The 529165-nt window shown below is 45.5% G+C and overlaps 1 protein-coding gene across 3 annotated transcripts; it reads left to right on the top strand.

The window, feature by feature from the left end:
• The first annotated feature begins 85234 nt into the window (after positions 1 to 85234).
• CDK15 (cyclin dependent kinase 15) lies at positions 85235 to 510456 on the top strand. 3 transcript variants are annotated; one of them, XM_073551522.1, is made up of 16 exons: positions 85236 to 85395; positions 147286 to 147317; positions 160105 to 160341; positions 175507 to 175656; positions 202132 to 202229; positions 221655 to 221734; positions 227387 to 227481; positions 229674 to 229736; positions 239480 to 239603; positions 241226 to 241346; positions 258061 to 258154; positions 269720 to 269783; positions 330901 to 330949; positions 379857 to 379996; positions 498782 to 498900; positions 509713 to 510456. In XM_073551522.1, the coding sequence occupies exons 3-15, from the start codon at positions 160234 to 160236 to the stop codon at positions 498889 to 498891; spliced, it is 1296 nt and encodes a 431-aa protein (XP_073407623.1). In that variant the 5' UTR covers positions 85236 to 85395; positions 147286 to 147317; positions 160105 to 160233; the 3' UTR covers positions 498892 to 498900; positions 509713 to 510456. The 3 variants fall into 3 exon arrangements, with proteins under 3 accessions (XP_073407622.1, XP_073407623.1, XP_073407621.1); XM_073551521.1 differs by lacking the exon at positions 160105 to 160341 and having other exon boundaries at positions 85235 to 85395; positions 202135 to 202229; XM_073551520.1 differs by lacking the exon at positions 160105 to 160341.
• Positions 510457 to 529165: the final 18709 nt, after the last annotated feature.

Raw genomic sequence — 529165 nt, 5'->3', positions numbered from 1 at the left:
TTATTAACTATTTTATGTGATATAACTTTCTGATTGTCAGCGTGGGTGGTCTAGAGCAGGGAGCTCCGGGAGTGGACCCTCTGGACTGTGGCACCGAGGGACCCCCGGCGAGCTGCCAGGTGAAACCGACCCCTATACAGGGACCGTTAGGAGCAGGACCAGGGGTTCGAGTACCACGGTAGCCGGTACCGAGAGGGGCGGCTCAGGATGGACCGGAGTAAGACTGAGACTTGAGTAAGAAGGCAGGAACACTGAAGGCAGGACTGGAGTAGGACGGCAGGAACACTGGAGACAGGACTGGAGTAGGACGGCAGGAACACTGAAGACAGGACTGGAGTAAGGACGGCAGGAACACTGTAGACAGGACGAGTAGGACGGCAGGAACACTGTAGACAGGACTGGAGTAGGACGGCGGGAACACTGAAGACAGGACTGGAGTAGGACCACAGGACACAGAACTGCGGAAGAGATCAAGGAACACGGGTAGCTGGGCTGAGAAGCTGCTGCGGGGAGCAGCCGAGAACAGAACTGCAGGAGCAGAGTGCACACGCTGAAGCGAGGCCAGAGTGCTAGGAAACAATGATCAGGCGCCTCCCTCATGGGGAAGCGGCCTGATATGGCCCCGTCTGGGCAGCCATTGGTCCAAAGGTGCTTCCGGGTCAGGGCCCAGCCGGAGCATAAGAAGCAGGAAGGAGGGGCGGCCGCAGCCTATGGCTCATGCGCATAGCATGCAGGGACGGCATCGGCCGCGAGCCCGTCTCAGGTGACCGCCGCGGCCGTCGGGTGGAGAGAGGCTGCGGCGTGGGAGCGGAGGCCGGGTGAGTATGGCGGAGCGGTGTAACAGTACCCCCCCAAGCCGCCCCCCCGGAGGTTAGCAAGAAACCTCTTGAGGATACGGGGAGCATTGATATTCTCCCGAGGCTCCTAGGATCTCTCCTCAGGACCAAAGCCCTTCCAATCAACAAGAAAGAAAGTCTTACCTCTAACCCTTTTCACAGCGAGAATGTCTTGCACTTCAAAAACGTTGTCGGCACCCACCGGCTGAGGACCAGGATCAAGCTAGGAATGGAACCGATTCAGCACCACAGGCTTCAGGAGAGAGACGTGAAAGGTGTTCGGGATCCGGAGCGAAGCAGGCAACCTCAATTTGTAAGCGACTTTGTTAATATGTCCCAGAATTTCAAACGGACCGATGTAGCGTGGGCCTAATTTGTAGGAGGGCAGTTTTAATCGGACGAATTTGGAGGAGAGCCAGACCTTGTCGCCAACACGATACGGAGGAGAATCCAACTTCTTTTTGTCTGTATAGTTCTTCATCTGATCAGCGGATCTCTTGAGTGATGTGTTGGTCTCAGCCCAAATCTTAGAAAATTCTGAGGACAAGGCATTGGCCGCGGGTACCTCGGAGGCAAGAGTTATCGAAAGAGGAACACCAGGATGTCTGCCAAAAACAATGAAAAATGGAGACTTGGCCGAAGACTCACCAGCATGGTTATTATAGGCGAACTCTGCCCAGGGGAGCAAGTTGACCCAATCGTTCTGGTGGGCATTGGAGAAGTGACGTAAGTACCCCGTAAGCGTCTGGTTGGTACGCTCTACCTGTCCGTTGGACTGTAGGATGGTAGGGAAACGTTCATGAGCTTATAAAGCAAATGCCAGAACTTGGAGGTAAACTGAACCCCTCGGTCAGACACAATGCGTCGAGGTAGTCCGTGAAGTCTGAAGATTTGACGAATGAAGATTTTGGCCAGCTCCGGCGCTGAGGGAAGACCGGGCAGAGGGAAGAAGTGAGCCATCTTGGAAAAACGATCCACCACCACCAGGATGACTGTGCAGCCCGCAGAGCTTGGTAGGTCGGTGATGAAATCCATGGCGATGTTTTCCCAAGGAACCGTAGGGACGGGCAACGGAAGCAACAAGCCGGTCGGAGGTCTCCGTGGCACTTTGTTTTTTGCACAGGATGGACAAGAAGCCACAAAGTCGAGTACATCTTGGCGAAGCGTGGGCCACCAGTAGTGACGTGTGATAAGGTCAAGGGTCTTCTTAGTTCCGGCATGGCCGGCCAGTTTGGAGGAGTGCCCCCATAGAAGAACCTTTCGCTTGAGATTCTCTGGTACAAGCGTCTTGCCAGGCGGGGGAGTAAGCCAGTTCACCGGAGCCACGGTGATGATCCTAGTGGGATCAATGATATGCGAAGGTTCCTCCATGGATTCGTGTGGCTGGAAGACCCTGGACAGGGCGTCGGCTTTGGAATTCTTGTTGCCAGGACGGAATCGGAGCTCGAAATCAAATCAGGCGAAAAATAGGGACCATCTGGCCTGGCGAGGGTTAAGTCTCTGGGCAGACTGGAGATAGGCCAGATTCTTATGGTCCGACAAGATGACAAACGGATGGACAGCTCCTTCCAGGAGGTGGCGCCATTCCTCTAAGGCCAACTTGATGGCCAAAAGTTCCCGGTCGCCGATTGAGTAGTTATACTCGGATGGAGAAAAGGCCTTCGAGAAGAAGCCACAAGGGTGCAGGCGACCGGAGGCAGTTCTCTGAGACAGTACCGCCCCGGCACCCGTCGAGGAAGCGTCCACCTCGAGTACAAAAGGTTGATCGCTCTCAGGGCGATGCAGGACCGGAGCCGTGGAGAAAGCCCGTTTTAGGGTTAGGAAGGCCTCCTCTGCCTCAGGAGACCAATCCTTGGAAGTAGACCCTTTACAGGTGAGCGCAGAAATGGGTCTTGTGATCGCGGAGAAGTGGGAGACAAATTGCCGGTAATAGTTGGCGAACCCGAGGAATCGTTGTATCGCCTTCAATCCGACGGGGCGAGGCAATTTGAGGATGGCAGACAACTTCTTGGGATCCATCCTTAGACCAGCGACGGAGATAATGTATCCCAGGAATGGCAGAGAGGTCTGTTCGAAGAGACATTTCTCGATCTTCGCATACAGGCGATTCTCCCGAAGATGATGAAGCACCAGGCGGACACTCTTTCTGTGGCACGAGAGGTCCGGCGAGAAGACGATGATGTCGTCTAAGTACACGACCACACAGGAGTACAAGAGATCCCGGAAAATCTCATTGACGAACTCTTGAAAGACTGCAGGAGCATTACAAAGACCGAAGGGCATGACCAGGTACTCGTAATGGCCATCTCGAGTGTTAACAGCGGTCTTCCACTCGTCACCCGCACGGATACGGACCAGATTGTAGGCTCCTCTGAAGTCCAGCTTGGAAAAGACCCGAGTCCCTCTGAGATGGTCAAAAAGCTCCGGAATGAGTGGAAGAGGGTACCTGTTCTTGATGGTAATCTCATTCAACCCCCTATAGTCAATGCACGGCCGTAGAGTTCCGTCCTTCTTTTTGACGAACAAGAACCCGGCTCCTGCGGGTGAAGAGGATTTCCGTATAAAGCCTTTGGCGAGGTTCTCTCGGACGTACTCGGACATGGCGGTGGTCTCTGCAGGAGACAGAGGGTAGATTCTGCCCCTTGGAGGGGTTGAACGGGGAACAAGTTCAATTGGGCAGTCAAACGGCCGGTGTGGAGGTAGGACCTCCGCTTCCTTCTTATCAAAAACATCGGCGTAGGAGCTGTAAGCTGGAGGAAGACCCGGGAGGTCTGGAGGTGACCGAGGAGTGGCCGCCAGGCGGACAGGAGTCAGACAGCGAGCTTGGCACGGGTGCCCCCAGCAGAGTATTTCCCCAGAAGACCAGTCGAGAACAAGCTGATGAATCCTTAACCATGGAAGACCGAGTAGAATGGCGTGAGAGAGCTTAGGCAAAACGTAAAAGGCTATCTTCTCTCGATGTAAGGCTCCGACTTGCAACTCCACCTCTTCAGTGACCAAGGTGATGGTCACCTGTAGCGGTTTGCCATCCACGGTGGCAATCCGAATTGGGTTAGAAAGAGTGACTACAGGAATTTGGTATTTGTCTACCTCTTCCGGCCGAATGAAGTTACCCGCTGAGCCCGAATCCATGTAGGCCACATCAGAACCACGCCTCCCTCCTGAAACCAAAAGCACAGAAATCGTTAGGGGTTGAGAGGAATCATCATCACCTAGGAAGGCCTCTCTTACCTGACCTAGGTGGAGTCGTTTCCCTGTCTCTTGGGACAGGAGCGGACATAGTGTGACGAATCACCGCAATAGAGGCACAGACCTTGTGCCCGTCTCTCTCTGATGCAACTCGGCCAACCTGAGACGATCTGCATGGACTCACCCGAAGAGAAGGAAGAAGACCCGACTGAACGGGTGCTGGCAGACCGGGTGAAAGGAGAATCTGACCTGGAGGACCGCCTGTTTCGCTGACTCCCGAGCGCACTCCAGGAAGCGCAGGTCAATGCTGGTAGCCAGTGAGATAAGGTCCTCTAAGGTGGACGGGGTATCTTGACCTGCGAGTTCATCCTTTATTCTACTAGAAAGACCGCGCCAGAATGCCCCCACCAAAGCCACGTTGTTCCAGCCGAGCTCGGAGGAGATAGTACACTATTCGCTTTCGCACTGTCAGACCGTGAGAGAGCCCTGGTGTAAGTTAAAGAGTGACTCAGTGAGAGAGGCTAACCGACCCGGCTCATCGAAAACCTTACGAAACGTATCCAGGAAAACCGGAAGACTCGAGACGACCGTGTCGTCACGTTCCCAGAGCGGGTTTACCCAAGACAGGGCCTCTCCCTCCAGATGGGACATGATGAAGGCCACTTTGGCCCGATCCGAGGGATATTGCTGCAGCAGCCATTCAAAGTGGAGACTACACTGATTTAAGAACCCCCTGCAGAGCTTGGGATCCCCAGTGAAACGAGGTGGCTTGGCGGGGCGTCAGGAGAGCAGTAGACGCGGGAGGAGAAGTCGGCACTGCAGTGGCAGCCTGGAGGGCCTACAAGCGACTATCAAAGGAAGCCATTTAGGACAAAATGTGGGCTTGAGTATCTTGCTGCTGACCCAGCTCCTGTTGGAGACTGACCAGCTGAGTGGCGTTTCCAGGATCGGCCACCTGTAAGGCCGACAAATGGATGTCCATCGACTTCATGACTGACATAATGCGCCCCTGATTCTCCCGTAGGAATAGCAACTCTTTCTGGGTAGCAGCTGTAGTACCGGTGGAGTCCATGGCCTGATCGTACTGTCAGCGTGGGTGGTCTAGAGCAGGAAGCTCCGGGAGTGGACCCTCTGGACCGTGGCACCGAGGGACCCCGGGCGAGCTGCCAGGTGAAACTGACCCCTTTACAGGGACCGTTAGGAGCAGGCCCAGGGGTTCGAGTACCACGGTAGCCGGTACCGAGAGGGGCGGCTCAGGATGGACCGGAGTAAGACTGAGACTTGAGTAAGAAGGCAGGAACACTGAAGGCAGGACTGGAGTAGGACGGCAGGAACACTGAAGACAGGACTGGAGTAGGATGGCAGGAACACTGGAGACAGAACTGGAGTAGGACGGCAGGAACACTGAAGACTGGACTGGAGTAGGACGGCAGGAACACTGAAGACAGGACTAGAGTAGGACGGCAGGAACACTGAAGACAGGACTAGAGTAGGACGGCAGGAACACTGAAGACAGGACTAGAGTAGGACGGCAGGAACACTGAAGACAGGACTGGAGTAGGACGGCGGGAACACTGGAGACAGGACTGGAGTAGGACGGCGGGAACACTGGAGACAGGACTGGAGTAGGACGGCGGGAGCACTGGAGGCAGGACTGGAGTAGGACGGCGGGAACACTGAAGACAGGACTGGAGTAGGACGGCAGAAACACAGGAGACAGAACTGCGGAAGAGATCAAGGAACACGGGTAGCAGGGCTGAGAAGCTGCTGCGGGGAGCAGCCGAGAACAGAACTGCAGGAGCAGAGTGCACACGATGAAGCGAGGCCAGAGTGCTAGGAAACACAACGATCAGGCGCCGCCCTCAGGGGGAAGCGGCCTGATATGGCCCCGTCTGGGCAGCCATTGGTCCAAAGGTGCTTCCGGGTCAGGGCCCAGCCAGAGCATAAAAAGCAGGAAGGAGGGGCGGCCGCAGCCTATGGCGCATGGGCATAGCATGCAGGGACGGCATCGGCCGCGAGCCCGTCCCAGGTGACCGCCGCGGCCGTCGGGTGGAGAGAGGCTGCGGCGTGGGAGCGGAGGCCGGGTGAGTATGGCGGAGCGGTGTGACACTGATTTAAGGGCATAAGAATTAAAAGTTTGAAAATTGCGACATTTTTTAAATTTTCACCAAATTTTTGATATTTTCACAAATAAATGCAAGTCATATCAAATAAATTTTACCACTGACATGAAGTACAATATGTCACAAAAAATAATTTCAGAATCAGTAGGATCCATTGAAGTGTTCCAGAGTTATAACCACATAAAGTGACTCTGGTCAGATTTAAAAAAAGTGGCCTGGTCATTAAGGGGCTAAACTTCTATAAGTAATACAAACAATAATACGATTTCTCAGCAGATTGTTTTCAAATCTTGAAAGGGAAGAAAAACACTCAAAAGACTGAATAATGGAGCAGAAAAGTGGCGCTACAATAGAAAAGAATAGGAGAATCAAGCGTTGATTTTTTCAGGCAGTTTTCAAAGCAGATTTATTCCAAAAGCCTCTTCTAAAAAACTATGTGTGTGCACGCACCTGTACCTCTGCACTGTGGGTAGCATGTACCTGTACCTCTGCACTATGGGTAGCACGCACATGTACCTCAGCACTGTGGGTAGCACGCACCTGTACCATTGCACTGTGGGTAGCATGTACAGATAGGTCCATATATATTTGAACAGAGACAACATTTTTCTAATTTTGGTTCTAGACATTACCACAATGAATTTTAAACAAAACAATTCAGATGCAGTTGAAGTTCAGACTTTCAGCTTTTTTCAGGCCTTTTATCTGCTTAATTGAGAATGACATAACGAAGGGATTGCCCACACCTGTCCATGAAATAGCCTTGGAGTTAACTGTCCAATTACTTTTGGTCCCTTTAAAAACAGGGTGGCACATGTTAAGGAGCTAAAACTCCTAAACCCTTCATCCAATTTTAATGTGGATACCCTCAAATGAAAGCTGAAAGTCTGAACTTCAACTGCATCTGAATTGTTTTGTTTAAAATTCATTGTGGTAATGTCTAGAACCAAAATTAGAAAAATGTTGTCTCTGTCCAAATACATATGGACCTAACTGTACCTGTACCTCTGCACTGTGGGTAGCACGCATCTGAGATAGGGAGAGGGTTAAATTAACCCTTCACGGTTGATCCAGTGATTTCCAAATTATTCCACAGAGTGTTGCTAGCAACTCAAATGACCACACGGAGACGGGGGTCTCTGTACGGGAGGATCAAGACAGATCACTATTCCCCTTTATTTTAGTCACTTCTTTTATAATATTTTGCTTAATTATGCAAAGTTCTCAATTACCAATAGCATCATTTCACTTTATAAGCCAATATTATTGCAAGAAAATTGGAAACTACATATATGTCCGTATCCAAATAGCATAGAGAGTAGTATAATGGCATATTCTTCAGAGTATTACACCCCCGGGTCCCTTATCTTGTACCTGATGAGGAACAGTCTGGTTTCATGGCAGCCTGAACTTTTTCATCCTAATTACAAAAATGTATCTTACAGCAACAAAAATGGAGAAACAAAACCTTCAGAGAATGGAGAAAATGAAACTTCAGCTCTGATTTTAGTTTTAACCCTTCACAATCCCCCTAGATAAATTTTTTTTATCACATATGCAGCATCAGTGGTGCTATCCCAAGCTAACAGCTTGAGGGGTACTGGTCTTCACATGACTGATGCCGTGTTACCAGTCATGGCTGTCGCGGCGCACCTGTCCCCCCTGTATACTGCAATTCACGAATAACAATTTTTGATGACGGTGGTGGAGATCTTTTGTAGGTAGCCATGTGCTTGGCTTCAACATCTTCATCAAATAGCCTTTTGAGATCGGTGCAGAGAAGAGCAGGGGCAACGACGCCTTTGGTATCATCATTAGCTGTCTTAGTGCAGAATTTCCTAATACATACAGAAATACACCAAAGAACAAGCTTTAGTATCACATATGCAACAAGGATACAGGCAGCAATATGCAACAAGCTTTGTAAGATCCCAGCTATCCAGCCCCCAATTCCCTTAAATCAATTGGCTGGATTGAGAAAGGAGAAGGTGTCTGACCACCAACTGTCCTTATTACGATCATTGTCTTTATCGTATTGATCTCTGAGTCTTTGAATATCTTCTAACTTTAACTTTTAACTTCTACCAATAATAATATGGAAAATGCGAAAAACCAAAACATTATGCCCCCTTATTTGCTATTGGCTTGTTGGGTGAACTTGATAGGGACCATCATACAAGGGTTCTAGTCCGTGATTTCTGACATGCCTCTTCACGACTACAAAATCACCAGGCTTCAGGTTATGACAGGTGTCGGTTTCTGCTGAATCTGGAAGAGAAGATGAAACTAGAGCATGGGTGTTAGCAAGATTTTTACTAAGCTGAATAACACATTGAACAGCACGGTCAGTTTCTTCTGATAACTGCTGAGGTTGGAAATTTACAACTGGGGGCCTAGCACCAAACAATATCTCATATGGGGACAGGCCATGTTTTGCAATAGGGGAAGTACGAATGTGGTATAGTACAGTGGGAAGGAGCTCTGGCCATGGAGCCGTAGTCTCCTGCATCATTTTTGTCAATTGTCCCCTCATTGTGCCGTTCAGCCTCTCAACTTCCCCACTGGATTGTGGGTGGTACGGAGTATGGATGGCTACAGTGGATCCAAGCATTGTCAGAACTTATTGGTATACATGAGAAGAAAAAGCCGGACCTTGATCACTTTCAACAACTTCTGGAACCCCTTATCTGCATATGACTTCCAACAACAGTTTCTTCACTTTGGTTTTTGCCGTCATGTTGGTAACAGGGAATGCTTCCGGCCAACTGGAGAACATGTCAACAACAACCAAACAGTATTCATACCTTCCAGACTTAGACAACGTGATATGGTCCACCTGGAGCCTTTGGAAAGGATAGTTGGGCTTAGCAAGATGCTTCGGGGGTACACGTTGAAGTTGACCGGGATTACAAGTCTGACAGATATTACAAGCATGGTTGAGCGCTGTCAAAACTGTGGAAATTCCCGGGGCCCAGTAGAATTTTTGCACCTGTGCGAGGGCCTGATTCTTTCCTCGATGTGTAGGTCCATGTGCCCATGTGGCAATATCAGGGTACATCCGCTTAGGGAGACACACGAGTTGGTCCTTTTTCCAGAGACCATTATCCATTCGTGCCCCATCAGTCTTCCATTGCTTCACCTCTTCCTTTGGAGACATTCTCTGCATCGTCATTAAGCGGTCTCGCGGGGTCCAACAGAAAACTTCAGTCTGTTGTAGATCATCAGGTTCTTGTAGGGTCAATGCTTCTTGTAACTGTTTACGCTGAGAGTGTGTGGTCACCATAGTTGGTATGGTTGGTTCAACGGGTAAGAGAGCGGCAGCTTTTGCTTGCATATCCGCAAATGCGTTGCCAACAGTCTGTGTCACTGATCCTAGGACCGTGCGCCTTAACTTTGATAATAGCCACCTGAATAGGTAATTTGATCGAGTCCATGAGGGTTTTAACAGCTTCAGCATTTTTCACTGGAGTTCCGGCAGTAGTAATAAACCGTCGATTGGCCCATAGAGCCCCAAAATCGTGAGTAATACCAAATGCATACCGTGAGTCCGTGTATATATTAGCCCGTCTGTTCTTGGCCAAATTACATGCAATAGACAGAGCCTGGAGTTCTGCTTCTTGTACTGACTGTGAGGGCGGGAGTGCAGATGCGTGCACTACAGTGTCCTCTGTGGTAACAGCATATCCCGTGTGGAATCTACCAAACTCGTCAGCATATCTTGAACCATCCGTGTACAACACCAGATCAAGATTTAGGAGTGAATTCTCACTGACATTTGGTGGAGTAGCTGTTTCTTCAGTCAGAAGTTGGGAACAATCATATTGGAGGTAATCCTCATCACTGCCATCTTTCCTTATAGTTCATTATACCGTCTTTCAAGGCATTGTAAAGGGGTTGCATTATGTGGGATGCATCCGGTATCCACTGACAAAAATAAGTGCATAGTCCAAGAAAACGCTGGAGTTCAGTTTCATCTTTTGGGAAAGGAAGGGAGCTGATAGATATTTTTCTTTCTTCTGAGAGGTGTCTGGCACCCTGAAGGAGACAGTGACCCAAGAATATCACTTGACCAAGGCAAAACTGAAGTCTCAAGGCCGAAACCCGACAGTTCAGTGCTGGCAGATGCTTGAGGAGGCTAACAGTGACAGCAATGGCTTCCTGCTCCGTCCATGCACAAAACAAAAGATCATCCACATACTGAAGCAGCGTAACCTGGGGGTGATCTAACTGCCAGGGCAAAAGACACTCGCTCATATTTTTTTTTTTTGCAAACTAGTTGGGACTGTTTTGGGCCCCTTGTGGCATCTGTGGGAAAGGCATGCAAAATACAGATTTCCTCACTGTCTTCATCTACATAGGGATTATATAACGTAAGAACCATCTAACCATCATCTTGGAATTGTATTCTGGAGCGGAACTGTGATAAAAAATCTGCCCCTAGTAAATTTACTGGACATGTGGGAGAGATTACAAACTGAGTAGTAACCTCGGGGAAGGGTCCCACAGGGATGGGGTTTGTAAAAGTATGTTAATTGGGAGTATTTAGATTATGATTAGAAGAGGGAACTTGAGGGTAGCATCTATCAGCGGGAGTGTGACAGTCTCTCTGAAAGTGACCGAGTCGGCAACAGCGCCAACATTGCAGACGAGAATTGGCACGGCGGATCTGGGGAGTAAGGTTCCTAGTCATAGGATTAGGACAGTAGGGAGCTGAAGTCTGAGGTGGGGCCAGAGTTTGCTGTGTGCTCGCAGCTGCGCTGGGGGCGATGGTGGGGGCTGCTGTTAGAGCAGGGGCTGTCACAACTGCCGCTGTTGATTTATTTTTCTGTTTCCTTGCTGCTGCAGAGCGGGTTAAATTCTTCTGAAAACTTTTTATTACTTTCAATGCATGATCCGGAGTGGAATTCTCGACATCAGGTCTAAGGCCGGGATCACACACAGCAAGATACGGCCGAGTCTCGCAGGTTAAAACCAAGCTCTGGCACCGGCACTCCGGAGCGGAGCGTGCGGCTGCATAGAAATAAATGGAGCTGCATGCTCTGCTCCCGTGTGCTGACAGCAGTGCCGGGTAGAGTTGAGCGAAACGGGTCGAAAAATTTCAAAAGTCGCCGACTTTTGGTAAAGTCGGGTTTCATGAAATGAAACCCGACCCTAAGGTGAGGTCGGCCACGAGCTCGGCGACTTTAGCGCCAAAGTCGCGTTTCAAAAGTTTGTTTTCCGCCCTTTTTCAGCCAATCAGGATCCACGGACACTGTGGGCAAAGTGATGACATAGGCAGGGGTCACCACCATCTTTGAGAAGGGCATGCAAGTGATTGGCTTGCTTTGGGGGGGCATCACAGGGGGTATAAAAGGGCGTGCACGCCGACCGCCATGTTACTCATGCTGATCTCAGAATAGGGAGAGCTGCTGCTGATTCTGTAGGGAGACTGTTAGACAGGGAAGAAGACACCAAAAACTGCTTCTGCTGCTAGCGATTTTGCCTGTACAACACACCAGTCACTGTGTGTGCAGTGCAAGTGGAGGCTATATTTTGCTGGATCAGTTGTACTGGTTGTTAGGCTGCCTTTTAAGGCTTCATGATAGCTGCATTGCTGTTTTCCCACTGCTCTGCAAACTGCTTTTTTAAAAGCAATCCAAATTTTTTTTTGTCCTGGTGAGGTACTGAGCGTGCATTTTTTCACACCATACAGCGGTGTACGCTCCTCACACAGTACCGTGTACCGGCTGTTATCACGGCCACAGCGAAGCTATCTGTGTGTCACTCTGTAAGAATAAGTCGAGGACATGTTCCGTTCTTACAGACCTACACCTTCTAGTTTTGTCTGCTTTTCAAACAGTTAAGTATATTTGCTGTTTGATCACATTCAAAACTATAGAGAGACAGCGTGTGTCAGTCCGTATACTTAAAAAACACGGAGCTTGACAATTTTACGGACACCGGACAGCGGTGTACGTGCACACTCCTCTCTCAGTACCGTGTAACGACTGTTATCACGGCCACAGCGAAGCTATCTGTGTGTCACTCTGTAAGAATAAGTCGAGGACATGTTCCGTTCTTGCAGACCTACACCTTCTAGTTTTGTCTGCTTTTCAAACAGTTAAGTATATTTGCTGTTTGATTACATTCAAAACTATAGAGAGACAGCGTGTGTCAGTCCGTATACTTAAAAAACACGGAGCTTGACAATTTTACGGACACCGGACAGCGGTGTACGTGCACGCTCCTCTCAGCACCGTGTAACGGCTGTTATCACGGCCACAGTGAAGCTATCTGTGTGTCACTCTGTAAGGATAAGTCGAGGACATGTTCCGTTCTTACAGACCTACACTCTAGGGAGATTCCTATTCTGCCCAATTCTATATACACCTTGTAGTTTGTCATACACTAGCCAATTTCTGCCTGTGACATAGCGGTGTGATATTAACTGGGCCTCACACAACAGTGTCCACAAGTGTGTTCAGAAATTCTACATCTCCCCTGTCCTATAGTGACATTTTTCACACCTGCGACATTGAGCCTGTGACATAGCGGTGTGATTTTAACTGGGTCTCACACAATCTGACAGTGTCCACAAGTGTGTTCAGAAATTTGACGTCTCCCCTGTCCTATTTACACCTTGTACCTTGTTTTACATTACTATATAGTTTGTGGGATTTTGTGTACATTTTTACCAAAAATGAGGAAGGCTGGTGGAAGAGGCCATGGAATTGGGCGGGGGTTGCCAGCTGGTAATGATGGTGTTGGTGGTGGATCTGATAGTAGTGGCAAAATAGGACCGAATGCAGGAGGTGTTGAGTCTGCGTCATCGTCTGGCTCCACAAGGCCTCGAAGGCTTAGTTTTCTAGGAGTTGGCAAACCGCTTTTAAAGCCAGAGCATCAGGAAAAAGTTTTGGCTTACATTGCTGACTCAGCCTCCAGCTCTATCGCCTCCTCTTCTGAAGTTGTAAAAAATAAAAGCACCGAGTCGTCATTGGAGGGTCATGTTCATGAACTACACCTTTCCTTGCGTCCTTCACCCCAACCAAGATTGAAGGATGACGCAGGCCATACAACTGATTACTCCATGGAGCTGTTTTCACATACCATGCCTGGGTTATCAAGTGAAATGGTGAATTACCCAGGCCAAGATGAATCTGACATGGAGTGCACTGATGCACAGCCACTGATAGATGATTCTGCTGGTACATTCAGTCAGAGCACTACATTGTCCTCGCAGTGTAATGAGCCAGATTCTGACCCTGATGAGACTCAGGTGCCCCTTCCCGCATACTATACCACCTTACACGGTGACACAGAGGAAGGTGCACATGACATTGAAGAGGAGGTGATGGATGACCCAGTTGTTGACCCAGATTGGCATCCATTGGGGGAAGATGGTGCTGCTTCCAATAGCTCAGATGAGGAGGAGGAGCATCTACAGCAGACATCGACATCGCAACAGCTGTTATCTGGCAGGCCCGGAGCACTCCAAAGACAGGTTCCAAAAATCAAAAGAGTTGCTGGACAGCTTGTCCAGGCGGTCAAAATAGCACAGCGTGCTAGGCCGCAAAATGTCTTCCAAAGTAGGAAGATTGCAGTGTGGCACTTTTTTGAACAAAATATTCATGATCAGGCCAAGGTTATCTGTAAGAAGTGCGCAAAGACCTTTAGCCGAGGGAAAAATCTGAAAAATTTGAATACCAGTTGCATGCTTAGACATTTAACCAGCATGCACTTGCAAGCGAGGACACAACACCAAACCTCAAGTACCACAAGTGCAACTGATCACAAGGAAGGTAGTCAGCAACGCTACATTGTTTCCCCCACTGTAAGCCCACCGGTTAGCACAGCAGCAAATGTTGAGGTGTCGTTGCAAGGCCAAAGCAGTCAGGGAATCCCACTGTTATATCAACGAAAGACTGAATCTAGGCACTCAGAAAGAACACCAACTCCATCACCATCATCAACCCTCTCTCAGTCCGCCCTGTCCACCGCTAGTTCCACCATATGCAGCTCTCAAGTCCAGCTCACCCTCCCAGACACTATGAGTAGGTCAAGAAAGTACTCAGTCTCTCATCCGCGTACACTGGGTTTGAATGCCCACATTGCCAAACTAATCTCGTTAGAGATGATGCCCTATCGGTTGGTCGAAAGCACAGCTTTCCGCGAACTCCTGGCCTATGCAGTACCACGCTATGACCTACCCAGTCGCCACTTCTCTCGCAAAGCCATCCCAGCCCTCCACCATCATGTGAAAGACCGCATTGTCCATGCACTCAAGCAGTCAGTGAGTGGAAATGTGCACCTCACAACAGATGCATGGTCCAGTCGGCATGGCCAGGGCCGTTACGTGTCCATCACTGCGCACTGGGTTAATGTGGTGGATGCAGGGTCCACAGGGGACAGCGGTGGTGGGACAGTGCTGCCTAGCCCACGGTATAGGAAACAGTTGGCTGTAGGCGTTCGACCCTCCTCCTCCTCCTCCAGAAGCGAAAGCTCGTCCACAGAGCGCAGTCGTACGAGCACTCCATCTGCAGCTGCCACTGTTGCACACGAGGTGTCCCCCTATCGAGCAGCTAGTGGAAAGCGTCAGCAGGCTGTGTTGCAGATGATGTGTTTGGGCTACAGACACACCGCGGAGGTGCTGGCCGAGTACTTTCAGCGACAAACTGAGTCATGGCTGGGCAGTATACATCTTGAGGCAGGCAAGGTAGTTAGTGATAATGGCCGTAATTTTGTGGCAGCCATAGCCCTTTCAAAACTCAGCCACATACCTTGCTTGGCTCACACCTTGAACCTGGTGGTGCAGTGCTTCCTCAACAATTATCCAGAGTTAACAGCCCTGCTCCAGAAGGTGCGAAGACTGTGCGCGCACATCCGCCGGTCGCCTGTACACTCCATTCGTATGCAGAAGCTGCAGTGATTGCTCCACCTTCCCAACCACCGCCTCATTATCGACATTGCAACAAGGTGGAACTCCACCCTGCACATGGTTGAGCGGCTGTGCAAACAGAGGCAGGCCATAATGCATTTGTGGGAGGATACACGGCCAGGCACTTTGAGAGCAGACATGGAGTTGACAGGTGTGCAGTGGTCGAAGCTGAAAGACCTCTGTAAAGTCCTTCAGTGTTTTGAGGAATGCTCATGGCTAGTAAGCGCAGACGACGCCATCCTAAGCATAAGCATCCCACTTATGCGTCTGCTCATGCAAACTTTGACGCACCTTAAGGTGCTCATGCAGCCAATTTTGACGAGGAGGAAGAGGAGGAGGGAATCCTTGATGACATTCAGCTATTGTCTGCTCAGGGACCTCTCCTGGACGAGGTGGAGGAAGAAGAGGAGGAGAAGGATGATGATGGGGATGATTACTTAGGGGAAGAGGATGCATCTCGTGGGGCAAGTGAAAATGTTGGCGTGGCAAGGTCTGGTACAGGGTTTGTGCGTGACTGGAGGGATGTGGATTTGCCAGAAAGTGCTCCTCCAACCAGCACTCGCAGTACATCATTGACATCGGGAACATTGGCCCACATGTCAGATTATGCCTTGCAGATCCTAAAAAGGGACCCCCGCATTGCCAAAATGTTGAACGATGATGACTACTGGTTGGCCAGCATCCTGGATCCACGCTATAAAGGAAAATTACAAAACATCATGCCACACGAGAACCTTGACCTAATATTGGCTAATAAACAAGCAACTCTGGTAAACCGGTTGGTTGAGGCATTCCCAGCACACAGCAGCGGTGATGGTTCTCACACGAGCCGTACGGGCTGGGGGCAGCTTGGCAGAGGTGTTCGTGGTGCACACAGCAGAAGTGGCGTTGGAGACAGGGGTTTCATGACAATGCTGTGGTCTGATTTTTCAAGTACCGCTCACACAACTGGTAATACTGCATCGATGGAAAGTGACAGGAGACAGCAGTTGTCAACTATGGTTACAAACTACTTTTCCTCCCATATCGATGTTCTCCCGCACAGGTCATTCCCCTTTGACTATTGGGCTGCTAAACTGGACACCTGGCCTGAATTGGCACAATATGCCTTACAGGAGCTCGCTTGCCCAGCTGCAAGTGTGCTATCGGAAAGAGTCTTCAGTGCAGCTGGATCAATCCTGACAGAAAAAAGGACCCGTCTGTCAACCCAAAATGTGGATGATCTAACCTTCATTAAAATGAACCATGCATGGGTTTCCGGGGATTTTGTCCCACCTTCCCCTGATGACACATAGGGTGACAGAAAAATGGCTTGCTTTGGTCCACCTCTTCCTGGGACTTGACCTATTTCGCCTTTTGCATCAGCTGAATGTCCAACATCAACATATGCCACTTTCTAAAACTCCCTAACTGTGCTGCCTCCCCCCCCCCATGGCCGGGGTCACCACTTAGCGCACGAAACCGTGCGAGTGCCGTTGCCCTGGACAGGTGGGTAGGCCGACTCTTGGGCGCGGGCACTGGCACAGGGTCCCTCATAGTGCAATCAAGTGTCTCTGACGGTGGTGGTTCACACCCGCCGTCAGACACACCGCCGTACTATGAGGGGCCCAGTGCCAGTACCGACGCCCACGAGTGGGCCTCCTTGCTTGGGCAGGGCCCCAGCATTTGCAGTCTTTACCTCTCCCTGCTCCTCCGCTGTGTAGTCTGGGCCGTCAAATCCATACTGGGCCTGACACCGTCTGAGCCTGATCTATAGACATATATTTTGAATGTGTACACTATGCTATCCATACATGTTATCCGGTGATACGGTACCCTTTCTCACCTTTGTGCAATCACGTGTAATCCATACTGGGCCTGACACCGTCTGAGCCTGCCTCCTGATCTATAGACATATATTTTGAATGTGTACACTATGCTATCCATACATGTTATCCGGGGATACGGTACCCTATCTCACCTTTGTGCAATCACGTGTAATCCATACTGGGCCTGACACCGTCTGAGCCTGCCTCCTGATCTATAGACATATATTTTGAATGTGTACACTATGCTATCCATACATGTTATCCGGGGATACGGTACCCTTTCTCACCTTTGTGCAATCACGTGTAATCCATACTGGGCCTGACACCGTTTGAGCCTGCCTCCTGATCTATAGACATATATTTTGAATGTGTACACTATGCTATCCATACATGTTATCTGGGGATACGGTACCCTTTCTCACCTTTGTGCAATCACGTGTAATCCATACTGGGCCTGACACCGTCTGAGCCTGCCTCCTGATCTATACACATATATTTTGAATGTGTACACTATGCTATCCATACATGTTATCCGGGGATACGGTACCCTTTCTCACCTTTGTGCAATCACGTGTAATCCATACTGGGCCTGACACCGTTTGAGCCTGCCTCCTGATCTATAGACATATATTTTGAATGTGTACACTATGCTATTCATACATGTTATCCGGGGATACGGTACCCTTTCTCACCTTTGTGCAATCACGTGTAATCCATACTGGGCCTGACACCGTCTGAGCCTGCCTCCTGATCTATAGACATATATTTTGAATGTGTACACTATGCTATCCATACATGTTATCCGGGGATACGGTACCCTTTCTCACCTTTGTGCAATCACGTGTAATCCATACTGGGCCTGAGAACGGCTGGCGAGCTATTAAGCAAGCTACAGCACCTGTGGTTTGCACACAATAGTTTTTCATTTTTTCAGGAATGACGTTTAGGCCTAATTCCGGAACTGCGGTTGACCTGCACTTACTGGGAAATCATCGTTCGCGGGTAATAATTGTAATCCCAGATCCCCATCACTAACGTTGTTCAGTGGGTTATCTGCACCTGCACGCGACAAACGCTGGCCTTTTCAGTGTAGCACACATGCAGCCACGGACATGTAAGGGCATGACACACCAGTTATTGGCCAATCTCACGTGCCAGAGCCTTGCGTGTCCCTCTAGTAAGCCGGACTCGGACCGCGGGTCATGACGGAGTCTCGTTCGTTAACGGAATTAAGCTTGCAATGTGTGCATCTTTTTTGTGGCTGGATGGTTGAGGTTGCCCGTGTTGAGTCAAATTATGTCGTAGGCACTACTCCTGGTGGTGCCCTTCTGGACATTCCTTTAAGGTTCAGCTTTGCAACCATACTGCCCACGTAAAACAAACACTTTGCCTTCATGAACGCTGTTTGGAGGGTCGTGACTCGTGGGAATAACGCCGCCCAATAAGTTAACCTGCTAGAGAGATCCTTCGTTGCTCCCAAGCATGACATCACACTCCCTAGGAGGAAGGTAATGCCACTGTGGCGACCGTACTCCTGGGGGCGACACAAGTGCACTGATGCCCAGCCACTGCTCGATGAATCTGCTGGTACATTGACCCAGACCACTACATTCCCCTCGCACGCTACATGGCCTGAATCTGACCCTGATGAAACTCAGGTTACCCTTCCCATATACAGTTCCATCTTACACGGTGACAAAGAAGAAGCTGCAGATGAAAGTGCAGGTTCGGCACACCCGCCGTCAGACACACCACCGTACTATCAGGGGCCCTGTGCCAGTGCCGTCGCCAACGAGTGGGCCCCCCCTGCTTGCTCAGGATCACAGTACTTGCAAGGTTGAAATACTGTGCAGTGAGATGGAAGATGGGGACGACGAGGAGTCCAGACTAGTACAGGGATTCCCTAGCGAGGAGACTTATTTCATTGTTTTCAATGTTGGGACAGCAATTTTTGGGGAGCACTATACTCTGGAGAATGATAGATGGGGCCCACCATACACTGGAACATTCCAAAGGTGGTCATCAGACACTGGAGCAGCATTTACAGGGCCCATTATACACTAGAGCATTAGAAATGGGGCCCATTATGTTTGGAGCATTATTTGGGCCCATAAGACAGTGGAGCTTCATCCATGGGGACCAACATATACTGTAGCATTATGTGGAGCTCATCATATACTGTTTCAAACATTATATGGGACCAATGATTCTGTATGGAGAAATAGATGGGCCTCGTCATGAGATGTAAAAAGTGAAGTATTTTTCATTGTACTATACCGCTATTTCTCTGCCGTATCGGAGCATGATGAGTTGTGGTATGTGTTAAAGGGGCGCTCTTTTGCCCAGGGCACATGAAAACCTGGAGCCAGCCCTATCCCCCCACAACTTTAGCCAAATAACCCCCATTTTTCAGTGCGTAACTAGTATTATGAAGTTAATTAAGGTTGACAAGCTTAAGTAAGAAGAATTGATGCTTTTGGCATTCAAATTGGCACTGTAGGTGTGTTTCCTGTCCTCCTCTCACTGCCAACTTTAATTCCCCATTGACTTACATTGGGTTTCGCGTTTCGGTCGGACCCCCGACTTTTCCCTATAGTCGGACGATTTTGCTCGACCCGAATTTTGGAAAAGTCGGGTTTCATGAAACGAAACTCGACCCTAAAAAAGCAAAAGTCGCTCAACTCTAGTGCCGGGTATTACCATGCGAGACTCGGCCGTGTTCCTCGCATGTGTGGTCCCGGCCTAACAGACATTATCACCTCTTGCAATTCGGGTTTAAGGCCGGACATCAAAGCTGCCACAAAAAGATGTGTATGGGCTTTATTATATAGTGAGAATCCCAGAGCTCTAAATACTACCATAAGACGCCCATAGAACTTCTCGGCAGTCTCGCCCTTGGCCTGTGTGACATCTGTGAGAGAGGTAGCTTGGTCCGCTAATCTATCTTGTGCCCAAACCTTTAAAGCATTGCAGAAATCAACACAACTCTCATAGGTTTCCCCATCCAGATCATATTATATATTATGCCACCCTCAATAATTGGAAAATACCCCTCCCCAACTTTTACTCGAAATATATGTAATAGATCTCTTCGGGGAGTGGCATAAATCTCTCGATTTGCTGCCATTTGCCTGTAGAAAGCCATGGGGGAAGTCTCTGGATTGGGTAATTGATTGCAAAGAGTGCCTATTTGGGATGGGGTGAAGGGAGTATACTCATAACCACTAGCAATATTAGGCATAGCGGGGACTGAGGCTGGAGGCGGATGATAATAGGTACCGTCAGCGTCTCCCGGTCTCCTGGTACAATTGTCATCTAGCAGGGAGACCTCTTCTTTCAAATCATTCTTAACTATTTGTCTGCCTGACACATCAGTCTCGATATCCATTTCTTCTTTAATCACTTCCTCAATTCTCACACCACAGTCACTTTCTTGAACCACAAAACATCCAGTCCTTGCCATAATAATAGACAATTTTTCCTTCTTCAACATAGCAGTAACAGAAACAATCAGAATTCACTTTCTCTGTTCTTCCTAACACCTTCGTCACACAATTCATATGCCAAGCCACAAAATTCTTCTTTTCTTTCCACGGATTCTCTCATTTAGAGCTAAATATCCTTTCTTCAGTTGTGCACAGTTCTGGCGGCCGTTTCGGTCTCTGTTCCACTGGGTCAATAATCACTCTCTGGGATACCCAAAATTCAAGGCGGTACTCAGTGAAAGGAGAAGGGCGTCTCAGACTATCCCTCCGGACACCTCTGGTTATATATATCTATTTATATATATACCTGAGTTACGTATCCTACCCAGTCTTCGATCACATTACCACGCCCGATACTAACAGTGATCAGGATTTCAGGATATTTTGACTATAAAGAGAGTCACAATCACTGGTCAATCCGGGGTGTCCGTCCCTTATGAGGTACGGTTCGAGCACTGAGCCCCCAACGGGACTGCACCTCTATATGATTCCACCCATGAATCACCCCACCATCAAGGACAAACCTCAGATCCTCTTTGAAGCAACAAGCACAGGAAAACCACACCAACGGTCAGTCTGAACAGTATAACTGCCAACTTACCGTGGTTGTCGTGAGGGATGATCAGTCCCAATTTTCCAGCACCTGTGTCCGCTCCGAGGGTCCTTTGTCTTGCTGTCTTGTCCTCCGGGGGCAGAGGCGTCCCTGTTCGGGGGCCCCACGTTGGATGCCAGCTGATAGGGAGAGGGTTAAATTAACCCTTCACGGTTGATCCAGTGATTTCCAAATTATTCCACAGAGGGTTGCTAGCAACTCAAATGACCACACGGAGACTGGGGTCTCTGTAAGGGAGGATCAAGACAGATCACTAGTCCCCTTTATTTTAGTCACTTCTTTTATAATATTTTGCTTAATTATGCAAAGTTCTCAATTACCAATAGAATCATAGAATCGTAGAGTTGGAAGGGACCTCCTGGGCCATCTGGTCCAACCCCCTGCTCAAAGCAGGATTCGCTAAATCATCCCAGTCAGATGTCTGTCCAGCCTCTGTTTAAAGACTTCCATTGAAGGAGAACTCACCACTTCTCGTGGCAGCTTGTTCCACTCATTGATCACTCTAACTGTCAAAAAGGTTTTTCTAATATCTAATCTGTGTCTCCTCCCATTCAGTTTCATCCCATTGCTTCTAGTCTTTCTTTGTGCAAATGAGAATAAAGATGATCCTTCTACAATGTGACAGCCCTTTAGATATATGTAGACAGCTATTAAGTCTCCTCTCAGTCTTCTCTTTTGCAAACTAAACATTCCCAAATCCTGCAACCTTTCCTCATAAGACAGGGTTTGCAGACCGGTCACCATTCTGGTCGCTCTTTTCTGAACTTGCTCCAGTTTGTTGATGTCTTTTTTAAAATGTGGTGCCCAAAACTGGACACAATATTCCAGATGAGGTCCAACCAAAGAGGAGTAGAGGGCAATAATGACTTCACGTGATCTAGACTGTATGCCTCTGTTAATACATCCTAGAATTGCATTTGCCTTTTTTGCTGCTGCATCACACTGTTGACTCATATTCAGTCTGTGATCTATTAGTATACCCAAGTCTTTTTCACATGTGCTGTTGCTTAGCCCTATTCCTCCCATTCTGTATATGCTTTTTTCATTTTTATTGCCCAGATGTAGTACTTTGCATTTTTCCCTGTTAAAAACCATTCTGTTAGTTGCTGCCCACTGCTCCAGTGTATTTATATCTTTTTGAATCCTCTCTCTCTTCTCTAGTATTAGCTATCCCTCATAGCTTAGTGTCATCAGCAAATTTAATCAGTTTACCCTCAATTCCTTCATCTAAATAATTGATAAAGATGTTGAACAATACAGGACCCAGGACAGAGCCCTGTGGTACTCCACTTGAGACATTCTTCCAACTGGATGTGCAGCCATTTACGACCACTCTTTGGGTCCGATCACTAAGCAAGTTATGGATCCACCTAACAGTTGCCTTGTCCATTCCATACTTAGTCATTTTTTCAATAAGGATTGTATGAGATACTTTGTCAAATGCTTTGCTGAAGTCAAGATATACTATATCTACAGCATTTCCTTGATCCACCCAATCAGTGATTCCGTCATAGAAGGAAATTAAGTTAGTCTGACATGACTTATTAGTTACAAACCCATGCTGACTCTGTTTAATCACTTCATTCTTATCCAGGTGCTGACATACATGTTGTTTAATAATTTGTTCAAAGATCTTTCCTGGTATAGAAGTCAGACTCACCAGCCTATAGTTGCCTGGGTCCACCTTCTTCCCCTTTTTGAAGATAGGAACAACATTTGCTCTTCTCCAGTCTTTTGGGACTTCTCCCAAAAGATTATGGAGAGGGGTTCAAAAATTTCTTCTGCTATCTCCTTCAGTACTCTGGTGTCAGAGACACCGCATTGCACTCGCTCCTAGAGCCAGTGCGCGTGTCCTGAGTACAGAAGCAGTGCTAAAAGATACCTGTGGAGTGTGCAGCAGAGGTGACCATGCGTGCTTCAGGATAATAGTGTCAGGATCCAGTCAGCGCTCGAAAGTAAAGATGCATAGGACCTGCAGACACTAAAACTGAATAATGTGCACGGGACCTATGGTCATGTGACTGCAAGGGGGCGGGGCTTAGCGTCCTGTATTCAGATAGGACAGGACACCATACAACAACTCAGAGTCAGGCAAAACAGAGATCACAGCAGTACGGGCAAACGAGGTACAGGAGAGACGAACAGACGGGTAGTCAGACAGAGCCAAGGGTCATACACAAGAGGGCGACGTGGTACCAAGGGGACGAGCAGAGAGAAGTCGGGTCACAAGCAGAGAGTCATACACGAGAGGTAGCGCAGTACAAGAGGGTCAGGCAGAACTCGAAACAGGGACAGAACCAGATCACAACCGAACAAACAAGCAAGATATCAGGCACAAGGCACACGTATACAAGAGGTCACTTAACTCAGCCGAGGGCAGGAGTATAACTGACACCGGACCCAGGTCTAGTGAGCACTAAATAGCCTCCTGCTGCCAGAGAGAGGCAGCACAATTAACCCATAGTCTAACCAGGACGGGTCAAAGCGAAATCCCGTTCTGGATCATGACAGTACCCTCCTCTCAATGGGGGGCCACCGGACCCCCAGGTCTCTCAGGGTACTTGGCGTGAAAGGCTCGGATCAACCGATCCGCATGAACTGATCGAGCAGGAACCCACGAGCGTTCCTCAGGACCATAGCCCTTCCAATGTATCAGATACTGAAGGGCGCGACGGACCAACCTGGAGTCGACAATTCGTTCCACCTCGTACTCAGCCTGCCCATCTACCAGAACCGGTGTCGGGGAAGATGATGATCCCTCCCCACTGGACCTCACAGGTTTCAAAAGGGCCTTATGGAAAACATTAGGGATCCTTAGAGATGGCGGAAGACTCAACCGAAAAGCCACCGGGTTAACTGCTTCGGTAATTACATAGGGACCTATAAACTTGGGTCCAAGCTTCGCAGAGGGGACCTTGAGCCTTATATTTTTGGTGGATAACCATACCTTATCTCCAACCTGAAACACTGGACCCACGGATCGTTTTTTGACCGCAAAAAATTTAAATTTGTCCTGGGCCTTCGTAATGTTATTCTGGACCTCCCGCCATACCTCCCCCAACCGCTGGATCGACTCGTCCGCCCCAGGACACCCAGAATTCAAGCGGGAAAATTCTCCAAAATGAGGATGAAACCCATAATTGCAAAAAAAGGAGATGTACCCGTAGACTGGTTAGTGCGGTTGTTAAAAGCAAACTCAGCCAATGGTAACACAGAACACCAATCATCCTGTCGGCTGAGGTCAAACAACGCAGAATTTGCTCCAGAGACTGATTGGTCCGCTCAGTCTGCCCATTAGTCTCTGGATGGTAGGCGGATGAAAAGGACAGACCAATACCCAACCTCCTACAAAAAGCTCTCCAAAATCTGGACACAAATTGCACTCCCCTATCAGACACCACATTCAGGGGTACCCCATGCAACCGCACCACATGCTCCACAAACAATCTGGACAATGTTTCCGCATTAGGTAGAGCTGCCAAAGGTACAAAATGTGCCTGCTTACTAAACCTGTCCACTACGACCCAGACCACGGTATTACCCTTGGAAGCGGGAAGGTTGGTGATGAAATCCATGGACAGATGAGTCCATGGTCTCTCAGGAATTGGCAGTGGTACCAATTCCCCGGCCGGCCGGTTCTGGGGAGTTTTCGCACGGGCACAAACCTCACACGCAGACACATACTCCCCAACATCAGAGGCTAAAGAAGACCACCAGAACATTCTAGCAATGGCCTTCCGGGTCGCTGAGATCCCTGGATGTCCACCCAGAACTGAGTCATGGAACTCCTGGAGGACCTTGAGACGAAACTGAGCTGGCACATAAAGTTTATCCACCGGCTTAGCTGGAGGTGCAAGAGCCTGGGCTTCTCGAATCTCTCGTTCCAACACATTAGAAACCTCTGCCACCACCACCCCAGGCTGAAGAATGGAGGATGGAGGTTCCGGGGGGGACACCGGATCTAGACTGCGTGACAACGCATCCGCTCTGATATTCTTGGATCCTGGTCGGAAAGTGATTGAGAAGTTAAATCGAGAAAAAAAAAGTGACCATCTAGCCTGTCTGGGAGTCAACCTTTTAGCAGACTCAATGTAAGCTAGGTTTTTGTGGTCCGTGATTACCGTTATAGGATGGACAGCCCCCTCCAAAAAATGCCTCCATTCTGCAAAAGCCAATTTTACGGCCAAAAGTTCCCGATTCCCCACATCATAGTTTCTCTCTGCCGGAGAGAACTTCTTTGAGAAAAAGGCGCAAGGTCTTAAATTGGTCAAAGTGGCGGGTCCCTGGGACAATACCGCCCCCACCCCCACCTCTGAGGCGTCTACCTCAACAATAAATGGTTCAGAGGGGTCCGGTTGGATAAGAACCGGGGCCGACATGAAACATTTTTTCAAAAACTGAAATGCCGCTACCGCTGCGGTAGACCAATTCTTGATATCGGCCCCCTTTTGAGTCATGTCTGTGAGGGGTTTAACCACCTGTGAGAACCCCCTTATAAATTTCCGATAATAATTAGCGAACCCAAGGAAACGTTGCAGACCCTTCAAATCACACGGTTGAACCCACTCGAGAATGGCCTGCACCTTATTAGGATCCATGCGATACCCTTCAGCAGACACGATGAACCCCAGAAAGGACAGTTCCTGAACAAAAAAATAAACATTTTTCAAGTTTAGCAAACAGACAGTTCTCCCTGAGCCTTTGGAGAACTGCCCGAACATGACCAATGTGAGTCTGTTTATCAGGCGAGTAGATTAAAATGTCATCCAAATACACCACCATAAAACGTCCAATCAAATCGGAGAACACATGATTTATGAAATTTTGGAAGACCGCTGGAGCGTTGGTCAGGCCGAAGGGCATGACCAAATTTTCAAACAACCCTTCAGTAGTGAGAAAGGCGGTCTTCCATTCATCTCCATCCCGGACTCGGATAAGGTTATACGCTCCCCGTAGGTCTAATTTCGAAAACCACTTAGCTCCGGACAGCTGATTGTATAAATCAGGAATAAGTGGAAGGGGATAAGTATTCCTCACAGTTATTTTATTTAACTCACGAAAATCGAGGCATGGGCGCAAACCACCGTCTTTTTTTTTTACAAAAAAGAACCCTGCCGCCACAGGAGAAACAGAAGGACGAATATGTCCCTTACGGAGGTTCTCAGAAATATATTCCTTCATCGCAGCCCGTTCCGGACCCGAGAGGTTATACAGGCGGGCTTTGGGCAATTTAGCACCTGGAACCAGGTCAATGGCACAATCAAATGGGCGGTGTAGTGGTAAAACCTCAGCCTCTTTTTCGGAGAAAACGTCAGTATAATCTATCAGGCACTCCGGAATGCCTTCTAGACCCACGGACGACACAGACACAGAAACAAGACATTTCTCAGAGCAATAGGGACCCCATTTAACAATGTCCCGAGATTCCCAATTAATCACAGGATTATGCAGCTGTAACCAGGGGAACCCCAACACCAGTCCCGCAGGCAGGTTGTTCATTACAAAACACGAAATACGTTCCTGGTGTAAGGAACTCACTTTAAGGAGAAACTCTTCAGTACAAAACACAATGTCATTCATAACCAGTGGTGTTTTGTCAATAGCAACAAGGTGAATCGGAGTCTCCAACCTAACTGTCCCTAACTTACACCTGGCCACCAAGTCAGAGTCAATAAAGTTCAATGATGAACCGCAATCCACGAAGGCAGTTGTGGATGTGGAGACACCCCCACAACAAAGTTCCACTTGAAATGACATTTTAGAAAATGCAGAAAAGGGTACCTGAGAGCCTGGGTGACCTCCACGATAATCACCCGGGCTCAGTCGCTTGCTGGTTAGTGGCCGGGAGGGGCAATCCTTTTTCCAATGTCCAGACTCGCCACTGTGAACACAGCATTTTCTCACGTGCCGTTGCCTCCTTTCTTCCTCCTTACGGTTGATGGTTCCCATCGCCGTGATTTTCAGTGAAGAACTGGCTCCCCTTCCTTGGGAGAATAATGTTGTCTCGGTTTGTATCACTCCCCTTGCCCGTAACCTGCGATCCATTCGGACGGCCTGTGTCATAGCTTCCTCCAGGGCATCAGGTGGGGGGTGGAGAGCCAAGGCGTCTTACAGATGCTCAGACAGGCCTCTGCGGAACAACCCCCGGAGAGCGGCGTCGTTCCAGCAGACCTCAGCAGCCCAGCGTCTGAACTCTGAGCAAAACCACTCGGCTGAGTGTTTCCCCTGGCAAACATTCATCAGCCTGTCCTCAGCCATACGCACCCGATCAGGCTCATCATAAATATGCCCCAGGGCCTCAAAAAATGCATCCACAGTCATACGCTCAGGGGCCGTGGTAGGAAGGGAGAAAGCCCAAGCTTGGGGGGCTCCCCTTAACAGAGACATAATGACCCCCACTCTCTGACTTGCATCCCCAGAAGAGTGTGGTCTTAAGGAAAAAAAAAGCTTACAGCCTTCCTTGAAAACTCTGAAGTCATTTTTATCTCCAGAAAAGGTATCTGGTAACTTCACTGGAGACTCAGGGGAAATTAATGTAACATCCCGAGCCCCCCATGAAAGAACCCCCTGCACAGTGTCAGCGATCAGCTGCTGAGACTGAGCCAGGACTCTTTGTTCTCCAAAGAGTTTCTGAGACATCTGCGTCAGATGCTTAACCTGCTCAGAAAGAGCGTGCACAGGATCCATCACACACACAGGTGAATGGGAGCAGAGAAAAAAAAATGGTATAGGTCAGTTATAATGTCAGAGACACCGCATTGCACTCGCTCCTAGAGCCAGTGCGCGTGTCCTGAGTACAGAAGCAGTGCTAAAAGATACCTGTGGAGTGTGCAGCAGAGGTGACCATGCGTGCTTCAGGATAATAGTGTCAGGATCCAGTCAGCGCTGGAAAGTAAAGATGCATAGGACCTGCAGACACTAAAACTGAATAATGTGCACGGGACCTATGGTCATATGACTGCAAGGGGGCGGGGCTTAGCGTCCTGTATTCAGATAGGACAGGACACCATACAACAACTCAGAGTCAGGCAAAACAGAGATCACAGCAGTACGGGCAAACGAGGTACAGGAGAGACGAACAGACGGGTAGTCAGACAGAGCCAAGGGTCATACACAAGAGGGCGACGTGGTACCAAGGGGACGAGCAGAGAGAAGTCTGGTCACAAGCAGAGAGTCATACACGAGAGGTAGCGCAGTACAAGAGGGTCAGGCAGAACTCGAAACAGGGACAGAACCAGATCACAACCGAACAAACAAGCAAGATATCAGGCACAAGGCACACGTATACAAGAGGTCACTTAACTCAGCCGAGGGCAGGAGTATAACTGACACCGGACCCAGGTCTAGTGAGCACTAAATAGCCTCCTGCTGCCAGAGAGAGGCAGCACAATTAACCCATAGTCTAACCAGGACGGGTCAAAGCGAAATCCCGTCCTGGATCATGACATCTGGGGTGTAATTCATCTGGACCTGGAGACTTGAATTCATTTAGGTTAGCTAAGTATTTTCTCACTATCTTTCTGTTTATAGATATCCTGGATTCTTCTATTCCCTTAATAGGACAGTGAAGAACAATTGATATTACATTTCCTTTCTGAGAGTAAACAGATGCAAAATAGGAATTTAAGGCTAAGTGCACACGTACCGTAACTCTCGCGGAAATTACCGCGAGAATTCCAGAATTCCAGTCCGCGGGAAAATCGCATTTTAAATTCCCGCGGAAAAACTAGCATTTTGCAAGCGTAATTAGCTTGCAAAATGCTGGCGTTTTCCAAGCGATCTGTAGCATCGCTTGGAGAACTGATTGACAATGTTGGTCACACTCGTCAAACATAGTGTTTGACAATTGTGACCAGGTTTTTACTATTGAGGCCGCCTATGCAGCATCAGCAGTAAAAGATAGAATGTAAAAAAAAATAAAAAATGGTGTTATTCTTACCTTCCGACGTCCCGCACATCCGTTCCCAGTAATCCTTTGCGAAAATGCCCGCGATGACGTCCGTTCTCGCGGGATCGCGATGTCTTGCGATAATTCGCTATGACGTCGCTCGAATGACCACGAGACTTCGCGATCCCGCGAGAACGGATGCCATCGCGGGCATTTTCGCAAAGGACTACTGGGAACGAGAGCATGAAGAGAAGCGGGAAGACTGCGCGGGACGTCGGAGGGTGAGAATAACAATATTTTTTATTTTTAAATTCTATTTTTTACAGGGATATGGTACCCAAAGCCCGGAGGACAGTCTCCTCTCCTCCGGACCGTGGGTACCATCCGCAATTGTTCTGCTTACTTTCCGCATGGTGTGCACAGCCACATGCGGGAAGTGTCAGAGACACCGCACTGAACTTGCTCACTGAGCCAGTGTGCGTGTCCTGAGTAAAGCGAACTGTGCTCAAAGATACCTGTGGAGCGGGCAGCAACCGAATAGATGCGTACTTCACACCCGCAGGACCTGAAGCACGTGACTGCTAGAGGCGTGGCCTAAACTCCACAGAGCTATGAGCCACAAGACAATTCCTAGCAGAGTAACTGCGAGACAAAGTTACCCAGGAGCATAGACAGGGAGAATAGTCAGGACGTAGCCAATGAGTCACACACAGAGATAGCTGCAAGGTACAAGAGGGGCGAGCAGAGAGTAGTCAGGTCACAGGCAATGAGTCATACACAGATAGCTGCAAGGTACAAGAGGGGCGAGCAGAGAGTAATCAGGTCACCGGCAATGGGTCATACACAGATAATAACGCAGTACAAAATCAACAGGCAAACTCACAACGGGAAACAGAATCGGGTCAGAACCATATAAACAAGCTATAGCAACAAACAGGCACACGGGGGTCAGCACACTAGGCCAAAGGCAAAAGTATAACTGGCAGGGATTGAAGCTACCCAGAGGTTTATGAAGCTCTCCCAGAACCAGAAAGAGGCCACAATCATTAACCCCAAGTGTGCAGGTCAAAACCTGCACAGAGCTCCAGACATTAACCCCCGGTGTGCAGCTCAAAAACCTGCATTGGGATCATGACAGTACCCCCCTCTCAACAGGGGGCCTCTGGACCCCCAGGCTTCCCCGGGTACTTGGCATGGAACGCCTGAACCAGGCGATCTGCATGTACCGAGCGAGCAGGGACCCATGAGCGCTCTTCTGGTCCATATCCCTTCCAGTGGACCAGGTACTGCAAAGAGCGGCGCACCCGCCGAGAGTCCACAATATGTCCGACCTCATACTCCAATTGACCCTCCACCAGCACTGGAGGAACAACAGTCTCAGAGTTCTCTTTGACAGATCCTGCTGGTTTCAACAGAGACTTATGGAACACATTAGATATTTTTAAGGAGGCGGGGAGACGCAACCTATATGCCACAGGGTTGACTATCTCCATAATCTCGTACGGACCAATGAACTTTGGTCCCAACTTAACTGATGGTACCTTTAAGTTGATGTTACGCGTGGAGAGCCAAACCTTCTCTCCCACCTGAAACATGTCTCCCGAGGCTCTCTTTTTGTCCGCAAAATATTTGTATCTCCCCTGGGCTCGAGAGATATTACGCCGGACTTCAGCCCAGAGGTTTTTTAACCGTTGAACGGACCCCTCTGCTCCTGGACAACCGGAATCCACCCGAGAAAACTCCCCAAAATGCGGATTAAAGCCATAGTTAATCAGGAATGGGGACATGTTGGTGGACTGACTCACCCGGTTGTTAAAAGCGAATTCAGCCAACGGTAACGCATCACACCAATCCTCCTGTCTGGCGGAGGTCAGACACCTGAGAATTTGTTCCAGGGATTGATTGGTGCGTTCTGTCTGACCATTACTCTCCGGGTGATATGCCGACGAGAAGGAGAGTGAGATGCCCAATTTCATACAGAACGCCCTCCAAAATTTGGCCACAAACTGCACACCTCTGTCAGACACAACATTCAGGGGTACCCCATGCAATCGGACCACATGCTGCACAAACAATCTTGACAACGTTTTTGCTGAAGGTAATGCTGCCAAGGGAATGAAATGGGCCTGTTTAGAAAACCTATCCACCACCCAGATCACGGTATTGCCCCTGGAAGGTGGAAGGCCGGTAATAAAATCCATGGAAAGATGAGTCCATGGCCTATCAGGAACCGGTAAAGGTATGAGTTCCCCAGCCGGTCGGATATGCGAGCTTTTGGAACGGGCACATATGTCACAAGCAGAAACAAATTCCTTGAAATCGGACCTTAATGAAGGCCACCAAAAACCCCTGGCTACTGCCTCTCTAGTGGCCGTGATACCTGGATGAGCACGCAGCCTAGAATCATGAAACTCCTGCAGAAGTCTAGGCCGCAATGAATCTGGAACAAACAGTTTATCGCTTGGCCTGGTTGCCGGAGCTAGGGCTTGAGCCCTTAGGATTTCTTGTTCCAACTCAGTTGAGACCCCCGCCACTACCACCCCTGGGGGAAGAATGGAGGACGGCGGCTCAGGGGGAGACACTGGATCAAAACTTCTGGACAGGGCATCCGCTTTAACATTTTTGGACCCCGGTCGAAAAGTAATTGAGAATTGAAATCGTGAAAAAAAAAAGTGACCAACGGGCCTGTCTAGGAGTAAGCCTCTTAGCAGATTCAAGGTATGCCAAATTTTTGTGATCCGTGACACCCGTGATAGGGTGAGCCGCCCCTTCCAAAAAGTGCCTCCATTCCTCAAACGCCAGCTTGACCGCAAGAAGTTCTCTATTGCCTACATCATAATTTTTCTCAGCTGAAGAGAACTTCTTGGAGAAGAAGGCACAGGGTTTGAGATTGGTAAGGGTGGCCGAACCCTGGGACAGCACAGCCCCCACCCCCACTTCAGAAGCATCCACCTCCACAATGAATGGTTTGGACGGGTCAGGTTGCACCAACACCGGGGCAGACATGAAACATTTCTTAATCGCTGAGAAGGATTCCTTAGCGAGTACAGACCAATTTTTTACATCAGCTCCCTTCTGGGTAAGATCCGTGAGTGGTTTCACCACTTGTGAGAAACCTTTAATGAATCTCCGGTAATAGTTCGCAAATCCTAAGAAGCGCTGGAGCCCCTTGAGATCTCGAGGCTGAACCCAGTCAGCGATCGCCAGCACCTTCTTAGGATCCATACGAAACCCCTCACAGGACACAATCAACCCCAAAACAGACAGCTCCTGTACAAAAAACGAACATTTTTCCAATTTGGCGAACAAGTGGTTCTCCCTGAGTCTCTGGAGAACTGTCTTTAGATGTTGCAAGTGAGATTGACTGTCCGGGGAATACACCAAAATATCATCCAAATAAATAATAACAAAACGGCCTATCAGATCAGAAAACACAACATTGATGAAATTTTGGAAAATAGCGGGTGCATTAGTTAACCCAAATGGCATTACCAGGTTCTCAAAGAGTCCTTCTGATGTGAGGAATGCCGTTTTCCACTCGTCCCCTTCCCGAACCCTTATCAGATTGTAGGCCCCCCCGCAGATCTAACTTGGAGAACCATTGGGCCCCAGCTAACTGGTTACATAAGTCTGGGATGAGGGGAAGCGGGTAAGAGTTCCTAACTGTTATCTTGTTCAGTTCCCGAAAGTCGAGGCACGGCCGCAAACCACCATCTTTTTTCTTCACAAAGAAGAACTCTGCTGCCACAGGTGACACAGAAGGCCTGATATGCCCTTTGCGGAGACTCTCAGCTATGTACTCCTTCATGGCTTGGCGCTCAGGCCCAGACAAATTGAATAATCGAGCCTTAGGTAACTTGGCTCCGGGTACTAAATCAATGGCACAATCATAGGGTCTATGTGGTGGCAGCGCCTCAGCCTCACTTTCGGTAAAAACGTCTTCGAAATCTTTCAGGTACTCCGGAATACCTTCCGGATCGACAGACGACACAGACACGGATTTAACAGCGTTAACAAGATGTCCCCGGGTTACCACATTTATTATTGCATCCCCATTGAGTGATTTCCCCTGTAACCCAATCAATGGTAGGATTATGGCGTTGAAGCCAAGGCATCCCCAGTACCAGTCCTGCAGGCAAGTTATCTAGCACCAGACAACTTAGTTTCTCCACATGAGTGGAACCCACTTTTAGAGAAAAAAGTTCAGACCTGCAACAGATAACATCTTGGGTAAGAGGAGATGAGTCAATTGCCACAAGTTTAACAGGATCATGAAGCCTGACTGTCCCTATCTTATTAAGTGTCATAACCTTGGTATCAATCAGGTTCACAGCCAAACCGCAGTCAATAAAAGCAGTAGTCTGAACAGGACCATAACCAAGTTCCAGTTCCACCTGCAGCACCATCTTTGCACATGAGGAAAATTGTACCTGAAGGTCTGGGTAGCCTCCTCGATTACTACCCAGATCTAGTCGTTTCCCGCCATCTTGGAGGATGACAGACAGGAGGGGCAGTCCTTCTTCCAATGTCCAGATTTCCCACAATAGAAGCACAACTGCTTTTCCCGGCCGCGTCTTCTTCCCTTTCCCTCACAGGTGACAGCGCTCACCTCCATAGCCATAGGAAGAGCCCGGGTCTCATCTCCACTGAAGAATAAGGGCGATTCCCATTGCATAATGCCTCTAGCCCGCAGCCTGCGATCCATGCGAATCACTTGGACCATGGCATCCTCCAGGGAGTCAGGCGGAGGATGGAGTGCCAAAGCATCCTTCAGACGTTCACACAGGCCTCTGTGGAACAGCCCCCAAAGGGCGGCATCACTCCAGGAAATCTCCGCTGCCCAACGTCTGAATTCAGTACAGAACCATTCGGCCGAGTGCTCCCCCTGACAGACACTCATTACTTTGTCCTCAGCCAACCGCACTCTATCAGGCTCATCATAAATAAGCCCTAAGGCTTCAAAGAATGCATCCACAGACATTCTCTCAGGGGCAGAAGAGGAAAGTGAGAATGCCCAGGCTTGTGGGGACCCCCTAAGCATGGACATCACCACCCCCACCCTCTGTTTCTCATCCCCAGAGTAGCGGGGTCTCAAAGAAAAAAAAAGCTTACAGCCTTCCTTAAATGCCCTGAAATCATCCTTGTTACCAGAAAATATATCTGGCAATTTAACCGGGGATTCAGGTGGGACTAAAATGACATCACAATTCCCCACCTGCTGGAAGCCTGCGGAAAGTACCCCCTGAACTGAGTCCTCAACCCGCCGTTGGGACTGGGCCAGAGCTTGGTGTTCCAAACTAAGCTTCTGCAGTGACTAAGTCAAGCTTTTCACCTGCTCAGATAAAGCCCACATTGAGTCCATGCTGCAGAAGTGAGGAGAGAAAAAAAAATTGTAGGCCAGTTATAATGTCAGAGACACCGCACTGAACTTGCTCACTGAGCCAGTGCGCGTTTCCTGAGTAAAGCAAACAGTGCTCAAAGCTACCTTTGGAGCAGGCAGCAACCGAGTAGATGTGTACTTCACACCCGCAGGACCTGAAGCACGTGACTGCTAGGGGCGTGGCCTAAACTCCACAGAGCTAGGAGCTGCAAGACAATTCCTAGCAGAGTAACTGAGAGACAAAGTTACCAAGGGGCATAGACAGTGAGAATAGTCAGGACGTAGCCAATGAGTCACACACAGAGATAGCTGCAAGGTACCAGAGGGGCGAGCAGAGAGTAGTCAGGTCACAGGCAATGAGTCATACACAGATAGTTGCAAGGTACAAGAGGGGCGAGCAGAGAGTAGTCAAGTCACAGGCAATGAGTCATACACAGATAATAACGCAGTGAAAAATCAACAGGCAAACTCACAACGGGAAACAGAATCGGGTCAGAACCATATAAACAAGCTATAGCAACAAACAGGCACACGGGGGTCAGTATAACTGGCAGGGATTGAAGCTACCCAGGGGTTTATGAAGCTCTCCCAGAACCAGAAAGAGGCCACAATCATTAACCCCAAGTGTGCAGGTCAAAACCTGCACAGAGCTCCAGACATTAACCCCCGGTGTGCAGCTCAAAAACCTGCACTGGGATCATGACAGGAACAGTCTGGTTTCATGACAGCTTGAACTTTTTCATCCTAATTACAAAAATGTATCTTACAGCAACAGAAATGGAGAAGCGAAACCTTCAGAGAATGGAGAAAATGAAACTTCAGCTCTGATTTTAGTTTTAACCCTTCACAATTGTACCTCTGCACTGTGGGTAGCACGCACCTGTACCTCCGCACTGCGGGTAGCACCCACCTGTACCTCCGCACAGTGGTTATCACGCATCGGTACCTCTGCACTGTGGTTAGCACGCACCTGTACATCAGGATTGTGATTAGCACGCATCTGTACTTACGCACTGTGGATAGCACGTGCCTGTACCTCCTCACTGTGGCTAGCACATACCTATACTTCCGCACTGTGGGTAGAATGCACCTGTACCTCCGCACTGTGAGTAGCACATACCTGTACTTCAGCATTGAGGTTAGCACGCACCTGTACATCCACATTTGTGGTTAGCACACATCAATAATTTTGCACTGTGGGAAGCACGCACCTGTACCTCCGCACTGTGGTTAGCACGCATCAGTACTTCCGCACCTTCAGAGAATGGAGAAAATGAAACTTCAGCTCTGATTTTAGTTTTAACCCTTCACAATTGTACCTCTGCACTGTGGGTAGCACGCACCTGTACCTCTGCACTGCGAGTAGCACACACCTGTACCTCCGCACTGTGGTTAGTACGCACTGGTACCTCAGCATTGTGGTTAGCACGCATCCTTCCACTCTGTGGGTAGCACGCACCTGTACCTCCGCACTGTGGGTAGCATATACCTGTACCTCCACAATGTGGTTAGCACACTTCTGCACTGTGAGTAGCACCCACCTGTGTCATGGTTAGGACATGGTTAATGTCCTGGTTTCTCAGGGTTAATTTTGCCAGCCTCTCTTAGGGGTATTTATACTCACTCCAGACTAGGATTCCCTGTAAGCTATACTGTTTTTCTGGCTGTGTGACTGACCCCCCTGGTGTGCTGGTAAACTGCATTGCTTGTTTGATTCCCGTGTATGACCCGGTCTGTCCCCTAACTTTGTTCTCTGTCTCACGTTTTGGTACTATTGTCTTCTCTGGTTCTGACCTCCTGGCTTGGCTATTGTTACTCCGTTACCGTTTGCCCCTTTTGTACCGTCTATTGACTGTTCTGGTTTTCTGATCTATTGCTACGTCCTGACTATCCGCTCTGGTTAACCCTTTCATACTGTCCTACTATCTCGTACTTTGACCCCGACTTGATCTGGTTTCCGTCCCTGTTTATGCCCCTTGGTAACTTGTCCCGTAGTTACCTTTCTGTGGAGCTTAGGCCACGCCCCCAGCAGTCATGTGCTTCAGGTCCTGATAGTCTGAAGCACACATCGTCACCGCTGCTGCCCCGCTCCACAGGTATCTTTGAGCACTGTTTTTGTACTCAGGACACACGCACTGGCTCAGTGAGCAAGTGCAGTACGGTGTTCCTGACAACCTGTACCTCCGCAATGTGGTTAGCACACATCGGTACTTCCGCACTGTGGGTAGCACATACCTTTACTTCTGAACTGTGGGTAGCACCTGTCAGGAACACCGCACTAGACTCGCTCACTGAGCCAGTGCGCGTGTCCTGAGTACAGAAACAGTGCTAAAAGATACCTGTGGAGCAGGGCAGCAGAGGTGACAATGCGTGCTTCAAACTATCGGTGTCAGGATCCTGTCAGCACCGGAAAGTAAAGATGCACAGGACCTGAGGACGCTGAAGTTAGCAAGCTGGCACAGGACCTATGGTCATGTGACAGCAAAGGGCGGGGCTTAGCGTCCTGCTTTCAGAGATGCCAGGACACCATACAACAACTCAGAGTCATGCAAAACGAAGGTCACACACAGTACGGGCAAACGAGGCACAGGAGGGACAAACAGACAGGTGGTCAGACAAAGCCAAAGGTCATACACAAGAGGGCGACGTGGTACCAAGGGGACGAGCAGAGAGAAGTCGGGTCACAAGCAGAGAGTCATACACGAGAGGTAGCGCAGTACAAGAGGGACAGGCAGAACTCATAACGGACAGAACCGGATCAAAACCAAACAAGCAAGCAAGATATCAGGCACAAGGCACACATATGCACAAGGTCAACTAACTCAGCTGAGGGCAGGAGTATAACTGACACCGGACCTAGGTCCAGTGAGCATTAAATAGCTGCCCTCTGCCAGAAAGAGGCGGAACAATTAACCCCCAGTCTGATCAGGACGGGCCAAAGCGAAACCCCGTCCTGGATCATGACAGTACCCTCCTCTCAATGGGGGGCACCGGACCCCCAGGTCTCTCAGGGTACTTGGCGTGAAAGGCCCGGACCAACCGATCCACATGGACCAATCGAGCAGGAACCCACGACTGTTCTTCAGGACCGTATCCTTTCCAATGTCCAGATATTGAAGGGCACGACGGACCAACCTGGAGTCAACAATTCGTTCCACCTCGTACTCAGACTGCCCGTCTACCAAAACCGGTGGTGGGGAAGCTGATGATCCCTCCCCACCGGACCTCACAGGTTTCAAAAGGGCCTTATGGAAAACATTTGGGATCCGCAGAGATGGCGGGAGACGCAACCGAAAAGCCACCGGGTTAACTGCTTCGGTAATTTCATAGGGACCTATAAACTTGGGTCCAAGCTTCGCAGAGGGGACCTTGAGCCTTATATTCTTGGTGGACAACCATACCTTATCCCCAATCTGAAACACCGCTCCCGCGGATCGTTTTTTGTCCACAAAAAATGTAAATTTGTCCTGGGCCTTCGTAATGTTACTCTGGACCTCCCGCCATACCTCCCCCAACTGCTGGATCGTCTCATCCGCCCCAGGACACCCAGAATTCAAACGGGAAAATTCTCCAAAATGAGGATGAAACCCATAAATGCAGAAAAAGGGAGCTGTACCCGTAGACTGGTTAATGTGGTTGTTAAATGCAAACTCGGCCAACGGTAACACAGAACACCAATCACCCTGTCAGGCTGAGGTCAAGCAATGCAGAATTTGCTCCAGAGACTGATTGGTCCGCTCGATCTGCCCATTAGTCTCAGGATGATAAGAGGATGAAAAGGACAGACCAATACCCAACCTCTTACAAAAAGCCCTCCAAAACCTGGAAACAAATTGCACTCCTCTATCAGACACCACATTCAAGAGTACGACATGCAACCGCACCACATGCTCAACGAACAAGCTGGACAATGTTTCCGCATTAGGTAGAGCTGCCAAAGGTACAAAATGTGCCTGCTTACTAAACCTGTCCACCACAACCCAAACAATGGCATTACCCTTGGAGGGGGGAAGGTTGGTGATGAAATCCATGGACAAATGAGTCCATGGTCTCTCAGGAATTGGCAGTGGTACCAATTCCCCGGCCGGCCGGTTATGGGGGGTTTTTGCACGGGCACAACCATCACAAGCAGACACATATTCCCCAACATCAGAGGCTAAAGCAGACCACCAGAATACTCTAGCAATGGCCTTCCGGGTAGCCGAGATCCCTGGACGTCCACCCAGAACTGAGTCATGGAACTCCCGGAGGACCTTGAGGCGAAACTGAGCTGGCACGAAAAGTTTATCCACCGGCTTAGTCGGAGGTGCAAGAGACTGAGCTTCCTGAATCTCCCGTTCCAACATATTAGAAATATCTGCCACCACCACCCCAGGCTGAAGAATGGAGGATGGAGGTTCCGGGGGGACACCGGATCTAGACTGCGTGTCAAGGCATCCGCTCTGACATTTTTAGATCCTGGCCGAAAAGTGATCGAGAAGCTGAATCGGGAAAAAAAAGTGACCCTCTAGCCTGTCTGGGAGTCAACCTTTTGGCTGACTCAATGTAAGTTTGGTTTTTGTGGTCCGTAATTACGGTTATAGGATGGACAGCCCCCTCCAAAAAATGCCTCCATTCTTCAAAGGCCAACTTTATGGCCAGAAGTTCTTGATTCCCCTCATCATACTTTCTCTCCGCAGGGGAGAACTTTTTCGAGAGAAAGGTGCAAGGTCTCAAATTGGTCAAAGTGGCGGGTCCCTGGGACAATACCGCCCCCACCCCCACCTCTGAGGCGTCTACCTCAACAATAAATGGTTCAGACGGGTCCGGTTGAATAAGAACCGGGGCAGACATGAAACTTTTTTTAAAGACTGAAACGCCGCTACCGCTGCGGTTGACCAATTCTTGATATCGGCCCCCTTTTGAGTCATGTCTGTGAGGGGTTTAACCACCTGATAGAACCCCCTTATAAATTTCCGGTAGTAATTGTCGAATCCTAGGAAACGCTGCAGAGCCTTCAAATCACAAGGTTGAACCCACTCGACAATGGCCTGCACCTTATTAGGATCCATGCGATACCCTTCAGCAGACACAATGAACCCCAGAAAAGACAGTTCCTGGACAGAAAATAAGCATTTTTCTAATTTAGCAAAGAGACAGTTCTCCCGGAGCCTTTGGAGAACTGCCCGAATATGACCAATGTGAGCCTGTTTATCAGGAGAGTAGATCAATATGTCATCCAAATATACCACCATAAAACGTCCAATGAAATCGGAGAACACATGATCAATGAAATTTTGGAAAACCGCTGGAGCATTGGTCAGGCCGAAAGGCATGACCAAATTTTCAAACAACCCTTCAGTAGTGAGAAAAGCGGTTTTCCACTCATCTCCGTTCCGGACTCAGATAAGGTTATACGCTCCCCGTAGATCTAACTTTGAAAACCACTTAGCTCCGGACAACTGGTTGTATAAATCAGGAATAAGTGGAAGGGGATACGTATTCATCACAGTTATCTTATTTAACTCACGAAAATCGAGGCATGGGCGTAAACCACCGTCTTTTTTCTTTACAAAAAAGAACTCCGCCGCCACGGGAGAAACAGAAGGACGAATGTGTCCCTTACGGAGACTCTCGGAAATATATTCTTTCATCGCGGCCCGTTCTGGACCCGAAAGGTTATGCAAGCGGGCTTTGGGCAATTTAGCACCTGGAACCAGGTCAATGGCACAATCAAATGGGCGTGGTGGTGGTAAAACTTCACCCTCTTTTTCGGAGAAAACGTCCGTATAGTCTTTCAGGCCCTCCGGAATAACTTCCAGACCCTCGGACGACACAGACACCGTAACAAGACATTTTTCAGAACAATAGGGACCCCATTTAACAATGTCCCGAGATTCCCAATTAATCACAGGATTATGCAATTGTAACCAGGGGAACCTGTTGTGAGTTCATTTTCCCCTTCACCATTGAGGTCTGATGAACTCCCTCTTCTGGTGAAGGAAGGTAGTGAGGCTGATTACCAAGCACCTGAACAGAATGATGATGACTGGGTGACTGGAATTGCTGACTGGATATAAGGCAGCCGACGCCCTTCTGCCTTGCGGGTGATTTCTCTGAGGGATTCTAGGAGACCAGTCTGATTCCTGCTTCTCAGAAGCTAAGTTTTCTGCTCTGCTTTTTGCATTTGTGTTTTGGTTTTGTTTTGCCTTGTTTTTCTGGATTTCTGCCATTCCCTGCTGGGGTGAGCTGAATTCCTTTTTGCTTTGTCTTCAGAAAATACCTGAGTACTGATATAGTCTTTTTGAAGCCTAGCGTCTTCAGGGCTTTTTTCCCTATCAGTCTGTTGGCTCTTGTTTTGATAGGGTTTTGGCGGATTGCAGACAGCAGCTTTTCTATCCTGTCCTATTTAGTTAGCTTGGGCCCCATCATTTGCTCAGCCTATCTTTCTATCTGTGTGAGTGTTTTTTCATCTTGCTTCATCGTCATTATATGTTGGGGGCTGCCTATTGCTTTGGGGTCTGCTCTGGGGCAGTTTAGATTTCCCTTTCTGTCTTTAGGCTATTTAGTTCTCCGGCTGTGATCGAGGGGTCTAGGGCAGTGGTCCCAACCTTTTTTGCTCCAGGGACCGGCTTGAAGCAAGACCATTCTTCCATGGCCCGGCAGGGCGGGGATGGAGGTGTGACAGGGGCGGGGCTTTGGTCATAAGGGGGTGGGGCTATGGACGCGGTTGTAGTTTAGCAGTGCATACTTATCATTTAATTATAACATTTTTAATGTGACTCAACTCACCATAGGTTTTGAATGAGTGGGAGCACCTGGCTTGTTTCTCTATTTCAGTGGGAGCACTGGGCTACTTCTACTGATGACCGTCACTGCTAAAGATGATTGGAACCTACAAGGAAATGGAGCATTGAGCACTTAAGAAAAATTGTACTGGAGTACTGTACATGCTGATTATTTTCTAATCATCAGAAAATGTATGTGTGGTTCCCCCCGTCCTGTCCAGCTCTGTGTGGCTCCCCCTGTTGTATGCATGGCTCCCCTGTCCCATCCTTGTATACATGGCTCTGCTTCCACTCTTCCATACTGTATACATGGCTCCCCTGTCCCATCCTGTATACATGGCTCCGCTCCCACTCTCCCTCCCTTGTATACATGGCTCCGCTCCCACTCTCCCTCCCTTGTATACATAGCTCCGCTCCCACTCTCCCGGCCTCCCTTATATATAAGGCTCCGTTCCCACTCTCCCTCCCTTATATATATATGGCTCCGCTCCCACTCTCCCTCCCTTGTATATATGGCTCCGCTACCACTCTCCCTTATATATAAGGCTCCGTTCCCACTCTCCCTCCCTTGTATATATGGCTCCGCTCCCACCCTCCCTCCCCTGTATATAAGGCTCCGCTCCCACTCTCCCGGCCTCCCTTATATATAAGGCTCCGCTCCCACTCTCCCTCCCCTGTATATATGGCTCCGCTCCCACTCTCCCTCCCTTGTATATATAAGGCTCCGCTCCCACTCTCCCTCCCTTGTATATATGGCTCTGTTCCCACTCTCCCTCCCCTGTATATAAGGCTCCGCTCCGACTCTCCCTCCCCTGTATATATGGCTCCGCTCCCACTCTCCCTCCCCTGTATATAAGGCTCCGTTCCCACTCTCCCTCCCCTGTATATATGGCTCCGCTCCCACTCTCCCGGCCTCCCTTATATATATGGCTCCGCTCCCACTCTCCCTCCATTGTATATATGGCTCTGTTCCCACTCTCCCTCCCTTGTATATATGGCTCCACTTGGCTCCCCCATCCTCCCCCATCATACTTACCCTCACATCGCTGACCTTCCTTCCCGTCGCTGAACTTCCCTCCCTGCATCTCGCGGCACTTCAGCTCCTGTGCGGAGCAGTCACGTGCTACCGCTCATTAAGGTCTATGAATATGGACACCACGCCTATGGGAGATGAGTGGCATCCATATTCATGACCTTAAATGAACGGTACATCTGACCGCTCAGCGCTGGATGAAGCCGCCGCGGGATGCAGGGTGAGTATCAGCTGCTGCACCGCCGCCGGCTCCCCTTCTGTTTGCGGACCGGCAAGGGCACTGCAACGGCCCAGTGCTGGGTCGCGGACCGGTGGTTGGGGACCCCTGGTCTAGGGCACCGTAGGAACCCCCCACGGCTACTGCTAGTTGTTGTTGATAGGTTCAGGGGTCTGCAATCCGATAGCTGCCAACTTCTCTGGTTTTCTGGACTTAGCTAGTATTTCTGTTTTTGCCTCCTACGGTGACTCATTCATAACAGGAACCCCAACACCAGTCCCGCAGGCAGGTTGTCCATCACAAAACATGAAATGTGTTCCTGGTGTAAGGAACTCACTTTAAGGAGAAATTCTTCAGTACGAAACATAACGTTATTCTTAACCAGTGGTGTTTTGTCAATGGCAACAATGTGAATAGGAGTCTCCAACCTAACCGTCCCTAACTTACACCTGGCCACCAAGTCAGAGTCAATAAAGTTCAATGATGATCCGCAATCCACAAAGGCAGAAGTGGATGTAGAGACACTCCCACAACAAAGTTCCACTTGCAACAACATTTTTGAAAAGGCAGAAAAGGGTACCTGAGAGCCATGGTGACCTCCACGACAATCACCCGGGCTCAGTCGCTTGTTGGTCAGTGGACAGGAGGGGCAATCCTTTTTCCAATGTCCAGCATCGCCACAGTGAAAACAACATTTTCCCACGCGCCGTTGTCTCCTTTCGTTCCCTTTGAGGTCGATGGTTCCCATCTCCATGGTTTCCAATGTAGGACAGGCTCCCCTTCTTTGGGAGAATAACGGTGTCTCAATTTGCATCACTCCCCTCGCCCATAGCCTGCGATCCATTCGGACGGCCTGTGTCATAGCCTCCTCCAAAGAATCAGGCGGAGGGTGGAGAGCCAAGGCCTCTTTCAGATGTTCAGACAGGCCTCTACGGAACAAACCCTGGAGGGCGGCATCATTCCAGCAGACCTCAGCAGCCCAGCGCCTGAACTCTGAGCAAAACCACTCGGCTGAGTGTTTCCCCTGGCACACACTCATCACCATGTCCTCAACCATATGCATCTGATCAGGCTCATCATAAATATGCCCCAGGGCCTCAAAAATGCATCAACATTCATACGCTCAGGGGCCGTGGTCAAAAGGGAGAAAGCCCAAGCTTGGAGGGCTCCCCTTAACAGAGACATAATGACCCCCACTCTCTGACCTTCATCCCCAGAAGAGTGTGGTCTCAATGAAAGAAAAAGCTTACAGCCCTCCTTGAAAGCTCTGAACTTCCTTTTATCTCCAGAAAAGGTATCCGGTAACTTAACCGGAGACTCAGGGGAAACTAATGTAACATCCCGAGCCCCCGATGAGAATACCCCCTGCACAGTGTCAGCGATCAGCTGCTGAGACTGAGCCAGGACTCATTGTTCTCCAAAGAGTTTCTGAGACATCTGAGACAGCTGCTTTGCCTGCTCAGAAAGAGCGTGCATAGGATCCATCACATACACAGAAGAAGGGGAGCAGAGAAAAAAAAATGGTAATGGTCAGTTATAATGTCAGGAACATCGCACTAGACTCGCTCACTGAGCCAGTGCGCGTGTCCTGAGTACAGAAACAGTGCTAAAAGATACCTGTGGAACAGGGCAGCAGAGGTGACAATGCGTGCTTCAAACTATCGGTGTCAGGATCCTGTCAGCACCGGAAAGTAAAGACGCACAGGACCTGAGGACGCTGAAGTTAGCAAGCTGGCACAGGACCTATGGTCATGTGACTGCAAGGGGCGGGGCTTAGTGTCCTGCTTTCAGAGATGACAGGACACCATACAACAATTCAGAGTCAGGCAACACGGAGGTCACACACAGTACGGGCAAACGAGGCACAGGAGGGACAAACAGACGGGTGGTCAGACAAAGCCAAAGGTCATACACAAGAGGGCGACGTGGTACCAAGGGGAGGAGCAGAGAGAAGTTGGATCACAAGCAGAGAATCATACACGAGAGGTAGCGCAGTACAAGAGGGACAGGCAGAACTCGTAGCAGGGACAGAACCGGAACAAAACCAAACAAGCAAGCAAGATATCAGGCACAAAGCACACGTACGCACAAGGTCAACTAACTCAGCCGAGGGCAGGAGCATAACTGACACCGGACCTAGGTCCAGTGAGCATTAAATAGCTGCCCTCTGCCAGATAGAGGCGGAACAATTAACTCCCAGTCTGATCAGGACAGGCCAAAGCGAAACCCCATCCTGGATCATGACAGCACCCACCTGTACCTCCGCACTGTGGTTAGCACCCACCTGTACCTCTGCACTGTGGTTAGCACGCACCTGTACCTCCGCACTGTGGTTAGCGCCCACCTATACCTCCGCACTGCAGTTAGCACCCACCTGTACCTCAGCACTGTGGTTAGCACCCACCTGTACCTCAGCATTGTGGGTAACACGCACCTGTATCTCAGCACTGTGGGTAGCACCCACCTGTACCTCAGCATTGTGGTTAGCACCCACCTGTACCTCCACACTGTGGTTAGCACGCTTTGGTGCTTCTGCACTGTGGGCAGCACATACCTGTACTTTCGCACTGTGGGTAGCACGTACCTGTACTTCCGCACTGTGGGTAGCACCCACCAGTACCTCCGCACTGTGGTTAGTACACACTAGTACCTCCGCACTGTGGTTAGCACGCACCTGTACCTCAGCATTGTGGTTAGCACATACCTGTACTTCCGCACTGTGGGTAGCACGCACCTGTACCTCTGCACGGTGGGTAGCACATACCTGTACTTCCACACTGTGGGTAACACCCACCTTTACCTCCACATTGTGGTTAGCACACATCGGTACTTCTGCACTGTGGATAGCACCCACCTGTACCACCGCACTGTGGGTAGCACCCACCTGTACCTCCGCACTGTGGTTAGCATGCATCGGTACTTCCGCACTGTGGGTAGCACATACCTGTACTTCCGCACTGTGGTAGCACACAACTGTAACTCCGCGCTGTGGTTAGCACGCATCGGTACTTCTGCACTGTGGGTAGCACGTACCTTTACTTCCGCACTGTGGGTAGCACATACCTGTATCTCTGCACTGTGGTTAGCACCCACCTGTACCTCCGCACTGTGGTTAGCACACACCTGTACCTCCGCACTGTGGTTAGCACGCACCGGTACCTCCGCACTGTGGTTAACACACACCTGTACCTCAGCATTGTGGGTAACACGCACCTGTATCTCAGCACTTTGGGTAGCACCCACCTGTACCTCAGCACTGTGGTTAGCACCCACCTGAACTTCAGCACTGTGGTTAGCACCCACCTGTACCTCTGCACTGTGGTTAGCATGCTTCAATACTTCTGCACTGTGGGTAGCACCCACCTGTACCGCACTGTGGGTAGCACCCACCTGTACCGCACTGTGGGTAGCACCCACCTGTACCTCTGCACTGTGGTTAGTGCCCACCTGTACCTCTGCACTGTGGTTAGCACACACCTGTACCTCCGCACTGTGGTTAGCACACACCGGTACCTCCGCATTGTGGTTAACACACACCTGTACCTCAGCATTGTAGGTAACACCCACCTGTACCTCCGTACTGTGTTTAGCAGGCTTTGGTACTTCCACACTGTAGTTAGCATGTACCTGTACCTCAGCACTGTGGGTAGCACACACCTGTAACTCCGCACTGTGGTTAACACACACCTGTACCTCAGCACTGTGGGTAGCACACACCTGTATTTCTGCATTGAGCCAAATATATCTCTGTTATGATATCTCTTATTTCTGCAGAAATGAGATGAAAGAAGTCATCATAGACCAAATGAAAACAGGAAAATTAGTCATTACAGTTAGAAAGAATGTCACCTGTGTGTCCCTGGATTTTCTATACTGTATTTACTTATACAGTCTGCATAGCTATATAGCCTACCGGTATATCGTCACTGCATGGTGGTAAAGCTGAAGTTAATACATTGCTTTTTATTCATTATCAGTATGGTGGTAATGGTAGTGTTCATGTTCTGGCTGTGTGTAAGTTTGAATAATTTTTCTGTTCATATATTTTTTTTTTTAAAGGAAAGAGACATTGAACGCTAACATCCAATGAAGTAGAGAGGGGACTCTCTGGGACATCCGGAGCCTGGTCACACACTTCCTGATAATAAAGACCTGGTAAGGACGGCCATGTCTGCAGTAGTAAGCTATTTGTCAGGGTCTAGACAGGATTGGGGGTCTTCTTTATCGTAGGATTTTCTGTTACCATTAAATCTTGGAAAAATTTGACTGCTTGGCTCAATTTATCCTTAATTCTGGACTGTCCCATAAGATGGCGAAAAAATGTACTAGGGAACCTGTAAAAGAATATACAACTGTGTGGCCCTTACAGCGTAATCGGGAGAGACTAGCTTCGGCATCTCCAGGGCCATGTCCTACTTCTCATCAGACACCTCTCTCTGCCATGCCTACTTAGTGTCCTACTGCATTGTAAAGCGCAAGAGAGCGGTAGTCATGACCGAGCTGCTGTCCGGTTACACTCTGGCCCTTTGCAGACAAAGGGTGTCCCAGTTCCAGTGTGCTGTGGGGTGCATCACACTCACTTATAGACTGCAGGCCTCCGCTGTCTCCAGGCCTCCATTTTTAGGAGCCGTCGCACACATTTCAGGGAACACCAAGTTCATTGTAACAAGCAAACGTTTACTAGTCAGTCCAAGTTCATCAAGTGGTATCACATGGGATAGGGCACAGCAGCTCGTTACTTTCTTAGTGGAACGCATCTTCAGTCCCCTCATTTGTACATTCAACAGAGAATGTCTGTGATAATCCAATCCCATGACTCTCCCAAGGAAACTATTTGCCGAGATGTCTATGCCGTGTAATACTTTCCCCAAGGGGCACTATGCTATGTTTTTCACTGGAAAAATCCGTTCTGTTTCCTAACATTTTTAGGGTCGGTTTGAAGGTGGAGTTCACAGCGTGCAGTATTATAAGTGTACTTTATGTGGAGTTTGTGTAGTAGTGATGTTGGCAGTGGTGGATGCTGTACAGATTATACTAAAACGTTCGTACTTACAGTAATAATTGCTGCTTCTTGTCAGGCTGTGAAAGTGTCATCTGCCTCTCAGTAAATTGCTCCTTTATTTTCCACTTCTAGGATAAAGCTCACATTGTTTGCAGTGTTAGGAATACTACATTGTTCTTGGAGTTCTGTTCCTGATTCATATTTTGGCCAGCAGCTCCCTGTTTATATTTAGGAAGGTTTACACGTTAGACTTTGCTTCTCCTACCCATCAAACGGTAAAATACAAACCACCTGGATGACATCCATGTGTTGTATTTTTTCAGAACATTGGCGAGTTTGATCGTCAACACTACAGATTAGCAAATGTATTCAAGTGGAATTGAATTCTACTCGAATTTTACAAAAATCCACATTCTAGAGAACATAGGCGTTTTGTAATTCGCTTAGCACAAATTCAGCGAAATGGCTGCTTCCACCACCTAGGTAATTGTAGAGGGCTGGTAAAAGGTTAAAAAATAAAAGAAAGACTACTTCACTGCTCACCTCTCCGAATCCCCGCTGCTCCCTGCCCTCTGTCCGGTTCTCAACAAAGGTGCGGAGTACTGGACAACAGGCAACCACCTGACCATCATCAAGGATGGCCATTAACCCCTTCATTCACTTACCTGTGGCCTGGCCATTAGTTATTTTTGTATCCACATCAAATAAACCCTTCCATTTTTTATACATGTCACCATTATCCTATTTTTATACCATCATATGTCCCATAGGCTTTCTGGGGTCTGAGCATTTTCTCCCACAGTTGCGCGGCTTTGTCCGTGCCTGCACTATATTCTGTCAATGTCATTGTCTTTTACCTTTATAATAATTTAATAAAGATTTATACTTTTTCATTGTTGGATCTGTGGTCGTTCATTTGTGGATTTTCCACCCCCTTTTTCTCTGTTCTATTGCGATAGATCCCTATTGATATTCCATGCAGCGGCATCACGGGGGCACCCTGATACATATACACCATGCCAGGGCTATGCCATATTATGTTGCTGTTGTTCATGAGCATTTCTTATGATTTCATTGACAAATAAGTGTAATGCAATGCTTCAAGCCCCCTTGCACATTAGGCTAATGTCGGTAATGACGAGCTCAATCAACACTCTGTTTTTTGGGGCACCGGTCAACTGATTGTCCAGGAAGATGTTACTTGGGAATATCTGATTTCGGACTGCCAATGGATTTGTTCTTCAGAGCTCAGCCGTCAGCAGATATGGCTGTCATGCAACGAAGGCAGTGCAAAACAATGTGAACGTAATCTGGGACAATATAATAAACAATATGTCATCAATGACCGTGATTAATGTCCCAGTACATTTGTAACATTGGACTGTAATTGACCAGTTGCCAAAATACATATAGAAAGAGGGGGAGGAGGACGAATCCAAAAACGGCAACTAGAGGTCATAGTGAAAAATATATTTATTTTGTGGTAATGCAAAGAACAAATGACTAAAAAACATGCAAGCACTAGTTAGTCATAAATAAAACATGATCAGGACCCAGGGTGCCATAGGCCTTTTATCTGCTTAATTGAGAATGACATAATGAAGGGATTTCCCACACCTGTCCATGAAATAGCCTTGGAGTCAATTGTCCAATTACTTTTGGTCCCTTTAAAAACAGGGTGGCACATGTTAAGGAGCTAAAACTCCTAAACCCTTCATCCAATTTTAATGTGGATACCCTCAAATGAAAGCTGAAAGTCTGAACTTCAACTGCATCTGAATTGTTTTGTTTAAAATTCATTGTGGCAATGTCTAGAACCAAAATTAGAAAAATGTTGTCTCTGTCCAAATATATATGGACCTAACTGTACACTCAATGAATATTGTAAACTACTGTAGCTTGATTTTAAAGGGGTTGTCCACTACTCAGGTAACCCCTTCCCAATTCCAATCTTTCTCCCTAGTAAAATAATGACACTTAAACTCACCTCCGCTGCGGGCACCGTTGTCTCACATGATCCCAGCTGCAAATCAGCGCTACCTTTACTCTCTCCTCCTTTGGATAAATTACATAGCACAGGAGGAAGTGAGAGCTGCTGCTCTCTCACTTTCTCTGGATACATGTGATACTTCCAAAGGCGGGGAGAGTGAATCCAGCATTGATTGGTCGCAGGTATCGTGTGAGATAACGATATCATGCTATCCCCAGGAGAGATAGGGCTGACAGGGCAAAAACGGCCCCGGCACTGGAGGCAAGTATAAGTTTTATTATTTTACAAGTGATAAACACAGGAATTGAGAATGTGCAAAATTGCTTGCACACAGCCTTCAGTGGTGCACAAGAGTTCCAGATGATGATGGACCTGGAGACACAGGTATGCTGACTAATGGACATTGTTTTCATGTGATGGGATGCCAGGGCCTGGAAGTCCCGATGACCTCGACCATGACTATGGCACTCCCTCACACTGACGTGTTATGAATAGGTCACCGAGGAGGATGGCAGGAATAGGCTAGGCCACCAGGAAACCAGAAAGGTTGGTAACTTAGCGGATTGGAGACCCCTAATCCAAACAACACAACTAGCAGTAGCCGTGGGGCATACCTACGATGCCCTAGACGCCTCGGCACAGCCAGAGAACTAACTAAGCTTAAAGCAAGAAAGGTGAAATCTAAACTGCCTCGGAGAAGAACCCCCAAAGAAATAGCCCCCAAACATATATTGTCGGTGAGACAAGATGAGGCACAAACACAGGCAGAAAATAGACTGAGCAAATGATGGGATCCTGCATTTTTCAGTTAAGTTGTTCATTTGCATCTGATCTGGTTTTGCCTCTTTCTGCTTTGCTGTGAGGGTTCAGCGTGCTCCCTGCTGGGGCAGTGCTGGACCCCGCTACATATGTTACAGCTTGTGTCAGTTTGTTCAGTCCCCTGTTATATTAGTCTGTTTTGCTCTGCTGCCAGTTCACACGAGAATGCTGATATAGTGGGGAAGAGGTTGTGAGACCTCAGTGTTTTTGTACATCAGACGTGTTCGATTTTTGAGGATTTTTGCGTGATTGCAGACAGTGTCTTTCCTTTCCTATCCTATCTAGAAAATTTTGAATGGGCAACACAGGGATAGTTAAATAAATGTGTTTCGTCAGTAGGCCAGTCTGAAGAAATGGTTTTTAGGGCACGCTTAACCCCTTAACGACCGCCGATTAACAGCGGTAGTTAAGGGTACTTAAACCACAGCGCCGTTAATTCACGGCGCTGTGGCGTAAGTAAATAGCGCCCCCCAGTGTCGGATTTTCTCCGGGGTCTTGGCTGCCGGGGGTAGCCGAGACCCCAGAAAACATGAATTGGGTCGGTTTTTACTGACCCCGCTTTTGCGATCGCCGTTATTAACCCTATAACGGCGACCGCAAAAAAAAGCAGCGATTTTGCATTTAACTTCTCTTTCCTCTGATGTGGTCGCACATCAGAGGAGAGAGAAATAAGGTCCCTGATCCCCCCACGGTACCTCTTGGTGGTCCAGCGCCGCCATCTTGGATCCGAAAGAAAATGGCGGGCGCATGCGCAGTGCGGCCGCTGCGAATCTGCAGGCTCCGGCTGGCAGATTCCATTCATTCATTTTGATCACTATGATAAACTATCATAGTGATCAAAATAAAAAAATAGTAAATATCCCCCCCCCCCGTTTATCACCCCCTTAGTTAGGCAAACATAATGAAATAAAGAAAATATTTTTTTCATTTTTCGATTAGGGTTAGGGCTAGGGTTAGGGTTAGAATTAGAGTTGGGTTAGAATTAGGGTTAGGGTTAGAATTAGGGTTAGGGTTGGAATTAGGGTTAGGGCTAGGGTTAGGGTTAGGGCTAGGGTTAGAATTAGGGTTAGAATTAGGGTTATGGCGAATTAGGATTGGGTTAGAATTATGATTAGGGATTGGGGTTGGGGTTAGGATTAGGGTTGGGAATAGGGTTAGTGGTATGTTGGGTTTAGGGTTGGAGCAAGAATTGAGGGGTTTCCACTATTTACCAACTTTGGGGGTCTAAAAATTGCGGACTAAAAATCACTTTTGTGTAAATAAAAAATTATTTTCATTTTCTCGGCTCTGCGTTATAAACTTCTGTGAAGCACTTGGGGGTTCAAAGTGTTCACCACACATCTAGATAAGCTCCTTGGGGGGTCTAGTTTCCAAAATGGGGTCACTTGTGGGGGTTTATACTGTTTAGGCACATCAGTGACTCTGCAAACGCAACATGATGCCCGCAGACCATTCCACCAAAGTCTGCATTCCAAAATGGCACTCCTTCCCTTCCAAGCTCTCCCATGCGCACAAACAGTGGTTCCCCCCCACATATGGGGTATCAGCATACTCAGGACAAATTGCACAACAACTTTTGTGGTCCAATTTCTCCTGTTACCCTTGAGAAAATAAAACATAGCGGGCTAAAAACTCATTTTTGAGGAAAAAAAGTGATTTTTTTATTTTCACTGCTCTGCGTTATAAACTTCTGTGAAGCACTTGGGGGTTCAAAGTGCTCACCACACATCTAGAGTAGATAAGTTCCTTAAGGGGTCTAATTTCCAAAATGTTGTCACTTGTGGGTTTTTTTCACTGTTTAGGCACATCAGGGGCTCTCCAAAAGCAACATGGCGTCCAATCTCAATTCCAGCCAATTCTGCATTGAAAAAGTCAAATGGTACCCCTTCCCTTCTGAGCTCTGCCGTGCGTCCAAACAGTGATTTACCCCCACATATGGGGTATCAGCATACTCAGAACAAATCGCACAAGAACTGTGGGGGCATGATTTCTCCTGTTACTCTTGTAAAAATAAAAATTTGGGGGCGAAAAGATCATTTTTGTGGAAAAAATGATTTTTTATTTTCAAGGCTCTACGTTATAAACTTTTGTGAAGCACTTGAAGGTTCAAGGTGCTCACCACACATCTAGATAAGTTCCTTAAGGGGTCTAATTTCCAAAATGGGGTCACTTGTTGTGGGTTTCCACTGTTTAGGAACATCAGGGGCTCTCCGAACGCAACATGGCATCCGATCTCAATTCCAGCCAATTCTGCGCTGAAAAAGTCAAACGGCGCTCCTTCCCTTGCGAGCTCTGCCGTGCGCTGAAAAAGTGGTTTACCCCCACATATGGGGTATCAGCGTATTCAGGAGAAATTGCACAACAAATTTTAGTTTCAACGGTTTTATTGAAAAGGAAACATCATAAAACATGAAATACATTCATATTAGAGTACAAGGATCCCTTCGCAGGGGGAAATATACAAGAAAAGACACAATATGTCATACGTTATCCTTGACTTCGTAATCTAAATTTTTAGAAATTTGTAGAAGAACAATTATAACACGACTAATCTAGTCTTAACGAGGTGGGGAGGGAGAGAGGGGAGTATGTAATGAGTGTCAATAGTATAGAGTAAATAGATGTGAGGTACTAGAGAGTTTGTTTTAGAAACTATAATTGTAAGAGACAACTACCATGTCAGCCCGCTATGCAGATAAAGATATCATCCTGGAAAGGTCATCATCCCCATAAGCCTGAATCCAAGGGTCCCAGATATTTCGAAAAGCGTCGAGTGAATCAGATCTGATGGCTTCTATTTTCTCGTATAACATTATCAAATTAACCCTTCCCTTCACCTGCGTTATTGATAGCGTACTAGTCTTCCATCTGCTAGCTATGTGGTTTCTCGTTGCCATAGCAATAAAGTCAATAAGACGGCAGGTCCCAGTATTGGCATTGATTGGTCTGTCTCCCAGCAGCAGTACTGACGGCGACAGAAGCAATTTCTTACCCAATATATTGTCAATTAGTTTTACCACATCTTTCCAGAGAGACTTTACTATCGGGCATGTCCACCATATGTGGAGGGTATCCCCACTATCCGTGCACCCTCTAAAACAACCGCCAGGGACTGAATGGTAGATATTGTGCAGGAAGCTAGGTACGTAGTGAATCCTATGGAACAGTTTAAGAGATGTTTCCGTGAGTGAAACTTGATTGCTACCCCTCATTATATTCTCGTAACACCTGTACCACCTTTGAGATGTGAGGGAGATTTGTAGGTCAACTTCCCATTGCTCCATAGATTTCAATTTAAAGCCATCTCTAGGTTGATTAAATGTAGAATAGAGATGGGATATAAGGCCCAGGGGGTCATATAAACATTTAAACATATAAACATTTTAACTCGTACGTGGTAGGTTTTAAGTTTGGTGAGCCTATGGTTTTGCAGAAAGTGGAAAATTTGTTCCAGTCTGAAAGCCTCAGACCTCGGGATTTGATATTTCGCGACAAACTCTTGTTTTGACATTAGTTTAAAGTGAGTCGATAAATTCTGCAGCCTAGTTAATTTATTCTGGTGTCACCACGAGTGGTTCCGAGACGTAATTCCTGGCGGAAACATGGGGTTATTAAACAAGTTTAAAAGTGGGGAGGGGTGAGATTGTAGTGCGAATTGGAATCTGTTTGCTCTCCAGAGACGCAGGGAGTGAGAAGTATACGGCGAATGAAAGGCTAGATCCTTCGGTAAGGGTCCTGTGGTACAGATTAGGCTCTCAAAGGAATAAGGTGCTATTTGTGAGTTTTCTATTTGCGGCCAGATGGGAATGTGTTGTTCTGCGTTGACTCCTGCCAGCTGGGCAATCTGGGCCGCCCTGTAATAAAGAGTAAAGTTTGGCAGAGAGACTCCTCCCTGTCTTTTATGTCTGAACAAAATTTGCTGAGAGATACGGGGCTTTTTATTATTCCAGATAAAACGTGTTATGTGCGAGTTTATGATTTTGAAAGTCACCAGAGGCACTGGAATGGGCAGAGATTGAAACAAATATAGGAATTGAGGCAAAGTGACTATTTTAATGGAATGGACGCTTCCTAAAAAAGAGAGAGACATGGAGGACCATTTTGATAAAGATTGCGTTAGTTTTTGGAGAAGAGGGGTGCTTACATAACGTGGATTTGGATAGTGTAAGGTTGATTCCTAGGTAGGTGATATAGCTCTTTGCATGGCGCAAATGTAAGTTCTCTAATATTGAGGTTTGTTCGGTAGGGGAGGTGTTAAGGAACATGATTTCTGATTTATCAATGTTAACCTTCAAACCAGAAATTTCCTCAAAGTGTTTAAGTGTATTTATAAGGTTAGGCAGGGACTCATGTGGGTTCGTCAGAGTTAAAAGAAGATCGTCGGCAAACAGACTGACCTTGTATTCATGTTTACCTATAGTTTGGCCTGTGATATCGGGGTGTAGGCGGATCTTTTGCGCCAATGGTTCCATTACCATGGTGATTAGAGCTAGAGACAAGGGGCAACCCTGCCTAGTTCCCCTATGAATAACTATTGGTTCTGGAGAAGTTGAGGGTAGTTTTAAATACACTACTGGGTTATTGTAGAGGAGTTTGAGTGAGTTGATTAATTGTTGCGATATCCCCAATTTGTGCATTGTATTAAACATACAGTATATGACCATGTGACGGTGTCAAAAGCTTTTTCTATATCTAAAGAAAGTATAGTTAAGGGGGTTTTACATTTGTTGGCGCTATGAATAAGATTTAGGTTTTTACGTATATTATCTGGGGCCTGCCTTGTTGGAATGAATCCAACCTGATCCCTGTGACTAAAGGGCCTGTCATACTAAGAGATATCGCTAGCAATATCGCTATAACTAGTGACGTTATAGCGATATTGCTAGCGATATCGCTATGTCTGATACTTACCTACGACCGGCTCCCCTGCTGGTTATCGCTGATCGCGCGAGAACGTTCAGGACTGTTTCTCGTCGTCAGCTTCCTGCGGCGCTTCCTGCTGTGATGACGAGCGACGCGTGGAGCCGGGCGGGAGGACGCAGGATCGCCTGGTGTGACAGGTAAGTAGCGATCCCCGTCCCCAGCGATGTCGCTAGTGAGATCTGCCTATGTGGCAGCTCACTAGCGACCACTTAGCGATGTACCAGCGATCCTGACCGCGTCATATCGCTGGTCGGGATCGCTGGTACATCGCTAAGTGTGACAGTACCTTAAGGCTAGGTAGGCATTTATTAATCCTGTTGGCTATTATGGAGGAAAAGATCTTGAGGTCCACATTCAAGAGGGATATTGGCCTATAGTTTTTCGTGAGTAACGGGTCTCTCCCTTGTTTTGGGATAACAGTGATATGTGCTGTGTAAAATTCCGGTGGCATTGTTTGGCCTGTTAGTATGTTATTGCAGTAGATTTTAATATGTTTAAGCAAGATGTTTTTTTAAATTTTTTTATAGTATAGTGCGGTCAATCCATCGAGCCCCGGAGCTTTCCCAACTTGTAGGTGGCTTATTGTGGATGTGATTTCCTCTTCGGAGATAGGAGAGTTTAATGTGGCAGCGTAAGTCGGGGTAAGGGAAGGTAGCATTAGATAAAAAGTCCTCCAGTTTGGGCAATGAGAAATTTGCAGTATCAGTGTATTATTTTTGGTAGTAATTTTGAAACGTTTTATAGATTTTATTAGGATTAAAGGTAGTTTGGGACTGTTCATCTTTTATAGAAAAAATAGTGTTTATTCGCTCTTTCTGTTTTAATTTTCGAGCAAGCATTCGGTCCATTTTATTAGAGAATTGATAAAATGTCGCTTGCGTCCACCTAATTGCTCTTTCTGTGCGGGTCGTTAGCAAAGTGTTTAGCTTTAGTTTTAAATCATAAATTTGCTTAGTTAAGTATAATGAGGGGTGTAACTGGTTGGCGGTTTCTAATTTATAGTGTTTGTTCTCGAGAATCAGTTGCTCCTGAAAACGATTTTTCTTTTTTTTGGGATGCTATCCTAATGAGTTCCCCAGTGATATATTTTTATGGGCCATCCACGCACTACCCATAGAGGTGTCAGGGGTAATATTAGAGAGGAAAAAAGCATTAAGCTCCTGTTCAACCAGTAGTCGAGTCTGAGGATCGGACAATAAGGATTCATTCAATCTCCATGTGTACAGACGTGCATTCGCTACGCCCAGTTTAAATACAGAGAGTACACTATCATAGTCAGACCATGAAGAGGGGACATGCCTGGAATACATCAGTGATGGTATATTTTCTGAGTTGGTGAGAACCCAGTCTATCCTGGAGTATGAATGAAAAGCCCTAGAAAAATATGTGTAACCTCTTGACTGTCTATGGGATTCTCTCCATGTATCAACCAAATGATGGGCTTGGAGGATGTTTTCAAGTATAACTTTATCCTTCCTTGACATGTCGGACCTCTTATTATTGGAGCTATCAAGGGTTGGGTTTAAGATCAAGTTAAAATCACCCCCCCATATGATAGTATCATAGGAGATGGACCTTAGGGATTTTGCAATAGATTTAATTGTTTTCATTTGTAATGTCGGAGGTGCATAGCAATTAACAAGACAGAGTCGCTTCTCCTGTACCGTGCCCCAAAGGATTATGTATCTACCCTCTGTGTCCACAGTCATACCTTCCTGCAAAAATGGGGAAGAATTATGGAGCAGTATTTTTTGCGACTCCTCTCGTTTTTTTTTATCATGAGAGGCAAGAAAAAATCTCAAGTAAAGCTTATGGAAAAATTTGGGGGATGAGTTATTGGAAAAATGAGTTTCCCGTAGGGATAGTACAGCAGGGGAATGTTTCAGGTAGTCAATAAAGGCGCTTTTTCTTTTTATCGGAGAATTGAACCCCCTTGTTAGAAAGTGTGAATTGTGTGAAAGTGTCTTAAGCATTTGGTTTCATTAAATAGGTCTAAATAAATCTCTAGCATAATAACATCCAGGGTGGATAGCTTCATGTCGGTTATCAATCAAGGAACATGTTTATAAGATATCAGCACTCTTTTAGTGGAAGGGAGGGAGGGGAGGTAGCAAAAAATATAATAACAAACGAAATGGTCACAACCAATGACTGGTATGCGGGCTAGAGTGTGCCGGCCCATTATTAGTAGGGCCAGAAGCAGCAACAGCCCAAAATGGAGTGGCATACTTACTCCAGGGGCACAACGCTCAACAACAAGAAAAGAGAAAACAATATTATATGTAAATTGTCATAAATCACATCAAATAGTAATACTTATCAGAACAATGTCCCAGCATTTCGATTGCTCTTTGAATCTGTTCCAGCACATTCGCCGGTAGCGGTCTCAAGAAGTAGACTGTTTGTTGTGCTGTGTTTTATTGGGTCTGGTACGGCAAACTTCTATCCATTCTCTGCGAGGCTTCTGTCTCTGTGGTAGGACCCCTGAGTCTGGGATCGGGATGCCTGCTTTTTCCAGTGTTTTTCTACCTTCTTCACAATTTCTTGGAGAATAGGAAGAATTATGTGAGAAGATTAGAGCATGTGGGAATCCCCACCTTATTTGATATTTGCTTTAATTAAGGCCATTGTTACATCTTTCATGGCCTTTCTCCTCATTAGAGTTGCTGGACAGATGTCAGGGAACAAGGAAACAGTGTCTGGAACGCCTGATAGTTTATTCAGTCTACGAGCAGCAGATAGAATCAGGTCTCTGGATTCCTCATGGTGGATATTGAGGACAACATCTCTTGGAGAGGCATCAGATGTGGGACTCCCAGGGCCCTGTGAATTCTGGTTATTTTTAAAGAACTCGGGTTTGCCTGTGGTAAAAGGGTGCGAAAGAGGTTCGAGGCAATTTCCATTAGGTTGGAGCTACTTTCCGAGAGTCCTTTAATTCTAATGTTACCTCGGCGTGGGCGATTCTCCAAATCTTCACACTTAAGCTCCGGAAATTCGAGTCTAGCATCTTGTTCTTGTAGTAGCTCACTATTATGCTCGGTGGCGTCAGCGTTGTCATCCATTCTTTTCTCCAAATCATTGGTTCTTTGGGCAATGTCTTGAATTTCTGAATGGTGGCCAGAAGATCCTCCATTGTCATTGGGATCATGTTTGTTGAGGTGGCTGAGTCAGTTAGCTGAGAACTTTGAGGGGACCCCTTGGGCTCAGTGAGGATGATTTTGACACCGACATAGTGTGGCTTTCTGGTTTTGTACGTTGAGACAATAGTTGTATGATTGATCGGGTGTTGATTTCATATGAGGCAGGTTTTTTGGGGCGCATTGCTCACAGACCTCCTGTGTTCTGAAAGTCAGCGCATGACAACTACCTATAAAAGTGAGCACATCTTTGTTGCACAACAAATTTTGTGGTTCATTTTCTCTTTTAACAATTGTGGAAATAAAAAAAATGGTTCTGAAGTAAATTTTTTGCAAAAAAAAGTTAAATGTTAATTTGTTTTCTTCCACATTGCTTTAGTTGATGTGAAGAACGTAAAGGGTTAATAAACTTCATGAATGTGGTTTTGAGCACCTTGAGGGGTCTAGTTTTTAGAATGGTGTCACTTTTGGGTATTTTCTGTCATGTACACCCCTCAAAATGACTTTAAATATGATATGGTCCCTAAAAAAATGGTTTTGTAAATTTTGTTGCAAAAATGAGAAATCGCTGGTCAACTTTTTACCCTTATAACTTCCTAACAAAAAAAAAATTTTGCTTCCAAAATTGTGCTGATGTAAAGTAGACATGTGGGAAATGTTATTTATTAAGAAATTTGTGTGACACATCTCTCTGATTTAAGGGCATAAAAATTTAAAGTTTTAAAATTGCAAAATTTTCAAAATTTTCGCCATATTTCTGTTTTTTTTATAAATAAACACTAGACATATCGAAGAAATTTTACCACTAACATGAAATACAATATGTCACGAAAAAACATTCTCAGAATCAGCGGGATCCATTAAAGCGTTCCAGAGTTATAACCTCATAAAGTGACAGTGGTCAGAATTGTAAAAATTGGCCTGGTCATTAAAGGGAATCTGTCACCCCTTTTTAGAGATATCATATAATGATATAATTCAATTGTGTGTCACATAAGGATTCTCTTAGTACTTTTGCTTCCCGCTGACCCCGCACCTTTCATGCATAAATACCTTTTTTATATCGGTTCAGATGTATGTAAACTGCCACGGTCCGGTCCACTGGGCGGGGCTTATTCAACTGCTCCCCCCTCCCTGTCTTGCTCTACACAAGAAGAAATGCATAGAGCAAGACAGGGAGAGGGGGAGCAGTTGAATAAGCCCCGCCCAGCGGACCGGACAGCCGCAGTTTACATACATCTGAACCGATGTAAAAAAGGTATTTATGCATGAAAGGTGCGGGGTCAGCGGGAAGCAAAAGTACTAAGAGAATCCTTATGTGACACACAATTGAATGATATCATTATATGATAACTTAAAAAAGGGGTGACAGATTCCCTTTAAGCTGCAAACTGGCTCTGTCACTAAGGGGTTAAAACTGTGAGTATTGGGGATTAATTGAATTATCCTGGGTAGTGCATTACAAAGAATTGGTATAATAGAATTGCGCGGCACTCCGTAAAACTGGGGTGCACGAATAGGATACCACTCCGAATATATAAAGAAAAATTCGGCACTCCCAAATGATGCAAAAATCATAAATTGTGGTTTTATTTGATTATCCACTGTAGACAAAATAGTTATTGACGTTTCGGCTGACACTTAAGCCCCATCGCTGCTGAGTCACAAGTTTTATGATGCAACAGCGATCTCACCAGCGAGATCGCTGTGTGTGACACTTATCAGCGACCGGCCCCCCTGCCGGGTATCGCTGATCGTCCTGGAATGAACAGGACATTTTTTTGATCGCTGGTCTCCCGCTGGCCAGCACGCATCGCTGCATGTGGCACAGCGCTTTGAAACCCGATGTGTACCTTATTTACCAGCGTACTGGTGCAGGGAGCTGGTAACCAAGGTACACATCAGGTTTCTAAGTGCCGCGCGCCACTTAGAAACCCGATGTGTACCTTGGTTACCAGCTCCCTGCACCAGCGCGCTGATAGCTAAGTTATACAGTGGGTAACTAAGCGACGTGCGTGCTTGTTACCCGCGTGTCGCTGGTGCTGATCGCTGGTGAAGCTGCCTGTTTAGCAGCTCATCAGCGATCATGTAGCGACACACCAGCGATCCTGACAAGGTCATATCGTTGTCGGGATCGCTGGTGCATCGCTACGTGTGACGGGGCCCTTAGGCCTTCATCAGAACTCTGGTAAATAAACATAAGAAGTACATATCAGAATAGTAAATGAAATATTAACAAAGATGCAATTCAATATCAGTGGAAAAAGAAAAAAATCACTATTAAAGGATATATTTCCATATATATATGATATATATCCATATATCCTTTAATAGTGATTTATAGGCACCATTGGGAGTGCCATATTTTTCTTTATATATTACAAAGAATTGGCGCAGCACATGAGAAGTCTTGGAGACGGGAGTGGGAGGTTCTGATTATTGAACATGTTAACCTTAGGTCATTAGCAGAACAGAGGGCACGGGTAGGGTGGTAGACTGAGGAGGGAGGAGATGTAGGATGATGCTGAACCGTGCAACGCTTTGTGGGTGAGAGTGATAAGTTTATATTAAATTCTGGAGTGGATGGGTAACCAGTGTAATGACTGGCACAAGGTAGAGGCATCAGTGTAATGATTGGTGAGGAAAATGATCCTGGCTGCAGTATTCAAGACAGATTGGTGGGGGGAAGTAGAGAGCTACAATAGTCCAGATGAGAATGAATAAGAGCAACAGTAAGAATTTTTTGAGAGTCGAAAGTAAGAAAAGGTTGAATTCTAGAAATGTTTTTGAGGTGCAGATAACAAGAGCGAGCCAGTGATCTGATGTGGGGGGGAATGAAAGTATGACCCCAAGATAGCGGGCATGTTGCTGGGGAGTAATGGTAGAACCACACACGGAAATGGCAATGTCGGGCATAGATAGGTTAGTAGAGGGAGGAAACACAAGGAGTTCAGTTTTTGACAGGTTCAGTTTCAGATAGGGGAAGGACATGATGTTGGAGATAGCAGTAAGCTGTTAGTTAATGTACGATATATGTTATACCCAGGTACGGAACTAGTTTATATTGGAAGATCATGAAAGTGACCCTCCACCCTGGCAAAGTGAATATACCTTTGTCATGCATAGTCAATCTACCTGGTGACTTCTGCCTTTAAGATGCTCACCACAGTGAGGGGCAGGAAAGTCTAAGATACAGCACAGAAAACATGGGAGGTGTGGGTCCGACTGTGTTGTCCATGCCACAGCCATCTTGGCTGTAGGAGAACTGCAGGCTATAACTCAGCTGAAGTGAAGCAGACAGTATAGAAACAAATCAGCAGTCATCACCATCTCCAAGCTCAGACTGGCCCACAGGAGAACAGGAAAATCCTCCAGTGGACCCCCATGCAGGAATAGGCTCTCCACTACACCTATGTGAGAAATAGTTGGAACAATACATTGGTTTCACTATGTTCAGACAGGGGCATGATCTCAACATTCATTTAACTACCACATTTATTATTATATAGGGAACTAGGTAAAATTGTGAATGAGAGTAGTGTGATATTTGTATATAGCATAACAGTGGGCCACCAAAGTCAATGTTATTGGTGGGCCCTTTGGCACCCCTGTCCGGCACTAATAATTTTCATGGCTGCTTTATAGGTTTCAGTTGTCACACCAATAGGAAAAAGATCAATGATCCATGTAAATTTGTTTGCCCATTAATCACCCTCTGAAAATAGGAATATGTTGCTGATAATAATGCACTTACATGAATGGTCCCACTAAGGCCTCTTTCACACATCAGGTTTTCACCGTCAGGCGAATTTTGTCTTTTGACAAAAACCGGATCCGGCGAAATGCAATGCCGGATCCGGTTTCCCCCCCATTGACTTGCATTTGCGCCGGATCGCGCCGGATGGCCATGCGTTTCGTCCGGTTTTCGCCGGATCCGGCAATGTGTCGCAATCCGGCGTCTGGAAAAAACGGCAACTGTAACGTTTTTTGTCTCCGGCGAAAAAGCCGGACCCGCCGGATCCGGCGCATCCGGCTTTTTCACACAATGAAAGTCTCTGAGCGCCGCAATGCGCCGGATCCGGCGAAACCGGATCCGGTTTTTTGGGTCTGAGCATGCTCAGTAGCTCTGCCCACAGCACACATATATAAAAGCATGACAGTGGGACCCTCAGCCACACCCAACATGCCACCCAAGACAGGAACCAGGCGCAGGAGAAGGCAGGAGACCACTGCAGCACCATCAGCACCACCACCACCCCAAATGGAGCAGCAAAGGGAACATGCTGAACAACGGGGGAGTACACCAGCAGATGAGAGACGGTAATTATCAAATCCCCCATTCCTCAAAACTAGGGCCATGGAATATCAAGATATTCATTGGCCCTTTGTTTCTCTTTATTCAACAGCCGCCCAAGAGATGCAGCAGCAGCAGCAGCACTGGCAGCAGCAGCAGCACCACCCACAGCCATGGAGTCTGGCCAGCAAGAGGACACCACATCTTCTTCTGGGAGCCCTCCCTCGCATCGTCAGCGTTTGATGGCAAGTTTTTATTTCCAAAATCCATCATCTCTGTAATATATGTCTATTCATTGCCTTTTATTTCAAAACAGGAATCACAAGCTGAAGAGGAGCTCCCAGAAGAAGAAGGAAGGGGTGGACAGACACCTGGAGTGGGCTCACAATTGGTAAGATTTTTTCATCAAACGCAGAAACACAACATCACACTACACACAACACATAGAAAACAATGTACCGCAGACATCACACAGCAAACAAATATGCCAACATCCAAACACATAAATTTTTTTATTTTCTTCTCTAGTCTTCCCAATCTGGTGCTCGGCCAAGAGGTCCTCGCAGTGCCTCCCAGGGTCGTCGGCGACAGCAACGCGGCGGTCACCAGCGTGTAAGTGTAATATTTAAGTTAAATTTTGGTACACTTTTTATTTCATGTCTTAAAGTGTGGTGACTAATTTTGCTATTTTTCTCTTTTACTTTAACAGCCTTCACAGCGTGCTCCCGACTCTGACGGTGAGGATGGAGGAATAGATGTGGACCACCTCATCGATCTTGTCAGAGAAAGGGAGCCGCTATGGAATATGGCTGACCGCCGCCATGCTGACCTGATAGTTACCCGACGGCTCTGGGAGGAAATCTGTTCGCTCCTTGTGGGCCGCTGGGAGGACCTCGATGCTCGGGCCCAGATTAAAGAGCGTAAGTATATACAGTACCGGTTGCTTGATGTAAACCAGTGTTTCCCGAACTCCAGTCCTCGTGGTCCCCACGGATCATGTGTTCAGGATTTCTATTTACTATGGAAATCCTGAAAACATGACCCCTGGGGACCATGAGGACTGGAGTTTGGGAAACACTGATGTTGTATACTAACCACTTTGTCCTTTCTCGTTTCAGGGGACAGAATTGTGAAGCGGTGGCAGTCTGTGAGGGATCGTTTCAAGAAGGAGTTCAATAAAGAGAATGCGGGCCCCGAGTGGATCTGGAGGACGCAGGAGCAAGTACAAGTACGCACGAGCCCTGTCGTTCCTCCAGGATACAATGGTCACCAGAAGGTAAATATTACACACCATATGTAAAAAAAAAATGTTTAGATGTAAAAAAAATTTTTCAGCCAGGGCCATGCCATGTCACTATTTTAATTGTTTTTTTTTCTCTTTATTCCACAGCACGGTGAGCAGCACTCGGGAGCCTGCACGATTGGACCCTTCTGAGGCGATCCCTGAGGAGACCGGCACCAAGGGACACTTCGACCGCCCCGGTACATCTGCACCTTCCCACACATTACAGCCATCTGCCCCATCCACCAGCGCAGGAGCATCGTGGCCGACAACATTACATGAAGCAGCTGGTGAGGAGATCGCTTTCCCTTTACCCCACCCTTCTGCCCCTGCCACCTCTAGTACACCTGCGGGTACTGGGCGGCAGCGGCAGAGGGGTCAGGAAAAGACTTATGCGCCAGAGTTCTTGCATCTGAATGCATCTTTCCAGAACTGTCTAAAAGTCTTGTCAGAGCAAATCTCCGCAGGCTTTCAGCAGATCAACTCCAGCATTCTGGAGGTGAAGACACTTCTGCAAACCATGCATTCAGAAGCAAGATCTTCGCCAAACCACACCTTTTTCAGGTCTGTTGTGGAGCGCATGGAAACGCTCTCTCCTAGCCAGCAGATGCATGTAATGCATTCGTGCCACGGTGCTCTCCAGCACGTTACCTCCCAACCTCCTCCTCCCACCCCAGTAGTTCCTCCACCTGCACCCCCTCCAGCCACTTTCCATCCTCCCCCTCCTATTACATACCAGCCACCTCCCCAGTACCAGCAACCTCCCCACTACCAGCAACCTCCCCAGTACCAGACATCTCCCCACTTCCAGCAACCTGCCCCGTACCAAACTCCTTCCCCGTACCAAACTCCTTCCCCATACAACTTTCCATCAACATCATCTGCTCCTACAGTCCCTGCCCAACCCTCCACTCCACCACCCACCACCTCTTTTGCCTCCCACATGGCCACCCATTCTCTAGCTTTTTCCACACCTTCACCTCTAACTGTTCCTTCCCCACCACGATCCCAGTCCTCTCTCCACACTCCCAGTGTCGAAGTGTCCCGCAGCCCCTCCAGCAGTATTTCCACCCCACACTACACAAATTTATAATGTGTGTATTTTAATAAAAATGACCAGTTTTATGGTTTCAAACCTTTATTAAAAAAGTTTTTTTAACTTTAAAAACAGTTTACTAAAAAAAAAATTTAAATAAAAGTTAAATTATTGTTTACACAGGTTGTCTGTCATTTCTTTCTGCGGCGAAATATGTTAAAAAAAAAAGGTTAAATACAGGGTATTTAAAAGGTAAAAAGGTATTCAAAACCAGGTATATAACTGTGGGTAAATTTTAGCTTTTTGCCACAGTTGTGTTCCTGGTTGTGTTTGAAGCAAAGTATTTCACCTAAAAAGTTGTGTTTATTGTTGGTGATTTCCTAACAATGTACACAACTTTTGTTAAAAGGTGAAATACTTTGCATAAAACACAACCAGGTACACACCTGTGGCCTAAAGGTAAAAATAGTAAGACCATGACAAGATAGCCAACTTTGGTTGGCAAAGGTATATACTGTTGGTACAGAAGGTACACAAGTTTGGTTAAGGGCACAAATCTTTCACACTCTGTCATCCTGCCAGTGTACTCTGCCTTGAGGTGACATAAATTATAGTGCAAAATTGTCCCTCATTACTGAAACCGTCACAGAACTTCTAGTGGTAATGTTCTGGTAATCTTGCAAGGTGGTTTCTTCAGAGGTGTCCTCAATGGAAATGGGTTCCTTGCAGATAACAAAATTGTGGAGTACCACGCAAGCTTTGATCACCTCGTCCACAGTTTCTGTCTTGAGGTTGATCGCAGTCAATAGGACCCGCCATTTGGCTGTCATAATACCAAAGGTACATTCAACCATTCTTCTTGCTCTTGTGAGGCGGTAATTACAAATGCGTTTTGTTCTTGACAATAATCTGCTACCGTACGGTTTCAAAAGGTGTTCTGACAGCTGGAAGGCTTCATCCCCTACACAGACAAATGGCATAGGTGGACCAGATGTTTGCGGCAGCGGTCTAGGGGATGGGAACTGGAAGGTGTTTCCATACAGTTTACGCCCCATGGCAGACAGTTTGAAAACTTGAGAGTCATTTGAGCGACCATAGACCCCAATATCAACAGCAATAAATTTGTATTCCGCGTCAGCGATGGCCATGAGGACAATTGAAAAATATTTCTTGTAATTGAAATATTCCGATCCCGATCCGGCTGGCTTTACAATGCGGATATGTTTCCCGTCCACAGCGCCCAAGCAGTTCGGAAACTGACATATCTGTTGAAACTTTTCAGAAATTTCAATCCACCTCTCTGTTGTGGGCTCTGGTAAAAACTCTTCAGCTAAGGAGTCCCACAGTGCACGGCATGTGTGCTTCACTATTCCAGATATGGTGGAAATCCCGAGTCTGTACTGGAAATGCAGTGACGAAAGGGATTCTCCAGTTGCAAGAAATCTGTGGGGAATTAAAAAACAATCAATTAGTTTAAAATAACAGCATTACATACCAAAACTCAGCTATAACACTTGGAGATACAAACTACCACCAACAAGATTCCAGTGAAAGTGTGCTCTGATGCGAGCATATCCAATAAATGTGGCTTACCTTTGTCACGCGGCGGCTGCAGCGCACTCCTCCCATTGCTTCTCCCTGACCGCAGCTTACCCGCTCGCCGGTGGCCTCCTCACCGCGGCGTTGGCTGCCTCGGGCTTCTCCGTGGTCCCTCCCGGCTCCTCTCCTCCGCCCGGCGATCGCGTCAGTGTGGTCTTCTGGACCGCGCCGGGTGCGCACTCCCGCCCCTCCTCCTCGGCGGGCGCGCGCACACACTATGCCCGGGGGCACGCGCGCCTCCTGTTCCTCCTGAGGACGCGCGCCTTCCTCTCTTGCACTGAGAGGTCATGACCCGGAAGGCCTCTGCTACTTCTCCTATATCAGGCCGCCTCTTCCTGCTGGCGGTGCCTGATTATCACTGCGCTTCGTTAGTGATTCTGGCCCGTTCTCCTATGTACGCCCCTGCGTCCTGTTCGCCTGTAGCTCACCTGCCTTTTCCACTGTCCTCTCTCCTAGGGTCGGGAGGTCCGTGGTCGTGTCCCGTCCAGTTCTGTTCCCGCACCAGTGTCCTTCTGATCGTGCCTGCTGTTCCTGTCTCGCCTGTGTCCCTGACCTGACCACCATCCGTCTTCCAGATCCAGAGGAGGTTCCCGCCAGCATCCCCGGCCTGTGGCCGGCCTCTCTATACATTCCCTGGGTACCAGCTGCCGTGGTAATAGTTACCCGCGGGCTTGCCCCAAACACTCCCTGTCTAGGGGGTGGTCCACCTGGTCAGCTCGCCCCCGGGAGGTTCGTTGCCACGGTCTAGCGGGTCCACCCCAGGAGTACCTTACAGAATAATCAGGCCATGGATCCCGCTGTTACCCCGACCCCGACCCAAAAGGAACTTTTGTTCCTTCGTGAGAATCAGGCGAGGATCATGTCGTTCCTCAAATCAATGGAGTCCCATCTTTCTTCTTTGCAAACCTCCGATCCTGGGATTGCCTCCCAGATCTCCGGCTTGCAGCAGGAACTTGCCCAGCAGCGCGACACCCAGGCCCACATTTTGAACTATATAGCCTCAGTAGATAACCGCTTACTAGCTCTTCAGACTGCGGCTGCTGCCCCTGTACCGGTGGCAGCTCCTCATCCCTCCCCCCGGTTGGCTAAACCCCCACGCTATAGTGGTGATCCCAAACTCTGTCGGGGGTTCATTAACCAGTGCCAGTTGCATTTCGAGTTGGCGCCCCTGCAGTATCCTACCGACCGGGCCAAGGTGGCCTTTATGGTATCCCATTTAGAGGGTGAGGCACTGGCTTGGGTAAATCCCTTGTGGGAGCGTGATGACCCGATAGTCTCCCAGCTTGCGACCTTCTTGGAGACCTTTCGTAAGGTCTTTGATGAGCCCGGCCGTCTGGTCTCCACCACCGAGTCCTTATTTTGCCTTCGCCAGGGTACTCTCTCTGTGGGACAGTACGCCATCCAGTTCTGTACGTTGTCCTCTGAGCTTGGATGGAACAACGAGGCCCTAGTGGGGGCTTTTTGGCGCGGCTTGTCGGCTCGAATTAAAGACGAGTTGGCAGGCAGGGATACACCTACGTCTTTGGAGGATCTCATCTCGCTGGCAACGCGAATTGATCTGCGTTTCCGGGAGTGCTCCCGAGAGGCCGCCAGGGAGAGAAGGCCCACTGGTTTTTCTCCTCCGACACGCAGTCTTCCCCGCTCGCGGCCCTCCACCTCGGCGTCAGCCCCTGAGCCCATGCAAGTGGACCGACTCAGACCCGCGGAGCTACGCCGCCAGGAGAGATTCACTCATGGTCTTTGTCTCTATTGTGGCAGCGCCTCCCATCTTCTACGTTCCTGCCCTGTGAGGCCGGGAAACGCCTCCGCCTAGGACAGGTAAGAGAGGCCTCCCTAGGTGTCATTGATACCTCTCTACCCTTGACCCTTCCTGTTTTGTTTATCCAGGGTTCCAAACGTTTTTCTGAGGTAGCCTATATTGACTCTGGGGCTGCTGGGAATTTTATCCAACTCGAGGCGGTGAAGAGATTGCGGATACCTGTCAGGTCCTTCGAGGTTCCCCGGCAGTTAGCCTCAGTCGACGGCGTTCCCTTGCGCGAGACTGTTACACTGGTCACTGAAGAGCTGGAGTTACAGATCGGGGTCCTGCACCGTGAGAGAATAGTCTTCTTCGTGCTGCCGTCTCTGTCCCACACCTTGCTCCTGGGTCTTCCGTGGTTGAGGATGCACGAACCTGTCCTGGATTGGCGGTCCGGAGATATTCTTCGCTGGGGCCGCTTCTGCCAGACTAGATGTCTCCGTCCAGTACAACCCCTCAAGAGCTCATCTCCTGTATCGGGCCCTGCGGATCTGCCCTCGGCCTACTGGGCCTTTGCGGACGTCTTTGATAAGAAGGAGGCAGAGATTCTTCCACCGCACCGGCAATATGATTGCCCGATCGAGCTTGTTCCCGGGTCGACCCCGCCCCGGGGGCGAATCTATCCGTTGAGTCCACTCGAGTCCCAGGCCATGACTGAGTACGTACAGGAGAATTTGGCCAGAGGCTTCATCCGGAAGTCATCTTCTCCCGCCGGAGCTGGCTTCTTTTTTGTCAAGAAGAAGGACGGGTCTCTCCGCACCTGTATTGACTATCGGGGCCTTAACGAGATTACTATCAAGAACAGATATCCTCTACTTCTCATCCCCGAGTTGTTCGACCAGCTACGAGGGGCGCGAATCTTTTCTAAATTGGATCTCCGTGGAGCCTACAATCTCATCCGTATTCGCTCCGGAGATGAATGGAAGACCACCTTCAACACCAGGGATGGACATTACGAGTATCTCGTCATGCCCTTCGGTTTGTGCAATGCTCCCGCAGTCTTTCAGGAATTTGTAAATGGCATTTTCCGAGACCTTCTGTACTCCTGTGTGGTCGTATATCTTGACGATATCCTCGTCTTCTCTCCCGATCTGTCCACCCACAGAAGAGATGTCCGCCGAGTACTGTTCCGATTGAGGAAGAATCGCCTGTACACCAAATTGGAGAAATGCGCCTTTGAACAGTCTTCCCTTCCATTTCTAGGCTATATCATCTCCGACTCTGGCTTGCGTATGGATCCGGAGAAGGTGTCTGCCGTGCTTAACTGGCCACGTTCCCATGGGGTGAAAGCCATTCAGCGATTTCTCAGCTTCGCAAATTACTACCGGCAGTTCATCCCTTATTTTTCCTCGTTGGCTGGCTCTATCTCCTCTTTGATCCGTAAAGGAGCCAACCCGCACGTCTGGACCCCTGAAGCAGAGGACGCCTTCCTGTCTCTGAAACAAGCATTTGCCATGGCGCCCGTACTCCATCGTCCTGAGGTCAACAAGCCTTTCGTCCTCGAAGTGGATGCGTCTGCAACTGGAGCTGGAGCGGTTTTATCTCAAAAGTCTCCCTCTGGTAGGGTTGTTACGTGCGGTTTCTTTTCCAAGTCCTTCTCCACTCCAGAGCGGAATTATTCCATCGGAGACCGAGAACTGCTTGCCATCAAGTTAGCTCTGGAGGAGTGGAGGTACTTATTGGAGGGCGCCGTACATCCCTTCACAATCTTCACAGACCATAAAAATCTGGCTTACATTCGGTCTGCACAGAGACTCAACCCACGACAGGCCAGGTGGTCTCTGTTCTTCGGTCGATTCGATTTTGATCTGCATTTTCGTCCAGGCAATAAAAACCTCAAAGCTGACGCTTTGTCCAGGTCCTCTCTTTCCGCAGATGTCGAAGAGGAACCCACGCATATCTTGGATCCATCCAGGCTCATCACGGTGGCACCGCTTTCTCTCCTTTCACCTCCACCTGGCAAGACTTTTGTGCCGGAAAGGGACCGAAGAAGAATCCTACACTGGGGACATGCTTCCAAGCTGGCTGGCCATGTCGGGCTTAAAAAGACACTTGTCCTGGTGTCCCGCTACTACTGGTGGCCGACTCTTCCCCGGGATGTCCGGGATTTCGTCGCTTCCTGCCTCTCCTGTGCCAAGATCAAGGTGCCTAGGCAGCTGCCTTCTGGCCTTCTACACCCGCTTCCAGTACCCTCGTCCCCTTGGCAACACATTGCCATGGACTTTATTACTGATCTACCCCAGTCTGCCAACTGTACTGTCGTCCTAGTGGTGGTAGATAGGTTCTCTAAGATGGCACATTTCATCCCTCTTCCCGGATTGCCATCGGCACCAGGCTTGGCGAAGACTTTCGTTCAGCATGTCTTTCGCCTTCATGGACTGCCCCAACATATTGTTTCTGACAGAGGAGTCCAATTCACATCTCGTTTCTGGAGAGCCCTATGCAGATCGATAGATGTCACTCTTGACTTCTCCTCATCTTACCATCCACAGTCCAACGGTCAGGCGGAACGGACGAATCAGAGTTTGGTGAACTACCTCCGGCACTTTTCTAATGTCCACCAGGACGACTGGTCTGAATTACTCCCGTGGGCTGAGTTTGCCTATAATAACCACGTCAGTGAGTCTTCTGGCAAATCCCCTTTCTTTGTCGTCTACGGGCAACATCCAGGTGTACCTCTACCGGTTCCTCCTGCCTCGGGTGTACTGGTGGCTGAACTTCTGACCGGTGAATTCTCCAGGATCTGGCAGGAGACCAAGGCCGCTCTCGAGTTGGTTCGTGACAGGGTAAAGAGACACGCAGACAAGAGGTGCCTGGATGCCCCGCCATATCACCCAGGTGATAAAGTTTGGCTGGCCTCCAAGTTTATTCGCCTCAAGATCCCTTCCCATAAACTGGGCCCCCGCTATATTGGACCTTTTGAGGTCTTGTCCCGCATTAACAATGTCTCCTACAAACTACGGCTTCCCGCCTCTCTCCGCATCCCTAATGCTTTTCATGTGTCTCTTCTAAAACCAGTCATCCTCAATCGTTTCCGTTCCACGGCTCCTCACTCGCCTCCGCCTGTCTCCGCAGACGATGAGTTTGAAGTTAAAGATATTTTGACCATGAGGAGGCAAAAGGGAAGAACTTTTTTTTTGGTTGACTGGAAGGGCTTTGGTCCTGAGGAGAGGTCCTGGGAGCCCCAGGAGAACATCCAGGCTCCTCGAATCTTGGCTAAATTTTTTTCCGGTCTGCGGAGGGGGGCGCGTAAGGGGGGGGTACTGTCACGCGGCGGCTGCCGCGCACTCCTTCCATTGCTTCTCCCCGACCGCAGCTTACCCGCTCGCCGGTGGCCTCCTCGCCGCGGCGTCGGCTGCCTCGGGCTTCTCCGCGGTCCCTCCCGGCTCCTCTCCTCCGCCCGGCGATCGCGTCCGTCCGGTCTTCTGGACCGCGCCGGGTGCGCACTCCCGCCCCTCCTCCTCGGCGGGCGCGCGCACACACTATGCCCGGGCGCACGCACGCCTCCTGTTCCTCCTGAGGACGCTCGCCTTCCTCTCCTGCACTGAGAGGTCACGACCCGGAAGGCCTCTGCTACTTCTCCTATATCAGGCCGCCTCTTCCTGCTGGCGGTGCCTGATTATCACTGCGCTTCGTTAGTGATTCTGGCCCGTTCTCCTATGTACGCCCCTGCGTCCTGTTCGCCTGTAGCTCACCTGCCTTTTCCACTGTCCTCTCTCCTAGGGTCGGGAGGTCCGTGGTCGTGTCCCGTCCAGTTCTGTTCCCGCACCAGTGTCCTTCTGATCGTGCCTGCTGTTCCCGTCTCGCCTGTGTCCCTGACCTGACCGCCATCCGTCTTCCGGATCGAGAGGAGGTTCCCGCCAGCATCCCCGGCCTGTGGCCGGCCTCTCTATACATTCCCTGGGTACCAGCTGCCGTGGTAATAGTTACCCGCGGGCTTGCCCCAAACACTCCCTGTATAGGGGGTGGTCCACCTGGTCATCTCGCCCCCGGGAGGTTCGTTGCCACGGTCTAGCGGGTCCACCCCAGGAGTACCTTACAACCTTAAAGTCACCATCAGACGCTCTGCGGGTGAAAGAGAGAAGCGGCAATAGGTGTCCGATTTTCTTATGAGGTGTGCAATGCGCTCCACCAAGTAATCAAAATTCTCCATTTTCATCCGTACATATCCAAAAAATTTCTCCGGGTTTCGTCTAAGGTCCATGCAGAGTGTAGAATAGACCCCACGCGTCATTCTCTTGGCTGTGATGGGGTGGATCCACAAACGCCGTCTACGATGCCTGATGCGCTGCTGTCTCGCTCTCCTTCTCCAGAACAATCACCCTCAAACGATTCGCCTCCGCTGTAAAATCCGCCAAATTCTTCAAAATATTTCCAATCACAACATCCATCTTCGCCAGTCACTTGCTCTTCTCTCCAACCTGCACTTTCTCCTCTACAACCTGTCAAAGAAGGGCTGTAGGAACACGGTATATATAGTTTTTCAGTAGCCAATCCCGTTCGGAAGGCCACAAGGGGCGTTTTTAAAAACCGGATCCGGCGTAATCCGTTGAAAAACAGATCGAAAACCGGATGAACCGGATGAGACGGATCCGGTTTTGGCTGTCATGCGCAAGACGGATCCGTCACATCCGGTTTTACAAAACATTTGCCGGATCCGGCGCTCCGGCACGACGCCGGAACGCGCCTGACGGCGAAAACCTGATGTGTGAAAGTAGCCTAAGAATTATTAAATTGCATTATTTGCACTGGTTTTATGCACAAAATATGATCGTGTAAGAATTATCTTGAACTCGGCTACTGCCAACATAATTTTGGCATAGGTGTGAATATTTGAGTGGCTTCATGTATGACCACTAGGAATTTTTTTTTCTTATATAAAAAAAATTAACAGGATTTTTTAAAATTAAATTATGACTAATATTTAATAATTGTTAAATATTGTTACTAAAATTAGTTATTGGGCCATAAATCATATTGCTAAACTCCAAGTAACACCACACCCTGTCACTGCTATGTAAACGATTAGCATGTTCCAGGATATGGATTTACCATCTGGAGTTACGCTTGTTTGCAGTTAGCCAAGTGAAAAAAACAAAGATAAAAAAGAGGGAGCTCTATGCAACCTTTTACATTTTGTGTTCAGATGCTATTTTGCCAGTTTTCACCCAATAAACATCCCAGTCACGGATCAAAACCCCGTTGAGTAACTTAACAAACAACATATCCAACAGTCCTAAGGAGGAGTCCATTTTGCAGAAATTAATATCAGCAGCTCCCAAGGATATAAAGGAGCATTTTTCTACAAACTTCATGCCTTGTTTGATCACACCTGCTGTAGATTTTAGTTTGTGGCTCATGAACAGCCCAATAATATTAAAGGGGTGGTCTGAAGTCGAAATTAATTTTCATCTCATCTACTTAATGCCATAGTCTGAACTATTTTCTAATATACTTGACTTAAAACCTCCCTATCCCTCCCTAGCTACACTAACTGCTTTTCCTTTTTTTCCTTTTCTTTTTGATGACACTTCATTTGAGAATCTCAATGCATGCTGGGATACTCAAAGCATCATCAAACAAAGCCCCTGCCCCCTTCCTGAAATGAAGCCCCATCAGTAGCGCTCGCTTCAAGAGCTGGGCCAGTCCCTTCAATGTCACTATGCGAAGTGCACATTGATATCACACGCTCTGTTACCGTCTCAGATCTGCAGTAACGAGTCGGCATCAGAGCGCATTGTCAGAGTGTGTTCTAAGACTAGCAGGTATGCAGAGACCAGCGCCCCCCCCCTCCGCAAGTGGCGTCACTGGTCACTGCATGTTTGGTATTTTGAGAACACGCTTTGTTGCCAGCTCGTTACTGCTGATCTGAGCTGGTAACAGAGAGTGCGCTGTCATTGTGCATATCGCACAGTTAACATAATACAGGGACTAGCCCCTAAAAAGAGCATGACTGGTGATGACTCTTTGTTTCAGGGAGGGGGATGAGGTTTGGCATTGATTACAGCCTCTGCCCCCTGATGACACTTTGTTTGAGTATCCCAGTATGCACTGGGACTCTCAAACGAAGCATCATCAAGAAGGAAATGGGAAAAAAAAATAGAAAAACAGTTGGATGGTGTAGTTAGGGAAGGAAAGGGATTTTTTTTTTACACCTGCTTATTGAAGTTTATGGAGAGTGAGAAGGAGGAAGTGTGAGAAGATGAGAAGAATAAGAGGCACTGTAAGAAGATGCACCGGACTGGAGGTACCTCTCTTGCGCTGGTTCCGGTTCTGTCGGGGCTGTCACCATTGTTGCCTGGGGGAAAGCTTTCCAAACTGGACCGACCTTTGCACTGGACGTGTCAAGAATGAAAAAGCTGCGATGCGGGAAAGGAAAAGGAGACTTGGCGGGAAGACAGCATGCGCAGCAGGGTAAGATTGGTGCTCTGTCCTCCGAGCAACGTGACAGCGCAGGCCCGCGCTATAGATCCCCTACTGTCAAGTACAGTGACTGTGAGCAGAGACCTGCTGTGTGCCCGTTGACTCCTGCATCCGAAAGTGCCAGACGCTCCAGGCCGGTTTTTGTGCGCGTGTCCTACCTTACCCTCAGTTTACTGCTAAGCTGAGTTATGCTCGGGCAGCGTCACAGACTACTCTTCTTTCCGTACGACAAATCCAGACCCAGGACCCCGCACAAGACAGCGAGGACTCGTTGCCACTGTTAGGAACCAGATCTTCAACTTCTTCAGGACGACCCCGGGATCATCACGCGCCGGTTGCGTGAAACTTAGGACACTGCAGTTAAGAAGCCATCGGACTGATAAGTTTAACCTCTCTTGATCAGTTGCTTTATCTATTGCCATTGTTATTTTATCCAGCCTTTATACCGTGCATTTTCCTCTTGCCATACGCCAGTTTTACCCATCACCTCCCTGCGTGGAATAATCCCTTTGTTAATAAACCTGTTAACTCTTGTTCTGCCTCCTGTCCGTCACTGCATCCTGCAACCTGCTCACATTAGGCGTCGTCGGCAGGATACAGTCCAATAGCACGGAGGCGACAGATCAAACAATTGAGGTAGGCCCTAGGTCCAGCATATCCCTGGGGGCGATGTTGAACAACCTCCCGAAGTTTACTGGGAACACTACCATGCTATGGAGCTGGACGTGTGACGGAGTCAGCTTTCGCTGAGTCGTTTTCTTTAGAGTGGCCCCTCTGGGTCGTCGCACCCACCCACCTAGGGCGAGCTGACCTTGTGAGGAACCACCCCCTATACAGGGAGTGTCAGGGGCAAGACCAAGGGGGTGAGCCACCATGACTGCTGGAACCAGACGGCCGGCTCAGGTAGACACTAAGTACGAGTGTCTGACGACAAAGGACGTGCAGGAAACAAGACAAGATGTGAATTCAAGGTATCTTCATTAAGGCAAACTCAGGGTTACATCAGGTGCATGACGTGATAACAGGGAAAACACAACAAGGTGCGTGCGAGGGCACGCCAAGGTCCATAGCATGGTACGTGCCAGATGGCACGCCTGGGTACAGGCAAGGGCTCAATGGCATCGGACTCCGGACAGCTGGCAATGATCGACATGATCAGGGCATCAAGCTGCGGACGTCAGCTCCAGATATCAGGTCGCAGTCGTCAGGCTTACGATCTCTGGCAGCGATCGGCAGGTTCCGGGCATCCGGCAGGCGAACCAGGGTTCAGGCAAGGAGGGACGACAGATCTCCAGACATGGTGCATGTTAGGGAACACGCCAAGGTCCAAGGCAAGGTTCTAGGCAGGGTGCGTGCTAGGGGCATACCAGGGTCCAGGGCAAGGTGCAAGGCAAGGTGCGTGTGTAGGGGACATGCCAGGTTCAAAGTACAAAACAGAGTGCGTGTGTAGGGGACACGCCAGGGTTCAAAGTTCAAAGTACAAGACATGGTGTGTGTGTAGGGACACGCCAGGGTTCAAGGTTCAAGGCAAGGTCCTGCGCGTGCCGAGGGACACGCCAGGGTCAGGGTTCAAGGCAAGGTCCTGCGCGTGCCGTGGGACACACCAGGGTCAGGGTTCAAGGCATAGTCCTGCGCGTGCAGAGGGGCACGCCAGGGTCAGGTTCAAGTCAGGGTGCGTGCTAAGAGACACACCAGGGTTCAGGCAAAGGCAAGGGCCTGCGCGTGCTAGGAGGCACACCAGGGATCAGCCTAAGGCCTGTGCGTGCAAGAGGGCACGACAGGGTACAAGCTAGGGCCTGAGCGTGCAAGAGGGCACGACAGGGTCTAGGCTAGGGCCTGTGCATGCTAGAGGGCACGACAGGGTACATGGCAAGACCTGCGCGTACTTTTAGAGAAGCACGGGGAGGTATGCCAAGGAGTAGGCTAGGGCCTGCGCGTGCTATTAGAGAAGCACGCAAAGCACAGTGCAGAGACAGCGTGGGTGCAAGGAAGCACAGAGAGCATGGCTGGGGCACTGGCTAGCTGGTCGGGCTGAGGCACAGACAGACGGGCAAGACTGAGGCGAACCCGGCTGAGGCATAGCAGGCAACACAGCTGTCACTGGCCGACGAGCACGGCTGAGGCACAAGCAGGTGGGCACAGCTAGGGCGGGCACGGCTGATGCACAAACAGGATGCTAGGGAAGGCCAGGCGCATGCAAAGGGCACATGATAAAACAAGGCAAGGCAAGAAACAAGACAAGGCTAGGCAAAGTACAGAACAAGGAGCAGAACATAGGCAGAAGCACAGAGCCGAGTCAGAGAGAGTATAGGGCTAGCAGCGGAGCGTAGGCCGAAGCCCAGAGCTGGGTCAAGGGAGAACCTTGAGACTAGCCAGGAAATGTGACAGAGTAAGGAAAACCAGGCAAAGACAGGGAACATGAGAAGTACTACAAGGCTCAGAATAGCAAAGACCAGACATGGCGAAGCAGGCAAGGCAGAGAACATAGGAAGTACTACAAGGCAAAGCATAGCAAGGACAAGACATGGTGAAAACTGGCAAAGGCAGAGAACATAGAAAGTACTACAAGGCAAAGCATAGCAAGGACAAAACATGGCACAAAAGACAACACAAGACATGGCACGAGACAAGAAGCAGAATACAAGCACAGAGCGTGTGCAGAGACGCAATACAGAGCAGAGTGCATGGGCACAGAATGCAGGGAGCGACCGAGCAGACCAAGCAGCCATGCAGGGAAGCAACACGATACTCAGGCCCCGACCATAGGAAGGGGCGGTCTGATATAGGGCCTTAGCACCAGTACTTCCGGGTCAGACCAGGAGAGGACTTCCGGTTCAGATCCTCCAGGATCATAGAGAGCATTGCTAGACAAGACTGGGCTGGACCATAGAGAAGGTCACATGATCAGGGCCTCCAAGACCATTGAGAGGATTGCTGGATCAGACTGTGCTGGAACATAGGAAAGGTCACATGATCAGGGGCTCCAGGAATACAGAGAGGATTGCTGCATCAGACAGTGCTGGAACCCAGGAAAGGTCACATAATCAGGGGCTCCAGGAACAAAGGGAGGACTGCTGCAGGCAGAGCAGAGACGGCTGGTCACACAGCAACAGCGTGCAGCCATAAGGCATAATGGGCATGATAGTTCAGAGCACGTGCACACTGCTCCAGTAGTCATGCGGCATACCAGACATGGCGGGCATGATAGTTCGGTGCACGTGCACACTGCTCCAGGAGTCATGCGGTATACTAGACATGGCGGGCATGATAGTTCGGTGCGCGTGCACACTGCTCCAGGGTTCATGCGGCGTAACAGACATGGCGGGCATGACAGGACAGAGCGGATCAGAGGGATGATGAGAATGCACCCCATGACCCCTGCATTACAAGCGGAGGTTTTTATGATGGCTTTAGATGGAGAGGAGAGGGACTCTGTTATGCTAAGACCCCCCTACAGATATTGGAGGAGACACACAGGTAACCCACAGGCGTAGGGGAGCTGCGCATGCAGTTATTTTGCCGTGTTCATAGGGAGGGGGAAACGGTGACCCAGTACATGAACGCGCTACAGGAGATCCATACTGCCATCACTAGAAAAGACAGCGTAGGCATAAGGGTCTACTGACATAGGGCTATGGGATCAGTTGGTGACAGGCTTGTGAGACGTGCTGCTGAAACAGGCCCTGTGAGAGCGCTTGCGAGTAAACCCATGCATGACCTTTTCTGAAGTAGGGAGCAAAGTGCATACACGCGAGCAGGAACAGGGGTGGTAGTCCCGGCCGGGAAGGTCAGGAGCGGAGAGGTATCTGTGACAATGGCACTGAGCCAAGATGGGTAGAAGAGTTGCGAAAAGAAATTCAGGATATACGGGAAGAGTTAGCGGATTTAAAAAAAAATCAACAGCATCATTACACCCAGAAATGGTCCAGAGCCTCGTCGTGAAACAAGGATGCCCCGACGAGAAGAATCCCTTACATGGTACAACTGTGGTGAAATTGGACATTTGGCTCGGGGGGGTGCACGACGAAGTAGGCCTCTCCAACGCCGTCCGTTAAACTAGGAGGCTCCGAGGCTGTGGGATGCTGCCTGGAGCCTAAACAGTCAAGAGGGATTATCAGAAGTCCTGCAAATTTAGTTTCCATGTGTCCTCTCGTCTGGGGCAAAATGGATGGTCGGGGGCTGTTCGCTGTCTAGTGGATACTGGCTCGCAGGTGACCACGATGCCTGAAACATACTTCCGACGACACTTCCCTGAGGCGATGTGGCCTGAATGGGGCCCAGTGATAAAGTTAATCACTTGCCCATGCCGGTCGCAGGGGTGGTATGGATGCAAATCACCATTTGTGGTAAAGACCTGGGTACAAAAGGAGTGGTGCTAACCGCCGGTGACGCGGATGATGGACATGCTGTCACTCTAGCGATGAACGTGTTGAAGGAATTCGGAAGTCTTCTCGTCAACGAGTCCCCAGATATGTTTCTGAAGCAGTGGAGCCCTCGCACCCCTCAAAGGCGAGTGTTTCAACAGCTAATCCGTGCGGCCCAAGCCCAAGAGACCTCTAATGACGGGAAGATGTTCGGGAGAGTGATCGTTCCATCCACAGCCAATCTGGTTCTGCCGCTGGGTCAAACCGTGCTGTCTCTGCCCGTCCGGGCTTGTACCCCTCTGGAAGGAGTTGCGATACAGTTAGAGCCAGCTATGGAGCAGCTACCTCCAGGGCTCCTGGTTGCGCAAACATTAGCTACTGTGCACGACAGGATGGTCTCAGTTCAATGTGTCAATCTGGGAGAAAGTAATATCACGCTCCCACCTAGGAGTGAAGTAGCACAAGTTCAGGGCATGCCAGAAGGATTGATACTACCACAGGCAGTACAATTAACAGTGAAATAGGGAGATCCTTGGACTGTGGCTGTGGACACGTCTTCGGTACCAGTGTCTCAACACCTGCGGAAAGGATGCCGTATACTGGAACAAATGCAGGCTGAACTGTCAGAACTTACAGCACAACATGTTAAGCAGGAAGAAGCGCTATTAGGGAGATATCGGGATGTTTCTGCATGCTATGAGGATGATATTGGGTGCAGTACGGCAATCACCCACGAGATTCCAACTGGTAATGTCGCACCTATAAGAGAACGATACCGGCAGATTCCACCGCAAATATACCAAGAGGTAAAAGGGATGCTGACACAGATGCTACAGAATGGTGTTATTCGAGAGAACCAAAGCCCGAGGGCTGCGCCCATCATGCTGATACGGAAGAAGGATGGTACTCTGCGATTTTGTGTGGACTATCGCAAACTGAATGCCTGCACCATGCAAGATTCATATCCGCTACCAAGGATTGAAGAATCTTTGTTGGCCCTAGGGAGTGCAAAATACTTCTCATCATTGGACCTAGCCAGTGGCTATTGGCATGTACCGATGTCCAAGCATGACCGAGCAAAGACAGCTTTTATACACCCGATAGGACTATACGAATTTAATTGGATGCTGTTTGGCCTGTCCAACGCCCCAGGAACTTTCCAGCGACTGATGGAAAGGTGTTTTGGCGACTTGAACTTTGAGGCAACTCTCATATACTGTATCTGGATGATATAATCGTGTACGCCCCCTCATTCGAGGAACATCTACCAGAGACTGGAACAGGTGCTGAGTCATCTGGAAAAACATGGTTGGAAAGTGAAACCTCAGAAATGTCATCTATTTCGCACCCAGATCGAGTACTTGGGACATGTTGTCTCTGCGGAGGTAGTGAGACCTTCCCAAGAGAAAATTGCTGCGGTACAGGATTTGGCCTACCCCGAAGACCGTGAAAGACGTCCGAACCTTCTTGGGGCTCACCGGGTATTATCGGCAATTCGTAAAAAACTTTATTCGCAAAGTCAACCCGCTGTTAGAACTTTTGAAAGGAGTACCGTCCGGCATGAAAAACAGAACTATTCCGTGGGGAGAACGCCAGGAGAAAGCATTCCAGACTCTGAAGGTGGCATTGACCGAGGCGCCAGTTAGTTTATGCTGACTTCTCTCAACCATTCATTCTCCACACTGATGGGAGCCTGCATGGACTCGGAGCTGTGTTGTCCCAAATCCAAGGAGGAAAAGAACGAGTAATCACCTATGCAAGTCGGTCTCTACATGACTCCGAAAGGAATCCAGACAACTACAGTTCAATCAAACTGGAGCTGTTGGCATTAGTGTGGGCCATGACAGAGAAGTTTGTGGAATACTTGTCTGGCTCGGAAGTCCTGGTATGCACTGACAATAACACTCTGGCACATCTGGAAAATGCGAGACTGGGAGCTCTGGAGCAGCGCTGGGTGGCTCAGATGGCCAAGTTTCAATATAATATCACCTACAAGAGGGAAGCTGAGAATACTCATGCGAACGCCTTATCCAGAGTAACACATGGGAAACCTGGACCTAATCGAGATGAAGAACTAGAGGCTGGAGAGGTCCCTGAATTCCGGGATTCAGCCAGGTTGTTGGCAGCGACGCAGGAGCAGGTACAAGCAACCACATGAGAATACATACTGGGGCAGTCCCGTGATGAGTGGGTCCGAATACAACAAGAAGATGGTGAACTCGCTCAATTGAGACAGTGAGTGGTGCTAAAACAACATCTTAGCCAGAGAGCGCGAAACACCCTATCTCCAGAGACTCTGAAGATCCTTCAACAGCGGGAAAGACTTTAACTGAAGAATGGGATTTTGTATCAGAAGATCCAACTTCAACGGGAGCTGGGTATCACCTGACAGGTGATGATCCCTGAAACACTGCTGTCTAAGGTGGCTAAAGAGGCACACGAAAGAGGTGCTCATTTTGGTCAGGAGAAGACTTTTCATTGGCTACAGAAACTGGTTTATCATCCCCGACTGAAGACCGTGGTGGTGGACACTTTTCAGCTCTGCAGGAGCTGTGAACTAGCGAAAACCCCGGAGTAAAGAGCTCCCACATAGACTATTGTGACCTCTGCTCCTCTGGAAGTACTGATGATAGACAGACCACCTCACGAAGTTTGCCGTTGAGACTCCGACACTTGATCAAACTGCCGAATCTGCTGCACATGCCATCTGTAAGAATTTCATTCAGGTATACGGTTGCCCGAAGAGAATTTACTTCGATCAAGGTGCTTCTTTTCTTGGGCACATGATGGAAGAATTACATAGCCTGTACCACATTGAAAAATCCCGAACAACGCCTTATCACCCTCAGTGGAATGGGGCCTGTGAACAGTTCAACCGTACTCTGATTCAGATGTTGATGACACTGGAGGAAGACCGAAAAGCCTGGTGGCCTGAATTTGTAGCTGAGTTAGTGTGGGTGTTCAACAACCGAATACATCACACCACTGGTTATATTCCATACACCCTGTTGTGAGGTCATCCAGGAAGAGAGATTACCGAGCTGGAGTTGGATCCACGGACGGGGGTGTCTACCTGGGTCCGAGAACATCGGCATCGTTTGCAGACACTACACCGTCTGGTGCAAACCAGATTCCTGGAACTGGAGCATCCAGAGACAACTCCTCTGCGAGGGACATCTCTCCAGGTAGAGGACCGTGTGTTGGTCTGAGATAAATGTCCTCGAGAAAAGCTGGAGTACCTGTGGGAGAAGACCCCGTATTGGGTAAGAGATTCAACCTGAAGGGGAAGAAAACACTTCCACTCGAATAGTCCACTGGAATATGCTACAGCCCTGTGTGTCAAGAGGTCCTGATCAAGTGGGAGAAGTGTAAACTGTTCCCAAAATACCCTCTTCAATCATAGCTGATTGTGAAGAGGAAGGTCATGAACCACCTACTGTAAACCCAAGAGAAGGGCATGTGCCTGAAATGCCTGCGGAGGCTGTTCCGTTGGAAACAAGCGAGTCTCCGTCCTCAACTGTACAACCTGACTCCACTACACAGCCTGATTCGGTTACTCCTTCTGACTTATGGCGCTCAGAATGGGCTACAGCCGGGATACCCCCCAAAAGATACAATCAAGACCAATTTGTTTGGCAAAAAATCTTTCAAGGAATAGGAGAATGTCAACGTATCCTACAAGAAATCTCGCCTGTGGAATGGCGAGCAAAAGGAGAGGGGGAGTGTAAGAAGATGCATCGGACGGGAGGTACCTCTCTTGCGCTGGTTCCAGAACTGTCGGGGCTGTCACCATTGTTGTCCAGGGGGAAAGCTTTCCAAACTGGACCGACCTTTGCACTGGAGAGTAGGGGGTGTGTCGAGAATAAAAAAGCCAGGGCGTGGGAAAGGAAGAGGAGACTTGGCGGGAAGACAACGCGCGCAGTAGGGGAAGTTTGGTGCTCTGTCTTCCAAATAACGTGACAGCGCAGGCCCGCGCTATAGATCCCCTACTGTCAAGTACAGTGACTGTGAGCATAGACCTGCTGTGTGCCCGCTGGCTCCTGCATCCAAAAGTGCCAGACGCTCCGGGCTGGTTTTTGCTGCGCGCGTGCCGTCTGAGACAGACTGGGTGACTTGCATAGAACTGTGTCCTACCTCACCCTCAGTTTACTGCTAAGCTGAGTTACACTTGGGCAGTGTCACAGACTACTCTTCACTCCACACGACAAATCCAGACCCTGGACCCTTCACAAGACAGCGAGGCCTCATCGCCACCGTTAGGAACCGGATCTTCCACTCCTTCTGGACGACCCCGGGATCATCACTCACAGGTTGTGAAGGCGCCAGCATTGAAACTTAGGACTCTGCAGTTAAGAAGCCATCGGACTGATAAGTTTAACCCCTCATGAACAGTTGCTTTATCTATTGCCATTGTTATTTTATCCTGCCCTTATACCGTGCCTTTTCCTCTTGCCATCCCCTGTTTTACCCATCACCTCCCTGCGTGGAGTATCCCCTTTGTTAATCAACCTGTTAACTGAAAATGTGTGCACACTGTAAAGCGCTGCGGAATATGTTAGCGCTATATAAAAATAAAGATTATTATTATTATTATTATTAACTCTTGTTCTGCCTCCTGTCCGTCACTGCATCCCGCAACCTGCCCACAGCACAATGAAAGAGAGAGAGACACGGAAAGAGTGCTGCTGTTTTCTACCAAGTGGTTATCTTACCCCAATGCTGGATTCACAATTCTACTGCTCAGTTCTGCTGTGTTTTATCCTTCATGCTGATAAGTCTCTGAACATGTGCTACATAGCAACAGAAGCAGGGATACCACATGTTGCTATATCAGCTAGTCTTCACCCACTAACTCAGAGTCAAATGAAAAACTAGAGATTGAGCCTGAAGAGGGGAAAACTGATGAAAAATGCAGTATACAAGCCACATACTGAACACAAAAATAGTGTTTTTCCTTATGTATATATTGTGAGACAGTGACAGGTATTATATGCGAGGGCCGCTATGTATCTCCCAGGATGTAGACGGAGTCCTATTAGACCCGCCAGAGTGCCTTGTGTCCACAGCAGGACGCCTGTGAGTCACAAGGCAAAATAAAAGTAAGTGTGGATCTGGTCAAGCTATTTGGCCAAGGCAATGATCAGGAAAACTCATTAAGGGCTTTTATTTTTGAAGTGAACTACAGGATGGTAGTGGGGCAGTTCACTCCCTCCAAGCTGGGTCTTACAAGTGGCACATTGCCTCAAATTCCAGTCAAAAACCCTGCAGTAAAGGGTTTGTGTGTGTCAGTGTTTGTTTGCAAGTGGCAGATCAGGTGGCTCTACAGCGTCCAGCCTGTGTGAGGCTGCGATCCAGAGGATACCATGTGCTGTTCATTGTGCGAGTTGTTTGGACATTAAACACGTTTGCTGTGAGCTTTCCTGTGGTCCCTACCTATTCGTCACATTGCACCAACCCTGCTGCACTACAATATACACAATAGTAAATTCAGAAGTTACTTGAAATTATAGGTGCACTTTAAAGGACATCTGTCAGGAGGTTTTTGCTTTAGCCTGAGGACAGTATAATGTAGCAGCTACACAGATTTCAGAGATTTGTCACTTATTAGGCTGTGTGCTGTTGTTCCATACGATGATGGTTTCTTCACTATAAGATTATCACTGCTTGGACCAAAGTGCACGTGAGCCCTGGTCTGACCATGCCCCCTGCTCTGATCAGAAGCTCACTGTCAGTAGACAATGTACACAGAAAGCTGTGGTGTGGGCGGGGGCAGCTTTTGAGCTCTGCTAAATGCTACATCCAAAACATCTGATTGTGTCACAGCTACTGCACTCAGTAAATTAAGTGATACAGCACTGGAATAAGGGTCTCTCTTTCTACATTATGCTGCTATCAAATGAGGTACCAATACCTGGTGACAGATCCCCTTTAAATTCAGATTTTGGTGGCCAAAGCTGTGCCTAATAGGTCTAATCTATGCAGAGTAGAAAGGAGTTTGCAGGGCCGTGTTTAATCAAGTCTTTATGCTGCGATAGTTCTGTCCTTTTACATTTCAGATATTATTATACTATATTCAGTATACACAGTGACGTGACTATTGTGCAAGTGCGGTATATGGACAATAACCCTTGATAAATGCAGTTAGTGAGGGAACATCTGGTACGCACCAGCTCATGTCCTATAGCTAATAGTTACTGTAGCGTATAAAAGATGTGGGCAAATAGACGATAAATAAATGATGATAACCTCAGAGTGGTATCTGCCATCATTGTAACGTTTATCTCTTTCCTCCCTTCCGTGCCCATATACTGCACTCTCCTTCCCAAGTCTATCTGGACCACCGCAGTGATGAACACAGCAGCCTGCCTCTCTTTCGATCTCTCTCTTTCTCTCCCCGTTTCCTCTCTTCTCTCTCACTCTGTGTCCATCATGCAGAACATAAGGCAAGCAGCCACAGAGGCCTTTTGTCGCCTGGGTAAGTGCCTCTTTCCTCAGCCTTACCATTGTACAAAGAGGATTTCAATAGGTTTTTACTCCATGCAGAAAACAATGACCCTGTCACATTTCCATTCTGTGTAGCCCTGCTTGTGGAATAAGGCAGGTGTGCAGACGGCACTACTACTAGGGTGAGGCACCGATATCCACCCTTCCTAGGGTTAATACTTTGCACAAGCCCATGTAGTGCATCCCATACAGATGTGCTGCAGGCCAGGGTTGGCAGATAAGGGCAAAACAACAGGGAGTGTAAATCTACTTCGGCATAATTGGGTGAGGATGTTGCAGACATTTGTGGTCTTTGCTATCTTGATCTTACTCATATGTTGATGCTTTCCTGGAAGCCTCCAGTGCGTTTCAGTTAAAGGTCATTAGTGATTATTACGAGATAAATATATGTGAGCATCACTGGAAGATCCAAGATAAATCAGCCACGCTGTAATCGGTCCCTGCATCGGCATACTGAAATGTGTGATGCTTTTGTGCAATAGAATTAAAGTCCTGAAAGGGCTGGATAAAAGCTGCCAAACTGAATTCTTGTCTCCAAGGTTCGTTGAGGTGACAGGCTTGTGTGTTCATCCATAATAACTGCCCGGCATCAGGGCCACACCGCGGGCAGGTATCTGTGTGACAAGCCCTGCTTGGGTGAAGAGCACACCTGTCCATTTCACTGATCCATGAATACTACCTGTTATATCGTGCTGACTGAGTTATAAAGGGGACCTATCACTGGAATGTTTCGTTTAGACTGAGTACCTCCTCCAGTTGGTGCTGCGCCACTGATATTGGTACAGTTTTTCTTTTTTTTCTGTGTCCCTCCAATCCAAAGTTATGCCCCTTAGTAATGGTGGAAATTTTTCCTTTTTGTCTGTGGGTGTTTGCTTTTTCTCCTCTGATACTGACCAATCAAATCATAGCTGCGCCTGCAGAGATATTCTGGGGTATACATCCAGTTATTACTATGGGGGCATAACATTGGAATGGAGGGGCATAGATGAAAATGAAAATCTGTTTCAGAATCGGTGCCAACTGAAGGAGGTACTCTGTTTAAAGGGGTTGTCCAGGACTTTAACACTGATTGCCTATCCTTAGGATAGGTCATCTATGTCTGATTGGTGGGGGTATGATTCCTGGCACCCTCGCCGATCAGCTGTCGACAGTGGCCAGAACTGTTTAGTTGCAGAGCCACACAGCACAGCTCCATCAGTTGTATAGTGATGATTGCCGGTTACTGCACATCCACCCGATTGAACTTTATAGGGTGTGGATGTGCAATACCCGGCCACAGCCACTATTCTCTCCATGGAGATGTGCTCTGCATCTCCATAACTGAGCAGTTACGGCCACCACTGACATTGGGAACAGCAGATTGGTGGGAGTGCTGAATGTCCCACCCCCCTCGATCAGACATTGATGACCTATCTTAAGGACATTACATCAATGTTAAGGTTCTGGCAACCCCTTTAAATAGAGAAAATGCAGTTGAAGGTCCTCTTTAAATGATTAAGTCTAGTAGCCCCACCACAGTCCCCCTGGTTCTTTATCCCAATACATAACATCATTTTAATTTACTACTCCAGATTACATGTTTGGATTCAATGACAGTCTTCATCCTAGAGATCAAAATATTTATACCAGAAATTATGGTGAACAAGTGTTGTATTTGTAAGAAAAAATGATAAATTAATGAGAAACATTATTAGAGCAATTTCCTAATGTAATCCTATTACTGGAAATTCATCTTTATATAATGCTGGAATTGTAACCACAGTAGTGCCAAAACAATAAAGTGCAGGGTTTAGGATTAGCATGGCTCGTAGCATGGATTTGTAGAAGGGATGCAAATCAAGAGCCATGAATCTAATGCACTATTATGATATTAGTTATTTATTTTACTTGTATAGCCCCATTATTTTCATCATCAACACTGTTATCATTGGGGCTTACAATCTAAATTCCCTATCAGTATGTCTTTGGAGGGTGGAAGGAAACCGGAGAACCCGGAGGAAACCCATGCAAACACGGGGAGAACACACAAACTCCTTGTAGATGTTGTCCTTGGGGGGATTGAACCCAGGACCCCAGCAGTGCGAGCCTAATTAGGATCATTGGTCTAAGATTTGCACCTGAAATACAAATGCAAATGCAAAAAAGGTGCCTATATTATTTGTATGAGAAACCGGCCCTAGTGCTATTTTAAAAACCTTCAGATCTGTCAGTGGGCAGCAGACTGCTAATATGGTGCCTTGTGTTATGTGAGTACAATGGAAGCAGCGCAGCTTATTCAACAGGTTTACAATAGGTTGTATCTGAAGGGCCAGTACATCTGGAGAATATAGGATTGTAAGGCTAAATTCACACAACCATGTAAAAAATAGTCCAATTTTCATACAGAAAAAAACATACGACTTTTCATCTGTATTGTCATCCGTATGGTATCCCTATGGCATCCATTTTTATACATCAGCAGTTATTAAAATTTACAAGACCAAATACAGTTTCCTATGCTGAAGAATTGCAATGTATCCGTAAAAATCAGATGCCATAGGGTTTATCCGTATAGGATCTGATTTTTTTTTTGTGCAACCATAAACTTGAATAGGTGAGTCTCATCCAAACTACGGAAGAGAATAGTGCATGATGAGGACATTCAGTCCAAACAAAAAAAAAACAGTCATCTGAACAGCCCAAATGAATAAAATTGGTCCAAGTGCTGTCAGATTATTTTCACAGACAACACTTGAGCTGACGAGTGGCGTGAATGTACACCCTACACCTAAGGTACTGCAAATTTTCTGCCCTGGTTTATGAAGGAAAATCTACACCGTACAACATTAGCAAATCATTATCTACATACTGTGGAAAAAAATCCTCCAGCAGAAAATAACCTGAAGTGCAGACTATAATCTCAATTTACACTAATGATTTTCATTGCAAATTTCTCAGTTAGGGCTCATTCACACTAGCATATAACACATGTATTATCGGTAGCACTCAGCCCAATGTTATACTATGGTGCAGTGCAGATCTGCGACTATTTCTCATGCCAATTCGGGATGAGAAAACATTTGCAGCATGCAGCGAGTCGCTCCGATAACTAATCGGATCACCAAACCCATACACACGTGGTGAAAATTATTGGTACCCCCCGTTTAATGACAGAGAAGCCCACAATGGTCTCAGAAATAACTTGAATCTGACAAAAGAAATAATAAATAAAAAATCTATGGAAATAAGATTAGAAAGAAAATTATAGACAAACATGTTAAAGGTAAAGGTTATGAGACTAACCCCAAGCAGCTTCCTGTGACTACAGTTGCACATATTCAGAAATTTAAGATCCATGGGACTGTAGCCTACCTCCCTGGACGTGGCCGCAGGAGGAAAATTGATGACAAATCAAAGAGATGGATAATACGAATGGTAACAAAAGAGCCCAGAAAAATTTCTAAACAGACAAAAGGTGTGTAGTAGAGTGTATCTTCTGAGAATCCGAGAACTTCACTGAGCAAGTTATCTTGAGTAAACAGTATTTACTTTATATGGATAAACATGAGATAAGAGATTTCAGTAGCACACAGCCAGTGCTTCTGGTATAATACACTCAAAAGCGAAAGTAAAAGTAACAACAACAATAGAGAGCTTCCCTCCCCACAATACAGCAAATATATAACTTCACACTATCGCCATCTGTTGTCAGGATAGTGTAAAGTCCTCCTTTACATAAACAATAAGTCCATTTTTGTTGCATATGCCAACACCCTTTCTCAACAGTAAGGACTTATTCAGTCAAATCCAACTTTTTTATTAGTCTCTGGTGTTTATCAGCATTCAACGCCTTCGAGAAAATGTCTGCTGTCATTTCTTTAGTAGGATAATCCTTCAAGAAATTATACTTCACATTTCCCAAGTCTTTGATTTCGAAATGTCGCTTCAGGATTTTTAGAATGTTTCTGTCATGATCCAGTGTTGGATCTGGCGGTATTAAATCCATTAAGTGAACTTTTTTTCCTTTGGTTCCAAAGTGTGTCGTGATTGCCCCCGGTGGCCATTAGAATTATCACGTGGTGTAGTTCATTCTAAGTTGCCCTGTGGTGGGGAATAGTATCGCACCTTAGGTTTAGGGTTGTTCACTTAATTATGGATCAGGTGTGACACCCTATATAGGTGTGCTCAGGGTGTTCACTCACTGCCTGTGATATTGTGAGATTGCTTTCACTTTGTGTGGGAGAGCCTGGAGGAAGGATGGAGCTGGTGAGGAGTCCTGCGCAGCTTAGCCAGGGGGGACGTGTTGCAGCTATGGTGTCTGGACGAAGGGCTCGCATGGCGTGGTGGGGTCGCAGTGATGGAGTCAGCGGGAAGTGTCTGCATGGCCTGGTGGAGTGGCTACTATGGAGAGTGGCACTCACCATGTGGGACTTGGCCGCTGAGCTGGACTCAAGCATGCTTGACTTCGTGGCAGAAGCTGAACACTTCCTTGGGACTCTGGTACTAAGCAGTTGCAACTGGTGTTGGACTCTGCTCCAAGGCTGCACTAAGGTGGAGGATCCTGTTATGGTGATGGATCCAGGTGGAGGAGAAGATGCACTCAGGTGGAGGGCTCTGTTGCTAGGAGCGCACGCAACAGAGCAAAGCTAAGTGGTGTTTCCCCTGTATTGTCTCTTTCCTCATGTGTGTTATTAGTGCAGTGGTGGGATTAGTCTCCGCACCGACCCATTCCCTAGTGAGGGTTTAGCGTCAGGGTGAGCAAGGGCGTTAAGGTACGCGTGCGGCGACAGGTGTGGAGCCTGTTTAGGGAATGTCAGGAGTGCAGGGACACTGGGGAGCTTAGGAGGTCTCCATTTCCCCATTCCCTATCGCAGGGCCCACCATTGTTATAGTTTCCCAGGTTCCCCCTTTATTATTTGATTATCGTATGTATAACATGTAATACCCAAATTCGCCAGGTGGAGGCGGCGTATCCACCTGCACGTTTTATTATTTAAATTCGCCCCACTGGAGGCGGTGTATCCAGGGTCATGTGTGTCACATGGGTTTGCCTTGCGGAAACATCTGCGTCCTGACACACGTGACCATGACATTATCACAGGCCCTACAGTTTTTTTTTCTGGTGAGCTTTGGCCATGTGGAGACCACTGAGTAATTGCTGCCGGGCCTCACTGAGGAGAGTGGGGAGCGGCATGGTGTGTTAGAGCCGCTGCAGCAGCAGTTATCACGGTCTGGGGCCTCTGCTCAGATAACCAGAGAAAAAAAAAAAAGGCGGCTGCGGTCTGGCAAAAGCCCCTAGAGTCGCTGCTGGGGAGCGGGACTTGCTCTCGCACTGGGAGGTACCCAGGCGGGTGGGAGGAATGGTGCCCCACGGAGCTGCCTGGTATTCCCCGAGGTGAAGGGGTACATCCCTGTGGTGAGCAGACTAGGTGTGTAGTCGCTGCTGGGGAGCGGGACTTGCTCTTACAGGGGACGCACCCAGGCAGGTGGGAGGAATGGTGCCCCACGGAGCTGCCTGGTATTCCCCGAGGTTAAGGGGTACGTCCCTGTAGTGAGCAGATTGGTGAATAGTCCGCGGGACTCATGCCAAATCTTCGATGCCGCCCCTCCTGGTCGTGTGGAGGCGACCAGCGAGTATATATATTTTCCTCCATATTCCTGCGGCTATGGTACTAAAACCCCCTAGAGTCGCTGCTGGGGAGCAGGACTGGTTCATGCAGGCGGGCGCACCCAGGCAGGTGGGAGGAATGGTGCCCCACGGAGCTGCCTGGTATTCCCCGAGGTGAAGGGGTACGCCCCTGTGGTGAACTAACTGGTGTGAGAGTCCGCGGGGTTTTACGCCAAATCTTCATACCATCGAAGAAGCCGCCCTCCTGGTCGTGTGGAGGCGACCAGTGAGAGTATATTTCCTCCATTTCCCGGTCTCCTTCTCCTCCTGGTGTGTGCAGCAGGTGTGCTGCGGGGGAGTAGGGACAAATCTCAACCCTCGCCATTAAACCAACCCTGGGAGGCGCAGACCTCATGGTGAAGAGGGTTGGAGGGTGGTGATCCCTTGGTGAATAGCGGGGGTGTGAGTGTGGTGACACAGGGGGACACCTCTGTGATCAGGTCCTGATTGAGTTCACCAATTTTTTGACAAACGAATGTGTGTAATAAACGTTCAGGTCCGGACCTGTGTGTGAACGAGCGTGTATGTGTGCCACCAAAAAACATCTTGTGGAAGTGTGTTGTGGAGCCTGATCAGCTCATAACAAACAAACATACACATACATAAACTCGTTCCCCAGGTCGTCGCTGTGGAGATGAGTGGTGCCTCCAAAATGAACTTTATTGCCAATACCAGCGGTGCGTTTGTCATAAACCTGAAGTGTCAGGTAATGGTGGGGTGAACTCAGGGTCTGGGCGTCCCCGCTGTGGGTGTTTCCCTAATGAGGGGTGGTCTTGAGGGTCCAGAGGCCCCTCATTAAGGAGGGGGTACTGTCATGATCCAGTGTTGGATCTGGCGGTATTAAATCCATTAAGTGAACTTTTTTCCTTTGGTTCCAAAGTGTGTCGTGATTGCCCCCGGTGGCCATTAGAATTATCACGTGGTGTCGTTCATTCTAAGTTGCCCTGTGGTGGGGAATGGTATCGCACCTTAGGTTTAGGGTTGTTCACTTAATTATGGATCAGGTGTGACACCCTATATAGGTGTGCTCAGGGTGTTCACTCACTGCCTGTGATATTGTGAGATTGCTTTCACTTTGTGTGGGAGAGCCTGGAGGAAGGATGGAGCTGGTGAGGAGTCCTGCGCAGCTTAGCCAGGGGGGACGTGTTGCAGCTATGGTGTCTGGACGAAGGGCTCACATGGCGTGGTGGGGTCGCAGTAATGGAGTCAGCGGGAAGTGTCTGCATGGTCTGGTGGAGTGGCTACTATGGAGAGTGGCACTCACCATGTGGGACTTGGCCGCTGAGCTGGACTCAAGCATGCTTGACTTCGTGGCAGAAGCTGAACACTTCCTTGGGACTCTGGTACTAAGCAGCTGCAACTGGTGTTGGACTCTGCTCCAAGGCTGCACTAAGGTGGAGGATCCTGTTATGGTGATGGATCCAGGTGGAGGAGAAGATGCACTCAGGTGGAGGGCTCTGTTGCTAGGAGCGCACGCAACAGAGCAAAGCTAAGTGGTGTTTCCCCTGTATTGTCTCTTTCCTCATGTGTGTTATTAGTGCAGTGGTGGGATTAGTCTCCGCACCGACCCATTCCCTAGTGAGGGTTTAGGGTCAGGGTGAGCAAGGGCGTTAAGGTACGCGTGCGGCGGCAGGTGTGGAGCCTGTTTAGGGAATGTCAGGAGTGCAGGGACACTGGCTCAGGGGAGCTTAGGAGGTCTCCATTTCCCCATTCCCTATCGCAGGGCCCACCATTGTTATAGTTTCCCAGGTTCCCCCTTTATTATTTGATTATCGTATGTATAACATGTAATACCCAAATTCGCCAGGTGGAGGCGGCGTATCCACCTGCACGTTTTATTATTTAAATTCGCCCCACTGGAGGCGGTGTATCCAGGGTCATGTGTGTCACATGGGTTTGCCTTGCGGAAACATCTGCGTCCTGACACACGTGACCATGACATTATCACAGGCCCTACAGTTTTTTTTTCTGGTGAGCTTTGGCCATGTGGAGACCGCTGAGTAATTGCTGCCGGGCCTCACTGAGGAGAGTGGGGAGCGGCATGGTGTGTTAGAGCCGCTGCAGCAGCAGTTATCATGGTCTGGGGCCTCTGCTCAGATAACCAGAGAAAAAAAAAAGGCGGCTGCAGTCTGGCAAAAGCCCCTAGAGTCGCTGCTGGGGAGCGGGACTTGCTCTCGCACTGGGATGTACCCAGGCGGGTGGGAGGAATGGTGCCCCACGGAGCTGCCTGGTATTCCCCGAGGTGAAGGGGTACATCCCTGTGGTGAGCAGACTAGGTGTGTAGTCGCTGCTGGGGAGCGGGACTTGCTCTTACAGGGGACGCACCCAGGCAGGTGGGAGGAATGGTGCCCCACGGAGCTGCCTGGTATTCCCCGAGGTGAAGGGGTACGTCCCTGTAGTGAGCAGATTGGTGAATAGTCCGCGGGGCTCATGCCAAATCTTCGATGCCGCCCCTCCTGGTCGTGTGGAGGCGACCAGCGAGTATATATATTTTCCTCCATATTCCTGCGGCTATGGTACTAAAACCCCCTAGAGTCGCTGCTGGGGAGCAGGACTGGTTCATGCAGGCGGGCGCACCCAGGCAGGTGGGAGGAATGGTGCCCCACGGAGCTGCCTGGTATTCCCCGAGGTGAAGGGGTACGCCCCTGTGGTGAACTAACTGGTGTGAGAGTCCGCGGGGTTTTACGCCAAATCTTCATACCATCGAAGAAGCCACCCTCCTGGTCGTGTGGAGGCGACCAGTGAGAGTATATTTCCTCCATTTCCCGGTCTCCTTCTCCTCCTGGTGTGTGCAGCATGTGTGCTGCGGGGGAGTAGGGACAAATCTCAACCCTCGCCATTAAACCAACCCTGGGAGGCGCAGACCTCATGGTGAAGAGGGTTGGAGGGTGGTGATCCCTTGGTGAATAGCGGGGGTGTGAGTGTGGTGACACAGGGGGACACCTCTGTGATCAGGTCCTGAATGAGTTCACCAATTTTTTGACAAACGTGTGTAATAAATGTTCTGGTCCGGACCTGTGTGTGAACGAGCGTGTATGTGTGCCACCAAAAAACATCTTGTGGAAGTGTGTTGTGGAGCCTGATCAGCTCATAACAAACAAACATACACATACATAAACTCGTTCCCCAGGTCGTCGCTGTGGAGATGAGTGGTGCCTCCAAAATGAACTTTATTGCCAATACCAGCGGTGCGTTTGTCATAAACCTGAAGTGTCAGGTAATGGTGGGGTGAACTCAGGGTCTGGGCGTCCCCGCTGTGGGTGTTTCCCTAATGAGGGGTGGTCTTGAGGGTCCAGAGGCCCCTCATTAAGGAGGGGGTACTGTCATGATCCAGTGTTGGATCTGGCGGTATTAAATCCATTAAGTGAACTTTTTTTCCTTTGGTTCCAAAGTGTGTCGTGATTGCCCCCGGTGGCCATTAGAATTATCACGTGGTGTCGTTCATTCTAAGTTGCCCTGTGGTGGGGAATGGTATCGCACCTTAGGTTTAGGGTTGTTCACTTAATTATGGATCAGGTGTGACACCCTATATAGGTGTGCTCAGGGTGTTCACTCACTGCCTGTGATATTGTGAGATTGCTTTCACTTTGTGTGGGAGAGCCTGGAGGAAGGATGGAGCTGGTGAGGAGTCCTGCGCAGCTTAGCCAGGGGGGACGTGTTGCAGCTATGGTGTCTGGACGAAGGGCTCGCATGGCGTGGTGGGGTCGCAGTGATGGAGTCAGCGGGAAGTGTCTGCATGGTCTGGTGGAGTGGCTACTATGGAGAGTGGCACTCACCATGTGGGACTTGGCCGCTGAGCTGGACTCAAGCATGCTTGACTTCGTGGCAGAAGCTGAACACTTCCTTGGGACTCTGGTACTAAGCAGCTGCAACTGGTGTTGGACTCTGCTCCAAGGCTGCACTAAGGTGGAGGATCCTGTTATGGTGATGGATCCAGGTGGAGGAGAAGATGCACTCAGGTGGAGGGCTCTGTTGCTAGGAGCGCACGCAACAGAGCAAAGCTAAGTGGTGTTTCCCCTGTATTGTCTCTTTCCTCATGTGTGTTATTAGTGCAGTGGTGGGATTAGTCTCCGCACCGACCCATTCCCTAGTGAGGGTTTAGGGTCAGGGTGAGCAAGGGCGTTAAGGTACGCGTGCGGCGGCAGGTGTGAAGCCTGTTTAGGGAATGTCAGGAGTGCAGGGACACTGGCTCAGGGGAGCTTAGGAGGTCTCCATTTCCCCATTCCCTATCGCAGGGCCCACCATTGTTATAGTTTCCCAGGTTCCCCTTTATTATTTGATTATCGTATGTATAACGTGTAATACCCAAATTCGCCAGGTGGAGGCGGCGTATCCACCTGCACGTTTTATTATTTAAATTCGCCCCACTGGAGGCGGTGTATCCAGGGTCACGTGTGTCACATGGGTTCGCCTTGCGGAAACATCTGCGTCCTGACACACGTGACCATGACAGTTTCCCTTTCTTGTTCAGAACCAATCAAAATGTCATCTACATATATGAGTACTTAAATCCATCTATTCATCAGCCTTTTTGTGTACAAGCATGGATCAGCTTTGCTTCTTTTAAATTTTTCATTTGTAAGCACTTCCGTGATTTTGTCATTCCACGGTCTAGGTGCTTGCTTTAAACCATATATGCTTTTCTGTAGTTGCAAACTTTGTTTGGGTTTCTTTCATTTTTGAATCCAGGAGGTTGTTCTATGTAAATGTCTTCTGTTAAATCTCCATTCAAAAATGCTGTCTTTACATCCAGATGTATCAGTTCCATCTGTTTCATTGCTGTAACTGTAAATAAAGTTCTTATTGTAGTATGTTTGACAACGGGATCAAATGTCTCATCATAGTCTTCTCCATATCTTTGAGAATACCCTTTAGCTACGAGTCTTTCAGGTGTGCCATCTGTTTGGTATTTTACTTTAAAAATCCATCTACATTCTATGGCTTTTCTTCCTTCTGGTAAATCTGTCAGTGTCCATGTATTTGAGTCATGCATGGATTTCATTTCTGTTTCTGTTGCTTCTATCCATTTATTAGCTTCTTCTTTAGGGAGTTTAGATATGTCTTCCCAAGATGTAGGTTCATAAATTTTACTTGTGCTTGTCTTGTATGAGAGACGTTTTGGTGGTTTTCCTTTTTTTTTCTCATTGAACGTCTTGGTTCTGTGTCAACTACTTTCTCATCAGATACCTCTTCAGCTATATCACTGCTGTTTTTCTATTTTTTTGTTTCAATTGAAATCATAGTGTCTTCATTTAGATCCTCAATGAATGTCACACTGTTACTCACTGTGATTCTGTCTGTTTTGGGATCTAGGATTCTGTATCCCTTGCAATTTTCACTATACCCGACAAATATTCCCTCCATTGATCTGTTTTGAAGTTTGGAACGTTTTTCTGTTGGAATGAATATAAAAACTTTACATCCAAAATCTTTTAAATGATTGACACTTGGTTTCATACCTTGCCACAAGTTCAATAGAATCACTGCACACTTAGGATATGCTTAAAGTGAGTATTTATTAATTGATTGATAGTGATGAAGCGACAGCTGACGTTTCGGCCTGATAGCGGCCTTTATCACATAGTCGCCTTTTAAAGTAGAGGGTCTGTAGTCACCGGGTAATTAGTGTCAGTGCCTGGGCAATATTTCAAAGATTGAAGGTTATCCAATATAGCTGGTGGTCCAGGTTCCAGAGGAACTGAAATTGTGGGAGTATGCCAAAGGATCATTGGTGGCGCAGTGGAGGATGCAGGCAACGCCGTGCCTGAGCAGTGAACAGTTCATATGGAGTTTTCTACAGTTTTCGGGAAAAAAGTCTGTTCTGTAGATATCTGTAACAACCCTGCAGGCATCACTGCATGGCCTCCCATCCCCCGCACACCAACTTACTTTCTGCTTCAAGCCATGCTGTGAATTCTGTCTGTTGCCAGCTCTGTGCCTCTGCTCTCCATGTTTCCAGACTGTGTGTATAGGGGGGCGGCGCCTGAACTCTCTGGTTCTTATGCAGTCAGGGTGCACCTGTGTAATATGTCCCTTACCAATCACCTAGAGCCCTTGACTATTTAGTTTCGCCACTCCCACTGAAGCATTGCCTGTGCAATGTCTAAACTCAGTTAGCTCCTTGCTGCTGAGCTAGCCAGGCCTTGTCCTATGTCTTGCCTTCTCTGAAGGCTCTTACTGCGTATTCCTGTGTCTTGGTACCTTGCCTAGTACTTCTCTGTCCGCCTGCCAGGAGGCAGAATATCCTGGCCCTTGAGTCTTGTTCCCAGTGCCTTGTCTGTTCTCTGTCCATCTGCCAGGAGGCAGAATATCCTGGTCCTTGTGTCTTTGTCCCTGTGTCTCTGTCTGAACTCAGTCTTACCTCTGTCTGTCAGTCTCCTTGTCCGTGGCTTCCTTTCCTGCTGTGTCTTTCCTTGTGTCCTCTCTGTCTGTGCATCTGCACCCTCGCAGCTCTGCCTGTTCGGCTCCTTAGCCGCTCTGCCTGTTCGGCTCCTTAGCCGCTCTGCCTGTTCGGCTCCTTAGCCGTTCTGCCTGTTCGGCTCCCTAGCCGCTTTGCCTGTTCGGCTCCTTAGCCGCTCTGCCTGTTCGGCTCCCTAGCAGCTCTGTCTGCACGGCTCCCTAGCAGCTCTGTCTGCACGGCTCCCTAGCAGCTCTGTCTGCACGGCTCCCTAGCCGCTCTGCCTGCACGGCTCCCTAGCCGCTCTGCCTGCACGGTTCCCTTGGAGCCCAGCCTACTCCGCACTCCTGCGGCTCTGCCTATTCCGCACTCCTGTAGCTCCGCCTACCTGCACCTCCTGTGTGAACAGGTCCAAACCTGTTCCTTCATATTCCACTCCTTCCTGCCTATATCCATACCTGCACCTCCTGTGTGAACAGGTCCAAACCTGTTCTCTCATATACCACTCCCGCTTGCCCTGTGTCTCAAGCCGTCACCTACCTGCCCCGTGTCTCCAAGCTGTGCCCGCTTGCCCAGTGTCTCCAAGCCGTGTCCGCTTGCCCAGTGTCTCCAAGCCGTGTCTCCAAGCCGTGCCTGCCTGCCAGTGTACCAAGCCGTGCCCACTTGCCCAGTGTCTCCAAGCCGTGTCTCCAAGCCGTGCCTCCAAGGCGTGCCTGCCTGCCAGTGTACCAAGCCGTGCCTGCTTGCCCAGTGTCTCAGCCTGCCTGTTAGTCACACCTGTCCAAGTGACTTGTCCCCGAGTGGGACCAGCAGCCACAGCCAGACACCACCCTGGAGTGGCACCCGACAGCTATCTGCCGCACAAGCCTGACCTCACCATCAGAGGCTCCAGTGAAGACCGAGGTAGCTGTCGTAGTCACGCCCCTTCCAGGGTAGTCTGGTTTGTGGCACAGTGGGGCCACAAACCCCCGGCTCGCGCCATTCAGCCAAGGCGCGAGCGTGACAATATGTAGCTGTCATTGCTGCCTCACCCCAATATTTCTCTGGTAGTTTGGAATCTGTCAGCATACATCTCATCATTTCTGCCAGAGTTCTGTTATTCCTTTCTGCTGCTCCATTTTGTTCAGGTGTGTACGGAACAGTTTTTTGGTGTTCTATACCATTTTGTCTAAAGTAGTTTTCTATTTTGTGACCTGTAAATTCACCTCCATTATCACTTCTGATGACAATTGGCTTCCTTTGAAATTTGTTACTCGACCTTGTTACGTAGTCTATAAGTTTATCAAAAACTTCACTTTTGTTCTTAATTAAGTATGTGACTGTGTACCTTGAGTAGTCATCTATAAAAGTCACCATGTATCTATTTCCTCCTGATGTAGTCACTTGCGTGGGTCCACATACGTCAGTATGCACCAAATCAAATGGTCTTTTGCTTTTCATCTCACTTTCTTTTGGAATAGATATTCTTGTGGCTTTAGATTTTATACAACACTAGCTGAAGAGCCCGGCGCTGCCTGAGCATAGTAACTATCTACGGTTAGTTATAATAAATTATAATGATTATATCTATATTAAAGCTGAGCCCACTCCGCATAGCCACATTCACTATAATATCCCACATCATCCCGTCAGCCAGAGCCACCGGACTACTACCCCTAATATTCCACATCATCCCATCAGCCAGAGCCACCGGACAACTACCCCTAATATCCCACCTCATCCCATTAGCCAGAGCTACCAGACTACTACCCCTAATATCCCACACCATCCCGTCAGCCAGAGCTACCGGACTACTACCCATAATATCCCACATCATCCCGTTAGCCAGAGCCACTGGACTACTACTCCTAATATCCCACATCATCCCATCAGCCAGAGACACTGGACAACTACCACTAATATCCAACATCCTCCCGTCAGCCAGAGCTACCGGACTACTACCCCTAATATTGCACATCATCCCATCAGCCAGAGCCTCTGGACTACTACTCCTAATATCCCACATCATCCCATCAGCCAGAGACACCGGACAACTACCATTAATATCCCACATCATCCCCTTAGCCTGGAGTCAGAACCAGAGAGCTGAGTGGATTTCCCCGGACTTCTATACCAATGATCCCTTTAATAGAAGCCTGGGGTGAGAATCAGAGCGCTGAGGGATTTGCCCTCACTTCCATACCGGAGATCCCTTTAAGAGAGGCCTGTGGTCAGTACCAAAGTGCAGAGTGGATTTTCCCTCACTTCTGTACCGAGGATCCCTTTAAGAGAGGACTTGGGTCAGAACCAGAGCGCTGAGCGGATTTACCCTAACTTCCATACCGGGGATCCCTTTAAGAGAGCCTGGGATCAGATCCAGAGCGCTGAGTGGATTTGCCCTGACTTGCATACCAATGATCCCTTTATTAGAACCCTGGGGTCAGAATCAGAGCTCTGAGGGATTTGCCGTAACTTCCATACAGGAGATCCCTTTAAGAGAGCCTGGGGTCATTACCATAGCATTTGAAGGCAATTGCCCTGACTTCCATACTGTGGATCCATTTATGAGAGGCGTGGGGTCAGAATTGAAGCGCTGGATGGATTGATGGATTTGCCCTCACTTCCATTCCGGAGATCCCTTTAAGGAGGGCCTGGGGTCAGTACCAAAGCGCAGAGTGGATTTACCCTAAATTCCATACCAATGATCCCTTTAAGAGACCCTGGGGTCAGAACCACAGATGTTATGAATGGGTCACCGAGGAGGAGAGCAGGTCCAGGCTAAGCCACAGAAAACCAGAGAGGTTGGTAACTAAGCGGATTGCAGACCCCTGATCCTATCCACACAACTAGCAGTAGCCGTGGAGCGTACCTACGATGATCCTAGACGCCTTGGTACAGCCGGAGAGCTAAGTAAGTCTAAGCAAGAAAGGGGAAATCTAAACTGCCTGTCATGATCCCAGTGCAGGTCTTTGAGCTGCACGTCAGGGGTTAATGTCTGGAGCTCAGTGCAGGTTTTGACCTGCACACCTGGGGTTAATGATTGTGGTCTCTTTCTGGTTCTGGGAGAGCTTCTTAAACCCCTGGGAAGCTCCAATCCCTGCCAGTTATACTTTTGCCTTTGGCTGAGTGTGCTGACCTCTGTGTGCCTGTGCCTGTTCGTTGTTATAGCTTGTTTATATGGTTCTGACCAGGTTCTGTTTCCCGTTGTGAGTTTACCTGTTGATTCTGTACTGTGCTATCCTCTCTGTGTATGACTCATTGCCTGTGATCTGACTACTCTCTGCTCGCCCCTCTTGTACCTTGCAGCTATCTCTGTGTATGACTCATTGGCTACGTCCTGACTATCCTCCCTGTCTATGCCCCTTGGTAACTTTGTCTTGCAGTTACCCTGCTAGGAGTTCTCTTGCAGCTCTTAGCTCTCTGGAGTTTAGGCCACGCCCCTAGCAATCACGTGCTTCAGGTCCTGCGGCTCTGAATAGCGCATCTACTCGTCTGCTGCCCGCTCCACAGGTATCTTTGAGCACAGTTCGCTTTACTCAGGACACGCGCACTGGCTCAGTGAGCAAGTTCAGTGCGGTGTTTCTGACACTGCCCCAGAGCAGACCCCAAAGGAATAGATATCCCCCCAAACATATATTATCAGTGAGACAAGTTGAAAACACAAACACAGGCAGGAAAATAGACTGAGCAAATGATGGGGCCCACACTGACTAGACAGGACAGGAAAGGAAAGACACTGTCTACAATCACGCAAAAAACCCTGCAAAAAGTCCAACACGTCTGATGCAAAAACACTGAAGTCACACAATATCGCCCCCCACTATATCAGTACTCTGGTATATTCTGAAAACAGAGCAAAAAGAGACCAATCTAACAGGGGATAAAGCAAACTGGCACAAGCAGTAACATATGGGCGGTGATTCAGCACAGCCCCAGCCGGAGCTGGCTGACCCACACCAAGAAGAGATAGACAAAACCAGATCAAATGCAAACAGAATAGCAAATAAACCACTTAGCTGAACATGCAGGGACAGAGCTGGAGAAATCAGACCTCAGGAGGAACAGGAAACAAATCACCAGCAGGGATAGAGGGAGTCGTGTTGTGAGTTCATTCTCTGGTTCACCAGTTGTGAGTTCTCCTTCCAGACTCCCTCTGGTGGTAACAGGAGGTAGTGAGGCTGATTTGATCGGTGGAGATCTGCCACCTGGGGATGAGGATAATTAGTTAATTTTGTTATCAGAAGTGTTGGACATTATTTTGTAGGGTTTTGGGCAGATTGCAGACAGTGTCTTTCCTTTCCTTTCCTCTCCTTTCTAGTTAGTCTGGGCCCCATCGTTTGCTCAGCCTATTTTCCTACCTGTGTTTGTGTTTTCATCTTGTTTCACCGTCAATAAATATGCGGGGGCTGTCTATTCCTTTGGGGTCTGCTCTGGGGCAGTTAGTTTTCCATTTTCTTGCTTTAGGCTTATTTAGTCCTCCAGCCATGATGAGGCATCTAGGTTCATCGTAGGCACGCTCCACGGCTGCTGCTAGTTGTGTGGTAGGATCAGGGATCTGCAATCTGCATAGTTACCAACCTCTCTGGTTTTTCTGGGCTTAGCATGTTTAGGTTTTTTCCTCCTCGGTGACCCATTCATAACAGAGTCGGCTGTCTTAAATCCCAATCTGAAACCCCAGATCTCCAAGTGTCATCATCATTATCAGGTGGCAAGCCTCTGTCAGTCAGATCAGCTCCATTACCTCCAGTAACCACCAGAGGGAGCCCAGAAAGAGAACTCGTAACCCCTCTGTCGATGTGACCAGCTCCACTACCTTCAGTAATAACCAGAGGGAGGCCAGAAAGCGAATTCACAACAGTAGCCCCCCCTTGAGGATGGGTCACCGAACCCTCATCCACGCCACCAGGCCGATCAGGATGAGCCCGGTGAAAAGCACAAACCAATCTTTCGGCATGAATGTCAGAAGCAGAGACCCAATAATTATCCTCCTGGCCATAACCCTTCCATTTGACCAAGTACTGGATTCTCCATCTAGCCAAACGAGAATCCAATATTTTCTCTACCTCATACTCCAAATTGCCTTTAACCAATACAGGGTCAGGAGGCGCCGACATAGGAACTACTGGCTCCACAAACCTCTTCAACAAAGATTCATGAAACACGTTATGGATCTTAAACGTAACTGGAAGAGCTAATCGGAAAAAAGCGGGATTAAGGATCTCCAAAATCTTATAAGGTCCAATGAATCTTGGCTTGAATTTTGGAGACGCAACCTTCATCGTAATATTTATTGAAGACAACAAAACCATATCACCCACTTTAAACCGGGGACCAATGGGTCCTATGCCGGTTGGAAGACCATTGGGCTTTTTCCTGAGAGTGGGACAACTTATCCACCACTTGATCCCAAATCTGCTGCATTCTCTCTACCACAGAGTCCACACTTGGGCAGGCCGAAGATTCCACTTGCCCTGAGGAAAATTGAGGATGAAACCCAAAGTTACAGAAAAAGGGCGACATCAAAGTGGCAGAACTAGCTCTATTGTTTAGCGCGAATTCAGCCAAGGGCAAAAATGAGACCCAGTCATCCTGATCAGCAGATATGAAACATCTCAAATAGGACTCCAAAGTCTGGTTTGTTCTCTTAGTCTGTCCATTGGTCTGAGGATGAAATGCAGAGGAGAAAGATAACTGAATTCCCAGTTTGGAACAAAAAGCTCTCCAAAATCTGGAAACAAACTGGACTCCTCTATCCGACACCATGTTCTCAGGAATCCCGTGCAACCGAACCACCTGTTGTAAAAACAAGGGCACCAACTCAGAAGAAGATGGCATCTTTGGGAGTGGCACAAAATGGACCATCTTAGAAAATTTATCACAAATCACCCAGATAACAGTCATTCTCTGAGAGACAGGAAGATCGGAAATAAAATCCATTGAGATATGGGTCCATGGCTTCCTGGGCACCGGCAGGGGCATCAACAACCCACTAGAACGAGAACAGGGCTTGGACCAAGAACAAGTCCCACAGGACTGCACAAAATTCCTGATATCACGAGATAAGGCAGGCCACCAAAAAGACCGACTCACCAAATCTCTGGTACTAAAAATACCTGGATGAGCAGCCAACGCGGAGCAATGAATTTCAGACATTACTCTTTTCCTCCACTGGTCAGGGACATACAATTTTCCCATAGGGCAACGTTCAGGTTTGTCTTCTTGAAATTCCTCCAGGGCACGTCTCAAATCAGGTGAAATAGCGGAAAGAACTACACCCTCATTTAGAATGGTAGTAGGCTCGGTCACATCAAGAGAATCCGCAAAGAAACTCCTAGAAAGGGCGTCCGCCTTAACATTCTTAGTGCCCGGAAGAAAAGAGACCACAAAATTAAAACGCGTGAAAAACAAGGCCCACCTAGCCTGTCTAGGATTCAAGCGTTTGGCTGATTCAAGATAAATCAAATTCTTGTGGTCGGTGAGGACCACAACTTGATGTCTAGCTCCCTCCAACCAATGTCTCCACTCTTCAAATGCCCATTTCATGGCCAACAATTCCAGATTCCCCACGTCATAGTTGCGTTCAGATGGGAAGAATTTTCGAGAAAAGAAGGCACAGGGATTCATCTTAGAAGTCACCAGATCTTTTTGGGACAAAATGGCTCCTGCACCAATCTCAGAAGCATCTACCTCCACCTGAAATAGGAGTGAGACATCAGGTTGCCGTAGAACCGGAGCAGAAGTGAATGTCCGCTTAAGCTCCTGAAATGCCGAGACTGCCTCTGGAGACCAATTCACCACATCAGCGCCCTTTTTGGTCAAATCAGCCAGTGGTTTACCAATACCAGAAAAATTACTTATAAATTTACGGTAGAAATTAGCAAAACCCAAAAACTTCTGGAGAGCCTTCAAAGAAGTGGGCTGAACCCAATCATAAATGGCCTGTATCTTGGCCGGGTCCATTTCAATAGCAGACGGGGACAAAATGAATCCCAAAATGAAATCCTCTGTACACCAAAAAGGCACTTCGATCCCTTAACATACAGAGAATTTTCCCTCAAAATCCGGAACACAGTCCGGACATGTTCCACATGAGAATCCCAATCACTGGAAAAGATCAAAATATCATCAAGATAAATGATCTAAAACTTATCCACAAAGTCCCGGAAAATATCGTTGATAAAAGAATCCCAAAATGAATCCCAAAAATGAAATCCTCTGTACACCAAAAAGGCACTTCGATCCCTTAACATACAGAGAATTTTCCCTCAAAATCCGGAACACAGTCCGGACATGTTCCACATGAGAATCCCAATCACTGGAAAAGATCAAAATATCATCAAGATAAATGATCTAAAACTTATCCACAAAGTCCCAGAAAATATCATTCATAAAAGATTGGAAGACAGAAGGGGCATTAGGGAGCCCAAAAGGCATCACCAGGTACTCAAAATGTCCCTCCGGAGTATTAAACGCCGTCTTCCATTCATCCCCATGCTTGATGCGAATAAGATTATATGCCCCCCTGAGGTCAAGCTTGGTAAGCCAACAATCACTTTTAACTCTGGAAAATAAATCAGAAATCAAGGGTAACGGGTACTGATATTTAGCAGTGATTTTGTTAAGGGAACGATAGTCAATACATGGCCTTAATGAACCATCTTTCTTGGCCACAAAAAACCCTCCAGCACCTAAAGGTGAAGAGGATGGTCTAATATGACCCTTCTCCAACAACTCCTTGATATAAGATCACATAGCATCATGTTCGGGTACCGATAAATTGAAAAGCCGACCCTTGGGAAATTTACACCCGGGCATTAACTCAATAGCACAGTCAAAACTCCTATGAGGAGGCAAAGACACAGACTTACTCTCACTAAATACATCAGAAAAATCAGCCAAATAGTCAGGAATATCGTGAGACTGGGGAGAGGTGGAGAAAACAGGAGTGTCACTAAGAACACATTGACAACCCCAACTCACCACAGACACAGATTTCCAATCCAAAACAGGATTATGAGTTTGCAACCAAGGAAAACGCAGAACAATAGTATCATGCAAATTGTGCAACACCAAAAATTTACAATTTTCTTGGTGGTCCGGGGCAACCTGCATTATCACCTGGGACCAAATCTGAGGTTTATTCTCCGCCAAAGGAGTAGCATCAATACCCCTCAAAGGGATAGGAGTCCGCAGGGGTATCATGGGAAAACCACAATGTTTAGCAAAGTCCAAATCCATCAGATTCAAAGCTGCTTCTGAATCTACAAAAGCATTAGCGGAAAATGTAGGCAAGGAGCAGATCAGGGTAATCACCAAAAGAAACTTAGGCTGTACACTGCCCATCGCAAATGTGTGAGCAAAACGCTTTTCTCATTTAGGGCAAACAGCAATAGTTTGAGAGGCATCTCCACAGAAAAATCTCCTGACGTTGCGCCCTAGACAAAACCCTATCACATTGCATGGGTTCAGACGTTCGAAAGGTGGCAACGCCTCTCGTGTAGTTTTATGTTCACATAAAAGCCGATCAATTTGAATTGCCAATGACACAGAATCGTCTAATGACATAGAATCATCCAGACCAGAGGGAACAGGAAATCCCACCATAACATCTTTTATGGTTTCTGCCAAACCCTTCCGAAAGATAGCTGCTAGGGCATCGTCATTCCATTTAGTAAGGACCGCCCACTTTCGGAATTTTTGACAATATAACTCTGCAGAATCCTGACCCTGGTTCAATGCCAATAAGGTTTTTTCAGCTTGATCAATAGCATTAGGTTCAGAGGCGTATCTAGGCTTTCTTGCACCTGGGGCAAGAATTCGGTTCGGCGCCCCCCCCCCCCAAGTACATATGCGACTTGCACACTTAGCCATGTACCCACGAGCTGCTCTCCCTAATGCTCTCAATGTTCAGTAAAAAACTGAAAGAAGCAGGAAGAGAAGCTCGTTGTCACAGGACCATAGCTATGAAAATCGCATATGAGTGAAGTGTCCATGTGATGAGTACTGGAACCTGCAGAGCTGAGTCCTGACATTGCAGCTTCTGAATTCTCACAACGGATGCACTGCACACTTTTAGGATTCTCCCTTGCCGATGTACATTCATGTCAGCACAAGTATGTGATTTGTATACTTCTGGCCACACTCCGACTAGACGTGCCCGGCCTCGCTCTGTTCATTTTCATTGAGTGAGGCCACACATGTCTAGTCAGCATGTGACCGCATGTATGTAAATTACCGGCACAAGAGAATCCTAACAGTGTTCAGTGAGCACTGTGAGAATTCAGAAGTCTGCAGTCACAAGGAATGACTGCAGACTCATCACAAACTTGGACAACCCCTTTAATGTTCCTAACATAAATAAAAACTTGAGAATTAGTCAGTGTCACAAATAGCATTTACAGCCAGGTACCTTATAGATGTCGTCATCTCTGAAGTCGTTCTCCTTTTCTTCTTCTTGTCCAGACCCCATGATGAGTTTTCTCATCACCAGCTGTCTCTGTAGACGTCCATCTTCTCCGGTCTTCTGCAGCAAATCTCCACACGATCCCCTTAAAGATAGAAGTGTCATTATAATGCCCCTAAATACAAATGTCTGCAATATACTGTCGCCTCACACTATTCCCTTCCCTCCTCATACTGTCTCCTCTAACATCCCTCCTGTTCGCCATACTGTCTCCTCATATATTTACCCCCTCACTCTCTATACTGTCTGCTCACACATACCCCCGACTCCCCATACTGTGTCTGCACACATCCCATCACCCTCACTCCCCATACTGTGTCCACTTACATTAACCCGTTCGCTCCCCATACTGTTTGCACCCATCATACTGTGTCTGCACCAATCCCCCATACTGTTTCCTCATACATACTCTTCATTTTGTGTCCTCAAATCTCCCCACACATTAAATCCCTCCATCCCCACTCCAAATCCCCCATTCCCAATCCCCCACACACATTAAGTACCCCCCATCCCCACTCCAAATCCCCCCACACACAATAAATCCCCCATCCCCACTCCAAATCCCCACACACACATTAAATCCCCCATCCCCACTCATTAACCCCCCACACATTAACCCCATCCCCATTCATTAACCCCCCCACATTAACCCTTATCCCCACTCATTAACGCCCCCACACATTAACCCCAATCCCCATTCATTAACCCCCCCACACATTAACCCCCATCCCCACTCATTCACGCCTCCACACATTAACCCCATCCCAATTCATTAACCCCCCACACATTAACCCTTATCCCCACTCATTAACCCCATCCCCACACATTAACCCCATCCCCATTCATTAACCCCCCCACATATTAAGCCCCATCCCCACTCATTAATGCCCCCACACATTAACCCTTATCCCCACTCATTAACCCCCATCCCCACTCATTAACGCCCCCACACATTAACCTCCATCCACATTCATTAACCCCCCACACATTAACCCTTATCCCCACTCATTAACACCCCCATTCATTAACCCCCACACATTAACCCTTATCCCCACTCATTAACCCCCATCCCCACTCATTAACACCCCCCACATTAACCCCCATCCCCATTCATTAACCCCCATCCCCACTCATTAATGCCCCCACACATTAACCCCCATCCCCACACATTAACCCCCATGCCCTCTACAAATCCCCCCACACATTAACCCCCATCCCCTCTACAAATCCCCCCATCTCCCATCTTCGGTGGTTCTTCAGCTCCACAGTGGAGCACACTTACCACCAGGGTTCTCTCTGGGTGCCGGGGAGTGACGTCAGCAGTGTGATCACATGACCTGATCACGCCGTCGCTCTGACCCAGCGGTCAGAGCTGCAATTTCACTGGCGTCTGTATAGACGCCAGTACAATTGCTCCCTGGGAGCCGGCATGCGCTCCTTCTCTGCGCCGGCTGTCAGCTTGACAGCTGACACAGAGAACCGCTGACTCCCAGGCCAGGGGGGCGGCAGAAAGCAGCTGCCAGGGAGGACACTGCGGACCGCTGCATTAGGCGGCCCGACTGCGCCCCCTTGCTGGCTGCGTCCAGGTCAAATGCCCCGGCTGCCCCCCCTAGATACGCCGCTGATTAGGTTCATCATACAACAACCCCAAGGCTTGAAAAAATGCGTCCACATTAGCCAGAATAGGATCTCCAGGTGTCAAAGAAAAGGTCCATTCCTGGGGATCGCCACGCAGCAGGGAAATGACAATTTTAACCTGCTGCCCAGAGCTCCCCGATGAGTTAGGTTTCAAAGCAAAAAATAGTTTACAATTATTCTAAAAATTCAAAAATTTAGACCGATCCCCAAAAAACACATCAGGAGTAGGGATTTTTGGTTCAACAGCAGATGATTGAGCGAGATAGGCAGAAATTCCACGCACTTAAGCAGCGAGCTTTTCAACACGATCAGACAATTGCTTAGTCTCCATTTAGAGAAAAAAAAATTCTCCTCCTGCAGCCCGAGGAAAAAATATATATAAAAAAAAACCTGAAACTTTTTTTTAAAAAAATTCTTTCCTTCTTTGGAGTACCCTAGAGTCTACAGTTAGGCTGGTGATTCTGTTATGAATGGGTCACCGAGGAGGAGAGCAGGTCCAGGCTAAGCCACAGAAGACCAGAGAGGTTGGTACCTAAGTGGATTGCAGACCCCTGATCCTATCCACACAACTAGCAGTAGCCGTGGAGCGTACCTATGATGATCCTAGATGCCTCGGCACAGCCGGAGAGCTAACTAAGCCTAAAGCAAGAAAGGGGAAATCTAAACTGCCCCGGAGCAGACCCCAAAGAAATAGAAAGCCCCCCAAACATATATTGTCGGTGAGACAAGATGAAAACACAAACACAGGCAGGAAAATAGACTGAGCAAATGATGGGGCCCACACTGACTAGACAGGACAGGAAAGGAAAGACACTGTCTTGCAATCATGCAAAAAACCCTGCAAAAAGTCCAACAGCAGAATAGCAGATAAACCACTTAACTGAACATGCAGAGACAGAGCTGGAGAAATCAGACCTCAGGAGGAACAGGAAGCAAATCACCGGCAGGGAGAGAGGGAGTCGGCTGTCTTAAATCCCAATCTGAAACCCCAGATCTCCAATCGTCATCATCATTATCAGGTGGCAAGCCTCTGTCAATCAGATCAGCTCCATTACCTCCAGTAACCACCAGAGGGAGCCCAGAAAGAGAACTCGCAACCCCTCTGTCGATCTGACCAGCTCCACTACCTTCAGTAATAACCAGAGGGAGGCCAGAAAGCGAATTCACAACACACAGAGCTATGTGGAACGGTCCTAACTTCCATACCAATGATCCCTTTAAGAGAGATGTGCCTATAGGATGGAGGATGTGTGATGGGTATATGGGCATGGGAGGGGGGATTCATTTCTGTCATGTGCTCTCTGTTCCTTTCTGGGGGGCAGACAATGGCTGGGAGCTTATGTTCCCAGGGATGCTAGATTTCTCCCACCATGTCAGTGTTTGCTGAGGTGTTGTCAACTGGGAAAACTGTTTGTCATAGCAACCAATCACAGCTCAGCTTCTTTTGAACAGCTCTGGTGAAATGAAAGATGCTTCGTGATTGGTTGGTGATACACACACACATTCATTTTTATATATAGAGATTCACATCTTACGGTAATTGAGCAATCTGATATCTTTAGATCTTTTGTCAATTATTTTCTTTGTAGTTCCCTTATACTGTCAGGGTGTCTGTGTCCTAGACGTCTATGTCACACGTGAATACAGTTCTTGTGATCATGTGTACATACCTTCACCTGTTCCTTTGGTGTTTCAAGATGATATAATTGTTCATCTGCCTTGACATTATCACCTTGTTTCCTGCTAGAATTGCACACTCATTGTCTTTGAATTTTACAGTGAGGCCATTGGCTGTTAAACGCTTCACAGATAACAATCTGCCTTCCAATTTTGGAACATACAACACATCCTGTACAAGTATCTTTGAATTTTGTTCGAACTGGTTTGAACAGTTTAGCATACCTTGCCCGATACCTTCTGCGGTTATTTTGCTCCCATCTGCAAGATAAATGGCTTCTTTCTTATCTACATCAAGATCAGTGAAAAAATTCTTGTCACTTGTCATATGACTCGTTGCTCCTGAATCAATAAACCAACCAAGTGATGATTTCTTGTCTGTTACTTTAAATATGCCATTCCGATTATTCTCACAAGAATCAGAAATTGTGTTTTTCACTTTCTGTGTATGCTCTTTATGTTGCAATTTTTGTTGTTCTGCTTTCCATATGGTACAGTCTTTCTTTAAATGACCTTTTTTCTTACATCTGAAACATTCTCTTGTCTCTTTATTATAGGGTTTTTTAAATTCTGTAGCTTTAAGAGCATTTCCATTGTCCTTTTCAATAGAAGAATCATTTGTTTGTTCTTTTCTTCTCTGATATTCATCTATTAGTCTTGTTTTCACAAAATCTAATGTGATGTCTTTCCCAGGTCTTGTCTCTGTCTAGGGCATTAAGGCTGCATACGAATCCGGTAAACTGCACAATAATATTGCGGCTACATGACTTTCATTAATGTCTTCACCAATAGACCTTAGCTGTGATATTACTTCCATCATTGAGAATATGTGCTTCTGCATGTCGTCATTTGCAGTCAATCTCATACTGTAAAGCTTTCTTAATAGAAATAACTTGTGATTTAAACTGGATCTTTCATGTAATTTTCTTAATGCGTCCCACATTCCTTTCGCTGTATCCTCATTTCTTATGTGTATTAATTGAGCATCATCCACTAATAAGCTAATGATGGTTCTCACTTCTGTATTCTTTCTATCCCATGTCTGATTATCTTCATCAGGTCTATCTGTAAAGATTACTTCCCATAAATCGTCCTTAGATAACAACATCTCTACTTTGAATTTTCATAACTGATAATTTTCACTGTTCAGCTTAGCTACTGTTAGTTTCAGCTCAGTGCTGCACACCATTTTTATATAATCTTACTTGTTTTATGAAGATATTCTTCTTTCTTCTTTAGAGTTCCTGTATATCCTGTGTGTGGTGATTCTCTGTAATGATCTCCAGTGTGCGGTCATACAGTTCCTGGAATCATAAATTCCTTTGTCCCTCTGTATCTGGCTTTTTTCAGCCTCTATTCACTGGGTTTTATCTTATCTGCTTCTCCGGTATCTGAGGTTATTGCTTGGGGTTCTCAGTGTGTCTGGGATTCTGTGTTCTGGTACTATCTCCTGGGCCCATAACCTGTAGCAGAGTGTATCTTCTGAGAATCCACCAAGAACTTCACTGATCAAGTTATCTTGAGTAAACAGCATTTAGTTTATATGGGTAAACATGAGATAAGAGAATTCAGTAGCACACAGTGAAAGTATAAGTAACAACAACAATAGAGAGTTTCCCTCTCCACTATACAGCAAACATATAACTTCACACTATTGCCCTCTGTTGTCAGGCTAGTGTAAATTCCTCCTTTACATAAACAATAAGTCCATTTCTATTGCATATGCCAACAAGGTGAACTTTAAGCTCAAGGAACATCAGTGTCAGATCGCACCATCCATCGTTGTATGAGCCAAAGTGGACTTAATGGGAGAAGACCAAGGAGGACACCATTGTTAAAAAGAAAGCATAAAAATCCAGACTGAAATTTACCAAACTACATATTGACAAGCCACAAAGCTTCTAGGAGAATGTCCTATGGACAGATGAGACAAAAATGGAACTTTTTGACAAGGCACATCAGCTCTATGTTCACAGACAGAAAAATGAAGCATATCAAGAAAAGAACACTTTCCCTGCTGTGAAGCATGGAGGAGGCTCTGATATGTTCTGGGGCTGCTTTGCTGCATCTGGCACAGGGTGTCTAGAATCTGTGCAGGGTACAATGAAATTTCAAGACTATCAAGGGTTTCTAGAGAGAAATGTGTTTTCCAGTGTCAGAAAGCTTGGTCGCAGGCGGAGGTCATGGGTTTTGCAACAGGAAAATTACCCAAAACACACAGCTAAAAACACCCAAGAATGACTAACAGGAAAATATTGGACTATTCTGAAGTGGCCGTCTATGAGCCCTGACCTAAATCCTACTGAGCATCTTTGGAAAGAGCTGAAACATGCCGTCTCGAAAAGGCAACCTTCAAACACGAGACAACTGGAGAAGTTTGCTCCTGAGGAGTGGGCCAAAATACCTGTCGAGAGGTGCTGAAGTCTCATTGACAGTTACAGAAATCGTTTGATTGCAATGATTGCCTCAAAAGGTTGTGCAACAAAATATTAAGTTAAGGGTAGCATCATTTCTTTCCAGGCCTATTTCATGAGTTTTATTTTTTTAAATTCTGTGTAAGCATGGTTGAAAAGCAATGTCTGACTTTCATTTGTTCATTTTCATAGATTTTTGATTTATTATTTTTGTCAGATTCATATTCTGCATTTGGAAAGTCCTCTGCGTATTCAACCATTTGCATGTCCTTTAAAGCTGCAACATGTTTGTGCTGGTCTTCTTCTGATTACGACAATAGATATTAACATATAGTCTGTCGTTAAACTAATGGCTAGATAAGATTATCTTTTCCCACACGCAGTTCTTCTTTTTGAAAGTTTGTGTTGGTTTAGAGTAACGATTTTTAACTGATGAATAGCACAAAAAACTCTACATGTGCAGACAATAAAACTCGCCAATAAATAATTAGAATAATTAGCCATCGGAAAAGCTGCCATCTCTTATTAGTAGTAGATGCATTTCTGTAGATGGGAATAATTGACAAAAAGCTTAAATATCATCTATGTCATGGAAGCTCTGTGATCAGACAGTATTTAGGGTATTTAGTTTCTCGGTTATTAGGGTATTGTCGATCATAATTCTTTCACTTTTACGGCCAGGAAAGTACTGACACCATTATCTGACAGATGTTCTGGAGAACAGGGGAGAGATCAGCTCTGTCCTTAAAGTCTTATTACTCTCTGGATTTCTGTGTTTGACACAGTTGGATTTGAAATTTAGACAAAAACCATGTTCAATGGATTTGTTTAAAATATTCATTTAATAAAAAAAAAAATCACAGTAGAGTAGTAGTCAGTGTCCACACCATGCCATTTTTTATAAACAAAGTACATTTTCTACTTATTTTACCCTTAGTTTATAATTAAAAAGATTATGAAACTGTAAAGCAGACAGATGGGTTCATCTGACAATTAACTTTTTTTTTGTTTTTTAAAAGCATTCCTAACATACATTTGTTGATGTGATTAACAGCAGACTATGCTTCCCAGGAAACATTTGCCACAATTCTAAAAGAAAAATATTCCCAAAAATAAAAAAAACAAAGAAAAAATGACAGTAGTGCCGCCTATTAAACTCTGTTCATACCATGTTCATGCCAGAAAAGTCTCCCAATGTTCATTATGTGCCAGACTAGGAGCCAGACTTAGACACATGTGTCATTTGTGACAGACACCTCTGTACGCTATTGACTTCGATTGTAAAAAAAATAAAATTAAGCCACAGCATTTTTTGTAGGATGCAATCCTTCCTATATAGTTGAAAAGAAAGGTAGGCTGACGCAGCCACATACAGTATATGCCGAAGCCACACTCCATAGGCTATAGATATGTTCAGTGTAGGCCAAGAGCAATTTCTGATATGACAAGAGAATGTTGTATGAAAATTCCTCATTGAATATTCAAACCAAATATGCACCAAGCCATGCAAACATATATGAAATCTATACTGTTTTCCACTAGAACACATAGTAAGGTCATGGAAGCTTTCTACTCTAGCACTTTTACATAAGTTGGCTACATTGCTAGAGTTTTAAAGTAAGCGGCTTTAAACATTTAGAACTGGGGAACTTCTGGAAAGATATTTTTATGTTGGGGGGTCCAGTAATGGCACAAGGTGCAGATGAGATACAGGGCACATAAAACGGCTACAGTACCTTTCTCTGATCAATGTTTCAAAAATTCCTTATGAATTCTTTCTACCACCTCGTAATGTCAGTCACAGACTTCATAATAATAATATAATAATAATTTTATTTCTATAGCGCCGACATATTCCGCAGCACTTTACATTTCAGAGGGGACTTGTACAGACGATAGACATTACAGCATAACAATAATCACATAGATCATAACAGATACTAAGAGGAATGAGGGTCCTGCTTGCAAGCTTACAATCTTTGAAAAAAACGTAGACATGAAAGGTGGGTGGTAACAGTTGCCTTCACTGTTCGAACCAGCCATAATGTTAAGTGTGTAACAGTACAGACACAGAGGGCTAATAGATGCATAAAGCATGTGGGAACATGATGCGGGGAACCTGGTTATGGTAAAACTTTTGACTGTGCCACACAGGGATAGTTAGGTTAATGTGTTGAGGCGGTAGCCCAGTCTGAATCATTGCGTTTTTAGGGCACACTCAAAATTGTAGGGATTGGGGAATAGTTGTATTGACCTGGGAAGTGCATTCCAAATAATTGGCGCAGCACGTGTATAGTCTTGGAGACCTGAGTGGGAGGTTCTGATTATTGAGGATGCTAACCTCAGGTCATCAGCAGAATGGAGGGCACAGGTAGGGTGGTAGACTGAGACGAGGGAGGAATTGTAGGGTGGTGCTGAGCCATGGAGTACTTTGTGGGTGAGGGTAATAAGTTTGTACTGGATTCTGGAGTGGATGGGTAACCAGTGTAAGGACTGGCACAAGTAGAGGCATCGGTGTAACAATTGGCGAGGAATATGATCCTGACTGCAGCATTTAAGACAGATTGGAGGGGGGAGGGTTTGGCAAAGCTGGAGTCACACATAGCGACTCACCAGCGATCCCGACAACGATATCAACGTGTCAGGATCGCTGGTGAGTCGCTATGTGATCGCTGGTGAGCTGTCACACAGAGAGCTTCACCAGTGATCAGCACAGCGTTGCCGAGCGTGCGTCGTCGCTGTGTTCGTTAGTTACCAGCGCGCTGATGCAGGGAGCTGGTAACTAACGTACACATCGGGTATCTAAGGGACGCACGTCCCTTGGATACCCGATGTGTACGTTAGTTACTAGCTCCCTGCATCAGCGCACTGGTAACTAACGTACACATCGGGTATCTGAGGGACGCAGGTCCCTTGGATACCCGATGTGTACGTTAGTTATCAGCAGATCGCTGGTCTCCCACCTGTCACACACAGCAATGCGTGCTGGCCAGCGGGAGACCAGCGCCAAAAGAAATGTCCACCTGTTTCCTACAGCGATCAGCAATACCGGCAGGGGGGCCGGTCGCTGATCGCTGTCACACACAGCGATCTCGCTGGTGAGATCGCTGTTGTGTCACAAAACTTGTGACTCAGCAGCGATCTCGCTAGCGAGATCGCTATGTGTGACGGGGCCCTAAAAGGGAGACCGATTAGAAGAGAGTTACAATAGTCCAGATGAGAATGAATAAGAGAAACAGTAAGAGTTTTTGTGGAGTCAAAAGTAAGAAAAGGTCGAATTCTGTAAATGTTTTTGAGGTGCAGATAACAAGAGCGAGCCAGTGAATGGATGTGGGGGGCGAATGAAAGCACGGAGTCAAGTATGACCCCAAGACAGCGGGCATGTTGCTGGGGAGTAATAGTGGAACCACACACAGAAATGGCAATGTTGGGAATAGGTACATTAGTAGAGGGAGGAAACACAAGGAGTTCAGTCTTTGACAGGTTCAGTTTCAGATATAATGAGCACATGATGTTAGATACAGCATTTAGACAATCGTTGGTGTTTTCTAAAAAGGCAGGTGTGATATCCAGAGAAGAAGTGTATAATTGGGTGTCATCAGCATAGAGATGGTACTGGAACCCAAATCTGCTGATTGTTTGACCAATAGGGGCAGTGTACAAAGAGAAGAGGAGGGGGCCTAGAACCGATCCTTGAGGAACCCCAACAGTAAGTGGAAGATGTGGGGAGGAGGATCCAGCAAAAGATACAGTAAAGGAGCGGTCAGAGAGATAGGCGGAAAACCAGGAGAGAACGGTGTCCTTGATGCCGATGGAGCGGAGCATAGTGAGGAGGAGCTGGTGATCGACAGTGTTGAATGCTGCAGAGAGATCCAAGAGGATTAGTATGGAGTAATGACCATTAGATTTAGCTGTTAGTAGATCATTAGAGATTTTAGTGAGGGCAGTTTCAGTAGAGTGTAAAGAGCGGAAACCGGATTGGAGAGGGTCGAGAACAGAGTTATCAGAGAGATAGCGGATAAGACAGGAGTGGACCAGGCGTTCCAAGAGTTTAAAGATGAAGGGAAGATTAGAGACAGGTCTATAGTTAGTGGCACAGTTTTGGTCGAGGGATGGTTTTTTAAGCAATGGATGTGTTAGGGACGGTGGAACGCACTAAATATAAATAATAGGAAGTGCGTTCACCGCCCGGGGTCCACCGTGCAGTAGGTGTAACAACCGCTGCTGAGTAATGGCAGACTCGCTATATGGCGGTATACTGCGCTCGAGTTAAACGTCACCCGAGGTGCGCAGAGCGGACTCTGTTAAACTCACAGAGGCGCTAAAGCATAAATGCCGAGCCTGTTAGCTTCGCAGGTCTCAGCTGGCGTGAACACACGGTATATGGTCACAGGACATGGCCCAAGACAGAGGTCGGTGTCCGTCTTGACCTACCGTGCGTGCGGCGTCGCTACTGCGGACGCCGGTAAGTGCTGCTAACTGCAGCGTGGCAGTAACTACTGCCGCTATACGACAGTGCCGTGAGGCTTCACACTATCGGACGCTAGTGTAGCGGTGCGGTATGCACTGTGGCGTATGGCTTGCCACTGACTGGCGCTGACTATAACTCTAATTCCCTATCCACATACGTAATATCAGAGGAAAGGGGTTTCATAATGAGTCAGTCACCAGAATCATACATCCATCACCATTCACACATAGCAAGTATAGCCTATATTAGCGCTTGGCCGAGCGGCCATGCGGGCCTTTTATAGCCATACACTTCCGGGACCTTCCAGACCTCTGAAATGGGCCAATCAGATCAGGACAAGGACCTGAGCACGTGACCCCCGATCGCCACTGGGAGATCGTCTCGTGGGCATGCCCAGTAGCGCGGCGAGAGGACTTAGCCTCTGGTGTGGTTTCCTGCAAAACAGGCTGCGCTACCATTGCTGGTCCAGAGGTGGCAGCAACATCCAGACCCAGAGAGCTGGTCTGAGCAGGTCGCCTGGATCGCCGAGATTGCTGTGCAGGTCCCTGTGCGGTCGGAAAGGAATGGGAGACGCTGGATGTATGGCTCTGGATTCCTGCTGTGCAGCTGCAGGAACCCGACGCCTAACAGGATGTATGATGGCATGCTTAAATGAGGAGGGAAAGATACCAGAAGAGAGAGGTTAAATATTTTTGTCAGGTGGGCGGTGACAGCAGGGGAAAGGGACTGGAGGAGTTGTGATGGAAGTGGGTCACTGGTGCAAGTGGTTGGGCGAGAAGATGCAAGGAGCCTGCTTACTTCTTCTGTGACGGGTTCAAAATCAGATAGTGAGCTAGATGCAGTGGGGGAGGGAGGACAGTGCATGGTATTAGGTGATTGGGAGATAATTTCCTGTCGGATCTGGTCAATTTTTTCTTTGAAGTAATTGGCCAGATCGTCAGCTCGAAGCTCCGTGTTTGGGGCCTGCACTCTTGGGTTAAGTAGGGAATGAAATTGTTGAAGAGACGTTTAGGGTTATCGGACAGTGAGGTGATGAGGGTGTTGAAATAGGTTTGTATGGAGAGGTGAAGGGCAGTGTTGTGTGTTCTGAGCATAAACTTATAATGTGAAGCGAAAAAAGAAGAAATATGCAGCACTCACCGATATAGCTGAAAAACTGTGCGTCTTTATTTCACATAAATTCCATCAATAGATATGTGGACATGCAGGACGTTAGAGGAATGCTAGGGGAGGGAGGTGCCGGACAACGGCCGTTTCACGATTACTCACTTCTACTGGACCCGTAGAAGCGAGTAATCGTGAAACGGCCGTTGTCCGGCACCTCCCTCCGCTAGCATTCCTCTAACGTCCTGCATGTCCACATATCTATTGATGGAATTTATCTATAATAATAAATGCCCTAAGCAGCTTCCGGTTGTAACAACTTCCGTCCAGTTGTAACCGGTGACGTCACCGCACACCTCTTTCCATGTTAACCCTCAACACACCACTCCTCCTCAACACACACACTCCTCTCACCTTTCACCATCTCCACTCACGTCCACTCACTCTTTCACTCCACATACGACCCTTTCTCTCACTCCGTCTCTCATACTCACGCCGTCATCGCCGCTGATCCACGATCCCCGACATCTTCTTCCGCCGGCGCCATCCTGGATCCAGACGTCCTCCACGCCGGCGACATGTTCTTGCGGCGACGCCATTTTGGATCGGCGAAATCCCGCGATAGTCAAGATGGCGTCGCCGCAAGAACATGTCGCCGGCGTGGAGGACGTCGGGATCCAAAATGGCGTCGGCGAAATCTCGCGAGATTTCGCCGACGCCATTTTGGATCCCGACTGCATCCACGCCGGCGACATGTTCCTGGGGCGACGCTATTTTGGATCAGCGAAATCCTGCGATACTCAAGATGGCGTCGCCGCAAGAACATGTCGCCGGCGAGGACGACGTCGGGATCCAAAATGGCGTCGGCGAAAACTCGCGAGATTTCGCCGACGCCATTTTGGATCCCGACGTCGTCCACGCCGGCGACATGTTCTTGCGGTGACGCCATCTTGATTATCGAGGGATTTCACGATACTCAAGATGGCGTCGCCGCAAGAACATGTCGCCGGCGTGGACAACGTCTGGATCCAGGATGGCGCCGGCGGAAGAAGATGTCGGGGATCGTGGAGCAGCGGCGATGACGGCGTGAGTATGAGAGACGGAGTGAGAGAAGGGGTCGTATGTGGAGTGAAAGAGTGAGTGGAGATGGTGAAAGGTGAGTGGAGTGTGTGTGATGAGGGTTAACATGGCAAGAGATGTGATGCTATCGCATCCTCCCGATGCGATAGCATCGGGCCATAATCTAGTGTGAAATAAAGACGCACAGTTTTTCAGCTATATCGGTGAGTGCTGCATATTTCTTCTTTTTTTGCTTCACTTTGAAATATTCATGTTTTTTCATGCAAGCACCTCCGTTTTTTGACTGAAATATGTACCGCAATACTTCAGATAAATAGCTCCGTCTGTTAATGTGGTGATTTGTGTGCCCTAGTATGCCGTTCATCTGTTTGCTCTTTGCTGGGATCATAAACTTATAATGAAAGAAATCTTTGTGTAGATTGGATTTTCTCCACAGACGTTCGGTGCACCTGGAGTACCGCTGCAGGAAACATGTTTACAGGGTGTTCCAGGGTTGTCGCAGTCTGTGTCGTATTGTTCTATGTATAGGAGGTGAAGTTTCATCTAGGGCTCTTTGAAGTGTTTCATTGTAATGCTTCATAAGCAAATGCTTGATAAGCAAAACTCTTGTTTATCAAAGTATAAAAATGCCTTCAATTTCATGTTTTATTTCGTTATATTCTATTATTGGGTGCATTTAAAAACACGGCCTGTCCCACATACTTACAGCTCCTGACAAAGCCCCTGTGTGCGGCGATACACATTGGACTCCACTCCTATCTCCTCTTTTCCAGAGATGGTTGTTTCAAATATACTTTAATTATTGTTATCCCTGTATTCAGGTTGAGGTCACTTCTGTTCACTCCTTGTAGGTTCACACTACAATCTCATATGGTATGTGAATTGTTCTCTACTTGTTGGTTTACAATGAACTTTTTTATTACATGTGGATTGTGTCACGGGTTTACCGCAACAGAGAGGAGACAGAAGACCGCAGCGTCTGAATTCTCCTACTCCTGCAATGATTAGAAGCACTTCACCTTCATATTAAATGGTGCAGGTTTCTTTTAGCAGTGCAGAGGTTAATCTGCTCAGTTGAGAGCTCTTGGAAGCTTTCCTGCATTAAGGCTCTCAGCTGTACACTGTTAGCCACTCTCATCTCCTATATAATCTGGGCCCTGGCAAGCACTCATTGCCATAGTAGCTTACACTGCATGGTTGGAGATTGTGGTTGGTGGTTGTTATTTGAGAAGGCATTTGGTGGATTTATCTGAGGCTGTTGCTAGTTTTTGGGGGTGTTCTAATCTCCTTCTTCTCCTACTTTGGTTTTGTCCCCATCTTCCACTCCTCGGTGTAAACCTCTGTTGTTTGTGTGAGTATATTTGTACGATTGGTATTTTCCTTTACCTGTTTGTGTCACCTTGTTATTTTGGTTGGTGTATAACAGTACACTACTACTCCCTTCTTCCCTGGGTGGAGGAGGGGTACAGACTGAGGGACGGATTCAGGAGCTAAGGCAAGGTACGTGGCCCCAGCGTCTTCACCATCAGAAGTAATCTGAGGAACAGGGCGAGCTAGGGCACACCTAGTGTCAAGGATATAGAAGGAGCCCCTGGTCCCAGGACACTTGACAAAAGAATCATGGCAGATTGTATGTAGATTACAGACTTATTTTTTTGCGTGCTACTGTATCTGGATCCAGCATTACTAATGGAAAGACATAGTTGACTTTGTTGTCTTACATATTGTACCTTGATACGTTTAGCTGTATAGGTAGGTTTGTGTTTTTACATACTGTACTTCTATCTGTTGTTCCGATCCTACTTTCTATTTAGTAATAAGGCTCTATATTTTTGGATGTACAGTTTCATTTCTGCATATACCTTTTTATTTGTGGTGTAAAAATCATTGTTAATGGCAGCACGTATGCTGCCGATTACATGATTCTATGTGAGAACAGAACAATTGTATTAACAATTTTTCTGCTACTGTTGTCCTGGGTAAACAACTGAGTAAAAGAGCACCGATCAACCTATATATAGTCAATCAGTACTTGTTAATGGTCAAAGATTGGCCTGTCCAAATGCACTGTTACTGGTCAGACCAGTTCCAGACCAACTTCTCACTGGTTGGCACATCCTTGACTCCGTCAGGAACAACAGGAGTTTTTTCCCCGATCTCTTTTTCTATACCTGCCCTTGAAAGATTGGTGGTGGTCTGATAACTGACACCACCTCCAATCAATTGTTTGAAGAGGCTACAACACTTACAAGAGCGAGTCTTTTTAACCCTTACTACAACTGCAGGCTGAATAGTAATTGCCTTCACTGTTTTATAATAATAGTCTTCTAGTCTCCTCTCTCTTGCCTAGTATTATAGTGAATATTCTTGTGTAATAAAAAAATCAAATGAGGTTGTGTTCATGGGACAATTCTTCAAATGAGTTGACAAGGCCTATGTAACAAACATTAATAAATATGAGGATTTCTTACATTGTGGAAAAAAATTATTCTTATCTATAACTGCACAAATTGAAATATGGAGTTGTTTTGACACCCTATATTAAGAGGAATGGAATTCCTCTCGAGCATCAGGCTTTCCAGTGTGCAATATATCTTGTAATGGGATTTCTTAGAATGTGTTATTCCACAAGATCCTTTAAGAACTGAGTTTGGATTCTGTCCTGTGCTGTACTTTCTATTGACATATAGCACTAAAAATTGCAATTATTCAGATTAAGGAACCAAACGTAAACCTTCATTCACACATCTGTTTCTACATATGTTGTCCATTTTTCCTCCACTTTGCATACTTGTTGTGGGTCGCCCCTCACACCCAGGGCAGCGGGGTACTCGGTACCGGGCCGGTGTCAGGGGGATGTGTCACAGCAGCGGTGACCCGGTCCGTGGCCCTGGGCGCCCAATATCAATGGCGGTGATGTTAATGATGTTAAGGTTTAATTGAATGGTTCGTGACGCCACCCGTGGTGTTTGGCAAGGAAGATGGTAAGCCAACGCTGCATGCAGATCCGCTGGGACTGATGGTGTGGTGCAGCAAAGATGGTATAGCTCCTCACAGGTGGAGCTGTAGTCCCAGGGCAGTGTAGGTGCAATGGATGAGGAGAGGCGCAGAATGGTATAGATGCTGGTACCCAGATGTAGCGGTGCTGAAGGTGTTAGCGACGAATGAATGGAGGACTGTTGTGAGTTCATTTTCCCCTTCACCATTGAGGTCTGATGAACTCCCTCTTCTGGTGAAGGAAGGTAGTGAGGCTGATTTCAAAGCACCTGAGCTGAATTATGATGACTGGGTGACTGGAATTGCTGACTGGATATAAGGCAGCCGACACCCTTCTGCCTTGTGGGTGATTTCTCTGAGGGATTCTAGGAGACCAGTCTGATTCCTGCTCCTCAAAAGCTAAGTTTTCTGCTGTGTTTTTTGCATTTGTGTTTTGGTTTTGTTTTGCCTTGTTTTTCCGGATTTCTGCCTTCCCCTGCTGGGTGAGCTGAATTCCTTTTTGCTCTGTCTTCAGAAAATTGTTTTTGAGAGGGTTTTGGCGGATTGCAGACAGCAGCTTTTCTATTCTGTCCTATTTAGTTAGCTTGGGCCCCATCATTTGCTCAGCCTATCTTTCTATCTGTGTGAGTGTTTTTTCATCTTGCTTCACCGTCATTATATGTTGGGGGCTGCCTATTGCTTTGGGGTCTGCTCTGGGGCAGTCTAGATTTCCCTTTCTGTCTTTAGGCTATGTAGTTCTCCGGCTGTGATCGAGGGGTCTAGGGCATCGTAGGAACCCCCCACGGCTACTGCTAGTTGTTGTTAGGTTCAGGGGTCTGCAATCCGATAGCTGCCAACTTCTCTGGTTTTCTGGACTTAGCTAGTATTTCTGTTTTTGCCTCCTACGGTGGCTCATTCATAACAGAATCACCCACCATACCGCAGATCCTAGGGTACTCAATAGCAGGAAAGAATTGTAAAAAAGTGTGTATATTTTTTCCTCTATATCTCTGAGGCCGTAGGGGGAATTTTTTTTCTCTCAATGGAGATAAAGCAATTGTCTGATCGTGTGGAGCAGCTTGCTGCGGAAGTACGGGGAATTTCCACCTACCTTGCTCATTCACATGCTGCTGAACCAAAGATCCCTACTCCTGATGTGTTTTTTGGAGATCGGTCTAAATTTTTGAATTTCAAAAATAATTGTAAATTATTTTTTGCCTTGAAGCCTAACTCATCAGGGAGCTCCGCGCAGCAGGTTAAAATTGTCATCTCTTTGCTGCGTGGTGATCCCCAGGATTGGGCGTTTTCTTTGAAACCAGATGATCCTATTCTGTCTAATGTGAACGCATTTTTTCAAGCCTTGGGGTTGTTGTATGACGAACCTAATGCTATTGATCAGGCTGAAAAGACCCTTTTGGCATTGAGCCAGGGTCGAGATTATTGTACTGTCAAAAATTCCGAAAGTGGGTGGTCCTTACTACCTGTAATGATAATGCCTTGGCAGCTCTCTTTCGGAAGGGTTTGTCAGAAGCCATAAAAGATACTATGGTGGGATTTCCTGTTCCCTCTGGTCTTGAAGATTCTATGTCATTAGCCATTCAGGTTGATCGGCGTTTACGTGAGTGCAGGACTGCACAAGAGGTGTTGCCACCTGTTGAACAAGTGTCTGAACCTATGCAATGTGATAGAGTTTTGTCCAGGGAGCAACGTCAGGAGTTCAGAAGGCGTAATAAGCTGTGTTTTTTTTGTGGAGATGCCTCGCATATTATTTCTGTCTGTCCTAAACGAGAGAAACGTTTTGCACACACGTTTTCTGTGGGTGGTGTTCCACCTAAGTTTCTTCTGGCAATTACTCTGATTTGCTCCCTGTCCACATTTTCCGTCAAGGCTTTTGTGGATTCGGGAGCAGCCCTGAACCTAATGGACTTGGATTTTGCTAAACATTGTGGATTTCCGATGACACCTCTGCGGACGCCTATCCCTTTGAGGGGGATTGATGCTATTCCTTTGGCGAAAAATAAACCTCAGTTTTGGACCCAGGTGGTAATGCGGGTCGCCCCAGACCATCAAGAAAATTGCAGATTTTTGGTGTTGCATAATTTGCATGATACCATTGTTCTGGGGTTTCCCTGGTTGCAAATTCATAATCCAGTTTTGGATCGGAAATTTGTGTCTGTGGTGAGTTGGGGTTGTCGGTGTGCCCTTAGTGAGGCTCCGTTTTTTTCCACCTCTCCTCAGTCGCATGATGTTCCTGACTATTTGGCGGACTTTTATGATGTATTTAGTGAGAATGAGTCTGCGTCTTTGACTCCTCATAGGAGTTATGACTGTGCAATTGAACTGAGCCCGGGGTGTAAATTTCCCAAGGGTCGGCTCTTCAATTTATCTGTACCCGAGCACGAGGCTATGCGATCCTATATTAAGGAGGCGTTGGAGAAGGGTCATATTAGACCATCCTCTTCACCCTTAGGTGCTGTTTTTTTTTTCGTGGCCAAAAAGGATGGTTCATTAAGGCCTTGTATTGATTATCGTGCCCTCAACAAAATTACTATTAAATATCAGTATCCGTTACCCCTGATTTCGGATCTATTCTCCAGAGTTAAAGGTGCTTGCTGGTTTACCAAGCTTAACCTCAGGGGGGCGTATAATCTTATCCGCATTAAGCATGGGGATGAATGGAAGACGGCGTTTAATACTCCGGAGGGACATTTTGAGAACCTGGTGATGCCTTTTGGGCTCACTAATGCCCCTTCTGTCTTCCAGTGCTTCATGAACGACATTTTCCGAGACTTTGTGGATACATTTTTGATTATCTATCTGGATGATATTTTGATCTCCAAGGATTGGGAATTCTCATGTGGAACATGTTCCGGATCTTGAGGGAGAATTCCCTGTATGTCAAAGGATCGAAATGCCTTTTTGGGGTACAGAGGATTTCATTTTTGGGATTCATTTTGTCTCCGTCAACTATTGAAATGGACCCGGCCAAGGTACAGGCCATTTATGATTGGGTTCAGCCCACTTCTTTGAAGGCCCTCCAGAAGTTTTTGGGTTTTGCTAATTTTTATCGGAAATTTATAGCAAAATTTTCTAGTATTGCCAAGCCATTGACTGATCTGACTAAGAAGGGTGCTGATGTGTTTAATTGGTCTCCGGAGGCTGTTTCTTCCTTTCAGGAGCTGAAGCGAAGATTCACTTCTTCCCCGGTTTTGCGGCAACCTGATGTCTCACTCCCGTTCCAGGTAGAGGTGGACGCTTCTGAGATTGGTGCAGGAGCTGTTTTGTCCCAAAAGGATCCTGTAACATCTAAAATGAATCCCTGTGCTTTCTTTTCCCGAAAGTTCCCTCCATCTGAACGTAACTATGATGTGGGGAATCGGGAACTGTTAGCCATGAAATGGGCATTTGAGGAGTGGAGACATTGGTTGGAGGGAGCTAAATATCAAGTCGTGGTCCTCACTGACCACAAGAATTTGATTTACCTGGAGTCGGCCAAACGCTTGAACCCTAGACAGGCTAGGTGGGCCTTGTTTTTTACACGTTTTGATTTTGTGGTCTCTTTTCTTCCTGGCACTAAGAATGTCAAGGCAGATGCCCTCTCTAGGAGCTTCTTTGCTGATTCTCCTGTGGTGACTAGAGTTGAGCGACTTTTGTTTTTTTAGGGTCGAGTTTCGTTTCGTGATATCCGACTTTTCCAAAAGTCGGGTCGAGCAAGATCGGCGGATTATAGGGAAAAGTCGGGGTCGTCCCGAAACACGAAACCCAATGTAAGTCAATGGGGAATAAAAGTCGGCAGTGAGAGGAGGACAGGAAACACACCTACAGTGCCCATTTGAATGCCAAAAGCATCAATTCTTCTTACTTAAGCTTGTCAACCTTAATTAACTTCATAATACAAGTTACGCACTGAAAAATGGGGGTTATTTGGCTAAAGTTGTGGGGGGGTAGGGCTGGCTCCAGGTTTTCATGTGCCCTGGGCGAAAGAGCGCCCCTTTAACACATACCACAACTCATCATGCTCCGATACGGCAGAGAAATAGCGGTATCGTACAATGAAAAATACTTCACTTTTTACATCTCATGACGAGGCCCATCTATTTCTCCATACAGAATCATTGGTTCCATATAATGTTTGAAACAGTATATGATGAGCTCCACATAATGCTACAGTATATGTTGGTCCCCATGGATGAAGCTCCACTGTCTTATGGGCCCAAATAATGCTCCAAACATAATGGGCCCCATTTCTAATGCTCTAGTGTATAATGGGCCCTGTAAATGCTGCTCCAGTGTCTGATGTCCACCTTTGGAATGTTCCAGTGTATGGTGGGCCCCATCTATCATTCTCCAGAGTATAGTGCTCACCAAAAATTGCTGTCCCAACATTGAAAACAATCAAATAAGTCTCCTCGCTAGGGAATCCCTGTACTAGTCTGGACTCCTCGTCGTCCCCATCTTCCATCTGACTGCACAGTATTTCAACCTTGCAAGTGCTGTGATCCTGAGCACCGTGTAAGATGGAACTGTATATGGGAAGGGTAACCTGAGTTTCATCGGGGTCAGATTCAGCCCGTGTAGCGTGCGAGGGGAATGTAGTGGTCTGGGTCAATGTACCAGCAGATTCATCGAGCAGTAGCTGGGCATCAGTGCACTTGTGTCGCCCCCAGGAGTACGGTCGCCACAGTGGCATTACCTTCCTCCTAGGGAGTGTGATGTCATGCTTGGGAGCAACGAAGGATCTCTCTAGCAGGTTAACTGATTGGGCGGCGTTATTCCCACGAGTCATGACCCTCCAAACAGCGTTCATGAAGGCAAAGTGTTTGTTTTACGTGGGCAGTATGGTTGCAAAGCTGAACCTTAAAGGAATGTCCAGAAGGGCACCACCAGGAGTGGAGCCTACGGTTAAATTCGACTCCACCTGGGAAACCTCAACCATGCCAGCTACAGAAAAGATGCACACATTGCAAGCTTAATTCCGTTAACGAACGAGACTCCGTCATGCCCCGCGGTCCGAGTCCGGCTTACTAGAGGGACACGTGAGGCTCTGGCACATGAGATTGGCCAATAACTGGTGTCATGCCCTTACATGTCCGTGGCTGCATGTGCGCTACACTGAAAAGGCCAGCATTTGTCGCTTACAGGTGCAGATAACCCGCTGAACAACGTTAGTGATGGGGATCACTGATTACAATTATTACCCGCGAACGATGATTTCCCAGTAAGTGCAGGTCAACCGCAGTTCCGGAATTAGGCCTAACCGTCATTACTGAAAAAATGAAAAACTTACGTGTGCAAACCACAGGTGCTGTAGCTTGCTTAACAGCTCGCCAGCCGTTCTCACGCCCAGTATGGATTACACATGATTGCACAAAGGTGAGAAAGGGTACCGTATCCCCAGATAACATGTATGGATAGCGTACACATTCAAAATATATGTCAATACATCAGGAGGCAGGCTCAGACGGTGTTAGGCCCAGTATGGCTTGCACGTGATTGCACAAAGGTGAGAAAGGGTACCGTATCCCCGGATAACATGTATGGATAGCGTACACATTCAAAATATATGTCAATACATCAGGAGGCAGGCTCAGACGGTGTTAGGCCCAGTATGGCTTGCACGTGATTGCACAAAGGTGAGAAAGGGTACTGTATCCCCGGATAACATGTATGGATAGCGTACACATTCAAAATATATGTCTATACATCAGGAGGCAGGCTCAGACGGTGTTAGGCCCAGTATGGCTTGCACGTGATTGCACAAAGGTGAGAAAGGGTACCGTATCCCCGGATAACATGTATGGATAGTGTACACATTCAAAATATATGTCTATACATCAGGAGGCAGGCTTAGACGGTGTTAGGCCCAGTATGGATTGCACGTGATTGCACAAAGGGGAGAAAGGGTACCGTATCCCCGGATGACATGTATGGATAGCGTACACATTCAAAATATATGTCTATACATCAGGAGGCAGACTCAGACGGTGTCAGGCACAGTATGGATTTGACGGCCCAGACTACACAGCGGAGGAGCAGGGAGAGGTAAAGATTGCAAATGCTGGGGCCCTGCCCAAGCAAGGGGGGCCCACTCGTGGGCGTCGGTACTGGCACTGGGCCCCTCATAGTACGGCGGTGTGTCTGACGGCGGGTGTGCACCACCACCGTCAGAGACACTTGATTGCACTATGAGGGACCTTGTGCCAGTGCCCGCGCCCAAGAGTCGGCCTACCCACCTGTCCAGGGCAACGGCACTCGCACGGTGTCGTGCGCTAGGTGGTGACCCCGGCCATGGGGGGGGAGGCAGCACAGTTAGGGAGTTTTAGAAAGTGGCATATGTTGATGTTGGACATTCAGCTGATGCAAAAGGCGAAATAGGTCAAGTCCCAGGAAGAGGTGGACCAAAGCAAGCCATTTTTCTGTCACCCTATGTGTCATCAGGGGAAGGTGGCACAAAATCCTTGGAAACCCATGCATGGTTCATTTTAATGAAGGTTAGATCATCCACATTTTGGGTTGACAGGCGGGTCCTTTTTTCTGTCAGGATTGATCCAGCTGCACTGAAGACTCTTTCCGATAGCACACTTGCAGCTGGGCAAGCGAGCTCCTGTAAGGCATATTGTGCCAATTCAGGCCAGGTGTCCAGTTTAGCAGCCCAATAGTCAAAGGGGAATGACCTGTGTGGGAGAACATCGATATGGGAGGAAAAGTAGTTTGTAACCATAGTTGACAACTGCTGTCTCCTGTCACTTTCCATCGATGCAGTATTACCAGTTGTGTGAGCGGTACTTGAAAAATCAGTCCACAACATTGTCATGAAACCCCTGTCTCCAACGCCACTTCTGCTGTGTGCACCACGAACACCTCTGCCAAGCTGCCCCCGGCCCGTACGGCTCGTGTGAGAACCATCACCGCTGCTGTGTGCTGGGAATGCCTCAAGCAACCGATTTACCAGAGTTGCTTGTTTATTAGCCAATATTAGGTCAAGGTTCTCCTGTGGCATGATGTTTTGTAATTTGCCTTTATAGCGTGGATCCAGGATGCTGGCCAACCAGTAGTCGTCATCGTTCATCATTTTGGCAATGCGGGGGTCCCTTTTTAGGGTCTGCAAGGCATAATCTGACATGTGGGCCAATGTTCCCGGTGTCAATGATGCACTGCGAGTGCTGGGTGGAGGAGCACTTTCTGGCAAATCCACATCCCTCCAGTCACGCACAAACCCTGTACCAGACCTTGCCACGCCAACATTTTCACTTGCCCCACGAGATGCATCCTCCTCCCCTAAGTAATCATCCCCATCATCATCCTCCTCCTCCTCCACCTCGTCCAGGAGAGGTCCCTGAGCAGACAATGGCTGAATGTCATCAAGGATTCCCTCCTCCTCTTCCTCCTCATCAACATTGGCTGCAGACGCCTGCTCCTTAAGGTGCGTCAAAGTTTGCATGAGCAGACGCATAAGTGGGATGCTCATGCTTAGGATGGCGTCGTCTGCGCTTACCAGCCGTGTGCATTCCTCAAAACACTGAAGGACTTTACAGAGGTCTTTCAGCTTCGACCACTGCACACCTGTCAACTCCATGTCTGCTCTCAAAGTGCCTGGCCGTGTATCCTCCCACAAATGCATTATGGCCTGCCTCTGCTCGCACAGCCGCTCCACCATGTGCAGGGTGGAGTTCCACCTTGTTGCAATGTCGATAATGAGGCGGTGGTTGGGAAGGTGGAGCAATCGCTGCAGCTTCTGCATACGAACGGAGTGTACAGGCGACCGGCGGATGTGCGCGCACAGTCTTCGCACCTTCTGGAGCAGGGCTGTTAACTCCGGATAATTTTTGAGGAAGCACTGCACCACCAGGTTCAAGGTGTGAGCCAAGCAAGGTATGTGGCTGAGTTTTGAAAGGGCTATGGCTGCCACAAAATTACGGCCGTTATCACTAACTACCTTGCCTGCCTCAAGATGTACACTGCCCAGCCATGACTCAGTTTGTCGCTTCAAGTACTCGGCCAGCATCTCGGCGGCGTGTCTGTCGCCCAAACACATCATCTGCAACACAGCCTGCTGACGCTTTCCACTAGCTGCTCGATAGGGGGACACCTCGTGTGCAACAGTGGCAGCTGCAGATGGAGTGCTCGTACGACTGCGCTCTGTGGACGAGCTTTCGTTTCTGGAGGAGGAGGAGGAGGGTCGAACGCTTACAGCCAACTGTTTCCTATACCGTGGGCTAGGCAGCACTGTCCCACCACCGCTGTCCCCTGTGGACCCTGCATCCACCACATTAACCCAGTGCGCAGTGATGGACACGTAACGGCCCTGGCCATGCCGACTGGACCATGCATCAGTTGTGAGGTGCACCTTTCCACTCACTGACTGCTTGAGTGCATGGACAATGCGGTCTTTTACATGATGGTGGAGGGCTGGGATGGCTTTGCGAGAGAAGAAGTGGCGACTGGGTAGGTCATAGCGTGGTACTGCATAGGCCATGAGTTCGCGGAAAGCTGTGCTTTCCACCAACCGATAGGGCATCATCTCAAACGAGATTAGTTTGGCAATGTGGGCGTTCAAACCCAGTGTACGCGGATGAGAGACTGAGTACTTTCTTGACCTACTCATAGTGTCTGGGAGGGTGAGCTGGACTTGAGAGCTGCATATGGTGGAAGTAGCGGTGGACAGGGCGGACTGAGAGAGGGTTGATGATGGTGATGGAGTTGGTGTTCTTTCTGATGGCCTAGATTCAGTCTTTCGTTGATATAACAGTGGGATTCCCTGACTGCTGTGGCCTTGCAACGACACCTCAACATTTGCTGCTGTGCTAACCGGTGGGCTTACAGTGGGGGAAACAATGTAGCATTGCTGACTACCTTCTTTGTGATCAGTTGCACATGTGGCACTTGAGGTTTGGTGTTGTGTCCACGCTTGCAAGTGCATGGTGTTTAAATGTCTAAGCATGCAACTGGTATTCAAATTTTTCAGATTTTTCCCTCATCAGGGTCAGAATCTGGCTCTGTACACTGCGAGGACAATGTAGTGCTCTGAGTGAATGTACCAGCAGAATCATCTATCAGCGGCTGTGCATCAGTGCACTCCATGTCAGATTCATCTTGGCCTGGGTAATTCACCATTTCACTTGATAATCCAGGCATGGTATGTGAAAACAGCTCCATGGAGTAATCAGTAGTATGGCCTGCGTCATCCTTCAATCTTGGTTGGGGTGAAGGACACAAGGAAAGGTGTGGTTCATGAACATGAGCCTCCAATGACGACTCAGTGCTTTTACTTTTTACAACTTCAGAAGAGGAGGCGATAGAGCTGGAGGCTGAGACAGAAATGTAAGACAAAACTTTTTCCTGATGCTCTGGCTTTAAAAGCGGTTTTCCAACTCCTAGAAAACTAAGCCTTCGAAGCCTTATGGAGCCAGACGATGACGCAGGCTCAACACCTCCTGCATTCTGTCCTATTTTGCTCTTGCCACTACCATCAGATCCACCACCAACACCATCATTACCAGCTGCCAACCCCCGCCCAATTCCATGGCCTCTTCCACCAGCCTTCCTCATTTTTTGTAGAAATGTAGACAAAATCCAACAAACTATATAGTAATGTAAAACAGAGGTACAAGGTGTCTATAGAACAGGGGAGATTTTGAATTTCTGCACACACTTGTGGACACTGGACACTTATGGATTGTGTGAGGCCCACTGAATATCAGAGCGCTATGTCACAGGCTCGATGGCACAGGTGTGAAAAAAGTGACTACAGGATAAGGGAGATTTTGAATTTCTGCACACACTAGTGGACACTGGACACTTTTGGATTGTGTGAGGCCCACTGAATATCAGAGCGCTATGTCACAGGCTCGATGGCACAGGTGTGAAAAAAGTGACTACAGGATAAGGGAGATTTTGAATTTCTGCACACACTAGTGGACACTGGACACTTTTGGATTGTGTGAGGCCCACTGAATATCAGAGCGCTATGTCACAGGCTCAATGGCACAGGTGTGAAAAAAGTGACTACAGGATCACAGAGATTTTGAATTTCTGCACACACTTGTGGACACTGGACACTTATGGATTGTGTGAGGCCCACTGAATATCAGAGCGCTATGTCACAGGCTCGATGGCACAGGTGTGACAAAAGTGACTACAGGATAAGGGAGATTTTGAATTTCTGCACACACTAGTGGACACTGGACACTTTTGGATTGTGTGAGGCCCACTGAATATCAGAGCGCTATGTCACAGGCTCGATGGCACAGGTGTGAAAAAAGTGACTACAGGATAAGGGAGATTTTGAATTTCTGCACACACTAGTGGACACTTGACACTTTTGGATTGTGTGAGGCCCACTGAATATCAGAGCGCTATGTCACAGGCTCGATGGCACAGGTGTGAAAAAAGTGACTACAGGATAAGGGAGATTTTGAATTTCTGCACACACTAGTGGACACTGGACACTTTTGGATTGTGTGAGGCCCACTGAATATCAGAGCGCTATGTCACAGGCTCGATGGCACAGGTGTGAAAAAAGTGACTACAGGGTCACAGAGATTTTGAATTTCTGCACACACTAGTGGACACTGGACACTTTTGGATTGTGTGAGGCCCACTGAATATCAGAGCGCTATGTCACAGGCTCGATGGCACAGGTGTGAAAAAAGTGACTACAGGATAAGGGAGATTTTGAATTTCTGCACACACTAGTGGACACTGGACACTTTTGGATTGTGTGAGGCCCACTGAATATCAGAGCGCTGTCACAGGCTCGATGGCACAGGTGTGAAAAAAGTGACTACACGATCACAGAGATTTTGAATTTCTGCACACACTAGTGGACACTGGACACTTTTGGATTGTGTCAGGCCCACTGAATATCACAGCGCTATGTCACAGGCTCGATGGCACAGGTGTGAAAAAAGTGACTACAGGATAAGGGAGATTTTGAATTTCTGCACACACTAGTGGACACTGGACACTTTTGGATTGTGTGAGGCCCACTGAATATCAGAGCGCTATGTCACAGGCAGAAATTGGCTAGTGTATCACAAACTACAAGGTGTATGTAGAATTGGGCAGAATAGGAATCTCCCTAGAGTGTAGGTCTGTAAGAACGGAACAAGTCCTCCACTTATCCTTCCACAGTGACACACAGATAGCTTCACTGTGGCCGTGATAACAGCCGTTACACGGTACTGAGAGGAGCGTGCACGTACACGACTGTCCGGTGTACGTAAAATTGTCAAGCTCCGTGTTTTTTAAGTATACGGACTGACACACGCTGTCTCTCTATAGTTTTGAATGTGATCAAACAGCAAATATATTTAACTGTTTGAAAGCTAGACAAAATTAGTAGGTGCAGGTCTGTAAGAACGGAACATGTCCTCGACTTATTCTCACAGAGTGACACACAGATAGCTTCACTGTGGCCGTGATAACAGCCGTTACACGGTACTGAGAGGAGCGTGCACGTACACGGCTGTCCGGTGTACGTAAAATTGTCAAGCTCCGTGTTTTTTAAGTATACGGACTGACACACGCTGTCTCTCTATAGTTTTGAATGTGATCAAACAGCAAATATATTTAACTGTTTGAAAGCTAGACAAAACTAGTAGGTACAGATAGCTTCACTGTGGCTGTGATAACAGCCATTACACGGTACTGTGTGAGGAGCGTACACTGCTGTATGGTGTGAAAAAATGCACGCTCAGTACCTCAGCAGGACAAAAAAAAAAATTGGGATTGCTTTTAAAAAAGCAGTTTGCAGAGCAGTGGGTAAACAGCAATGCAGCTGTCAGGAAGCCTTAGAAGGCAGCCTAACAACCAACACCGCTGATCCACCACAATATAGCCTCCCCTTGCACTGCACACACAGTGACTAGTGTGTTGTACAGGCAAAATCACTAGCAGCAGAAGCAGTTTTTTTTTCTTCTTCCCTGCCTAACGCTCTCCCTACAGAATCAGCAGCAGCAACCTCTCCCTATGCTAAGATCGGCAGAAGTAAGATGGCGGTCGGCGTGCACGCCTTTTTATAACCCCTGTGACGCCCACCAAAGCAAGCCAATCACTTGCATTCCCTTCTGAAAGATGGTGGTGACCCCTGCCTATGTCATCACGTTGCCCACAGTGTCCGTGGATCCTGATTGGCTGAAAAAGAGCGCAAAACAAACTTTTGAAACGCGACTTTGGCGCGTAAGTCGCCGACCTCGTGGCCGACCTCATCCTAGGGTCGGTTTTCGTTTCATGAAACCCGACTTTGCCAAAAGTCGGCGACTTTTGAAATTTTTTGACCCGTTTCGCTCAACTCTAGTGGTGACCAAGCCTGCTACCATCTTAGGCGAAGGGGTAGTTCTTTCTGCCATCTCGCCCGATTTGAGACGTGCTCTGGAAGAGTTCCAGGAGGACAAACCTGAGCGTTGTCCCAGTGGAAAGTTGTATGTTCCTGACCAGTGGAAGAAGAGAGTGATGTCTGAAGTTCATTGCTCTGCATTGGCTGGTCATCCAGGTATTTTTGGTACTAGAGATCTGGTGAGTCGGTCTTTTTGGTGGCCCGCCTTGTCTCATGATGTCAGGAATTTTGTGCAGTCCTGTGGACTTGCTCCCGGTCTAAACCTTGTTCTCGCTCTAGTGGGTTGTTGATGCCTTTGACGGTCCCCAGGAGGCCATGGACCCATATTTCAATGGATTTCATCTCTGATATGCCTGTCTCTCAGAGAATGACTGTTATTTGGGTGATTTGTGATAGGTTCTCTAAGATGGTTCATCTTGTACCACTCCTTAAGTTGCCATCTTCCTCTGAGTTGGTGCCCCTGTTTTTGCAACAGGTGGTTCGCTTGCACGGGATTCCTGAGAACATTGTATCTGACAGAGGAGTTCAGTTTGTGTCTAGATTTTGGAGGACTTTCTGTTCCAAGCTGGGAATTCAGTTGTCCTTCTCCTCTGCTTTTCACCCTCAGACCAATGGGCAGACGGAGAGAACAAACCAGACCTTGGAGTCGTATTTGAGATGTTTTATTTCCGCTGATCAGGATGATTGGGTTTCATTTTTGCCCTTGGCCGAAATTGCTTTAAATAATAGAGCTAGTTCTGCCACTTTGATGTCACCTTTTTTTTGTAACTTTGGGTTTCATCCTCGATTTTCTTCAGGGCAGGTGGAGCCTTCTGCCTGCCCAGGTGTTGACACTGTGGTGGAGAGAATGCACCAGATCTGGGACCAAGTGGTGGATAAGTTATCTCTCTCCCAGGAAAAGGCCCAGCGGTTTTCCAACCGACATAGGACCATTGGTCCCCAGTTTAAGGTTGGTGATATGGTTTGGTTATCATAAAAAAATATCGCTATGAAGGTGGCTTCTCCTAAGTTTAAGCCTAGATTTATTGGACCTTACAAGATTTTGGAGATTATTAATCCGGTCTCTTTTCGTTTGGCTCTTCCAGTCACATTTAAAATCCATAATGTGTTTCATAAGTCCTTGTTAAAGAGGTTTGTTGAACCAGTTGTTCCTGGGGTGGCACCTCCGGACCCTGTATTAGTTGAAGGTAACATGGAATATGAGGTAGAGAAGATACTGGATTCCCGTCTGGCTAGATGGAGACTCCAGTATTTGGTTAAGTGGAAGGGCTATGGTCAGGAGGATAATTCCTGGGTCTCTGCCTCTGATATTCATGCCAAAAGATTGGTGCGTGCCTTTCATCGGGCTCACCTTGATCGCCCTGGTGGCGTGGATGAGGGTTCTGTGACCCCTCCTCAAGGGGGAGGTACTGTTGTGAGTTCATTTTCCCCTTCACCATTGAGGTCTGATGAACTCCCTCTTCTGGTGAAGGAAGGTAGTGAGGCTGATTACAAAGCACCTGAGCTGAATTATGATGACTGGGTGACTGGAATTGCTGACTGGATATAAGGCAGCCGACACCCTTCTGCCTTGCGGGTGATTTCTCTGAGGGATTCTAGGAGACCAGTCTGATTCCTGCTCCTCAAAAGCTAAGTTTTCTGCTGTGTTTTTTGCATTTGTGTTTTGGTTTTGTTTTGCCTTGTTTTTCTGGATTTCTGCCTTCCCCTGCTGGGAGAGCTGAATTCCTTTTTGCTCTGTCTTCAGAAAATACCTGAGTACTGATATAGTCTTTTTGAAGCCTAGCGTCTTCAGGGCTTTTTTCCCTATCAGTCTGTTGGCTCTTGTTTTTGAGAGGGTTTTGGCGGATTGCAGACAGCAGCTTTTCTATTTTGTCCTATTTAGTTAGCTTGGGCCCCATCATTTGCTCAGCTTATCTTTCTATCTGTGTGAGTGTTTTTTCATCTTGCTTCACCGTCATTATATGTTGGGGGCTGCCTATTGCTTTGGGGTCTGCTCTGGGGCAGTTTAGATTTCCCTTTCTGTCTTTAGGCTATGTAGTTCTCTGGCTGTGATCAAGGGGTCTAGGGCACTGTAGGAACCCCCCCACGGCTACTGCTAGTTGTTGTTGTTAGGTTCAGGGGTCTGCAATCCGATAGCTGCCAACTTCTCTGGTTTTCTGGACTTAGCTAGTATTTCTGTTTTTGCCTCCTACGGTGACTCATTCATAACAGAGGACACCAGGGCTTGTAGTTTCAAAGCTTTACTCACAGTTCGTGGTACCCACTGGTGCCCGCCTCCGTGCCGTGTCCTCCGGGGTAGGGACTCAATCAACCTCCCGGGCAAGTCAGGGTTCTCCTCTCCAACACTCCGCCAACATGTGCCTTTTCTGAACGACTCCTCTATTGCGCTTTTTAATGTGAAGAGCTCCAGTACCGTAGTTCTCTGGAATTCCTCCTTTCAGATGTTCCTAGAACCTTACTTGTATGACAGACAGCTGTAGCCTCTATCGGCGACTCCTCTCAGAGTCCTGGCTCGCAAATCGGTTGCTGTTGTGTCCCAAGTCTTGGATGGGAGTAGTGCATTTACAGCCAACTACTCCACCGGTGTCTGTTGCAGAACCATAAGTGTCCATACAACCTCGGGGACCGGCCCCCGGCCTAGCGCTGAGAACCTATAGGCAGGGTTCCTCTTCCAACCCACAACTCCTCTGTTCTCCTACTCCTTCGTTCCGCACTGTTCCTTCTCCCTCTTAAGGAAGCTTAGGTTGCAGGTCTACGTCTTTCTCCTTCTCTTCTCTTTCCCGTGCCAGCTGGCTCAGATCACTGAGGCAGCTGCAGCACTCTTTCTAAACTGAACTCAAACTGAACTCAAAACTAACTTCAGAACTGAACTCCTCTTGCCTGACCTCCCGTCAGACTGACCTACAATTCTCCACTTTCCCCCTCTTTTATAATAACTCCACCCACCTCCCAGCACATCTCGTGTTACGAAGCAGGGTTCCGCGAAGGGTGCTCTGCTTCCCCCAGCCTGAAGCTGCTAGGCGGACCTACTGAACTATCCTGTGTGTGGGATGCAGGCGTTGGAGTGTGGAAAGGAGTTCCCAACCTACCTAGTTGGTGGGGCACTACACCTTAGGAGAAGGTGCAGTACCTCTGTGGCGACCGAGCTTCTGGGGCGCCACAGTTGCGTCCGTTTTTTCTCATCCATTTTTAAAAACTGAAGCAGATAGAATGAACTTTTATTTATCCATTGACTCTTAGTAAAAAATAGTTGAAACATGGGAAGAACACTAAAATAAAAATTATGGGCCAGAATTCTGGCCTAAAAGCTTTGAAAAGTTGCAAAATGTAGGTGTAAGTCAGAGATGCACCTAAATTTTGTGACTTCTGGTATCTTCACGCCAGTTTCTTCCAGCTCTTCCGAAATGGGCAGAACTGGAGTGGGACTGGGGTATGGTGACCACTAGAGTTGAGCGACTTTTGGTTTTTTAGGGTCGCGTTTAGTTTCGTGAAACCCGACTTTTCCAAAAGTCGGGTAGAGCAAGATCGTCCGATTATAGGGAAAAGTCGGGGTCGTCACGAAACCCGAAACCCAATGTAAGTCAATGGGGAATAAAAGTCGGCAGTGAGAGGAGGACAGGAAACACACCTACAGTGCCCATTTGAATGCCAAAAGCATCAATTCTTCTTACTTAAGCTTGTCAACCTTAATTAACTTCATAATACAAGTTACGCACTGAAAAATGGGGGTTATTTGGCTAAAGTTGTGGGGGGGGAGGGCTGGCTGCAGGTTTTCATGTGCCCTGGGCGAAAGAGCGCCCCTTTAACACATACCACAACTCATCATGCTCCGATACGGCAGAGAAATAGCGGTATAGTACAATGAAAAATACCTCACTTTTTACATCTCATGAAGAGGCCCATCTATTTCTCCATACAGAATCATTGGTCCCATATAATGTTTGAAACAGTATATGATGAGCTCCACATAATGCTACAGTATATGTTGGTCCCCATGGATGAAGCTCCACTGTCTTATGGGCCCAAATAATGCTCCAAACATAATGGGCCCCATTTCTAATGCTCTAGTGTATAATGGGCCCTGTAAATGCTGCTCCAGTGTCTGATGTCCACCTTTGGAATGTTCCAGTGTATGGTGGGCCCCATCTATCATTCTCCAGAGTATAGTGCTCCCCAAAAATTGCTGTCCCAACATTGAAAACAATCAAATAAGTCTCCTCGCTAGGGAATCCCTGTACTTGTCTGGACTCCTTGTCGTCCCCATCTTCCATCTCACTGCACAGTATTTCAACTTTGCAAGTGCTGTGATCCTGAGCAAGCAGGGGGGGCCCACTCGTTGGCGATGGCACTGGCACAGGGCCCCTGATAGTACGGTGGTGTGTCTGATGGCGGGTGGGCCGAACCTGCACTTTCATCTGCAGCTTCTTCTTTGTCACCGTGTAAGATGGAACTGTATATGGGAAGGGTAACCTGAGTTTCATCAGGGTCAGATTCAGGTCGTGTAGCGTGCGAGGGGAATGTAGTGGTCTGGGTCAATGTACCAGCAGATTCATCGAGCAGTGGCTGGGCATCAGTGCACTTGTGTCGCCCCCAGGAGTATGGTCGCCACAGTGGCATTACCTTCTTCCTAGGGAGTGTGATGTCATGCTTGGGAGCAACGAAGGATCTCTCTAGCAGGTTAACTGATTGGGCGGCGTTATTCCCACGAGTCATGACCCTCCAAACAGCGTTCATGAAGGCAAATTGTTTGTTTTACGTGGGCAGTATGGTTGCAAAGCTGAACCTTAAAGGAATGTCCAGAAGGGCACCACCAGGAGTGGAGCCTACGGTTAAATTCGACTCCACCTGGGAAACCTCAACCATGCCAGCTACAGAACAGATGCACACATTGCAAGCTTAATTCCGTTAATGAACGAGACTCCGTCATGCCCCGCGGTCCGAGTCCGGCTTACTAGAGGGACACGTGAGGCTCTGGCACATGAGATTGGCCAATAACTGGTGTGTCATGCCCTTACATGTCCGTGGCTGCATGTGCGCTACACTGAAAAGGCCAGCATTTGTCGCTTACAGGTGCAGATAACCCGCTGAACAACGTTAGTGATGGGGATCACTGATTACAATTATTACCCGCGAAGAATGATTTCCCAGTAAGTGCAGGTCAACCGCAGTTCCGGAATTAGGCCTAACCGTCATTCCTGAAAAAATGAAAGACTTACGTGTGCAAACCACAGGTGCTGTAGCTTGCTTAACAGCTCGCCAGCCGTTCTCACGCCCAGTATGGATTACACGTGATTGCACAAAGGTGAGAAAGGGTACCGTATCCCCAGATAACATGTATGGATAGCGTACACATTCAAAATATATGTCTCAGGAGGCAGGCTCAGATGGTGTCAGGCCCAGTATGGATTGCATGTGATTGCACAAAGGTTAGAAAGGGTACCGTTTCCCCAGATAACATGTATGGATAGCGTACACATTCAAAATATATGTCTCAGGAGGCAGGCTCTGACGGTGTCAGGCCCAGTATGGATTGCACGTGATTGCACAAAGGTTAGAAAGGGTACCGTATCCCCAGATAACATGTATGGATAGCGTACACATTCAAAATATATGTCTCAGGAGGCAGGCTCAGACGGTGTTAGGCCCAGTATGGATTGCACGTGATTGCACAAAGGTTAGAAAGGGTACCGTATCCCCAGATAACATGTATGGATAGCGTACACATTCAAAATATATGTCTCAGGAGGCAGGCTCAGACGGTGTTAGGCCCAGTATGGATTGCACGTGATTGCACAAAGGTTAGAAAGGGTACCGTATCCCCAGATAACATGTATGGATAGCGTACACATTCAAAATATATGTCTCAGGAGGCAGGCTCAGACGGTGTCAGGCCCAGTATGGATTGCACGTGATTGCACAAAGGTTAGAAAGGGTACCGTTTCCCCAGATAACATGTATGGATAGCGTACACATTCAAAATATATGTCTCAGGAGGCAGGCTCAGACGGTGCTAGGCCCAGTATGGACTGCACGTGATTGCACAAAGGTTAGAAAGGGTACCGTTTCCCCAGATAACATGTATGGATAGCGTACACATTCAAAATATATGTCTCAGGAGGCAGGCTCAGACGGTGCTAGGCCCAGTATGGACTGCACGTGATTGCACAAAGGTTAGAAAGGGTACCGTATCTCCAGATAACATGTATGGATAGCGTACACATTCAAAATATATGTCTATACATCAGGAGGCAGGCTCAGACGGTGTCAGGCACAGTATGGATTTGACGGCCCAGATTACACAGCAGAGGAGCAGGGAGAGGTAAAGATTGCAAATGCTGGGGCCCTGCCCAAGCAAGGGGGGCCCTCTCATGGGCGTCGGTACTGGCACTGGGCCCATCATAGTACAGCGGTGTGTCTGACGGCGGGTGTGCACCACCACCGTCAGAGACACTTGATTGCACTATGAGGGACCCTGTGCCAGTGCCCGCGCCCAAGAGTCAGCCTACCCACCTGTCCAGGGCAACGGCACTCGCACGGTGTCGTGCGCTAGGTGATGACCCCGGCCATGGAGGGGGAGGCAGCACAGTTAGGGAGTTTTAGAAAGTGGCATATGTTGATGTTGGACATTCAGCTGATGCAAAAGGCGAACTAGGTGAAGTCCCAGGAAGAGTTGGACCAAAGCAAGACATTTTTCTGTCACCCTATGTGTCATCAGGGGAAGGTGGGACAAAATCCTTGGAAACCCATGCGTGGTTCATTTTAATGAAGGTTAGATCATCCACATTTTGGGTTGACAGACGGGTCCTTTTTTCTGTCAGGATTGATCCAGCTGCACTGAAGACTCTTTCCGATAGCACACTTGCAGCTGGGCAAGCGAGCTCCTGTAAGGCATATTGGGCCAATTCAGGCCAGGTGTCCAGTTTAGCGGCCCAATAGTCAAAGGGGAATGACCTGTGTGGGAGAACATCGATATGGGAGGAAAAGTAGTTTGTAACCATAGTTGACAACTGCTGTCTCCTGTCACTTTCCATCGATGCAGTATTACCAGTTGTGTGAGCGGTATTTGAAAAATCAGTCCACAACATTGTCATGAAACCCCTGTCTCCAATGCCACTTCTGTTGTGTGCACCACGAACACCTCTGCCAAGCTGCCCCCGGCCCGTACGGCTCGTGTGAGAACCATCACCGCTGCTGTGTGCTGGGAATGCCTCAAGCAACCGATTTACCAGAGTTGCTTGTTTATTAGCCAATATTAGGTCAAGGTTCTCCTGTGGCATGATGTTTTGTAATTTGCCTTTATAGCGTGGATCCAGGATGCTGGCCAACCAGTAGTCGTCATCGTTCATCATTTTAGCAATGCGGGGGTCCCTTTTTAGGATCCGCAAGGCATAATCTGACATGTGGGCCAATGTTCCCGGTGTCAATGATGCACTGCGAGTGCTGGGTGGAGGAGCACTTTCTGGCAAATCCACATCCCTCCAGTCACGCACAAACCCTGTACCAGACCTTGCCACGCCAACATTTTCACTTGCCCCACGAGATGCATCCTCCTCCCCTAAGTAATCATCCCCATCATCATCCTCCTCCTCCTCTTCTTCCTCCACCTCGTCCAGGAGAGGTCCCTGAGCAGACAATGGCTGAATGTCATCAAGGATTCCCTCCTCCTCTTCCTCCTCATCAACATTGGCTGAAGACGCCTGCTCCTTAAGGTGCGTCAAAGTTTGCATGAGCAGACGCATAAGTGGGATGCTCATGCTTAGGATGGCGTCGTCTGCGCTTACCAGCCGTGTGCATTCCTCAAAACACTGAAGGACTTTACAGAGGTCTTTCAGCTTCGACCACTGCACACCTGTCAACTCCATGTCTGCTCTCAAAGTGCCTGGCCGTGTATCCTCCCACAAATGCATTATGGCCTGCCTCTGCTCGCACAGCTGATCCACCATGTGCAGGGTGGAGTTCCACCTTGTTGCAATGTCGATAATGAGGCGGTGGTTGGGAAGGTGGAGCAATCGCTGCAGCTTCTGCATACGAACGGAGTGTACAGGCGACCGGCGGATGTGCGCGCACAGTCTTCGCACCTTCTGGAGCAGGGCTGTTAACTCCGGATAATTTTTGAGGAAGCACTGCACCACCAGGTTCAATGTGTGAGCCAAGCAAGGTATGTGGCTGAGTTTTGAAAGGGCTATGGCTGCCACAAAATTACGGCCGTTATCACTAACTACCTTGCCTGCCTCAAGATGTACACTGCCCAGCCATGACTCAGTTTGTCGCTTCAAGTACTCGGCCAGCACCTCGGCGGTGTGTCTGTCGCCCAAACACATCATCTGCAACACAGCCTGCTGACGCTTTCCACTAGCTGCTCGATAGGGGGACACATCGTGTGCAACAGTGGCAGCTGCAGATGGAGTGCTCGTACGACTGCGCTCTGTGGACGAGCTTTCGCTTCTGGAGGAGGAGGAGGAGGAGGAGGAGGGTCGAACGCCTACAGCCAACTGTTTCCTATACCGTGGGCTAGGCAGCACTGTCCCACCACCGCTGTCCCCTGTGGACCCTGCATCCACCACATTAACCCAGTGCGCAGTGATGGACACGTAACGGCCCTGGCCATGCCGACTGGACCATGCATCAGTTGTGAGGTGCACCTTTCCGCTCACTGACTGCTTGAGTGCATGGACAATGCGGTCTTTCACATGATGGTGGAGGGCTGGGATGGCTTTGCGAGAGAAGAAGTGGCGACTGGGTAGGTCATAGCGTGGTACTGCATAGGCCATGAGTTCGCGGAAAGCTGTGCTTTCCACCAACCGAAAGGGCATCATCTCAAACGAGATTAGTTTGGCAATGTGGGCGTTCAAACCCAGTGTACGCGGATGAGAGACTGAGTACTTTCTTGACCTACTCATAGTGTCTGGGAGGGTGAGCTGGACTTGAGAGCTGCATATGGTGGAAGTAGCGGTGGACAGGGCGGACTGAGAGAGGGTTGATGATGGTGATGGAGTTGGTGTTCTTTCTGATGGCCTAGAATCAGTCTTTCGTTGATATAACAGTGGGATTCCCTGACTGCTGTGGCCTTGCAACGACACCTCAACATTTGCTGCTGTGCTAACCGGTGGGCTTACAGTGGGGGAAACAATGTAGCGTTGCTGACTACCTTCGTTGTGATCAGTTGCACATGTGGCACTTGAGGTTTGGTGTTGTGTCCACGCTTGCAAGTGCATGCTGGTTAAATGTCTAAGCATGCAACTGGTATTCAAATTTTTCAGATTTTTCCCTCGGCTAAAGGTCTTTGCGCACTTCTTACAGATAACCTTGGCCTGATCATGAGGATTTTGGTCAAAAAAGTGCCACACTGCACTCTTCCTACTTTGGCAGACATTTTGTGGCCTAGCACGCTGTGATCTTTTGACCCTCTGGACAAGCTGTCCAGCAACTCTTTTGATGTTTGGAACCTGTCTTTGGAGTGCTCCGGGCCTGCCAGATAACAGCTGTTGCGATGTCGATGTCTGCTGTGGATGCTCCTCATCTGAGCTATTGGAAGCAGCACCCTCTTCCCCCAATGGATGCCAATCTGGGTCAACAACTGGGTCATCCATCACCTCCTCTTCTATGTCATGTGCACCTTCCTCTGTGTCACCGTGTATGGTGGTATAGTGTGCGGGAAGGGGCACCTGAGTCTCATCAGGGTCAGAATCTGGCTCTGTACACTGCGAGGACAATGTAGTGCTCTGAGTGAATGTACCAGCAGAATCATCCATCAGCGGCTGTGCATCAGTGCACTCCATGTCAGATTCATCTTGGCCTGGGTAATTCACCATTTCACTTGATAATCCAGGCATGGTATGTGAAAACAGCTCCATGGAGTAATCAGTAGTATGGCCTGCGTCATCCTTCAATCTTGGTTGGGGTGAAGGACACAAGGAAAGGTGTGGTTCATGAACATGAGCCTCCAATGACGACTCAGTGCTTTTACTTTTTACAACTGAAGAAGAGGAGGCGATAGAGCTGGAGGCTGAGTCAGCAATGTAAGACAAAACTTTTTCCTGATGCTCTGGCTTTAAAAGCGGTTTGCCAACTCCTAGAAAACTAAGCGTTCGAGGCCTTATGTAGCCAGACGATGATGCAGGGTCAGCACCTCCTGCATTCGGTCCTATTTTTCTCTTGCCACTACCATCAGATCCACCACCAACACCATCATTACCAGCTGCCAACCCCCGCCCAATTCCACGGCCTCTTCCACCAGCCTTCCTCATTTTTGGTAGAAATGTAGACAAAATCCAACAAACTATATAGTAATGTAAAACAAGGTACAAGGTGTCTATAGGACAGGGGAGATTTTGAATTTCTGCAGACACTTGTGGACACTGGACACTTTTGGATTGTGTGAGGCCCACTGATATCTGAGCGCTATGTGACAGGCTCGATGGCACAGCTGTGACCAAAGTGACTAGAGGATAAGGGAGATTTTGAATCTCTGCACACACTTTTGGACACTGGACACTTTTGGATTGTGTGAGGCCCAATGAATATCTGAGCGCTATGCGACAGGCTCGATGGCACAGCTGTGACCAAAGTGACTAGAGGATAAGGGAGATTTTGAATCTCTGCACACACTTTTGGACACTGGACACTTTTGGATTGTGTGAGGCCCAATGAATATCTGAGCGCTATGTGACAGGCTCGATGGCACAGCTGTGACCAAAGTGACTAGAGGATAAGGGAGATTTTGAATCTCTGCACACACTTTTGGACACTGGACACTTTTGGATTGTGTGAGGCCCACTGATATCTGAGCGCTATGTCACTGGCTCGATGGCACAGCTGTGACAAAAGGGACTAGAGGATAAGGGAGATTGGATTGCTTTTAAAAAAGCAGTTTGCAGAGCAGTGGGTAAACAGAAATGCCAGCCTGTCAGGAAGCCTTAAAAGGCAGCCCAACAACCAACACTACTGATACACCACAATATAGCCTCCCCTTGCACTGCACACACAGTGACTGGTGTGTTGTGCAGGCCAAATTGCTAGCAGCAGAAGCAGTTTTTTTTTCTTCTCAGGACAAAAAAAAAAATTGGGATTGCTTTTAAAAAAGCAGTTTGCGGAGCAGTGGGTAAACAGCAATGCAGGAATGTCAGGAAGCCTTAGAAGGCAGCCCAACAACCAACACCACTGATACACCACTATATAGCCTCCCCTTGCACTGCACACACAGTGACTGGTGTGTTGTGCAGGCCAAATCGCTAGCAGCAGAAGCAGTTTTTTTGTCTTCTTTCCTGCCTAACGCTCTCCCTACAGAATCAGCAGCAACCTCTCCCTATACTGAGATCGGCAGAAGTAAGATGGCGGTCGGCGTGCACGCCCTTTTATACCCCCTGTGACGTCCACCAAAGCAAGCCAATCACTTGCATGCCCTTCTGAAAGATGGTGGTGACCCCTGCCTATGTCATCACGTTGCCCACAGTGTCTGTGGATCCTGATTGGCTGAAAAAGAGCGCAAAACAAACTTTTGAAACGCGACTTTGGCGCGTAAGTCGCCGACCTCGTGGCCGACCTCATCCTAGGGTCGGGTTTCGTTTCATGAAACCCGACTTTGCCAAAAGTCGGCGACTTTTGAAATTTTTCGACCCGTTTCGCTCAACTCTAGTGATCACTGCTTGTCAAATTCATGACAAGTGGTGGTATTTGCTACGCCACAAATCCTACATCAGCAGGGAGTGGAGCAGGATTTACGATGAGGCACACACCGTGGTGTACGCCACTCGTCTGACACTCCTGCTTGATGAAGAGGAGAATACCGCTTCATGAATTAGGAGCGTCTGACTCCCCATTAAGAACGGCGAGAACAATGCCGATGTTGATGAATTTGGCCCTATGTCTTCCATTTCATCTGCTTATAATGGATCCCTATAAAATTTGATGACCTAGTCTTATCTGCAAAAAGGATGAATGTAAGACTTGTTATGAAGCTCATCTATTGGACATCAGTTCTTAAAATGGATGTGTATATGGATCAATGAAACTCTATGGGTCTGTGTGCTATTCATTGTAAGAATCGGAGAGCACATGGATGTGTGAATGCAGCCTGAAGGTCCAAGCTCACTGTGCCCATGCCAAGGTACAATGTAGACTGGTCCTGCTTATGCTGACATGAAAATATATTTAATGTAAATGCAAAAAAATTAGATGGAGGAAAATAAGGATTCTAGTTCTTGTTTAGAGCCAGAAAACAATCCAAAAAGTAGTTGTTAGCATTGCTGCAGTGTTTGACTAATCCTGCAAGGCAATTAATCTTTTTGTTAAATGTTGTTTTCTGGCCAATTACAGTATATGGGATTACAACTTTAATGCACATTGTGGATATAAAGCTTTGCATAAATTGAACTGAAAAATCAGTAGAAATCTATTATAAGAGTCGTACTCCTTACAAGACAAATAAGCCTTCTGTCTCATCCTCGGATTCTGCTATTCTCAGTGCTATTGCCATGACAACCATAATAATAATACAGTTATATAAAAGGAAGATGGAATGCAAAGTACGTTGTGAACATGCTTCCACATCAGAAAGTATCACTCATTTAGCTTCTCTGGATAATACATGTTTCATTAAGGCAATTGTAATAGATACTGCTCTAGATAATACATTGGAGATGAGCATTTTCTAATTCAGAAATGTTATTCTTTTTATAGGTTTGAAACAAAAACACACAGGCTATGAAGAGGTAAGACTAAAACCATGTCAATCACAATGCGGAAGCAATATTTCGGATAGACCCCTGGGAATTGATAAGGCTTTGTTCTTTCTGGTGTCATGGCTTCCGTTGATATCAGTCGTGGCCCTGTACAAGATCTGTCGTAGGATCCAAACGGTAACTTATAAGGAACAGGTTGCCACGAGAGGTGGTAAGTTCTCCTTTAATGGAAGTCTTCAGAGGCTGGACAGACATCTGTCTGAGATGGTTTAGTGAATCCAGCATTGTGCAGGGGGTTGGACACAAAGACCCTGGAGGTCCCTTTACCACTTTACCATTCTATGACTTTATGATAAGGAAGGTCATCTAAGTTTTCTATGGTTTTACTGCAATTGACAAAAAACCTATAGTGGAATCTCAAAACAACAGTGTTCAAAAGGCAGCGTGAAAAAAGCCTTTGTATATCTCATTATTTTCTTTTTTTTGGATTGTTTGCTGAATTTTCTAGACTGCTAATGTTAATAAAGATATAACATTTATACAAAAAGACTAAAAAAAGTCAAATATAAAGCATAAATCAATTATTACATCATGTTGATGTAGCTACTGTATATATACACATTGTGATAAAACACTCCGGGATCGCCTTTGCTGGGATCAAAGGTCACGTGCATTCAGCATGAAACTCAGGCGCAGAGCTGGGATTCGGGTGTAACTGACCCTGGGTCAGGTTTATTAACGGTGAAAGCAATGCAAAAGGAAATAAAACATAAAACAAATCCTTGCCTGTCCGGCACTAACTAAACAATGGACAACCTAACTACCAACTGGCGGGCTTCTCCCGTCCAGCCAAACCACAGTTGCAGTGGGCACTGCTTCCACACACGTGTGTCTCTCACACAGACAGGCTCTCTGTGTTCCCAGGCTGAGACACTCACACAACCACCTGGCATCTATAATAATAAATGCCCTAAGCAGCTTCCGGTTGTAACAACTTCCGTCCAGTTGTAACCGGTGACGTCACCACACACACACACGCACATGTTAACCCTCAACACACCACACCGCCTCAACACACACTCCTCTCACCTTTCACCTCCACTCACGTCCACTCACTCTTTCACTCCACATACGTTCCTTTCTCTCACTCCGTTTCTCATACTCACACCGTCATCGTCACTGCCCCGACATCTTCCTCCGCCGCCGCGATCCTGGATCCAGACGTTCTCCAGGCCGCCGACATGTTCTTGCGGCGACGCCATCTTGGATTTCATGAAATCCCGCGATATTCAAGATGGCGTCGCCGCAAGAACATGTCGCTGGCGTGGACGACTCGGGATCCAAAAAGATGGCGTCGGCGAAATCTCGCGAGATTACGCCGACGCCATTTTGGATCCCGATGTCGTCCACGCCGGCGACATGTTCTTGCGGCGACGCCATTTTGTATCGGCGAAATCCCGCGATAGTCAAGATGGCGTCGCCGCAAGAACATGTCGCCGGCGAGGACGACGTCGGGATCCAAAATGGCGTCGGCGAAAACTCGCGAGATTTCGCCGACGCCATTTTGGATCCCGACGTCGTCCTCGCCGGCGACATGTTCTTCCGGCGACGCCATCTTGACTATCGCGGGATTTCACGATACTCAAGATGGCGTCGCCGCAAGAACATGTCGCCGGCGTGGACAACGTCTGGATCCAGGATGGCGCCGGCGGAAGAAGATGTCGGGGATCGTGGAGCAGCGGCGACGACGGCGTGAGTATGAGAGACGGAGTGAGAGAAGGGGTCGTATGTGGAGTGAAAGAGTGAGTGGAGATGGTGAAAGGTGTGAGGAGTGTGTGTGTTGAGGGTTAACATGGCAAGAGGTGTGATGCTATCGCATCCTCCCGATGCGATAGCATCGGGCCATAATCTAGTCCTTTTATATCCACCTCCCATTATTCATTAGCAAGCAGGTGCGATACTGACCAGACTAGGCCACATAGGAAAGGAATCTGGGCGAGATATACCTGCCCTCATCCACTATTCCCACATGATTCTCACATATCCCCCCCTTCTGCTCAGACCACTCCGGTCGAGCAATGACACCCGCCAAACAGTGCACTCGGGACAGGGCATCTGCATTTCCCATCTGTACCCCTGGGCGGTGCTCCACCGTAAAAGTGTAGGCCTGCAGGGCAAGGAACCACCGGGTCACCCGGCTATTCCGTTCCTTGTTCAAGTGCATCCACTTGAGAGGGGCATGGTCAGTGATCAGCCTGAACTTTCGGCCCACCAGGTAATATTTGAGGGCCTCTAGAGCCCACTTAATGGTGAGGCACTCTTTTTCTACGACTGCATACCTTTGCTCGTGTTTATTCAGCTTCCTGCTGAGATAGAGGACTGGGTGTTCCACTCCGTCCCTCACTTGTGAGAGTACGGCCCCGATACCGGTATCAGAGGCATCCGTTTGTACCACAAACTCACTGCGGAAGTCCGGAGTCACCAGTACGGGCTGAGAGCAAAGTGCCCGTTTTAGGCTATGGAAGGCTTCTTCAGCCGCTAAACTCCATTTAATCATGACGGAGTCTTTCCCTTTTGTAAGATCCGTCAGGGGGGTAGCGATGGCTGCAAAATTGGGTATGAACCGGCGATAATAACCGGCGATCCCCAGGAAGGCTTGCACCTGCTTCTTGTTGACAGGTTGTGGCCAGTCCTGAACCGCCTGAATCTTATCAACCTGGGGTTTAACAACACCCCTCCCAATTACATACCCCAAATACCGGGCTTCTTCTAGCCCGATGTGACATTTCTTGGGGTTCGCGGTTAGACCTGCCTCCTACAGGTCGTCAATCACAGCTTGTACTTTCTGGAGATGAGTCTCCCAGTCCAAGCTGTAAATGACAATGTTGTCCAAATAGTCCGAAGCGTACTGCCTATGTGGCCTCAGGACTCGATCCATCAGTCTCTGGAAGGTCGCCGGTGCTCCGTGCAGACCAAACGGCATATACACATACTGAAATAGACCTTCTGGGGTAGCAAATGCTGTCTTTTCTCTGGCAGCCTCCACCAGAGGGATCTGCCAATACCCCTTTGTTAGGTCTAGGGTCGTAATATACCGGGCTTTTCCTAACCGATCTATCAACTTGTCGACCCGGGGCATGGGGTAGGCATCAAATTTTGAGACCGCATTCAGTTTCCTGAATTCATTGCAGAACTGGATGGTGCCGTCCGGTTTAGGAATTAGCACAATCGGGCTGGACCAAGCACTGTGCGATTCCTCAATGACACCTAACTCTAACATTGCCTTCACTTCTCGGGAAACGGCTTCACGGCGCGCTTCCGGGATTCGGTAGGGCTTTACGTGAACTGTGACACCAGGTTCCGTTACGATGTCATGTTTTATTAGCGTAGTCTGCCCGGGTTTTTCTGAGAAAAACTTTTGGTTGTGAAGTAGAAACTGCCTGACCTCAGTCTTTTGCCGCTCCGAGAGAGTCTCTGCAACCCGTACCTCCGGTACGGTATGCGAGCAGACAGGACGGGCCAGCTCCGCTGACAAGGCAGACCGATCCTTCCAGGGCTTTATCAGATTTACATGATAAATCTGTTCAGGTTTCCGTTTACCTGCCTGGTATACTTTGTAGTTTACTTCACCAACTCTTTCCTTGATCTCAAAGGGGCCCTGCCACTTTGCCAGGAACTTACTGTCCACCGTGGGGACCAGGATCAACACCCTATCTCCGGGTGCAAACGTACGGATCTTGGCGCCCCTATCATAGATTCTTTTTTGGGCTCCTTGAGCCTGTATCATGTGTTCTTTGACGATAGGCATAACAGCCGCAATACGGTCCTGCATTTGTGTGACGTGATCTATCACTGTTTTAAACGGAGTGACCTGACCCTCCCAGGTTTCTTTTGCAACGTCTAACAGTCCGCGAGGACGTCGGGCGTACAATAACTCGAAAGGCGAGAATCCCGTGGAAGACTGGGGTACTTCCCTGATGGCAAAAAGCAAATACGGAAGTAAATAGTCCCAGTTCTTCCCATCCTTGTCTATCACCTTTCTCAGCATCTGCTTCAGAGTTTTATTGAACCGTTCGACCAACCCGTCTGTTTGAGGGTGATACACGGATGTGCGTAACGGTTCGATTTGTAACAATCGGAAGAGCTCCTTCATTACCCTGGACATAAAGGGGGTCCCCTGGTCGGTGAGTATCTGTTTTGGTATACCGACCCGACTAAACACATGCACCAGTTCCTTGGCAATCGTCTTGGTGGCCGTGTTACGCAAAGGGATGGCCTCCGGGTAACGAGTGGCATAATCCAAGATGACCAGGATATGTTGGTGTCCACGTGCAGACCGTGGAAGGGCCCCAACTAAATCCATCCCAATCCTCTCAAACGGGACTTCAATAATAGGTAGGGGTACCAAAGGGCTACAGAACCGGGGCTTAGGTGCAGAGGCTTGGCAGTTAGGACAAGACTCACAATATACATGGATATCGTGATGCATGCCTGGCCAAACAAAACAGTGTAATATCCTTTCGGTGGTTTTCTGGACTCCCAGGTGACCTCCCATCACATGTCCGTGGGCCAGGTCCAGCACCTGCCGCCGGTAGGGTTTTGGCACGACTAATAGTTGCACCGTATCTTCCCCCTTTTTCTCTATCTTTTAGAGTAAATCATTCTCCAGAACCATGTAAGGATATGCCAGCCTAGAGCCAGGTTCTACGGGTACCACATTTATCACTTTTACATTTGTCCTAGACTGAGAAAGGGTAGGATCCTTTATTTGCTCGCTTTGGAAGTCATCTTTCTGAACTTCTAAATCCGGCAAATGGGGAGGTGGACGGCTGTGAGCCTCCTCCTCTTCCCCGGTCTCCTCCGTATCATCCGCCATGACTGAAAACGGGAACTGCAGGTCATTTCCCGCAGACTCTTCCCCCGAGTCTTCCGGGGAGACCTCTTCCCGGGGTTCGGGACCCACACGCGCCCTGGGAGAAGAATCATGTACACTATTACCCAAAGGCATCAACTGATTCTCCCACAATTGCCAGAAGTGGGGAAAATCCCGGCCCAGGATAACATCATGCAATAACGCCGGGACGAGTCCCACTTTATGTTGCACAGACCCATAGGAAGTTGTAATGCATATGACCGTGGTGAGGTACGAACAGGTGTCTCCATGCACACATGTTACAGAAAATTTGTCTGATGGTTCAGTCGGGGCTGAAACCAGACTGGCCTTCACCAGAGTCACCACACTTCCCGAGTCTAACAATGCCACCACATTTTTGCCATCAACAGTTAAATCACACAAGTGTTTTTCCATATCCTTTTGACCGGCATTCACACTCACTACCCGTGCAACCATAGACATGCGGTTTTTAGAGTCTGTGACGTCGCACTGCATGGGTTCAGTAGTGACCGGACAGTTCGCAGCAATATGTCCCATCTTTTGGCAGCGAAACACCTAACGGGCCCCTTGCTTAGACCATAGTTCGTTACTCTCGGCCTCGCAGTGCGGGCAGTCCCGTTTTCCTCCCCCACTGTCTTAGGGATTTTTCCATCTCCCCTACTCCCTGGAACAGTCTTACCGGTTCCACGTGGAGATGATGAAGAACGAGGTGGGGTAGCGTCGTCTCGGAGTCCTTCCGCCACGGAGTAACGTTCAACCAGATCCACCAGTTGATCTGCCATCGTAGGATTTCCATGGCTTACCCACTTCCTCAGGGCTGGCGGTAGAGCTCTCAGGTACTTGTCCATGACGACTCTCTGGATTATCTCTGGCGCTGTCAGCACCTCGGGTTGTAGCCACTTCTTCGTCACGTGGATCAGGTCGAACATCTGTGACCGCGGTGGTTTATCCGGCTGATAAGTCCATTGATGCACTCTCTGTGCACGGACAGCGGTCGTCATTCCCAGCCGGGCCAAGATCTCGGCTTTCAGTTTGTCAAAGTCCTGCGCAGCTTCAGGCTCTAAGTCATAATAAGCCTTTTGGGCCTCACCGGAAAGAAACGGGGCAATCAGGCCGGCCCATCTTGCCTTCGGCCATTTTTCTCGCAACGCCGTCCGTTCAAACGTAGTCAGGTATGCCTCGACGTCATCTTCTGTCGTCATAGTTCTTCCAGGTTAACCTCAGGTAAGCTTGCCAAGTGCTGCGCCACCTGCTGGAGAAGCGAACGATTGGTAACTGTCATATCCACCAACTCCTTCAGCTGGGCCATCATCACCCGATTAGCTTCTTGCTGGACGGCGGTGGACTGTACCAGCGCTTTCACCACGTCCTCCATGCTCATGCTTGCAACGTGATGCCCGCGTTCTCCACCACAATGTGATAAAACACTCCGGGATCGCCTTTGCTGGGGTCAAAGGTCACATGCATTCAGCATGAAACTCAGGCGCAGAGCTGGGATTCGGGTGTAACTGACCCTGGGTCAGGTTTATTAACGGTGAAAGCAATGCAAAAGGAAATAAAACATAAAACAAATCCTTGCCTGTCCGGCACTAACTAAACAATGGACAACCTAACTACCAACTGGCGGGCTTCTCCCGTCCAGCCAAACCACAGTTGCAGTGGACACTGCTTCCACACACGTGTGTCTCTCACACAGACAGGCTCTCTGTGTTCCCAGGCTGAGACACTCACACAACCACCTGGCATCCTTTTATATCCACCTCCCATTATTCATTAGCAAGCAGGTGCGATACTGACCAGACTAGGCCACATAGGAAAGGAATCTGGGCGAGATATACCTGCCCTCATCCACTATTCCCACATGATTCTCACAACACATACTCATGTACTGTATAAACACATGCATTGCACATACATAAACACGTGTATAGACATACTGCACATAAGGTACATACCAGACTGTCTCCTCTTCAGTTCCTCTAGACTCATGCAGTTAAACCACCTTTGGTGACATTATGGTCACATGAATGTGATGTCACCAAAGATCTTTTAACTGCGAGAGTCTAAAGGAACTGAAGAAGAGACAGTCTGGTATCTACCATATGTGCATGCTAGGGCTTATTTTGGGGGTAAGTCTTATTTTCAGGGAAACTCGATAGTGATCATATGTTCACGTGCAACTATATTTTGCTTGCATTATTTAAGAAAGACATTGATTCCCTTATCATTTCCTAAGGCTGCATTGACATGTCTGGGGTTAAGAACGTGCTGCCTTTGACATCAGGACGTTCTATGTGAGCGGAGAGAGCGCGCTCTGCTCTACTGCCCCTGGATGCAGCCTGAAGTTTCAAGGACTGAGACACACAGCACAGGAATTGCGGAGCTCCTACCCGCACCTGTAATCTTCTGCCTGTATTCAGTCTGGGTCTCGGTGATTGTAATCCCAGCCCAAACACGTTTAAATTAAAATACATCCATCCCCCAGCACTGCACCGGTATATACATCAGCCTCGGCAGCACCCGTATATACATCAGCCCCAGCACCCATATATACATATCTATATACAGTAGTCTCAATGTGATATATATTCAGCAGTATGTAACATAATCTATGTATATAATTGCCTTAAATTGTCCGTCATCCACTTCCATCTGGATGTCCTCGAATCCCACAATCCATCGCGCCGCACCGGAAGTACGCCGACCGCTATATCAGAATACCCAAGTGATGGGTCTTCCAATATGGCACCCGCTGGTGGTACCAGGCCCTTGCGCAGTACCACCAGTGGGACACCGCCAGTACCCCCGCCACCGGGACACCCGCCGCCGGACCCCCACCGCCACCCCCACCGCATCGGGCACACCTCTAGTATAGTATAATACTGTCAATTATAATGTAGGGTTGTGTGTATATAGTGTAGAGCTGTTCATACAGTATGTTGCTGTGTATATAGTATACAGTTGTGGCCAAAAGTATTGACACCCCTGCAATTTTGTCAGATAATACTCAGTTTCTTCCTGAAAATGATTGCAAACACAAATTCTTTGTTATTATTATCTTCATTTAATTTGTCTTAAATGAAAAAAACACAAAAAGAATTGTACTAAAGCCAAATTGGATATAATTCCACACCAAACATAAAAAAGAGGGTGGACAAAAGTATTGGCACTGTTCGAAAAATCATGTGATGCTTCTCTAATTTGTGTAATTAACAGCACCTGTAACTTACCTGTGGCATCTAACAGGTGTTGGCAATAAGTAAATCACACTTGCAGCCAGTTGACATGGATTAAAGTTGACTCAACCTCTGTCCTGTGTCCTTGTGTGTACCACATTGAGCATGGAGAAAAGAAAGAAGACCAAAGAACTGTCTGAGGACTTGAGAAACCAAATTGTGAGGAAGTATGAGCAATCTCAAGGCTACAAGTCCATCTCCAAAGACCTGAATGTTCCTGTGTCTACCGTGCGCAGTGTCATCAAGAAGTTTAAAGCCCATGGCACTGTGGCTAACCTCCCTAGATGTGGACGGAAAATAAAAATTGACAAGAGATTTCAACACAAGATTGTGCGGATGTTGGATAAAGAACCTCGACTAACATCCAAACAAGTTTAAGCAGCCCTGCAGTCCGAGGGTACAACAGTGTCAACCCGTACTATCCGTCGGCATCTGAATGAAAAGGGACTGTATGGTAGGAGACCCAGGAAGACCCCACTTCTTACCCCGAGACATAAAAAAACCAGGCTGGTGTTTGCCAAAACTTACCTGAAAAAGCCTAAAACGTTTTGGAAGAATGTTCTCTGGTCAGATGAGATAAAAGTAGAGCTTTTTGGGCAAAGGCATCAACATAGAGTTTACAGGAGAAAAAAAGAGGCATTCAAAGAAAAAAACACGGTCCCTACAGTCAAACATGGCGGAGGTTCCCTGATGTTTTGGGGTTGCTTTGCTGCCTCTGGCACTGGACTGCTTGTCCGTGTGCATGGCATTATGAAGTCTGAAGACTACCAACAAATTTTGCAGCATAATGTAGGGCCCAGTGTGAGAAAGCTGGGTCTCCCTCAGAGGTCATGGGTCTTCCAGCAGGACAATGACCCAAAACACACTTCAAAAAGCACTAGAAAATGGTTTGAGAGAAAGCACTGGAGACTTCTAAGGTGGCCAGCAATGAGACCAGACCTGAATCCCATAGAACACCTGTGGAGAGATCTAAAAATGGCTGTTTGGAGAAGGCACCCTTCTAATATCAGGGACCTGGAGCAGTTTGCCAAAGAAGAATGGTCTAAAATTCCAGCAGAGCATTGTAAGAAACTCATTGATGGTTACCGGAAGCGGTTGGTCGCAGTTATTTTGGCTAAAGGTTGTGCAACCAAGTATTAGGCTGAGGGTGCGAATACTTTTGTCTGGCCCATTTTTGGAGTTTTGTGTGAAATGATCAATGTTTTGCTTTTTGCTTCGTTCTCTTTTGTCTTTTTTCATTTAAGACAAATTAAATGAAGTTAATAATACCAAAGAATTTGTGATTGCAATCATTTTCAGGAAGAAACTGAGTATTATCTGATAAAACTGCAGGGGTGTCAATACTTTTGGCCACAACTGTATAGTGTGGAATCCCCACTTTATACACTGGCCCATCTCTACACTATATAGTATATACACAGCTCCACTCTATATTCCTTACCACAGTATATAGTGTAGAGCTGTGTACTTTGTGTCTACGCCTCCTGTCCTGCATACATGGTGTAAATATAAGTATCTGCTCTAAGTGTGTGTATCTATGAAAATAAAAAGCGCTCCGATTAGTTGTGCAAAGTGGCGGACTCTTTATTAGCCCATGTGACAAAGTTTTGGATCTATAGCAGATCATTTCTCTGCTATGGAACTGAAATATTACCACATGGGCTAATAAGGAGTCCTCCACTTTTCTCTTGTTTAATCGGTGTGCTGATTATTTTCTTTTTATAATTTCCTTTGATTTAAGGGTGTGTGTCCTAAAAGCATTTCACCTACTGGTTGATATTTGGTGCTGCTCAATTATGACACATATATCAGGGCTTACATCACCACCTGGCGAAAGCGAGCAAGTGCCGTCGGGGACTTGGCATGCTATGGGGCTTGTAAGTAGTGGGGCTCCTGTGCCAGCGCCGACACAGTTGAAAACAATGATGAGTGTGGGAGCCAGCTGCTGATGCTCCCTCTCCCATCATTCCCCCTCTGCGTCTGAGCTCTGTGACGTCTTAGTGCAGAGGGCACAATGACAGCACTACAGCGCATCCTCTGTGCCAAGCAGAATACACTGAGGAGACCAGAGCAGTGGGGACAGGGAGAAGTATTATATGGGACCCATTATACTGTATGAAGTAATATATGGGGCCCATTATACTGTATAAAGTAATATATGGGGCCCATTATACTGTGTGAAGTAATATATGGGGCCCATAAAACTGTATGCAGTAATGTATGGGGCCCGTAATACTGTATGGAGCATTATGTGGGCTCATTGTACCATATGGAAGAATATGTGGGGCCCATTTTACTGTATGGAGCAATATATGGGGCCATTATACTGTATGGAGCATTATGTGTTGCCCATAATACTGTATGGAGGACTATGTGGTGCCCATAATACTGTATGGAGGACTATTTGATGCCTACAGTTATGGCCAAAAGTATTGACACCCCTGCAATTCTGTCAGATAATACTCAGTTTCTTCCTGAAAATGATTGCAAACACAAATTCTTTGGTATTATTATCTTCATTTAATTTGTCTTAAATGAAAAAAAAACACAAAAAGAATTGTCCTAAAGCCAAATTGGATATAATTCCACACCAAACATAAAAAAGAGGGTTCACAAAAGTATTGGCACTGTTCGAAAAATCATGTGATGCTTCTCTAACAGCACCTGTAACTTACCTGTGGCAGCTAACAGGTGTTGGCAATAACTAAATCACACTTGCAGCCAGTTGACATGGATTAAATTTGACTCAACCTCTGTCCTGTGTCCTTGTGTGTACCACATTGAGCATGGAGAAAAGAAAGAAGACCAAAGAACTGTCTGAGGACTTGAGAAACCAAATTGTGAGGAAGCATGAGCAATCTCAAGGCCACAAGTCCATCTCCAAAGACCTGAATGTTCCTGTGTCTACCGTGCGCAGTGTCATCAAGAAGTTTAAAGCTCATGGCACTGTGGCTAACCTCCCTAGATGTGGACGGAAAAGAAAAATTGACAAGAGATTTCAACGCAAGATTGTGCGGATGTTGGATAAAGAACCTTGACTAACATCCAAACAAGTTCAAGCTGCCCTGCAGTCCGAGGGTACAACAGTGTCAACCCTTACGATCCGTCGGTGTCTGAATGAAAAGGGTCTGCATGGTAGGAGACCCAGGAAGACCCCACTTCTTACCCCGAGACATAAAAAAGCCAGGCTGGAGTTTGCCAAAACTTACCTGAAAAAGCCTAAAACGTTTTGGAAGAATGTTCTCTGGTCAGATGAGACAAAAGTAGAGCTTTTTGGGCAAAGGCATCAACATAGAGTTTACAGGAGAAAAAAAGCGGCATTCAAAGAAAAGAACACGGTCCCTACAGTCAAACATGGCGGAGGTTCCCTGATGTTTTGGGGTTGCTTTGCTGCCTCTGGCACTGGACTGCTTAACCGTGTGCATGGCATTATGAAGTCAGAAGACTACCAACACATTTTGCAGCATAATGTAGGGCCCAGTGTGAGAAAGCTGGGTCTCCCTCAGAGGTCATGGGTCTTCCAGCAGGACAATGTCCCAAAACACACTTCAAAAAGCACTAGAAAATGGTTTGAGAGAAAGACCTGGAGACTTCTAAGGTTGCCAGCAATGAGTCCAGACCTGAATCCCATAGAACACCTGTGGAGAGATCTAAAAATGGCAGTTTGGAGAAGGCACCCTTCGAATATCAGGTACCTGGAGCAGTTTGCCAAAGAAGAATGGTCTAAAATTCCAGCAGAGCATTGTAAGAAACTCATTGATGGTTACCGGAAGCGGTTGGTCGCAGTTATTTTGGCTAAAGGTTGTGCAACCAAGTATTAGGCTGAGGGTGCGAATACTTTTGTCTGGCCCATTTTTGGAGTTTTGTGTGAAATGATCAATGTTTTGCTTTTTGCTTCATTCTCTTTTGTGTTTTTTCATTTAAGACAAATTAAATGAAGATAATAATACCAAAGAATTTGTGTTTACAATCATTTTCAGGAAGAAACTGAGTATTATCTGACAGAATTGCAGGGGTGTCAATACTTTTGGCCACAACTGTATAATACTGTATGTAGGACTATGTTGTGCCCATAATACTGTATGGAGGACTATGTGGGGCCCATAATACTGTATTGAAGACTATATGGTGCCTATAATACTGTATAGAGGACTATATGGTGCCCAAAATACTGTAAAGAGGACTATGTCGTACCAATAACAATGTATGGAGGACTAAGTGATGCACATAATACTGTATGGAGGATTATGTGGTGCCCATAATACTGTATGGAGGGTTATCCAAATTTGGAAGTTCTACCCTATCTTTTGGATAGGGTATGACTTTGTTTGTTGTGGATCTGACCGCTGGGACCCCCCTAGGAAATGTAGCTTTGAAGAGCACCATGTAAATGGAGCTGTGGTCAATACGCACTGTGACACCATTAATATGTGGCTCTTCAAATAACTCCTTTAATAGTGATGAGGGGACAACAAAGTATAGCAAAAATTCACTGATGAGTGCTATAGTATGTGGGCTGGTGGGGTTTGTGTGGCAGGGCTGCTTTTTTGTCCCAGTCCGGCCCTGCTCCTTTGTTATCAGATTTGTCACATTCATACTGAATCTCTAGAAACACGCAATCCATAAGTAAAGCAGATACATTGGCGTGACATTCTAACCAGAAAACTGTATGTTTTTGGAATCCTAGAGAATGTGGGAAGCAGCTTGAGTCATGGGTCTGTTTTCTGGAAGCTGGGGAGTCATGTGAGTCATGTGAATACAGTACTGGCAAGATAGAATATAAGGCACAATGAATGTACGAGAAGCATAGGAGCTAATGGGTGAAGTACTGTGTGTCAATGCGGTGTGCTGTGGATCTAGGAGAGATGTCCCTGAGTATCAACAGGACAATAGATCTGGATGTGAGGATTCTCCTAACTTGGAGGTATGTGAGATAACTGCATATAACCCGTTTTGTATTGTTCTGTGCTACATATCATGTATGTAATGATAATATCTAATTGGCCATGTGTTCTCATAATCTTATTAATATGGGACATTGTATGTAATTATACCTATAACCTTACTATCGCTGTACGTCATCAAGTGACGGTTTCTACCTGGCTCCACCAAGTCTATGTGCGTAGTCAGGCAGTGAGTTATACTGCATATGTTTAACTATTGACTGACCAGGGACTCAATTCAAGGTACTTGTACGGATGGCATAACTAGCGTTTGGACGCCTAAAGTTTGTGAGGTAAAAGGTGACTTTCTTCAAAATAAGAAACCTTCAACCACCAGCCATGAACTGCCTGTATAATCAGGATTTCTCAGTCCTTGTATTAAACCATCATAAGAAGAAACACAGGACATGACAGTGTATGTCCAACTGCTCCCATTCAAACAATCTCTATTAATTTCCTGCCCTGCCCCCTGTACCTCTTAACTTATAATACAGCCTAGGGAAAAATTCTACCTGCTGTGGTTCACAGCTGCACATGTGGTGCCAAACCAGGAGCTGTGAACCACAACTGGTGCGATCTTTCCCTTGCAGCCTATGTGTCAGCAGGCTTGGTATATTTTGCTTGTCAGTAAGTTGGATTCATTGCAGTATGCAGTCACCTTACATATACATATAGTTACTTAAGGGGGTTTTACACATAGCGATATCGCTAGCAATATCGCTAAAACGTCACTGATTTTGTGACGTTATAGCGATATTGCTAGCGATATCGCTGTGTGTGATACTTACCTCCGACCGGCTCCCCCACTGTCCATCGCTGATCGCGCGAGAATGTCCGGCTCCATTTCTCGTCGTCTGCTTCCTGCTGGGCTTCCTGCTGTGTGAGACGAGCGACGCATGGAGGTGGGCGGGAGGACGTCTGGATCGCTGTGTGTGAAAGGTGAGTATCGTGCGCTGCGTCGCTGCTGCATCGCTGTGAGATCTGCCTGTGTGAAAGCTCACTAGCGATCATTTAGCGATGCACCAGCGATCCTGACCTAGTCGGATCGCTGGTGCATCGCTAAATGTAAAAGGCAATTTAGACTCTGATGTAGATATATTCTCTTGATAGCAACAGACTTGTTATCTCTTTCACTAAACTCTACATGTATAGCTATATCTTTTTTGACTTTGCGCTTCTGCTCTTCATATGAGGTGTTACATCCTAATGCCATGCTTAAAGGGGTTCTCCATCTAACAAAGTAAATTGTAAAGTTGATTTTAATCAATAGACCCTGGAATAATAATAATAATATCTACAACTGGTTGTGTTTAGATTTTTTTTTTCTTGTGCTGAGATAATCTTATAAATGTGCCCCTGCTGTGTAATGGCTGTGTCTGACCGTGCAGGTACATGGTCTGATCATACCACAGCTCCTGGGCAGAGGAGAAGGCAAAAGAGAGGATACAGAGAAGACAGCAGGGTATCACAGCTGATTCTTTTTGTGAGGTAAAACATTTCTTTCCCTGCCTTTTTTTAAAAATGTTCTACCTCAAAGAAAGAATTATTTCTGATCCCATGCTATAATATCGTTATACGTTTTTTCTCTCCCCCCTATGCTCAGGAGCTGTGGTATGATCAGACCATGTTCCTGCATGATGAGACACAGCCATTACACAGCAGGGGCACATTTATAAGATTATCTCAGCACAGGAACATTTTATTTAACACATCCAACTGTGGAAATTATTATTATTCTAAGACCTATTGATTAAAATCAACTTTGTTAGTGGGAAAATAGATGTACCTGCTTCAGTATTATACCTATAGCTGTAATGTTATTGTTTTACACTGCTGCACTTTGATCTGGGTTGTATAATTCCATTAGGCTGGGTTCACATAGCATTTAGGAGGTGCGTTTAACGCATCCGTTACATAGCGGCATTAACGCTATGTAACGGATGCGTTAACGCACCCATACACTGCTATTGACAAGCGCATCGCTAATGCATGCCATAATCGGCATGCGTTAGCGATGTTTCGTCATTCTGTGACGACCCCCTCGGAAGCGGGCTGGAGCATCCGAGGGTCCGTCACTGCTAGCGATCGCGTTATGGGAGTAGCGTTAACGTAGTCTGTCAACACTATGCGTTGAACGAACTGCATTAACGCTAAGTGAACCTGGCCTTATATAGTTGTAACTATTTCTAGTTCTACATGTACATGCTGCTTTTTATCTATTTATATGTTATATAATTATTTTATGCCTTCTGTGTGAGCGCCTTTTGTGCCACCACATGTCCATTGGTGTTGTTAATAAAGCTATTTTTATTTTAGTCAGATACGTTTGGTACTTTTGACCTTATTTCAGTTTTTCTCCTCAATTGGTGTCGTAGTTATTCTCCGAGTGGTCATGAACATTGTCTGCAGGCATATATACTACTCAAAAAAATAAAGGGAACACTAAAATACCACATCCTAGATATCTCTTAATTAAATATTCCAGTTGCAAATTTTTATTCATTGCATAGTGGAATGTGTTCAGAACAATAAAACATAACAATTATCAATGTAAATCAAAATGAATATCCCATGGAGGTCTGGATTTGGAATGATACTCAAAATCAAAGTGGAAAATCAAATTACAGTCTGATCCAAATTCAGTGGAAATGCCTCATGACAAGGAAAAGATGCTCAGTATTGTGTGTGACCTCCACGTTCCTGTATGACCTCCCTACTGTACAACGCCTGGGCATGCTGCTGATGAGGCAGCGGATGGTCTCCTGAGGGATCTCCTCACAGACCTGGACTAAAGCATCCGCCAAGTTCTGGACAGTCTGTGGTGCAATGTGACGTTGGTGGATGGAGTGAAACATGATGTCCCAGATGTGCTCAATTGGATTCAGATCTGGGGAACGGGCGGCCAGTCCATAGCTTCAATGCCTTCATCTTGCAGGAACTGCTGACACACTCCAGCCACATGAGGTCTGGCATTGTCCTGCATTAGGAAGAACCCAGGGCGAACCGCACCAGCATATGGTCTCACAAGGGATCTGAGGATCTCATCTCAGTACCTAATGGCAGTCAGGCTACCTCTGGCAAGCACATGGAGGGCTCTGTGGCCCTCCAAACAAATGCCACCCCACACCATTACTGACCTACTGCCAAACCAGTCATGCTGAAGGATGTTGCAGGCAGCAGATCGCTCTCCACGGCATCTCCAGACTCTGTTATGTCTGTCACATGTGTTCAGTGTGAACCCACTTTCATCTGTGAAGAGCACAGGGCATCAGTGGCGAATTTGCCAATCCTGGTGTTCTGTGGCAAATGCCAAGCATCCTGCACGGTGTTGTTCTGTGAGCACAACCCCCATCTGTGGATGTCGGGCTCTTAGACCATCCTCATGGAGTCGGTTTCTAACCGTTTGTGCAGACTCATGCACATTTGTGGCCTGTTGGAGGTCTGTTGTGAGCTCATTTTTGGGTTTGCCTCTGGCTTCTGGTGAGGGTTATGGAGTTGGGTGTGCTGACAGAGGAGTAGTGAGTTCTCTGTCTGGACTCCCTCTGTTGTTGAAGGGAGGTAATGAAGCTGATCTAAATGACAGAGACCGGCCACCTAAGGAAGAGGACTGCGATTGGATATCAGTAGTTTCTGATTGGATTTAAGGCAGCCGACTCCCTAGTTTCTTGCTGGTGATTTCTCCTGACTGTGGCTTCTGGTTTCCAGTTTGGTTCCTGCCTTCTTAAAGCTAAGTTTTCTCTGCTATTGTTCATATGAGTTTTTGTCTGGTTTACTTAGTTTTTGTGTTCAGCCAGCCCTGGCTGGGACTGGGCTGAATCCCCATTTTGTCTCTGATCAGTTGATCTCTTTTTGTTAGGAATCTGGGTTCTATAATGCCTATGCGGGAATCCAGATTCACACATTTGTCTCCAGAGGCTAAGTCCTTTGTCCCAGCTTCTGAGCATGCTCACGGGACTAGCTCTCATTGGAGTTCAGGAGTCAGGTGCTCAGGTCCTGCTCCTGATTTGATTGGTTATGCTCAGGGCTCTGGAGATTTCCGGCAGGTCCCGTACGCTATAAAAAGTGCGCATGGCCGCTATGCCATGCGCTAGTATTTTCATACTGCTGCTGTATGTATGGTGATGGATGCTTGGACTGGTGACTGACTTATTATGAAACCCCTTTCCTCTGATATTACGATTGTGTGAGTGATTGGGCAGCCACCAGTAGCAGCGCTAGCGTCAGCGCACTCCAGCTATACTTTTCCAGCAGCTAGCGTCCTGCATCGCGCCAGCGAGTTTGCGGTGTCTCCTCTGTGGCTCCGTGCACACCGCGCTGCGGTTGCAGTCTGTCGGACGTTTGCAGTTGCGACGTTCTGCATCTTTTGTTACGGTAGGTCTAGACGGAGTAGTCCTGCGGTTTAAGGCTACTCCTGTGACCTTAAATACCGTATCTGTGTTGCTGTCAGTCTGTGACATAGAACAGACTCAGCGTTATTGTATACTCTGTGCGTGCAGCTCTGTGTGTGAACTGAGCTTGCCTCAGTGCATATTGGGTGCAGTTATACCCAGTGCACATTACCGCCGTAGTGCTCTGCCTCTGTTAGCAGCGGTCTTTCCATCTGCCGCACGGTGGACCCTGGGCGGCGAACACGCTTATTTATATTTTTTTTAAGCATGTTCTGCCGCCGTAACACTTTTGCTCTGTCTTCAGAATATACCTGAGTGCTGATATAGGGATTTGAAGTCAAGCGACTTCAGGGCCTTTTTCTATCAGACGTGTTGGACATTTTTTGGCAGGGTTTTTTGCGTGATTGCAGACAGCAGCTTTTCTTTCCTGTCCTTTCTAGTTAGTGAGGGCCCCATCGTTTGCTCAGCCTATCTTTCTATCTGTGTTTGTGTTTTCATCTTGTTTCACCGACAATACATGTTGGGGGCTGTCTATTGCTTTGGGGTCTGCTCTGGGGCAGTTTAGATTTTCCCTTTCTTTCTTTAGGCTTATTTAGGTCTCCGGCCGTGACGAGGTGTCTAGGACCACCGTAGGCACGCTCCACGGCTACTGCTAGTTGTTGTGGATAGGTTCAGGGGTCTGGAATCCACTAGTTACCAACCTCTCCGGTTTTCTGGGCTTAGCTTGCTTTTTGTTTTTTCCTCCTCGGTGACTTATTCATAACAGAGGTCATTTTGCAGGGCTCTGGCAATGCTCCTCCTCTTCCTCCTTGCACAAAGGCAGAGGTAGCGGTCCTGCTGCTGGGTTGTTGCCCTCCTACTGCCCCTTCCACATCTCCTGGTGTACTGGCCTGTCTCCTCGTAGCGCCTCTGGACACTACACTGACAGACACAGCAAACCTTCTTGCCACAGCTCGCATTGATGTGTCATCCTGCATGAGCTGCACTACCTGAGCTACTTGCGTGGGTTGTAGAGTCCGTTTCATGTTACCACGAGTGTGAAAGCACAACCAACATTCAAAAGTGACCAAAACATCAGCCAGAAAGCATAGGTACTGAGATGTGGCTTGTATTTCCCACCTGCAGAACCACTCCTTTATTGAGTGTGTCTTGATAATTGCCAATAATTTCCATCTGCTGTCTATTCTATTTGCACAAAAGCATGTGAAATTGATTGTCAACCGGTGTTGCTTCCTAAGTGGACAGTTTGATTTCACAAAAGTTTGATTCACTTGGAGTTATATTCTGTTGTTTAAGTGTTCCCTTTATTTTTTTGAACAGTGTATATCTATATATATATATATATATATACACATGCGCGCACACACACACACACACACACACACAGTGGGGAAAAGAGTATTTAGTCAATTGTGCAAGTTCTCCCACTTAAAAAGATGAGAGGCCTGTAATTGACATCATAGGTAGACTACAACTATGAGAGTCAAAATAAGAAAAAATTCCAGGTAATCACCTTGTCTGATTAGGCAAGATTTATTTTGCAAATTATGGTGGAAAATAAGTACAGGTGTGGCCAAAAGTATTGACACCCCTGCAGTTTTGTCAGATAATACTCAGTTTCTTCCTGAAAATGATTGCAAACACAAATTCTTTGGTATTATTATCTTCATTTAATTTGTCTTAAATGAAAAAAACACAAAAAGAATTGTCCTAAAGCCAAATTGGATATAATTCCACACCAAACATAAAAAAGAGGGTTCACAAAAGTATTGGCACTGTTCGAAAAATCATGTGATGCTTCTCTAATTTGTGTAATTAACAGCACCTGTAACTTACCTGTGGCACCTAACAGGTGTTGGCAATAACTAAATCACACTTGCAGCCAGTTGACATGGATTAAAGTTGACTCAACCTCTGTCCTGTGTCCTTGTGTGTACCACATTGAGCATGGAGAGAAAGAAGACCAAAGAACTGTCTGAGGACTTGAGAAACCAAATTGTGAGGAAGCATGAGCAATCTCAAGGCTACAAGTCCATCTCCAAAGACCTGAATGTTCCTGTGTCTACCGTGCGCAGTGTCATCAAGAAGTTTAAAGCCCATGGCACTGTAGCTAACCTCCCTAGATGTGGACGGAAAAGAAAAATTGACAAGAGATTTCATTGCAAGATTGTGCGGATGTTGGATAAAGAACCTCGACTAACATCCAAACAAGTTAAAGCGGCCCTGCAGTCCGAGGGTACAACAGTGTCAACCCGTACTATCCGTCGGCGTCTGAATGAAAAGGGATTGTATGGTAGGAGACCCAGGAAGACTCCACTTCTTACCCCGAGACATAAAAAAGCCAGGCTGGAGTTTGCCAAAACTTACCTGAAAAAGCCTAAAACGTTTTGGAAGAATGTTCTCTGGTCATATGAGACAAAAGTAGAGCTTTTTGGGCAAAGGCATCAACATAGAGTTTACAGGAGAAAAAAAGAGGCATTCAAAGAAAAGAACACGGTCCCTACAGTCAAACATGGCGGAGGTTCCCTGATGTTTTGGGGTTGCTTTGCTGCCTCTGGCACTGGACTGCTTGACCGTGTGCATGGCATTATGAAGTCTGAAGACTACCAACAAATTTTGCAGCATAATGTAGGGCCCAGTGTGAGAAATCTGGGTCTCCCTCAGAGGTCATGGGTCTTCCAGCAGGACAATGACCCAAAACACACTTCAAAAAGCACTAGAAAATGGTTTGAGAGAAAGCACTGGAGACTTCTAAGGTGGCCAGCAATGAGTCCAGACCTGAATCCCATAGAACACCTGTGGAGAGATCTAAAAATGGCAGTTTGGAGAAGGCACCCTTCAAATATCAGGGACCTGGAGCAGATTGCCAAGGAAGAATGGTCTAAAATTCCAGCAGAGCATTGTAAGAAACTCATTGATGGTTACCGGAAGCGGTTGGTCGCAGTTATTTTAGCTAAAGGTTGTGCAACCAAGTATTAGGCTGAGGGTGCGAATACTTTTGTCTGGCCCATTTTTGGAGTTTTGTGTGAAATGATCAATATTTTGCTTTTTGCTTCATTCTCGTTTGTTTTTTCATTTAAGACAAATTAAATGAACATAATACCAAAGAATTTGTGTTTGCAATCATTTTCAGGAAGAAACTGAGTATTATCTGACAGAATTGCAGGGGTGTCAATACTTATGGCCACAACTGTATTTGGTCATTAACAAAAGTTCATCTCAATATTTTGTTATATATCCTTTGTTGGCAATGACAGAGGTCAAACGTTTTCTGTAAGTCTTCACAAGGTTGGCACACACTGTTGGTGGTATGTTGGCCCATTCCTCCATGCAGATCTACCCTAAAGCAGTGATGTTTTGGGCCTGTCGCTGGGCAACACGGACTTTCAAATCCTTCCAAATGTTTTCTATGAGATTGAGATATGGAGACTGGCTAGGCCATTCCAGGACCTTCATGTGCTTCTTATGAAGTCACTCCTTCGTTGCCCTGGCAGTGTGCTTGGGATCATTATCATGCTGAAAGATCCATCCACGTTTCATCTTCAATGCCCTTGCTGACGGAGGGAGGTTTGCACTCAAAATCTCATGATCCATGGCACCATTCATTCTTTTAGAGAAACAGCACCAAAGCATGATGTTGCCACCTCCATACTTCACAATAGGTATGGTGTTCTTTGGTTTCAACTCAGCATTCAGTCTCCTCCATACACAATGAGTTTTGTTTCTACCAAACAGCTCTACTTTGGTTTGATCAGACCATATGACATTCTCCCAATACTCTTCTGGGTAATCCAAATGCTCTCTAGCAAACTTCAGACAGGCCCAGAGATGTACTGTCTTAAGCAGGAGGACACGTATGGCACTGCAGGATCTGAGTCCCTGGCGGCGTAGTGTGTTACTGATGGTAGCCTTTGTTACGGTGGTCCCAGCTCTATGCAGGTCATTCACTAGGTCCCCCCGTGTGTTTCTGGGATTCTTGTTCATCGTTCTTGTGATAATTTTGACCCCACGGGGTGAGTTCTTGCGTGGAGTCCCAGATCGTGGGAGATTATCAGTGGTCTTCAATGTCTTCTATTTTCTTATTATTTATCCGACAGTTGATTTCATCACACCAAGCTGCTTGCTTATTGCAGATTCAGTGTTCCCAGCCTGGTGCAGGGCTACAATTTTGTTTCTGGTGTCCTTCGACAGATCTTTGGTCTTCACCATAGTGTAGTTTGGAGTGTGACTGTTTGAGGTTGTGGACAGGTGTCTTTTTTAGTGATAACATGTTCAAACAAGTGCCATTGCTACAGGTAATGAGTGGAGGACAGAGGAGACTCTCCAAGAAGAAGTTACAGGTCTGTGAGAGCCAGAAATCTTGCATGTTTTTAGGTGACCAAATACTTATTTTCCACCATAATTTGCAAAAATATATCTTGCCAAATCAAACAAGGTGATTTTCTGGATTTGTGTTCTCATTTTGACTCTCATAGTTGTGGTCTACCTATGATGTCAGTTACAGGCTTCTCATCTTTTTAAGTGGGAGAACATGCACAATTGGTGGCTGACGAAATACTTTTTTTCCCCCCACTGTGTATAGAGATATATATATATATATATATATATACACTGTATATATTAATTTATTGTGATGCACCTATATGTCTAGTAACAAATGCTTATATGCTATATGCTAGACATTTATCTCCATGGTTTAACAGCGCATGTAAATTTAGCAGGCAGCCTCAATTTGAACATATGACTTGCCTGAGTTCTGGAACGGACGTCTGAATGTATCCTAAGTTTGATAGTAAAAACAGTGTTCACATTTTTATTATTAATAATAATAATAATAATGTTTATTTTTAAAGCACCATTGATTCCATTGTGCTGTATATGTGAAGAGGGTTTACACACATATATAAATTACAAATAACAGTGACAGACTGGACCAGAGGGGAGAGAACCCTGTCCTCACAGGTTCACAGTCTACAGGGTAATGGGGAAGGAGATAGGAGGTCTGGGGGTTGCAGTAGCTCCGGGTGGTAGTGAGTTGTCAGCGGGGTTATTGCAGGCTGTAGGCTTTTCTGGAGATGAGTTTTCAGGTTACATCTGAAGGTTTCTATCATGTAGGACAATCAGACGTGTTGAGGCACTCAATTCCAGAGGATGGGATGCTCAGGAAAAAACATAGATCAGTGAAAAACGGATTAAACTCATATGGAACACTGAATTTAATAGATATCTTCCATGTTCCATCCATTTTAGATGGATCCCCATGGACTTTCAGGGCCAAGCCTGAGCTGCAGAACAGATTAGAATAGGACCTAGGCCACGTTCATACATTGAGTATTTGGTCAGTATTTTACATCTAAGCCAAAACCAGGAGTGGGTGATAAATCCAGAAGTGGCGACGTGTTTCTATTATAGTTTTCCTCTGAATGTTCCACTCCTGGTTTTGGCTTACAAATACTGATGTAAAATGCTGACCAAATACTGAGTGTGTGAACGTGGCCTAACTCTGAGACCTTCCGAATAGAGACATGAATTTGTTTTTCAAACCGAAGTGTGTATGGATCAATGAAAGTCTATCTGTTAGTTTGCTGTCCAAGAGAAAACAGACAGTACTAGAACTTGTGACCAGGGCTGTGGAGTCGGAGTCGGTATAAAATGGTCCGACTCCGACTCCTAAAATATATAATAGATTGGGTACAGTAGTTCAATGCAGAATGTGCTGAATATTTTTTCATAGGAATTTGGGAAAGTTATGAAATGTCCTATAAATGGCTGTTCTATTTCTGATCTAAGGTTACATTCACACACAGCGTTTTTGCTGCGTTTTTTGAGGATACGTTTTTCAACTGCAAAAGCAGATCAGCTTTTTAAAAAACCGCATCACCTGAAAGGTTTTTGAGCTCATAGATAATGTTTTCAATAGCAAAAGCAGATTAGAAATCTGCTCTATCTATCCATTTATCCATATCTGTCTATCCATATCTTATCTGTACCAAAAAGAATGAAAGCCGGGAAGCACACAGACTAACACTCCTTTTTTTTAGCACCAGTCAGGTACACCTCATAGCTGCCCAAAAGGACACCCAGGACAGGCATTGCTCGTCTTCAGTAACACATCAACATCAATTGATAGTTGGAATAAATAGACTGCATTCACCACATCTTAAGGTGCAGGCTTTATTTTCAAGTGTAGGGGTGTGCAGTATAAGGTTCTACAGCAGCTGAGGTGTGCAGTATGAGATTCTGCGGAACAGTATGAGGTTCTGCCCCCCCCTAGTTTTGATCCTGGCTAAAACCATTTCTTATAGATATGGCGAACCCTCAGGTAACCCTAAATGAAGGTCAATGGACACAGGTGGCTGAATTGAAGGAATTGCTTAATCATCTATTTACCGTGACTAAAAAATTACAAGCTGAGGATTTAACTCCTGGCATTTTCATAAGGGAGTGGAAGAACTTGCTATTTTGCCTGTCCTAAAGAGGAGATTTAATCGCAGATGGCATTTCTGCTTTAATGAAACGGAGCGAGACACAGCTATTGGAAAATAAAATTTTTCTGGCAGCTGTTTATGTGGATCCAAGTCATCGTATATTGCTTAATGATCAACAGCTTACTAAAGGAAAAGAAGCTCTGACTGAGGTAGCAGTTAGGATGAGTGGGCTATAGGAGGACTGCCAGGCGCAAGAGGACTTGGGTCCTGACAGAGCTACTGCTGCCATATCTTCATCCTCATCAGATGAGGAGTTTGACTTTGACAAGTATTTGGATGATATGGAGCAGGCAAAGCATTGCTGTAAAGAAAACGATTTCACTCCGTCTCCTATAGCAAGCAGATTGACCATATTTCAGCAAAATGTTTCGCTTGCTCTCAAAGAAAAAGAAAAATTCAACCGTTCATCAAAACTGACTGTGCATGAGGCAATTCCTTTATACTTGGAAATTGTGAAAGATGTTCCCATGTGGTTACGGCTTTGCATCCAACCCAAGTTAGTGTAAAGAGGTTGTTCTCTGGCCTTAAATTTATTAGGTCAGATTTGAGGTCATCTATGAAGGAGGATCTGATGGAGGCAATTCTATTTCTTAGAACAAATTCATAGACTGCACAAATGTTATTTAGTATATTTTTGTTGAAAACTGTTTTTTGCCACTTACATAGTGTTATATATATATACACACTGTATATATATATATATGTATGTAATCGATATTACATAGTGTATTACATATTTACAATTTATTTCAGTTTTTTGTGTTCTAAAGTTGTGTTCCAATAAATATATATTATGTTCTATCTAAATATCTTGATTATTGTATCATAAAAATGATTAAATGTCTGATGTTCACATTGTACTACAATAAATTTTTCACTTAAATATAAGCAATATATGTTGGAGTCGTGGAGTCAGAGTCGGAGTCGCAGGTTTGGCTTACCGACTCCACAGCCCTGCTTGTGACACGGATGTGTGAATGTAGCTTTAATGTCAACTAAGGACGATTTCACTTGTTTCAATACAAAAATCTCATGCACACGCTTGTTTGAACTGCTGCCGTTTTTAAATCTTCAGCATGTCAATTCTTGCAGCATTTTTTCACCCGTAGAAAGCAATGAGAAAGTGAAAAATTGCTGCAAAAAACACAAGCGTTTCTCGTGGCGTTTTTTAAGTGCTTTTGGCGAATAAAAATAAGCTTTATTGAAAATGTACTGTAGGCAAAGCATGTAATCCTCTCCCAAACACTGCTAAAAAAGCAACAAAAATGCAGCAAAAACGCAAGAAAAACAGACATTTTTAATGCAGTTTTTTTTTTTATTGCCAAGCGAGCAGGTTTTGGCTGCGGAAAAAAAAACGCAGCAAAAACACTGCATGTAAACATGGCCTGCTAGAGCCCTGTAGTCAGGGATGTCCAGACGCTTGTGTATAGGGCTTGGAACAGGGTAAGGCAAGGGTAGGGTGCACGTAAGGCCGGAGAGACACATTAGAGTATCACATCGGATGTGAAAGCATTGGATGGAATATGCTGATGACACTCGGCTCCTGCTCTGCTGCGAGTGGGAGCTGACTCTCAGTTCTCTGTTCTCCGATCCTCTCGCATCAGATAATTGGTGCACAGCTGCGGATGGAGAAATTAATTTTCCAAGGGAATCGCACTGTACTCGGGTCATATTCAAGTGCAGTGCGATATTTCACACGCACCCTTAGACTTGTATGGGAGCGTGCGATCCAAATTTGGCATGCCATCGCAGCATTCTGTGTTTTTTTTTGTCTGTCCTATTGCAATCCGATCGGTGCAGGAAAAGGAAACGTCATTGAGAACACAAGCATAGGATGAAATTGGTGGAATGCAATTCAATTATTATTTGGATTGCATTTGCCCGATTTATTCGCAAGTGTGAGCCCTTAGTTGCGAATTTGCAACATAAACTGGAGGTACAGGCAGATTTAATGTCCATTGCATTTCTGTCACATTTTTGCCATAAATCAATGTAAAAAAAAACTATGATTTGCACTGATTCAAAATGTATTTAAGACCTTCACAGATAGGTTGCATGCCCACATTGCTAGTCCTCAAATTACTAAGTTTACACAAGTGTATAAAATATTCTGTATTCAGTGGCCCAACTAGAGTCTGATGGGCCCCGGTGCAAAATTTTGACCTGCCCTCTGCATGTTAATCAAATGTACGGGCCCTTGTAATGTGTCTAAATCTTATAGGTACATACATGTTACCATGCACCCGTTATGTAGTAATGTCCCCGCTCCTGAACTCCTTCCAGCAATATAAGTCTCCCATGCATGGCCCCTTCCATGTATATAAGTCTCCCATCCTGGGCCTCTTCAGGTATACAACCCCTGGCAAAAATTATGGAATCACCGGCCTTTGAGGATGTTCATTCAGTTGTTTAATTTTGTAGAAAAAAAGCAGATCACAGACATGGCACAAAGCTAAAGTCAATTCAAATGGCAACTTTCTGGCTTTAAGAAACACTAAAGGAAATCAAGAACAAAAAATATGGTAGTCAGTAATGGTTACTTTTTTAAACCAAGCATAGGAGAAAAATTATGAAATCACTCAATTCTGAGGGAAGAAAGTATGGAATCATGAAAAACAAACCAACAAAAAAAAACACTCCAACACATCACTAGTATTTTGTTGCACCACCTCTGGTGGTTCCGGACTCAGCATGCAGGTACCCGCGGTCTTGTTGTCCCCTTACATTTGGTCGCATCCTGGGCTCCTTCCTGGTATAAATGTTCCCATTCTGCTGCATAAACTAAATTCTACTCACTTTTCCCTGCCCCCACGTCATGCAGCGTCCTCCTCAGTAGCAGTCTCAGAGGCTACCAGCTGATTCCGGTGGGCCTACTATGGGCAACTTATGACGTCACTGCCATGCGCCGCCTGCCAACGTCAGCTGCTGGCCTCTAATTGGCAGAAGGCATGTATTGTGGTGCTGGGTGTCGGCGGGTCTCTGCGCAGCAATACTGTTATGATCTGGGTCTAGACTGGAGTCTTTATTACTGCATCCACTAGGGGAAACACAGACAGGTGGCAGAGTCAATGAATAGCCAGAGGTCAGTACACAAGAACAACAGTATGGTATCAAGGATGAACAGGTAGTGTAGTCATTGGATAGCCAGAAGTCAGTACACAAGAACAGCAGTTTGGTTTGGAGCAGCAGGTGAGAGCACCAAACTAAAGGCTGAAAGCTCAATACTCTCACAAGGAAGGAAGTGCAAGTTCAGGTTTAAATAAGATATTTAATCAGGAAATCACAGGGAGGAGCACAGGTACAGGTATCTGAGTGGTATCAAAGAGCTGAATAGTTCAAAGGGGGGGGGGGCTTCTGCCTGGTGCAAAGGAGTCGCTGGGTTTGAGATCCAATAAATACCATTCAGCTGAATGCAAATCCAGGTGAAATAGGTGCTGGCTTCTGTGGGCTCCCCTTCTGCACTGGTTGGGTCACGGTCACACCCTCTGCGAATGAGATCGTTATGCCCCTAACTCCATTTATGGTCTTTGGGACTGCTGAGTATAGTACCCAGCAATTTTCAGCAGTCCCATAGACTATGAATGAGGCGGAGGTCACACATGCGCACTTCTACTGCGTCTAATGCTAATGCAAGTCTATAGGGAAAATCTGCACATAAAAGTCGCTGTACCCACAAGAGAAATTGACATGTTGTGGATTTGAAACACGCACCGCAGTTCAGTTTACACTGAGTAGAAAAAAGCACAGTGGGCATGAGCATCTCTATATCCTATCAACTTTGCTGGTATTGTAATATGCTGCGTTTTTTGATCAGAGAAATATGTAGACTCAAAAAACATCTATGGAACTTAACCTAATCCTCAATGCTGTAGGGCAGTGTTCCCCAACTCCAGTCCTCAAGAGCCACCAATGGTTCATGTTTTCAGGATTTCCTTAGTATTGCCCATGGTGATGGAATTATTGCCCGTGCAGGTACTGCAATTATCACCTGGGCCACACTAAGGAAATCCTGAAAACATGAACCATTGGTGGCTCTTGAGGACTGGAGTTGGGGAACTCTGCTGCAGAGTATCATGGACATCCAATTACAGTGTTTATTATGCCATTCACCGGCAGAGAAGTAATACTTTTTAACACTACTGTTATTACAAGTACTAATATCCTACCAATAATAATAATTATAACATAATGCAATATTTGGCCTTTTTGCACATTTTGCCAATCTTACGGTTTCCATTTTTGGTACAAGGTAATGCCACTTTCTTTTTAGCTTACAGATTTCAGTGATGTTCCATGTGCCGTACGGTCTCTTCCACCACAGTGGTATCACACAGTCCAAGTGCGGAGAATACGATCACTCAGGGCTCGAAGCAACAGTGATCCGTTACAGGGGAAAAACTTGGGACAGGGGTTTCAATGGGTGAGTGTGACTACTTATAACATCTATTCACAGCATTCTTTCCTATTTGTGTCTTATTTATAGGTTAACTAACAAAAATAATATGTACGGTATAAATGTTGTTTTAGTTTAAGTTTGACACATCTCGACTATAAAAAAAAAATTGGGTTGAATTTACTCCGCTTTACGAGACTTTTCCGGTGAAAATTATTTAGAAAACTTTACAGTGCTGTGCAAATTAATTGGGACAAAGCATTTTTTTAAGTAAAATCATAAGTTGGTTACCAGTCAGTGATTCAAACCAGTTGTTATTAACTAGCTGAAGAGCCCGGCGCTGCCCGGGCATAGTAACTAACTGTAGTTAGTTATAGCAAATTATAATTATCCTCCATCCCATAGTCCCGTGCCCATATACCCATCATACATATCCTCCATCCCATAGTCCCATGCCCATATACCCATCACGCATCCTCCATCCCACAGTCCCATGCCCATATACCCATCACACATCCTCCATCCCATAGTCTTATGCCCATATACCCATCACACATATTCGCCATCCCATAGTCGAGTGCCCATATATCCATCACACATCCTCCATCCCATAGTCTTATGCCCATATACTCATCATACATATTCGCCATCCCATAGTCGAGTGCCCATATATCCATAACACATCCTCCATCCCATAGTCCCATGCCCATATACCCATCATACATATCCTCCATCCCATAGTCCCGTGCCCATATACCCATCATTAGTGTTGAGCATTCCGATACTGCAAATATCGGGTATCGGCCGATATTCGCTGTATCGGAATTCTGATACCGAGTACCGATATTTTTTCAATATCGGAATCGGAAGTTCCCATAATGCAATGAGCCACTCTTGTGGCTCTGATTGGCTGCCGAAATGACGTCATCATGATGCGCGGTCTGTGCGCATCATGATGCGCCATCAGTTCGGGCCTTCCGAGGGGTCTGTGCCGACTGCCCGGGGGTATGTACCAGCCTGCCGGGGGTCTGTGCCGACTGCCCGGGGGTCTGTGCCGACTGCCGGGGGTCTGTACCGGCCTGCCGGGGGGGCTGTGCGGACTGTCCGGGGGTCTGTGCGGACTGCCGGTGGTCTGTGCAGGCTGCGGGGGTTTGTGCAGGCATCGTCCGATGGGACTACAAGTCCCATCGGGCGATGCCTGCTACCATGACAGTGATTGACACATTAGCCAATGATGGGACAGTAGTAGTCCCATCATCCGGCTAATGTGTTGAATGTAAAAAAAATGCATACTACATGCTACATTCATACTACTTACAGTATATACTACATGCATGCAACATACATACATACTACATATATACCACATGCATGCAACATGCATACTACATATATACCATATATACTACATGCATGCAACATACATATATACTACATGCAACATACATACTACATATATACCACATATATACTACATGCATGCAACATACATAAATACTACATGCAACATGCATACTACATATATACTACATGAATGCAACATACATATACTGCATACATACTACATATATACTACATGCATACTACATATATACCACATGCCATGCATGCAATATACATATATATAACATATATACTACATGCATGCAACATGCATACTACACATATACCACATATATACTACATGCATGCAACATACATATGTACTACATATATATTACATGCAACATGCATACTACATATATACTACATGCATGCGACATACATACTACATATATACCACATGCATGCAACATGCATACTACATATATACCACATATATACTACATGCATGCAACATACAGTACATATATACTACATATATACTACATGCAACATGCATACTACATATATACTACATGCATGCAACATACATACATACAACATATATACTACATGCATGCAACATGCATACTACATATGTACAACATATATACTACATGCATGCAACATACATATATACTACATGCAACATACATACTACATACATACCACATGCATGCAACATGCATACTACATATATACTACATGCATGCAACATACATACTACATATATACCACATGCATGCAACATGCATACTACATATATACTACATATATACTACATGCATGCAACATACATATATACTACATGCATGCAACATACATACATACTACATATATACCACATGCATACTACATATATACTACATATATACCACATGCATGCAACATGCATACTACAAATATACCACATATATACTACATGCATGCAACATACATATATACTACATGCAACATGCATACTACATATATACTACATGCATGCAACATACATACATGCTACATGCTACATGCATACTACATATATAACACATGCATGCAACATGCATACTACATATATACAACATATATACTACATGCATGCAACATACATATATACAACATATATACTACATGCAACATACATACTACATACATACTATGTATATACCACATGCATGCAACATGCATACTACATATATACTATATGCATGCAACATACATATATACTACATGCATGCAACATACATACCACATGCATGCAACATACATACTACATATACTACATGCATACAACATATATACTACATGCATGCAACATGCATACTAAATATATACCACATATATACTACATGCATGCAACATACATACATACATACAACATATATACTACATGCATGCAACATACATATATACAACATATATGCTACATGCAACATACATACTACATACATAATACATATATACCACATGCATGCAACATACATATATACTACATGCATGCAACATACATACCACATGCATGCAACATGCAAACTACATATATACTACATACATGCAACATACATATATGCTACATACAATACATTCATACAATACATACATATAGACATACAGTACATATAACATAGAGTACATACTCACCATCACTTGTCACTTTGATCCCCGAAGCCATTGTCATCTGTGTAATAAATATTAAAATAACAAACCACCAATATACTTACCCCTGATCCGCAGAAGTCCACGAGTGTCCCACAATGATCTTGCATGGAGAACAGCAGCATCAACTGATGCTACCGTTCTCTTCGGGCTCCAGGAATTCAATGACAGGAGGTAGGTATCCTTCCGAACTGTATTCCTCCGCCACTGTAAAAAAAAAAGTCCCTAGTCTCACTTTGTGGCAAAAGCTGCGTGGGAAATTTCTCACACAGCAATGCCATAAAATGAGACTAGGGACTTTTACAGTGGTGGAGGAATACAGTTCAGAAGGATACCTACCTCCCGTCATTGGTTTCCTGGAGCCCGTAGAGAATGGTAGCATGAGCTGATGCTGATGTTCTCCACGCAAGATCGTTGAGGGACACTCGTGGACTTCTGCGGATCAGGGGTAAGTATATTGGTGGTTTGTTATTTTAATATTTATTACACAGATGACAATGGCTTCGGGGATCAAAGTGACAAGTGATGGTGAGTATGTACTCTATGTTATATGTACTGTATGTCTATATGTACTGTATGTATTGTATGAATGTATTGTATGTAGTATATACAATATGTACAATATATACAATATGTATGTTGCATGCATGTAGTATATATGTAGTATGCATGTTGCATGCATGTGGTATATATGTAGTATGTATGTTGCATGCATGTAGTATATATGTATGTTGCATGTATGTAGTATATATGTAGTATATATGTAGTATGCATGTTGCATGCATGTGGTAAATATGCAGTATGTATGCAGTATGTATGTTGCATGTAGTATATATGTAGTATATATGTATGTTGCATGCATGTAGTATATATGTTGTATATATGTATGTTGCATGCATGTAGTATATATGTTGTATATATGTAGGTTGCATGTATGTGGTATATATGTAGTATGTATGTTGCATGCATGTAGTATATATGTAGTATGCATGTTGCATGCATGTAGTATATATGTAGTATGTATGTTGCATGTGGTATATATGTAGTGTATATATATGTATGTTGCATGTAGTATATATGTTGTATATATGTATGTTGCATGCATGTGGTATATATGTAGTATGCATGTAGTATATATGTAGTATGTATGTTGCATGTAGTATATATGTTGTATATATATGTTGTATATGTGTAGTATGCATGTTGCATGCATGCAGTATATATGTTGCATGCATGTAGTATATATGTTGTATATATGTAGTATGTATGTTGCATGCACATAGTATATATGTAGTATGCATGTTGCATGTAGTATATATGTATGTTGCATGCATGTAGTATATGTGTAGTATGCATGTTGCATGCATGTGGTATATATGTAGTATGTATGGTGCATGCATGTAGTATATATGTTGTATATATGTATGTTGTATGCATGTGGTATATATGTAGTATATATATGTATGTTGCATGTAGTATATATGTTGTATATATGTATGTTGCATGCATGTGGTATATATGTAGTATGCATGTAGTATATATGTAGTATGTATGTTGCATGTAGTATATATGTTGTATATATATGTTGTATATGTGTAGTATGCATGTTGCATGCATGCAGTATATATGTTGCATGCATGTAGTATATATGTTGTATATATGTAGTATGTATGTTGCATGTAGTATATATGTATGTTACATGCATGTAGTATATGTGTAGTATGCATGTTGCATGCATGTGGTATATATCTAGTATGTATGTATGTTGCATGCATGTAGTATAAATGTAGTATGCATGTTCCATGTAGTATATATATGTCGTATATATGTATGTTGACTAAAATAGGGGGGATAAGCCCCAATGATACAACAATCAGGACAGACAAGGACAGGGTAAATAAAATGATACCAGTGCTCGAAATCTACATGGCACAACGTTCAGTCAGCCCATGGGCATTGCACATAACAGACATATGTCTAATGGTAAAAGATAGTCAAATATGGCATACTCAATTAAATGTGTATTGTACATAGTTGTACATGTCTAGAGCGCCAAAAAAAAACATCCAGAGGGGTCAATGTGCAAGTCCAATGGACACTGAACATAAATGAATCAATGACATGTGAAAGGATTCTTAAATAGTTAATAACATATGTATCAGCATATCAAAACTGCGCAATTGTGCCAGAGAGAACCCGGGAGACGACCCGCCCAGCGGTCCAAATGACCGAAGTGTGGAAACAAGTAAAGGCAGGCTGCTTACCGGGGAGCAGAGGAGGTGAAGGCCCATGCAATGACCCCCGACATACGTTTCGCGCCCGCCACAGGCGCTTTATCAAGGGACTCCCTTGATAAAGCGCCTGTGGCGGGCGCGAAACGTATGCTTGCACATTGACCCCTCTGGATGTTTTTTTTTTTTTTTTTTTGCGCTCTATACATGTACAACTATGTACAATACACATTTAATTGAGTATGCCATATTTGACTATCTTTTACCATTAGACATATGTCTGTTATGTGCAATGCCCATGGGCTGACTGAATGTTGTGCCATGTAGATTTCGAGCACTGGTATCATTTTATTTACCCTGTCCTTGTCTGTCCTGATTGTTGTATCATTGGGGCTTATCCCCCCTATTTTAGTCAACTTGTATACTTGTCAGCACTTGATGTGAGTACTAATAAAATTTATACTTTTGCATATATTTTGGATCCGTTACTCCGTTTTCTCCTTTTTAAGATTAGCATATGGAGTGGTAATCCATGCACAAGGCGTTTTTGGACCATGGTCACCGCCTTGTCTCGTTCTCTGATACTGGGCATTATCATATATGTAATGTAGTATATATGTAGATTGCATGTAGTATATATGTAGTATATATGTATGTTGCATGCATGTAGTATATATGTGGTATATATGTAGTATGCATGTTGCATGTAGTATATATGTAGTATATATGTATGTTGCATGCATGTAGTATATATGTAGCATGTATGTTGCAAGCATGTAGTATATATGTATGTTGCATGCATGTAGTATATATGTAGTATGTATGTAGCATGCATGTAGTATATATGTAGTATATATGTAGTATGTATGTTGCATGCATGTAGTATATATGTATGTTGCATGCATGTGGTATATATGTAGTATATATGTAGTATGCATGTTGCATGTAGTATATACAGTGGGGCAAAAAAGTATTTAGTCAGTCAGCAATAGTGCAAGTTCCACCACTTAAAAAGATGAGAGGCGTCTGTAATTTACATCATAGGTAGACCTCAACTATGGGAGACAAACTGAGAAAAAAAAATCCAGAAAATCACATTGTCTGTTTTTTTTTCATTTTATTTGCATATTATGGTGGAAAATAAGTATTTGGTCAGAAACAAAATTTCATCTCAATACTTTGTGATTAGTGTTGAGCATTCCGATACCGCAAGTATCGGGTATCGGCCGATACTTGCTGTATCGGAATTCCGATACCGACTTCCGATATTTTTTCAATATCGGAAGTCGGCATCGGAATCGGAAGTTCAAAGTTGATTGACAGCCTGACGTCATCATGATGCGCGGTGTGTGCGCATCATGATGCGCCGTCATTTCGGGCCTTCCGGGGGTCTCTGCCAGCCTGCCGGGGGGCTGTGCCGGCCTGCCGGGGGGCTGTGTGGACTGCCCGGGGTCTGTACCGGCCTGCCGGGGGGCTGTGCCGGCCTGCCGGTGGTCTGTACCGGCCTGCCGGGGGGCTGTGCCGGCCTGCCGGTGGTCTGTGCACCCTGTGGGGGTCTGTACCGGCCTGCCGGGGGGCAGTGCCGGCCTGCCGGGGGGCTGTGCTGATGTCCGGGGGTCTGTGCAAGCATCGTCCGATGGGACTACAAGTCCCATCTGGCGATGCCTGCTACCATGACAGTGATTGACACATTAGCCAATGATGGGACAGTAGTAGTCCCATCATCCGGCTAATGTGTTAAATGTTAAAAAAAAAAAAAAAAAAATACTACATACATACTACATGCATGCTACATACATACTACATGCTACATACATACTACATACATACTACATACATACCACATATATACTACATACATACTACATACATAACACATATATACTACATACATACTACATACATACTACATACATACTACATATATACTACATGCATGCTACATACATACTACATGCTACATACATACTACATGCATGCTACATACATACTACATGCTACATACATACTACATATATACTACATGCATGCTACATACATACTACATGCTACATACATACTACATATATACTACATACATACTACATACATACTACATGCATGCTACATACATACTACATGCTACATACATACTATATATATACTACATACATACTACATACATACTACATGCATGCTACATACATACTACATGCTACATACATACTACATATATACTACATGCATGCTACATACATACTACATGCTACATACATACTACATATATACTACATGCATGCTACATACATACTGCATGCTACATGCATGCTACATACATACTACATACATACTACATGCTACATACATACCACATATATACTACATACATACTACATACAATACATTCATACAATACATACATAGACATACAGTACATATAACATAGAGTAACATACTTACCAATACTTGTCACATTGTTCCCCGAAGCCATTGTCTTTTACGGAATAAATATTAACATAACAAACCACAAAAATACTCACCCACGATCCGAAGCAGTCCACGAGTGTGTCCCACGACGATCTTGGGTAGAGAACTGCAGCATCAGCTGTTGCTGCCGTTCTCTACGGGCTGCAGGAATCCAATGACGGAAGGTAGGTATCCTTCCGCACTGTATTCCTCCGCCACTTAAAAAAAAAAAAGTCCCTAGTCTCACTTTATGCCATTGCTGCGTGGGAATTTCCCACACAGCAATGGCATAAAGTGAGACTAGGGACTTTTTTTTTTTTAAGTGGCGGAGGAATACAGTGCGGAAGGATACCTACCTTCCGTCATTGGATTCCTGCAGCCCGTAGAGAACGGCAGCAACAGCTGATGCTGCAGTTCTCTACCCAAGATCGTCGTGGGACACACTCGTGGACTGCTTCGGATCGTGGGTGAGTATTTTTGTGGTTTGTTATGTTAATATTTATTCCGTAAAAGACAATGGCTTCGGGGAACAATGTGACAAGTATTGGTAAGTATGTTACTCTATGTTATATGTACTGTATGTCTATGTACGTATTGTATGAATGTATTGTATGTAGTATGTATGTAGTATATATGTGGTATGTATGTAGCATGTAGTATGTATGTAGTATGTATGTAGCATGCATGTAGCATGCAGTATGTATGTAGCATGCATGTAGTATATATGTAGTATGTATGTAGCATGTAGTATGTATGTAGCATGCATGTAGTATATATGTAGTATGTATGTAGCATGCATGTAGTATGTATGTAGTATGTATGTAGTATATATGTAGTATGTATGTAGCATGTAGTATATATGTAGTATGTATGTAGCATGTAGTATGTATGTAGCATGCATGTAGTATGTATGTAGTATGTATGTAGTATATATGTAGTATGTATGTAGCATGTAGTATGTATGTAGCATGCATGTAGTATATATGTAGTATGTATGTAGCATGTAGTATGTATGTAGTATGTATGTAGTATGTATGTGGTATGTATGTAGTATATATGTAGTATGTATGTAGCATGTAGTATGTATGTAGCATGCATGTAGTATATATGTAGTATGTATGTAGCATGTAGTATGTATGTAGTATGTATGTAGCATGCATGTAGTATATATGTAGTATGTATGTAGCATATATGTAGTATGTATGTAGCATGTAGTATATATGTAGTATGCATGTTGCATGCATGTAGTATATATGTAGTATGCATGTTGCATGCATGTAGTATGTATGTAGTATGTATGTTGCATGTAGTATATATGTAGCATGAATGTAGCATGTATGTAGTATGTAGTATGAATGTAGCATGTATGTAGTATGCATGTTGTATGTATGTAGCATGTAATTTTTTTTTTTTTTTTTTTACATTCAACACATTAGCCGGATGATGGGACTACTACTGTCCCATCATTGGCTAATGTGTCAATCACTGTCATGGTAGCAGGCATCGCCCGATGGGACTTGTAGTCCCATCGGACGATGCCTGCACAGACCCCCGAAGCCTGCACAGTCCCCCGGCAGGCCGGCACAGCCCCCCGGAGCCTGCACAGCCCCCCGGCAGGCCGGCACAGCCCCCCGGCAGGCCGGCACAGCCCACCGGAGCCTGCACAGCCCCCCTGGCAGGCCGGCACAGCCCCCCGGCAGGCCGGCACAGACCACCGGAGCCTGCACAGACCCCCTGGCAGGCCGGCACAGCCCCCCGAAAGGCCCGTACAGACCCCAGAGAGGCTGTACAAGGGAAAAACAGGATTTTTCTTATTCCGATACCGGAAGTCCCATAGACTTGAATGGGACTTCCGGTATCGGAATCGGCGATACCGATACTTTTTTTTAAGATCGGCCGATCCATTCCGATCCGATACTTTGAAGTATCGGACGGGATCGCTCAACTCTATTTGTGATATATCCTTTGTTGGCAATGACAGAGGTCAAATGTTTTCTGTAAGTCTTCACAAGGTTGCCACACACTGTTGTTGGTATGTTGGCCCATTCCTCCATGCAGATCTCCTCTAGAGCAGTGTTGTTTTTGGCTTTTCGCTTGGCAACACGGACTTTCAACTCCCTCCAAAGGTTTTCTATAGGGTTGAGATCTGGAGACTGGCTAGGCCACTCCAGGACCTTGAAATGCTTCTTACAAAGCCACTCCTTCGTTGCCCTGGCGGTGTGCTTTGGATCATTGTCATGTTGAAAGACCCAGCCACGTTTCATCATCAATGCCCTTGTTGATGGAATGACGTTTGCACTCAAAATCTCACGATACATGGCCCCATTCATTCTTTCATGTACCGGGATCAGTCGTCCTGGCCCCTTTGCAGAGAAACAGCCCCAAAGCATGATGTTTCCACCACCATGCTTTACAGTAGGTATGGTGTTTGATGGATGCAACTCAGTATTCTTTTTCCTCCAAACACAACAAGTTGTGTTTCTACCAAACAGTTCCAGTTTGGTTTCATCAGACCATAGGACATTCTCCCAAAACTCCTCTGGATCATCCAAATGCTCTCTAGCAAACTTCAGACGGGCCTGGACATGTACAGGCTTAAGCAGTGGGACACGTCTGGCACTGCAGGATCTGAGTCCATGGTGGCGTAGTGTGTTACTTATGGTAGGCCTTGTTACATTGGTCCCAGCTCTCTGCAGTTCATTCACTAGGTCCCCCCGTGTGGTTCTGGGATTTTTGCTCACCGTTCTTGTGATCATTCTGACCCCACGGGGTGGGATTTTGCGTGGAGTACCAGATCGAGGGAGATTATCAGTGGTCTTGTATGTCTTCCATTTTCTAATTATTGCTCCCACAGTTGATTTCTTCACTCCTAGCTGATTGGCTATTGTAGATTCAGTCTTCCCAGCCTGGTGCAGGGCTACAATTTTGTTTCTGGTGTCCTTTGACAGCTCTTTGGTCTTCACCATAGTGGAGTTTGGAGTCAGACTGTTTGAGGGTGTGCACAGGTGTCTTTTTATACTGATAACAAGTTTAAACAGGTGCCATTACTACAGGTAATGAGTGGAGGAAAGAGGAGACTCTTAAAGAAGAAGTTACAGGTCTGTGAGAGCCAGAAATCTTGATTGCTTGTTTCTGACCAAATACTTATTTTCCACCATAATATGCAAATAAAACGAAAAAAAACCCGACAATGTGATTTTCTGGATTTTCTTTTCTCAGTTTGTCTCCCATAGTTGAGGTCTACCTATGATGTAAATTACAGACGCCTCTCATCTTTTTAAGTGGTGGAACTTGCACTATTGCTGACTGACTAAATACTTTTTTGCCCCACTGTATGCAGTATGTATGTTGCATGCATGTAGTATATATGTTGTATATATGTATGTTGCATGCATGTAGTATATATGTAGTATGTATGTAGCATGCATGTAGTATATATGTAGTATAAATGTAGTATGTATGTTGCATGCATCTAGTATATATGTATGTTGCATGCATGTAGTATGTATGTAGTATGTATGTAGGTTGCATGCATGTGGTATATATGTGGTATATATGTAGTATGTATGTTGCATGCATGTAGTATATATGTAGTATGCATGTTGCATGCATGTAGTATATGTAGTATATATGTAGGTTGCATGCATGTGGTATATATTTAGTATATATGTTGTATATATGTATGTTGCATGCAAGTAGTATATATATGGTATATATGTATGTTGCGTGCATGTAGTATATATGTAGTATGTATGTAGCATGCATGTAGTATATATGTAGTATAAATGTAGTTTGTATGTTGCATGCATCTAGTATATATGTTGTATATATGTATGTTGCATGCATGTAGTATGTATGTATGTAGGTTGCATGCATGTGGTATATATGTTGCATGCATGTAGTATATATGTAGTATGCATGTTGCATGTAGTATATATGTAGTATGTATGTAGGTTGCATGCATGTGGTATATATGTGGTATATATGTAGTATGTATGTTGCATGCATGTAGTATATATGTAGTATGCATGTTGCATGCATGTAGTATTTATGTAGTATATATGTAGGTTGCATGCATGTGGTATATATTTAGTATATATGTTGTATATATGTATGTTGCATGCATGTAGTATATATGTGGTATATATGTATGTTGCATGCATGTAGTATATATGTAGTATGTATGTTGCAAGCATGTAGTATATATGTTGTATATATGTATGTTGCATGCATGTAGTACACTCACTGGCCACTTTATTAGGTACACCATGCTAGTAACGGGTTGGACCCCCTTTTGCCTTCAGAACTGCCTCAATTCTTCGTGGCAGAGATTCAACAAGGTGCTGGAAGCATTCCTCAGAGATTTTGGACCATATTGACATGATGGCATCACACAGTTGGCGCAGATTTGTCGGCTGCACATCCCTGATGCGAATCTCCCGTTCCACCACATCCCAAAGATGCTCTATTGGATTGAGATCTGGTGACTGAGGAGGCCATTTGAGTACAGTGAACTCATTGTCATGTTCAAGAAACCAATCTGAGATGATTCGAGCTTTATGACATGGCGCATTATCCTGCTGAAAGTAGCCATCAGATGCCTGTTCTTAGCTGAGAGGAGTGGTACCCAGTGTGGTCTTCTGCTGCTGTAGCCCATCTGCCTCAAAGTTCGACGCACTGTGCGTTCAGAGATGCTCTTCTGCCTACCTTGGTTGTAACGGGTGGCAATTTGAGTCACTGTTGCCTTTCTATCAGCTCGAACCAGTATGCCCATTCTCCTCTGACCTCTGGCATCAACAAGGCATTTCCGGCCACAGAACTGCCGCTCACTGGTTTTTTTTTCTTTTTCGGACCATTCTCTGTAAACCCTAGAGATGGTTGTGCGTGAAAATCCCAGTAGATCAGCAGTTTCTGAAATACTCAGACCAGCCCTTCTGGCACCAACAATCATGCCACGTTCAAAGGCACTCAAATCACCTTTCTTCCCCATACTGATGCTCGGTTTGAACTGCAGGAGATTGTCTTGACCATGTCTACATGCCTAAATGCACTGAGTTGCCGCCATGTGATTGGCTGATTAGAAATTAAGTCTTAACACACAGTTGGACAGGTGTACCTAATAAAGTGGCCAGTGAGTGTATATATGTAGTATGTATGTAGCATGCATGTAGTATATATGTAGTATATATGTAGTATGTATGTTGCATGCATGTATTATATATGTATGTTGCATGCATGTGGTATATATGTAGTATATATGTAGTATGCATGTTGCATGTAGTATATATGTAGTATATATGTATGTTGCATGCATGTAGTATATATGTAGTATGTATGTTGCAAGCATGTAGTATATATGTTGTATATATGTATGTTGCATGCATGTAGTATATATGTAGTATGTATGTAGCATGCATGTAGTATATATGTAGTATATATGTTGCATGCATGTAGTATATATGTTGTATATATGTATGTTGCATGCATGTGGTATATATGTAGTATATATGTAGTATGCATGTTGCATGTAGTATATATGTAGTATGTATGTTGCATGCATGTAGTATATATGTTGTATATATGTATGTTGCATGCATGTAGTATATATGTAGTATGTATGTAGCTTGCATGTAGTATATATGTAGTATAAATGTAGTATGTATGTTGCATGCATCTAGTATATATGTTGTATATATGTATGTTGCATGCATGTAGTATGTATGTAGTATGTATGTAGGTTGCATGCATGTGGTATATATGTGGTATATATGTAGTATGTATGTTGCATGCATGTAGTATATATGTAGTATGCATGTTGCATGTAGTATATATGTAGTATGTATGTAGGTTGCATGCATGTGGTATATATGTAGTATGTATGTTTCATGCATGTAGTATATATGTAGTATGCATGTTGCATGCATGTAGTATATATGTAGTATGTATGTAGGTTGCATGCATGTGGTATATATTTAGTATATATGTTGTATATATGTATGTTGCATGCATGTAGTATATATGTGGTATATATGTAGTATGCATGTTGCATGTAGTATATATGTAGTATATATGAATGTTGCATGCATGTAGTATATATGTAGTATGTATGTTGCAAGCATGTAGTATATATGTTGTATATATGTATGTTGCATGCATGTAGTATATATGTAGTATGTATGTAGCATGCATGTAGTATATATGTAGTATATATGTAGTATGTATGTTGCATGCATGTAGTATATATGTTGTATATATGTATGTTGCATGCATGTGGTATATATGTAGTATATATGTAGTATACATGTTGCATGTGTTATATATGTAGTATGTATGTTGCATCCATGTAGTATATATGTTGTATATATGTATGTTGCATGCATGTAGTATATATGTTGCATATATGTATGTTGCATGCATGTGGTATATATGTAGTATATATGTAGTATGCATGTTGCATGTAGTATATATGTAGTATGTATGTTGCATGCATGTAGTATATATGTTGTATATATGTATGTTGCATGCATGTAGTATATATGTAGTATGTATGTAGCATGCATGTAGTATATATGTAGTATAAATGTAGTATGTATGTTGCATGCATCTAGTATATATGTTGTATATATGTATGTTGCATGCATGTAGTATGTATGTAGTATGTATGTAGGTTGCATGCATGTGGTATATATGTGGTATATATGTAGTATGTATGTTGCATGCATGTAGTATATATGTAGTATGCATGTTGCATGCATGTAGTATATATGTAGTGTATATGTAGGTTGCATGCATGTGGTATATATTTAGTATATATGTTGTATATATGTTGCATGCATGTAGTATATATGTGGTATATATGTAGTATGTATGTTGCATGTAGTATATATGTAGTATACATGTATGTTGCATGCATGTAGTATATATGTAGTATGTATGTTGCAAGCATGTAGTATATATGTTGTATATATGTATGTTGCATGCATGTAGTATAATTGTAGTATGTATGTAGCATGCATGTAGTATATATGTAGTATATATGTAGTATGTGTGTTGCATGCATGTAGTATATATGTTGTATATATGTATGTTGCATGCATGTGGTATATATGTAGTATATATGTAGTATGCATGTTGCATGTAGTATATATGTAGTATGTATGTTGCAAGCATGGAGTATATATGATGTATATATGTATGTTGCATGCATGTAGTTTATATGTATTATGTATGTTGCATGTAGTATATATGTATGTTGCATGCATGTAGTATATATGTAGTATGCATGTAGTATATATGTAGTATGCATGTTGCATGTAGCATATATGTAGTATGTATGTAGTTTGCATGCATGTGGTATATATGTGGTATATATGTAGTATGTATGTTGCATGCATGTAGTATATATGTAGTATGCATGTTGCATGCATGTAGTATATATGTAGTATATATGTAGGTTGCATGCATGTGGTATATATTTAGTATATATGTTGTATATATGTAGGTTGCATGCATGTAGTATATATGTTGTATATATGTAGGTTGCATGCATGTGGTATATATGTTGTATATATGTATGTTGCTTGCATGTAGTATATATGTAGTATGCATGTTGCATGCATGTAGTATATATGTAGTATGTACAGTCATGGCCAAAAGTATTGACACCACTGCAATTCTGTCAGATAATACTCAGTTTCTTCCTGATTGCAAACACAAATTCTTTGGTATTATTATCTTCAATTAATTTGTCTTAAATGAAAAAACACAAAAAGAATTGTCCTAAAGCCAAATTGGATATAATTCCACACCAAACATAACAAAGAGGGTGGACAAAAGTATTGGCACTGTTCGAAAAATCATGTGATGCTTCTCTAATTTGTGTAATTAACAGCACCTATAACTTACCTGTGGCACCTAACAGGTGTTGGCAATAACTAAATCACACTTGCAGCCAGTTGACTTGGATTAAAGTTGACTCAACCTCTGTCCTGTGTCATTGTGTGTACCACATTGAGCATGGAGAAAAGAAAGAAGACCAAAGAACTGTCTGAGGACTTGAGAAACCAAATTGTGAGGAAACATGAGCAATCTCAAGGATACAAGTCCATCTCCAAAGACCTGAATGTTCCTATGTCTACCGTGCGCAGTGTCATCAAGAAGTTTAAAGCCCATGGCACTGTGGCTAACCTCCCTAGATGTGGACGGAAAAGAAAAATTGACAAGAAATTTCAACGCAAGACTGTGCGGATGTTGGATAAAGAACCTCCACTAACATCCAAACAAGTTCAAGCTGCCCTGCAGTCCGAGGGTGCAACGGTGTCAACCCGTACTATCCGTCGGCATCTGAATGAAAAGGGACTGTATGGTAGGAGACCCAGGAAGACTCCACTTCTTACCCCGAGACATTAAAAAGCCAGGCTGGAGTTTGCCAAAACTTACCTGAAAAAGCCTAAAACATTTTGGAAGAATGTTCTCTGGTCAGATGAGACAAAAGCAGAGCATTTAGGGCAAAAGCATCAACATAGAGTTTACAGGAGAAAAAAGAGGCATTCAAAGAAAAGTACACGGTCCCTACAGTCAAACATGGCGGAGGTTCCCTGATGTTTTGGGGTTGCTTTGCTGCCTCTGGCACTGGACTGCTTGACCGTGTGCATGGCATTATGAAGTCAGAAGACTACCAACAAATTTTGCAGCATAATTTAGGGCCCAGTGTGAGAAAGCTGGGTCTCCCTCAGAGGTCATGGGTCTTCCAGCAGGACAATAACCCAAAACACACTTCAAAAAGCACTAGAAAATGGTTTGAGAGAAAGCACTGGAGACTTCTAAGGTGGCCAGCAATGAGTCCAGACCTGAATCCCATAGAACACCTGTGGAGAAATCTAAAAATGGCAGTTTGGAGAAGGCACCCTTCAAATATCAGGGACCTGGAGTAGTTTGCCAAAGAAGAATGGTCTAAAATTCCAGCAGAGCATTGTAAGAAACTCATTGATGGTTACCGGAAGCGGTTGGTCGCAGTTATTTTGGCTAAAGGTTGTGCAACCAAGTATTAGGCTGAGGGTGCCAATACTTTTGTCCGGCCCATTTTTGGAGTTTTGTGTAAAATGATCAATGTTTTGCTTTTTGCTTCATTCTCTTTTGTGTTTTTTCATTTAAGACAAATTAAATGAAGATAATAATACCAAAGAATTTGTGTTTGCAATCATTTTCAGGAAGAAACGGAATATTATCTGACAGAATTGCAGGGGTGTCAATACTTTTGGCCATGACTGTATGTTGCATGTGGTATATATGTAGTATATATGTATGTTGCATGCATATAGTATATATGTTGTATATATGTATGTTGCATGCATGTGGTATATATGTAGTATGCATGTAGTATATATGTATTATGTATGTATGTTGCATGCATGTAGTATATATGTAGTATATATGTATGTTGCATGCATGTATTATATATGTAGTATGTATGTTGCATGTAGTATATATGTTGTATATATATGTTGTATATATGTAGTATGCATGTTGCATGCATGCAGTATATATGTTGCATGCATGTAGTATATATGTTGCATGCATGTAGTATATATGTAGTATGCATGTTGCATGTAGTATATATGTATGTTGCATGCATGTAGTATATATGTAGTATGCATGTTGCATGCATGTGGTATATATGTAGTATGTATGTTGCTTGCATGTAGTATATATGTAGTATTCATGTTCCATGTAGTATATATGTAGTATATATGTATGTTGTATGCATGTAGTATATATGTAGCTTGCATGTAGTATATATGTAGTATATATGTATGTTGCATGCATGTAGTATATATGCAGTATGTATGTTGCAAGCATGTAGTATATATGTTGTATATATGTATGTTGCATGCATGTAGTATATATGTAGTATGTATGTAGCATGCATGTAGTATATATGTAGTATATATGTAGTATGTATGTTGCATGCATGTAGTATATATGTTGTATATATGTATGTTGCATGCATGTGGTATATATATATGTAGTATGCATGTTGCATGTAGTATATATGTAGTATGTATGTTGCATGCATGTAGTATATATGTTGTATATATGTATGTTGCATGCATGTAGTATATATGTAGTATGTACAGTCATATGTTAAAGTTTGGGCACCCCTATTAATGTTAACCTTTTTTCTTTATAACAATTTTGGTTTTTGCAACAGCTATTTCAGTTTCATATATCTAATAACTGATGGACTCAGTTATATTTCTGGATTCAAATGAGGTTTATTGTACTAATAGAAAATGTGCAATATGCATTTTAACAAAATTTGACCGGTGCAAAAGTATGGACACCCTTATCATTTTCTTGATTTGAACACTCCTAACTACTTTTTACTGACTTCCTGAAGCACTAAATTGGTTTTGTAACCTCATTGAGCTTTGAACTTCATAGCCAGGTGTAACAAATAATGAGAAAAGGTATTTAAGGTGGCCACTTGCAAGTAGTTCTCCTATTTAATTCTCCTTTGAAGAGTGGCATCATGGGCTCCTCAAAACAACTCTAAAATGATCTGAAAACAAAGATTATTCAGCATAGCTTTTCAGGGGAAGGATACAAAAAGTTGTCTCAGAATTTTAACCTGTCAGTTTCCACTGTGAGGAACATAGTAAGGAAATGGAAGAACACAGGTACAGTTCTTGTTAAGCCCAGAAGTGGCAGACCAAGAAAAATATCAGAAAGGCAGAGAAGAAGAATGGTGAGAACAGTCAAGGACAATCCACAGACCACCTCCAAAGACCTGCAGCATCATCTTGCTGCAGATGGTGTCACTGTGCATCGGTCAACAATACAGCGCACTTTGCACAAGGAGAAGCTGTATGGGAGAGTGATGCGAAAGAAGCCGTTTCTGCAAGCACGCCACAAAGAGAGTCGCCTGAGGTATGCAAAAGCACATTTGGACAAGCCCGTTACATTTTGGAAGAAGGTCCTGTGGACTGATGAAACAAAGATTGAGTTGTTTGGTCATACAAAAAGGCGTTATGCATGTAGGCTAAAAAACACAGCATTCCAAGAAAAACACTTGCTACCCACAGTAAAATTTGGTGGAGGTCCCATCATGCTTTGGGGCTGTGTGGCCAATGCCGGCACCGGGAATCTTGTTAAAGTTGAGGGTCGCATGGATTCAACTCAGTATCAGCAGATTCTTGACAATAATGTGCAAGAATCAGTGACGAAGTTGAAGTTACGCAGGGGATGGATATTTCATCAAGACAATGATCCAAAACACCGCTCCAAATCTACTCAGGCATTCATGCAGAGGAACAATTACAATGTTCTGGAATGGCCATCCCAGTCCCCAGGCCTAAATATCATTGAACATCTGTGGGATGATTTGAAGCGGGCTGTCCATGCTCGGCGACCATCAAACTTAACTGAACTGGAATTGTTTTGTAAACAGGAATGGTCACAAATACCTTCATCCAGGATCCAGGAACTCATTAATAGCTACAGGAAGCGACTAGAGGCTGTTATTTTTGCAAAAGGAGGATCTACAAAATATTAATGTCACTTTTATGTTGAGGTGCCCATACTTTTGCACCGGTCAAATTTTGTTAAAATGCAGATTGCACATTTTCTGTTAGTACAATAAACCTCATTTGAATCCAGAAATATAACTGAGTCCATCAGTTATTAGATATATGAAACCGAAATAGCTGTTGCAAAAACCAAAATTGTTATAAAGAAAAAAGGTTAACATTAATAAGGGTGCCCAAACTTTTACATATGACTGTATGTAGAATGCATGTAGTATATATGTAGTATAAATGTAGTATGTATGTTGCATGCATCTAGTATATATGTTGTATATATGTATGTTGCATGCATGTAGTATGTATGTAGTATGTATGTTGCATGCATGTAGTATATATGTAGTATGTATGTTGCATGCATGTAGTATATATGTAGTATGTATGTTGCATGTAGTATATATGTATGTTGCATGCATGCAGTATATATGTAGTATGCATGTAGTATATATGTAGTATGCATGTTGCATGTAGTATACAGTTGTGGCCAAAAGTATTGACACCCCTGCAATTCTGTCAGATAATACTCAGTTTCTTCCTGAAAATGAGTGCAAACACAAATTCTTTGATATTATTATCTTCATTTAATTTGTCTTAAATGAAAAAACACAAAAGAGAATGAAGCAAAAAGCAAAACATTGATCATTTCACACAAAACTCCAAAAATGGGCCAGACAAAAGTATTGGCACCCTTAGCCTAATACTTGGTTGCACAACCTTTAGCCAAAATAACTGCGACCAACCGCTTCCGGTAACCATTAATGAGTTTCTTACAATGCTCTGCTGGAATTTTAGACCATTCTTCTTTGGCAAACTGCTCCAGGTCCCTGATATTTGAAGGGTGCCTTCTCCAAACTGCCATTTTTAGATCTCTCCACAGGTGTTCTATGGGATTCAGGTCTGGACTCATTGCTGGCCACCTTAGAAGTCTCCAGTGCTTTCTTGCAAACCATTTTCTAGTGCTTTTTGAAGTGTGTTTTGGGTCATTGTCCTGCTGGAAGACCCATGACCTCTGAGGGAGACTCATCTTTCTCACAATGGGCCCTACATTATGCTGCAAAATTTGTTGGTAGTCTTCTGACTTCATAATGCCATGCACACGGTCAAGCAGTCCAGTGCCAGAGGCAGCAAAGCAACCCAAAAACATCAGGGAACCTCCGCCATGTTTGACTGTAGGGACCGTGTTCTTTTCTTTGAATGCCTCTTTTTTCTCCTGTAAACTCTATGTTGATGCCTTTGCCCAAAAAGCTCTACTTTTGTCTCATCTGACGAGAGAACATTCTTCCAAAACGTTTTAGGCTTTTTCAGGTAAGTTTTGGCAAACTCCAGCCTGGCTTTTTTATGTCTTGGGGTAAGAAGTGGGGTCTTCCTGGGTCTCCTACCATACAGTCCCTTTTCATTCAGACGCCGACGGATAGTATGGGTTGACACTGCTGTACCCTCGGACTGCAGGGCAGCTTGAACTTGTTTGGATGTTAGTCGAGGTTCTTTATCCAACATCAGCACAATCTTGCGTTGAAATCTCGTCAATTTTTCTTTTCCGTCCACATCTAGGGAGGTTATCCACAGTGCCATGGGCTTTAAACTTCTTGATGACACTGCACACTGTAGACACAGGAACATTCAGGTCTTTGGAGATGGACTTGTAGCCTTGAGATTGGTCATGCTTCCTCACAATTTGGTTTCTCAAGTCCTCAGACAGTTCTTTGGTCTTCTTTCTTTTCTCCATGCTCAATGTGGTACACACAAGGACACAGGACAGAGGTTGAGTCAACTTTAATCCATGTCAACTGGCTGCAAGTGTGATTTAGTTATTGCCAACACCTGTAGGGTGCCACAGGTAAGTTTTAGGTGCTGTTAATTACACAAATTAGAGAAGCATCACATGATTTTTCGAACAGTGCCAATACTTTTGTCCACCCTCTCTTTTATGTTTGGTGTGGAATTATATCCAATTTGGCTTTAGGACAATTCCTATTGTGTTTTTTCATTTAGGACAAATTAAATGAAGATGATAATACCAAAGAATTTGTGTTTGCAATCATTTTCAGGAAGAAACTGAGCATTATCTGACAGAATTGCAGGGGTGTCAATACTTTTGGCCACAACTGTATATGTAGTATGTATGTTGCATGCATGTAGTATATATGTAGTATGCATGTAGTATATATGTAGTATGTATGTAGCATGCATGTAGTATGCATGTTGCATGCATGTAGTATATATGTAGTATGTATGTTGCATGCATGTAGTATATATGTAGTATGCATGTTGCATGTATGTAGTATGTATGTTGCATGCATGTAGTATATATGTAGTATGTATGTAGTATGTATTTTTTTTTTTGTACATTCAACACATTAGCCGGATGATGGGACTATTACTGTCCCATCATTGGCTAATGTGTCAATCACCGTCATGGTAGCAGGCATCGCCCGATGGGACTTGTAGTCCCATTGGACGATCCTGCACAGACCCCCGCAGCCTGCACAGACCCCCGGACAGTCGGTACAGCCCCCCGGCAGGCTGGCACAGACCCCCCGGGCAGTCGGCACAGACCCCCGGACAGTCAGTACAGACCCCCGCAGCCTGCACAGACCCCTGGACGGTCGGTACAGCCCCCCGGCAGGCCGGCACAGCCCCCCGGCAGGCCGGTACAGACCCCCGGCAGTCCGCACAGACCCCCGGGCAGTCCGCACAGACCCCCGGAAGGTCCGTACACACCCCCGAGAGGCTGTACAAGGACAGAAAAGGGTTTTTCTTATTCCGATACCGGAAGTCACATAGATACTTTTTTCGTATCGGGCCGATACCATCCGATCCGATATTTTAGGGTATCGGATGGTATCGCTCAACACTACCCATCATACATATCCGCCATCCCATAGTCCCGTGCCCATATACCCATCACACATCCTCCATCCCATAGTCAACCATTATGACATCAAAATGAGCGGCGGGGCTTGCAACCTATGATGAATCAGCGTCGCCATGGCAACCATTATGACATCATAATGAGGGGCGGGGCTTGATGCGCACACACTTTTCCCCCATTATGTAGATAGGGGCAAAATTGTTTGTTGAATTGGAATTCGCAGGGTTAAAATTTCGCCTCACAACATAGCTTAGGACACTCTTGGGGTCCAAACGTGTGACTGTGCCAAATTTTGTGGCTGTAGCTGCGACGGTGCGGATGCCTATCCCGGACATACACACATACATACATACACACACTTGAGCTTTATATATTAGATTTACGTGAAGATATAAACGACATGTCATATGGATGACAGATGGACCATCTTACGGATGAAAAACGCTCAGTGCCAGTGTAGGAGAGAGAGTCCCCGCTGTGTAACCGGACCGGAACTAAGGAGACTGTCACCAAGGTTCCTAGAGAGACTGTGTGGTACTAGCAGGTACGCCGGACGCAGTGACGAGGCACGAGACGGTTTAGTGCTTTTAGTAATAACGTTTATAGGTCTAGAGGTAACTGTCCTCAGTCGTAGCCTGACCAACCAAAGGGGTAACAAGAGTTGCCCTCGCAGGGGCTCAATACAAGCAAACACGAACGGAGTAGAACATGACTACGTCCGGCGAAAGCCGGTCACTATAGGGCCGCGGTATGGCCGATTACGGGTCCTTAACTATATAGTCAAACTAGCCGTCCTGACGTCCCTCGGCGTTCTGGACGGTGGTTCTTCGGCGTAGCAGCCGCTGGGCCCAGCTGCTGAAGAGTTGACGTAGTCTTCGAGCGTTCCGATGCTCCGGTGACACTGGGGCACCACAGGCCCCGGAGGAGTCCTTGGACGGATGGGCCACAGCCCCCGGACTGGGGCAAGCGGCAGCGAATTGGGGTGGCAATTGGCAAGCCACCTTTGCAGCTAACAGCTGCAACGGGGAATCCGCGGCGAGCAACGGCCCAGTCCTTGCCGCGGACCGGAGCGGGACAGGGGTGGCCGCTGACGGCACTGGACTTGAACGCGGCCACGGGTGAGAGCAGGCCGGCTGCGGGTGGCGGGAGACAGCAACGGCCGCGAGTGACCGCGGGTAGGCCGCAGCCGCGGGCTGGAGCGCGGCGGCAACGGCCGCGAGCGACTGCGGCCAGGCCGCAGCCATGGGCTAGGGTGAGGCGGCAGCGGCCGTGAGTTGAAGCAGGGCAGCGGCTCTCGGACAGTCGTCTGGGCGCCGTCCCTCTGATGTCCTAGGTGAACGTCTCTCCTGGCTCTGGTAAGTTGCTTTGGCTCTCAGTCACTCCCACGGTCTCCTGCTGCTTCTGTCCCGGTCTGCTGACTCACGGTGACTAGCGTTTCCCGCCCCTTTTATACGGGCTCCTCCCCCAGCCCATCTGTCCATCTCATCGGTCCGTCCCTGAACTTTGTCCCTCGGGAACAGTTTCCCCCGGAACCTAGGTGACGGTCCCCTTGGTTCCGGCCCGGACACCCGGTGGGGGCCCTTCTTCCCACAACTGTTTCTAGGGGGCATAATAAGAGGACAGACAAGAGACAGTTCTAGAAGGAGAGGGGGCGGAGCAGGTATAAAAGGGGCAGAGAACGCCAACAGGGGGCACTCGACAGAGCGGGAGAGAAGGAGCAGGAAGAGTAGGTGGCGCCAGAGAGTCAGAATCGCAGGGGGTGAGCGAGACCAGAGGGAGTACAGAGATACTCACCTTGGACAGAGAGGAGACAGCACCGAGCAGCTCTGCAGCGGGACACCTCATTCCAGCCCATGGTCGTGGCCTGTCTGCCGCCTCCCGCAGCCGCCACTGCTCGACCCCAACCCGCGGTTGCGGCCTGCCTGCTGCCACCCACGGACGCTGCTGCCTGGCCCCAGGCCACGGCTGAGGCCTACACGCCCTGGGCCCCGGCTGTCTCCAGTCCGCCTCCATTGGGAGGCGCAACGCAGAGGAACTCTTCAGGGGCCTGTTGTGCCCACACTCCACCTGGGCGTATGAACGCCCGAAGTCTCCGACTGAGCCTCGTCGGCTGGGCCCAGCGGAGGATAAGTGATACGTTATAGTTGATAACTCATAGTTCCCGGACCCGTAGTCGGCCATACCGTGGCCTCATAGTTACCGGCTCTGAACGGGTAGTCGTTATCGTGTTATCCTGTGTATTATTGTTCTGATCCCTGCGAGGACAACTGTTAGCTTGTCAGTTACTCGAGATAGCCCTTATCAATACAAATATATATATAAACGTTACATTCTAAGCTTACTCCAACTCCCGTCTCGTCACTGCATCCTGCGTACCTGCGATTACTACACCACCATGAGGATGAAAAAATGCCTGTTTCTTTCTGGCTGTAAAACGGACGATTTTTCATTTGCTTGTTTTAAATTAGCCTTACAGTAGACCAGTGTATGAGACACAAGTAAATACCTTCAAAATGTTTGTGTTGTAAAACAGAGAACTCGATAACCCTTGAGACATAAGTATTGTATGGGTAAAATCTCAGGACAGTGCATTGAGAAGCCATTACTGAATCTCAGCATATACTCCTCTATATATGGATATATAAGTATATACCTTTCAACATTGAAATTGCAACTCCTAAGAGGAACAGTTGTGGGGTTATGGAAATCACAGAAAGGATAGACATGTTAATGATATGCAAATGATGAAAAAATGGAAATGCATGTTTCAAAAGATCTCAATTTATTTAGTATTGAGTATGAGTACTAGCAAACCCCACACTTACACACTTTGGCTGAGGATATCAATGAGGTTATAAAATAGGTTATCAACTTCACTCTATAAAGATATGGTATAACAATGATAATTTATATTATTCAATTTTTAGTACCTACTGTCATGGTAATACAATAATTGCCAGTATCTTTCTTTTTTCGGTTCTATGTACTCTCTTGAGAGATGCCTTATACTCTATATGGAGGAATTCTTTTAGGTTATATTAATGGTTGTCTGAGGAATGTTCTTCCACACTGGTGGCACTTGGACAAAGCTTTAAGATCCACTGCTGGCAGCTCACAGTGCACTTGCCACCCAATAACGTTCCAGATGTGCTTGATGGGAGACAAGTCTGGAAACAATGCAGGTCATAGTAGCATGTTTAGGCCACGCAGGCTGCTCACAGTAGCACAAGCAATACGCCACCTGGCCTTGTTGTGCTGAAAAACTGTTTCTGGGACACCTTTGAAGAAATGCTGGTAACACTGGTTTCACCAACAAATGTAACACCGAGCTGTTACTGTATCTGGAATGAAAACTAGAAGGGTTTAGCTGCTGTGCTTTGCCACCCCGCAACATAATCCTGGGAGTAGGGTTAGTATGATATTCCCAACTTAAGGCCTCTTCATGATCATGCCCCTGTGGTGTCCAGACCAATCTCTGGCTATCATTGCTTCTAAGACAGAAGAGTTTTGTATCCGAAGAGGACAAACCTCCATTCCAGACTCTATTACTGCATTCCAAACTCCAATTGGGGGCCATGTAGGCAAAGTCATGAAAACATAAGGAGACCTTCACGAGGGAAAGTCACAAGGGGCCTAACCCCAGGATTATGGTGTGGAATGTCATATTGTAAGGTAACTAGACCTCTCTAGTCTTCATTACTCAGGTACACTAACAGCTCAGTATTACATTAATTTGATGGTGGAACCAGTGGTATGGCCATTTCTCTAAAGTACCTCAGGTGCTGTTTTACAACACGACAATGCCAGACCCCATGTTGCTCACGCTACTGTGAGCAGCCCACATGCCAAAGTATGCTACCATTGCCTGCATCGCCTCCAGACTTGTCTCAAATAGAGTACATCATCCATTATGTCATTAGTTGGCAACTGCAAAGGGAGCTGCCAGCAGCAGACCTTGATAATTTGTGTGCCCAAGTGCATTCAGCATGAACATTTCTCAGACAACTTCATTGACAGCAGCCAAGGTGTGCAATTTCTGAGATCTCTGCACATGGTGCTCATGCTCGATATTGAAATTGAGATGTTTTGAAAATTTTGTTTCAATTTTTTTCATCATCTGCATATGATTAACATTTCTATCCATCCTGTGATTTACATAATTTCACACATTTTTCTTCTTGGTGCTGCAATTTTAATGTTGAGGAGTGTATTATGAAAATAAAAAAAATAAATAAATAAGGCAGGCTTTTTTTTGCAGTGCATCTTCTGCATACTTAGAAAAATACTTTATGTGCACATGTTGCTGCTATCTTTGTATTGTTGTATTCTCTGTGATAGAACACTTTACATTATTTTCATGCTTCCATCACAGCAGAGGAAAGGCCTGCCATTTGGTAATGCTTCTTCCTACTTAAATCTTGAAAAACTGGGTGAAGGTTCCTATGCAACAGTATATAAAGGCATAAGCAGGTACGTGACCCTTCTCCTATTCTTCTGTTTGATTGCAAATTTCTGTATAACAATTGCTGTGCTGTTAGGGCATGCTGATAGCAGTAATTCTTCAGCAGCTGTAAAGCGATGGTTGGGTATCTCTGCTGTACAGCCTTCTTGTCGTTTAAAGAACCCATTCAGTTTTTCATTCTCATCTTATATGGCGGCATAACTGATAGCCAGAATACATCAGTTATATCTGTTCTAGTCAAATAGAGTATCCCCGTACCTGCTACATCATTCTGATCTTTTTTTTCATAGTAAAGGTTACTGACAGGCCCAGCTATTTCTATTTCAGCAAAAAAATATTGAAAGGAGAAATTTACGTCTGTACTTAGTTGCAAATTACAATATCAAGTCATTTAATATTGTTAACTCATTTATATTTTATCTTTACTCTAAAGTCAATAAGTATCATAACCATTCTAGACAAGTCAAGACTATATATACTTATTCATAATACTTTGAAGTTGACCTGATATATGTTCCTTTGAACATTGTATCTTGAATGATTAACAATATCCCTGTTTGTTTAATAACGTGTTTTAAAAATTAATAAAAAGACCATTGAAAAAAAAAAAGACATTAGGAAATGCGTAGAAGTGAGGCTTTAAAAAGGGTTTTCTGCCCCTTTTTTAAATTTTTAAACATGGCCTAGCTTGGTAAAAAACAAATAAATGCATGTCTACTGTTCATAAACAGAAATGGCTCTATACATTCTCTACTAGTCATACTGATATGTGACCATGATAGCGAAACATTGGCATCCGTGGTGCTCATTACTGCAACCAGTGATCGTCTGCAGAAGTGATATACAGTCCCCAGCGAACGAGTACGAATACATTTCAGCTGAATATGCGTCCTCTGGCACACATCCAGCTGAAATATCTGCTGGCGGGTCTCCCTACCACACAGACCTAGGCGCGGGCACACCCTTCTAGGCGGGTGTGACCGTGCCTAGGTCTGTGTGATAGAGAGACCCGCCAGCGCATATTTCAGCTGCCATCGTTATGCCCCTGGGTTGGGGCAGCTTCTTTAGCAGAGACTGCATAATTACTTTTTATGTTGGTTCTGTCAGGATTAGTTTTACATTACAGTAGTTTACAGTGGGGCTGGTTGCATTAGCACCGGTCCTAATTGTAAAGGATTTAACCCCTTGTGAAGGATTTCAGTTTGGGACATGACTGAACGGCGGATAGGTAAGGATATTGTTGATTTTTTATGTTTTTTTTTTGCAGATCATGGTTTAATTTTGGATTAGCAGAGTAATAAAAATTTGTTAAAGTGTGATTTTACTGTCTCGCGCACTGAATTGCCGGCTTTTCTAAAGGACACCGGGTGCGTATTTCTCGCAAGTCACATGTGTGGTCCGTGTGTAATGCGTTTTTTTTTGCGCACCCATAGTGTTGTGAGTTCATTTTTCCCTTCACCATTGAGGTCTGATGAACTCCCTCCTCTAGTGAAGGAAGGTAGTGAGGCTGATTACCAAACACATGGGCAGCTAGATGATAACTGGGTGGCTGGAATTGAGGACTGGATATAAGGCTGCCGACGCCCTTCTTCCTGGCTGGTGATTTTCCTGCTGGATTCTTGGAGACCAGTCTGATTCCTGCGTCTCAAAGCTAAGTTTTTCTGCTCTGCTTTGTACTCTTCAGTTTTGTTTTTGTTTTGCCTTGTTTTTTGGGAGTTCTGCCATCCCCGGCCGGGGGTGAGCTGAATTCCATTTTTGTCTCTGATCTGTTGATCTTTTGCTCTGTCTTCAGAATATACCTGGGTGCTGATATGGTCTTTTGAAGCCTAGCGACTTCAGGGCCTGTTTTTCCTATCAGTCGATTGGCTCATTTTGATAGGGTTTTTGCGGATGGCAGACAGCAGCTTTCCTATCCTGTCCTATGTAGTTAGCTTGGGCCCCATCATTTGCTCAACCTATCTTTCTATCTGTGTTGGTGTTTTCATCTTGCTTCACCGTCATTATATGTTGGGGGCTGCCTATTGCTTTGGGGTCTGCTCTGGGGCAGTTTAGTTTTTCCCCTTTCTGTCTTTAGGCTATGTAGTTCTCCGGCTGTGATAGAGGGGTCTAGGGCACCGTAGGAACCCCCCACGGCTACTGCTGGTTGTTGTGGATAGGTTCAGGGGTCTGCAGTCCGATAGCTGCCAACCTCTCTGGTTTTTCTGGACTTGGCTGGTATTTTGTTTTTTCCTCCTTCGGTGACTCATCATAACAGAATCACCAGCCCTACCGCAGATCCTAGGGTACTCAATAGCAGGAGAGAATTGTAAAAAAAAAAAAAAAAAAAAGTGTCAGAATTTTTTTTTTTGTGTGTGCATATTTTTTCCTCTATATCTCTGAGGCCGTAGGGGGAATTTTTCTCTCAATGGAGATGAAGCAATTGTCTGATCGTGTGGAGCAGCTCGCTGCTGAAGTGCGGGGAATTTCCACCTATTTTGCTCATTCACATGCTGCTGAACCAAAGATTCCTACTCCTGATGTGTTTTTTGGGGATCGGTCTAAATTCTTGAATTTCAAGAATAATTGTAAATTATTTTTTGCCTTGAAGCCTAACTCGTCGGGGAACTCCGCGAAGCAGGTTAAAATTGTCATCTCTTTGCTGCGCGGCGATCCCCAAGATTGGGCGTTTTCTTTGAAACCTGATGATCCTATTCTGAATAATGTGAACGCATTTTTTCAAGCCTTGGGGTTGTTGTATGATGAACCTAATGCTATTGATCAGGCTGAAAAGACCCTGTTGGCATTAAGCCAGGGTCGGCATTCGGCAGAGCTGTACTGTCAAAAATTTCGAAAGTGGGTGGTCCTTACTACCTGGAATGATGGTGCCTTGGCAGCCCTCTTTCGGAAGGGTTTGTCAGAAACTGTAAAAGATACTATGGTGGGATTTCCTGTTCCCTCTGGTCTTGACGATTCTATGTCATTAGCCATTCAGGTGGATCGGCGTTTACGTGAACGCAAAACTACACGAGAGATGTTGCCACCTGTTGAACAAATGTCTGAACCTATGCAATGTGATAGAGTTTTGTCTAGGGCGCAACGTCAGGAGTTCAGAAGGCTTAATAAGCTGTGTTTTTTTTGTGGAGATGCCTCGCATATTATTTCTGTCTGCCCTAAACGAGAGAAACGTTGTGCACACACGTTTTCTGTGGGTGGTGTTCAACCTAAGTTTCTTCTGGCAATTACTCTGATCTGCTCCCTGTCCACATTTTCCGCCAAGACTTTTGTGGATTCAGGAGCAGCTCTGAACCTGATGGACTTGGATTTTGCTAAACGTTGTGGATTTCCTATGACACCTCTGCGGACGCCTATCCCTTTGAGGGGTGTTGATGCTACTCCTTTGGCGAAGAATAAACCTCAGTTTTGGACCCAGGTGGTAATGCGGGTCGCCCCAGACCATCAAGAAAATTGCAGATTTTTGGTGTTGCATAATTTGCATGATACCATTGTTCTGGGGTTTCCCTGGTTGCAAATCCATAATCCAGATCTGGATTGGAAATCTTTGTCTGTGGTGAGTTGGAGTTGTCGGTGTGCCCTTAGTGATGCTCCTGTTTTCTCCACCTCTCCCCAGTCACATGATGTTCCTGACTATTTGGCTGACTTTTATGATGTATTTAGTGAGAATGAGTTTGGTTCTTTGCCTCCTCATAGGAGTTATGACTGTGCAATTGAGCTGAACCCGGGGTGTAAATTCCCCAAGGGTCGGCTTTTCAATTTATCTGTACCCAAGCACGAGGCTATGCGATCCTATATTAAGGAGGCATTGGAGAAGGGTCATATTAGACCATCCTCTTCACCCTTAGGTGCTGGTTTTTTTTTCCGTGGCTAAAAAGGATGGTTCATTAAGGCCTTGTATTGACTATCGTGCCCTCAACAAAATTACTGTTAAATATCAGTATCAGTTACCCCTGATTTCTGATCTATTCTCCAGAGTTAAAGGTGCTTGCTGGTTTACCAAGCTTGACCTCAGGGGGGCGTATAATCTTATTCGCATTAAGCATGGGGATGAATGGAAGACGGCGTTTAATACTCCGGAGGGACATTTTGAGTACCTGGTGATGCCTTTTGGGCTCACTAATGCCCCTTCTGTCTTCCAGTGCTTCATGAACGATATATTCCGAGACTTTGTGGATAAATTTTTGATTATCTATCTGGATGATATTTTGATCTTCTCCAAGAATTGGGACTCTCATGTGGAACATGTTCGGACTGTGTTCCGGATTTTGAGTGAAAATTCCCTGTATGTCAAGGGATCGAAATGCCTTTTTGGGGTACAGAGGATTTCATTTTTGGGATTTATTTTGTCTCCGTCAACTATTGAAATGGACCTGGCCAAGGTACAGGCCATTTATGATTGGGTTCAGCCCACTTCTTTGAAGGCCCTCCAGAAGTTTTTGGGTTTTGCTAATTTTTATCGGAAATTTATAGCTAATTTTTCTGGTATTGCCAAGCCATTGACGGATTTGACTAGGAAGGGTGCTGATGTGCTGAATTGGTCTCCGGAGGCTGTTTCTTCCTTTCAGGAGCTGAAGCGAAGATTCACTTCTGCTCCGGTTTCGCGGCAACCTGATGTCTCACTCCCGTTTCAGGTGGAGGTGGACGCTTCTGAGATTGGTGCAGGAGCGGTGTTGTCCCAAAAAGATCCTGTGACATCTAAAATGAATCCTTGTGCTTTCTTTTCCCGAAAGTTCTCCCCATCCGAACGTAACTATGATGTGGGGAATTGGGAACTGTTGGCCGTGAAATGGGCATTTGAGGAGTGGAGACATTGGTTGGAGGGAGCCAAACACCAAGTCGTGGTCCTTACTGACCACAAGAATTTGATTTACCTGGAGTCGGCCAAGTGCTTGAATCCTAGACAGGCTAGGTGGGCCTTGTTTTTCACACGTTTTGATTTTGTGGTCTCTTTTCTTCCGGGCACTAAGAATGTCAAGGCAGACGCTCTCTCTAGGAGTTTCCTTGCTGATTCTCCTGTTGTGACTAAGCCTGCTACCATCTTAGGCGAGGGGGTAGTTCTTTCTGCCATCTCGCCCGATTTGAGACGTGCTCTGGAAGAGTTTCAGGAGGACAAACCTGAGCGTTGTCCCAGTGGAAAGTTGTATGTTCCTGACCACTGGAGGAAGAGAGTGATGTCTGAAGTTCATTGCTCTGCATTGGCTTGTCATCCAGGTATTTTTGGTACTAGAGATCTGGTGAGTCGGTCTTTTTGGTGGCCAGCCTTGTCTCGTGATGTCAGGAATTTTGTGCAGTCCTGTGGGACTTGCTCCCGGTCTAAACCTTGTTGTCGCTCTAGTGGCTTGTTGATGCCTTTGCCGGTGCCCAGGAGGCCATGGACCCATATTTCAATGGATTTTATCTCTGATATGCCTGTCTCTCAAAGAATGACTGTTATTTGGGTGATTTGTGATAGATTCTCTAAGATGGTCCATCTTGTACCACTCCCTAAGTTGCCATCTTCCTCTGAGTTGCTGCCCTTGTTTTTGCAACAGGTGGTTCGCTTGCACGGGATTCCTGAGAACATTGTATCTGACAGAGGAGTTCAGTTTGTGTCTAGATTTTGGAGGACTTTCTGTTCCAAGCTGGGAATTCAGTTGTCCTTCTCCTCTGCGTTTCACCCTCAGACCAATGGGCAGACGGAGAGAACAAACCAGACTTTGGAGTCGTATTTGAGATGTTTTATTTCTGCCGATCAGGATGATTGGGTTTCATTTTTGCCCTTGGCCGAATTTGCTTTAAATAATAGAGCTAGTTCTGCCACTTTGATGTCACCTTTTTTTTGTAACTTTGGTTTTCACCCTTGATTTTCTTCAGGGCAGGTGGAGCCTTCTGCCTGCCCAGGTGTTGACACTGTGGTGGAGAGAATGCACCAGATCTGGGACCAAGTAGTGGATAAGTTGTCTCTCTCCCAGGAAAAGGCCCAGCGGTTTTCCAACCGGCGTAGGACCGTTGGTCCCCAGTTTAAGGTGGGTGATATGGTTTGGTTGTCATCAAAAAATATCGCTATGAAGGTGGCTTCTCCTAAGTTTAAGCCTAGATTTATTGGACCTTACAAGATTTTGGAGATTATTAATCCGGTCTCTTTTCGGTTGGCTCTTCCTGTCACATTTAAAATTCATAATGTGTTTCATAAGTCCTTGTTGAAGAGGTTTGTTGAACCAGTAGTTCCTGTGGTGGCACCTCCTGACCCTATATTGGTTGAAGGTAACATGGAATATGAGGTAGAGAAGATACTGGATTCCCATCTGGCTAGACGGAGACTCCAGTATTTGGTTAAGTGGAAGGGTTATGGCCAGGAGGATAATTCCTGGGTCTCTGCCTCTGATATTCATGCCGAAAGATTGGTGCATGCCTTTCATCGGGCTCACCCGGATCGCCCTGGTGGCATGGATGAGGGTTCGGTGACCCCTCCTCAAGGGGGAGGTACTGTTGTGAGTTCATTTTTCCCTTCACCATTGAGGTCTGATGAACTCCCTCCTCTAGTGAAGGAAGGTAGTGATACTGATTACCAAACACCTGGGCAGCTATATGATGACTGGGTGGCTGGAATTGAGGACTGGATATAAGGCTGCCGACGCCCTTCTTCCTGGCTGGTGATTTTCCTGCTGGAATCTTGGAGACCAGTCTGATTCCTGCGTCTCAAAGCTAAGCTTTTCTGCTCTGCTTTGTACTCTTCAGTTTTGTTTTGCCTTGTTTTTTGGGAGTTCTGCCATCCCCGGCCGGGGGTGAGCTGAATTCCATTTTTGTCTCTGATCTGTTGATCTTTTGCTCTGTCTTCATAATATACCTGGGTGCTGATATGGTCTTTTGAAGCCTAGCGACTTCAGGGCCTGTTTTTCCTATCAGTCGGTTGGCTCATTTTGATAGGGTTTTTGCAGATGGCAGACAGCAGCTTTCCTATCCTGTCCTATGTAGTTAGCTTGGGCCCCATCATTTTCTCAACCTATCTTTCTACCTGTGTTGGTGTTTTCATCTTGCTTCACTGTCATTATATGTTGGGGGCTGCCTATTGCTTTGGGGTCTGCTCTGGGGCAGTTTAGTTTTTCCCCTTTCTGTCTTTAGGCTATGTAGTTCTCCGGCTGTGATCGAGGGGTCTAGGGCACCGTAGGAACCCCCCACGGCTACTGCTGGTTGTTGTGGATAGGTTCAGGGGTCTGCAGTCCGATAGCTGCCAACCTCTCTGGTTTTTCTGGACTTGGCTGGTATTTTGTTTTTTCCTCCTTCGGTGACTCATCATAACACCATAGACTTGCATTGGCGTACTACGGGCTTAGTATGCTGACAATCGCAGCATGCTGCGATTGGCACGGACCGTAAAAAACGCATGAGAAATATACGGCTGATGGGAGCTACCCCATAGAGAATCATTGGTCCAAGTGCAATGCGTGTTTTTTACCCCTCTCACTCGTCCGTATTTCTCTCTAGTGTGACCCCGGCCTTATACTTTATAGTTCCTCTCCTGGTTTTGGCTTACACATACTGGAGGTAAAAACCTGACCAAATACCATGTGCTCGTGATCTTAGGCCACGTTCACACGTTCAGTATTTGATCAGTATTTTACATCAGTATTTGTAAGCCAAAACCAGGAGTGGAACAATCAGAGGAAAAGTATAATAGAAACATGTCACCACTTCTGCATTTATCACCCACTCCTCGATTTGCCTTACAAATACTGATGTAAAATACTGACCAAATACTGATCGTGTGAACATGGCCCTAGGGCTCGTGTACATAACCGATTTTTTTCACTGATAGCATTCGTGCCTATGAAATTCTATGGGGCTTTGCGCATGCCCAATTTTTTTTTTGGCATCTGACCAACTGATCTGAGGAAAAAAAAACGGAGACATGTCCAATTTTTGATCCAAGTCTTGGATCAAAATCGGCAATTAAAGTCTATGGGTCCATGAAAATAATCAGACTGAACTCGCTTGACATCAGAGTTCGGTTCGATTTTCACGGACTGGCAAAATTTAGATGGTGAAGAAACTTTTTATGCTTTTCTCCACGTCCATGAAAAACTTATCAAGGTCTAATCCCAAGCGGCCTGTTTTTATTGGATGTGGAGAAATCGGTCGTATGAACCTACCCTAAGGCCATGTTCACACAGTCAGTATTGGATTAGGATTTTACCTCAGTATCTGTAAAACAAACAGGCAGATCTCACCAGCGATGCAGCAGCGGTCGGCGGTCGTTACTTACCTGTCAGACAGCAGCTCCGGTGACGTCTTCCGCCCGCATCCATGGAGTCGCTCGTCGGCGACAGCAGGAAGCCGATGGCAAGAAATGGACCAGGACGATCTCACACGATCAACGATAGCCAGCGGGGAGCCGGTCGGAGGTAAGTGTCACATGTAGCGAGATCGCTACCGATATCGCTGTTGCGTCACAAAATCGGTGATGCTTTAGCGATATCACTATGTGTAAAAGGCTCTTTACCCAAGACAACTAATGGGAGGAGACATAATGAGGTTCTTCATAATGGACTTTAACACAGAAAAGTCAACATACAGGGAATTCATGCATAAATAAAAATATGGTGTGACGGCCCCCTAAAGATAATTCTTTACGATGTGGCTGTGAACACGTGAACCTTTATGGCAGTATTTCACTGTAATGTCATTGTTTTAACACACTTGGATAAATGAAGCAAGTGTTAAATCATGGCGGCTCAATTCATGGTTGAAACCATGCTAATGAATTAGCTATTTATACCAACACTGTTCTGTGGCTGTAAATGAACTAGCGGTATTGATTCCGCACTGTGACTGATTTAATAAATGTACCTAACCTCATTGCTCTATAATCCCCTGGGGTCTTTGATGTGGAATACAGGTCACGAGGAGGAACTTGTGAATCTGATATGCCACACTCTCATTTTTAAGGATTTTCTTTGTTTCGTTTCTATTAATTGAATGCACATATTTCTTTTCATTGTGTTCATGTTAAAACCATTATCAGTAATACCACAGAATAAGCAGTAATAATATATAATAATATACAGTTAATATAATATATTAAAATACCTAATCCTTACTTACAGTTGTGGCCAAAAGTATTGACACCACTGCAATTTTGTCAGGTAATACTCAGTTTCTTCCTGAAAATGGTTGCAAACACAAATTCTTTGGTATTATCTTCATTTAATTTGTCTTAAATGAAAAAACACAAAAAGAATTGTCCTAAAGCCAAATTGGATATAATTCCACACCAAACATAAAAAAGAGGGTTCACAAAAGTATTGGCACTGTTCGAAAAATCGTGTGATGCTTCAAAAAAGAATGAAGCAAAAAGCAAAACATTGATCATTTCACACAAAGCTCCAAAAATGGGCCAGACAAAAGTATTGGCACCCTCAGCCTAATACTTGGTTGCACAACCTTTAGCCAAAATAACTGCGACCAACCGCTTCCAGTAACCATCAATGAGTTTCTTACAATACTCTACTGGAATTTTAGACCATTCTTCTTTGGCAAACTGCTCCAGGTTCCTGATATTAGAAGGGTGCCTTCTCCAAACTGCCATTTTTAGATCTCTTCACAGGTGTTCTATGGGATTCAGGTCTGGACTCATTGCTGGCCACCTTAGAAGTCTCCAGGTCTTTCTCTCAAACCATTTTCTAGATCTTTTTGAAGTGTGTTTTGGGTCATTGTCCTTCTGGAAGACCCATGACCTCTGAGGGAGACCCAGATTTCTCACACTGGGCCCTACATTATGCTGCAAAATTTGTTGGTAGTCTTCAGACTTCATAATGCCATGCACACGGTCAAGCAGTCCAGTGCCAGAGGCAGCAAAGCAACCCCAAAACATCAGGGAACCTCCACCATGTTTGACTGTAGGGACCATGTTTTTTTCTTTGAATGCCTCTTTTTTTCTCCTGTAAACTCTATGTTGATGCCGTTGCCCAAAAAGCTCTACTTTTGTCTCATCTGACCAGAGAACATTCTTTCAAAACGTTTTAGGCTTTTTCAGGTAAGTTTTGGCAAACTCCAGCCTGCCTTTTTTATGTCTCAGGGTAAGAAGTGGGGTCTTCCTGGGTCTCCTACCATACAGTCCCTTTTCATTCAGACGCCAACGGATAGTACGGGTTGACACTGTTGTACCCTCGGACTGCAGGGCAGCTTGAATGTGTTTGGATGTTAGTCGAGGTTCTTTATCCAACATCCGCACAATCTTGCGTTGAAATCTCTTGTCAATTTTTCTTTTCCGTCCAAATCTAGGGAGGTTAGCCACAGTGCCATGGGCTTTAAACTTCTTGATGACACTGCGCACGGTAGACACAGGAACATTCAGGTCTCTGGAGATGCACTTGTAGCCTTGAGATTGCTTATGCTTCCTCACAATTTGGTTTCTCAAGTCCTCAGACAGTTCTTTGGTCTTCTTTCTTTTCTCCATGCTCAATGTGGTACACACAAGGACACAGGACAGAGGTTGAGTTAACTTTAATCCATGTCAACTGGCTGCAAGTGTGATTTAGTTATTGCGAACACCTGTTAGGTGCCACAGGTAAGTTACAGGTGCTGTTAATTACACAAATTAGAGAAGCATCACATGATTTTTGACACAAAAGACACTTCAGAAAAAAAAAGCTCCAGAGTTTGCTGAAGAATCTTCTACTTGAAAACCTGTTGGGTTCCCTGAATTTAAAAGCTGTCATGTCCACCTAGACTATATTAGGATTTGTTTGACTTTTTTCTTGAATTAGTTTTCTAAAAATGCTGGTGGAACCTGATGACTGGGGTCCGCCATGAGCCCTCCTCCCAAATGGCCCTACTGTCCCTGATACCCAGTTCGATAGCTTCCGTTAAAAAGGGGATTCTAAGATTTTGTCTAACAGCTGCCAGAGCAGTTATTCCCCGGCACTGGAGGTCCAATAAGGTCCCCTCCACGGAGGAATGGATAGCTGAGATGGAGAGACTGCAGCGCCTGGAGTCACTGGCGGCGGGTGGCAGTGATGCTACGTAAGAACAGGGACGCACCTGGTTCCTCTGGCAATCCTTCAAGGAGAGCACGGGGTTCCAGACTTGGCTGCGTACATATTCATAATCCTCTATATGCGGGCATTTTCACTGCTGGGTCTCCGTTAACTCCCCCCCCCCTCCCTCCTTACTTTCCTTTTCCCTATTTCCCAACCTCTTCTTTTCTCTTTCTCTCCTATCTCTATAATTGCCTTTTATAGGTTATTTACCATGTATGTAAGGTCCATGCCCGGATGGGATCCTCAAGAAAGCAAGCATGTATCCCTCATATGTTAGAGTCCTTGTTTGGTTACATGTGTGCTGCTTTTACAGAGGTGTAATGTATAGCTTTGGACGCTGTAATGTTTCTTTTTACTGCTCTTATTGTTTAAAATTCTAATAAATATATTTACTGAAAAAAAAATGCTGGTGGAAAAAGGCCTGCCAGTGCTTTGAAGCAGATCTTCTTGGAATCTGCTTTAGACCAGGGTCACACAACATAAATTCTGTCATGCGAGAGAATTTGGCCAATTATGGAAAGGACACAGTGAGGAGAAGGTGGAGCACAAAATTTCTCCATCTTCTCCATTGTGTGAGTGCGTGGAAATCGGACTGCAGTCAGATATCTTCCGAGTGCAGTCCGATGATTTCCATTGACTCATTGAATTGCATGGTTGAGTATTTTGGTAGTTTCTTAAGCGCTTTTCTATAATTTTTGATGGATAGTGGGGTTTTTGAGCATTTTTCCAGTGTTTTGGGGCATCATTTCTAATAGCATTCAATATTTTAGAAACCGTTGGTAGTTTTTGAAGAAAAACGTTAACAAAACACCTGTCCCCCCGAAAAAAAACACTTGGGTCTACTGGGCGTCTTTTGAGTTTACCTGTTACGGGGCAGTTGCGGGGAAACAGGAGACGTGGAACCAGGGCCCCTGAACTGCCCCTCAGGCTAAAGGGGGTGCCCTGACTCTCCTTAACTTGGGGCTACTCTTGATGGTAGTGAGGCCCAAGTCCCCAACCTGTCCCTATCTCCTGTTTAGCCCTGAGCTAAACACCCAACCCCCTCCCCAGGAAGAGACAGGGAATAAAGTGAACTGCACCAATAACAAGAAATGAAATATAAAACAGACACCATGGGGTTAAAGCAACTAAAAACCAAAACTTAGCTTTATCTGCTGCCAATGCTCCCAGCAGCAGAGTAAAGGCACCCAATCAGCATCCAGCAGCATCACCACTGCTCCGGATAAGCTGAACCCCCTCTGCACCAGGTAGGTCCAGTCTTCACCAAGGTTGGTTAGCAAATGACCAGTATTACCAACAGTGATCTGCAGCACCAGGTGGCCTTATAAAGGGAAGTGGGAGTAGTCCCCACCTGCTGACTAAGTAAACATGTAGTAACACCAGCGGCCACCGGGGGCAAAAACTAATATTAACCCCCTATAGCCTGAAAGGTAAAAGGTTTATATAAGAGAGTCCAGACTTTGACACAGATCCAAAAATGGATTGTGACATTACCTATTGGCTCTTTTTGTAAGTACTGAATTTCTTCAAAGTGAAAGATGCCTGAAGAATCGTCAGGTCACTTCTTTTAACCTCTCAGCGTCTTTGGAAACCTAAATTGATAAAAATCACTCAAAAGACCGAATAAATGCACCACAAGTCATTTTTACATAGGAATTTGTTCATTCTCTTGAGACTTTTTTTACGTTTCGGGGTGCTCCACATATGACAGCTGATCTATTCAGCCATCTAGTGCCTCTAACAGTAATGGGTGGATCCATTAACCATCCAAGGCTGTTGACCATTTAAATCCTGCTGCCAATCACTGTTTGCAGAATTTAACACCAGAAATACGTAATTCATTTCACCCGTCGAACCTATGGGTTGTCCTGACAGCTCATGGCCTCCGTTCATAGAAGACCATGATTTCTGTTAGGGCGGTTTCACATGTCCAGATAATTCCGGTACCGGAAAAACTGGTACCGGAGCTATCCGTGTCTGTATGTCCATGTGGACACGTGGTACCTCTGTGTGGCACACGTGTGTCAACCATGTGCCGCTTCAGGACCACACGGACGGTGCCGGGAAGAAGCGCTACAGTAAGCGCTGTTCCCGATGGCTGGTGCTGACCGCGGCTGTGAGTCTGCTCTCCTGCTGTGCCGGAATGAATGAAAACCCGACGTGGGATTCCCCTCATTTTCATAACCAACCAGACGAAACTTACAGCTGGGGGCTGCAGCCCTCAGCTGTCAGCTTCAGCCAGGTTGGTTGTGAAGAATAGAGGGGTCCCCACGATGTTTTTTTAAATTATTTAAATAAATAATTTAAAAAAACGGCGTGGGGTCCCTCCTATTTTTGACAACCAACCTGACTAAAGCTGACAGCTGAGGGCTGATATTCCCAGGCTGGTAAGGGGCCATTGATCTTGGCCCCCCCAGCCTAAAAACAGGAGCGCCCAGCTGCCCAGAAAAGGCGCATCTATTAGATGCGCCTAATCTGGAGCTTTGCCCTGTTCTTCCCACTGCCCTGTTCTTCCCACTGGTGGCAAGTGAAGTAATAAGGGGTTAATGGCACCTTTCGATTGTAAGGTGCCATTAAGCCCGGATTAGTAATGGAGAGGTGTCAATAAGACACTGATCCGTGCCTTTAACCCCTTATTACTTCACTTGCCACCGCTACAGGGCAGTGGGAAGAAATAGGCAAAGCTCCAGATTAGGCGCATCTAATAGATGCGCCTTTTCTTGGCAGCTGGGGGCTGCTGTTTTTAGGCTGGGTGGGGGCCCCTTACCAGCCTGAGAATATCAGCCCTCAGCTGTCGGCTTTAGTCAGGTTGGTTGTCAAAAATAGGGGGATCCCACGCCATTTTTTTTTATTTAAATAATTTAAAAACAGCGTGGGGACCCCTCTATTCTTCACAACCAACCTGGCTGAAGCTGACAGCTGAGGGCTGCAACCCCCAGCTGTAAGTTTCGTCTCGTTGGTTATGAAAATGAGGGGGACCCCACGTCGGGTTGTCATTCATTCTGCTCTCCTGCCGGCAGAGCAGGAGAGCAGAATCACAGCTGCGGTCAGCACCAGCCGCCGGAACAGCGTTTACTGTAGCGCTTCTTCCCGACGCAGTCCGTGAGCACGGAGGACTGTGTGAACAGTTCTCCTTGTGCACGTGTGCAGCACGTGTTGCGGGCCGTGTGTGCATATTAAAATGGACATGTCTCCGTGTTTTGCACACAGGCACACGGTCCGTGAAAACACACTGACATCTGCATAGACCCATTCATTTGAATGGGTCTACCATTCATTTGAATGGGTCTACATGTGTCAGTGTCTCCGGTACGTGAGAAAACTCACTACACGTAACGGAGACACTGACGTGTGAAACCGGCCTTATAGATAGCCGAGCTGAAGCCCTGCTATGTATAGTGTAGGAAATTGGAAGCTCACCTCTTCAAGTCTCCTGAGAAGACTATTATAATCAACAAAAAAAGTTAACATTTTTTAAAAAAATATGAAAAAAATCTAAAAAACCACAAAAAATCAAATTACCCCCTTTTGCCTCATTTAAAATAAAAGAATTAAAAAAATACACATATGTTATTGCTGAGTTCAGAAATGTCCAATCTATCAAAATATAAAATAAGTTAATCAGAATGGTAAATGGGGTAACAATAAAAATCAAAATGCCAGAATTACAGTTTCTTGGTTGCCGTGAGGTGATCAAAACATTGTATCTACCCCCAAATGGTATCAACAGAAACATCAGCTCAGGGAGCAAAAAAGGCCCCCACTCAGTCTCCTATTCCGAAAAATGGAAATGCTACATTTCTTTTTTTTTTTTTACACATTTCAGAATTTTTTTTCACCATTTAAATAGAAAAAAAAATCTGATACTCATACTGTACTGACTTGGGGAATCATATTGCCAAGTCAGTTTTATCATATAGTGAATATGATAAATAAAATACCCAAAAAATAATTGTGGAATTGCACTTTTTTTTGCACTTTCAATTCACTTGGAATTTTTTTCCCGTTTTCCAGTACACTATATAGTAAAATGAATGGTGATGTTCAAAAGTACAACTTGTCCCGCAAAACAAACAATCCCTCATACGTCTCTGATGCCAGAAAAATAAAAAAAAAAAGTTATGGCTCTTGGAAAAAGAGGAGAAAAATACAAAAAAGGAAAATTGATGGGTAGTGAAGGGGTTAATAACCTAGGAAAGTGTATTTGATCATGTACATTTTAAAATATTGATGTATAAAAGTAGATGTCACACAGATGTAAAATACAGATAAACAGATTCCACATGGATGACAATAAGGATACAAATTTTCAGAGTTTTCTGGATGAAAAATCGGATGATTTTCATACACTTATCTGACCCTGACCTCAAGTCCACAGCATGTCAATACTGTAAATTTCACTTCATATTTCCAAAACATTTCTGCAGATTTTCCCCTTCGGGAAGTCTATATAATAGTGCCCTAAAGCTATGTGTGCACGTTGCGGATTTGCTTGTGGAAATTTCTGCGCAGTTTCTTCCTCTCTTGGCAGAAAACGCAGTTGAAATTCTACTCGGTTTTGATGTGAATTTGATGCTAATTTTAATGGGTTTTTACATGAGGATTTGTATAACCAACACAACCCAGAAAATATTATTAAGGCAAAAACTCAAAATTCAATTAATAAACCACAAGAAAAAAGTATAAATTGCCAAAAATTACAAATTTTATTGCAAGAAATGACAAGGACACTGCTATCCAAAACAGGGAGCCTATATTGCACAATTGCCCAAATTAGCATACATTCATAAAGTACTATAAGAAATACTAAATAGTATATCATAGAGAGACGATAGAAGCGAAACGTGCGTTGGGGCGACGGGGAAGCCAGCGGCATATACTTTAATCTTGTAAGTGCCCTCTTGGGGAATGTCTTTTTAGTCACACACCACTTTTTGGATTATGAGGTATTTACTAATAGTGTAGCGATACAATTTGGGCACTCAAGCTCTATATAAAATAGTAGATAGGCCATGCCTGTTTCCATTATGGAAAGCTCCTATAGTCCTGATAAGTTTATATGGGCAATTGTGCAATATAGGCTCCCTGTTTTGGATAGCAGTGTCCTTGTCATTTCTTGTTTCATTCAATACTGTATGGTATGCTATTGCATTTAATAAAATTTGTAATTTTTGGCAATTTATACTTTTTTCTTGTGTTTTATGAGGATTTGTATGCGTTTGTAAGCTAAATAAAGATCTATTATTTAATTAAAAAAAAAAAGAATTGTGATATATTTTCCTTGGTCAACATCTTTTTCAATCTCCATTGAAGATGATAATATCATTACATACCATGTTCAAATATAATGTTTACACACACAAAACAAATATAAGTGAAAATATGTATATATATTACCAAGCCCGAGGTTTAGTAATGAACAGGTGTCAGCCAGATACCCTCATTAATAAAACAGTACATAAAGAGTTAAAGAAACACACGAAATCTGCGTGAAACGCAATATCTGTTTATTTTTCAAATTATTTTTTATAAAAATTACATGGGCTTCGCGTAATCTTCATAACCAGCAGAGGGAAAGCCGACAGCTGAGGGCTGAGATTATATTTCTGGGAAGGAGCCAATAGCCATAAAGGTTCCCAGGCTATTAATATCAGCTCACAGATGTTTGCATAGCCTTTACTGGCTAGTTTACAGGGGAAACCCAGAAAAAATTGACATGGGGTCCCTCTATAAAATTGAAAAATGTATATTGGCATCCCCAAGGCTAAAAACATCAGCTCTCAGCCGCTACAGAAATGGCGCATTTTATAGATGCACCAGTTCTGGCACTTAGCCTCTTTCTTCCCTCTTGCCCTGTAGTGGTGGCAAGTGGTGCAGCGTTTTGGGCAGCAACTCCGCAGCAAATCCACAAACCTTTTTACACTTGCCGTTTTGCTGCATATTTGACTGACTCAATGGAAGTCATTGGGTACAGAAACGCTGCAGATCCGCAAAAAGAATTGACATGCTGCGGAAAATAAAACGCTGCAAAGAAGGCCGGACATTTTCACATCAAGCCCACGGCTTAGTAATGGAGAGGCATCTATAAGACACCTATCCATTACTAATTCTATAGTTATATGATAAATATAGACACATCCAGAATAAAGTCCTTTATTTGAAATAATCACACAGACTCCTTTATTGAATCCTAATTAACCATACTTACTGAGCGCCTAATCCCTGAATCCCTCGTCTCCTGCAACAAAAATAAAATAAGAAACCAACATATACTATCCTGTCCGATGTAGTCCATTTACCGAGTGTACCACGGCGATCTTACATGTAGAACAGTCACATTGGTAGATGTGACGTCTCTACTTGGCCTCCGGCTATACACTGACAGGAGGTAATCGCTCCTGCAGTGTATCACTGCGCTGCTGTGAGAGTTCATTGGAGTACAGCAGCTCCTGTGCTCTCACGGCACTACCGCTGTGTGAGAACTTTCTCACACAGTGGTGCCGTAAGTGAGAGCACCAAAGACTATCGGCTAATGTACTACGGTGAAATCTTATGGCGGTTCAGTGATACATTGACAGGAGGTAATTGCTCCTGTAGTGTATCGCCGGTGGCCAGGTGACATCAACGTGGGACATTCGGTATTAAATGGACTATGGCGGACAGGGAGTATATATTGGTTTATTATTTTTGATTGCTGGCAGGAGACCCGTGCATCAGGGATTTGATGTTCAGTGAGTATCTATTGTGTATGTGAACGTGTCAATGTTTTGATTTTTTTTTACACTTGACATGCGCCGGATGATGAGACTACTCTCCCATCATCGACTCATGCTGTCTCAGTTATATGTGAGAGCAGACAAAGCCGAATGGGAGTAGTAGTCCCATCAGATGGCGCCTGGCTACACACGTCGCATGGGTACAGACACAGACACACACAGACAGACGCAGAAACCCGCACACAGCCAGACAGAAATAGAGACACAGACAGACATGCACATATTCTCCGCTCACACATATTGTCCACCCACACTTCTCCGCCCATACACTCTTCCTCCTTTTGACATCATTTCCCTGCTGCAGCGTTTTGGGCAGCAACTCCGCAGCAAATCCACAAACCTTTTTACACTTGCCGTTTTGCTGCATATTTGACTGACTCAATGGAAGTCATTGGGTACAGAAACGAAGCAGATCCGCAAAAAGAATTGACATGCTGCGGAAAATAAAACGCTGCAAAGAAGGCCGGACATTTTCACAGCATGTGCACAGCAATTCAGGAATGCCATTGATTAACATTACTTTAATAATACATTGCGGATTTATAGCATTTCTGCGCGGAAAAACAGCTGTGGAAACGCAACAAATCCACAACATGCGCACATAGCCTAAATGTTTGCCTTGGATTTCCCATACTTCAATATTGAGTATCTGTCAGCAGATATCACAATTCATGTAAGAATGACTAAATGTTTGCCAGCCTGGCCATTCTGCACGGCTTCTCTACATTTAGCCATCAACACACCAAGCACCGGGTGAGTGATTAACCGCTTCCACCGGTATATATGTATATACATATATTATTTTTCCCACAGTATACACTTATACATATTTTTTGGGGACATTGTTCCTGCAGTATATGTTTACTTTTAGATATATTTGCTGGGGACATCGTTCATCCCAGCGATCGCTCCCCAGGTACTTAAATGCACACAGGCATCCCACGGAGTGACACCTTGAAGTGGTAACTAATACCCCAATTCATACATTAACCAATCCAGGTCTCCACCTTTTACAGGGCCTATACTTAGTGATCCAGCTGCTTCATATCAAAATCCCTCTACTGTGAGACATCTCATCCTAACAGGTGGATCTTTTATTTCACGATTTAATCCACATATTTCCCTTTTTCTCATACTCTTGAACGCGGTTTCAGTTGCTCATAGTATATTAAATAATAGTGCCATGATCTGGTAGGACGTAAATGCTACAAATCTCGCTTTCACCCCAGGTAAAAATTAAGTAACATTCAAGAACAGTCTAAAATTGTGCAATATGTTTTGTCCAGTATTGCTGGACATCGTACACATGGAGATTTAATGTGCTTTGTTGAATGATACAATTATAGATTGTCTAGCACTGACTGGACAAATAGTTTCCTCATCTACACGAGATTAATGAGCATTACATATGAAGCAGCATGAAGGTGAGGAGCCTGGAGCTCAGTGATTCCCCAGACTGGCCCTGCAGCAGCTGAACAGCCAGATGCTGTGCATGGTGGGGTCTCAGTACACTGTAATTCTGCCATCTAGTGGCAGAAAGCAGTACTGTAAATATATCGCTAATAGAAATTGCTCTTTATTCTTGTTTATTTAGCGGAGTCAATTTAGTGTGCAATTATAGCAGATCTTTCTGATTTTTCCCCAGGATTAATGGACAGCTTGTTGCTTTGAAAGTCATCAGCATGAAAGCTGAGGAAGGCGTCCCCTTTACTGCTATCCGAGAAGGTAATTCAGAATTCTCCACACCTGCAGTTTGTAGACATAAAGATTCAAATGACTCTGATTTCTATAATATTACCTAATACAGAACCGTATCCTTCTCTCCACCATGACATTTATATTTTCTGAAAAAAACATGTCAGGGTCCTGACAGCGCCGGCGTGCAGCCTCCACTAAGCAGGGACTCACCCGCACCGTAGGGACCCCTGGGGACAAGAACAGCCGGAAAATAAAGATGCACAGGACCTGAATATAGAAGTTTAGCCAGCCGGCACAGGACCTACGGTCATGTGAACGGTCATGTGACTGCAAGGGGGCGGGGCTTAGCGTCCTGCTTTCAAAGAAGGTAGAAAACTCAAAGTCAGGCAAAGCGGGGGTCATGCACAGTACAGGCAAGCGAGGTACAGGAGGGATAAACAGACGGGAGGTCAGACAAGCCAAAGGTCATACACAAGATATCAGTAAAGTACCAGGGATGAGACAGAATGGATAATCAAGGCCAAGCAGAGATCAAAAACCAAATGGACATAGAAGGTACCAGGCAGAATCCAAATCAAAATCCAGAGAACAGACCGAGTCATACACAGAGAATCATGCAACCAGAACACAGCACAAACACACTCAGGGGTCACCACACAATGCCAAGGGCGAAAGTATAACTGACGGGGGATGGGGGCTTCCTGAGGCTATAAGAAGCCTCCCCAGAACCAATGAGAGGCCACCATAATAGGTCCCAAGTGTGCAGGTAAGAGTCTGCACTGAGATCAGAACATTAACCCCAGCAGTGCCAGTCACCCAGCACTGGTATCATGACAAAACAAAAACAAAAAAGAACAATCATGGACAGAGTGTATTGTGTGAGTCCAGCTATTCAGTACACTATGAAGGGGAATGTAGCATTTATTTTTTAGGCTGTGTTCCCACAATGAGTATTTGGTGAGTGTTTGATGTTGCAGAGTTTCAGCAGCATTTATGCACCTACTTTTTATAAGCATTTTTATCACATTCTTGACCCTGTGTCTTTTGTCTCTTGTTGGTGTGTCATGTTTTGAATAAAGTTGCTTTGTATTTGATAGTTCCTGGTATTTAGCTTTGACAACACTTTACTGATCCAGCCATGAGCAGACTGCATGCGTGTTTAGTGCATTTCCACACTCGTGCGTTACCTGTGGATTTTCTGCACCTAATGCAAGTCTATTGGTAAATTTTGCACCGAAGACTCACTGTACCTGATTTGAGACACGCACCCCAGGTCAGAGTATGCTGAGTAATAAAAAAAAAAAGCACAGTGGGCACAAAATTTCTATAAATGCCATCCACTTTGCTGAAACTGAATGAAGTTGTGTTTTCTACTCATCAAAAATACAGACTTAAAAACTCACCAAAAACTCATCATGTGAATACACCCCTACTGATGCATAGTCTTTTTTTCTAACCTGTTGTTATTTTCTTTGCTTGGGGCACGCTTTGTTGTCTGTACAGAGGTCATTGTGCGGGGGGGAAAGTGTCGATAAGTGACAATCAATCACTTATTGTGAATCCTGAGATACAGTTGTACTCAAAAGTTTACATACCCGGGCAGAATTTTTGCTTTCTTGGCCTTTTTTCAGAGAATATCAATGTTAACACCAAAACTTTTTCTCCACTCATGGTTAGTGGTTGAGTGAAGCCATTTATTGTCAAACCTCTGTGTTTTATCTTTTTAAATCATAATGAAAACCCAAAACATCCAAATGACCCTGATCAAAAGTTTACATATTGCTTTATTATTGTGCTTTAATTAGTGCATTGTTAACGTTGTAACTTATGACTTGTGTTTTGAAACTGTTAAACTGTAAAGCGCTGCGGAATATGTTGGCTCTATATAAATAAAGATTATTATTATTATTTACATACCTCATTTCTTAATACCGTGTATTGCCCCCTCTAACATCAATGAGAGCTTGAAGTCTTTTGTGGTAGTTGTGGATGAGGTTCTTCTTATTTTTTCAGATGGTAAAGCTGCCCACTCTTCTTGGCAAAAAGCCTCCAGTTCCTGTAATTTCCTGGGCTGTCTAACATGAGCTGCACAACTGAGATCTCCCCAGAGTGACTCAATGATATTGAGGTCAGGAGACTGAGATGGCCACTCCAGATCCATCACTTTGTTCTGCTGTAGCCAATGACAGTTTGACTTGGGCTTGTGTTGTGGATTGTTGCCATGTTGGAATGTCAAAGTACATCCCATGTGCAGCTTCCAAGCTGATGATTGCAAATTTGCCTCCAGTATTTTCTGATAACGTGTTGTATTCATCTTTCCTTCAACTTTGATCAAGTTTCCTGTGCCTTTATAGCTCACACATCCCCAAAACATTAGTGATCCACCTCCGTGCTTTACAGTAGGGATTGTTTTCCTTTCATCATAGGCCGTGTTGACCTCTTTTTAAATGTAACATTTATGCTTGTGGCCAAAAAGTTCAATTTTGGTCTCATCACTCCAAATTACCTTGTTCCAGAAGTTTTAAAGCTTATCTCTGTGTTGTTTTGCATATTGTGGGTGAGGAGATACTTTGTAGCTTTTGCGCAGTAATGGCTTTTTTCTGGTGATTTGACCATGCAGCACATTTTTCTTCAAGTGCCTCCTTATTGTGCATCTTGAAACAGCCACACCACTAGTTTTCAGAGAGTCCAGTATTTCAGCTGATGCTATTTGTGGGACAGTTGTGGACAACATTTTTGTTGGTCTACCTGCCCGTGTTTTTGTTTATACAGAGCCCCTGATTTTCCATTTGTTAATCACAGTTTGAACGCTGCTGACTGGCATTATCAATTCCTTGGATATCTTTTTGTACTCCTTTCCTGTTTTATACAGTTCAGCTACCTTTTCCCGTAGATCCATTGACAACTCTTTTGCTTTCCCCATGATTCACAATCCAGAAACGTCAGTGGCTGGATGAAAGATGCAAGAGTCTGTCTGGACCCCAGAAACTCACTCAACTTTTATGCACACACACTGATTACAAGCAAACAGGTCACAGGTGAGGATGTTACCTTTAGTAGCCATTCAAACCCATTTGTGTCATCTTCTGTGCGTATTATCAGGTCAAAATCACCAGAATATGTAAACTTTTGATCAGGGTCATTTGGATGTTTTGGGTTGTCATTATTATTTAAAAAGAGAAAACACAGTAGTTTGACAATAAATGGCTTCACCCAACCACTATCCATGAGTGGAGAAAAGGTTGTGGTGTTATCATTCATATTCTCTGAAAAAAGGCCAAGAAAGCAAAAATTCTTCTGTGGTATGTAAACTTTTGAGCACAATTGTATATACACGTGCTTCTCACTAAATTAGAATATCATCAAAAAGTTAATTTATTTCAGTTCTTCAATGCAAAAAGTGAAACTCATATATTATATAGAGTCATTAAAGACAGAGTGATCTATTTCACGTGTTTATTTCTGTTAATGTTGATGATTATGGCTTACAGACAATGAAAACCCAAAACTCATTATCTCAGTAAATTAGAATAATAAAAACACATGTAAAGGTTTCCTAAGCATTTATAAAGATCTCTTAGTCTGTTTCAGTAGGCTCCACAATCATGGGGAAGACTGCTGACTTGACAGATGTCCAGAAGACAGTCACTGACACACTCCACAAGGAGGGTAAGCCACAAAACGTCACTGCTAAAGAAGTTGGCTGTTCACAGAGTGCTGTATCCAAGCATATTAATGGAGAGTTGAGTGGAAGGAAAAAGTGTGGTAGAAAAAGCTGCACAAGCAATTGGGATAACCAAGGCCTTGATAGGATTAAGAAAAGGCCATTAAAAATTTTGGGGGAGATTCACAAGGAGTGGACTGCTGCTGGAGTCATTGCTTCAAGAGCCACCACACAAAGACGTATCCAGGACATGGGCTACAAGTGTCGCATTCCTTGTGTCAAGCCACTCATGACCATTGGACAATGCCAGAAGAATCTTACCTGGGCCAAGGAGAAAAAGATCTGGACTGTTGCTCAGTGGTCCAAGGTGTTGTTTTCAGATGAAAGTAAATTTTGCATTTCATTTGGAAATCATTGTCCCAGAGTCTGGAGGAAGAGTGGAGAGACAGACAATCCAAGCTGCTGGAGGTGTAGTGTGAATTCTCCACAATCAATGATAGTTTCGGGAGCCATGTCATCTGCTGGTGTAGGTCCACTGTGTTTTATCAAGACCAAAGTCAGTGCAGCTGTCTACCAGGAAATTTTAGAGCACTTCATGCTTCCCTCTGCTGACAAGCTTTTTGGAGATGGAAATGTCATTCTCCAGCAGGACTTGGCACCTGACCACACTGCCAAAAGTACCCATACCTGGTTTACAAACAACAGTATCACTGTGCTTGATTGGCCAGGAAACTCGCCTGACCTTAACCCCATAGAGAATCTATGGGGTATTCTCAAGAGGAAGATGAGAGACACCAGACTCAACAATGCAGACAAGATGAAGACTGCTATCAAAGCAACCTGGGCTTCCATAATACCTCAGCAGTGCCACAGGCTGATCGCCTCCATGCCACGCCGCATTGATGCAGTAATTGATGCAAAAGGAGCCCCGAACAAGTATTGCATACATTTACTGCACATACATTTCGGATTCTAAAATCATTTTCAAGCTGGTGTTATAAAGTATTCTAATTTACTGAAATAATGAATTTTGGGTTTTCATTGGCTGTAAGCCATAATCATCAACATTAACAGAAATAAACACATGAAATACATCACTCTCTGTTTGTAATGACTCCATATAATATATGAGTTTCACTTTTTGTATCGAAGAACTGAAATAAATTAACTTTTTGATGATATTCTAATTTTGTGAGAAGCACCTGTATATAGCACTTGCCATTGTAATCCTGCCTGTGCTGATACATGCTAAAATGTATACAGGATGAGAAGTTTAAGGCATGGTCACTGATTGCGTTTTTGCAGTTTTTTTTTTCTTTTTTTGCGGTGGCCTTTTCGGCAGAATCATGCGTTTCACTGTACCAGCAAAATGAATGAGATTTCAGAAATGTCTTGTTTCCCTTTTCCTTGCACTGTTCGAGCTGCTCGGCATCTTTGAAATCTAGAGCAGGTCAATTCTTTCAGCATTTTTCACCCATTTAAAGGAAGGAAAAAACACAAGTAGAAATGCTGAAAAAGCCCATGTAAAAATACCACAAAAAAACGCGCATATTGTACACATTTTTCCTGCAACTCCTCTGGTTTTCGGTGCAGAAAAAAAGCAGCATGTGAACATAACCTTCGGCTGTTATGAGAAACTGCAAGGCTTCGGGATTCCTTTTGTAGGGCACAGGTATTGATGAGCCGTCCTCAGAAGAGGGGATCAATATTGCTTGTCAACTGTTATTTGCACAAGTTACACAGCAGCGGTCAAAGCGTTTACATCTGGGGCTTATGGAGGAAATGACAGCTGATAGGTGAGGTGCTAAGGGTCGGACACCCTCCACACTAATATTGATAGCTCATCAGTTCCTGTGCCTGGACAACCCCTTCTCATGTAGATATTGACATGGAAAATGAAAAGAATGATCATCCGAACATAAAACTAGATTTACACAAGGTTATTTTTTAAGGCGATTTGCATTTTATATTAACAAACCTTTTCTTAAGCTGCTTCCATTTGTGTTTCTCTTCAGCATCTCTCCTGAAAGGCCTGAAACATGCGAACATCGTTCTTCTGCATGATATCATTCAGACCCGGGAGACCCTGACATTTGTGTTTGAGTATGTGGTGAGTGACGGTTTTCTATCCAGTGTTTCTCCTCCTCATCCGATGGTTGGATTCACACACCCGACATCCCCGATCTGAGTGTGGACTGCAATGTCTGGAGCGGCCATGCGTCTCCTGACCATAAATGTTGAGCTTGGCTGAAGAGGCCCGTGCATGATCCAGATATGCGGAGCCATATTTGGGCCATGAATGTGGAACGTGTTTAGTGCCGTAGTAGATGCCATGGGGGACTGGTCTATGACAGAGTCAGGCACACTAAATGCTGGGTTTATTGGGCAGTGAATGTACATGTGTAATAACTAAATGTACTGAGGCTTTGTATGATGGCATATCTATTTAGGAAGCTGTAAAAATCCAATCCGTAGACACCTGACTGTACTCCTAGGTGTGTGGTTGGCCACTTCTGAGCCAAACACAGGTTTATTTACATTCAATCTATTGTAATGTTTGGAGACATTGTAACCAGCTCCAGAACTAGTTACTTTTGTGGGGGTGTGGCGTCATCTTGTCTTGTGGTTCCCACTTTTTATCAGTCTTTTATATGCATTTTTTGTATTGTTTTACATGTGTATTAGTAGCTAATTAACATGATATATCTTTCACAGGGATAAATTATACAGGTCTTCCTGGACCTTGGTTACTAGATATAGAAAGATAAAAGAGGAGGAATTGCTATTTCTGATGTCCAGGCTCCGGGAGGACTAAAACGATGCTTTAAGTAGTTGGTATAATTTCTCTCTGTGCAAGATCGGTTTCATTCTAAAGATATAGTTTTTGGATAAATTCCTTACCATTGAGCACTGGCTATTCAGTATGCCAACCATAAGCATTATAATAGGTAGGTAGGCACCCAACAGTACTCTTAGGAAGGAACCTGACTGCACTCCTAGGAAGGCACCCCACAGTACTCATAGGAAGGTACTTAATTGTGCTAATACGTAGGCAGTGGAATATAATAGTAGGTAGGCATTGGACTTCACTCATAGGTAGGCACCTGACTGCAGCCATAGGTAGGGACCTGACTGTGCCCATAGGTAGGCACCTTACTGCACCCGTAGGTAGGCACCTGACTGCACCCGTAGGTAGGCACCTGACTGCACCCGTAGGTAGGCACCTTACTGCACCCATAGGTAGGCATCTTACTGCAACCATAGGTAGGGACCTGACTGCACCCGTAGGTAGGCACCTGACTGCACCCATAGGTAGGCACCTGACTGCAACCGTAGATAGGCACCTGACTGCACCCGTAGGTAGGCACCTGACTGCACCCGTAGGTAGGCACCTGACTGCAACCGTAGGTAGGCACCTGTCTGCACTCATAGGTAGGCACCTGTCTGCACCCTTAGGGTATGTGCACACGTAGTTTTTTGGGTGTGCAGATTTTGGAGAGAAAATTTGCGGTTTTGCCTGCGGTTTTGCCCTGCGCTTTTACACCTCATAATGGATGAGGTGTAAAACTGCAGCGTTTCTGCACCAAACAATTGACATGCTGCAGATTGTAAACCGCAGCAAAACCGCGCGGAAAAATCCGCACCATGTGCACTGCTTTTTTTTTTCCCATTGAAAATAAAGGTACTGCACAACGCAGCAGAATCTGCTGCATTTCCGCGGAGCCAAAACCGCTGCGGAAACTAAGCAGATTTCACTACGTGTGCACATACCCTTAGGTAGGCATGGGACTGTACTCATAGTTGCACATTACATTGTCTCGGATATCAATCAAGGTATTACCCACAAATCTCCTCCCAGACCATAGATATGCTTCAGTGACATGAAAGTGGTAAGTTACCTGTGAGAATAGCCATAGCTTTAAAATATTACCATATAAACTACTTACTATACTTCTGTAGCAGTGCATAAACACAAAGCACCAATTCATCTGCTATAATAAGAAGGTCCTATAGAGGGAGCTCATAAAACTCCAATAAAAAGTTCTATATTTTTGCACCAAACTCTGCACTTTTTATGACCTGGAATGGATGGGAGTGATCTGGGCCCTGTGAAATAAAGCCAGTGAGCCTTTCCAAGCACTATAGTAATTAATAACACAAGTGTATAATACTTTTTTGTTATGTGTAATGTAAATGACCAGTGAGGAACAGAGGGGATCCTGGAGGGGTCTTTATTGCGGCAATGTTGGAATGGTCAGCACCCCTGTTTAATCTTGTGATGTCCACACTTTTTTCTTGCAGCATACAGACCTGGCACAATACATGGCACAACACCCAGGTGGGCTTTTACCCTACAATGTTCGGGTAAGACCTTTAAAGTAGAACGACAACCATTAATGGCTTCTATATCCTATTCAGAATTTAGGACGTGCAGTGAATTTCTTCTTTCTATTTCATGTTAGAATCCACTGATTTAAATTCAATGGTGAAATCGCTATCTGCATTTCATGGTATTATCAATTTATTAAAAATAAGTAATAAAATTAAAGGGCTTGGCCCACTAATAACACAGCACAGGAGATATACTGATATGAATCCCCATCGACCCTAAGAATGAGGGTCTCATGTTCATCACTTGAATAGGCGGTGGTTACATATGCACACTGACACTCCATTCATTGTCTATTGGCTGAAGAAGACGGCAGGTTGTGCTTTCTAAGAGTACTTTTATGTTGCGTTCTTTCTCCCGTTTAGTGGCCCTGTTAGGGCTTAAGTCCGAACCCCCCCCCACACAACAAGATTTGGACGTATACTCTGATGGGGTCATAGGCTATAATGGTGATGGTAGAGCTAACATGCACTCTCTCATGCATCATTTTCAGCCATGTATGCCTACTGGAGGCGAACATTGAGACGTAGTCTAATACATCTGAGTGTTCGCCTCCAGTAAGCATACATGGCCAAAAATGATGCACAACAGAGCGCAGGTTAGCTCCGTCAGCACCATAATAGTCTATGGTCCTGTCGGAGCATACAGTACGTCCTAATCCCGTTTTTCGGGAGGGTTCAGACGTAAGCCCTGACAGGGCCACCGAACGGGAGCAAGAACACAGTGTGAAAGTGCCCTAAGTCAGATTAGGAAAACTAAACCTGCAATATTGTGCTCTCCTCCGAGATAGACAGCAATACTACCGTTTAATGACTGCCAATCGGGTGTATTCAAGAATCGGCAGACATTTATCAGCTTGTTTAGACAGCATGACACGTATTCTATGTGTGTGTCATGATCCAGACCGGGTTTTGAGTCCTGTCTTTCCATGTTCCCGGTCTGGTCATTTCAGGGGTTAACTTTTCTCAGCCTCACTGTGGTTTCAGGTTTGCTCTTTATCTCCACTGCAGGCGGTGTCAGCTATAGTTCTGCCTTGGGCATGTTTATCTGACGCTGGTATATCCTGATTTTTCCTGCTGTGATCCCTGACTTGCCCCTTGTCTGTTTATTCCCTCTGTCTGTCCTTGCTTAGTGTTTCCCTGTAAGTTTGTTGACTCCCTGGTTTTGACTTGGCTTGTATTTGGACCAGCTCCTGTCTTTTGTCTGTCTTATCCGCTTCCGAATGTTGCTTATCCCCTGGCTGTTTCTGACCACGTGTACTGCTGTTACCTCTGGTACTTCTTCTCCTGTCTGTTTCCGACTCGGCTTGTCTGACCACTCTTTCACCACCTGATGGTGCTTGTGCTGCTGCTCAGTGTTGCTACGCTGTGTGTGCAACCTCTCTTCCCTCACCAGCACCTGCTGGTGTAGGTTGCGCTATACTGCACTGTCGTAGGATGACAGTGTGCAGTACAATTGTTAGCACAGTGAGGCATTGGCTTATGTTTTGCTATTCATTTTACCATACAATGTGCAGTAAAGTGGGAAAAAAACTCCAAGCGCTGTGACAATGAAAAAAAAAAGCCATGTTGGGGAAGGTTGTTATTTAACGAGGTTCATTGTGCAAAAAATATTTTTTTTCTTTTTATCACCATTTTCTGAGATCTGTAACTTTTTTCTTTTTTCCTCAATGGAGCTGGGTAAGAGCTTGGGTCTTGCATGCTGCGCTGACATTTTGATTGACACAATTTTGGGGTACAGATGACATTATGAATGATCGCATTTTCATGTTTGTTTTTTTAAAGTGTGGCAAATGAAGCGCAACAGCTATGTTGTGTTAACTTATTTTGGTGATTAACATACAGTTTCAATAATTTAATATTTTGATAGATCAGACTTTTTAAGGCCTGACAATAATCAAATGTGTTTTTTTTTTTTTAGTTTTCTATATTTTATTTTTCATTGGGGGGAAAAAAGGGAGGGTCATTTATTATTTTTTTTGCATATTTTTAACACCATTTTTCTCCTTTGCCTCATTGGGGGACACAGGTACTGTGGGTGTATGCTACTGCAGCCTGGAGGCTGACACTAAGTGAAAAAAAGAGGTTAGCTCCTCCTCCGCCGTATACACCCTCGCCCCGATTGCGGGTAGAAATCAGTTTTTTTGCTTAGTGTCCGTTGGAGGCACACGTCTGTTTTTCGCCTCACTCGCTTTTTCTTTTCTTCCATGAAGATGAGACGGGCGACGGACCCTATTGAAAGGGGCCGATCTCCCCAAATCAACAACGGGCGAGCACGTGCGAGTGTTGCCTCCATGTATCCTCTCTGGCGACGTGGGACATGTCGCCGGACTTAGCCCTGACCACCCCTAGGTATTGAAACCATGGGCTGTACAGAGGCACAAGCATAGTCCATGCGGCCCCCACTGCTCCACCAATGCTAGACTGCGGTGCTGCAAGGCGGCGGACGGTCCCTCTCCTCACCCCTGGAGGGAAAGACGGAGCTAGGGTGCCTGCACCGTCCTATATGTGACCCCCCCCTCCCATGTACCTGAGCTGGAAAGCTGAAGAGTCGTCATGGAGGAGGATGGCATGGGAGGGCTCCTGCGGCGACATCACAGGGCTGGAGCCCTTTGCCTGTTCATCAGAGGTCGGGGCAGTAGCAGCCGAAGAGAGTCCCCCTGTCGCACGCGGCGGCGGGTCCGCACGTCCATATAGCCTCAGCCTGAGACGCTGTGGGAGGGCATGCACCATAAATCGAGCCTGCTGCTTTGGCCAAAGCTAGGCCGCGGGCAGAAGTCCCGCCTCCTTGACTCGCATAATTTTCGGCGGCCCCCCTCGTGGCCTGGGCGGGCGCCAAAGAAATTGAGCCCCCGGCTTCGGACCGGCGCTAGGCCGCAAGCTGGAAGTACCACCCCCCGGAGCTATTCTTCTGCCGACGGCCCGCCCCGCAGCTGTGGCGCGCGCTTCCTTGAAGCTGGAACAACGCCCGGTACGTCCAGGACACGTGGGGGCACAGGACTGGGGTAAATGCTGCCCGAGAGGCCACGCTATGGGAAAACGAGGAGTGCTCCCCCCCAGCGGTCTGCAGTGCTGATGCCTGGCAGATACAGCATGTCCGAAAAAGCGAAGACGCACACGTTTCTATACGCTGCATGCATCTCTTATCGGGCCGCTTTTCCGCGGGTGCAAAACAAGCGATTATGCGAAGCCTGCGATTCCGAACGCGCCCTGGAGCCCTCCCCTGAGACAGGGGCCAGTGTACCAAGTCCCCCGGAGTGGGCCCTATCTCTGTCGCAGTCCATGGCGTCGCTTATGAGGGCAATCGAGTCTCTTCGTGCCCCAGATAGGGGCAGGGACACTGGCTCGCCTGTCTTAGAGGGGTCCTCCACATCACAGGAGCCTCTGGCCTGCAGGGACCGCTGTCACTCCAGGCAGACCCAGGGGAAACAAGCCCACATGGTGTCACCCAGTCCATCCGATGCCTTGGCATCCGTGAGTTCTGCTTCTCGCTCCCCGTCACCAGTGGTCGATAGCGAGCAAACCTCAGGTTTCGACTCCAGGGTCTCGTGAAAGAGTGGACAGCCTCATTGAAGCCGTCAACCAGACCTTGGGGATTGAGGATGATTCCACCTTGGCTTCAGGCCATAAGGTGGCATATAAGTGAGTTAAGCGGCCGCATAGAGTATTTTGCACTCACCCTGAGTTCGAGGACATAGTGCAGCGACACAGGGAACGGCCGGACAGACGCTTCTCGGGCTAGAAGGCGCTCGAAGCGAGGTATCCGTTTGCCACGGACCTCCGTAGAAAATGGACAGATTCCCCAATGGTGGATCCACCCGTGTCACGCTTAGCCTCTAAAACCCTGTTATCCATACCTAGTGGTTCTTCTAGTAAGGATCCCATGGATCGTCTCATAGAGATCTTGGCTCGCTCAGTATTTGAGGCATCAGGGTCAGCACTCTCTCCCTCGTTCGTGGCAACATGGGTGGCTAAGGCCATGATTTCTTGGTCAGAATCATTAAACAAAGCCTTACAGGACAGGGACCTACCTGCAGAGGTATCAGAGATCGCGAGTCAGATCGCTATGCCTGGGGACTACTTAATCAATGCATCTCTGGATGCGGCCAATTGCGGGCACTTGCTGCCGCTAGCGCAATTTCCATTAGGAGAGCTCTATGGTTAAGGACATGGCGAGCCGATTCCACCTCCAAGAAGTCCTTAACTTCTCTACCTTATCAGTGCGGCCGCCTATTCGGAGTGAAGTTAGATCAGCTCATCTCTGACTCCACAGGAGGGAAGAGCGGTTTTCTCCCTCAACAAAAGATCAAACCGCCTTTTCGTCACCAGTTTCAGGCATGTTTTCAGGCCTTTCGCAACCCTGGGTGGACCACAGCGGCCAATTCCGCCACTTCAGGTAGCCCCAACCAGGATAGAGAGTGGTAGGCCTCATATAGAGCCAACCCGTTGGGGAGAATGCGTACTCACCAGCCCAGGTCGAGGGGATCCAGGTCCCAAAGATCTTCAGCCAAATGACTCGAGGCATTTGCCAGGCGACACCAGCAAGGTAGGCGGCCGCCTACTCTGGTTTTGCCACGTTTGGCTCAACGTCGCACACGACACATGTGTAAAAGAGCTGGTGTCCTCAGGTTACAAGATAGAGTTTGTCAGATACCCGCCAAGACGGTTTTTTCTTTCCTGTATTCCCAGGGTGGATACCCGGGCAAGGGCTTTGGTAGGAGCCATTGAATCCCTCCAGCGCAACGGAGTCATTATTCCCGTGCCAGAACATGAAAGAGCTCATGGCTTCTATTCCAACCTTTTTGCTGTTTCCAAAAAGGACGGGACTGTTAGACCTGTTTTGGACCTGAAACTCCTGAACAAATTCTTCAGGGTCAGACATTTTCAGATGGAGTCTCTCCGTTCAGTCATATCGGCCATGGGGCAGGGAGAATACTTGTCCTCTATCGATATCCAGGACACCTATCTACATATCCCCATTTTCCCTCTGCATCAAAGGTTTCTGCGCTTCGCCATCAACGGTCTACATTTTCAGTTCGCAGTGCTACCCTTCGGGCTAGCCACGGCCCCCAGAGTGTTCACAAAGGTCATGGCAGTCGTCATGGCCATCTTGCACTCTCGGGGCATATCGTCTTGCCTTACTTGGATGACCTCTTGGTCAAGGGCCCTTCAATGCGGGCATGCGAGGAAAATGTCAGCATCACGCTAGATACTCTTGCCCGCTTAGGGTGGTTGGTCAATGTAAAGAAGTCATCCCTTGTTCCAGCTCAGAGAATTTCCATTTTAGGGATGATCTTTGACACTTGCCGAGGGTTGGTAATTCTCCCTCGAGACAAGGCTCCAGCTCTCTGGAAGGGAGTCCGGACACTTCGCCAACCAGTCCCTCATACCATCCGGTTTGGGATGATGACTCTAGGGAAAATGGTGGCAGCAATGGAAGCGATACCATTCGCCCAGATCCATCTTCGCCCCCTGCAGCACGCCCTCTTCTAAGCCTGGGACAAGAACCCTTTCACGCTTGATCGCCGGGGCCAGTTGTCCACTCAGGTCAGGCAGTTGCTCGAGTGGTGGATTACCATTTCCTCTCTGCTTCAGGGGAAACCCTTCCCCCCAGACCATTGGTTGGTGGTGACAACCGACGCCAGCCTCCTCGGCTGGGGAGCGGTTTTTCGCCACCACACGACCAAGGACGGTTGTCCCTGGAGGAGGCACGCCTCCCGATCAAATTGTTGGAGATACGAGCAATCTGGCTGGCTCTGCAACAGTTTCTTCACCTTCTAGCAGGCCGCCCCGTCCGGATTCAATCAGACAACGCCACGGCGGTGGCTTACATAAATCATCAAGGGGGCACCTGCAGCAGAGAAACCATGCGCGAGGTAGGGCACATTCTTCATTGGGCCGAGAGGAACCACTCAGTGATATCGGCAGTCCACATCCTGGGCGTGGAGAACTGGGCGGCAGACTTCTTCAGCCGGCAGGGTCTTGCGTCCGGGGAGTGGTCACTACACCCCGAGATTTTCCAACAGATTTGCCAATGGTGGGGAACACCGGATGTGGATCTGATGGCTTCCAGGGTGAACGCCAAGGTACCCGCGTTTGTTGCTCGGTCCAGGGACCCGCAGGCAATCGCTGTGGATGCGTTGGTTCTGCCATGAAACCAGTTTCGCCTCATATTTATTTCCCCCGCTGTCCCTTCTTCTGACTGTCATCAAGAAGATCAAAACAGAAGGGGTTCCAGCGATTCTGCTGGCCCCGCCGAGCGTGGTACTCAGATCTGGTGCAGCTGCTCGCCGACGTCCCTTGGTGACTGCCAGAGCGCCCACATCTACTGTCTCAGGGTCCGATCTTCAACCCGAGCTCAGGGGCCCTGTGTTTGACGGCATGGCCGTTGAATCTTGGATTCTAACCTGGGCGGAGTTTGGGCGTGAGGTGGTCGCTACAATGGTTAGCACCCGGAAGCCGGCCTTGGCACGTATTTACCATCACACCTGGAAGGTTTTCTTTTCTTGGTGTCGAGGCCGCGGTAGTGCTCCACTGAGATTTTCTATCCCCAACATCTTGGCCTTTCTCCAGTCTGGCCTACACTCAGGGTTAGCCCCAAGCTCCCTCAGGAGACAGATATCGGCTTTATCTGTCCTGATCCAGCGCAGAATTGCTACTAATTTGCAGGTGAAGACTTTCATCCAGGGAGTCTCCCATTTGGTACCTCCCTATAGGGTGCCCCTGGACACCTGGGACCTTAACCTGGTACTAAGCGTTTTGCAGGAAGCCCCATTCGAACCGCTACAGGATATCTCTTTGTTGTACCTTTCCTGGAATGTGGTGTTCCTGGTAGCCCTAACTTCTATCAGGCGGGTCTTGGAGCTGGCGGCCCTATCCTGCCGAGCCCCGTTTCTCACTTTCCATAAGGATAAAGTGGTGCTCAGACCAGCCCCTCCCTTTCTGCCTAAGGTCGTTTCCTCATTTCACATTAATGAGGATATTGTCTTGCCCTCTTTTTGTCCAGCATCGGTACACCATGTGGAAAAAGCTCTTCACACGTTAGACCTGGTAAGAGCCCTTCGGAGGTAAGTGTCACGGACGGCACCCTTTCGTCAGACAGACACCCTGTTCTTGCTCCCCGAGGGACGCAGGAAGGGACTCGCTGCCTCAAAATCGACTGTAGCCAGATGAATTCGTTTGACTATTCAGGAGTCCTACCGCATCAGAGATGCGCCGGTTCCAGCAGGGATCAGAGCACACTCTACTCGGGCAGTGGGCGCCTCTTGGGCGCTTCGGCACCAGGCTTCGGCAGAACAGGTTTGCAAAGCAGCGACCTAGTCCAGCCTGCACACATTTGCCAAACATTACAACATCCATACTCAGGTTTCAGCAGATGCGAGCCTGGGTAGAAGGATTCTCCAAGCAGCGGTAACGCACGTTTAAACAGGAGGTGCATGTAGCTTGAATCGGTAAGTCAACTTCCCACCCAGGGACTGCTTTAGGACGTCCCACAGTACCTGTGTCCTCCAATGAGGTGAAGGAGAAACATGAATTTTTGTGATAAACTCACCGTGAAATCCTTTTCTCCGAGACGCTCATTGGGGGACACAGCGCCCACCCTGCTAGCCAGTTGGCTCTTGTTTGTTTAATTAATATGCATTTTTGTTTGATATTAGGGTGGTGTTTTTTTTCTGACATGTTGTTACCTGCATTCAGGCTGTGTGCCCATGTTGCGTTTGTTTAAGCATTTTTGAAGCGTTTGTGCCGGATCAGATGCTTCAGCAACGCTTAAAAGAAGCTTCCCATTCAATTTAATGCATTTTGGGCTTCTTGTGCCAATGCATGGGTTTTTTTCCGCTCAGAAAATGCTTAGCTGCTAAAGAAGCAGCATGCTCATTATTTTCCGCATAGGTTCGCGTTTTTAGCTGTCTCCAATGTTCCCAGAAAACACGTGGAAAAAAACGCATCAAAAATGCGCGTTTTTTGTGCAAATAACGTGCGGAAATAATACGCGCGTTTTCTGGGAAGGAGTCCGGTTTTCTGAGCATTTTAAAACGCTAACGTGGGCACATAGCCTCAGGCTAATTTTTGTTGTTCTCCTACTGCTTTTGCAAGTAGTGTGTGTACAGTGGAGGAGGAGCTAACCTCTTTTTTCACTTAGTGTCAGCCTCCAGGCGGCAGTTGCATACATTCACAGTACCTGTGTCCCCCATTGAGCGTCTCGGAGAAAAGGATTTTATGGTGAGTTTATCACAAAAATCCATGTTTTTTTTTTTTTTAACTTTTTTTTATTTCCCATAAGGGACTTGAACCTGCAGTCCTTTATTGGTTAATACTATATACAGTAATACCACATTATTTCAGTATATGGTGAAATCGTGGTTCTCCTATTGAGCGGCTGAGCTTCACAGGAAGACCCAAGATGGCAGTTAAGGGACCATCAGCAGTAATCCATTGGTTCCCCGCGATTATCATTTAAATTACACTGTCAGATATTGACAGATGGATTTCAATGGCTAATCTGCAGCTACAGGCAAATACTGGCTATGTAATACATCTGCCTGGTATGGAGCAGGCTCAGCTCCTGAGCTTACATCATACATTCCTTATTGAACATTGATGAAAACGTACGTTGTTAATGGGTTAAGAGCTTTTAAAGGGAATCAGTGAGCAGGATCATCGTTCCTAAGCCATCTATGCAGGGCATAGAAAGTTGAATGCAATGATACCTTGAAATCTGATGTCTTATTCCAGAGAAATCCACATTTTTTCTAAATATGTTAATAAGCTGTTAAGATCTATGGGATGGACATAGATTTCCCTGAGCATCTGCCTCCAGAGATTATTATAAATGAAAGTGGGAGTTACTAGTGTGAGACATGTAGCTCAGGAGAGCAGACTGTCAGTCATTTCATGTCTCACACAGGTAATGCTCCCTTTCTTTTAAAATAAGCTCTGGAGGCAAGATTCTCAGGGAGATCTATGTCCGGCCCATAGATCTTAACAGCTCATTTACACATTAAGAAAAACATAGATTTCTCTGGAATAAAACATTGGATTGCAGATAATCAAGGTACCATGTTATTCAGTTTCCTACGACCTACATGCCCATATAGACAATTCTCTTTTAGGGGGTTGGATACAGTCCTAGGTGACCTCAAAGTGTTATACTTTTTTTTTCAGTTTAAGTAAAGTGCTTGTGATTAAGTTCACTGCAAATCAAATGTTTCGGAGAAAATTTGCAAAGGTTTTTTTTTTTACAGGTTTGCTCTTCTCTTCGTATTGAGAATGACTCAGTGTTGGAGCATCCGTCAATTTTTATTACTCCCGTATTTAATAGGCTTTCACAAAAGTAGAACTATAAAACTTGCAGTTCATGAAAGTATGTTTTATTAGCTCCGTTGAATTATATTCAGCCAATTTTCCTACAACCTCTTACATCAGTTCCCCCTGACTCTAAATTGGCCTGCTGGTGTTCATTAGGGCCTCTGAATAGCTATCACCAGACATAGACCGGCTGGGCACGTGGAGACATGGGCAATCATAGCCGTAACCTTAACCCTTATTCCATCTAAATGTCTGCACTGATCATGGAGTAGATCTGTACAGTAAATTAATAGAGGCCGGTACTACCACCTTATGTGATACTGATTCTAAACAGAACTATAGGGAAAGTCATCCTGTACAAGGTGAAGAGAATCTCCTTTTGATCTGAAACTTGTTATCTCCTCATGTAGCTCTTCATGTTCCAGTTGCTTCGAGGTCTGGCCTATATCCATCACCAGCACATCCTACATCGGGACCTAAAGCCGCAGAATCTTCTCATCAGCTACCTAGGGGAGCTCAAACTGGCTGACTTTGGTAAGTGCGGGTCTGATAAGACCATTTTGTGCACAGCAGCTGAAACAACAGGGGCTGTGGATGCTCATCTTATTTTTTCAGGAACATGCTTTTGATGTATAGTGTGTAATATACCAGGAGATAGTACAGAATTCTTATATCAAAGTCACAATCTGCCCACGTTTGTTTCTGGTCAGTAGAGTAATTAGGACATAAGTATTGGAGATATGTAATATTAATAGTCAGATTATACACACTTGAAAAAAGTGAAAAATGCATTTCTAATGCTGAAGTTGGAAAAATCCCTTAAAGAGAATCTGTCATTATTATCACCCCTTATAAGCCGTCTATATGGTCATGCAGGTCATAGAAAGCTGAATAAAATGAAGCCTTGATACTGTATCTGAGATCCAATGTTTTTATTTCAGAGAAATCCATGTTTTACTTATATGTAATTGAGCTGTTCCAGGTTGTGGACAGAAAACTGAACTGCAAGAGAATCTGCCTCCAAGAGATTATTATAAATGAAAGGAGGCGTTACCAGCGTGATGTGTGATGGCTGCTCTCTGCTCTCCTGATCTCATTGCAGAGCTGTGTGTGATTATACCTGACACATCTGCAGGTTCCTTTCAGCTTCCAGCTCACAGGCAGACAGGGTTGTATTATTGTTAAAATATAGCAGAGCTGTAAGAGCTGCAGCTGTTAATGTGTTTGCAGTTAGACAAAGTTCAGTTCTACTGTTCTGTGTTAGTTACATGTCTCACACTGGTAAGGAGCCTTACAGTGCTTAAATAATCCCACATCTTTCACCATAGCTTAATTCAAAGTCACACGTTAATGAGTTGGTGAAGTGCACTGGATGGCCAAGTGGAAATTGCCCATTTTACTCATTCTAAAATTCTGTGCTATTAAGATATGTGAACAGTACCTAGAGTTGATCTGAATTAATTTTCACATCCCACTACATTGGCAACAACAATGGTCTGCGGCCACTGCACGAGAGTCGTGCAGTAATGCCTATTACCTGCTGACGCCTATGGTTCTTCTTCTGATTAGTTGACCTAGCATGACATCCTTGTTGTGTCCTGACGTACATGTGACGTCACACCAGGCTGGCTAAGGTAAGAGGCTGTACTATTACTTACATACCTGATCCTTATGCATACCTAGGATGGGTTGTATTCTTAAAAATTGACAGCGGCCATTTTGAATTACTTTTTGGAGACTCCTTTAAGCATCCAATCCCAATTCACATTAGATGAAAACTGGAAAACCTGCTGATATTGGTTGGCCTGACCAACAATCTGACGTGTTTGCAATTTTAATGCCCAATATTTTTTTGGGGTGAGATAAGCTGCTGCCAGAGGTGTCTGTCTACAACTTTGTCCTCTCCCCTTTTTAACTTCAAGTATGGTCAGCCGAGCCAAGTGCTCATGTGCATGGGGTTTATTCTGCAGACAGCTATCTTATGTATATTGACTACTTTAGATTTAGAGTAAATCATTGCGGTATATGGGTATACTCTTCTTTAATGAACTTAAAAAAAATCCTGAAAATCGTTGTGACTTTGTGTACATAAAACAAAGACTTTCAGAATTAATATGCAATTAAATATAGTCATATTTTACATGCTTTTTACACAGGTCTTGCCCGTGCAAAGTCAATTCCCAGCCAAACATATTCCTCAGAAGTGGTCACTCTTTGGTACCGTCCACCCGATGTGCTTTTAGGAGCCACAGATTACTCATCTGACCTTGACATCTGGTAAGAACTGATAATTACTAAATGTATGTATACAGGCAGGCATCTATGCCAATGCCTGTCATGCCATACAATGCAGTGATGGAGAGATCAGCAGAGGCTCCAGGTCCAACTGGAGCAGTGGAATGCAACAGGGGGAGTTGATGAGGCAGCTGTGGTCTCGACAGCCTCCGAGCATTCAGGGAGGTGGAGGCCTCTAAAGATACTGAGCCCAGAGGTGACTTACTGCACCAGTTACAGTATTAGGAACCCCAGCAGGGATCCTTCAAAGCCAACAGCGCTGTGACAGACTGCATCAACTTCTCTGGGATGAATACGGGGCACCAGACTGGTCCAGTGAATGGGAAGGAAGATGTCACTGCCTTCCCTATTCTCCTGCACCACAACCTGCAGCTACCTTTATGGTGCTAGTAGTGACGTTGCAAGTATTACTGGCTGAGTCTTCACACAAACCATGGGTGAAAAAACATGGGTGAACTTTGCCAGGGACTTCTGGTGATGTCCCAGAGCCAGAATCCATTTCAGAAGGCGGAGGGCCACATATCTACTGGCAGAAAGGAGATGTCAAGAGTGCACATAATGGCTGTTTCAAGGCATTCTCATAGTCAACTTGGTAAGTTGCATGGTTTGCAAGCACCTCAGGTGAATGTGTGGCATGGTAGTGGTGGTGGGATAGATGTAAATAGTGGCAAGGCAAGTGTAAGCAATGATGGTACTGGAGCGAGGGCAGCAGATGAAATAGTAGTGGAATTTGTGAGGATGGTCATGGATTTGTTGGCACTAATGTCAGTGTCTACCAGCATGTGGAAGGAGAATCATCCTGGGAGGCTGTGTCTGCCCTGCACATGCCTCCAGTTGACAAATGGTGGTTGCTCCCTTGGCAGTGTCAAGTGCAGCAGTGGATTTGGTGCATTTAGATGATGCATACATATGCTTTCATGGAACCCTTAGCGCTCAATTCAAAAATCATGTGGGACCATAAAAATATTAGCTTGACAGCACCTCTGAGATCAACTTTCAGTCTTTTCCTGGGGTGCTGGGAGTTCTACCTCTACAACAGGATCCTTGTCAGGGAAGCAATAGCTGCTGGTGGTGGTTTAATGAGTGGAAGTGGTAATTCGGCTTATCTTATGAGTCCTCAGGTTGCATAGGCTCACAGCTACATCAAGTTTAATACAAGGAATGGGAAAACCTAGCAATGCTGAAACAAAGGAGGACGACACCAGTGAAAATTGATTGAATGCTGCTGTTTCTAAGTAGATATCCTGACATGGAGGCGGCATATTTGCTGAAATATGGTCTCAAGATTGGTTTTTGGATCCTTTCTAGTTCAGCTGTGTGGTCAAGCAATTTACAGTTGGCTCATATGCATTTGAATGTTGTTAGATACAAGCTGGATTGTGAGGTTGCTATTGGTAGGATGACGCGTCCTTTTTCAGAGCTTCATTGGCCTTATTTCCCCATTAGAGGTGGTCTTCAAAAAGGAGCTCAATAAATTACACATTTATCATATTCTGAGGGCTCAAAAGTAAATTACGGGGACCAGTGTGAAGTTGGTTCAGTGTCCTACATTTTGTTTGATAAGTCAGTTCAGTGGGTGTAAGTTGTCAAAATGGCCTTTGATGGCTGTGAAGATGTGAGGTTGTAATAATCACCTAGGCAGGTTAACAATGCAACTATTTTTATTCCTTACATCTATAGTATTACAGCAATTCTGGTTAGATGGTCACAATGCAATGTCCTCATTCCAACAGATCCCATCCTGGAGCTGATAGAGATGCCTGATACAGGGGCAGTGTAACTAAGATGTGCCAATTCCGGCACTTAGCCTCTCTCTTCCCACTGCCCTGTATAGGTGGCATATGGGGTAATATTTGTGGGGTTGATGTCACCTTTGTATTATAAGGTGACATCAAGCCCGGCTTAAGGCCCCGTTACATTTAGTGATGCATCACAATATGACCCAGTCAGGATCACTAGTGCATCGCTAAATGGTCGCTGGTGAGCTGCCAAACAGGCAGATCTCACTAGCGATGCAGCGGCGGTCGTACTCACCTGTCAGACGCAGCGGTGATGACCGTCTTCCTGCCGCGTCCATGGCTCGCTCGTCAGCGCCAGCAGGAAGCCGACGATGAGAAATGGACCAGGCCGATCTTGCGCGATCAGCGATAGCCAGCGGGGGGGCCGGTCGGAGGTGAGTGTCACATGTAGCGATATCGCTAGCGATATCGATGCTGTGGCACAAAATTGGTGACGCTTTAGCGATATTGCTAGCGATATCGCTATGTGTAACAGACCTTTTAGTAATGGAGAGACGTCAATAAGATACCTACCCATTACTAATCCTATAGTTGTTAAGGGGTTAAATAAACACACAGCCTGTCAGGATCCTATCAGCGTCTGCAAGCTGCCACAGCTGAGCAGGGTGACATACCCACACTATGGGAGGGCCCGGGGTCCGATACTGCAGGGAAAGTTCAGGCAGACAGGACCTGCGACGCTGAAAGTAGTAAACAGTACAAGGACCTACGATCATGTGACTGCAGGGGGCGGGGCTTAGCATCCTACTGCTGCAGATGATGTAATATACTTACTACAGGGATACTGTAGTAAAGGAGAGGGAAACTCAGGTCAGACAAGCAGAGGTCATACACGGAGAGGGCGGTGCGGTACCAGAGGGACGAGCAGTGAGTAGACAGGTCACAGGCAGAGAGTCATACACAGAGAGGGTAGCGCAGTACAAGAGGGACAGGCAGAACTCGTAACAGGGACGGAACCGGATCAAAACCAAACAAGCAACAAGTTATCATGCACAAGGCACACATACGCAAGGGGTCAACTAACTCAGCCGAAGGCAGGAGTATAACTGACACCGGACCTAGGTCGAGTGGCCACTAAATAGCTGCCCTCTGCCAGAGAGAGGCAGAAACAATTAACCCCTGTCTGACCAGGACAGGTCAAAGACAAAACCCCTTCCTGGATCATGACACAGCCAGAATAAAGTATTTTAATGAAATAAAACACTAAACACAGTTTCCCATCTTTATTATTACTCCTATTTCCTGCAACGCCCTTGAACACCTGTAAAAAAAATAATGATAAACCAACACTCCCTGTTCCGACGTAATTCATTTAATAACGAGTGTCCCACGATGATGTCCCCTATAGAGCTGTCAGGAATAGTAGGGTTTGCTATTAATCAATAGATCCCATATTTTCGGCTTTTCGAAATCATATGCCGAACACTGCTCATTTGGGGGTCCCCTCCTACACCCCTGAGGAATGTACCTGTTTCCCTGTGGGCCAGTCTGAGCTTGCGTATGTGTTCATTTTGTGGAAGATGTGCTTCCTGAATTTTGGAAAAAGGACATGAATCCTTGGGGGCAATTGTCCTCTGTAGGGCAAATCATGTACATGTATGCACATCCCATTGTAATGGTTATGTACTATTCATTCTTATATGTAATACAATTCTTTTCCGTTATAGAAAATAGACATGTGATAGATTCCACAGCAGTCAACCACTACTAGGGAGCTATAATAAGATGCAATAGGCTGGTGTGCCATTCCTAAAAAAAGAATAAGGATAATGAAAAATAGCATGGATGTAGGAACTTAATATATTATTCTAGAAACATTCTGCAGTTAAAAATCCTATCCTATACAGTGGCATGTAAAAGTTTGGGCACCCCTGGTCAAAATTACTGTTACTGTGAACGGTTAAGCAAGCTGAAGATTAAATCATCTCTAAAAGTCCTAATTTAAAGATGACACACTTCCTTTATATTTTAGGGAAAAAAATTCATCTTTTACATTTTAAAAATTATAAAAAAGGAAAATGACCTGATGCAAAAGTTTGGGTGCCCTTGGAGATTTGTTTGCTCAAATATATTTGACCAAGGTTTCAGACCTTGGTTAGCCTGTTAGAAAAGACCAAGTGATGCAAATTTCCCAGCTTTATAAAAAACAAGCCTTCTCTAACCTTGTGCCTAAAACAGCAGCCATGGGTTCTTCTAAGCAGCTGCCTACTACTTGGAAAATGAAAATGGTGGTGGCCCACAAATTAGGAGAAGGCAGATAACAGAAACAGTGTAGGTCAATATAAGGTCTGGAAGACCAAGCAAAATTTCAGTGAGAGCTACTTGTAGGATTGTGAGAGAGGCAAATCAAAAACCCCGCTTGACTGCAAAAGACCTTTTGAATAATTTAGCAGACTCTGGAAATGTAGTGCATTGTTCTACTGTTCAGAGACACTTGCACAAATATGGCCTTCATGGAAGAGTAATCAGAAGAATACCTCTCCTGCATCTTTACCATAAAACTCTGCATGAGAAGTATGCAAAAGAACATCTAAACAAGCCTGATGCATTTTGAAAACAAGTCATGTGGACCTATGAAGTTAAAATAGAACTCTGGCCACAATGATCAATGGTGCAGTATGTGTGGAGAAAAAAGGGCACAGAATTTCAGAAAAAGAACATCTCACCAACCGTTAAGCATGGGGATGAATCAATCATGCTTTGGGGGTGTGTTGCAGCCAGTGGCACGAGGAACATTTCAATGAATGGATTAAGTGAAATTTCAACAAATTCTTGATGCAAACATAACACCATCTGTAAAAAAGATGAAGTTGAAAAGAGGATGGCTTCAACAAATGGATAATAATCCTAAACACACTTCAAAATCCATAATAGACAACCTCAAAAGGCACAATCTGAAGATTTTAAAAGGGCCCTCACAGTCCCCTAATCTGAACATCATTGAAAATCTGTAGCTAGACCTCAAAATAGCAGTGCATGCAAGACGACCCAGGAATCACAGAACTGGAAGAATTTTCCAAGGAAAAATGGATCAAAAAACCCTCAAACAAAAATTGAAAAACTCTTGTCTGACTACAAAAAGTGTTTACAAGCTGTAATATTTGCAAAAGAGGATGCTACTAGGTACAAAACATGATACACACAGCCTCAATGATGTATTGAGGTTAAAGATTATAAAATTGCAAAAAATGTAAAGATTCAAAAAAAATCTTTATTAAAGGTTAAACACATAAATGATAAAAAAGATGTTTTATGTAATCAAGCTACAGGAACAAAGGAGAAAAGGAGCACAGGAGCAGGAAATCTTGCCAGGTAATGCCAACACTCATATGCTTGCAAAGCGCAAAAAATAGCAAAATATAAAGATATATATTTTGCTATTTTTTGTGCTTTGCAAGCATATGAGTGTTGGCATTACCTGGCAAGATTTCCTGCAGCTTGATTACATAAAACATCTTTTCTATCATTTATGTGTTTAACCTTTAATAAAGATTTCTTTTGAATCTTTCCATTTTTTGCAATTTTATCGTCTTAAACCTCAATATATCTTTTGAGGCTGTGTGTATCATTTGTATGAATAGACGCTTTTTTGCTATAATATTTTTGAAACTTTGCTAATATATATAGTTAAAAACTTTTGCATCTGCCCATTTTCTTTTTTGTAACAACATGTAAAAGTTGAAAATAGATAGATTTTTTTTTTTTTTTACTAAAATACAAAGGAAGTGTGTCATCTTTAGCTTCAAGCCTTTTAGAGATTGTTTCATCTTCTTTTGCTTAACTGTTCACAATAACAATAATTTTGACCAAGGGTGTCTAAATTCTTAAATGCCACTGTATGTAAACGCCATATGTACCGTGCAGTATTATTTCTTATACATAAAGGAAATACATAATCTGTAAAGCAAGCCAAACTAAGAGGTAGCATAAAATTAGACAAAGGGGTCTAAAGATGTGCCAAATTTATCATCCACCATGAGCCACTGTGATAGATGTGGTTCATCTGGTGTATTTCTAAGGTCTCTAAATGTAATGTTTTTAATGTTTCTGTCTCAGAATAGAGATACAGACTGAAGGGCAGGAGGACATAGAGATCATACATAGACACCAAGTGGGGAAGAGCAAAATGAAACAGAAGGCGAGATGTATCGTCAGAATCTAAATGATGTTCTGAGCTTTCCAGTGCTTGCTCTCCCTGCAAATATAAAGTGTGCAAGAAGGATGAAAGATAACCCAAACTGTTTTATCCTGGGAGTGGAGGAAGGTACAGAATACAGAGCAGCTGCAGGGTGGAAGGGAAAGGACCATTTTAGTAATAAGATGCTAGGGGCCTTCTGCTGTTAACCCTCACTATACTTTTTATTGATCACATTTGTTCTACAAGAATTCACAAATTGTGAAGGGTCATTTCAAGTAGATGATGATTGTGCTGCAGCCACAAGATCCTCTGATGACAGAATCCAGTAAGTAAAGGTTTTCCTCCTATCTCTCTGACCGCTCCTTTACTGTATCTTTTGCTGGTTCCTCATCCTCTCATCTTCCCCTTACTGTTGGGGTTCCTCAAGGATCGGTTCTAGGCCCCCTCCTTTTCTCTTTGTACACTGCCACTATCAAGCAATCAGTAGATTTGGTTTCCAGTACCATCTCTATGCTGATGACACCCAATTATACACTTCTTCTACTGATATCGCGCCTGCCTTTTTAGAAAACACCAGCGATTGTCTAAACACTGTGTCTAACATCATGTCCTCACTATATCTGAAACTGAACCTGTCAAAGACTGAACTCCTTGTGTTTCCTCCCTCTACTAATGTACCTATACCCGACATTGCCATTTCTATGTGTGGTTCCACTATTACTCCCCAGCAACATGCCCGCTGTCTTGGGGTCATACTTGACTCTGAGTTTTCCTTTATCACCTACATCCGATCACTGGCTCTTTCTTGTTATCTGCATCTCAAAAACATTTCTAGAATTCGACCTTTTCTTACTTTTGACTCCGCAAAAACTTACTGTTTCTCTTATTCATTCTCGTATGGACTATTGTAACTCTCTACTAATCGGTCTCCCTCTTACCAAGCTTTCCCCCCTCCAATCTATCTTGAATGCTGCAGTCAGAATCATATTCCTCGCCAATCGTTACACCGATACCTCTACCTTGTGCCAGTCCTTACACTGGCTACCCATCCACTCCAGAATCCAGTACAAACTTATTACCCTCACCCACAAAGCACTCCAAGGCTCAGCACAACCCTAGATCTCCTTCCTCGTTTCAGTCTACCACCCTACCCGCACCCTCCGTTCTGCTGATGACCTGAGGTTAGCATCCTCAATAATCAGAACCTCCCACTCCTGTCTCCAAGACTATACACGTGCTGCGCTAATTCTTTGGAATGCACTTCCCAGGTCAATACGATTAGTCCTCATCTCTACAATTTTAAGTGTGCCCTGAAAACGCATTTATTCAGATTCGCCTACCGCCTCAACACATTAACCTAATCTATCCCTGTGTGGCACAGTCAAAAGTTTTACCATAACCAGGTTCCTCGTATCATGTTCCCACATGCTTCATGCGTCTATCATCCTTCTGTGTCTGTACTGTTACACACTTAACATTATGGCTGATCCAAACAATCAGGGCAATTGTTAGCACCCACCTTTCGTGTCTACCTCTTTCCTCATAGATTGTAAGCTTGCGAGCAGGGCCCTAATTCCTCTTGGTATCTGTTATGATCTATGTGATTATTGTTATGCTGTAATGTCTATTGTCTGTACAAGTCCCCTCTGAAATGTAAAGTGCTGCGGAATATGTCAGCGCTACAGAAATAAAATGTATTATTATTATTATAAAGGTATCACACTGTTAAGCCAAGGATGTCTTAATGCCCCTATACACATTAGATTAAATTGACAAACCTGCAAACTATCTAACATGCATGAGGTGATCCAACTCTCTCCCATTAAATGTTATCGGGACTGACATCTGTTCAGATGGGCTAAAAGGAATGTGTAACATGTATGACCATATTGTGTGGAAGTAAAATGTTCATATATTGTTATGTTTTAGGACCCCTCTTGCAATATATGGTAAATAAAAAAGTCCCTAAATTGTTACCTCCTAAAGGTTTTCTGAGCAAATTTACCATTTCTAATTTAAGTAGCGTGGAATAAGTTTAGATGCTCCAAATTTATTACAGTGGCTCATGCTGATTAATGAATGTGGCATACTGTATCTTGAAGTTCCTATTTCTTATTTTATACCATCCCTTGATTGACGTACTTTAGACTTTTTTTTTTTTTTTTTGCTCAAGAATTTTGCCTCAAAATGGTGTATCTGAAGGTCATTTTCCAATGACATCACACCTTCTTGTCGGGTGAAGCGGAAAGAGTGTAAAACAGTTAAACAACTGTCTCACATTGTGAGCACCAGAAATGTTTCTCAGTTTGCGTAATAAATGTTCCCCACTCTGTTACAGAACAGGTTTTGTCACTTTTCAATTCTGGTCTTATAATGTTAATATATGAAGACTATTGTATAATTCATGTCAATATAGTGTGTAAATGGTGTCAATCTTCATTAAATAAGTCAATAAATGAACATAATCCAATATGGCCAACCACCATAAGATAAGAACCGATTCTAACTGAGTTAAGACAATTATTATTTTTCTTAGGCCTGTTTCACACTTCAGTTTTTTCCCATCAGTCAAGATCTGCTGTTTTCCTAAAAAAACGGATCCGCCATTTTGTTTGGCGGATCCATTTTTTTCCCCATTGACTTGCATTACTGGCGGATCTTGATGGATGGCCATCCGTCGGATCCTTTTTTTTGCGGATCCGCCAATTTTTTTGCGTCCGCCGACATGCCCGGACAGAGCTTTTAACTTTTTTTTGGCTGAAGGATCCACATTTTTGTGCTGCGCATGCCCGGAGGAATGATCTCAGCCGGAAATTTAACCCTGAAATCATTTCTGGCGGACGGTAAAAATTCTCCCTCTCTCTCTCGTCCCCGGACTGCGGTTCCTTTAACCCCTTCCTGACATCCGACGTACTATCCCGTCCACGGTACCCGGGCCCATATGACCGTGGACGGGATAGTACGTCGGGCCCTTTAATGCGATCGCGATCGCATTAAAATTCCGACGCCATCTCACCTTAGAAAAGATGGCGTCGGCATCCCGGGCTGCGATCCCGCCCCCCCGGCATCCAGAGCGCTGTGATTGGCTGTTCAATTCTGAACAGCCAATCGCAGCGTTTCTCATTGTTTCAGCCAATCAGCTTGGCTGAAACAATGATGTCCTAGGCTGGGATCGAGTACCGATGTACTCGATCCTAGAGCCGGTGCCTGGCAACGCCAGGCACCGGCAAAAAGCACCCGGATTGGCGCGATCGCCGATCTGATCGATCGCGCCAATCGCAGTGCACAGCGGCGCTATATCGCCGCTGTGCCCTGCCAGTACCGGCCAGGATCGGTGCTATATTAGCACCGATCATGCTGGAGCCTGATGCAGGCCCAGCAGGGCCTGCAGGAGTTGACTGGCGCGATCGATTAGATCGGCGATCGCGCCAACCACAGGGCACAGCTGCGGTCACCATGTGACCGCTCTGTGCCCTGCTGGTGACCTGGGCATGACCTGCCTAGTAATCGGAGCTGTGAGTTCCGATTCTAGGCAGTTGCCATGGTCACCAGGCAGATCAGGGATTGGTGGGATCGATGTAATCATTCGATCCCACCAATGACAGGTCACAGCAGCGATGTGACCGCTCTGTGACCTGCCCCCTGACCTGCCTCTGACCTGTCTGACCTGTCTGCAGGGGTCCACACTCTAGCTGAGGATTCCTGCAGAGAGGTCGGACGCAGCAAGAGCTCCTGTGTTGGGTATTGTGGTGCCACAGCTTGTAGCATCACAATCTCTGCAGAAGAAAGAAGAAGAAGAAAGAAAACTACAATTGTAAGTGTTAATTGATCCCTGATCCCCTGCCCAATCTATCTTCACCCCCCAATCTATCTTCATCCCCCCATCCCCCCTCCACCCCCCTCTTACCCCCCTTCACCCCCCTTTTAGCCCCCTCCACCCCACTTTTGCGCCACCTCCGTGCGCAGCCGGCGAGCGTTGATCGGTGACGCAGTTCACCGATCAACACTCGCGCTCGCTTTTTTTTCCTTAGCCCCCTTTGCGCCACTTCCGTTCACACATTCCGCAGCCGCAAAAGTTGGATAAGTGACACACATCACTCATCCAAGCTTGTGCCTGCCGTTTTTCATTTTTTTCACCCCCCTTTGTGCCACCTAACTACAACCCTAACTGTTGATCCCTGCCCAATCTCTCTTCATCCACCCCAATCCCCACATCCCCCTTTCCCCTATTTTTACCCCCCTCCACCCCACTTTTGCGCCACCTCCGTGCGCAGCCGCCGAGCGTTGATTGGTGACGCAGTTCACCGATCAACACTTGAGCTCGCTTTTTTTTCCTTAGCCCCTCCGTACACACATCCCGCAGCTGCGAAACTTGGATAAGTGACACAGTTCACTTATCAGAGTTTGCCGTTTTCCTTTTTTTTTTTTCCACCCCCCCTTGCGCCACCCCGTGCGCACATCCAGCAGCCTAGTTTTGATAAGTGACACTTATCAGCTAGGGCCTGCTGTTTTAGACTTTTTTCCACAGCTTTTTCTTTACAGAAAGTTTACACCAATCACTCCCCCCCTCACGTACACATACAGTTTTCAATAAAGTGTACACCCAAGCACCATATTTACACAAAAATGTCATCAAATTCATCCCAACAGCGCTATTCAGTGGAGGAGGCATATGCTTTACTTGCCTCCGAAACTGATAGCGATTTGGATGACGATCCGACTTTTCTTTATTTTTCGGATTTTTCATCCTCTTCTTCTTCCTCTTCCCCCTCCTCATCTTCCTCCTCGGGTCCTGCGGAACCGCCACGCAGACGCTCCAGGACAGAAGATGAGGCAGCGCCCACCATGCCCGCAGCTGACCCAGTGCTCCCCGTATGGACCTCGCCCCCCGAAAATTACGAGCCACTGATTCCTGATTTTGTGGCAGAATCAGGAATCAAGTTTGACACCACCGGCCTCACAGAAATTGACTTTTTCAAAGTCTTTTTCTCTGAGGATTTTGTTAACCTCATGGTGGAGCAAACTAATTTGTACGCTCGTCAATTTTTGGAGCAAAACCCGCGTTCAACATTTTCAAACTGGTCTCCTGTAGACGCAGTTGAAATGACGCAGTTTTGGGGCCTGGTCCTCCATATGGGGATACTGAAGAAGCCGGAAATTCGGCAATATTGGAGTGTTGATATTTTATACAACACTCCAGTGTTCCGAATGGTCATGGCCCGGACGCGTTTTGAGGCCATCCACAAGTTTCTGCATTATACTGATAATGCAGAGTGTCCCGCACAAGATGACCCCAACTTTGACCGTCTGTTCAAAGTTCGGCCGGTCATCGAACACTTCAACAAAAAGTTTGCTGAAGTGTACGTGCCCCAAAGGGACATCTGCGTGGATGAGTCCTTGGTTCACTTCAAGGGAAGGCTGCGATTCCGTCAATACCTGCCCAGTAAGAGGGCCAGGTACGGAATCAAACTCTATAAGTTGTGTGAGAGTACCTCAGGGTACACCCACAAGTTTAGAGTTTACGAAGGGAAGGACACCCGGATTGAACCCCCTGAGTGTCCTCCTTTCCTGGGAGTGAGTGGGAAAATTGTGTGGGATTTGGTGCACCCACTGCTGGATAAAGGTTATCACCTCTACACTGATAACTTTTATACCAGCATCCCACTCTACAAATCCCTCTCTGAGCGACGTACCGCAGCCTGCGGTACTGTCCGCAAAAATCAGAGAGGCCTCCCGAAGACGCTACTTGGGCAGATGCTCCGAAAAGGTGAGAGCAGAGCCCAATGTAGCGACCACCTGCTGGTGGTCAAGTACAAGGACAAGAGAGATGTCCATCTCTTGACCACCATACACGGTGATGGCAGTACCCTCTGCACTGTACGGGGTACCTCTACACAGGTTCGCAAACCGACATGTGTAGTGGGGTACAACAAAAACATGGGGGGAGTTGATCTCTCCGATCAACTCCTCCAACCGTACAATGCATTGAGGAAGGCCAAGGTGTGGTACAAAAAGCTGGCCATGCACATCGTCCAAATGGCAATGCTCAACGCATTCCTGCTGTCACAATGTGCATGCCCCAGCGATACGTCGTACCTTCATTTCCAGGAGGTAGTGGTTAAGGCCATGATGTTTGGCGCTCAGGAAGGAGCGGGCCCCAGTACTTCAGGAACTGAAGGTGCTCGTATTGTCCCAGGTCAGCATTTTCCGGGGGTGGTCCCACCAACCCCAAGAAAAGGTAAGCCGCAAAAAAGGTGTCGAGTGTGTTACAAAAAAGGAATACGCAGGGACACCATTTACCAGTGCGACACCTGCCCTGAAAAACCTGGCCTGTGCATGAAGGATTGCTTCAAATTGTACCACACCTCCATGCACTACTAATTTACATTAGATTAGTTGGGGGCACATCTAGATTTGTTCATTGGGGGTCTAGTATCCAAAATGATGTCATATGTGGGTTTTTTTCCTGTTTAGGCACATCAGGGACTCTGCAAATGGAACATGACGCCAGGAGACCATCAAAGTCTGCATTCCAAAACAACACTACTTCCCTTTCGAGCCCCAACGTGTGCCTAAACAGTTTTTTCCCACATGTGGGGTACCAGAGTACCCAGGACAAATTGGACAACGACTTTTGGGGTCCAATTTCTCCTGTTACTCTTGGGAAAATTAAAAATTGGGGACTAAATGATCATTTATGTGGGAACAAAACAGGATTTTATATTTTCACGCCTGGGCATTATAATCTTTAGTGAAACACTTGGGGGTTCAAAGTGCTCACCACACATCTAGATAAGTTCCTTAGGGGGTCTAGTTTCCAAAATGGGGTCACTTATGGGGGGTTTCTACTGTTTAGGAACATCAAGGGCTCTGCAAATGGAACATGACGCCCGCAGACCATTCCATCAAAGTCTGCTTTCCAAAACGTCATTACTTCCCTTTCGAGCCCTGACGTGTGCCCAAACAGTAGTTTTCTCCCACATGTGGGGTATCAGTTTACTCAGGACAAATTGGACAACAACTTTTGGGGTCCAATTTCTCCTGTTACTCTTGGGAAAATTAAAAATTGGGGACTAAATGATCATTTATGTGGGAACAAAACAGGATTTTATATTTTCACGCCTGGGCATTATAATCTTTAGTGAAACACTTGGGGGTTCAAAGTGCTCACCACACATCTAGATAAGTTCCTTAGGGGGTCTAGTTTCCAAAATGGGGTCACTTATGGGGGGTTTCTACTGTTTAGGAACATCAAGGGCTCTGCAAATGGAACATGACGCCCGCAGACCATTCCATCAAAGTCTGCTTTCCAAAACGTCATTACTTCCCTTTCGAGCCCTGACGTGTGCCCAAACAGTAGTTTTCTCCCACATGTGGGGTATCAGGGTACTCAGGACAAATTGGACAACAACTTTTGGGGTCCAATTTCTCCTGTTACTCTTGGGAAAATTAAAAATTGGGGACTAAATGATCATTTATGTGGGAACAAAACAGGATTTTATATTTTCACGCCTGGGCATTATAATCTTTAGTGAAACACTTGGGGGTTCAAAGTGCTCACCACACATCTAGATAAGTTCCTTAGGGGGTCTAGTTTCCAAAATGGGGTCACTTGTGGGGGGTTTCCACTGTTTAGGCACATCAGACGCTCGTCAAACGTGACATGGCGTCCAATCTCAATTCCAGCCAATTTTAGGTTGAAAAAGTCAAACGGGGCTCCTTCCCTTCTGAGCCCTGCCATGTGCCTAAACAGTGGTTCCCCCCCAAATATTGGGTATCAGCGTACTCAGGACAAATTTGACAACAACCTTTGGGGTCCAATTTCTCCTGTTACCCTTGGGAAAACAAAATATTGGGGACTAAATTATCATGTTTGTGGAAAAAATATGATTTTTTATTTTCACGCCCAGGTGTTCTAAACTTCTGTGAAGCCCTTGGGGGTTCAAAGTGGTCACCACACATCTAGATAAGTTCCTTAGGGGGTCTAGTTTCCAAAATGGGGTCACTTGTAGGGGGTTTCCACTGTTTAGGCACATCAGACGCTCGTCAAACGTGACATGGCGTCCGATCTCAATTCCAGCCAATTTGAGGTTGAAAAAGTCAAACGGGGCTCCTTCCCTTCTGAGCCCTGCCATGTGCCTAAACAGTGGTTCCCCCCCACATATTGGGTATCAGCGTACTCAGGACAAATTTGACAACAACCTTTGGGGTCCAATTTCTCCTGTTACCCTTGGGAAAACAAAATATTGGGGACTAAATGATCATGTTTGTGGAAAAAATATGATTTTTTATTTTCACGCCCGGGTGTTATAAACTTCTGTGAAGCCCTTGGGGGTTCAAAGTGGTCACCACACATCTAGATAAGTTCCTTAGGGGGTCTAGTTTCCAAAATGGGGTCACTTGTGGGGGGTTTCCACTGTTTAGGCACATCAGACACTCGTCAAACGCGACATGGCGTCCGATCTCAATTCCAGCCAATTTTAGGTTGAAAAAGTCAAACGGGGCTCCTTCCCTTCTGAGCCCTGCCTTGTGCCCAAACAGTGGTTCCCCCCCATATATTGGGTATCAGCGTACTCAGGACAAATTTGACAACAACTTTTAGGGTCCAATTTCTCCTGTTACCCTTGGGAAAATAAAAAAATTGTTGCTAAACTATTATTTTTGTGACTAAAAAGTTAAATGTTCATTTTTTCCTTCCACGTTGCTTCTGCTCCTGTGAAGCACCTGAAGGGTTAATAATCTTCTTGAATGTAGTTTTGAGTAGCTTCAGGGGTGCAGTTTTTAGAATGGTGTCACTTTTGGGTATTTTCTGCCATATAGACCCCTCAAAGTGACTTTAAATGTGAGGTGGTCCCTAAAAAAAATGTTTTTGTTGTAAAAATTAGAAATCGCTTGTCAAATTTTAACCCTTATAACTTCCTAACAAAAAAAAATGTTGTTTCCCAAATTGTGCTGATGTAAAGTAGACATGTGGGAAATGTTATTTAGTAACTATTTTGTGTCACATATTTCTCTGTTTTAAGGGCATACAAATTCAAAGTTTGAAAATTGCAAAATTTTCAAAATTTTTGCCATATTTCTGTTTTTTTCATAAATAAACGCAAGTTATAGCGAAAATTTTTTACCACTAAAGTGAAGTACAATATGTCACGAGAAAACAATCTCAGAATCGCCTAGATCCGTTGAAGCGTTCCAGAGTTATAACCTCATAAAGGGACAGTGGTCAGAATTGTAAAAATTGGTCTGGTCATGAACGTGCAAACCACCCTTGGCTGTGAAGGGGTTAAAATTCTTCAGCCAACGGATCCGTCAAAAAAACGGTCCGCTGCCATCCGTTAACTTCAGTTACCAACGGATCCGCTTTCCGCCATTTTGGTGGATTTTAACTGACAAGAAAAAACTGAAGTGTGAAACAGGCCTTAGTTAACAACTATTTAGAGTGTGAGGGGCACGCAGCCTGCCTTAGTCTTACTGACTCCTGTACCACTCTCCATTAGGTAGTACCTTATACTATGGTTTTGAATTATTCATTATGGCATAAAGTTTTATACTTAGTGCCCACTGGGGTTCTGTTGCCATTATTCTCTGGACACATTGATTTCCCTGATATTGGTTTACACCCTCATTAGCCAGTCCCACCTTCCCTCCCTTCTATCTTTTTGACTTACGGTATATCAGAAATTGCTGCTTTTTGTCCCCTCTCTTTTTGGGAGGCTCCATTGCCCTGTCTTTTTAATTTGTGATAACTAATACAAATATTAATTGTCTTAACTCATTTAGAATCGCTTCTTATCTTATGGTGGTCAGCCATATTGGAGTTTGTTGATTTATGTATTTTAAAGTGTCTAATGCTTACTAGTTTTGGACATATGGGAATGATTAAGTCCATGACTTGAGATCTCTACTAGGCTAATATTCCCACTTCACGTCCAGTCTTAAAGAGAATGTTTAATCAGCAAATTGCCTAATGTTTAAATCATATTTTTTTATATTCTAGGAATGTTTTTTTCCCATATCAATAACATTACTAAAAATCTAAATGAGAAAAACATTTTCACACTGGCCACTGGGGCTTTTTTAAGCCTTTAATTTCCTTTTCTTTCCGGAAACAACACATGCACATTAGCCAGAATGAACAAATTCTCATCCTGTCTTTTGTATTGAAGTATCTAATGAGCATGTGCAAATATCATTGTGAAGGGAGGAGGAGCAGGGGAGCTGTGACATCACCTATTGTGAATCCTATGTTATCTGTTGTGTTCAGAGGTGTTTCTTCCCTCTGATAAGGAAACTGCAGCAAACTCTTCCTGAAAGGATAGGAAGTATCTAAAACTGCCCTAGAGGCCAGTGTGAAAATTGCAAGATTTCTCATTTTTATTTTTTAATAAGGATCACGATATGAAAATATAGAAATGTTTGTACATTAAAAAAAATACATATAACACATAAACGGGATTGAGACAATAGGTAAATTTCCGATGACACATTCTTTTGACTTAACTAAGAGCAGCTTATCGTAGTCAATCACTAACTTGTCCTTTTACTGTAATCTTGTCTACAGGTCATGAATTTTAATGATGTAATTTCATGTCTATTTTTAACAACCAGATTAAACTTTATTAGTATGCTATTAATTTAGAAAAAAAGAAAACAAACAGAATTAAAAAAACTAATGAGAAAAGGCTTGTAATCTGTAGAGAAATGCAGCCTGTAACCCATCAAAGAGGCTGAAAATCGCTTTCCTCTGTGTTCATTCCAGGGGTGCTGGCTGTATATTCATAGAGATGCTTCAGGGATACCCAGCATTCTCTGGTGTGTCAGATGCCTTTGAGCAACTTGAAAAGATTTGGTCGGTAAGTAGACAACTATTACCATCTGCACAATACATTTACCCATTATAAGCTGATACTTTTTTGGAGTTTTTTATTTTTCTCCATAGGTTTTACAACTGTAAGTATATTAGGATCCGTTAATGTGCCGGATAAGCACAAAGTGTATCTGAGCTTATAATATAGAGATTATATTATTGTCATGATATCGCGTTTACAATACCTTATAATTACGGCATGTAAACCCAGTGGGATAACATGAAGCTCGTTAGACCCTGATGCAAAATCTCCAACAAGAGCCCCAACTATTGCAAGTATTTAACATTGTTATCCAGGACTATTTAATTGTTTTCTTATGGGGGTAATAACTCACAGGCAGGTAGTTGCTCACAGCCGATCTCACAGATCACTCCTGCCGGTGATTCAGTGGCTCATGTCACGTCGATAGAGCAGAAACTTCTCTTCCACTCTGCTCAGTTGAAGGGGCGTGACTACCGACGTGATGCTTATTGACAGCCATCTCCCCGCTACCCACTTCTGGGAGCTGGCTGTCAATCAGCATGACGTCGACAAAGCAGCCCAGTGGAGCAAGAGCTGCTCCGTTGATGTGGAGCATCTGAATTGCCAAATAGAATGGTCAGTGACCACTCTGAGCCAGCTCCCGGTAGAAGAGGCAGGTACTTACCTCTGTTAGCAACTACCTGCCTATTAGTTTTTAGGCCCATAGTAAAAATAAAATTAAATAGTCCTGGACAACCCCTTTTAATATTAATAGACTTCCCATATGGGTCAAAGTGACCTTTTGCCCCCCTAGATTTCAGGTGCAATTCAAACCCCTGCACCTACTATAGTTGTGCTTGTGTGTGCATCATTTCCTGTAAAAATAAAAAAACTTTTTTTTAGCTTTGTTCCATTATATTCTGGAAGTGGATGGTGACCCTCATGGTAGTCTAATGGGTGCTGATCCTCATGGTAGTCTAATGGGAGCTGATCCGCATGGTAGTCTAATGGGTGCTGATCCACATGGTAGTCTAATGGGTGCTGATCCACATGGTAGTCCAATGGATGCTGATCCACATGGTAATCTAATGGGTGCTGATCCACATGGTAGTCAAATTGGTGCTGATTCACATGGTAATCTAAATGGTGCTGATCCAAATCTAATGGGTAGTGATCCACATGGTAGTCTAATGGGTGGTGATCCACATGGTAGTCTAATGGGTGGTGATCCACATGGTAGTCTATTATGTGCTAATCCACACGGTAGTTTAATGGGTGCTGATCCACATAATAGTCTATTATGTGCTAATCCACATGGTAGTCTAATGTGTGCTGATCCACATGGTAGTCTATTATGTGCTAATCCACATAGTGTCTAATGGGTAATGATCCACATGACAGTCTAATGGGTGCTGATCTACCTGGTAATCTAATGGGTGCTGATCCAAATGGTAGTCTATTAGGTGCTGATCTGCATGGTAGTCTAGTGGGTGAGTATCTACATGGTAGTCTAGTGGGTATGGATCTACACATCCCTCCTATACACTCATAGTAGCTTACTAACCGCTTAGAACTACTTTGGTGTCATGTAGAGCTTATATATAAGCGGCTCCGTGGAAGTTGGGTTAGGCGAAACTTGAGTCCAAAGTTTGGTTCAGGTACCAGAACTTTACCCCATATCCAAAACCCCTAAATCTCAATGGTGACCCAAGCTTTGTGTTAGGTGTTGGGTTCCTGTCACTGCACAGCAGGAATACCGAGCCTTCCATCCAGCGGTCTCCCATTCCTCTTCAGCTGCAGAGGAGCCTGCTCAGCGGACTCGGCGATCCCGGCACTCTGCTCAAACCAGCTCTGTGGGTTTGGTTGCTGCTGCCACCTCTGGTCCAGCTATGGCAACGCATGCTGGTCAGCAGCGAGCTACTCCAGGGACTAAGTCCTCCTTTCAGTCCACTGAGCATGCCCGTGGGATGATCTCTCACTGGAGATCGGAGGTCACATGCTCAGGTCCTTCCCCAGCTCGGATTGGACCATCAGAAAGGTCAGGAAGTTCCCGGAAGGACACGGCTATAAAAGGTTTGCATGGCCGCTCGGCCATGCGCTAGTATAGACTGTATTATCAGACTATGAGAAGTGAGTGTCGTATGCATGTATGAATGTCTCTGGTGAATGACTCATTAAGAAACCCCTACCCTTGGTACGCATGTGTTGTGCAGTCTAGCCTGTTAAGCGCCCAGGCTTAGGTGTAGGTGGGACAGAGTCTGAGACAGGCATCAGTGTCCACATGTGGCTCGGCACGCCACGGTGCACGTGATCGACACTCCATAGTCAGCGTCTATAGTGGCGTCTGCAGGTGCGACGCCGCGCGCTCAGTAGATCTAGAGGGCCTCTGACCCCGTGTCCTTGGGGCAGAGTCCTGTGACCGCTTTCTGTGCGTTTCGTGGCCGGGCTCTGTGAGCTAAACAGGCATCGGCATTTATGTTCTGCGGTAGCGCAGCTCTGTGAGTTAAGAGTTCGCTTCTGTTCGCACTGGGTGACGTTAACCCATGTGTGACCTTTTGTACACCGCTTTATACTTCTGCCATTACTAAGCAGCAGTTTACCACCCCTCCACGGTGGACCCCGGGCTGTGAACGCACCTTTCTATTATTTTATTATTTGGTGCGTTCCGCCAGCCCTAACATTTTGGTGATGTAAAATGGTCATAGTAAGGGCTAGGGTGCTGAAAAAGGAAGCAAAATGGGCGTAAGAGCAGATCAATTGCTCTGCAAACAAATGAGGATAGAGAGATGAATAAAAATAACATAGAATAAAAAAATTAAAAATAATAATCTTGAACCAGGAGGCAGAGGTCCAATTGGATGTGGCTCTGGATGTGGCTGTGAAGTTGGAAGAGGCAGGGGAGGAGGTATACAGCCCTGTTTTTTTTTTGGGGGGGGTTGTGTTTTTTTTTTTTTTTTTTAGAGAACTGTCTCAAAAGAACACAGCATAAAAAAAATATCAATCTGGATGCAGGAAGCGGAGGTCCAAGTGTTGGAGGAGGTGAAGATGGAAGAGGCAGGGGAGGAGCTATCCTGCACTGTTTTTGTGTATTGCTTTTCTTATTTTCAGGAAACTGACTTAAAAGAACATAGGATGAAAAAAAAGAAACAGCAATGTAGTACCAGGAGGCGGAGGTCCAAGTGGAGTAGGTGGAGGTGGACGTGGCAGTGTAGGTGGAATAGGCAGGGGATGATGTATTCAGCCCTGCTTTTGTGTGTTTTTTTGTTTTTAGTTTTGTTTTTGATTTTTTTTTTTCATTTGGGGAGACCCCAAAATTAAATGAATGGCAAATAGAGTATAACAATGGCTCTGGGTGCAGCTGGTATAGTTGTCTAGTTAGCCAAAGGTATTGACAATTCCTGTGGGATCCAGGCCTGGTTTATTTTAGTGAATGTTAGCTTTCCCAAGTTTATTGTAGACGTCCAAAGCACCTGTCTGTGATCACACCCCCTGCCGTGCTAAACACACGTTCCGTCAGTATGCTTGCTGCAGGCTAGGCCAGCACCTACAAGGCATAAAGGGCAAGTTCAGGCCATGTGTCCAATTTGGATACTCAGAAGATAAATGGGGCAAACCCATCACTTAGTAATTGCAGACGTGTGGATATCTACTCTTCCACCATGTTGTGTAATGCTGGCTCCTGCTAATACGGACCATATTAGGTGGTGCTGGATGTTGTTGTGTGCTGAGGATGTTTGCTGGCTCCTGCTAATATGGACCATATTAGATCGTGGTGCCGGATGTTGTGGTGTGCTGAGGACGTTTTGCCACATTTCGACCATGCTTACCCTGCCTACCGAGGTGATGGCGGTGCCCCACCTGTGTTGGCGACTTCTTCCACCTTATCTGCCTTGTTCTCACATTGATCCCCCGCTGTTAGTTGGGAATTTTTTAGTAGTGCATCTACCAGTGTGCACTTGTATTCACGCATTTTGTGATCCTGCTCCAGTGACTGACATAATGATAGTACATTGTCCTTTCAGCAGGGATCCAGCATGGTGGGTACCCAGTACTCAGCAGTGGTAATAATCCGGGCAACTCAGCAGTCGTTGCGCAGGCACTGCAGCATGTATTGGCATGTAGCGTTCCAGGCTGCCCAAAGGCAATGACGAGCTGTCCTTGGTGGGAAGTTCTTAATCTGGGTCTTCTGCTTCCCCCCCAGCCACAAACCTGTGAGCTGCTTTGAGGTTGTAAACACTGTTATTCCTCATCCTCCTCCCACACTGTCCCGTCCCCTGGCAGGACAGTTATGTACCTGGCCGCTGTTGGTACAGGAAGCCACTTTCCAAGCCATGTGTGGACGACAGGCCAGATAACAGTGTAAATGGTCCCTATTCCTCCTGCTCCTCTTCCTCCTGTGCCACCACCATATCCAGCATCCCTGAAGTGTTTTTTCCAGCAAGCATAGAATTGATATAGCTACACACATGATGGCGTCATTAGAATTGAGATGTCACGTCAAGCAGGTGGTGCTCAGGTTCAGAAGATTTATGCCTCACTTCAGGCTCTGAGGGTGACGCACCCCAGAGACCGTGGGGTACTCGGCGCCGGGCCCGTTGATTTCAATGGGAAATGTCACAGTGGCTGTAACCCGGTCCGTGGCCTCAGGCAGTCATGTAAAAGGGATAGAATTGAATGGGGATCAAGTTTATGAGATGATTCGTGACGCCAGTTGGAGTGTTCAACTGTAGTATAGCCGGCACTGCAGATGATCACTGGGGGAGTAGATGGTGATGGCAGTGCAGATGTTAAACCCTCTCCAACCAGGGCAGGACCCCCAGAGATTGTGATGCAAGTAGAACGCACGGAGTAATAAGGCAGGAGACAAGGAAAGTCACTTTATCATTTACTGTAGTTCAGGTGCAATTCAGAGGAGATATTACAACTCTCACCAGGTTACAGTCTGCTCTGGAGAATGGGAGTTATCTTTCCTTGCCGTGACTCAGTGTAACCTCCTGCTATTCTAATCCATTTTGGGACCAAGGCTTTCTGGAGTTTTGAACTTCCCAGTATTGCCTTTACTCACTGGGTATTTCGCCTTCAGCAACTTGCAGTTTGAATCCTTTGTGACGCAGCTCAAGTTCCCACTTGCACTATCCTTCACTGATTCCAGGTTATTGCAGCATTTCTGAGGGAAAACACTTTTTCTGCTGGTTGTGTAATCCCACGCAGTCTCTCAGCTTATCACCCAGCTCTGAAAGCATGGATGATCTAGGGGCTGGTTCCCTGCTTCTTACCTCTCACTCCTGGATCAGCCACATGTCATCATGGCGGCCAGGCGTACTTCCTCCTTCTTCACACTGAGAACAACAAGTCGGCCCCTCCCCCTCCCAGTTAGGGCATGTCTGCAAAGCTCGCAGCTTCAGTCAAATGAGGGAATGAGGCAAATTGTGTGTGTCTAGCAGAGAAAGCATAACTCCCATTGCTCACAAAACACATACAGAACAGTACATATTTAACCCTTTTGTGGCGATAAAGACGCAGGGCGCCACAAGGGCACACCGTGCAAACCACCAGTGTCTTACCATCAGCAAATTGCCTGAAGAAATGCCATACCCAGGAGCACCTTGTAAGCTGGCTTAGGCTTGCTCATTTCCTCAACCTGGTGGGTAGTAGCAGTCAACGTACTGGCTAGGGGTAACATGTGTAACTGCAATAATTTTCTGGGAGAAATAATTCATTTTCTGTAACAATCAAGGGGGCCAACAAATTAGATCATCACTGTACCTTTTGGAGGGTTTTCTTTTCAAAAATTCATAGAAACACACCATTTGTCGAGCCCTAGCTTTAAAGTTTGGTTAGATTTTTTTTTGTTTATAGGTTAAAATGTAATATATTAAGATAAAAAATATTAATTTAATTTGCTACTTACATGTGATACAAACACAAACAAAAAGCACAGAATGACAAATGTGCAGAAATACCTTGCAGTAAGACATATGACAGTAGTCAGCAAGTGCTGATAAAAGGTAACAACAAATACAGGGTATTTAGTCGATGTTTTTTTGCAAAAAAATGTATGCCAAGCTGCTCCACCTCATCAAGGTAACCCATATTGAACCCAAGAAAAGGAAGAAAGGTCCAGCTCCAGAAATTTAAAATCCAGGATTTTTATTGTATCATGACTCTGAGTCTAAGAGCAATTGTGCTCGAAACGCGTACAGAGACCTGGAGAATATCCCCATGCGGTGAACTCTGCTGCCGTTACTTGATCACAGGCAGCCATGAATGTATTTTAAATATGATACAATAAAAATCCTGGATTTTAAATTTCTGGAGCTGGACCTTTCTTCCTGTTCTTGGAGTCATTATACGTCCTGGCAGAGACGTGTCCGCGCTCAGAGCTTTTCAATAGTTCTTACGAACCTAAAAGAGGTGAGCTGAAATTTATCTTTTTCAGTATCAACCCGTATTGAAGCAGTCCCTATCTAATGCATTTAAAACCTGAACATATGAACAGTGTCTAAATGAGCAGGATTAAGACAGGCGCTTTCTAGTATGGGCACGTGGTGTAAGACAGCTCCTTATTTGCATGTCACACAAGAGAGGGGTGGGGTCTCTCAAATCATGCATAAGCACGAAAAAAACTGGATTAAAAACACATGTGACATGCACAAATGTGAACAAGTCTGTTGGACAATGTTCACACCACCCACTGACCGAAACACAAAAAGCACAGAATAACAAATCTGCAGAAATACCTTGCAGTAAGACATATGACAGTAGCCAGCAAGTGCTTTTAAAAGGTAACAACAAATACAGGGTATTTAGTCGATACGCTTTGTTGCAAAAAAAATGTATGCCAAGCTGCTCCACCTCGTCAAGGTAACCCGTATTGAAGCAGTCCCTATCTAATGTATTTAAAACCTGAACATATGAACAGTGTCTAAATGAGCAGGATTAAGACAGGCGCTTTCTAGTATGGGCACGTGGTGTAAGACAGCTCCTTATGTGCATGTCACACAAGAGAGGGGTGGGGTCTCTCAAATCATGCATAAGCACGAAAAAAACTGGATTAAAAACACAATACGTGTTTTTTGCATTTTTTGCAAAAAAAGTATCGACTAAATACCCTGTATTTGTTGTTACCTTTTATCAGCACTTGCTGACTACTGTCATATGTCTTACTGCAAGGTATTTCTGCACATTTGTCATTCTGTGCTTTTTGTTTGTGTTTCGGTCAGTGGGTGGTGTGAACATTGTCCAACAGACTTGTTCACATTTGTGCATGTCACATGTGTTTTTAATTACATGAGATACAAGTTACTTTATTTCCTGAATATGTATATTATTGTAAATTTTAATAAAACCTACCAAAATGTTTCTATGTCCTCTACGCTGACATTTTTAGACTGGCAGCGTGGACCTGTGGAGAGGAAGAAGAGGTTCCTGCTGTTTGTTCATGTAGCATCAATTTCAATGTTTTTTTTACTGCTTGACCTTTCCTTGGTCTTTCCACACAGACAGCATCAGGTCCTTCAGCACAGGGTGTACTCTTTGATCACTGAGTGTATATGCTTGGTCTCAGAAAAGGATCATTTGTCTTCATCAAGGCTGGGTGACAGACCTTACCAAAAAGTCAAATGTTTTCCTTTTCTAAGTTTCATATTTCCTTGTTGGCTTCAAATGTTAAAGGAATTCAGCTAAATTTACTGACAGTCAATCAGTCAGTTTTGTGTTTAGTAGTAATAAAACAGGAGGCTTAAGGGCTAGAAACCTTATTTGGTATCTCTGGATCGTTTCCTTCTTCTAGATGACTGCATTATTTCCGTTTTGGTACAGCAATTACATGTCTGTTTTATGAGAAACCACTTTAGTAATGTGTACTGATTTGGCAAAATAGGTTAATTTCTCAGTGATAGTGCTGTAAAAAAAAGTGTTTTCCCCATCCACATGTTCACCATAAAAAAACATGTTAGACTAATATTCTTTGATTTATAGGTATTGCCCTTTAAGCCACATCTATCATAGGTAATAAATGTACAATTGGAGGGATTCCAAGAACGGGGGTTCTGTGCCTTCAGGTGAATGAAGAGATAGTGTGCATAGGTGACCATCTCTCTAATCACTTCCATGGGAATCGGTAGTGTGCCTGTCTCTCCCACTTCCATAGACATAACAGTAAAAGAGCCAGGTGATAAGTGCTCCAGCAATAAATAAAAATGGGGAGTGAATAGATCACCGTAAAAATAAAATGTATTAAAACCACAACGTGTTTCGGTTCTATCCAGGCTTCCTCAGGTGTTGGACACATGAGGGAAGCTGGATACAGCCGAAACTCGCTTATCACCTGGCTCTTTTACTTCAATCGCGCTCTGCCGGAACTCTTCTTGGAGAAAATTCATGCAGTATACCAGGTTGTCTGCACCCATTTCATGTGCTTCTCACATATGACAACATGGAATTGTGCCCTGCTGGCACCACTTTATCAGATGAGAAGTTTGCCTTTTTGTGGTCAAATCAGTTTTAATCATACTACGCTCAGAAACGCTACTGTTTCTCCCTTTTCCCTTAAGGGAATTCCATGTTTGATACTTCCATGGACATATTAATTTAAGGTATATAAAAAGAGAGAAAAAATCCTGTGATCCCAATGTATTTATTACTCCTCTATAAATCACTTGAAAGGCCACATCTTGAATATGGGATCCAGTTTTAGAGTCATCATCATTGTAAAAGAATATTGAAAAACTAGATTTAGTTCAAAGACAGCAATTAATTATTAACCAAGATGGAAGGTCTCTCTTAAAATGAGGGGTTAGAAAACTTTGATTTGCTTAGCTTACAAATGAGGTTCCCTCTTTGACGTCTTTTTTTCTATTTATTAGTAGATGATTTATTAGGTTTTTCAGGATTCCTTCACCTTTATATTTAGCTGTTTTTAAAGGGAACCTGTCACCTCGTTTTGCCGCTATAAGCTGCGGCCACTGCCTTTTGGGGCTTATCTACACAGCATTCTGTAATGCTGTAGATAAGCCCCCAGTCTGACCTGAAAGAGAAAAAAATTAAGTTTTATTATACTCACCCAGGGGCGGTCCGGGCCAATGGGTGTCACAGGTCCTGGGTCCAACGCCTCCCAACTTCATGCGATGTCATCATCTTCCTTGCTTTGTGCTGCGCTCCTGTGTAGGCGTACTGAGGGCAAAGTAGTGCAGTGCGCAGGCGTTGGGCATCTCTGACCTTTCCCGGGCAGATCAGTACACCTGCGCAGGAGCACGGCACAAAGCAAGCGGGACGACGACATCGGCAGAAGATGGGAGGCGCCGGACCTGCGACGCCCATCGGACCGGACTGCCCCGGGTGAGTATAAAAAAACTTGATTTTCTTCTCTTTCAAGTCAAACTGGGGGCTTATCTACAGCATTATAGAATGCTGTAGATAAGCCCCGAAAGGCAGTGGCCGCATCTTAGGCTATGTGCACACGCTGCGGTTTTTGCTGCAGATCTGCTGCAGTTTTGGCCGCTACGGATCTGCAGCAGTTCTGCACACAGTGTACAGTAGCATGTAAATCTACAGTTAGGTCATATATATTTGGACAGAGACAACATTTTTTCTAATTTTGGTTCTAGACATTACCACAATGAATTTTAAACAAAGCAATTCAGATGCAGTTGAAGTTCAGACTTTCAGCTCATTTGAGGGTATCCACATTAAAATTGGATGAAGGGTTTAGGAGTTTCAGCTCCTTAACATGTGCCACCCTGTTTTTAAGGGACCAAAAGTAATTGGACAGACTAAATAATTGTAAATAAAATGTTCATTTCTAGTACTTGGTTGAAAACCCTTTGTTGGCAATGACTGCCTGAAGTCTTGAACATCACCAGAAGCTGTGTTTCCTCCTTTTTGATGCTCTGCCAGGCCTTCACTGCGGTGGTTTTCAGTTGCCGTTTGTGGGCCTTTCTGTCTGAAGTTTAGTCTTTAACAAGTGAAATGCATGCTCAATTGGGTTGAGATCAGGTGACTGACTTGGCCATTCAAGAATATTTCACTTGTTTGCTTTAATAAACTCCTGGGTTGCTTTGGCTTTATGTTTTGGGTCATTGTCCATCTGTAGTATGAAACGACGACCAATCAGTTTGGCTGCATTTGGCTGGATCTGAGCACACAGTATGGCTCTGAATACCTCAGAATTCATTTGGCTGCTTCTGTCCTGTGTCACATCATCAATAAACACTAGTGACCCAGTGCCACTGGCAGCCATGCATGCCCAAGCCATCACACTGCCTCCGCCATGTTTTACAGATGATGTGGTATGCTTTGGATCATGAGCTGTACCACGCCTTCGCCATACTTTTCTCTTTCCATCATTTTGCTAGAGGTAAATCTTGGTTTCATCTGTCCAAAGAATGTTCTTCCAGAACTGTGCTGGCTTTTTTAGATGTTTTTTTTTAGCAAAGTGCAGTCTAGTCTTTTGATTCTTGATGCTTATGAGTGGCTTGCACCGTGCAGTGAACCCTCTGTATTTACTTTCATGCAGTCTTCTCTTTATGGTAGATTTGGATATTGATACGCCTACCTCCTGGAGAGTGTTGTTCACTTGGTTGGCTGTTGTGAAGGGGTTTCTCTTCACCATGGAGATTATTCTGCAATCATCCACCACTGTTGTCTTCCGTGGGCGCCCAGGTCTTTTTGCATTGATGAGTTCACCAGTGCTTTCTTTCTTTCTTTCTCAGGATGTACCAAACTGTAGATTTTGCCACTCCTAATGTTGTAGCAATTTCTCGGATGGTTTTTTTTTCTGTTTTTGCAGCTTAAGGATGGCTTGTTTCACCTGCATGAAGAGCTCCTTTGACCACATGTTTCCTTCACAGCAAAACCTTCCAAATGCAAACACCACACCTCAAATCAACTCCAGGCCTTTTATCTGCTTAATTGAGAATGACATGACGAAGGGATTGCCCACACCTGTCCATGAAATAGCCTTGGAGTCAACCGTCCAATTACTTTTGGCTCCTTTAAAAACAGGGTGGCACATGTTAAGGAGCTGAAACTCCTAAACCCTTCATCCAATATTTTAATGTGGATACCCTCAAATGAAAGCTGAAAGTCTTCACTTCAACTGCATCTGAATTGTTTTGTTTAAAATTCATTGTGGTAATGTCTAGAACCAAAATTAGAAAAATGTTGTCTCTGTACAAATATATATGGACCTAACTGTATGTGATTTACAATCTGCTGTACACATACTGCGGATTTTTAACTGTGGAAAAGCTGCGCTTTTGATTCCGCAGAAAGAAATGACATGTCACTACTTTTCTGCGGATTCTGCTGCGGTTTACCATCTCCTCCATTGTAGAGGTGATAAACCGCAGGCCAATCCACAGGTCATTTTACCTGCGGTTCCGCAGATACAAATCCGCAGACCAATCCGCAGCGTGTGCACATAGCCTTATAACGTCAAAAGGAGGTGACAGGTTCCCTTTAAAAAAATATGAAGTGATTCTTTAGAATGACAGTTTATTCTGACACTTGTCAGGTCTCCATAATTTCATAATTTTACTGCATTAGAGGATATTAGAACTGTTAGTAATGTAAAATAACTTCTTGCAGGTTATTGGGACGCCAACAGAGGAAACGTGGCCTGGAGTATCTCAACTTCCAAACTACAAAACAGGTAAGTAGGTCTCAGCTGGAACCTATGGCTGACAATAGACTGAACATATGGTCATTAAAGGGTGATTTCCAATTACTGCACAGTGTAAACGTTCCCAGCGATCAGCAGAACTCATAATCCATTTATCATATTTTTATACAATGGCAGACAGCTCATCCCCTGATGTAACGAAAGATGTTCAGTTGACAATAATGACAGAAGGAAGGAATGATCATACCCCCATCGTGATCATTGCTAAGAGAAAATGGTCCATGATGAGCTCTTACCGTCCTCTCATATTGTTGATTGGCGCTCATTGTTGGTGGTTTATATACTTATGATCTTATGTGCCAATGGGAAGGCTGGAAAACAACAGCGGAAATATAGGGTCTTAAGGTACTGTCACACTTAGCGATGCACCAGCGATCCCGACCAGCGATATGACGCGGTCAGGATCACTGGTGCATCGCTAAGTGGTCACTAGTGAGCTGCCACACAGGCAGATCTCACCAGCGACATCGCACGGGTCGGGGGTCATTAATTACCTGTCAGACGAGGCGATCCTGCGTCCTCCCGCCCGGCTCCACGCGTCGCTCGTCGGCGCCACAGGAAGCCCAGCAGGAAGCTGACGACGAGAAACGGCCCAGGACGTTCTCGCACGATCAGCGATAACCAGTGGGGAGCCGGTCGGAGGTAAGTATCACACATAGTGATATCGCTAGCAATATCGCTATAACGTCACAAAAACCAGTGACGTTACAGCGATATTGCTAGCAATATCGCTTAGTGTGACAGGCCCTTCACCCGAATAGATGATGGAAGAACAAAAGGTGCAGGGATGTGCTCACCTGGCAGGTACATCATAAAAGCTCAAAGCAATAGCTGCTGCAGAGTGTATTCTGTAAGGAAATCAAATAGAGGATGGAAATTTTTTGCGCCGCTGAATACACCAATAATGGTTTCCACAAATGGTGATGAAAGACTAACGGTACGTGCACACGCTGCGGATTCTGCTGCGGATTTAGCAAGATCTGCAGGTAAATCCGCAAGTCAAAAGACCTGCGGTTTGTCTGCGGATTATCCTGTGGTTTTGCCCAGCGGTTTATCACCTCTACAATGGAGTAGATGGTAACCCGCAGCGGAATCCGCAGAAAGAATTGACATGTCAATTCTTTCTGCGGATTAGAAACCGCAGCAAATCCGTGTGGAAAAATCCGCACGGTCTGCGCTGCGATTTCCATTTCCCATAGGATATTATGGTACTGTACACCGCAGCAGAAACTGCTGCAGATCCGCAGCAGAATCCGCAGCGTGTGCACACATCCTAAAGGAAGCGATGTGTGGAGAATTGCGGTTTAATTTTCAACACGTTTCAAAGTTCACAGACTTCTTCATCAGGAAAAACCACCTTAGCTGGCTTAATTTCCTTTCCTCCACATGTAAGGAGTATTCCATGGTCCTTTTGTCCTGATGAACAAGTCTGAGAACTTGAAATGCGTTGACAATAAAACTGCAATTCTCCACACATCGCCTCCTGGACTCCTTCTTCACATCTGTGGAATCCATTACTGGTGTCTTCGGCAGTGCAAAAAAGGTCCATCCTCCATTTCATTTCCTTCCATGGTTTCTGTGATCACTGTGCAATTGCACTTTTTACAAGATTAGTATTCCTTCAATACACCTGGACCATGGATTAGTTCCTAAAGGCCCCTGAGGTCTAAGGGGTAAGGTTGTGACATACCAGCTCTGGCTTGTCAAGGTAAGGAGGCTTATTTTCCGTGCAATGCTCCTCTGGGAAATTTAATATCCAAATTGTCTCTTCAGAGAGAAAGAGAACTTGAACTCTATAGCGCCACCTGTTGGTAGTAGCGATCCTACAAGTCACAATCAACCCTTTAACGAGTCTTGTAATATGACTTAGGATAAAAGCCAAATCAGAATCTCAATTTGCAGACACGGTGTTTCGGGCTATTGGCCCTCGTCAGTGCAAAGTATGAGATCTGATTTGGCTAGGTGAGAGGCTCTGGACTGAGGTCTAAGGGGTAAGGTTTCTCCTTATGGAGAGTGACATACCAACTTAAGTAAAGTTCAAGTCCTCTTTCTCTCTGAAGAGGCAATTTGCATATTAAATTTCCCAGAGGAACATTGCACTGCGAATAAGCCTCCTTACCTTAATTTGCATAAAAATTGCAGCAACATGTGAACATAGCCTTAGACTGTAGGCAGGTAACTCTTGCCTGTCCTTGATCTCACCAATATACAGTAGTAAATGGTGCCAGTCGGTACTAGTCAGGTGGCATTGGCAACCAAATGACATTTGAAAATACTGATTACATATTAGACATATTTACTGGACAATTTCACATACGAACTTTCAAAAACCTTTTCATCCAAGAATTCCAGTTTTGTCAGCATTTATTCTAAAGTAAGAAGAAAAAGCTTGGTATTAAAGAAAAACAAGGTTAGTAGACACAGGGCACTTGGACAGAGGTTTTACCATTAAAACAGTAAAGTAGGCTTAAATGTTTAGAAATAACATTATTACAGTGAAAACATTAGGAATAGAAACATTTCCAAATTATTCATTGTTTTCCAATGGTTGTTTCCTCTGTATTATGCTTTCATCATCCGTAAAACACAGATACAAATTACGTTAATTGGAAATAATAATCATTAGTTTTAATCTGTTTGTATTAAAGTTCATGTGTAAAAAAAAACTAGAATAATACAGCAAGATGGATTGTGAACGGGAGAAATCAGCAGAGAAATCTGTGGGTATATCATTCAAAAGACCACCACTTACAATGAGCCTACAACCTGTGTAGTTTGGGGTTTGGCTGATATCTCTAGTTATGTCACAAGACTCATTAAAGGGTTGGACATTAGCTTACAATAGGTTTGCGTTATGCCAGGGCTACTACTCGTTGTGATATTATGGTCTGTGCATTTAGCAGCTTGAAAATGTCTTTACAATTGCTGGAGTTTAGTAAAGGAACATCAGAGCAATTTTCAAAATTAGTAGCTTTTCCCCCTACAGAGTAGAATGAAAATCACTTGGAAATCTTTTGTTAAAGTTTTTATTCTTCAATTTTTTTTTCTACAAAAATGTCCTGGCGTAATACCAGCCTAAAGCCCCATCATTCCCATTAGAGTAATGTTGGCCATACCTGCCAATATTAATGGGTTTGGATGATTTTTTTTATGTGTATGGGTCCCACGGCTGACTATTCAGGGGAGATGTCACTCACACAAGTCCGATTTCGGACTGCCTATCACATTGTTCTTCTGGATATAAGCCCTTACCGATGTATCAGTAAGCGGCTTTCTCAAAAAAGAACATGAGCGCTTGGCTGAGCGAGAGCCCCTCTGTATGGAAGAGTCGGCCAAAACATCATTCAGCCAATAGCCATCTAATAGAAAAGATGGATAACCTTAATAAGAAGTATTACCCTGCAGAGCTTTATCAAGGGCATCTCATTCAGTCTACCATTATATTGCTTTGTACTGAACAGGGGCAAGTTCTCCACAAAAAGCTTACTACACTTGGGATTATGGTTTGGCCATAATCCCTATCAGGTTGCAAGGCTCAATGAAGGGAATCTGTCAACAGGTTTTTACCACCTAATCTGAGAGCAGCATAAAGTAGAAGTGGAGAACCTGAATTCAATGATGTGGGCTGCTTGCTGCAGTTTTGATAAAATCACTGTTTTTTTTTTTTTACTAAGAGACTATCAGTAGAGGACTAGTAAACTTTGCTGCCAGGTAGTCCTCCTTATTCATGAGTTCTGCATTACTCCACTCTTACCATTGATTCTCAGCTTTCTGCACAATGTACACTGAAGGCTGCCAATCAGTGGTGTCGGCAGGGTTATAGAGAGCTCAGCATTCAAAGAACTGATAGATCTGCAGCAGATAAAACAGTGATTTTATCAAAACTACAGCAAGCAGCCCAGTAAGTGACACATCGCTGGAGTCAGGGTCCCAGCATTATACAAGCAATCAAACTAATAAAAGTCCCATAGAGGACCTAAATAAATAAAGTAAAACAAATAAAAATATTTTTTTAAAAATTACAAAATAAAGAACCAAAAGTGAAAAAAGTTATACCAATAAATAAACATATTTATGTAAAAAAAAAAGTACATATATTTGGTATCTCTGCATCCAGAAATCCCCGACCAATAAAACTGTCACACTAGTTAACCCCTTTAGTGAACAGCGTAAAAAAATAAAATAAATAAAAACGTGGCAAAAAACTATACTTTTTCATCATACCGCTCAACAAAAAATGGATACCGTGATCAAAAAGTCAAATGGAAATAAAAATGGTATCACTGTAAACACCATCTTGTCCCGCAAAAGACAAGTCGTAACACAGTGCAAACATAAAAAATTAAAGCAAAAACAATTATTTTTTTCCATAAAATAGTTTTTATTGTGTAAAAGCACCAAAACAAAAACAATTTAATAAATGTGCTATCGCTGTAAATGTCCTGACCCGAAGAAAAGCTGCCATAACAACTTCACCACAGGGTGAACAGCATAAAAAAATCCCCCAAAAAAAGTTCCTGAATTGTTAGATTTTGTTCATTCTGCCTCCCAAAAATTGAAATAGAAAGCAATCAAAAAATGTTATGTGTCCAAAAATAATACCAATAAAAGTGTCAGCTCGTCCTGCAAAAAACAAGCCCTCTCATGACTTTGGCGGCGGATATACTGTATAGAAAAATAATACCTTTCAAAATATGGCAATGCAAAAGTGTTTTTAGTGTATGATAGCAGCCAAACATTAAAAAAATATAAATCTAGTATCGCTCTAATCGCACAGACCCGAAGAATAAAGTCATCTAATCACTTATACCAAATGAGAAATAGCATAAAAAATGAATAGAATCAATTTTTGACCTGATGTTGATTTGTTCATACTTCCTCCTAAAGATCACAGTAAGGCTAAGGTTCTGTTAGGAACGGCGGAACGCACTAAATAAATAAATAATAAAGTGCATTTGCCGCTCAGGGTCCGCCGTGCAGTAGGTGTTAAAACCGCTGATAAACAATGGCAGATGCGCTATATGGTGGTATAATGCGCTCGGGTTCAATGTCACCCAATGGGCGCGGAGCAGACTCTGTTAAACTCACAGAGGCGCTGTAACAAAAACATACACAGCCGCTAAGCGATGGTGCCTTGAGAGACGTGACACCACCGGACGCTAGTGTAGAGGTGCGGTGTGCACAGTGGCCTATGGCTTGCCACTGACTGGCGTGGACTCTAACTATAGTTCCCTATCCACATGCGTAATATCAGAGGGAGGGGAATCTTAATGACTCAGTCACCAGAATCATGCATCCATCACCATTCACACATCTAGCAATAATAGCCTATACTAGTGCATGGCCGAACGGCCATGCGGCCCTTTTATAGCCGTGTGCTGCCAGGACCTTCCAGATCTCTGAGATGGACCAATCAGATCAGGAGAAGGACCTGAGCACGTGACTTCCGGCCTCCAATGGGAGATCGTCTCATGAGCATGCTCAGAGGAGCGGCAGAGGGACTTAGCCTCAGGAGTAACTTGCTGCGAAGCAGTATGTGAGGCTCTGGACTCCTGCTTTGTAGCCGCAGGAATCCAACGCTTAACAGGTTCACATTTATCCTGCGCTCTACACTGAGCGCTTACAACTGGTTTTCTGTGTAAATCTCTGAAATACATGATTTAGATGGAACCCCCAATGGAAGATTCCCTATAATGAAGCAGATGGAGTCACTGTGAACTCTCTGTCCTATGATTCGGCAGAGTCCGTTTTTTAAGCGTGCATGAAAGTGCGGTCTACCACAGTTTTGTGCACCTCTGAAAAGAAGGACACCACTGAACAGAGGCCAGACCGAGTCCAGAGTAACTCTACTGCCTCATTATAGTGAATGAATCCCTTGGGGTTTTATTTGAATCACATCATTTGGAGACTTAAATGGAAACCCCAATATAAGTGTTCAGTGTAGAGCGCAGGATAAATGCGATCCAAAATGTTATATAAAATGTTTCCAGTAAAAGCTTCAACTCACTTTTTTGTCAATTAAGTCCCCACTCAGGTTCGTCATCTGTTAACGGAAATATAGGGGGCTTCCACATTACTGATTGCACAAAGGCTCTGGAAAAGCTCTATGGTTCCTCACCCCCAAAAGAAATCCAGCAAATTCTGCTCTCACAAATTCAAATGCCTCTCTATTCTGAGCCCCATGGTGTGCCTAAACCACATTTAGCGTCCACATGTTTGGTATTTCTATAATGATGAGAGCCAGCTTAATTTACAGGGTGAGGGTCTCCAAAAGCATGAGCTGTTCATAATGTATGGGCACTACAATGTACTAGGCACTATAACAGCTGTTCTGGCACCTCAGAGTATCTGCCAATGTGACATGGCACCCTCAAACCAGTCCAGCAAAATTTGAACTCCAATATGGCACTCCTTCCCTTCTGAGCTTTCCATTGTGCCTAAAGAGTAGTTTTCGCCTACATATGGGGTAGTCGCGAATTCAGGAGAAATTGTGTAACAAATTATATGGTCCATTTTCTCCTATTACCCCTTTTGAACATTAAAAAATTGGCGCCAATGCAACATTTTATTGGAAACAAATGGTAATTTTCCATAGACTCAGCCTAAAGCCCCCGTTACACATAACGATGTCCCAGCGATCCCACCAACGATCCGACATGATGGGATCGCTGGGACATCGTTAGGCTGATCGCTGGTGAGCTGTCATATAGACAGCACCAGCGATCAGGACCAGCGACGCTGGACACTGGTTTCTAATGTAAACTTTGGGTATCCAGGAGCCGCGGCTCCTGGATAGCCGCTGTTTACCTTGGAAACTGGCGTACACGCTGGTTTCCAAGGTAAACATTAGGTATCTAAGAGCCGCGCGACTCCTGGATACCCGCTGTTTACCTTGGAAACCAGCGTGTATGCCGGTTTCCAAGGTAAACAGCGGGTATTCAGGAGCCGCGGATCCTGGATACCTGATGTTTACATTATAATCCAGCGTCACTGATCGCTGGTCTCTCGCTGCCACACGCAGCGATGCGCCCTGGCCAGCGGGAGACCAGCGATCGAAAAACGGCCCAGGCCAATGCTGCACGATCAGCGATAACCAGCAGGGGGGCCGGTCGCTGATCCCCACCACACACAGCGATCTCGCTGTCGAGATCGCTGTGGCGTCCCAAAATCAGTGATCTCGCTAGCGAAATCGCTGTGTGTGACGGGGCCTTAATGTTATGCAATTCTGGGAATCACCTGAGGGTTAAAAATGCTCACTACACCCCTCGATAAATTCTTGGTGTAGTTTTCAAAATGGTGTCACTTGTGAGTTTTTCTGCTGTTTTGGCATGTTAGTTGCTCTTCGAATGTGGCATGGTATCCGCAACATTTTCTAGCCAAAATTGTGCTCCAGATTTCAATTGGCGCTCTTTCCCTTTTGAGTCTTGCTGTGTGGCTAAACAGTAGTTTTCCACCAAATATAGAGTACTGTTATACTCAGGAGATATCATACAACATACTTTTGGGTCCATTTTTTCCTTTTACCCCTGTGAAAAAGAAAATTCTGGGGCTAAAGCAACATTTTTACTGGGAAATTTTATTATTTCATTTTCATGGCTCAACTTTATAAATTCTGTGAAGAACCTGTGGGTTCAAGGTGCTCAGCACAATTCTAGGTAGATTCCTTGAGGGTTGTATTTCCCAAAATGGCGTCACTTGTGGAAGGTTTCCACTTTTTAGGCACATCAGGAGCTCTGCAAACACAATATGGTGTCCGAATATCTATTCCAAACAAATTTGCGATCCAAAACTTGAAGGTTGCCCTTTCCCTTCCAAGACCTGCCGTGCACCCAAACAGTAGTTTTCCACCACATACAGGGTATTGGCGTACTCAGGAGAATCTGCACAACAAATTGTGTGGTTCGTTTTCTCCAGTTACCTTTCTGAAAATGCTAAATTTGTGGCTAAGTCAATATTTTGGTGGGAAAAAGTTAAATTTTCATTTTTTCCTTCAACAATGCTTTAATTCTGGTGAAGCCCCTAAAGGGTTAATAAACGTCTTGAATGTGGTTTTCAGCTCTTTGAGGGGTGCAGTTTTTGAAATCCTATCACTTTTGAGTATTTTCTGTCACATAAGACCCTCAAAGTCACTTCAAATGGGAAGTGGTCTCAAGAAATTTGGTTTTATAAATTTTGTTTAAAAAATTAGATATTGCTGTTAAATGTTTAACCCTTCTAACTTCCTAAGAAAACAAAATTATGTTTAAAAATGATGCTGATGTGAAGTAGACATGTGGGAAATGTTGTTTATTAAACATCTGATTTACGGGCATAAAAATTTAAAAGTTTGAAAATTTAAAGTTTTCAAATTGTAAAATTTTCAATATTTTCATAAACGCAAATCATATCAACCTAAATTTACCATTAATATGACATACAATATGTCACAAACAATCTCAGAATCACTGGGATATGTTGATGTGTTCCAGAGTTATTACCTCAAGGGACACTGGTCAGAATTGAAAAAATTGGCTTGGTCAAGATGGTGAAAACAGGCTGAGGGGTGAAGGGGTTAAAGGATGGGTTTTCATTTCTACTGGAAAAAACTTGCGCATACTTTTTGCCAGTAAGACTCCATACTTGAGTGCAGTTATCATGAAAATATCTCTAGCAGAAAACCTCCCTGCACTATGAGTTAATATATCCTTTCCACCATTACCTGTGTCATATCCCTTGTAATAAAATTCTATATTTGGATGGGAAGAGGATGTAGCAAAGTCCTCCTTATCTTGCAGAAATGTCCTTATCCAAATACACACACAGTGCAAGAAGGATCAATGTTGAGATTAATGGATCTCCGGTTAAGTATTCAGACGTCCTGTATGTCAGAGAGTCTCATTGCACTGATGACCTCAGTAGACACTGACATGTATGAATCAGATCGCTCAGGCTGTACAAATCTATAGTAGAATATGGCTTTTGTTGACTTGTCACCCTATTTCAGTAAGGAGCTTACTCTGTTCCATTTTCTTCCCCAAATCCTCTATTCGTATTCACCTTACTTCTGCACAATGGCTTGGATACAAGTGTCTTTTTACAGACAATTAACAAGCACATTAGTCAGAGTGAATGGGGCAGAGACTGTTATGCTGGCTGCTAAACCAACACTAAAATAATGTCCTATTTAGCAATATAGATCTGAGCCCTTTCTAAACAAGACAATCATTGTTATGACAACTTGATATGATTTCTACTGTGTTAATGTAAATTTCTCTTGAATGACAGCTATAGACCGGTGGTAATACACAGACCACACATTATTCTACTTAACCAAACTTAAGTCCCCCCATACCCATTAAAATAAAGTTGGCCAAATCCGCCAATATCAATGGGATCAGCTGTAAGGCGTGCGGGGGACTAGTTTATTTCCCTGCACTCCTTGCATATGTTTCTGGTAAAAGTAGTATACTTCATATGTTGTGTAATGTTTATATATTGTGTATTGCATTGTACCTATGTGTTGCAAAGATATAGGGATAGTGTAGGATTTAGACAGGAAGGGCGAGCACAGTAGAATAGGATAAGGATTAGTTAGACCAATAGGATTTGTCTAGTTAGGAGGGGCTAAGAAAGAGAAGTTGGGGGAGCTTCCTGAAGTTAGTGTGAGCCGGGAGTAAGGACAGGACAGTCGTGTCCAGGGAGAACGTCTAAGCAAAAGAGCACAGCGGCCCAGGGCCTAAGAGCTGACAATCACACGGTGGTGGAGGAATATCAGGGCAGCATAAAAATAGTAGCAGCTAACTTCATGGGAACATCCCTTAACGTTCGAGACCTACGCCCTGGAAAGGAATGGAAGAGCCATCCTTCAACTTCACCTTCACAGAGGGAAGTGGGCAGGGAACTCCTGAAGCGGGTTAGTCTGACCAGTCAGGGAACTGCAGTACTGGCGGATCCCATGTGGAAATGTGATATTCATGGAGTGAGGGACAGTACAGGGAACGGAATGGATATATTCTGCGAAGAATCTTGTGCTGTTTCTGTGACTAAACTGGATGGCCTGAGTAAAGTTGTTTTACTGAAAATGAACTTGGACTCTGACTATCATTGTGTGGTGCTAAACAAAAGGAGCCCCGGCAGTGAGGAATGGACCCTGACTTACAAATGAGTGGACTACAATGTGTTAATGTGGCGGGCAGCCAGGGTGTGCCAGTACTGCCACCGTCAGCCATGACTGCCCCCCTGGCCTCTGTTTCACAGCTAACAGTCTAATGTGTATAGGAGTCTTCTGATTCTTATTATGTAAGGGTAGAGAAAGGAGTATAGTGGCCTTTAACCAGTGGCGTCACTACAAAGTTATGAGCCCCGGTGTGAATTTTCAATTGGGGCCCCCCATGTCAAAATACACACACACATCTCCACTACGTACACGCGTGGCTCCGCTTCGCACACATTGTACACGCGCAGCTCCGCTCCGCACATCTCGTACATGCGCGGCTCCACTCCGCACACCTCGTACACATGCGGCTCCACTCTGCACACCTCGTACACTCGAGGCTCCGCTCACCTCGTACACGCACATCTCCACTCTGCACACCTCGTACACGCGCGGCTCTGCTCCGTACACCTCGTACACGCGCGGCTCCGCTCCGTACACCTTGTACACACGCGGCTCTGCTCCGTATACCTCGCTCACACAGGGCCGCCATCAGGGCATGACAGCCCTTACAGGTGTATGGGGCCTGATGACTGAGGGGGCCCGCCTGGCGCCCCAGCACACTGACAGCCCGGTCCGTGCTCTGGTCCCGGGCCCCCTCCCTACATTTTGTTCAGGCTTCTCCACTTTTTCAGGCAGCACTGCTGGGCCCCTCCCCCCTGTGCACCATGGTCCAGCACCTGAGCACCGCCCTCACGTGGCGTCACACGCCGCTCTGCTCCACTTCCTCATTCAGCAGAGCGGTGTGCGCGCGCCACATGGGGACTGGGAGCAGTGAGTCGCAGAAGACAGCATGCAGGTGCACAACACAACTATACATAGCAGCTCAGCTATCTCAAAGCTGAGCCCACCCCAGGACTGCCAGACTTACCTCTGGTTCCAGCCACAAGGAGCAGTAGGCAGCAGCACACGGTCAGGCAGCCTCTTCATGGTGTAAGGGAAAGTGGTCACACACTGCTTTCAGGTAGGACCCCCAGAAGTCACGTGTCCCGCACTGCTGCAGGCTGCAGCACTAACACTGAGGCACCAGGAATGAGCTGCAGGAAAGTTTCCACCCAAACAGCTCCAAATCCTCTGAAGTTATCATCCCGCTCCTAGACAGTGGTGACTGCCAGCACAGGATTAGAGGCCCCTCAATGCTGTGTGACTGTGCACTATATGGCGGTACAGGCCCCTCATAGCTCTGTGACTGTGCACTATATGGCGGTACAGGCCCCTCATAGCTGTCTTGACTGTGCACTATATGGCGGTACAGGCCACCCATAGCAGTGTGACTGTGCACTAGGGTGACCGCAAAAAATCGATGTCGGAATTTTGTCCGTCTGGACCCCACAAAACGATTCCCCTTTCCAGATATTGAGATAGCCAAAATTTGAGCTCGATCAAACGACGTTAACCCGTGCCGCTCGTCGCTCAAAGTTTGAAAAAATCCAAATTGAGGTATTTTAAGATTTAGGTATTTTGCATAGTCTGTTAGGCTATAAAGAATGTGACAACAACATTGCAGAAATAGCCCTGACCAAATTTTCGAACCATTTGTGGTATTTGAATGCAGAGTTGGTGGGATTATCGTTTTTGATCCCACCATTACAGACAATGAAAAGTTGTTAATGGCTAATAAATTGCTCAGTAGCACAGATGAACCATCAGAGCACGCTAGGGTTGTAAATCCAAAAGTTAGGAAAGAAAAATTAAAAGAGGTAGGAAGTAACCGACTTTAACGACCTAGTGACAAAAGATGAAGAACAAAAGCAATATGTCCTGCAAGTTGTAAGCAAATGCCGAGCATTATATTCTGACGTTTCAAAAACTACTTTAACAAAAGCTCTAGAATAGATTAGATAACTATGTAAAATTATCAACTCATGTAGGTTAGCGTGCTCTGATGGTTCATCTGTGCTACTGAGCAATTTATTAGCCATTAACAACTTTTCATTGTCTGTAATGGTGGGATCAAAAAACGATAATCCCACCAACTCTGCATTCAAATACCACAAATGGTTCAAAAATTTGGTCAGGGCTATTTCTGCAATGTTGTTGTCACATTCTTTATAGTCTAACAGACTATGCAAAATACCTAAATCTTAAAATACCTCAATTTGGATTTTTTCAAACTTTGAGCGACGAGCGGCACGGGTTAACGTCGTTTGATCGAGCTCAAATTTTGGCTCTCTCAATATCTGGAAAGGGGAATCGTTTTGTGGGGTCCAGACGAACAAGATTCTGACATTTTTTCCCCCCATATGAGATCCGGTCACCCTACTGTGCACTATATGGCGCTACAGGCCCCTCATAGCAGTGTGACTGTGCACTATATGGTGGTACAGGCCCCTCATAGCTCTGTGACTGTGCACTATATGGCGGTATAGGCCCCTCATAGCTCTGTGACTGTGCACTATATGGCGGTACAGGCCCCTCATAGCTCTGTGACTGTGTACTATATGGCGGTACAGGCCACCCATAGCAGTGTGACTGTGCACTCTATGGCACTACAGGCCCCTCATAGCAGTGTGACTGTGCACTATTTGGCGGTACAGGCCCCTCATAGCAGTATGACTGTGCACTATATGGCGGTACAGGCACCTTACAGCTGCGTGACTGTGCACTATATGGTGGTACAGGCACCATAGGTTGAGGGGTGGAGCCTGTGTGGAGTCTCAAGGGGGCCCCGAGAATTTTGCCAGTATGGGGCCCCGAAATTCCTAGTGGCAGCCCTGCATTCACACATGGCTCCTCTCCATACACCTCGTACACACGTGACTCCGCTTCGTACACACGGCTCTGCTCCGCTCACCTGAGCAAATATGGCTCCATACACTTCGTACACACATGGCTCTGCTCCGTACACCTTGTACACACATGGCTCTGCTACATCCACCCTGTAAACCCCTCCTGACCCCACACATAAACTTACCCTCATCCAGCACCATGACAACCAGCACAGCAGAGTCCTGCATACACGGAGGCTCCTGATCATGTGACCTCTGACTCATCTCCTCCTGTGACCTCACCACAGGTCCTGTGCGCACAGAACAGCCATCGCGTCAGGCCAATTGCAGCCTGGCAGCCAATCAAAGCACGGAGCTGCACAGCCAATGAGCGGCTGCAGCTCCCAGAGGTTGCCACTCCCCTGACACGCCCACTACCCAGCTCACCTTCAAAGTGCAAACTCGCGATTGGGCCCTTAAGCACTGCGGGCCCCATCGCAGCTGCGACCGCGGTGGTTACGCCCCTGCCGTTAACATCTTTTACAGAAGCTTATAATCTGCTACTAAAGAGGGCTGTGGTTGTTTAGCAGCCTGTGGCTGTTTGGCAAAATAATAGTGTTCCTCTTATTGTCCCACATAATAATGTCCACTACTGTGCCCCTTACAAAGTAAAATGCCTCCTTTATGCTCTCTAAATGGTAAAATTGCCACATAGAAAATATTAATGTCATGATGTGCAAGTGCTCTAGGAAACAGTGCCCACATTTTTACCCCTAGAAAGTAATAATGCCCTGTGTGCACCTCTAACAATCACAATACTATGAGTGACCCTATAACAATAATGCTTCTTAAGTGTCCACTAAATATTTAATAATGTACCTTAGTCTCTCCATGTACAGCTACCCTATACACAGTACTATGTCCCCAGATCTCCCTTATACAGAGTATAATAGGCCTACATCTCCTATACATGGCATAAAGCCCCCTATGGTAGACCCACAGCTCCCCTATACACTGTATGATGGGACAACAGTTCCCCTATACACAGTATGATGGGCCCACGGCTCCCCTATACACAGTATGATGGGCCTACAGCTGACCTATACACAGTATGATGTGCCCACTGCTCCCCCAAAACAGAGTTCAATGCCCCACAGTAGTCATTGCACTGTATAATGGTCCCCACATTGTATAATTGCCCTCACACTGTATAATGGCCTCCCCACAGTAGTCCTCACACTTTGAGGTCCACCACACACTAGATAGATAATAGCCCCCACAGTAGTCCCCACACAACATGATGGCCCTCACAGTAGACCCTAAACTGTATGATGCCCCCACACTTTGAGGGCCCCCAACAGTAATCCCCACACAGTATGAGGGCCCCACACTGTATGAGTACCCCCCACAGTAGCCCCTACACTGTATGATGGCCCCCACAGTAGCTCCCCACACTTTGAGGGTCACCCATTCTTTATAATGTCCCTATAGTTACATCACAAGTTTTGATTAAACCAAAAAACCTCATACTCACCTAATCCAAGAGCCTGATGAGTCCACTGGCAAAGCACAGGCTGACCAATGCGTGGTGACGTTTAGTGCCACGCTGTACCAGCTTAGGCTAATACATTACAATGCTGTTCTGTTGACTGCAGGCTTAAAGCAACCTGTGCACCACAGAACGGAGAGCAGTAGTGCAGGAACTCTTTGCGCTACCGCAGAGCTGCTCTCACGCCAATAAAGTTAGGATGTCACGATCCAGGTTGGATCTGACAGTTTAAATGCACAGAGTAACCTTTTTTTTCCCTTGGCTGTGTGCCAAGGGTGGTTTTGCCCCCGGTGGCCATGAGGGTCATTGCACTGTGGTGATTTCAGTTGTAGTTTCCCCCCGGTGGCCATTAGGGTCATTGCACTTTGGTTACCTTAGTTTGTTCACTTAATTATGTAACAGGTGTGGTAGCTCTATAAGAGAGTATCAGCTGTGTTAATCACTGTTGGTGATAAAGTATTCATTTGCAAGCAAGCCTGGGTGAAGGATGGAGCTAAAGGAGAGTCACGGGCAGCTCAGTGAGATTCCTGGAGTGTCAGCTATGGTGTCTGCAAGGAGTGCTGGCATGGCGTGGTGGAGTCGCAGTTATGGTGTCAGCAAGGCGTTCGTGCATGGATTGGTGGAGTGGCAGCTGCGGTGTAGAGCTGCACTCAAAATGCTGGACTTGGTTGCTGAGAGCTGGACTCAAGCATGCTGGACTTTTTGGCAGAAAAGCTAGACTCATTTGCGGGACTCTGTTTCTGGACAGCTGCACGCAGGTGTGGACTCGGTTTGCTCCAAGATGATGCTGAGAAGGTCCGTTTCTGGACAGCGCACCCAGATGTCGTACACGGTGGAGAAAAAGATGTACGCAGGTGGTGGGCTCTGTTGCTGGGAGCGTAAGCAACAGAACAAAGCTAAGTGGTGTTCCCCTGTTTTGTTACTTTTCCTTATGTGTGTTTAGTGCAGTGGCGGGATTAGTTTCTGCACCGACCAATTCCCTAGTGAGGGTTTAGGTGCAGGGCGAGTCAGGGTTTTGAGGTTCCTGATCGTCGCCCGGTGCGGAATCGGCCTAGGGAACGATAGGAGTGTACAGACTGTTATGAGTGAGTCACCGAGGAGGAAAAACAAAAACAAGCTAAGCCCCAGAAAACCAGAGAGGTTGGTAACTAAGCGGATTGCAGACCTCTGATCCTATCCACACAACTAGCAGTAGCCGTGGAGCGTACCTACGATGATCCTAGATGCCTCGTCACAGCCGGAGAACTAAATAAGCCTAAAGCAAGAAAAGGGGAAATCTAAACTGCCCCAGAGCAGACCCCAAAGCAATAGACAGCCCCCAAACATGTATTGACGTGAGACAAGATGAAAACACAAACACAGATAGAAAAATTGGCTGAGCAAACGATGGGGACCACGCTAACTAGAAAGGACAGGAAAGGAAAGATGCTGTCTGCAATCACGCACAAAACCCTGCCAAAAAATGTCCAACACTTTCTGATAACAAAAACCCTGAAGTCGCTAGACTTGAATTCCCTATATCAGCACTCTGGTATATTCTGAAGACAGAGCAAAACGAGACCAATCTGATCAGGGACAAAAAGCAAACTGGCATAAACAGAGACATAAGAATGGAAATTCAGCACAGCCCCAGCAGGGGCTGGCTGACCACAAAAACTGAGTAAACCAGACCAAATCTCATGTGAAAAATAGCAGAGCACACTTAGCTTGAGGAGGCAGGAACAGAACTGGAAACCAGAACCTCAGGGCAGGAGAAAATCACCAGCACAAAATTAGGGAGTCGGCTGTCTTAAATCCAGTCAGAGACTCCTGATGTCCACTCACAGTCCTCCTCCTCAGGTGGCAGGTCTCTGCAATTTAGATCAGCTTCATTACCTGCTGTCACCACCAGAGGGAGCCCGGATGGAGAACTCACGACTCCTCTGTCAACACAGCCATCTCCACCACCCTCACCAGAAGCCAGAGGTAAACCAGAAAATGAGTTCACAACAGAACCCCCCCTTGAGGAGGGGTCACCGAACCCTCATCCACGCCACCAGGCCGATCAGGATGGGCCCGGTGAAAAGCATGAACCAATCTATCGGCATGAATGTCAGAGGCAGAGACCCAAGAATTGTCCTCCTGGCCATAACCCTTCCACTTGACCAAATACTGGAGTCTCCGTCTAGCCAGATGAGAATCCAGTATTTTCTCTACCTCATATTCCACATTACCTTCAACCAACACAGGGTCAGGAGGTGCTGCCATAGGAACCACTGTCTCAACAAACCTCTTCAACAGAGACTTATGAAACACGTTATGGATCTTAAACGTAACTGGAAGAGCCAATCGAAAAGAAACTGGGTTAAGAATCTCCAAATTCATATAAGGCCCAATAAATCTTGGCTTGAATTTTGAAGACGCAACCTTCAAAGAGATATTTTTCGACGACAACCAAACCATATCACCCACTTTAAACCGGGGACCAATGGTCCTATGCCAGTTGGAAAACCGCTGGGCCTTTTCTTGAGAGAGGGACAACTTATCCACCACTTGGTCCCAAATCTGCTGCATTCTCTCTACCACAGTGTCAACACCTGGGCAGGCTGAAGATTCAACTTGCCCTGAAGAAAATCGAGGATGAAACCCAAAGTTACAGAAAAAGGGCGACATCAATGTGGTAGAACTAGCTCTATTATTTAGGGCGAATTCGGCCAAGGGCAAAAATGAGACCCAATCATCCTGATCAGCAGAAATAAAACATCTCAAATAGGACTCCAAAGTCTGGTTTGTTCTCTCAGTCTGCCCATTGGTCTGTGGGTGAAATGCAGAGGAGAAGGATAACTGAATTCCCAGCTTGGAACAAAAGGCTTTCCAAAATCTGGAGACAAACTGGACTCCTCTGTCCGACACAATGTTCTCAGGAATCCCATGCAACTGAACCACCTGTTGTAAAAACAAGGGCACCAACTCTGAGGAAGATGGCAGCTTTGGGAGTGGTACAAGATGGACCATCTTAGAAAATCTATCACAAATCACCCAGATAACAGTCATTCTCTGAGAGACAGGAACATCAGAAATAAAATCCATTGAGATATGGGTCCATGGCCTCTTGGGCACCGGCAAGGGCATCAACAACCCACTAGAACGAGAACAGGGTTTAGACCGGGAACAAGTCCCACAAGACTACACAAAATTCCTGACATCACGAGATAAGGCGGGCCACCAAAAAGACAGACTCACCAAATCTCTGGTACCAAAAATACCTGGATGACCAGCCAACGCAGAGCAATGAACTTCAGATGTCACTCTCTTCCTCCACTGGTCAGTAACATACAATTTTCCCATAGGACAACGCTCAGGTTTGTCGTCCTGAAATTCTTCCAGGGCACGTCTCAAATCGGGCGAGATGGCAGAAAGAACTACCCCCTCACCTAGGATGGTAGTAGGTTTTGTCACAATAGGAGTATCAGCAAAGAATCTCCTAGAAAGGGTGTCTGCCTTAACATTCTTAGTGCCCGAAAGAAAGGAGACCACAAAATCAAAACACACGAAAAACAAGGCCCACCTAGCCTGTCTAGGATTCAAGCGTTTGGCTGACTCCAGGTAAATCAAATTCTTGTGGTCATTGAGGACCACAACTTGATGTCTAACTCCCTCCAACCAATGTCTCCACTCCTCGAATGCCCACTTCATGGCCAACAATTCCCGATTCCCCACATCATAGTTGCGTTCAGATTGGGAGAACTTTCGGGAAAAGAAGGCACAGGGATTCATTTTAGAAGTCACCGGATCTTTTTGGGACAAAACAGCTCCTGCACCAATCTCCGAAGCATCTACCTTACCTGAAATGGAAGTGAGACATCAGGTTGCCGTAAAACAGGAGCAGAAGTGAACCTCCGCTTCAGCTCCTGAAATGCCAAAACAGCCTCTGGAGACGAATTCAGCAAATCAGCGCCCTTCTTGGTCAGATCAGTCAGTGGCTTAGCAATACCAGAAAAATTGGCTATAAATTTAAGATAAAAATTAGCAAAACCCAAAAACTTCTGGAGAGCCTTCAAAGAAGTGGGCTGAACCCAATCATAAATGGCCCGCACCTTGGCCGGGTCCATTTCAATAGTTGATGGAGACAAAATAAATCCCAAAAATGAAATCCTCTGTACACCAAAAAGGCATTTCGATCCCCTAACATACAGGGAATTCTCCCTCAAAATCCGGAACACAGTCCGAACATGTTCCACATGAGAATCCCAATCACTGGAAAAGATCATAATATCATCCAAATAGATGATCAAAAACTTATCCACAAAGTCCCGGAAAATATAATTCATGAAGGATTGGAAGACAGAAGGGGCATTAGTGAGCCCAAAAGGCATCACCAGGTACTCAAAATGTCCCTCCGAAGTATTAAACGCCATCTTCCATTCATCTCCATGATTGATGCGAATAAGATTATACGCCCCCCTGAGGTCAAGCTTAGGCACCTTTAACTCTGGAGAATAAATCAGAAATCAGGGGTAACGGATACTGATATTTAACCGTAATCTTGTTAAGGGAACGATAGTCAATACAAGGCCTTAAAGAACCATCTTTCTTAGCCACGAAAAAAATCCCAGCACCTAAGGGTGAAGAAGATGGTCTAATATGACCCTTCTCCAACGACTCCTTAATATAATATCACATAGCCTCGTGTTCAGGAACAGATAAGTTGAAAAGCCGACCCTTGGGAAAGTTACACCCAGGCCTCAACTCAATTGCACAGTCATAACTCCTATGAGGAGGCAGGGATGCAGACTTACTCTCACTAAATACATCATAAAAATCATCCAAATAGTCAGGAAAATCATGAGACTGGGGAGAGGTGGAGAAAACAGGAGTGTCACCAAGAGCACACCGACAGCCCCAACTCACCACAGACACAGATTTCCAATCCAAAACTGGATTGTGGATTTGCAACCAGGGGAAACCCAGAACAATAGTATCATGCAAATTATGCAGTACCAAAAATCTACAATTTTCTTGGTGTTCTGGGGCGACCCGCATTATCACCTGGGTCCAAAACTGAGGTTTATTCTCCGCCAAAGGAGTAGCATTAATACCCCTCAAAGGAATAGTCGTCCGCAGAGGTATCATGGGAAAACCACAACGCTTAGCAAAATCCAAATCCATTAGATTCAAAGCCGCTCCTGAATCCACAAAAGCCTTGGCGGAAAATGTGGATAAGGAGCAGATCAGAGTAATTGCCAAAAGAAACTTAGGTTGTACGCCACTCACAGTAAATGTGTGTGCAAAACGTTTCTCTCGTTTAGGGCAGACAGAAATAATATGACAGGCATCTCCACAGAAAAAACACAGCTTTCTATACTCCTGACGTTGCACCCTAGACAAAACTCTATCACATTGCATAGGTTCAGACATTTGTTGAAAAGGTGGCAACACCTCTTGTGTAGTTTTACGTTCATGTAAACGCCGATCAACTTGAATGGCTAATGACATAGAATCGTCAAGACCAGAGGGAACAGGAAATCCCACCATAATATCTTTTACGGTTTCTGATAAACCCTTGCGAAAGAGAGCTGCCAAGGCACCATCATTCCATGTAGTAAGGACCGCCCACTTTCTGAATTTTTGACAGTATAACTCTGCAGAATCCTGACCCTGGTTCAATGCCAATATGGCTTTCTCAGCTTGATCAATAGCATTAGGTTCATCATACAGCAACCCCAAGGCTTGAAAAAATGCATCCACATTAGTCAGAATAGGATTTTCAGATGTCAAAGAAAACGCCCAATCCTGGGGATCGCCGCGCAGCAAGGGGATGACAATTTTAACCTGCTGCGCAGAGCTCCCCGGTGAATTAGGCTTCAAGGCAGGAAATAATTTACAACTATTCTTATAATTCAAAAATTTAGACCGATCCCCAGAAAACACATCAAGAGTAGGGATTTTTGGTTCAACAGCATGTGATTGAGCGAGATAGGCGGAAATTCCCCGCACTTCAGCAGCAAGCTGCTCCACACGCTCAGACAATTGCTTAATCTCCATTAAGGAAAAAATCCTCCTATGGCCCCAGAAAACCAGAGAGGTTGGTAACTAAGCGGATTGCAGACCCCTGATCCTATCCACACAACTAGCAGCTAAATAAGCCTAAAGCAAGAAAAGGGGAAATCTAAACTGCCCCAGAGCAGACCCCAAAGCAATAGACAGCCCCCAAACATGTATTGACGTGAGACAAGATGAAAACACAAACACAGATAGAAAAATAGGCTGAGCAAACGATGGGGCCCACGCTAACTAGAAAGGACAGGAAAGGAAAGATGCTGTCTGCAATCACGCACAAAACCCTGCCAAAAAATGTCCAACACTTTCTGATAACAAAAACCCTGAAGTCGCTAGACTTGAATTCCCTATATCAGCACTCTGGTATATTCTGAAGACAGAGCAAAACGAGACCAATCTGATCAGGGACAAAAAGCAAACTGGCATAAACAGAGACATAAGAATGAAAATTCAGCACAGCCCCAGCAGGGGCTGGCTGACCACAAAAACTGAGTAAACCAGACCAAATCTCATGTGAAAAATAGCAGAGCACACTTAGCTTGAGGAGGCAGGAACAGAACTGGAAACCAGAACCTCAGGGCAGGAGAAAATCACCAGCACAAAATTAGGGAGTCGGCTGTCTTAAATCCAGTCAGAGACTCCTGATGTCCACTCACAGTCCTCCTCCTCAGGTGGCAGGTCTCTGCAATTTAGATCAGCTTCATTACCTGCTGTCACCACCAGAGGGAGCCTGGATGGAGAACTCATGACTCCTCTGTCAACACAGCCATCTCCACCACCCTCACCAGAAGCCAGAGGTAAACCAGAAAATGAGTTCACAACAAGAGACACTGACTCAGGGGAGTGCAGTAGGTCTCCACTTCCCCATTCCCTATCACAGGGCCACCATTGTTATTGTTACCCAGGTTTCCCCTATTCCCTTTGTCTTATTGTATTAGTTACCGGCCTGCGGGCCTGCGTCACATAGGACAATTACACGTGCCGTGTCCTGTTGTATCAGTTTCCGGCCTGCTGGCCGTCTCACTCAGGACGGGGCACGTGACATTATCACCAACCTTACTTTTTTCTGGTTAGCCTCAGGCCATGTTCAGACCTGTGAGTATTGGCTGCTGGGCCTCACTGAGGTGAGTGAGGAGCTGCATGGTGTGAAGCAGTTCAGCGGCAATTATCGGGGTCTGGGGCCTCCTGTTTGGCTCAACCAGGAAATCAAATAGCGGCTGGCATTGAAGCCCCTAGAGTCGCTGCTGGGGAGCGGGACTTGCTTTTACAGGCGGACATACCCAGACATGTGGGTGGAGTTGGTCCCCATGGTGCTGTCTGGGGTTCACCGAGGTGAAGGGGTGCGTCCCTGTAGTTAGCAGACTGGTGTGATAGTCCGCGGGGTTTACGCCAAATCTTCCTTACCACTGAAGTAGCCGCCCCTCCTGGTCGTTTGGAGGAAGGCGACCAGGGAATGTATTTTTCCTCCATTTCCCAGGCCCCTCCCTCACCGGTGTGAGCAGCAGGTGTGCTGCGGGGGAATTGGGGCAAATCTCAACCCTCACCATTAGCCAACCCTGGGAGATGCAGACCTCGTGGTGTAAAGGGTTAGGGGGTGGTGTACCCCTTGGTGGAGTGCGGGATTGTGAGTGTGGTGACACAGGGGTACGCCTCTGTTGTCGATCCTAAATGAGTTCACCGAAATATGACAAACGAGTGTGTGGCAATAAACGTTCAGGTCCGGACTTGTGTGTGAACGAGCATGTACTGTATGGATGGCCACCAAAAAACATCTTGGAAGTGTGTTGCGTAGTCTTACCAGCTCATTCCAAACATATACATACTCAGACATAACTCGTTCCCCAGGTCGACGCTTTGGAGATGAATGGTGCCTCCAGAACATAGTTTGCCAATACCAGTGGTGTGTTTGTCATAAACCTGATGTGCAGGTAGTGGTTGGGGTGAACTCTGGATCTAGGTGTCCCCGCTGTAGCTGGTGCCTTGATGAGGAGTGGTCTTGAGGGTCCAGAGGCCTGGGGAGGGTACTGTCACGATCCAGGTTGGATCTGACAGTTTAAATGCACAGAGTAACCTTTTTTTTCCCTAGGCTTTGTGCCAAGGGTGGTTTTCCCCCAGGTGGCCACTAGGGTCACTGCACTGTGGTGATTTCAGTTGTAGTTTTCCCCCCGGTGGCCATTAGGGTCATTGCCCTTTGGTTACCTTAGTTTGTGCACTTAATTATGTAACAGGTGTGGTAGCTCTATAAGAGTATCAGCTGTGTTAATCACTGTTGGTGATAACGTATTCATTTCCAAGCAAGGCCTGGGTGAAGGATGTAGCTAAAGGAGAGTCACGAGCAGCTCAGTGAGATTCCTGGAGTGTCAGCTATGGTGTCTGCAAGGAGTGCTGGCATGGCGTAGTGGAGTCACAGTTATGGTGTCAGCAAGGAGTTCGTGCATGGATTGGTGGAGTGGCAGCTGCGGTGTAGAGCTGCACTCAAAATGCTGGACTTGGTTGCTGAGAGCTGGACTCAAGCATGCTGGACTCATTTGCGGGACTCTGTTTCTGGACAGCTGCACGCAGGTGTGGACTCGGTTTGCTCCAAGGCTGCACTATGATGCTGAGAAGGTCCATTTCTGGACAGCACACCCAGATGTCGGACACGGAGGAAAAGATGCACGCAGGTGGTGGGCTCTGTTGCTGGGAGCGTAAGCAACAGAGCAAAGCTAAGTGGTGTTCCCCTGTTTTGTTACTTTTCCTTATGTGTGTTTAGTGCAGTGGTGGGATTAGTTTCCGCACCGACCAATTCCCTAGTGAGGGTTTAGGTGCAGGGCGAGTCAGGGTTTTGAGGTTCCTGATCGTCGCCCAGTGCGGAACCGGCCTAGGGAACGATAGGAGTGTAGAGACACTGACTCGGGAGTGCAGGAGGTCTCCATTTCCCCATTCCCTATCACAGGGCCATCATTGTTATTGTTACCCAGGTTTCCCCTATTCCCTTTGTCTTATTGTATTAGTTACCGGCCTGCGGGCCGCGTCACATAGGACAATTACACGTGCCGCGTCCTGTTGTATCAGTTACCGGCCTGCTGGCTGCGTCATTCAGGACGGGGCACGTGACATAGGAGTTGTGGTAGCTCTGGGTAAGCACCTCTGAGGGAGGGCCCACACTACGGACAAGCCTTTTGAACAATAGAATTCTTTAAAACTTAAATAGGGCACCCACAGCTATGTGTGTTTTATGCAGTTTTTTTAAATTTTTTTATATAAATTACACTCTGCCATGTACATAAGACAGGAGTGCCTATGTTTATATTCTATAAATTTGTGCAGATCTGACTTAACGATGCAGTTATTTTGACAACTGCAGAGTATTATACATCAGTCTTCACGCAATTTTGATGCAAATGTTTGTAACCTTTTAACCTTAATGCCATCGGATATTAGGCGGCCAGTTTTCCTATGCTGGTGCTAAATGGAAAAAGACATAATTACATATGAAGGTCACGAAGAATTGGCTTTGCTGACAGTACAGATTTTTATCATGTCAGTCTCATGTTACTTATGATGGCAGTCATTAAAAACAATTGGACAGAGAAAGTATAGCTCAATGTGGATTGAACGGATCACACAACGCCTAAGCCAACTGCAATACTAGGGCAAGACATTATGTTACAGGACAGCTGCCATAGTTATTGTATCACAAGCCATATGTACGTGTATGCTGTATATGTTTAACACATGGGCAGGAGTCATTCTAGTGGAACATCCCCCTGTTCAATCGTAAGGCTAAAAGGCTGTAAACATGGTTGACTCAGATGAGTAAATCTTTTGAAATTCGAATTTGTCCAATTCATTCAGTTTTCCAGGAAATTTTTCTAGATGTGAATCGATTTGCCACAAATTGAAAGTCCTTCAAAGCCTCCAATTTTCCTGAAAAACGTGCATGTCACTCTCCTTGTTTCTTTACACACTAATCTTCCTCACTGTTGTGCTGTCACGCCTACTATCTGTCCGGTTTCTTCAGTGTTTGACTTTCTCTGCCTATCTGTATGGCTAAGCTGTGAGCTGTGATATTCTTTCAAAATGCACTATGCACTATCCATATATAGTATGATGCCTCCACATTCCCCCTGCACTGCATAATGCTCTCCTACACAGTATGATTCTCCTCCCACATAATATAATACCTGCACATTCTCCAAACACAGTATGATGCCCCAACACAGTATGATGCTCCTCCTACATTGTATAATTCCTGCACATTCCCCCCATACACTATGATGCTCCCACACAGTATGACGCTCCCACACAGTATGATGCCTCCACATTCCCCCACATAGTATGATGCTCCTCCCACATAGTATAATTCCTGCACATTCTCTACACACAGTATGATGCTCCCACACAGTATGATGCTCCCACACAGTATAATTCCTGCACATTCCCCCCACACAGTATGATGCTCCCACACAGTATGATGCTCCCACACAGTATGATTCTCCTCCCACATAATATAATACCTGCACATTACCCACACACAGTATGATGCCCCAACACAGTATGATGCTCCTCCTACATTGTATAATTCCTGCACATTCCCCCCATACACTATGATGCTCCCACACAGTATGACGCTCCCACACAGTATGATGCCTCCACATTCCCCCACATAGTATGATGCTTCTCCCACATAGTATAATTCCTGCACATTCCCCCCACACAGTATGATGCTCCCACACAGTATGATGCTCCTCCCACATACTATAATTCCCGCACATTCCCCCCACACAGTATGATGCTCCCACGCAGTATGAAGTCCCCAGTCCTTCCCATAGTATAATGCCTCCACAGTACCACTGGGTAAGATGCCTCCAGTCCCCCACACAGTATAATGGTCACATAGTCTTCCACATTATGATGCTCCCACAGTTCCATTTCATACTATAATGCCCCCACAGTATTAATTCCCCACAATGGCTCCCTAAGGCCGGAGTCACACTGGCGAGGAATACGGGAGAGTGAGAGGCGCAAAAAGCACGCATTAGACACGGACAAATGATTTTCTATGGGGTCACTCGCACCAGGCGTATATTTACCCTCAGTATCCTACGCTCCGTGCCACTCGCAGCATGCTGCGATTGTCAGCGTACTACGCCCGTAGTACGCCAATGCAAGTCTATGGGTGCGCAAAAAATACGGATTACACACGGAACACACATGTGACTTGCGAGAAATACGCACCAGGTGTCTTTTAGAAACCCTGTCATAGGGCTCCATTATATGTCCATTTTGCAAGCCTGCGAGAAAATCTCGCTATACGGATGCCATACGGATTACATACGGATGCTGACATGCGCAAAATACGCGACCACACCTTGATTACGGATGACATACGGAGCACTGTTTAGGGGTCTGTCATCCGTATTACGCATGTAAAATACTGACCGTATTTTGCGCTGGTTAGTGTGACTCCAGCCTTAGTGTGAGTTCCCAACAGTCACCCCCACACTGTATGGATTCCCCAGAGTGGCCCCACCACACACACATCTCACTTACCTTTATGTCCCTTCACATTCTTGCTCCTTGTGACTGAGCTGGTCTCTGCTGTCGTGTGACCTCAGAATGTCATGTGAGTAGAAGGCCTTACTGAGTTGGGATGTAGAGAAGGGATCTGATGGTTTCTTGCTCTTTTTCATTTATATATACGACCTAAGGACACAGATGCAGTTGAAGTCAGGACATAACACCGACCTCCCAGCACAGGTCCCCAAATTCATGACTGTCCTGTTGGATCTCAGACGGTTGAATGGTATGGGTATACAAGATAATTTTGACATAAAAAACCTATGCAGGTTTTTAGTTTTCATGGTAGGTTGTAATTTGCTGCTTTATTTTCTCTCCAACCAGTAGAGGGAGGCAAATCTATTTTCTTCACACTAAATTGCAGCGTTTATTTCAATGTCTCATTGTATGTATATATATACTGTGCATTCTGATGCATGTACAGAAAATTATTTTTTGATACATAATATACAAACCTATATACATGTTTAGGAAGATGTATAAGGAAGCACAAACTGCAGCATGTGTAAGTACAGTTCATATATAAAAAGTGTAGTTTACATATAGTTACTAATCTGATCAAGTATTTTATACACTAGCTGCTTCCATAAATAAGTGCTGGAATATGAATGATTGTAGTGGCAGCACTTTATTCTGCGCAGGGTTTTATTTATAAGGTTCAGAACTTATTTAATGATTCATTGTAGAAATAAAGAGTATCATCTCAAAGTTTGGATTTATAATTCAGAATCAGCCTTCAACAGCTATCAGTAAAAACCTGCAAACAGGGTGAAGCCAAGGGGATCATATATCATATAAGATTGCTAGGATGTGTTTAGGAGTAAAAAAAAACTGACAAAACTTGATTGATTTGTGTGACTTAAATGTCTCTCGACTTGTCTGGTCAGGTCCGTGCTGTCTGCTACAACACAGGTCTTGTTCCTCTCTATATAATTTCTGATGGTGGCTTTTGCACTTAATTTACTTTAGTAGCATTTTTTTTATTAGTTATGAGGGTTTATGTGTTTGCCGGGGTGAACCTGTTGTGAAACACCAGCATCATTTTACCATGTTGTCATCGCACATGACAGACACACGTCTGGGCCTCGCTGCCAGCAGGAAAGGTCTCCACACTGCTCCCTTAACATAACACTAAATCTGCTTGGAGACATGTCCTGCTGCTTTATCCCACTGAGAATGTACCGACAGTTTCTCGTCTGTCCACAATAAAAATATTACAACTGCTCACCAGCTATATTTAATTCACGCAACGACATCCTCAGAAATCTTCAGCACCGAGTAAATGAGGATTTAAGTGTCCTTTAATGGCTTTTGTCATTGTAGTAAAATTGAGATGAACTAAAAGATCATTGTTGCTTTTGAGACTACGACCGGACTGAGATTATGCTGATTCTTATGAATTAGATAAATGACTTGTATCGCTCACCTTTGTTTATAAATGTTATCATTCAATTAAATAACAGAAACATTAAGGCTGTGTGCCCACGTTGCGTTTTTTAAGTGTTTCCGCAGCGCTTTTAGACAAGTGTTTCTGCTGCGGAAACGCTTAAGAAAAGCATCTAATGTAATAGAATGGAAAACGCACATGTTGTGCTAATGGTGCGTTTTTTTCCACTGCTGAAACGCTTAGCGGAAAAAAACGCAGCATGTTCATTAATTATGCTGAATCGCATGCGATTCCGCATACATACACTGTAATTGCAAAAACGCATAGGAAAACGCATGTCAAAACGCTTGACAATCGCGTCAAAAACGCGTGTCAAAAAGCGCATGCGTTTTCCCTGGCAAGGGCACGCGTTTCTGCTCAGGAAAAAAACACTTGAAAAACGCTACGTGGGCACATAGCCTTAAGGGGTATTCTCAAGTTGTCTCTGACAGCTCAGAGCAATGTAGTGTTCTTACTCCTTACTTCCTGTTTTTAGGCAGGGCAGGCACTCCTTCTTGAGTGACTGCTCTGGTGAGTAGCAAATCTGTAGTATAAGTAGAACTATGAAGTTCAGCACAAGTTCTGCTGTAACACATTCAGCTATCAGTGGTTTGTTCTGGAGTCTACATTGTTATCACAATATATAGATATAACAACAGGGCATTTGAACACTCACATGGTTCTGGACAGTGAGAGCCATGATTACAGGAGAAGTCAAGGCTGGTGAGTTTGCAAGTTTTATAACAGCGGGTTGTCAGGAGCTGAGAGGAGTGCGAGAGAGGTGCATAGCTAGATGCTGTCCAGCAGGGTTCCCCAACTCCAGTCCTCAAGGCCCACCAACAGATCATGTTTTCAGGATTTCCTTTGTATGGCACAGGTGAAGCAATTATCACCTGTGCAATATAAAGGAAATCCTGGGGAACCCTGTTGTACAGGAATCAATGAGCTGCAGAAAGGTGACTGGTATGTGTTAAGCAATGACCTTTCTCCTTGAATATAAAAATTACCTAAACACTGACCCAGGGTCTAGGCAGGCAATAGTGAATGAAAAGTTACCATCACTTAAATATGGAATTAAATTAATTTACTCCAATACACACGTGGAAATCCAAATTACTAGAGTTGAGCGAAACGGGTCGAACAATTTCAAAAGTCGCCGACTTTTGGCAAAGTCGGGTTTCATGAAACGAAACCCGACCCTAGGATGAGGTCGGCCACGAGGTCGGCGACTTACGCGCCAAAAAGTCGCGTTTCAAAAGTTTGTTTAGCGCTCTTTTTCTGCCAATCAGGATCCACGGACACTGTGGGCAACGTGATGACATAGGCAGGGGTCCCCACCATCTTTCAGAAGGGCATGCAAGTGATTGGCTTGCTTTGGTGGGCGTCACAGGGGTTATAAAAGGGCGTGCACGCCGACCGCCATCTTACTTCTGCCGATCTTAGCATAGGGAGAGGTTGCTGATTCTGTAGGGAGAGCGTTAGGCAGGGAAGAAGACAAAAAAACTGCTTCTGCTGCTAGCGATTTTGCCTGTGCAACAAACCAGTCACTGTGTGTGCAGTGCAAGGGGAGGTTATATTGTGGTGGATCAGCGGTGTTGGTTGTTAGGCTGCCTTCTAAGGCTTCCTGACAGCTGCATTGCTGTTTCCCCACTGCTCTGCAAACTGCTTTTTTAAAAGCAATCCCAATTTTTTTTTTTGTCCTGCTAAGGTACTGAGTGTGCATTTATTCACACCATACAGCGGTGTACGCTCCTCACACAGTACCGTGTAACGGCTGTTATCACAGCCACAGTGAAGCTATCTGTGTGTCACTGTGGAAGGATAAGTGGAGGACTTGTTCCGTTCTTACAGACCTACACTCTAGGGAGATTCCTATTCTGCCCAATTCTACAATTCACTTTTTTCACACCTGTGCCATCGAGCCTGTGACATAGAGCTCTGATATTCAGTGGGCCTCACACAATCCAAAAGTGTCCAGTGTCCACAAGTGTCTGCAGAAATTCAAAATCTCCCTTATCCTGTAGTCACTTTTTTCACACCTGCTGCATCGAGCCTGTGACATAGCGCTCTGATATTCATTGGGCCTCACACAATTCAAAAGTGTCCAGTGTCTGCAGAAATTCAAAATCTCCCTTATCCTGTAGTCACTTTTTTCACACCTGTGCCATCGAGCCTGTGACATAGCGCTGTGATATTCAGTGGGCCTCACACAATCCAAGTGTCCAGTGTCCACAAGTGTCTGCAGAAATTTAAAATCTCCCTTATCCTGTAGTCACTTTTTTCACACCTGTGCCATCGAGCCTGTGACATAGCGCTGTGATATTCAGTGGGCCTCACACAATCCAAGTGTCCAGTGTCCACAAGTGTCTGCAGAAATTCAAAATCTCCCATATCCTGTAGTCACTTTTTTCACACCTGTGCCATCGAGCCTGTGACATAGCACTGTGATATTCAGTGGGCCTCACACAATCCAATCCTAAGCATGAGCATCCCACTTATGCGTCTGCTCATGCAAACTTTGACGCACCTTAAGGAGCAGGCGTCTGCAGCCATTATTGATGAGGAGGAAGAGGAGGAGGGAATCCTTGATGACATTCAGCCATTGTCTGCTCAGGGACCTCTCCTGGACGAGGTGGAGGAAGAAGAGAGGAGGAGGAGGATGATGATGGGGATGATTACTTAGGGGAGGAGGATGCATCTCGTGGGGCAAGTGAAAATGTTGGCGTGGCAAGGTCTGGTACAGGGTTTGTGCGTGACTGGAGGGATGTGGATTTGCCAGAAAGTGCTCCTCCAACCAGCACTCGCAGTGCATCATTGACACCGGGAACATTGGCCCACATGTCAGATTATGCCTTGCGGATCCTAAAAAGGGACCCCCGCATTGCCAAAATGATGAACAATGACGACTACTGGTTGGCCAGCATCCTGGATCCACGCTATAAAGGCAAATTACAAAACATCATGCCACAGGAGAACCTTGACCTAATATTGGCTAGTAAACAAGCAACTCTGGTAAATCGGTTGCTTGAGGCATTCCCAGCACACAGCAGCGGTGATGGTTCTCACACGAGCCGTACGGGCCGGGGGCAGCTTGGCAGAGGTGTTCATGGTGCACACAGCAGAAGTGGCGTTGGAGACAGGGGTTTCATGACAATGTTGTGGACTGATTTTTCAAGTACCGCTCACACAACTGGTAATACAGCATCGATGGAAAGTGACAGGAGACAGCAGTTGTCAACTATGGTTACAAACTACTTTTCCTCCCATATCGATGTTCTCCCACACAGGTCATTCCCCTTTGACTATTGGGCTGCTAAACTGGACACCTGGCCTGAATTGGCACAATATGCCTTACAGGAGCTCGCTTGCCCAGCTGCAAGTGTGCTAGCGGAAAGAGTCTTCAGTGCAGCTGGATCAATCCTGACAGAAAAAAGGACCCGTCTGTCAACCCAAAATGTGGATGATCTAACCTTCATTAAAATGAACCATGCATGGGTTTCCAAGGATTTTGTCCCACCTTCCCCTGATGACACATAGGGTGACAGAAAAATGGCTTGCTTTGGTCCACCTCTTCCTGGGACTTGACCTATTTCGCCTTTGCATCAGCTGAATGTCCAACATCAACATATGCCACTTTCTAAAACTCCCTAACTGTACTGCCTCCCCCCCCCATGGCCGGGGTCACCACCTAGCGCACGACACCGTGCGAGTGCCGTTGCCCTGGACAGGTGGGTAGGCCGACTCTTGTGCGCGGGCACTGGCACAGGGTCCCTCATAGTGCAATCAAGTGTCTCTGACGGTGGTGGTGCACACCCGCCGTCAGACACACCGCCGTACTATGAGGGGCCCAGTGCCAGTACCGACGCCCACGAGTGGGCCCCCCTTGCTTGGGCAGGGCCCCAGCATTTGCAATCTTTACCTCTCCCTGCTCCTCCGCTGTGTAGTCTGGGCCGTCAAATCCATACTGTGCCTGACACCATCTGAGCCTGCCTCATGATGTATAGACATATCTTTTGAATGTGTACGCTATCCATACATGTTATCCGGGGATACGGTACCCTTTCTCACCTTTGTGCAATCACGTGCAAGCCATACTGGGCCTAACACCGTCTGAGCCTGCCTCCTGATGTATAGACATATCTTTTGAATGTGTACGCTATCCATACATGTTATCCGGGGATACGGTACCCTTTCTCACCTTTGTGCAATCACGTGTAACCCATACTGGGCATGAGAACGGCTGGCGAGCTGTTAAGCAAGCTACAGCACCTGTGGTTTGCACACGTAAGTTTTTCATTTTTTTCAGGAATGACGGTTAGGCCTAATTCCGGAACTGCGGTTGACCTGTACTTACTGGGAAATCATCGTTCGCGAGTAATAATTGTAATCAGTGATCCCCATCACTAACGTTGTTCAGCGGGTTATCTGCACCTGTAAGCGACAAACGCTGGCCTTTTCAGTGTAGCGCACATGCAGCCACGGACATGTAAGGGCATGACACACCAGTTATTGGCCAATCTCATGTGCCAGAGCCTCACGTGTCCCTCTAGTAAGCCGGACTCGGACCGCGGGGCATGACGGAGTCTCGTTCGTTAACGGAATTAAGCTTGCAATGTGTGCATCTGTTCTGTAGCTGGCATGGTTGAGGTTGCCCGTGTTGAGTCAAATTACGCCGTAGGCTCCACTCCTGGTGGTGCCCTTCTGGACATTCCTTTAAGGTTCAGCTTTGCAACCATACTGCCCACGTAAAACAAACACTTTGCCTTCATGAACGCTGTTTGGAGGGTCATGACTCGTGGGAATAACGCCGCCCAATCAGTTAACCTGCTAGAGAGATCCTTCGTTGCTCCCAAGCATGACATCACACTCCCTAGGAGGAAGGTAATGCCACTGTGGCGACTGTACTCCTGGGGGGCGACACAAGTGCACTAATGCCCAGCCACTGCTCGATGAATCTGCTGGTACATTGACCCAGACCACTACATTCCCCTCGCACGCTACCCGGCCTGAATCTGACCCTGATGAAACTCAGGTTACCCTTCCCATATACAGTTCCATCTTACACGGTGACAAAGAGGAAGCTGCAGATGAAAGTGCAGGTTCGGCCCACCCGCCATCAGACACACCACCGTACTATCAGGGGCCCTGTGCCAGTGCCGTCGCCAACGAGTGGGCCCCCCTGCTTGCTCAGGATCACAGCACTTGCAAAGTTGAAATACTGTGCAGTGAGATGGAAGATGGGGACGACGAGGAGTCCAGACTAGTACAGGGATTCCCTAGCGAGGAGACTTATTTCATTGTTTTCAATGTTGGGACAGCAATTTTTGGGGAGCACTATACTCTGGAGAATGATAGATGGGGCCCACCATACACTGGAACATTCCAAAGGTGGACATCAGACACTGGAGCAGCATTTACAGGGCCCATTATACACTAGAGCATTAGAAATGGGGCCCATTATGTTTGGAGCATTATTTGGGCCCATAAGACAGTGGAGCTTCATCCATGGGGACCAACTTATACTGTAGCATTATGTGGTGCTCATCATATACTGTTTCAAACATTATATGGGACCAATGATTCTGTATGGAGAAATAGATGGGCCTCGTCATGAGATGTAAAAAGTGAAGTATTTTTCATTGTACTATACCGCTATTTCTCTGCCGTATCGGAGCATGATGAGTTGTGGTATTATGTGTTAAAGGGGCGCTCTTTCGCCCAGGGCATATGAAAACCTGGAGCCAGCCCTACCCCCCCACAACTTTAGCCAAATAACCCCCATTTTTCAGTGCGTAACTTGTATTATGAAGTTAATTAAGGTTGACCAGCTTAAGTAAGAAGAATTGATGCTTTTGGCATTCAAATGAGTACTGTAGGTGTGTTTCCTGTCCTCCTCTCACTGCCGACTTTTATTCCCCATTGACTTACATTGGGTTTCGTGTTTCGGGACGACCCCGACTTTTCCCTATAATCGGCCGATCTTGCTCGACCCGACTTTTGGAAAAGTCGGGTTTCACGAAACGAAACTCGACCATAAAAAACCAAAAGTCGCTCAACTCTACAAATTACAGTAATTTTGATTTCCACGTGTGTATTGGATCAAAATAATTTCACTCCATACGTGAGTTCTGGGATCATTTCATTTACTGCAACTTCCTTCCACAAACACCACTGCGACATGGAGGGCTGACCCACTGACCCACCTCCTCTCCTACTTAGGCAGGCAATAGCGACCGAGCTCCATGGAAACCAGCTGTACAGTATGAAAGATAAAAGCGCTCATTGCAGAAGAATGACAGCAAATAGAAAAAGCAAATTACTTGAGAATATGAGAATAACCCTTTAAAGGGAGCACATATCTCTTGTGTGTGTACATAGGGAGAGAACTATTAATCAATTGAAATAGGACAGGTAGAAGGTGACCTGGTACCACATTGAACCTTTCAGGTCTCTCCTTATAGTTCTCGTATAGATTTTCAATCTGTTTTTTTCTAAATCTCTGCAACATTTCGGAGTAAAATTTACCTGGCTGCAATTGCACAGCCAGGCTCTGATTCTTTCTGCCTATGGTTTGAGCAGCATGCATCTAGTGATAGGTTCCCTTTTAGTAAAACTCCACTTTCGGCAGATTTCAGTTTATTGCAGGTTTTATGGCTTCATTTGTCCAAGCAAATAGATTTTAGGGAGAAAAGAAAATATAGAGATTAAGCAATTTATGAACCTATAGGGACCTTCTGTGCTGCTATATGGACTTCCTAGGAACAGGGCAAAAAAAAGGAAATAAAACACATCTTGAAAGCAAACATCTACTTTAGACGGTCAGCCAAGATATTCCTTACCATACAATCCTAAGAAAGATATTGAAAAGAAGTCATGAATTCGAATCTACCATCATCAAAATCCGCTGAGCTCCCACTGAAACTGACAATAGGCAGCCGATTGCTTCCTTTTCATTGTGTACATGTGCTTGGATTTCTGAACAGTACAGAAAATACTGGGAGGAGGTGTAGCACTTATCATCTGTTCCGATATTGTTCTACTATTAAGGTGCATATAGATGAGCCAACAATGGGCGACCAACTAGCGTTCATATGAATGCTCATTCCCGGCTATCAGCCTGTGAATAGATCCCGCAGTTCACGCAAGGAGCAAAAAAAATTGCTTGTTCGTTGGGGGATCCTTTTTTGTATGCTGTCATGAAAACTATCGTTATTGGAGGCACTTGGCCCTTTATAAATGTGCTTACTGACTATAACATATGGGGACTGAACGATCGTATGAATGATCACTCTGTAGTGTTCCCATCAGTATTTTTTGGCCTGTGTATAGACTCGTAAACGAGTGTCGATGAACTTCTGCATTAGTACTAGCTAATGGGCCTAGATCGACCCCTCTGAATGCACCCATACAGATCTCGTAAAATAAGGCTCTGTTCACATTACCGACAGAGGCATCAGACCGTCAGTAAGCAGCAACGTGCGTTCTTTCGGTTAAAAGAACGGAAATAACCACAGGACCTAACAAACTCCAATTATAAGCAAATGGGTTCTACCGGCCACTTGTGGTATCGGACATATGACAAATCTGGCAGAACGTTGTGACTCCAGTTACAAATGGAGGCCTAAATGCTAGTGTGAACATAGCCTAACTCTTCAGTGAAAACTTTGCTGGTCAAGCATACAATCAGTTGATTTTTTGGGTATGATGTGTGATGAGGACTGCCACCATGCTCTGGCCGGCTCAGTGTGTGAAGCGTCCACAGTGCATAGGGCAGGGGGTAATCAGAGCCACAGCAAAGAAAACTGAATGTAGCAAATGTTACTCAGCATATCTAACACATCTGAGCGACAATCAGTAATGCATTATTTAAGTCTTCGGATACATCTCTGATAAACACAGCCTGGATGGCATTTGTGTACATCCAAAAGCACATAAACTCATGCATTTAGCACAATAAAAGTTCAATATATATAACAAACCACAGGTTCTAGCATCTTAAGAGCCTCATGAAATCCTCAAGGAGCCTCTCTGGGGCAGCCATGCTAATGTAAAACAGAGCCCTGATTACCTCTGCAGTCAGAGTGTACTAGACAAGCAAACAACCCAGCACAAATATTCAGCAGGATGTGTGTGCAGTGGGGAGGGGGATCTAATTGTTCCCTTTCCAGAGTGATCGGGGATATTAACCTCTTCACCACCCAAACATACATACGGGGCTTGATACCAACAGGGCCTTGCTTTGTGATCGCAACTTGGTGGGTTTGTATGGCAGTCGCTGCAGAGTGAATTACTGAGAAGAAAGTTGAGATCATTGGTTTCTATAGTGAGCACACAACCCAGCAATGCATGAAATGTTTCCTAGACCATGAACACAACAAGGAGCATTCATGGGTCGTCAAGTTCTGGGGAAATTGGGAGATACAGCTCATATCCTGTACTTTCTAGAGATCATTGATTTCTCGTTGACCAGCTGTGGTGCCCATTCATTACAAGTGTTGTCCGATATCTTTTTTTTGTAAATTAGGGGTGGCTGGTAGACCCTTGTTCAAAGTCCGTTGTTAGAAAAGTTTTTTTTTTTCTCTCTCCAGTTCTATTGTTTTCACTGAAGGATGTGACATCTGACATTTATATTGCGAGGAACACGCTTTAATGGCAATGGCCATGTTAGTAGCCTGTGACTTTAATTTGTCAGTGAAGGGGTTAACCATAACACAGTATTCTACTAAACTCTGCACCTCATATCTGATAGCCTACATTTTATATCGACAAAGGTTTGGATTATTATGCAAACTTAGATCATTGCAATATATGAAAAGAATATAACCTGGCGCTCTCCAAAAAAATCTCCTTTGTTTATTTAAATTCAGACCATCTGAAAAAAGGAGGCAACCCAGACATGAATCTCTCAATTTCAAACTCTAGAGACTGCCCAATTCCAAGGATACTTTTCTGGTCGGATTTTTGATGTGGCCGTGGCCTGATCTTGCTGACCAGAGAGGTTTGGCTGCCATGTTGCTTTCTTCAAAGGAAAATGAGATGGAGATAAATAGACAAATGCTATGTGGGATTTGTGGGGGTCTCTCTAGAGCTATTCCACAGCACATCTGTTCCACAGTCTAAATACCACAACCATTCACTCATCTCTGGTTGTGTATTTTATGTAGGTCACATTGGCTGCTTCTGGCAGACATTAGAGGGGTGAGGACAGTTTAAATGGGCTCATACACAATATGCTCCGGCTGTCACCATCGGGTCAAGAGTTTCCGTTATGGTAAAATAATGACTTTTTAATGTCCTACAAGGTGTCCAGCACTAACACATTTGCATCTGCATGACTCAATATTTGCTTTTCTTTTTTTTTTTTTTAAGGTACACATCCTTAGAAATTACATGACATTATATTACAAAAATGAAAACTTACATAAAAGAATGCAACAGAAAAGCTTTGCAAAGATTTGGCACAATGTACATGACAGAGGTAGGCTGGGTTCACATAGGGACTTTGAGAGCTGTAAAGATACAAACAGCTCACATCTGGAAAAAAAATGCACTGAAACCGCATGTTTTAGTACAATTCTGTTTTGTGTGTGTGGGTGTGAATATGGGCTTTTTTATTTTAAAGGAACACACAACTAAATATGTCCCGTAAGAGGTTCAGTTTTTCTGTTAAAAGCATAAAATTAAGAATGCTACTTTCTATGTCTGTTTTTCTACCTTTAAATATGAAATAATCTTAAAGAGTAACATCATTTTACTTTTCATTTAATAAATCAATAATACATGTGAAAATACTACAACTTGAAATGTATCTGATTAGACAAATCTCCTTCTTCCTCCACTATCATTTTCAAAATTCTCATTTCTCAGGTAAAATCTGTATTCCGTGTAGACAGACTTTCCCATTACTGAGATAGGAGATGGTCGTTGGTGCTCAAAGTTCTATGGAGAACTGTAACTGTTTCAGGAGAACTTGCAGCAGAATGTCTGTGTTGGCTTCTAGCTCCTCCTCCTCTATCCATAAAATTTAAAAGCACCAATTGCCATGTTCTATCTCATTAATGGGAACAACTGTCTTCACCGAGTTTAGATTTTACCTATAAATTGAGAATGAATGATCAGTTCTGGCAGAGAAAGAAGCAGATTTCTTTGATAAGATATATTACAAAGTTTTCTTATTTCCATGTCTACTATTGATTTAATAAATACAAATTAAATTCATGGTTACATTTTAAGTGAACTTGTCATAATAAAAATGCAGTCCAATCTGCTAGCATCATGTTATAGAGCAGGAGAAGCTTTTCAGTCCACTGGGCTGTCATATCAATGACTGACAGCCCTCGTATAAAATTTGTGTCACGAAAAGAGGGGTATGTCCTTTGGTCGGCACACATGCATAGGGGGGCTTATCTTAGTGATCCCACCGCTGCCACACTGTGATGAAAACAGCAAGCTAGTCTTCCCTAACAATTTACCACAGGGGCTTATTTTAGTTATCCCACTGCTGCCACACTATATCACGAACTCCCAGGATTTATGTATATCCAACTTTTCAGTTCCACTTTGGAACTCACAGCTCTCCGGCACCCCCCTTACACTCAGGTCAGTCAGAGAACTGCACCTAGGATAATTAGTCGCCGGACAGGCCACGTGATGTGCACTGGCTATTAGGCACGCTGCAGCAAGGGAATTATAAATTCTTTGGCCTCAGCCACACAATCAGCTTATAAAACCCCTTCCGTCACTGCCAGCTATCCCACCTACCCCAGGGCACACTTCGCTGCCACCAGGTTCCGATTTCTTTATTAATATTTAAAATTAATAAAGGGGTACAAAACCAACCCAAATTAGTAGCGCAATTAACTTTTAAGCACGTGAATTCGTCATAGAGCAAGGCGATACGAAACTAATAATTTAATATTTTACTCCAAAAAAGGTAGGCAGTGTTTACAGAAGGTATAAAATGATTTTACAATATGAGACAATTAAAATATGTACAAAGCAAATATAAATAAAAGGGGATTAAAAGAAGAAATAAACTCACATGTTGCTTAGATCATCATAGGCAAAACCATGCTGGTGGGAGGGGCAAGATGTCACAATGCATTGAGGGTCTGGTTGCAGCAGTGTCCCAGGCAAGAATGAGGCTTCTCTGAGGGAAAGTAACTTATACCTCTGGGCTTGTGACATCACAAAAGGGGCTGAGTTGTGGCTGCCCTCCCCCTGCTTTCAGGAGGAGGGATACAATCAGGGAGGGATACACACCTCCATACACAGACATCTGTGAAACAAACAGGCCTAATTTTAAAATGTGAACAACACAGGGTTGGAGATATGGTAAGCAGCTGTCTATTCCAACTCTTCAGCTGCTCCCACCAATCAATCTGTCATGGCCGATTAACCCCTCTTAGTACTATGTGAACCAGAGCATTACTCCAGGTTTATATCACAGAGGACATGCATCTCTGTGATACATATCTCCCATCCACTATGTGTTTGGCAGCCACCTTACATACCTCCCCCCTCTGCCTAAGGCCATGGAGTTTGGCACATTCTACCACTATACACAGGATTCTCAAGAGAGCATTGGCATTACCATGTAACTTCCCAGCTCTATGTTCCACATGAAAGTAGGAAACCTGCAGGGCTAGAAACCAGCGGGCATTTTTTCCCCCTTTTGTCCCTCATCCCTCATCATTTTGTTTGCCCCTTGCTAATAATGTACTGGAATTAGGAGGCACTCTAACCATTGTGCACACTTGTGCTTTTTGCATGTTCTGTAGCCTTTTTTCGGCTCAGACTTTTTGTCGTTGTCTTTGCCTTTGTGTTTTATTTTGAGTGCTCTTTTCAATATCTGCCCACATTTCTACATTTTTTTGTGCACCTTATTGTCATTCTGCTAATCTCTCTGCTGAGGACCCTCCCCACCTCCATTTTTGGAGTCTCCCCTATTCTGTCTTTTAAATTTTATTTATTTTTAATTTGTATAATTTTATAAAATATTGTTTTTATTTACAACTTTTGTCTTTTCACTTCCTATATATGTGGCACCATACCACTATAGATTATGTATACTCTACACTATTAAAGTGTTCTTTTGCCTACTCATGTTAGGACTATGGGAATAACCATTTTTGGGTTTTGTTGACACTCAGATAATCACCCAAGACATGTGAATGGGCCATGTTCAACACCCTCCATCTGTAGGGTCCTAGTACCAACAACTGCTCCACTATTTCCTCCCTGACCTTAGTAACCCAGTATAATAAGTCCCGAGTCATCATAAAATAATGAAATTTGATGTCAGTCCCCGGCTCATGTGCTATGCTGTTTATAACGGTTATATTATTGAACACTTCTTTTAGAGTAAGGTCCCAATGTTGTGCGTACCCAAAATTTTCTCCGGTCACCTCTATTTCAGGAATGGCTGCCTCAGGGAATATTATCTCCTCATCTTCCACCATTATACAGAAGGGAAACCCATCAGACTTTGAGTGTGGTGAGAAGTCTTTAGGGGCAACCCGTCTCTTATCCAAGCAGTCGAGGGCTCTCCCCAACAAGTCCCAAAACAACACAAAGTCTCAGCTTATAATAATTGGGTGCAGTAAATCTTGGTGGCCTTATGGGACTCTGTACCTCTGTCCATCTCAATGACCACTATGGCCACTGAATACTCTTTAGCATCCCCGTGAATGCAACGGATGCCCACTGTGACACTGCAAAGAAGCAACCGCAAGAGTGGCCCCTCTGGATCGTGGAACTGACCTACCCCTGGGCGAGCGGACCTAGTGGAGGCTGAACCCTATACAGGGATCGTCCAGAGCAAGCCAAGAGGTCACAGAAGCACGGCAGCTGACACCAAGATGGGCGGCTCAAGCAGAGAATGAGGAGCGAGACTGAGTGGAGCCACGGGAGGGTGGAGGCTTCGAGAGAACAGGAGCCAGAGACACGGATCCCAAGACACAGGTGGGTACAGGAGGGACTCCGGAAGTGGACATCAGGACTGGACTACAGGATTGCTGCAGCGGGAGGTAGCTGTGAAGAGAGTAAGGGTAAATAGCGGGCTCGAAGATCACTAAGGAACGAGAGTGCGGTAGGAAGCAGGGCAACGCAAGAGTATACCGGGAAACTATAGAGACGGACGCGAGCGCACGAGGCAGCAGGCGCCAGCCCGAGTTGTAGAGCGGATATGAACTGAATAACCAGGCACCTCCCCATGAAGGAGGTGTCCAGAAATAGCCCCTGACTAACCCGGATTGGCTACCGAGTTTCACAGGGCAGAGGCATCTGAAGATATAACAATGCTTGAGAAAGGTGCGGGTGCCCTTTAAGGCACCCGGCGCATGCGCAGACGCCGGGAGGAACGAGAGGCTGGAAGCAGAGTGGAGACGCGGCGGGACCATGCAGGAACAGCTTGCCGAGACCTGGGGGAGAAGCAAGAGGGACCGTTACCCGCGGCGGACCAGATAATTGACTGAAGGGCAGGGGCGACAGTGGCGGCGGCAGGCACAGCAGCGGTGACACCCACTTTCTTCCCAAGGGGTCAGATGGAGAGGGAGTGTGGCCCTCACGAGGGTCACCAAACTCCCTGAATCTAATAGTCCAGTCATTTGCATAACATTCCCTTTTACAGGACAAGCTTGGGGCCCCTCGCCGGGTGGACAATGCACACTGCAGGCTGTATATGCATAGAACAAACATTGGCTTCCCATGCTACAGTCCATTTGCTCAGTGGTCAGTGGACAACATTTGGCTATATGACCTGGGCCATTACATTTCCATCAAATTACATCCCCCAATGGGACCTTCGGCATGACCTTTGATGCCCCACTCCCTTTTGAGCCTCTGTCCCCTGATAGGATGCCCAGTATGGAGTGGGTTGCCTCTCTAAGGAATCCTCAACCTCCTGATACCTTTTGATGTGTCTGACAAGGTCATCAGTGTCTCGGGAATCTGCCTGGGCAAATCAAGTCTGCATCGACCTCGGAAGGGAGTGCACAAACCAGTCCATAACAATTCGCTCTATCATCTGCGCTGGGGTGGAGCACTCCAGCTGCAACCATTTTTGGACTAGGTGCAGTAGATTAAAATTTGTGAATGAGAAGTTTTGCCTGGTGACATGCCCAATGGTGGACCCATTGTACCCTGACAGTCATTGTCATCCCCAATTGTACCAAAATCTCAGATTTCAATTTTGCATATTCTTTGGCATCCTGTAAGGCTAAATCATAGTAGGCCTTTTGTTGGTCCCCTGTTAAGTATGGCACCAGAAGTTCCGCCCACTGCTCTGATAGGAATTTCTCCCTATTGGTGACCCTTTTAAAAATTGTTAAAATGGCTTGTATGTCTCCACCTGGGGTCATTTTATGTAAAGCCCCCGTTACACACTGCGATATCGCTAGCAATATCGCTGTAAAGTCACCGATTTTGTGACGTTGCAGCGATATTGCTAGCAATATCGCTGCATGTGATACTTACCTCCGACCGGCTCCCCCGCTGGTTATCGCTGATCGGGCGAGAAGCTGCTGGAGCATTCCTCGTCGTCCACTTCCTGCGGCGCTTCCTGCTGTGATGACGAGCGACGCGTGGAGCCGGGCGGGAGGACGCAGGATCGCCGCGTCTGACAGGTAAGTAGCGATCCCTGTCCCCAGCGATGTCGCTGGTGAGATCTGCCTGAGTGGCAGCTCACTAGCGACCACCCAGCGATTCACCAGCGATCCTGACCGCGTCATATCGCTGGTCGGGATCGCTGGTGAGTCGCTAGGTGTAACGGTACCCTAAGGCTTTCCTCACCGCCTTCCTGACAGAGAAATCATCAGCTGACCTTGGTCAGAGCTGCAGCTTTGCCACAAACTGCCTTTGTGACTAATTAAATCTGCTGCTGCTTTTTTCAGTGCTGTTGCTGGATCTGTTGCTGGTGTTGCTGCTGCTAGAGCTGTTCCATCACCAGCTTATTTGTCTCCTGTTGTGCCAGCTCTTGTTGTTTCTATTGCTGCAACTGTTGCTGGTGCTGCTGTTCCTGGACTTGCATCAGGTGTCTAATCAGGTTCTTCATTCTATCTGACGTTGCTCCCTGGCTTATAGCCGCCTTCACCCAAGACATGCTGTACTTTTGTAGCAGTCACACCGCACTTCTAAGACCAAATGTAACAATGCTACTCACTTGGAAGTAAGATAAGGTATCACAGAAACCATTTTTACTTAAAAGTCCAGCTGGTTTATTTCCGTCCTCATAAACCACATCACAGGAAGATTTAAATACAGCCCTTGTCCGGTACAAAGTAAAATATAAAGAAAAAGTCCATACAATAGTTTTGGATTTCCCGCTTGGCTTAGAGTCCAGCTTCTTAGGCCAGGTTCACATAGTGTTAATGCAGTCCGTTCAACGCATAGCGTTGACAGACTGCATTAACACTACTCACATAAGGCAATCACGATATGTGAGCCTGCTAGCGCAGATGCACAGATGCTTCATGTGTGCTAGCAGTGACCGACCCCTGGACGCTGCAGCCCGCGTCCGAGGGTCCGTCACAGAATGATGGCACATCGCTAGTGCATGCCGAATTATGGCATGCGCTAGCGATTCGCCCCTAATGGGAGTGAATGGCAGCGTTAACGGATTGCGTTACATCGCATTATGCTGCGATGTAACGCAGTCCGCTAAGCGGACTGCACTAACGTAGTGTGACCCCAGCCTTAAGGCCGCATCTCACATAATGAGATCGTTAGCGAGATCACTGAAACGTCACCGATTGTGTGACGCAACAGCGACCTCGCCAGCGATCTTGCTACGTATGACACATAGCCACGACCGGCCCCCCTGCTGGATATCGCTGATCGTGCTCGAATGTCCCAGGCCATTTTTGATCATTGGCGTCTCACTGGCCAGCATGCATTGCTGTGTTTGACGCCGATGAGCAACCTTGTTGGGGACGCAGATCTCATAGAAGCAGGCGTGAGTCGTCAGAATAGCTGCTGTGTGACAAGGTACCAATGACCGCTGCATCGTTGAATAGATCTGCCTGTTTGACGGCTTACTAGCGACCATGTAGCGATGCACCAGCGATCCTTACTAGATCGTATCGTTGTCGGGATCGCTGGAGCGTCGCTATGTGAAACGGGTCCCTTAGTCCTTTAGCAAAGCCACACAATTATCTGTTGTTAAAAACGCGCATTTCACAATTACCTTACCATGCAAACAGGCTGCTGATCACCCAAAGAATGAGGAAAACCACTTGTTCATGGGGTGAAATGATCTTTTGTGCAGCACAAAAGATCATCAATCTCAATGGTGCATCGTCCTGTGTAAACAGGACTCACACTGCTGATAACCTCTGCACAGATCTTCCTATGAGGCTGGCGTCACACTAGAGAGAAATATGGATGAGTGAGAGGCGTAAAAACCACGCATTGCACACGGACCAATGATTCTCTATGGGGTAGCTCCCATCAGATGTATATTTCTCGCTTGTATTTTATGGTCCGTGCCAATCGCAGCATGCTGCGATTGTCAGCTAATTCCGGCCGAAATACGCCAATGCAAGTCTATGGGTGCGCAAAAAAAACGCATTACACACGGACCAGATGTGTGACTTGCGAGAAACGGTGTCCTTTAGAAAAGCCCGCAATTCAATGCGCGATACAGTAAAATCACACTGACAGGTTTAATAAAGAAACGAAAGAATAGATATATACACATAGAATACACACATATATATATATATATATATATATATATATATACACATACATGTCATTGAGACACGCATATATATTTATATTTCATAGAGTTCTACATAGTATAATGGGCGCAAAATCAATTGCCGGCTTCTGTAAAATCATTCCCAAACCTGACATGAAATGACACCTGGTTTACATACAGTAAACCATTTCATTTCATGTATTTTTTATATGTCCCTGACTAATAATTAAATTAGGGTTTGTGTGTAAAATTTGCTAATTATGCAAATTGTCTCATCAGAGAGAAAGAGGACTAGAACTCTAGTGCCACCTATTGGAAGTAGCAATCCTAAAAGTCAATGTCGACCCTTTAACGAGCCTTGTTACATGACTTAGGATAAAAGCCAAGCCAGAATCTCAATTTGCAGACACTGTGTTTCGGGGAACTACTGCCAGAATGAATTATTTAATCTCTGCGCAGCCTCCCTGCCTGCTCTGAGATGAACTAATGAGCGTGGGAAAGTTTCTGCATTTTTTCCCACGCTCATTAGTTCACCTCTGGTCAGCCAGTGACATCAATGAGGCTGCTTGGAGTCCCCTGGCTGAGCATGGGAAAAAATGGAGAAACTTTCCCACGCTCATTAGTCCGTCTCAGAGCAGCCAGGGAGGCTGTGCAGAGATTAAATAATTCATTCTGGCAGTGGTTTACATGGGGCTGGTCGCATTAGCACCGGTCCCTGTGTAAACCACTTAACCCTTTCTGATGGATTGCAGTGGGGGACCTGACTGAGCAATGGAGAGGTAAGGATATGGTTAATTTTTTGTTTTATTTTTGTTACAGGTCGATGGTTTATTTTTTGGATTACCAGAGCAATAAATCTTGTAACTTAGTAACATAGTTTTGAAGGCTGAAGGAAGACCTTATGTCCATCTAGTGCAGCCTATTTTTAGTGCAGCTGTTCTGCATTGTTGATCCTGGGGAAGGCAAAAAACCCACAGAGTAGAAGCCAATTTTCTCCATAGGGAAAAAAATTCCTTCCCCTAAGCTGGGTCAACCATCTACCTATACTATTATGTTATTCGTAACCTTCTATACTGTTACTCACAAGAAAAGCATCCATTCCTTTCTTAAATTCATTCAGTGAGTTGGCCATCACGACTTCCTCAGGAAGAGAATTCCAGAGCCTCACTGCTCTTACCGTGAAGAACCCTCTTCTATGCTGGTGCAGTAATTGTCTTTCCTCCAAACGAAGAGAATGCCCCCTTGTTCTTGTCACAGTCTGTAAGCATCGTTCCTATTCTGCTGTGTTCCGGACTTTGCCCTTACTGTTGCCCTTAAGCCTGGCTTCGTTCGGCCATACTGGTTCCTGTGACATCACCGCCTGTTGGTCCCGCCCGCCGGGTTTAAATAGCTTTCCTGGACGTGACTACCTTGCTTGTATATCTCGTTCTGTACCTGATCTGCTAGCTGGGAGTTGCACGCTGTGCTACCTCCTTCCTTCCTGCTGAATCCACCTGGATTACCTGCTGCCTAACTGCCGCCGCCTGGACCTTCTGACGGTGTCGGCCTGAAGGCTCCTTCCAGCCCTGCCTCCACCGCTCACCGCTACTACAGCACTCACGGTATGCGCTGAAGATCTTGACTGCTGTGTGCATTTCACCTGAGAGACTTATCCCTGCTACCTTTACACATCCAGTATCAATTACCTAGTGACTTTCTCTGCCACTGCACTGTGCCCGAAGATTCCCCTCCCGCAAGGGAGAGGGCTAAGTGACTGTCCTTGCCTGCATTCTTAAGACTGTGTCTGCTTACATCTACATAGTGCTGGTGTACAACTTGCTATCTACTGGACTGACTTCTGCTGCTGTTACCACTGCTGTCATTGTCTGGCTCCGCCAACACCTGTGCTGTTCTGTGCTGCTTGTTTAATACAAACTACTTTCACGTATACCTGTGTCTGTGACTCTATCATCTAGCCACTGTCTTCATAGAAACCTACTATACATCATTACAGGATATACAAACCACCAATATGGAGACCGCAGGTGTAGAGTCCCTGGAGAAACGTGTAAGCAAGCAGCTTGCTTTGATACGGCAGGATGTGGCAGGCATTAGGACCCAGCTGGACACGCTGGAGCAACGTATCGAACACAACGCCGGGGCAGCAGAGGCACAGTTGCAACGACTGGCAAATCGGATTACGGCGCTGGAACAAGCAGCTCCTCTTCAGGGTGATCGTGTTCTGGCGTTGGAGCAAGCGATTCCTATGCAGCTCGATCGGATTGCTGCTCTGGAACAGGCCCCAGCCGCGCAGGTAGCAGGTGTTGCCCGGGATACTACACCGACCTTCCCGAAGCTTCCACCCTTCCGGTTCGCTGGTGAGAGGGATAAATTCCGAGGATTTTTGAACCAGTGCCGGATCTTCTTTGCTGCTCATGCCCCACAGTTCACTACTGAACGCTCCAAAGTTCTGACTATAGTCATGCTGCTGTCTGGTAAGGCGCTCGCATGGGCCAACCCTTTGATTGAGACCGACGACCCTCTGCTTAACTCTATGGACAATTTCATTGCCGCAATGACGCAGATGTTTGATGACCCGAACCGAGCTAATACTGCTGAGACGACGCTGCTGACCCTTCGGCAGGGGAAGCGTTCGGTGCTGGAGTATGCATTGGACTTCCGTAGATGGGCATTAGACACCACCTGGAACGGGGCAGCCAAGCAGGCCATCTTCCGCAGGGGATTGTCTACGGCAGTTAAGGATGAACTGGCACGCGGGGATTCGCCCGTGCTTCTTGGGGACTTCATCAACCACTGCATCCGCATCGACAATCAACTCTCTGAGCGCAGACAGGAGCGCTGGTCTGATCTACGGTTTAATAACACTGTTCCGTTCTCTTCTCCCTCCAGAGATGTCACCAGCAGGAGGAATCCCGAGCCCGAGCCCGAACCGATGCAGGTGGATGCCGTACGTAGAAATCCTCCTGATGCCCGCAAGGAGCATTGCTTTAAGGAAAACCTGTGCTTCTACTGCGGGGGGACCGGTCACTTCATCTCCGAGTGTCCAGTCAGGAGACGTAAGACGGCTGCAGCTATCATTGATTGTAACTCCGAGGCGGGGGAGTCCTGCCTCCTAGATCTGAACAATTCGGGGGGCAGAGACAATCAGAGAGACCTGGACTTTGCCGATATGAATTCGCTGGCATCTCTTCCATTGAACGCAGTGGTGATCTCGATGACATCCGTCGTTTCCTCCTACTTCGCTACTAAGAAGAATTCCCACTATTACCTATCCTTGAGGGTCTGCTTCCAGGGTCGGTGTGTCGAGAGCGCCGCCATGTTGGACTCCGGGGCCAGTGGAAACTTCATGGATATCGCGTTTGCAAGGAAGCATGGAATCAGGGCAGTGAAGAGGGAGTCGTCAGTCTTGATGGAGACAGTAGACGGGTCACCACTTACATCTGGACCGGTAACCATGGAGACTGAGTCGGTGAAGGTATGCATTGGAGAGGAACATGTGGAACATTTGTCCTTTTTACTAATATCTTCTCCTCACTTTCCTATTATCCTGGGGTTACCTTGGCTCCAGGTTCAGAATCCTCGCATCAACTGGGAGACCAGGGAAGTGCAGTTCCCTCCAAGTTCTAACAGCAACCCCGCTATTCCTAAGGTCGCTGCTATCCCCAAGGTAGTAGCTACGACTGAGGGACAATTACCAATGGAGTATCAGGATCTGGCAGAGGTATGTGATAAGAAGAGGGCAGATATGTTACCTCCCCACCGGCCTTATGATTGCCCGATAGAACTGGTATCTGGGGCGGAGATCCCATTCGGGCGTATTTACCCTTTGTCTGGTCCTGAATTAAAGGCCTTGAAGGACTTCATCGACGAGAATCTCGCCAAGGGCTTCATCCGACCGTCTACTTCTCCTGTGGGTGCACCAATCTTCTTCGTGAAGAAAAAGGACGGGGGTCTGCGTCCTTGCATGGACTACCGTGATTTAAACAAGGTAACGGTCATGAATCGGCACCCGCTACCCTTAATCTCTGAACTACTGGAGAGGGTGAAGCAGGCTAAGATATTCACCAAACTGGATCTTCGGGGAGCCTACAATCTCGTGAGAATTCGGTCTGGAGATGAGTGGAAGACGGCCTTCCGCTGCCGTTATGGACACTTCGAGTCACGGGTCATGCCGTTCGGACTACGAAATGCTCCTGCAACCTTTCAGCATTTTGTTAATGACATTTTCCGAGATGTGCTTGATGTATTTATGGTTGTGTATCTCGATGACATTTTAATCTTTTCCAGTGATCTCGAGGAACATCGGCTCCACGTGAGGACAGTGCTGCAACGCCTGCTGCATAACCATCTTTACATCAAATTGGAGAAATGCGAGTTCCACAGGGCAACAGTGCAGTTCCTCGGTTATGTCATCTCTCCACAGGGTCTCCAGATGGACGATCAAAAGACCAGAGCGATCCAGGAGTGGCCAGCGCCAGGATCGGTGAAAGAAGTTCAGAGGTTTGTGGGATTCGCCAACTTCTATAGGCGCTTCATCCGTAACTTCTCTGAGATTGTGGCTCCCATCACCCAACTGACTAAGAAGGGGGTACCGTTCCGGTGGACTCCGCAAGCCCAGGAAGCGTTCACACGGCTGAAGGACAAGTTTGTGTCGGCTCCCATCTTAAGACATCCAGACCCAGATCTGAGCTTTACTCTTGAGGTGGACGCATCGGATGTCGCCATCGGCGCAGTGTTGTCACAGAGAGGAGGTGAGAAGGCAGTTCTTCATCCTTGTGCCTTTCTTTCTCAGAAGCTATCCCCGGCGCAGAAGAACTATGACGTAGGGAACAAGGAGTTACTGGCGATTGTGACGGCATTCAAGGAGTGGAGACACTTGCTGCTGGGGTCCTCAACTCCGATTACAGTTCTTACCGACCACCGAAACTTGGAATTCATGCAGTCCATAAGATGTTTGAACCCACGTCAGGCACGTTGGAGCTTGTTTCTAAACCAATTCAACTTCATCATCTCCTACAGGTCGGGGGCACGGAATGGTAAGGCAGATGCGCTATCTAGGATTGCTGCTCCTGAGGAAGTGATTAAGTCGTCTCCTAGTACTGTTGTGTCTCCCGCTCATTTCATCTCTGCAATCCATCATCAGGATCTTCTGTCTGAGATCAAAGCAGCATACGCAGCAGATCCGTTGCTAAGGCAACCTACCCCCGAAGTAAGCCTAAATTTCAGTGGAGGAGTGTGGTTACAGGAGAATCGGCTGTATGTACCAGAGGTGACAAGACTTGAAGTCCTCCGACTGATCCATGATTCTAAGATTGGGGGACATCGTGGAATAACGAAGACCCAAGAGTTCCTGGCTCGGTACTTCTGGTGGCCTTCGTACCGGAAGGACGTGGAGGGATACGTGTCATCCTGCGAGGTATGTGCTCGGTTCAAGACGCCTCGTGCGTCGCCTTCCGGGTTGTTACAACCCTTGCCTATACCATCTCGTCCCTGGAGATCCATCTCAATGGACTTTATTGTTGAACTACCGGTCTCCAAGGGTAAGAACACCATTCTAGTGGTCGTGGACCGCCTCACTAAGGCAGCACACTTTATCCCTTGCGCTGGATTACCCACAGCAAAACAGACTGCAGACTTGTTGATTCAAGAGGTGGTCTGTCTGCACGGAGTCCCGGATGAGGTGATCTCGGATCGTGGGGTGCAGTTCACGTCTAGGTTCTGGAGGTGTTTCTGCGCGGCTCTGGATATTAGAGTAAGTCTGTCTTCGGCTTACCATCCACAGACCAATGGACAGACGGAACGTACGAATCAGACCCTGGAGCAGTACCTCCGTTGCTACTTAAGTCATCTGCAGGACGATTGGGTAGATCTGCTTCCCCTGGCAGAGTTCACATATAACAACTCGCAGCACTCCTCGACTAAGCAGTCACCGTTCTTTGCTAATCAGGGTTACCACCCAAGCATCTTGCCGCAGTTCCCCAAGGAGGCTGCAGTGCCTGCTGTGTCTGACCATCTTTCTTTCTTACAGCAGAATTTGGAAGCTCTGAAGACCACCTTGACGACAGCGCAGGAAAGGTATAAGAGAGCAGCAGATCGTACCAGGAGGCCGGCTCCGGTGTATAGGGTGGGAGATACGGTCTGGTTGTCTACCAAGAATCTGAGGGTGAGGGCACCGACTGTCAAGCTTGGGCAGAAGTTTGTAGGGCCATACAAGATCGTGGCTCTAGTGAATTCGGTAGCGGTGCGTCTGAAATTACCCCCTGCCTGGAAGGTTCACCCGGTGTTCCATGTTTCCCTACTAAAGCCAGTTGTACCAAATTCCTTCCCAGGGCGTACTTCCTCTCCTCCAGCTCCAGTGCTCGTTGATGGACATGAACAATATGTCGTGGAGAAGATTCTGGATTCACGGATCTTCAGAAGGAAGTTGCAATACCTGGTCAAGTGGCAAGGATACTCTGTCGAGGAGAATTCCTGGGAACCGGTGGAGAATATCTGTGCTCCGCGGCTGCTGGAGCAGTTTCATCTAAGGTACCCGGACAAGCCTGGTCGAAGATTGTCCGGAGGACATTCTTTAAGGGGGGAATAATGTAAGCATCGTTCCTATTCTGCTGTGTTCCGGACTTTGCCCTTACTGTTGCCCTTAAGCCTGGCTTCGTTCGGCCATACTGGTTCCTGTGACATCACCGCCTGTTGGTCCCGCCCGCCGGGTTTAAATAGCTTTCCTGGACGTGACTACCTTGCTTGTATATCTCGTTCTGTACCTGATCTGCTAGCTGGGAGTTGCACGCTGTGCTACCTCCTTCCTTCCTGCTGAATCCACCTGGATTACCTGCTGCCTAACTGCCGCCGCCTGGACCTTCTGACGGTGTCGGCCTGAAGGCTCCTTCCAGCCCTGCCTCCACCGCTCACCGCTACTACAGCACTCACGGTATGCGCTGAAGATCTTGACTGCTGTGTGCATTTCACCTGAGAGACTTATCCCTGCTACCTTTACACATCCAGTATCAATTACCTAGTGACTTTCTCTGCCACTGCACTGTGCCCGAAGATTCCCCTCCCGCAAGGGAGAGGGCTAAGTGACTGTCCTTGCCTGCATTCTTAAGACTGTGTCTGCTTACATCTACATAGTGCTGGTGTACAACTTGCTATCTACTGGACTGAGTTCTGCTGCTGTTACCACTGCTGTCATTGTCTGGCTCCGCCAACACCTGTGCTGTTCTGTGCTGCTTGTTTAATACAAACTACTTTCACGTATACCTGTGTCTGTGACTCTATCATCTAGCCACTGTCTTCATAGAAACCTACTATACATCATTACACAGTCCTTGGTACAAACAGTTCATTGGAGAGATCTCTGTATTGCCCTCTGATATACTTGTACATATATATTAGGTCTCCCCTAAGTCTTCTCTTTTCTAGAGTAAATAGACCTAATTTTGATAACCTTTCTGGGTATTGTAGTGAAACAACTCCATTTATCAGTTTAGTAGCCCGCCTTTGAACCCTTTCAAGTTCAGTAATGTATTTCTTGAGCACCGGCGTCCAAAATTGCACACAATACTCCAAGTGTGGTCTGACGAGTGATTTGTACAGAGGGAGAATTGTGTTTCCATCTCGTGTCCCCAGACCTCTTCTAATGCATCCCATGACCCTATTTGCTTTGGTGGCAGCTGGCTGACACTGGGCACTCCAATTTAGCTTCTTATTGACTAAGATGCCTAAGTCTTTTTCCATGTCTGATTTCCCCAGCAGTTTCCCATTTAGTAAGTAATTGTAGCATCGGTTTCTCCTTCCCATGTGCATAACCTTACACTTATCTGTGTTAAACCTCATTTGCCATTTTTCAGCCCAATTCTCCAATTTACTCAAATCTGTCTGTAGTTGCAAATTGTCCTCCTTTGTGGTAACGACCTTACATAGTTTTGTATCATCTGCAAATACTGATATTTTACTGTATAAGCCATCCACTAGATCATTAATAAATATATTAAATAGTAGGGGGCCCAATACAGGACCCTGTGGTACCCCACTAGTAACCCTGGCCCAATCTGAGTATGCCCAATTAATAACCACTCTTTGTTTTCTATCACTAAGCCAGCTACCTACCCATCTACACACATTTTCCCCTAGCCCAAGCTTTTTCATCTTACTTACCAATCTTTTACGTGGGACAGTGTCAAATGCTTTAGATAAGTCGAGATAAATGACATCCAATGATTCTCCTTGGTCCATTTGAGAGCTTACATCCTCATAGAAGCTGATCAGGTTAGTTTGACAGGAGCGATCCTTCATAAATCCATGTTGATATGGAGTAACATTTATTAACATTGAGATATTCCATAATGGTATCCCTTAGAAACCCTTCAAAAATTTTACCCACAACAGATGTTAAGCTTACCGGCCTATAGTTTCCAGGTTCCCTTTTACACCCCTTTTTGAATATTGGTACCATATTTGCTTGCCGCCAATCAAAAGGAACAGACCCTGTTTCTATAGAGTCTTTAAATATAAGGAATAGAGGCCTGTCTATCACATTATTTAACTCCCTTAATACCCGAGGGTGAATGCCATCAGGGCCTGGTGATTTGTCAATTTTAATCTTACTAAGGCGGTTCTGCACTTCTTCCTGGGTTAGGCAGGTAATACTTAATGGGGAGTTTACATTATCACTCTGCATTTCCCCTGGCAAATCCTTTTCCTGTGTGAACACTGTTGAGAAAAAAGTATTTAAAACATTTGCTTTTCCCACATCGCTCTCTGTGATTTCACCTTCATTGTTCTTTAAAGGGCCGACACCATTAATTTTAATCATTTTACTGTTTATATAATTAAAGAATAGTTTGGGGTTTGTTTTACTTTCCTTAGCATTGAGTCTCTCAGTTTCCACTTTTGCTAAATGTATTTTGTTTTTTACACATTTTATTTTTTTCTCTATAACTTTTTAATGCTTCTTCATTGCCTTCTTGTTTTAGCTTCTTAAATGCCTTGTTCTTGTTATTTATTGCCCTTTTTACATCCTTATTTAGCCACATTGGTGTTCTCCTGTTCCTAGCCCTTTTATTTCTGTATGTTATTGCCAACACCTGTTAGGTGCCACAGGTAAGTTATAGGTGCTGTTAATTACACAAATTAGAGAAGCATCACATGATTTTTCGAACAGTGCCAATACTTTTGTCCACCCTCTTTGTTATGTTTGGTGTGGAATTATATCCAATTTGGCTTTAGGACAATTCTTTTTGTGTTTTTTCATTTAAGACAAATTAAATGAAGATAATAATACCAAAGAATTTGTGTTTGCAATCATTTTCAGGAAGAAACTGAATATTATCTGACAGAATTGCAGGGGTGTCAATACTTTTGGCCATGACTGTATATTTGGTGGCTTATAACAAACCCCTATGAGGATTTTATTACTTTTCCCTCCTTGTATCTCCACCCATAGAGACTCCACCTCTTCATTTCCCTCTTGTATATCTTCTCTTATTGTGGGCTTTAAAGTGGACTTTATATATAAAGACAGACTCCACCCCCTTTCCTTTTTTTACAATCCCTCCTAAACAAATCATATCCTTGCAAGTTAGCCGCCCAGTCATAGCTGTCGTCTAACCATGTCTCAGTTATTCCTACTATGTCGTATTTTTCCTCATACATTACCAACTCCAGATCTTCAATCTTATTGGTCAGGCTTCTTGCGCTGGTCAGCATGCAGGAAAGAAGTTTTGCTTCCTTTTTCTTAGCTTCCTTCTGAGTACCCTGTCTTGGGTCCTCTTTACCACATCTAGTATTCTTGATTAGTTTGTCCTTCTGCTGCATGTTCTTGTCTGCTGTTTTTCCTCCCATCCCCTCTTCTTCTAGTTTAAAGCCCTCCTGATGAGTGTGGCAAGTCTTCTGGCGAATGTGTGTTTCCCAGGTTTTGTGAGGTGTATCCCATCTCTTGCGAGAAGTCCATCGTAGAGGTAATTCACGCCATGGTCCAAGAATCCAAATCCTTGTCCATCGTAGAGGTAATTCACGCCATGGTCCAAGAATCCAAAGCCCCTGTCCCCGCTGCTAAAAAGAAATGAATATTCACTGCTTCCCACGCCCACATGGGCGTGGAAAGCAGTGAATATCATTTCATGGGCTCCACTCCCCCAGGGTCCCTGGCCCTCAGCCTGGGCAGCCGCAATGCGGCAGTAAGTGAGGGCCGGCGCCGCCCTCAATTGTAATGGGAGAGAGCGTCAGATGATGCTCTCTCTCCCATCAGTCCCCTCTGCTGACTCACAGCCGGTGCGCGATGACGTCACTACATCGCGCACCCGCTGTGTGTCTGGCAGAGGGGGCAGCTCCTGACACTGAAGCCGGCTGCTGGAATCAGCGTGGGAGCGAGGAGGAGAGGTGAGTATTGTGTTTTGTTTTTTTATATCTCTCTATCTATCTCTATATCTATCACAGACCACCCCCGACACATTAACCCCTTGCACACCGCGATCAAACACGATCGCGGTGTATCGGGGGTTAAAGGGAAGCATCGGCATGGAGGGGGCTCCCTCCGTGCTTCCCTGAGCCCCCAATGGCAGCGCAATGTGCAGCGCTGCTGCGGGGGGCTCCTTCCCTGCAGGTCCCCGAATCCAAGATGGCGACGGGGACCTTCGGGGGCCTGCAGGGATCCGGCTTCCTCAGTGCCTGCAAAGCGCAGGCACGAGGAAGCCTGCTGCACTGCCTGTGACAGATCACTGATCTGTCACAGTGATCTGTGATGTGACAGATCACTGATCTGTCACAGTGATCTGTGATGTGACAGATCAGCGATCTGTCACAGGACTGTGATGTCCCACCTGGGACAATGTAATAAAGTTTAAAAAAAAGTGTTAAAATGATTAAAAAAAAATCGCCAAATAAATTAGGAAAAAAAAAAAAATTCCCCCAATAAATTCATTTTTTTGAAAAAAACAAAAAACAATAAAAGTTCACATATTTGGTATTGCCGCGTCCGTAATGACTTGCCCTATAAAACTGTCCCATTAGTTAACCCCTTTAGCGAACCTCTTAAAAAATAAAAATAAAAAACGAAGCAAAAAATAAAGATTTATTATCATACCGCCGAACAAAAAGTGCAATAATGCGCGATCAAAAAGACGCATATAAATATCCATGGTACCGCTGAAAACGTCATCTTGTCCTGCAAAAAATGAGCCACCATACAGCATCATCAGCAAAAAAATAAAAAAGTTATAGCTCGCAGAATAAAGCGATGCAAAAATAATTATTTTTTATATAAAATAGTTTTCATTGCATAAAACCGACAAAACATAAAAAAAGACATAAATGAGGTATCGCTTTAACCGTACTGACCCAAAGAATAAAACGCTTTATCAATTTTACCGCACGCGGAACGGTGTAAACGCACTCCCCCAAAAGAAAGTCATGAAACGCTGGTTTTTGTTCATTCTGCGTCCCAAAAATCGGAATAAAAAGCGATCAAAAAATGTCACATGCCCGAAAATGGTACCAATAAAAACATCAACTCGTCCAGCAAAAAATAAGACCTCACATGACTCAGTGGGTCAAAGTACGGAAAAACTATAGCTCTCAATATGTGGTGATGCAAAAACTATTTTTACAATAAAAAGCGTCTTTTAGCGTGTGACAGCCGCCAAACATAAAAACCCGCCATAAATAGTAAATCAAACCCCCCGTTATCACCCCATTAGTTAGGGAAAAATAATAAAATTAAAAGAAAATATATTTATTTCCATTTTCCCATTAGGGTTAGGGCTAGGGTTAGGGCTGAGATTAGGGTTAGGGGTGTGTTGGGGTTAGGGTTGGAGTTAGAATTGGGGGTTTCCACTGTTTGGGCACATCAGGTGCTCTCCAAATGCAACATGGCATCTGATCTCAATTCCAGCCAATTCTGAGTTGAAAAAGTCAAATGGTGGTCCTTCCCTTCCAAGCTCTGCCATGCGCCCAAACAGTGTTTTACCCCCACATATGGGGTATCAGCCCACTCAGGACAAATTTCAAAACAACTTTTGGGGTCCAATTTCTCCAGTTACCCTTAGGAAAATAAAAAAAATGGGGACTAAAAGATCATGTTTGAGGAAAAAAATAAGATTTTTTTATTTTCACGCCCGGTCGCTATAAATGTCTGTGAAGCACTGGGGGAGTTCAAAGTGCTCACCACACATCTAGATAAGTTCCTTAGGGGGTCTAGTTTCCAAAATGGGGTCACTTGTGGGGGGATTCCACTGTTTAGGTACATCAGGAGCTTTCCAAACGCGACCTGGTTTCCGATCTCAATTCCAGCCAAAAAAGTCAAATGGCGCTGCTTCCCTTCCGAGCTCTGCCATGCACCCAAATAGTGGTTTACCCCCACAAATGGGGTATCAGCGTACTCAGGACAAATTGCACAATAACTTTTAGGGTCCTGTTACCCTCGGGAAAGTAAGAATTGAGGGTGAAAAGATCATTTTTGTGGAAAAAATATGATTTTATAATTGTACGGCTGTACGTTATAAACTTCTGTGAAGCCCTTGTGGGTTCAAAGTTCTCACCAAACATTTAGATAAGTTCCTTGGGGGGATCTAGTTTCCAAAATGGTGTCATTTGTGGGGGGTTTCCACTGTTTTGGTACATCAGGTGCTTTCCAAACGTGACATGGTGTCCGATCTCAATTCCAGCCAAAAAAGTTAAATGGCGCTGCTGACGTCCTCCCGCCAGCGTCCACGCGTCGCTCGTCGGTGCCACAGGAAGCTCAGCAGGAAGCACCCGATGAGAAATGGTTTAGGACATTCTCGCGCGATCAGCGATAATCAGCGGGGGAGCCGGTCGGAGGTAAGTATAACATGTAGCGATATCGCTGCTACGTCACAAAACCAGTGACGTTACAGCGATATTGCTAGCGATATCGCTATGTGTAATGGGCCCTTAAGTGCACATTGTTTACTTTGGCCTTTCTGTGTAAACAGGCATTTAAATGGCGGTTGTATTGTATTGTGCAGCTGGTTGGTCCATGTAAACGGATTTTTAAGGTTTATTATAGTGATTCCGAACTAGACACATGCTTAGTGAAACAAGATGGTCGATTCATGCAAAAATAATATGTCAAAGAGGCTGACAGTTTAAGGTGTTAGTGCTGCCTTCCTTGCAGACTGCACAGCTCTCCTGTCCTCCAGAAAATGGGTGATCATGGAGGAGCATGTGACCAGATGGAGATGGGGTGTCAGGATTGCTTCCTCTTGTTTGCACAAGCAACCCCCAGTCTGACTCTGTATCAGCATTGTGCCCTATTCACTTATTCTACTTGCTTATATGGAGCCATTAATTTCTACAGCACTGTCATCACTGTCCCCATTGGGGCTCACAATCTAAATTCCCTATTAGTTTGTCGTTGGCATTCGGAAGGAAATCAGAGGAAACCCAAACAATCATGGGGAGAACATGCAAACTCCTAGTAGATGTTGTCCTTGATGGGATTTGTACCCAGGACCCCAACGCTGCAAGGCTGCAGTGCTAACCACTGAGCTGCCGTGCTGTCTTTCCCTTGCACAAAAGGAGCAAGGGAAAAATTATGAAAACTAATATGAAAGAAAAATGTAGTCCCCACATTTACGCCTCTGGAAGTCTTCAAAGAAGTTGCAAATATTAAAACATAATGAATAAACACATACCAAGACAGTAATATAAAACGTTCTCACAACCATAACAATATCTGTGAGAAAGTTATAGACCGTTGTTCTCTCCTGAACTTGGCCGTGCAAGAAATATTTTTCAAGAAACTCTCCCTCTCCAATGAAAATTAAATATAAAATATGTTTGGGCCATTTACAAATTATAAGTTATTCCTTATGCAGCAGTAAAATGTTCAAATACTGTATGTCTGTGTATTGATCCTACTGCCAACTAATTTCGCTTGGGTTAACATATTCTGCAGCTCTGAGAAGTTATATGTCTAAGGCGTTTATTCAACAGTTAGACTTGTCTTCTCTCCCATTTAAAATATATATCGAAAGTACTTGAAGTACTCCTATATTGCTTACACTGGTTTCACATTATGTTTGACCCTACATTTGAGACTCCTTCCTGGACCCGAGAGGGAAGCCCCTGATGAAGAGTTTGGGACTGAACCGCTGATGAAGCCATACACTATAATGATACGAACAGAAACACTGTGCAGTCCGTCAGTCTGTTTAAGAGAAACACAAAAGTGCGGTCTGCCATGCTCTTGTGTCTGCCTAATGCTACTTTCCCACATTCGTGTGAGGTTTTGGTGTACTGTCCAATATTTTTATGAGATGGCACACAGAGCCCATTAACTATGTCCTATTCTGATCCTCAAAATCCAATGAGAATAGGACATGACCTTAGTCTCTTGGATCTCACACTCTGATCCATGATTTTCACCAAGGTGAGAATAGATCCATGACACTCTAAGGGTCCATGTGTCATTCAATAAAAAAAATTGGTCAAAACACATGGAGATTTCACATGGATGTGTGAATATAACATATAAAAGATTGATATCTCCAGAATGGAGGCTATACAGAGTACAAAGTGACTGCATTAGGGCAAATTCAGACCTCATTGATTTTTCATCAGAGTTTATATGCCAAAACCAGGAGTGGAATATACAGAGAGAAACTATATTTGAAAGATTGACACCAGTTTTGTGTTTTGGAAACACTCCAGGTTTTGGCATACAAACACTGATGAAAAATCACTGATATCTCATTGAGCCTTTATATTGAATGGATCCGTTGGGTCTCCGTTGGGGGTTGTGTACAAATCCCATTTTTCAGGGTTTCAGAGAGAAACCCCTTACAGCGTCTCAAATATGGGCTCAAACATGATGTGAACACAATTGAAGCCTCCCACAACGAAACATTGCTCAATCAGTCATGAGATCGACCAGAACCGTGCACCAACACTATTTAATAATCGACCAGAACCGTGCACCAACACTATTTAATAATCGACCAGAACCGTGCACCAACACTATTTGATAATCGACCAGAACTGTGCACCAACACTATTTGGTAATCATTCGGAGACATCCTCATCTTGTATTTCCTTGCACATTGCATCCCCATGTGTTATCTGAAGGAAGAAGTAGCTGATCAAGCTCTCAAGGTACCTCTTTATGCTAAACTTTACCACCTGCCTGCTCTTTACATCACTTCTAGTTGTTCTGATGTGTCTCATGGAGAGAATATATAGAAGTATTCATGATCCCATACAACGATCAGGTCACTTTCAGCGCATTGTATTCAAATTGTTTTGATTTCTTTCTACCCTGAAGAGATTAGAGGGTCTCTATGAATTATGTATGCTTTCCACTGCTTTGATAGTTTTCCAGTTGCTTCAATTCACTTTTGGGCAATACTTTGTATTGAATGCGGCACTTGTTAATAAAACAATCTGCAAACATCAAGGAGGCAAAAGATTAGAAAGAGAGAAGGAATTTTTCCCACAAGCTTGTAGCTCCTTAAAGATACCATCTACCACCAGACCCCATGGCAATATTAAATAACAGCACATCAGTATTTGTCTGCAGTTCTATATAAAATAATATTAATATTTTAGTTTGGGGGAACAGAGAAACAATTCAAGGGCTCCAGTCTGAGCTTCAAGTGAAATGCAAAGTAGTAGAGTATAAGCAAAGACAAAATAAAATGGCATTTACTTATTCATGACCATGTTTGATATTTTATTCTATTTATTTTTTTAAACTCATAGTGTATAGGAAGTACTTAACGGGGGGGGGGGGCTTGGATAAATCCAGCTGATAGCAGAGCCATGACAGTTTTGCTAGATCTAAGGACACTAATGAATACTGGCGGACCCTATTGACATACATAATAGAATCAGTCAGTATGCTCTCAAGGTTTTGTGGCAGTAAAATATATTTCTATAGTTTGTGATAATCTTGCTACTAAAACCCTGAAATATTGCCAAAAAATGGCAATGTAAACTGTGTCTTATTGATTTCAGTAGTTGTAAGGGCTTTATTTATTGGAAAAAGTAGCAATACTTTACAGAACTGTACTATGCAATACAGAACTATGGTCCCTGCCCTGCAAATCTGAGATAATTTATAGCACAATATATCTGCATTGGGTTTTGAAAACTTGAAAATCCTCTCTGCTTGTAGTGAATCAATCTGTTATGCATTTTCTCCATTTGTAATGCATTGGGTTAAATTATGTTCAAATCTGCAGCAAAATCTGCATGTAACAAAAAATCTAGAGAATTGTTAAGAATTGAGCAGAGAGGTGACTGTTTTCCTTCACCATAAATCTCCCGTGTAAGAGGGGCCCACAAGTTCTTAATAGGGTTTAGGTCAGGGGAGGAAGGGACCCTGCCATAAGGCCTTTGCTTGTAGCCAAGCAGTGGAGACTTTGGTGCATGCAATTGAACATTGAGGTAGAATTTTTCCTGTACCACTGCTTGAAGAAAGTATTTTCTAAAAACTAGCAGGAGGTTAAGGGTAGGGTGGGGAGTTGATTTTGAGTCCATCTTTTAATTGAAAAGTCCAATTAGCTTAGTGTCAATATTTTCTTGAAGAAATCAGTTTCACGTTTTAGAGAAGTCCTCTGCCATTTCCCCGCACCTGCCTCCTGTCTATTACTGACCGGTCCCTGAAGCATGAGTGACCTAGAGACAGGAGGCAGCGGATGAGGAATAAGGAGAAAGGCAGGAGAACCGTGAGTGCAATGTCCAACCCCACTGCGCTTTTGACTCATTAGCTACAATTAACTATATAGATTTTTCTAGAACAACAAAACATCATTAAGTACCTTTATATACATGTCATTAGCTTAAGATGTAAAAACCCTGCTAAAAAGTTCTCTTAAAGGATCCATAAATATATCTAATTAAATTATTTGTGTTACTTCAATTGATTTTCATATCTCTATTTCTCTTGTGTTTTTAGAATGGCTCACATTAAGTGGGAAGCAATCATTTGGAAGTGTCTGGGAAAGGTAAGCCAAGGTATTTAATTACCATATGCATGAAAAAGCAAAACTATTAAATATGTAAAGGCAGATAGCAGGATTACTTCTGCTGCAAGCATCTGTGTAACTCCAATGCTCATACAGTAGGAAATTCTCTGCTATAGTCTTCTCTAATATATTTAGACTTAGGGCTCTCTCCCACTTGCAATTAAATCGGAGAATGCAATCCGATTTAAAATTGCATTTGTGCCACTTTACTCCTCTGCTTCTGTTCTCAATGGCGTATTTTTTTCCTGCTTAGATCGTATCGAGATCGGACAGGAAAGAAATCCGCAGCATGAGGCGATTGCATGCTGAATTGGGATAGCACCCACCCGTATAACTCTATGGGTGCGTGTGAAACATCGCACCGCACTCGAATAATTACTTTCTCCATCTCCTCCACAGCTGTGCTCCGATCCTGACATGCGAGAGGATCGGAGCACAGAGCACTGATACTCGGCTCACTCTCGCAGGAGTGTCATTATCATATCGTGGGACCCAGCCTTATATTGACTACCTGCTTTTCGAGGATTTACCATACGTTCCTAACCCCTTAGTTAGCGACTTAAAACTGACCTGAGATAGAAGTGAATAGCATTCCCCAATGGATGAAAATGCAGCAGCTATCAGCTGGACACTATAGCTGTCTCTTTGCTGCATCAGTCATATCGGTGTTGGTATCAGCCATAGTCGTTTAACCCCCTAGATGCTGCTGTCAAAAATGACTATGGCATCTAGGTGGTTAAAAGAGTGTGAAGGCTTCCTCTTTCCCCCCTTTGGCTTCCTGACATTATGATTGTTTGGTCCTGATGATTGCCATGGCGATTCATGGCCAAATAATGGCATTATCTGCTCACTATAGAAGTTAGCAACATTTAGGTGGAAAAAATAACATTTTTCTTTCCTGTCATGCCACTTGGCACTAATTCCTGAAAGGCAGCTAAAGGGTTAATAAATTGCTTGACAGCCGTTTTGACTATGTTTTTAAAGTGGTATCATTTTGGTGGGTTTTCCAGTATAAATGTTCCCCAAAGTCACTACTAAACAGAATATGTCCCTAAAAAAATAAGTTTTCAAAATTTGTTGAAATAATGAAAAATGCTGCTACAATTTTTAAGATTCTAGTAGTCTAACAATATAAAAGATCATTTTACAGATAGTGCTGATGTAAAGCAGACATGACATAAATGTTATTTATTTACTATTTTTTGTGGTCTGACTGTCTGGATTAGGGCACATTCAGTATCTGGTCAGTATTTTACCTCAGTATTTGTAAGCCAAAACCAGGAGTGGGTGATAAATCCAGAAGTTGTGACGGGTTTCTGTTATACTTTCTTACAAATACTGATGTAAAATACAGATCAAATACTGAACGTGTGAACGGGTAATCATTTACAGTTTGAAAATTGCAAGTTTTTAGACATTTTTGTCAAGTTTCTGATAGTGTTAGTAAATAAATTCAAAACATTTCAACCTAAATTTACTATTATCATAAAACATAATGTGTGAGTGATCTCGAGAGTTTCATAACCATGAGCCCAAAATTTCAATGTATTGTTCACTGAACCACTTGTATCACTTTTTCCTTGTAACATTGTACTCCCTAAGGCTGGAGTCACACACAACCATTAAAAAAATGGTCCCATTTTAACGGTCCGAAATCGCACAAAGGTATCTTAACCAGTGATCCATTTTTGATGCGATTTTTCTTAATTGATGCGATTTTAATTGCATGTAAGGATCTGTTTGACATCCGTCTGGCGAGATTTTCTCGCTGGGTAGCTAAATGGACATATAATGGAGCCCAATGACAGGTTTCCCCACACAAAGAATGAATAGATCTAGACACACACATATATATATATATATATTTTATACATGTCATAGAGACACATTAATAAATATATTACAAATTCATACAGTTCATCATAGCAGAAAAGCCGCAGAAACATTTGCCGGCTTTTGTATAATAATTCTCCTGCCCGACGTGAAATGACACATGGTTTACATATAGTTAACCATTTAATTTCATGTTTTTTTTGTTATGTCTATCACTATTAATTAGATGAGTGTTTGTGGGTAAAATTTGGGACTTGTAGGGGTTAATTTAAGGGGTTAATTCATTGTAATAAATTGCAGGGACTCCTGCTGACGTCACTGAGGCTGCAGGGAGTCCCCGTAATTTCATACAACGAATTAAAACCTTAAATTAACCCCTACAAGTCCAAAATTTTACCCACAAAACCTCATCTAATTAATAGTGATAGACATAACAAAAAAAAACATGAAATGAAATGGTTAACTATATGTAAACCATGTGTCATTTCATGTCGGGCAGGAGAATAATTATACAAAAGCCGGCAAATGTTTCTGCGGCTTTTCTGCTATGATGAACTGTGTGAATTTGTAATATATATATTAATGTGTCTCTATGACATGTATAAAATATATATATATATAAATATATATATGTGTCTAGATCTATTCATTCTTTATTTAACCGGTCTCTGTGATTTTACTGTATTGGAAGAATTCCCGGCTTTTGCTAAAGGACACCGGGTGCGATTTTTTCGCAACTCACATATCGGGTCCGTTTTTAGTCCCATTTTTTCTCGCCCCCATAGATTTGTATTGTCGAATCCGATCCGAAAATCGGTGACAATCGCAGCATGCTGCGATTGTCTCGGTCCGAGGATCGGATCCGATCAAAAATCGCATAATGAGAGCTGCCCCATAGAATAACATTGGGACGAATGCAATGCGATTTTTTATCGCATTGCATTTGTCCGATTTAATCGCCAGTGTGACCCCGGCCTAATTCTGTAAAAAACATTGTTCATCACCAAATTGCTCTTATATTGTTGGGAGATGTTGCTCTTTGCAAATGTTTAAATACCATTCTTACCAATTTTTATTCATGGAAGCTAGGCAAAATTGTGAGCGAGCCCCCTTCCTTGGATGATAAGCAATCCCTCATATGAATTCTCAGGATGCTTTAGGCTATGTACCCATGTTGCAGAAATGCTGCGGAAATTTCCACAACATTTCCGCACTCCTACCGCGGGTAAAACGCATGCAAATTCGCACACAGACAGCACACGGACAGCATCCGTGTGCGGTACATGTTTACACGGACCCATTGACTTGTATGGGTCCGTGTGATCAGTGCTGTCGCACAAAAACGGACATGTCAGCGTGTTTTGCACACGGACACACGGTCCGTGAAAACACGCTGACATCTGCATAGACACATTCATGAGAATGTGTCTACGTGTGTCAGTGTCTCCGGTACGTGAGAAAACTGTCACTACACGTACCGGAGACACTGACGTGTGAAACTGCCCTGAAGGGTCTATATAATCCATATCAATTGAAAGCAGGGCCATCTGAGGGGTGATTAATAATTTTCTATTGAGTAGTTTATTAATTAAGGAAGAAACTTGATCCCGTAAATTCTTAATTTTTGGACAGCTTCAGAAAACGAGGAGAAAGCTGCCTAGGAGACCACAGTTTCTCCAACACAAGAGAGTCCGGACTTATGTAGGCTAACCTAATTGGGGTAAAATACCACCTGACAAATATTTTGTAACAGTATTTGTGGAGGTGCATGGAGATGTTGGAGGTGTAGAAGAGTTTAAGAGCATTTTCCCATTGGTCTGGACTCTCTGGAGAAAATTGATCTTCTAGGTCAGTTTCCCATTTAAGCATATAGGAATTCTTGATGAAAGTAGTACCTTTGCTGAAATAATTATATAAATTTCTCGTGCCCCAAAACATTTTATGGTTAATGTTGCTTAAGAGAATGTATATAGTTTCAGATAAGGGAGATTTGCTTGTTAGATGTTTTTGAACAAAATCTTTCAACATCAAAAATGAAAAAAATCAGTAACTGCAAGGCTGTATTCAATTTTACCTCAGCATCTGTAAACCAAAACCAGGAGTGGCACAGTCAGAGCAAAAGTATAATAGAAACATGTCACCACTTTTGCATTGTTACCCACTCCTAGTTGGTTTTGGCTTACAAATACTGAGGTAAAAAACTCCCCAAATACTGAACGTGTCCACTTGGCCTTATAGAGCAGTCCACCAAATGTGTATAAGCATCATACTCCCTTGCAGATTAAGGAAAATGGTTGCTATAAATCGCCACTGCAGTACACTAATCATTGCGATCTGCTCCGATGGTTGCTCTTGGTCTGTGCTTGGCACCTCCTTTCACCCCTCAGTGGCAGGCCTTCCTCCTGAGACAGCGCAAAGTCCTGTAGTGCACATGTGCTGACTTTACTTCCGGGTCATTTTCTCCTTCAGCAGGGTATAGCGAACCGTGGCTTTCACAGGTCTGTGCTTTAACTGCACAGGTTAGAGATTTGCAGCCCTGGATGGGTCACAATAGAGATATCATCCATGTGCGTCAAAGCATGAAGGATGGCTATTGCAGGGAGAAAGGAGGTGCCGAGCACATACCAGCAACTCTCATTCGACTGGGTCGTTGAGATTACCATACAGCACAGGAGAATTACAATATTTAAAGTACTTTCTTTGATATGTGGGTGAGTGGGGGGTTTATATTCATTTTGGTGGACTGCTGTGTAAGCGGACTTACAGGTGGTGCTTTTAGTTTATATTGGGGAAACCTGCTGACAGGTTGCCTTTAATCAGACTGTTGGCAGCAGATTAATCTCTGTACTGTCCAGCCGTTCAACTGTAAATATATATGTATTCAGGAACAAAGATAACACAGCTTACAACTGGTATTTCTTACAGCTTAGGGTCTTCACATCTTCTCTGTTAGCTTGCAAGGTGAAAGTAAAATGTGCTACAGCTACAAACAGGGAGCAGGAACTTCCTGCTTATTTTTTAGGAACATATTATTTGCAATATAACACTATTCCTGGAGAGAAAAACCCATTCACTATAAACAGTAGTAAATAGTAGTTTATGCAATCTATACAATAATAAGCATTATTCCAACATAGAAAACACATAGACTGCATGCGGATGGCGATGTGCGCTGTTAGTGATTTTTCATAGACTCTTATTTGTAATTTTTTGTCTCAGACTCAGATCAAAAACAGACATGACTGTATGACTTGGTGTGGAAAAAAACAGATATGTGAATAGGCACAATGGGTATATGTTCTACCTCCAACTGGCTGTCATCTACCACCCCCCAGAACTAGCCATCTCCACCTTTCTTGACCACTTCACCACCTGGCTACTCCATTTCCTCTCTGCTGACATCCCCACCATCACCATGGGTGATTTCAACATCCCCATTGACACTTCCACCTCAGCTGCCTCTAAACGTTTATCGCTCACTGCCTCCTTTGGCCTCACTCAATTGTCCTCTGCGGCCACTCACAAAGATGGTCACACGCTGGACCTTATCTTCACCTATCTCTGTTCCCTCACTATTCTCACTAACTCACCCCTCCCCCTGTCTGACCACAACCTACTGACACTCTCTTCCCACTCCTCTCCTACTGCGCAACCCCCACTCCACAAACTCGCTCACCCTTGCAGAAATCTCAAACACCTCAATTTACAGTCCCTTCTTCCTCTCACAGACATAGCTTCTGTAACAACTCTGCTGGCATCACTGCATGGCCTCCCATCCCCCGCACACCAACTTACTTTCTGCTTCAAGCCATGCTGTGAAATCCGTCTGTTGCCCGCCCTGAGCTCCATGTGCTATGCCTCTTGTTTTCCTGCTTGCTCTCCATGTTTCCTGACTGTGTGTATAGGGGGGGGGGGGCGCCTGAACTCTCTGGTTCTTATGCAGTCAGGGTGCACCTGTGTAACATGTCCCTTACCAATCACCTAGAGGCCTTGACTATTTAGTTTCGCCACCCCCACTGACCTTTGCCTGTGCAATGTCTATACTGAGTTAGTATCTTGCTGCTGAGGAAGCCAGGCCCTGTTCTGTGTATCTCCTTCTCTGTAGGAATACTCTGTCTCGCTTTGTACCTTGTCCGCCTGCCAGGAGGCAGAATATCCTGGCCCTTGAGTCTTGTTCCCAGTACCTTGTCTTTACTCTGTCCGCCTGCCAGGAGGCAAAATATCCTGGTCCTTGTGTCTTTGTCCCGGAGTCGCTGTCTGAACTTAGTTTTACCTCTGTCTGTCAGTCTCCTTGTCTGTGGTTCCTTCTCTGCCGTGTCTTTCCTTGTGTCCTCCCTATCTGTGCATCTGCACCCTAGCCGCTCTGTCTGCACGGCTCCCTAGCCGCTCTGTCTGCACGGCTCCCTAGCCGCTCTGTCTGCACGGCTCCCTAGCCGCTCTGTCTGCACGGCTCCCTAGCCGCTCTGTCTGCACGGCTCCCTAGCCGCTCTGCCTACTCCGCACTCCTGCCGCTCTGCCTACTCCGCACTCCTGCCGCTCTGCCTACACCGCACTCCTGCTGCTCTGCCTACCTGCACCTCCTGTGTGAACAGGTCCAAACCTGTTCTCTCATATACCACTCCCGCTTGCCCAGTGTCTCCAAGCCGTGCCCGCTTGCTCAGTGTCTCCAAGCCGTGCCCGCTTGCCCAGTGTCTCCAAGCCGTGCCCGCTTGCCCGGTGTCTCCAAGCCATGCCCGCTTGCCCGGTGTCTCCAAGCCGTGCCCGCTTGCCCGGTGTCTCCAAGCCGTGCCCGCTTGCCCAGTGTCTCCAAGCCGTGCCTGGCTGCCAGTGTACCAAGCCGTGCCTGCTTGCCCAGTGTCTCAGCCTGCCTGTTAGTCACACCTGTCCAAGTGACTTGTCCCCGGGTGGGACCAGCAGCCACAGCCAGACACCACCCTGGAGTGGCACCCGACAGCTATCTGCCGCACAAGCCTGACCTCACCATCAGAGGCTCCAGTGAAGACCGAGGTAGCTGTAGTAGTCACGCCCCTTCCAGGGTAGTCTGGTTTGTGGCACAGTGGGGCCACAAACCCACGGCTCGCACCATTCAGCCAAGGTGCGAGCGTGACAGCTTCCCTTCATGACACAGATGCTGCTGCCACTTTTTATAAGACCACAATAACAGCAACACTTGATTCGGCCGCCTCCCCCATGCAGAGCAAAACTCGTACAATCAACAGGCAGCCCTGGCTGACCAGCCTGACCAAAGAACTGAGATGGGTTTCCAGGGCCACTGAGCGGAGATGGAAGAGAACCCGTTCTACCGAGCACTTCAACGCATAAAAGCAGTCCCTTGCCAGCTTCAAGTACACACTCTCTGCCGCAAAACAAACTTACTTTGCATCTCTCATATCCTCCCTGTCTCACAACCCTAAACAGCTTTTCAACACTTTCAATTCTCTACTCCATCCCACAGCACCTCCTACCTCTCCTCTCATTTCTGCTGAAGACGTTGCCTCCTTCTTTAAGCAGAAGATCGATACGATCAGAGAAAGCTTTGGCCCGCAGCTCCCAATGCCCCTCTTATCTGCGCAGCTCTGTTCTTCCAAAACCAGCTTCTCAACCATGACAGAAGATCTGCTCTCCACATTCCTGTCAAGATCACACCGTACCACTTGCGCACTTGACCCGCTACCGTCCCACCTTATCACTAACTTTGCCACAGTCTTCATCCCAACTCTAACACACTTCTTCAACCTTTCACTTGCAAATGGTGTCTTTCCCTCATCCTTCAAACATGCCTCAATCACACCCATCCTCAAAAAGCCCTCCCTTGACCCATCCTCTGTGTCTAACTATCGCCCGATATCTCTTCTCCCTTACGCCTCAAAACTACTGGAACAGCATGTATATCTTGAACTGTCCTCCAACATCTCCTCCTGTTCCCTCATTGACCAGTTACAATCTGGCTTCTGACAGCATCACTCAACTGAAACTGCCCTAAGTAAAGTCACTAACGACCTACTAACTGCAAAGAGCAAGAGACACTAGTCTGTCCTACTTCTCCTGGACCTGTCTTCTGCCTTTGACACCATGGACCATTCCCTCCTGCTACAGATTCTCTCATCTCTTGGCATCACAGACTTGGCCCTATCCTGGATTTCATCATACCTAACAGACCGAACATTTAGTGTCTCCCTCTCACACACCACCTCCTCACCTCGCCCCCTGTCTGTCAGTGTTCCTCAAGGCTCAGTCCTAGGACCCCTACTCTTCTCCATCTACACCTTCGGCCTGGGACAGCTCATAGACTCCCACGGCTTGCAGTATCACCTCTACGCCGATGACATACAGATCTACCTATGTGGACCTGACCTCACCTCCTTACTGACCAAAATTCCACAATGTCTGTCTGCTATTTCAGCCTTCTTTTCTGCTTGTTTTCTCAAACTGAACATGGACAAAACAGAATTCATCATCTTTCCCCCATCTCACTCTACCCCTCCACCAGACCTATCCATCAATGTCCGTGGCTGCTCGATTTCCCCAGTCCCGCACGCTCGGTGCCTTGGAGTGATCCTCGACTCTGCCCTCTCTTTCAAACCACATATCCATGCCCTTGCCTCCTCCTGCCACCTCAAACTCAAAAATATTTCCCGGATCCGCGCATTCCTCAACCATGAAACCACAAAAACACTAGTGCACGTCCTTATCTCCCGCCTCGACTACTGCAACCTCCTACTCTCTGGCCTCCCATCCAGCACTCTGGCACCACTCCAGTCCATCCTACACTCTGCTGCCCGACTAATCCACCTGTCTTCCTGCTATTCCCCAGCCTTCCCCCTATGCCAGGCCCTTCACTGGCTACCTATTGCCCAGAGGCTCCAGTTCTAAACCCTAACCATGACATACAAAGCCATCCACAACCTGTCTCCTCCATACATCTGTGACATGGTCTCCCGGTACCTACCCGCACGCAACCTTCGATCCTCTCAAGATCTCCCTCTCTACTCCCCTCTCATCTCTTCTTCCCACAACCGCATACAAGACTTCTCCCTTGCCTCCCCCATACTCTGGAACTCTCTGCCGCAACACATCAGACTCTCACCAACAACAGAAACCTTCAAGAAGAACCTGAAGACCCACCTGTTCTGACAAGCCTATAGCCTGCAATGATCCTCAGTCTACTGAACCACCGCACAACCAATTCTACCCTCTCCTAGTATATCCTCACCCATCCCTATAGACTGTGAGCCCTCGCGGGCAGGGTCCTCTCTCCTTCTGTACTTGTGTGTCCCTTGTCTTACACATGTTTATTGTACTTGTCTATATTTTCCCTTTTCACATGTAAAGCGCCATGGAATAAATGGCGCTATATAAATGTATAATAATACCTGTGAAAAACACAGAACACGTATGTGACTGACGGACGTCTAAATGAGGCCTAACTCTGAGGCAAAGCATCAAATAAGTTTTTACTTGTTTTTTACAAAATGATGTGCATGGCACAAATGGTTGAGACCAGCTGCACATGGTAAAAAAAAATTCACACAGCAGATTAAACACTATTCTTTAGTAGAATGCACCAGAAATGATGTGGGCATTGATAAATGTGGATGAACTGGCTCTGTTTTTTTCTTGTACTGGAGCTTCCATTTAAAACACTGAAAAAAAAGGCTTATGGTTTTGTAGTACTGGAATTTACTGGAATAAATTGGAGCTCTCACTTAACATTCAGCTAACAGATGTGACTGTTCTTCACATTTTTTACCACATAGATCATCTTTCCACCATAAGAGTTAGACAATGTAGAAGACATTGATTAAAACAAAGTCCCTGCATTGGAAATCACCATTGTGATGTTGTGTCCACATTGTCAAGAAGATGATACTCGGCCATTCATACACACACCTGTCTCTCTTAGCTTCTTTCTCACCCCATCACCTGACACAACACAGACGATGGCACCTGCAGGCCTCCCTCAGCCAGTGAGCCGTAAAAATATGTGCCCCATCCCTCACGCTACACACTACAATATGTGAGCCTGAGCATGAAACACTTGAACAGATGGCAGCGAGGGAGGGGTCTCCCTCTTAAAAGGAAGCCCCAACTGGGACTGTCAAAGGCAACTAGACGACAAACTTGTGTCTAACAAGAGCAGAAAACAGCAGCACTGAAAGATCTCACATGACTGCGTCATTTGCTCTGTGTGAGAATTTGCTGAATTCATTATCAATTTAGTGTGAGGAAACCTTCAGAAGGCATGCAAGAAAAAATATCTCCATGTCTGCATCATCAAGGCAAAATGTTTTCACATCCTATTAAATGTAAACATTCCACAATTAGTGCTATATATTTGTTTTTAACTGATAGATGTTTAATAAATGTGTAATATGTGCTAATTGTATTGTAAACTATGGAAATTAGAAATAATTCACCAAGAACAGCCATTTTGGTGTAATGTGGTGTGGGGCGGTAGCTGTGGGTGAGGTACTCGTCTTTTGCGCCCCGGCACAATACATGAAGATGGAGGTCCTGCCTGGCTGTGTGGGCTTCATCCATGGTGGCACTACGACATTGCAGGCCTTGTGATGCCGGTGACTTCGGCTAGCAAGGACTGGTTGTTAAACAGTTCAACGAGGAAAACCACCACTCAAAAATAAACAGTCTTTTACTTGACATTAATTTGGTGGGAACAATATACTATAGATAGCTGGTGCATAACTTCACAAATGTTTTCTTTACAATACAGAGCATGTTCACACACAGTCTCTCTACTTCTTCCAAGCTTACTTGTTTCTGCCCTAAGTTCCTTTGTCTTCACCATAACCAAGCACTGTATTACAGTCCAGTAAGAGAGCATCCTTCACTTCAACCCACAGTTCCCCATGTTTTTCCCTTAGGGACTATGGCCGGTATTTAGCTTCTCTGCTTGCTGTCACCTTGGATCTCCCACCCAGGGCACTCTGTTCGTCTGACATTCTCTGCTCCATCCTGTCTTGTGAACTCGGGGAGATACTGCTAAGCATCCTGTCCCAGGACCAGTCTTCAGTAAATCACTCCTGTCCTTCAGTCACTTCTCTCGGGAACACGCTATCCACTGCTTTGGTCTCCACTCATGTTGGGGACACCCAACTCATGTGGCCTTGCTGAGTACTCAGAACAAAGGTCTGCTCTAGCTTCAAGCTCTGCCCTGTCTGTCTTCCTGACAGGAAACTGTCTGTCTCCTGCACTTCAGCCCATCTCACTCTGGGCTAGTCCCATCCGTTAACCCTAACTCTCCCTACTGTTGGGCAGAACGCAACACTATCACTAATAATGGATGTCACAATACACATTATACATTGCAACAATATGCGTGTCTCAAGTGGGAACGTGGACAGTATGTCCATCTCCTTACATTGAGACAAATACATTAGAATAACAACTGGATTGGCCAACAGTCTAATCTGTATGGGGGCCTCAGTCTATTGATTGTCGGGGGGTTTGAGGATCTGGCATGTCCAATTTTGGACTTCCTATCCTTTTCTTCTTCCAGGGATAAGCCGTTGTCAGACATTCGGTTGAGTGTGCTTGTGTATGGGAGAGCTGGCCAAGATTGCTGCCAGCTGAACCATCGTTCAGCCAACAGCCATCTAATGTGTATGGCGAGATACTCAGTGACTTAAAGGATTGTCCAGATTTCTGTTGGTGCTCACAAAGTTCTACAGAATATTGTAACTGTCACTTCAGGAAAACTTGCAGCAGTATGCTTGTGTTTGACTGTATTTCCTCCCTCCTCCCCCTCTCTTCTATATAGGGTATCTGGACACAGATACTGTTGTAATTGCTGTGGACAATGCGGCCCACTGCTGGACTAGCACAGCTGACATTTGCTAGAATTGCCATATGGCCAGTCTGATCCTGCTAGAATAAGCAGTGAAAGAATGCCATCATACATCATGTCCCAGCCAGAGAGTCCTTCTATACATAGTGGTCCATAGGCAGTGCCTCAACAAGACGATTCTCCATACAAAATGCCCATGCGGAGAGTGTCCCAATAACCTTAAAAAATAAAAACACTGTGAGAGAGAGATCAATTCTGTCTTCTCTATAAAAATAATTTGGTTTATTTAATTAATTAATGATAAAAGACCACATAAAGACACAAGTGCAGACAGGGATTACATCTTATTCAAAAAAGCATTTTTACACGCTAAAGAATAAAAACAGCCAGTGTTTGCTCACGTTATTTCCCCCTTTAAAGCCTCATTCACACTAACGTAAAGCTTTACTGTCTGTGTTACGTCTTAGGCCAGTCTCACATGTCCAGATAATTTTTCCGGTACCGAAGCAAACCGTGTCCATGTGGACACGTGGTACCTCCTTGTGTCACACGTGTGGCAACTGTGTGCTGCACGTGAGCCGCATCAGGACCCCACGGACGGCGCCGGGAAGAAGCGCTACAGTAAAAGGGCTGTCCCCGGCGGCTGGTGCTGATCGCGGCTGTCATTCTTCTCTCCTGCTCTGCCGGCAACAGCAAGCGGGAGAGAAAGAATGAATGAAAACCCGACGTAGGGTCCCCCTCAATTTATGAACCAACCAGACGAAACTTACAGCTGGGGGCAGAGCAGAATGACAGCCGCGATCAGCAGCAGCCACAGGGGAACAGCAGCTAACAGTAGCACTTCTTCCCCAGCGGCCGTCCGTGAGCACTGAGGACGGTGCGAACTGTTCTCCGTGTGCACGTGTACAGCATTTTTGCAGACCGTGCACTCCCTCGAACATTGACATGTCTCCGTGTTTTTCTCACGGACCATGTGTCTGTGAAAACACGCTGACATGTGCAGAGACAAATTCATTTTAATGTGCCTACATGTGTCAGTGTCTCCAGTCGTGAGGAAACTGTCACTACACGTACCGGTGCCACTGATGTGTGAAACCGGCCTTACTGTGGGTTTCTGACCTGAACTAAAAGCCTTAAGGTACTGTCACACTTAGCGATGCACCAGCAATCCTGACCAGCGATATGACGCGGTCAAGATCGCTGGTGCATCGCTAAGTGGTCGCTAATGAGCTGCCACACAGGCAGATCTCACCAGCGACATAGCAGCGGTCAGGGGTCGCTACTTACCTGTCAGATGAGGCGATCCTGACGTCCTCCCGCCCGCGTCCAATCAGTGGGGGAGCCGGTCGGAAGTAAGTATCAGACATAGCGATATCGCTAGCAATATTGCTGCTGCGCCACAAAACCAGTGACGTTATAGCGATATTGCTAGCGATATCGCTTAGTGTGACAGGCCCTTAAGGCTACATTCAAACATCAGTGTGAGTGTTATCAACCAAGAGAAATGAACTGATTTTTTTCTCAGGTGTCATCCTAGTTGCATCCCAGTTACTTTAGTTTTTTTCTCATCACTTTTTAATTCAGTGAAACAGGAAGACTGATTGATCTTTTTTATCTATTGACTCTTAACAAAGTTTCATTCATTTGATACAAAGTAGGAACTCTGAAGTACTAAGTCTGCTTTCCTAATTTCATGTTCCACAGATCCTCATAGACTTTAATGGCCAATCTGCAAAATATATGTGAATAAGACACACTTTGAGACTCATGGACCGAAGACATGGACCCATTTTTAAATCTATTGTGTGTACAGCTCAGTGAAACTATATGGGGCAGTGTGCTGTATTAAAAAAAACCACAGCACACAGATGTGTCACACGGACGTGTGAATTTAGTCTTAAGGCTGGAGTCACACTGGCGAGGAATACGGGAGAGTGAGAGGCGCTAAAAGCACACATTAGACACGGACCAATGATTCTCTATGGGGTCCCTCGCACCAGCCGTATATTTCTCCTCAGTATCCTACGCTCCGTGCCACTCGCAGCATGCTGTGATTGTCAGCGTACTACACCCGTAATACGCCAATGCAAGTCTATGGGTGCGCAAAAAATACGGATTACACACGGACCACACATGTGACTTGCGAGAAATACGCACCCAGGTGTCTTTTAGAAACCCTGTCATAGGGCTCCATTATATGTCCATTTTGCAAGCCTGCAAGAAAATCTCGCCATACGGATGCCATACGGATTGCATACGGATGCTGACATGCGCAAAATACGCGACCATACCTTGATTACGGATGACATACGGAGCACTATTTAGGGGTCTGTCATCCGTATTACGCATGTAAAATACTGACCGTATTTTGCGCAGGTTAGTGTGACTCCAGCCTAAGGGCCCTTTACACATAGCGATATCGCTACATATGATACTTACCTCCGACTGGCTCCCCCGCTGGCTATCGCTGATCGCGTGAGATCGGCCTGGTCCATTTCTCGTCGTCGGCTTCCTGCTGGCGCCGACGAGCAAGCCATTGACGCAGGCGGAAGACGGTCACCCTCGCCGCGTGTGACGGTAAGTATAGACCACCTACCGCTGCTATGTCGCTGGTGAGATCTGCCTGTGTGGCAGCTCACTAGCGACCATTTAGCGATGCACCAGCGATCCTGACTGCATCATATTGTGGTCGGGATCACTGGTGCATCGCTAAATGTAACAGGGCCCTTAGGCTAGGGTCACACAACTGTTTTCTCTCCATCGGAGAAAATGGTCCAATTATGCTAATCAAACACTGATCAGAGTTTGATCAAAATGGGATCTGTTTTTCTCAGAATTGTAGAAAAAAAAAGTTTATCCACCTTCTCCATTCTGTCAGTCAGTGACAATTGAACTGCACTCAGATATCAAATTGGTGCGGTCCAATGTTTTCCACAGACCCTTAGGCCGGGGTCACACTAACCGACGCAAAATAAGGTCAGTATTTTACATGCATAATACGGATGAATGGCCCCTAAACAGTGCTCCGTATGTCATCCGTAATCAAGGTGTGGTCGCGTATTTTGCGCATGTAAGCATCCGTATGTAATCCGTATGGCATCCGTATAGCGAGATTTTCTCGCAGGCTTGCAAAATGGACATATAATGGAGCCCTATGACAGGGTTTCTAACAGAAACCAAAGAATAGATATAGACACATAGAATGCATATATATATATGTGTGTATTCTATGTGTATATATCTATTCTTTCGTTTCTTTATTAAACCTGTCAGTGTGAGTTTACTGTATAGCGTACTGAATTGCCGGCTTTGCTAAAAGACACCGGGTGCGTATTTCTCGCAAGTCACATGTGTGATCTGTGTGTAATCCGTATTTTTTGCGCACCCATAGACTTGCATTGGCGTACTACGGCCGTAGTACGCTGACAATCGCAGCATGCTGCGATTGGCACGGACCGTAGAATATGGATGAGAAATATACGGCTGGTGCGAGGGACCCCATAGAGATTCATTAGTCCGTGTCTAATGCGTGCTTTTAGCGCCTCTCACTCCGCCGTATTCCTCGCCAGTGTGACCCCGGCCTTAGAGTTGCATTGCCGATTTTGATCTGACACTTAGGCTGGAGTCACACACAACCATTAAAAAAACGGTCCCATTTTAACGGTCCGAAATCGCACAAAGGTATCTTAACCATTGATCCGTTTTTGATGCGATTTTTCGTAATTGATGCGATTTTAATCGCATGTAAGGATCCGTTTGACATCCATCTGGCGAGATTTTCTCACTGGGTAGCTAAATGGACATATAATGGAGCCCAAGGACAGGTTTCCCCACACAAAGAATGAATAGATCTAGACACACATATATATATATATATATATTTTATACATGTCATAGAGACACATTAATATATATATTACAAATTCATACAGTTCATCATTGCAGAAAAGCTGCAGAAACATTTGCCGGCTTTTGTATAATTATTCTCCTGCCCGACATGAAATGACACATGGTTTGCATATAGTTAACCATTTCATTTCATGTTTTTTTTTATGTCTATCACTATTAATTAGATGAGGGTTTGTGGTTAAAATTTTGGACTTGTAGGGGTTAATTTAAGGGGTTAATTCATTGTATTAAATTGCAGGGACTCCTGCTGACGTCACTGAGGCTGCAGGGAGTCCCCGCAATTTCATACAACGAATTAACCCCTAAAATTAACCCCTACAAGTCCAAAATTTTACCCACAAACCCTCATCTAATTAATAGTGATAGACATAAAAAAAAAAAAACAACATGAAATGAAATGGTTAACTATATGTAAACCATGTGTCATTTCATGTCGGGCAGGAGAATAATTATACAAAAGCCGGCAAATATTTCTGCAGCTTTTCTGCTATGATGAACTGTGTGAATTTGTAATATATATATTAATGTGTCTCTATGACATGTATAAAATATATATATATGTCACAAAACTCAAGATAAAAAGCGGACGGCACCGCTGTTACCGTGTGACTTCAAATGATGTGCGGCATGCAGAAGCCCAGCAGCTGGGAATCTCGGGTGCCAGACCTGGAAACAGTCAATCCTGGGAATCCATGCAAAGAGAAGAGGTCGCACTCATCGAGATGGAAGTTTCACTGATTTATTGACATATCATGAACATGTCAAGTCGGGGGAGTGACATAAGGAGTGCTAGAAAGGCTGACAACGGCCGTTTCGCGCAGCTCGAGCGCTTCAACGGGTCAAACAGTGGGGGGAAGTGCCGGGTTCACATGGAAATCACATCACTCCGTACCTCCTACCTCCACAGCTGCTGTCTAAGTGACATTAGTGAATTAAAAACATGCTGAGATGCATTACAACATACAAAAGCATAAATACAACTTAATATATATAATATATATATGTGTCTAGATCTATTCATTCTTTATTTAACCGGTCTCTGTGATTTTACTGTATTGGAAGAATTGCCGACTTTTGCTAAAGGACACCGGGTGCGATTTTATCACAAGTCACACATCTAGTCCGTTTTTAGTCCCATTTTTTCTCGCCCCCATAGACTTGTATTGTCGAATCCGATCCGAAAATCGGTGACAATCGCAGCATGCTGCGATTGTCTCGGTCCGAGGATCGGATACGATCAAAAATTGCATGATGTGAGCTGCCCCATAGAATAACATTGGGACGAATGCAATGCGATTTTTTTATCGCATTGCATTCGTCCAATTTAATCATCAGTGTGACCCCGGGCTTAGATCAAAATCGGACGACATTTAAAATGTTTTTTTCCTCCGACCACTGGATCTGAGGAAAAAACTGGACATGTGCACAGCAGTAATGAGCGAATGTGCTCTGTGATACTCGGATATCACTCGAGTATCTGGGTGCTTGGATGTTCTTGGCAATCGCTGAGCATTGGCTGGTGCTCGGATTTAATGCTCAAATCCCCGACCCTGCATGCTTGGTGACTGTTACACAGCTAATAAAAATGCGGGCATTGCCTGTCAGTTATTGCAATGTCGTAACCATCTTGGTAGTTTCATTACTATGATTGGCTGCACTACCACATCAGAGATTAGAAAAGTACCGGCTCATTGACACGATTGCACAGCTCAGGGACAGTTCTGATTGGAGAGAGAAAGTAGTTGTCCAGGCCTGTGTGCTCAGTTTTAGTAATCAGAGTCCTCTAGTAATGATACTTTGCTGAACCATCATTCTAAAAGCCCTTCTAAGGCTAGTTTCACATTTGCGCTTTTGAGCGCAGCGACGGCCTGCGCACGACCGCCGCTAAGCCCCGCCCCCTGCCGCGCCTTTGCCGGTAGCTCCGCCTACCGGCGCAAGATGCTGCATGCGTCCTGCGTCCCCTATCTTTATCACTGGGGGCGCAGGCCGTGCGCAGTATGCGTTTGGCGGCACATGAGTCATTTTCACGGTGCGCCGAGCGCAACCAAACTGAAGCAGGTTGCGTTTGGCGCTGGTCGGCGCACCGTGAAAAGGACGCATGCACCGCCAAACGCATACTGCGCAGGGCCTGCGCCCCCAGTGATAAAGATAGGGGACGCAGGCCGCATGCAGCGTCATGTGCCGGTAGGCGGAGCTACCGGCGGAGGCGCGGCAGGGGCGGGGCTTAGTGGCGGCCGCGCGCAGGCCGTCGCTGCACTCAAAAGCGCAAATGTGAAACTAGCCTAAGGGCTAATCTTGTGCTTTGCTGTTTCTATGTGAAACATTCTGCATTTAGCCTAGGGACAGCTGCTGGAGCAGGGAGAGTGGCGGAATACAGCCTCTAGACATGACTTAGGGATTTGCAATCCATTGCCAAATATATTGCTGCTATGTGACCACATTGGTTTTAGGGGGGTGAAAAAATTGACTATATTGTTATCATTACAGTTTAACCTACTTTGAGTTACATTACAGTGGTGTTAAACTAAAAAAAAATTCAATAATATTTTACTGGATTGAATTTGTCATCCATTCAGTTTAACGTTCTTTGTGTTAAATTACTGTGGCATTAAACTCCAAAAAAGTTCCAAAAAATGTACTGGATTGAAATTGTCATCCTTATAATTTAACGTGCTATGTGTTAAATCACGGTACTTTTGAACTAGAAAAGATCCTCTGTGCCTGCTGCAAGTGAACAATTTGTTTTTATTAAAAAAAAAACCTTGATTTCCAGAGACCTAGCAATTAGGAAATGCATAAAGGAAGGGGAAGTGGAAATCCTGATGATGGCACACGCAGAAAGCGAGAATGTGGGGCAACTGCATCTTTCCCTATGTTAGGTGCTTGCCAAATCGTTGTTCCAGCACAGCGTTCAGCTCTCCGTACCACAGACCTTGAAACGAAAAAGAAAGTTCCCAGCCACCCACCCACAGGCCCAAACGCTAATCGGGCACATTTTCAGGCTGCTTGTCGTGGAAATGTTGACATTTAAGCTTGTGAACACAAAGGATTTCTGCCAACTCATGGCGGCTGCCGTCCCTCGGTACTTGGTCATTCGGTCCCCAGCCGACACTATTTTTCCCAGTGTGGCGTCTCCGCCTTGTGCCAGCACGTGTCGAGGAATATAACCTGTGCCCTTACCAAGTCACTTACTGGAATTGTCCACTTTATGACTGCCACATGGACAACGCTTATGGCGAGGGATGCTACATTTCCCTGACGGCACACTAGGTGAACATTGTGGAAGCCAGAGCGGAATCCCACCCTGGCATGACACATGTGCTATGGATGCCAAGGATTTCTGACCCTACTTGTAACAGGGTTTCCTCCACTTCCTACACCAGTTCCTGCACCCTTCCTGCTCCTCCTCATCTTCCATCTCTGGTTTGTTATCTCACAGCATGTCGCACACATCAGCCGGAAGCTTGGAGCTTTGCAGCACTGCCTCAGCGAAGCGGCAGCAGGCTATCATGGGGTTACCGCAACAGAGAGGAGCCAGAAGACCACAGCGTCTGATTGCTCCTACTACTGGCCTAAAAAGAATCACTTCACCTTTTTTTTAAATGGTGTTAATTTATTTTGCCAGTACTTGGGTTAATTGGCCATGTTGGGATCTCTGGCAGTCTAAGCTCTCAGCTGAGCACAGTTAGCAACCCCTATCCCCTACATAATCTGGGTCCTGACTGAAACACATCATCAGAGCTAGCTTATGCTGCATGGCTGGGAGGACTGTTGTTTGTTGGTTATATGAGAAGGAGCTTAGTGGATTTATCTGTGACTGTTGCTTGTGTTTGTAAGTGTGATAATTCCCTGTCCTCCTCTAACTTTGTTTTTTTCCCCATCCTCCACTCCCCGTTGCATTCCTATGTTATTTATGATGGAATATTTGTATGCCTAGTATTTTCAGTTGCCCTTGTTCATGTTGCCTTGTTCGTCTGGTTGGTGTACTGCGGTGCAATGTAGCTCCCCTCTTCCCTGGGTGGTGGAAGGGAACAGAAGGAGGGCGGTTTCAGGAGATTAGGCAAGGTTGGTGTTAGGAACGGCGGAACGCACTAAATAAAATAAATAATAAAGTGTGTTCGCCACTCGGGGTCCACCGTGCAGAAGGTGTTATAACTGCTGCTGAGTAATGGCAGACGTGCTATATGGCGGTATAATGTGCACGGGTTCAACTTCACCCGAGGTGCGCAAAGCGGACTCTGTTAACTCACAGAGGCGCTGTAACGTAAACATACAAAAAGCTGAGCCTGTTAGTGTCACAGGGCTCAGGTAAATGCACACACGGTATCTAGTCACAGTAGCAGGACCCAAGGCAGAGGAGCTGCGTCCGTCTAGACCTATCGTGCATGTGGCATCACTACTGCGGACGCCAAGGAGGGCTGCAACTGCAGCGTGGCGTAGGACACTGCTGCTAGTCGACAAAGCAAAGAAGCAGCCGCAATGTCGGACGCTAGCACTGTGGATGATGGTGTAGTGGCTTGAGGCTTGCCACGCGCTGGCCCAGACTCTAATCTAAGTCCCTGTACACATTCGTAATATCAAAGGGAGGGGATCTTAACCCCTTCACGACCAATGACGCCACATAGGCGTCATGAAAACTGGTACCAATCTGATCAGTGATGCCTATGTGGCGTCATGACTTTAAAGCCTCCCTGCGGGTCGGGTGACCTAGGTCACTGAAAGGTCACCCAACCCGCAGATACAGGGGGCTTTGTACTTCACCACGGGGGCGTGGCTTCGCCCCCCACAAGGCTACGATCGCTCTGATTGGCTGTTTTAGTAATATTTAATCAATGAAAATTGATTAAATATTACAATCCAGCCATGTCCGACACTGCTGTAGCATCGAACATGGCTGGTGACACCGATCCGACCCCCCCATGGTTAACGGGGGCGATGTGCCCCCCCACACTGAATGACAGCGGCGATGTGCCGCTGCTGTCATCATCTGCCCCGCCTTCCCTCTGCTCCCCCCACCTTCCGATCGTCCCCCCTCCCACCCCCCGGTACTTACCTAGTGTCGCTATGGCTCCCGGTGTCCCGCGGTCCCTGACCATGGGCGCTGCCATATTGGAAAATGGCGGGAGCATGCGCAGTGCGCCCGCCGGCTGCAATTTCCTTTCATTCATTTTGATCACTGTGATAAACTTTCACAGTGATCAAAATAGAATGAAAAGTAAATAAACCCCCCGTTTATCACCCCCATAGGCAGGAACAACTAATAAAATAAAGAAATTATTTTTATTTTTCCATTAGGGTTAGGGTTGGAAAGAGGGTTAGGGTTGGAAAGAGGGTTAGGGTTGGAAATAGGGTTAGGGTTGGAAATAGGGTTAGGGTTGAAATTAGGGTTAGGGTTGGAATTAGGGTTAGAATTAGGGTTAGGCTTGGAATTAGGGTTAGGCTTATGGTTAGGGTTGGGATTAGGGTTAGGGGTGTGTTGGGGTTAGGGTTATGGTTAGGGTTGGGGTTAGGGCTGTGGTTAGAGATGTGTTGGGGTAAGGTTTAGAGTTAGAATTGAGGGGTTTCCACTGTTTAGGCACATCAGTGGGTCTCCAAACGTGACATATGGGGTATCAGCGTACTCAGGAAAAACTGCACAATTACCTTGGGAGTCTAATTTCTCTGGTACTCTTGGAAAAATAAAAAATTGGGGGCTAAAAAATTATTTTTGTGGAAAATTTTTTATTTTTTTTACTTTCACGTCTCTGCGTTATAATCTTCTGTGAAGCACTTGGGGGTTCAAAGTGCTCACCAGGCATCTAGATAAGTTCCATGGGGGGTCTAGTTTCCAAAATGGGGTCACTTGTGGGGGTTTCTATTGTTTAGGCACATCAGGCGTCTGCAAACGTAACGACGACCGCAGACCATTCCATTAAAGTCTGCATTTCAAAACATCACTACTTCCATTCCGAGCCCTTACGTGTGCCCAAACAATGGTCCCCCCCAGGACAAACTGGACAACAACTTTTGGGGTCCAATTTATCCTGCTACCCTTGTGAAAAAAAAATTGCTGGCTAAAAATCATTTTTTTGAGGAAAAAAAATATTTTTTATCTTCACGACTCTGCGTTATAAACTTCTGTGAAGCACTTGGGGGTTCAAGGTGCTCACCACACATCTAGATAAGTTCCTTGGGGGGTCTAGTTTCCAAAATAGGGTCACTTGTGGGGGGGTTCCACAGTTTAGGTACATCAGGGGCTCTGCAAATGTAACATGATGCCCGCAGACCATTCCATCAAAGTCAGCATTTCATAATGTCACTACTTCCCGTCCGAGCCCTGACATGTACCCAAACAGTGGTCCCCACCCACATATGGGGTACCAGCGTACTCAGGACAAACTGGACAACAACTTTTGGGGTCCAATTTTATCCTGCTACCCTTGTGGAAAAAAAATTGCTGGCTAAAAATCATTTTTTTTGAGGAAAAAAAATTATTTTTTATTTTCACGGCTCTGCGTTATAAACTTCTGTGAAGCGCTTGGGGGTTCAAAGTGCTCACTATGCATCTAGATAAGTTCCTTACGGGGTCTAGTTTCCAAAATGGGGTCATTTGTGGGGGCGCTCCAATGTTTAGGTACACAGGGGCTCTCCAAACACGACATGGTGTCCACTAATGATTAGAAGTAATTTGCATTTCAAAAAGTCAAATGGCGCTCCTTCCCTTCTGAGCCCTGCCGTGCGCCCAAACAGTGGTTCCCCCCACATATGGGGTACCAGCCTACTCAGGACAAACTGGACAACAACTTTTGTGGTCCAAGTTCTCCTGTTAGCCTTCTGGAAATTAAAAATAGCGTGCTAAAAAATCATTTTTGAGGAAAAAAAATTATTTTTTATTTTCACTGCTCTGTGTTATAAACTTTTGTGAAGCACTTGGGGGTTCAAAGTGCTCACTACACATCTAGATAAGTTTCATAAGGGGTCTAGTTTCCAAAATGGGGTCACTTGTGGGGGAGGTCCAATGTTTAGGTGCACAGGGGCTCTCCCAACGCGACATGGTGTCCGATAACGATTGGAGCTAATTTTCCATTCAAAAAGTCAAATGGTGCTCCTTCCCTTCCGGACCCTGCCGTACACCCAAACAATGGTTTATGACCACATATGAGGTATCGGTGTACTCAGGAGAAATTGCTCAACAAATTTTATGATCCATTTTATCCTGTTGCCCATGTGAAAATGAAAAAACTGAGGCTAAAAGAAAATTTTTGTGAAAAAAAAGTACTTTTTTTTTACAGATCAATTTGTGAAGCACCTGGGGGTTCAAAGTGATCATTATGCATCTAGATAAGTTCCTTGGGGGTCTAGTTTCCAAAATGGGGTCACTTGTGGGGGAGCTCCAATGTTTAGGCACACAGGGGCTCTCCAAACGCGACATGGCAACCGCAAAATATTCCAGCATATTTTCCATTCAAAAAGTCAAATGGCGCTCCTTCCCTTCTGAGCCCTGCTGTGCGCCCAAACAGTGGCTTATGACCACATATGAGGTATCGGTGTACTCAGGAAAAATTGCCCAACAAATTTTAGGATCCATTTTATCCTGTTGCCCATGTGAAAATGAAAAAATTGATGCTAAAACAAAATTTTTGTTGGAAAAATTAAAATGTCCATTTTTTCTTTCCGCGTTGCTTTAGTTCCTGTGAAACACCTGAAGGGTTAATAATCTTCTTGAATGCAGTTTTGAGTAGCTTGAGGGGTGCAGTTTTTAGAATGGTGTCACTTTTGGGTATTTTCTGGCATGTAGACCCCTCAAAGTGACTTCAAATGTGAGGTGGTCCCTAAAAAAATGATTTTGTAAATTTTGTTGTAAAAATGAGAAATCGCTGGTCAACTTTTAACCCTTATAACTTCCTAACAAAAAAAAATTTGGTTCCAAAATTGTGCTGATGTAAAGTAAACATGTGGGAAATGTTACTTATCAAGTTTCTTGTGTGCTGGAACTCTGTGATTTAAGGGCATAAAAATTCAAAGTTGGAAAATTGCGAAATTTTAAAACTTTTCACAAAATTTACATTTTTTTCACAAATAAACGCAAGTTATTTGAATTAAATTTTACCACTAACATGAAGTACAATATGTCACAAGAATCACCAGGATCCATGGAAGCGTTTCAGAGTTATTACCTCATAAAGGGACAGTGGTCAGAATTGTAAAAATTGGCCCGGGAGTTAACGTGCAAACCACCCTTGGTAGTGAAGGGGTTAACATAGGACCCTATCTTTGATATTATCTTCACAATTCTTGCATTCATCGAACTTGTGAGTTTTTACATCGGTTATGCTTGAATTTCTTTGCAGATTCTCAGATTAGCCTCCCAGAGCTGCTTTTTTTTAATGTGAACTACCTCCCACCTCATAGATAATTTGCTCAAGGATACTCCAAAGGTTCTCTATAGGACAGAGGTTTCCAAAATTGTCCTGATGTAAAGTAGACATGTGGGAAATGTTATTTAGTAACTATTTTGTGTCACATAACTCTCTGGTTTAGCAGAATAAAAATTCAAAATTTGAAAATTGCAAAATTTTCTACATTTTTGCCAAATTTCTGATTTTTTCACAAATAAACGCAAAAATTATCGACCTAAATTTACCACTAACATGAAGCCCAATATGTCACGAAAAAACTATCTCAGAATCGCTAGGATTCGTTGAAGCATTCCTGAGTTATTACCTCATAAAGGGACACTGGTCAGAATTGCAAAAAATGGCCTGGTCATTAAGGTCAAAATAGGCTTGGTCATGAAGGGGTTAATGAGTCATTTGCTGGTTCATACATACATCATCATTCACACAGTAGCAACTAGAGACTATACTAGCACATGGCCGAACGGTCATGTGCGCTTTTTATAGCCGGGACCTTCCGGAAACCTCCAGATCTCCGAGATGGACCAATGAGATCTGGAGCAGGACCTGGGCACATGACTCCCGATCTCCAATGGGAGATCGTCTCATGAGCATGCCCAGTAGGAGGACAGAGAGACTTAGTGTCTAGAGAGATTTGCTGCAGAGCAATCTCCTCTGCGGTAGTTAAACAGTAGGAGACCGCAGAATGTGAGGCTCTGGATTCCTGCAGAGCAGAAGCAGAAACCCATCGCCTAACAGTTGGTGGCCCTGGTATCTTCACCTTCAGAAATATACTGGGTAATAGGGACAGCTATGGTGCCCCCTAGTGTTAGGGACAGGGAAGGAACCCCTGGTCCCGGGTCACCGACAGTTGAGTCATGACACAGCTCTGCTGAAACAAATTTGTCTAGGAGACAAACCACACAAAGCAGCAGAGTTATTGAAAATTGCATTAACAGACCAGACAGAGCAGCAGCTCTCGCAGCTGAACCTACAACCAGGGATGGTAGTGTGTGATAAAAGCCATAACCTGGTGACAGCTGTGAAGCTTGGCAAGCTCACACATGTACCATGCTTCGCCCAAGTGCTCAACTTGGTGGTTCAGTGGTTTCTGAAACCCTGCCCAGATTTACCAAAGCTTCTGGTCAACGCCTATTTCCACGAGTCAGTTACAGCTACCGCTGCTCTGGTAGTGCTGTAGTACTGCATGCAAGTACCAGCTCACCGACTGGTGTGCGACATGACCATGGTCTGGAACTCCACACTGCACATGCTGTAAAACAGACACTGGACGCAGCAATAAATATATAACCCACTATACAAATCAGTAGCCTATAGAATAAGTGGTGTACATTTGCTGAGTCGATGAATGGTTGACCATTCAGAGAAATTGTGGAAATCAAAGAAAAAAGCCGAACATGTGATCAAGAGAATACGGGACAAGAAATTATATAAAGATAAAATACCTTTATTGACAAAGTGGTAAGGAGTAGCACCACATAGAAGAGGTGCCCGCACCATCAATAAAAAGAAAACATAATCATGTACAATAAAAAAGTTAAACCCAAACCCCAAGGTAGTGAGTAAATGCTAATTATCTATTTAAATATATCTCACAATATATTGTGTGCTGCAATGTGCACAACAATTAAATCCAAGAACATTCAGGAAATAAATTGCCTCACAAACAATAAGGGCTCAGGACTGGGAGGAACTAAAGAGAGGAAAATAAATAAATATGAGAGGGTCAAGATTTGAATGCTGCTAGAATAAATAACTGGTAATTATGTGGAAAGATCCACCATCTTAGGGCTCGTACTCACTTGCGAGAAACTCGGACGAGTCTCACACGTCAATACCCGGCAATGCCGCCGGCACTCGGGACTGGAGCGTTCAGCTGCATGTATTTCTATGCAGCTGAATGCTCCAGTATTGAGTGCCTGTAGCAGTGCCGGGTATTGACGTGCAAGACTTGTCCGAGTTTCCTGCAAGTGGGTATGAGCCCACAGGGTAAGTGCACACGTAGTTTTTAGGGTGTGCGGATTTTGTTGGAAAATCCGCAGGACAAAAGTCCTGCGGATTAGCCTGTGGTTTTGCCCTGCGGTTTCACACCTCATAATGATAAGGTGTGAAACCGCAGCGGAAAACGCACAAAGAATTGACATGCTGCGGATTGTAACCCGCGGAAAAATCTGCAGCATGTGCATTGCGTTTTTTTCCCATAGGAAATAAAGGTACTGTACAACGCAGCAGAATCTGCGTCGGACCCGCAGAGCCAAAACCGCTGCGGATCCGCAGCATGTGCACGTACCCTTAAGCCCAAATTGTAGGCAGTGAGATTAGAGAACTGACTGAACAGAATGGAGCACCTATATTATGGTACCAGGGAAGTGGTAGAGGTGAAGCATAATTCCTGTGAGACCTGAGAAGTAATAAGGGTAGGGCACGATTCCTATAAGGCCTGGGATATAAAGGAGGAAAGATAAATTACCTGGGTAGAAGTTGGTTCAGGCGTGGCGCACACCCTGATGCGCATTTCGGACAGTGTCCTGCTGCCATCTGACTTGACTCCAGCAAGTTGCTTTTTCAGATTAGCTTATGAAACACTAGTCTTAAGGCCTCGTTCACTTCTCCTCGTTGCAGGTACATGTAGTATGGTTTTTCACGTGTTTTGTTCTCAGACACACAAAACACACAGAGACATGACTTTCTTTTCTGGTAGCACCGATGAAAAGGGGCAATACAAGTCTATGGGTTCGTGAAAGTCCCGTACAGAACATGGATTGACATCAGTGTATGGTCCGAGTGCTCTCCGTGATTAACATTGCAAAGGATACAAAGGATAGGAGAAGCTTTGTCATTTATTATTTATTTATTCATCCATGAAAAACACTGATGGTAAAAACGGACACACGGTTGACACAACACTGATGACACCTGTACCATTTTTTCACGTATGTGTTTAAACGCGAATGTGTGAATGAGGCCTTATCTGTGGTCACACTTAGTGGAAATACTGTGTTTTTGTCTGCTTCTTCTTATCTGCATGTTTTCTTAAGGTTCCCATACAAAAAATAAGCAATATCAATCTCTGAAGATTGTAGTTTTCTTTAAATGCATTTCTGGTGCAGATTTTAAGCAGAGCTTTTAATAATGCTTTTCTTTGTAATTGTATTTTTTCAGTCCCCCCATAGAGAAAAAACATACCAAAAGAAACACACATTTTAACATCGTCTTTAAAAGCATACTGCGCGCGAGTTTTTGTCAAATCACACACTCTTTGTTTGGAGAGTTAAACACAGCAGATATTCTGCATACAAAAAAGTGCAGCTGAGAAAAAACAGTATTTACGCTACATGTTAAAATTGTCTTTCCCCTTTCCACCAAGTATTTGTCTTTTTGAGAGCAGGCAGGGGACTATATGTGCAAAATACACTCTATGGCCAAATGTACTGGGGGTAGGACATCCATTTACCATAGAATTCAGGGATTCCATTCAGTCCCATTGCACAGGTGTATAATATCCAGCCCCTCGCCATGCCGTTTGCCTTTTATTTGAAAAAGAATGTCTCATTGTAAAGAGCTCACTGATACCAGCGTGTTCCTGTTATGGGACATTTCCAGTCAATCAAGCCAGTTCATTAAATTTCTATATGTCATATTTTCTATATGGCATTATGTAATGGCAGAGAACATGATTTCAGGGATGTGTCACTTGCTCAGCATCTTGCTGCAGTTTCAACACAATCAGTGTTTTATCAGCAGGAAATTAACACTGTAGGACAATGTGTTTTATGGCAGGCAGTCCAGCTAACCTGTGTAACCCCCTCCCCCACCACTGATCGGCAGATTGCTGACAATGTACACAGCTGCCTTTCGGTCATATGGGCGGGGTTATACAAAGCTCAACATTTGAGCACAGCTATATCTGCAGCAGAGAAAACAGTGATTTTATCAAAACTGCACCAAGCAGTCCAGTAAGTGACACATCACTGGAATCATCAAAACTGCACCAAGCAGTCCAGTAAGTGACACGTCACTGGAATCAGGCTTTCTGCCCCTACATCATGCTGCTCTCAGATTCCACAGCAAAAACAAATTGGAAGATTCCCTTTAAGTGCCACACAAATTCCATCTTTGTGGCTTTCAAGTGCTGTTTGTTTTTCATTCTGTAACGTGTTAAAAAAAACTTGGAATCTTTCATTTTTATTTTTTATACATATAAGGAAAATGGATGCGATACTGATAGTAATAATCACCCAGACCAAAAATGGATGAAAATCAATACACTGATGATAAATTGTTCATTTTTTTCTTACGCATAAACTGATGAGTGAATGGGGGATAAAAAATTGTTAAAAGTTCTCTTATCTGGTTCCTTTTCCCGTTACTTTGGCACATGCAAAGATTGATAGTTTTGATTCAGTGTTTCATTGTTTTGCTTTATGCTTTGTTGTCACTACCGAGTATATTTCGGTACTATTTTGTATATGTTCTGTGTGTTTCCTGAATTTGGTAACTTTCTAGAACATTTACATTGCTGCTCAAGTGCTACAAACATTTAACCCATTCCTTTGCGGCCAACAGTGAAGTGTTTACTGCCTTGAGAACAGATTATGGCATCTTATCGAAGTTAATATAAATGCAGAGCAATGACAATGAAAATGTTCACTGGAGGGGAAGTAACATCTGCAGCTAGCGCATTCTAGAAAAGGTTTTGAAACAGGCCTGCCCAGTAGAGGAGTACTAATTTTTCGTCTTCACGGCAGTTGTTTTTACCAATAATGCCAGCATTGTATTTGAAGTGAAGGACAGGGGCCCGGGACACAATTGGTGCCATGACCTCTGTTTTCAGTGCAGTTGTCACTCGGCTCTTTTGCAGACAATTTTCAGTCCTCCATAAAATGATCCAGCCCTTCAAGGTAAAAAGGCTGAAAGGAAAAGAAGAAATACACACGCCCTCAGGGGTTTCCAGCGGCCAAGCCATTTTAAAAACCACAACTTCAAAGGAAAGTCTTGGCTTTTCTGGGGATTTATATTCTTATCAGGTGCTGCGATGCAAAAAATATATATATATATCGTTTAAAAGATCAAGTTTAAAGGCAACACAAATCCCAAAAAGCTTAAAGAAAACAGGAAATGAAGGAGCGTGCAAAAATATTTGAGTCTTTGTAGTCTGTGAATGAAGCCAAGCTGGGCGTTAAATGGGTCTGCATCAAGTTTTGATTGTTTAAATTGGTTCATATGTTTCGCAAATCCAAGGCAAGGCTTAGAAAAGTGAGCACACACACGAGTGTCACTGGCTCATACCGCTACCGTCTTCTAATAGTCTACGTCCAGAAAGATTTAGTACTTTTTAGGCCATGTCCCTACAATGAACTTTTGGACCCTGCTTCTTTCTCTGCATCAAAAACCGCAGTGTCTGAGGCTATGAGCACACGCTGCAGATTCACCTGCGGCTTTTTCCGCGCGTAAAACTGCAGGTAAAGTGACCTGTGGTTTGGTCTGCGGTTTTGCCCTGTGGTTTCACACCTCTACTATGTTAAAGGTGTGAAACCGCTGCGGAATCCGCCCAAACAATTGACATGCTGCGGTTTGTAAACCGGGGAAAAAAACCGCAGCGTGAGCACAGCCACATGCCATTGGATAACATGGTACTGTACCATGTCTGCGGAACTGCTGCGTTTCCGCAGGGTCAAAACCGCTGCGGAAACGCAGCAGAATCCGCAAAGTGTGCACATAGCCTTACATTTCAAGTAAAGTGGATGGAATTTATAGAACTGTTTTACCCTTCCTGCCTTTTTTTTTTTTCACTGCGTGAGCTGATCTGAAACATGTCACTTTCTCTTTTGGGTACTCTGAGTATTTTGTGCGGATATTTTTTCCATAGGCCGGGGTCACACTAACCTGCGCAAAATATGGTCCGTAGTTTACAGGCAAAATACGGATGAATGACCCCTAAGGCTGGAGTCACACTAACCTGCGCAAAATACGGTCAGTATTTTACATGCGTAATACGGATCAATGACCACTAAATAGTGGTCCGTAGGTCATCCGTAAGCAAGGTGAGGTCGCGTATTTTGCGCATGTGTGTCTCCGTATGTAATCCGTATGCAATCCGTATGGCGAGATTTTCTCGCAGCCTTGCAAAATGGACATTTAACGGTTTTGAGGCCTGCAAACAATTTAAATCATTAGCCTGCACCCTATTTAGACACTCAGAAACAGGTGGATGCCTACATTCTGTACATTTCTCACCTTGCTTTCACGAGGTGTGTTGGTGTTCTTTGTGCAGCATGGCAGAGGGTCTGACATTCAATACAACCGAGCAGGTTCTCTTTACCTGGCTTTTGTCACAGCGCTTTGGCCAACCATATCCTGTGATAGTGGATCCGCGGAGGAGGAGACGCATGTGGGTACATCCACTTTTGAGGCAACGACTCACAAGAGGTCATTTTCACCGCCTCTATTCGTCTCTGCGGGAGCATCCGGAAAAATTTTACCAGTACTGTCGAATGAGCATTTCCACATTTGATCGCCTCTTGGAGACAGTGCGCCCTGGGATCACCTTTCAGGACACTAGGATGCGCCAAGCCATATCTGCAGAGGAGCGACTTCTACTCACAATACGGTATGTACTCCACGACCACATTCTCTATGTTCATAATGTGTGTGTTAATTTATGTTTTTTGGCCTTCTTGGACAAAGTTTAATACCCTCATCTTCCTCAAAATATGTTTCACCTGACACAGCAGAATGTTACATCTAATATGTACTGCATATCACTTAGTCATTGTGCCACCAAATATGTGTGTGTTCTTCTCTATCATTCCCTACCAAGTTTGGTCGGCATGTAACTGATTTTTTTTTACTTTACCCATTCTAACCTGTACTATTTCTGTTGTTCTACAGCTTCCTGTCCACTGGCCTGTCTTATGCCGCCCTCCACCATGAGTTTCTCATTGGAAAGTCCACCATTTCAGGCATAGTGAGGTCTACATGTGCAGAAATCTGGACAAGACTCCATCAGGTGGTCCTACCCGAGCCCAGGATGGAAGACTGGTTAAGGATTTCAAGGGACTTTGAGGAGGACTGCCAGTTTCCAAATTGTATTGGGGCCCTGGATGGCAAACATATCAGGGTGCGTAAGCCGCCGAACTCAGGGTCCCAAATCTTCAATTATAAACAATACTTTTTTGTTGTATTGTTGGCTCTGGTAGACCCTCAATACAAGTTTATAATTGTTGACATTGGGGCCTATGGAAGGACGGGAGACTCTAGAGTCTTCAATACTTCCATAATGGGTCGGCGGCTACGCACCAACCAGTTGGATCTCCCACCACCACGCCAGCTACCAGGCTCCCCCGAACAATCAGTCCCTTATGTCCTTGTGGCAGATGAGGCCTTTCAGTTATCACGTAATGTCATGAGGCCATATCCCCGGCGCAACCTTGACCACAGGCGCAGAATTTTTAACTTGCGCCTATCACGTGCTAGGCGACTGGTGGAGTGTTCCTTTGGGATTCTTTGTGCCAAATGGCGGGTACTCCAGTCTGCCATTCAGTTGAGTGAGCAAAATGTGAATGAAGTTGTCAAAGCCTGTGTTGTTCTGCATAACTTCACCAGGATCCATGATTGTTCCTCCTCTGATGGTGTTGTGCGTAGGCCGGACAATGTGCGCAGGGTGAGACCACCTATCATCCCTCAACGTAGACCGCTCTCTGGCCTCAAAGTGCGTGATATATTCACGAATTACTTTATCTCACCTGAGGGGGCAACGTCTTGGAAAGAGAATGCTGTGTCTATGTTATAATTTCTTTTTTTCAAAGTGTGTCTAAATATATATTACTCAAGCCTTTTTATGATTCTATGAGTGTTTCTTTGCATTGGTTGGTGTCTGTAAGTATGTTGTGATGGATAGTGAGAAATCACACAGAGACGTTAACTAGAGTAGACAAATTTTTAGTTTTGCCTTTTTTTTGTTTGTTTTGCTTAAAGGCAAACATAATTTTGCCAGAACACAAATTTGGCAATGGCCAAAATGACCTTTTGGGCCTTCTTTAACTTGGTGTAACATTAACATTACGGAAAAAAAATGCACCAAACATTATGCAATTACAACATTGCTGCATGCCTACATTAACCTTGATTAGGCAACAAAGGGTGAGCTCCATCACCTAAATAAAGTGAATAAGATAACACTCACATTTCCTCATAATGTTTTCCAATCATAGAAAGATTCAACCATGACAGGCAAGGCTACCTCACATCTTTCACACAGATATTACCTGTCTGTAGAACAGACAATATTTAAGCGTGCTATACTGGAAAGGATGAAAATACAAAAATCACTTGTTAAGACGTTGAGAGAGCGTGATATTGTGAATGCTGGTCGCCTCAAATTGGTTTACTAGAGAATGCTAATAACAAAGTTGACTACTTAACTAAAGGCAAGCACGCCTTTCCTATGCATTAGCAAGTGATTAGTGTATTTTCATCTTTTCTGGTAAAACAGCATAGCGCATTTAAATATTCTCTTTTATACACACATGTAATATCTGTGTGAAAGGCGTGAGGTAGCGTTGCCTGTTATGATGGATTGTTTCATATGTTTGGAAAACATTGTTTAAAAATGTGAGTGTTAAATTATGTTCTAAATGTTGGTGAAGGAGAACACCTGTTTTTTTGTCTAGATTAGAAGCACCAGTTACATGTCACTGGACATCTCCAAATTTTTGAGTCATAAATCCTCATATGTAGGGGAAGGGGAACGGGGAGGAACAGCCTGTGGGTGCTGCTGGACATTGTGGCCAACATCGCCCTGTGTGGGGCCATACTGTTGCCCATGATGCTGTTGTTGTCCAGCCTCCTGGGCCTGTTGGTGATACTGCCCAGAGTAATAATGATGATGGTGAGGGGCTTCTTGTGGGCTCTGGTAGGCCCGTGGCTCATACCCACCAAGATAGCCAGATCGTCCCCAACCAGGTTGGGACCAGCCTCCAACACTGGGTGGGTACAAGTGGCCATATTGGTGGGGTTGGCTTGATGAAGACATTTGGGGCTGCGGAATAGAAGGATGTGTAGTGTCGGTGGTGGGGTGCCGAGCTGGGGGGGTGATAGGGGGTGATCCCACTTCTTACCGCGCAGAGATGATACAGAGACACGATGAGGCAGATTCTGGGTGCAACAGGTCCAAGTTTATTTCACACCGTCCGACTGACGGTCCTCGCGGCACACCGCGATATCTCTCTCTGCCCTCCGTGTTCAGGGCCGCTTCAACACCGTATGTTACACAAGGGACGTACTTACACGTCACGTCCCGTCTCACACTGTGACAATCCTGACAGCTCGGTTACTGTGGCCGCCTTAGGCCCGTACACCAACAGCACTTTACTAATCAGTCTCGTCGTTACACATACGGTGTTTTCCACCCAGAGCCTTGTCTCTGCTGCGGTCCTTCCCTGTCAGGACCACCCCCCTGACGTTTCCTCTCCTCAGTCCCCCTGGTCGGATTCTCCTCAGGGCACACAGACTGGCGAAGTCCTCCTGTCACCTGGGCTCCCCCTGGGGACTGGAATCTTCTGGAACCCTCCCTCAGAATTTATAACTTCCCCGGTTCCTTGAAACTGTCACTAACTGTCACCACGCCCCCCATGACCAACGGTTTCTAAAGCCCTAAGCTGCTGTAAAGTCCTTTACTCACACTCCACCCTGCCATCTAATGGTCATCCCAAGGTACTGCACGTCCACTACACTTTTCTAGTTGTTTCCCCACTGTAATCACTGTCTCCTACCTACACTGTGCAAACCTATCTTTCTTCACTCTGACTAGTCCGTCCGTCCGTCAGGTCACCTTCCCTACACTCCCCCTTCCTTTGTCCATTGTCGTCCTCGACAATCGTCATCCCTGCCTTCGTCGTTCTGAATCTACACCTACATTCTGTTGTCGGACCAGAAGTTGAGCCAAACCCACTATCTGCGGGGGCCGAACCATACTGGGAGCACTATGCTCTGAGCAGCCTACTGCTACTCACCAGCGCGCACGCCACATGACAACGTCTTTCAAATTGGGCAAGGTACACCCGTATTCTCTCTACGGCGTGTATCTTTCCCCTACTCTCCCCTACTGTTACCTTTCACTATCCGGTACGCCATGATCGAGGCCACTCACCTACCAGATCATTGCCGGCGCCCGCCTTTCCTTCTTCAGGGGTGTCCGTGGTGTTGGGGACCTGACCTAGGACGGCTGTCTTTCTCACATCTTCCCATTCATTTTCCTTCTTTCAATTACATGTCATGGTCGGCGTCCCGGTCTCCCAGACCTCAACTCGTAGATCCCTACCGGATCTCACACTTTCCTTTGGTCCCTCGGACCTTCCCGCACTCGGACCTGTTGCATTTTACCTTGGCATATTATACATCAAACAACTTTATAATAGCACAAGTACCCATTTTTTTTATAATTTTTTTTTTTTCATTTTCTCTTACTTTTAAAACCAAAATATAACATAACATTGCATTTCCTCTTTCTTCCTCCCCCCCTTCCTTGGACCTGGACACTCCTCCACTTTTCCGTATCCCCGTTCTGTCAGGTAAACATATTTTCGTATATAAAGAACATAGAAAGAAGAAAGAAAGAGAGAGAAAATAGTTGCATCAGTTAAACAACAACAAAACTTTTTTCTAAATGCAACTGTCCTTATAATCTGCACAACGGTGCATCGAACTCCTGACAGTCTATACCACTCTCAATGGACAGAGGTGAGGGCTCCACGGGGATACTGAGGGTGTCCATTCAAGTCCTCTTCTTTTCCATGACGGCCTCAGGACAGGCCGCATCCACTACTTCCAACGGAGCTGGAGTAACGGCCGATTTCAACGATGCAGCTGCTATTAGCAGGGAAAGCGCAGCAGCGTCTTCTTTGGGTGAGCTCTGCACTGGTGACTCCGGGCGGGGTAGTTCGGGGACATGAGCGGGGGCCTCGCTCAGCTCTGCATACACCACGGGGCCCGTGGTAACTAGGCCTTCCGGTGCGCAGGGGGCCGCGTGCTGCAGCAGAATGGTGGGGGCCGCTTGCGGAGGCACTGGTAGGGCCGGGGGTACTCTCACCTTCCCTGGCGCTGCGGCCTCCGTTCCATCATCACGCAGTTTCCCCCGCAGCCTCCGTTCCTTGCTCCACTGTCCTGCGGGCCTTCCCTCCGGACTCGGGGGCTCCGCTGAGAAGTCCTCTGCTGGTATTGGTGGCAGCCGTTCTCGCTGACTCCCCTCAGGCTCCGCTCCCCGGCTCAGCATCCCGCTGCCTGCCCGTAAATCTGAAGATGACTTCTGGTGCAGCTCCATCTCCTGCCGCCACTGCCACTCTAGGCGGGCAATGCCCCGACACCTGCAGAGTCTCATACCGTCCGTTGGGCAGCACTCGAATGGCATCAGACAGCCGCAGCCAAGTTTTTCTTCTGTGCCACTCCCTCTGTGAGGTGAGGTGTCGGCAGGCCTCTCCACCATCCTGTCAGGGTCCAATATATGGAAGCGTCGATTTCCAGGCACATACTGCTTCCTTTTGGGGTACGTTGGAGGGGGTCCCAGTCCATTCAACACGACTGCAAACACCCGGACCTCTCCTCTGCGCTGAAGCAACACCGCCATACTGCACAGTACCTGGTACCGCCCCGGATCCTCCGCTGGCCACACAGATCCGACACAGCGTCCCAATTTGTAATCCACAGGTCAGTAATTGGTAGTCCACAGGTGTTTATAATCCGAAATAGAGCAGTCCAAGTTTTCCTCAGTACTTCAGTTGCAGGCTTGCCGCAGAAGATGGCGTATTAGCGGCGGCGATCCTGCCGACTACGCCAAATGTAGTGTCGGTGGTGGGGTGCCGAGCTGGGGGGGTGATAGGGGGTGATCCCACTTCTTACCGCGCAGAGATGATACAGAGACACGATGAGGCAGATTCTGGGTGCAACAGGTCCAAGTTTATTTCACACCGTCCGACTGACGGTCCTCGCGGCACACCGCGATATCTCTCTCTGCCCTCCGTGTTCAGGGCCGCTTCAACACCGTATGTTACACAAGGGACGTACTTACACGTCACGTCCCGTCTCACACTGTGACAATCCTGACAGCTCGGTTACTGTGGCCGCCTTAGGCCCGTACACCAACAGCACTTTACTAATCAGTCTCGTCGTTACACATACGGTGTTTTCCACCCAGAGCCTTGTCTCTGCTGCGGTCCTTCCCTGTCAGGACCACCCCCCTGACGTTTCCTCTCCTCAGTCCCCCTGGTCGGATTCTCCTCAGGGCACACAGACTGGCGAAGTCCTCCTGTCACCTGGGCTCCCCCTGGGGACTGGAATCTTCTGGAACCCTCCCTCAGAATTTATAACTTCCCCGGTTCCTTGAAACTGTCACTAACTGTCACCACGCCCCCCATGACCAACGGTTTCTAAAGCCCTAAGCTGCTGTAAAGTCCTTTACTCACACTCCACCCTGCCATCTAATGGTCATCCCAAGGTACTGCACGTCCACTACACTTTTCTAGTTGTTTCCCCACTGTAATCACTGTCTCCTACCTACACTGTGCAAACCTATCTTTCTTCACTCTGACTAGTCCGTCCGTCCGTCAGGTCACCTTCCCTACAGATGGGTAGGGGGAGGAAGGGGTTGAGGTGTTGGCCCACGTATTAGGGGCTGTTCAGACCCTGCTTGAGCAAGCATCTGTGTGGATGGTCTCATGCGCATTAAATTTCTTGGTGAGAGCTGCCACCTCTCCAGAAATTCAAACACCTCATATGGGGTATTGGGGGGGGTGCTTGCATCAAGCAGGATCTGAATACACCCCCTAATACGGAGCCTGACCTCACGGGTAAGGGCACGGAGATAAAGGGTGAGGCTACGTGCATAGGCCTCCTCACCATCATCTGTAGTGACTCTGGACAAGTAATTCAGCACCCCAGTGTCCACATGGGTCCGGCTCTCTTGAATGGCGACCTGGCGCCTTCTTCTTATTCGCCGTGATGCAAGAGCAGCCTGTGGGGAGGGCCTGATCTGGGCAGTTGGGCTGCTGCTCAAGTTGCCCATCTCTTCCAGGATGGGTGAGGTTGCAGCTGCAGACCGTCCTGGTGGTGTGTTGTGTCGGGCAGCCATTGTGTGGTCTTGTGATGCCTCCTCTTCAGACATCCTTCTTGTAGGGGGAGAAGATGGGCCAGCCACCTCATCCCCTACAGGATCAATAATGGGCTCTGCCTCTGAGGCCGTTCCTCGATCCGTAAGGTTGGATTGAGTTCTGTTATGAAATAGAACAGAGGCAAAAATACATCAATATTTTTGTCCCTGTAAAGTATTTGTGTAATGTTTTTGTGTCATGTGGTGTGAGGTATGTACTTACGGTCTCAGAGCCAGAATTGGGGCGAGGAAGTTCAGCCGGTCATAATATATATATTTCCGCTTTACATGGCCAGCATCCCCACTCCTGGACCGCTGCTGGCGTTCCCGGCGGTACTGGTCCCGGATGCTTCTCCACCGTTTCATCACATCTTCCACTGCAATGTGACAGGAAAGATTGTCAAAATCACATATTTGAGAGGTCACATTTTCAAACAGTAGTCTATGCATGGGGCCTTATGGGGTGTGCGTTCTACCCATGGTGGCATATGTAATTGGGCCGATACCCAGGGTCTCATTAGCTCCCCTGAAACTAATTTTAGTGGCTAGGAGGATGAGGAGCTTGTGGCCTAACCCCTAATTATGGCCGTGTGAAGCCACGTGTCACATCCTAATGTAACGGCCTCATGAGGCTAAAATTACATGCCCAGGAAGGGGGGGGGGCTGATTGTAGAGTCATTTTATAGCGCGCGCTAACGTTAATTATATTTTTATGGTTGCACTTACGAATTTTCTGCTGCTCATCACGTGGTCTGTCACCGAAGTCATGGTACATCTGGCGACAGATGCGCCTCCATGACGCCTCCTTTCTTGTGCGGTTCGCATAGTTTGCGTCGCGTGGGTCCCACATTTCTGGACGCTCCTGCACCAGCACAATTAGCATCTCCACATTTATGTAAGTGGACGCCATGCTGCTGCTGTACTCCGTGGAGGCGTACTTCCTGGATGTCTGGAGCGCTTTTTGAGCTCATTTGCATGTCTACGCTTCCTGATGATGGATTGGCCCATTTCCTGTTCACCAGCCAAAAGACCTGCGTATTGCTCGCAGGTCACACGTGTGTTCAGTCTGTAATCCGTATTTTTTGCGCACCCATAGACTTGCATTGGCGTGCTACGGGCGTAGTACGCTGACAATCGCAGCATGCTGCGAGTGGCACGGAGCGGAGGATACGGAGGAGAAATATACGCCTGGTGCGAGTGACCCCATAGAGAATCATTGGTCCGTGTCTAATGCGTGCTTTTTGCGCCTCTCACGCACCCGTATTCCTCGCCAGTGTGACTCCGGCCTAAATAGTGCTCCGTATGTCATCTGTAAGCAAGGTGTGGTCGTGTATTTTGCGCATGTCTGCATCCATATGTAATCCGTATGGCATCCGTATGGCGAGATTTTCTCGCAGGCTTGCAAAATGGACATATAATGGAGCCCTATGGCAGGGTTTCTAACAGAAACCAAAGAATAGATATAGACACATAGAATGCATATATATATAGATATATATATATATGTATTCTATGTGTCTATATCTATTCTTTCGTTTCTTTATTAAAACTGTCAGTGTGAGTTTACTGTATAGCGTACTGAATTGCCGGCTTTGCTAAAAGACACCTGGTGCGTATTTCTCGCAAGTCACATGTGTGATCTGTGTGTAATCCGTATTTTTTGCGCACCCATAGACTTGCATTGGTGTACTACGGCCGTAGTACGCTGACAATCGCAGCATGCTGCGATTGGCACGGACCGTAGAATACAGATGAGAAATATACGGCTGGTGCGAGGGACCCCATAGAGAATCATTGGTCCGTGTCTAATGCGTGCTTTTTGCGCCTCTCACGCACCCGTATTCCTCGCCAGTGTGACTCCGGCCTAAATAGTGCTCCGTATGTCATCTGTAAGCAAGGTGTGGTCGTGTATTTTGCGCATGTCTGCATCCATATGTAATCCGTATGGCATCCGTATGGCGAGATTTTCTCGCAGGCTTGCAAAATGGACATATAATGGAGCCCTATGACAGGGTTTCTAACAGAAACCAAAGAATAGATATAGACACATAGAATGCATATATATATAGATATATATATATATATATATATATGTATTCTGTGTGTCTATATCTATTCTTTCGTTTCTTTATTAAACCTGTCAGTGTGAGTTTACTGTATAGCTCACTGAATTGCCGGCTTTGCTAAAAGACACCTGGTGCGTATTTCTCGCAAGTCACATGTGTGGTCCGTGTGTAATCCGTATTTTTTGCGCACCCATAGACTTGCATTGGCGTATTACGGCCGTAGTACGCTGACAATCGCAGCATGCTGCGATTGGCACGGACCGTAGAATACAGATGAGAAATATACGGCTGGTGCGAGGGACCCCATAGAGAATCATTGGTCCGTGTCTAATGCGTGCTTTTAGCGCCTCTCACTCGGCCGTATTCCTCGCCAGTGTGACCCCGGCCATAGACTTGAATTAGATGCAGAAAATCTGCAGGTAAAAAACACGTGTGTTTTTAGTGTCTTTCTGCTGCGGAAATGCATGGAATCCGTATATAAATGTGTATCAATAAAGTTTTGTCAAAGCCAAATACCAGGAAGAATCATATACAAAGCAGCCTCATTTAAAACATGACACACCAACAAGAGACAAAAAAACGCAGTGTCAAAAATGCAATAAAAACACGTTAAAAAAACGCACACAAAAAATGCCATGAAGGATCACAGGTAACCTAACTTAAATAATGAGTGCAGAAATTCTGCAGCATCAAAAACTCACCAACAGCTCATCATTGGAATGTAGCCTTAGCCAACACTGTGAGAGACTAAGGCTGTGTGCCCACGTTGCGCTTTAAAGTGTTTCCGCCGGGTTTTTGCCGCTGCAGAAACGCTTTAAAAAAGCTAGCAAAATGCATCCCATGCAATCCTATGTGATTCCGCAGTTGCTGTGCCAGTGCTGCGGATTTTTGCGCTGCGGAATCGCATAGCGGAAAAATCAGCAGCATGTCCATTAATTTTGCGGACCCGTAATTCACACATGCTTCTCTTAGTTGTTTTTTTGTTGCATAAATTGATCTACAGTGCATTTTCAGGATGCACCACATCAATCTTTTCAGTGTGTTACTGCTTTGTTTCCATGACGAGCTTTTGATGAGTTGCTGATGTAGGAGATTTTCTACACCTATTAAGTAAATTAGGCTATGTACAATTTTTCATTGCATTTTTAGGGCGTTTTTTTTTGCATATGTTATCGCATTTTTTACTTTTTTTGTATTTTTCTTGATATGTCATGTTTTAAACAAAGCTGCTTTGTTTTTTATGCTTCCTAGTATTTGGCTTTGACAAAACTTTATTTATACGATTATTTGGAATTACAAGCTTTCTTTTTGTGTTTCTGTAGCAGAAATGCACTAAAATCACGAGTGTTTTTTACCTACAAATTTTCCACATGTAACGCAAGTCTGTGGTAAGAGTCTGCACATTAACCCCTTTCCTACATTAGACGTACTATTCCGTCCATGTGACCTGGGATCTAAGTCCCAAGGACGGAATAGTATGTCTAGCGCGATCAGCTGCACTCACGGGGGGAGCGCAGCTGATTATCACAGCTGACACCCGGCACATGTGTCAGGGGCGGTCACGGACTGCCCCCGACATGTTAACCCCTGGCACACTGCGATCAAACACGATCGCAGTGTACCGGGAGTTTAGGGAAGCATCGACAGGGAGGGGGCTCCCTCCGTGCTTCCCTGAGACCCCCACAGCAGCGCCATGTGCAGCGCTGCTGCGGGGGTCTCCTTCCCTGCAGGTCCCCGAATCCAAAATGGCGGCGGGACCTGCAGTGAGGCGGCTTCCTCATGCCTGTAAAGCGCCGGCATGAGGAAGCCTGCAGCACTGCCTGTGACAGATCACTGATCTGTCACAGAGATCTGTGATGTGACAGATCAGCAATCTGTCACATGACAGTTATGTCCCCCCTGGGACAATGTAATAAAGTAAAAAATAAAGTGTAAAAAACACGTGTGTTTTTAGTGTCTTTCTGCTGCGGAAATGCATGGAATCCGTGTATAAATGTGTATCAATAAAAAAAATTGCTAAATATTTCCTAATTTATTTTTTGAAAATAAAAAAAAAAACAATAAAAGTACACATATTTGGTATCACCGCGACTGTAACGACCCACCCTATAAAACTGTCCCACTAGTTAACCCCTTTATTGAACCCCTTAAAAAAAATAAAAAACGAAGCAAAAAATAAAGCTTTATCATCATACCGCCGAACAAAAAGTGCAATAACGCGCGATCAAAAATACGGATATAAATAACCATGGTACCGCTGAAAACGTCAGCTTGTCCCGCAAAAAACGAGCTGCCATACAGCGTCATCAGCGAAAAAATTAAAAAGTTATAGCTTGCAGAATAAAGCGATGCAAAAATAATTTTTTTTATATAAAATTGTTTTCATTGCATAAAAGCGCCAAAACATAAAAAAATGACATAAATGAGGTATCGCTGTAACAGTACTGTCCCAAAGAATAAAACCGCCTTATCAATTTTACCACACGCGGAACGGTGTAAACGCACCCCCCCAAAAGAAATTCATGAAACGCTGGTTTTTGTTCATTCTGCGTCCCAAAAATCGGAATAAAAAGCGATCAAAAAATGTCACGTGCCCGAAAATGGTACCAATAAAAACATCAACTCGTCCCGCAAAAATGACTCGGTGGGTCAAAATATGGAAAAATTATAGCTCTCAAAATGTGGTGATGCAAAAACTATTTCATAGAATAGAATCATAGAGTTGGAAGGGACCTCCTGGGCCATCTGGTCCAACCCCCTGCTCAAAGCAGGATTCGCTAAATCATCCCAGTCAGATGTCTGTCCAGCTTTTTTACAATAAAAAGCATCTTTTAGCGTGTGACAGCTGCCAAAAATAAAACCTGCCATAAATAGTAAATCAAACCCCCCATTATTACCCCCTTAGTTAGGGAAAAATAATAAAATTTAAAAAAAAAATGCATTTTCCCATTAGGGCTAGGGTTAGGGCTAGGGGTGTGTTGGGGTTAGGGTTGGAGTTAAAATTGGGGAGGGGGGGTTCCACTGTTTAGGCACATCAGGGGCTTTCCAAACGCGACATGGCGTCCGATCTCAATTCCAGCCCAAAAAGTCAAATGGCCCTGCTTCCCTTCCGAGCTCTACCATGCCCCCAAATAGTGGTTTACCCCCACATTTGGGGTATCAGCGTACTCAGGACAAATTGCACAATAACTTTTGGGGTCCTGTTACTCTTGGGAAAACAACAATTGGGGGTGAAAAGATCTTTTTTGTGGAAAAAATATGATTTTTTAATTGTACGGCTGTATGTTATAAACTTCTGTGAAGCCCTTGGGGGTTCAAAGTGCTCACCGCATATCTAGATAAGTTCCTTGGGGGGGGTCTAGTTTCCAAAATGGGGTCACTTGTGGGGGGTTTCCACTGTTTAGGCACATCTGGAGCTCTCCAAACTTGACATGGCGTCCGATCTCCATTCCAGCCAATTTTGCAGTGAAAAAGTCAAACGGCGCTCCTTCCCTTCCGAGCTCTGCTATGCGCCCAAACAGTGGTTCCCCCCCACATCTCAGGTATCGGCGTACTCAGGACAAATTGCACAGTAACTTTTCTGTCACAACTGCAGCCGCAGACGCGGCATAGTAGGCGCCTCCACGCCGATGGCGAGGGGCGGGCATCCCCCGGGGACGCAATATGGACCCTCTATACCACAGAGGGGGACCTGGGCCTACCCGAACTAGGGAAGGGCAGCGACCGGGATTCTGTGGCAGCTGAGCATGTGGACAAGGGTACATAGGACTTGATGACACCGCACAACTTCAGGTATAAATAAAGTAAAGTCACAGTACATAGCGGTCACCAGAACACACGAGGTCACCAGGACACACGAGGTCATCCAGACGCAGGCAGGACATCAGGGTCACCGGCAGACATCAGACGGGAGTCGTTTGGTTCCGGACATCCAACACGACCTACAGGCACCTGTCATGAACTCATTTTCTGCTCCACCAGTTGAGAGTTCCCCTTCCGTTCTCCCTCTGGTGGTGACAGGAGGTAGTGCGATAGGTTTAAGTGGTAGTGATCTGCCACCTGATGAGGAAGATAACGATTGGATCTCTGGAGTATCAGACTGGATATAAGACAGCCGACGCCCTATCCGGGTGCTGGTGATTCAGTCTGCTTCTCAGGTCCTGGACTTCAGCTCTCCTCCAGTCTTCTCAAGTTAAGTTTGTTTTTTGCTAATGTTCACACTTGCGCTTGTTGGTCAATTCAGTTTTTTGTGTAATCAGCCTGCCCCTGCTGGGGCTATGCTGAAATTCCACTCCTATTAATCAGTATTTGCCAATCTGCTTTTTGTCCCTTATTGGATTGGCCTCTTTTTTGCTCTGTCTCAGAATATTTCAGAATGCTGATATAGGTTTAGAAGTCTAGTGACTTCAGGGTTAATTTTGCTATCAGAAGTGTTGGACAATATTTTTGTAGGTTTTTTTTGGCAGATTGCAGACAGTGCCTTTCCTTTTCTGTCCTTTTTAGTTAGCCGGGCCCCATCGTTTGCTCAGCCTATTTTCCTGCCTTTGTTTGTATTTTCATCTTGTTTCACCGTCAATATATGTTGGGGGCTGTCTGTCCTTTGGGGTCTGCTCTGGGGCAGTTAGTTTTCCTCTTTTCCTGCTTTAGGCTTATGTAGTTCTCCGGTTGTGACGAGGCGTCTAGGACCAACGTAGGAACGCTCCACGACTGCTGCTAGTTGTGCGGTTAAGATCAGGGATCTGCAATCTGCATAGTTACCAACTTCTCTGGTTTTCTGAGACTTAGCTTGTTGTCTTTTTTTCCTCCTCGGTTTCCCATTCATAACAGGCACCACTGCAGTCATCCAGCTCCAGGCAGCGGTCATCAGGTTCCAGACTGCGGTCATTAGGCTCCAGGCATCGGACCTAGGAAGGAACTCAAGCGTGATGGCACTAACACCACAGGATTGCTGGGCCTGCATGAAGCTAGCACCGCATGGTAGTCAGAGCAGAGCATAATAGATGCTCAGCAGGAACACCGGTTGCAAGAGTCTCAGAGTCACTGGGTGCGGGGCTCCAAACACAGAGGGATTCCAGGAACATAACACAGCAGACAGTTCAGACATAGTCAGGTAAGGGATAGGTACAGGATCAAGAATTCAAGCCTGGATACACTGCCTCTAGGCAAGGGCGAATTTAGACGGGGTCAGGTATATGACAGGTACAGGATCAGGGATTCAGGCCCAGATATACTGCCTCCAGGGCAGGGCGAGGTAACAGGAATCAAGGCAGGGAATTTGGTACCATAACCGAGACAGACAAGGTCCAGAGACACAGCCACATGACACCGTCCAGGAGCTTTGTGAGTAGCTCTGCCCCTGCCCATAGGGCAGGTAAGTTTATAAAGGAGCTGCCCCTCAGCAATTGGCTGGGGACAGCATTTCAAGTACACACACTAACCCTGATAAAAGCAGGGAAGGTGTGGCTGCGCTCGCCCTAAGCACACACAGAAACCATTGCAGCACAATCAGTGCAGGAACTGCAGCCTAGTGCACCTGGCATTGTCTGCAAGCCTAGACACACGTGGAAAGTCATGCATCAGCTGCAAATGACCTCACAACCCGCGGACATCTTCCACAGCGGCGACCAGGGACCGCACATGTGAAAGGTCAAGCAGCAGAGCAAAGACCTAACACCACATGTGCAGCTACACAGCAGAGCAGGGAACTGAGCAGGCTCCACACAGGTAAAAGCCAGCAGTATCCCAGCTAAATTAGGGGCAAAGGAGTAAGGGGTTAAAGCAAAAAACATGCATTGTCACGCCGACAATCAAATACAAACAGAACGGCGTGACATTTTCCAGTCCAATTTCTCCTGTTACCCTTGGTAAAATAAAAAAATTGAACCTGAACTAATTTTTTTGTGAAAAAAAGTTAAATGTTCATATTTTTTAAACATTCAAAAAAATCCTGTGATGCACCTGAAGGGTTAATGAACTTCTTGAATCTGGTTTTGAGCATCTTGAGGGGTACAGTTTTTAGAATGGTGTCACTTTTGGGTATTTTCTATCATATAGACCCCTCAAAGTGGCTTCAATTGTGATGTGGTCCGTAACAATAAAATGGTGTTGTAAAAATTAGAAATCGCTGGTCAACTTTTAACCCTTATAACTAGCAAACAAAAAAAAATTTGGTTCCCAAATTGTGCTGATGTAAAGTAAACATGTGGGAAATGTTACTTATAAAGTTTTTTTGAGTGCTATATCGCTATGATTTAAGAGCATAAAAATTCAAAGTTGGAAAAGTGCGAAATTTTCAAAATTTTTGGCAAATTTCCGTTTTTTTCACAAATAAACACTAGTTATATAAATTAAATTTTACCACTAACATGAAGTACAATATGTCACAAGAAAACAATGTCAGAATCACCGGGATCCATGGAAGCATTCCAGAGTTATTACCTCATAAAGGGACAGTGGTCAGAATTGTAAAAATTGGCCCGGGCATTAACATGCAAACCAACCTTGGGAGTAAAGGGGTTAATCTCAGCGTACCCACAAGAGAGGCGAGAGCTTGATGTCATTATTGGTTGGGGCTCTGGATGTGGCTCCCAACCCTCTCTCAGAACTGAATGTGGCTCCCAAGGTCAAAAGGTTGGGAAATCCTTGCTCTACTATATTTAAAACCTACTCTCTCTTAATTCCCACTCAATAGAATGTTGCCACATGAAAGTGTTCTAAAGGCTAGTTCACACACTGCAGTTTTGCTGAGGAAACAAACAGTGTTTTATAGTACAAGCAAAGTGAATGTGATATCTGAAATCTCATGCACATGCTGCTTATTGTTTTCTTGCAGATTTGAACCATCAAAGCATTTTTCAAATCTGCATCATGTTAATTATTTCAACGTGTTTCACCCATTTAAATGAATGGCGAAAAAATGCATGCACTTACTTTACACAGCATTTTTCCTGTAAACACTCTGGTTTTGGCTGAAGATACTCAATAGCTGAAACCAGGTCATCCCATACGGACACAAGCAAACGTCACGGGTTTTACTGTATATAAATATATATCCAACCCTCAACAACTTTGTGAACTTGACACTCTTCTGGTGAAATGTGGGCCACTTTACTTGACTACACTCGCACTAATTATTAAAGTGTCCATTTAGCCCACATGCATCATGCTTTCCTCTGGATTGTTGGTACATTTATGGTGGTAATGAATACAAATATTGTGAGTTATTTATTATATTTTTCTCTAAAAAATAATATTAACTAATAATTAATGGACAATGTCAGACTTTAGCCATATTTTCTAGGTGTGACTTTAAATAAAATTCAAAGAAAAATTACAAACAAGTCCTTCCCCACGAGCAGACTGACATAAATGTTCTCCACAGATTGTAACAAAGCATCACTCCTCCTTCAATATAACATGGTGCAGCGACTGTAGCTGTTAAGGCTCATTTCGACTGGTCAATAATCACTCTTTCCAGATTATTGGCTCTTCTAAACAGGTCGTCAATCACCAGTCGAATAAGGAAAAATCTTATTTGTCTTGATTTTTAATCTAGTTTAAAATCCATTTTTCTCAGCAGCACATAATGATGTGTGGACACGTGTTGTGCTGGCGATTACAAAATGTTCTATGCACACAGAACAATCGTATTAACAATTGTATGTGTGCACAGAAGTGCAATCGGCCTATTTACACAGACCAGTAAACGACTGATGATCGGCTTGCGGGTAAATGATCAGCAGTTGTTTGATAGCCATTGTTAGCGCGTGGAAATGAGCCCTGCTGGCTTGCATGTAGCCAATCAGTAGTCATTTACAGACCTGAATAGACACTCTTCTATGCGCTGAGAATTATTATTAATATGATCATGTTAATATAATATCATGTTATCGTCAGCGCATATTCTGCTTACAGAAGACGATGTGCTGCAGAGAATGCAGATTTTTAAGCCTTCTTAAAAATAATTGCACCCAATGGACAAATATTTTGCTCATTTGTTGAGTGATTGCCTGACGATAATTGGGAATGAATGATCTAAGGAATACTTGTTTTCGATTATTGGCCCATCTAATGGGGCCTTAAAAGGGTTGTCCACTACTAGCACAACTCCCTCTGAATCCCTGTTTCCCCCAAGTAAAATAATAACACTTATACTCGGTACGATGGTAACGCTGTTCCAACGATCCTGAGGTCCTTGATTCCTGTGGCCAATCAGTGGTGGCTTCAATCTTTTCTCCTTCAGACAAACCAAGACATCCGGAGGAAGTGAGAGCTGTGGCTACTCTCTCACTTTCTCCGGATGTCAATTACATCCATAGGAGAGGAATGTGAAGCCACCATACTTTAGATTGGCCGTACGGATCTCGTATATGGGAGTATTGACTAAGAAGGCCGAAGCATTATTGGACCAACAGTCATCTAATGTGTATGGCCACCCTTATTATAGTGCGACGTTTGATCCATTAGTCCTGAAAACCCCACTAAAAAAGTTGTTAATTGAAACAGTACGAGACATATTTGGGCGATTTATTTATCACTAGACATGATTAATTTAAGTGACCAATTTATCTATTTTTATGATTATAAAGGATACAATAGTTTTCTCCTTTAGCCCTATAACACACAGAAGATTGAACTGTTATACACTTCTAAATAAACTCTTGAATTCGGTGATAATTCCCACTTGAGCAGCATTTATTAGGACGTTGGCATTGTCTCACTTGTTACACACTAATAAGATAAGCCCTCACAGCTCCTTATACATTGTTTTCAAGTCATGCTGAATGGATTCTTTCAATTACTTAGTCACACATACCCAGGATACCTCAGTAACTTGATAAGCTTAGGTCTGAGTTTATCTAACAACATTGGTTAGTGATTTGAAATTCTGTGTCCCAAAGCTAGGAGCGTGCCACGGCCAATGAAGCTGTTCTACATTACTCCGACAGCTGATGATAAGTGGAATCTATTGTGTTTTACAGCAAACAATATGTCATTGCTTCTTGGTTTTAGCGGTCAGAAACCCTTGTTGTTTTATAGTTTGTCTATTAAATGGATTTGCTCACATGAAACTAATACCCAGCTGCTGTGCGTCCCGGCTGCACAACCTCTGAGACATCTGATCTTTACTTGAAATTACTATAGTACACAAGGTATTCTGTATTCCACCCTGTCCTATTGTCTTTATGTTGTTGACCAAGCAAAAATAACTATTGTTGTCTCCTCCTAATCCCATAAAATTATCTGTACCCCTCAATTCAATCCTTCCCTAGATAGCATCAGTCTCCTTCAATAGCCTGCAGGTCCAGCCTCAACAGAAATCTGGCTCTAGATATACCCTATAGTAATCTAGTGTCTTAAAAAAAAATTCCAGCACCCAGAACGGTATGTTCTCTCATAAAATGGCCGTAAAATGGTATCTTGTGTCCTTCAGTTTCCTTTCTTTCATGAATATTGTACAAAGAACCCACTGTAGACCATTGGTTTGATCGTAAAAGTATCTTTCTAATATGATTACTATAAATGACATTTAAGACTTGCTTCTTTTGCATATAAATGTGTGCCCATTAGCATTTATGGGACAGAATAGCATTTTATTTCACATATTGACATTCTATAGTGCACGATACTAAATACTATAAAATACAATGTATGGTGTATAATAATTGACATTATTTAATTAGTCTTATTTTGGTATTATTGCTGACCTGAATGTAAACCTCATTTTGTTTTCCAGATTGAGTAGGACTATGGGGGCAGAAGATCTTGCATATAAGATACTGAAAGGTTGTCCTCGAGAAAGGATTTCTGCTGACGATGCCCTTCTTCATAAATTCTTCAGCACATTGCCTTGTCAACTTTACCAGCTATCTGACGGTAGGACACATCTATGTTATGTTGTCATCAAATGGCCCCTGATTCATCAACAACGTAAATTTTCACGGTGGTATTGATGGGGTGGCGGGGTGGACTATGCCGCCATGAGCTGTGGTCATGTGGCCACAAGTATGCGATATGGACACTCTTGGCCACATTCTGACTAGATGGGCACAACCTCGCTCAGTGTATATTCTAGTCACATTGTGGCCGGGAGAATGCTTATCGCCTGACTGCCACTTCCAGCACTCGAAAATCCTCACAGCAGGCAGTGCTTGCAATGTAAGGATTCACAAGTCTGCAGGCCCATAGAATGACAGCAGACTAGTAGTTTAAGCCTGGACGACCTCTTCAATAGATCGGATGAGATGCAAAGTGATGTTCGCCTTACCACATATCTTACTCCAGTTAGTGACTGGAGTAAGATTGGTGGAATAAGGAGCGACCAATGTTTGTCATGAATTTCACAAACAGGTTTCGCTATACTATTTCCTACCCCCATCCTTCCCCCAGCTCCACCAAGTATGTCACAGCTGGGTGAAAATAGTGTAAAAACTTCAAAAGTTGCAACATTATCAAAACCTCACATTGCGCAAAAATGTTTCAACTTTTCAAAGTTTTTTTGTAAACGTTTTGATGAATCAGAGACTTTGACTATTGGTGTAATGGGTGAGTACTTTTGGGTGTTCTATATATGGGGAAAATCTGTATTTAAAATACTGTACATATACAAAATGATATATTTTATGTCAGTAAGTGAATTACTTCAGAACCGTATGAGGCTGCAGTCTTACACATGCAATTTTTGATCAATTCTTTCATGCAGTTTTCAGAGCTAAACCTAGGAGTGGATAGTAATATATTTATCCTTTCTAATGTCATCCTGTTTTCTGCCTACATTAGTCTGTATCTACTGCTTTATTGTCAGAATACAATCTGTTATAAAACCACATGCGACTGATGATGGCTGACTGCTACTGCTCATAAACCCAGCGGTGCTGATAATGGAGGTGTATGACAGACTTTCTATACATACAATTCCTTGATCTATTGTCTAGTTTACAATCATGAGCTTGTCCTGCAAAGCTAATGTAGTTTGTCTGTAGGTATATAAAATTCAAATACAATTTACTTTAGATATCTAAATATACCAGAGGTTCACTGCAGTGGACGTCCTGGGAATCTGCCAGCAAACTATAATCTGTAAATAGAATCTAGACTACAGACTGTTGAAAAGGAGACTGACTGTTGGATTTTATATTCTTATCTACCTTGCTGCATTTTATAGACCTGTAGCTAAAGGAAACGATTCAGTTCCTCTTTCTAGTTGTATCTCTAGGGAACTTTTAAAAGTCCATTTAGCAAATCTGATACAAGACGATTGATGCTCAATTACTGGCCTGTTTCACAGGACGACAAATACTGATGCTAGCCAACATGGCGACAATGTGCTTGTAATAACAATGAATTACATCCTGGTATACATGGTTCAATCACCCAACGATCCAGTGATGTGCTTGTTTGTTCGGTGATTAGAGTTGAGCGACTTTTGTTTTTTTAGGGTCGAGTTTCGTTTCGTGAAACCCGACTTTTCCAAAAGTCGGGTCGAGCAAGATCGGCCGATTATAGGCAAAAGTCGGGGTCGTCCCGAAACACGAAACCCAATGTAAGTCAATGGGGAATAAAAGTCGGCAGTGAGAGGAGGACAGGAAACACACCTACAGTGCCCATTTGAATGCCAAAAGCATCAATTCTTCTTACTTAAGCTTGTCAACCTTAATTAACTTCATAATACAAGTTACGCACTGAAAAATGGGGGTTATTTGGCTAAAGTTGTGGGGGGGTAGGGCTGGCTCCAGGTTTTCATGTGCCCTGGGTGAAAGAGCGCCCCTTTAACACATACCACAAATCATCATGCTCCGATACGGCAGAGAAATAGCGGTATCGTACAATGAAAAATACTTCACTTTTTACATCTCATGACGAGGCCCATCTATTTCTCCATACAGAATCATTGGTCCCATATAATGTTTGAAACAGTATATGATGAGCTACACATAATGCTACAGTATATGTTGGTCCCCATGGATGAAGCTCCACTGTCTTATGGGCCCAAATAATGCTCCAAACATAATGGGCCCCATTTCTAATGCTCTAGTGTATAATGGGCCCTGTAAATGCTGCTCCAGTGTCTGATGTCCACCTTTGGAATGTTCCAGTGTATGGTGGGCCCCATCTATCATTCTCCAGAGTATAGTGCTCCCCAAAAATTGCTGTCCCAACATTGAAAACAATCAAATAAGTCTCCTCGCTAGGGAATCCCTGTACTAGTCTGGACTCCTCGTCGTCCCCATCTTCCATCTCACTGCACAGTATTTCAACCTTGCAAGTGCTGTGATCCTGAGCAAGCAGGGGGGGCCCACTCGTTGGCGACGGCACTGGCACAGGGCCCCTGATAGTACGGTGGTGTGTCTGATGGCGGGTGGGCCGAACCTGCACTTTCATCTGCAGCTTCCTCTTTGTCACCGTGTAAGATGGAACTGTATATGGGAAGGGTAACCTGAGTTTCATCAGGGTCAGATTCAGGCCGTGTAGTGTGCGAGGGGAATGTAGTGGTCTGGGTCAATGTACCAGCAGATTCATCGAGCAGTGGCTGGGCATCAGTGCACTTGTGTCGCCCCCAGGAGTACGGTCGCCACAGTGGCATTACCTTCCTCCTAGGGAGTGTGATGTCATGCTTGGGAGCAACGAAGGATCTCTCTAGCAGGTTAACTGATTGGGCGGCGTTATTCCCACGAGTCATGACCCTCCAAACAGCGTTCATGAAGGCAAAGTGTTTATTTTACGTGGGCAGTATGGTTGCAAAGCTGAACCTTAAAGGAATGTCCAGAAGGACACCACCAGGAGTGGAGCCTACGGTTAAATTCGACTCCACCTGGGAAACCTCAACCATGCCAGCTACAGAAAAGATGCACACATTGCAAGCTTAATTCCGTTAACGAACGAGACTCCGTCATGCCCCGCGGTCCGAGTCCGGCTTACTAGAGGGACACGTGAGGCTCTGGCACATGAGATTGGCCAATAACTGGTGTGTCATGCCCTTACATGTCCGTGGCTGCATGTGCGCTACACTGAAAAGGCCAGCGTTTGTCGCTTACAGGTGCAGATAACCCGCTGAACAACGTTAGTGATGGGGATCACTGATTACAATTATTACCCGCGAACGATGATTTCCCAGTAAGTGCAGGTCAACCGCAGTTCTGGAATTAGGCCTAACCGTCATTCCTGAAAAAATGAAAAACTTACGTGTGCAAACCACAGGTGCTGTAGCTTGCATAACAGCTCGCCAGCCGTTCTCACGCCCAGTATGGATTATACGTGATTGCACAAAGGTGAGAAAGGGTACCGTATTCCCGGATAACATGTATGGATAGCGTACACATTCAAAATATATGTCAATACATCAGGAGGCAGGCTCAGACGGTGTTAGGCCCAGTATGGCTTGCACGTGATTGCACAAAGGTGAGAAAGGGTACCGTATCCCCGGATAACATGTATGGATAGTGTACACATTCAAAATATATGTCTATACATCAGGAGGCAGGCTCAGACGGTGTCAGGCACAGTATGGATTTGACGGCCCAGACTACACAGCGGAGGAGCAGGGAGAGGTAAAGATTGCAAATGCTGGGGCCCTGCCCAAGCAAGGGGGGCCCACTCGTGGGCGTCGGTACTGGCACTGGGCCCCTCATAATACGGCGGTGTGTCTGACGGCAGGTGTGCACCACCACTGTCAGAGACACTTGATTGCACTATGAGGGACCCTGTGCCAGTGCCCGCGCCCAAGAGTCGGCCTACCCACCTGTCCAGGGCAACGGCACTCGCACGGTGTCATGCGCTAGGTGGTGACCCCGGCCATGGGGGGGGGAGGCAGCACAGTTAGGGAGTTTTAGAAAGTGGCATATGTTGATGTTGGACATTCAGCTGATGCAAAAGGCGAAATAGGTCAAGTCCCAGGAAGAGGTGGACGAAAGCAAGCCATTTTTCTGTCACCCTATGTGTCATCAGGGGAAGGTGGGACAAAATCCTTGGAAACCCATGCATGGTTCATTTTAATGAAGGTTAGATCATCCACATTTTGGGTTGACAGACGGGTCCTTTTTTCTGTCAGGATTGATCCAGCTGCACTGAAGACTCTTTCCGATAGCACACTTGCAGCTGGGCAAGCGAGCTCCTGTAAGGCATATTGTGCTAATTCAGGCCAGGTGTCCAGTTTAGCGGCCCAATAGTCAAAGGGCAATGACCTGTGTGGGAGAACATCGATATGGGAGGAAAAGTAGTTTGTAACCATAGTTGACAACTGCTGTCTCCTGTCACTTTCCATCGATGCAGTATTACCAGTTGCGTGAGCGGTACTTGAAAAATCAGTCCACAACATTGTCATGAAACCCCTGTCTCCAACGCCACTTCTGCTGTGTGCACCATGAACACCTCTGCCAAGCTGCCCCCGGCCCGTACGGCTCGTGTGAAAACCATCACCGCTGCTGTGTGCTGGGAATGCCTCAAGCAACGGATTTACCAGAGTTGCTTGTTTATTAGCCAATATTAGGTCAAGGTTCTCCTGTAGCATGATGTTTTGTAATTTGCCTTTATAGCGTGGATCCAGGATACTGGCCAACCAGTAGTCGTCATCGTTCATCATTTTGGCAATGCGGGGGTCCCTTTTTAGGATCTGCAAGGCATAATCTGACATGTGGGCCAATGTTCCCGGTGTCAATGATGCACTGCGAGTGCTGGTTGGAGGAGCACTTTCCGGCAAATCCACATCCCTCCAGTCACGCACAAACCCTGTACCAGACCTTGCCACGCCAACATTTTCACTTGCCCCACGAGATGCATCCTCCTCCCCTAAGTAATCATCCCCATCATCCTCCTCCTCCTCCTCTTCTTCCTCCACCTCGTCCAGGAGAGGTCCCTGAGCAGACAATGGCTGAATGTCATCAAGGATTCCCTCCTCCTCTTCCTCCTTATCAACATTGGCTGCAGACGCCTGCTCCTTAAGGTGCATCAAAGTTTGCATGAGCAGACTCATAAGTGGGATGCTCATGCTTAGGATGGCGTCGTCTGCGCTTACCAGCCGTGTGCATTCCTCAAAACACTGAAGGACTTTACAGAGGTCTTTCAGCTTCGACCACTGCACACCTGTCAACTCCATGTCTGCTCTCAAAGTGCCTGGCCGTGTATCCTCCCACAAATGCATTATGGCCTGCCTCTGCTTGCACAGCCGCTCCACCATGTGCAGGGTGGAGTTCCACCTTGTTGCAATGTCGATAATGAGGCAGTGGTTGTGAAGGTGGAGCAATCGCTGCAGCTTCTGCATACGAACGGAGTGTACAGGCGACCGGCGGATGTGCGCGCACAGTCTTCGCACCTTCTGGAGCAGGGCTGTTAACTCCGGATAATTTTTGAGGAAGCACTGCACCACCAGGTTCAAGGTGTGAGCCAAGCAAGGTATGTGGCTGAGTTTTGAAAGGGCTATGGCTGCCACAAAATTACGGCCGTTATCACTAACTACCTTGCCTGCCTCAAGATGTACACTGCCCAGCCATGACTCAGTTTGTCGCTTCAAGTACTCGGCCAGCACCTCGGCGGTGTGTCTGTCACCCAAACACATCATCTGCAACACAGCCTGCTGACGCTTTCCACTAGCTGCTCGATAGGGGGACACCTCGTGTGCAACAGTGGCAGCTGCAGATGGAGTGCTCGTACGACTGCACTCTGTGGACGATCTTTCGCTTCTGGAGGAGGAGGAGGAGGAGGGTCGAACGCCTACAGCCAACTGTTTCCTATACCGTGGGCTAGGCAGCACTGTCCCACCACCGCTGTCCCCTGTGGACCCTGCATCCACCACATTAACCCAGTGCGCAGTGATGGACATGTAACGGCCCTGGCCATGCCGACTGGACCATGCATCAGTTGTGAGGTGCACCTTTCCACTCACTGACTGCTTGAGTGCATGGACAATGCGGTCTTTTACATGATGGTGGAGGGCTGGGATGGCTTTGCGAGAGAAGAAGTGGCGACTGGGTAGGTCATAGCGTGGTACTGCATAGGCCATGAGTTCGCGGAAAGCTGCGCTTTCCACCAACCGATAGGGCATCATCTCAAACGAGATTAGTTTGGCAATGTGGGCGTTCAAACCCAGTGTACGCGGATGAGAGACTGAGTACTTTTTCGACCTACTCATAGTGTCTGGGAGGGTGAGCTGGACTTGAGAGCTGCATATGGTGGAAGTAGCGGTGGACAGGGCGGACTGAGAGAGGGTCGATGATGGTGATGGAGTTGGTGTTCTTTCTGATGGCCTAGATTCAGTATTTCGTTGATATAACAGTGGGATTCCCTGACTGCTGTGGCCTTGCAACGACACCTCAGCATTTGCTGCTGTGCTAACTGGTGGGCTTACAGTGGGGGAAACAATGTAGCGTTGCTGACTACCTTCTTTGTGATTAATTGCACATGTGGCACTTGAGGTTTGGTGTTGTGTCCACGCTTGCAAGTGCATGGTGGTTAAATGTCTAAGCATGCAACTGGTATACAAATTTTTCAGATTTTTCCCTCGGCTAAAGGTCTTTGCGCACTTCTTACAGATAACCTTGGCCTGATCATGAGGATTTTGTTCAAAAAAGTGCCACACTGCACTCTTCCTACTTTGGCAGACATTTTGCGGCCTAGCACGCTGTGATCTTTTGACCCTCTGGACAAGCTGTCCAGCAACTCTTTTGATTTTTGGAACCTGTCTTTGGAGTGCTCCGGGCCTGCCAGATAACAGCTGTTGCGATGTCGATGTCTGCTGTGGATGCTCCTCATCTGAGCTATTGGAAGCAGCACCCTCTTCCCCCAATGGATGCCAATCTGGGTCAACAACTGGGTCATCCATCACCTCCTCTTCAATGTCATGTGCACCTTCCTTTGTGTCACCGTGTATGGTGGTATAGTGTGCGGGAAGGGGCACCTGAGTCTCATCAGGGTCAGAATCTGGCTCTGTACACTGCGAGGACAATGTAGTGCTCTGAGTGAATGTACCAGCAGAATCATCTATCAGCGGCTGTGCATCAGTGCACTCCATGTCAGATTCATCTTGGCCTGGGTAATTCACCATTTCACTTGATAATCCAGGCATGCTATGTGAAAACAGCTCCATGGAGTAATCAGTAGTATGGCCTGCGTCATCCTTCAATCTTGGTTGGGGTGAAGGACACAAGGAAAGGTGTGGTTCATGAACATGAGCCTCCAATGACGACTCAGTGCTTTTACTTTTTACAACTTCAGAAGAGGAGGCGATAGAGCTGGAGGCTGAGTCAGCAATGTAAGACAAAACTTTTTCCTGATGCTCTGGCTTTAAAAGCGGTTTGCCAACTCCTAGAAAACTAAGCCTTCGAAGCCTTATGGAGCCAGACGATGACGCAGGCTCAACACCTCCTGCATTCGGTCCTATTTTGCTCTTGCCACTACCATCAGATCCACCACCAACACCATCATTACCAGCTGCCAACCCCCGCCCAATTCCACGGCCTCTTCCACCAGCCTTCCTCATTTTTTGTAGAAATGTAGACAAAATCCAACAAACTATATAGCAATGTAAAACAAGGTACAAGGTGTCTATAGGACAGGGGAGATTTTGAATTTCTGCACACACTTGTGGACACTGGACACTTATGGATTGTGTGAGGCCCACTGAATATCACAGCGCTATGTCACAGGCTCGATGGCACAGGTGTGAAAAAAGTGACTACAGGATAAGGGAGATTTTGAATTTCTGCACACACTAGTGGACACTGGACACTTTTGGATTGTGTGAGGCCCACTGAATATCAGAGCGCTATGTCACAGGCTCGATGGCACAGGTGTGAAAAAAGTGACTACAGGATAAGGGAGATTTTGAATTTCTGCACACACTAGTGGACACTGGACACTTTTGGATTGTGTGAGGCCCACTGAATATCAGAGCGCTATGTCACAGGCTCGATGGCACAGGTGTGAAAAAAGTGACTACAGGATAAGGGAGATTTTGAATTTCTGCACACACTAGTGGACACTGGACACTTTTGGATTGTGTGAGGCCCACTGAATATCAGAGCGCTATGTCACAGGCAGAAATTGGCTAGTGTATCACAAACTACAAGGTGTATGTAGAATTGGACAGAATAGGAATCTCCCTAGAGTGTAGGTCTGTAAGAACGGAACAAGTCCTCCACTTATCCTTCCACAGTGACACACAGCTTCACTGTGGCCGTGATAACAGCCGTTACACGGTACTGAGAGGAGCGTGCACGTACACGGCTCTCCGGTGTACGTAAAATTGTCAAGCTCCGTGTTTTTTAAGTATACGGACTGACACGCTGTCTCTCTATAGTTTTGAATGTGATCAAACAGCAAATATATTTAACTGTTTGAAAGCTAGACAAAACTAGTAGGTGCAGGTCTGTAAGAACGGAACATGTCCTCGACTTATTCTCACAGAGTGACACACAGATAGCTTCACTGTGGCTGTGATAACAGCTGTTACACGGTACTGTGTGAGGAGCGTACACCGCTGTATGGTGTGAAAAAATGCACGCTCAGTACCTCAGCAGGACAAAAAAAAAAAATTGGGATTGCTTTTAAAAAAGCAGTTTGCAGAGCAGTGGGTAAACAGCAATGCAGCTGTCAGGAAGCCTTAGAAGGCAGCCTAACAACCAACACCGCTGATCCACCACAATATAGCCTCCCCTTGCACTGCACACACAGTGACTGGTGTGTTGTACAGGCAAAATCGCTAGCAGCAGAAGCAGTTTTTTTTTCTTCTTCCCTGCCTAACGCTCTCCCTACAGAATCAGCAGCAGCAACCTCTCCCTATGCTAAGATCGGCAGAAGTAAGATGGTGGTCGGCGTGCACGCCCTTTTATAACCCCTGTGACGCCCACCAAAGCAAGCCAAGCACTTGCATGCCCTTCTGAAAGATGGTGGTGACCCCTGCCTATGTCATCACGTTGCCCACACTGTCAGTGGATCCTGATTGGCTGAAAAAGAGCGCAAAACAAACTTTTGAAACGCGACTTTGGCGCGTAAGTCGCCGACCTCGTGGCCGACCTCATCCTAGGGTCGGGTTTAGTGTTGAGCATTCCGATACCGCAAGTATCGGGTATCGGCCGATACTTGCTGTATCGGAATTCCGATACCGACTTCCGATATTTTTTCAATATCGGAATTCGGCATCGGAATCGGAAGTTCAGTTGATTGACGGCCTGACGTCATCATGATGCGCGGTGTGTGCGCATCATGATGCGCCGTCATTTCGGGCCTTCCGGGGGTCTCTGCCGGCCTGCCGGGGGGCTGTGCCGGCCTGCCGGGGGGCTGTGTGGACTGCCCGGGGTCTCTGCCGGCCTGCCGGGGGGCTGTGCCGGCCTGCCGGGGGGCTGTGCACCCTGTGGGGGTCTGTACCGGCCTGCCGGGGGGCTGTGCCGGCCTGCCGGGGGGCTGTGCTGATGTCCGGGGGTCTGTGCAAGCATCGTCCGATGGGACTACAAGTCCCATCGGGCGATGCCTGCTACCATGACAGTGATTGACACATTAGCCAATGATGGGACAGTAGTAGTCCCATCATCCGGCTAATGTGTTAAATGTTAAAAAAAAAAAAAAAAAAAAAAAAATACTACATACATACTACATGCTACATACATACTACATATATACTACATACATACTACATACATGCTACATACATACTACATGCATGCTACATACATACTACATATATACTACATACATACTACATACATACTGCATGCTACATACATACTACATACATACTACATACATACTACATGCATGCTACATATATACTACATGCTACATACATACATGCTACATATATACTACATGCATGCTACATACATACTACATATATACTACATGCATGCTACATACATACTACATGCTACATGCATGCTACATACATACTACATACATGCTACATATATACTACATACATACTACATATATACTACATGCATGCTACATATATACTACATACATACTACATATATACTACATGCATGCTACATATATACTACATACATACTACATATATACTACATACATGCTACATACATACTACATACATACTACATATATACTACATACATACTACATATATACTACATGCATGCTACATATATACTACATGCTACATACATACCACATACATACTACATACATGCTACATATATACTACATGCATGCTACATACATACTACATATATACTACATGCATGCTACATACATACTACATGCTACATGCATGCTACATACATACTACATACATACTACATGCTACATACATACCACATATATACTACATACATACAATACATTCATACAATACATACATAGACATACAGTACATATAACATAGAGTAACATACTTACCAATACTTGTCACATTGTTCCCCGAAGCCATTGTCTTTCCGGAATAAATATTAACATAACAAACCACAAAAATACTCACCCACGATCCGAAGCAGTCCACGAGTGTGTCCCACGACGATCTTGGGTAGAGAACTGCAGCATCAGATGATGCTGCCGTTCTCTACGGGCTGCAGGAATCCAATGACGGAAGGTAGGTATCCTTCCGCACTGTATTCCTCCGCCACTTAAAAAAAAAAAAAGTCCCTAGTCTCACTTTATGCCATTGCTGTGTGGGAAATTCCCACACAGCAATGGCATAAAGTGAGACTAGGGACTTTTTTTTTTTTAAGTGGCGGAGGAATACAGTGCGGAAGGATACCTACCTTCCGTCATTGGATTCCTGCAGCCCGTAGAGAACGGCAGCATCAGCTGATGCTGCCGTTCTCTACCCAAGATCGTCGTGGGACACACTCGTGGACTGCTTCGGATCGTGGGTGAGTTTTTTGTGGTTTGTTATGTTAATATTTATTCCGTAGACGACAATGGCTTCGGGGAACAATGTGACAAGTATTGGTAAGTATGTTACTCTATGTTATATGTACTGTATGTCTATGTATGTATTGTATGAATGTATTGTATGTATGTAGTATATATGTGGTATGTATGTAGCATGTAGTATGTATGTAGTATGTATGTAGCATGCATGTAGCATGTAGTATGTATGTAGCATGCATGTAGTATATATGTAGTATGTATGTAGCATGCATGTAGTATATATGTAGCATGTATGTAGTATGTATGTGGTATGTATGTAGCATGTAGTATATATGTAGCATGTATGTAGTATGTATGTAGTATATATGTAGCATGCATGTAGTATATATGTAGTATGTATGTAGTATATATGTAGCATGCATGTAGTATATATGTAGTATGTATGTAGTATATATGTAGCATGTATGTAGTATGTATGTAGCATGCATGTAGCATGTAGTATGTATGTAGCATGCATGTAGTATATATGTAGTATGTATGTAGCATGCATGTAGTATATATGTAGCATGCATGTAGTATGTATGTGGTATGTATGTAGTATATATGTAGTATGTATGTAGTATATATGTAGCATGTATGTAGTATGTATGTAGCATGCATGTAGCATGTAGTATGTATGTAGCATGCATGTAGCATGTAGTATGTATGTAGCATGCATGTAGTATATATGTAGTATGTATGTAGCATGCATGTAGTATATATGTAGCATGCATGTAGTATATATGTAGTATGTATGTAGTATATATGTAGCATGTATGTAGTATGTATGTAGCATGCATGTAGCATGTAGTATGTATGTAGCATGCATGTAGTATATATGTAGTATGTATGTAGCATGCATGTAGTATATATGTAGTATGTATGTAGCATGCATGTAGTATATATGTAGCATGCATGTAGTATATATGTAGTATGTATGTAGTATGTAGTATGAATGTAGCATGTATGTAGTATGTAGTATGAATGTAGCATGTAATTTTTTTTTTTTTTTTTTTTTTACATTTAACACATTAGCCGGATGATGGGACTACTACTGTCCCATCATTGTCTAATGTGTCAATCACTGTCATGGTAGCAGGCATCGCCCGATGGGACTTGTAGTCCCATCGGACGATGCCTGCACAGACCCCCGGAGCCTGCACAGACCACCGGCAGGCCGGCACAGCCCCCCGGCAGGCCGGCACAGCCCCCCGGAGCCTGCACAGACCACCGGCAGGCCGGCACAGACCACCGGAGCCTGCACAGACCCCCTGGCAGGCCGGCACAGCCCCCCGGCAGGCCGGCACAGCCCCCCGGAGCCTGCACAGACCACCGGCAGGCCGGCACAGACCACCGGAGCCTGCACAGACCCCCTGGCAGGCCGGCACAGCCCCCCGAAAGGCCCGTACAGACCCCAGAGAGGCTGTACAAGGGCAGGAAAGGGTTTTTCTTATTCCGATACCGGAAGTCCCATAGACTTGAATGGGACTTCCGGTATCGGAATCGGCGATACCGATACTTTTTTTAAAGATCGGCCGATACCATCCGATACGATACTTTGAAGTATCGGATGGTATCGCTCAACTCTAGTCGGGTTTCGTTTCATGAAACCCGACTTTGCCAAAAGTCGGCGACTTTTGAAATTTTTCGACCCGTTTCGCTCAACTCTATCGGTGATCACTGTCTTGTTTACACTGATGGATATTCAAGGACAACATCTGCAAGGAGATTGTATGTTCTCCCAATGTTTGCATGGTTTCCTCCTGGTTCTACAGTTTTCTCCCATGCTCCAAACACTAAAAGCCCCGTCACACACAGCGATCTTGCCAGCGATCTTGCCTGATTTTGTGACGCCACAGCGATCTCGCCAGCGAGATCGCTGTGTGTGACATGGATCAGCGACCGGCCCCCCCTGCCGGGTATCGCTGATCACGCTCCATCGTCTTGGGCCGTTTTTTGATCGTTGATCTCCAGCGCGCATCGCTGGGTGTGGCAGCGGGAGTGCAATGATCAGCGACTGCACGCTGGTTTCCAATGTAAACAGCGGGTATCTAGGAGCTGCGCGGCTCTTAGTTATCCGCTGTTTACCTTGGAAACCAGCATGCACACTGGTTTCCAGGGTAAACAGCGGGTATCTAAGAGCCGCGCGGCTCTTAGATACCCGCTGTTTACCTTGAAAACCAGCTTGCTCGCTGGTCCTGATCGCCGGAGGGGCTGTCTATGTGACAGCTCACTAGCAATCAGCCTAACAATGTCCCAGCGATCCCATCCATGTCGGATCGTTGGTGGGATCGCTGGGACATCGTTATGTGTAACGGGTGCTTTACTGATAGGGAGTTTAAATTGAGAGCCCCAATGGTGACATTTGATTAGTTTACGTTCAGCTTCCTTATCTAGATTTTTTTTAAAAATGTTGAACAACACTGGGGCAAAGACAGAGCCTTGTGATACTCCACTTGAAACGCTCTTCCAATTGGATGTGCAGCCATTTATCACCACTCTTTGAGTATGATCACTGAGCCAATTATAAATCCACCTAACCGTTGCCTTGTCAATCCCATACTTGGTCATTTTTTCAATAAGGATAGTATGAGATACTTAATCAAATGCTTTGCTGAAGGAGAAAATAGGAATTTAAAAGTTCTGCCTTCTCAATGTCAGTTTTGATCACTTCACCCTTTTCATCCTGTAAAAATCCTATAGCATTTTTGACTTTTGCTTTTGACATACTTCCCAAATACTTTTTTACTGCTTTTGGTCTCCCTTGCAAGCCTCACTTCATTACTGGCTTTAGCTCTTCTAATGATTGCTTGCTGTGCATTCCCTGCAGATAGCATTATATTCTTTAGATATGCCCCCTCTTTCCTTTTAATATACATTTATACATTTATTTTTTTCTTTTTAACAAGTGATTAAGTTCTGTGTTCATCTATACTGGTCTCTTTAAATGCTTCCATATCTTCCTTCTTTTTGGGATTGTTACTGATTATGCAGTGAGAATTTCATTTAGCAAAATCTCCTATCCTTCTTGGACATTTCTGTTTTTTAGAACATCCAGCTATTACACCTTTCCTACCCTCTTTTTGAGTCCATCAAAATTCGAGGATAGCGTGGTTGCGGCCTCCTAAATGCCCGGCCACCTTTACTTCTTCAACCATTTCCTCCCTGTTGGTAATAATTAGGTCCAAGATTGCAAATCCTCTTGTTCTCTCTTCTACAGTAAGACCAGTACGTTATAGTGACAGTACATTATGCCCAGCTCATGCTTTTGGAGACATGTACCTATAAATCTCATTGCTACAGATGTGGTTTAGGCACAATATGGGGCTCAGATGGAAGGAGGGCATTTGGATTCCGAGCACAAAATTTGCTGGATTTATTTTGGGGTGCGAGGAGCCATTTTGCTTTTCCATAGCCTTTGTACTACCAGTAACATGGAAGTCCCCTATATCTCCATTGACAGATGACAGACTTGAGTGGGGGCTTGCTTTTTTTGTGGATTGACTTCAAGCTTTTGTTAGAAACATTTTGCATAATGTTTGGGATCACAGTTATCCTGCGCTCTTGTCATGATCCAGTGTTGGATCTGGCGGTATTAAATGCATTAAGTGAACTTTTTTTCCTTTGGTTCCAAAGTGTGTCGTGATTGCCCCCGGTGACCATTAGAATTATCACGTGGTGTCGTTCATTCTAAGTTGCCCGGTGGTGGGGAATGGTATCGCACCTTAGGTTTAGGTTAATGTTCACTTAATTATGGATCAGGTGTGACACCCTATAAAGGTGTGCTCAGGGTGTTCACTCACTGCCTGTGATATTGTGAGATTGTTCACTTTGAGTTGCAGAGCCTGGAGGAAGGATGGAGCTGGTGAGGAGTCCTGCGCAGCTTAGCCAGGGGGGACGTGTTTCAGCTACGGTGTCTGGACGAAGGGCTGGCATGGCGTGGTGGAGTCGCAGTGATGGTGTCAGCGGGAAGTGTCTGCATGGGCTGGTGGAGTGGCGACTATGGAGAGTGGCACTCACCATGTGGGACTTGGCCTCTGAACTGGACTCAAGCATGCTCGACTTCGTGTCAGAGGCTGAACTCATCCTTGGGACTCTGGTGCTAAGCAGCTGCAACTGGTGGTGGACTCTGCTCCAAGGCTGCACTAAGGTGAAGGATCCTGTTATGGTGATGGATCCGGGTGGAGGAGAAGACGCACGCAGGTGGTGGGCTCTGTTGCTGGGAGCGCACGCAGCAGAGCAAAGCTAAGTGGTGTTTCCCCTGTATTGTCTCTTTCCTCATGTGTGTTATTAGTGCAGGAGGTCTCCATGTCCCCATTCCCTATCGCAGGGCCCACCATTGTTAAAGTTACCCAGGTTCCCCCTTTATTATTTGATTATTGTATAACGTGTAATACCTAAATTCGCCAGGTGGAGGCGGCGTATCCACCTGCACGTTTTATTATTTAAATGTGCCCCACTGGAGGCGGTGTATCCAGGGTCACGTGTGTTATGGGTCCGCACTGTCATGATCCAGTGTTGGATCTGGCGGTATTAAATGCATTAAGTGAACTTTTTTTCCTTTGGTTCCAAAGTGTGTCGTGATTGCCCCCAGTGGCCACTAGAATTATCACGTGGTGTCGTTCATTCTAAGTTGCCCGGTGGTGGGGAATGGTATCGCACCTTAGGTTTAGGTTAATGTTCACTTAATTATGGATCAGGTGTGACACCCTATAAAGGTGTGCTCAGGGTGTTCACTCACTGCCTGTGATATTGTGAGATTGTTCACTTTGAGTTGGAGAGCCTGGAGGAAGGATGGAGCTGGTGAGGAGTCCTGCGCAGCTTAGCCAGGGGGGATGTGTTTCAGCTACGGTGTCTGGACGAAGGGTTGGCATGGCGTGGTGGAGTCGCAGTGATGGTGTCAGCGGGAAGTGTCTGCATGGGCTGGTGGAGTGGCGACTATGGAGAGTGGCACTCACCATGTGGGACTTGGCCGCTGAACTGGACTCAAGCATGCTCGACTTCGTGTCAGAGGCTGAACTCATCCTTGGGACTCTGGTGCTAAGCAGCTGCAACTGGTGGTGGACTCTGCTCCAAGGCTGCACTAAGGTGAAGGATCCTGTTATGGTGATGGATCCGGGTGGAGGAGAAGACGCACGCAGGTGGTGGGCTCTGTTGCTGGGAGCGCACGCAGCAGAGCAAAGCTAAGTGGTGTTTCCCCTGTATTGTCTCTTTCCTCATGTGTGTTATTAGTGCAGGAGGTCTCCATGTCCCCATTCCCTATCGCAGGGCCCACCATTGTTAAAGTTACCCAGGTTCCCCCTTTATTATTTGATTATTGTATAACGTGTAATACCAAAATTTGCCAGGTGGAGGCGGCGTATCCACCTGCACGTTTTATTATTTAAATGTGCCCCACTGGAGGCGGTGTATCCAGGGTCACATGTGTTATGGGTCCGCCTTGTGGTATCATCTGCGTCCTGACACACGTGATCATGACAGCTCTACAGTACGTTGAGCACTTACATCAAGGTTTCCATCTAAATTCCTGAGTGACATGATTCAGACGAATCCGCTGAGGGATCCATTCACTATAATAGGGCAGCGGAGTTACTCTGGACTCCATCTGGCCACTGTCAAGCGTTCCTTTTCAGTGGTGCACAAAACTGTGGCCATCGGCACTTTTATGCACGCTTAAAAAGATGGACACCGCTGGATCACAGGCCAGTCAGTGTCCACAGTGCTTTAATCTGCCTCATTAAGGAAATCTTCCACTGGGGGTTCCATCTTAATCACATATTTCAGAGATTTACATGGATACCCTGGTGTAAGCACTCAGCATGAAATGCAGCATAAATATGCGCTGAGCCTTATTGCGATCTTTGGGAGGCAGAATGAACAAATCAACAGTAGGTGAAGAATTGATTTTATTTATTTGTTACGCCATTCCTCGTGCGGTATAAGTGATTAGATGACTTTATTCCTTGAGTCAGTGTGATTACAGCGATACCAGATTATATCAGTTTTTATGTTTGGCTGCCGTCACACACTAAAAGACGCTTTTTTTTTTTTTTTGCAAAAACAAGTTTATGCATCACCATATTTTGAGAGCTATAATTTTTCCATATTTCTGCCGACAGTCATGTGATGGCTTGTTTTTTACGAGATGAGTTGATATTTTTATTGGTACCATTTGCTAGCACTTGACATTTTTTGATAGCCTGCTATTTCAATTTTTGGGAGGCAGAATGAACAAACAGCAGCAATTCTTTTTTTTTTTATGCCATTCCGCATGTAGTAAAATTCATAAGGCAGCTTTATTCTTTGGGTCAGTACGATTACAACGATACCACATTTATATAGTTGTTTTTATGTTTTGGCTCTTTTACACAATAAAAACAATTTTATAGAAAAAATAATTATTCTTGCATTGCTTTGTTCTGAGAACTATAACTTTTTTTATTTTTCTGCTGATGGAGCTTTATGGTGGCTTGTTTTTTGTGGGACAAGATAACGTTTTCAGCTAAGCTATACCATTTTTATTCACGTTCGTTTTTTTGATCGCCTTTTATTCAGCAGTATGATGAAAATGCATCATTTTTTGCCTCGTTTTTTATTTTTACAGTGTTCACTGAAAGGGTTAACTGGTGTGACAGCTTTATAGGTTGGATAATTCCAGACACAGCGCTACCAAATATGTATATTTTTTACCATAAAAATATTAATTTAAGGGTAAAATATATTTTTTATTTTTAATTATTACTTTGTGATTTTTTGGGCTATATTTGTACATTTTTTTTTTTACCTAGTTCCTCTATGGGACTTTCACTTTCTGCAGTCTGATCGCACCTGCATTGCAATGCATTAGAACTGTTAGCCCTGGCAGACAAAAGTTAGTTAGATCATGCAATGCACATGATCTAATGAACTTGCTAGTGCCTCGTGACCCGGATGTCATGACAACATCGGGTCACCATGGCAACAGTAGGCCTCCACGATGTCATCGATCGGAGTGCAGATGGGAATCCCTCCTTCTGCCTACCATATTTTTGTGCCTCATACATTAACAGTGCCCTCTCTGTGCTCCTACACAATTATGTTCCTTCTGTACATTCTCTTAGAAAATAGTGCTCCCCTGTGCCTCGTTACAGTTATACAGTACCCGATAGAAATATTGTCCCCCTGTGCCTCCTTTCACAATAATAATAATCCCCCTTGACCCTTTATAATAATGACCGCAAACACTCTTATAATATTACAAGCAACCCCCTGTGCACTACTTTTAATAACGATCCACCAGTATCCACTACCCACACAGTATGATGGTCACCCAAGCCCTCCACACAGTATTTTGGTCACCAAAGCCCCCCCACACACATTATGATTGTCACCCTAGCCCCCCAAAATAGTATGAATACTACCACAGCTCCCCACACATTATAATTGCCACCACTGAACACCACACAGTATAATGCAGCTCCCTACAGAATTTGATAGTCCCTCTACAGCATGATGGTATCCACAGCCTTCCACACAGTATGATGGTTTCCACACATCCCCCTACACAGTATAATGGTTATTTCACAGCCCATCACAAAGTATGATGGCCACACACACAGTTTGATGGTCTCGGCACAGCAGCAATACAGTATGATGGCTCCTCACACCCCTCCACTTAGTATGATGGCCCCTACAACTCCAGTACAGTATGATGGTCCCCATAGCCCCCGTATAGTATGATGGTCCCCCCTTTTACCCCATTCAAAATAAAACAATAAAAAATACACTGCTTTCAGAAATGTCTGATCTATCAAAATATGAAGTAAATTAATCCTAGCGGTAAAATGCGTAATGAGGAGAAAATAAATCAAAACATCAGAATTATAATAAAATAACAGGCGATCAAAACATCATATCTACCCCAAAATGGTATCACTGAAAACATCAGCTCAGTGCAAAAAATAAACCCTCGCCCAGTCCCAGATCCCAAAAAATGGAGATGCTATGGGTCTCGGAAAATGTGACATAAGCAAATTTTCTTTTTTTTTTACAAATTTCTGATTTTTTTTTCACCACTTAAATAAAAAAGAACCTATATATCTGTGGAATCTGCATATTCATAATGACCTGGGGAATCCTATTGGCCGATCAGTTTTAGCATTTAATGAACATGATAAATAAAAAAACAAAAACAATTGTGGAATTGCACTTTTTCTTTAGCAATTTCACCACACTTGGAATTTTTTCTCCAATTTTCCGGTATGCGATAAGGCAAAATCAGTGGTGTCATTCAAAAGTACAACTCATCCCACAAAAACAAGCCCTCATACGGCTATATTGATGAAAAAAATTTAAAAAAATTATGGCTCTTGGAAGAAGGGGAGGAAAGAACAAAAAAGAAAACCGGAAAATCGCCTGGGGTTGAAGGGGTTAGATAGTGATCAATTACTTTTATGTCCTATAGAAACAGGAAAACCTCAAAAGTATAATGCACTGTACACAGATTATAAATTCTGAACAAGTATATTCCGATTTCCATTGTGAAATACAGAGGTTGATGGAGGGTGTTTGTAACATCTGGTTCTCAGACGTTAGACAGCCATCTTAAGGAGTGTCTTGTAATGATTCTTATCTTTTGGACAGTATGCCTTTGCCAGTGAGAATTTCATATACCTGTAATCTCCCTCAAAATGTCCCAGAGGTAGTAGACATCTCCTCATCCCAAGTAATGCAAGTAGAAGGTCAGCGCTCATTATTGCTAGAAATTAGCCAACAAAAAAGCTATACAGCACACATGGCAATGACTTAATCACATGTTCCGGTTTCCCTTGATAATCCTTTTGAAGGATTGCCCTATAAATTCCTAGCATGCCTACTCTTTATTTGGGTTATCTCTTAAATCCTGAACAGGCCAGCTTACCACTTATGTCTTCCTATAAATGTGTAGGATTTCAGCTCTCTCGTTACTAGGAACCTTGGTCAAAGGAGTTTTCCATTTATCCATATGGAGAAGCTATGCATCTAATTCCTAAATAAACATTCTGGAACTGGTGAAGAGCTTAAGGGGTCTCCTCCAATTCTGTAACTACTCATCAACCATTCTCTGCAGACAGTGCTCATCATTGTGATCCAAGAAAATATTATTTTTTTTCTAACACATGCATTCTGATACTGACATCTCCTGTTCTCATATGTAATTTTCCGAATGTTATACCACTAACAGATGGCGAGGAATGTGGCAGCCAGCATGCTAATGAACATATTGGCTTCTTTGTATTAAAAGACTTGAATTTAGCCCAATATCTGACTATGTAATATACCATACATCAGTATAAATGTCAGCTTGTTTATGGGATAGTAATCCGCCACCATTGTCACCCGACCCTTATTGGGGCCATTGGTGTATCCAACCATGGCTGAACATTCTCTGGGAAAATGCATATGTTGGATTCTCTCCCAGTTATACTTTTATCAGACTTTTCATTTTTCTGAAAACTCATGACAAGACATTATTTGCTTATTATGCCGTACTGTTCCACCAGAGCTTTGTAATGTGTTCCCATCTAATGGAGCATGCCTTGGTTCTTTAATCATGGATTCGTATAAAGATTTCACATGGATAACACATGGATCCATGATACTGTTGTGTAAATTAAGCTGTTTCATGCTCACACACTAAGGAAACTATTGTCAGAAAATGACCTATTGTCTAATTCAGGGTTTTCTGTTAAAAATAAATTTTTTTTTTTTACTTTTGACAATGTCATTTTTTTCCATATCACAATCTGCATTAAAAAAATGAAATATTGCAAGTTTCACTTAGGCCACTGGAACTTTTTTAGACTCTAGGTTTCTGTTTCAGGAAACAACATATGTATACAGCCATAATGGTCAAACCCCGAACCATCTAATGAGTGTGTGCAAAGGTCATTGTGAAGGGAGGAGGAGCGAGGGCAGCTATGACATTGCCTATTGTGATTGGTGGATCCTGTGTTATCAGCTGTGTTTAGAGTTGTTAAGAATCATTGTAAACCTGTCTCTGATGATAAAGAGCCTGCTGAAAACTCTTTCTGAAAGGACAGATAGTATGTCTTAGAAAGTCACAGTGGTCAGTGTGAAAAATGAAGATGATTAATTTTGTTTTTTTATTAAATCTCATGATATGAAAAAGATAACATTGCCAAATATTTTTGAAAAAATCCATGTACCACAAAAAAACATTTAAACAGTATGTCATTTTCTGATAGCTTTCCATTAATGCTTATACTGTAGATGCTGGTAAGTCCTTTAGTTGAACAGTTTTAGACATTCTGAAAAGTTTAGATTTTACTGCAAAAAAGTTTTTTTTTTTACTGTGCCTGCAGTAAGCACATTTGATCACAGGGGTTCACAATTGTGAACCCTTCCCCTTTCAACTTCCGATGGGTCAGTTTAGCAAGAACAGACCAAAAACACTTGTAAAGGACAACGATAGTTATGTTTAATCCATTTCACTATATGTACTTTTCTATGGTCGATATTAAATAAGCGTTCTTGGTACTGCTGTAGATTGAGCTTCACAGGAGACTGAGCTTGACCTGCAAAAAAAGCGCTGGGGTCCTGGGTTCAAATCCCTCCAAGAGTAACATCTACAAGAAGTTTGTATGTTGCCCCCATGTTTGTGTGGGTTTCCTCCGGGTTCTCCGGGTTCCTCCCACATTCCAAAGACATACTGATAGGGAATTTAGATTGTGAGCCCCATCAGGGACACTGCCGATAATGTCTGTAAATCACTGTGGAATTAATGATGCTCTATAAATGAGTAAAATAAATAAAAAGAAAAAAATCAAGATCTCATACCTCTATGTTAACAAGTAAATAAAAACGTTATAGCTCTTGGAAGAAGGTGAGGGAAAAAACAAAAGTGCAAAAACAAAAAATTCCTTGGTCATGAAAGGGTCAAATTAGAAAGCTTTAAAGGGGTTGTCCACTACAAAGACATCCCAATCTTGATCAAAATGTTTGGCGCCAATACAATAATAAAGCTTATACTCACCTCCCATGCCAGCGCTGTTCCCACGGTGTCTGCACTCGCTCTCGCCGGGGCTCTCGGGCGGTGTTGTGACACGTGACACCGGCATTCACTCAGTGCTAGTGTTATTGTCTCTGCCTTTGGACAAATCAATCATGAAGAAGAAGTCCGGGCTGCAGCTGATCTCAGACTTCTTTTTCCTGCTCAATTCGACAGGATGCGGGGACAGTAACGCCAGCGCTGATTGGGAGCCGGTGTCACATCAACAGCACGGGAGCCCCGGCAGATGGAGTGCTGACACCACGAGAACGGCACCAGCATGGGAGGTGAGTATATTATTTATTTTTTTATGGGGGCCAAGTGAGGGGTATGAGAAGTTGTCAAAACAGTGGGCAACTTCGTTAAGCATTTGTCCTCAGCTATATTTCTCCATTGGTTGGGGGGAATGGAGTTGCTTAATGCTTTAACTAAGAAAACTTTCATGCTAGAATATCACTAGCATTGTGATGTTTTTGTACAATGTGTTTCGATGCAAAGAATCCTTAGTGCTGAGATTTCAATCTGCGCATGCCCCACTTCTGGCGGCCATTTTCCCGGAAGCCACTACATTGCAACAATGGATGTGTTTTCCTCTCAAGCTTTAAACATGCCTCAATAACACCTATCCTCAAAAAGCCCTCTCTTGACCCATCCATCTCCCTATATCACTTCTCCCCTATGCCTCAAAACTACGGGAACAACACGTCCATCTTGAACTATCCTCCCACCTCTCTTCTTGCTCCCTCCTTGACCACTTGCAATCCGGCTTCCGGCCACACCACTCCACTGAAACTGCCCTAACTAAGGTCACCAATGACCTACTAGCCGCCAAGGCCAAGCGACACTACTCTGTCCTGATCCTCCTGGACCTGTCCTCTGCCTTTGACACAGTGGACCATTCCCTATTACTACAGACCCTTTCATCTCTTGGTATCACAGACTTGGCCCTATCTTGGATTGAGTCATACCTAGCAGACCGGACATTCAGCGTCTCCCATTCGCACACCACCTCCTCACCGCGCCCCCTATCCGTCGGAGTCCCGCAAGGTTCAGTAATAGGGCCCCTGCTCTTCTCCGTTTACACCTTCGGCCTCGGACAGCTCATAGAATCTCATGGCTTTCAGTATCATCTCTATGCTGATGACACACAGATCTACATCTCTGGACCAGATATCACCTCCCTACTAAACAGAATCCCTCAATGTCTGTCTGCTATTTCATCCTTCTTCTCCGCTAGATTTCTAAAACTTAATATGGACAAAACAAAATTAATCATCATTCCCCCATCTCACGTGACCCCCCCCCCCCAACGGACCTGTCCATTAAAGTAAATGACTGCCCACTCTCTCCAGTCCTACAAGCTTGCTGCCTCAGGGTTATCCTTGACACTGATCTCTCTTTCAAACCACATATCCAAGCCCTTTCCGCTTCCTGCCGACTTCAACTCAAAAATATTTCACGGATCCGTACATTCCTCAACCAAGAATCTGCAAAAACCCTAGTCCATGCCCTCATCATCTCCCGCCTTGACTACTGCAACCTCCTGCTCTGTGGCCTCCCCTCTAACACTCTCGCACCCCTCCAATCTATTCTTAACTCTGCTGCCCGACTAATCCACCTGTCCTCCCGCTGTTCCCCGGCCTCTCACCTCTGTCAATCCCTGCACTGGCTCCCCATTACCCAAAGACTCCAGTTCAAAACCCTAACCATGACATACAAAGCCATCCGCAACCTGAGTCCTCCGTACATCTGTGACCTAGTCTCCCGGTACTTACCTGCACGAAACCTCCGATCTTCACAAGATCTCCTTCAGTACTCCCCTCTTATCTCCTCTTCCCACAATCGCATACAAGATTTCTCCCGCGCATCCCCTCTACTCTGGAACTCTCTACCACAACATATCACACTCTCGCCTACCATGGAAACCTTCAAAAAGAACTTGAAGACCTACCTCTTCCGACAAGCCTACAACTTGCAGTAACCACCGATCCACCAAACCGCTGCACAACCAGCTCTACCCTCGCCTACAGTATCCTCACCCATCCCGTTGTAGATTGTGAGCCCTCGCGGGCAGGGTCCTCTCCTCCTGTACCAGTCGTGACTTGTATTGTGTAAGATTACTGTACTTGTGTGTATTATGTATACCCCTCCTCACATGTAAAGCGCCATGGAATAAATGGCGCTATAATAATAATAAATAATAATAATGTGCGGAGGCTCCGGGTTTTCACAAAATGTCGGCGGAGCCCCTGTACCACCAAGCACGCCAAACCTGCCGCACCTGTCTGGGATGGGACTTATATCATCGCCGGACCACTGAACACCCCCTGTGACCCCGCTCCGCCAGCGCTGTCGAACCCCCCTTTTCTGGTATGTTGAATTCGAACTGTAAGACAGACCCCCATTTGACGCATTAATTTTTTTTCCTTGTTTTCCTTCTGAAAATTTGAGGTGCATCTTATAGTCCGAAAAATACGGTATTTGTGTGTTTCTTGCATATTCTTGGTAAAGCCTCATTAGACATATGTTTCATCTAGTATGTGAAAAATATGGACCAATTTCCACCACTGTGCTGGATCAGATTTTCATCACTTTTTCTCATATGCTAAGAATAAGTGATGGAGGTTTCTTGAGCTTTTCCTAGAAAATAGGGAAAACAGACATTACCAGGATTCAACTAGTATGGCATCAGTTTGTCGTCCGTGTTTCTCATGGATCCATTGACTTGCTTTGCTGAGTTTGAACTGTTGCTTGAATCAAATAACAGACAGATCTGTTTTTTGCGGACACTACATCTGCAAAAAAAACAAAAACAGAAAAGTGAACAGCCCCATAGACTACAATGAGTGTATGTTCTAGCCATTAAAAACTTCGTGTCACGACTGCAGCCACACACGCGGCCCAGCAGGCGCCTCCACGCCGATGGCGAGGGGCGGGCATCCCCCGGGGACGCAATATGGACCCTCTATACCACAGAGGGGGACCTGGGCCTACCCGAACTAGGGAAGGGCAGCGACCGGGATTCTGTGGCAGCTGAGCATGTGGACAAGGACACGTAGGACTTGATGACACTGCACAACTTCAGGTATAAATAAAGTAAAGTTTACTTAAAGTAAAGTCACAGTACATAGACAAAACCAGGACACACGAGGTCATCAGGACATCAGGACACACGAGGTCATCCAGATGCAGGCAGGACATCAGGGGCACCCACAGGACATCAGAGTCACCGGCAGACATCAGACAGGAGTCGTTTGGTTCCGGACATCCAACACGACCTACAGGCACCAATGCAGTCATCCAGCTCCAGGCAGCGGTCCACAGGCTCCAGGCATCGGACCTAGGAAGGAACTCAAGCGTGATGGTGCTAACGCTGCAGGATTGCTGGGCCTGCATGGAGCTAGCACCGCATGGTAGTCAGAGCACAGCATAGTAGATGCTCAGCAGGAACACCGGTTGCAAGAGTCTCAGAGTCACTGGGTGCGGGGCTCCATACACAGAGGGATTCCAAGAACATAACACAGCAGACAGTTCAGACATAGTCAGGTAAGGGATAGGTACAGGATCAAGGATTTAAGCCTGGATACACCACCTCCAGGCCAGGGTGAATTTAGACAGGGTCAGGTAAATGACAGGTACAGGATCAGGGATTCAGGCCCGGATATACCGCCTCCGGGGCAGGGCGAGGATACAGGACAAAGCAGGAATCAAGGCAGGGACTTTGGTACCATAACCGAGACAGACGAGGTCCACAGACACGAGACACACATGGCAAAGTCCGGGAGCTTTGTGAGTAGCTCTGCCCCCGCCCATAGGGGAGGGTAAGTTTATAAAGGGGCTGCCCCTCAGCAATTGGCTGGGGACAGCATTTCAAGTACACACACTAACCCTGATAAAAGCAGGGAAGGTGTGGCTGCGCACGCCCTAAGCACACATAGAAACCATTGCAGCACAATCAGTGCAGGAACTGCAGCCTAGAGCACCTGGCATTGTCTGCAAGCCTAGACACACATGGAAAGTCATGCACCAGCTGCAAATGACCTCACAACCCGTGGACAGCTTCCACAGCGGCGACCAGGGACCGCACATGTGAAAGGTCAAGCAGCAGAGCAAAGACCTAACACCACATGTGCAGCTACACAGCAGAGCAGGGAACTGAGCAGGCTCCACACAGGTAAAAGCCAGCAGTATCCCAGCTCAATTAGGGGGAAAGGAGTAAGGGGTTAAAGCAAAAAACACGCATTGTCACGCCGACAATCAAATACAAACAGAACGGCGTGACACTTGGATAGAACACACATCTGAAAAATGGAAGCATGAGTGGGACCTTCCAGTTGTATGTTTTTACTTGCATGGTGCTTTCAACAGCAGCTTCAGACTAATGCCCAAAGTTATTCAAGTCATACCACAGAGTACAATAAAAAAATGAAAAACAAAAATGCTTAGAATCCCATTGACATGTGGTCCTCTAAACTTTGCAGCCTCGGGCACTTGCCTAATATGTGGATTCTAATAATGACATGATTTGTTTCTAAATAGAAAAAGATATCATTCTGGTTATACATCATTCATTTAGGTTACTATAAGTAACTTCCTCTATAATTACCTGTTCTTCAAAATTGAATAATAATACTTGAAAAAGTATTATTATAATTGTATTTTTTTTCAATTTATAATGAAATATTACAGAAGTTAGAGTAACTGTCATTTACATTTTTTTAAATAAATCAATAGTAAACATGAACTTAAGAACTCTTGTAATATATCTTATTAGAGCAATCAGTTTCCTTCTCCTCCTGGACTGATACTCAATATATTCTATTCACTGGTAAAATGTGTCCTCAGGGAATACAGATTTTCCTATTACTGAGAAAGGAGATGACAGTTAGTTCTCATAACATTCTGCTGTTTCAGGAGAACTTGCAGCAGAATGTCTGTGCTGCCTCTAGCTCCTCCTTCTTTTCACTCCATAGAATCTTATAAGCTCTAAATGTCATCTCCTATCTCAGTGAGGGGTAAATATGTCTTCACTGAACAGGTTTTACCCATGACTTGTGTTAGCACCACGCCCTAGTCCTGCTCAGACAGGCAGGGTCCCCGGAGTGTCTCTTCACTCTCCCATACTGCGGTCAGTTCTTCCCTTCCCCATGCTCTGCATGCTTTCAGCTGGTCTTCTAGACATGTCCTTAGGGCATGTGCGCGTGCACTTCCCCCTCTTAAAGGGTCAGTGCGTGCACTTGCTATTTCCTCCCCAGCCAATAGCTGTGTGACATTACATATATATTGCTTCCTCCCCACTGGGGAGATGCCTGAGCAACCTTCTTGTTTCGCAGTCTAAAGGGGGTTTTACACATAGCGATATCTCTAGCAATATCGCTATAACGTCACCAATTTTGTGACGTTATAGCGATATTGCTATGTGTGATACTTACCTCCGATCGGCTCCCCCGCTGTCTGTCGCTGATCGCGCGAGATCGGCCAGCTCCATTTCTCGTCGGGCGCTTCCTGTGGTGCCGACGAGCGACGTGTGGAGGCGGGCAGGAGGACGTCAGGATCACTGCGTCTGAAAGGTAAGCAACGACCGCTGTATCGCTGCTGCATCGCTGTGAGATCTGCCTGTGTGGCAGCTCACTAGCGATCATTTAGCGATGCAACAGCTATCCTGATCGGGTCGTATCATGGTCAGGATCGCTGGTGCATCGCTAAATGTAAAAGGGCCTTTAGTTGTGTAAGGTTGTATATCAGTCCCCTCTTCACTTTACTGCAGACCCTGCCTGCTGCACTCTACTGCAGATCCTGCCTGCTGCACTCTACTGCAAATCCTGCCTGCTGCACTCTGATGCAGATCCTGCCTGCTGCACTCTGATACAAACCCTGTCCACTGCACTCAGGTGCGAACTCTGTCTACTGCACTCAGGTGCGAACTCTGTCTGCTGCACTTGGATGCAAACTGTCTGCTGCATTCTAATGCAAATCCAGACAGCTGCTCCCTCCCGTCTGTCCTCTGGGTCCAGCTGTTGCGCGTCCATTGGTCTGTCCTGGAGTGGCACCTGGCGTTTATCGGGAGCCAAGTCTAACCTCACCATCAGAGGCTCTAGTCAGGTGATCGCTTAGTCACGCCCCTCCAGCAGGCTCTCCACGATCCGTGGCACAGTGGTTCCACAAACCACGTCCCTAACAACTTGAGAGTGAAACATCAATGTGGTAGAATAAAGAAGCTGTTTTCTCTGATATGATATATTACAAAGTTTTTTTTATGTGCACAATTGATTTATGATAATTAAATTAAAACTACTACTGCTATTCCTTAACCCTGCTCTTCTGTTTGGGTCCATATGACCCGAAATGAAATTTGAGACCCTGCAGATTATGCAACCCATGTAATTTGTATTTTTTCAGAAAAAGGTTAAGTTTTAATTTCATTTGTTTATGATCAACCATGTTCACATACAGTTTAATAATGGATTAGGTATACAAATAAAACACAGTAGCTAAAATCAACCTTTTAATAGGTCGCGTCACATTGACACGAAACAGTACAAAGTGTATAGTGAATGCGAACAGAACAGCAGGGTCCAATGTACACACTGTCATTGTCCTGACCATGTATGACTGAAGGATGATTTGTGTTATATAGTGGCAGACACAGTTAACTTCCGGTACTTATAAGCTGGTAGGAGACCTAAAAATGAGGACTTAATTTTTTTTTCATTGACAAGATATTATCCCATTTATGAAAGAAAAAATCTCTCCTGTAAATATTGAACAGAGGCAGACAGTGATGACAGTGAAGGACAGCTATATCTGCATTCCACGTCAGTCCTCAGACAGCCGCAGAAGGTAAATCTACACTGACAATTTTATAAAAATAAAAAGACAGAATCTTATATGAAGCTGCCTATCTGCGGCGGGGAGAGGGGGGCTGCACAGCAGGAGGGAGTTTGACTTTCTTTTCTACATATAGGTTTTTTTTCCATGCAGAGTTTAAATTATGCCTGATAAAAGGAGTTTCGTAGACATGCGAGTTCTTTCAAACCCTCCTGGCTTCCTCCCAATTAAATGAGGTTTGTCAAAGCCATGGGGCTCTGCCACTGTATGAGAGGCGGACAAGCAAATCCCGCGGTGACATATCCAGTCCCCAAGGGAACAGATGAAAGTGCCTGCAACGGTGTACAGGAACAGAGATGGAGAGAGAGAGACAGAATAGATATAAATACAGAGGTATGTGAAGAGAGAGGTGGAAGTAAAAGAGAAATGGCGAACAGGACGAAGGGATCGGCGCGGAACGATGGTGCTGAAAATATCCAGATACCAGGGAGAAAAACTACAGAAAGAATAAAATCGCAGTTACCATATATACTAATGTGACAGTGGATGAGATAACTTGTTATCAGGGCTTATTAAGGATCATGATGACTTGCCGTCATCTGTAACACCACATCTGCATGTTGATTTGGGTGGTCCCATTAAAAACCAGTTACAACTCCCTCATAGTTCAGCACCATCGAGCCCTTCACTTTGTGCAGGTCAATATTAGGGAATTGCTATTAACATATAGTTTCATAGTTGTTTTAAGGTTGAAGGTAGACTTAGAGGTTGCCCACTACATTAACATTGATGATCTATCCTTTGGATTGGTCATCAATGTCCAATCGGAGGGGGTGCGACACCCGGTGGCCCTATCAGCTGTTCTCGATGTCGACGGTAGCTGGAATTGCTCAGTTATGGAGCTGCATAGCGCTGTTCCGTCGACGGATTAGTTGCCACGGCCAGGTACTGCTCTTGCACTCCCAACTGATTTGAATAGAGGTCAGATCTGCAGCACACGATCGCGACCACTATGGAATTGAACAGCTGATTGGCGTGGCTGCCATCAATGTAAAAGTCCATCAAGGACAACCTATAGCCTAACAATGTATCAAATAGCATTAGTGCTTATCAACTTTCCATACATTCTGTCATTGGCCCCAAATTAATGTAGGAAACTCAAAGAAGATGCACCCTGGAATGTATGGATAAGAAATGCAAGAGAAAAAGAAAATGGGGCATATTTATCAATAGTGACATTTTTAGAATGCACTTGCTTATACTAGACAGTCTTAACCCCTTAGTGATCAGGCCAAATTTTTCAAATCTGACCAGTGTCACTTGATGTGGTAATAACTCTGAAATGCTTCAACGGATCTCAGAGATTTTAAAATGTTTTTTTCATGACACATTGTACTGTATGTTAATGGTAAATTTATGTCAATATTTTCTGTGTATTTATAAAACATCAGAAATGTAACAAAAAAATTCAAAACATTAACAATTTTTAAACTTTGAATGATTATCCCTTTAATCAAGGTAGTCATGCCACATAAGAGAGTAATTAAAATACATTTCCCTCAGGTCTGCTTTATATCAGCACCATTTTTAAAATATCCTTTTACTTTGTTAGGATGTTAGAAGGTTTAAAATTGTAACAGCAATTTTTCATTTCTTCAAAAAATATAAAAAACTTATTTTTTTACCACCTAAATGTTGCTAACTTTTGAACGGAACACTAAAACCGGCAGACTCTTGAGGCTCTTATTTGGCGGTGAAATGCCATGGCAAACTTCATGACCATATGATCATAATCTCAGGATGCCGATGGGGTTAAAGAGGGAGCCTTCACACCCTGTTAACCATTTAGATGACATAGTCACTACTTACAGCAGCATCTAAGGGGTTAAAAAACCTTGGTTGATGACAAAACCATTTGAGGATGATGCAGCAAGTTGTCAGTTATAGTGGACAGTGGCTGGATTTTCACTAGTCAGGGGAGGCTACTGTCTGATTTGTGAGGTCAGTAAAAAGACATATTGGTTGTCACTAAGGGGTTAAAAAGTGCCAAATTGATCAACCTAGAAAAATGTGTTAATGTTTAGATAGTGAAGTATAAGTTTACATGAATAATTTGTTTACTTACCTTTAGACAGGAATTTGCTGACAAATTTTAGCACATGCGTCGTCCGTTAAGTTACTCCCTTTTTACACTAAGCCACATTCCTTTTCATTGAGGTCCCTAAAATGTATAACAAAAAGTATCTAAAACACATTATTAAGTATGATGCAAATTGCGCCACAATTTCAGTGCATTTCGTTTTATTACAGTCATGCTCACTTATGGGTCAAGCAGACTATAGAGGTCTAATAAATATAGTTGGATCTTTTGAGAGTTGAATTCAGCGGCTTTGCCAAATTTTCCCCCAAAATTTAATTTGCAGATCATTAACTTGCACAAATCCCAATACTTGTGAGAGACAGAATATGAAAGAGAAAATTGGAGAATAATAATCCGCCAAATGTCACAGCTGCAAAGCAAGCTAAGTGGGGATGCCAGTGTGATCACGTAAAGCGACATTAGCCCACTCATTGATACATCTCCGATGTGGGAAATTGTCGGGCAAGTGTTTTTTGTGTGTGAATCGAATCAAATTCGTGTGGTACTGTGATTTTCAGGACATTCATCTCTAGCATCTAATCATTCTGATGAGAGACTAAATAGATTTATAAAGGCCATGGGTTACAAGAGAGATGATTCTTAATAACGCCACATTTTGGAACGCATATGTTGTAAATGTGGTGAATTTTCATTTAGTGCTGTGGTCACCTGTCTTGTATGCATTTAAAATTCCCAATGGGCCAGTGATTTGGAACTGCGAGCACCTGTTTATCTGTTTCTTTTTTTTATTATAAGGTTGTGCTGTTGAATCTCCTTGTATAAGGAGCACCATGTTGTATTGTGTGCAGTAGAAAATTAGTGAACAAGATATGTTATTTGGGCTACATTCCTGTAGAAATTGCCTGTTTAAAGGGAGGCTGTCAGCAGGTTTTTGATATGGAATCTGATTGCGGACAGCGACAAACCACACAGCTGCTATGGGACCCCTGAGTAAGAGGAGCCTGGTGCCGCTCCCCCTCCCCACACCTTGCATTTAAGTTATCGGCATCATAGATTTTGGAACAAGTTAAAAGCAGTGATGGAGGAGAGAGCATCATGTGACTCTCCCTCTCCCATCGCTCCCCCAATGCCTCTGTCTCAGCGTGTGCCAATAGTGGAGCTGATGAGATGCAGAAGCCAGAGCAGCGGGGGAGCGTGGGGGAGAGGTAAGTACTGTTTGTGTGTGCGTATGTGTGTGTGCATGTGTGTCTGATGCACTATACTGTGTGTGGGGGGACTGCACTATACTGTGTGTTGAGAGACTGCATTATACTGTGTTGTGTGTGTCTGCTGCACTATACTGTTTGGGGGCTCCATTATAAAGTGTATAGGGGCTTCACTATACTGTGCATGTGGAGGGGCTACAATATACTGTGTGTGGGGACTGCACTATGCTGTGTGTGAGGGTGGCTGCATTATACTGTGTGTGGAGGTGCTGCACTATACTGTGTGTGTGTGTTTGTAGGAGGGCGTTGAATTATACTGTGTGGGGGGGCTGAATTATACTGTGTATGTATGGGGATGCATTATACTCAGTCTTAGGGCACTATACTATGTGTGTTTGTGGGGGCACTGAATTATACTGTGTGTGTGTGGGGCTGCATTATACTCTTAGGGGGTTGCATTATACTGTGTGTTAGGGGGGCTGCAGTATACTGTGTGTGAGGGGGCTGCACTATACTGTGCGTGTGTGTGTTTGTGGTGGGGCTGAATTATACTGTGTGGGGGGGCTGCATTATACTGTTTGTGGGGGCTGCATTATACTGTTTGTGGTGGCTGCATTATACTCTGAGAGGGGCTGCATTATGCTCTATGAGGGGACTACAGTATACTCTGAGAGAGACTGTAGTATACTCTAGGGGGGCTGCATTATACTCTGAATTGGCTGCATTATACTCTGAATGGGCTGCATTATACTCTGAGGGGGCTGCATTATACTCTGGGGCTGCTTTATACTCTGGGGAGCTGCATTATACTGAGTGTGGGGGGCTGCATTATACTCTGAGGGGGCTGCATTATACTCTGAGAGGGCCTGCATTATGCTCTATGAGGGGACTACAGTATACTCTGAGGGAGACTGCAGTATACTCTGAGGGGGGCTCCATTATACTCTGAATGGGTTTGCACGGTGATGCGGATTGGACGCAGGGTCCATATGTTACAGCATAGTGGATGGGATTTCAAGAAATCCCATGCCCACTATGCATGCACAGATGCTCGCGGATCATCCATGGAGACGGATATGCGGCGTGTCTTTCCAGACCACAGCAAGTCTCACCCTGAAGACACCGAAGATTAAGTGCATGGGGGGAAGATTTAATGAGTGGGGGGAGATTTAGCGTGGAGATGGGGTTATATATTGTGTGTGGGGAGATTTGGAGTGAAGATGGGATTATTTAATGTGTGGGGGGAGATTTGGAGTGCGTATGGGGGAACTTATTGTGTGTGGGGGGAGATTTGGAGTGGGGATGGGGGAATTTATTGTGTGGGGGGAGATTTGGAGGGGGATGAAGGATTTATTGTGTGGGGAGAATTGGAGTGGGGATGGGGGATTTAATGTGTGGGGGTAGATTTGGAGGAGGGATTTATTGTGTGCGGGAGATTTGGAGTGGGGATGGGGGATTTATTGTGGGGGAGATTTGGAGTAAGGATGGGGGAATTTATTGTGTGGGAGGAGATTTGGAGGGGGATGAGGGATTTATTGTGCGGGGGAGTTTTGGAGTGGGGATGGGGGTGTTTAATGTGTGTGGGGAGATTTGAAGTGGAGATGGGGATTTAATGTGTCGGGGTAGATTTGAGGACACAAAATGAGGAGCAAAGGGGGAGATGCAGGGCATATATGAGGAACAGTATGGTGTGCATGTATGAGGAAACAGTAAGGGGGAATGGGGGCATGTATGAGAAAACAGTACAGGGGAATGGGGGGCATGTATGAAGAAACGGAACGGGGAATGGGGTAATGTATGAGGAAATGGTGCAGGGGAATGGGGGGCATGTATGAGGAAACGGTACGGGGAATAGGGGGCATGTATGAGGGAACAGTATGGGGGGAATGGGGCATGTACGAGGAAACAGTACGGGGGAATGGGGGGCATGTACGAGGAAACAGTACGGGGGAATGTATGAGGAAATGGTACAGGAGAATGGGGGGCATGTATGAAGAAACAGTATGGGGAATGGGGGGCATGTACGAGGAAACAGTATGGGGAATGGGGGCATGTACGAGGAAACAGTATGGGGGATGGGTGCAGACACAGTATAGTGAGTGGGGAGCGAACAGGGGAATGTATGAGTAGCGATGGGAAAAATGTATGTGGACAGAGTACAAGAAGTGAGGGTGATGGGATGTGGGCAGACACAGTAAGTGGAGTTGGGGGTATGTGTGAGCAGGCAGTATGGAAAGTGAGGGAGTAAATATATGAGGAGGCAGTAAGAGGGGAGAAAAGTGAGTGGGCACAGAATAGAAAGTGAGTAGTGGGGGCATAACAGGGAGGGACAGTATTCCAAGGAGGGGGAGTGTGATGAGAGAGTACAGTATAAAGACTGTGCCCTATAGGGGGACACAGTGTGAGAGGGCAGTGTGAAGAGGGGGGCCGGTATGGAAAGGAGAGGTCATTGTAAAAGCATGTACCATAAGGTCCCCGTCACACACAGCGATCTCGCTAGCGAGATTGCTGATTTTTTGACACATCAACAATCTCGCCAGCGAGATCACTGTGTGTGACGGGGATCAGCGACCGGCCCCCCTGCCGGTTATCGCTGATCGTGCTCGAGCGGCCTGGGCTGTTTTTCGATTGCTGGTCTCCCGCTGCCCAGCATGCATCGCTGCGTGTGGCAGCGAGAGACCAGCGATCAGCGACGCTGGTTTCTAATGTAAAAGTCGGGTATCCAGGAGCCGCGGCTCCTGGATACCCGCTGTTTACCTTGGAAACCGGCGTTTAATATAGTACAACATCGCTAGACTAGAGAGTACCAAAAAGATCAATGAAAATAGGCCTCCACCAGCAGGGGAATCCAGTGTCTGCACACGTTAAAACTGGATATACATATGCTCCATAAGCAAAACATAAAAACTAGCTCATATCAGCCAGACCATTTGGGAATTCTTGTCCCTCAATAACAAATAAAAAAGCTACCCCGAAAAAATAACATCATATTTTTTCTTTTACAAGGCAAAACGTCATCAAAAAAGTGTGTGAATGAGGCCACAAGTCCTGCTCACATCTGTCCTATTTAATTCCGTTGTTCTGTCTTGTCTAAGGAAAAGAAAAGAGGGCTGGATCTAGCCCATGAAAATCAAGCCAATGGTGTACAGTGGATCCTATTGAATTATATTGTGTTTTTTTGGCATTCAATTCTTAACAGCAGAAAACACAATGCAGAAAATTACTTTTTGTAGTACCCCACGGTTCAAATTATTATGCAAATTAGATTAAAGTGTCAAAAAGATTTAATTTTTTGCTTTTCAAATATACTCATGGATGATTTGTCTCTCAGGGCTCTTTGGATTACTGAAATCAATCTCAAACACCTGTGATAATTTGTTTGCCCGGTGAGCCCAATTAAAGGAAAACTACTTAAAGGGGTATTCCCATATCCAATATCCTATCCAAATATGTAGTAGTTATAATAATAATAATATTAGCAAATACCTCCAATTAGAAATGTAGTATAGTTTTTCTGATTCGCTTTGTCGCTTTCCTCATGTGCAGGGCACTGATAGTTGGCTAGTTGCTAGTGGTTGTAACCATAGATACCTAAGATCTTGCAATGCCTGCACATGAGAAAAAAGACATAGCGAATCTGAAAAACTATACTACATTTCTCATTAAAAGTATTTGCTAATATTATTATTATTATTATTATTATTATTATTATTATTATTATTACTACACCTACTACATATTGGGATAGGATCTTGGAGATGGGAATACCCCTTTAAAAAAGACATTCCGCATTATTAAGCAGGCCACAGGTTTCAAGCAAAATGGAAAAGAAAAAGAATCTCTGCTACTTAAAATCGTCAAATTGTGCAATTCCTTGGAAAATGTAGGAAAACATAACATATTTCACAACAACTTAAATGGGTTGTCTGGGCTCTCTGTATAATTTGTGTGTTTATCTAGGATGCAGAATGCTGACAGTTTGTAATATACTCCTTGTCAGCATTCTGCATGGTGTCCTAGGTATCACACTTAGTTTGATGAGAAGAGAACTCCTAATTCTGGAGGAGCTGATCACTCACCGACTAGAGTTTTCCTGTCTGGCAGAGAACCTCTATCACCACTGTGGATGTGATATGAAGACACATGACGCTCTATCACCACTGTGGATGAGATGTGGACAAATATGAAGCTCTGTCACCACTGTGGGTGTGATGTGGAGACGTGAAGATCTATCACCACTGTGGATGTGAGATGGAGACAAAAGAAGCTCTATCACCACTGTGGATGTGGAGTGGATGGAGCGCCCCACAGGGCCTTAGGTGATTCGGTACCGGGCCGGTCAGGTTCTTTAAAGGGGATGTGTCACGGTGGCAGTGACCCGGTCCGTGGCCCTTGGTGTCCAGTAAAGATGGATGTTTAATGAAAGACGAGATGCAAATAACATGAGGGACACAGATGGTTGCAGTTTCAGAGTTTTTACTCACTGTTGTCTTATGCGCACCGGTGCCCACTTGGTGCCATGTTCTTCGGGTAAGTGGTCCAGCCAACTCCCAGGTAGATTGGTTACACCATTTCAGAACTCCTCTTTATGTTCTCCTTTCTAGGCCGCCTCTCTGCGCTGATCTTGACTTTCTGTCCTGCCCTGCGCCTACACCAGCAGTGTCCCCATGCCGGCAGCCTCTGATCTCGCCAGGCGACGTGGGTCAGGCCCCGGGATCCTCTATCCCTATGGCTACCTTTTTGGGGAATAACGGTGGTTGTGAGTCACCCACCAGGGCCGTGGAGTACTTGGAGCCGAGGCCGTGGGTTTCAATGGGAGTTGTAACAGCGGTGGTGACCCGGTCCGTGGCCCCGGGGCGCCCATGTAAAAGGAATGGTGTTAAGCATGGCTGATTAAAGTTTATAAGTGGATGATTCGTGATGCCACCTGTGGTGTTTGGCAATGAAGGTGTTAAGCCGACTCTGCAGACAGATCCTCTGGGACAGATGGTGTGGTGCAGCAATGATGTTGTGGCCCTCCACAGGTAGGGCTGTAGTCCCAGGGCAGTGTAGATGAAGAGCTAGTCAGGAGAGCGTAATGGTGCAGTGTTAAGCACAGAGATGTAGCAGTGCTGAGAGGGTTGGTGCAGGAATAAGCGGAGGACACCAGGGCATGTAGTTCCAAAGCTTTACTCACAGTCTGTTGTGCATACAGGTGCCCACCTCGGTGCTGTGTCCTCCAGGTCAGGAGCTCAGCCAACCTCCAGGCAAGATGAAGTACTCCGTCCAACACTCCGCCAACATATGCCTTCTCTGAACGTCTCCTGTTATGAATGGGTCACTGTGGAGGAAAAACCTAAACAAGCTAAGCCCCAGAAAAACCAGAGAGGTTGGTAACTATGCAGATTGCAGACCCCTGATCTTACCACACAACTAGGAGCAGCCGTGGAGCGTACCTACGATGAACCTAGACACCTCGTCATGGCCGGAGGACTAAATAAGCCTAAAGCAAGAAAAGGGGAAAACTAACTGCCTCAGAGCAGACCCCAAAGGAATAGACAGCCCCCACACATGTATTGACGGTGAAACAAGATGAAAACACAAATATAGGCAGGAAAATAGGCTGAGCAAACGATGGGGCCCAAACTAACTAGAAAGGATAGGAAAGGAAGACACTGTCTGCAATCTGCCAAAAACCCTTCAAAAATAATGTCCAACACTTCTGATAACAAAATTAACCCTAAAGTCACTAGACTTCTCCCACTATATCAGCACTCTGAAATATTCTGAGGCAGAGCAAAAAGAGGCCAATCTAATAAGGGACAAAAAGCAAATTGGCAAATACAGATAAGTAAGAGTGGAAATTCAGCACAGCCCCAGCCGGGGCTGGCTGACCACACAAAAAACTGAATAGACCAACAAAATCAAGTGTGAACATTAGCAGAAAACTTAGCTTGAGCTGACTGGAACAGAGCTGGGAACCAAGACTTGACAAGCCAGAAGGAAACACCAGCACCAGAATAGGGTGTCGGCTGTCTTAAATCCAGTCTGAGATTCCTTTGGTCCAATCATCATCCTCCTTATCAGGTGTCAAATCTCTACTGATTAAATTAGCCTCACTACCTCCTGTTACCACCAGAGGGAGCCTAGAAGGAGAGCTCACAACTGGTAGACCAGAAAATGAACTCACAACAGTCTCCTTTCTAGCGCTTGTAATGAAGTACTTGTGGTTGTGTGTTAAACCCAAGTTCCTCCTTTAAGATGTTCCTTTGAACTCTACTTGTATGGCAGACAGCTGTAGCCTGCTTCAGGGACTCCTTGCTACCATGTCCCAGCTCACTCACGTTGCTGTTGTGCCCCCAAGTCTTGTGTGGGAATAAAATGGTGACAAATTATATTCCTACGGTGTCTGCTGCAGGACCATTAGTATCCATACAACCTCGGGGACCGGACCCCGGCCATGCGCTTAGAACTTGAGGAAGGGCCCTGCTCTGACCCTAGTCCTTAGTTCTCTTTTTCTTCTCTCGTTCTGTACAAATCAATCTTTCTTATGGAGAATCAGGCTTTCTATATCTCTTTCCCGTGCCAGCAGCTCCAGGTCACAGAAGACTGCTTTAAAAACACATGTGACATGCACAAATGTGGACAAGTCTGTTGGACAATGTTCACACCACCCACTGACCGAAACACAAACAAAAAGGACAGAATGACAAATGTGCAGAAATACCTTGCAGTAAGACATATGACAGTAGTCAGCAAGTGCTGATAAAAGGTAACAACAAATAAAGGGTATTTAGTCGATATGTTTTTTGCAAAAGTATGCCAAGCTGCTCCACCTCATCAAGGTAACACGCATTGAAGCAGTCCCTATCTAATGTATTTAAAACCTGAACATATGAACAGTGTCTAAATGAGCAGGATTAAGACAAGATTTTTTTTTTGCAAAAAAAGTATCGACTAAATACCCTGTATTTGTTGTTACCTTTTATCAGCACTTGCTGACTACAGTCATATGTCTTACTGCAAGGTATTTCTGCACATTTGTCATTCTGTGCTTTTTGTTTGTGTTTCGGTCAGTGGGTGGTGCGAACATTGTCCAACAGACTTGTTCACATTTGTGCATGTCACATGTGTTTTTAATCCATTTTTTTTCGTGCTTATGCATGATTTGAGACCCCACCCCTCTCTTGTGTGACATGCACATAAGGAGCTGTCTTACACCACGTGCCCATACTAGAAAGCGCCTGTCTTAATCTTGCTCATTTAGACACTGTTCATATGTTCTGGTTTTAAATACATTAGATAGGGACTGCTTCAATACGGGTTACCTTGACGAGGTGGAGCAGCTTGGCATACATTTTTTTTTTTTGCAAAAAAAGTATCGACTAAATACCCTGTATTTGTTGTTACCTTTTATCAGCACTTGCTGACTACTGTCATATGTGTTACTGCAAGGTATTTCTGCACATTTGTCATTCTGTGCTTTTTGTTTGTGCACAGGAGACTGCTGCAGCACCTCTTACCATCCATCCCACTCGGGATCTTCTCTCACAGACTGACATAGTCCTAATAATCTCCCGCTCTCTTGTGCAGACTATGTTCCACCCACCTCCCAGCACTCTTCTTGTTCCAAGCAGAGAGCCACCAAAGGTGCTTTGCTACACTACTATGTTGTGTGGGATGCAGGTGTTGGAGTGTGGTCAGGTGTCTCCACCTTACCTGAATGGTGGGGTACCACACCTCAGGAGGAGGTGCAGTACCTCTGTGGCGACTGAACCCTCAGGGGCGCCACATACCCCCCATTAAACACAGCGCGTCCGCGGGCTGCAAGTGAAATAAGGATAAAACAAATAAGGAACATACAAAATTTTTTTGAATGCTTGATAAACAGTTCTTAAACTAAACTTCCCAATATGGGAGGCATTGACTCTTGAACATTGCAGAACAACTTAACTTACTATCTATACTTAATATATTACCTAATTTAATGCGCTATTGGATAATAATAATTACTAAGAAGTTTACTGCTAATTAGAGTTGAGCGATACCGTCCGATACTTCAAAGTATCGGATCGGAATGGATCGGCCGATCTTAAAAAAAAGTATCGGTATCGGCGATTCCGATACCGGAAGTCCCATTCAAGTCTATGGGACTTCCGGTATCGGAATAAGAAAAATCCTGTTTTTCCCTTGTACAGCCTCTCTGGGGTCTGTACGGGCCTTTCGGGGGGCTGTGCCGGCCTGCCAGGGGGTCTGTGCAGGCTCCGGTGGTCTGTGCCGGCCTGCCGGGGGGCTGTGCAGGCTCCGGTGGGCTGTGACGGCCTGCCGGGGGGCTGTGCCGGCCTGCCGGGGGGCTGTGCAGGCTCCGGGGGGCTGTGCCGGCATCGGGGGTCTGTGCAGGCATCGTCCGATGGGACTACAAGTCCCATCGGGCGATGCCTGCTACCATGACAGTGATTGACACATTAGCCAATGATGGGACAGTAGTTGTCCCATCATCCGGCTAATGTGTTGAATGTAAAAAAAAAATAAAAAAATTACATGCTACATACATGCTACATACATACAACATGCATACTACATACATGCTACATTCATACTACATACTACATACATGCTACATTCATACTACATATATACTACATGCAACATACATACTACATATATACTACATATATACTACATGCTACATACATACTACATGCTACATACATACTACATATATACTACATACATACTACATACATACTACATGCATGCTACATACATACTACATGCTACATACATACCACATACATACTACATACATACTACATGCTACATATATACTACATATATACTACATGCATGCTACATACATACTACATGCTACATACATACTACATATATACTACATACATACTACATACATACTACATGCTACATACATACCACATACATACTACATACATACTACATGCTACATATATACTACATATATACTACATGCATGCTACATACATACTGCATGCTACATGCATGCTACATACATACTACATACATACTACATGCTACATACATACCACATATATACTACATACATACTACATACAATACATTCATACAATACATACATAGACATACAGTACATATAACATAGAGTAACATACTTACCAATACTTGTCACATTGTTCCCCGAAGCCATTGTCTTTTACGGAATAAATATTAACATAACAAACCACAAAAATACTCACCCACGATCCGAAGCAGTCCACGAGTGTGTCCCACGACGATCTTGGGTAGAGAACTGCAGCATCAGCTGTTGCTGCCGTTCTCTACGGGCTGCAGGAATCCAATGACGGAAGGTAGGTATCCTTCCGCACTGTATTCCTCCGCCACTTAAAAAAAAAAAAGTCCCTAGTCTCACTTTATGCCATTGCTGCGTGGGAATTTCCCACACAGCAATGGCATAAAGTGAGACTAGGGACTTTTTTTTTTTTAAGTGGCGGAGGAATACAGTGCAGAAGGATACCTACCTTCCGTCATTGGATTCCTGCAGCCCGTAGAGAACGGCAGCAACAGCTGATGCTGCAGTTCTCTACCCAAGATCGTCGTGGGACACACTCGTGGACTGCTTCGGATCGTGGGTGAGTATTTTTGTGGTTTGTTATGTTAATATTTATTCCGTAAAAGACAATGGCTTCGGGGAACAATGTGACAAGTATTGGTAAGTATGTTACTCTATGTTATATGTACTGTATGTCTATGTATGTATTGTATGAATGTATTGTATGTAGTATGTATGTAGTATATATGTGGTATGTATGTAGCATGTAGTATGTATGTAGTATGTATGTAGCATGCATGTAGCATGCAGTATGTATGTAGCATGCATGTAGTATATATGTAGTATATATGTAGCATGTAGTATGTATGTAGTATGTATGTGGTATGTATGTAGCATGTAGTATGTATGTAGCATGCATGTAGTATGTATGTAGTATGTATGTAGTATATATGTAGTATGTATGTAGCATGTAGTATGTATGTAGCATGCATGTAGTATATATGTAGTATGTATGTATGTAGTATGTATGTAGTATATATGTAGCATGTAGTATGTATGTAGCATGCATGTAGTATATATGTGTTATGTATGTAGTATGTATGTGGTATATATGTGGTATATATGTGGTATGCATGTGGTATGTATGTAGTATGTATGTGGTATGTATGTAGTATGTATGTAGCATGTAGTATGTATGTAGCATGCATGTAGTATGTATGTAGTTTTTTTTTTTTTTTTAACATTTAACACATTAGCCGGATGATGGGACTACTACTGTCCCATCATTGGCTAATGTGTCAATCACTGTCATGGTAGCAGGCATCGCCAGATGGGACTTGTAGTCCCATCGGACGATGCTTGCACAGACCCCCGGACATCAGCACAGCCCCCCGGCAGGCCGGCACAGCCCCCCGGCAGGCCGGTACAGACCCCCACAGGGTGCACAGACCACCGGCAGGCCGGCACAGCCCCCCGGCAGGCCGGTACAGACCCCCACAGGGTGCACAGACCACCGGCAGGCCGGCACAGCCCCCCGGCAGGCCGGTACAGACCCCGGGCAGTCCACACAGCACCCCGGCAGGCCGGCAGAGACCCCCGGAAGGCCCGAAATGACGGCGCATCATGATGCGCACACACCGCGCATCATGATGACGTCAGGCTGTCAATCAACTTTGAACTTCCGATTCCGATGCCGACTTCCGATATTGAAAAAATATCGGAAGTCGGTATCGGAATTCCGATACAGCAAGTATCGGCCGATACCCGATACTTGCGGTATCGGAATGCTCAACACTACTGCTAATTCAATTACCATCATCATCACATTTTTCTTCTTCCTTTTGTCTTTCACATTTTCCACATTTTACTTTTTCCTCTAGACCATGAGTGACAACCGCTGATACCTGGTTCGTCACCTGCATTCAAATCTTTATTCAAATTTCACATCTTTGTTCAAACATTACTACAAGAATGTATTCTTTAACTGTGTTGCTATCAATATCTTTATCAAAGACTATCATGACAACCTATTCTTATCCTTCACTACAAAATACTAAGCCTTAATTATTAAGACATTAGTGCGATTATTCTTGGATAAAGTAGACACTGGTCGGGCCCAAAATGTCTTGAAATGTCCTTATGATAGGAGCAGAGCTCCCAGTCCGAGGTAGTTCTTATTTAAAGAAAGCCTATGTAAAACCAAGAGAGAGCACCTTAACCCCTTAAGCCCCAAGGGTGGTTTGCACGTTCATGACCGGGCCAATTTTTACAATTCTGACCACTGTCCCTTTATGAGGTAATAACTCTGAAACACTTCCATGGATCCCAGTGATTCTGACATTTTCTCGTGACATATTGTACTTCATGTTAGTGGTAAAATTTCATTCAAATAACTTGCGTTTATTTGTGGGAAAAACGGAAATTTGGCGAAAATTTTAAAAATTTCGCAATTTTCCAACTTTGAATTTTTATGCCCTTAAATCACAGAGATACGGCACACAAAAAACTTAATAAGTAACATTTCCCACATGTTTACTTAACATCAGCACAATTTTGGAACCAAAATTTTTTTTGTTAGGAAGTTATAAGGGTTAAAAGTTGACCAGCGATTTCTCATTTTTGCAATACCATTTTATTTTTACGGACCACATCACATTGGAAGCCACTTTGAGGGGTCTATATGATAGAAAATAGCCAAAAGTGACACCATTCTAAAAACTGCACCCCTCAAGGTGCTCAAAACCACATTCAAGAAGTTTATTAACCCTTCAGCTACGTCACAGGAATTTTTTGAATATTTAAAAAAAAAATGAACATTTAAATTTTTTTCACAAAAAAAATACTTCAGGTCCAATTTTTTTATTTTACCATGGGTAACAGGAGAAATTGGACTGCAAAAGTTATTGTGCAATTTGTCCTGAGTACGCTGATACCTGATATGTGGGGGGGGGACCACTGTTTCGGTGCATGGCAGAGCTCAGAAGGGAAGGAGCGTTGCTTGACTTTTTCAATGCAAAATTGGCTGGAATTCAGATCGGAAGCCATGTCACGTTTGGAGAGCCCCTGATGTACCTAAACAGTGGAAACCCCCCACAAGTGACCCCATTTTGGAAACTAGACCCCCCCCCAAGGAACTTATGTAGATATGGGGTGAGAACTTTGAACCCACAAGGGCTTCACAGAAGTTTATAACGTACAGCGGTACAATTAAAAAATCATATTTTTTCCACAAAAATGATCTTTTCACCCCCAATGTTTATTTTTCCAAGGGTAACAGGACCCTAAAAGTTATTGTGCAATTTGTTCTGAGTACGCTGATACCCCACATGTGGGGGTAAACCACTATTTGGGTGCATGGCAGAGCTCGGAAGGGGGGCAGCGCCATTTGACGTTTTTGGCTGGAATTGAGATTGGACACCATGTCGCGTATGGAAAGCCCCTGATGTACCAAAACAGTGAAAACCCCCCACAAATGACACCATTTTGGAAACTAGACCCCCCAAGGAACTTATTTAGATGTGTGGTGAGCACTTTGAACCCCCCCGTGCTTCACAGAAGTTTATAACGCCCGGGCGCGAAAATAAAAAAATCGTATTTTTTCCACAAACATGATCTTTTAGTCACCAATTTTTTTATTTTCCCAAGGGTACCAGGAGAAATTGGACACCAAAAGTTGCTGTCCAATTTGTCCTGAGTACACCGATACCCCATATGTGGGAGAAAACTACTGTATGGGCACACGTTGGGGCTCGGAAGGGAAGTAGTGACGTTTTGGAATGCAGACTTTGATGGAATGGTCTGCGGGTGTCATGTTGCCTTTGGAGAGCCCCTGATGTACCTAAACAGTGGAAAACCCCCACAAATGACACATTTTGGAAACTACACCCCGTAAGGAACTTATCTAGATGTGTGGTGAGCACTTTGAACTCCCAAGTGCTTCACAGAAGTTTATAATGCCCGGGCGTGAAAATAAAAAAATCATTTTTTTCCACAAAAATTATATTTTTGCCCCCAATTTTTCATTTTCCTAAGGCTAACAGGAGAAATTGGACCCCAAAAGTTGTTTTGCAGTTTCTCCTGAGTAGGCTGATACCCTATATGTGGGGGTAAAACACTGTTTGGGCGCATGGCAGAGCTTGGAAGGGAAGGAGCACCATTTGACTTTTTCAACGCAGAATTGGCTGGAATTGAGTTCAGACGCTATGTGCATTTGGAGAGCACCTGATGTGCCCAAACAGTGGAAACCCCCCAATTATAACTCCAACCCTAACCCCAACACACCCCTAACCCTAATCTCAGCCCTAACCCTAGCCCTAACCCTAGCCCTAATGGGAAAAGGAAATAAATGCATGTTCTTTTAATTTTATTATTTTTCCCTAACTAAGGGGGTGATAAAGGGGGGTTTGATTTACTATTTATGGCGGTTTTTATTTTTGGCAGCTGTCACACCCTAAAAGATGCTTTTTATTGTAAAAATAGTTTTTGCATCACCACATATTGAGAGCTATAATTTTTCATATTTTGACCCACCGAGTCATGTGAGGTTATTTTTTGCGGGACGAGCTGACGTTTTTATTGGTATCATTTTTGGGCACGTGACATTTTTTGATCGCTTTTTATTCCGATTTTTGGGACGCAGAATGAATAAAAACCAGCGTTTCATGAATTTCTTTTGGGGGGTGCGTTTACACTGTTCCACCTGCGGTAAAATTGAAAAAGCGGTTTTATTCTTCGGGTCAGTACGGTTACAGCGATACCTCATTTAGATTTTTTTTATGTTTTGGCGCTTTTATGCAATGAAAACAATTTTATATAAAAATAATTATTTTTGCATCGCTTTATTCTGCGAGCTATAACTTTTTTATTTTTTTGCTGATGATGCTGTGTGGCAGCTCTTTTTTTGCGGGACAAGATGACGTTTTCAGCGGTACCATGGATATTTATATGCGTCTTTTTGATCGCGCATTATTGCACTTTTTGTTCGCGGTATGATAATAAATCATTATTTTTTGCTTCGTTTTTTATTTTTTAAGGTGTTCGCTAAAGGGGTTAACTAATGGGACAGTTTTATAGGGCGGGTCGTTACGGACGTGGCGATACCAAATATGTGTACTTTTATTGTTTTGTTTTTTTTCCAAAAAATGAATTTATTAGGGAATATTTTTTTTCAAAAACTATTTAGCGATTTTTTTAACCCCTTCACTACCAAGGGTGGTTTGCACGTTAACTACCGGGCCAATTTTTACAATTCTGACCACTGTCCCTTTATGAGGTCATAACTCTGGAACGCTTTCATGGATCCTGGTGATTCTGACATTGTTTTCTCGTGACATATTGTACTTCATGTTAGTGGTAAAATTGCATTCAAATAACTTGCGTTTATTTGTGAAAAAAACGGAAATTTGGCGAAAATTTTGAAAATTTCGCAATTTTCCAACTTTGAATTTTTATGCCCTTAAATCACAGCGATACGGCACACAAAAAACTTAATACATAACATTTCCCACATGTTTACTTTACATCAGCACAATTTTGCAACCAAAATTTTTTTTTGCTAGGAAGTTATAAGGGTTAAAAATTGACCAGCGATTTCTCATTTTTGCAACACCATTTTATTTTTAGGGACCACTTCACATTTGAAGCCACTTTGAGGGGTCTATATGATAGAAAATACCCAAAAGTGACACCATTCTAAAAACTGCACCCCTCAAGGTGCTTAAAACCACATTCAAGAAGTTTATTAACCCTTTAGGTGAGTCACAGGAATTTTTTGAATATTAAAAAAAAAATGAACATTTAACTTTTTTTCACAAAAAAAATACTTCAGGTTCAATTTTCTTTATTTTACCAAGGGTAACAGGAGAAATTGGACTGCAAAAGTTATTGTGCAATTTGTCCTGACTACGCTGATACCTGATATGTGGGGGGGAACCACTGTTTCGGCGCATGGCAGAGCTCAGAATGGAAGGAGCGCCGTTTGACTTTTTCAATGCAAAATTGGCTGGAATTCAGATCGGACGCCATGTCACGTTTGGCGAGCCCCTGATGTACCTAAACAGTGGAAACCCCCCCAAGTGACCCCATTTTGGAAACTAGACCCCCCAAGGAACTTATCTAGATATGTGGTGAGAACTTTGAACCCACAAGGGCTTCACAGAAGTTTATAACGTACAGCGGTACAATTAAAAAATCATATTTTTTCCACAAAAATGATCTTTTCACCCACAATTTTTATTTTTCCAAGGGTAACAGGACCCTAAAAGTTATTGTGCAATTTGTCCTGAGTACGCTGATACCCCATATGTGGGTGTAAATGACTATTTGGGCGCATAGCAGAGCTCGGAAGGGAAGCAGCGCCATTTGACGTTTTTGGCTAGAATTGAGATCGGACACCATGTCGCGATTGGAAAACCCCTGATGTACCAAAACAGTGGAAACCCCCCACAAATGACACCATTTTGGAATCTAGACCCCCCAAGGAACTTATCTAGATGTGTGGTGAGAACTTTGAACCCCCAAGGGCTTCACAGAAGTTTATAACGTACAGCAGTACAATTAAAAAATCATATTTTTTCCACAAAAATGATCTTTTCACCCTCAATACTTATTTTTCCAAAAGTAACAGGACCCTAAAAGATATTGTGCAATTTATCCTGAGTACGCTGATACCCCACATGTGGGTGTAAACCACTATTTGGGCGTATGGCAGAGCTCGGAAGGGAAGCAGCGCCATTTGACGTTTTTGGCTGGAATTGAGATCGGACACCATGTCGCATTAGGAAAGCCCCTGATGTACCAAAACAGTAGAAACCCCCCACAAATGACACCATTTTGGAAACTAGACCCCCCAAGGAACTTATCTAGATGTGTGGTGAGCACTTTGAACCCCCCAGTGCTTCACTGAAGTTTATAACGTCCGGGCGTGAAAATAAAAAAATCGTATTTTTTCCACAAACATGATCTTTTAGTCCCCATTTTTTTATTTTCCCAAGGGTAACAGGAGAAATTGGACCCCAAAAGTTGTTGTCCAATTTGTCCTGAGTACGCTGATACCTCATATGTGGGAGAAAACTACTGTATGGGCACACGTCGGGGCTCGGAAGGGAAGTAGTGACGTTTTGGAATGCAGACTTTGATGGAATGGTCTGCGGGTGTCATGTTGCGTTTGGAGAGCCCCTGATGTACCTAAACAGTGGAAACCCCCCACAAGTGACCCCATTTTGGAAACTAGACCCCCTAATGAACTTATCTAGATGTGTGGTGAGCACTTTGAACCCCCCAGTGCTTCACAGAAGTTTATAACGACCGGGCGTGAAAATAAAAAAATCGTATTTTTTCCACAAACATGATCTTTTAGTCCCCATTTTTTTATTTTCCCAAGGGTAACAGGAGAAATTGGACCCCAAAAGTTGTTGTCCAATTTGTCCTGAGTACGCTGATACCTCATATGTGGGAGAAAACTACTGTATGGGCACACGTCGGGGCTCGGAAGGGAAGTACTGACGTTTTGGAATGCAGACTTTGATGGAATGGTCTGCGGGTGTCATGTTGCGTTTGGAGAGCCCCTGATGTACCTAAACAGTGGAAACCCCCCACAAGTGACCCCATTTTGGAAACTAGACCCCCTAATGAACTTATCTAGATGTGTGGTGAGCACTTTGAACCCCCCAGTGCTTCACAGAAGTTTATAACGACCGGGCGTGAAAATAAAAATATCGTATTTTTTCAACAAACATCATCTTTTAGTCCCCATTTTTTTTATTTTCCCAAGGGTAACAGGAGAAATTGGACCCCAAAAGTTGTTGTCCAATTTGTCCTGAGTACGCTGATATCTCATATGTGGGAGAAAACTACTGTATGGGCACACGTCGGGGCTCGGAAGGGAAGTAGTGACGTTTTGGAATGCAGACTTTGATGGATTGGTATGCGGGTGTCATGTGCGTTTGGAGAGCCCCTGATGTACCTAAACTATTGAAACTCCCCACAAGTGACCCCATTTTGGAAACTAGACCCCCCATGGAGCTTATCTAGATGTGTGGAGAGCACTTTGAACCCCCAAGTGCTTCACAGAAGTTTATAACGCCTGGGCGTGAAAATAAAAAAAACATTTTTTTCCGCAAAATTATATTTTTGCCCCCAATTTTTTATTTTCCTAAGGGTAACAGGAGAAATTGGACCCCAAAAGTTGTTTTGTAATTTGTCCTGAGTAGGCTGATACCCTACATGTGGGGGTAAAACACTGTTTGGGCACATGGCAGAGCCTGGAAGGGAAGGAGCACCATTTGACTTTTTCAACGCAGAATTGGCTGGAATTGAGATCAGACGCCATGTTGCCTTTGGAGAGCACCTGATGTGCCCAAACAGTGGAAACCCCCAATTATAACTCCAACCCTAACCTCAACACACCCCTAACCCTAATCTGAGCCCTAGCCCTAACCCTATCCCTAACCCTAACCCTAGCCCTAACCCTAACCCTAACCCTAACCCTAGCCTTAACCCTAGCCCTAACCCTAACCCTAGCCCTAACCCTACCCTAACCCTAACCCTAGCGGGAAAATGGAAATAAATACATTTTCTTTTAGTTTTATTATTTTTCTCTAACTAAGGGGGTGATAACGGGGGGTTTGATTTACGATTTATGGCGGTTTTTATGTTTGGCGGCTGTCGCACGCTAAAAGACGCTTTTTATTGTAAAAATAGTTTTTGCATCACCACATATTGTGAACTATAATTTTTCCATATTTTGACCCACCGAGTCATGTGAGGTCTTATTTTTTGCGGGACGAGTTGACGTTTTTATTGGTACCATTTTCGGGCACGTGACATTTTTTGATCGCTTTTTATTCCGATTTTTGGGATGCAGAATGAACAAAAACCAGCTTTTCATGAATTTCTTTTGGGGGGTGCGTTTACACCGTTCCGCGTGCGGTAAAATTGATAACGCGTTTTTATTCTTCGGGTCAGTACGGTTACAGCGATACCTCATTTAGGTCGTTTTTTTATGTTTTGTCGGTTTTTTGCAATGAAAACAATTTTATATAAAAAATAATTATTTTTGTATCGCTTTATTCTGCGAGCTATAACTTTTTTATTTTTTCGCTGATGATGCTGTATGGCGGCTCGTTTTTTGCGGGACAAGATGACGTTTTCAGCGGTACCATGGATATTTATATGCGTCTTTTTGATCGCGCGTTATTGCACTTTTTGTTCGGTGGTATGATAATAAATCATTATTTTTTGCTTCGTTTTTTATTTTTATTTTTTAAGGGGTTCGCTAAAGGGGTTAACTAATGGGACAGTTTTATAGGGCAGGTCATTACGGACGCGGCGATACCAAATATGTGTACTTTTATTGTTTTGTTTTTTTTTTATTTTCAAAAAATGGATTTATTGGGGAATATTTTTTTTTTTTTAACTAATTTATTTAGCGATTTTTTTTAAATTATTTTTAACACTTTTTTTTTTTTTTTTTTTACTTTATTACCTTGTCCCAGGTGGGACATCACTGTCCTGTGACAGATCGCTGATCTGTCACATCACAGATCACTGTGACAGATCAGCGATCTGTCACAGGCACTGCTGCAGACTTCCTCATGCCTGCGCTTTGCAGGCACTGAGGAAGCCAGCTTCCTCAGGCCCCCGAAGGCCCCCGTCGCCATCTTGGATTCGGGGGCCTGGAGGAAGGGAGTCCCCCGCAGCAGCGCTGCACATTGCGCTGCCGTGGGGGGCTCAGGGAAGCACGGAGGGAGCCCCCTCCCTGCCGATGCTTCCCTTTAACCCCCGGTACACCGCGATCGCGTTTGATCGCGGTGTGCAAGGGGTTAACGTGTCAGGGGCGGTCCGTGACCGCCCCTGACACATTGTGCCGGGTGTCAGCTATGATAATTAGCTGACACTCGGCCGCGATCAGCGGCGCTCACCACGTGGGCGCCGCTGATCGCGATGACGTAATATTCCGTCCATGGTAATTAGGTCCATGGTCACATGGACGGAATATTACGTCAATTGTAGGTAAGGGGTTAAAATTATTTTTTATACTTTTTTTTTTTTTTTTTACTTTATTACATTGTCCCAGGTGGGACATCACTGTCCTGTGACAGATCTCTGATCTGTCACATCACAGATCACTGTGACAGATCAGCGATCTGTCACAGGCAGTGCTGCAGGCTTCCTCCTTGCCTACGCTTTGCAGGCATGAGGAAGCCAGCTCCCTGAAGGCCCCCGAAGGTCCCCGTCGCCATCTTGGATTCGGCGACCTGCAGGGATGGAGCCCCCCGCAGCAGCACTGCACATTGCGCTGCTGTGAGGGGCTCAGGGAAGCACGGAGGAGCCCCCTCCCTGCCGATGCTTCCCTTTAACCCCCGGTACACCGCGATCGTGTTTGATCGCGGTGTGCAAGGGGTTAACGTGTCGGGGGTGGTCCGTTACTGCCCCTGACACATTGTGCCGGGTGTCAGCTGTGATAATCAGCTGACACCCGGCCGCAATGAGCGGCGCTCACCACGTGGGCGCCGCTGATCGCTGTGACGTACTATCCCGTCCCTGGGACTTAAGTCTCAGGGCACATGGACGGGATAGTACGTCACATGGCAGTAAGGGGTTAAAAGGCGCAATATACATGAAAGTTTGTGACTCATTCCAAGTTCATGATCACTGCAGTTCCAATTTCAAAAATACTAATGCCACTTGAAGAAAAACATGATAAACAATGGGGCATAACGGTGCCAATACCCTCCTGAGTAACATTTAGTTAGTTGAGGGCATGTTCTTTATTGGTGGTCTCCTCCTGGAGTAGTAGAACCAGATTTCTTTTGCTGCTTCCAGGGAAGACTGTCTGCTTTTCCACCTCCTGGTGGGTTAACAAATTGTTGGTATTCCTTATGCCAAGGAGTTAGTTTAGTGGCTGCCTGTGCAGATGAAGTATGAAAAATGATGATTGACCTCATGGAGATCAACATCTGACACTGCGGAGACACCATCACGTGTTTCTCAACGCAGTGATTCTAGAGCACTGCCCCCGTCCCTTATGGGAAATATGTAAAACATGCAAAACAGAAGCCGCGGAGACACCATCACATGTTTCTCAACGCAAGCAATGACTAGCCAGGTCTTTCACCGGGAAGGAACAACCACGGGAAGGGCAGTCTCCAATGAAGGAAACCACCTATGCCAAAACATGGTATCCATCCACAGACAGCTGTTTCGGGGTATTGCCCCTCATCAGTGTGGAGTAGGAAACTGGCTAGTAGGAGCAATGCCTAGTGGAAGACTATGAAAAATGATGATGACTGACCTCATGGAGATTAACATCTGACACTGCGGAGACACCATCACGTGTTTCTCAACGCAGTGATTCTAGAGCACTGCCCCCATCCCTTATGGGAAATATGTAAAACATGCAAAACAGAAGCCGCGGAGACACCATCACATGTTTCTCAACGCAAGCAATGACTAGCCAGGTCTTTCACCGGGAAGGAACAACCACGGGAAGGGCAGTCTCCAATGAAGGAAACCACCTATGCCAAAACATGGTATCCATCCACAGACAGCTGTTTCGGGGTATTGCCCCTCATCAGTGTGGAGTAGGAAACTGGCTAGTAGAAGCAATGCCTAGTGGAAGACTATGAAAAATGATGATGAGTGACCTCATGTATGTAGTATGTATGTAGCATGTAGTAGTATGTATGTAGTATGTATGTAGCATGTAGTATGTATGTAGTATGTATTTTTATTTTTTTTTGCATTCAACACATAGTCCCATCATCCGGCCTACTACTGTCCCATCATTGGCTAATGTGTCAATCACCGTCATGGTAGCAGGCATCGCCCGATGGGACTTTTAGTCCCATCGGACGATCCTGCACAGACCCCCGCAGCCTGCTCAGACCCCCGGACAGTCTGTATAGACCACCGGCAGGCCGGTACAGACCCCCGGCAGGCCAGAACAGACCCCCGGCAGGCCGCTCAGACCCCCGGACAGTCGGTACAGAACACCGGCAGGCCGGCACAGACCCCCGGGCAGTTGGCACAGACCCCCGGGCAGTCGGCACAGACCCCCGGAAGGCCGGTACAGACCCCCGGGCAGTCGGCACAGCCCCCCGGCAGGCCGGTACAGCCCCCCGGCAGGCCGGTACAGACCCACGGCAGTCGGCACAGACCACCGGCAGGCCGGCACAGCCCCCCGGAAGGCCGGTACAGACCCCTGGGCAGTCGGCACAGCCCCCCGGCAGGCCGGTACAGCCCCCCGGCAGGCCGGTACAGACCCCCGGCAGTCCGAACAGACCCCCGGGCAGTCGGCACAGCCCCCCGGCAGGCCAGCGCAGCCCCCCCGGCAGGCCAGCACAGCTCCCCGGTAGGCCGGTACAGACCCCCGGGCAGTCGGCACAGACCCCCGGACAGTCGGCACAGCCCCGCGGCAGGCCGGTACAGACCCCCGGCAGTCCGCTCAGACCCCCGGACAGTCGGTACAGACCCCCGGCAGTCCGCTCAGACCCCCGGACAGTCGGTACAGCCTCCCCGGCAGGCCGGCACAGCCCCCCGGCAGGCCGGTACAGACCCCCGCAGCCTGCACAGACCCCCGGACAGTCGGTACAGACCACCGGCAGGCCGGCACAGCCCCCCCGGCAGGCTGGTACAGACCCTCGGACAGTCGGCACAGACCCCCCGTATATATGTAGTATGCATGTTGCATGCATGTAGTATATATGTGGTATATATGTAGTATGCATGTTGCATGCATGTGGTATATATGCAGTATGTATGTATGTTGCATGCATGTGGTATATATGCAGTATGCATGTATGTAGCATGTATGTAGCATGTATGTAGCATGGATTTTTTTTTTTTTTTTGTACATTCAACACATTAGCCGGATGATGGGACTACTACTGTCCCATCATTGGCTAATGTATCAATCACCGTCATGGTAGCAGGCATCGCCCGATGGGACTTGTAGTCCCATCGGACGATCCTGCACAGACCCCCGCAGTCTGCTCAGACCCCCGGACAGTCGGTACAGACCACCGGCAGGCCGGCACAGCCCCCCGGCAGTCCGCACAGACACCCGGGCAGTCGGAACAGACCACCCGCAGGCCGGCACAGCCCCCGGCAGTCGGTACAGACCACCCGCAGGCCGGCACAGCCCCCCGGCAGGCCGGTACAGACACCCGGGCAGTCAGTACAGAGCTCCGGCAGTCCGCACAGACCCCCGGGTAGTCGGCACAGACCTCCGGAAGGTCCGTACACCCCCCCGAGAGGCTGTACAAGGAGAGAAAAGGGTTTTTCTTATTCCGATACCGGAAGTCCCATAGACTTGAATGGGACTTCCGGTATCGGAATCGGCGATACCCGATACTTTTTTCGTATCGAGTCGATACCATCCGATCCGATATTTTAGGGTATCGGATGGTATCCCTCAACACTAATTGTATGTAGTATATATGTATGTTGCATGCATGTAGTATATATGCAGTATATATGTAGTATGCATGTTGCATGCATGTGGTATATATGTAGTATGTATGTTGCATGTAGTGTATGTAGTATGTATGTAGCATGTATGTAGTATGTAGTGTGTATGTTGCATGTATGTAGCATGTAGTATGTATGTATGTTACATGTAGTATATATAGTATATATGTTGTATGTATGTTGCATGCATGTAGTATGTATCATGTAGTATGTATGTAGTATGTATGTAGTATGTAGCATGTATGTTGCATGTAGTATATATAGTATATATGTAGTATGCATGTTGCATGCATGTAGTATATATGTTGTATGTATGTTGCATGCATGTAGTATATATGTAGTATGTATGTAGCATGTAGCATGTATGTAGTATGCATGTAGTATGTAGCATGTAGTATGTAGTATATATGTAGTATGTATGTTGCATGTAGTATATATGTAGTATGCATGTTGTATGTATGTAGCATGTAAATTTTTTTTTTTTTTTACATTCAACACATTAGCTGGATGATGGGACTACTACTGTCCCATCATTGGCTAATGTGTCAATCACTGTCATGGTAGCAGGCATCATCCGATGGGACTTGTAGTCCCATTGGACGATGCCTGCACAGACCCCCGGAGCCTGCACAGACCACCGGCAGGCCGGCACAGCCCCCCGGCAGGCCGGTAGACCCCTGGGCAGTCGGCACAGACCCCCGGAGCCTGCACAGACCCCCGGAAAGTCGGCACAGCCCCCCGGCAGGCCGGTACAGACCCCCGGACAGTCGGCACAGACACCCCGAAGGCCCGAACTGACGGCGCATCATGATGCGCACAGACAGCGCATCATGATGACGTCATTTTGGCAGCCAATCAGAGCCACAAAAGTGGCTCATTGCATTTTGGACTTCCGATTCCGGTATCAGATACGAAAATAGTATCGGTACTCGGTATCGGAATTCCGATACGGCAAATATCGGCCGATACCCGATACTTGCGGTATCGGAAAGCTCAACACTACTCAGGAGAAAGGATGAATACAGAATGGCCGTTATGTATCCCAAAGTGGGTGGCTTTGGGATGGAGACTTGTGGTGTTCAGCAATGATATTGCTGAGGTGTTGCTTCAATGTATAAGGGAGAAGTCTCCAGGTAACTAGAGAGATGGGCAGCCCTGGTTACCTACAAACCCACCCAGGGGTGTGTTTAAGAGTGTCATAATAAAGTATATGTGTGGCTGTGTATAATAGGACCTTTAGTGAGGTCATAGCCATGTGATCATCTGTGGGTGTGGTTATGGACCATATAAGGTACCTGAGGTCCGGTCACATGAGAGAGAGCGCATGGATCTGATTGGGCCATGTGGAAGGTCCCGGCAGGCCTAGGTGGAGGAAGATGTGCTACCTTCCTGAAGACCACGTGCTGAGGCTGCTGACCCGGTGAGGCCTGTGGATATTGGCTGTGTGTGATGACGGATAAGCCTCCTGTGTTTGCTGAGGCTCCAGGACTGAGCCTGAAACAATGGACACTTATACTTACTTTTGCCTGAGCTAAAGGCTATTCCTTATGTTATGTGCTGGTTTATGGGTTATGGAGCAATAAACCCTATGAACTTTTAAAGGAACATGCCTCCTGATTGTCTCCCGTTGCTCCTGAGCGAGTTGAATCCCTACAATTGGTGACAGAATGCGGGCATTGGTTCCAAGAAGCATATGTTGCCGTACTGGCGGCTGTGAGCCAGGAGAGCAGACGGTCTGGAAAATCGTGAGTAATACTGACCGAGGTCAGAGAAAGTGACTGTTTTTATATTTGTGGGATACCTCTGAGGAGAAGAGGCGTCCAGGAACCTGTGTGGCCGTCATCAACAGGTAACAGACAGGAGTCTGTGGTATGCTGACCGGGGTCAGTGAGAAAGAGACTGTGAATTGTGCTAGGGTGCCTCTGCAGAGAAGAGGTACCCGAGAACCTGTGTGGCTGACACCAGCAGGTAACGGATAAGAATCTGTGTTGTACTGACCAGGGTCAATGAGTAAGACTGTGTACCTAGAGGGTTCAGTGAGCAAGATCCTGGAGGGTCAGTGTTGGGAGGTTCTAGGAGAAGAATCAGATCCCTGGAGCACGTGATATGACCTTGGACCTGGTGAGGCGTGAGTGTTGGGTAGTCTCAGGTGGAGACTGATGTCCTGAATAGCACCCGCCGAGCCCCTGGACCTGGTGAGGCCGGTGTGTTGGGAAACCCTGGGAGGAGGGTCGGCTCCCTGAATAGCACCCGGTGCGCCCTGTGTGTTGGACGGTCTCAGGCGGAGACGGTACTTCCTGAATAGCACACAGTCAGGACACGTGAGTTTTTGTGTTTTTTTTTTTCTCTTCTGTTCTTGACTCAGCTTGCGGTGGCTCAGTGGGAGTCAAGAAGGTGACAAGCGGCTTCCTGTAACTCGGCGGGGTTACGAAGGGGACAAGCGGCTTCGGTAACTCGGCGGGGTTACGAAGGGGACAAGCGGCTTCCTGTAACTCGGCGGGGTTACGAAGAGGACACCAGCCGCTGTGTGTGAACAGCAGCCGGTGGTGTCGGTGATTTGTGACAGCAGGAGCTGTGGCAGCGCCAGAAGGAACTGGTGTCGGTGATTTGTGACAGCAGGAGCTGTGGCAGCGCCAGAAGGAACTGGTGTGGTGTCATGCTTAAAGGGCACGTACCAGCCCAAAAAGACAAACTGTACTGTGTGAACTGTGGCATAAGAGGTTCTGCAGAACGGATATGGGGAAATCCCGATAGGGGGCGGTGGCCCAAATCAGGGTGGTGGCCCAGAGAGAGGTGGAGTCCCAGAAGGGGGAGGTGACCCAAATCAGGGTGGAAGCCCAAAAGGGGTGGAGTCCCAGAAGGGGGCGGTGACCCAAATTGGGGTGGTAACCCAAAAGGGGGTGGAGTCCCAGAAGGGGGCGGTAACCCAAATTGGGGTGGTAACCCAAAAAGGGGTGGAGTCCCAGGAGGGGGCGGCGACCCAAATTGGGGTGGTTCAGGAAATGGCAGCACTGGTTGCTTCAGTGGGTATGTCTGGGGAACCGCAGTGTGTCTGTATGAGTTTTGAGGAGTGCGGCATGTATTTTCCGGATAATGACGGGCCACAGGTGTGTACCGTGATGCTGCACCGGGAAGGAGTCTCTGGTAGACTGGACGCAGAGAATCAGGTGACTCTGACAGGCACTCCTCTCATTTTATCTCTGACAGAGAAAAGCTCCAGGGTTCGCTGTAAACATCGGGTCATGGTGAACTATGCAGTAGACAGAGTAATGTTCGAGGGGACCAAAGGTGGTGAGTGCCAAGGGGGCGGGATACCATGGGACTTAGTCTATGCCTTGGAGAGGGGCCGGGACTTTGTTTTGTTTGATGATGTATGGTCGGACGATAGAGACGTTTCAACTGTGGGGCCAGCAGACACTGAGACAGTGACGGCTCCTGACGTGGACAGGTCAGAGGTAGAACTGACCGGGAAAAGAAGTACATCTGCCCAACTGACGGACCTGGCGTCTCGTGACAAGACAGATGGTGGGCTGGGAGATGAGGTCACTGGAGTGGACACACAGTCAGAGGGTAACTGTAGGGTTGTCTCGGATGATCGGCGTGACTCAGACTCTAGGGGTGACTGTGGCTCTGAGAGAGAAAGGGAGCACAGACTGGATGAGCTAGAGAAAGAAGTCTTCGAGCTCAAAGGTCACCTGGCATCGTGGCAAGGTCTGAATAAGTCCCTCAGAGAAGAGGTAGGAGTACTAACAAAAACTGTAAGAGGTCTTCTGCGGGAGAAGAAGTGGGACGAAGACTTAGGGTATGTGCACACGTTGCGGATTCTGCTGCGTTTCCGCAGCAGTTTTGGGCCTGCGGAAACGCTGCAGATTCTGCAGCGTTTTACAAACCCTTTATTTCCTATGAAAATAAAAAAACATGTGCACATGCTGCGGATTCTTCCGCGCGGTTTTGCTGCGGTTTACAATCCGCAGCATGTCAATTGTTTGTGCGGTTCTGCTGCGTTTCTGCACCCATTGACTTCCATTGAGTCACGCAATTCTGCAGCAAAACCGCAGAGATAAAAATATCTGCGGTTATTGCTGCGGAATTGGGTGAAAAAACGCAGCAGAAGGAAGTGATGTCGGGAGGAAGAGGAAGTGCGTGGGCGGAGTGTAGGGAAGAAGAAGGAAGTCACCATAACGTCATGGAAGGCTACCGTCGCATGGGGATCGATGTGGGCCGTCTCATAGATTTGGTATGTATGCATGTATGTATCTGTGCGTCAGTCTGTGTGCGTCTGTATGTGTTTGTCTGTGTGCGTCAGTCTGTGTGCATCAGTCCCCATGCGACGGTAGGCCCACAATTGTGCTCAGTCGCTGTATGGGACTGCTGCTCCCATCGCTATAGGATGGGAGAGTAGTCCCTGCGGCGACCGTGCACAATTGCTCAGTAAAGGGTTAAAAAAAAAAAATACATGACACATACAATACACATACAATAAAGGACATACAACATAAACATACTCACCACATAGCGGTGCTCCTGCCGTTTTTCATGGAGTTTTCCGGTGTTCGGGTGCTCCGGGACCTCGCTTTACAGCAATGTAGCTGCGTGTGACCTTTCCCACGCAGCATTGCCGTAAAGGAGAGTACCGGAGTCAATGAACTCCGGTAAACTCTCTCACGCATGCGCAGTAACACACTGCAGGAGCTTAGCTCCTGTCAGTGTGTTTCTGCAGCCATGGAGGATGGTCACATCTCAGGATGTGACTGTTCTCCATGGCAGATCGTCGTGGGACCCTCGTTGATGGACTGCGACGGAACAGGGAGTATAAATTTGGTTTGTTATTTTTAATTTTTTTCTAGGAGAACGAGGGCGTCGCTGGATTGAGTGAAAAATAAGAATTTTTTGTCAAAAACTTGTGTTTTTTTATTTCATTAAATTTTTTTTTTTTGGTGTCTGTTTTATTTCAAAATTACCTTTTTTGGATTAATAATGGATCGGCGTCTTCTTGACGCCTCTCCATTATTAACCGGGCTTAATGTCACCGATGAAAGGTGACATTAACCCCTTCATTACCCCACATCCCGCCACTGTGCGGGAGTGGGAAGAGAGGGGCTAAGTGCCGGAATTGGCGCATCTTTGATGCGCCGGTTCTGGGGCAGCTGCGGGCTGGTATTTGTAGCCGGGGGGGGCCAAAATCCATGGCCCCTTCCTAGGCTATGAATATCAGCTCGCAGCTGTCTGCGTAGCCTTTCTGGCCCTAAAATATAGGGGGACCCCACGTAAAAAATTTTTGGGGTTGGGACCCCTTTTTTTAGAGCCAGAAAGGTTACGCAGACAGCTGTGGGCTGATATTCATAGCACGGCTACAAATATTAACCCTCAGCTGTCTGCGTAGCCTTTCTGGCCCTAAAATATAGGGGGACCCCACATAAAATTTTTTTTGGGTTGGGACCCCTTTTTTTTTAGAGCCAGAAAGGTTACGCAGACAGCTGTGGGCTGATATTCATAGCACGGCTACAAATATTAACCCTCAGCTGTCTGCGTAGCCTTTCTGGCCCTAAAATATAGGGGGACCCCACGTAAAAAAATTTTTGGGTTGGGACCCCTTTTTTTAGAGCCAGAAAGGTTACGCAGACAGCTGTGGGCTGATATTCATAGCACGGCTACAAATATTGGTAAAAGCAAAATGGAGGCTGATTGGAGCAGGAAATGACATCACCTTTTTTTTTCTTGAGTACAGTATTGTCCAACTTTATTTAATTTCTTCTAGTGCAAAACCGCAGACAATTCTGCCAAAAAACTGCAGGAAAAACCGCAGAAAAAAACGCACCAAAAACGCACCAAAACCGCACATGCGGTTTCTGCCAAGAGGTGCGGTTTTGTCAACAAAAAAAAAGCAGAGAAATTTACTACGTGTGCACAATGTCATGGTCACGTGTGTCAGGATGCAGATGATGTCGCAAGGCGAACCCATAACACACGTGACCCTGGATACACCGCCTCCAGTGGGGCGAATTTAAATAATAAAGCGTGCAGGTGGATACGCCGCCTCCACCTGGCGGATTTAGGTATTACACGCCATGCATACATATATCTGGAAACACCGCCTCCAGAAAGGCGCATTTAAATAATAAAGGGGGGAACCTGGGTAACTTTAACATTGGTGGGCCCTGCGATAGGGAATGGGGGACGTGGAGACCTCCTAAGCTCCCCTGAGCCAGTGTCCCTGCACTCCTTACATTCCCTAAACAGGCTCCGCACCTGTCGCCGCACGCGTACCTTAACGCCCTTGCTCACCCTGACCCTAAACCCTCACTAGGGAATGGGTCAGTGCGGAGACTAATCCCACCACTGCACTAATAACACACATAAGGAAAGAGACAATACAGGGGAAACACCACTTAGCTTTGCTCTGTTGCGTGTGCTCCTAGCAACAGAGCCCTCCACCTGAGTGCATCATCTCCTCCACCTGGATCCATCACCATAACGGGATCCTTCACCTTAGAGCAGCCTTGGAGCAGAGTCCAACACCAGTTGCAGCTGCTTAGTACCAGAGTCCCAAGGAAGTGTTCAGCTTCTGCCACGAAGTCAAGCATGCTTGAGTCCAGCTCAGCGGCCAAGTCCCACATGGTGAGTGCCACTCTCCATAGTAGCCACTCCACCAGCCCATGCAGACACTTCCCGCTGACTCCATCACTGCGACCCCACCACGCCATGCGAGCCCTTCGTCCAGACACCATAGCTGCAACACGTCCCCCCTGGCTAAGCTGCGCAGGACTCCTCACCAGCTCCATCCTTCCTCCAGGCTCTCCCACACAAAGTGAAAGCAATCTCGCAATATCACAGGCCGTGATTGCACACCCCTAGCACACCTTTATAGGGTGTCCCACTTGATCCATAATTAAGTGCACAAAAACCTAAAGTGCAATACACCTCACCACCACCGGGGACAGTCAAGACACCTTGGAACTTTCCAAAGTAAAAAAAGTTCACCCAGTGCAATTTAAAACTGTCAGATCATGACACACATAGCCTAACAGCGGCCAGGCCTGAGTGAGGAACAGTGTGAAGACAAAAAGAAACTGAAAAGTATGGAAGCAGAGGTGATTCGTTTGCAGATGGAGCTTGCTGCTGCAGAGTATGCTAAAAGACAAGCACAGCAGGAAAAAGATGAACTGGCTGATGTGATTGCCAACAACAGAGTTGAATGTGCTCTGAATTTGGAAGAAAAGAGGCGGTTAGAGTCTCGCATTGTTCAGCTTGAAGAAGAAGTGGAGGAAGAACACGGCAACGTTGAATTAGCCAATGAAAAGCTGAGAAAGGCCACACTTCAGGTTGACCAGATGGATGCTGATCTGAAGACAGAACGTAGTAAGGCTCAGAAGAATGAGAATGTCCGTCGGCAATTAGTTTGCCAGAATAAGGACTTAGAAGCAAAGGTTGCACTCCTGGAGGAACAGCTTGATGCAGAAATTAAAGTGCGAAAATCTGCTAGCAAACAAGTACGTTGTACAGAGAAAAAACTGAAGGTTGTACTAAGGCAAATGGATGATGAAAGGCGTAATTCTGAGCAGTACCAAGACCTAGCAGAGGGAAATGATGTGCATCGGAAACAGTTGAAACGCCAGGTGGAAGAAGCAGAGCAAGAGGCTCAACGTGCTAATACGTTGCACTGTAGATTACAGTGTGAACTGGAGGTTGCTACAGAGACAGCAGATGCAAAGAACTGTGAGGTTAATGCACGGAAAAGTAAACATAGATGTGGTGGGGTACCATTTGTTACAAGACGCATAGATAGAGAAAGGATGGTGACTAACCAGTGTCTGACGATGCAGACAGACCGTGACTGGAGGGTCAAAGCCAATGACCGATATTCTGACCGCTGAAGGCGGGGGAGGTCTAACGTAGGAATGAGGCCGTATGACAGATGGAGACGGTTCTCTCGACCTGTGGGGCAAGGTGTAGTGAGTGCCCGGTCGCGAGACTCTGCTGTAAGGTTGTGTGTTCAACCCCACAAGTTTGAAAAGAGGGGGGGAGGTATGTGGTGTAGTAACCACTGAATCCGCTAGGGGGCGCTGTGTGGATGTCCCAGGAGAAAGGATGAATGGCAGAATACGGGATGGCCGTTATGCATCCCAAAGTGGGTGGCTTTGGGATGGAGACTTATGTGTTATTCAGCAACGATATTGCTGAGGTGTTGCTTCAATGTATAAGGGAGAAGTCTCCAGGTAACTTGAGAGATGGGCTGGCCTGGTTACCTACAAACCCACCCAGGGATGTGTTTAAGAGTGTCATTATAAAGTATATGTGTGGCTATGTGTAATAGGACCTTTAGAGAGGTCATAGCCATGTGATCACCTGTGGGTGTGGTTATGGACCATATAAGGTACCTGAGGTCCGGTCACATGAGAGAGAGCGCATGGATCTGATTGGGTCATGTGGAAGGTCCCGGCAGGCCTAGGTTGGAGGAAGGTGTGCTACCTTCCTGAAGACCACATGTTGAGGCTGCTGACCCGGTGAGGCCTGTGGATATTGGCTGTATGTGAGGACGGATAAGCCTCCTGTGTTTGCTGAGGCTCCAGGACTGAGCCTGAAACAATGGACACTTATACTTACTTTCGCCTGAGCTAAAGGCTATTCCTTATGTTATATGCTGGTTTATGGGTTATGGAGCAATAAACCCTATGAACTTTTAAAGGAACATGCCTCCTGATTGTCTCCCGCTGCTCCTGAGCGAGTTGAATCCCTACAATATATATATGTGCACCAACACACACATATACATACATATATATATATATATATATATATATAATGTGCACATGTCAAATACCAAAAATATATATATGAAAAAACAAATGCCTCCTGCCAAAAGCAATTTATTACGGAACAGTCATGTTCAGGACTCATGTTCATGTTCCATGTGTCAAGTCATCATGGTTACAGTGATATCATCAAGATGTAGGAATGATACAAGTATCTGGTCACATAGAAAGAAACACATACAGGCCATATAGAGCGGTCGTGATCCTAACCGCCTCAAAGATCATGATAAGTCTGCATCTTAAAGGAACCGCAGCCTGGGGGGGGAGAGAGAGAATTTTCGCCGCTCCCCAGAATGGCATTTCATAGTTAAAATGCTTCCCAGCGTGAAGCTTCTGGGCTTGCGCATAGCAAAATAGCGGACCGTCAAAGAAAAAAAACGTTGCACTGTTCGTCCCATCCGCCCGGGAGATGCTGAAATCTTGACGGATCCGTCAAAAAACGGGTGGGACGGACGATCGTCAGTCAAGATCCGCCATTAATGTAAGTCTATGGGGGAAAAAAACGGATCTGCCCCTTTTTTTGGCGGATCCGTTTTTTTCAAAAATTGGCGGATTTTGACTGACGTCAAAAAGCGGAAGTGTGAAACAGGCCTTAGGCTGTTGCTGTAACTGGGGAACAACTTGATTCATTAGAATTTCGAGATACTTATCTCCTGTGACAGTTCCATAAAAAAAAAATGGTCCAAAAACACCAAAACATGAAATACCACCCCAAACATTGACACCAGGCTCATTTAGTTGTTGCTCTAATGTTAAATGCATGTTCTCATTATACCAGTAAATACAATTATGTCTGTTAATATGGCCAGATAATTTGAAAGAAGCTTCATCACTCCACATAAGGTTATCTAAAGTTACTGGATTTTCTTCAGTTTTGTTGAGCATAATCTCACTAAATTGCAGCCGCCTGTCTGGATCATCCTCCAATAAACCATGAATTAGATGTGGACGATAAGCTTTCCAGCCAATAGATTTCAGGATTCGCATAATGGAAGCTCGTGAAATTCCCAATTCTAAAGAGACTCTTCTGGTGGACTTTTTTGGACTCTCAACAAATGTTTCAGCAACAAGTTGTTTATTATTGTCTGTACAGGCTGTTTTGGGTCGACCAGTTTTTGGAGCATTAAGGATTGAGCCAGTGGCATCGAATTTGTCACGAATGCGGTAAATGGTTTGTCTCTTTTATATCAATAATTTTTATTAAGATTTTATATAAAACAGATTATACACTGTAGCAAATATGCGGACAGTTGAAAAATTTGTCCTATAACAGCAGGACAATAAAATTCAAAGTAAAAACAGATAACAGCTGAAAATTCTGCATAGTAGGGTTAGGGGATACAATTTGCAACATAGGAAGCAAGGGTAGGGATGATAGGTAATAAGATCACAGGTCCACTAATCAGGACTGGAAGGACGAGAATTTGGACACCACCCAGGGGAACCAGCGATTCCTTATTTTATTTTTGGTAAATATATCTGAGGTCAGAAGGAGCTCATATTGGAAATGTTTATTGATTTTTTGGATAATTTACAATTTAGAGGGGATAGTTATTTCTCTCCAGTGGTCTGCCAGACACATACGTGCTGCTATTAGAATGTGTGATACAATTGGTCTCAAATCGCCAGGGAATATATGTAAACCGATCCCCAAAGCCGCTAGCGGACCGCTCAAACTTCCAGCCAGGCCTGTAACTGAGGTAATGTTAGACACTTCTTCCCAGAAAGGCCGGATGAGCAGGCAATCCCACCACATGTGCCCTAGGGAACCAACACCCAAGCAGCCCTTCCAGCAGGATCGGGGATAGGAACCACAGAATTTGGAAATCTTCAGCGGGGTGTAATACCAGTCAAAGTGAACTTTCTTAAGCTGCTCAAGATGATTGATACAGGAGGAATATTTCTGCAAGTCGCCAGAAGCGGGCCACCATTGGTCCAGGGTTGAGGAGAAAGCAAGAGCCCCTTCCCAGCACCTCATATACGCTTGTTTAGGACCATTACCGGGGGAATTAAACACTTTATATACTACCGAGAGGCCGTGTTTTTGAGAGGAGGAAGAACTAAAAAAAACGCTGTATTGGCGAGCAAACAGCATTATGGCAGGATAAGGGAAATATACATTAAAAAATGCCGAATTTGCAGGTACTGGTAGAAGTTATTTCTGTGAAGGCCAAATTCATCCATTAGGACAGAGAAAGGTTTCAACTCCTGAATTAAGAGGATATCTTTCATGACCACAATACCATTCCTCACCCAATTGCCTAACGTGAGGCCATCCACATGAAGCTCCGAGGCTCTAATAGAGATAGACTCAAATTTAATCACCTGACGAGAAGAGACCAGATCAGACCAATAAGAAAATGCCACTTTCATTGTCTGCAAGGGAAGAGAGGGGGCAAAGGAACTAAGCACTCGGGCCTCCAGTAGAAATCTCAAAGTCCCACACGGGGCCAAGTATTTCTCCACAAGCACCCATTTGTGACTACTAGAATCATCATACCACTCCCTTAACGCCTCTAGAATTGCTGCTTTATGGTACAAATAAAAATTCGGGACCCCCAGACCACCATGTGAATAGCTATAAAATAAGGTAGACATACCAACCCTAGGTTTCTTTCCTGCCCAAATAAATCTGCTCACAACTGCCTGCAGAAGAGAGAGAAACCTCTTGGGGAACCTCAAGGGAAGACAACGGAATAAATAAATAATTTTTGGTAGGAACATCATCTTAACTATCTGAATGCGCGCCATCCAGGAAAGGGGTAAATGTATTTGATTGTCTATGTCCTTTCGAATGGAATCAAGCAGAGTACTAAAATTCTGTTTGACAATATTGGAAAGTTTACAAATCCTTAGTCCTAGGTACGAGAAGCCGTCCCGGGCCCAAGTATATGGGACAAGTGAGGAGATTCTATTTCTAACAGATGGTGGAACATTAACCGAGAAGAGAACTGATTTTCCTTCGTTTAGCTTGTAATATGAAGTCTTAGAAAATTCAAGGAGAGCGTTTTTGATCCCTATCAATGATCTTTCGCTATCAGTGCAAGAGAGAATTACATCGTCTGCATATAGACCGATCTTATGCTCTATAGGGCCTATTTTAACTCCAGAGATTTCCGGGTTGAGTCTAATGGACTCCGCCAGGGGCTCCATGACTAAAGCAAAAATTATAGGGGAAAGGGGGCAACCCTGGCGGGTCCCATTAGTCAGGTCAAATCTATCAGAATAGAAGCCAGCTGCACAGACCGAAGCATTTGTTTTTTTGTATAAGGCCATAATAGCACCCTTTATATTACCAGAGGAACCAAATGTGTCCAAAACGGTGTCCACATAGCCCCAGTGTACCCTGTCAAACGTTTTTTCCGCATCTAGAGACAGGAATACACCGGGGGTACCACTGGACTCAAGAAAATCCATCAAATCAATCACTCTTCTAGTGCCATCTCTAGCCTGCCTCCCTGGGACAAATCCCACTTGGTCAGGGGAGACCAGGGCCGGCAAAACTGAGAGGAGTCTATTAGCCCAGACTTTTGCATATAACTTCACATCACAATTCAAAAGAGAGAGAGGTCTGAAGTTACCAGGAGAGGTTGGAGGCTTCCCCGGTTTAGGAATAGTAGTGATTGTCGCAGCCAAGCTTTCAGATTGGATATCAGATGAGTCCCTCCATAGTGAGAACGTTCTAACCAGAAATGGAGCCAAGATGTGCGCAAACTGGCAGTAGTAAGAATTAGAAAAACCATCTGGCCCGGGGGCAGAAAGTCTCTTAGAGGAATTAATAACCCGAACTACTTCCTCCTCAGTAAGGGGGGCATTAAGAGCAGCCAGAGCCGTGGGGGAAAGTTTGGGCAAATTTAGTTTAGAAAGGAAAGAAGAAATTTCACCCTTCGTGGGCTGGTGTGTTTTAGGATCTGACTTGAGATGATATAGTTGGGAATAGTATTCTTTAAACTCACTAGCTATATGAGTAGGGTTTAAAACTTTGGACCCATCGTGCTTAATCAAAAAGGGAATGGCCATCCGAGCCTCCCTTTTCTTCACTCAACTTGCTAGGACCCTACCAGCTCTATCACCCAAGCTATAGAATTTGGATTTAAGCTTTTTTAGATTTTTTTCATAGGAATACAGCATAATTGATCTCAGCTGATCTCTCAGACCTCTAATAGAGTCAAGGAAAATGTCAGAGGAGTGGGCCTTGTTTGCCCTTTCCAGGAGCTGGAGTTTAGACAAAATATCATTAAATGTTTTTAACTTTCCCTTTTCTCCATTGCTGCAATTTTGATGAGGACACCTCTAGCAAAGGCCTTATGGGCCGCCCAAAAAGTTTCATCCGAGACCATTTGATTATCATTAATGGCAAAAAATTCTTTTAATTGCCGAGCGATTTCATCGCTGGTATCCTGGTTAGTGAGGATATAATCATTCAGTTTCCATTTGGAAGGAGACTGGGTAGGACCCCCATCTGAAATTGTTAACATAACGGGCGCGTGGTCCGACCACGTAATGGGGCCAATGTTAATCTGGTCACAACCCAACAGTAATGAATCATCTACTAAGATATAATCTATTCTAGAGTAGGTATTAAACCTTAGGGAGTGAAAAGAGTAGTCACTCTCTCCTGCATGAGCATATCGCCATATATCATGAAAACGAAACTCACGGATCAGGTGGCCCATCTCTTTTCTGGCCGGGGCTTGGTGGGAACAATCTAGGAATTTACACATAGGGACATTAAAGTCTCCGCATATCACCGAGGAACCCTTTGCTATTCCCCTAAAAGTCTCCAAAAATTTATGTATGAATCTCAACTGGCCCACATTGGGAGCATACACTGAAGCAATAGTAAATTGCACATTGTTTAGTAGACCAATTAAAATGACATATCTCCCCTCAATGTCCCCCACCACCCTTTCAAGCTGGAAGGCTACAGAGCTTTTAATGAGGATTCCCACACCCGCCCTTTGGTGGACATTATTGGCAAAAAACTGATGAAGGATAATTAACATTTTTCATTCTACCATTACCCTGGGCTAATAAATGTGATTCTTGAATGCACAAAACATCACTACTCGCCTTCCCTGCCTCCTTCCAGACCCATGACCTTTTATGCGGAGAATTTAATCCCTTCACATTTAGAGACAATACCTTTAGACCCATGGTATGTAAGGCCAGAAGTGGCTGTGATAGCCGAGAATCTGCTTCTTTTGGAGTATTAACCCTGCAGAAAGAAACGGTACAAACAGGCAAGACCTATCAACAAATAACATGACATAACAATTAAAGAAAAACTGAGAAACAAGTTGCTCCTCACATAACATGACGGAGCTACACAAGGACTGACAAGCAGTCAAAGCAGTAAGAGTGAAAAAAAGATGCTCGTGGGGCAGGAACTGCAGATGGGCTGGATGCGGCCACAAAATTTAGTAGCCAGCACCCTGTGCAGAAACAAAAAAAAATCCAGAAAAATGGAGACCACAACCTCAAAAGGCGAAAGTTATGGGAACTTCAAGCTTTAAACCATTCAGGGTTAATTCTCCTGTTTTGGGGTGAGCCTTTATCCAAGGAAGATGGCGGAGAGGGTGGAATATCCCAGTCCTCAAACACTTTCCCAAGTTGCGCAGTAGAGAAGCAAACCCGAGTGTTACCATTTTTACTGACAATGAGCTTGATAGGGAAACCCCAACGATATATAATGCCTTTATCCCGTAGAATCTTTGTAAAAGGGGTGAATTCTCTCCTCCTCGCAAGCGTGCCAGCTGAGAGGTCTGGGAATACCGAAAGGCGAGCAAATCTGTCTGGCAGGGAAGGTTTCTTCTTTAAACCAAGCAGGAAGGCCTCCTTTGTTTTATAGAAGTGAATGCGGGCAATAGTATCTCTGGGAATCGAAGGGTTAAGTCCTCGAGGCTTAGGGATTCTGTGAATCTGGTCCACTAAGATATCTCTCCCTTCTGCTTCAGGCACAACAGCTTGAATAAAGTCCTGTAACAGGGGGAGCAAATCTTTATCATGTACTTCTGGTATTCCTCTTATTCTAACATCGTTTCTCCTGGATCTGTTCTCCAGGTCCAGCATTTTAGATGTTAACTTGCGGACTTCAGCTTTAAGCTCCTCATGCTCATCTATCAGTGCATTGTGGGACCCTGTTTACTCCTCCATTTTGTTCTCTAAATAATCTGTGTGGTTCCCTATAGCTCCTACTTCCCCCTTCAGCTCTGCCAACATGCTCTTCATATCATTTTGCATAGATTTCCTGAAAGCTGCAAAGAGGGATGTCATCTCCTCCTTTGTGACAGGCTGGTTGTCAGGGCTTGCCATTTCCCCAGTGCCCGCAGTCTCCATGGAGCCTTCTCTGCTTGAGGCAGAGGAAGTAGCAGAACGTGCTGATCCTGCAGACTTTGCAGCATGAGGGGAGGCAGCAGCCATCTCAGAACTCCTCTCCAGCCTGGAGCCTCTGTCAAAGAAGTCAGATACCTTTCTGGGGGAGCTCTGGAGCCCGGTTTTGGACCGCCTCATCTGATCCCAGGGTGATACTAAGTGCCTGGAGAAAGATTCACCGCTGAAGGAACTGCCAGTAAGATGTGTGAGCTGCTTCACTGCCTGAAGTCGTCAGAGCTCCTGGATTATGTGACCAGCACCATGCTCTGCTAGGCCACGCCCCCATGGTTTGTCTCTTTGAGGCTTGAGTACCAAATGTTCCAGCCCAATTTGCTCTGTTTCACCATTTTGAGATTTCCAATACTCTTTTCAAATCCATTTTCTTTGATCCGTATTTAAATTATTTGCCATTATGGGTTATCTGAATTATCTGAAAAGAAAACAGATTTGGGGGAGATTTATCTGTGAAAACTGGATCTGTGAAACTGACTCAGTTGCCCTTAGCAACCAATCATATTCCACCTTTCATTTTCCAAAGAATCTGTGAAGAATGAAAAGTGGAATCTGATTGGTTGCTAAGGGCAACTGAGTCAGTTTCACTTTATACCATGGTTGATAAATCTACCCCTTCATAACCCGATTACACATACTATCCACCTACTTTTGGACCACCCTGTGTATATATATACATATATATATATGTGTGTGTGTGTGTGTGTATATATGTGTTGATGTACATACAGTCATATGTAAAAGTTTGGGCACCCCTATTAATGTTAACCTTTTTTCTTTATAACAATTTTGGTTTTTGCAACAGGTATTTCAGTTTCATATATCTAATAACTGATGGACTCAGTTATATTTCTGGATTCAAATGAGGTTTATTGTACTAACAGAAAATGTGCAATCTGCATTTAAACAAAATTTGACCGGTGCAAAAGTATGGGCACCCTTATCATTTTCTTGATTTGAACACTCCTATCTACTTTTTACTGACTTCCTGAAGCACTAAATTGGTTTTGTAACCTCATTGAGCTTTGAACTTCATAGCCAGGTGTATCAAATCATGAGAAAAGGTATTTAAAGTGGCCACTTGCAAGTAGTTCTCCTATTTGATTCTCCTATGAAGAGTGGCATCATGGGCTCCTCAAAACAACTCTCAAATGATCTGAAAACAAAGATTATTCAACATAGCTTTTCAGGGGAAGGATACAAAAAGTTGTCTCAGAGATTTAACCAGTCAGTTTCCACTGTGAGGAACATAGTAAGGAAATGGAAGAACACAGGTACAGTTCTTGTTAAGCCCAGAAGTGGCAGGCCAAGAAAAATATCAGAAAGGCAGAAAGAAGAATGGTGAGAACAGTCAAGGACAATCCACTGACCACCTCCAAAGACCTGCAGCATCATCTTGCTGCAGATGGTGTCACTGTGCATCGGTCAACAATACAGCGCACTTTACGCAAGGAGAAGCTGTATGGGAGAGTGATGCGAAAGAAGCCGTTTCTGCAAGCACGCCACAAACAGAGTCGCCTGAGGTATGCAAAAGCACATTTGGACAAGCCAGTTACATTTTGGAAGAAGGTCCTGTGAACTGATGAAACAAAGATTGAGTTGTTTGGTCATACAAAAAGGCGTTATGCATGCGCTGTATTGTTGACCGATGCACAGTGACACCATCTGCAGCAAGATGATGCTGCAGGTCTTTGGAGGTGGTCTGTGGATTGTCCTTGACTGTTCTCACCATTCTTCTTCTCTGCCTTTCTGATATTTTTCTTGGCCTGCCACTTCTGGGCTTAACAAGAACTGTACCTGTGTTCTTCCATTTCCTTACTATGTTCCTCACAGTGGAAACTGACTGGTTAAATCTCTGAGACAACTTTTTGTATCCTTCCCCTGAAAAGCTATGTTGAATAATCTTTGTTTTCAGATCATTTGAGAGTTGTTTTGAGGAGCCCATGATGCCACTCTTCATAGGAGAATCAAATAGGAGAACTACTTGCAAGTGGCCACTTTAAATACCTTTTCTCATGAGTTGATACACCTGGCTATGAAGTTCAAAGCTCAATGAGGTTACAAAACCAATTTAGTGCTTCAGGAAGTCAGTAAAAAGTAGTTAGGAGTGTTCAAATCAAGAAAATGATAAGGGTGCCCATACTTTTGCACCGGTCAAATTTTGTTTAAATGCAGATTGCACATTTTCTGTTAGTACAATAAACCTCATTTGAATCCAGAAATATAACTGAGTCCATCAGTTATTAGATATATGAAACTGAAATACCTGTTGCAAAAACCAAAATTGTTATAAAGAAAAAAGGTTAACATTAATACGGGTGCCCAAACTTTTACATATGACTGTATATATATATATTCGTTGTTTTTTTCTACTTTTTTTATTATTTTGTTTTTGTTTGTTTTTTTACTTTCCATCTTACCATTATTTATACTTTATTTTTTATACCTTATATATATTCCTTTGCACATTTTTTTATTTTTACATTTTTCATTTTTCGTTCCTTTTTTATTTGTGTATAATTTTTCTTATTTTTTTACTTATTTTTCTATTGATTATTTTAGTTACCAAAAAAAATTTCCAGTCAATTTTTTATTTTTTATGGAATGAATATATACATATATATATATTTTTTTTTTCACATGTTATTTTCCTCATTTGTTTCCTGCCAGGGATCTAGCTGGAACACGTCTGTTTCTATCATTTGTAGAATGGTTTTGGACTAAGTCCTTTATTTGTCAGGTGCTATCCTGACAATTACCCAGTCCTTGGTCCAGATATATGGGCTTGCTATAAGCATGCCTCTGCTTTTTCCATCTCTCTTTGTGCGGCCCCACACCGTGCATGCGCTGCTATTTTTTCCCCTAGACTTGGAAAGATCTTCTCCTGCCCTGTGCCCGTGCGCCCTCAACATGCCGCTGGTAATTGTACTGTGCATGCGCCAGGTTTCTATGCTGTCGGCCCTTGGATTCATTATCTTGCGGCTGCGCTTTCTGGGCATGATATTGGCAGCTCATACTGGGCATGCGCCGGTCTTTTTCAACGTCTATCGGGGGGTTCACTGGTGCGCCTGCGTGGCGCCCCATTTCCAGCCCGCGGATTGGGTATGACACCGGCGGCCAATACTGGGCATGCGCCGGTCCTTTGCAGCATCTATCCTGAGGTTCATTAGTACGCCTGCGTGGCGCCCCATTTCCAGCCCTTGATGACTGATTACGTTCATGGAATGAACATACGGTGATGTCTGACACACTCACACTTCCCCTGACGAAGCTGCGCTGTGGCAGCGATACGCGTGGGGCTCTCCTGTATCGTGTTCCAATGCCTCTCGTCCCGTTATCATTGGGGGTCGCTCCTGGATATTTCCTGTTGGTATTCTATTAGAATCGGTTACCTTACCAACACTGGTATTGTTGTCTCTGTATTCTATGGAGTGCAGTTTGGGCCGTCTGTCTATGCCTGGTTTTATTTACCTAGTCCCCTTGTGGATGTAAGATTTTTTTGCATCCTACAAACATTATTCCAGGTCACAGCGGTTCCCTAATTATTTTCTCAGGACTACGTAGAGAGTTAGGGAGGTGGACAGCCTTGTGTATTGATCAGACATGGTTTCCCTTTCATGTTTCTTATTGATGTCCATGGGGACACCCTGGACAGCTTTATATGTGTGATCAACTAAAAGGGGTTTAACTATTGGATGTGGGCCAGTTATGGATGCACATTTTGCTTTGCTTTTTTAACCCTTGATGGTCCTTCTTACATGTATTGAGGCCAATTGTGACCAATTATTACATAGGGTTGATGTGATAGGTTATGCTAGATATGTTCACTTTGCTTTCCTAATTTTTGGCTCTGTCTTTGTGTAAAATATATCATACTGGGGCTGTCCAGATTTGGAAATGGGTACAGACAGTTGTTTTAATTGCTTTTAAACCTGTATGTGTCTTTGTGATGTCAATAAAGCATTATTTTTGATATGTAAGTGTGCACTATTCATATGTAATGGTCTTTTTTCTTACATGTAAAGCTCTATCACTACTGTGGATGTGATGTGGAGACATGTAAAGCTCTATCAATACTGTGGATATGATGTGTAGCCATGTAAAGCTCTATCACCACTATGGATGTGATGTGGAGACATGTGACGGCTCTGACACCACTAAGGATGTGATGTGGAGGCATGAGTAGCTCTGTCACCACTGTGGATATGAAGTGGAGGCATGTGATGGCTCTATCACTTCTGTAGATGTGATGTGGAGACATGAGAAGCTCTATCACCACTGTGGATGTGATCTGGAGACGTGAAGCTCTATCACCACTGTGGATGTGATGTGGAGGCATGTAACGTTTCTGTCACCATTGTGGATGTGATCTGGAGACATGCGAAGCTCTGTCACCACTGTGGATGTGACGTGGAGACATGTGACGGCTCTGTCCTCACTGTGGATGTGATCTGAAGACATGAGAAGCTCTATCACCACTGTGGATGTGATCTGGAGACGTGAAGCTCTATCACCACTGTGGATGTGATGTGGAGGCATGTAACGTTTCTGTCACCATTGTGGATGTGATCTGGAGTCATGCGAAGCTCTGTCACCACTGTGGATGTGACGTGGAGACATGTGACGGCTCTGTCCTCACTGTGGATGTGATCTGAAGACATGAGAAGCTCTATCACCACTGTGGATGTGATCTGGAGACATGAGACGCACTATCACCACTGTGGATGTGATGTGGAGACATGAGAAGCTCTATCACCACTGTGGATGTGATGTGGAGACATGTGACGGCTCTGACACCACTAAGGATGTGATGTGGAGGCATGAGTAGCTCTGTCACCACTGTGGATATGAAGTGGAGGCATGTGATGGCTCTATCACTTCTGTAGATGTGATGTGGAGACATGAGAAGCTCTATCACCACTGTGGATGTGATCTGGAGACGTGAAGCTCTATCACCACTGTGGATGTGATGTGGAGGCATGTAACGTTTCTGTCACCATTGTGGATGTGATCTGGAGACATGCGAAGCTCTGTCACCACTGTGGATGTGACGTGGAGACATGTGACGGCTCTGTCCTCACTGTGGATGTGATCTGAAGACATGAGAAGCTCTATCACCACTGTGGATGTGATCTGGAGACGTGAAGCTCTATCACCACTGTGGATGTGATGTGGAGGCATGTAACGTTTCTGTCACCATTGTGGATGTGATCTGGAGTCATGCGAAGCTCTGTCACCACTGTGGATGTGACGTGGAGACATGTGACGGCTCTGTCCTCACTGTGGATGTGATCTGAAGACATGAGAAGCTCTATCACCACTGTGGATGTGATCTGGAGACATGAGACGCACTATCACCACTGTGGATGTGATGTGGAGACATGAGAAGCTCTATCACCACTGTGGATGTGATGTGGAGACATGTGACGTCTCTGTCACGACTGTGGATGTGATCTGGAGACATGCGAAGCTCTGTTACCACTGTGGATGTGATGTGGAGACATGTGACGGCTCTGTCACCACTGTGGATGTGATCTGAAGACATGAGAAGCTCTATCACCACTGTGGATGTGATCTGGAGACGTGAAGCTCTATCACCACTGTGGATGTGATGTGGAGGCATGTAACGTTTCTGTCACCATTGTGGATGTGATCTGGAGTCATGCGAAGCTCTGTCACCACTGTGGATGTGACGTGGAGACATGTGACGGCTCTGTCCTCACTGTGGATGTGATCTGAAGACATGAGAAGCTCTATCACCACTGTGGATGTGATCTGGAGACATGAGACGCACTATCACCACTGTGGATGTGATGTGGAGACATGAGAAGCTCTATCACCACTGTGGATGTGATGTGGAGACATGTGACGTCTCTGTCACGACTGTGGATGTGATCTGGAGACATGCGAAGCTCTGTTACCACTGTGGATGTGATGTGGAGACATGTGACGGCTCTGTCACCACTGTGGATGTGATCTGAAGACATGAGAAGCTCTATCACCACTGTGGTTGTGATCTGGAGACATGAGACGCACTATCATCACTGTGGATGTGATGTGGAGACATGACAAGCTCTATCACCACTGTGGATGTGATGTGCAGACATGTGACGTCTCTGTCACGACTGTGGATGTGATGTGGAGACATGAGAAGCTCTATCACCACTGTGGATGTGATGTGGAGACATGAGAAGCTCTATCACCACTGTGGATGTCATGTGGGGTGCAGTGATTGTGCTGATTTGCTTTCCACAGGACACTGCTCTGTTATTTCCAATACTGAAGTGATAACAGAGGTCAGCGCAGGGGCAGATTACTGACAGCCAATGAGTGTGCAGAGGGTGGTGCTGGACACTGAGGCCGAGCAGTGCCAGCTATGGCTGTGAGGTTAGGTAATAAAACACAGGGCGCTGTCAAGTTTGGTAGAGCCACAGGTAAGCAAAGTCGGTGCAGGGAATTAAGTGAAATTCAATGGAACGAAAAGCGGAAACAAAATGTATAGTGGTGTTGTATATTACGATACAGCACAGAAAGGCTTAAAAGAAATTCCAAGTTCGGGGTTGAACAATTTCTTTAAATGTGATCATCACACAGTGAAGAGATTTAAGACTGATACAGAACACAGGTTCATGCAAAGGACAAGTGTCACGTCGCTGTCAGACTCAGGGCCTGTTGTTCCGGCTTTAGCCATGAGGAGGCGCCGGACTGGCACGTCGCCGCCAGACTCGGGGCCTGCTGTTCCGTCCTCGGCCACTAAGAGGCTCCAGTCTGTCACGTCACTGTCAGACTTGGGGCCTGCTGTTTCGGTCGCGGCCACTAGGAGGCGCCGGACCGTCACTTCGCCGTCACACTCAGGGATGGCTGTTCCTGCCTCGGCCACTGGGAGATGCCGTGGTTCGCCCGTGGGTGATGGTGGTGACAGAGAAGGGGCTGCTGCGCAGGCATCTGGTTGGCACATGCTCCGCCCCTCTGTCAGTCATCAGGGCGTTACTGCATCACCATCTGGCCTAGTCCTGGGGGTGGTCCTAATGACATCATCAGTCCAGGAACCTGTGAGGGATGACCTTATCCCTCAAATACCTTGGGACTGGTTTTGCAAGCCGCCGGATATATTCTTGGTTTCCCTGCGTGCTACTGTGTGATTTGCTATAGTTAACTCTGACCTCAGCCTGGATTTCTGACCATTCTATTGCCTGACGTTTTTGTACCTCTGCCTCTCTCCCGATTTTTGACACTGACCTTGGCTTGGATTCCTGACCTTTCTTCTGCCTGCTGATTTTGTACCTTTGCTGCCCTCCTGGTTTTTTACTGTCCTTGGCCCGGACTTCAGACCCTTCTTCTGCCTGCTGATTTTGTACCTCTGCTGTCCTCCGACCTCCGACTCCTGTCTCCGGACCACGATTACGGGTTTTAGTTTTAACCCCTTGATGACCGTTCTGCTCTGGTCCACTGCACCCCTAGACAGCTACCCCCTGGGCCTTGCTACAATTCCAGATCCCTGTATAGGGTTTAAGGGTCTCTGGGTTACTCGGGGCGCTGTCCTACTGCAGCCCAGATTCGCAGACGGTCGCCACAACAAGAAAGACTTGTGTCACACAAATTCATCGGATTAAGGCTAAGTTCACATTAGCGTATCTGTGTGCAGCGTATCATCTGTATGAGCAAACGCATGTCAAAATGCATGCTAACGCTGCGTTTTTTTTCCGGATCAGCTTACGCATGGCCCCAAAAAACGCTGCGTATGCATGCGTTTTTATGCGTTTTTGCCTGCGTTTGCGTTGTTTATGTGAAGCGATGGCCGGGGGACCACCACAATGCAGAGAGACTACGGTACACAAGATGAGGTGCAAACTACTAAGGGTTAATTAATTACAGGGAAATGCAGAAACGGGAATGCAATGAAAACAGACAATTTACAAGCATAATATTCTTTATCTGGGCTGTCAAACAGCACGGAGCACCAACTATCACAGCTCAGTGTATTATCCAACTGGCAAGACAACACAGTAAAGGAATGTATGATGCTACACTAACTATAACCTAGGCTGCCGTGCTCTATCTATTGCAGCCTATCCTAAACCCTAGCATGTGCACAGAAGAGGTTAACACTTATAGTAGCGTTGGTATCTCAGTCCATTCCCAGGGGTTCTGCAGCTTTGCAAGATGGTGCGCACTACTTCCTGGAAGCTCTGTGCAACGTGATCTTTTCCTTGTGTGCACGTCCAGTGATGCTTCTAGAAACAGTGGATTCCCTCCTCTGGATTCCTTTCTCGTTTTTTCTTCATGGCTCCTCACGGCAACATAGGAAAGCCACCTTGTTTTCCACTGAAGAGTTTACAGACTCTTTCCTTCATAGCCCAGGCACGTGTCATTCCTGCAGAAATCTCGGCTCTCTCCTCACACACAGAAAAGCAGCCCCTCCCCTCTCCAGTGCTGGCAGAAGAGACCAAAACAGTCTTTACAGCAGGGAAGCGCAGAATGTCCCACTGCTCTAAGCAAGGGGGTGCTGTCTCTTAAAGTGGCAGCTTGTCTCTATGGTCCATAGCAAAGCCACCCCCTTACATGCCTCCCTACTTAAAGATGGTCACCCTTGACCATCACAGCATCAAGGTTGCTTTTATGGTTCTACAACACAGGAGTAGGGTAGGAGGGGGAAAACTGACCCTGCACTGTGACTAGGCTGATACCCTACTATGGAGTGGGCGACCCATTCCTTGTGAATAGACCCACTGACGATCCTAGGTTAATCTCAAGCAAAGACCTATAGATAGGGGGGAGGGGGTCCCTAAAAGATCTAAGGACTGGGTACAAAAGCGGGTCACCTCCTAGTAGAAAACAAAGAGAAGGCTGCAGAAACAAACTGAAAACAGAAACTAAGACTAGCAGAACCAGAGGTCCCAGAACTGCACTAATTAAACACACAGAAGGCAAAGCAAGGCTCCAAGCCAGACTTCAAGTGAATTAACACTGGTGTCCAGCAAGGAATGGGAGACAGGTGTAGGTTAATAAAAGGTGATGCAATCACCTGACCCAAGACAAACCCAGCACCAGGGAAAAAGACGAGCAGCCAGAACACTACAAGAAAATGGCTGATAGTCACAAACTGAACAGATTCTAACAGTTGCGGTGGGATAGAGCACTTGTTGCAATGTGGAACAGCACCTATAGGGGAGAAAACACAAGCGGAGAAACAGACAGAGAACACTGTTCTATGTATCGGGCTGGTGGAACCCCTGCAGTAGACCTCTGAGATCTCTGGATGTCTTGACTATCTTCCAGAGGAATACTTGCTGCAGGAGTAGCAGTAGGCTCTTGTCTGGACTCATCGTCACGTGGTGGCAGTGGTACCTCCAGAAGATTACCATCTCTGTCCGGCTGAGGGCCCCCCACAGTGTCAGGGCCTATCCACCATTCATTGTTGATTTCACCAGCAGGCAAGACAGGTTCAGGAGGTGGAGCATCACCCTCAAGCGGCACTGGTACAGGACAGGCCTTGGGCTGGCATGGCCACAGCATATTTCTGTGGAGCACTCTAGGGGCGGATGCCCCGTTCTCAACCTGCACCTTGTAGACTGGGCCGACAGCATACACTCGCTCGATTACTTTGTAAGGCTATATTTCCCATCTCTCACGTAGCTTACCCCGGGGGCGTTTCTCTGACTAATACTTGGCCCCCGGGATGGAGCGGTATCTCCTGAATCGGTTTATGGCCCTTATGTTCTTTCTCCTGAAGCTGCTGACCCACCAACCGCTGTATTGTTTGCAATCGTTGCCGATGTTGTTTCACCCATGAAGTGATGGTTCACGCCATCAGCTCTTCTGGCTGTTCTAACTTCAACTCAATGATCTCTCATCCAGCTCTTCAAAACAGCACCAGATATGGGGTGTAACCCGTGGTGGAATGGACCCGATTGTTGTAGGTCCAGACCAACTCTGGCAGGTAGTCTGGCCAGCTTGCCTTTTTGTCCTTTTCCAACGTCCTCCGCATTTGTAGCAAGGTTTGGTTGAATCATTCACATGCACCATTGCCTTGAGGGTGGTACAGGACCGTTCGATGCCATATAAACTATACAGTTCTTCCATCACTTTGTCTTGGAATCATGCACCTTGGTCAGAGTGGATGCACTTTGGGCACCCATACTCTCGGATGAAGTCTTGACAAATGGCTCGCGCCGCTGACTTGGCAGTCTGATCTCTAGTCGGGGTGACTACTGCGAACTTGGAGAAATGGTCGGTCATCACCAAGCAGTACTGTGGACCCTGGGCTGTGTGTCCCACGAGGAGATAGTTGATCTTCAAGACTTCCAGTGGTTCCTTAGTGCATATGGTCTGGATGGGTGCCCTTTGTTCAGTACTCTTAACGAGGCCACATACCCGACACTGCCGGCAGACTTCGACCACGGACTCCAACCGCGGGCAGTACACGTACCGCTGTAACCACTGGTAGGTTCTTTGTGGACCCGAAGTGGGCTCCGAATTTGTGGGCTTCTTTAGCTACTTCCTGGGCCATTCCTCCTGGGATGACCACCTGCCACCTTACTTCAGTGTCTTTCGGCTGTTGTCTCTTGCGATATTGCACCGATTCTCGCACCTCCAGCCTATCCCACTGGTGTAAGACACTCTTCATCTCAGCGTCCAGACTATCCCTCTCTTGTTTGCCTGGCTTCCGCTTCTGCGGTACCCAACATTTCTTCTGTCTCAGTCCTTCCTCTTTTGTCTTGAACACATCCCCATTCTTCATTGGTTTTCCCCAGAGATTTGGGTAGCGCGCAGGCCTCGCTACTTGACTGGACAGCAACCACTGGGGTCCTGAACTTATGGAAGTCTGGGGTTTCTTTCTCTTTGAGTTGTTCATCGAGATCCCCCACTGGTGGTTCCACCATCACTCGTGACAGGCCGTCGGCATTTGCATTTTCAGTGGCAGAGCGATAATGGATGGTAAAGTCAATCTTGGCCAGGCAAGCCACCCACTGTTGTTCCAAAGCCCCCAATTTAGCATTCTCAAGGTGGGCCGGGGGTTATTGTCCATTCGAACTTGAATCTTGGTCCCTGCCAGGAAGCCTCCAAACTTCTCTGTCATGGCCCACACCAGGGCTAGGAGCTCTAACCGGAAAGAGCTGTATTTGTGGGGGTTTCTTTCCCTGTCTGGCAGTCACCTGCTAGCATACCCGATGACTCTCTCATGTCCATCCTGTATTTGGGAAAGTACTGCACCGAGTCCATGAATGCTACGGTTGATCGAAATCTGCGTAAGCCAAAATTGGGGCTGAAGTAAAAGCATTCTTTATAGCCTGGAAGGCCTCATCTCACCTCTGGTTCGAAGGGATGCACTGGGTCTTCGGCACTCTGGCGGTCCCCCTCAGCAGCTCATTCAGGGGACCCGCCACCTTTGCCAAATCTTTGACAAACCGTCGGTAGTTCCCGGCGAGCCCAAGGAAGGCCTGGAGTTCCCTCACTGTTCGAGGGACTGACCAGTTCTGGATAGCAGCCACTATTTCCGGTGAGGGTAGAAACCCGTCTTGTGAAACTATGTGGCCCAGGTACTCGATCTCTCTCTTGAAGAGGTGGCATTTCTTTGGCTTCACGTTCAGATTATGAGCCCGCAGTCTTCCAAGCACCTGTCCAAGCCGGGCAAGATGGTCTACGAACGAGGCGGAGAACACAGTGATGTCATCCAGGTAGATTAGGGTAGCCTCAAAGTTTAAGTCTCCCAAACACTTTTCCATCAGCCGTTGAAACGTGCCCAGAGTATTGGAGAGCCCGAAGGGCATCCGGTTAAACTCATACAATTCCATAGGGAGGATGAAGGCAGTTTTTTCCTTGTCTTTTTTCTGCCATGGCTACTTGCCAGTATCCGCTTGCTAGGTCCAAGGTGGAGAAGTACTTGGCCTTCCCCAATGCTGTCAAGGATTCCTCGATGCGGGGTAACCGGTATGATTCACACTGTGCAAGCATTGAGTTTCCTGTAATCGACACAGAACCAGATGGTCCCATCCTTCTTCTTGACGAGAACCACCGGGGCTGCCCAGGGGCTCTGACTACTCTGCACTACACCTGAATCCAGCATCTGCCCGAGTAATGTCTTTACCTTGTGATACATCTTGGGTGGGATTTGCCGGTATCGTTCTCGAATTGGACGAGCGTCCCCAGTCGGTATCTCATGTGTGATCTCTTCGGTACAGCCAAAATTTTCGTTGTGACGAGCGAATGTGGCCTGATTTTCCCACAGCATAGCTTCTATCGCCTGCACACGCTCAGGGCCTAGGGCCTTCACATCCACTTTCATTTGATCCAGGATGACCCGCCCATTACCCACCGGGGTTGTAGTCTCTTCGGGCCCTGCCGCGACTGCCAGAATCCACCCCATACCTTCTATCGGTGATAAAGACATATCCTTCTGACTCACTACTTCGCCCTTGTGTAGTGTAGGGATTCGCTCTGGTAGGTAATGGCAGGGCTGCAGTAACAAGGCAACACACAGGCTCAAAGTCCAATTTCAGTGGTTTAATGTCATGTTTCAAACAGCAGGTTAATAGAAAATAAGGGAAAAACATAAATGTACTCCAGCTTGGAGAACCACTGGTTCCAGACTCACCCCTTACACGGGATGGGTTTAACTAAGTGGCTGCCAGGTCCTGCGGCATCTGCCAGGTGCTATTCCCAGGGATGTTGAGAGTCTTGCTGCTATAGCTCTGCAGCACGGGCAGTCCAGCAAACAGATTCAGGCTAACTCCAGCCAAATTCCTGTATCTTCCACATAAACTCACCATGTGCCAAATACCAGCCTCCATTACATAGCCCATAACCCCTCCCACTGGTGAGGTAGACATCACATGGGCTGATCACGTGACCATGACATCATCGCAGGTCCTGTCTTTAGGGAAAAACCCAGCCAAACATTAATTTGCTGGGAGAAATGTATCTCCCATCTAGTAAAACACCCTTTACTGTACCACATACCTCCCTCCTATGTTCAACCCTAGAGGGGTGGACACATGACATACAGTGAACTCTGGACAGGGCAAATGCATTCCCCTGTGGTCTGCCTGCCCGATTTTCTACTGAAAATTTAAAATTTTGTAGGGACAGGAACCACCTGATGGCCAGGCACTCTCTCTCCACAATACTGTACCTGGTTTCAGCTGGGGTAAGCTTCCGGCTTAGGAAGCTAGCAGGATGCTCTTCCCCGTTATCCTCCTGAGACAGCACAGCACCGAGCTATCTCAGATGCATCATTCTGCACAACGATCTCTCTTTTGAAATTTGGAGTGATCAGGACTGGTGTACCACACAGTACCTCTTTTAACTTTGTAAAAGCCCCCTCTAACTGATCATTCCAGTGGACCATCACAGATTTCCTTCCTTTTAAGCAGTCTGTTAAAGGTGCGGACAGGGTTGCAAAGTTGGGAATGAACCACCTGTAATATCCCACCAAACCTAAAAAGGCTTTTACCTGTTTTTTTGTGAGAGGACGGGGCCAGTTCTGAATTGCCTCCACTTTGTTTACTTGTGGCTTGAGAACTCTTCTCCCAATGATGTAACCCAAGTATCGAGCTTCCTCCAACCCTATGGAACACTTCTTTGGGTTGGCAGATAGCCCTGCTTGTCGCAGAGAGTCTATCATTGCCTGTACTTTTGCGGGACGGAGAACAATATCCATTAATCGCTGGAACATTGCTGGTGCGGCGTGCAACCCAAAGGGTAACACCTTACACTGGAACAGCCCCTCGGGTGTTACAAAAGCCGTTTTTTCCATCGCCGCCTCTGTTAGGGGTACCTGCCAGTAACTTTTTGTGAGTTCCAGAGTTGTAAAATACCGTGCCTGCCCAAATCGCTTTATCAACTCGTCAACCCGGGGCATGGGGTAGGCGTCAAACTTTGAAATGTCATTAAGTTTTCTAAAATCATTACAGAATCTCAGAGACCCATCAGGCTTGGATATTAGGACTATTGGGCTGGCCCACTCACTTTGGGACTCTTCTTTGACCCCTAACTGTAGCTTACTTTTTACCTCTTCTGAGATGGCTTGTCGCCGGGCCTCAGGCACCCGATATGGCTTTAGTCGGACTCTGGCCTGTGGCTCCGTGACAATGTCATGTTTGATTAGGGAGGTGCGTCCGGGGAGCTCTGAAAAAACATTTGTATTTCGGCTAATGAACTCCTGGACCTTCTGAACCTGTCTAGGAGACAAAGTGTCTGCAATTTTGACTGCAGGTTGGACTTCTCCTGCCTCGCCCTGAGGTGATGGAGCCTTCTCCATCTGAAACGCAGGTAGCGGACTATTCCCACCAAGGTTTTCTCTATCTTTCCATGGTTTAAGCAAATTAACATGGTAAACCTGTTCTGGCTTTCTCCGTCCTGGCTGGTGTACCTTGTAGTCTACTGGCCCCACCTTTTCCATGATCTCGTAGGGTCCCTGCCACCTTGCAAGAAATTTGCTATCTACGGTAGGCACAAGTACCAACACCCGATCCCCAGGGCTAAAGGTTCTTACCCGAGCCTCCCGGTTATAGACCCGACTGTGATTGTTGTGCTGCCTCCATATGTTCCCGGACTAGGTAGGACTGTCTCCATTCTTTCTTACATTTTTGCAACATGTTCTATCTCACTTTTGTGGGGGGTAGGTTGGTTCTCCCAGGCCTCTTTGGCTATATCGAGTAAGCCCTGTGGATGTCTGCAGTACAATAGTTCAAAGGGCGAGAACCCCGTAGATGCTTGAGGCACCTCCTGCACTGCAAACAACAAATATGGCAATAAGAGATCCCAGTCCTTCCCATCTTTGGAAACTGCCTTTTTTGACATGCTTTTCAGCATCTTATTGAATCTTTCTACCAGACCGTCTGTTTGGGGATGATAGACTGATGTGCGCAGCTGCTTAACATTTAGCAAACGGCAGAGTTCCTTCATAATTTTTGACATAAAGGGGGTTTTGTTGTGACTTCGCTTTCTGGCCTCCCTCTGGTTATTACTGAAGGCAGTGGAGCTGGTCAGATTGACAGAGGGGTTGCAAGTTCTCTTTCTGGGCTCCCTCTGGTGGTTACTGGAGTGTTGTGAGTTCATTTTCCCCTTCACTACTGAGGCCCGAGGAACTCCCTCTTCTGGTGAAGAAAGGTAGTGAGCCTGATTGTCAAACACCTGGGGCTGATGATGATGACTGGCTGAGTGGAGTTAATGACTGGATATAAGGCTGCCGACGCCCTTCTGGCCTGCGGGTGATTTCTCTGTGGACTTCTAGGAAACCAGTCTGATTCCTGCTCATCTAAAGCTAAGATTTCTGCTTTGCCTTTTTGCATTAGTGTTTTGTTTTCCTTGCTTTTCTGGATTCTGCCATTCCCTGCTGGGGTGAGCTGAATCTCCTTTTGCCTGTTGCTCTGTCTTCAGACTATTCCTGAGTACTGACATAGCTTTTTTGAAGCCTAGCGTCTTCAGGGCCTTTTTTTACTGTCAGTTTGTTGGCTCTTATTTTCATAGGGGTTTTCACGGATTGCAGACAGCAGCCTTCCTGTCCTTTCCTATCTAAGGCCTCTTTCACACTTCAGTTTTTTGCATCAGTTATAATCCGCCAAAAAGGCGGACAAGCGGATCCGTTCTCAACTGATGTGAACGGATGGCACAGGATCCGTTTTCAGACGGATCCTGAAAATGAAGAAATGTAAAGGAATCGCTGGCCGGGAAAAGAGAGAGAGAGAGAGAGAGAGAGAGAGAGAGAGAGAGAGAATTTTTTTTTTTTTTTGTCCGGCACCCAGAAAGAAATTCGGGTTAAATCAGTGTTTGCAGGATCCGCCAGAGAAAAAAACGTTACAAGCTCCGTTTTGAAATTTTTGAGGATGGTGACGGACAGCAACTTTTGGCGGATCCTCACAAAAAACGGATGCAACGGACAGCAATCCGTCACAATCCGCCATTAATGCAAGTCAATGGGAAAAAAACGGATCCTCAAAAAAAATTTGAGGATCCGTTTTTTTTCAAAACCTGGCGGATTGTGACTGATTGTAAAAAACGGAAGTGTGAAAGAGGCCTTAGCTAGCGTGGGCCCTATCTTTGCTCAGTCTATCTTTCTTCTTGCTTCACCGTCATTATATGTGGGGGGCTGCCTTTTACTTTGGGGTCTGCTCTGGGGCAGTTTAGATTTCCCTTTCTGTCTTTAGGCTATGTAGTCCTCCGGCTGTGGTCGAGGGGCCTAGGGCATCGTAGGAGCCCCCCACGGCTACTGCTAGTTGTGTTGATAGGTTCAGGGGTCTGCAATCCGATAGCTGCCAACTTCTCTGGTTTTCTGGACTTAGCTAGCATTTCTATTTTTGCCTCCTATGGTGACTCAATCATAACACTGGAGGTAATGGAGCTGATCTGATTAACAGGGGCTTGCCACCTGATAATGAGGATGACGATTGGAGATCTGGGGTTTCAGATTGGGATTTAAGACAGCCGACTCCCTCTATCCCTGCTGGTGATTTTCTTCTGCCTCCTGAGGTCTGATGTTTCCAGCTCAGTCCCTGCATGTTCAGCTAAGTGTTTATTTGCTATTCTGTTTGCATTTGATCTGGCTTTGTCTATCTCAGTTTTGTGTGGGTCAGCCAGCTCCGGCTGGGGCTGTGCTGAATCAACGTCCATATGTTACTGCTTGTGCCAGTTTGTTTTTGTCCCTTATTAGATTGGCCTCTTTTTGCTCTGCTTTCAGAATATACCAGAGTGCTGATATAGTGGGCGAAGTCGTGCGACTTCAGTGTTTTTTGCATCAGACGTGTTGGACTTTTTGCAGGGTTTTTTGCGTGATTGCAGACAGCGTCTTTCCATTCCTGTCCTGTCTAGTCAGTGTGGGCCCCATCATTTGCTCAGTCTATTTTCCTGCCTGCGTTTGTGTTTTCACCTTGTCTCACCGACAATATATGTTTGGGGGCTATCTATTCCTTTTTGGTCTGCTCTGGGGCAGTTTAGATTTCCCCTTTCTTTCTTTAGGCTTAGTTAGCTCTCCGGCTGTGCCAAAGCGTCTAGGATCATCGTAGGTACGCTCCACGGCTACTGCTAGTAGTGTGGACAGGATCAGGGGTCTGCAATCCGCTTAGTTACCAACCTCTCTGGTTTCTGTGGCTTAGCTTGGGCTTGTTCCCCTCCTCGGTGACCCATTCATAACAGGGTTCCCTGGTCTGTTAAAATCTCTCGAAGAATTCCCGCCCGCGAAAACATACCCATGAGTTCCTTTGCTATAAGCTTAGCTGATGTGTAGCGCAGAGGAATGGCCTCAGGATATTGGGTAGCATAATCTAGAACTACCAGGATGTGTTGGTGTCCCCTTGCTGACTTATTGAGAGGCCCCATCAGATCCATTGCCACTCTCTCGAAGGGTACCTCTATAATTGGCAAAGGCACCAAAGGACTCCGAAAGTGAGGCTGGGGACTGGTTACCTGGCACACTGGACAGGAATTACAGTACCGTTTAACTTCTTCATGGACCCCTAGCCAGTTGAACCACTGCAGAATTCGGTCTACGGTTTTCTTTTGGCCCCAATGCCCACCAAGTACATGCACATGCGCTAAGTCCATTACCAGCCTATGATATGTCTGAGGTATGAGTAACTGTTCTACCAGTTCCCCACGTATTTTCTCCACTCGGTACAACAATTCTTGGTGTAGCTCAAAGCGTGGCAGCAATGTAGCTGCCCCAGGTTGTTGGGGTTCCCCATTGACAAACAATACATTTTCTCTGGCTCGGGCCAAAGTAGGGTCTCGGAGTTGCACCGTACCAAAATTGTCACCTGACACCTTCAAGTCTGACAACTCGGGTCCCGGCGGCAAGTCTTCCACCTCCCCAGCCAATACTTCTATGGGAGAACTCTTCCCCTCGTCCACTGAAGGGAAGGTTACCCCTACCGCCAGCACTTCTTCCTCTGAGCCACCAGATTCATGCCCTACTTCTGGAGAATGTAACCTGGTTGCCTCTGGTGTCAGCAGTTGCTCCGTTGGTGAGACAACAGATGGCCGCAGCATAGAAAATAAAGGAAAGTCTCTTCCAATTATCACCTCATAATGCAAACTAGTCACAACCCCCACCTCGTGGCACCGCCTCCCTACTGGCGTGCTGATCACCACAAGTGCGGTGGGATAGTTTTTTAAGTCCCCATGTATACACAACACCCCAAGTTTCCGACCCGTTTACTCGCTAGTTTGTATCCAGCTGGCTCGTACCAGGGTTACAAGACTCCCTGAGTCCAATAGGGCCACAGCCGGGGTGCCCTCCACTTCAACCTGGCACAAATGTTCCATATTAGGACCTTTCAGGGTGCCCATTGCACATATCGGTTTGGCATAGTGAGACTGGCGGTACCCAAAGTTGGTGTCCATGGGCTCAGCCAGGTGGGGGCAATCAGCTCTTATATGCCCTGGTTCCTGGCACCGCCAGCAGATTATGGGGTTCCTTACTTCCCCAGATAAGTCCTGAGCGGCCTTCTTGTGCTCCGCTCGCCGAACCAGGGGTGGAGGCTTAGGGAACCTTCCTGTTACCTTCCGGGGAGTCCCCCCTGTAGTTCTTTGGTTGCCCCATACCTCTCTATGAGGTCTATCATCTGCATGGCATTATTAGGGGATGACTGTCCGACCCAAGTCAGGAGGGAGTGGGGCAAAGCCCTCCAAAACTTATCAATCACCTGGCGGTCCAGCATGGCCGTGGGAGACAACACCTCAGGCTGCAACCATTTTCATAACAGGTGCAAATGGTCGTAATACTGGGACCGAGCCGGCTTGGAGGGGGTAAACTCCCACTGGTGTACCCGCTGTGCCCGAACTAACACTTTTACCCCTAGACGTGCCAGTATCTCACCCTTGATGACCGTGTAGTCCTCCCTTTGCTCCATGGGTAGGTCCTGATATGCTTTCAAAGGTCCTGGGGCCAGAAACGGAGTGATTATTTCTGCCCACTGGTCCCGGAGTAGCTTCTCTCAGCGACTCCTTCGAACATCTCCAGGTACGCCTGCACATCGTCCGACTTCTCCATTTTGGGGACCGCTGTACGAACCGCTTTCTGGACATCATTGATTCCCTGGCTAGTTCCTCTTATCTGTGCTGTCGTGATATGCTGTATCAACAGCTGATGGGTTTCCTGCTGCTGCTGCATAGCCTGCTGCTGCATAACCTGCTGTCGCATGGCCACCTGCTGCTGCTGCCGCATGGCCTCCTGCTGCTGCTGCTGTGTAGCCTGCTGCTGCATAGCCTGCTGCTGCTGTCGCATGACCTCTATGAGTGTTTTGACCGTGGCTTCCATTTGTGGAAAGTTCCCCGCCTAGGTCTGTGCCACTTGTTTCACCCAGGACATAGGCTGGGGTACAGATCAAAATAAGCAAAAACAGACTGGCCTCACTGCGTTTGCCCGCATTCAGTCCACCAATTGTAGGGATTTGCTCTGGTAGGTAATGGCAGGGCTGCAGTAAAGAGGCAACACACAGGCTCAAAGTCCAATTTCAGTGGTTTAATGTCACGTTTCAAACAGCAGGTTAACAGAAAATAAGGGAAACATAAATGTACTCCAGCTTGGAGAACCATTGGTCCCAGACCCACCCCTTGCAAGGGACGGGCTTAACTAAATGGCTGCCAGGTCCTGCGGCATCCACCAGGTGCCTTTCCCAGGGTTGTTAAGAGTCTTGCTGCTATAGCTCTAAAGCATATGCAGTCCAGCAAACAGATTCAGGCTAACTCCAGCCAAGTTCCTGTATCTTCCACACACACTCACCATGTGCCAAATACCTGCCTCCATTACATAGCCCATAACCCCTCCCACTGGTGAGGTAGACATCACATGGGCTGATCACGTGACCATGACATCATCGCAGATCCTATCTTTAGGGAAAAACCCAGCCAAACATTAATCTGCTGGGAGAAATGTATCTCCCATCTAGTAAAACACCCTTTACTGTACCACAGTAGGTACACCCGGGCCAGATCTGTCCCTCACGGCAAGGTGACCTTCCCGGGGCCCACATTCAAAGCTCTTATGGGCACATGTCCTTGCTGGACCACCGCTATCATACAAGCTATCATGACTTCTTGGTCCGCTCTCCACCTACCACAGGCTGAACAATCACCTCCAGCCAGTCCCCACTGGAACGTGTAATATACTTTCTTGCTCGGGAGGCAGGATTCAAGGCTCTTTCCCTGGGGCCCTGATGACCCCTACCGTCTGATAAGATGGCACACTTTTCTGCATCTCACAGACATAAAGCACACAGAGGAAAGCAATGCAAAAAGTCCAGAGTATATGGGAATAAAAGCTCAAATCTTTATTAGAATACCGGATGAAGTAAAAAATGTGGATTAAAAAGTGACACATACAACATGATTTACACAAAAAAAGTGACACATACAAAAAAAAGCAGTGTAATGGTATACAGCACACCTCAGAAAAATAGCGTGATGGACATAGTATACACCTGGCTATGTGAGCAATAAAGCACATTCATGTAGACAGAAGGAATAGGTCATAAATACATGGCCAGCACATAAACAAAATATAGGGAAAAGTCCCTGGCTGAGCACCATTAGAAATATAGTAACCATGACCTCTGAAAAACTAAATTCAAAACATACCAGGGAGAGAGGGTGCTGCACAGCATACACAGCCAACCCCGACGCGCGTTTCGGAAATAATTCCTTCCTCAGGGGGCGTATGAAATTGCAGGTGTCTAAGCTGTTTATAGATGCCCTAAAAAAGGTATCTCCAATCACGCCAGGTGATGCAGGATCCGCCCCCCAATCATTACCGCCAACGCCGCTAGCGCTGACACACAAACGGGACCCCGTGAGGTCAGATGCCAGACGGTGGGCGGAAGTGAGGAGGGAGGATGCCGCGTCACCTTGCACACGTGCAGAGACAATGAAAACTCCGGCTGCCATCTTGGATGTGGGAAAACATAAGGACATACTTCCAGCAAATGCAGAGATATATAAACCACTCAAATTAATGCAAAATACTGCAAAATGCACATATCAGGGGGGGGGAATGTCCATAGTATAAATATGAATATAACCCTAAAAAAATAATAGCCCAACACCAGAACAATGTAAGGGAGGGAAATAAGTACCAGCCTATATATATATACACAGATCTAATAGTCATAATGCATAGATAAAAACATATACCGTATTTTCCGCTTTGTAAGACGCACTTTTTTTCCCCAAAATTTGGGGTGAAAACAGGGGTGCGTCTTACAAAGCGGACATGCCTTACCTAGGCTGTGATCGGGGGCGTCCGGCGGTTGCTGGCCGCTGCTGCGGGTGTGTCCGGTGCCGCGTTGTGTGCCCGTCGATGCCCGGGGCTCTGCCAACATTGTGCGACAGGCCAGAGCCCCGGCATTTCCTCAGTTCCCTGTGTGCCGGTAAAAAGATGGCCGCCGGCGCGTGCGCAGATGGGATCTCGGGACCCAGTTCTCGAGAGATGAGATTTGAAATCTCATCTCTCGAGAGGTGGGTCCCGAGATCCCATCTGCGCACGCGCCGGCGGCCATTTTCCCTGGGTTCCCTGTGTGCGCGCGGTGGTGCCTGCAAAAAAATGGCCGCCGCGCGTGCGCAGATGGGATCTCGGGACCCAGCTCTCGAGAGATGAGATTTCAGATCTCATCTCTCGAGAACTGGTCCCGAGATCCCATCTGCGCACGCGCCGGCGGCCATTTTTTTTTTACCGGCACTTCAGCGCACATATACAGGGAACCAAGGAAATGCTGGGGCTCTGGTCTGTCAAACAATGTCGGCAGAGCCCCGGGCATCGATGGACACACAACGCCGCACCGGAGCACCTGCAGCACCGGCCTCCAACCGCCGGACAAGTGGAGAAACCTGACACCAGCACAAGACTCTGCAGCAGCAACAGCACACATCGGAGCCCCCCCTCATCCCTGAATGCGGCCTGCAGCATCACTCCACGCCTGCCTCCTCCAGCAGCGAGCCTGGGACCCCTCTACACCGCAGCCACCAACCCCGGTAAGCAATAAGATGCAAGGATTATAAGAGGCACCACCATTTTATTAAAAAATATTTTTTTCTTATTTTTCTCCTCAAAAATTGTGGTGCATCTTATAATCCGGAGCGTCTTATAAAGCGAAAAATACGGTACATATATAAATATATATATATATCTCTATATAGGAACATGGCCAATTATAAATATAATAAAATACATTGAATCAAAATGCCACCAATGGCTCACAAATATAGCAAAATGTGCATCAATGTATCAAATCTTCAGCCAATTCATCGGCAAATCAGGCATAGAGGGAAGCAGTAGTAAAAGTTCATGTCACTGGAGTGGGTGTGTACGGCATCCATCCCAAGAAATAGACGAACAGCAGCAAGGTAAATAACACGAAAAGTGGCATTTTGAGCTTTATAATCATGTGTTTGTTTATTCTATCCAGCTCTTTTTGCTGTCATTTTTTCTTACTGCGTCCCACAGACGCGGATCAATCCCTGAAGGGCTTCTTGAGTAGGCTTGTGTGTAGCAGCCTTCTTCCAATAACTGGGTTCCCATTTGGTAAACATTTTCTGATCGAGTTCTCGTAGGATATTCATTCCCACTACTACAGGCACATCTTCTTTGATGGGCTCAGGGACTAGCAGGATCCCTTTTTTTCCCACTTCTTGCCCACAGATTCGAATATTCATCCACACGACCCCTGTGACCGGGATCGGTTGTTGATTGGCAGCAAACAACCAGATCAATGTCTCCTTCTCTGGCTTGGCCAGGGCCTGAAAATGCTGTTTGAAATATGATTCTGGCATCATTGTCACTTGTGACCCGGTATCTATCAAGCAATCCACTGGAACACCCTCAAATTTGGCATGCAGGATGGGACTCCCGGCAATCAAATGTTCATTATGATAAGGAGTGGCTTCTCTTCTTGCCTCCCCCGCAGAGTGCCATGGCTGGCTGGCTTTGAGCATAATTCCGGCAGCCTCTGGCAAGGTGCCCTTGTCCTCCACATTCCCAGCATTGGATGCCTCCTCTCCACCAAGGAGCACCCCGAGCCTGTCTTCATGCATCAGATGTCTGACGGGAGGGGGCCTGCACCCACTGATCCCTTATGGGTCGGGCCGAAGAGTAGCTATATGAGTACGATGGGTCAGACTGTTCTCCCATTCTTTGATCCATCCGGGTTAATTTGTCTTGCATACTGACAAGAGACCGCTGCAAGTCTTGCACAACCTGGACCAGCGCCTCCTGATGATTTGGGTCCCCTCTGGTATTGGCACCCTGGACATGCATCACCCCAGACGCGTAGCTGTCTTCCTTGCTTTGGGACACTGCTTCTGCCGGGATTTGTCTGAATGAAAGCCGGATCTGCACGGACCCGTTCTGACAGTGCTCTCCTCAAGGATGTGTTGTGCAGTCCCAGAATGAATTGTTCCCGGAGTATCCAGTCTTTGGAGCTCATGCCACCGAGCCCATCCATCTCTTTCCTTTGCACTTCTGCCAACACTTCTTGCAGTGCTGTCGCATACTGGGAGATCCCTTCCTCTTCCAGCTGCAGTCGAGAAAAATTTGGCGCAAAGGTGTCCCGCGCTAGCAGTCTCGCCATAGATCTCTTCCAAGAATTTCACTAACTCCTTCAGGGTACTACAGGTGAGTTCCGGCTGTAGACAGACGTTTTTACGGGCCTCTCCCTCCAAGGCAGTCAACGCAATGTCCACTTCAAGGTCTGTGCTGATGTTATAAACCTTCAGGGTGCTTTGCAGCCGGGACACTCAATCAGACAGGTGCTTATCATTGCCCTCAAATTTTGGAAGCACACTAAATATGGTGCCCATAGGGAGTGCCCTTGCAGGGGTTCCACCAATGCCCACAGCATCCCCACTAACACTAGCACTCTCGCTGTTGCCGCCTGCATCTTGGTGACAGTAACCCTGCTCGCAGCGCCACTTGAAGCAATGGCTGGGGGACCACCACAATGCAGGGAGACTACGGTACACAAGATGAGGTGCAAATAACAAAGGGTTAATTTATTTACAGGGAAGGAATGCAGTGTTTAGGAAAATGCAGAAACAGGGGTATGCAATGAAAACAGACAATTTACAAGGATAATATTCTCTAGCTGGGCCATCAAAAAGCACAGAGCACCAACTATCACAGCTCAGTGTATTTATCCAAGACAACACAGTAAAGGAATGTATGATGCTAAACTAACTATAACCTATCTGGCCTTTGCTAACCTGGCCGGACCGTCACTTCGCCGTCAGACTCAGGGATGGCTGTTCCTGCCTCGGCCACTGGGAGATGCCGTGGTTCGCCCGTGGGTGATGGTGGTGACAGAGAAGGGGCTGCTGCGCAGGCATCTGGTTGGCACATGCTCCGCCCCTCTGTCAGTCATCAGGGCGTTACTGCATCACCATCTGGCCTAGTCCTGGGGGCGGTCCTAATGACATCATCAGTCCAGGAACCTGTGAGGGATGACCTTATCCCTCAAATACCTTGGGACTGGTTTTGCAAGCCGCCGGATATATTCTTGGTTTCCCTGCGTGCTACTGTGTGATTTGCTATAGTTAACTCTGACCTCAGCCTGGATTTCTGACCATTCTATTGCCTGACGTTTTTGTACCTCTGCCTCTCTCCCGATTTTTGACACTGACCTTGGCTTGGATTCCTGACCTTTCTTCTGCCTGCTGATTTTGTACCTTTGCTGCCCTCCTGGTTTTTTACTGTCCTTGGCCCGGACTTCAGACCCTTCTTCTGCCTGCTGATTTTGTACCTCTGCTGTCCTCCGACCTCCGACTCCTGTCTCCGGACCACGATTACGGGTTTTAGTTTTAACCCCTTGATGACCGTTCTGCTCTGGTCCACTGCACCCCTAGACAGCTACCCCCTGGGCCTTGCTACAATTCCAGATCCCTGTATAGGGTTTAAGGGTCTCTGGGTTACTCGGGGCGCTGTCCTACTGCAGCCCAGATTCGCAGACGGTCGCCACAACAAGAAAGACTTGTGTCACACAAATTCATCGGATTAAGGCTAAGTTCACATTAGCGTATCTGTGTGCAGCGTATCATCTGTATGAGCAAACGCATGTCAAAATGCATGCTAACGCTGCGTTTTTTTTCCGGATCAGCTTACGCATGGCCCCAAAAAACGCTGCGTATGCATGCGTTTTTATGCGTTTTTGCCTGCGTTTGCGTTGTTTATGTGAAGCGATGGCCGGGGGACCACCACAATGCAGAGAGACTACGGTACACAAGATGAGGTGCAAACTACTAAGGGTTAATTAATTACAGGGAAATGCAGAAACGGGAATGCAATGAAAACAGACAATTTACAAGCATAATATTCTCTATCTGGGCTGTCAAACAGCACGGAGCACCAACTATCACAGCTCAGTGTATTATCCAACTGGCAAGACAACACAGTAAAGGAATGTATGATGCTACACTAACTATAACGTAGGCTGCCGTGCTCTATCTATTGCAGCCTATCCTAAACCCTAGCATGTGCACAGAAGAGGTTAACACTCACAGTAGCGTTGGTATCTCAGTCCATTCCCGGGGGCCCTGCAGCTTTGCAAGATGGTGTGCACTTTTTCCTGAAAGCTCTGTGCAACGTGGTCTTTTCGTTGTGTGCACGTCCAGTGATGCTCCTAGAAACAGTAAATTCCCTCCTCTGGTTTCCTTTCTTGTCTTTTCTTCGTGGCTCCTCACAGCAACATAGGAAAGCCACCCTGTTTTCCACAGAAGAGTTTACAAAGTCTTTCCTTCACAGCTCAGGCACGTGTCATTCCTGCAGAAATCTCGGCTCTCTCCTCACACACAGAAAAGCAGCCCCTCCCCTCTCCAGTGCTGGCAGAAGAGACCAAAACAGTCTTTACAGCAGGGAAGCGCAGAATGTCCCACTGCTCTAAGCAAGGGGGTGCTGTCTCTTAAAGTGGCAGCTTGTCTCTACGGTCCATAGCAACGCCACCCCCTTACATATGCGCATGTGTTCTATATTTCCAGGACAATTTGTGTATGCGGACAATGCTTTTCCAGTAGAATTTCCTTGACACAAGCCACACACAATAGGCGTGTCTGATGGGATTTCTATATATAGACCCTGCAGAGATGAAATCCTCGTCTTTTGCTGCTGTATCCAGCTGCAAGATGGATCTTAGGGTGGAGAGCTTCAATTTTAATTTTGATTTATCATTAAAATTGGCTTTTGCATTTGCTGTGGCTTGTGAAGAAGAAAAAAGAAGAGAAAGGCGGAGAAGACGTAGTTGTCGCTATTGGCAACACCCCATTGTTGAAGTCCGAGAGAGCTGTGGAGCCTACAACTCGCTGTACACCGAGCTGCGTAAAAACCAGCAAAAGTTTTTCGACTACACAAGGATGTCGGAACAGAGCTTTAATGAGTTGCTGCTCCGTGTCCGAGGATCCATCACCACGGAGAACACAAAACTATGTCGAGCAATACCTGCTGAGGAACGTCTGTTAGTGACCCTGAGGTACGTAATTTTGAAAAAGAAACACATGTCATTAGTATAATTGTTATAAAAGCCATGTACTAATTTTTTTTTTCCATTTTCTGTTCTGCAGATTCCTGGCTACCAAATAGACCTTAAGATCTCTACATTTTCAGTTCCGGATTGGAGTGTCCACCCTTTCTGAGAATGTTGGAGACACCTGCCATGCTTTATGTGACGTTCTGCATGAAGAATTCCTCCCCCAACACACAACTGAACTCTGGCTGGAAAATGCTGCAAAATTCCAGGACATTTGTAATTTTTCAAACTGTTTGGGGGCTGTGGACGGCGAACACATTCGGATTCTGAAACCTGCAGGAAGTGGATCCGAGTATTTCAATTACAAAAAATACTTTTTGACTGATCTCATGGCGATTGCAGATGCTGACTGTCGATTTGTTGCCGTGGACGTTGGCTCATTTGGATGAGGAAATGACTTTCTGACTTTCAAAGACTCTTACATGTGCCAATGTTTGTATGGGAATAATTTCAATTTTCCAACACCACAACCTCTTCAGAACACTGAAGGACCGCCAATGCCATTTGTTGTGGTTGGGGATGAGGCATTTCAAATGTGTGCCAACTTCATAAAACCGTACTCTAGTCGGGACTTGAATCACACCAAAAGGATTTACAACTACCGACTGACAAGGGCACGAAGAATTGTGAAGTGTGCGTTTGGTTTGCTGGCATCTAAATGGCGCATTTGGGAACAGCCATTAATCTAAAAACTGAGACAATTTATGTCAAAGCGTGTTTTGTTCTGTGTAATTACATCCTGGTGAAAGAGCGACCCCACTTAGAACTTGCGTAACCAGTTGCTAGCACATTGCAGGATTACCAAGATAACCCTCTGAGGTCAACAGTGGAAGTTGTCCAAATGAGGGATCACTTTGCTGCTTACTTTGTTTCAGATATTGGACGTGTTACATGGCAAGACGAAATAGTTTAATCTGCTTGTATGTACCTGTAATGTTTGCTTACTACACCCATTACTACTTTACTCAACAATACAATACACACATATGTGTGTTTTCAAATAAAGAGAAATGGAAAACACAGGAATTGTGAAAACAAAATACAATTTTTATTAACAAAATAGAAAAAAAATTTTTATTTTAAATACAAAAAAATTTAACAAATAAATTACAATTTTTTTAGGTTTGTGGTCTGTCCGATGGTGTGAAATTGTGGACCCTGGGGGGTGTCAGGCTGGGATGATTGGGTATGAGTTTGTGACAGAGAGGTTACAGGGGAAGGGGAAAAAAATGTAGGATTGGGTCACGGATGGTGTGGTCTATGACAGGGTTCCCCAACTCCAGTCCTCAAGGCCCACCAACAGGTCATGTTTTCAGGATTTCCTTTGTATTGTACAGGTGATGCAATTATCACCTGGGCAATACTAAGTAAATCCTGAAAACATGACCTGTTGGTGGGCCTTAAGGACTGGAGTTGGGAAACCCTGGTCTACGATGTCACGGATGAGGCTAAATAATGGGCAGATGACACATTGGGAGCAGATGGAACATTGGGGGAAGACGACACATTAGGAGTTGAATATAAATTGGAATAGACACATTGGAAAGGAAGACCCAAGGGAAGGTGTAGACAGATTGGAAAGCAGACACATTGGGAGGTGAGGGTGGAGGTGGTGGGTACTGTTTTTGGCATTCTTTTCTTTTCCCGGTCTTTACTTTTGGGTGCTGAGCAGAGTCAGTACTGGGCGCCTGTTTTTTGGTGTTCAATCGGGGTTTCTTACGTGCATGTTCTAGGGTTGCTGCATTCGGCGGTGTGGTAGAATCTGCATGATGCAGGAGTGCCGCACTCGGCGGTGTGGTGGAAGCTGCATGCTGCAGGGGTGCTGCACTCTGCAGCGTGGTGTAGCTGGGAACTGGAGGGACTGCCGTAATGTCCATCGGTGGTGGTGGAGGATAGTTGACTTGAGATGTGTGCAGTGGTGTTGGCGTCGTCTGCCACTGATGCTGTACTAGCGCTTGTTGCCGTGTAAGCAAAGAAAGGTGTACCTGCTGGTGATATCCTAACTGCGGGTGGTAGGTTTGGGACTGCTGCATGGCTTGTCTGTAAGCATCCTGACATGCATTCATTACATACAGATGGAGTTCAGGTGGCAGGTTCTCCAACACGCACTGCTGTATTGCAGGAAAAAAATGTTGCGCACTGCTGTATTGCGGGAAAAAAATGTTGCGCTGGTCTCTGAAGGTCAGCTTCCAGGCGGTCAGTGTGTCTGTGGACGTCCTGGAAAAGTGTGTTCACCTGAGTGAACCCATTTTCCAGTCTTTCTACAACCGACTTCATCCCATCCTGGAATATCAAGCTTAAGAGAATAAACTTGGGCATGACTGACCTCTTCCAGGCCCTCTGCCGCTGGTGAGCAGACCCAACAAAACCAGTAGCAGAGGGCTGGGAGAGGGGAAAACCTGGTGGACCAGCTGCCTGTTCCCCAGCCTGTGAAGCCTGCCTGGTTGCTCCATCGCTGGTGGATGATTGGGACTGTTTAGTAGCTGGTAGATGACAGGCCGCTATAACTGAGGACGATCCAGGTTCTGTGGTGCTGCTCCAGGTTCTGTGTGGAAAATAAATTAAAAACATTACTAAAAAAAAAGTTTATATAGTAAAAAAATGACACATGGCCATGCATAGTAATACAACACAAAAGACCACGCTCCCCGAGCAACCGCAGGCCTCAGGAAAGACAGCATGCAATGGTATTTGTATTTCGATATCTTTGGAGCAGCACCACTTCAAACCTGAATCTCCTCTCTCATATCCTTATTGAAGCGATCCTTCATCGAACGCCAACGGGCTTTTACTCTTCACTGTGAAGGGGGAAGAAAAAAATTAAATAAATAAATTGTAAAACAAGGCACCTAAATTACAGGTTCACTGACACGTGAGACCACATTGCAATACTTATGAAAATCCTTTCTGTCTTGTGGGGTGGCATGGTCCCAATCAGCCAACAACAATCTGGCCACTTCTTCCCAGAGTCATTGAATCAATCGGGAGTCGGAATGCTGATGGTCATGTGAGTCCCATAACACTACTCGCTCTTTCACAAGAGGAATCATTTGGTCGTTGTCAATGAAGGGTTTTTCTTCCTCACGTTGTGGAACTTATACATCAAAGAAACAAAAAAAAAACAAAGCAAAAAATAAATTATACATCATATAGTTTTAAAAATACAAAACTTAGACCAAATTCAATTACAACGCTGATAATGAAAAGACTAATTACATGCTGTCTTTCCTCCTCACGAACTTGAGTCCTAGGACCCTGGGAAGATTCATTTCCACTTGACTGCTCCTGCTCCTCCGCACTGGAAGGTTCCTGTAAAGAAAATAGATTATTTACCACAGGTGTAGTATTGACAGTCAATACATACCAATCAATAGAGCAATTGTGCTTACATAATCAGTGTCATGTCTACTCTGGGAAGCATTCTGGTCTTCACTGGAGGACATGTTGGAATAGCAGGCATCAGTCAAGTGAAACTAGATACATAACAGAAAAGAACAGATAATAATTTTATTTCTATAGCACCAACATATTCCGCAGCACTTTACATTTCAGAGGGGACTTGTACAGACGATAGACATTACAGCATAACAATAATCACATAGATTATAACAAATACCAAGAGGAAAGAGGGCCCTGCTCGCAAGCTTACAGTCTATGAGGGAAAAAAAGGTAGACACAAAAGGTGGATGGTAACAGTTGCCTTCACTGTTCACACCAGCCATAATGCTAAGTGTATAACAGTACAGACACAGAGGGCTAATAGATGCATAAAGCATGTGGGAACATGATGCGGGGAACCTGGTTATAGTAAAACTTTTGACTGTGCCACACAGGGATAGTTAGGTTAATGTGTTGAGGCGGTAGGCCAGTCTGAATAAATGTGTTTTTAGGACACGCTTAAAATTGTCGGGATTGGGGACTAATCTTTTTGACCTGGGAAGTGTATTCCAAAGAATTTGCGCAGCACGTGGATAGTCTAAGAGACGGGAGTGAGAGGTTCTGATTATTGAGGATGCTAACCTCAGGTCATCAGCAGAACAGAGGGCACGGGTAGGGTGGTAGACTGACACAAGTGAGATGTAGGTTGGTGCTGATCCATGGAGTGCTTTGTGGGTGAGGGTAATAAGTTTGTACTGGATTCTGGAGTGTATGGGTAGCCAGTGTAATGACTGGCACAAGGTAAAGGCATCGGTGTAACGAGTGGCGAGGAATATGATCCTGGCTGCAGCATTCAAGACAGATTGTAGGGGGGAGAGTTTGGTAAGAGGGAGACCAATTAGAAGAGAGTTACAGTAGTCCAGACTAGAATGAATAAGAGAATCAGTAAGAGTTTTTGCAGAGTCGAAGGTAAGAAAAGGTTGAATTCTAGAAATGTTTTTGAGGTGCAGATAACAAGAGCGAGCCAGTGATCGAATGTGGGGAGTGAATGAAAGCTCGGAGTCAAGTATGACCCCAAGACTGATGAGAAAAAAGAGCCGACAACAATGTAGCCAAAGAAAAGAAAAAAAAGACAAAATTCAATGGATGCCAAGACTTACATTACAGGTAGTAGTCCAACAGCACAGCAGTCGGGCAGCACAGAACCGGGGCAGCAGCACCACCGGACATTAGAAATCAGGGACAGGTCTAAAAATCCATAACAGGAGCACCGCACAGTACCACACCACCGGACACAATAAATCTAGGACAGGAGAAATCAGGGACAGGACTAATCCAGGACAGGAGCACCGCATAGTACCACACCACTGGACACGAGAAATCAGGCACAGGAGAAATCCGGGACAGGACTAAAAATCCAGGACAGGAGCACCGCACAGTCTACAACAAAGTGATGAAGAGTGTGAGACTGGGCAGAGTGTGAGACTGGGCAGAGCAACATAGTAATTGAAAAGTACAGACAATCATACTTACTTTAAGTAGCAGCTGAGAGGGCCAATACCACACCACCAGACACGAGAAATACGGTGCGTGATAAATCCAGGATAGCAACACTGCACAGTCTACAAGGAACAGAAAGCAAAACAAGTACAGAATACAGACTGCAGTGAGACAGACAGACATTTTCAAAGGTTCTATACTTACATACAGAGTCTTGATATCACATCCGAGGTCTTGAGAGTCCTGGACTTCCAGTGTCCACACCCCCTTTTATACACCTGGGATTTAGGAGGTGCTGTAATCAGTTCCTGGATATGCTCAGTCTGAAATACGCATGCGCAATAAACGCATCCATGCGCATGTCCTTCCGTACCAATGTGTTCATATAGACAGTAATGCGTTGTTTTGATGCACTCATCCGCACTCACATGCCTGCGCATATTTGATGCCTCAAAAAATGCAACATGTTGCGTTCGGCGGGCACCGTGAAACAATGCACGGGTACGCATCCACATACAAACTGATGCCAATGCATGTCCCTGCGTACACAGTGTTAAATATAGGTATGCAAGACGTATGCGGATCTTAGGAAAGGAGTATGCAAGCCTACGCTGCGCACAGATATACTAATGTGAACTTAGCCTAAGAGAGCAGCTGTTAAGATACCATTGCAAAGTAGCATACAGGTATTTGCAGTTACTGGTGCCTCTGGGAGTGCTGCAAACATCAAGGTGTAGGATCCTCCAGAAGCTTGCAGTTTTACATAAACCTACTATTCAGCCATCCTTAAACAGTGCTCACAAATAGGAATGAGTGAACCCGAAGTTAAAAGTTTGTGTTTCGTACTGGACACTTAGTGTCCGGTGTTCAATTATGAACATAAACGTCTCCTAGAAGTCCTTTTGAATATTTGGAGAACGGGGGGTGGGGGGGGTTCAGAGAGAGAATTTTCCAGCTCCAAAGTTTGGGTCTTCATTGTTTTCAATGGGGTTCGGGTTCAAGTACTAGTACAGTTCTGGCACCCAAACCGAACTTTGGACTAAAGTTCGGGTTGGGCAGCAAAACCCGAACTTCAACGGGTCCGCTCATCCCTACTCACAAGCAGGAAATGTTGCAGTGGACCCAGGCATAAATGAAGACTGATTTTAAAACAGTCTTATTTATTGACTAGCAATGTGCAATCCTGGATGGTCCAGATGGATGGAGTAAGTGGATGGTTGGTGGATGGCCAACATGTCCCAGAAAAGCTGTGATGTCAGCAAGGAGGTGGTGGAGTCATGTTTTGGGCCGGAATCATGGAGAAAGATCTGATATGCCCTTTTAGGATCCTTGAAGGTGTGAAAATGAACTCAGCAAAGTATATAGAGTTTCTGATACATCTCTTTCTCCCATGGTACAAAAAAGAACGGTGCCATTCATAGCAAAATCATCATACACAAGAATGCACCATCTCATGCTGTAAAGAATACTTCTGAGTCATTGGCTGCAATGGGCAAAAAAGTAGAGAAACTCATTGGGTGGCCACCATACTCCCATAACCTCTGTCCTATATAGAGAACCTTTGGAGTATTCTCGAGCAAATTATCTATGAGGTGGGAGGCAGTTCACATAAAAAAAGCAGCTCTGGGAGGCTAATCTGAGAATCTGCAAAGAAATTCAAGCAGAACCGATCCAAAAACTCACAAGTTCGATGAATGCAAGAATTGTGAAGATAATATCAAAGATAGGGTCCTATGTTAACCCCTTCACTACCAAGGGTGGTTTGCACGTTAACTCCTGGGCCAATTTTTACAATTCTGACCACTGTCCCTGTATGAGGTAATAACTCTGAAACAATTCCATGGATCCCGGTGATTGACATTGTTTTCTCGTGACATATTGTACTTCATGTTAGTGGTAAAATTTCATTCAAATAACTTGCGTTTATTTGTGAAACAAATGGAAATTTGGCGAAAATTTTTAAAATTTTGCAAATTTCCAACTTTGAATTTTTATGCCCTTAAATCACAGAGATACAGCACACAAAAAACTTGATAAGTTACATTTCCCACATGTTTACTTTACATCAGCACAATTTTGGAACCAAAATTTTTTTTTGTCAGGAAGTTATAAGGGTTAAAAATTGACCAGCGATTTCTCATTTTTGCAACACCATTTTATTTTTTACGGACCACATCACATTTGAAGCCACTTTGCGGGGTCTATATGATATAAAATACCCAAAAGTGACACCATTCTAAAAACTGCACCCCTTAAGGTGCTCAAAACCACATTCAAGATGTTTATTAACCCTTTAGGTGCGTCACAGGAATTTTTTGAATATTTAAAAAAAAATGAGCATTTAACTTTTCACAAAAAAAATACTTCAGGTTCAATTTTTTTTATTTTACCAAGGGTAACAGGAGAAATTGGACTGCAAAAGTTATTGTGCAATTTGTCCTGAGTACGCTGAACCACTGTTTCGGGGCATGGCAGAGCTCAGAAGGGAAGGAGCGCCGTTTGACTTTTTCAATGCAAAATAGGCTGGAATTCAGATCGGACGCCATGTCGCGTTTGGAGAGCCCCTGATGTACCTAAACAGTGGAAACCCCCCACAAGTGGCCCCATTTTGGAAACTAGACCCCCCAAGGAACTTATCTAGATATGTGGTGAGAACATTGAACCAGGGGCGTAACTAGAACTGATTGGGCCCCATAGCAAACTTTTAAACGGGGCCCCCTCAAAACGCACCCCCTTCAAGACGCACCCCCTTACCGATAATGCATACTAGAGTCACATTAAGTAACAGAATTAGAAATAATGTAACACAATTATTCCTAATCCTGTAACTCAGTCAATACAATCAAATTAGTTAAGCATTGATAAGCCAGTGCTGTGAAATCATAGTGTACATTTTTTTCCGCCGGGGCCCCGGATCCCCTACACTACACGCACTGGGCTGGCCCCCAAGACAGTGTTGGCCACCCACAGCACCCGCCGGAGCACTGCAGTAATGTACTTCAGTGGTCCCCAACCTTTTTTGCACCAGGGACCGGTTTCAAGCAAGACCATTCTTCCATGGCCTGGCAGGGTGGGGATGGAGGTGTTGCAGGGGCGGGGTTTTGGTCATAAGGGGGCGGGGCTATGGACGTGGTTGTAGTTTAGCAGTGCATACTTAGTCAATATAAGGAGACCGTAGTATAGAACACATTGCTGTTTCCAGATTCCCACCCTTTTGTGGCTAGCGCAGATTAGATGGCAGTTAGCCTAAAGCCAAGAGAGCTGTCAGCTAAACTATCACTCGCATATACAGGACCCATCATTCAGGCAAGCGCTATGTTTTCTCAGAGACATCCGCTGCCAGACATCTCGGGCAGCAGCTTATGTCCAGTAGAACAAAAGGATCGGCAGTCCAAAATCGGACATGCCGGATCCTTATCTCCTCTGACAATCATCTGTTCTGAACCCCTATACATAGTAGACTGCCAGTATCAGCCGGTTCTGCAGACGGTAATCCAAGGTGCATAGACAGCCACTTTGATACATATACTGTATATATATTCTAATAGACGTGCATCAAAAAACTGCCCCAGAGTGTTTCGTAAAGCGCCCTGGGAACCCAAACCAAGCACAGCAATCCAACGTGATGACGATGACCATTTTGGAAATGCAATCGCACTCCCTAGATTATTGAGCTAGCAGTGTGTTTTATGAAACGGGTCTGGGGGTTGCATTTAGACAGACAATTACCTGGCAGTTTTATGCAACCCTCTGGTGGCTTTTTTTTATGCAACCCTCTGGTGGCTTTTTTTTTTTTATGCAACCCTCTGGCGGCTTTTTATGCAACCCTCTGGTGGTGCTATTTATGCAATGATCTTGCGGCATTTTTATGCAACCCTCTGGCGGCGCTATTTATGCAAAGATCTTGCGGTTTGTTTTATACAACCCTCTGACGACGCTATTTATGCAACCCACTGGTGGCACTATTTATGCAATGATCTTGCAGCTTTTTTATGCAACCCTCTGGCGGCACTATTTATGCAACTCTCTGGCTGTGCTATTCATGCAACGATCTTGCGGCTTGTTTTATACAACCCTCTGGCGACACTATTTAAGCAATGATCTTGCAGCTTTTTCATGCAACCCTCTGGGGGCACTATTTATGCAACGATCTTGCGGCGTTATTGTAATATCTGAGCCTGATAGGGTACACCATAAAGAAAGGGCTAAACTAGAAGTTATTACAAAGGGCAGAATCCATCAAAAGCAACCTGGCTCTGTATGAAGAATTTTAAGAAAAATCAAGACATGTCACTGGTGGCAGCACTTGTTGCTCACAGTTCAGGCACCTCTACCCGCCGACTTCTCCCATGTGAGTGCGTCACCCACCGCTATTCTGCCGCCACTTCCTGGCTCCGCCGCCTCTGTCCCGGGTCCCGCCATGTCCTCAGGATCCGGGCAGTGCAGGGGGCCTCTGGGACATCTCCCTGACGACTCCTAGCAGCTCCGGGTCATGGTGCTGCCACTTCCGCGGCTCCTTCCCTCAGCTCCGCTGATCTCTGCTCTGTGTGTGACTTCTGATTCTCAGGCCGCATCTCCTCCCTCTGGGCAGAAAGATAGTAAGAAAGCGGCGACACTGGCGGAGAGCGAGCCAGAGATACGGCAGGGAGCCAGCAGACAGTTAAATTGCACTACCGGGTAGCGCCGATCGGAGCCGGGGACCCGGGCGGACCCCTATATGGGCCAGGCCCCAAAGCAGCCGCTTCGGCTGCTACCCCGGTAGTTACGCCCCTGGTTTGAACCCATAAGGGCTTCACAGAAGTTTAGAACGTACAGCGGTACAATTAAAAAATCATATTTTTTCCACAAAAATGATCTTTTCACCCCCAATTCTTATTTTTCCAAGGGTAACAGGATCCTAAAAGTTATTGTGCAATTTGTCCTAAGTATGCTGATACCCCACATGTGGGGGTAAACAACTATTTGGGTGCATGGCAGAGCTCGGAAGGGAAGCAGCACCATTTGACGTTTTTGGCTGGAATTGAGATCGGACACCATGTCGCGATTAGAAAACCCCTGATGTACCAAAACAGTGGAAACCCCCCACAAATGACACCATTTTGGAAACTAGACCCCACAAGGAACTTATCTAGATGTGTGGTGAGAACTTTGAACCCCCAAGGGCTTCACAGAAGTTTATAACATACAGCCGTACAATTAAAAAATCATATTTTTTCCACAAAAATGATCTTTTCACCCTCAATTCTTATTTTTCCAAGGGTAACAGGACCCTAAAAGTTATTGTGCAATTTGTCCTGAGTACGCTGATACCCCACATGTGGGGGTAAACCACTATTTGGGCGCATGGCAGAGCTCGGAAGGGAGCAGCGCCATTTGACGTTTTTGGCTGGAATTGAGATTGGACACCATGTCACGTTTGGAAAGCCCCTGATGTACCAAAACAGTGGAAATCCCCCACAAATGACACCATTTTGGAAACTAGACCCCCCATGGAACTTATCTAGATGTGTGGTGAGCACTTTGAACCCCCAAGTGATTCACAGAAGTTTATAACGCCCTGGCATGAAAATAAAAAAATCATTTTTTTCCACAAAAATGATATTTTTGCCCCCAATTTTTTATTTTCCTAAGGGTAACAGGAGAAATTGGACCCCAAAAGTTGTTTTGCAATTTGTCCTGAGTATGCTGATACCCCATATGTGGGGGTAAAACACTGTTTGGGCGCATGGCAGAGCTTGGAAGGGAAGGAGCACCATTTGACTTTTTCAATGCAGAATTGGCCGGAATTGAGATCCGACGCCAAGTTGCATTTGGAGAGCACCTGATGTGCCCAAACAGTGGAAACCCCCAATTCTAACTCCAACCCTAACCCCAACACACCCCTAACCCCAATCTCAGCCCTAACCCTAGCCTTAACCCTAGCCTTAACCCTAACCCTAGCCCTGACCCTAGCCCTAGCTCTAACCCTAATGGGATAAATACATTTTCTTTTAATTTTATTATTTTTCCCTAACTAAGGGGGTGATAACGGGGGGTTTGATTTACTATTTATGGCAGTTTTTATGTTTGGCAGCTGTCATAGGCTAAATGACGCTTTTTATTGTAAAAATAGTTTTTGCATCACCACATATTGAGAGCTGTAATTTTCCGTATTTTGACCCACTGAGTCATGTGAGGTCTTATTTTTTGCGGGATGAGTTGACGTTTTTATTGGTATCATTTTCGGGCATGTGACATTTTTTGATCGCTTTTAATTCCGATTTTTGGGACGCAGAATGAACAAAAACCAGAGTTTCATGAATTTCTTTTGGGGGTGCGTTTATACCGTTCTGTGTGCAGTAAAATTGATAAAGCAGTTTTATTCTTCGGGTCAGTACGGTTACAGGGATACCTCATTTATGTCGTTTTTTATGTTTTGGCGCTTTTATGCAATGAAAACAATTTTATATAAAAAATAATTATTTTTTCATCGCTTTATTCTGCGAGCTATAACTTTTTTATTTTTTCGCTGATGATGCTGTATGGTGGCTCTTCTTTTGCGGGACAAGATGATTTTTCAGCGGTACCATGGATATTTATATGCGTCTTTTTGATCGCGCGTTATTGCACTTTTTGTTCGGAGGTATGATAATAAATCATTATTTTTTGCATCATTTTTTATTTTTAATTTTTAAGGGGTTCTCTAAAGGGGTTAACTCATGGGACAGTTTTATAGGGCAGGTCATTACGGACGCGGCGATACCAAATATGTGTACTTTTATTATTTTTTTTTTTTTTATTTCCAAAAAATGAATTTATTTGGGAATATTTTTTTTTTTCTAATTGATTTAGCGATTTTTTTTTTAAATTATTTTTACACTTTTTTTAAAAAATTTTTTTTAACATTATTAAGTTGTCCCAGGGGGGACATCACTGTCCTGTGACAGATCGCTGATCTGTCACATCACAGATCACTGTGACAGATCAGCAATCTGTCACAGGCATAGACGCAGACTTCCTCATGCCTGCGCTTTGCAGGCACTGAGGAAGTCAGCTCCCTACAGGCCCCCGAAGGTCCCCGTCGCCATCTTGGATCCGGGGACCTGTAGGGAAAGAGACCCCCGCAGCAGAGCTGCACATTGCGCTGCTGTGGGGGTCTCAGGGAAGCACGGAGGGAGCCCCCTCTCTGCCGATGCTTCCCTTTAACCCCCGGTACACCGCAATCATGTTTGATTGCGGTGTGCAAGGGGTTAACGTGTCGGGGGCAGTCCGTGACCGCCCCTGACACATTGTGCCGGGTGTCAGCTGTGATAATCAACTGACACCCAGCCGCGATCAGCGGCGCTCACCACGTGGGCGCCGCTGATCGCATTAGCCGTAATATTCCGTCCATGGGAGTTAGGGCCCAGGTCACATGGATGGAATATTACGTCCAATGTAGGAAAGTGGTTAACATGTAACTTGGCCTGTTAAGATATGTTTGATTGAAAAAGCTTTTGATTTCAGTACATTTTCAGTTCTTTACTAAATATAAAATGTTTGGAAACTGCATACTTATTTGGAACAATGTGCATTAAGTTTTTTTCTTTAGTTTTTAATATTGTTATCATTGAGAGGTTTGTACAATGAAATGTGATTTATACTCTATCAGTGGATGATTTGAACATTATACTGATTCATTTACATCGACCATTTAGAAAATCAGAGAAAAAATCATTTGCATAAGAATTTGGCATGCAGTATAAATATGATGGAATATGTAACAGGGGATCCAAACAGAATCTCCAATCAAATGTGAATACAGCCTAAAGCTGGCTTTGGGTCCTTTTACATGTTAGAAGGTTATTTTAACCATTTTCTTTTCAAAGTACTCAACTTAAATAGAGAACAATGAGTAGAGTAGATTATTGTTGGGGAAAAAAAGTTAGTTGGATCTCATCCCCGTTATTTTTGTTGTTTCTTGCTTGTCTCACAACTATCAAGTTGGAGCTATACATATCCATGAAATGTGACCTGTATCAACTCAATTATGGCAACACCTCATGTAAAGTAGTCTGCCCTAAATCTCTTAGATCTCAATCCCAAATTCAAAAAAATCAACATAAGTTAAGTCACAGGGGAAAAAAAATTACCAATGAAATCCCATCGTACTAATCTCATCCAAATCCACAACCAATATAAGCATAAGGTAAACATGCAAACTGTGGGCATGGTAAGATTCTACTTCCACGTTATTAGTACTATAAAGTAGTGCTAAAAAACTGAGCTGATGAGTCAATGTGCAAATAATGACCAATTTAGAAGAGAAGTATTGTTTCTGTCACAGGTTTACCACGACAAAGAGGAGCAAAAAGACCACACAGTCTGATTTCTCCTACTCATGCACTGATTAGAAGTACCTCACCTTCAGATTAAACTGTGCAAGTTTCTCTTGGCAGTGCAGGGGTTAATCTGTTCAGCTGAGCGCTCCTGGAGCTAAGGCTCACAGCTGTGCATGGTTAGCCACTCCCGTCTCCTATATAATCTGGGCCCTGGCTAGCACTCATTGCCAGAGTAGCTTATGCTGCATGGCTGGTGGTTGTTATTGGAGAAGGCTTTTGATGGATTTATCTGTGACTCTTTCTTGGTTTTGAGTGTGTGATAATTTCCTTTCTTCTCCTACTTTGGTTTAACCCAGTCCTCCACTCCTCAATGCATTCTTCTGTTGTCTGAGTATATTTGTATGTTTGGTATTTTTCTTTATCCCTGGAGTATTACTTTGTTAGTCTGGTTGGTGTATTACGGTACACTACTACTCCCCTCTTCCCTGGGTGGAGGAAGGGTACAGACTGAGGACGGATTCAGAAGCTAAGGCAAGGTACGTGACCCTGGCGTCTTCAACATCAGAAGTAATCCAGGGAACAGTGCGAGCTAAGGCACCCCTAGCGTTAGGGACAGGGAAGGATCCCCTGGTCCCAGCAAACCCAACAACAGAGTCATGACAGTTTGTTTTAAACATTTTTCAAATTTTCTGTGGCCTTTTTTAATTTGAATTTTATTTTGTTGTTAAAATAACAGGTGTTAAAATGTTTCAGCTTTAATTATTGTATTGTTAACGTTGTTACTTATGACTGTTGTGTTTGAAACTGTTCAACTGTAAAGCGCTGCGGAATATGTTGGCGCTATATAAATAAAGATTATTATTATTATTATTATTATTCAGCTTTTTCATTGCCTAATACATCAGTCATACTGTAAGGAAAGGAAGTTCGTTGAGTGCAGTGGACATCCGGAGGCAGAGAAGGGGTTAACAAAGGTTTACTGTACAGGAAGTTAGACAAGGAATACTCGCAGGGAGACAAGAATAACTATGTAAGCTACGGTTATTAACTACAACCACAATGCACGATAGAAAGAAATGTAAAAAACGGGGTAATTTATCACTTGCAGTCCTTGCTTGTTTGTCCACCTGCTTTTTGAGGATTGACCACAAGTTCTCAATGGGATTGAGATTTGGGAAGTTTCAACATTTCAATGTTTTGCTCACCAATCCACTTGGTTATAATTTTTGCCTTTTGACATGGTCTCCATAATACTGGAAAATGCATTGTTCATCACCAAATTGTATTGAATTTTTTTTGGAGAAGTTGCTCTTGGAGGATGTGTAGATCATTCTTTATTCATGGCAGTGTTATTAGACAAAACTGTGAGTGAACCCACTGTATAGATGAAAAGCAAATCCACACATGATTGGTGATCAGATGCTTTATCATTGCCATGACACAGGACCCATGATGTCACTTACCTTTTCTTCTACACTTATTCTTCTAGATGTCCCATACAGTCTGAATCAGACTTTATCAGAAAAAATACTATACCCAAGACCTATGCAGTCCAATCCCTGTACTTGCTGCAGAATGTCTGTCTGTCCTTGCTATTTTTGTGGAGACAAGTGGTTTCTTTGCTGCCCATTCTGACATCAGGCCAGGGTCCAAAAGTCTTTTGCCTGTGTGCAGATGCAGACATTTTCCTGCTACTATTCCTGAGTAAACTTGGCACTGATGTTAAACCAATCCAGTAGCTGATTCCTCTTTAGTAGACAGTCCTGGCACTTGTTAGGTGAAACTCTCTCTTGGAAGTTCCTGATCCAATAAATGTTTTTGGGGGAATCTTACAAGCAGCAATGTCCTTGCCTGTAAAGAGCTTTTGATGCAAAGCAATGAAGACTGCACATGGTTCTTTTGAGGTAACCTTGGTTAATAGAATAAAATAATAGTTTCAAGCGTCAGCCCACTTTTTAAAGCAACAAGTTTGCTTTTATAATTCAATCAGTATGACAGAGTGATGTAGAATGCCTTGTCCGCCTTTAAAATGGAACTTTCACCATGATTTTCATGACTAACGGAACATAAGATGAAATAGTGGCCGCAGAGCAGAATAAAACATTTTTGTTTATTTTTAGTTTTGCCTATCCATGGCGGAACTATTAGCAATCAAAATACTTGGCCCCTAATGAGTTCATTTTAATTAAGTCCAAGTAGTTGTTATTACTTAATTTTCACTGGGGGCATGTGTTTCTTCTCCCTGAATGAATTGATATCTGATAACACCCACTAAGACTTAGCAAAAGTTAAAGGGGTGGTCGAAACTAACATTTACCTTAATTCTAAATGTCTGTATGTTTAATGGCATAATCTAATTACTTTTCTAATATACTTTAATTAACCCCCTTAACGACCAGATGTATTTTAGGTTTTGCATTTTCATTTTTTGCTCTCCTTCCCCCACAGCCATAACTTTTTTATTTTTTGGTCAAAATGGCCATGTGAGGGCTTGTTTTTTTGCGAGACGAGTTGTACTTTTGAACAATATGATTGGTTTTAACATATCGTGTACTAGAAAACGGAAAAAAAATTTCAAGTGCAGTGAAATTGCAAAAAAAAGTGCAATCCCACAGTTGTTTATTGGGTTCTTTTTTACCTTGTTCACTAAATACTAAAACTGACCTGTCATTATGATTCTTCAGGTTTTTACGAGTTCATAGACACCAATTTAAAAAAACTGCGCCATTTTCCCTTAGCGTCGCCATTTTTTGTGGTCTTGGGTTGGGTGAGGGCTTATTTTTAGCGTACCGAGCTGAAGTTTTTAATTATACAATTTTGGTGTAGATGCGATCTTTTGATCCCGTTATTGCATTTTAATGCTCTGCTACATACAGGCAATGATCAGATCACCTGTATGTAGCAGAATTGCTCACTTGCCATGCGAGCCAAGCATCGGGTAGTGCTCAAAGCAATCCGGCTATGACAACCATAGAGGTCTGCTGGAGACCTCTGGTTATCATGCCAACCGATCGGTGACCCGCGATTACGTGATGGGGTCACTGATGGGTGGGCTTTCCGGCGTGCTTGTCAGAAGTGCAAATTAAAAATGCTGAAAGAATTGACATGCTGCCAAGTTAAAAATGCAGCAGTGCTGAAAATCAGTCCAGGAAAAAAAATATGTGCATGAGATTTCTAAAACTGCATAGATTTTGCTGCTTCTGTAAATGACAGATTCTTTTCTGCAGAAAAAAAAATGCAGCAACAAAATGCTGCATGTGAACATAGCCTTAGGGTCCCGTCACTCCAAACGATGCACCAGCGACAACGATATGACCTGGTCAGGATCACTGGTGCATCGCTACATGATCACTGGTGAGCTGTCAAACAGGCAGATCTCACCAGCGATCAGGATCAGCGAGGATGCACTTAGTTACCCGCTGTTTACCTTGGTTACCAGCTCCCAGTGTCTGCTTACAGTGCTGGGAGCTCACTGATCGCTGGTCTCTTGCTGCCACACGCAGCGATGCGTGCGGGCCAGCGGGAGACCAACGATCAAAAAATGGCCCATGACATTCCTGCACGATCAGCGATACCCGGCGGGGGGCCAGTTGCTGATAGGTGTCACACACAGCGAGATCGCTGATGCGTCACAAAATCAACGATCTCGCTATGTGTGACAGGGCCCTTAATATGGATGCTTTTATTTTTTAACCCAATTGGCTTTAGTTGAACCAAGGGCCACTTATAAGGTCTATATTATCAAAGATTCCAAGTGCTGATAAGATATCAGCGGTCTTAAGGCAGGGAATAGATGCGATAGCAGCCAGATAGTGCACCATTTGGGGATAAGTGATCTCTTAATTAAGATGGTAAGCTTCCAGGGGAAAAAACTACACAGTATAGAAACAGCAAGTGAAATAAAGCCACTAAGCACATAAGATAAAAAATAGAAGATGAAGAGAGTGTGAAAGACACAGAAGATGCCTTCGCTCTCCAGCAATTTCTTATTAACTCTGAATCTGACAGTCTAATTACCTTAGGAGCCTCGTGCTCTGAATAAATAAATATGCAAGTGACTGCTCAGAATGGGGAGATGGGAGATTAACCACCCGACAGGCAGACAGGGAGAACAGTTTATTCTCAGATTGCATCTGCACAGTGTTATAATATCTTCTACTTAATGAGCTGCCTTCAATGTACACAAGTTTCTGGGTTGAACTGATTTTTACTTTAAAAAGTTTAAAGCTCATCAGAAAACTTCATTTCTAGAAACTTTAGCTGCCAAGTATATCTCGTCCTATCAAGAAACATTAACCCTGGCAACCAAACTACTATCATAAGCGGTTTCTATAATTAAGAGTTATATATTACAACCATTTTCTGATTATAGATTGATATAATATACCATCTTTTCAATTCTGCTCATTAATAACTTGTCAACAGACTCACTAACAGCTTAAGCCCCCCATACACTTTAGATAGCTGTCGGCTAACGAGTGTTTGGCTGATCATTCAGCCAGTCGATTTTTTGCCCGATTCTCCCATTCACAGCTGCAATCACTCTGCTGAGAGAGCCACTGCCAGACATCTTTGGCAGTATCTTATCTCTTAGAGATAAAAGGATCATCAGTCCAAAATCATACATGCAAAATCCTTATCTCTTCTGGAAATGTCCTCTTGTTGGAAGCCCCAATACATACAAGGCTACATTCACACATCCATATGACACGTCGTTGTGTGATGTTGTGTGACCATTTGTTTCACAGACAGAAAACTGCTCCATAGTTTTATTGAGCTATACACACATCAGTTTTAAAAGCGGGTCCATGTCTCCATCCATGAGACTCAAAGCATATCCTATTCTCATCAATTTTGCGGATCAGACTCATTAACGTCCATGAAGATCTGTGAGATACGGATGAAACTAGGAAGATAGCCTTTGTACTTCAGAGATCCATCTGAATTTCATCCATTTTTACATCCTTCATTGTGAAGGATGCATTCCCATATCAAAGTGAAATTTCCCAATGCTCTCTGATTTTTTTTTTTTTGTTGGACAGCACTCTGGTGGTCCATAAAGATCCATTCAAACGTCTGTGAAAATGACGGGTGAGACCTCTGAAACTCAGTATGTCCTATTCTGATCCAATAGTCAGGTGGTTCAGACAGTCTACAACTGAAATAGTTGAGTAAAAACTGATGTAAATAACTAGGATAACGCCTGTGAAAAAAAATCGGTCCATTTCTCTCGGATGTTAAGGGAAAATGCAGCCGACCATATGTTCTCCATCCAAGAATAAGTCTGATTATGCTAATACCACTTTTGGTCAGAGTTTGGTCAGAGTTTATGGGCACATGCCATCCAATTATTAGAGGCAAATAGTGCATGCTGCATTTTTTTTTCTCGGAAACCTCAATCCGAAGAATAAATCAGACATGGGCACTGCCTTATTGAATTATATTGGTCCGACTGCAATCCAATGTGTTAATGGATCGCGTTCGGACCGAAACTACGGTTGCCTAAGGCCTCTTTCACACATCAGTTTTTCGCCGTCAGGCGCGATCCGGCTTTTTTTTGTGAAACCGGATCCGGCAAAATGCAATGCCGGATCCAGTTTTCCCCCATTGACTTGCATTAGCGCCGGATCGTGCTGGGTGGCATTGCGTTTCATCCGTTTTTTGCCGGATCCGGCTACTTGTCTCATTCCGGCGTCTGGAAAAAATGGCTACTGTAACGTTTTTTGTCTCCGGCGAAAAAGCCGGAAGCGCCGGATCCGACGCTTCCGGCTTTTTGCCACAATGAATGTCTATGGGCGCCGGAATGCGCCGGATCCAGAAAAAGACGGATCCAGCCACCGGATCTGTTTTTTTAAGTCTGCGCATGCTCAGATCCAATTGGCCAGCCCCCAGGAAACAGATATAACCTGCTAAATGGATCCGGCAGAAAAACGGATCCGTTTCTACAGTTCTCCAAAATTTATGCCGGATCCGTTTTTTCTAAAAATAGCCGGATCCTGCCTGACGGCAAAAAAATGATGTGTGAAAGTAGCCTAATACTCACACAAATGTGTGAATCTAGCCTTAGACTGTTGGCTGAACCCATCGATATTGGTGGGTTCAGCAGACATTATTTTAATGTATATTGGGGCTTTTAGCCTCTTACAATGTTACTTTACCAATGCATCATCTATTTAGACATATTCAGGATCAGTATAAAAAGTAACGCAATTTATTTACAACGTTTCTCAACTCTTTTATGTAGACAGATTCCACACATACATCATATCCAAATATGAACCCACCGTACAGGACCTGACACACATGGGTGTTTGCTGAGCGGTGAGGCATCTATCTTCAAAAATAAGACTACCCAGCAACTTCCAGCTGATGCTGAGTAGAGAATAAGAAAATGTTAAGGAAAAGTTACCAAATGTATGTGTAAATAAAGCGCGTTCCCACTGGGTTGAGAGTGGAGAAAGGAGGGCGCTTAGCATTAATCCCCTGGAAAGTCTTAAGGCCCTTTTACATTTAGCGATGCACCAGCGATCCGACCCGGTCAGGATCGCTGGTGCATCGCTAAATGATCGCTAGTGAGCTGTCACACAGGCAGATCTCACAGCGATGCAGCAGCGACGCAGCGCACGATACTCACCTTTCACACACAGCGATCCTGGCGTCCTGCCGCCCGCCTCCACGCGTCGCTCGTCTCACACAGCAGGAAGCCCAGCAGGAAGCTGACGACGAGAAATGGAGCCGGACATTCTCGCGCGATCAGCGATGGACAGCGGGGGAGCCGGTCGGAGGTAAGTATCACACACAGCGATATCGCTATAACGTCACAAAATCGTCACGTTATAGCGATATCGCTATGTGTAAAACCCCCTTTACATGGTCTTAAAATGATTTTCTCACTTAAAGTGCATTTTACATATGGCAATGATTTTACGATACAACAATTATACGACTCTTCATTGCTGATCATCGCCTAGTCATCAAGCACCAAATGAAAGAACTACCGTAATCATTTATAACAACATAAAATTATCTTTGGTCAACAGCACGTCCACGTGTGTGAACCAGGGATGAACATTCATGGGATCCAGTCATTGATCTAGTAATCATTGCGCTCTACTTAGTTTATCTGGATGTATAAAGGATCCTAAAGGGCCTGTCACACTAAGCGATATCGCTTGCAATATTGCTATAACGTCACTGGTTTTTGTGACGTTATAGCGATATTGCTAGTGATATCGCTATGTGTGATACTTACCTCCGACCGGCTCCCCCGCTGGTTATCGCTGATCGCGTGAGAACGTCCTGGGCCGTTTCTCGTCGTCAGCTTCCTGCTGGGCTTCGTGCTGTGGAGACGAGCGACGCGTGGACGCGGGCGGGAGGACGCAGGATCGCCTCGTCTGACAGGTAAGTAGCAACCCCCGACCCCTGCTATGTCGCTGGTGAGATCTGCCTGTGTGGCAGCTCACTAGCGACCACTTAGCGATGCACCAGCGATCCTGACCGCGTCATATCGCTGGTCGGGATCGTTGGTGCATTGCTAAGTGTGACAGTACCTTAAGACAAGCCCTTTGCAAGTGCATTTTAAGGCTTCAAATACCAAGATGATTTATTTTTTCCAGATTATTTTCATGAGACGAGTCCTTTAAAATATCTATTTAGACGGGCTGATTTTGGTCCATTAATGATCGTTTATCAGCTGACTTTATCCAAGTCAAGCGGCACTTATTTACTGGCCTGTTTCCAAAGGTCAATGAATAATGCTAGGAAAAGAACGATTGTTAATGCTATCGTTCTATGCCCATATATCTTCATAAGATCACTAGCACATCACCTGTTTACATAGGGCGATGAGCTACTGATAACGATATCTTTTATTCTGGCATAAACAATCTAATCACCTGAGGACCAAGCGTTTTACTTATTCATCATGTGACTGCCAGCATGTGTACACAGGACAATAATCAGGAACAAACTTCTGATAAATAGTAAGTTTATGTGCAAATGCAAGCTTCTGGAGGATCCTACACCTTGAGGTTCATGAAACTCCAGAAACACCAGCAGCCTCAAATATCTGTTTGCTACTTTGTAATGGTATTTTCACAGCTGCTCTATTAATCAGATGAATTTGTTTGGCAGAAACCTTCCTCATTATGCCTTTTTCTGCACAAATTAATCAGTGTTCTATATCAGCCACAGTACAATGATCACGCTCAAGTTTTTGTGACAGACCTAATGTTTTTATACCTTGTCCAAGGCATTGCACTATTTGACGCTTTTCGGCAGCAGAGAGATCCTTTTTCATTCCCTTATTGCTTAAAACCTGTGGCCAGCTTAGTAATGAGCAATGTCCATCTTAAGTAGTTTTTCGTTAATTAGGCTCATCAGGCAAATTAATTATCACAGGTGTTTGACTTTGATTTCAGTGATCCAACAAGCCCTGAAACACAATACCATGCATGAGTTTATTTAAAAAAAAAAACCAAAAAAAAACCATATTTATAGCACTTAAATTCAATTTACATAATAATTTGGAATGTGGTGTACATTATGATATCATTTAGTCTTTGGCTGATTATAATGGAGATTGAACATGTGGCATAGAACACAAGTTAGACATACTCCAACAGCTAGTTCTCATCTGCCATTCTCAACACTGCTATACAGTGTCGGACTGGGGTGTCAAGGGCCTACCGGTAACCAACTCCTGGGCCCCACTTTTCAGCTACATGAAATTGTGACATTGTCCTCAATCTCAAATTTATTTAATAATGAACTTGGTAGAATGTTAAATGAATAAGATGCTGCCTTTGTCTGTACTTGGTGATTCATCTATATTGTCCCAAGTGCTGCTGATCCTACACAGGGGCCTACCGGAGGATTTTCCTGTCTTCTTGTGGGCCAGTCCAAGTCTGCTGCTATACAGTATGTGTCAGACATTCAAGTCTTACCGACTATTAAGCACTACAGAATAAAGTCTGTCGGTATTTCTGTAAGTGAATGTCAAGAAGGGTACTATTCTATTTCCATGTAAGTCAAGAAAGCGCAAAGCAAATTTGCCATCTTTGCAAAGTTACATGTTCTGTTGAGTCTAGAACCGTGTCAGTTCACTCTGCTACAAAAAATCTCTATGCAGAAAATTTGGTTTGTTGTGGCTGGACAAGTGCACTTTACCTATTCGTGTTTTTTTGACACAGTCACAGCCACTAAGGTTTTGTACATGTAACTAAAGAAAACTCTGAGTGAAGACTAACTGTTCATGTATTATTTTCAGTGCGGTCCATATTCACTGTTCCTGGGCTGAGTCTTAAACCTGAAATTCGAGATCTGATAATCCCACATCGGAAAAGTTCCCAGCCAACCGCACATCATAAGCCGTGGTGAACATTAGAGGTAAGTCTCCCCAGTGCCAATTTTTGCAATTCTAACCAGCGTCACTTTACATGGTAATAACTCTGGTACTCTTCAACATATCCCAGTAATTCTGAGATTGTTTTTTTCATGACACATGGTACTTCATGTTGGTGGTAAATCTTGTTTGATAATTTTTGAGGTTTTTTTTGAAAATATCCAAAATGTTACAAAAAATGTGAAAATGTTGCCATTTTCAAAGTTTAAATTTGTATGCCCTTAAACCAAATATTTATACCACACAAAATAGATAATAAATAACACTTACCACATGTCTAATTTACATCTGCATCATTTTTGAAACTTACCGTATTTTTCGGACTATAAGACGCACCGGACCATAAGCCGCACCCCAATTTTCAGAAGGAAAATAGGGAAAAAAATAATAATGTGTCAAATGGGGGTCCGTCTTACAGTCTGAATTCAGCGTACCTGGGAAGGGATCCGGCACAGGGGTCATTCAGTGGTCCAGGTTTGTGCGGTGGCGGCTCTGTGCTGGGGCAGGTTGGTTGTGCTGGAGCAGCTGGGCTGTACTGGGCAGCTGGGCTGGGCTTTGCTGTGCTGGGGCTGGGGCAGCTGTGCTGGGGCTGGGGCAGCTGGGCTGTGCTGGGGCAGCTGTGCTGTGCTGGGGCAGCTGTGCTGGGCTGGGGCAGCTGGGCTGTGCTGGGGCAGCTGTGCTGGGGTAGCTGTGCTGTGCTGGGGCTGGAGCAAGTGGACTCTGTGGGATAAGGTTGGCGGCTCTCTGTGCTCCGATGCAGGGGCGGCGGCGGCTCCGCCCGCATTTCCTCCAAGCCCGGAGGCCCCCGCACATCCCTTGCTGGCCGCCACCATGTTGCGGTGGCCTCCGGGAACATGGACGTCGGGAAGATGGCCGCCGGTCCGGGGACGGCGCATGCGCAGGTTCAGATCTCGTCCCGAGATCTCAGGGGATGAGATTCAAATCACGGCAACGAGGTCTCGTCCCCCGAGATCTCGGGACGAGATCTGAACCTGTGAATGCGCCGTCCCCGGACCGGCGGCCATCTTCCCGGCGTCCATGTTCCCGGAGGCCACCGCAACATGGCAGCGGCCAGCAAAGGATGTGCGGGGGTCTCCGGGCTTGGAGGAAATGCCGGCGGAGCCGCCGCCCCTGCAGCGGAGCACAGAGAGCCGCTACCCCTGCACCAGAGCACAGCCCGCTGCCACTACCGCACTACAGAGCCCCGCGGCACCCGCACCAGCCTCCGGAGGTTAGTATATTTCGACCATAAGACGCACCCCCCACTTTCCCCCAAAAATTTTTGGGAAAAAAGTGCGTCTTATGGTCCGAAAAATACGGTAATTATTTTTTGTTAAGAAGTTAGAAAAGTTAAAAGTTTATAAGCAATTTCTCATTTTTCCAACAAAATTTAGAAAACCAATTTTTTTTCGGGACCAGATCTCTTTTAAAAGACTTTGAGGGTCCTATGTGAAAAAAAATACCCAAAAGTGACACCATTTTAATAACTACATCCATCAAAGTGCTGAAAACCACATTCAAGAAATTTATTAACCCTTTAGGGGCTTTACCAGAATTAAAGCAATGTGAAAGTGAAAAAAATGAAAATTTTACTTTTTCACACCAAAATATTGATTTAGTCTCAAATTTTGCATTTTCAAAATGGTAATAGGAGAAACTGGACAATACTTTGTTTGGTCCATTTTCTCTTGAGTACACCGATACTCCATATATGGTGGAAACTACTGTTTGGGTACATGGCAGGGCTCAGTAGGGAATGAGCACCCTTCAACTTTTGGAGTGCAAAATTGGCTAGAATAGATAGCGGACACTATGGCCTTCATTCAGTCCTGGCAGCTGGTCCATGAATGGTTGTCTAGCTATTGTCTTGACGCTAGCACAAAGCTGCAGTACATGTATGACGAGACTGTGTGTCTTAGTTCAATATCTATGCTGGTTCTCTTCTACACTGTGGTTACACTAAACAAGACATCCAACTCCTTTCATCATGTGACTGATGCAGTAAAGAGGAGGAAACTCTATAACTGTGTTGGAACATCACAGCTTACAGACAATTCCTGGACCACATGGACATGGACTGAAATTGGAACATCCATGCAGTTTAGAAAATTAAAGTTTTAGTAACTTCATTTAGTTTACATCTGGAAAACAATAATAAACTTTTACTGCATTAGAAACCCTCTTTAAAGGGAATCCGTCAGCAGGTTTCTGATTTGTAATACAAGAGCAGCTTGGTGATTCCAGTGATGTATCGCTTACTAAGCTTTTTGTAGTTTCAACAAAATCCAAGTTTTATCAGCTGGAGATTATCATGGGAGGACTAGTTGTCTTGTGCAATGTAGCCTTCCTGCTTCTTGTTAGCCGCCCCCACACTGATTAGCAGTTTTCTGGTAATGTATATTATACACAGAAAGATGTCAATCAGTGGTGTGGGTGGGGTAATACAGCGCTCAGCATTCAGAGAACTGCTATATCTGCATAAGGGAAAATGGTAATTAAATCAAAAATGTACAATGCAGCCCAGTAGGTGACACATTGCTGGAATTAAATTCTCTGCACCTACATCATGTCTTTCTCAAATTAAACAGCAAAAAATGGTGACAGAATCTCTTTAACACAATATATAGTAAAGCCCTAGTCTTCCTCTATGCAGTAGTTTTGGAAATAAGTCAGAAAAAACTATATGAAATTAATCAGGGCATAAAATTGAACTTAACCCCTTAATGACCGCCGATACACCATTTAACGGCAGTAGTTAAGGGTACTTAAACCACAGCGCCGTTGATTAACGGCACAGTGGAAAAGTAAATAGCGCCCCCCAGAGTTGGAATTTCTCCGGGGTCTCGGCTGCCGGGGGTAGCCAAGACCCCAGAGAACATGATTCGGGTCAGTATTTACCAACCCTGGTGTTGCGATCGCCATTATTAACCGTATAACGGCGACCGCAACAAAAAAGCCGCGATTTCACACTTAATTTCTCTCTCCTCTGATGTGATCGCACATCAGAGGGGAAAGAAATAGAGTCCCCAGTTCCTCCAATCTGTCCCCCATACCTCCCGGTGTCCCCCCCCCCATCCTTCCATGGCTCCCGCAGCTCTCGGCGTCATCTTCCTGTAAAGAAAGTGGCCCGCCGAGATCTGCCGGCCAACACCCGACGGATTCCATTCATTCATTCCAGCTACATTTTGATCACTGTGATAAACCCTATCACAGTGATCAAAATAAAAAAATAAAATAAAACCCCTCTTTATCACCCCCTTAAAGGGAATCAGTCACCTACCCTTTGGCGGGCGATAAAAACGAGGTCGGTCCGGTTAACTAAGCTCCGGAAGTATTTTGCTGTGTTTCGGGGCTTAGTTAACCAGCGCATAGAATCATAGAATCATAGAATCATAGAATGCATGCGCAGTCCGGCTTTTCAGCTTTGCCCGCAGTTGGGCAAAGCATACTGCGCGTGCGCTAGCTATGAATGCTTAGCGCACGCGCAAAAATGGCATACACCTACTCCAATTCAGCAATAACCTGCGGACGGCGGGCAAGGATGGGGAGGCGGCACACATCGGGAACACCGCCCATCGGACCGGACCAACCTCGTTTTCATCGCCCGCCAAAGGGTAGGTGACAGATTCCCTTTAATTAGGGAAAAATAATAAAATAAAAAATATATATTTATTTCCATTTTTCCATTAGGGTTACAGTTGGGCTAAAGTGAGTTGGGCTAAGGTTAGGGTTAGGGTTGGGGTTAGAGTTAGGGTTGGGATTAGGGTTAGGGTATGTTTCCATGTAGCATATGTTGTAAGGATTCAATCCGCAGCATCCAGATGTTACAGCATAGTGGAGGGGATTTTATGAAATCCAATCACTATGCTTGCAGGGACGTGGGTGTCACACCCGAAATTACGGACATGCAGCGCGTCTTTCTAGACCGCAGCATGTCTATTTATCTTACGGAGACATGCCGTCTCCGCAAGACAAATAACCCAGTCTATGGATAGGATGCGGTGATTCCACATGTGTTCAATTAACACATCTGGAATCACAGTGCGTACAAAAGCCTGCAGCGCTTTGGGCGGAGCCGGGTATCTGCTGCATCCAAAGCGCTGCCAGCGCAGCATGGAAACATACCCTTGTGATTAGGGTTATGGTTAGGGTTGGTATTAGGGTTAGGAATGTGTTGGGGTTATGGTTGGAGATAGAATTGAGGGGTTTCCACTGTTTAGGCACATCACGGGGTCTCCAAACACGACATGGCGCCACCATTAATTCCAGCCAATTTTGCATTCAAAAAGTCAAACAGTGCTCCCTCCTTTCTGAGCTCTACTGTGCGCACAAACAGTGGTTTCCCCCACATATGGGTATTCAGGGGAAATTACACAACAACTTTGGGGGTCTAATTTCTCCTGCTACACTTGGTAAAATAGAAAAATGGGGGCTAAAAAATGATTTTTGTGGAAAAAAAATGATTTTTTGTTTTCACGGCTCTGCGTTAAAAACTTCTGTGAAGCACTTGGGGGTTCAAAGTGCTCACTAAACATCTAGATAATCTCCCTGGTGGGTCTGGTTTCCAAAATGAGGTCACTTGTGGGGTGTTTGTACTGTTTAGGCACTTAGGGGCTCTCCAAAAATAACACGATAACCGTAGACCATTCCATCAAAGTCTGCATTCTAAAATGGTGCTCCTTCCCTTCAGAGCTCTGCCATGGACCCAAACAGTGGTTCCCTCAAACATATGGGGTATTGGCGTACTCAGGACAAATTGCACAACAACTTTTGTGGTCCAATTTCTCCTGTTATCCTTGTGAAAGTAAAAATTTTGGGGTGACAACATCATTTTGTGAAAAAAAAAAAATGTTTTTTTTTATCTTCACTGCTCTGCGTTGAAAACTTCTGTGAAGCACTTGGGGGTTTAAAGTGCTCACCACACATCTATATGAGCTCCTTGTGTGGCATTTCTTCTGTTTAGGCACATCAGGGGCTCTGCAAAGGCAACATGGCGTCTGAGCTAAATTCCAGCCAATTCTGCGTTGAAAAAGTCAAACGGCGCTCCTTCCCTTCCGAGCTCATCCGTGCACCCAAACATAGGTTTACCCCCCACATATGGGGTATCAGCATACTCACGACAAATTGCACCACAACTTTTGGGGTCCATTTCCTCTTGCTACCCTTGGTAAAATAAAAAAATGGGGGTGAAAAGATCATTTTTATGGCTCTACATAATAAACTTCTGTGAAGCACTTGGGGGGCTCAAAGTGCTCACCTCACATCTAGATAAGTTCCTTAAGGGGTCTAGTTTCCAAAATGGTGTCACTTGTGGGGGGGTTTCCACTGTTTAGGCACATCAGGGGCTCTCCAAACGCAACATGGCGTCCAATCTCAATTCCAGTCAATTATGCATTGAAAAAGTCAAACGTCGCTCCTTCCCTTCTGAGCTCTGCCGTGCGCCCAAACAGTGGTTTACCCCCACATATGGGATGTCGGCATATTCAGGAGAAATTGCACAACAAATTTTGTGGTTCAATTTTCTCTTTTATCACTTGTGAAAATAAAAAAAAATTGGTTCTGAAGTAAATGTTTTGTAAAAAAAAGTTAAATGTTAATTTTTTCCTTCCTGTGAAGCACGTAAAAGGTTAACTAACTTCTTGAATGTGGTTTTGAGCACCTTAATGGGTCCAAAATAAATTTTGTTTCCAAAAGTTTGTGCTGATGTAAAGTAGACATGTGTGAAATGTTATTTATTAAATAATTTGTGTGAGATATATCTCTGATTTAAGGGCATAAAAATTTAAATTTTGAAAATTACAAAATTTTAAAACGTTTTGCCATATTTTCGTTCTTTTCATAAATAAACATAAGTCATATTGAAGATATTTTACCACTAACATGAAGTAAAATATGTCACGAAAAAAACAATCTCAGAATCAGCGGGATCCGATAAAGGGAATCTGTCACTCCATTTTTGCTCTTTAAGCTGCGGCCACCGCCATTAGGGGATTATCTACAGCGTTCTGTAATACTGTAGATAAGCTCCCGATGTAACCTGAAAGATAAGAAAAACAAGTTAGATTATACTCACCACGCGGTCGGTGCGGTGGGTGTCACGGTCCGGTCCGGCGCCTCCCATCTTCTAGCGCTGACGTTCCCATTCTTACTTCTGCCGCGGCTCCTGCACAGATGTACTTTATCTCCCCTGTTGAGGGCAGAGTATAGTACTGCAGTGCGCAGGCGCCGGGAAAGGTCAGAGAGGTTCGGCGCCTGCGCCCTGCAGTACTTTACTCTGCCCTCAACAGGGCAGATAAAGTACACCTGCGCAGGAACCGCGGCAGAAGTAACGAGGAGGACGTCATCGCTAGAAGATGGTAGGCGCTGGACCGAACTGCAACACACTTCGGACCAGACTAGACACCTGGGTGAGTATAATCTAACTCGTTTTTCTTATCTTTCAGGTTACATCGGGGGCTGATCCAGTGGTGGGATTCAAATTTTTAACAACAGGTTCTGTGTTTGTTTGTAGGAAAACCACGCCCATTTTAAGCCACACCCATTTTAAGATACACCCATTATTAAGCCACACCCATTTACACACACCTTTTCCTCAAACATATACAAGTAGGGTCGCAGTCAAGGAGCTGTTCCCTATAGGCAGCACAGGTCCACAATAGGCAGCATTGTTCCCCAATAGGCAGGCACAGGTCCCCAATAGGCAGCATTGTCCCCTATAGGCAGCACGGATCCCCAATAGGCAGCACAGGTCCCCAAAAGGCAGCATTGTTCCCTAATAGGCAGCACAGGTCCCCAATAGGCAGCACAGGTCCCCAATAGGAAGCACAGGTCCCCAATAGGCAGCATTGTTCCCTATAGGCAGCACACGTCCCCAATAGGCAGCACAGGTCCCCAAAAGGCAGGCACAGGTCCCCAATAGGCAGCACAGTGCTGCACAGGTCACCAATAGGCAGGCACAGGTCCTCTGTCCCTTCTGTCCACCCCAGACTCCTCTGTACTCCTCTGTCCACCCCAGACTCCTGTGTCCCCTCTGTACTCCTCTGTCCCCTTTGTACTCCTCTGTCCACCCCAAACTCCTGTGTCCCCTCTGTACTCCTCTGTCCACCCCAAACTCCTGTCTACCCCAGACTCCTCTGTTCTCCTCTGTCCACCCCAGACTTCTGTGTCCCCTCTGTACTCCTCTGTCCACCCCTGACTCCTCTGTCCCCTCTAGTCCTCTCTGGACTCCTTTCTCTCCCTCAGACTCCTCAGTCCCCTCTGGACTCATCTGACCCCTCTAGTCCTCTGTCCCTTCTGTCCCCTCCGGATTTCTCTCTCTCCCCCCAGACCTCTCTGTCCCCGAGACTCCACTGTCCCCCCCCAGACTCAGCGTGTTCCGCCACGACGTATACCTGAGCGCCTGACCGCGTCCTCAGAGCACCACACGCTCTCTGGGCACTTGCTGCAGGACGGGGGTGCGTCTCCTTGGTGATATACGGTAGCTGTAGTTCCGGGTTCTTGCTTCCTGGGGCTGGGCTGGAGGTGAGCTCTGTGCTCTCTGTGGATGTGACGCGGCGATCCCCGCACTGTGCTGGCTGCAGCTCCGGCCCCTGTATAGTCCTCAGAACCGGATCGCGGCTCTGAATCTCCCCGGTTTGGGGAACCGGCTGCTTTTTTAACAACCGGGGAGAACCCGCTGAATCCCACCCCTGGGCTGATCTACAGCATTACAGAATGCTGTAGATAAGCCCTTGATGGCGGCCGCCGCAGCTCATAGGGGAAAAATAGGGTGACAGATTCCCTTTAAAGTGTTCCAGCGTTATAACCTCATAAAGTGACAGTGGTCAGAATTGTAAAAATTGGCCTGGTCTTTAAGCTGCAAAATGGCTCTGTCACTAAGGGGTTAATTAGATTGAAAATATATCAACACTGATGTTTAATAACGGACAGTCACTTTAATGCCAAAATGGGCAGCAGGTTTGTCCTTTTAGAAAGTTCTCCCAATGTTACGATGATATGTTCCTCTGGGACCCTCAATAAGCAGCTATAATTAGTGGGGGGAACCTGTAGGCAAGGATTCAATTCCCCTTTAGTGCCACCATATGGCATATAAAGCATTACACCATGCCCTTTGCCATGTATGTTTCACAGATGTGCTGGGTATTTGAAGGCAGGAACAACCTTTTGTTGAGACTTTCCATTCATTTTAGCTTTTAGGGATGGGTCGAAGGGGGGTCACAAATAGATACCTGGCTAAATTTACAGATGGCTTGTGCTGAGAATAAACAGCTTAATTTGGCTGCAATTCCAGAATTCAAGAACAAGATTGAAACTAAACATTTATTTTCAACCCTAAAAGCCTATTATATGCTGGATCGGACCAATAATTGTTGATCTGTGGTCACTTTTAAAGCCCCCGACACACAAGTTTTGTGACACAACAGCGATCTCACCAGCGAGATCGCTGTGTGTGTGACCCTGACCAGTGACTGGCCCCACTGCCGGTATCGCTGATCGTCCTGGAATGGCCAGGACATTTTTTTGATTGCTGGTCTCCCGCTGGCCAGCACACATCGCTGCATGTGACAAGCGGGAGACCAGCGATCAGCGAGCAGGAGCTGGGTAACTAAGGTAAACAGAGGGTCTCTAAGCGGCGCGCAGCGCTTAGTTACCCACTGTGTACCTTAGTTACCAGCGCGCTGGTGCAGGGAGCTGGTAACCAAGGTACACATCGGGTTTCTAAGTGCCGCACGCCGCTTAGAAACACGATGTGTACCTTGGTTACCATCTCCCTGCATCAGCGCGCTGGTAACTAAGGTACACAGTGGGTAGCTAAGCGACGTTCGTCAGTTGTTACCCCGTGTCGCTGGTGCTGATCGCTGGTGAAGCTGCCTATTTGGCAGCTCACCAGCGATCATGTAGCGACACACCAGCGATCCTGACAAGGTCATATCGTTGTCGGGATCGCTGGTGCGTCGCTATGTGTGACGGGGCCCTAACACTTAAATAATATATAGTTTAGTATAAAAAATTTTTTCAAAATATAGCAAACATGTACACATCATAAGTGAGAATCATTCTGGAAATGTATAATGGCTATTGAATGAAAGTCTGCTTGTTTGTTTACACTCAGGAAGTAGGAAGCGTGATACAAAGCGCTGTATCATATGATCCTTCCGTTATCTCGTGTTTTTCTAGAGGGGTGGAGGTGATCAGTGGAATGGATCCCAGTAGGAAGTAAATGGTCGGACTTGATTAAGTTTGGCTTGTTCCATTACCATATGGGTCGCCCTCCCAGGGCCGTGGGGTACTCGGTGCCAGGCCGGTGTCAGCAGGATGTGTCACAGCAGCAGTGACCCGGACCGTGGCCCTGGGCGCCCAAGTAAAAGGAAGATGTGAATGGTAGAATGTAGTTAGATGAATAGTTCGTGACGCCACCTGTGGTGTTCAGCAAGGGAGGTGTTAAGCCGACGCTGCAGACAGATCCTCCGGGACAGATGGTGTGGTGCAGCAATGATGTTATAGCCCTCCACAGGCAGGGCTGATGTCCCAGGGCAGTGTAGATGTGGAGACACTTAGATGGTGTAGTGTTTGGCGCAGGGGATGTAGCAGTGCAAGGCGGACAGATGCAGGAAGGAATGGAGGACACCAGGGCATGTAGTTCCAAAGCTTTACTCACAGTCTGTAGTGCCCGCTTCTGTGCCGTGTCCTCCGGGTCAGAGACTCAGTCAACCTCCAGGCAAGATGGAATGCTCCCTTCCACACTCCGCCAACTTATGTGCCTTTTCTGAACATCTCCTCTATAGCGCCTTTAAGTGTGAAGATCTCCTTGTACTGAGTTACACTGGAGTTCCTCCTGACAGATGTTCCCAAGAACTCTACTTGTACGGCAGACAGCTGTAGCCTGCTTCGGGGACTCTCTACTCCTGAGTCCCGACTCTCTATCCGTGTTGCTGTTGTGCCCTCAAGTCTTAGATGGGAGTAGTGCATTTACAGCCCACTACTCCAGCGGTGTCTGCTGCAGAACCATTAGTGTTCATACAACCTCAGCGACCTGGCCCCGGCCTTGCGCTTAGAACTTCTAGGCAGGGTTCTTCTTCTAACCCACGTCCTCTGTGTTCCCTTTCACTCCTATGTTCCGTACTTGTCTTTCTCTCCTATGGAAGCTCAGGCTTCAGTTCAATGTCTTTCTCCTTCTTTCCTTTCCCTTGCCAGCTGCCTCAGGTCACTGAGGCAGCAGCAGCACTCCTTCCTCCATCCCTCTTCCAGGGATCCCCACTTCTCCCGAGTGGCTTCCTCTCTCCTACTCTCCTTCTGACTGACCAGTAATCCAAAACCATCCCACTCTTTTATGTGTATTCTCAACTCCACCCACCTCCCAGCACGTTTAGTGTTCCGAGCAGGGAACCACCAAAGGTGCTCTGCTTCTCTCTAAGCAAGGAGCTGAAATGTGGTTTTGCTGAACTACTCTACTGTGTGGGGTGCGAGTGTTGGAGCATGGTCAGGAGCCTCCAACTTACCTGGATGGTGGGGCACCACACCTTAGGAGAAGGTGCATTACCTCTGTGGCGACTGAGCCTCAGGGGCACCACACATACACCATGCTTTTGTTTCTCTTTTATTTGCTGTAGATCACTTGCTTATGAGACCCATCACTGTTCTAAGTAAACTGTTCAGGAAATATGCTAATGAGTGTCTTTGGTTTTTAGGAAGTCTATTCTTGGGATCCTTATGTCTGAATATGTTGCCTTATTGTTGTGTGATATATTACATGTTTAATGCTTATAAATAACGCCTCGCTTTTTTCTTTTATCTAGATGGACGGTCAGCCATAGGCTCTGTATGCACCTGTTTGAATGTATCAGCCTTCCATCCTACTTTGCACACCTTCCCCAAGCTGCTGCCTTCTTGTTAGAGAAGCCATCTTGAAATAAAATGGAAGAATAATGCACCTTACAAAAATATATACTCTGCTTTATCCAGTTCTCCATGGTGGGAATAATCAATTCTCCTGAAGCTTTGCTGCTTTTCAATAGCAAAAACTGTCTAATAGAGGCACTTGATCAGTAGTCCTCCTTTTTCTTCAGAATAACATTATAACCCATATTTATTACCACCGACATTTCATACCTCGCTAGATTAATAGGTACCAAATTTATTAACAAGCACGCCTCCTTAAAAATTTGGTGCATCACTAAATGTCCTTTAGAAAATACAATCTGCTCCTGAGCCATCATCTGCCTCCTTACTTAGTAAATTTATTGGACACATGCCGAACAGTCTCTATCCAATGTGATCGCAGCGTGAAAAGCCAAATGATGGTGTCATTTTGCCACCTGCAATGAATTGCAGTAATTACTTACTTGGTAACATTATAGAGAGAGGTTTCTTCTACCTTTATCTACAAATTGTGGTATTATAAGAGTGAAATGAGAATATGAGACTTAGAAATGTTCACTTTTTTAACAGATATAGTACTGATGATGAACTTGTTGCTGTACATTTAAATATGAAGTCAAGTACTGCTGAAATCATATAAAATAAACTTCTATATGATACCATTCTTTGTTGTGCCTAATTCTGGTATTAGCTTTCTTTGGCTAACTAATTTCTCACTAAATATATAATATATGAGGATTATTACTCTGTGCAACAGTCGTCTAATCCAAGGGTCCGATGTAGTTTTGTCATGGTGCAAATTGGCATCAATGACAAAATTAGAGCTTGGTGGAAGGTCCTTTCAAGACTTCTATACTTATGAGACTTTAAATATATTGGTGGGCTCAGCTGACAGTCAGTATACAGTATGGGCGCCTCACATCTCCTTCCCAACATTGTTGATTTTGGACTGCAATCTGTGGTAACAATAAAACACAGAATTCTTGCAATCTTCACATTAGTCGCTGGGGCTCTTTTTTTAGATTCTAACTTACTGATTTCCAGGAAATACATTTACATTAGCCACAATGAGCATCTTTTGTATTGAAGCCTCTAATAAGCGTGTACAAAGGGAGGGAGAGCAGTGTCAGGTGTTACATCACCTTGTGAATGGTGGATCCTGGGTTATCAGCTGTGTATAGAGGTGTTACCTGTCACTGTAATCCTGACAGTGATAATATGGAGCCATGCTATAATTTCTTCCTGATTTTAATAGTAAATATGAGTCAAAGTCCCAGTAACCAAGTGCAAGATTACTTTTTTAATTTCTATTCTAATATGATAAAAAAAAAGTATTCAAAATACATGTAACACCACTGCCTGATTTAACCCCTTAATGTCATAAGACGTAATAGTATGTCTTAGGCCGGTGTCACACTTGCAACTGCAATGCGAGAAAGTCCCACAAGTCTCTTGCCTAAATACACAACACTGCTACCGGCAGTCGGGATTGGAGTGTGCGGCTGCATGTATTTCTATGCAACTGAACACTCCGGTCTGAATCGCCGTCGGCAGTGCCGGGTATTGAGGTGAGAGACTAACCCGAGTTTCTCGCGTTGCAGTTGCAAGTGTGACACAGGCCTGTTATGAATGGGTTACCGAGGAGAAAAAAGCAAAACAAGCTAAGTCACAGAAAACCAGAGAGGTTGGTAACTATGCAGATTGCAGATCCCTGATCCTACCACACAGCTAGCAGCAGCCGTGGAGCGTACCTATGATGTTCCTAGACGCTTCGCCACAGCCGGAGGACTAAATAAGTTTGAAGCATGAAAAGGGGAAAACTAACTGCCCCAGAGCAGACCCCAAAGGAATAGATAGCCTCCACACATGTATTGACGGTGAAACAAGATGAAGGCACATACACAGGCAGGAAAATAGGCTGAGCAAACGATGGGGCCCAAACTAGAGAGGAAAGGAAAGGAAAGACACTGTCTGCAACCTGCAAAAAACCCTACAAAAATAATGTCCAACACTTTTGATAGCAAAATTAACCCTGAAGTCACTAGACTTCTCCCACTATATCAGCACTCTGAAATATTCTGAGACAGAGCAAAAAGAGACCAAACTAGTAAGGGACAAAAAGCAAATTGGCAAAATACTGATAAAAAAGAGTGGAAATTCAGCACAGCCCCCAGCCGGGGCTGGCTGACCACACCAAAAAACTGAATAGACCAACAAAATCAAGTGTGAACATTAGCAGAAAAACTTAGCTTTAGATGACTGGAACAGAGCCGAAAACCCAGAGCTGACAAGCCAGAAGGAATCACCAGCAACTGAATAGGGCTTCGGCTGTCTTAAATCCAATCTGAGACTCCTGGGGTCCAATCGTCATCCTCATTCTCAGGTGGCAGATCTCCACTGATCAAATCAGCCTCACTACCTCCTGTTACCACCAGAGGGAGTCTGTAAGGAGAACTCACAACTGGTGAACCAGAGAATGAACTCACAACACTGGCCTTATGTTGAGTCTCCCAGGGCTGTGGGGTACTCGGTACCGGGCCCGATGAACCTCAATGGGAGATGTCACGGTAGCTGGGACCCGGCCCGTGTCCCTGGGCGCCCATTGTAAATGTTCAGTGTGAATGAATAAGTCGTGACGCCACCTGTGGTGTTCGGCAATAGAGATGTAAGCCAATGCTGCAGACAGATCCTCTGGGACAGATGGTGTGGTGCAGCAGTGAAGGTATAGCCCTTCACAGGCAGGGCTGTAGTCCCAGGGCATTGTAGGTGAAGTGACACGTAGATGATATAGTGTCAGGCGCAAGGGATGTAGCAGTGCTGGGCAGGTTGGCGCAGGAATAAATGAAGGACACCAGGGCATGTAGTTGCAAAGCTTTACTCACAGTCTGTTGCAGGTACAGGTGCCCGCATCCGCGCTATGTTCTCCGGATCACGAGCTCAGCCAACTTCCAGGCAAGATGAAGTACTCCTTTCCAACACTCTGCCAACATATGTGCCTTTTCTGAACTTCTCCTCTTATAGCGCCTTTGAGTGAAGTACTCACAGTATTGAGTTACACTGGAGTTCCTCCTGTCAGATGTTCCTATGAACTCTATTTGTACGGCAGACAGCTGTAGCCTGCTTCGGGGACTCTCTGCTACCAAGTCCCAGCTCACTATCTCGTTGCTGTTGTGCCCCCAAGTCTTGTGTGGGAATAAAGAGGTGACAAACTTCTATTCCTACGGTGTCTGTTGCGGGACCATTAGTATCCAAACAGCCTCGGGGACTGGACCCCGACCTTGCGCTCAGGACTTGGGACGGGTTCTCTCTTCCAACCCTGATCCTTAGTCCTCCTATTCTCCTTACGTTCCATACTAATCCTTTCCAATGGAGAATCAAGCTTCCTTTCTCTGTCTCTTTCCTGTGCCAGCAGACCCAGGTCACTGAGGTCTGCTGCAGCACTTCCTTCTCCCATCCCTCTCCCGGGGATCTTCTCTTTCTCACTCTCTGTCCTTCTATATCCTCACTCACTGAGAGTAGGACTGACTGACTCAACTCTTCCCGCTCTTTTATGTGAACTAAACTCCACCCACCTCCCAGCACGTATCGTGTTCCAAGCAGGGAGCCACCAAGGGGTGCTATGCTATACTCCAAGCAGGGAGCCGCCGAAGGTACTTTGCTTCACTACTTTGTGGTGTGGGGTGCAGGTGTTGGAGTGTGGTCACGTGTCTCCACCTTACCTGGATAGTGGGGTACCACACCTCAGGAGGAGGTGCAGTACCTCTGTGGCGACTGAACCCTCGGGCGCCACATACCCCCCGTTAAACACAGCACGTCCGTGAGCTGCCAGAAAACAAAAGTTGACAAGTACAGGAACATACAAACATTTTTGTAATGCTAATAAACAATTCTTATCTAATCTTCTCAATATGAGAGGCACTGTTTCTTGAACGTTGCAAACAATTTTAACTAACTATCTATGTTTCAATACAGTACCTAATTCAAAAGTGCTTTTGGCAATAACTCACTACCACTTCAAGTATTCTGCATCAACACATTTATTCATCTTTCTGTTCACATTTTCTACTTTCTCTTATTAGAAGTGATCTTTATCTTCAAATTTCTCATCTCTTTATTAAAACATTCCAATAAAAGCTGTTTCCTATCTATTAATACTTTCATAAAGCACATTATAAAATACTTCACATCAAAAACTTCAATAATTCTTGTAAGTGCTGGACACCACTCCCAGCCAGGATCTCTTGCAGTGTCCTTAGGATGGAGCCATGCTCCATGATGAGGTAGTCTTCATCTTCAGAAGACCTATGTAAAACCAAGAAAGGGCACCTAAATAGGTGCAAACTATTTACAATAAAGTTCTGGATCATTCAGTGTCCATGATCTCCACAGTTCAAGCATGAAAAACGCCAATTAAACTGGGCAACAACTGAAAAAACAAAAGCATGATGAACAAACTAAGCAAAATAGAAAAACAGGCACAGAGGTGCAAATACCCTCCTGGGTAACAAAGTTAGTTATTCAAACATTATGGCTAGTTGTCCCCTCCTGGATTCTGGAAGCTGGTTGCTTGGGCTGCTGCTTCCCTGGAAGAATTTCTTGACATCCTCCTCCTGCTGTTAACCCACAAATTGTATATACTCTTTCTCCCAAGGAGTTAAATGGGTATCCGCTTGTGAGGGTAGCATTTCAGCTGCTGCTGGTGGTATTTCTGCTACCAGTGGTTCTGCAGGAGTTGCAATGGGTACCAATGGCTGTGGTTCCTCCATTTCAGGTGGTACCAAAATTTTGACTTTTGGCTTGACATCTGGTGCTAGCGGTGTCTGTGGGCGCTTGTAGGGGTTGAGGCGGGGATCCTGAATTTGTGGCAAAGGAAACCCATGATGTACAGTGACACCCCTCAGCTGCTCAGTCTCTTCTGCTGAGATCAGAAGATGTTGAATGGGACGTGCTTGCTCCAGCCTGACCCTTTTCAGCAGGGACTTCTTCCACTTCCCCATTGCAGTAAGCTTAGTGCTTCTGAATTGAATCATAGAATCGTAGAGTTGGAAGGGACCTCCTGGGCCATCTGGTCCAACCCCCTACTCAAAGCAGGATTTGCTAAATCATCCCAGTCAGATGTCTGTCCAGCCTCTGTTTGAAGACTTCCATTGAAGGAGAACTCACCACTTCTCGTGGCAGCTTGTTCCACTCATTGATCACTCTAACTGTCAAAAAGTTTTTTCTAATATCTAATCTGTGTCTCCTCCCATTCAGTTGCATCCCATTGCTTCTAGTCTTTCCTTGTTCAAATGAGAATAAAGTTGATCCTTCTACATAGCATAGCTCACCTAATTGTCCCATTTGGAGTTCAAGCATGCCGGCCTCACTATATGAAAACTCGGGGGTTAACCCATTGGGAGGGGTAGCGATCATACCTGGAACCTCCCGGCGGCGTACAATGTTCACTGGTGTAACCGGACTCAAGATCGGAGACGATGGTGGAGCGGTTGGCGGCTCCGGGTCCATGGGGGTCTCCGGTGGGACCTGCGCAGCTGCGTCCGGACCAGGTGGGAGTTCAACTTCTTCCTCCACTTCAGCTCCCGAGCCCTCAGACAGCTCTTCCTGGCAGACCTCACCCAGCGGTGCGATGGTGATAGACGCTACCGGTGGTACTGCAGTGGCTGCAGGCTCAACAGGGTCTGCCTGGGGGGATCCGGTGCAGCAGTGGCGGGTACCGGTGACTGGGGTACCGCTGATGGAGGCCCCTCCTGGGCATGCTGCCAGTTCATCCTCCATAACACCTCCTGCCTCAGTCGCAGACAAGTGGTCAGCTGGGCTATTTCCTCCAGCTGCTGACGGTTCCTGCCGGAAGCCAGATCGGAGCCTTCAGCCATTGCGCCGGGAAGGTTCAGCTTAACCTCCCTTCGCTCTTCAGGCCTCCTCTCTCCTTCCATCATGGCATTCTCTCTTCTTTCTTCCTGTCTCGACTCTTTTCCTGCCACCGGCTCCCGCTCCTCCTTCTGGGGGGCGGCGTCTTCTTCCTACTCCTCCATACCAGGCCAGTATACGAACCCCTCGGGGGGGTGGGCCATGTTGCTGTCACATAGAAGTTCAGACAGGGGAGGCCCAGGACAGTTTGCGGTCTTTTCTTAGGACCACCCATGTTGTCACACCCTTCTTCTCCACGCTGGCGGCCATTTTTAGCATTCATTTTACAGTCTATCAAATTGGGTCTTTTGCACATTTCCACAAACTTTTAAGTCCAATAAATCGTAGGCACACAGAACCCAGTGGCACCGGGTCTCGTCATCCTGTTCGTGACGCCAAGTTGGGACGCCCTCACACCCAGGGCTGTGGGGTACTCGGTACCGGGCCCGATGAACCTTAATGGGAGATGTCACGGTAGCTGGGACCCAGCCCGTGGCCCTGGGCGCCCATTGTAAATGTTCAGTGTGAATGAATAAGTCGTGACGCCACCTGTGGTGTTCGGCAATAGAGATGTAAGCCTACGCTGCAGACAGATCCTCTGGGACAGATGGTGTGGTGCAGCAGTGATGTTATAGCCCTCCACAGGCAGGGCTGTAGTCCCAGGGCAGTGTAGGTGAAGTGACACGTAGATGGTGTAGTGTCAGGCGCAAGGGATGTAGCAGTGCTGGGCAGGTTGGCGTAGGAATAAGTGGAGGACACCAGAGCATGTAGTTCCAAAGCTTTACTCACAATCTGTTGCAGGTACAGGTGCCCGCATCTGTGCCGTGTTCTTTGGGTCAGGAGCTCAGCTAACTTCCAGGCAAGATGAAGTACTCCTTTCCAACACTCCGCCAACATACAATTGTGGCCAAAAGTATTGACACCCCTGCAATTCTGTCAGATAATACTCAGTTTATTCCTGAAAATTATTGCAAACACAAATTCTTTGGTATTATTATCTTCATTTAATTTGTCTTAAATGAAAAAACACAAAAGAGAATGAAGCAAAAAGCAAAACATTGATCATTTCACACAAAACTCCAAAAATGGTCCCGACAAAAGTATTTTCACCCTCAGCCTAATACTTGGTTGCACAACCTTTAGCCAAAATAACTGCGACCAACCGCTTCCTTTAACCATCAATGAGTTTCTTACAATGCTCTGCTGGAATTTTAGACCATTCTTCTTCGGCAAACTGCTTCAGGTCCCTGATATTTGAAGGGTGCCTTCTCCAAACTGCCATTTTTAGATCTCTCCACAGGTGTTCTATGGGATTCAGGTCTGGACTCATTGCTGGCCACCTTAGAAGTCTCCAGTGCTTTCTCTCAAACCATTTTCTAGTGCTTTTTGAAGTGTGTTTTGGGTCATTGTCCTGCTGGAACACCCATGACCTCTGAGGGAGACCCGGCTTTCTCACACTGGGCCCTACATTATGCTGCAAAATTTGTTGGTAGTCTTCTGACTTCATAATGCCATGCACACGGTCAAGCAGTCCAGTGCCAGAGGCAGCAAAGCAACCCCAAAACATCAGGGAACCTCCGCCATGTTTAACTGTAGGGACCGTGTTCTTTTCTTTGAATGCCTCTTTTTTTTCTCCTGTAAACTCTATGTTGATGCCTTTGCCCAAAAAGCTCTACTTTTGTCTCATCTGACCAGAGAACATTCTTCCAAAATGTTTTAGGCTTTTTCAGGTAAGTTTTTGCAAACTCCAGCCTGGCTTTTTTATGTCTCGGGGTAAGAAGTGGGGTCTTCCTGGGTCTCCTACCATACAGTCCCTTTTCATTCAGATGCCAACGGATAGTTCGGGTTGACACTGTTGTACCCTCGGACTGCAGGGCAGCTTGAACTTGTTTTGGTTGTTAGTCGAGGTTCTTTATCCAACATCCGCACAATCTTGCGTTGAAATCTCTTGTCAATTTTTCTTTTCCGTCCACATCTAGGGAGGTTAGCCTCAGTGCCATGGGCTTTAAACTTCTTGATGACACTGCGCACGGTAGCCACAGGAACATTCAGGTCTTTGGAGATGGACTTGTAGCCTTGAGATTGCTCATGCTTCCTCACAATTTGGTTTCTCAAGTCCTCAGACAGTTCTTTGGTCTTCTTTCTTTTCTCCATACTCAATGTGGTACACACAAGGACACAGGACAGAGGTTGAGTCAACTTTAATCCATGTCAACTGGCTGCAAGTGTGATTTAGTTATTACCAACACCTGTTAGGTGCCACAGGTAAGTTACAGGTGCTGTTAATTACACAAATTAGAGAAGCATCACATGATTTTTCGAACAGTGGCAATACTTTTGTCCACCCTCTTTTTTATGTTTGGTGTGGAATTATATCCAATTTGGCTTTAGGACAATTCTTTTTGTGTTTTTTCATTTAAGACAAATTAAATGAAGATAATAATACCAAAGAATTTGTGTTTGCAATCATTTTCAGGAAGAAACTGAGTATTATCTGACAGAATTGCAGGGGTGTCAATACTTTTGGCCACAACTAGAGTTGAGCGATACCGTCCGATACTTCAAAGTATCGTATCGGATGGTATCGGCCGATCTTTAAAAAAAGTATCGGTATCGCCGATTCCGATACCGGAAGTCCCATTCAAGTCTATGGGACTTCCGGTATCGGAATAAGAAAAACCCTTTCCTGCCCTTGTACAGCCTCTCTGGGGTCTGTACGGGCCTTTCGGGGGGCTGTGCCGGCCTGCCAGGGGGTCTGTGCAGGCTCCGGTGGTCTGTGCCGGCCTGCCGGTGGTCTGTGCAGGCTCCGGGGGGCTGTGCCGGCCTGCCGGGGGGCTGTTCCGGCCTGCCGGGGGGCTGTGCAGGCTCCGGGGGGCTGTGCCGGCCTGCCGGGGGTCTGTGCAGGCTCCGGGGGTCTGTGCAGGCATCGTCCGATGGGACTACAAGTCCCATCGGGCGATGCCTGCTACCATGACAGTGATTGACACATTAGCCAATGATGGGACAGTAGTAGTCCCATCATCCGGCTAATGTGTTAAATGTTAAAAAAAAAAAAAAAATACTACATACATACTACATGCATGCTACATACATACTACATGCTACATACATACTACATATATACTACATACATACTACATACATGCTACATACATACTACATGCATGCTACATACATACTACATGCTACATACATACTACATGCATGCTACATACATACTACATATATACTACATACATACTACATACATGCTACATACATACTGCATGCTACATACATACTACATACATACTACATGCATGCTACATACATACTACATATATACTACATGCATGCTACATACATACTACATGCTACATACATACTACATATATACTACATACATGCTACATACATGCTACATACATACTACATGCATGCTACATACATACTACATGCTACATACATACTACATGCATGCTACATACATACTACATATATACTACATACATACTACATACATGCTACATACATACTGCATGCTACATACATACTACATACATACTACATACATACTACATACATACTACATACATACTACATATATACTACATGCATGCTACATACATACTACATGCTACATACATACTACATATATACTACATACATACTACATACATGCTACATACATACTGCATGCTACATACATACTACATACATACTACATACATACTACATGCATGCTACATACATACTACATGCATGCTACATACATACTACATGCATGCTACATGCATGCTACATGCATGCTACATACATACTACATGCTACATACATACCACATACATACTACATACTACATATATACTACATGCATGCTACATACATACTACATGCTACATACATACCACATACATACTACATACATACTACATACTACATATATACTACATGCATGCTACATACATACTACATGCTACATACATACCACATACATACTACATACATACTACATGCTACATACATACTACATATATACTACATGCATGCTACATACATACTACATGCTACATACATACCACATACATACTACATACATGCTACATATATACTACATGCATGCTACATACATACTACATATATACTACATGCATGCTACATACATACTACATGCTACATGCATGCTACATACATACTACATACATACTACATGCTACATGCATACCACATATATACTACATACATACAATACATTCATACAATACATACATAGACATACAGTACATATAACATAGAGTAACATACTTACCAATACTTGTCACATTGTTCCCCGAAGCCATTGTCTTTCCGGAATAAATATTAACATAACAAACCACAAAAATACTCACCCACGATCCGAAGCAGTCCACGAGTGTGTCCCACGACGATCTTGGGTAGAGAACTGCAGCATCAGATGATGCTGCCGTTCTCTACGGGCTGCAGGAATCCAATGACGGAAGGTAGGTATCCTTCCGCACTGTATTCCTCCGCCACTTAAAAAAAAAAAAGTCCCTAGTCTCACTTTATGCCATTGCTGCGTGGGAATTTCCCACACAGCAATGGCATAAAGTGAGACTAGGGACTTTTTTTTTTTTTAAGTGGCGGAGGAATACAGTGCGGAAGGATACCTACCTTCCGTCATTGGATTCCTGCAGCCCGTAGAGAACGGCAGCATCATCTGATGCTGCCGTTCTCTACCCAAGATCGTCGTGGGACACACTCGTGGACTGCTTCGGATCGTGGGTGAGTATTTTTGTGGTTTGTTATGTTAATATTTATTCCGGAAAGACAATGGCTTCGGGGAACAATGTGACAAGTATTGGTAAGTATGTTACTCTATGTTATATGTACTGTATGTCTATGTATGTATTGTATGAATGTATTGTATGTATGTAGTATATATGTGGTATGTATGTAGCATGTAGTATGTATGTAGTATGTATGTAGCATGCATGTAGCATGCAGTATGTATGTAGCATGCATGTAGTATATATGTAGTATGTATGTAGCATGTAGTATGTATGTAGCATGCATGTAGTATATATGTAGTATGTATGTAGCATGTAGTATGTATGTAGCATGCATGTAGTATATATGTAGTATGTATGTAGCATGTAGTATGTATGTAGCATGCATGTAGTATGTATGTAGCATGCATGTAGTATGTATATGGTATGTATGTAGCATGTAGTATGTATGTAGCATGCATGTAGTATATATGTGTTATGTATGTGGTATGTATGTAGCATGCATGTAGCATGCATGTAGTATGTATGTAGTATGCATGTAGTATGTATGTAGTATGTATGTAGTATATATGTAGTATGTATGTAGCATGTAGTATGTATGTAGTATGTATGTAGCATGCATGTAGCATGCAGTATGTATGTAGCATGCATGTAGTATATATGTAGTATGTATGTAGCATGTAGTATGTAGCATGCATGTAGTATATATGTAGTATGTAGCATGTAGTATGTATGTAGCATGCATGTAGTATATATGTGTTATGTATGTAGCATGTAGCATGCATGTAGCATGTATGTAGTATATATGTGGTATGTATGTAGCATGCAGTATGTATGTAGCATGCATGTAGTATATATGTAGTATGTATGTTGCATGTAGTATGAATGTAGCATGTATGTAGTATGTAGTATGAATGTAGCATGTATGTAGTATGCATGTTGTATGTATGTAGCATGTAATTTTTTTTTTTTTACATTTAACACATTAGCCGGATGATGGGACTACTACTGTCCCATCATTGGCTAATGTGTCAATCACTGTCATGGTAGCAGGCATCGCCCGATGGGACTTGTAGTCCCATCGGACGATGCCTGCACAGACCCCCGGAGCCTGCACAGACCACCGGCAGGGAAATTCCCACGCAGCAATGGCATAAAGTGAGACTAGGGACTTTTTTTTTTTTAAGTGGCGGAGGAATACAGTGCGGAAGGATACCTACCTTCCGTCATTGGATTCCTGCAGCCCGTAGAGAACGGCAGCATCATCTGATGCTGCAGTTCTCTACCCAAGATCGTCGTGGGACACACTCGTGGACTGCTTCGGATCGTGGGTGAGTATTTTTGTGGTTTGTTATGTTAATATTTATTCCGGAAAGACAATGGCTTCGGGGAACAATGTGACAAGTATTGGTAAGTATGTTACTCTATGTTATATGTACTGTATGTCTATGTATGTATTGTATGAATGTATTGTATGTATGTAGTATATATGTGGTATGCATGTAGCATGTAGTATGTATGTAGTATGTATGTAGCATGCATGTAGCATGTAGTATGTATGTAGCATGCATGTAGTATATATGTAGTATGTATGTAGCATGCATGTAGTATATATGTAGCATGTATGTAGTATGTATGTGGTATGTATGTAGCATGTAGTATGTATGTAGCATGCATGTAGTATATATGTAGTATGTATGTAGCATGTAGTATGTATGTAGTATGTATGTGGTATGTATGTAGCATGTAGTATGTATGTAGCATGCATGTAGTATATATGTAGTATGTAGTATGTATGTAGTATGTATGTGGTATGTATGTAGCATGTAGTATGTATGTAGCATGCATGTAGTATATATGTAGTATGTAGTATGTATGTAGTATGTATGTGGTATGTATGTAGCATGTAGTATGTATGTAGCATGCATGTAGCATGCATGTAGCATGCATGTAGTATGTATGTAGCATGCATGTAGTATGTATGTAGCATGCATGTAGTATGTATGTAGTATGTATGTAGTATGTATGTAGTATGTATGTAGCATGCAGTATGTATGTAGCATGTATGTAGTATGTATGTAGTATATATGTAGTATGTATGTAGCATGTAGTATGTATGTAGCATGCATGTAGTATATATGTAGTATGTATGTAGCATGCATGTAGTATGTATGTAGTATGTATGTAGTATGTATGTAGCATGCAGTATGTATGTAGCATGTATGTAGTATGTATGTAGTATATATGTAGTATGTATGTAGCATGCATGTAGTATGTATGTAGCATGTAGTATGTATGTAGCATGCATGTAGTATGTATGTAGCATGTATGTAGCATGTATGTAGTATATATGTAGTATGTATGTAGCATGTAGTATGTATGTAGCATGCATGTAGTATATATGTAGTATGTATGTAGCATGCATGTAGTATGTATGTAGTATGTATGTAGCATGCAGTATGTATGTAGCATGTATGTAGTATGTATGTAGTATATATGTAGTATGTATGTAGCATGCATGTAGTATGTATGTAGCATGTAGTATGTATGTAGCATGCATGTAGTATGTATGTAGCATGTATGTAGTATGTATGTAGTATATATGTAGTATGTATGTAGCATGTAGTATGTATGTAGCATGCATGTAGTATGTATGTAGTATTTTTTTTTTTTTTTTTAACATTTAACACATTAGCCGGATGATGGGACTACTACTGTCCCATCATTGGCTAATGTGTCAATCACTGTCATGGTAGCAGGCATCGCCCGATGGGACTTGTAGTCCCATCGGACGATGCTTGCACAGACCCCCGGACATCAGCACAGCCCCCCGGCAGGCCGGCACAGCCCCCCGGCAGGCCGGTACAGACCCCCACAGGGTGCACAGACCACCGGCAGGCCGGCACAGCCCCCCGGCAGGCCGGCAGAGACCCCGGGCAGTCCACACAGCCCCCCGGCAGGCCGGCACAGCCCCCCGGCAGGCCGGCAGAGACCCCCGGAAGGCCCGAAATGACGGCGCATCATGATGCGCACACACCGCGCATCATGATGACGTCAGGCCGTCAATCAACTGAACTTCCGATTCCGATGCCGAATTCCGATATTGAAAAAATATCGGAAGTCGGTATCGGAATTCCGATACAGCAAGTATCGGCCGATACCCGATACTTGCGGTATCGGAATGCTCAACACTAGCCACAACTGTATGTGCCTTTTCTGAACGTCTCCCTCTTATAGCGCCTTTGAGTGAAGTACTCACAGTACTGAGTTACACTGGAGTTCCTCCTGTCAGATGTTTCTATGAACTCTACTTGTACGGCAGACAGCTGTAGTCTGCTTCGGGGACTCTCTGCTACCAAGTCCCGGCTCACTATCTCGTTGCTGTTGTGCCCCCAAGTCTTGTGTGGGAATAAAGTGGTGACAAACTTCTATTCCTCCGGTGTCTGTTGCGGGACCATTAGTATCCAAACAACCTCGGGGACCGGACCCCGGCCTTGCGCTCAGGACTTGGGAAGGGTTCTCTCTTCCAACCCTGATTCTTAGTCCTCCTATTCTCCTTACGTTCCGTACTAATCCTTCTTTCCAATGGAGAATCAAGCTTCCTTTCTCTTTCCTGTGCCAGCAGACCCAGGTCACTGAGGTCTGCTGTAGCACTTCCTTCTCCCATCCCTCTCCCGGGGATCTTCTCTTTCTCACTCTCTGTCCTTCTATATCCTCACTCACTGAGAGTAGGACTGACTGACTCAACTCTTCCCGCTCTTTTATGTGAACTAAACTCCACCCACCTCCCAGCACGTATCGTGATCCAAGCAGGGAGCCACCAAGGGGGGTGCTATGCTATACTCCAAGCAGGGAGCCACCGAAGGTGCTTTGCTACACTACTTTGTGGTGTGGGGTGCAGGTGTTGGAGTGTGGTCAGGTGTCTCCACCTTACCTGGATAGTGGGGTACCACACCTCAGGAGGAGGTGCAGTACCTCTGTGGCGACTGAACCCTCAGGGGCGCCACATATGGAGCAGGCTCAAGAGCTGAACCTGTGTGCAGATGCCAACTGTTATATATAGATAGGCAATAGGAAGACAATAGCTACATTTGCAAAGCAATGAGGAGATTGGATAAAATGCTCAGCAGTAGTATCAGAGAAATTGATGAATGATGAGATTTTTAATTTACTAGTACTTTAACCCCTTAACCCCCAAGGGTGGTTTGCACGTTCATGACCGGGCCAATTTTTACAATTCTGACCACTATCCCTTTATGAGGTAATAACTCTGGAATGCTTCCATGGATCCTGGTGATTCTGACATTGTTTTCTCGTGACTAGAGTTGAGCGATACGTCCGATACTTCAAAGTATCGGATCGGAATGGATCGGCCGATCTTAAAAAAAGTATCGGTATCGCCGATTCCGATACCGGAAGTCCCATTCAAGTCTATGGGACTTCCGGTATCGGAATAAGAAAAACCCTATTTTTGCCTTGTACAGCCTCTCTGGGGTCTGTACGGGCCTTTCGGGGGGCTGTGCCGGCCTGCCAGGGGGTCTGTGCAGGCTCCGGTGGTCTGTGCCGGCCTGCCGGTGGTCTGTGCAGGCTCCGGTGGGCTGTGCCGGCCTGCCGGTGGTCTGTGCAGGCTCCAGGGGGCTGTGCCGGCCTGCCGGGGGGCTGTGCCGGCCTGCCGGTGGTCTGTGCAGGCTTCGGGGGTCTGTGCAAGCATCGTCCGATGGGACTACAAGTCCCATCGGGCGATGCCTGCTACCATGACAGTGATTGACACATTAGCCAATGATGGGACAGTAGTAGTCCCATCATCCGGCTAATGTGTTGAATGTTAAAAAAAAATAAAAAAAAATAAAAATTACATGCTACATACATGCTACATACATACAACATGCATACTACATATATACTACATGCAACATGCATACTACATGCATGCTACATACATGCTACATACTACATACATGCTACATTCATACTACATATATACTACATGCATGCAACATACATACTACATATATACTACATGCATGCAACATACATACTACATATATACTACATGCATGCAACATACATACTACATATATACTACATGCATGCAACATACATACTACATATATACTACATGCATGCAACCTACATACAACATATATACTACATGCATGCAACATGCATACTACATATATACTACATGTAACATACATACTACATATATACTACATGCATACTACATACATGCTACATACTACATGCATGCTACATACATACTACATGCATGCTACATACATACTACATACATACTACATGCATGCTACATACATACTACATGCATGCTACATACATACTACATGCATGCTACATACATACTACATGCATGCTACATACATACATACTACATGCTACATACATACTACATACATACTACATGCATGCTACATACATACTACATGCTACATACATACTACATACATACTACATACATACTACATGCATGCTACATACATACTACATGCATGCTACATACATACTACATGCATGCTACATACATACTACATGCTACATACATACTACATACATACTACATGCATGCTACATACAATACATTCATACAATACATACATAGACATACAGTACATATAACAGAGTAACATACTTACTAATACTTGTCACATTGTTCCCCGAAGCCATTGTCTTTTACGGAATAAATATTAACATAACAAACCACAAAAATACTCACCCATGATCCGAAGAAGTCCACGAGTGTGTCCCACGACGATCTTGGGTAGAGAACTGCAGCATCAGCTGATGCTGCCGCTCTCTACGGGCTGCAGGAATCCAATGACGGAAGGTAGGTATCCTTCCGCACTGTATTCCTCCGCCACTTAAAAAAAAAAAAGTCCCTAGTCTCACTTTATGCCATTGCTGCGTGGGAAATTCGTGGGACACACTCGTGGACTGCTTAGCATGCATGTAGTATGTATGTAGTATGTATGTAGCATGTAGTATGTATGTAGCATGCATGTAGTATGTATGTAGTATATATGTAGTATGTATGTAGCATGCATGTAGTATGTATGTAGTATGTATGTAGCATGTAGTATGTATGTAGCATGCATGTAGTATGTATGTAGTATATATGTAGCATGTAGTATGTATGTAGCATGCATGTAGTATGTATGTAGTATGTATGTAGCATGTAGTATGTATGTAGCATGCATGTAGTATATATGTAGTATGTATGTAGTATGTAGCATGTAGTATGTATGTAGCATGCATGTATGTATGTAGCATGCATGTAGTATGTATGTAGCATGCATGTAGTATATATGTGGTATGTATGTAGCATGTAGCATGTATGTAGCATGCATGTAGTATATATGTGGTATGTATGTAGCATGTAGTATGTATGTAGCATGCATGTAGTATGTATGTAGTATGTATGTAGTATGTATGTAGCATGTAGTATGTATGTAGCATGCATGTAGTATTTATGTGGTATGTATGTAGCATGTAGTATGTATGTAGCATGCATGTAGTATGTATGTAGTATGTATGTGGTATGTATGTAGCATGTAGCATGCATGTAGTATGTATGTAGTATATATGTGGTATGTATGTAGCATGTAGTATGTATGTAGCATGCATGTAGTATGTATGTAGTATATACTGTATGTGGTATGTATGTAGCATGTAGTATGTATGTAGTGTGTATGTAGTATGTATGTTGCATGCATGTAGTATGTATGTAGTATGTATGTAGCATGCAGTATGTATGTAGCATGCATGTAGTATATATGTAGTATGTATGTAGCATGTAGTATGTATGTAGCATGCATGTAGTATATATGTAGTATGTATGTAGCATGTAGTATGTATGTAGCATGCATGTAGTATATATGTGGTATGTATGTAGCATGTAGTATGTATGTAGCATGCATGTAGTATGTATGTAGTATATATATATATTTTTTTTTTTAAACATTTAACACATTAGCCGGATGATGGGACTACTACTGTCCCATCATTGGCTAATGTGTCAATCACTGTCATGGTAGCAGGCATCGCCAGATGGGACTTGTAGTCCCATCGGACGATGCTTGCACAGACCCCCGGACATCAGCACAGCCCCCCGGCAGGCCGGCACAGCCCCCCGGCAGGCCGGTACAGACCCCTACAGGGTGCACAGACCACCGGCAGGCCGGCACAGCCCCCCGGCAGGCCGGTACAGACCCCGGGCAGTCCACACAGCCCCCCGGCAGGCCGGCAGAGACCCCCGGAAGGCCCGAAATGACGGCGCATCATGATGCGCACACACCGCGCATCATGATGATGTCATTTCGGCTGTCAATCAACTTTGAACTTCCGATTCCGATGCCGATGCCCGATATTGAAAAAATATCGGAAGTCGGTATCGGAATTTCGATACAGCAAGTATCGGCCGATACCCGATACTTGCGGTATCGGAATGCTCAACACTACTCGTGACATATTGTACTTCATGTCAGTGGTAAAATTTCATTCATATAACTTGCGTTTATTTGTGAAAAAAATGGAAATTTGGCGAAAATTTCGCAATTTTCCAACTTTGAATTTTTATGCCCTTAAATCACAGAGATACGGCACACAAAAAACTTACATCAGCACAATTTTGGAACCCAAATTTTTTTTTCTTAGGAAGTTACAAGGGTTAAAAGTTGACCAGCGATTTCTCATTTTTGCAACACCATTTTATTTTTACGGACCACATCACATTTGAAGCCACTTTGAGGGGTCTATATGATAGAAAATACCCAAAAGTGACACCATTCTTAAAACTGCACCCCTTAAGGTGCTCAAAACCACATTCAAGAAGTTTATTAACCCTTCAGGTGCTTCACAGGAATTTTTTGAATATTTAAAAAAAAAAATGAACATTTAACTTTTTTTCACAAAAAAATACTTCAGGTTCAATTTTTTTTATTTTACCAAAGGTAACAGGAGAAGTTGCACTGCAAAAGTTATTGTGCAGTTTGTCCTGAGTACGCTGATACCTGATATGTGGGGGGGAACCACTGTTTCGGCGCATGGCAGAGCTCAGAAGGGAAGGAGCGCCGTTTGACTTTTTCAATGCAAAATTGGCTAGAATTCAGATCGGACGCCATGTCATGTTTGGAGAGCCCCTGATGTACCTAAACAGTGGAAACCCCCCACAAGTGACCCCATTTTGGAAACTAGACCCCCCCAAGGAACTTATCTAGATATGTGGTGAGAACTTTGAACCAACAAGGGCTTCACAGAAGTTTATAACGTACAGTGGTACAATTAAAAAATCATATTTTTTCCACAAAAATGATCTTTTCACCCCCAAATTTTATTTTCCCAAGGGTAACAGGACCCTAAAAGTTATTGTGCAATTTGTCCTGAGTATGCTGATACCCCATATGTGGGTGTAAGCGACTAATTGGGTGCATGGCAGAGCTCAGAAGGGAAGCAGCGCCATTTGACTTTTTTGGCTGGAATTGAGATCGGACACCATGTCGCGATTGGAAAACCCCTGATGTACCAAAACAGTGGAAACCCCCCACAAATGACACCATTTTGGAAACTAGACCCCCCCAAGGAACTTATCTAGATGTGTTGTGAGAACTTTGAACCCCCAAGGGCTTCACAGAAGTTTATAACGTACAGCCGTACAATTAAAAAATCATATTTTTTCCACAAAAAT

Source organism: Dendrobates tinctorius, unplaced genomic scaffold (genome assembly GCF_039654945.1).
Source record: "Dendrobates tinctorius isolate UK_male_01 unplaced genomic scaffold, ASM3965494v1 ptg000177l, whole genome shotgun sequence".
Taxonomy (NCBI): Eukaryota; Metazoa; Chordata; class Amphibia; order Anura; family Dendrobatidae; genus Dendrobates; species Dendrobates tinctorius.
This window is presented reverse-complemented; position numbering and strand designations above follow the sequence as displayed.

Coding starts and splice junctions, on each gene's coding strand:
- CDK15 (XM_073551520.1), top strand. CDS start 85,269: ATGAACACAGCAGCCTGCCTCTCTTTCGATCTCTCTCTTTCTCTCCCC. Junction 258,155..269,719: donor AACTTGAAAAGATTTGGTCG/GTAAGTAGACAA, acceptor AACTTCTTGCAG/GTTATTGGGACGCCAACAGA. Junction 330,950..379,856: donor TTTGGAAGTGTCTGGGAAAG/GTAAGCCAAGGT, acceptor TTTGTTTTCCAG/ATTGAGTAGGACTATGGGGG.